Source organism: Rhineura floridana, chromosome 10 (genome assembly GCF_030035675.1).
Source record: "Rhineura floridana isolate rRhiFlo1 chromosome 10, rRhiFlo1.hap2, whole genome shotgun sequence".
In the NCBI taxonomy this organism is placed as follows: Eukaryota; Metazoa; Chordata; class Lepidosauria; order Squamata; family Rhineuridae; genus Rhineura; species Rhineura floridana.
The window spans coordinates 78,880,792-79,386,009 of record NC_084489.1 but is presented as its reverse complement, the minus strand read 5'-3'; the positions used below and the strand labels follow the sequence as shown (position 1 = coordinate 79,386,009).

General features: G+C 41.7%; 4 protein-coding genes and 2 long non-coding RNA genes across 29 annotated transcripts; 4 read left to right on the top strand and 2 right to left on the bottom strand.

Annotated features, from left to right (window-relative positions):
- The first annotated feature begins 20,478 nt into the window (after nucleotides 1–20,478).
- LOC133365531 (uncharacterized) lies at nucleotides 20,479–25,590 on the top strand. Its single transcript, XR_009758232.1, has 3 exons — nucleotides 20,479–20,624; nucleotides 21,321–21,401; nucleotides 25,385–25,590. It is a non-coding gene; the product is annotated as an uncharacterized LOC133365531 (long non-coding RNA).
- An 11,790-nt stretch (nucleotides 25,591–37,380) lies between these two features.
- GALNT11 (polypeptide N-acetylgalactosaminyltransferase 11) lies at nucleotides 37,381–90,057 on the top strand. Of its 9 annotated transcripts, none has more exons than XM_061587644.1 (13): nucleotides 37,381–37,672; nucleotides 45,057–45,169; nucleotides 49,609–49,941; nucleotides 52,226–52,349; nucleotides 55,463–55,629; nucleotides 59,805–59,930; nucleotides 65,451–65,700; nucleotides 67,426–67,543; nucleotides 71,280–71,432; nucleotides 72,243–72,461; nucleotides 77,188–77,292; nucleotides 86,294–86,431; nucleotides 88,166–90,057. In XM_061587644.1, the coding sequence occupies exons 3-13, from the start codon at nucleotides 49,647–49,649 to the stop codon at nucleotides 88,295–88,297; spliced, it is 1,827 nt and encodes a 608-aa protein (XP_061443628.1). In that variant the 5' UTR covers nucleotides 37,381–37,672; nucleotides 45,057–45,169; nucleotides 49,609–49,646; the 3' UTR covers nucleotides 88,298–90,057. The 9 variants fall into 9 exon arrangements, 8 of the variants coding, with proteins under 8 accessions (XP_061443628.1, XP_061443627.1, XP_061443634.1 ...); XM_061587645.1 differs by lacking the exon at nucleotides 37,381–37,672 and adding an exon at nucleotides 43,351–43,452; XR_009758240.1 differs by lacking the exons at nucleotides 45,057–45,169; nucleotides 86,294–86,431; nucleotides 88,166–90,057 and adding exons at nucleotides 78,314–78,802; nucleotides 85,032–85,086.
- Nucleotides 90,058–90,191: 134 nt separating this feature from the next.
- Nucleotides 90,192–373,422, bottom strand: KMT2C (lysine methyltransferase 2C). 11 transcript variants are annotated; one of them, XM_061587632.1, is made up of 60 exons: nucleotides 371,946–373,422; nucleotides 298,829–298,917; nucleotides 285,568–285,706; nucleotides 283,955–284,164; nucleotides 281,686–281,831; nucleotides 273,805–273,914; nucleotides 247,530–247,692; nucleotides 244,314–244,485; nucleotides 242,664–242,778; nucleotides 239,348–239,520; nucleotides 238,645–238,805; nucleotides 230,283–230,387; nucleotides 226,874–227,586; nucleotides 211,331–211,450; nucleotides 209,646–209,762; nucleotides 208,493–208,594; nucleotides 207,085–207,189; nucleotides 204,925–205,106; nucleotides 204,495–204,659; nucleotides 202,795–202,904; nucleotides 198,366–198,430; nucleotides 196,783–197,014; nucleotides 194,368–194,496; nucleotides 175,213–175,332; nucleotides 163,538–163,668; nucleotides 162,376–162,562; nucleotides 157,393–157,491; nucleotides 156,963–157,010; nucleotides 148,256–148,393; nucleotides 148,091–148,123; nucleotides 147,881–148,006; nucleotides 140,327–140,465; nucleotides 139,850–140,064; nucleotides 139,513–139,586; nucleotides 138,507–138,689; nucleotides 135,053–136,915; nucleotides 131,050–131,351; nucleotides 128,025–129,805; nucleotides 124,321–124,432; nucleotides 123,876–123,954; nucleotides 123,356–123,419; nucleotides 122,264–122,496; nucleotides 120,477–122,174; nucleotides 117,677–117,889; nucleotides 116,214–116,378; nucleotides 114,039–114,180; nucleotides 113,096–113,264; nucleotides 111,711–111,889; nucleotides 111,463–111,599; nucleotides 110,109–110,361; nucleotides 109,461–109,600; nucleotides 108,472–108,579; nucleotides 106,045–107,164; nucleotides 105,378–105,514; nucleotides 102,942–103,072; nucleotides 102,491–102,659; nucleotides 101,036–101,152; nucleotides 100,265–100,338; nucleotides 99,809–99,917; nucleotides 90,192–92,140 (listed from the first exon to the last, which is right to left on the bottom strand). In XM_061587632.1, the coding sequence occupies exons 1-60, from the start codon at nucleotides 372,122–372,124 to the stop codon at nucleotides 92,048–92,050; spliced, it is 14,883 nt and encodes a 4,960-aa protein (XP_061443616.1). In that variant the 5' UTR covers nucleotides 372,125–373,422; the 3' UTR covers nucleotides 90,192–92,047. The 11 variants fall into 11 exon arrangements, with proteins under 11 accessions (XP_061443616.1, XP_061443615.1, XP_061443617.1 ...); XM_061587631.1 differs by having other exon boundaries at nucleotides 102,930–103,072; nucleotides 114,039–114,177; XM_061587633.1 differs by having other exon boundaries at nucleotides 102,930–103,072; nucleotides 196,783–196,995; nucleotides 198,365–198,430; nucleotides 371,946–373,421.
- On the top strand, nucleotides 373,013–373,978 carry LOC133365566 (uncharacterized). The gene is made up of 2 exons (XR_009758245.1): nucleotides 373,013–373,704; nucleotides 373,835–373,978. It is a non-coding gene; the product is annotated as an uncharacterized LOC133365566 (long non-coding RNA).
- A 64,311-nt stretch (nucleotides 373,979–438,289) lies between these two features.
- On the bottom strand, nucleotides 438,290–448,756 carry XRCC2 (X-ray repair cross complementing 2). The gene is made up of 3 exons (XM_061586304.1): nucleotides 448,540–448,756; nucleotides 440,999–441,080; nucleotides 438,290–439,152 (listed from the first exon to the last, which is right to left on the bottom strand). Exons 1-3 carry the CDS (start codon nucleotides 448,576–448,578, stop codon nucleotides 438,443–438,445), a joined length of 831 nt encoding a protein of 276 aa, XP_061442288.1. The 5' UTR covers nucleotides 448,579–448,756; the 3' UTR covers nucleotides 438,290–438,442.
- A 12,377-nt stretch (nucleotides 448,757–461,133) lies between these two features.
- On the top strand, nucleotides 461,134–504,872 carry ACTR3B (actin related protein 3B). 6 transcript variants are annotated; one of them, XM_061586297.1, is made up of 13 exons: nucleotides 463,337–463,432; nucleotides 475,668–475,765; nucleotides 478,338–478,393; nucleotides 478,873–478,997; nucleotides 480,472–480,582; nucleotides 482,282–482,377; nucleotides 488,968–489,075; nucleotides 489,705–489,848; nucleotides 491,928–492,101; nucleotides 492,967–493,059; nucleotides 499,740–499,865; nucleotides 503,070–503,153; nucleotides 503,916–504,872. In XM_061586297.1, exons 1-13 carry the CDS (start codon nucleotides 463,385–463,387, stop codon nucleotides 504,162–504,164), a joined length of 1,512 nt encoding a protein of 503 aa, XP_061442281.1. In that variant the 5' UTR covers nucleotides 463,337–463,384; the 3' UTR covers nucleotides 504,165–504,872. The 6 variants fall into 6 exon arrangements, with proteins under 6 accessions (XP_061442286.1, XP_061442287.1, XP_061442281.1 ...); XM_061586299.1 differs by lacking the exon at nucleotides 463,337–463,432 and adding an exon at nucleotides 466,599–466,916; XM_061586302.1 differs by lacking the exons at nucleotides 463,337–463,432; nucleotides 475,668–475,765 and adding an exon at nucleotides 461,134–461,153.
- The last annotated feature ends 346 nt before the right edge of the window (nucleotides 504,873–505,218 follow it).

Here is a 505,218-nt window from a genome sequence, read left to right as displayed (position 1 = left end):
CATTCAGAGGCATACTGCTTCCAACAGTGGAGGTACTCAGGTAACAGATGCTTGGGGTGGTGGTGGCAGGAGTCCCTGGCTGTTCTTGCTAGGGCCCCCTGGCCATTCTCTCGTGTTCAAGGGCAGGCCTCCCCCCCAACTAGTCTGTGGCCTCAGGTGTTGCAGAGGACATTATCCCATCACCAGTGTTAAAGGACCGTAGTTCAATAGGAGTGCACCTGCTGTGCACTCCAAAGGTCCCAGGTTCAAGGTTTTCAGAACTACAACAAATCTTTAGGAAGGGGGAAGAAAAACCTCACAAGGGGAAAGCCTCAAAACAATGCTGAGTGACAGCTGGGCAGGGGGAACAGAAACCCCCAAAGGAGGGGAAATGGAATAGAGTGACTGAAATCTTGAACAGTGTGCCTCATACTGCAACATTTTGCTGCAGGTCTCACTGGTCACTGTAGAGTTCCCAGATTCAGTGTTTGTATTTAGGAGAGAACCAGAAGTCCTTATGCCTCATTCTTGCTTGAGATCAGTGTGGCTTTGCCCATAGCTACCATGATCAGATGTTCCCAAACACATAATCAGATCCCTGGGGGAAAATAACTTTACTTTTCTCAGTTTTGGTGTGTATTGTTTTTATTGATGTATTTTTATACTTGTGTTCATTTTTCTTTGTAAGCAGCCTTGAGGGCCTTTGGCCAAAAGGCAGGGTGTAAATAAATTTAATAATAATAAATAATATAACTATTGTAACAGTGCAAAGCATCTGACACTAAATTTGACATTGTTAACATGTTCCTTTCTTCCGTGAGTGGTGAGAAGTTCCACAAGCCACACTGGGGTGTATAGCACAATCTTAAAACATTTTTACTGAGAAATAAATTTCAGTAAGAGCCGTAGAGCATCTGCTTTGCACGGAGAAGGTCCCAGGTTCAATCCCCTGCATATTCAGATAGAGCTGAGAAAGACTCCTAGTCTGAAATCATGGAGAGCCATTGCCAATCAGTGTAGACAATACTGGGATAGATGGACCAGTGGCCTGTCTGACTCGGTATAAGGCAGCTTCCTATGTCCTCCTATTGAAATGCTAAAAAGATGAAACTGAGGTTATCATACTTTGGACGCATAATGAGAAGACACGATTCACTAGAAAAGACAATAATGCTGGGAAAAACAGCAGGGAGTAGAAAAAGAGGAAGGCCAAACAAGAGATGGATTGATTCCATAAAGGAAGCCACAGACCTGAACTTACAAGATCTGAACAGGGTGGCTCCTGACAGATGCTCTTGGAGGTCGCTGATTCATAGGGTCACCATAAGTCGTAATTGACTTGAAGGCACATAACAACAACAAAACTGTGCTTAGGACTAACCTTAGTTTCCCTTGGATGAGAGAGAACAATAGTGAAGGAAAACAGGCATGCCTGTTGAAGGTTGGACGTCCTGCGATTTCATCATCACCCAAGGTTTGCATCCCTCAATGGCAGCAATTTCCATCTGTGAACTCTCCCTCCCTCCCTCAATTGCAAATTGCTCATACAACTGTCTGCAGGGCTCTAGGCTCTACCCAGCCCTGCAGGTACACTGGCCATTCAGAAAACACTGGCAGCAATTATTAGCATTCTGGTGGAGCAAGGCCTAAATACTCATCCATAGTGATAAAGCTAGCCAAGCTAGCAACAATATTCAATTTAGTGTTCAGGTGAAATGCAATATCCTAAGAGTATGATGGTCTCAGAGGATGTCCTGGGCCTGTCCATCTCACACAGCCACTCCACTGTTATCCAAGCCCAGGTAACTCCAGATTAGACTACTGCAACGTGTTGTATATGAGACTGCCCTTGAAGACTGTTTGGAAACTAGTTTGTTTAAAACATAGCCACCATGCTGATAAAGGGAACTGAGCATTGGGAATGCATTTGCCTAGTGCTTAAATAACTGGTTTATTTCCAGGCATACTTTAAAGTGCTAGTGTCTGGCTTTAAAGCACAGGTGGGGAATATCTGGCCCATTAGGCTGTTTTCCCCAAAACCACCCACGCCTGACATCCATAACATCACATGTGGGGCAATTGTGCATCATCAGGAGAAAGCAGGCTTTGTTTCTACTGCCCATCAGGTGAAGGGCAGTAGAGTAGAAGCCTGCTGTATCAACCTACAGGGAACTTGCTTATGCATCCAATCCTGCAAAAGCCCACCCTTCAGCTAATGAGTGGTATTGCTGAAGCCTCAGGCACTTTAAAGCACTGCACAGGGCTCTTTGTAAGCCTTGCATGGTCCTTTGAGGTCCCAACTTCAAGTGGCCAATTACCTGATGTTATTGTGACATCAGGTAATTGACAGTTGGGTTGCCCTTCTCACCTGTCAAATTTGGCTAGAAAGGCTAAGATCTGATAAGGGAAGCATGCCTGGCACCAACTCTGGTGTCTTTTCAACACCAAAGACATTTTTACTTTCCCGGGATTTGAAAATACACTGTTGTTTTATGCTGTTGTTACAAGCTGCTCAGTTTTTATTGCCACCCTGTTTTATTTTTCTTTTCTATTTTTATTTTTTGGATTTTTTTGTGAGCCACCCTGGAAACATTTGTGTGTTGAAAGATGGCATACAGCATTTTTAAACAAATTTAAAAAAGTAAATCTCTGGAGCTCTGCAGGTCTGAACCTGGGACGGGAAACTATCAAGGAAGGGCGGGGTGCAAACTCTAACAAATGCCATTTTCAAATGAAGTTTGCCTTGTTCCTGTTGATACTCTTTGTTCGTATTGGTTAATCTTCTTCAATGCAACATAGAAAGCTGCAGCAGCTTAGATGAAACAATCCTCTACGGCTGCTCTCGCAATTAAAGTTAGGGCACGATTTTCGGGTGGGATTCAATCACATACCAGCAAATCCAGGCTGCGAAATTAAAGCTGGTTTGGAGCTCTTGAGCAGCAAACCCACTTCCTCCAAATCCCTTCTGTGATAAGGAAAGCGATGGGAAAACATTTGCCATGATGCAACATCATCTAGCCTCTCTGCAAACAAATCAAAGGGAATGCTCATTAAATAGTCAATGTTGTCTTGTCTCGCTGCAAACAAATCAGGATGAATGTTCAATAAACAGGTCGATGGGGAGCACCCTTAGTAAATTAATCACAGTTTATTTCAATGCCGCCTTTCAGCCAAAAAGCCCCCCAAAAGCAATTCACAGAGTTAACAGATATGTAAAATACAAGCAATAAAATACAGTTTGCAAAAACTGAAGACAACAAAATCTCAACAACCTCTTAAAAAAAACACAAATACCCAAATACATTCTTCCTCCTGCTTAAAGCCAAAGGCTGGTTCCCCCCTTCCCCCCCCCCCCATGTCAGAGCGAGCAGGAATAAACTCTCAGACAACAGGTCCTTTTTATAAGCGTTCCAGCCAGGGGCAGGGGGCTTAGAGTAGAGCTGGTGGAAAAGCTTGTATCTTGGCCCAAACCCAATCTTTCCCCTGACCCCACAGAAGCACTTCCTAAGCAGCAGCTTCTCCTTATAAAGTCCAACCCAGGTTCATCTGACCTGAGTCCAACCTGATGTACCATCTACCTTGTCTGTAATCTCAGTATTCCTTAAAAAGGTCAGGTAACAGCTTTCAACCACCTCTTTGTACATTGCAACGTGCACCATCTTTGCATTAAATTAGACCAATGGAGCAGCACTGAACTCACATGTATCCTGAGTCTGTTGTACACCTGCCCCAATCTGAAGGTCCAAAGTTTGCTCTTCTAGATCTACTTACATATGCATCCTCTTCTGAACAACACTTCTAGACAACTAGGACATTGCGTGTTGACAGCGTGCCATTTAGTACAAAGATCTGCTTATGGTTTTACATGTGCTATAAACAATTCTGCAGTCTGTTTGCTCTGCTATTCCACTATGTATATGGAATATGAAGGGCTCTTGGAAACCAGTGGAAGATTATATGGATGTAACTGTCAGATTGTAGTTTATATCCCTAATCCCCAAAATTACTGTTCTCATAAGCAGTTGTTTGGGATGAGGCATTGACCATTGTCCCAGTGAAGGATCATAAACACTGGCATGACCATGTCCTTAGTACGATGATTGCTCAGCTCGGCCCTGCCATGAAGCAGGATGAAGCATCCTGATGCTCCAGGCAGCACTTTGAGGGGAAGGAACTGGTGTCTGAATGGCACAGCAAGACTTTTTACAGTGTGGGGAGGCACCACCAGTTGGACTTCCTGTCTTGGGCAGATGCTTGCATTGCACATGACATTACAGGGAGCAACAGTTTAGGACTTCAGGGTGAATGCTCTGTTTTCTTTATAATCCATACCCACATTTACTATATTCACAGGAACATTGCAAGGTAGGCTGTTGTAACTTTGCTTGCATATTAGGAAACCACTTCTGAGTAGCAACATGTCTGTGTTTAACCCACTGAGATCCATAGCTAAGGAAGTTTTTAATTCTGAAGCTCAGGTCCAAATCCAGGACTTTATGCACTACTAGGCCACACTAGCTAAATGGGGGAGGGGGGGCACAGAGTGCAATAAGAAGTGAAGACAGTTAATATTCCCCCTGTACCACCTACTACGATGAGAAACAAACAAAAGCCCTTGGAATCTGTGAAGTCTGGACCTAAGCCAAGAGTGCCTACCTTTATGAGGCTCTGGGGGTTCTGTAAAGGGTCCAGTGTTCTCTATGCTTGTCTTCTTGCCAACCATGTTTATTGAAATGATGGTAGACATTAAGCATGTTTGCCTTTAGAAACAGCCAGTTGAGAAAGCTGTTCTTAAGTGTGCCTGAGTCATCAAAAAGGCTTCTAGAAAAAAGGGAACACCAGACTTCAGTTCCTGCTATGATTTCAGTGTATATTTAAAACACATACAGTATGCATTTCTAATGCACACGCACACTTACATATACATTTGTTTTGTATACATAAAATACGTTTACATTTCTAATGTGCACACACGCACACACACCCATATCTGTTTGTTTCTATACACTGAGTTTTGTATACAGGAAGAGAAAGTTTGCTTCCATATGATGTGTATATTGAGCATTCCTTCTGATTTGTTTGCAAGGAGGTTTGATCCCACACTTTGGGGAACATTTTCCTGTCACTTTCCTTTTGGCAAAAAGTCTGATTTTGGAGTTTGTTGCACAGGAGTGCCAAATCAGCTTTAATTACCAACCTCAGTTTGCTGGTATGTTATTTATTTATTTATTATTTAATTTGTATCCCGCCCTTCCTCCCAGGAGGAGCCCAGGGCAGCAAACAAAGCACTATAAACATTTTAAAACATCATAAAAACAGATCTTAAAATACATTAAAACAAAACAGCATTAAAAACATTAAAAAAACTTTTTTAAAGGGTTTAAAACATTATTAAAATACATATTAAGCAATTCTAACACAGATGCAGTTATTGAATATGAGCCCCAAATAGTGACAGCCCAAGATATCTTGATTACTAGAGGGTGGAATCTGCAACAAGACATGTTTACTTCTTTCTGGCATAATGGGATATTTACAGCACGATCCTATGCATGAGCACTTAAAAGTAATTTACACTGTGCTCAAATAGGTTTACTCCTTAGGGCCCTCCAGACACCCTTTTGATTGTGCATTCATTATGATTTATGCTCATGATGGTATTGGAATGGTTGTACACGATCCTACTTTCAGTACTGTTTGTACCTGCACAAGTTTTGGGGTGTACATTGTCACATCCACACCATACATTTAAAGCACATGGCTTCCTCCCCAAAATCCTAGGACTGTAGTCTACCCTTCACAGAACTACAATTCCCTTAACAAAGGGTACAGTTCCCAGGATACTTTGGGGGAAGGCATGTGCTTTAAATGTAGCGTGTGGATGTGATGCTGCTTCATATCCAATCAGTGCATGTCACAACTTCTTGCTGAAATTCTGTAAACTTTCCATACCATAAATGTTCAGGGGATAGTGGTGTTTGTTGCTCTATAATGCAAGTGTGCCCCTCCAGATGGCAATAATAAGGTAACACTGGGGGAGCATCACAGAACAACTAATAAAGCAGAATTGTGTGTGGATAGTATAAATCCATCACTAATGCACTATTATTGTGTCAAGGATACCTTGCAGAACACACCTGCAAAAAAACCATGTCTAATGATGCTCTTAATAAGCATGCTTAGGAATGTAGCCTAAGACTGTTACATCAAAGTGCCAGAGCTCCAAGCCAAGGAATACATGGAATAAAAAGTTGGATTGTGGGAGATTTAAAACACCCTTTGGGCAGGGATTATAGTAGCAACAACAGAAAAGGGGGTGGGGAGTAGGGTTGCCAGGTTCAATCCCTGAGACTGATCCTGTGTCTTTAGGAGAAGAGAAAGTCAGCCAAGTGCAGGTGTTCTTGCAACACTGTAATGGGAAAAAACACAAGGTAGAACTCTCCCTTTGCTCTGCACAACTTTTAAAGATACAGAAGATTTCTTGGTTGCCAGGCCCGACAGCCAGGCCCAGCCTCCAAGAGGTCTTCTGTATCTTTAAAAGTTGTGCAGGGGGGAGGGTCAATTCCACACCTGTCCTACACCAGATATCATATTTGACTTGACTTAGCTAAAAGGGAATTTGAAGGCATTGTCAATTAGTTGAGTGGCAGCACCTGCAAAGGGCTGTGCAAAATGCTCTACAAGACCTGACTATCAGCTGATTGTTGGGCCTTGCAAAGAGCTTTGTGAAGGGCTCCACCAGATGTGACAATCAGTTGATAGCACTTTGCAAGGAACAATTGTACTCTGTGATGCGGCAAGACAGGGCCCAACAAGGCCTGGTGGGACACTGTGCTGTCAGGCACAGTGATGCAGGGCAGGGTACTGGCTGTCCTCTGGGGAACACAGAACCCTGAAGTTGCTCCAGCAAGGAAAAAGTTGAAACCAAGCCTTTATATAGCAGCAGTAGCAGCACGTGCAACCTAATCGTTAGCACCACCTGTGCTGCAAAATGCTGCTCTACTTAAAGGGCCCAGCCTTCTCTAGTAGTCTCCTACTGTGATGGGGTGGTGGAATCTCAGGTGTTCTGCTGTGGAGTCCTCCAAACCAGAGGATGGTAGTTCCATATCCTCCAGCTGGGGAGGCATTAGCCCAGCAGGTTCATCTGAGAGCTCTTCTATGGCTGGCCCAGCATGCCCTTCCCTTTCTGCTTCAGGGTCTTCAGCTTCATCCCCTGATGAGGAGGGATCCAGTTCCAGGGCCCACTAACTGTCAGGTCCCTTGCAAAGCACTATCTTATAGAGTGCTTTGCAAGGGACTGAGCAAGTTTTCCACCCTTCCTCTAGTTGCACACACACCTGGTACCACACAGCCTTCCTTAACCTGGTGCCCTCCATATATTTTGGACTGCAGATCCCATCAGCTCCAGGGGACACAACCTTTGTAGTCCAAAACATCTGGAGGACACCAGGTTGGGGAAGACTAGCCTTAGAACCTGTGTGTTGCTGGTAAATTACAACATGACAAGGACATACTGCATCCTGCTCTGAGAGAATTTGGAAAGAAACAGAAAGAAATAGAACCCCCTGGATTAAGCCACTCTCCACCCAGGTGCCATTTTGCCACATTTTCAGAGGTTCAAACATTTTGTTCATAGGTAAATCGCAGGTGAAGGAATCCAGGTTATGTACAGTTAAATGGAGGGTTCAGTCCTCTTGCCCTCCTGCTCAGGGAATGCAATGTTCATTAATTTTGATCCTGCCCACTCCACAAAAGCACTAGGAAACTTACATTAAAAGCATCAAAACAGAATAATGATATAGTGCAACACTATGAATGTTCACGTGGAAGGAAGTCTTACTGTGATCAATAGGGCTAATGTTAGGACTACAGTCTTAACTTATTAAACACAATATACAATACACAACCACAAAACAAGGTCACAACAGATAGAAACTCCCAGTTTCCAAAACAACTAACAATAATCAACCCACTAGGTCAGTGGTTCCCAAACTATTTTCCCCCAAGGACCACTTTAAAATTGCTGAGGGGCACTCTATGATTTTCCTGACTTGTAGATGCTGTATGATTTTTAATTATATTTTTACTGCTTCTTTTGTTTCTTATATTGTATTTTATTGCATTACAATTTGAATTCCATATTCGTCATGGACACGCTGCAGACGACTTGATTTAAGCTTGCAGAACACTGGTGATCCACAGACTGCAGTTTAGGAAACCCTGTGCTAGGTCTCGAATATCCCCTGAAAAGCCTTAACAGTGCTTACCATACACACTTGGATGTTCTTTCTACAGCTTGAAGGCAACTGCCCTGAAGGGCGTGTCCATTAATATACTTGCTCCTGCTTCCTTCTGTGATGGGACCTTGAATAAACAGGGAGAAGAGCAGGGATGTACAGAGATGTACCACTGAAATGTACAATTTCAATTGTACATGGATTGAAATTAACTCATATAAACCTGGAAACATACACTTTCTCCAGTGAGCAGATGGCAAATAAAGCAACATCTTCTCCAGTGACTCTGCATGGCACGAACACACACTTTCCATCAAAAGTTCTGTGCAGTTTGAAGCAAAACACCAAATATGAAACCATCACAGGGATAAAATAAGAAAATACAATTCTAAAATAAATTACATGGTCATTGCCTAATTCCTTCCATTTCATCCAAGATCAATTAGGAATGCATTTTTATTTTTGTTTAGCCCTTTCATGGAGGAAGACATCATTTTGATTTGGGGACAATTTCATATCCATACAGGGGCCAATTTTTGGCATGGAAACAATCTAATATTTCAGCACTACTTTAGATGAAAAATGCAACCATAAAGTCATTTGGAAAGAGTTATGCAATTTCTGGGTCTTTGAGATGCAGAAACCTGTCTTGATTTGTCAAAGGGAAAAAAAAGCAGAGAAAGTTGGCTCATGACTGTTTTGTGTTTACATTCCATCACACAATTTGCCCCCCAGCTATCCCTATAAAGACCTGCCAAACATTCCCTGACTTCTTGGAATTGTTGTGTTTGCTCTGAGCTTTAGTTGCGCTGATTGTTTTAGCATTCTTCATAAGCAAAAATAGCTCAACTTTTACATTTTGATGCATAATACATAGGAGGATGGTATTCTGGATAAACACCCTTTCTGCTAAGCAAAAGCCTCTCTTTTTCAGTTCCTTCTGTTAAAAAAGAGAACTGCCAATACCAGGCATAATTTGAAACCCGAGGGACTTGGTGCATTTTTTGCCAAGAAGTGTAGTGCTCTCAAACGCCTCCACACGTTTTCCTCTCGATAACATTTTTCATACTTATTTTTATTGATAGCATTTCTGAAAGCTATGTGAACATGAGACTTCATAATGGTGTTACTCACAAAGTTCACGCTTGTCTCTGACCAAGTAAAATATCCTGACAAATGCCTTTCTAGGCCGTTGCTGGAACACTGAAGAACACAAATCAAAATCATTAATTTTCAGGTTGCCTGTTTACATTCATACATATCAGGTGTGGAGAAATACAACTCCCATTGCATTGGCCATGCTTGCTGGGGCTAATGGGGGATTGTTGTTCAGCAACACCTGGAGGGCCAAAGGTTTCCCATGCCTGGGCACCATGGAAGGGCTTTTATAGGGATTTTAGGCTGCAATGCTGTATATCCTTAACAGAGAGTAAGGGTCATATCTGGTGGAGGCTGGTACATTATGGCAAATGGGGCAGTGCCCCACCAACCACAACCTGCCCTCAGCCATCCCCCAGCCTGCCTTCTTACTTACTGGCAGCCCAGGGGGTACTACTGAGTATCAGCTTCCTTCTCGTTAGTCTCAGTGTTGCCCATTTATAACTCAGCAGGAAGGAGGATGGGTACAAACCTAGAATTCATTGGCTCTGCCTGCCATTGGCTCCGCTCCACCTACCGTTGGCCTCTCTGCTTGCCGGCCCACCCCCCCAATGGGCATCAGTTACCACTGGTTGTATCCAATGTTAGCCATACTCAGAGTAGATCCATTGAAATTAATGGGCATGGCTAACTTAGATTAATTAATTGACTACTCTGAGTAAAACATAGCTGGCGACAACCCTAAGTCTCATTGAGCTCACTGGGGATTCTGTGTGAGTATTAGTATTTCCCTGTTAGCTACTATATATTGTACAGAATAATACAGAAGCAAACACCTGGACAGCTAATGTGAATCTATTCCATAGTCTTTACTATATATTCATTTCCAAGTCTGAGAAGGCACAGGGCTTTACCAACCTGGTGTCCTCTGGACATTTTGGACTACAACGTCCATCAGCACCACTGTGCTGGCTGGGATGGATGGGAGTTGTGATCCAAAATATCTGGAAAGCAATCGGTTGGGGAAGACTGGCATAGTGACCGAGTTGATTGCAAGGACAAAGGCTGAAAATTAGTTATTTTGATTTGCGTTCTTCAGTGTTCCAGCAACGGCCTAGAAAGGCATGTCTATGCAAGGATTTTTGAAGCTGTGTGATACATTGTTTCAATGTAATTATTGAGTGGGGAACTGGTAGCTCCCCCCCGATGTTTCTCAACTCCATCTTCCATCTGCCCCAGCCAGCATGGCCAATGGTTAGGGATGGTGAGAACTGTAGTCCAACATCATCTGGAGGGCTACAGCTTCTCCACTGCTGATGTAAAAGATCTATGCAAGCTACATGGCACCTTTTCTCAGCCCACACTAAACTCCCACACCCAGTCTATATAGCAGACCTGGTGATTTAAGATATCAATGTGAGTAATAAGCTTCATGTGCAGGGGTGTGTGTGAGAAAAACTCTTTTCAGTATTAATGCTTTTTCTTTTCTTTTTGCAAATACTGTTTCTAGTTTTGAACATGTAGTCCTATACACAAATAATGCTCACTGAAAACAGTGGGCCATACTTTTGTGTGCATAGAATGACACTGTGAAGAGCCTGCATTTATCCCTGACCCTTTCTAGCTACAATTCCCAGAGTTCTCTGGGAAGAGGGACTGGCTGTAAAACCACTCTGAGAACTGTAGTTCTCTGAAGGAAAGAGGGATCTCCTGACATGTCTCAGCACCCTTATTTTTTATTTATTTATTCATTGAATTTATATCCTGCTGTTCCTCCCAGAAGGACCTCAGGGCAGCAAACAAAAAACACTAAAAACACTCTTAAAACATCTTAAAAGCAAACGTCTTTGAAATATATTAAAACAAAACATCTTTAAAAACATATTTTTAAAAAAGTAACCAGGTAGAAACCCCACTGAGCTAATTCTCATGATGACTGAAGATATGATGACATTTTTAAAACTGAAGGCTGCCTTGTTAGGCAACATATTAGGATGCGCATGCTACTCTTTGGCACAAATATACATGGTATGGTGTTGGCTCACTCAGTGGCTATTAAAATGGCAGGCCCCATTCATTTGTAAGATGGATGCCCAGCTTGATAAGATTTTAATGGTGCTGCTAAGGGATCAAAGAAAAACTTCTATTCACTCATCTACCAGCCTCCTGCTACGGCTGAAATATTTCCCACTTCTGGATTTCCTGATTGTTGAAAGTTATCTGGCTGCAGGCCAGATAGGACGCCCATCCTTTTGAGGCACACAGTGGAAAAGATAAAGCCACAACCAGGATTTTGGAAGAGTTCAAAAATTAGATTTGATCATAAAGAAACACACGAAAAATGCCACAGAAATCTCTCTCCCCCCACATCACACATTGACTTAAATTTATTGTACCAGTTGTCAATGAACTGATATATACAGAAGATAAATAAGCAACCATAAGGGCCTCTTTTTCTTCTGTTTCTTTGCTTGTTTGTATTTATTAAAATATTTATAAGCCACACTTTTAATAGAAGTACATTAAGGTGGCTTACAACATACAAATACGCTATAAAATGTAAAAACCAATTAAAATATAATTAAAAAATAATAAAAGCATCAATAGATACTCCATTCGGTGGTGGTGGTGGGGAAACCATGTTATAATGGCCTGTCTAAAACATTTTTAAAGAGGTGCCTGAAAGAAAGATGTTTCCTGCTGAACCTCTATTGGTAGGGAGTTCCACATGGCAGGGCCTGCCATCCGGAAGGCTCAGTCCCTGGTGGAGGCCAACCAAACCTCAGGGACATGGGGAAAAACCAAGTGTTCCATCAGAAGATCTCAATGATCGAGACAGTGGTCCTTAAAGGTACTTTGGGCCCAAGTTGTTTAGGGCTTTGTGAATTAACACAAGTACTTTGAACCTGGCCTGGTAGCAAATTTGGAACCGGTGCAATTCTTTTTAGCAGCAGGGTAACACACTATCTAGTAATATACACCACTGTGGTGTAGTAGTTAGAAAGTTGGACAAAGACCTGAGAGACCAGGGTTCAAATGCCCACTGATCCATTAAGCTTGTTGGGTGACCTTAGGTCAGATACTGTCTTGCAGCCTAACTAACCTTACAGAGTGGTTTTGAGGAAAAGATAGGGAGGGGAACCATTTATTTATTTAAGGAGATTATATCCTGCTTTTTGCTACATATCTCAAGGCGGCTTACAGAAATGAAACAATATGCAAAATAAATTTATATGCATTTATAACAGATGGTATCATACCTACAATACATTTCTTACTGGTCATATAAATAAAGATCAATAAACAGCTCAAATAGTGTAAACAGTGCGAGTAATAAAATTACATCAGTGAGTATTATTTTTTATTTATTTGTTACATTTATACCCCACCTTTTTTTCACCATGGAACCCAAGGCAGCAGGTTCCTAGGCAGTCTCCCATCCAGGCACTGACCAGACCCAGACCTGCTTAGCTTCAGCAAGGTGGTGGCCTAATGTGTCTTCAGACCATAGCCTGGGACTGGCTATTATTATATGACATGAAAGACTGAGCATTTTTTAATGTAGCAGTTATTATTGTCAATGGCTGTTGATGGAAACAAACAACAACAAAACTATTATTATTTATTATAATAAAACTTAATATTTATTAATTAAGGGAACCTTTCATTTATAGTTATTTCCTTTCAAGGTATCAATATTAATTCTATTTTGGGGGAGGGAAGAAAACTGATTGTAAAAGGAACGGATAGTGGACAAAGAACAAATTTGAATCGATACTGGCCTATTAGGTCAGTGGAATGCTTTTGAACTGGCGCCAGCCAACGGATCCCCTCCCTAGTCCTGATGCCTGTAATTTGAGTAGTGGGCCCTCTGTGACACCGCATTTTCCCAATTTAAACCCAACATACAACCCTTCCCTTAAACACTAACATCAGCAGAAACCTTTTCTTGCTGTTTGCAAGGGGGTGTGTGTAAGTGCAATGCTAATTGGCTGGCTGGCACTGGTGACTACTCAGAGCAGGTTTTCAAGTTAAAAAATGTACTGGAATTTTGCAACAAATAATACAGCAAATGAATGTTTTTAATGGACTAAATTGTAGAGTACCTGGAATGGGGGTGGGAAGGTGGACAGTCATAGGGCCAGCCCTAACTTTTGGGAAGGTAAGCAGCTTCCTCAGGTAGCCAGATGCTCAGGGTGGTGTGGGAGACCTTGGTGGTGGCTTCCTCCCACTATTGCTTCTAAGCCAGCCCGCTGTCGTCAGGCATGATGGAAGACAAGGTCTCATCATTGCCAGTGTTGTAAGATTCAGTTGCCAGTCTGGTCAGCTTTTGTACATGGAAAGGTGGGTGGGAAATGCTATCTTGTTTGTCATCTCAGGCAGAAAAAGATCTTCAGTTAGCGCTGCAGAGAAACGGGTGGGGGGAACTGAAGAAGAAATCAGCATTAGATTCAGAGACAATCTTTTGCATACTTTGTTCTGTTTCTACTTGACATTCAATCAGTATACGCCAGTTTCTTTTTCAGCATTCAGAAAGAGACAACAAACACTGCTCATATTCCTACGGTGGGTTCTGCTTCATTTAACTCAGTTGCAAAACTCTAATTAAAATAAGATCAGACAGTGCTTGTGGGTTTTTTTTAAACTCATCTAAAAAAACCTTTCAGCACTCCAATAAGTTATAGTAAAAATTCAGTCTACCAGAATAAAGCTTAATCATAGAAAGTCTTTCCACCCACATAACTAATACACACACAAACTCTGAAAATGGGACCCTTGGCAAACAGAAATAAAATTTTATGGTAGAAAGAACTACAGTCTCTAAAACTACCTACAGCCCTGGGTATCCCTATACTACAAACTTATGTCAGTTTCATACCTGCTTAACTGCCACGGCTTTTGTGGAGAAATCCTGTATATATTCTGTTTATGTTTGAAGGGGGAAAGTGTATTCTGTGACTGTCACAAGGCTTTGTATTGTTATGTAGTTACATACCTGCTTAGCAGTGGCCAGTAGGTGACAAGTTCTAAGAGGAGATGGACTCTCAGATTTTATTAGATGGGGCCTGGATCAGGTCAGTTCATTCTGATTAGTCTGGGAGACAGCAAACTCTGACTGGCTGGAGGTTCCAGTCAGCTGGGAATCAACTGTCAGGTGACTGGCATCAGTTGGGGCCAGACCTGGTTCATGAGGGCCATGTGAAGAAAAAGACTAGAGAATAACTGTGGAGAAGACTGAGGGTTGGATATTCACATCCGGTGTGTTGTGAATACTTGTCTTGGGAATAGAAGGAGGCCAGTGACTGCATTGGTCTGAGAGGCTGCCCTGTGAAACGGTATTACCGGCATAAGGTGACACAAGTGTGCTTTTAAAGCTGGCTAAATGGTCCCCCTTTAGGATGCACACCTTAACGTGGTGAGGGGGTTTGAGAGTGTTGAAGAAGCTGAGAGCAATGCTGTCAGGAGTCTACACTAAGAGGCTAGACTCCTAGCAGGGGCACCCATGGTGGAATGGTCAAAGCTGACACCAGACTAAGAAGCATCCAAACTCAAAAGAAGGCAATGGTAAACCACCTCTGAATACCTCTTACCATGAAAACCCTATGAACAGAGTATCCAAAATGCAACACAAGATAGTGCTGGAAGATGAGACCCCCAGGTCAGAAGGCACTCACCGAGCTACTGGGGAAGAACAAAGGACAAGTACGAGTAGCACTGTGACTAATGACGCAGCTGGGTCAAAGCTGAAAGGAAGTCCAGAGGCTGATGCGCACAGATGCAAAAGGAGAGTCTGGAGTTGTACAATGCACACAGCAGGGACATGGAATGTGAGAAGCATGAACCAGGGAAAGTTAGAAATTGTCAAGCAAGAAATGGAGCGTATCAACATTATAATACTTGGCGTGAGTGAATTAAAATGGACTGGAATGGGACATTTTCAATCAGACAACTACAAAATATTTTATTCAGGAAATGAGAAATCAAGAAGAAACGGGGTTGCTTTAATAGTGAGAAGAGATGTAGCGAAAGCAATTAGGAGCTACAACGCAAGGTCTGAGCGAGTGATATCAATGAGATTAAACAGGAAACCTATTAACATAACCATCATCCAAGTCTACGCTCCAAAATCAAACGCAGAAGAAGAATTGGAGAGATTTTATGCAGAAGTACAGGAGGAAATTGATCACACACCAAAACAAGATATGATGATAATCATGGGGGACTGGAATGCAAAAGTAGAGAACAGAGAAGAACTAGGAATTGTGGGGAAATGGGGCTTAGGTGACAGAAAGGAAGCAGGAGAAAGACTTATTGAATTCTGTGAAGCCAATGATTTGTTTCTTGCCAACACATTTTTTGAGCAACCAAAAAGACGACTGTACATGTGGACATCACCAGAAGGTCAATATAGGAATCAACTTGATTATATAATTGGAAACAGAAGATGGAGAAGTTCCATACTTTCTGCAAAAACAAGACCAGGAACAGACTGCGGTACAGATCATGAACTGATCGTATCGAAAATCAGGGTAAAGCTAAAGAAGAACAACAAAGCACTCATAATGCGAAAATATAATTTAAATAACATCCCAGAAGAATATAAAGATCAAATAAGGAACAGGTTTGAGGCTTTAAACTTAGTTGACAGAGAACCAGAAGAACTATGGACTGAAGTCAGGGACATTGTCAGGGAAGAATGCAAAAAGACAATACCTCTTGCTAAAAAGAGAGAAAGACCTCAATGGATGACTGAAGAAACTCTTAAAATGGTTAAAGAGAGAAGGAAAGCAAAAACAAAAGGAGATAGAAACACGGTCAGAACCCTAAATGCAACTATACAACAACTAGTACATAGGGACAAAGAAAACTATTACAATAGTTATTGTATAGAAATAGAAAAGGACAACAAAATGGGAAGAACAAGAGCGCTATTCCAAAAGATTAGAGAAATGAAAGGGAAATTTAAACCATGAGTAGGGATGTTGAATAATCAACAGGGGAACACACTGACTGACCGAGATGAAATAAAAGGAAGATGGAAGCAATACACTGAAAAACTCTATAAAAGAGATGCCAGGATGACAGATTCATTCATGGAGGAACCATATGATGAAGAACCAGAAATTTTAGAATGTGAGGTGAAAGCTGCTCTTAAAATTCTTGGAAGAAACAAATCACCAGGAATAGATGGCATACCAATAGAGTTGCTACAAGCTACTGAGACTGAATCTGTCCAAATTTTGACAAAAATCTGTCAAGAAATATGGAAAACTAAACAATGGCCCACATACTGGAAGCATTCAATATATATCCCACTTCCAAAGAAAGGGGATCCCAGAGAATGCAGTAATTACTGAACTATTGCCTTAATATCTCATGCAAGTAAAGTAATGCTCAAGATTCTACAACAAAGGTTCTTACCATATATGGAGCGAGAAATGCCAGACATCCAAGCTGGATTTAGAAAGGGAAGAGGCACCAGAGATCATATCGCAAACATACGTTGGATAATGAAACGGACCAAGGAATTTCAGAAGAAAATCACCCTGTGCTTTATAGACTACAGCAAAGCCTTTGACTGTGTAGATCATGAAAAACTATGGAATGCTTTAAAGGAAATGGGGGTGCCACAGCATCTGATTGTCCTGATGCACAACCTATACTCTGGACAAGAGGCTACTGTAAGGACAGAATATGGAGAAACCAATTGGTTCCCCATCGGAAAGAGTGTGAGACAGGGTTGTATTTTATCACCCTATTTGTTTAATCTGTACGCAGAACATATCATATGGAAAGCGGGATTGGACCAAGATGAAGGAGGTGTGAAAATTGGAGGGAGAAACATCAATAATTTAAGATATGCAGACGATACCATACTCTTAGCAGAAACCAGTAATGATTTGAAACGAATGCTGATGAAAGTTAAAAAGGAAAGCACAAAAGCAGGACTACAGCTGAACGTCAAGAAGACTAAAGTAATGACAACAGAAGATTTATGTAACTTTAAAGTTGACAATGAGGACATTGAACTTGTCAAGGATTATCAATACCTTGGCATAGTCATTAACCAAAATGGAGACAATAGTCAAGAAATCAGAAGAAGGCTAGGACTGGGGAGGGCAGCTGTGAGAGAACTAGAAAAGGTCCTCAAATGCAAAGATGTATCACTGAACACCAAAGTCAGGATCATTCAGACCATGGTATTCCCGATCTCTATGTATGGATGTGAAAGTTGGACAGTGAAAAAGGGGGATAAGAGAAAAATCAACTCATTTGGTGCTGGAGGAGAGCTTTGAGCATACCATGGACTGCGAAAAAGACCAATAATTGGGTGTTAGAGCAAATTAAACCAGAACCGTCACGAGAAGCTTAAATGATGAAACTGAGGTTATCGTACTTTGGACACATCATGAGAAGACACGATTCACTAGAAAAGACAACAATGCTGGGAAAAACAGCAGGGAGTAGAAAAAGAGGAAGGCCAAACAAGAAATGGATTGATTCCATAAGGAAGCCACAGACCTGAACTTACAAGATCTGAGCAGGGTGGTTCATGACAGATGCTCTTGGAGGTCGCTGATTCATAGGGTCGCCAATTGACTTGAAGGCACATAACAACACAAATGGTCCAAACAGCCAGGGGGACAACCAGAGGAGCTTTGGGGTACTGAGACAGATTGTAGCTGGATTGGGTTGTGGGAGTATTCGGCTGGGGTGGACGTTTAGGGAAATTGACCTGAGGGAATAGCCACTTAAGAGGCTGGTGTCAGTAATGGTGTCTCTTGAGACTTCAGAAACTGTCAACAAACACCTTAACCACTCCAATACAGTAGGGCCCCACTTTACAGTGCTTTGCTAATGCAGCGGTCTCAATTAGACGCAATTAGACTAAAGCCCCACTCATACGGTGCTTGTTCTGCTTTTACAGCGGTTTTCGGGTGTTGCACGCCATTCTATTCAATGAGTTCCGCTTTTCAGCAGTTTTCACTTTTCAGTGGGGGTCCAGAACGTAACCTGCTGTATGAGTGGGGCCCTACTGTATAAGTACCAGCATTAAGTAGTATCCCTTTAATAAACCAACAATCTTAGTTTAAGGTTTATCCTGTCTCTAGTGTTGGTGCCTATCTCATGCCTCAAGCCTACTAGGAGGGATGCTGAAAGTATTCTGAGTGAATTGGTGGTAGCAGAAAATTAAGGAAGCCTGTGTTTATACAATGTGAAGCTGAGGGACCAGGGATCCCTGACAGCTTTCCTCAAAGAACCCTGGGAATCGTAATTTAGAAAAGATGTTGATAATTCTTCCCAGAGTTCTGTGGCATGATTGTTTAGATAAGTCTGCTTAGCCTTCACTATAATTAACTGATGAAGGAAAGGGGAATCCACCATCCACTTGAAAGGTTATATGCTCATTTTAAAAATTTATTTTCAGTTTATTTTCGGGTACAACAACAAACCACAGTAGCACCAGTAAAAAAGGATCAAGAGTAAAAAGCATTTATCGAATACAATATCCAGGATATATTACTATAGGATATTCCAGTTAATCTTTCAAACTCAGATTGCATTCAAAGTCGTAGCTGATCATGGATCAATGGCAGGCTACAACCATGTTCAATTTTACCAGCATATGTAAATATTATATGTTCATTTGTGAAATATCCTTAAAACTAATTTTGGTTTCTACTGAATGCAATAGCATTGAGCTTCAGTGGGAGTAGGAAGGTTGAGTTATAGGAAGCTGGGACCAAGCCCCAGCCATAATGGAGGAAAGGAGCCATTTTATGAAACAGAAATTAATTATACATCTTCTCAGAAAAATGACATAGCACAGCAGGTGTGTCTTCTGAGACCAGTGAGATAATGCATAAGGTGGTCTTCATAACATGAAGTATGGCTCCAGACAAAACCCTCCCAAAACCATAACAGATATGAAGCCATACTGCAATCCCGCTATGTTCCATAACACCTTAAATGGAAACTACGCAGTTTAGGAGACATGTTACAAAACATTTCAATATGATTGGTTAGTTGCTTTTGCTGGAGAAGAGCCAAGAGGAGGTAACACTAGAAAGTCTTCGTGCTTGTGTCCATTATATTTCAGGGGTCATTAACACCTCCAGGTTGGTCACCAGCCTTCTTAGCTGAGTCAGCAGGAGAATAGTCTTGTATTTTAAAGGATGCCATGTCTGATTTAAAGACAAAGAACCCCAAGAAGGAAGAACAGGGCCTTGAAGTTGGCCATCAACACTTAGTATCTGAACATCAGACTGAGCAGGCACAGGTCATAGGGTCAGTCTTCCTCACTATAGTGTGGTGGGGAATCTTTTTGGCTCCACAGGCCAGATCTTTACCAATTTTGGTCCTGTAGGTCAAACTTGACAGGGGGCAGAGTTGCCTACCTGTCCATCACCTGACATCACAATGATATCAGGTGCAAGGTGAAGCTCCAAAGTCAGGACTTCAAAACACATTCAAGGCACTGTTTTAGCAGGATTTTTTAAAAATGCAAACCTTCAGGAAGGGGGTTGCATTCAAAGTCCTGCTAAAATGGAGGAAAAGACCTTTGTTATAGGAGGCAGTTCCATGCAAACCATCTCCTGAATTAGTCAACGTGAGTGACATCATCTGATGGCAAATGTGGTTTTGGGGGAAATGGCCTTGAGGACTAAGATTGGCCCACAGGCTGGAGGTTCCCCATCCCTGGTGAAATGTATTGAATTATAATTGAATGTTTAAATTATAATAATTACTTGTAAATTTGAATTGTTACATATAAATTAGCGCATGCACATTTTCTGCAAAACTTGTCACTTTCTGCTCTCTTTTGGCAACGTGCAAGTGGCTACATTGCTAGGCTTCTTCCTCCCTTCCTCAGCTGCTCTTCTCCCATTCTTCCATTTCTGCCTTTCATCTCTTTTAATTCCTTCTTCTTCCTGTTGTTTAATAACATGTTTGATGTGCAGTCAGTCACTGCCTACTACCACTGCAAAATCCATTATCACATTACAATATGAGTCTGCCAATATGTGATGATTTTCCATTAAGGTAATTGATCTGAGGCAGCTGTTCACATCTTATTTACATCTGCAAATCACATGGGAAGCCATGTTGATAAAACTGAAACTGAGGTTATTTCTTTTCCTTGAATTTCCCTATATGAATCCAAAACACACCTTCCCTTCCCTTCCAATCAAAGCTGGATTCAAAGAATGGGCTGCTTCTTCTGACAGTTCTTCCAACTTCTCTACGATTGCTAGGAAGACCAGAAGGGAAGGGCCGTAGCTCAGCGATAGAACATCTGCTTTGCAAGTGAGTTGCCTACAGATATCCTGGGAGCCTTGATTACAGAACAGCAGAATAGCAGAGACCTCCCCCTTTGTAGAAATATATTAGGGGCCAAAAAGACCCTTTCTTTCCCCACCCCAAATAGCTGAGGCTGAGAGTTGCATGTGTACATGGTCTTCATGCACCAGGAAACATCCAAGGCAACAGAGAACAACACACAGATACAATATTAGGCCTGGGAACATCTGATGGGGTAAAGGAATTGGGCTCAGAAGACATATACTTAGTGGGTGAATTCTCTGTATCCAATCCCACCCCCACCCCCTTTTCTCCTTGCCACTGAAGGTATTGGAAAACATTGGGCTCAGATAAAAAGCTCCAGGCATGAATGTTCTCTCTGAGTAGTTGCCCACCTATCCCTTTGTTGTTGCAAGGCCCCACTTTCAAATTATTTGCAGATAATTACTTGTTTGCATAGACTTTGTGCTGCATATAACAATGTAAAAATTGCTATTGCTGGCATGAGCTATATCTGCATCTTTATAATTTTTAAAGCATCCTTAGAGTTTTGAAGCATATTTTTTTACAAGAGCCAGAATCTAGTACTCAGCCTCAAATTTCCATGATTTGCTGACTCTATTATAGAATTGTTGAGCAATCTCCTCTGCCTTTGAATGTACCAAAATTAATTACCAATTTTTTCCTTTCTGAAATTTACAGGCAGCTCCATTGGTCTTTCATGCTCCTTTACATATCAGATCTTCACACAGCTCTTTCTGCAGGATTATTGGGAGAGCCAAAGTAAGCCTAGCTGACCTGCATTACCTTCAGTCTCATTGACCTACATTTTTGATGTCTAACTTTGCTATAAAAACATTAAGTCTTTTTAATTACAACATTCCTTCTTGTCCTCTTTCTCTTTCTCACTCCTTACACACTTTTCCATGGAAGTTTCATATATAACCTCTGAACTCTTGGCAATGGCTCAATAGTTATTAAATACATGTCTCTATTTAAATGTTCAGTGGGTTTATTTTTTAGCATTTATAAAAGGGAGTGCCCTGGGAGCCTTTCTTTTGCAGAGAGGGAAAGAGAAAAACTGTGTGTGTGAGAAAGTATAGATCAAATATTATGATAGTATACACTAGTCAATAATTAGCTTTTATCTAATTCCAACTTGGGCTCTACCTTACAAGGCCACGTTAATATATAATTGTTAAAAACAGTGTGTTCAGTGTAGAGTTAAGGCATAGAACAATTTATATATAAAAATAAACGTATACTGATGTTTTGTTTCTATGTCATTGTAATTTTTAAGGTGCAAATTAATAGTGTTTTGTTTTGGAGAGTAAAAAGTAAACACAACATTAGATGTTTTTGTTCTGCCCTCGGTGGCCAGCCTGTTTTTTAATACAAGGTAATAAAAAACAGCAGAATCTCGTAAGGTTTTTGTATTGAACCCAGCACCTTAATGTTTAGCCTAAAGACTAGGGAGGCTTTGCACTTGAGTCTGATCTACATTCCAAATAATTAACAAGTTTGCTCCAACACAGATGTCTTACCACTTGGCACCTGAACTAATGTCAGCAAGAACCTCTGCCAACAAACAGGAGTTACCTGCAGGGCTTGAGAGAGAAAGGAGATCTGCTGATAGCATTGAAATCTTTTGGTCTAGGCAGGCTCTGAAACAGCAAAAAGCTGTCAACCCTTAGAAATCGCATGGCTGGTGCTCTTTTCTGCATCATTATTGTGGAGCCAACAGTAATCCTCCTCCTGGAGAGTACTCCAGAGAAGGCAAACTAGCAAAACCAACATGAGGAAACCAAAGACTATGAATAAAATGCTGCTGGCCGCCATACCAAACTGCAGCCCTCTGTGATCTTAGTTGGTGTTGTATGTATGTTTTGATGGGATATAGGGCATTGTGTAAGCAGGAGTAACTCCAAGCTGGCAGAACAGAGAGCAGATCTTTAGTTTCGCTAGCAATGGGTGAGCAGTTGGAAGGATGAGGCAAACGGGCTTGTGGATTCTGCATTCCAAAATCTGTTTCAGCCATAATGTTGAACATGTACAGGAAGCTGCATTGTACCACATCTGAATCGGGCTACTGATCCATCTAGCCAGCAGCACTCCAGCACTCCAGCACTGACTAGCAGCAGCACTCCAGGGTCTCAGAAAGAGAGAAAGTTTTTCCAGTGCCTGTATGAGCCTCTTACATCATCCTTCTTCAAGTTGGTGCCCTCCAGATGTTTTGGACTGCAAATCCCATCACCCCAATTGGCCATTGTGGCTGGGGCTGATGAGAGCTGCCTTCCAGATGTTTTGGACTACATCAGATTGGGGGAGGCTGTTGTAAATGCAGGTTTGAGGAATCAAACGTGGGACCTTCTCTGCATGCAAAGCATGTATTCTACAGTTCCTGCTTTATGTTGAAAGAATTAATAGGCTCAAGTGGGACCTGCAACAAAATGTGGCAGAGTGGATGGAGTTCTGCAGTTCAGCATTTTTACCACTCCATATCATTTCCCCTCCCCCTCTGGGTTTCTATTACCCCAATCACTCAGCATTCCATGCCCACTAAGCACACTATATCCTCATTGGGAAATTTCCCCCTTGCCTTAAGATTCCCACCCCAATTTTGGGGGGTGGGTGAAATTTTCCCCCACAGAGGTACAACTCCCAGAGTTCCCTGGAAAGAGGGATTATTAAACCACTCTGGAAACTGTAGCTTTGCAAGAATTGGGGTTTCCTAACTATTCTCAGTACCCTTAACAAACTACACATCCCAGAATTCTTTGGGGGAACCCATGACTGCCTAAAGTGGTATAATACTGCTTTAAATGTGCAGTGCAGATAGGGCTGTCAGATCTGGAATTTCTCCACAGCACTAGGCAGACTAAAAGTATTTGGTTTTGTTATCTGAAGCAAAATATTAGAATGATAAGTCAAATCAACAAAATGTATTGTTTTGGTCATTTTAGTGAAGGGGTCAAGCACCAGATGCCAATTTTGTGCATATGTAGTGGTGAATGTCCTTTGCTGTGAATTATGGAAGACAAGCTCTGTTGGTGGATCAGACTGTCTAGTCCAGTAGCCTGATTCCCACATTGGCATCCAGATGCATCTGGGAAGCTCAAAAACAGGACATAAGCACAACAGACATCTCTAGCTATTATTTCCCAGTCACTAGTATTCAGAGATATGTTGCCTTTGATCCTGGAAGTAGTATAAAGCCATGATTAGTAATCATTACAATCTTAATATTTGTGGGAGAAGATGAGCCTTTTGGTACCATTTAGGACTAGAGTAAAACCAAATTGTGCTCAGAAATAGACCAAGAATCAGTGCAAGTTAGTTTAAAGCTGGCACGATACATTTTGTCCCAATCAGTATTCTGGCAACTGTATTTTGGACCAGTTGAAGTTTCCAAATAGAGTTCAAAGGCCGCCTCGGTAAGTATTTGCATCAATGATAATATTTTTAAGAATTTGCTGCCTGATTAATCAAGGGCAATTTCTTAAATTGGCAAATCTAACCAATTAATCAATTAAATACTGCAGCCCTAGTACATAGCCAAAGTGACTGGGGTTGTTAGTGGTTCCTTCTGAGGTACACTGTGGACAGGTGGAAGGTAGATTTTAAAAAAAGAGTTTGATATGTGGTTTGGGTTGCTTTCATGAGTCATCTGGGCAGAGGATTCCAGAACATTCTGTCTCACCCAGTCAGTAGAGGCTGGTTCTTTAGGGTGAATGGGACACTGGCCAAGCCAAGACCCATCAGGCTGCTTTCTTACTTACCAGTCTAGGGTGCGGCAGCACTAGATACCAGCTTCCTCCTCCTTAGTCTCCATGTTGCCCTTGTAGAACTCAGCAGGGAGGAGGATATGGTCAAAATAGGATTAGTTAGCTCTGCCTGTCATTGGTTCTGCCTGCTGTTGGGCTATCTACCTTCTGCCCTACCAGTCCCAAAGGGCACCAGCCACCAGTGCTCTCTGCACATTTTGAGAACTGAATAGCAGGCAGGCCATTGCATAGATGGTTTGACCCATATGAAAAGTGACAGATCAGTTCATTGGCATTTGAAAGTATTATTTTGGGAATTTTGCAACACAGTAGAAAGGGAGGATGATGTATCCTGTTTTATTCAGGTTACACCAGAATTGATCTGTGCCACTTCATGGAATAGAAAACCAATTAGTGCTTCAGTTTGAGTGGATCTCGCTTAACATGCACCCAGTAAGATCAGGGTGAGGCAAACAGGATGAAAAAACATCAAAAGGCAACCTTAGTAGGAAACCACGAACTTTCCAACATAATTTAAAAAGCTGTGATTATGTAATTGCCCATATATGAAATCCCAAGGAGCTGTGGAGGAACTCCAGGAATTAATGGGACAATTAAAGCTATTTGTAGAGACCTTTCTCTTAGCTCATGGTTAGAGTGCTCCTGTGCTGTATTGTTTTGGAGGTCCATCTGGTGAATGCATTGGGAATTGCAACTTACCAAAGACGGAAGAGAAGAATATTTCTTGCACATGAGAAGATCAGTGAAGCAGTGGTAAGTTTTGAAGTGCAGAAGCCCATGTCAGACCCCATAGCCAAGCCCCCAAAAGAAAGTCCAAAAACATAGACAGGTTGTCTTGATGTATTATTTCACACACCCAGCAAAAAGCAGCAATATATAGCATAATATCCAAGTTATTAGGATCAGCATAGCTGCAGTTGCATGCATAGTTTCCTAGGAGTAAGATCTATTGAACTCAGTGGTATTTATCTTTGACTGCAGAGGTTAAGAACATAAGAAGACCCCAGCTGGATCAGACCAAAGGCCCAGCTTCTTGTTCTTACAGTGGGCAGCCAGACGCCTATAGGAAACCCACAAGCAGGACACGAGCACACTCTCCCCTTGTGTGTTCCCCAGTAACTGGTATTCCGGTCAACTTGTAAAACACATTGACCTTCAGCTGACTAAAGTGAAACCAATAGCTTTTAACGAGAAATGCAAACAATCCTGCAAAGAAGTGTTTTGATTTGAATTGCAGGAGTAATATAGGAGCCCCATGGAAGTGAAGAAATATCCATCCACTGCTTGATTATTTTCCTTGCTGACTTCCTCTGTGCTAATGTGTCACAAAACAGACTTGAAAGCCTCATTATCACCTCATTTATAGGGGACGGGGTATGTGTATGTGTGTCTGTCAGTTGTTCAATTATCTGCCCTGGCAATCATGTCATTGTTCCTGCTCTGGAAAAAGTCCCAGATCTGTGCTACACTGCATTCTTACTCCAGTCCATCACTGGAGGAGATTCATCACAGCCAATGGAAACAAGGTGATCAAAAAAGGTCCATGGTCCTCTCTCCCCTTCTAGAACAATTCAGAAAGATTGTGTTCCCTTCTCCCCTATTTTCAGCCTTGTGTAGCCTTCCCCAAGCTGGTGCCCTCCATATTTTTATTATTTATTTATTTGATTTATATCCCGCCCTTCCTCCCAGCAGCAGCCCAGGGCAGCAAACAGAAGCGCTAAAAACACTTTAAAACATCATAAAAACAGACCTTAAAATACATTAAAACAAAACAACTTTAAAAACATTAACGAAAGCTTTAAAACCATTTTTTAAAAAAGGGTTAAAAACATTATTAAAAAAAATAATAAGCAATTCTAACACAGACACAGACTGGGATAGGTCTCAACTTCAAAGGCTTGTTGAAAGAGGAAAGTCTTCAAAAGGCGCCAAAAAGATAGCAGAGATGGCGCCTGCCTAATATTCAAGGGGAGGGAATTCCACAGGGTAGGTGCCGCCACACTAAAGGTCCCTTTCCTATATTGTGCAGAACGAACCTCCTGATAAGATGGTATCTGCAGGAGGCCCTCACCTGCAGAGTGCAGTGTTTTTGATTACCACATTCATCAGCACCAGCCAGCACAATATGGTTATATGTGATCCCACCTCACTGCCCCAGCAACATTCTACACCACCAGCTGCAGCTGAAGCTGGGTGCAGGCACTCTTTGCCACCGTTGCCACTTAAACACCCAATGACAGATTACAGAAATTTAAAATACAGTATTAAAAACAGTTAAAACACATTACATTCACAAGAATAGGGCAGGTCCTGAAAATATATCTCAAGTGCCAAAAGGCCAGGATAAAAAGGTAACTCTTCAGCATTTGCCAAAAACTGTACAAAGAAGGTGCCAGATGCACCTCTGTAGGGAGGGAATTCCACAGCTAGGGGCTGCCAGAGAAAACCCTTTCCTGGGCCACCATCCTCCGAACTTCTGAGGTTGGCAGAACTACCAAGAGGGCCGCCAGACTACGCACCCTTTCCTTCAGTGGTTCGCAGATCTGGAAACCACCAATCGGCATTGCCTCCATCTTATCAGGCTTCATTTTCAGTTATTAGCCGCCATCCAGTCCATCAATGCTCCCTGGATCTGGTTCAGCACTTATACAGCCTCTCCTGATCCAGATGGTATGGAGAGATAGAGATGAGTGTCATCCACATATTAGTGACCATCCCCTGTGGTTTCATATTAATTAATTAATTAAATTTATATCCCATCCTTCCTCTCAGAAGGAGTCCAGGGCAGCAAACAAAAACACTAAAAGCATTTTAAAACATCTTAAAAAGCAATTCCAAAACAGGCACAGACTGGAATAAGGTCTCTACTTAAAGAGGAAGGTTTCAGTAGGTGCCAAAAAGATAAGAGATGATGCCTAGTATTTAAGTGGAGGGAATTCCAAAGGGTGGGGACCACAAATAAAGGTCTGTTTCTTATGTTGTGTGGAACGGACCTCCTGATAAGATGGTATCTGCAGGAGTGCCTTGTGATGTTCCTATATTAATGTATATATGGTAAGTGTTGTTGTTTAGAAGATACATGGTAAGTGGAGTGAAAGAGGAGGGGGAGTGAATGGGCAGTAGAATGCGAGATGATTGGCTGAGTGTTTAAAATGGCTGAACGTATAAAAGGAAGAGTGAGAGTGGGGGTGGATGAGGTGAACTGAGTGGGTTGCTTGGTGGGGGTTTAGAGAGCTGTTTGCCAGGAGAGAGTGGAGAAGGAGGGGGGTGGAGTTCGGATTAGTATTGAGTAAAACCATATGCTTATGTGCCTGACAGGGAGAGCCAGGGAAGGGCATCACATGCCTCACCTGCAGAGCGCAGTGATCAACTGGGTATATAAGGGATAAGACGGTCTTTCAGGTATCCTGGTCCCAAGCTGCACAGAGCATTGTATACCAAAACCAGAACCTAGAACATGTTCATGGGACAGAATATGTAGAATCCCACAGCACAACTACTATGGGCACACACACCCCCAGTGCTACTTCATGGTAGTTGTCCCACAGATAGTAGTGGAATCACTGCAACATTCTCCCAAAGAATGTAATCAGCTGAAGTGATCAAGGCTGTCTCAGTGCCATACCTAGACCTGGAGTCAGACTGAAATGGGTCTAGATCAGGAATGGAGAACCTGTAGCCCTCCAGATGTTGCTCCATCTCCCATAATTCCTGACCATTGGCCATGCTGGTTAGGGATGATGGAATCTGGAGTTCAGCAACAGCTGGAGGGCCATAAGGTTGCTGATCCCTGGTCTAGATAATCTGTTTCATTCAGAAAGGTCTACAGATGCGCACACATCACCCTCTCTCCCACCTTGCAACTTGGTGATAATGATCTAACACATGGATAGTGCCTACCAGATATTGCTGGACTATACAACTCACATCATCTTATGGGAGCTGCAGTCTTAACAGCATCTGGAAGGCTCCATGTTGGCTACCCCTGATTTTTTTTTTTGTTAAATTGTTTTGTTTGCCTCCTTGAGCTACTTCAGGAGGAAGGGCGGAATATAAATTTAATAAATAAATACCACAAGGTCCAAGGCAGGCCTCTTGAGAAGGAGTTGAACCACTCCTTTTAAAGTGGCAGGCATCACTCTTTTCAGCAAAGAGGCATTTACCACTCTCTAGACTCATTAAGCAAGTCAGTCCCTCCCTCCTAGATCTCATAAACCAAGAGGTGAAGGGTCAAGAGGACATTAGGCTAGCCTTGCTCTTGCAACCATCTTGTTCACATCCTCAGGTTGCAGCAACTGAAATTAATCAAAAGAATGTTAAGAGCCTACTCTATAAGGCCAATAGCCCATCTTGTCTAGCACCCTGTTCTCACAATGGCTGACCAGATGCCCATGGGAAGCCCGAAAGGATATCCCCACAATTAATGATGAGGCAGTGCTCTAAACACCTTCACCAGATCTATTACAACTGTGGCATCAAGATCAGCACGGATGCAAGTGACTTTGTCCTTCAAATGCTTCACAAATTAATTGCAGCACTCCTCTGAGTGCTGTGTTGTTCCAGTCTCTGGAATGAATCTCACCAGTCCATTCACCACCCAAAACAGCTCTGCAGGGCAGTTCATCGAGGATGCAATGGTGGCATAGAAATAATTACCCTTGTGTAGGTGCCTGCATTTTCATTACATGGCTTGGGATCCATTTTAAGGACCACTTTGTTTCCTGTACATCAATTTTATCTTCAGAGACCCTTCTCCAGAATCCCATCTCCTGAATCCAGGTAACTGGAGATGGGAGAGAAGTCCTTTCTGGTAATGGCACCCTGTATCTGGAATGCTCTCCCCGGGGAGGCCCACATGGCACCTGTCTTTTTTGGAAACAGATGCAGCTTTTTTTTTTTTACTTCCTCAGGTCTTCTAATACCATCTTGAGCGGGTTTTATTCTGTCTCTTGTACTTTTATAGCTTTTGCTGCTTTCGTCTGTTGTAAATTTTTATAGATCTGTTTTGGGTGTTTTTCTTAGTTCAGTGGTGGGGCATTCTGTCTTGCGTGCAGAAGGTTCAATCCTTGTCATCTCTGTATACGGGTTGAAATACTCCTATCTGAAACACTGGAGAACTGCAGCCAACTAGCGTAGACAATATTGAGTTAGTCAGGCCAGTAATCCAGCTTGGTATAAGGCAGCTTCCTATGGTTCTTAAGAATGCAATACCAGCTCCCACATTTTTGAACTAGGAAAAATGGATTAAGAATACTCATGAATAATTCCTGCTAATGCTGCTTTCTTCTTTTGTACAAGAAAAATAGTCTTGCAATACAAAAGGTGGCTTCCAACAGAGAGAATATTGCAGTTATAAAGGACAAATTGTACATGTTTTATATTATTGCTTTCTTTCTAAAAAGGTTCCAAGTATATCAGAGACTATTTGTACCTTAGCAATTCGGCTAACATATATTGCCCTGTGTGCCTTCGTCAAGCCGAGAAGTAACAGATGGAAATACTGGAATGGTTTTCTCTCTAGAAACTGTGCAGGAAGTTAAGTGTAAGAGATTATGGGGGGATGGTTCTTGATTCCCATTAATTAACACAGTTTCGTGAATTACATGTGTTCCTAAGCTGCCTTGGTATAAGAGTATTAAAAGCATGCATTCCTTTGAACAAACACTGTCTTTTGAACAAGATTATGATTCCTGTGACAATTAATGTGCGTGCAGAGTTGTCAAACCAAGCTTGATTAAGACATATGGAGAACAACTTCTCTACGACAATGGAACCAATTACCTAGAGAGGTATTGGACTCTCCAACACTGGAGGCATTCAAGAGGCAGCTGGAGAGCCATCTGTTGGGAATGTTTTGATTTGGATTCCTGCATTGAGCAGGGGGTTGGACTTGATGGCCTTATAGGTACCTTCCAACTCTACCATTCTATGATTCTTGTTATGGAATCTTATGTCATGTTTAATTTTGCAAACTTTATCAGCACTGCTACTTGACATAATTAGCCCCAAGACACTCTGTGCTTGATATTCAGTATTTTTTTCCACACCAAAGGATTCATTTCCTAGCTTTACTGTTGTGTCCAAATTAACCTATGTCAGAAAGGCATTTTCCCCCACCCCCAAAATTCACATCATTTAAGGCAGTGTCTTCTAAACTTCTGAGAGCAGAAGCATGAAGGAACTGGACATTGCTGTCCTGGCCTGTTACTATGGACTAAGTATTTATATGGACTAATGTGTATTGTATGGGGATGTATATCTTTCTTGTCTATCTGTTTGGGTATTATAGGATTAACTCTACTCAAATGACCTGCCCTGAGCCACAGAGGAGAAGGCATAACTCCAATGCATACCTGAGAGATGGCATTTCCCTTGTCTGAGGGCGGGAAAAGTAAATGCATGACTACTTCCTGCTGCCTGTACCCTGGGCACCAATACTTCCTGCTCGCTGAATCTGGGCAGAGCCTGTAATTGGCAGATAAACAGAGATTATGCCTACAGGTGAACAGTTTAGAGGTGGGTTAGATCAAGGTGGATCCCAGTGTGATAAGGAGAAGCCTGGTAAGCCTGGGAGAGAGGCAAAAACCAACAAGTAAGGGTTGCTACTCTACTAAGAGCCTGGTGAGCTGAGGGGCTATTTTAGTTCAGGGAAAGTGGATGGCGTTTTAATCCACTTTATTTTGTTATTTTGCTCTAATAAGATATACTGGATTACTGTAACTTTTGCATTGCATATCTTTTTCTTCACTCATGTTATTCTGTTTTAGTGAACTTGTTTTACAAACTGGGTGTGTTCTCTTATTTTAATCCATGTCCAGAAGCCACAAGACTGTACTACCTTGAGAGGCTTCAGGGAGACCTAAGGAAGGTTTTTTGCCCCTTTATTAGGATAATAAGGGGCAGCCTTATGGTCAAGTTCCTCTGTTATTGGGGGGCAGTGGCCTCTTCAAATGGGAAGGGTGGGCTTAGCGGAAGGATACTCTCTGTGTCAGCTGGGAACTCCCTTCTCTCAGAGGACATGGGAGGCATACTTTTTTTTGCTGTTTATAACTCTTGCCTCATAGTATATAGCTCAATAGCTGACCCCATTCACAAAATCTTAAATTCTGTTTTTCATGGTGCCAAACAAAAAACTTCTATTGGCCACGGTCTCCTTGGATGCAACCAAGGCCTTTGAGAAACTGGAATAAGGATTATTATTTAAAGTCCTGGAAGCCATGGAACTAGACTGGCAATTTTTACAGTTATTGAAAACTTGATATGCAGACAGCCAGGCATGTGTAAGGGTTAATGGGGCAGTCTTGGAGATGTGTACGCCTTACAGAAGGGAGCAGGAATGCCTGCTTCCCCTGATCCTATTTGCCTTGGCTATGGAGCCACTGGCAAATCTGCTCAATCCATCAAAGGTGTAATGTGAGTAGGAACTCAAGTGAATTAGAAGCAGTTGTATGGGGAATCAGTTGGGGGTGGGACCAGTAGGAAAACGAAAGTAGAGCTTTGGGTTATGCTGCAACAGACTGTTCAGTGAACTTTGTTTCTTCTAAACAGTGTTTGGAGTTCATTTCAACACTTGCAAATATTACAAAAGGTATAAAATTAGTAGGCCAGACCCATGTCCACAGGGGTGAGACAGGGATGTATACTTGCACCTCTTCTTTTTAATCTTTTTCTGAATGACTTGAATGAATGTTGCCTATCTCATGATTTCCATACTCCCAAGATTGCGGACGAGAGATGTCCTTTGTTATTATATGCTGATGACGCTGTGATTCTCTCATTATCGAAGGCTGGCCTCAAACGTACGCTAAGGGCGTTTATGTCCTATTGTACAGAGAACCACCTAACCATAAATTTTGATAAAACAAAAATTTTAGTGTTTTCAAAGCGAATAAACACCCCAGTTTGGATAGTTAATGAACATCCAATTGAACAAGTTGCCTACTATAAATATCTTGGTATCACCTTTCATTCTTCTATGAAATGGTCTTTTCATATAAGAAAGACGATAATGAGAATTAAGAATTCCCTAAACAGCCTGCTTCGATATTTTTACTATAAAGGGGGACCATTTATTCCTGCGGTCATCCAGATTTTTAAAAATAAAATCATTCCCCAAATTCTATATGGAGTTCCAATCTGGATCCACTATCTGGACTCTACAGTTGAAGCAGTTCTCTCTTCTTTCTTATGACGCTTGGTAGGCGTCCCCAGATGTGCCCCCTCGGCAGCGCTTAGACTAGAATGTGGGTTTATCTCAATGGAATACCAGGCCTGGCTGTTGACTGTAAATTATTGGGTCAAAATATCAACCAATGCTACGTGTGGTTTTCTATCTTTACTTTGGAATGATAATTGGCCTTCTAATTGGAACCACAAAGTGGAAATGAAATTAATGCAAATGGGTCTCTCTAAGGAATATTTACTATCTCAAGCTCCAAGCGATGCCTTAGCCATAATCCGCTCACGAATTAAAGATACCGATTATCAGAATACAATTTCCCTGGCTTCCAAAACATGCTCCCCACTGCATTTGAAATTAAACTGCCTTCCTGGAAAGTTTAGTTCCTATTTAGATTTCCTTACAATTCCCAAATTCCGTTTAGCATTTTCTAAAGCCAGGTTTAATTCTTTATATTTTGCGGTCCTGGAAGGGAGGTTTAGGGGAGTCCTGTGACGCCCTTTCCTGGCTCTCCCTGTCAGGTTCCTACCTGCTCGTGGTTACTGCCTGTCACTAGGCACCACCAGGGACTCCACCAGTCTGGACTGTCCTTTTTTATGATTTCTCTCCCCGCTCTAGCACAGATCTCAACAGATCCCCCTGCTAGGCAGCACCACCAGTCATGTCCTATAACCAGTATTTCCAGAGATTCTGCCTGAGTCTCTCTATCAGGTTACCTCTGTGACTGAGTGCTCAAGCTGTCCCACTCCCTTTGTATCAATGCTGATAATTCTGGTTTGCTCTGAATACTTGTGGTGTTATATTCTCCCCTTCACCGCTGCCACCATTTGTTACAGTTTCCCTTCAGCCTTGGTCATTACCTTACCCTCCCTTCTGGTCTGTGAAACCCCAGCCAAGGATCAGGCCTTTGGTAAACCAAATATATTTATTAAATAACAAAGATAACAAGATTTCTTCATAAAGGCACTTAAGCATATGGTTACATCTATTCCTGAGGTACTGGTCTTGGTATTAATCCGAACTCCACACTCTCCACCCAATCTCCTCTCAAAAACCCACCAAAACAACCCACTTCACACTCACCGTCCACCCAGATTTAACTGTCATCCTTCCATTTATACTCTCCAGCCATCCAAACACTCAACCAATCATCCAGCATTCTACTGCCCATTTACTCCCCCCTCCTCTTTCATTCCACTTACCATGTATCTTCTATTCAAACAGCACTTACCATATATACACTAATACAGGAACATCACAGGTCCCCTATGAGCAACGTGTCTGTCCATGCGGTGCTGATATTGAAACTCTGTATCACAGCCTTTTCTCATGCCCCTTGTATTCTCAGATTCGTTTTAAGTATCTTAATGATATACTGTTAAAAGTCGCACATAAATCGCCTGAAGCCACTATTGTCTATTTGGTTTCCGGCTCTGTTAAAGAAATCACTTTCCAAGTTGCCAAGTTTGTTTATGCGGCTCAACAGATACGCATTTCTCTTTTATGTACTTAATCTTTGTTCATGTTATTATTGTATGTACTTTTTTTTTTTAATATGGGTCTATGACTGTAACTAAATATTGATACTGATACACAGGTGCCGAGAGAGGAATCTGAAACTGAACAAAGTGAAATGCAAATTTGCCATGACTGAAATAAAATATCTAAGACACATCTTAACCAAAGAAGGACTAAAACCTATGGCAAAAAAGTGACTGTGGAAACAGACCACAAACCATTGAGGCAATTTTCAGAAAACCTTTGCATACTGCACCTCCAAGAATCCAAAGATGGCAGTTAACACTGCAGAAATATCAATTACAAGTGCACTATAGACCAGGCAAAGAATTAATCATTGCTGATACCCTGTCCAGGGCATATCTTGAACAGGGTGAAGGAATAAGTTCTGAAGAAGCCGAGGTTGCTGTTAACCTCATGTTCTCTTATTTACCAATCTCCGAATCAAAAGTGAAATAATTTCAGGTGGCTACTGAAAATGATAGCATTTTGCAAATCCTGAAAAATGCCATTTTGCAGGAGTGGCCAGATAGAAGAGTAGAAGTTCCAGAGTGTATACGTGTTTCTTGGAATTACAGAGAGGAATTAAGTGTTCATGATGGACTCATTTTTAAAAGTGACAGAATCGTAGTACCACAAGTTTTGAGGAAAGAGATATTGAATATTATACATGAGAGTCATCTGGATGTTGAATTATGTAAAAAGCGGGCACGAGAAGCTGTATATTGGCCAGGTATGTGTGCCCAAATTGAAGAATTGGTACTGTCATGTACCACATGTCACACCTTCAGAAATAAAAACCAAAAAGAACCAATGTTACCTCATGAAATTCCAAGAAGACCTTGGCAGAAGCTAGGAATGGACTTGTTTGAATTTCAAAGAAAGGACTATCTACTTTTGGTTGATTATTATTCAAAATATGTGGAAATATGTTTGTTTGAAGACACTACAAGTAGATCAGTAATTTTACACTGCAAATCTATATTTGCAAGACATGGTATACCTGAAGAGGTTGTCAGTGATAATGGCCCTCAGTTTTGCTCTAGAGACTTTAAAATATTTGCCAAAGATTGGGACTTTGTTCACACAACATCCAGTCCACTATTTCCTCAATCAAATGGAATGGCAGAAAGAGCGATCCAAACAGTAGAGAAGATTCTTAAGAAATCTAGTCTGAATAACACAGATCCTTATCTTAGTTTATTGGATTACAGAAATACGCCTACAGTAGATACAGCCTCGCCTGCACAACTTTTAATGGGGAGACATTTAAGAACCAGGTTGCCTCCCTCAGCACCATTGTTACTACCTCAGAAGGTAAAAGGTGACATACAGACACATCTGAAGAGAAGACAAGAAAAACAGAAGCTTTACTTTGACAAAGGTTCAAAGCCTTTACCGCCTTTGCAGGTTGGTGATTCTGTTAATGTTTGGCAAGATGGAGTGTGGAAACCAGCAAGAGTGACTGGACAGAACATGACTCCAAGATCGTATTTGGTTCAGACTGATGATTTAGCTGTCTACCGAAGGAACAGATCTTCAAAGCACTCCCAGTTGTGAACCAAAAATGGATGAGACTACTGAGTCTGCAACTGCACCTCCATCAGAGGTAGACCTATCAAAGTCTCAAGACAACAAAAGTGGAACAGCTGTAGCACAAAGTGCCAGTGATATACCAGAGAAGATTTTGGACTCTGAGTTACCTGTTACTACATCAAGAGGCAGAGTGATCAGAAAACCAATTCGATACAGACAGTAGTTTCTATCTTTTTCTTTAAAAAAAAGGGAAATGTAATGTGAGTAGGAACTCAAGTGAATTAGAAGCAGTTGTATGGGGAATCAGTTGGGGGTGGGACCAGTAGGAAAATGAAAGTAGAGCTTTTGATTATGCTGCAACAGACTGTTCAGTAAACTTTGTTTCTTCTAAACAGTGTTTGGAGTTCATTTCAACACTTGCAAATATTACAAAAGGTATAAAATTAGTAGGCCAGACCCATTTAATAGATTTCTTCACTGATGATATAGCCTTAATGATAACAGACCCAAAAGATGCAAAACCAGTCCTGAAGCTATTCAGGAGGATGGTGATATGGCAGATTAGCAAATCAAGTTTCAAAGTTTGAGATATTTTGTCTTAATATGCCTAGATTTGCTCTACTCCTTGGAACAGAGATTTCAAAAATTTATTGATGCTACTGCTCTGCTTTTGTACCTCTCCTATCACAGGACATATATGCTGTACTTTGTAAGGAAGCTGTATTATACCGAGAGCTGCATCATTATCAGTTCAACTACATATAGGAAGCCTCACCAAAGAAAAGAGGCCACAACTATTCCACTAGGGTACAGCATGAAACTGGAGATTAGGGATGGAGGGAATGGAAGATGGAGGCCACACCCAGCACGCACAACAGTCTCCTTAACAAAGGTAAGATTTTGTGATTTTTTAACTTATTTTCCAAATTTTATAGTTGATTTTATCCTTGGTCATTACCATTATTTTTTTTTCTTAACGTTGATAGTATAGAAATTTGTGCAAATAGATAATCACCTCACCCACTTTTTTTTTGTACTGGCCCACCCACCACTGGAATGAATATAGCCATGAAGCAGGGGGTTATGAGGATATCTATCCGTCCCTCAGACAAAAATAGTTTTGCTTGCCTGCGCTGAAACACATAAATATAGAAATAACCAAGAAAACAATGTAAAACAGCATGATAAAATAGAATTTGGCCTCCTTAAAAATGTACCACATAATCAGTTTCAGATTGCGACTGCATGTTCACCATACGTTTAAAGCACACAACTTCCTCCAAATAATCCTGGGAACTGTGGTTTGTTAAGCGTGGTGGGAATGGTAGCTCTGTGAGAGGAAAACTACAGTTCCCAGAGTTTTTTTTGAGGGAAGTTATGTGCTTTATGTGTATGGCTTGTATACAGTCTGGATTTTCTCTGCTATTTATATAGAAGTACCATGGAGAGTTTCCTTTACATTATTACTTCAGGTGTTCCAGCACCTGCCTTTGAACAATCCTGGCTGAAATCAAAGCCCTGAGGTGGGCCCCCCGCATTTCCCGCCTGTCTACCCCGCAGTCCAACTCCCGCAGCGAGCGTCGGCGAAGTCTTCATCGGGAAGCGCGCACAGACACACGAGAGGAGCAAACAGCCATGCCTCTGGTGTCATGGCGGCACACCAGACGCTCCACGCGCATGTACGAAGGGCAGTAGGGAGAAGGGGGGGAAACCAAGCGAGATGTCACGTGGCAGATTGTGCCCACTGAGGGACCGCGGCGAGGTGGCTCGCCACGGAGAAGCGTGTGTGGGGTTTTTTGTCCCCGCTCCTTTCACGCTCTTACTCCCCCCCTCCTTCCCCTTGATGGTTGGTGGCTCGCGCAGTGGCGGTTACCACAGCTTCTCCCCCCCCGTCTCTCCTCACCCCGAGCCATTGTTGCGAACGCCTCCTTCTCTCTCTCCTTTAAAACTTCTTCAGGCGACGAGGATGATTCTGCTGAGTCGAGCTCCTGACCTCCGCCGCCCTCCAGTCACATCGTCTGATCGCCACAACGCGGGTGAGTCTGAGGGACCCGCGGCAGACGTACCAACCAATCCCCCCCCCGCCCCGCTCGCTCAGAAAAAAAGGGGATTGGGAAGCTCGAGGCGCCCGGCCGCCCTCTCTCCTGGGTGGGATGCGGATGTCAGGCCTGGCGGAGGGGCTGCTGAGACAGCGGTTGAATGGAAAGACTGAGCCGCGTAGATGCCGCTCTCTTCCCAGCCCCAGCCCCCGTTTGTCTTCCAGCTCCCAGCTCCCCCTCTTCCGTGCCACGCTCCCTGCGAAGTCAGTCAGCGAATGAACGTCGCCTTCTCCTCCCTCCTTCGCGTTGGTCCCAGGCTCTCTCTTAACTGATGCTCTCAGTAAGCTTAGTTTGTTTATTGTTGTAATAATATTTTAATCCCCCCCCCGATATCAATTTGACACGGTGTATTTGTAGACTAGCCTGATTTAGAAAAGCATTGCGCTGGAACCTAGAAATGAGCATGACCAAGAAAGGGAAGGGGAGGGAATTGAGGACAGACGCCGAGGAGCTCATCATCTAAATGTTGCAAGTGGGGAGATCAAGGAAGGGAAGGAGACAGCAAGTCTGTCGTCCCTTTTTGGAGGGGAAGGGAACGTGTGTTAAGTGTCCCGTGCCTTAAGTACAACAGTGCGTCAGGTGAATAAATGGAAGCAGTGTGTACAGGCGAGTTGCCTTCCTTCGCCTTCTGCTGATGCCTGCCTTCATCCTGCTGCCGCAGTGCCAGGGGGTACCTATGCAAGATCACTACAAGCAGGTTAGCCCGCCCTGCTTTTGTACCGTGGAATCAAGAAGGCTGAAGATTAGTATGTGGATATGTGTATGTGTGTGGTGGTGGTGTTTCTTCCTCTTCCTGTTTTTGTAGGGATATTGTGCATTCCAAATTAGAGTTGAAAGATGTGATTTTTGTATGACAATCTGGCTGCGTACAGGTTCTTGTAGCCAAAGAGCAAGATGGCTTGGCCTTCTTTGAGATGCTCTTTTGTGCCATGTAATGAATGCTTTCAGTGCTGGTCAAAATGCGACAAAGAAATCAGTTGCACGTTATAGCCTATATAGTCTCATTACAGATTGATTTTCCAGAGGTGGTGAACACATAACATGGTGGCCCCATAATTAAAACTCTGGGGCTATATGTGATTGATTTGCTGAACACCTGATATGAAGCTACAGTTCTAAGCACACTTTTTTGGGAATTCAGTCAGACTTGCTTCTTGGTAACCATTAAGATCCAGCTGCTCTTCTGCTGCAGGTCTTTTGTTGTAGACAGAAATGGTTGGCTGTAGTGTACCTTTTGAATGTTTGCTGATCATAATGTAGTGTGGAAAGTGAAGTATTTATTCCTAACATGAGCTGTGGAAAAGGAGAAACTGGTGCAAACTGGAAATTGCTGTGTACAGGCCAGGTGATCTGTATAACATTATACTACAATGACCACATCTATTGAATTTAGATTCCCTACCATTATAAGGCAGAAGTGAGTGCCAGGTTAGGAGCTCTGTTCGGAGCACAGATGCAGATCACAGGCTCTGATGCTTTGTATTTCATCTCTGTTTACATAGGAATGGTCTGTGGTAGTGCTTTTTAAGAATAAGTATCTGAAGTAAGCTTTCACATGTTCTTTACTCAGAAGCTCTCTAATCTTTGATTAGAAGGGTTTTGTATAGCCATAGGGTTGGTGGAAACAACGTTCAGTTTATTGATGAAAATTTTCACATGCCCCACAGTTCTATGCATGACTATTTGGAAACTAGGCCCATTGAGCTCAGTGAGACTTTGTTCCAGGTAAACATCTACAGGGTTGCAATCTTAGTGCAGAGGTTCTTGTGCAAAGCTTAAGTAACAGAGAAAATAATGTTTTAAAAGTTCCTGTCTGTTACAAAACACCTGAACCTTGTTGGATGGAAAAGAGCAATAGCGTAATGTAGAAAACAAAATAACTCCCATTCTTTAAGTACCACATGACTTCAATTTGTTTGTTTCAATAGTCCTTGCATTTTCCTACTACAAGATGGTGTAGGACTGGAAGTTGCTTTACTTTGCACAGGAATTTAATTACTACTGCTGGTGATTAGGTTTGAGTAAGTTAACAACAATGTTAATTGTTATTTATGATAGTTGTGAGGAAAATTGGCAGGTGATTAGGATACCAGCTGTGAATGTAAAAAAACTTTCTTTAATATGTTGCAATTGCTTCCTGTTTTAGACTGAAGAAATTTGTTAAATGTGGATCATAGTACAGCTGTAATTTGAATGTAGTCGAGGATAATGTGTTAGGTTTTTCACATACAACTGCCAGTGATATGTTGTACAGGTACTGCCTCTCTATTGAGGTGGTTGTTACAATCTCACAATTGAAGTATTGTTAGGATTGAACAATTGTTGTGGAGATAATATAGGGCACATCAGTGAAGAGGGATAAAGTAGGATATGGAAAGGAGAACCATTCTTCAGCCTTTGATTGCTGCAGTAATCCAACTAAAGCCTACAAAGTCTAATCTACTGGCAGAGATGGGTTTAGTAGCATGTTGATTAAGTACTGATTATTGAAGCAGGGGATAAAATAGGGGAAATCTGAGAGCTGTTGAAAGGAAATACAGAAACAAGCTAACATTAAGAATGTAAAATTTCTGAAATCTATCAGACTAGAATTCCCTTGTATTCTATAACTGAGATTGTATAATGTTATTTTTGATTTTAGACAATAAAACTCTCCAGTCCTTGTGAACTGCTGTGTTGAATGTTTTGCATGCAAGTTCTGATCTGACAGGGGTAAACTTTTGAGGGCTGGTATATGCATAGATTTAAGACTAAAACTTTACAGTAGGGCCCCACTCATATGGCAGGTTACGTTCCAGGCCCCTGCTGAAAAGCGAAAACTGCTGGAAAGTGGAGTCCTACTGTATTCCAGCCACTGCGCTCCAACTGACTCTAGGACGAAGTGATGGCTAAAACGGAAAGTAATCTTTTTACCGCAGTCAGAATTGGCAGCATCTTGCAGTTTAAAAATAATAATAATACAAGAACTCAGTGCCAAACCCAATTTTTGCACTCAGTTAAGAAGGCAAAGAAAGCCCAGCCTGGTGGCAGGGAACAAAGACCACATGCGGGGGGGGTGTATCTAATTGCACCACACAAGTGTGGAAGACAGTACTGGACACAGAATTTGGCTTCCTAAGAATCTCCTTCATTCCTCAGTTCTAACTGTTTAAGAATGTGAAGGTAGACTTGCTTGACCATCTTGGAGGAATGGTGGTTCGCAGGGCTTCACAGGTCTGCATGGCTGAAGCCAAACTGCATTAAGATGAAGGGATTCTGTGTGGGGATGGGGAAATGAACTGGAATGCCCCCCCCTCAATATTGCAAGACTGCTGAGCTTTGGAACTAGGCGAGTAGCTTCCTAAACCTCAGTGATCTGATGTGATACCATTATTGCTGTGTAGCAATGATCGCTGAAGTTTGGAACTACATGAGATGTTCACTTAGCACTGGCTCTGAGCAGCATAGGCAGGGTAATAAAGGTATATTTGCCTCTCCCTTGCAGTGTATGGGAGAATTTGGGTGGTAATTTGGTTCAGGGAAAATGTACCTCATGGCACTCTTAGCAACATTTTTCTTGGACTGGAAGATGAGTGCTTTTGGTTTTTAGCCATTGTTGCTTTTTAGAAATGCTAGGATTTTGTTGGCTTGAATTTTTGTAAATTGTGTTGCTTTATTTGTGTTTTATATTGTGTTTTTCTAATTGTGTGTAAGCCTCCTTGGGGCTTTTTTTGGCCAAATGCAGCCTAGAAATAAAACATAACATAACTCCGCCTCGGAACCTAATTTCACTCATCTGTCCAGGATACTTCACGCATTTACGAACTCTGCTACCTTCACACCTTACTTAATGAGTCTCTGAGGTGGGATTTATTAGGATGGGCAAAGTGCTTTTTCTTCCTTGGAAATTAAACCCCACCACAGAGGTACCTTTAAAGTGGTTGGAGCTCTTGAAAGACTTATAGCATTCTGGACTAGCAAGTATGGATTATGTTTGGGAGATACACATTCCCAAACCCTAAGCTCCCTCAGAAGACCTTACCCCCTTGTCCTTGTTACCCCCTCTCCACATGACAATCTCATCACTTTCCTCATCTCCTGGAGTACAGGGTAAAATGTAAATATACTGCCCTCAAGTTGATTCGGACTTATGGCGACCCTATGAATAGGGTTTTCATGAGGCTGAGAGGCAGTGACTGGCCCAGAGTCACCCAGTGAGCTTCATGGCTATGTGGGGATTCGAACCCTGGTCTCCCAGGTCATAGTCCAGCACCTTAACCACTACACCACACTGGCTCTCCAGAGTACAGGGTAGTTAGAGTGTATTATTATTTTCCTCTTCTAAAATTTGCAAACAGTTTTTTATATGCCTGGTGAATACCTTAATATGCAGAAATCTCTCCTTTTTCTTTGGGTGGCTGATTTAACAATTCAGATTATGGGCACAAAGAAGGTATAAGTATGCAAATTTATTTAATCTTAATAATTTACACAGGTCACATAATTCAGCTTTTCTTAGCACAGAGCTTTGTACAGGATTTTTTCCTTCTGTACCAAGTACACACAGTGTTGGGTTGTGTCTTCAGTGGTTACTGCCAATGTTTTCAAACTTGTCTTGCAACTCTGAGTACTAGAAACTGTTTAAGAATGAATAGACATTAAGACTATCAGAAAACTAAATAATTGTACCAGAGTCTAGTTTTCCTGCAGAGCGAGTGTGAAAGCTCATTCGATTGAGCAGAACTGACTAGGATATTAAAGACTTTCTGTTTGATGGGTGAGCTTTTAAAATAACTGCTTTATTTTCACCTATTTGTGCTGAATGGCAGTAGTCATTTTGCACAGTACTGCCAGTGCTTTTGATAGTTACCTTGCTGCCTGTCTTAGATGATTGGTTTTGAAAGAACCTATGTCTTTGGATTTCAGATATCGTATGGCAGAATATGGCACCTGATAAACAAAGGCTTTCTTGTGCAGAGATGCCTGATGCTATTTTGTTTTTTAAATAGCACAGTGCAACTGAGATGACCTGAGGATTTGCTTTGAATGCTACAAATTTTTATACATATTTTTCTTAAGCAGCTTAAAGGTGGAAGGTGACTTTGGGGATCTCGAAGTCTACCACAATGTAGGATTAGAGCAATATGGCAAGCAGGAAGTATACTAGCTTTGCAAAGGAAACACTGAAACTGAAACAAAATAGGAAGAAGTGGAAGTGCATCAGTTTTGGAGTGATCAGCATTACCTCTTGGCCTTTTTGCTTTGACTAGCTTGCTTATAACTGTCTCCTATGAATTGTGATATGTTGTTACTGTATCATAATCATACCAGGGAAATTTGTAGAATTAAATATACAAATAAATTTTAAGTGTTGCTATTTTTTTGCAAAGTTGCACACATTGTTAACATGCTAAACTCTGTCAGGATTTTCAGACATTGTTTAGCATTAATATGATATATTTGTAACACAGCAGCAGGGGCAGTGCTAGGTACTTAAAAGACTTGGAGTAACCGGCCCATGACACAACGTTGCATAACATGTGCATGTACTAATTTATATTTATATATCCAAATATAGGTCTCTGAGCAAATTAAAATGATGGGGGTTCACCAGCAATGCGCTTCGTAGCATTTCTGTTGTTATTGTTATGTGCCTTCAAGTCGACTATGACTTATGGCGACCCTATGAATCAGCGACCTCCAAGAGCATCTGTCGTGAACCACCCTGTTCAGATCTTGTAAGTTCAGGTCTGTGGCTTCCTTTATGGAATCAATCCATCTCTTGTTTGGTCTTCCTCTTTTTCTACACCCTTCTGTTTTTCCCAGCATTATTGTCCTTTCTAGTGAATCATGTCTTCTCATGATGTGTCCAAAGTATGATAACCTCAGTTTCATCATTTTAGCTTAGCATTTCTAGCAGCCCTATAAGCAAAATAAAAATAAATTAAGTTTCAAAATAAGGGACAAAGGGACAGGAGATCTAGTTAAAAGATTCAGGGCTTGAGCCCCCTGGGCTGCCATAACAACGCCCCTGTATAGTAGTATTTTAAGGCAAAAGAGAAAAGAATTTTGTAATATAAGCACCCTGTTTTGCACATTCAGGAGTGTAGCTACCTTTCTGCAGATACAAAACTTGGATATTTTGTTTTGGGTAAGAGCTTTTTGGTTTGTTGAAAAAGTAAAGCATTTATGGACATTCAAAAATGAAACGTGTCTTGTGTGTGGTCTGGGTGCATAAAATGAATGTCGGTAGGCTGGCATCTTTTAACATGCTGCCATGAGAATTTGCAGTGCTTGCTGTATGACACAACCTCATGCCTGTCTACTTTGGAAGTAAGTCCTTCTGTGTTCAGTGGGTGTGTATGGGATTGCAGGCTTAACTAAGTTTATTCTGTATGGTGCTTTTCCTGTGCCTAGGGCATTTTACATAAAACCCATTAAAACATGCTTATAATTTAAAATAATGCTAACAAAATGCCTCCTTAAAACTGCAGTGACTCCTAAACAAAATCATACCAGCCTAGAAATAAATTGGCAGCCAAATGTCATGTGAAATAGTTGGGTTTACTTCCCTTTTGAAAGGCAGGGAAATGCTATAATGTACTACAAACCTGTATTCAGCATTCTGCAGCTAGGAAACTCAAATGCTGCATGCCCATTATATACAAAATTATACAAACAGAATTGCTCCTATTAAGTTAGATCTGAATTACTCTTTGAACATAAACTGTAGTCAGCTTATGCAGTAGTGATAACAGCTGCTTCAAGACTCTTCCATCCAAGGTATGGTGAGTGCTTGCAGTTTACTACAGTGATAGTATAAGAGAAATGAGGACTGCAGGATGTTGGCAGGCAAGGCAGTTGGAATAAAGTTTCCTTAAGAGGAGCAGGGAACTGTGGAAAGTCGCTGAAAACCCATCTAGTCTAACTCCCATTAGTCTTATAGCTGTTTAGCAGACCATGGCAAGGATTTAAAAAGCTATTTTAGAAGGGCTTTGCATGCACCTTGTGTGATTTTTATCTCTGAACAGAAGATTTCCATTCCGTTCTATTTTTACTACTCCTGCTGGGGAGGAGCTGCACAGTGTTTTTATTATTCCTCTTCATTGGTGTTTTGTTGGGATTGTGTTTAATTTTGTGATTTACATTTGGGGTTTCTAAGTTGCCTTGAGTTTGGCTTTAATCCTAGAAAGGTGAGTTATAAATCTCTGTATGAATAAATAAAAAACAAACATGGGCTTCTGTCAAACCTCAGAAGTTCCATGGTTTCTTCCTCTCTCTATTACATGTAGCAAATTTACGCCATGCCCTATTCCCTCCCCCTTTCCACTCCACATCATAGGTTGCTGCTGGCAAGAATGGGGAAAGATGGTGATGCTGCAACAGAGGGTAAATTTTGGCCTCAACAATTAATGGTGTTGGTTTTTATGGACCATGGGGGAAAAGGAAGTACAGGTGATTATCTCTTTCTATTTCTGTTTATTTATGATGCTTGAAACAAAACTTACACTTAAGCGGTTACTCTTTCCTCCTAAGCAATTACTGTCCTTGCTTGACCTTGGGAGTGGTGGTTGAATGCTTGGTAAACCCTAGTGTTTCAGGTGAGAGAAGGAAATGGAAATGTATACTTAATCAGAACTATTTTCTTTCTGTTACAAATCGGATTTTTGTGAACTGGAATGTTTGTCATGAATTCAGCTGTAATTTTAATCTGATATAAAATAGAACCATAGCTAAATATTTCTCCTTTGTTCCTAATGCGTACAGTTGGTTTTTACATCTGAATGTCAGTTATTGCACATGTGCTAAAGTGCTAATACTCCATGGTATTCAGTTGCTTTTCCATTAAAAGGAAATACATTTTTATTGCAAGATGTGGAACACTCTGAAATGCAAAACCTGCCGTTTTCATTTTAACAAGGAGCTTTGGAACTAGGAAATGGGAAAGATGGAAAAGAACAGTACTTCTGGTAACTCACAGTAATCCTGAAATAATGTTTGTACGTCATATTTTATATCTTACAGATTCTCAGTTTAGTTTTGTGGGTCCTTTTCATACTATGGATTCACTGAAGTCAGTAGGCTTATTAACTCTAAAGCAAATGGTGGTGATAAGGAACTGTGATAAATAAGAGGGGAAGCTTGAGTCACTGGGGAATTCAACCATATGACTGGTATTGGGATAGAGGTGCAATATGGAGTTGAGCTTTTGGACTTAGATTGTAATTGAGATGAGGTAAACAAATGTGGGCCAGTAGAGAAAAGGACCTTGTTCTGAAACAGTACATTTTTGTTTTCTCTTGTGTCATCCTCTACCCCTTTCCTGAAGAAAAGAGAACTGTAAGTTGAAGCTAAGGAAGCAACTAATTGTGCAGTCTATCTGTTGAAAGAGTGCTGGGCATGTTAATACCACTCTAATAGTTCCTGCCAAGGTATGTTTTGGGATGTTAAAGAAGAACCAACAAAATGTTAGTTAGTGCAGGAGCAGAAATTTTTGATAAAGCCAAATATATATATATATGAAATGCTTTCTCTCCACTCTTTTCTTGTTAAAACTGCAATGTGTGTTTTGTCTCTTAACATTCTAATGAATTGAGAATACACACAAAATATTAATTGGCTGCTGCATACCAACACTGCCACTACTGCTTTAAACTCTGAGAAACCCAGTGCTATATTTCGAACACTGACTTCAGAAGGATTTTACACTTGTTTCTCTGTATAGATTTTTAAAATTTCAGTCCTGGCAATCCTAGTGATTGGTGGTAGTGTTAGGTTGAACATGCAAAATTTAACATGAATTTGTTGTATCTCTATACTCAAACATCCTGTTGCAGTCAAATCATGTTGACAGAATATGATTATTTTGTTCTGTAATGCATATTTATGGATATGTATTGTAATCCTCAGTGTTTGAGTGTGAATTAGAGACTTACTCTGGCAGAGAGGAGGAGGCAAGGGAGGAGGGGAATGGGAGCAGATGTAAGGGGGAGGGGAGGAGGAGGGCAGGTTTGATCATTTGCATGATTATTGGGTTCACTGGGATTTACTCCCGTGCAATCATGTTCCCCCTCTCCTTCCCCTTCCCTCCCCCTCGAAACTGATCACAGGGAGGAGGAGAATGGGGAGTGAGTGAGGGCTGGAGTGGTGAGGTGAGAAGAGGGGAGAAGAAAAGAAGGGGGGAGGGGAGAGGGGGGAAAGGGAGGTTTGACCATTTGCATGCTTATTGAGTTCAGTGGGATTTAATTCTGTGAAATCATGCTTAGGATAGATGAAATTGACCTGGAGGAGGGGGGAGGAAGCTGACTGGAAGAGTAGGGAGGGGAGGAGATTGGGTGGGTGGGCACGGGGCAGAGGTAAAGCTCCATTCCTTTTGAAAAGGAAAGCATTATTAACAGTATCATTATTTTTTGGTTTCCCCCCACCTTTTTATTCTTATTCTACTGCAGACGCATGTAGTCTCCCACCCAAATTTAAACCAAAGCTGTCATTGGCCACATCCATACCAGACATTTATTCCACTTTAAACAGTTATGGCTTCCCCCAAAGAATCTTGGGAAGTGTAGTTTGTGAAGGATGCCATGAGTTGTTAGGAGACCCCTATTCCCCTCACAAAGCTACAATCCCCAGATTTCTCTGAGAAGAGGAGCTAACTGTTAAGCCATTCTGGTCCCTTGATTAGCCAAGCCAAACAGCTGTTAGTCTGGCTTTAAGAACACTGGCAGTTGGGTCTTACTGAGCATGCCTGTGCTATCATAGACTCCAATGTTAATTTTCTTAAATTAATTAAAAATCAGCCATGCATTTTTTAAACTTTTAAACTGCAGAAGATGAAGGTCAGAGTATGGGGCAAGGTCAGTAATAGGATTACAGGTACTCTGTGAACATGGTTGATTTTTAATTAATTTCAGCAAATTATGAGACCACTGACAGAAAAAAAATCCAACAGGTCTGGATTATTTTACTCTTGTTCTAGATTTTGAACTCTAGATTCTCTGAGAAGAGTGTTTTATGTATCGCCATGAAAATGTAGAGCAGAATGGTATGGGGGGTATTTTCAATTTAACGTGGCAGAATGTGAAAAATCCATGCTGGCTATAGCATACAATTCTTGTGGCTGTATAATTGTTTGCCTGATTTCTTGCTTTTGTTGAATCTCCAGAGCTCATTTAGCCATTTGAAAAGTATTGATAGCCTCTTGAGATTAATTTAGACAAAACATATGCCAGCCAGAACTGCCATTAATATGAACATGTTTTTTAAAAGCAGCAAAACAGATCCACATGTTTCTGATCTGGTTATGCAATTCTGATAGGAAAGATACTGTTTCTTATTTGAGTTGCCAACATAGAGGAGTTGCTGTATTTGTGCTTAAGTATTTTCAGTTGTTGGTTTGAAGCCTTGGCCTTGATAATTCATTTATCTAGGGTTAGTTGAAGAAGCTGTTAATCTGTAGGTATGAGCAGTATTGCCAGATCTTGAGTTTCAGGGTCAAGTGTTTTGGATTGCAGAGAAAGAAAAACAGGGTCGGGTATGTAATTGCTTGTGTAATTGATAAGGTTCCATTACAGTGTAAAAAGTAAGAAAGAGGAGGCTGAATACAAACTGTGTCCTGGGTCTAGAAAAACATTTCTGTGTTGTTGCTGCACAATAAATTAATAATGGAGACTAGTGTCCCAGGGCTTGGACTGCTTCTAGGGTCATAGAATCATAGAAGAGTAGAGTTGGAAGGGGCCTATAAGACCATCAAGTCCAACCCCCTGCGCAATGCAGGAATCCAAATCAAAGCATTCCCAACAGATGGCTGTCCAGCTGCCTCTTGAATGCCTCCAGTGTCGGGTCTTGCCACCTCACCTGCAGCTTCGCCCTTATTCCAAGGACTGACTTAGTATCACAGTGATTCTTTCTGACATGGGAAACAGAAGTGGTTGTACTACATAAGCGAGTCTGTGTGCCTTTTGAAGAGAACAAAGCTTGAGGACCCTTTCACTGTGTCTTTCTTCTTGAGGCATGAGTTGAGACAGAGCTGAAGTTGCTCGCTTTTAGCCTTTGCTCAATTCAAAATATGGTCCCTGTTAAAAATTAGTTGTTGACTTGTGCTGCAAATATTTTCAAGTGGTTAGGCTGTAAATGTTTAAACTTTCAGCTTATTTTTTTTTTGCCTTTAATGTCTCACAAACTGAGCTTTCCAGTAATCAATGAATTACCAAGATGTTTGTGCTATTCTTTCTCTGCATCTCACACTTTTCTCCAAATACTGAGAACTATGAGTCAAGGTGGAGAACATTTTCGTCCCTAACAGTTAGATTTGCAAGTAGCTTGTTAGTTTACAAGAAGGTAGGACAGTGACTTAAGGCTAACTACCTTAACCAGGTTCTGAAGCAGATCCAAAAACCCTGAGAGGGAATTTGGTTAGCATTAACCATGGTTAGTGCTGCAGATGTACTGCTAAATTATTGTTAAACTAAGGGGTGGAGGTATGCAGGATTTTTGTCCAGGAGGGAGAGGGAGCATTTCTTTCTGAGACTGGCTCATGATTTACAAACCACAATATACGAAGAGCTTGTGTTATACATGTACCAGCCCAGATAGAGACGTTTATTGAGAAGCTCACAAGGGAAATGAGAATGTACTCCTGTTATGTGGGGCAAATTCCACTGTGCTTGGTTTGTAGAATGCTGTTAATGTTTCACTTACAAGTTCTGTATCCATTGATGTTCCTTAGCCTTATAAAGTTGATGTATGTGTTAATGTTTTTGCATAGGATGAAGGATTTATATTGTTACAATATAAAATTAATTTTCAGTTTTTTGAAAGGTCAACTTTCAGGAGCTGATAGCTAGGAGAGGCTTGTAATTGGAGACCTCACCCTTTCCCCATTGATTTTCTTTTAGGGCATTAAGAATGTACCAACAACAATGCTAGGATTACAATGGGAAGTGTCACACTTCGCTATTTCTGCTATGGCTGCCTCTTCACATCTGTGACCTGGACGCTTCTACTCTTTATTTATTTCAACTTCAGCGAAGAGACCCAGTCTTTCAAGAATGTGCCCATCAAGGGGCTTGAACCTCAGAAGCCATTTCCCAAAAAAATCTATCCCCGTTTTGTCCATGGGCCAGTACACATGCCTGAACCTCACCACAGATACAGCAAGGTCAGGAATCCATTGGGAAATGCTGCACAGGATCCCATCAAGGGTGATACCGAGATTTCTCCTGAAATGGGTAAGTCTGACTAGTAACTGGTTACATTCTCTTTGAAATTCATATAATAAAAACCAGATATGAAGTGCCCTGTCTTCGTATGTCTTCAGACAGGAAACAAATGGGAATGCTACATTTGAAAATGACTTGCTCTTGAAACCCAGTAGTTTACCCATAAGAGTAATTGCCAGACATATATTTAAAAATCATCAGGATATATGTCTAATGAAAAATGCAGAGGCAACTGAATTAGACCTGCTGCTTTAATAAAATGTTAGAAATGGATCAGTTTGTTTTGCCTATCTTAAGGATGTGCTAAAGTACACTATGGCTGTTTTGCTGATTACAAACAATTCGTTATGAGTTTCATTCTACAGACTTGGGGGTGCTGCTTGGCCTTAAATGTCCTTGTCAGAATCTACCTGGATCTGGCTTATGAGGAGACCTCTGGAAGAACACAATTCTGTGGGACTTCTAGTATTATAGGAGAGTGTGGGGCCTTGAGGAACCAACAACCTTTGACACCTGCAGAATCCACCAGTCTCAAACATCCCAACTGAAGAACTAGGAGACACCACAACCTCTATCAGACACATCCATATGCGCATGCACACACCTGCTTCCGGACATATGCATACCCTCTGTTCCCTCAGATGTGAAGGTTATGGTAGAGCAAGCTGGAAGCCTACAACTGACAACAATGTACCCATCTATCTGCTCAGGATCTTGTTACTATAGTTCTGCTTATGCAGAAGGGGAAATCAAGGCCCAGCTGAGAATGAGGAAGGGGCTGAGCAGCATACTACTACAAGATTGGGCAATCCCTGTGTGAGAACTGCTGTTGCAACAGCTCCGTTCAGTCTCTCCTCATGGAGCCAGCTCCACACTGCACCCTGAAATCCTTTCTACTTCCTCACTGAGAGACATAGTCAGCATTAAGCAATGCATGTGCGATGCTGTTCCTGTATATATAAAAAAAGTCTTTCTGTCCGCTAGGTTGCTCTTCATGGATCTGGAAATGCTACAAATTCTTAGTTACTTTTGGGATCAAATTCCCCCCCAAACACTTGCTCTTTAGTGGAGGAATGGAAGAGGCCCATTGGTTATGCCTGTTAAGACTGAGCTCATATGACCTACAAGCCATAAGTAATTCCAGATGCAGTAAGGAGAGGAGAAGATGCCGAACAGAGCAGAGTGGAAAGCTCGGAATCATTCCCTAGATGCATTCCTTCTTTTAAAATGCCTTTTTCTGATATAGGTGGGGCCTATGCTCAATCTTCAGACGTTTTAGTCTAAAGGTGCTCTAATAGCAAGGCTGAGAAGCATCTGGAGAGCCACTGCTAGTATAGACAGTACTGGGCTAGATGGACCAAATAATCTGTCTCTTTATACGGCAACTTCACAAGCTCATCTCTCTGAAACTCACAGATTCTTGGTAGCATCATGTGAATCTCCACTTTCATGAAAGCTTCTAGCCATCAGGTATGCAACAATAGATTGCGGTAACAAAAATATTAAAGGATTTGAATTCATTTAACATGTTTCATCATAAATAAAATGAACTAGCTGTAGTCTTTTGGCTTATGATTATAACCCCAGTATGGCCCTTATTTATGAACAGGTGTGACTGAGGATGTACCTACAGAGGAATTTCCTGCACAACTGGAAGACTTAGAAGCAGCAAGTTTAAAAAATGAAAAGTGTGGTGTGGGGTATTCCACACCCTTTTTGACATTTCCTCTTCTCTGCACCGTGCAATCTGTTCTTTGCCTGTGATGCCCCTGTCTGTCATATGAGGCTGCTGGGTAGTTAGCAGGGGCTGTCTGTATTGAAGCAGCACATGAGCACAATCCTGAAGTTTCATGCAGTTATATCACTGAGGGCCACTTACAATTATTGAGACCAGCTTTGTACACTATTTCTTAAGAGTCTTGAGCCTCCTACATTCTTGCTATCTTTTTCTCTTTCTCTTCCCCCCCCCCAAATAGCAGTATTCTCCCCCCTCTGCCCAAAATAGGAGTATTCTCACTATCTCTTCTGGCACTCTTAAGACTGGAGAGCAGGGTTTCAGCACCACCACAGTGGTATGGTACCAACATGTATTTTTACGCATGCCTTAAGCATAGATTGGCAGTCCTGTGTAGCAGTGAGAGCTCTTCATTAGTCTTTCCCTAGGCATGGAAACCGGTACTGTGGTAGTAGTTCATATTGGGATATATTATTAGTTGAATACTGCGTTTTAGAAGCTGATCATTGGCAATAGATACATTACAGTGAACTGATTTTGCCATATTCTCCATTGCAGGTATGATTTTTAATGAACAAGACCAGGACGTGAGAGACTTGGGCTATCAAAAGCATGCTTTCAATATGCTCATCAGTAACCGATTGGGATATCACAGAGATGTGCCAGACACAAGGGATCCAAAGTATGTTTCTACATATTCTCCATAAAATAAATGCTTTGTTCCAAGAGCCCTATGGCTGTGATCTAGCAAAATGACCAGCATTATGACAGGCAGGGGGAGGATGGAGCCTATATGTTGCAGGGACGCTGGGGCAATGTTATTCTTGTCTGTACTAAGGAGACGATGCCATAGAGCTGTCTGGCTGCATAGAGGAGGAGAACATGGAAGGAAGTGGCACCTAAAGAGAGGGATCTAAGCCCTTTAAAACGGTTTCATCCTGCAGAACGGGGATATCAGAAACTCTGCATGGCAATATCAAGCATTTTATGGTAGTCTTTCTGTATTTGGGGGTATATATATAGTTCATTTAAGTTTAATCAGAACTACCACAAGGAAGGCACAACATATAACATCTGTACAGATGCCATTTGCATTCCTGTAAGGTTCCTCTGAATGGAGTCCTGGCCACTTCATATTGGGAGTGGAGGGCATGTTTTATATCCAGAGCAGCAGTACTTCTAGGTGTCCCCTCGCTGGATCGTCACCTTGTAGTGGTGAGCGGGCTTGCGTGTTCCAATGAACCCTGTGAGTGATGCTGTCAGAAGTCATGTACTCCCAGCAGGGTCACCCGTGGTGGTAAGGTCAAGGGAGAGGAACCAGACAAAACGATCCAAGAAAGTCCTCAACGGCAGAACAGGCAGAGGATAACAATGTGTACTTTACAATGGCTGTGAAGGTGGATGAAGGCTGCAGCAGATAAAAGACTTCCAATCATCATGGTATCCGTGCCATTGGATCAAAGCCTTTTTCTGTCAAGATTGTGTGTTGATCGTCGTGCGCCAATCTCCCCACATAAAACAAATTCACGCACAGGCGTCTTCCAAGCAAAGACCTTATCTTGGAAGACAATCTTACTCGGCCACGAGTGATCACCAATGACTTCTAGGTGTAGTGCTTTACTTTTTCCATAGGATTTTTTTTCATATTTTCTCCATGTTGGGTGTATGTGCACTCTTGTCCCTTCTCTCAAAGTCTGGCTTCTGATTTATTTCCCCCCCATTGAACTTGAATCTTTGAGGATTGTCTGTTTCATAGCCCTGTCCTGGGTTCTATTTCTTAGTCATGATAGGGAAATAAAAAGAAATGCACACATGCTATATTGTAGGGTTTTTTCTTAAAGTAATATTTTTTTCTTCCAGTCCTCTACAGATTAAGGTCTCCTCAGAGTTGTCGAATCAACATATTAACCCTCAAATAGAGAACTGATGAAAGTGTGAGAGAATGAGAAGTAAGAAATTCAGAGCATACCAGAAAGAATCTTAAGAAAGGGAACAATTCAGATATAACATGGTTTTAAAATGTTATTTGTGCTTACATGTGTGGCAACCTATGCATAATACTAGAACAAATGTAGAATTGCTTCACGATTCTATTTTTTCTTTCAGATAAACCAGTGTTTTCATTTTAAATTAAATATTCACATTTGTGAATCAGTCCTAAGAGTTGTAGATCACAGAATATTGTGTTTGGCTATCTACTAGGTCAAAAACTCAAGTCATCTTGCAAGTTCTTTTTTTTTATTTGTCCATGATCCTGTTGTAATGTATAGGTTCAAAGGTTTTACTTAAAAATGTCCCTATCTCCTTGTTAGGCTAGAGCTAACATTAAGTTCAATCTTGGCATCATTCTGTGTCTTAAGTATGGGTATAACTCTCTTATTATTTTTTGTTATTAGGAAAAAAAAATTGCATTTGTTTTTGAGATGTATTTTTGTTCAACTTGTTGTAAGCCACCTTGAGCACAATGTGGAAAGGCGGCATACAAATAAAATGATGATGATAAGAAGGGGTGCAAAATTCTTTTCTTGTGATTTCCTAGAAGCAAGTTTGGAGAGAGACCTGTGCACACCCTCCCCTTGTGCATTCCTTTCTTTCAGTGTTTAACTGGAAATGACTAGCCTAACTGGAAACTAGGCTTTCATCCATTTTTTGTATCGATACTATTGCACATCTTCTCTAGCTAAGCCATAGAAATGCAAGATTCTATAGGTGTAGTGTAGGAACCCCTACTTCTACAGAAGTCAGTAAAAGTAGAAATGAGAGGTAGAAAAGGCTCAATATGAGGGAGAATTCAAAGCAGGAAAAATGAGGGGGAAAGAGGTATTTCAAGATGTACAAGAGGACAGAAAAAAAGTTGTGGAGAAATTTAAAGACTAGAAAAGTAAGGACGTAGGGAATGTAAAAGGGGGGGAACTAGAGATGTGAAGGCCAGAGAAAATTGGAATCCTGTTCCCCCCCCCTTTTTCCAGAAGCCTTTTTTGTTTTCTGAAAAATTGGGGGAGAAAAAAGGGAACCCCCCCATTTTCCCAGTTTTTTTCTGGGCCTTCACATCTCTAGGGAGAATTGCCAGGCCATAGCTCAGCAATCAAACACATGCTTTGCATGCCTAAAGTCCTTGATTCAATTCGTGACATCTCTAGGTAGGGCTCGGGAGCACCCATGTCTGGGACATTTGAGAGCTGCTGTCAGCTGGTGCAGAGTATTCTGAACTAGATGGATCAGTAGTCTGATTCAGTATAAGGAAAGTTCATATATGCTTGTTAGAAGGATGTCAGGATTAGAAAGAGATTGGAATGCTGAAAGAAAAATGAAGTGGGCGGAAAGAGGAAGATGAACACAGTGTGAGATGAAGAAAGAGCTGTGAATGGAAAAAGCAGAGAGATGTGGGGGGAGGGAGAGAAGGCTACACTTTGAAGACTTGACTGTGGAGGCTTTAGGGATTGTCTAACTGTGTTCCTAAACTACTAATGAAATTTACTGTTCTCATCTAAAAAAAATGTTGGAGAGGTTAAATGGATTGTAAAGAAAATGTAAGATGAGCTGAGTTCAGATCCTATGAATAGCAACACGCAGCAGAAGGAGAAAACTGCATCCTGTACTCTACAGCAACTTAGTTTCCAGATTCCATTTTTTAGGTTCATAGAGCAAGTGGATTCTTATATCCTTAATTAGAAGATATTCTGTGAGGAAACAGATACATAGCTTCTCTTTGGGTTTTATCTGGGGTGTTTATGAAGAATTGGCAACTTATTGAGAAAACCATATGTTATCAACTGTGCTTTTTCTTTTTTGTAGATGTAAGGAAAAAAGTTACCCTCTTGATCTACCGTATGCTAGCATTATAATTTGTTTTTATAATGAAGCGTTCTCTGCCTTGCTTCGGACAGTACATAGTGTTTTGGATCGTACACCATCTAATCTTCTCCATGAAATTATCTTGGTGGATGACAGTAGTGAATTAGGTAAGAGTCTTACATTTTATGTTAATTTTATACAGTGTGCAAGGAGATCTGGATTCAAATATGTGTTGCCACTTTCTCTGTGATTTCACACTTCTGTATCAGCTCCAGTTCTTTATGAATAAGCAGAAATGGTAAAGCTCTTATGGGGCTGAATGATACTAGTGGTTGGAAGAAAATGTCTTAGAACATCTTAAAAACACTCAAATATGTTGTGGTCTGGAACCCATTCTGGTACTTTTCACAATAATTGGCTTCCTACTTCTTCCTATAGATGGTTTTGAAAAACTGTATTCTGGGCTTGAAGAACCATTCACAGATGCAGGCAGTCTGAGTTTTCAGAAAGCTGGGTTTGCTTGTCCTAAAACTGAGTTTAAAAAGTTGCCTGGGCTCCTGCTGGGAGGAAGGGCAGGATATAAATCAAATAATAAATAAATAAATAAAAGGAAAGGATGGCTATGCACTTTCCCTTCCGTGTGTGCACAAAATGAGAGAGACAGAACAATTTAACAGCTGCCATTAGTGTCCTATTTTTAAATGTTAATGACAAAAGACTTGCACTGGTTTCTCAAGTAGCTGACATGTTCCAAGGAAATGACAGTTCTGATTGTCTAGTTGGTATGGAGACAACAAAAGGGAAGATTTTATCTTGTTTACCTTTCTCCATCTTTGGAAAATGTAAGCTATATCCCTAACAGCTATGTGTAAAATGCTCTGGTGGTGTTCTACTCCTGGTCAAAACTTTCAACTAGCAGCATGTGTGTATCAATTTTGGTGTGTTACTGTAGGGAAATGTTGGGGAAATTATGTACTAATTTCATGCAGAATTTGTAGTTTTAACAATTCTTAAATGTTTGCCTGTGTTGAGTGCTTGGCTGCTTTTCTTGAACAAATCTTTGTGAATCTTTTGAGTAAGGTTCAGGAGAACTTCATGTCCATCACTTCACTTATGGAATGGAGATTGCTCATGCTCATCTGGAATATTTAATTGGGAGGTAGACCTTATAGAACTAACTTCTCTGTGGTTGAACATTTTCTACTGTAAATTGAAATAAGGAACTTAGAAGCAATTGGCATTTGGAAAGAAAAACAGCTAAAAAATCTTAAAATAACCTTTGCAAAACATTGGCCTGCTTCAGACTTATTGTTGTTGGCTTCAGAAGCCAGGAATCTATGTTGGGCCTGCACACTCCTTGCTTCCCTCATGTGCTGGCTGTACCACAGAGCTCTTTGCTGTTCCCTGTTTGAACATAACAGGGTACTCCGGTTTAAAACAAACTTGAAACTAGTATAACAGAGGGAAAAGGGAGATGAGAGGGAAGGGAGGAGTGCATGGTCTGATGCTCATTCCTCGCTTCAGGATCCGCGATGAATGAATCTGCTTGTTTGGGAGGCAACATTGCCCATCATCTCTCCTTCATGTAAATACCTAGAGGAGCCTCTCTTCAAAAAATACCTGATTTAGTTAACAAGTAGAACTCCTAGATCCATGTTTGTCATTAGAGATCCAGATGACCTAAGTAGTTAGGAGTGACTTTTACCAGCTCCGGCAGTGGTAACTTCCATGCTGGATTACTGTTATATGCTCTATGTGGGGCTGCCCTTGAGGATGGTCCAAAAGCTGCAGCTGGTGCAAAATGCGGTGGTGTGACTGCTCACTGGGGCAGGGTATTGCCTACATGTCATCCTGCTGCTGAAAGAATTGCACTGGCTGCCCATTAGCTACCGGGCTAAGTTTAAGGTGTTGGTTTTGGTGTACAAACTCCTATACAGCTTGGGGCCAGGATACCTGAAGGATCGTCTTACTGCTTACATACCCAGTCGATCACTACACTCTGCAGGGGAGGGCCTCCTGCAGATACCATCTCATGAGGAGGTCCATTCCACACAACATAGGAAGTGGACCTTTAGTGTGGCGACACCTACTCTGTGGAATTCCCTCCCCTTAAATATTAGACAGGTGCCATCTCTGTTATCTTTTCGACACCAACGGAAGACCTTCCTCTTTCAACAAGCCTTTTAAGTAGAGACCTTATCCCAGTCTGCATCTGTGTTGGAATTGCTTTTCAAGATGTTTTTAAAGCTTTTTTAAAAAAGATGCCTTTTAAAGATGTAATATATATTAGTTGCTTTTCTGATGTTTTAGAGTGTTTTTAGTGTTTTATTTGCCACCCTAGGCTCCTACTGGGAGGTAGAGCAGAATATAAATTTAATAAATCAGTCAATCTCAGCTTTAGTCTAATATTAGTGAACATTATCTAGAACCCTTAGTAAAGAACATTAAATGCTGGAGAGTGAAAGAAAAAACAAGTTTCTTTTACAATGAACAATGATCAGTATGTAACTTGGAACGTAATCTCTTTTGCATTAAAGGTTTCCATCTTCAGGAAAGGATATTTGAAATCCATTTCACACAATTGTGGTGGAGATTCTGAACTTTTAAGAGTATAAATGCAGTCTGACATAACATGTATATCTCAGCGTTTAAGTGTATTTTATTTTGTTCCTTCTGATAGGACCAATTCTATTGTTATTTGTTGGTTTGTAGCTTCAGCACCTTTCAATTGAGTTACTTGCTTTTATTATTGACGACCTATTTGTCCATCGCTACAGTCAGTTGTTTAATCCTACTTGGATTATTCTTAACATATACTGGCTGCATTTGAACATCACAATAAACCATGATGTTCTTGATGGGAACAGGCTTAGAGGAGTGCTGTGTTCGTGCACTCTGCCTCTTTCTTTTTCTTTGCTGCCTCCATTGTTTATGAAGCTGGCTTGGGTTATGAATTGGGTCTGAGTCATTGGTTATGAAGCTGGTTTGTTTCAACAAACCATAGTCAAAATTAAGTACAGTTTAGGGTCCATACATAATGCTAAACTATTGCTAATCTAAAATAGAAGTGAACATTTCTGATCACGTGACTGCGACAGAGGAGGGGAGGGAGAGTGTATGAGCATGAGGCTTGCCTTGACTGATTCCCATCATGATAAGCTGTGGTTCACTGTGGTGTCCAAATGCAAATAATGTCGTTGTCAGCGGGCAGGTATGCTGACTTGGTACATTTGTCACAGTCCCTTTTCCTGATGTGTGGTAGAACAGGTAACTACCCCTGCAAAGTGGGGTTTTTTTAGCCTAGGGAGTCATTTTGTTATGTTTCACAGCACTGAATCCTGTTTAAAATTAACTTTATTTATAAATGTGGTATGTACTGGCTTAAATGTGGGTTTATGGATACTGAAAAGTATCAATACTGCGTTGCTGTTAGTATGTATTCTCTTTTCAGTTTGTGCAGAAAAGTCTCTCTCTTGTAATTAATATTAAGATGCATGTCAGGAGAAAATGTTTGGTAACATTGAATTTGTTTAATATTTGGTTTTCCAGACTCCAGAGATTCATGAATATCTTCCAGTCTCATAAAGGCAGGCAAGCTCAGAACACCGCTTGACTGCCTGCCCAGGAATCTACGGGTCTTTTGCAGCCTCTTAAATATAGCATGGTTTTCAGTCTTTTATTGAGGCAGCAAGCAAGCATTTGCATAAATATCAACAATGTAAAGACTGTGTGTTTAAAGCTCATCCAGATGTCGTATAGGTAATAACATGGAAGGGGCTGTTACCTTCATGTCTTACTGGTGAGCTTCGTAGAGGCATCTAATTGGCTGCTGTTGGAAAATAATTCCTGGATAACTGGACCGTAGATCTAGCAGGGCAGTTTTTGCATTCTTAACTGTATTCTGAAGGTCATTCCTACCCCACTAACTTCTCAATAATAGTATATTATATTCAGTTACGTGATTTTACTATGAAGTTAGGGTGGTATTCAACCAAGTTTTACTCAGAGTAGACCCACTGAAATGATTGGACCTAATTTAGTCAGGTTCATTAATTTCAGTGGATGTACTTTAGGTAAAGGTTAATTGAATACCACCCAAAGAACTTCCTATACTTCTTTCATGGAAGAGTTTTGCAACTTGGAAGATCGTTCTGTAAAATGGAAGTGCTGATAGATCTGCCATCCATATCTTTCTACACAAAGACTGACAAGGATATTGCCATGCTGGTTGGTTTGGTTTCTACTATGTCTTACTGTTCCTTTTTACATAGAACTCATTTGAAGCTTCACTGGAACGGATTACTACATACTGACTTCTGTTTACTTCCTTTTCTTATTCAAGCTGACCTGAAAGAAAATTTGGATGCTTATTTAACAAAAAATCTTCCACACAACATAAAACTAGTCAGAAACGAGAAGCGAGAAGGGCTAATTCGTGGGAGAATGGTTGGAGCTTCCCATGCTACAGGTAATATCCTCCATCGCTATAAATTCAAGTAGTTCCTTAGTTTGGTTTGTACTTCCAAATTATGATGGTTTGTCACAATCACTTGTGATTTCAGTATTTTTATTTATTATTTATTAAATTTATATAGCTTCTCATCAATAAATATTCTCTTGGCATGTTACAAGCAAAACAGTACTACAAAAAACCATTAAAATCAACAAAAAATAGCAAGCCAGCAAAAATATGTTACGAGAGACACGGCATAAGATAGCCATGGATTTGAAAAAAACCTAAAAAGCCTGGGGGAATAAAAGCCCTTCACCTGTTGCTGCAAAGACCATAGAGCAGCTTCATTGGAGAGGCTGTCCTACAGCTGGGATGTCACTGCCAAAAGACAGTCCTCTTGGTAGCCACAGTTAGCTGATCACACAATGTATGTATTCTTCCACTGGCCTAAATGTAAATGCATATGCTGCTTCTTGTTATTTCCTAATGGTTAGGTGTTCCGTTCATGTGAAGCTTTTCGAGCTAAGTAGTTGTGGACTATGCTATAGAACCTGATCACCTCTGAAGGGGTCAGACTGTGAAATATACTTTATGTCCTCTGAACTGCCATCTGGAGAACAGGGTGGATAGAAGAACAACACTCGATAATATTGTAGTTGGCCCTCTCTTCCCCATCCTAACCCTTTTGAATTTGGGATCTCTCTTGCTTCTGCTTGTGAGAAAAGCAGGGGAGAGGCAGTGCACATACATGGGTACAGTTTCTGATGTTGAGTGTGTTAAGACTGGGAAATAATGTCAGAACAATCACCGTGCTGTAAATGTTTTTATCTTGTCATAATATGCACTACTTGTGAAAAGTGAGGTTTATGAAATACAGTAAAACTTATGGCTTGTCTTTCTTTCCCCAAAAGGGACTAACTAATCCCAACTAATTGCATATAGGTTGGTAAGTGCAGTTAAAATATTATCATGTTGACAACACCTCTTACTAATGTCATTTATGAATACCCCATGCATATTGATTGACAGTCATCTCCCCATAGAGAATTGTTGTGGCTATACTTTTTAATTGGGTTAGAGGTGGACTACGACCTGGGAGACCAGGGTTGAAATCCCCACATAGCCATGAAGCTCACTGGGTGACCCTGGGCCAGTCACTGCCTCTCAGCCTCATGAAAACCCTATTCATAGGGTAGCCGTAAGTCGGAATCGACTTGAAGGCAGTACATTTACATTTATCTATTTGTCTTCATAATCAGCCTGCATTGTGCATTAACAGTCAGTGTTGAATTGGGAAAGCTTGCCTGTAATAGGACGGGTCTTTGACCGCAAATAAAGTAAAGTAAAGTAAAGAATTGGGAAAGCTTATATTATAATTTGTAATGTTGAAATGTTCTTCCTAATTAATGCGTGTTAATCATCTACATTAAGGTAGTATAATTAAATTGAAGTTCTGAACATGCAGCAGTACTTTATCTGCTTTACAATACATAGAAATGACAACATGGTTATTTGAGCTCAATGCTTTAGCTCATGCATTGCGTCCCTAAGCTATACCCAGGGAAGATAAGAAGAGGTAGGAAAATGTTATAGCTATAATTGGAACACTGATTGCCTGACTGGCAATTTCTTGAGTCTCTGGTTTCTGGAACAACCTTGGTTGTCATTTTCAAATAATGCAAAAGCTGGAAAGCATCCAAAATTCACCCCAAAACACAGGAGATGTTATCTCAAGATGCTTAAAAAATAAGGATTTTATTTTCAAAACAGCCTAAAATGTTTAGGCCAATTGTTTAAATGCTATATGTCACATCAATACTCAACATTTAAAAAGAAACTGTATATAAGCCTATGTATTCTTAATCAAATTGAAAACAGACAGAGATCTCTGTTGGATATATCTCCCATTCACATTAATTGGCAACTGAAATTGTCTGAAGGCAACAAATTATTTATTTTCTGAAGAATCATACACAGGTGTGTTAATATGTGATAAGCAATGAAGGACTTCTGTTTACAAAAAAGCCCAAGGGAATGTCTCTAAATACAACCCCCTGCAAGACAGGAAGAAATGTTAAGCCCACATGGGGCCAGACTTTGTAACCTCAATATCTACAAGGCCATGGAGTCCAACCCCCTGCTTAATGCAGGAATCCAAATTAAAGCATACCTGACAGGTGCCTGTCCAGCTGCCTCTTGAAGGCCTCCAGTGTTGGAGAGCCCACCCCCTCCCTAGGTCATCGGTTCGATTGTTGTGCTGCTCTAACAGGAGGTTTTGCCTGATATTCAGTCAAAATCTGGCTTCCTGCAACCTGAGCCGATTATTCTGTGTCATGCACTCTGGGACTATCAAGAAGAGATTTTGACCCTCCTCTGTGTGGCAACTGTTCAAATTCTTGAAGACTGTTACCATATCTCCTCTCAGTCTTCTCTTCTCAAGGCTAAGCATACCCAGTTCTTTCAGTCTCTCCTCATAGGGCTTTGTTTCCAGTCCTCTGATTATCCTTGTTGCCCTCCTCTCTCTGAACCCATTCTAGTTTGTCTGCATCCTTTTTAAAGTGCAGCATCCAGAACTGTACTCAGCTTGAGGCCTAACCAAGTGCTGAATGGAGGGAAACCAATACTTCACGTGATTTGGAAAGTATACTTCTGTTAATACAGCCTAAAATAGCATTTGCCTTTTTTGCAGCCACATTGCACCTCTGCAAGCATATTCAGCTTGTGATCAACTATAATTCCAAGATCCTTCTCGCATGTCATATTGCTGGTCCAGATATCCCCCATCTTATTGTTGGCGTGTGTGCGTTGTTGTGTGAAACAGCATACATTACTTTGGAGTTAAGTTGAGCAAGAAACTTCTTCAGAGCATGTTAAGAGTCTTTATTGAAAGACATTAAGGCCAGAGGCTTAAGAGTAAATACATGTAGAGATTCTTCAGTCACCCCCCTTCTGGTACATCTCTGGTACATAGATAAACACAAAAACAGCCTCTCAGCTCAGAGGCATAATTCAGAAGACGACAACACACAGACTCTGTTAGAACTTTCCCAGTCGCTATCAGATGGCTACCATAGCAACGGCCCTGTCAGTCCGTTCCCAGACAGGGCATAGACATAACTCCCCCCTTAACCACAGTTACGTCTTCAAACTTGCAGGCTTCATGGAAAACAACTAGAGACAGTAATGCCTACTGGTCACCAGCCCAACACTTATAAGTGTGCACTTGGTTTTTTCCCCTAGGTGTCGAACTTTGCACTTATCCCTGTTAAATTTCATTCTGTTGTTTTCTGCCCAATGCGTGAGCCTTTTTTTCTGTCTTCCAAGGTATTAGCCATCCTTCCCAATTTTCTATCATCTGCAAATTTGGTAAGCATTCCCTGCACCACCTCCTCCAAGCCATTAATAAAAATGGACTGGACCCAGGACCAAGCCCTGCAATACCCCTGCAATACTTCAGTTTCAGATTCAACTGTTAATGCACCCAAAATAGAAATAGAGCATAACATCCAGTTTGAAACACAAAAGGATGTCTTCATCACCATATGACATTGACCAATAAAAAGGCTTTGAAATTAATAAAAATAAATTTGACACAGATTTCTAGGATGAATAATGAGAGAAATATAATTTCTTCGTCAATGGGGTCGTGAAGCATACAGGAATGGGTTAACTCCTCCTGTAGGCAGAGTCAAACTGAAACAAAGTGTCAGTTGGCGGCCATCTGTAAGGGGGAGGGAACCACCCTCTAACTGCCAGTCTTGACTCTGCCTCCAGCGAGTTGACAGAGTTATTCTGTATGCTCCTGTGTCCTTCAGGGATGCGGGGGTGAAAAAGTGTTTTTTCTACAATTTTTTTTCTTGCTTGCCCTGACCGTCAGTGATTAGTCGGGGGGGGGGGAGAAGAAAAGTTTTTCCTTCTCTTAACTTTGAGCGGGAATTTAGCCGAGGGTCCTCTAGGGGCTCTCCGCTGCTTCGTGAAGACCGTTTGTCGTCCAAGAGAAGGAGGTAGCCAGGATTTGTCAAAGGCCCCTCCGCTGCTGTCCGAACAAAGGCAGACAGTGGAAGTGGTGGGTGACAGCTTCTTCGAGGGAGGAGGTAGCCGGGAGCCATCCCAGGCCCCTCCTTTACCTCAGGGTGGCAGCGGATCGCATCGAGCCAGCCCTACTTCTTTCCTCAGAGGCAGGAGGTAGCCGGGAGCCGTCCCAGGCCCCTCCTTTGTCTCAGGGCAGCTGGGGATTACTTCAAGCCCTCTTTTTGCCCTCGGAGGTGGGAAGTAGCCGGGAGAAGTCCCAGGCCCTTCCATTGCCTCACAGCGGTGGTGAGTACCGTTTGGCCCTTCATACTTCCTTCGGTGGAGGCAGGAGGTAGCGGGGAGCGGTTCCAGGCACCTCTCCTGCCTCAGGGAGCTGGTGGATCACTAGTCCTTCTGTTCATTGGTCGGGAGGCGGGAGGTAGCTGGAAGATGTCCTAGGCCCCTCCTTTGCCTCAGGGCAGCAAGCAGCTTTGTTCCCTCCAGCCCATCTCTCCTTTCCGAGATAGGAGGGGGTAGCTGGATATTGTCCCAAGCCCCCCTTCACTCCGACGGCAACGTCAATAGACACGGTGAGCTTCTCGAGAAAGTGACCCCGCCACTGAGAGCTCTCGGAACGCTCTGACAGGCAGGCTGTTGTGGGGAAGCATCCCTGGTTTTCCCCGCACCTTTTCCTCGCCATAGCCAATCTCCCAGAAGCTGGCTGCAAGTTTTGCATGGGAAAGGAGAGAGCAGCGGTGCTCACCTTTACCTGGCTCCTTGCCAACCTCAGTGCCTCAGGGGTTTCCGTGGGGGCATTTGAGTAGTCCCTCCCCCCCCACAAAAAAGAAAAGATAAAATAAATTTGACACAGATTTCTAAGATGAATAATGAGAGAAATATAATTTTCTAGATTAGATTCTCTGTAGAAACAGTAGTAACACAGAACAGAAGCAAAGTAAGAAGAACACCAACAAACATACAAAAATGTAATTCTCCATCTTTGGAGATGGCAGGTGTTGCCACCACTCACCATATGCTCAGAGGCACATGTTACCAAATTCTTCCAAGCTACACAGGAAGTTGATTGGACTGTGAAAGACCAACCCAAATTGTTGCATTTTTACACATGTGTAGGGCAGTACAATATCTCAGAGAGGAGGTCAGGTTTCCTGCTCCCCTGGTGCGTTCACTATAGCTGCTCAATGTATCTGCTTTTTAAAGTTGGATAGAAATATCTGTTGGCTATAGGTAAGTTCTTAAACTACAAGGTTTTTTGCCTATTAGTGAATAGCCAAATTTGTGAAAGCTAAAAAATACTATGAAATTATGGTCCATTCACATCAGTGGGTCTGTTCTGAGTATGACTAATGTTGGATATCACCCTATGCCTTTATTTCAGTGTTTTTAATTATTTGTGGATTTGTTACCATCACATCTTTCTGTAGACTATATATATATTTGCTGAGGTAATGATTCCCTCAGTAGTGTTTGCTCTCTGTTTTTACTGTGCTTTGATCTTCTCAGGGAAAGTACTTGTGTTTCTGGACAGTCACTGTGAGGTGAATGAAATGTGGCTGCAACCTTTGCTGACACCCATCCAGGAATCGCGCAAAACAGTGGTTTGTCCTGTTATCGATATCATCAGCGCTGACACGCTTACCTACAGCTCTTCCCCAGTTGTTCGTGGAGGGTTCAACTGGGGCCTGCACTTTAAATGGGATCTTGTTCCTTTATCAGAACTAGAAGGCCCTGAGGGAGCCACTGCTCCAATCAAGTAAGACTTACGTACTGAAATTATAAACCCCTCTTCGTTGTTCACACAATCCCAGAGCAAAAAGCAACATTAAAATATACTACAACAATTTTTCATTTAAATACAAGTTAATGTAAAAGCAGACAATATAATAACAGCATAACTTCATCAGCCGTAATATGCGATGTAGTAACATTCTTTCTGTGAGTTATCAGTACCATATGCTAAAGAACATCCCTACTTTTATTTAAAATTTGGGTGGGGGAACTGTATATGCCTCCATTCACTTCTTTGAGGAAGGACAAGATAAAAATGTGGCATGAGCACTGCTTTGAACATTCATTGTTATGGATGAACCCTTAAATTGAATATAAGAATGGAGAAAAGGCGAAGCCAAGTTTTTTTTAGCAAACATCCATGTTTTTTCTTGGGAGAAATCTGTTCAACATCTAATTAGTAACGGGATTTAAGAGGAGAGTTGAAACCAAAACTTCAGCAAAGCTGCTAATTAGATATCAACATGTAATATATAATCCATAAAAGCTGTTTGCCAGATCTGGCAGATTTGGCTAGTCTTTAATTTATAACCTGTCATACGAACAATGGATATGTAATGATTCTACAGAGATGTGAGGTGACCCTTTGTTCTTTAAGATCTTGTGCTGCAGCCTAAGGGCACAATCTACTGGTGTTTATACCAGGCCAAGAGGATACAGGCTGTAGCGGATCTGTGGCTGGGTTTAGCTCAGCCAAGCTTTGCCACCATAAATCCCTCATCCCAGCTCAGCCAGGGCTCAGCCAACCCAACCTGGCTCAGCTGAGACCAGTATAAATTAAACTGGCACAAGTCCTCTAAAAGGGGCGCTCCAGAGGTGTGGCAAAAGTGGGGCTGACGGAAGGGGGACTTGCGTCATATCCCATTTCTGTTCAACTTCGTCATGGTACCTCCAGTTCTGGTGTAAATTAGGCTCTGCTGGCTCAGCCAATGTTCTTTCCTCCCAAGGGCTCCTGAATGGAATTATAATCTGACGTACTTTGAGCCAGTTTAAATTAACCTATGGGATTGTGGCCTTAAATTATGCCGGCTTCAAAAGAGGGAGGTGAGGGAAAGACAAAATGATCACACATGTAGAAAAGTGGCTAAGACTTACTGTAATTCCTTCACTTTCTTCATTCATTAAATTTAAGTCGTGCCCTGTAGCCACAAGGGCTTCTCATAATGACTCACAACAATAAAACAATCAGTAAAATGTAATAACTTAAAAATAATAAAATGATCACAGGCTAAAATAACAGAATTGAGGATCTGAAATCACTCTGCCAAAGACCTCCCCCCCAAGAGAGGTCTTGACTATCTTTCTGAAGGTCTTCAGAGTTTCCCTGAAGAGTTCCAGTAGGGAAGATGCTCCACACCACTATTGAACAATTCCTACTCCTTGTCACCATCATTTTTGAAATGAAGGGCAGATGTCTGGATCATATGTGAGCGTTTCTACTACCACCCGGTTAATCTTATTTTAAAATATCCTCTTGATTTAGGCAGCACTCTTACCTTCCTCCTGTTGTTGTTGTTATTATTATCTTTATTTATACCCCGCCCTTTTTCCAAACTGGAACTGGAGTTCCACATTCAGTGCATATCCATCTATCATCTGCAAACTTCCTGTGTTGTCTTCTGCCCTTTTCCCCTACCTCTCCTCCCATTGTTGGTTGGTATGGTTTTGGAAAACTCTTGTTTTCTTGTAGGTCACCTACAATGGCAGGAGGCTTGTTTGCCATGGACAGAGAATATTTTAATGAACTTGGATTGTATGATAATGGCATGGACATATGGGGAGGAGAAAACCTGGAAATATCATTTCGGGTATGTATGCTTTTTTGCAGATGACAATATCCCGCCCCCAAAACAACTAAAGAACACTGATTCAACTGCAACTCTTTGCACGTTATAGCTGAGTAGTAATTTTCTTTAATTTTGCAGAGCAGTATGAATGCAGTTCTTGCTACTTGAGATTTGTTTTATTTTTGAATCTGATTCTGAGTTTAAAAATCTTTTAGTTCAGTAACTAGAAAGAATATAAGGTAAAGTCCAACTTCCAAAAGAGCTGTCTGAAAGTCAGAAGCTATTGTAATCCAGGGATAGGAAACCTTTTCTGGCTGGCAGACCAGATCCTTATCTTCCTTCCATGCCAAATTTGACAGGTGGGTGGGACTGCCCATCTGCCAATCACCTGGTGTACAATGACATCAGGTGATACGCACTTTGAAGCCCTGATTGCCAGGACTTCAAAGTGCAGTGTGGGCTGTTTGAAAGCTTTTTTACAAGCAACCGTGCACTGCTCTTTTAAACCTCCAAAAACCAGAGGTTCAAAGAGCAGTTGGCAAAAAGATTTTCAAATAGGGCTGTACTGAGCTTTGCCTGCCCATGCTTGTTCCCAGCAGGGCAACTGGTATGTGCAGCCAACACACAATGTAGCCCCACCTGTAAGCTGACATCAGCATCTCATCGGAATAATTCAGCTGCTTGGAATGTGAGATGGATGAGGTTTTTGAAAAATGGCTTCTGGGCCAGATTTTACCACACACGTCCTGGCAGACCAACATTGGTCCATGGGCTGGAGGATCCCCACCCTTTTCAAATCAATAGATGTTATGAGAATAAATTGTAATGGATGCTGTCTGAAACAGGGATAAGGAGCCTCAGGTCCAGGAGGCAAATATAGCCCTCTCTGTCTCACCCTTGGGAGACTCCAAAGGCCACACCCCTCACCAGTCTTGCTTTTCATCCTCAAGTGTTTTTGCCTGGCTAGAATCTATCCTTGAATTCTGACTAGAATTCTGAATAGAGACGGATGTATGAGTATATTAACACTAGTTGTCCACCCACTTTTGCTTCTGGCCCTGCCCATCACTGGCATGTCCCCCCCCCAAAAAAAGATTGCCTAGATTGAAATGCTGCCCTCAGGCTGAAAAGTATTCCATATCCTTGCTCAAAAACAATTGCTAAATGGAATAGAAAATAATTTTCTTCACTTTTTGTATAAGTGAGACTAAATAAAATATTCTTTATGGGGGAAATGAATATAACATCAGAAATCCATACAAATTTAATAAAGAGCTCAGGGGCATGAAATCCTTGAGGCCTGGTTTCAATAGTGGTGTAATCCAGTTTAATTCTACGTCACCACTGGCTGGATATTTGGACCAGAGGTAACAACGTACTTGGTATGCTTGGATTTAGGGTTCTCAGTACAGATTCTGGCAGCACAAGAGAAATGTAGTAGAAAATAGACGGCACACTCAGTTTTCTTTTTTTTTCTTTTTTTTAATCATTAATTTTTATTCAAATTTTCAAAAACAAAACAAACAAAACAAATTAATAACTATTACAATAAAAACTATTGACTTCCAATTTGTCTTAGATTAGCTATAAGTCTATAATATATAACAAACCTGTCTCTTAATAAAATTATACAATCACCTTCCTCCAGTGGTTATCTTAATTGGTATCAAATCTCATTAACATCATTTTATTCTTTCCACAAAAAGTCAAAGAGCAGTTTCTAATCCTTGAGATATATATCCATCAATTTTTCTCCAAATAGACATGTCAATCAGGTCTACTAAGTCCAGTAATTTCAATAGCTCTTCTCCCATTCTCCCGTTATCAGTATTGCTTCCATCTTCCATCTTTGCACACCCAATAATCTTGGTCTTGCTGCCATAGTCATATAATAAGAGTCTGATAGGGATTTCTTTCATCACATATATTTTCTTGCCATCAATTCTGAATGTATTACTGAAATGTTGTTGTAAAGTTGTATCTCTGTTCCTCTTTTTTACAGAATGCACTAACAGATCTCTTGAGAGTTTTTCCATTGTCACATATCTGGAATTTATTCTATAAACTTTCTCTATTTCAAGTTCCATCAAATCCTTCCAATCCAGGAATTTTTTCGAGTCATTGATATCTTTATCTCTAATCTCTTCACCAATTCCTTCAGGGACAGCGTTGAATTCCAAACAGTAATATTTGTCTTTAGGATCCATCACAACCATAAAATCCAAATCTTTTTCCAGGTCCATATATGATAAATCTATTCCAATCTCCAGGGCTTGAACCTTCTCTTTGATCTTTCTTTCATCTTCTTTTTCTTGTCCAGTTATAGAATCCTTAATTTCTTTCAACTCCTGTCTCATTTTACCAAATCCAATTTTCGTCTCTTGTCTGTTCTGTCCCAGCTCTTGTTTCATTAGCTTAATCTCATTCATTATTTTCTGAAACATATTTAGAGAGAGAACCCCTTTCTGAACATCCAGGGTCTCAGCCACCTCCTTGATTGTCATTCTTAAAACCAAAAGAACAAAACCCCTTCAATTCCAATATAGTCACTATTCTCAAGCAAAGAACAGTTTATTTCTTTTTCCAGTCACAAATGAGTTAATCTTCCAAGCCAGATGACATCACTCTAGACAGCACGAACTGCCTTAACTGTTATATTTCCAAAACAAATTTAGTTCACAGCGTCCAAATGATTAGTGGCATAAGGAATAAGCAGATTCGCCAAAAAAAAAGTAGACCAGAAAAAATAGTCCCAGACGTATAATACTCAAATATCAGATAAATCAAATCTTCTCTTCAAATTAGATACCTCTCATCCGTTTATATCTTTAAAATGCTCAATTCCATGCCAGCTTTTTGCAATAAAAAACAAAGATAAGCTATTTCGATTTTCTTCCTCCTTAATTCCGTATGTAAAAGAGAAAGTTATAACTCACCCAGGGCTTCTTTGTTGCTGACTCTTTGACAAATCTCTTTTGCAGTAACGATAACAAAATAATGATAATAGACAGGAGGATGCTTGCCTGTTAATTTCCATTTTTCTTTGAAGAAAAAAAAAGTCTCGCTTAATCAGTTAGAGCCTGTTTGTAATCCCTGGCTCCGTCCGACGCTGTTGGTTTCCTTCCTTCATAGGCGAATCCAATGAATTCCAGTCCAACAAACAAAACGAAGCTTTCTGTGGATAATCTCTTCGTTTCTCCCTTGCCTGGGAGAAAATATTTTCCAGTCAAAAAGTCTTCTGACTGGTTTTATAACTGAAAAAGCTTCCTCTGAGACGGGAGCTCGTCTCAAAGGCTGCACAGGCGGAGCGATTCCTCCTGGGAAGTTCAGCACACTCAGTTTTCCATATGTATATTTGTTTTTATTGTAGAAAAACAAGTAAGCATTCCTTGGCGATTATTAAGGCTGGAACTATATGACAATGGAGCTGCTATTCTGAGTAGCTCCACCTCTCCTATGCTTAGCAACATATTTATGTGAAGTGATTATGCCCGGGATTTCATTGTGTTTGCTCTGTGCAGTGGCTGCCACTTGAAGAATAGGAAAACATTAAGCAGAGAACACAAAGTCTGAAGGCTGTCATCTTCATAAACAGGCTGATTCAACTAACTAGAAAAATAAAGATTCTACTAGAAGTAATCCTTTCTAGCTGCATGAGATGATAGGCCAGCCATCTTCAGAAACTATGTCTATACTTAATATTATCTTCCTTAAGTAATAATCCTGTATTTTCCTTATCACTTTTGTTTCTGAACAGATCTGGATGTGCGGGGGCAAACTTATCATCATCCCATGTTCCAGAGTAGGACATATCTTTCGTAAAAGACGCCCTTACGGCTCACCGGGTGGGCAGGACACCATGGCACACAACTCTCTACGGCTAGCACATGTGTGGATGGATGAATATAAGGCAAGATGGCCATTGCTGCAATAGTATTTAATACAAGCTGTAGCAGGGGGGTGGATGGATCTGGTGAGTGGATCCACTTGGGTGGGGATCCAGGAACTGCAGTCGCATTCCTGAAAATCTTTTGAGAGCTTCTTGGCAAAGGAAGTGGTAGCTGCTTTGTCCTCAATTTTTCTTCAGAGCATCAGAACCTCTCATTATGGGTTTCTGAATTGTGGTAAAAGTCTGACGGTTTGCAGTGATGTTGCAGTAGGGAAAATTAAATCTTGTCCAGAGGCATGAATGTTGGAAACTAAATATAAAACACTAAGCATTCTCAAATTGTAGTTAAGGGAAAGTGGTGGGATTCCCTGCTGATTTCACCCGAGTGAGCAGCAAATGTCCTGTTGGATTATCTCGGTGCATAAACCAGTAGCCCCACATTCTCTCTTGCTCTTTTCTTAGTAACATGTCAAAAAGAACAGGGCATGATAATGTTGGATTACATGAGTTTCCTAGCCCTGACCCAGTCCCACTTTGTTGGTTGATGGGAATGTGAAATTCAGTGTGATTATGTCACGATTCCAGGGATGAGAGGAGCAGGAGATGTGGAATGATGTTTTTAGCAGCGGCCACACATATATCTGCCCTCGCTATTTATAGACTGGGAATGCATAATAGATTGCAAATGCAGCTTATAATATATACAGACCACTGTAGTTTAAAATTCAGAGGAATTGGTTGGTTTTCAATGCCATGTATTCATTCTCGCTTCAAAATAGAATCATTGTTCTGAACTATAATTCTCACCACCACTCTCTCTCTATGATATAGGAACAGTATTTTGCCCTGCGACCAGAACTAAGGATGAGGAATTATGGAAATATTACTGATCGTGTGGAATTGAGAAAAAAGTTGAACTGTAAATCATTTAAGTGGTACTTAGACAATATATACCCAGAGATGCAAATTTCTGGACCCAATGCCAAAGTACACCCACCAGTCTTTTTCAACAAAGGGCAAAAACGACCAAAAACGCTACAACGTGGACGGGTAAGAGCTGTCCTTACTCTTTAGGTTCTTTAAAACCACACTCTTAAATGTAGTTATGAAAATCACAGAAGCCTGCATGTGAATTAAGAGAAACTGTTTTATTACTTTGTAGCTGTAAGTTAGTACAACTTCAAAATAAGAGTTGCTTTGAAAATCTGTAATTATGCAGAGTAGTTCTCAGATCAAAGATGCTAAAGATAGCAGATTAGTATTGGTTTACTTCCTGTACAGTTTAATAGAACCTTCAGTCTTGATGAATGCCTTTCAAATATGTAGGCCAGTATAGTTTCTTGTCTGACCAGAAGCACTCTTGTTACAGGAACTAGTATATTAAAACTGACTTTAAAATGAAAAGAGACAAACAACCTTACTTTACCTAAGACTCACCTTTTGGTTTCTTGTCATTGTATAATGTAATTACCCTTTCTAAGTTAGAATACTATCCTATTTTCCAAGATAAAAATGTGCACAGGAACATGCAACCTCCTTTCTTACCTCTGCTTAGCCCTGAGCCTGCATCAAGTAACCTTGTGCACTGTCACTGTCTCTTAAGTTACTTTATCACCACACAGAGTAGTACAATAAATTAGATAACAGAAAACTGCTATAAATAGCCTTAAGAGGCTATAGATTACTGTGTGTGATTAAAAGTACTAGTCTCTAGCACTTACACCTCTTACAAATCTGTTGGGATCAACAGAGTTGCGCCTGTGATTGCAACAATTCTGTGATTTGATGAAAATTAGTATAGAAATATAATTACTATGGTAAATTCTATAGAGGGAGAACAGGAGTCTTCTTCCTCTGTTGGATCAGCCACAGTATCCATGTAGTGTAGAGACAGCCAGATGGTTCCTGGAAGGCTACAAACTAGGTATTTCTCCTCTCCTGGTATTTGTCTACAAGCAGCAGGTATTCACTTGTCTCGCAGCATCAAATTCCAGAAGTTGTGTGGTGTTTTGAAGTATGTAGTTTTCTCTGTCCTCCAATCTACTGTGGATCAATTTTATTTGGTGGTTAGTATCATTAGGTCCTAGTGTGAGAAGAAGAAATGTCTGTCCTAGTAATTCCTACGTTAAATGCAGTACAAGCTCATTTTTAACATTTTTAACAAAACCGTAGAAATAAATTACACAGGGGCAGACAACTCCTTGCTCCTCTCACCTGTATTTTTCCATCTTTCTCCGCCCCCCCATTTATGTTTTATGTACTAAAATTTGTATATGGCTTAATTGGCAAAACCTCAAAGTTAAAACAATAATTAACATTGTCTATACAAGCCAGAAGTTAAAAACAAGTTGTCCTGAAAACAATTCCAAATATGAATAAAATCTGTGGTTAAAATACATTATCAAACAAGAAATCTACCTATTAAAATGCATGTTAGCTTTGCATTTCTGAGTAGCCTCGTGTAAACAAAAAAGATTTTAGCAGGCATCGTAAACAATACAAGGTGCCTGCCTAATTTCAATGGGCAGGGAGTTCCAAAGTGTAGGGCTTGCCACACTGAAGTGTCAGATCCTTACAACTGCTGAATGGACATTGTGTGGCAATTCTCAGTCTCAGTCTTCTAGCCTTCAAAAGCCAGGAGCTCAGCTTAGAAGATAATCAGAGCTACGTATGATGTCTATGTAGTGCTAATGTATGGTTAGATGCCATTTTAATCACCTGTCTGCATTGCCTAGTGCTTTGCAACGGGGAAGCAATTATAATAGCGAGTGTTTCTTTTTCTTACACCATCTCAGTGTGCTTAATCGGAGGCTGAGCAATTGTAATGGAAAAGTTGCAAAACAGAGCTGAAGGGAGACATGGCTGATGGACCTGAAGAGACAACAGAAACAAAGGAGGAACTAGACAGAGAGGTTTTCATTGTGGTGGTGAGAGATCATAGCAGGATGAGGCAGATAAAAAGTTCTGTGGGCACTGAGTGTATTAGGGCCTAACTAAGGGGAGCCCACTGAATTTTTCTATGCCTATCTTGGACAATGTAAGCCAGCTAAAATCAAGTAATGTCTATTAACTTCAGAGGGTCTGTTCTGAGTAAAACTGCGACAATGGCTGCGACAATGGACTGGATGAAGGCTCATGAGACTGAGGCTCAATCCAGACAAGAATGAAATGCTGCTAGTGGGTAGTTCATCTGACCAGATGGTGGATGTCCAACCTGTCCTGTCGCACTCCCCCTGAAGGAGCAGGTTCATAGCTTGGGGGTTCTCCTAGAACCATCTCTGTCACTTGAGGCTCAGGTAGCCTCTGTGGCACAGAGTGCCTTCTACCAACTCCGGTTGGTGGCCCAGCTACGCCCCTATCTGGACAGGGATAACCTGGCTTCAGTTGTCTATGCTCTGGAAACCTCCAAGTTAGATTACTGCAATGCACTCTACGTGGGGCTGCCTTTGAAGACGGTTCGGAAACTGCAGGTTGTGCAAAATGCAGTGGCCAGATTGGTAACAGGGACCAGACAGTTTAAACATATAAAACCAATTTTGGCCCACTTGCATTGGCTGCCTCTATGTTTGCAAGCCCAATTCAAGGTGCTGGTTTTAACTTTTAAAGCCTTACACGGCTTGGGACCACAATACCTGATGGAACGCTTCTGACATGAACCCACCCATACACTGCACTCAACATCCAAGGCCCTCCTCTGGGTGCCTACTCCGAGGGAAGGTGGGAGTCTGGCAACAAGGGAGAGGATCTTCTCAGTGGTGGCCCCCAAATTATGGAATGATCTTTGTGACGAGGTGCGCCTGGTGCCAACACTGTTACCCTTCAGCACCAGGTCAAGACTTTCCTCTTCTCCCAGGCATTTTTTTAACAGTGTTTGAACAGTACTTTTTAAACTTGCCTATCGGTTTTTATGGGTTTTAATTTGGTATAGTTTTAAATTTGTATACTTGTTTTTAATGTTTTTAATTGTTGTAAACCGCCCAGAGAGTTTCGGCTATGAGGCGGTATATAAATGCAATAAATAAATAAAAATAAATAAATAAATAGAACTAGCACTGAATACAACCAGCATTGAAAGCTGGAAGTAGAATCCAAATGGGCAAGCATTGTATTTGATAAAGATAAGATACTAGCAGATTTTTTCAGATGATTTGTTTTATCTTGAACATCTAAAAAGAACTCTTACCAAAGGTGGAACAGTAAGACCCTAACAGAATGTAATCTTCTGGAAGACTCAATCTGAGCACACAAGATTATCATCATCATGCCACCCTTCACCCTGAGGTCCCAGGGTGGATTACAATAGGTTAAAATACATCATTAATACAACTTACAGTCACAAACATCCAGGGTCCTAAAAATGTACGTCTCAGATTTCCAGGGCCAGGGGAAAGATATGTATCTTCACCATTTGCTGAAAACTGTACACAGAGTTGCCAGATGCACCTCTGTAGAGAGAGAGGTCCACAACTTAGGGTCTGCCACAGAGGGTGCCCTCTCCTGGGCTACCATCCCTCAGGGCTTCTGAGGGCAGTGAAACTACCAAGAGGGTCCCCTCTGCTGATCTTAACACCCAAGAGGGTCTGTAGGGAAAGAGGTGGTCTCTCAGATATTTGGGGCCCAAGTTGTTTAGGGCTTTAAACACTAGCATGAGCACCTTGAGTGAGGCTTACCTCCCCCCTCCTTAAGTTAACAGACCCTCATGAGTCATTTGTCTGGTTACATCGCCCTTCATTAAATCCTCCTTGTGTTCATGGAATAACTCACAGAATGGTCTTATTAAACCTGTTTGTTTCAGTGAGGTTTGTTGAAGAAGCCTAGGTGAGCCCAACTGAAGTTGACAGAGGTGCAACTGTTTATTTATATTTTTTTTATCCTGTCTTTTGGTTGCTCATGGAATCCCCAACAGCAATATTTTGGACTGCATCCTAATAAACATAATCTGAGGTGAAAAATGATCTGCATTAGTAATTAAAATGTTTAGAATGCAGAGCATGATGCTCATAAATTCACTGTATTTTTGTTTATTCAATCTGAATAACAGTTAGTGAAGTCAAAGATGGCCCAATTAAAACATGAGTCCTAGTTAACAAATATGCATGTGACAAGTGCACTGCTATTTGTAAAGAACAAAGGCATGATAAAATGTTGCATACATGATAGGCAAACTTTGAGCCAAACTTTTACATTATACACAGGTACTTGCAACAGTCCCTTTTAAAGTGGAAAAGCGATGAAGGGGGGGGAATAAAAAATGGGGACTCAATGGGTAGCGGCCATTCTTCGGTCACCATTTTCTTCTCCTCCTCAAAAGTCCCCCTCAGATGTCCTAGATGTGGCATTCCAACAGTTTAAGAATGATGTTCTGTGACATCCTGGAATCAAAACCAATAGTAACTAACAATGATTCTTTCTCCCTCCCCCAGAAATAGAGTGTTTTGCTAGGATAAAGGTAATGCAGTTATGATGACATGTTTCAGACATAAATTTCTATTAATGCCTGTGCGTTAATGCCACTTTGCTATGCATATCTTTTACCATTTTTTAAAATTATCAAATACTAATTACACTGTGGATGTTGGAGTAAAATATTTCTTGGTCATATATGCTGTTGCACCAGAACCCACTGTCAGTTGAGAAATTTCCCCCCCCCAAACCTCTCCCCTTCTATAATGCTCCATTCTCTCCCTTGTGACATAGGACAAGAACAAACAGAATTGTGATTACAAAAATGTTCCAGTGGTCGTAAGGTCTGTGTGTATGTTTTTTCCCTTTGCAGCTGATACATCTTCAGACAAATAAATGTCTTGTTGCCCAAGGCCACCCAAGTCAGAAAGGAGGACTCGTTGTGGTCCGAGAGTGTGATGACAATGATCAAAATCAGGCAAGTGCCCTTTGACAGCACACGCTTTATGCTTGCTTTGATTTTGCTAGATCTCCCCAGTGCTGCTTTACTTTGATTACCCACACTTAAGATTTAAAAAAGCCCATCTACAACCACAAGTGTCTCTACATGGATATCCTCTCTCTGTAGCTTTTGGTCATTCATATCTTTTGACACTTACATCACATAAGGCTTCCTGTTTGTACGATTCCTTTTTCATTATTTCAGGTTTGGTCACTCAAATAATGTATCTGAATCAATTAGCTACTTCTACAAATCTTTGCCATCCTTTTCTGTTTCAGTATCACTTGCTAGAATGAGGCTTTGGGGTTTAGTTCAGACTTACTTAGGACAGAACCGGTAAATCCAGAATTCTGCTCAGTGCTTGTGGTTCATACCAGGGCTTTTCTTGGGCACCAAAACGAGTTCTTCAAAATGTACCTTGAGGAAGGGCCCCATACCTTGGAAATAAGTTCACTAGAGTGATTGGCCTGTGTGAATGTTGATTTAAAAAGTATCCAGAGAAGTGCTTTCATCACTCATCCAAAACCACACAACCATTTGGGGGTTTCAGGATTAAAAAACAAACACACATTTGGCATTTCCCCTACATTTAGAGGCAAAAAAGAGGCCCCAAAAAGTGGAGCAGGAGGGAGAGAAGTAAACTGGGAAGGTTGCACTGCTAGCACTTTCCCATATATTCAGATTGTCAAACAAAAGTCCTTTTTAAAGCTCAACTCATGCCTGTTTACAGGAAATACGTATTTGCAATAGAGTTTCCCAGTTTAAGGTAAACACAGATTTTTCTCGCTCTCAGTATTCAATGCTTAATTTGAAAATGCTGCCAAGAAGGGACTTTCTTTCATAAATACAATAGGAAATTAAGCAGCTACACTCTGGCATATTTTAATAAAGTGATTTGGGGCTCTCTTAAAAAACAAAAACCTCCCCATGCTATGATTTGACTTCTCAAATGGTTGCCTAAAGCACATTGAATCTTTATTTTAAAATAATTTTACAGATTTGCTTTGGCTGAAAAAGGCTTGTGGAGCAGCATACAACCTAAAAGACATGACATAAAAGAAAAAGTGATTACAAAGGGGGAGGAAAAAAGCAAACTCCAGCACCAGTTCATAGCTGCAGGATTCTTAATAACCAGCTGGAATGAAAAGAATTCAAGGAGCAGAGGAAGCAAAAAAGTTCCTGGTCTCAGCAGAGCTGCTAGATGCAGACCCACCTGTCCTGCTGCCGCCTGTGCATTGGCTGCTGCTAGATAACATGTGAGGAACGAGCTTGACAAAGCTGGTCTTGTAGGCAGTCTTTGTAGCCTTGCTGTAAGGCTGCTGTGCCAGACCAGACACTTTCTTTTAGGATTAGGTGTTGAGGCCAAGTTGATAACCTGATCCTCCAGCCTCTAGCTGTATCATTGCCTGGTTTTTCTGTATGAAGAGCTAGTCAGGTGACTCAATTCATTGCTGTCACTCTTTTCTCTGACCAGGAAAATGGAAAGGTGGGTATGATAATGGGTAGCATCTAGCTGCTGTTACAGGCTGTGTTTGGATGTCATGATAAAAGTTTCATCTTGCCGATGGTGCCAGCCTGCACTGATGTCTCTGTCCATTTAGTGCTGAACCCTCCCCTCCGGTGCCTGGTGGAGACATTTATGGGTTTGCAGTGCCCACTAGGCCTCTTAAAGGACCCCCATCCCCGGGAAAGTGGGGAAAATGTTTGGGAATCCTAGCCCGCTCATATGGTCTTCTTCAGGAGTAGCGTGGCCTGCTTGGAGTGGGACAGCGATGCTGTAATGCGACAGAAGTGTATGAATGTTTACTCAGAAGCAGACTTACTCCAAATCACTTTTTTTGAATCTGAGGAAAATAAAGCTTAAGGGCCAGTCTATCTGTCCCATAAGTATCCTCCAGTCCTTTATTAGGACTAGCCAAAATGTCACAAATATGCAGCCTGCTGACAAGTTGTGAAGAACTTGAAAACATGCTCACTATTTTGTGACACTACTAGCCTAATAAAAGTATTTCCCAATGTGGTTTTGGAGGCATACTTCATTTAGTGTTGATGGAATGGCTGCTGCCAGGTGCCACTTGAGGGAGAGCCAAATGTCGATTGGATAGAAAAGCCATATTTTCTTTCTCTCCCTCTTCCCTGCAGCAGGAGGAAGTCGCTGGTGCTAGGTTTCAGTGTCAACACGTTATTCTAGAAAATATTTCATAAGAGGTTTTAGTTTCCCCCAGAATTTTCTTTTTTCCATCTTGAACTCTCCCTGTCTGCCCCCAACTTATGCAGCTGCAGCAGAAACAAATTAATAGTCCTATAATTCTGAAAGGAATCTAACTGAAAACTAGCAGCTATGCCATACTTCAAATGCAGAGGACATGTTTTGTGTGTAGAAAGTCCATAGTGCAACTAATGGGTCTTCCATTTTACAAGGCTATTAAGTAAGAGGGCTGGGAAAGATAGAGAGCTGCTGCCAGAGCGGGGGCAGCCAATGTGGTCCCCTCTCGATGTTGTTGGACAACAACACCCATTACCCCAGCCATCATGGCCAATGGTGAGGGATGATGAATTGTGGTCCAGCAACTTCTGGAGAGCACCATGTTGGCTTGCTTCTATTTTGGATCACCTCTCTGGATTGAAAGCAGTGCTTTGCAGTGGTTTTGGTTCTTCCTGGAGGGACACTTGCAGAAGGTGTTGCTGGGGGATTTTTGTTCAACCCCATGGCCTGTAACTTGAAGGGGTTCCTCAGCGTTATGTCCCTCGTGCTGTTTGACATCTACCTGGAACTTCTGGGAGAGGTTGCATTGAGCTTTGGGGGTGCAAGTCTGGTATGCTGCTCAGGTGTATCTTTTCAAACTATCCCAAGGAGGTTGCAGATTTCCTAGTCTGGGGCCTGATGTCATTAATAGGCTGGATAAGAGCTAACAAACAAACGAAACCCAGGCAAGGCAGATGTTCTTCCAAATAGTAGGAAAGGTTTCAGTTTAAATTTTCAACTGGTGTTGGAAGGGATTGCACCCCCTCTAAAATCTTAGACTTTTAGCGCAGGGTACTTAACCAGCCTTTTGTGCATTCCTGAGTTACATATGGCTTTATAGACCAAAACCAGCACTTTGAATTTGGCCCAAAAACTAATTGGTAGCCAGTACAGCCATGCCAGAATTAGTCTTATGGGTCCTGACCATCTTGCTCTGGTCAGTAATCTGGCTGCTGAATTCTGCACCAGCTGCAGTTTCTGAACAATTTTCAAAGGTAGCCCCATGTTGCATTGCAGTAATTAACCTAGAGGTTATGGCAGCATAGACAACCGAAGCTTAAGCTATCCCTGCCCAGATAGAGATGTAGCTGGGCCACCAGTTGAAGGTGCTTTACACCACCAAAGCCACCTGGGCCTCAAGTGACTTTAGTGGATCCAGAAGTACCCCCAAGCTATGCACCTTTTCCTTCACAGGGCATGTAACCCCATCCAGAGCAGGCCATGCCTCTCCTCATCTGGTCTAGGGAACCAGCCACTAACAGTGTCTCAGCGTTATCTGGATTAAGCTTCAGTTTTTTGGCTCTCATCCAGTCCATTACTGAGGCCAGACATTGATTTTAGCACATCTGCTGCCACACCTGCCAATGTAAAGAAGTGGACCTATGTATCATTTGTATTTTGCTGACAGTGCAGTCCAAAACTGTAGATGATTCCACTCTGTGGTTTCATATAGATGTTAAATAGCATGGGTGATAAAATTGAACCCTGTAGAACCCCACATTGTAGGCTCCATGGAGCCAAACAGTAGTCCCCAAGCACCACCATCTGGAAATGGCCATCCAAGTAGGACTGGAACCACTGCAAACAGTACTGCCCACCCCCAACTCAGACAGCCACTCGCACAGAATACCATGGTTGATAGTATCAAAAGCCACTGAGAGGTCAAGGAGCAATAATAGGGACACACTCTCCCCTCTAAACAAAGGACATCGTACAGGGCAACAAAGAGTTTCCATGCCAAAACCAGGCCTAAACCTTGATTGAAATGGATCTAGAAAATCAGTTTCATTCAAGAGAGCCTGGATCTGGCCTGCAACCACGTGCTTGAACCTCGCCCAAGAAGGAAACAGTAGCGACTGGCCGATAATGATTTAGATTTCTCCTTTAAGCAGGCAGGTACTACCCCCTCTCGCAATGAGGCATTAATGCTCTCCCTGGCCCAGCCGGCTGTCCCTTCCTTGCTAGTTTTTATCAGCCAAACTGTACCAAACACCTTGTCCAAATCCTTGAGCCTTACCAACTGAAACTCATCCAACACAACAGGACTAGACAGTGCTCTGGACACCTCTTGAGATTAATCTGCTTATAGCAGTGGTGTTGAGGTCCCATTGGATGCAGGTGATTTTATCCTCAGAATGTTTTCAAACAAGTCACAGCGAGCCAGCGTTGCTTCCACCACCTCCTTTAGGTCATTCTGTAAAAGGTCTGCACTACCTGGAAAAGCTCTACAGGACAACACAATTAGGATGCAATGAAAGTGGCAAAGTATGTCATCTTTGCCACCTTCGCTGCCACTGAGTGAGCTCAGTAATGGGCATCCACCAGTGTTCAAGTGTATATGTGTGTAGTTTTCATCTACTTGTGTTCAAGCAGTCTCCCAGCTTGTTTCATTGCCCTAAGCTCTGGTGTGCGCTGAGGAGCCAGCTGGGCTCTATCAAATGGAGGGGGTGATTATATTCATAGCCCAGGCCATCCAAGTACTTCAAAGACTAGCCTGGGCTTCAGTAGGAGAGCCAGTCATATTGGCCAGAAAATCTCCCAAAGCCATCTGGAAACCAATTGAATCCATAAGTCTCTGAGGGCGGACCATCTTAATAGGTCCCCCACCTATTAAGCAGCTGAGAGCATAAATCTCAACAGGAGGTGATCTGACCATGGCAAGGGACTGGTGTTAATACCCCCAGTGAACAGTTACTCCCCCCTCACCTGCAGAACGTAGACAGCAGAAGGTCAGGCAGAAGAGGGGCAGGCCTGTCCACTTAAGGCCAAAACGCTGATGGCTTACACCTGCTGACAAACATGCTCCTTAAAAGACAAACCTTGGCTTCAGCTTGTGGCTGACTACGTCAGGAGTGGCTTCATGTGTTTCCAGAGTCCCTGAACCTTATCTTGGACTGACCCCTTGGCAATTGAACCCGGACCTCTACTGACCTCGCTTCTGGACTTCTGGCTTGGCACATAAGCTTGGAAAGGGCCTTGCCCTTATCACGCTTCATCCTTGTTAGCCTGGCAGATTTACGACCAGGCTGCCAGCTAAGGACTTTCCCGCCCTGCTAAATACCCAGGAATTTCCAGCCCCGCCTGCACTGCTGTCTCAGTGCAGAGCTGACAATCTCAAACATTCCTCATGTAGAAAAGGGGAAGGGGGGGGAAGGTACAGCAGTGAGTGGAGCAGGGCAGGCTAGCTAAATTCATCTGCACTGATGGGCATGGCTGCTACACCCCAATATCCAGCGAGCCTCCATCAGGGATCTGTGTAGGCTGGCTTTATTGTATTACAATTTCATTCTGTAGAATTCAAATTGTAATACTATAAAATACAATATAAGAAATAAAAACAAAAATGCAATAAAATTTTTTGCAGCATCCAGTATAGCTCATTACAATTGGAGAAAAATCACTACGTGGTCTGACAATCTGCAGTTTTCAAGTAGTCTGTGGGAAGAAAAGTTTGGGAACCGCTAGTCTAGATGTAAGGGGCTGGGTGTAAGACATCTGTAAACATGAAATTGACCAAAGAGCTCTCCCCCCCCCACCCCGCCTTTGCTGGATCATTTCAAAAGTAAATCTAGTCTAGTAAATTTCCCCCAGTAGCCAACCAGAAGCCCCTTTCACTGTTGCTCCCCAGTAACTGGTAATCAGAGGCATCCAGCTGCTGAACCTAGAGAATAGTACATCACCACTATAACTAATAGCCATTGATAGACATTATCCATGAATTTGTCCAATCCACTTTATGTAAGCTAGTGGCCATCACCACACAAATTCCATGAATTAATGTTGGACTAATGGACTCACACAGATTGGTTAAAGTGACAGCTGAAAGTGGCCCTAGGCCAGGCATAGAAAACTAGAGTTTAATAGGATGCTGGTAGAAAATTATTTATTTATTTAAAATATTTCTATCCCACCCTTCTACCCTAAAATAGGACACTCGGGGCAGCTTACAATAAAATCAAACATGTACATAATAAAATTGTACACAATAAAAATCACAAAAACATTAAAATAAATTAAAATACATAAAATGCAATTAAAATACATAAAATAATATATATACATACACACACACACATATATATATGCATATATAGGGAGTGGAACTGAAGGGACTACTGAGGTAAAAATTAACATAGAAGGCATAAAACCAATGCCAGGCTCTACCTGCAGTCCCTCCCAAAGGCTCTCCAGAACAAGATCATTTTCAAAAGTCTCCGGAAAACCACCAGGGAGGGAGCAGAGCAGGCTTCTTGGGGTAGGGTATTTCAAAGCTTGGGGGCCACAGCTGAAAAGGCTCTTTCCAGTGTGCCTGTCAGTCTAACATCTTTCACTCTAGGCACGCAGAGGAGATCCAAGGCAGACGATCTTAAATCCCAGGCAGGTACACATTGGCGTAATTCCAGTGGAATCGATACAGCACAGGGGCGACATGCTCCCTGCGCCGTGCTCCAGTTAACATTCTGGCTGCTGCATTTTGAACCAACTGTAATTTCTGAACCTTTTTCAAAGGCACCCACACAGTCATCAAGCCTTGATGTCACCAGTGCATGTGATGAATGACCTTTGGGAGAGGGACAGGGGGAGTACAACCCTGTTGCTCTTGCTTGATCTGTCAGTACCTTTTGATAACACTGCCCATTGCTCATCACCGAGATCATCCAGAGGAGTGCTGTTAGTTGTCCTCTATGTTATAGAGACCCGACTCACCTCAGCCAGAAGTGGGCCATTTCCTGTCACTGGTCCCATGCTGTGAACACGCTTCCAGCAGAGATTTGGCAAGCATCCTTGTTTTTGACTTCCAGGTGTCTCTTGAAGACTGTGTGTGTATGTGCGTGTGTGCTGACAGGCTTCTGCAGCTGTTTAAAATGTCTCTTGAGTAACCAGTCATTTATCAATATCGTTTTGTATTGCTTTTAAATATTTTTATGTTGCTGTACACTGGCCTGATGTTTTGTGAGAGGGCAGTATATAATTACTTTTATAAATGAATGTTCTCCTGGGCAATCTCCATTTGCTGGGGGCAGTTTTTTTTACAGTATTTCCACTCATACTTATGGGGACAGATTCAGAGAATAGCATTGGGGGATTTATGTGTCCAGCCCCTGGAAGTTGTGGTATGAAGTGCCGCAGGGCACTATTTTGTTCCCAGCGCTATTTAATACCTGTATGAAACATCTAGCTGTCGTCATTAGGAGTTTTGGGGGCACAGTGTCATCAGTATATCAGCTCTATTTCTTTGTTACATCTGAATCAGGAGAGGTGTCATGGGCCCTGTGGAGGACTCCTGGTGGAGTGATCAGGAGGAGGAGGAATGGGATCCTGGGAAGTGGCCCAGTGGGCTGTTGTGGGAGGGGGCTGAAACAAGAGAAAGCTTCTGCAATTTACAGAGTGCTAGCTCCGCCTCATTAGTTCCAGTTACAGCTAAAGAAACACTGTCTGACAGTGAGGTGGTCTGTGTCCCACTTCTCAGCCCTGCCTTGTCACCCGAGTCACCACTTGCGCATCCTCCCAAGGAGGAGGAATCGGAAGCTCAACCAGAGGTGGTGTCAGAGGAGGATCTGGCTGAAGTGTTGCTGCCGTCACCACAGAAGCACCAGCTGATGTGCAGGTGTGAGCAGATAGCGTCAGCTTTTCAATCTGTTGGTAGGAGTGCTCATTTGTGGACATGCTTACCCGCACAAATAGAAAGCCTGCCCCACATCTATTTAAAGGGTATCAAGGAGCATGACTAATTGCTGTGACAACATCTTAGCTTGTGTAGTCATGCATAGTTACACTGTGTAGAGATGCAGAGTCCTGTATAACTAAGATACCTAGGAAACGCTCTGAGATTTTACATTAATTGTAACAGAAAAAAACACATCAGTGAGTCTGAATCTGAATCCAATGGGATTGACCAGGACAAGAGGTATTGACTGTTCTGAATTGGGGCTTGGATGCAGTGGTGTGCTGGTTGAGGGCCAGCAGACTGACTGAATCCTGGTAAGATGGAGACTGTGGGTGAGCTGTTGTGGAGTTTATCGGTTCTGAAGGAGTGGCACTTCCTCTAAAGCAACAGGTACTTAGTTTGGGGAATGCTGTTTGTCACTGAAGGCCCAGGTAGCCTCTATGACAAAGCGCGCTTATTTGCAAATTAGGTTGGCAGGCCAATAACACCCTTTCCTGGGCAAGAATAGCTTGGCCAACATGATTCATGTGTTAGTAATGTCACAATTGGACTACAGTAGCATGTTCTCTGTGGGGTTTGAGACTGGTGGAATGTTGTAGTCAGGTTTTTGAGGGGAGTACCTGAGTGCACATATATTACACCTGTGCCAAGGGAATTGCACTGGCTGCCACTTGGCTACTGGGAGATGTTTATGGTTTTGTCACTAACATAAAGCCCCAAACAACTTGGGACCAGACTTACTTGGACCATTTGCCTTTGGATAGATCTGCAAGATCACCTGGGGACATTTTACTCATGACATCAAACCCTACAGAGTATCACAGGGCAGTGACCCTAAAATGAGTATTTTCTGCTGTTGGCATGCCCTTCTCTCAGCCAGATGTCTTGTAAAGACATATCTTTCTGTCCAGGCATTCCCTAATTCATAAGATTGGACCCTGTTATTATCTGATTACTGTTTTGGTGAAACTGTTTTACTGTTTTTATGTCAGTATTTTTGTAACTACTTAAGATATTTTAAGAGGTTTAAAAATGTTTTAAAATGAATAAAAAATATTCCACAGGTATGGGTTTATAATGAAGATCATGAGTTGATTCTAAACCATCTCCTGTGCTTGGATATGTCTGAATCACGCACTTCTGATCCGCCACGCCTTATGAAATGCCATGGATCAGGAGGATCCCAGCAATGGGTGTTTGGGGTAAGTGAGTTGTGGACATGAGTAGGCAATTTTAGGCCTCTTGTATGTGTATGTGTTGTGTGTGTGTGAAGGGGTATACTTCTAACTCTAAAAATGAGGTATGGAGTAACAATCCCACAGTAATGGTTTTCAGTACAGCATATAAAATTATAATGGGCTGATCAAAATTATGTGGGAATCTCTGGTAGCAAGAGCACATACTGAGTTCTGAGGTGTACAGAGACCATTGTTACATTGTTGGGTGCATCTGCACTGGAAACATTTTTATCTGGAATGCGATTCACACAATCCTGGGTTTACACTCTAGTCGACTCTAGATCTGTATGGGCATTCAGAACCACACAAAGATAGCTGCATGAGAGATGATAGTGCAGCCATGCACTCTCAAATACCTCCCCCCTCATCGTACCACTTGTTGGCCCCTCCCCAACATTATCTACACATTGGGGACATGTCTGCAGCAGGGCAGCCTGCCAAACACAGTTAGGTCATCTCTGTGGGTTGTATCAAATGCTGCTGTTCCCTTGCACAATGGAACTTCCCCCCTTCTCTCCCCTGCAGCCCTATTCCACATCCTCAAAATGTGTTCCACAGGATTTCTCTGGAACACATTTTGGGGACATGTGGGAAGGAGAGAGGAAGGAGAAATCCCCTTGTGTGAGTGGAACTCTGCTTGTGTAGCCTTGGGTGCAACACTGAGAGCTGAAACTCTTGAGCTCTCAGGTGTGTAGAGTGTGGCTCTACACACACTCTCAGTGTGGGCATAATCAGCCTACATCTGGGAATGTAAGCAGCAGTAGTATATTCTGCATGGTATATTTATTTTGTTACTTGGATTATTTTACAGTGGTTATGTTTATGGAAGCAAAAGCATTTATTGTTAAATGGAAGGACTATTATGCACTTATCAAGATGGGGGGAAATTATGCTCGCAAAATATTAAGACTCAATGGGATGGGTGCGGGAAAGCATTGCTTTTTTAAAATGTGTTTTTTAAATACCATGCCTGGTTATTTGAAATGAAAGTCAGCTTTGAGGAATTAAATTACCTACGTCAGCCTTCCCCTTCAAATACTTTGAACTACACCTCCCATGAGCCACAGCCAGGATAGTCAATGGTCAGGGATGATGAGAGTTGAAGTCCAAAATATATGGAAGGTACCAGGTTCAGGAAGGCTAACCTATATCAGTATCCCATGGGGCAAACTTCAAGGGGTCACTCATCTCATTCTGCATTTGGCTCCAGTGGTAATGTACTATAATGTTTCAAACCTCCCTATCTTGGAGTGCCTAGTTTTGGCTAATAGAACTGATCCCAACAGATAATCTCAGAATCAGGCTTCAAACATTAGTGCCTAATAACTATTTGATCTGATGGAGAAATCAGTTGAATAGTTAGGAGTTCCTGTTTCTAGATGATTGTTTTTCAGCCTTGAGTTCCCAGATGTTGTTGGATTACAACTCCCATCATCCTTGGCCACTGGCTAAACTGGCTGGAGTTGATGGGAGTTGTAGTCCAACAACATCTGGGGACCCAAGGTTGAAGAACAATGCGAACAAGCAGAGGTTGAGTCAGGGTAACATTTTAAAGGCAGAATGGGAACTTAAATTTTTACTCAAGTGCCCTAGTAAGGTCAGCTCTTCTTGTCATCCCAACAGGAAGAATATTCTCATATAGAACAAGATTTTGAGCTGTTTTACCTCAACTGTTGCTTGATACTTTTCTCTCTCCAGAAAAACAATCGACTGTATCAGGTGTCTGTTGGGCAGTGCATGAAGGTAGTCGATCCGCTTAGCCTCAAAGGATACGTGACCATGGCAATTTGTGATGGCTCCCTCCCTCAGCAATGGCGTTTGGAGAGCTGAATGACATATCCCCAGTAGCCCATAGCTGAGCTTGTAGGCCCTGCAACCTCTGCTATTTCTGATACCGGAAAAGTAATGAAAATACTTTTAATGACAGTGTGAGAAGCTATTGGAAGCAAGTGGAGTAGAAATTGTGGCAGCCACATTTCAGTCTCTTTACACAAGTAGAAGTGCAATTAATGTAAGTTTTTTGGTGTTCGCTGGCATATGGAAGCATTCTAAACAATTAGAACATTGTAATTTAATTAGTGAAGAAATTGAACTGAATATTTTCTAGTGTTCAGAAGACTACCATGTCTTGCCAGTATTTCTTGCACAAGTATCATGGAACTACGTGTTTTCATTTGGGAGAATGGATAGATTATTTTAAGTGATCTGGAAAAAGAATATTAATTTTTAGTAATCTGTGTATTTAATTTTAATTTGTTAATATTAACATGCTATGTAGTTACCATTTTATCTCATTTGTCCTGCAGCATTTAAAATAAAATTATTACAAATTTAATTTTGATGACCAAGATTATGAAGCGGAAGCCCTCATGCAGTGGGGCTTTCTTGCCTCCTTCTCCCCACTTTAACACCCTGTACCCCAAAAAGCCTTTCCGGAGGGTTGGGGAATCCTTAGAAAGCCCTTGGAATGGGTGTGGGGCTGCAGCAGTAGGGAACAACTGGAGGAGGAGCTGACTTGTAGGAGCAGAAGTGCCTTTCTGCTTGCACATCTTTGGATGCCGCCAATATTAAACTGGCATTTTAAAAGCAAGTATGCTACTTTATTCATTATGATAGTCTGTTATAGTCAGTTACTGAGTGAAGAGATCAACAGATTTGATTATGAAGGTGCAAGATGTATTAATTTCTATAAAAACCTGTGAGTAGTTTTAATTTCTTCCTTTGGGCTGAAAGCATGAATTGCAAATTTTGTGTAATCAGTACATTCAGCACAAAATGTAGTTGATGGTATTAGAAACATTTTCTGTTTCCCTCTTGAAAATCAGACAGGAGGTTTGTGACCATGTCCAAAGAAAAGAATTACCCGTACTGAGAATGTCTTATGTTTTAATTGGGTATAAAGTTTATTTTCTACAGATTAATGGATTGTATGCTACCTAACACATACAAGCTAGCATATGCTACATGTCTTTCTTTAAAAGGTTGTTGCCTTTTATGGTTATCTACCTTAACAGCCAAAGTCCCCAGCCCATAGCACAGTACACTATAAGCACTTCTGAGCATGTGCTGCCCTTTTAATTTCAATGAAGTCAGCAGATCCACATGTATGTGGAAGAAAGCTCTTACCAGGGGAAGTGGAGGGCAGCCCACATGAATTGATTCATACCAGAAGACATTACAGGAAGTTGCACTGTGTTCATAAGAAAAGAAGACTTTGTGTGATGGTTCTAACATGTGAATTTGTCCTAATTTTTACTCTGTCTCAGTTATAAAAAATGGAGTAGGTTATATCAGACTGTGGACAGTTGGATATCCAGAGTAATAGAAAATTATGTGGAGTTGTTCACATGCATAGTAGCTAGAGTGTGTATATCAGTCATACACCATGTACCATCAATAGTCTGGGAAGTGCTTGGAAAGTACTCATATTATTTTATATGTACTATCTCTGTGGCATTCTTCCAACTTCATCTGCTGTTGATCTGGTCTAGTCTATTTACCTCTCAGCAATTAAACCATGGCTTTGGGAAATATTTTTTAGGCTGGAGTCAAGGTGAAGAGTCCTAGTCTAAAACTGTTATACAAAGCAAGTATGGTCTGTGATTGTTTATTTTTGTATTATTATGTCTGCTTCCATCTTGCTGTGGTAGTCCAGTGCTAGTTATAATGTACTGCATTCTGATATAAACAATAAGCATTTCCAAATGAAAATTTAAAGGCGGCATTTATAGATGTAAAATATTTTATTTGTAAATGCTGATCTTCTAAATCTGTTTCCACAAATTTGAAAGCCCATAACACTCTGTATACTTCAAAAATTCATTTTTGCCAACATTAGGTAACTATTATACAGAACAGAAAAAACCTGTAGGACAAATACTGGTAGGATGTTGGAATATTGTACAAGAGAAGAAAAATATTTGAGAAACAAATTTCATACAGCTATTTATCAAGAGAAAAATATATACAATTGATTTATTCTGTAAGATAAAAATACATCATGCCATATACATTACAAGTTCAGAGCTGTATCACTGAATATATCAACAGTTTTACAGTCCACTTTCGCTGTGCACACAAAAAACTTCATTTTTTTAATATTTAGACTGTGAAGTGTCAGTACCAGAATTTAAAGTACAAAATAAAAAAACTAACCTGGTTCAAAATGTTGATTAGGTTTCTACAAGCAAACACAAACAGTGTTTATTTTTTTTAAAGAAATGTAAACAAAACAATCCATACAAACACATTTTTAAATTACATTTTCCAAAACCCTATTGCCAGAGTCCTGCAGCTGAAAGCACAATTACAACTAATTTTTTCCTTGTTTTTATTTTTAAAGAAGGCAGCTATTGTATTAGACTTATGCTCTCACTACACATTTCTATTTTCATTACATGATTTTAGTGTAAGCTGAACAGTTCATGTAAATCTCCGCTACTTTTTGCTGGAAAAGAAAATCAATGTTCAGCCTCTATTTGGGGTGGTTTTAGCAGTTATTCACAGTTATCACAAATCCTAAGCACAAAAAACCTGATTTAAGAAATAGGGATGTAACAATATAATACAAATAAAATAAATCCATCAGTCTAAATTTCCTCAGACATCTACAAAAGTCATAGTTGTAATATACATGCTCTCTACCAGTCTTAACAGTTACTTAAAAAAGTTATTAATAGAGCACAGTTGAGCCTGCTTTAAAGATTAAAAAAATAAAGTAAAACCTCTCTTTAAATTGAGATTTTGGTTATTCCATAACAATCATAATGGCATGTTTAATACACAAGATCATATTGTAACATCCCTATCAACATTTTATAATAAGCACCCGAACTGCTGCAAAGTCTGGTAGCATTTGGTCAATTACTATTTTTTATACTGTACTTTTTTCCTCAAAATATTTACACTTTTGTACAAAGTAACAGGGTTTGTTAGTTCTGCAGGTAACAGCAGCAGCTTGGCTTCTAACCTTTCCTTTTAAAAATAGCTTCATTCACTTATTTCAATAATAAATACAAAAAGTTTCTCTTATTTTACAGAAATCAAAAACTACAATAAACTGACTCATGGAATCAAGTATTTTAAATGTATTTTAGTGCAAGTTATTTTTCCCTTAGCTCTATCCCTAAGGAAGTCATTTCAGTACATTCCTTGTTCAGTGGTGTCTACTTTTATTTATTTATTTTTCTGTATTTAGAGGGCCTGCCCCTTTAATAAGTAAGGCTGTGGCCAGCACTTTGGATGTCTCCCTTTCGCTGGTGATTTCAGTCTACATTCATTGATGCCCCACTGCCCTTTTGTGGGTCAGCCATAGCTTCTCTGCCCAAGTTCAACAATTTCTCCTTATGAGTTCATAAAATCAAAAGTGCTGGACTGGTTTGGAGATCAGTTTCACCTCTGTGCACCTGGGATGTCAGGCAAAAACTCCATATTCTGCCAGCTTGATTCACACTGGAGTAGAATACAATTTACAGAAGTGATTGTTTTCACACACCCCAACCCCCCATCCCACAAAATCAATAAAATCAAAATCACTTCTTCCTTGGGACAAGCAACCCCTGGAGACAGCAAGGAATGCATCTAGTTCATCCATTTTCGGCAGTTTACAGCTCCACAGTGACATGGAATCTTGTGCTGGTCATCTTCAAAATCAAACTTATAGTCATAACAGAGCTGAAAGTAAGGAATTGTCAGTTAGGGTTGACATCTGCAAAATGAAGAACTATTGATACAATTTCATCATATATTGTTGGGTTTTAAGTTACTGACATTGATATGGGAAAAGCAACTTTTTGCAAGGTGAATTGTACCTATGGCGGTATAGCTCAGCCCTCTGGAATTAATATAGTGGTGGATACCAAACTGATAATGGCTGAGCAACCTGAAAGAATGTTGTGGACTTCAGAGATTAAGGATCAGTTTAGGTGATACTTACTCAAATAAATGGGGAAAGTATTTCCTAAACCAGCCTAACTAGTTTGTTGGGATAAGAATTTGTATATGCAAGTGTTCTTGTTGCTGCAAATATTGCACATAATCAAGCTGATTGAGCTGCAAGAATGTTCACATGGGAAGTATATATCCCTCAGGTGTTAGGAAGCATCCATCTGAAAAGCCTTCTCTGTCTCCATCAAGGTAACTTTCCAAAAAGGGAGCAAACAGCCCCCACCTGATGAAATAGGCAGTACAATCCCTACATGAGAACTCTGACAGTGGTTCCCAACCTTGGGTCCGCAACCTCCAGGTGGGCTGCAAAGTAATCCAGAGGGGGCCACGAACAGTAAAGAAATTATTTATTATTTTTTTTAAAAAAGTCTTCACTCCCTCTACACTGTCTGCTCCCCACTGCCGCTGCAGACAACACCTCCCCCGTGCTTCAAATGAGAGGGGAGGACTTTTGCTGAAGCGCCAGAGCATCTTTCAGGCATGCTGAGGGCAGGCATCTGCCTATAAAACACATGGCAAATGCCAAAGGAGGCTGAGGGCGGAGCTACTGGGAAGAAGAGGGGATTGCTATCACCGCCTCCCATCTCATATTGCCACTGCTGATGACGCCCTTATTCAGTACGAGAGATGGCTTTTTGTGTAGCAAAAAGAAAGAAGGAGGCAAGGAAAGGCTGCTTTCCTCTTTCCTGCCTACCAGCCTGCCTATCTTGGCTCCTGAGTCACTGCCATTTCCTTTTAAAAAATATTATTTGCGAGGCCGCCCAGATCTCACCTTTAGCCCAGATGGAGCCAAGGAGCAGTGACGAAGCCCAGGACTTGCTTGCCCCCCATCTCTGAGGCTAAATGTGTATGCCAGCATACCCCCTTTCTTTCACCTATACTCCACCCACCCATCTCTCCAAGATGCTGTGTCAGTTGAGGGCTTCCCACCTCCTACATGCCCAAATGCTTGCAGGAGAGGCAGGTGTGTTTCTGTGTGTGTGCTGATGTCTTCTGTTCCACTCTCATTTCCCAAGTGCACGCTAACCAAGTAATAGGTTCTGATGATCATCCCACAGCCTAAAAGCAACTCCTCAATCTATCTACCCTTTTGGTCTTCACAATCTAGCATCCCCTCCATGACTACACTGCTGCTTCTTTATTATTATTGTTATTATTATTATGAAAAAGGTCAGTAGGTTGGGTGAGGCTGGGGTCCACATATTGCAGCTGAAATGTATTTATTTAATTTTTATTGCATTTATATCCCACCTTTCCTCCAAGTTGCTCAAGTCCTACTGCACATAGTCCCCCCCTTTTTATCCTTACACCAACCCTGCGAGATAGGTCAGGGTGACAGACTGTGTCTGGCCCAAGATCACACAGTGGGCTTCATAGCTGGGTTGGGATTTGAACCTGAATCTTAGTCCAACACTGTAACCCACTGGTGTTGGGAGACTGGACTGTACATCTTCAGACTATGTGTGTGTGGGGGGGAGGGGGTTGCCAATTTGATTGGACCTTTGCATTAAGAAAGCAACATCTCCCTGTCTGCAGGGAGTTTTTAATGGAAATGGATTTGGAGATGTGATTTTGTCACACACCATTTTTTCAATTAACAGAGGCTAACATTACAATTAGTGTGGGGGAGGGTGTCACAAAATATTTTGAGCTTAAAAAGACTGTCCTGTACTCATAAACATTGGGAACCACTGCTCTATAACGTTACTGTGCACATTTGAATGGATCCAAAATAATTATACCAGAATTATATAATTTCTTAAAAAGTAATTTTCCAATAACCTATTTAGCTTTCTTTCAGTGTACAAAATTAGAGATGGGTATTTATTGCACTGACAGTGCAATCCTATACATGTATCACTAATAGGCAAAAAACCCTTGCAGTTTAAGAATGTACCTATAGCCAACAGATATTTCTATCAAACATTAAAAAGCAGGGAAATTGGGCACCTATAGTAAATGCACTAGGGAGCAGGAGACCTGACCTCCTCTCTGAGATATTGTACTGCCCTACAAATTTGTCAAAATGCAAACACAAGTTGGGTTAGTCTTTCACAGTCCAATCCACTTCCTGTGTAGCTTGGAAGAATTTGCTAACATGTGCCTCTGAGCATGTGGTGAGTGGTGGCAATACCTGCAATCAGCCCGTATAACAGAAACAAGACGTGCTGTGCTGATCTTGTTTTAGCAGGGAGGAAGCAACAATATTAAAACAGGTGATATAGTTCAGATAGTGACTTTAAATATGTTTGATTTACTTTGCAATTTTAGTGAAGTTTCCTATAGTAAATTATTTTGTTTTGCTTTTGTTTCTGTGAAGTACAGCAACTCTTTGCATAATTTACACTAAAAAAAACTCCAAAAACAATTGTGTAATAATGGCACTGACTATTCTGCAGAATAGTTTCCAATGGACATGAGTGTGTCAGTTTGCACAAAATAAAACAGTGTGAGGTGAAATAATAACAAAATTCTAGGTGTGCTCTATGTTTTTAATTGATCATCCCACCCTTCCTTAAGTGGAGTGGTTTAAGCATAGCAGGCTGAACACATCCATCCTGGGCAGGCCAAGTTTCTTTTTGCAACAGTTAGATTCATTGCTTAAATAGCAACATATTGTAATCAGTCTAATTTTACATCAAACTGCAGTTTCAGATTCAATTGTTAATGCACCCAAAATACAAATAGAACATAATCTCCAGTTTGAAACACAAAAGGCTGTCTTCACCATCATATGACATTAACCAATAAAAAGGTTTTGAAATTAATGAAAATAAATTTGACACAGATTTCTGGGATGAATAATGAGAGAAATATAATTTTCTAGATTAGATTCTCTGTAGAAACAGTAGCAACACAGGAAAGAAGCAAAGTAAGAACACCAACAAACATACAAAAACATACATGAATTCTCCATCTTGGGAGATGCAGTCCTGATTGCAGGTGTTGCCACCACTCACCATATGCTCAGAAGCCCATGCTGCCAAATTCTTCCAAGCTACACAAGAAGTGGATTGGACTGTGAAAGACCAACCCCAATTGTGTTTGCATTTTAAAAAATCTTAGGGCAGTATAGCATCTCAGAGAGGAAGTCAGGCTCCCTGCTCCCCTGATGCATTCAATATAGCTGCCCAATTTCCCTGCTTTTAAAAGTTTGACAGAAATATCTGTTGGTTATAGTTTCATTCTTAAACTGCAAGGCTTTTTTTGCCTATTAGTGAATGTCTCTGCTTTTTAATCCAGCAGGTAAGAAATGGGATCCTGTGCAAATTTGCTGAGAATTGATTGATCATTTGCACACTTATTGAGTTCAATGGGATTTACTCCTGTGCAATCATGCCTAGGATAGGTGAAACTGCCCACGGGGGAAGGGGAGGGATGGAGTGGGCAGAGGAGGAGGAAGAAGGGGAGGAGAGGCAGAAGGGAGGAGGAGGGGAGGAGAGAGGAGAGGGAAAGGGAGGAGGAGGGGAGGAGAGAGGAGAGGGAAAGGAAGGGAGGGCAAGGAGGGAGGGGAGAGGGAAAGGAAAGGCAGGTTTGATCATTTGCATGCTTATTGAGTTCACTGAGATTTACTCCTGTGCAATCATGCTTAGGATAGGTGAAACTTACCTGGGGGATGGAGAGGAGGGAAGGGGAGTGGGGAAGGGGAGTGGGGAAGGGGAGGAGATTGGGTGGGTGGGCACTGGACAGAGGGAAAGCACTTTTTGCAAAGGAAAATATTGTTAACAGTATCAATATTTTTCAGAGTTTCCCCCACCTTTTTATTCTACAGGAGACATATGTAGTCTCCCACCCAAAGGCTGTCCCTAGCCATATCCACACTTGACATCTCCAATTTAAACAGTCATGGTTTCCCCCAAAGAATCCTGGGAAGTGTAGTTTGTGAAGGGGATTGAGAGGAGACCCCTAATCCCCTCACAGAGCTACAATCACCAGATTTCTCTGGGAAGAGGGGCTGATTGTTAAACTACTCTGGCCACTGGAGCTCTGTCGGGAATAGTCTCCTAACAACTCTCAGCACTCTTCACAAATTATACCTCCCAGGATTCTTTAGGGGAAGCCATGACTGTTTAATTTTATTTATTTATTTATTGCATTTGTATACCGCCCCATAGCTGAAGCTTTCTGAGCAGTTTACAACAATTAAAAACATTAAAAACAAACATACAAATTTAAAAACACATTCTTAAAAAGCAATTTAAAAACACATGCTAAAATGCCTGGGAGAAGAAGAAAGTCTTGATCTGGCGCCGAAAAGGTAACAGGTACACCTTGTCAGGGAGATCATTCCATAATTTGGGGGCCACCACTGAGAAGGCCCTCTCCCTTGTTGCCAGATTACCACCTTACTTCAGAGTAGGCACCCAGAGGAGGGCCTTGGATGTTGAGCGTAGTGTACGGGTGGGTTCGTGTCAGGAGAGGCATTCTATCAAGTATTGTGGTCCTAAGCCATGCAAGGCTTTATAGGTTAAAACCAGCACCCTGAATCGAGCTCAGAAACATACAGGCAACCAATGCAAGTGGGCCAGAATCGGTTTTATATTTTTGAACCATCTGGTCCCTGTTACCAATCTGGCCGCTGCATTTTGCACAAGCTGCAGTTTCTGAACCATCTTCAAAGGCAGCCCCACGTAGAGTGCATTGCAGTAATCTAACTTGGAGGTTTCCAGAGGATAGACATCTAAAGCCAGGTTATTCCTGTCTGGATAGGGGCGTAGCTGGGACACCAACCGAAGTTGATAGAAGGCACTCAGTGCCACTGAGGCTACCTGAGCCTCAAGTGACAGAGATGGTTCTAGGAGAACCCCCAAGCTACTAACCTGCTCCTTCAGGGGGAGTGCAACCCCATCCAGGACAGGTTGGACATCCACCATCCAGTCAGAAGAACCACTCACTAGCAGCATCACTGGAGGCATTCTAGAGGCAGCTGGACAGCCATCTATCAGGAATGCTTTGATTTGGATTCCTGCATTGAGCAGGGGGTTGGACTCGATGGCCTTGTAGGCCCCTTCTGACTCTTCTATGATTCTATGATCTCAGTCTTGTCTGGATTGAGCCTCAGTTTATTAGCCCTCATCCAGTCCATTGTCTCAGTCAGGCACTGGTTCAGCACATTGACAGCCTCACCTGAAGAAGATGAAAAGGAGAAATAGAGCTGCGTGTCATCAGTATACTGATGGCAACGCACTCCAAAGCTCCAGATGACCGCACCCAACGGTTTCATGTAGATGTTGAACAGCATGGGGGACAGAACTGACCCCTGCAGAACCCCATACTGGAGAGTCCAGGGTGCCAAACAATGTTCCCCAAGCACCACCTTCTGGAGCCGACCCACCAAGTAGGAGTGAAACCACTGCCATGCAGTCCCTCCCACTCTCAGCTCAGCCAGTCTTCCCAGAAGGATACCATGGTCGACAGTATCGAAAGCTGTTGAGAGATCAAGGAGAATCAACACACTCCCCCTGTCTCTCTCCCGACAGAGGTCATCATACAGGGCGACCAAGGCTGTTTCCATGCCAAAACCAGGCCTGAAACCAGACTGAAATGGATCCAGATAATTGGTCTCGTCCAAGAGGGTCTGGAGCTGGCCTGCCACCACAAGGACCTTGCCGAGGAATGGAACATTTGCTACCGGCTTATAGTTACTGAGATTTTCTGGGTGTAGGGAGGGTCTCTTCAGGAGTGGTCTCACTACCGCCTCTTTCAGGCAGTCAGGGACCACCCCCTCTCGCAGAGAGACATTAATCACTTCCCTGGCCCAGCTGACTGTTCCATCCCTGCTAGCTTTTATTAGCCAAGAAGGACAAGGATCCAGCACAGAAGTGGTTGCACGAACCTGTCCAAGCACCTTGTCAACAACCTCAAGCTGTACCAACTGAAACTCATCCAAGAAATTGGGACAAGGCTGTGCTCTGGATACCTCGCTTGATTCACCTGCTATAACACTGGAGTCTTAAGTCCTGGCGGATGCTAAAGATTTTATCCTGGCAGTGCCTAGCAAATTCATTACAGCGGGCCTTAGATGGTTCTACCATGTCCTTGGGGCCAGTGTGTAATAGCCCCTGGACAATTCTGAAGAGCTCCGCTGGGCGGCAGATTGATGATTTGATAGTGGCAGCAAAATATTGGTTTTTTTGCTGCCCTCACTGCCCCTAAATACAGGTTACCATAGGCACTTACGAGTATGTAATTGCATCCACCAGGAGTTTGTCTCCATCTGCACTCAAGCTGTCTCCTATATTGTTTCATCACTCTGAGCTCTGGGGTATACCATGGAGCCTTACGAGCTCTACACAGGAGAGGGCACTCAGGAGCAATCATGTCAACTGCCCCGGTCATTTCTGTATTTTCTATAGTTCAACGAGGGTTTTGACAGGAGCACCAGCCCTATCAGCTGGGAAACTCCCCAGAGCCCTTTGGAAACCAGCCGGATCTATTCGTCTCTGGGGGCAGACCAACTTAATAGGTCCCCCACCCTTGTGGAATAAATGTCTGATGTGGGTGTGGCCCCCTGAGTAACCAAGCCAAACACCTGTTAGTCTGATTTTTAGAACACTGACAGTTTGGTCTTACTGAGCATGCCTGCACTATCATAGACTCCAATGTTAAATTTCTTAAATTAAAAATCAGCCATATTTTTAACTTTTAAACTGCAGAAGATGAAGGTCAGAATATGGGGCAAAGTCAGTAACAGGATTACATATACTCTGTGAACATGGCTGATTTTTAATTAATTTCAACAGATTATGAGAACTCGAATGACAGAAAAATTCCAACAGGGGCCTAGATTTCCCCCCTCGTTTTACAATTTGAATTCTAGATTCTCTTTTGAGTGTTTTGTGTATTGCCATGAAAATGCAGAGGGTTGTTAAGCAAGTGTATCTGAGTTCAGAACTCTTAAGTTTTGTAATATTTTGCTTTGAGATGAGCTTTTGGGAAGCAGCAGAATGGTAAAGGGGGTATTTTCAATTTAACATGGCGGAATGTGAAAAATCCATGCTGGCTATAGTATACAAGCCCCTCTCATGCCTGTATAATACTCAGAAGTCCCCTTGAGTTCAATTGAACTTACACCCAGGTACATGGGTACAGGATTGCAGCCTAGGTGATGGGAAGTGGTAATTGTTTAACAGTGTTCCAGCATAAAACAATCTTTAATACAGACATTCTTTAGAGTGGCTCCTACGAGATTGCCTAAAACGCTGAGATGTGCATGGAAACAAATGCAAGTTACGAAGACTGTCCAGTCGACAGAAAACAGAAAAAGGAAATCAGAGAAGCCTTGTAAAAAGCGAATGTTAGTGCATCTTTGACCAACTAGGAATTTGCAGAGAAGAAACTGAACATACTCTACAAATAAAGATTAAAGCAGTATCAGAAGCCATAAAATCCTACCTCTTCTCCCTTCTGGATTCTCCTGCTAGAGCTGATGATGATCTTATGTCCCCTTTCAAAGGTTACTACCTCAGCCACACAGTTTGGTGCACAGGAATGGTTAATATACCTATAGGAAAAAGAATAGAAGAGATCTAAGCATTTGCTTTAAAATGTGGAGGATGCAAACTGATTTTACTGTAAAATATATACAACCTCTGACCTTTGCCTAGCGGAAAACAAATTTCTAAAAGTGTTATAGTTTCTATAGCTACACATCTTTAAGAGCACAAATCAAGGTTACAGTGAATAAATAAGGCAGCTTTATATTTTACTAAAAGTACGAAGGCTGAATGGGCCAACTTAGTTTGAAGGCAATTGTGCAAGAACACTTCTACAGTGGAAGCTCAGCAAAGAGCCAACAAAGGCTGACTTTCAAAAATGAAATCACCATTCCTCTCAGGCAGAGCCACCCACCTTGCAGGACCTCCTGTCAATGTGGCATCAATGACATGATCATTGTCAATGCGGAACATGTACACTCCGCGATTCTGAGGGGAGGGAAACAGAAAATGCTGTCAAACCTGCACAAAGAGTCTGTCATTCAAATAAAGGAGTGACACACAGTTCTAAGTGTTTTTTCAGATTAGTAATTAGGCACAATCCACTGGCATACTAAGGAAGTGGAGACTTGTGTATATTTTTACTCAACATAGGAAGTAGAGCATTCGTACTAGTATTTAGTGATTAGATGTATTGAAATGAAAAGGCAACCTATAGGGCCCTTCAGAAACAGGCCCAAACACACACCCCTAAATCCATTCACAGCCTGTACCTACAGTCACTGAATGATAGTGAGACAGGGATGTTGCTGTGGATTGTTGATGCATACGCAGCATCTGTGTTGCACAGAAAAATTCACATTTCAGTAGCAAACTGTGTGTGTAGGCCCAGATCTCAATTCATAAGAACACATTGTTACACTTCAACATGCTATCTGTGAAGCGCAATTTGTTAATATTTCAGAATTCTCCACCAATACCAGATGATCTTGACAGTCAAAAGGACATGACACAGTTCTGATTACTTCACATCCAGACTCTAATCACTCAACAAGATTAAGATGTATTCCATTCATACATGTCAGCATTCACATCTCTGTAGCTCTGTTTCTTCTGCACAAGAACCCACACTTTTTTGCTATCTTACATGAGTGCTTGAAACAGGTTAAATAGTCTTATATAATACCTGAGATTCATAAAGCTTCTCTTTCCTGTTGGCTACCTCATTGCGGATGATGGTTCCAATATATTCAATGACCATGGTGTGCTTTTCAATGTCTCTAGCAGCATATAAGCCCAGGCCCTACAAAGACAATGATAGGGATTGTTTAGGAATATTGAAGGACCAGAGGCAAATAAACTTGACCATTATGTTGGTGTGGAATACCATTAGGGTACAAAAACCTAAATGACAGAACTAATGCTTTTTAGAAAACTCAGAGTGCAGTCCTATGTATCTTTACTCAGAAGTAAGCCCCTCTGTGTGCAATGGGGCTTACTCCCATTTAAGTGTGTTTAGATTGCAGACTAAGCAAGGGAAAAATAGCTTTCCAATATTTATTCAACAGGTGCTACTAGGTAGTCTTTGAATTATTGGAAACCTGGTAATAGTTATGACATATCACAGGGGCCTCACCTTCTTAAAGACAGCAAGGATCATACACACCTCAGGGAGGCATTCACCTCCTCTGAGGTCCATGTTTGCAATTTCATCCTAGTTGATTTAATTATCCAAAATGCACAAAGAGTCAGAGAACAACGCAAGTCTCTGTTCCCCAACCAGCTTGCCTATATCCTCAGGCTGCATAAGCAAGTTACAATAATATGACTAGATAGTGTCCTGGTTACATCCATCTTTGGCTCTGTCAAAATGATGGCATCCAATTCAGTGCCGTTGTGCATGATTTTATCTGCAAATTGGACACAACAGGCCGCTGAGGGCTATACAAAAATAAGGCCCTTTGCTACCCAAAACAGCTTTACATGATGAGACTGTGGTAGACCTGATTGCAGCAGAGAAGTAAAACTTCTTTGCTGCCATGTCCACTATAGAGTAAGCCCCAAAGATGGGATCTCAACTGTGTTTGGTGGTGTTTCCAATGAGTCTTGTGCTATTTATGCTCTAGTAGGCAACCCGATTGCTTCATTGTCTTCAGTTCCTCAGAATACCAAGGAGCTAACATGGTTCAACAACTTAGCCAAGGAAATTTGGGAGTGATCATATTGATGGCCTGAGTCACCCCCATATTCCAAGCAGAGACCAGGGCCTCATCAGAACTGCCAGCTCAAACTGCATGAAATTTCCCCAAAGATATTAGAAAAACATCTGGGTTCATTAGCCTCTGGGAGTAGGCCATTAAAATTGGACCTCCACCACCACAAATATTACAGGAAGCCTGAAGGTCAAATGTGACCAGGTAATGATCAGTCCATGGCAACAAAGCCGTTACTAGCTCCTCTCACCCACAGACCATTCCCCTTATCTCAGTACAGAACAAGTCCAGAGCATGCCATGCCACATATGATGAGCCTGATTTAATTTGAGTCAGCCCCATGGTTCATATTGTTTTCAGAATTGACTGGAAGAGACAGCGGCAAAACTTTAAGAGTAAATGCCTTGCAAAACAAAGTTGTAACTGACCTGAATACGTGAGCGTGCCAAATAGACATTGGATTTCCATTCAGTCTTCATTTTTCGGTATTGAGAGGACTTTGAATGAACAAACTGTTTACTGTAAGGTGCATTCAGTTCTCCTGTAACTGTGCTCTGAAATGACTTTGAAGTGCTGGTGCTATTTAAAGTATGAGGCCTGTAGTAATGGGTTATATAACAGAAGAGACAAAGAAGAAAAACTGAAGATCTCTCTGAAATTTATGGCATTTAGAGTTAAAAAAAACACTCCTCAAAGACAGACAGACATTCAAAGCCAGCTAGTCGAGACAACAAAGCAGCTGCCCTGGCTCCGACATGCACATACACAGCCAACAACAACAGGGTTTGTAAGCAGCACACAGAAGCACAGGTATCCTACGCAGCCTATAAACCCTGGGCTGTACTATGTGAATTTAAAAGAAAATACCTTAACACAAACCTCTTGACATGGCTGCTCATTTTCGGCTCAGAGCGGGCACAGCCTGTGGGGTTGATGGCAAGAGGGAGTTCCATGAGGGGGTTTCGGCCATATCGGAAGTTGTAACGTTCACAAGCCTCAACCCCAGGAAGCTGTAAATACACCAAGGAGTCACATGTCAATGCAGCTGCAGAACAGCTAAATAAATGTTCTCTTATTAAAGAACAGCATTAAGAGTTGGAATAGCTGCTATTCTCTACAGGTAAATGAAATACAAAATACAAAGCATGTATCCAAGTGCTTGACAAAACTGCCTGTTTCTTCCTGCTTTTAAGTCCACAGATCCCCAAATAGATTGTACAAGCCAGCCTTGTCTTTCCCCTGCCTGCAAGACTCACTCAGTCATCCCATGCAGTATCTGCTTATACATCCTCATACCTGCCCAGCCATGCTGTCATCAGTATCAAACACACACTCACTCACGTAACTATTGTTGGAGACACAGGAAGGGGAGGAAGGCAGGCAGTTTACAATGACCCATACCAACCATAATTTCCTATTTCTAAACCTCTATCAGAAAGGGAACATAAAACCTTGGAAAAAAGCATTGCTTGATATGTCCCACTGACTAAACTCTAATGCTACAGTTACAACGCTACATTAAATCCCAGAACTGTAACTTCCTCCAGACATTGCCATAAGTTTTCATTAGGTAAGAGCGTGGTTATATGTTATGAGCATCATATAAAAAACTGCCATATGTAAGACAAACTCACTGATTTACTACTATAATAATAATAATAATAATAATAAATTTTATTTCTAGGCCGCCTATCTGGCCGCACAAGCGGCCACTCTAGGCGGCGTACAAGATAAAGTAAAATACAACATACAAACTACATAAAAACCCAAGAACTACAATATAAAACGAAACCGAACCCACCCATAGCTAAAACCAATAGCACCCAAAAGGAAAAAAAAAAAAAAGCAGCAAAACAAAAACAAAACAAAAGACAAAACCCCAGGCCACCTCAGCCAGCCGGCTTATGTATCCCTCCAAAGAGGGACAGGTGATGGAAATTAGTCACAGCTGGCTGGGTACCTGGGACCTGGTCCTGCAGGAGGCACGTCTGCCAGGCAGCAGTCCCACTGGGAAGGGTGGTGGAGGTGGTGTTCCAACAGCAGCAGCAACAGCAGGCTCTCCTTCCCTGGGTGGCGATGTTCTCCTTCTTCCTGCAGGCACTGGGTCTCCCAGGCCACCTCAGCCAGCCGGCTTATGTATCCCTCCAAAGAGGGACAGGTGATGGAAATTAGTCACAGCTGGCTGGGTACCTGGGACCTGGTCCTGCAGGAGGCACGTCTGCCAGGCAGCAGTCCCACTGGGAAGGGTGGTGGAGGTGGTGTTCCAACAGCAGCAGCAACAGCAGGCTCTCCTTCCCTGGGTGGCGATGTTCTCCTTCTTCCTGCAGGCACTGGGTCTCCCAGGCCACCTCAGCCAGCCGGCTTATGTATCCCTCCAAAGAGGGACAGGTGATGGAAATTAGTCACAGCTGGCTGGGTACCTGGGACCTGGTCCTGCAGGAGGCACGTCTGCCAGGCAGCAGTCCCACTGGGAAGGGTGGTGGAGGTGGTGTTCCAACAGCAGCAGCAACAGCAGGCTCTCCTTCCCTGGGTGGCGATGTTCTCCTTCTTCCTGCAGGCACTGGGTCTCCCAGGCCACCTCAGCCAGCCGGCTTATGTATCCCTCCAAAGAGGGACAGGTGATGGAAATTAGTCACAGCTGGCTGGGTACCTGGGACCTGGTCCTGCAGGAGGCACGTCTGCCAGGCAGCAGTCCCACTGGGAAGGGTGGTGGAGGTGGTGTTCCAACAGCAGCAGCAACAGCAGGCTCTCCTTCCCTGGGTGGCGATGTTCTCCTTCTTCCTGCAGGCACTGGGTCTCCCAGGCCACCTCAGCCAGCCGGCTTATGTATCCCTCCAAAGAGGGACAGGTGATGGAAATTAGTCACAGCTGGCTGGGTACCTGGGACCTGGTCCTGCAGGAGGCACGTCTGCCAGGCAGCAGTCCCACTGGGAAGGGTGGTGGAGGTGGTGTTCCAACAGCAGCAGCAACAGCAGGCTCTCCTTCCCTGGGTGGCGATGTTCTCCTTCTTCCTGCAGGCACTGGGTCTCCCAGGCCACCTCAGCCAGCCGGCTTATGTATCCCTCCAAAGAGGGACAGGTGATGGAAATTAGTCACAGCTGGCTGGGTACCTGGGACCTGGTCCTGCAGGAGGCACGTCTGCCAGGCAGCAGTCCCACTGGGAAGGGTGGTGGAGGTGGTGTTCCAACAGCAGCAGCAACAGCAGGCTCTCCTTCCCTGGGTGGCGATGTTCTCCTTCTTCCTGCAGGCACTGGGTCTCTATACTAAACAATAATAGACCAAGAACCAACCTGGTACAGTTACATGGCCACTTACCGATTCAGCAATCCTAGCCACTGCAGAGACAGACAAGCCAAAAAGGTCTTCACCCTTTAGATATGCAGGGAATAGTTGGAGCATTTCAGAACTCCTCCTTGCTGAAGCAACAGGCTCTAGGATTTTATCCCAAACACCTGCATGGGATAAAAATTGCAGTGAGCCATGAAATAAATACAAGAGAAAAAATAATCGTAATATGCTCACTTAAAAGTCTTATTTACTTTGTATGTGGTACTAGGATTGCTCCAAAATACCAAGGGGAAGATTGTGCATTTAGGATTGTACCACTCCCAAGATGAATCCTTTACACCAGTTTCACTTATGCATAGAAAGCCATGTGTACCTTGTATGTTGTCGTATACAATGAGCACAAATTAATTTTGTTGTATATGGTGGAGCATTCCTGCAGCATGCACCCATGGCAAAATAGGATGAGATCACCACAAGTGATAGTGACATGGGAACTCACAATTTGCTGCAGATAAATCATTTATGCATTGGAGATTTATCTTATGGGAAGTGCACTTACAAGTTACAGGCATAATATCTTCAATAATGAATATGGAAATGTCATATGAATGTAAACAATGAAATACACATCAGGCGCTTAGAAGGACCACAGTGAAGATAACACTCAACTGACATTCACAGGATTCTGTGTTACCTTTAGGGGTTGAATCAGAAAGAACCAGATCTTCATGGCCTTGTTCAATAATCCTGATCACAAAGAGGGGAAGACCATCCTTCTCTTCAATGGAGCACAGGTAGCGACATCTGTGGTTGGCATACCGTGTACTCCAATACAACCGGCTGGCCTCGTAACCCACAGGATAGAGCACCTTTGAAGAATGGAAGGCCTGCATCTGGTGTGGCAGCAGCTGGCCAATGGTGTGGAAGATGAGGCTCCCCACCCGAAAGGTGTGCTCACGATCCCCCCGTTGTACTATGCTGGCAATTTGTCGGACTTCATCACGCTGGACGTACACCCGCCTGAAGACTGCAAAATAGCTGAGTTCTTGCTCGTGAGCGCCCTTTGGTTTGTGCATAGGGCAAAGCATAGTTTTGTCTTTAAAAAACATGCATTGTGCTTTAATGGCACAGGTAAAGTGATAAATATTGGTGCACCTTAACCTGTGACAGCCGCTGGTAGCGCCCATTTTGTGACAGAACATGCATTTCATTTGCAAGCCCCTTCGTAGGGCTAGTTCCACATTTATTAAGGCACCAGCTTGTGTCTCATAGACCTCAGTAGACCAAAGAGCACAGTTCAAATGGACCCAAAGATCTAAATCAAGGTTAAGAAGTCTTGCTGGTCCATCTGTTACACCATCGCCCTCCTCATGACAGAAACAACATTTTCGGTAGTCCTTGGGTACCAGATCAGGTTTAATGGTTGTGCCCAGCTTTTTGAGGAACTCGTCTATCTCTTCATCACAAGGAGGTTTGAATGTTCCTTTAGGAACCACAATCTGTATGTTCCATTTCTTCCACTTCATTCCTTTCCATTTCTTACTTACTGGTCTACAGTCATCAAGACCATTCGGTATAGTTCTCAGGCGGGGTTTTAACTTCACTGTTACCTTAAGCTCATCTGGTTTTGGCTCCACTCTAGCTGCTTCAAAAGCAGGAGGGAAGGTGATAAGGGGCGAGGAAGGCGGAGAAACCTTTTCCTGTAGCTGAGGTAGGCAGTGAACATCTAACATAGAGACATTGTTGTTATATTGATGGAATGCTTTTGGGGGTGCCTCCTTCATTGGAAACTGTGGTAAGGAAGGAATTGATTCCTGAGAAATAAGCAGAAAGCAATTAACTATGGTCTCAAGTGTTTGGACAACATTTTTTTCAGGTAAGACACACATAAGAAGACTTTAGCACGTGTTTTTAAAATTGTATATTTGTTTTTAATGGTTTTAATTGTTGTAAACCGCCCAGAGAGCTTCGGCTATGGAGCAATATACAAATGTAATAAATAATAATAATAATAATTAATATGAACTTATTATGGTACTAAGAAACAATTCGACAGCAGTAACTTCACTCCAATAAACCAGTCCAGAATGTGAACTTCTTAATGCAGTTTTAAAGAAATGGAATTGGAAATGGTTTCTAAAGAGAGGAACCAACAGGATTTGTAGTTTTGAAAAGCGTGCATAAAATCTCTACGGTGGAACATTTCACAGAACATATGAGTCCAAAGGGATTCCAACAATGTATCTTTTAGAGCAGGTACAAAGTGGAAATGACATACATATGGTGGGGGAATGGACTAGTGTATGCACTTGCCACCTATGCTTCCACATACTATTGCCCAGCACACAATGCATGAAGCAGCCCTCAACGTCGGCAGCATCCTATTTTACTTGCAGAGAAAACCTGTTTATCCTGCTGATACTATGTCCTCCCAGGCAGCATGGTAAACCATTATCCCTACTATCAACCATAAATATCTAGAAGACATGTAGGAATTTATATGCTTGAGACTGATTTACTTGCAGGTAAGTCTGATGGCTTGATATATGCAATGATATACTAGCCCACTTAAAAGCAAATTTATTCATAGGCAGGCACTCCAGATTGTAATTTTAAGCAGAGTTTTAACAACAAAGTTAAGTTGCTTATGATGCCTGAACAGAATGTGACAAAGTTAATGAGCTATTGATACACCATAACCTGAAAATGGGACATAACCTGAAAATGAAGTCTTAAACACCACCCAATATAAGACTCAGATTGTACCAAATGTTCTGAGCATATCATGCAGACATAATGTCACTGAACACTGGCTAGAATGCACTGGAAATATCTGTTGCATGTGCCACCTTCTGCTTCAAATGATGTGAGCAAAAGAGAAACTCTTGGTAAATGGTGTTCTCTACTGCAACAAAGCTGAAAATTTGGGAACAGATACTAATGAAGTTCTCTAGAGTTAGCTAACATTAAAATAACTATTTACATTGGAGATGGATCTTGCAAACAATTTTTAATAAATACAGTATTTCATCCAGCTTCAGAATTTTTTTAAAAATATTTCAATTAATATTTATTGGGTGCTTTATTAAAGCTGCAACACTGATAATTGCTATGTATTTACCTTGCTTTCTGAATTTTTTGCTTGCATGGATGCTGAATAAAGAACAAAGCAGTTGTTGCTACAGAAGACAATGTCTTTCTCCATTCTTTCAGACTTCTCTCTGGAATCCTGGAAATAAAAAGCCGAAGAGTGTAAAAACATACTTCAGGCAATTTCATTGTACTACAGACCAGTGATACAAAAACCAAGCTCTCCATTACTTGTAGGAAACTTTTGTTGTGTAAGTATTAAAACCTTAGAGACCAATGCCTATTTAGAGTGGATTATAAAAAGCACTCACTATCAGCATGTTAACAATGTCAATATGTTTAGAAGTTTGCTAATTTCATAAATGTAAAATAATGAAACAGATTTGCTTTCTTGACAAAAAATGGTTCACATTGCACATAGGAATGTATAACACAACAACAAAATATTCATACAGCCCTTTCACTATGAATGAGGCAAAAGGGCAGAATCTAATCTTAGCAGGAAATGCTGGCATGTTGCCTTAGTGGTACATGCTCACAATAACATTTTGATTGTACAGAACTACCTGGTAGTGAAAATAATTTCAAGCAAAATTAAATTGACTGGTGATGATAGGATGGAGGCATGCCAACTACTGAAATTTCTACTTTGGAATACTGGTATTTGTTCACAGGCCAGAGAATCCCTAGGAATGTTCATTTTTCTACAGCCAAAAATACAGCAGAAATAAAATGACAGCAAGATTTTTTTAAAAAAAATGACAAACTTTCTTCTAGTTAAACAGATAAATCATCATTACTTTGCAATGGCTTCTCAAGTTATTTCTGAATTGTCAGAGACTACTTGTTAATGAAAGAGAAATCTCTACTGAATTCCTTCACCCTCCAAAAACAGTAATCCAGTGCAGTAATAATTAGTTATACAATGCAAGGTATACCTGATCCCCTATTTTGTGGCTTAAACTTTTAAAGCAAAAACAGTAAAGCAAAAACAAATGGATGTCACTTTTACTGTAATACCTGTTTCAAGAAAGGTAGATCTTTGAAAGGTTTCCGTACTCCACTGCCCAGAACTACAACTTTACAATGAGAACACCATTGTGGCCTCAGCACTGAACCATCTGCGACATTTGGACTGTGTGCCTTATAGCCTGCTAAAACTTAACAATAACACAAATTTGTTATAAAGTACCATTTTTAATAGAATGTGTATTATTTCAGTGGAAGAAGCAATATGGGATGTGCATGTGTGTCCCCTCCCCAAATATTTCTCTTACTTTCCCCTTCACTCGTTGCAGAGGATCATTTTCCCAGCAACTGATGCACAACAGCAACATACCTTCCACCACCAAAAACCTATTTTGACTTTCCACTTTCTACAACCCTTTTTTTCTAGTGCTTCTACTTACATTTTTACATTGCAACTGAATATGACAAAGTAATTGACAGTATTTCCCCCTGGACATGGAATAACCCTTCTGCACAATCTTTTACAAGTGCGGCCTTGTGTTACTCTCTCCAGAACATGATTCATGTTATTGACAATGATACAGAAAAATGAAGCACACACTTATTTTCTCACCTCAAGGTTCAAGTCTTCAGTGCCAAGTTTTTGAAAAAAAATCACTATCAGTAACAAAGCCAAAAAAATTATATATGCTGACTCACCATTACCATTTGGGGGAAATGGCATATTATGTTGTTTGAGTCCATAAGGCCCTGTTAGTCCAGGAGGGCCTACCGTGCCTGCCTGAGGACCATGAAGTAATAAGTGCTGTTTATACTCAAAGGCTACATTTACTCTATGAGTGTTCATCATTCCCATTGAGGATGGAATATCCGGCGCATTGCTAACTTCATAACTGTTTGGAATTCTGACATGCAGAAGATTGGAAAATGCAGCCATCACACTACCAATATTCTAGAATGGAAAAAGGAAAAAAAATCCATGAGCATATCATCTCTTTTGTTAATCAGATAATTAAACAGGACTAAGCTGAAGTGTATGCTTTGCAAAACAACCTCCCCATTCCCCAGAATGCACTCACCCAGTTTCAGTGATTGGGATGTGAGGGCTATAAAACAGGACGAATATTGAACTCAGAATGGCACCATCAGGAAGCCTATTCAAACTGAGAGCAATGCTTCCTGGATTCATTTCAGTTCAGCTTCATGACATTGCTACATGGCAAATCTGACTAACTGCCTGATGACGTGACATCAACCCACTAACTACATGAGCCCTGATTGGTTGAGACTACATTAGTAAGAAGCCTGTTTTGTTTTGTTTTGTTTTTAAAAGGGCATCAAAAAGCCAGGGCTGTGGAGTCGGTACGCCAAACCTTCGACTCCAACTCCAACTCCTCTATTTTTCTACTGTCTGACTCCAACTCCACCCAAAATTGCTTCCAACAGCCCTGGAAAGGGCTGTAAATGTCTTTTTAAATTGGAAGCTCTCGTAGGAGCATTTTTATCGCTGCCTGAATATGCGCTGATCTTGGCATCACAGCATTTGTCTTCATCTGGGTCCTGTGTCATACACTGACACACAAAATGTTTTCCATCTTATGGTGAAATGCTCAACTACAGCTGACTTCATGGGAAGCTTCTTTGACACTTTGAATTTATATTTTAAAAAATTTGTCAACCAAAATTTATTTTGAAGCCGGAGTCAGTACATTTCTACTGACTCCGACTCCACCCAAAATTGCTTCCGACTCCGACTCCATGACTCCAACTCCACAGCCCTGCAAAAAGCCTACAGATCAAGGAAAGTAGCAGCTGCAAAGAGCACATGAAAATAGCACACAAGATTGGGATTTGTGAAAAAAACCCTACACGATCTGAAAACGTCTCTTTTGCTAAAACATTTTGTGGATAGTATTTCAGCATAGTCCTACAATATAAAGAAACAGCACTGAAAATACAAGTGTTTTATTGCAACACAAAGAAAATAGCCATTACTTCTACAGGAAATAATATTGTCCACAGTTTACATGCTACTCAGTGGAATTTCCCTTACCTCTGCAGCTGTGGGATGTAAAGTAATTGCTATGGATACAAGGCCGGATTTTGGACCATTTTGGGAAGGCCCAAGCTGAGAACCAATGAAGCCAGAACCAGGCTCCATTTTGATACAATTCCGTTTTGCTTCTGAACCTTCATTTCAAGGGAGAGAGAAGAAATTAATTAAACATACATGCAATTGAGGTGCATGAAAATACAGGTGGAGAAAACAGGTAATACATTTAGAATATATTTTAGCATTACCCTTTCCAGTACTGGCAGGTAGGATTGGAATGATGGGGGATGGAACAGGTTCTGGCATCTCTTCCTTTACTGCTGACAGATCAGGATACCTACTTATTTCCATGCCCATTACACTCTCAGGAGAGGAAGAAGGAACAAAGCTGTCAGGAGTGTCCCTATCACCACAAGGATCCTGAGCCCTGGGAGGGAAAATTAAAGAGAAGTGTTGGAAACGCTGTTCACATGTAGATGTGTAATGTGGAAATGGGAGTGCTGGGTATCACGAAGGTGACAGCAATTTGAAGGAAATGTCATTCTGTTAAAAGATAAAATATGCCAAATCTTTTCACAACAAAATACCTTAAAAATGATGTCAACAAACATCACATTGAAGCCTTTCATATCAGAAATTCATTACTCTTGGGTTCAAGTACTTCAGCTGTTCTATTTGAATAATACTACTTATGCTTGTAAGGCACTACAATTCTACAGCTGCAGGGTTATATGCACAATGGGGAAAAATATAAAGATTCCTCCCAATATAAGATAGGGGAAAAGGCTCCTCTCAAACAGGCCGCCACCTAGCTGAACTTTTTAAAAACAATTTTAAAGTCTGAGGCTATGCTAGTCATGAAGGCTACATACTGTCTCCAGGTTCAGAGGCAGCAAGTTTTATCCACAGGAGAGGGCTATTACTTCCCACAGGCATGTGGTTGGCCATTGTGAGAAACAGGATGTTGGATTAGACATGCCTTCTGTCTGAAACAACAGCAGAGCTCTTCCTATCTTCTTAAGCTACCCAAAGAACACCAACTGCTTATCTTGGTTGCAAGGAATGTGCTATGCTCCTTTTCTAAGTGGGAAAAAGAGGATGTTTCTTCAGAATGTTTTCAGAGATTTCAGTATCAGAGTGGTAGGCCAGAGTCCTCTTTCTCAATCAACCAGACTTTCTCAAAATCCTTTAGGAAGACAGATAACCACTTTGAAAACTCAAACTGTATTATACTGATGAACAAATAAAATGTTCTCAATCTGAAATAGTGGCTGCTGCTTCCAAATCGTTTAGTGAGTCCAATTTTTATTAAACTTTCTAAAATTCCCAACGTGAGTAGTCTGTGGACTTTCTCTAGATATGCATTATAAATGATCCCCAAGAGAACCTCATTAGCATCGGTCTTTCTGCAACAGAGAACGAAATTGCCAAAATAGCAATTTGAAGCTTTAGGCTGCAACCCTAACCCAATTTACCTGAGAATGTCCCAATGAATTCAATAGGACTTACTTCTGAGTAACATGGTTAAGACTGTGGTGTTAGTAACCTCCTCAAAGTTTAGCACCATCAGGAAGTGTCTACGAGAACAGGCACCCAACACAAAGCTACGGATTTTTTTAGCGAATATTCTTACCTTAGCTCTTCATGATTGTTATGAGGTGGGGTTGGAAGAGAGGCAGGGACATCCACACTTTTAGGACCCTGAGCCATGGCTCTGGCTAACAGATCATCCTGCGGTCTGAAAGGCAGCTGAAACTGCTTCTGTCCTAGAGCTTTGGTAACTGAAATGCCGCAAGAACAGACTAAACAAATGACCCAAAATATTTAGTGACATACATTTAGTGACATACGAGACAAAAAAAATCCAAATCAAAAAATGGATCCCAAGTTCCACTCCTACTTCTTTGGCTTTACATTTAAATTAGACTTTCAAGTCCACAGCCAAAGCTCTGAAAACCTGCAGCATTCTTACACAAATGAAATGAAAGAAGGGGAAAACCTAGTGCCCAGTTAATGAGGAACTGGGTAGGATGGCAGCAGCCGAGTAAAGGACATAGAATAGAATAGTAGAGTTGGAAGGGGCCTATAAGGCCATCAAGTCCAACCCCCTCCCCTGCTCAATGCAGGAATCCAAATCAAAGCATTCCCAACAGATGGCTGTCCAGCTGCCTCCTGAATGCCTCCAGTGTCGAAGAGCCCACTACCTCTCTAGGTAATTGATACAGAAGGGCTGGGAATTGGTCAGGAAGCAACATACAGGTTAACCAGCTCTCAAACAACTTTGCAATAATTTCCCAAAACTGCAGGAGTGTCTAGCTGTACAGAATTCCAGGGCCAACACCATAGCTATCTATAATGGGTATGTCCCATTAAATTTGTGTAAACAAAGAATATGCAGAAAATACAGTAAATATTCTTCAACATTATTCCCATAAATTTTGTAGAGAATGTAAACAAAATTTGAAAGCATTCTGCCGCAAAGTGGATTACAAATTTACAAAAAGCAAGCCCCATATTTCACTGTACACAATCTGAAGACTGAAGCAGCGTACTCTGGGATACATGTGACAACTTACCATCATGCCCTCCAAGCATTCCAGCCTTTGTAGCAAGTTCTTCAGTAGTTGCAAATCCATTTACCATTTTCTGGCAAGTCACAGGCGGAGGTGTAGGAGGGAGGGAGGCTGGAGGAGTGGGAGGGTTACTCAAGTTATTCTGCTGCACGAGAGGAAAGGATTTCAAGTTAGCTTTTAGCAAGTTTATCTGCTAAAGATTCACATATAATGAAAGGTAATGTAACCTACTTATAAATGGGCCAACATAATTTTTATTTTATAACTATACACAAATAATGCAGCTATCAGTCACACTGTCTTGGTTCAGATGCAACACAAAGCCTGGTCTGATGCTATGAGAATGAGCCTGGAAGGAGCTTTGGGTTCACATGCTCTCTCCTTCCTCCACATTCTCAAAGTAAGTAGTTGCTAGGTTGTGAGCTAACCATAGTTAACTGTTATATCTGAACTTGCAAGCTGGTTCGCATTTGTCCTGCAAACCAGGATTGCAAGCCATGATCAAATTCTGTTTGTATAGCAAGCAAAAGCCATTGCAGGTTCAAGCTTGGAGTTATACCTGAACTGAGCCAAATGGCTTGGTTCACATGTCACACTAAGCCAAACCATGGTTTAGCATGAACACACAATTGTGCGGGTTCTGAGCAATAAGACTGACTGGGGAGGAGCAAAGCAGCCTCATTCTGCTGCTGTACTGCACTGCACTGCACAAAGCTACAGCTTGGCTTAACCTGTCATCTGAAGCAGGGTTTGTGGTTTAGCTCTCTCCAGACTAACTAGAAGCTGTAACCAAGATTTACTCTATGGTTTATGGCTCATGGTTTGTCTGGGAGAGCTTAACCATGAACCCAGGTTTGGATGACACACTAAGTTAAACCATGGTTTACTTTACTACAGTGAGCAGAGCAGCAGAACAACCAAGGAGGAGCAAAATGGCTACAATCTCCTCTCTGGGAGATCACACACTCATGTGTTTGTGCCAGAGTCCCTTTCATCAACTGCCACCTGTCTACCTCCAGAAGATGGGGCAGCTAGAGACAGGCCTCAAACAACCATTTCAACTATTGCAACCTATAGCTCAGTAGTAGTGCATCTGCTCAGCATGCAGAATGTCCCAGGTTTAATTCCTGGCATCTCCAGGTAGGCTGGGAAAGTCCAATGTCTGAAACCTGCTGCCAGTCAGTGCAGATAATATTGAGCTAGATGGACCAAAAGTCTTACTCAGTATAAGGCAGCTTCCTGTTTCTAATACACGTGAGAAAGAAAAGACAGCCACACTCCTTCAAATAAGCAGTCCTTTACAACTTCAAATTATTTTGTGTTTGCACTGCACTGGGAATTTAGCTGTGTGTTTTTTTAAAAAATCTAAAGGCTATGCATCAGTTTGAAAAGATAGTTAATAGAATAAAAATATTTACCACGAGTAATGGGTCGTATCCAATGCAGTCGTTCTGCTAGCACAGCTGACTTCTGCTTGTGGAATGCAACTTCCCTTCCTCTCCCCTGTAGCCTCCCATACACCCTCTAAAACTGCTCCAAAGGACTGAGGGACTGTCTGGAGCAGATTTTGAGGGCCTGAAGGAGGAGGACAGGATGGGAAGTCCTGTTGAATGAGAGGAATTCTGTGCATGCAGCACTGGATATAACCCAACATTTTAAATATACCTTACCACTTTCCAGTGAAGCAGAACAAGCATAAAGCTGAAGATGGCAGTCAGGCTGGCTCCAAAGGGCGGCCAGGTGGGGCCCTGGCCAAGGGACCCTGGGGCTACAGGGCTCTATGTGCGCACGCGCATCCCTGCCATGAGCCAAGATTGCGGCAGAGGCTTCAGCCCCTTAGGGAAACCTTGGCCGCCACCTTGGTTAATGGCAGCGCTGTGCGCACAACTGCACAACAGTCAAGAAAGGTAGGTTGAAGAAGCAAGGGAATGGTGGGGGCTCTGGAGCTCTCGCTGTGCGATACGCAGCAGCAGTCCTGCCGCAAATCGCGGAAAGGGAGTGCCGAGGCCCGGGGCAGGCTTGTGCAAGAAAAATGAAATCTTTTTATATACAACATGGTCTCATGAATCACCACAGCATAACTAGTGGTTAATACTGTTGGGTTCAAATTTTTCCTAACAATACCATTGTTTTGTTTCTTGTGGAACATTTGGAGAATCTATGTAGAAAAAAATATACCTTGTAGATTAGCTGAGAATAGTAATCTGATACCCCGTCAAGCGTTGCACTACCAAAGCTTCCCAAAAGGCGATTTCCACTATTCAGATGGCCACTGCCATAAGGAAGAAAGTGGGCAAAACTCACTCCAATTATTGGCTCCATTAGAGGCAGCAAAGAGAGTTGCTGTAGGAAAAGATGAGTAGTTATTATTATTCAACTAGCAATACGCATCAAACAAACTGGAAATTTCCACTCAATTACACTAAGACAACTATTGCCATTAGAGGCCCAGTTTTTTACTAATTCATCATACACTAGCCCTGAGATAGTCCTATTACATAAAGGATTTCAGGTATACACTTACATCATTTCATGCACTCTTCCTGTCAGGTAAGCAGCCTTTACCAATACATTTTTTACTTACAGACTTTGCTCTCACACAAAATAAACCAACGCCATCCCGGAAGTGGCCTCAAAATGTGGAGTACTGCAACTGTCTCACAACTTTTGTCACTAGAACCCAAGTGTGGTTAGGAGCTCCTTTTACCAGCTTTGTCTGGTTTGTCAGCTATGGCTGTTCCTGGACAGGGATAGCCTGACCTATGTAGTCCATGAGTTGGTAACCTCAAGGCTGGATTACTGCAATGTGCTCTATGTGGGGCTGCCCTTGGCCCTGGTTCAGAAGCTTCTTTCCAACAGATGTTTCTTTCCTCTTTAACCCCAGAGTCTTACGGTCTTATTGAGTGCCCTTCAATTTGCCATTCCTGCATCTCCTTGCCTTCTTTTCTACGCACATGGCTGCCTTCTTTCCTTGACACTCCCAACAACTGTGAAGGCTCAATTTAACTCTGTCCAGCTGGGTTATTGAAACTGATACCAACTAATCTGAACTGCCTGGTTTCTAATAATTTGCTTCAAGCCCCCCCCCCCCCCCCCGGGTAAAGAAGGGGTATTTTGGTTGTTGGTGCTCAATCACTAAGCTTTGTTCCTTTTGAGATATAATGGCAATACTGGACCATTAAAAAAGACATGGAAGAGGGCATGTTGCATCAAGTATGCGCTGACTCATTTAGGGCTCATTTAGAGACAATAAAAATGTGTGGCATCACATCCCCTCAGAACCTTTTATGCTTCTGGGGCTTCTGATTATCTTCTGCAGTATAGCAAATGTTACATTAAAATACACATGAAGACTCTATGTATAAGCAATCCTTAAAACACAAACATTACACTACAGAGGGAAACAAGTCGAATATGTTAGCTCCATCAAGTGTCACAGTAAATGCAGCAGATGTGAATTATAGGCAAGTATTAAGTATACTTGAAAATTCAAAATACATGTATTACTAGGTTTTCAGCTACTGTGAATAAGCAACACACTAAAAACACTAAAACATCATGGTGCCAATCTTGTTCAATACAGTCAGAGACATAGCATACCTGAAGTCTTTAAACTGGCTTTTTACCCCTTCAGTGCTCACCTGTTTTAACTGCATAAATGTTTCAGTGTTAGGATAAATAGCATGTTTTTCCTCTTCCTCTTTTCTTCTCTTCTTAGATCGAGGTGCTGCCTTCTCACCGGCCCTCTGAGTTCGTTTATTTCGCTGTTTTTTCATTTCATGTCCGAAATCTGCTCTCTGAAGCTGGCTGTTACCACATCCAAATGTACCTTGCAATGGATTCCCTAATGATTGCTTATTTGGGGGGGAGGGGGGAAATGATGGGGAAAAAAATCCGTGGAGATGACTTAGTTCAACTATTTGGCTTATATTTATATAATTTATTATTTTATTTTATTATTTTATTATAAAGCAACAAAGAATGCTACTATAAGTTAAGCATTACTTTATTCACTTTTCATTGTGCGATGGTCATTATATATCATAAGATGCCCACCTAATGGTAAGAACATAACTATAAAGATATGGAGTGTCACCTGCAGTATTCCCTTTTTCCTGGTTTTGCTCATCTTCTTTAATTCTTTGTCTAATCATAATCATAATTATTATAATAATGATAGTAGCTTTTCCTCACAGAAGTGATGGACTTACAAAGCCCAAGCTGCACAGTATCCTAGGCTTTGTATGCTCCCTCACCTGCCCCTTTCTCTTAGATCTTGCCCCCTCAACCACTTTCCTTTCACACCTCTCTCCTTCCTCATTTCCTGAACCCCAAGTTGATATTGCTACAGCGTTCCCTACTTTAACCACTGCTGCCTCTAAACTGGCTTCCCACTTCCTAGACCACCTGCTTCTTTTGCCTCCGTATCCATTTGCTGCCTTCTCAGTAGTCTTTTATCAGGCACCTGCTGGCTTCCCTTTAGTCCTACTCTAATCAAGAAGGGGTCTGTAAAAATGCAAATAGATATGGGGAAGGGGAGAGGGCTAGTTTAATGGATGCTGATGTCACACAATCACTTAAATCTACATACTCAGGTAGCCTTGTGTCAGCTCTTCCTTAAAGCAGTTCCTATCAGGGATACTGGTGGGAATTTCTGCCTCAGGTGCAAGGTCACAGGATCTTGAAATATAGCCTATAACCTCTACATCTCCCTTTGCTTTCTGGCAATAGCCAGGCCAGTAAAATAGCATTAAAGGAGAAGGGGGACAGAGACTCACAAATGTAGATATTGTTTCTTGCTTATTTTATGTATAAGTTTGAATAGTTTTATTTTTCTTACTGTCCATATTTATATGATAAATATATGAAACCTGCTGAAATAATCTCTTCTACATGTCTATTTGAGGAACAGAAGCCCTTCTCTCCTCTCTCCTGTTTAAAAAGGAAACTAAACAACAACAAAAAGAAAGCATAGGTGGCACAATTACCAACGACGTTAATGACTCACAGAGGGTAAAGAGAAACCAATGCTTAGTAGTATCTAATTGCATTCATGCTAGAAAACCACCACCATTTCTATGTGATTCTCCTCTGTCCTCCAGTATATTTGTTAACTTCTTGCTAAACAGTGTCCAGAGTTTCCAAGGAGCTAAATAATGACAAAGCACACATCTAATAGAATCAGAACTCCTTCATTCTAATGTAATTTTTGACAGACACAAATAAACTCTGTAATCAGGGATTCCAATGATGTCAAACTGGTTGGCTTCCCAAGAATCACTGTCATTAAAAATAACAGCTTTTAAGTTCTAATATAAAAACTAATTTTTAAAATATCATTATAATTTATTTACATGCAAACAGATAGCATTGTTGGCAGCAGAAGCTTTCTGGCAATAATGGCTCTGGGGTTTATCCAGCTTTCAAGTATTAAGCAATTACCAGTTCACAATAGCAGGTTTTCTCCCAGGATGCAGTTTTTAGTTTATGAATGCACAATCATGACTCATTGGCAGATTTTTTAGCTATGAACTACTGTAGCTACACAGGCTGACAGAATATATTCTTCGATGTTCAGCATTACTACAGCTAGTTTTTCTAACATGCAAAATGTATTCATTGTTGTAAGCATCAGTCAACTGCTAAAATGCTAAAAAAAGAGTTGAAAAACAAAAAGTCAAAAACTCTTGACACTCCTTATCTGATATACACGAAGGATTGTTTTAATTATAATATCTGAGCATAATCCAGCATTTCAAAGGAAAAAACAGATTTACAATTGTTCATACAATCTTAATTCAGCTTCTCCACACATCTAAACTGGATATTCATCAAGACAGTTGCTTGTGAATGAGATTACACAGTCATGGAAAATTGTGCAATACTGCATTCACACAAAGAGCTGGTTTAGTCTTGGTGTCCCATTGAGAGAAATGAGATTTTGTCTCAGGTAACTCTGTACAGGTTTATAGGCTGTTTTAACAGTTCTGAAAATAAAAGGGAGAATAAAAATTGTACCCAATTTGAGCAGTACTATATATTTGATATACGTGACAGTCAGAGCCTGAAACTGTGATAAAAATTTACTTATATCGGTAAGAAAGAAATAGCTGTTGCTCAGCAACAAAGGATGGGATGCTGCAACTATGTGTTCAAAGGCTGTGGGAATTTGCAAATTTAGGCTGTGGGAATTTATGCTCAGAATGATGCTTCTCCACTTCCTGCTTTATATAGTGGCCTCCGGAGAGGGTAAAAGCCCATATTAACCTATATACAACATAGTGAAGAGGGGAGCATATTCAACCAATACTGACTTTTAAAAATAAAATAATGGTCTTACCCTTAGGAGCTGGGTGTTTCTAATGTGTGAGTACAATAAATTCATAATGCTGTATAATGTCAATACTCTCTAAGTTTGGCTGTTAATTAAAAAATGCTTACCATGCCGCCTTCAACTGGATCCTGTTTTCCCATAAATTTGCTGTCCTCAGTACTATCTTCTGACTGTAAGTTGCTATCTGATTTCTGATTGAAAAGAGAGGCAGATTTTTTGTTCTTAAGCAAATGTTTGAGGAGTTCATTCCCCGATTCGCCTTTTGCTGCTGGGATGCTGTCAGGTTGTGCCTGACTCTGTGAAGAAGGGATAGGATGCACAGTAGCTTTATCCTCGTCCACTTTAATGGCATTTTGATTCTCCATCTTAGGCTCAGCTTCACTAGGGCATTGATCAGCTTCTGTCTTTTCCCGACTAATTTCCTGAATGCTCACAGAAGCCTCTGTCTTGACCTTGTCTGTCTCCGGGTTTATGCTTGATTGCTCAGGCAATTTGTTTTGTGGCAAATCACTACTAGAGAGCTGACCTTTCAATTCTGAGGAAGGCTGACTCTCTGCAGCATTTGGATGTGATGAACCTGGCAGCTCCTCTGCCTCCATTTCCCCCGTATGTCGTGTAAGTTCACCAGGTGTGCTAACTGTTGGGGTGGAGACAGCATCTGAAACAACTGGAGTTGGAGGTGCAGTTATATCTGAATGAGGGGTTGACGGGGCATTTACTGACTCTGCATCATCCTCTTTCTTCTTCTTTCTTGTTCTTTTCTTTCTGCCCTTCTCCTCTGGAATGATATCAGAATACAACTGGATGAGAGACTGACTCGTTCCAGGCAAGTTTGTTCCACAGGACATGGTATCCTGACCACAGGGGGCACCATTGCCAGATACTGGAGAAGTTGCGGGTAAGCCAGTGGCAAACTGAGGTCCGACATGGTATTGTATGAAGCGGGGCCCAGAGATATTTCCATGAGATTGCTTAACCAAATGGAAAGTGGGATTTCCATCTGGAATTGGGGCTGGATCAGGTCCAAAGGAGGAAGAACCCCCTGGCTGCCGCTCACTACATGGTGGAAAGTTGGCAGCAGGTGGGGAGTTTAAAGGTCCTTGCTGCATAATGGGTCCCATATGCTGTTGCTGATGTTGTGGAGACTGCTGAAGGGGCCGTGGAGGCCGCATGAAATCACAAGGTAGGTCAGGACTGAAGAATGGTATTTGAGACAAGGAAGTTCTGGCATTTAATTCTGAGCTCATCGTGCTGTGCTGCTCCATTTCCATCTTCTGCTGCAAAGCTCTCTGCCGATCGACCTCCTGCATAAGTTGAATTCGTTGTCTTTCCTGCTGCTCTCGCAAACGCTCCTTTCGCTCACGCTCTTGAAAGCTTTCACTAAATGGGTTGTTGTCATCAAACTCTACACGCGGTGGTGGCCCTGACTGTACATTTGAGCTAGGAGCTGACACAGAAGTGGGCGTCACAGGATTCACTGGCAACTGTGTCACTGGTAGCTGCATCCTTGGAGCATTGTGCGGGATATGTGTTGAAGCAGCATTGGGTGGTTGCCATCCAGGCAAACTTGGCATTCTAGGTGGATTAGGTTGTCCAGGAACAGCTACTGTATGTTCTTGATGCTGAAGCTGTTGCGATACCATTGGGAAAGTTTGCTGACCCATTGTTGGTGGAGATCCTCCTGGGACCATTGGGGGCTGAGAAGGCATACCTGGCATCATTGCAGGGAGCCCCATTCCACATTGTTGTTGTTTAATCCGATATTCTTCAATGAGTTCTGCATGCTCCTTTTGTTGCTTTCGTATCTACAATGTAAACATGTTGGTAACTGATGATCCATAAAAGTACATTTTGTTTTTCAAGCTGAAGACTTCAGAGAAAAACAAATTCTTACCTGTTCAAGCTGTTTTTGAACCATACTCTGCTGTTCAGTAACATGCTTAAGCTGCTCTGCGTCTTCCTCTGGGAATTCACGGCCAGCTTTCTTTGCAGTGCGCTGTTTTGCAGATAGTGCTTTTTTTGATTTTCTATGTGCTCCAATTTGTTCTTCAAGGAATTTCTGCTGCATTTGAAGAAGCTGCTGTGTTTCTTGCAGCCATTCCTCATATTGCTTTCTATGTGAATCATCTGGGGGTAAAGCACAACAAACCAATCTTTTTCTAAGGATTCAAGTTTTGAAGATAAGTTTTTATTTTTCAAGCATGTAGTTGCTCTAGACAAGGCTATGTAGACATTTTACCATGGGTTTTATAAGCTTTAACAAAACTCATATTCAAACTGATTACAAAAAGGATTTTCTTTCATATGAGCCCCTGCTCCAAGCATTAACATCTTTCATAATAGGGAAAAATAATTTTAAAGAAAAAAAGAAGAGAAAGTGGAAAATCAACAAAATGTGCAGTATCAACAAAGCAATATGCATAAACATCTTAATAGTTTAATCCTGTTTTAATGCTGATTTTATATATGTTTTATATTTTTATAGGTTCTTAATTATATGTACTTATTTTTATCTGGAAGCCGCCTTGAGTTCCAGTTTGGAAAAAGGGTGGGGTATAAATAAAGATAATATTAACAATATTAACAACAACAACAACAACAACAATAATAATAAACACATTTCAAGGCAGAATTTAAGATCAACTTTTTCTTATCCTTTCCCTTTCCAAAAAAACAAATTTATATAAAATAAATCTTAAAATGTCAAATTAATCATTACTATCCAAATCTAAGCAATGTTAATTATTCTGAAACATTTCCACAATTAAAAAAATTATTCCACATTTTAAAGTTTTGTATGCTGTCACATTTCAAAAGCTTATTATGAACTGGCTTAGAATGTTGTAGTTAATCATTTCATTATTAAAGTTTGGCCTTTGAATAGGCTTGTAAATAAGCTACATGTATTTTGAAATATAATGTGAGCACATGGAGTTGGCTTTAAGTATTAAAGCCCAATATCATGTTATGAGAGTTATATACTTACTTACAAAACCAGGACCAAAATTTGGAGGGTTCGGCCTAGAAATTTGAGGTGTTAGGTTTCCATCCTTGAAAGTGGGAAAAAAGCAGAATGTGTTAACAAATTTATATTTTATAATTGCTCTGATGTTATGAGGAGTGACAATCTGCATACAGGAATGAAATTCTACATTCAATGCATGCTTAAGATGCCGCTGCTGCTGAGTTTGGGCTATAGGGTGAGAGCAGAGTTATGGTCTCAGTCCAGAAACCCTGCTGCTTCACTCATGGGCTCCTCTCTGAAAAACAGATGATCGTTGCAATCAGGGGTAACAGTGCTGATCATCTGTTCATCTCAGAGAAGGGCCACATTTCAGATCTCTTCAGGCCAGTGACCTTCTCCAGTCCATCTAGAGGTTATGTGAATGGCTTGGGATTTGGATTTAGGCTTGTCTAAACACTCTATCCATTATTCCAAATTAGTTTATAGATCATGATTCCGCATAAGAAAAAATCTGCTTTACTCAAATTTCAGAACACATTACCTGCGTAATTGCTTGCTGTATTAGATTCTGGCTTTCACCACTTGGTACTCCTGGCGCTGCTTGGCCCATAAAGGCAAATCTAGTAATAGGTAAATTAAAAAATCACAATTTGGATTTATTTTACAATTTGAATTAACAAAGTGGTAGTAATCTGAGATTTTGATATAAAATAATCTCAGGAAGGATTATGCTCCTGGCCATGCTTCACATTCCTAGCCCATGCCCTTTTCTGCATATCTCAGGGTTATTGCAGGGGAAGTGTAGGGGAATACAGCTATCTATATATATATGACATGAACCACAAAGTAGGAAATAAACAATCTAGAATGATGTCATTTTCTTCACTAATCTCCCACGGAAAGTATCGGAATAACCTGAAAATTCAGAAGGCATACATTCATATTGATATATAAGAAAAACCAAACTTTTCATGATCTTTGCTTACCTGTTCATGACCACTGGTGGCATTCCCATATTATTCTGCGCCATTACTTTATTGATTCCTTTCAGAGCCACCATTTTTGCTTTCATTATAGGATCAGTGATTGCATCAAAATCTATGAAACCAGAGTTTTAGAAAATGTGTTAAATTTTCATAGTATTCATTATATAAAACTGCCAGCGCAGAGAAACTTATTGTGTCACTTGTTCACATTTGCTAACCCTTTTAGGGCTATTTTTTAAAAGATGCATTAACTATGAGAGAAAAGCTTCTTCCACGGATTTTTTAAAAGAACATTTATTGTGGTTACTAACGGTTCTTTTAGAAACGCATGCTTAAGAATTGGATTCAAGTTACAATAAGACAAGGTGACTAATGGATTGATGGTAGAATGCCCCTGGGCATCACAGAAAATGTGTTTTCTCACAGAAGCAGTTCTACTTAGGTGCGATTTTCTGTCTTAATACTAGCCCTCAGCCAATAGCATGACATCCTGTTACCCAAGAACAGAGCTTGGAAGTAATTCGTTACAAGTAACGAATTACCAAGGTCCTAGAGCGTGTGGTCGCTCGCCAACTCCAGGCTCTCTTGGATGAAACTGATTATCTGGACCCATTTCAATCGGGCTTTCGGCCGGGGTTTGGTACAGAAACGGCCTTGGTCGCCCTGTATGATGACCTCTGTCGAGAGAAAGACAGAGGGAGTGTAACTCTGTTGGTTCTCCTTGATCTCTCAGCGGCGTTTGATACCATCGACCATGGTATCCTTCTGGAGCGACTTACAGATTTAGGAGTGGGAGGCACTGCTTGGCGGTGGCTCTGCTCCTATCTCGGGAATCGTCTCCAGAAGGTGATGCTGGGGGAACATTACTCAAGTCCCTGGGTACTCCAATATGGAGTCCCGCAGGGTTCAGTTCTGTCCCCCATGCTTTTCAATATCTATATGAAGCCGCTGGGTGAGGTCATCAGGAGTTTTGGAGTGCGTTTCCAGCAATATGCTGATGATACGCAGCTCTACTACTCCTTTTCATCTTCGTCAGGTGAGGCTGTTGATGTACTAGACCGCTGCCTGGCCGCGATAATGGGCTGGATGAGAGCTAATAAACTGAAACTCAATCCTAACAAGACTGAGATGCTGTTGGTGGGAGGGCCCTCTGCCCAGATGGTTGATGTTCGACCTGCCCTAGATGGGGTTACACTCCCCCTAAAGGAGCAGGTACATAGTTTGATCCGCTCCTGTCACTTGAGGCTCAGGTAGCCTCGGTGGCACGGAATGCATTCTACCAGCTTCGGCTGGTAGCCCAACTACGACCCTATCTGGACAGGGAGAATCTCGCCTCAGTTATCCATGCTATGGTAACCTCTAGATTGGACTACTGTAATGCACTCTACGTGGGGCTACCTGTGAAGACGGTTCGGAAACTTCAGCTAGTGCAAAATGCTGCGGCCAGAGTTCTCACTGGGACAAAGAAATTTGACCATATAACACCTGTCCTGGCGCAGCTGCACTGGCTACCGATATGTTTCCGGGCCAGATTCAAAGTGTTGGTTCTTACCTATAAAGCCCTAAACGGCATCGGACCGCAATACCTGGTGGAACGCCTCTCTCGCTATGTACCTACCCGTTCACTACGCTCGACGTCGAAGGCCCTTCTCCGGGTCCCAACTCATAAAGAGGCCCGGAGATCAACAACTAGATCTAGGGCCTTCTCGGTGGTGGCCCCCGAACTATGGAATGCCCTCCCAGACGAGATACGCCTGGCGCCTTCTTTGTTATCTTTTCAGCGCCAGGTAAAAACCTACCTTTTCGCCCAGGCTTTTTAAACATTTTAAATTTAATTTTAAACCTAATATGGATTTTAATTTATAAACTCATGGCAATTCTATTTCGGATTTTTATCATGTTATATTTTTCACACTTGCTCATATTTTAATTGTGATTTTATTTGTTGTACACCGCCCTGAGAGCTTTCTGCTATAGGGCGGTCTAGAAATGTAATAAAATAAAATAAATAAATAAATAAATAATAAATAATTGTTTAAAAAAATGGATGGTGGTGGTGAAAAATGGAGTGGAGGGAAAAAGGAGCCGGAGGGCAAGAACATGGATAAAGGAGAAGGAGGCAGCAGCAGAATGGAGATAAAGAACTGTGAAGGTGAAAGTTGACACTGTATGTGTGTATGTGTGTGTGAATACTGTGTTTGCACCTGGCACACAAAGTGGCCTCCACCACCCTCTCTGGCTACTGTACTGCAATTGCAGTATTTTTAACTTTAACCAGGCAAGGTCTGGGAGGTGGTTAAGTGAGAGAGATTATGCTTGCTGGCTGAGGAGGGCAGGCGGTGGCACTTGGTTTGACGTGCAAAGATCTTAGTGGCCTCTGCCTCCCTCCCCACCTCCCTTACCAGTGGAGAGACCACCATCGCTATCTTATGGGAAATTCCCCCCCCCACTACCTCTGTATGTGTGTGCTTATTTTTAATGTTGTTTTAGGGTACTTAGATGTGCAGCAGCCAAGGCCAGCACCTTGTAGGCTTTTTTAAAAAAAAGTAACTGGAATGTAATTGTAGTTAATTTCAGAGCAATTGTAACGCTAATTACTACTTTTTTGGGCCATGTAATTGTAACTGTAATTTATTACTTTTAAAAGTAATCTTCCAAGCTCTACCCAAAAGTAGGGGTGATAACCATAGTGCTGGAAGAAAAGAAAGAGGGAAGGATGTCTGATAACTGACTGTTCAAACACACCCTTTTCCGTGTGTGTGTGTGAATAATATGCTTGGAGGTTTTTATTCTACCTGTTGCCAGCATGATAGGATCTTTCAACAAATGTTTCCTCTTACCATTTTTTTAACTGAGTAAGCTCAGAATTTATACCAATTAATGTTCTCTCCCTAACTCATTTGCTAACATGACAATGGTGTCCTTATGAGAATGGTAACAAGTTGTTGTCTAAAGTTTATTTCTCACATTTGCAGTGCATGTAATTCCATTTGAATCTAAAACAAGGAATGTACAGTGACCAACATTAAAATACCTTCACATCACCTGGGAAGTTTGGAAATAGAACAGAGAAATGGGGGATGTGCAATCATTTGTGGCAGCAGAAAGTGGCAGAAAAATTGACCTGCATCTGCTTGCTCAATCCACTCATATTTGGAAGGTGAATGGAGTGAAGTACTTTTGCTCTCCCCATCACTCCTTATGTAACTGTGATGATATGCCTGCACCCTCCCCCAAATTATCATCTTCTCCTTTTCTTCCCACTTAAAATCCCCCCTCCTAACCTTTCCAGTAGCTGGAACAGTAGGAATAGCCAACCCTATTCAAATGCAGTTGCCACCAATTGCCTCAGGGCAGGCATCAGTTGAAGATTTTATCATCCAGATTATCAGCGGCTTGGTAAGTGATGCCTACACATCCACTGGGGAGGGACTGAGAAAGTCAGTTTGACTCTCAGAACACTTTTTCCCCCCTGCAAGGATAGAAAACCTATCCGTCCATACCAATTTCTGTTTTCTTTTTTCACATACAGATCAAACAAATTAGAAAACAGGATAGAGATATCCAATTTTATCCACTGGTGGTCATTACCAGTATTAACATATGGTTGCTGGTTTCCATTCAGAAGAGACACTGAGTGACTCCTCCCTCCCTGATTCCACTCAAAATGATCATAACTCAAATATAAGAAAATGAAAACATACCAATGTTGGGGAAAAAAGGCTCTGAACGCTGGCGAATCATGGCTTGCATCTGTCGCTGCTGCTGCTGCTCTTGTCTTTCTTGATCCAAAAGATCTTGCAGCAGAAGAGGCTGTTCCTCCAGCAGAAGAGGCCTCTCTCGATTTTGCTGCTGGGCTAATGTTTGTGGAATCATCATCTGCTGGGGCCCGGGGATACTGCTTGGGCCCGGTCGATTTATAACAGGCACAATTTGATTAGCAGGCTGCGCTGCCCCAAAGCTATTAGCTGAATGGCCAGGGATAAAAGCTGAATTTACTGCTGTCCCTTGTGAGAAGTTATGGCTTATTTGTGGAACCATTTCTGTATTTGAGACTGTATTTTCTATGGTTTGACCAGCAGATGTCATTAAAGATTGTGGAATACTTGAAACAGGGTTGATTTGTGCTGCTGGTTGTGGATGAGGTGGAGAGCCCAGAGGCCTGATATCAGGGTTTTCTGAACTCTCATTAGCTAACAAACTTGTAAGTACTGGAGTGGATCCAGAAATATTGCAAGAATTTGCCATACTTTGAGCAGATGGTGGAGTAGTGCCCTGAACAGCATCTGGGCTGAACACAGTGATTTCCTCATTTGTATTTGTTTTGCCAGGTAATTCCAAATTACAGGGCAGTACAGATTTTGTCTCTCCATCATGTAATTCTGTTTCAGACGATGCCACATTTACATCCTTTATATCACTTTCAGATTTAGTTTCTTCTAATGTATTTGGAGACAGAACTTCTATTTTAATCTCACTGATTTCAGCAGTTTTTTTCTGAGATGATGACTCTGCAGGAATGACAGCTTTCTCATCTTGATGCTTTTGCTGAGTATCTTCTGCCTTGCCCTGTATTTCTTCTATAGGGACATTAAGATCCAACTCCTCATTGAACATACCTTTTCTGTCACCCAAATCATGGTCTGGATCAGTGTAGGCAATTATGTCAAATTCACCTGATCTTAGAAGATAATCAAGGTGACGATCATTAGTTTCAAGATTATCTAATGTGTCCAATTCATCTCCTTTGCCATCTTCTGGGTCTAGATTTAGATTTTCAAGATCCTCATCAACTAAATCTTTAACCTCAACACCCTCAAGGTCTTTGACATCTAAATCTTTTACAGAGGAATCATCAGGATCAAGCTTTTCTTCTAATCCATCAGGGGGCTGGTTGGGAATCTGTAAGTCGCTTGTTGCCTCACTAGATGTTGTTGGCAAAGGACCTCCTGTAAATGCATCATTAACTGGTGGATGACTTAAAGAGCATGTGACTAGCACAGGTGGATGGTTGGGATTCACTGTGGCTTGTTGAGCTGGCGGTAAATTCTCCAAACCTGGTGACACATGCAGTGGATTGTTTAGACTTTGAGAATTACGTCTCGTGGGCTCTAGATGTCTTGGCCCTTGACAGTCCTGCCTAGGTACAAATCCTGTATGTTGTTGATGCTGGAGCATTGTGTTTGTAACAGCAGTTGGGGAATTAAAAGGAAGTCTTGGCCTGCCTTCAGGGGCTCTGTGACAGAGCTCAATAAATGCCTGCCCCATTATGTTGTGCTGTTGAACTGGAATACCTTGTGGTGGGAAATGTTGTGAAAGTCCAATAGGGTTGCACATTTGTGGCTTATTAGGTAGTCTAGGCATGTCTATAGACATTGATCTTCTGAGTTGTGGCAGAACACCAGCACGTTGCATTTGCTGTGGAGGCCCAAGGAAGCGCTCTTGACATGGGGGAGGACCATGACCACCTCCTGAAAAACCAAATCTGGAAAAAAGGAACATTTGATTGACTTAGGATTGTGTATTGTAGGATATTGAAATAATGAACCAATTTTGTAGCATAATAGATCATTTTAATAAATGGAAGTTACACCTTTGCTAGCTAATTTACATTCTGGCTGGACACTATTGAAACAGATTATTGGACTGGATGGTCATTGTGTCTAACTTAGCAAGGCATGCTTATCTTCATATTTTGCTGAACTTCATAATTAGGGTCAAAACTGAGTGGATTGGTTTAAGTTAAGGCAATTTAAATACTTGGTTTGAATTACTATTTAAATCATCAAGAAAAACAATTGATTAATAATGTTTCAAGCTAATTCATATACTTCCATAAATAAGCATACTAAATGTTTACTATAAAAAAATGTAGGTTCACAAATAAATAAATATTTATTTAATTAATTAATTTATAGTCCACCCTTCAACTTATGGTCCTGATAGAGCATTTACACTACTCAGAACACACTTCTGTTCATTCATGCCTTTTGCACTTCAGAATTTAAATTTACTTGTGGAACAACTTTGAAATTAAGGATTACTTTTTCAGCTCTTTCTATTAACATGTAAGGACACTAACTTGAAGACTTAAGTGATCAGAACTTTTCAGGACCAAAGGTGGTACCTAATGGGCACAACTGTGTTTCTCCATGACGTGGAAAATAAATGTCTGAACAATGTGGTTAACAGAGACTAAATATTCATAATTTGAACAATATTGAATACAATACATGACCTGCTGTGTTTATTATTTTATTTATTATTTGATTTATATCCCGCCCTTCCTCCCAGCAGGAGTGTTATAATGTTTAACCTTGAAAGTAACATAGTTTTGCTACTGCTTCATTTTTTTACATAGAAAAGCACATTTTCATTCAATATGCTTTATAAAAGGATCATGAATTCAACTTTAAGTGATTGAGCATAACCTTTAATACGTTTGTGTGCATTACATTCAGATATAATTTTAAACCAGAACAGTTTTAAAGGGACACTTAATTCAACTTTAAAAAAAACTTTGAAAATGATTTTATCCACGTTCAATCAAGTATTATAACACATGCATTAAACAGCTACATTAACAACAAACAGCCAACTGTACACCAATTCATCTCAATCATTCTGAACGACAAAAGCATGCTTAGAGCACTGAAAGCATCCTGATAAAGAACCCACAAATTTATTAAACAGTGACATATTTTATGATTAAATAATCAAGAAGTATACCTAATTCCATGAGGCCTGATTCCCATGCCACCCTTATCTCCTGGAAATTGGGGTCTATTAAACTGCCCATCGACTGGAAAACCCGTGAACCTTAGTCCGCTGGGAGGGACAATGGATGACCTAACATTCCCAGGGTAGGGAGGAGGCGGCCGGTTAAAAATCTGGTTCAGATTTTCTTGCTGCCATGGTTGAGTAGATCTTGCGTGAGGTGCTGTGGCAGGCTCTTGCAATGTTTTCTCTTGACGGATGGCATTCTTCTTTTGTTGCTGCTGCTGCAGAATAATGTCACGTAATTTCTGGCGCTGACAGGGAACAAAAATAATTTATCTTGTTTAACTGTAAATATACAGGTAATTTAAATAATGCACTTCTAAGTCAAATCTTTGTTTTAGAAGACATTCCAAGCTATCAAATTTCTTGGGATCAGAGCACTGTGAGCATACTCCCCCACCAACTTCTCCCCAAAGAAATTCTCCCCTGATCTGGGTACAATGCTGCTGATTGTCAGCTGTGGTTAAGGCAAGGGATGGAGAACCCATGCCCCTCCAGATATTGCTGGACTACAACTCCCATTATCCCTGATCTTTGGCTGGGGCAGATGGGAGCTGGAGCCCAACATCTGAAGGACCACATGTTCGCCATTCATGAATAAGGCTAAGGAAATTTGACCAGGGTGACCAAGAAAGGTTCTTTGCCAAAACCAGGCTTGAAACCAGATTGAAATGGACCCAGTTCATTGTTCTTATGAAAAAGAGCACGGAGTTGCACAGCGACAACCCACTCAGGCACCCTTGCCCAGGAAGGGAATAATAGCCAATTACTAATAGTTATTCTAATCCTTGGCATCGAGATAGTTTTTCTTTAAAAGTAGTTCCCAAGGGACCACAGCAATATGCTGTATATGTGTAGGTATTCCTTGACTGTGGTAATGGACTAAGGGTGCAATCCAACTCGCATCAGGCTGAGGCAAGTTGCATATGGTGGACCTCCGGCTAAACCAGCTGGGTCCCGGCTCAGCTGGGCAACGCCAGGCAATGCCAGTGTAATGGGCTCATCCCATATAGGCTTGAAATATGTATATTATTGCTGTAATAGCTTATATAGTCTGCTTAAATCAATAGTACTTCAAAAGAACAAAAAATGGCTTGAAATATGTATATTATTGCTGTAATAGCTTATATAGTCTGCTTAAATCAATAGTACTTCAAAAGAACAAAAATGTTCTCAGGAACATTTGCTCCCCTGCTAAGCAAAGCAGTAAATTCTCAATGAACGCCTATAGTAAAGTGCAGAGAGATAAGGCATCTGGGCAGTTGGGCAATGTACTCTGGCTGAAATAAACAAAGAAGAGGAAACTCCTTATATGGTATGGTTAACACCACAGCACTCAGTTAGTTGTTGACAAAAGGGCTGGCAAGTCAAACTTGCCATCTCAAGCAGATGGCACAGACAGCGAGCACAGAGAGACAGCATGGCCAGGCAGCACAGCTGATAAAACCATAGGAAAATGGCCCCTCTCTGAAAATATATAAAAAGCCAAATCATTTACTACTCAGTACCCATCTCTGGCTGGAGCGGATAGAAGACTGCAGGAGTGATATAACACCCATGTCATCTGATGGGCGAGATGTATTTCCATGTACTCTGTACCTTTGGCTCTGTAACAAGACTTTGAGTTTAACTCAGTCCTTTCATCTATTATTTATTTATTTTATTTTATTTGTTTCATTTTTAAACCGCCCATAGCGAGTGGCTCTCTGGGCGGTGTATTGTAACCTAACTAAGTCAGTTGTACCTTCAAGGTATTATACTTTGATTTTAAATGAATGAATGATTTGTATTCTCATTTTCTATTTCTGCTATGATGGCTAAAGCCACTTAGAATGCATTTCTAAGTTGTAGTGTGCAAGATATGAATAAATAGCATATATTAGAAGAATATTCTGCTGTCTGAAGTCTGAGTCCCGATTAAAAAATTTCTGGTACCTCCCAAGATCCAAGAAATCTTGGGTGGGGTCTCTAACCATATCCACCTACTGTTTGATGACTGCTGTTGGAAACCTGCGAGCTAGGTGAACTAACATTCAACATATAAGGACTGAGTAGGCATGGATAAAGGGAGAAAGCAAGAACCCTTGACCTTGTGCATTCTGAAGAAATAGGGCCGGTCTTGCCTGTATCACCAACATAAGTCCCTCATCCCAGCTCAGCTGGAGGTCCACCAGGAAAGCTCAGCCTGAGGGAAGGGGAGCCAGCAAAATGGGCATGCTGGGAGCATGTCAGAGAAGGGGCTGAAGGGGGGACCTTATGCGATATCCAGGTCCCATTCGGCTCCATCATGGCAGCTGGTGTGCCAAGAAAAGGGTTGTCAGAAGGATTGATATTTTTTTTCCTTCTGACTCCAAGGGGCCTCTGAGCAGCAGCTGAATGTGGTGACCCTTTCTGCCAGCTTCATCTCCACTGGCTTCACTCCAGCCAGCATCCAGCAAGTTGGATTGCTCTGCCCAGCTGCAATCCAATACACACTTACTTGGGAGTAAGTCCCATTGAACCCAATGGAGTTTACTTCTGAGGAGACATATACTGGATTGCAGCCTAAGGAAGGAATTCAAGGAGAGACGGGAATGGAACATATGATTCCCTAGATCACTCACAGTTTTAACTATAATTCAGGGGTTCCCAAACTGTGGTCAGTGGACCACCAGTCTGCGAAGTGTTTATATTGATTTTAATTCTATTTTCACTGCTTCTTTTATTTCATATGTTGTATTTTATTGAATTCCTTGAAATGCAAATTCTAATACTATAAAACACAATATAAGAAGCAATAAAAATACAATTAAAAATCACACAGTTGTTCCAAGCTTAGATGTGCTTCTACAAGCACATTACAATTGCTACGACACAAAGAAAAATCATTAAGTGGTCTTCCAAAATCACCAGAAATTTTAAAGAGGTCCACAGGGAAAACATTTTTGGGAACCATTGCTATAATTAAAGGGAAGCCCTTGGTTATGCCAGCTCTGGCTCTCAGAGAAAGCCCACATAATAAATATAGTTCATTTATTAACTTCATTTTTATCCTGCCCGTCATCAATAAGCAATCCCAGGGCGGGTTACATAACCATTAAAATAGCATAGAAATAACACATAAGGACTCAATTTCTCCTTCCAACATTAATGCCACAAAATTAATCCCCCTTGCCATCAAAAGCCTGAGGGAAGAAGTGAGCCTTTACCTGATACTGAAAACTAAACAATGTCAGCACCAGTCTTTATCTCAAGAGGGAGGGTATTCCACAACTGGGGTACCACCACTGAGAAGTGCCTCTCTCAAGTAACTAAACCTTGAGCACCACTCAGAGATGGAGCAAGGAGAAAAGCCTCCCTGGCAGATCTTTTGGCCAAAGCAGGAAAATAAAGGGAGATGTGTTCCTTCATGTATCTGGATCCTAGGTTATTAAGAGCTTTACACTCATCACTAAAATCTTGAACAGGTCTCAGTAGGATACTGGCAGTGTTAAAGACATGTTACTGGTGGTAGGACAGTAATACTATTGCTACAGTGTACAAAATATCTGCATAATGAATTTTATATTGTTGTAACCTGCACTGGGACCTTATGGTGAAAGGCGGGTAAGAAATCAAATTATTTATTATTTATTAAATTTATATCCTGCCCTTCCTCCCAGAAGGAGCCCAGGGTGGGAAACAAAAAAGCTGAAAACATCTTGAAAACAAAGCATCTTTAAAAACAAATCTTTAAAACATCTTTTAAAAAATCTTAAAACAATTCCAGCATAGACACAGACGGGTATAAGGTCTCTACTTAAAAGGCTTGTTGGAAGAGGAAGGTCTTCAAACAAACTTATAGTACAGAATAAAACACATGATTTATTGAGACAACACCACTGTGATGTTTCTAAAAGCAGGCTGACAGATTTCATCAATTGTGATATCTCTCAGTTTTCACCAGCGTATTATTCAGCAATAGTAAACTCACCTGTCTTAGTTTCTCTGCATCTGCCTGAGACATTGTAGTCTGTGTATTAGTTGCTCCAGCAGTTGGTGCTGGACCAGGAACTTGAGAAGCTTGGGGAAATTGTTTTCCCTGCAAGCTCATGGAAGAGTTTACAGATGTACTGAAGTTCCCCTCTGATCCAGATCTTGGTTGATCTGCAACATCATGGGGAAGCTGAGTAGTTCCAAATGTTTCTGGCTGAGGTCTTGGAGTCATTGGAGGCTGATCATAAGGATCACAAAGTGGGGCTTTTGAAATACTGCTAAAAGAATCTGTTACCACAGGGACTGGTAGCTTTGGGGGCTGAGAACATGGATCTGATGGCCTTACAAAAGTCCCAGGTAAAGATCTGTTCTGTGATGCCTGCAGATAAGAATCTCGATTTGACATTAGAGCTGGTCTACTGTAAGGTTCTGAAATTCCAGGCCTTGGAGTTGCTGGTGGTTGAGAATATGGATCATTACTGACTGGCCTTGGTGTACCTGGAGGCTGGGCATATGAATCAGAATGCCTTTGATTAGCTGAAACCTGAGCAAATAAGTCTCCAGTCTGTGCAGGTCTTGGTGTGAGAGGCTGATGCATATATGGGTCAACAGTGGCAGGTCGAGGAGTACCCGGAGGCTGGGCATAAGGGTCTGTGACTGGCCGAGGAGTACCTGGAGGCTGGGCATAAGGGTCTGTGACCGGCCGAGGAGTACCCGGAGGTTGGGTGTATGGATCCTGAGCAACTGCCCTTGAAATAGTTCCAGATTGAGAAAAAGAATCACTCTGGTTTCGCACTACTCTTTGTGGATGGGCAAATGTCTCTTTTATTGCTGGGTGGGGAGTCAGAGGCGGCTGACTGTATGGGTCATTAGATGAATTGTGTGAAAAGCTATCCATAGGCCTTGGTGTCAAAACAGGCCGTTCGTAGGGATCCACAGCCATGCGTCTTGGGGTTGGTGGCATTGATGCATAAGGATCTTGTGGAGACTGAGTTGGGCGCATTGGAGTTTTAAATGGACCAGAACTTCCCTCAACAACAGGAGTGGGAGTCAATGGTGGCCTTGCATATGAGTCAGCAAGTGATGTCTGGGGCCTTTGAAATGCATCTGTTCTAGGAGGTGGTTTGGCAAATGCATCACTGTTTGCCACTGCTAAAGATGTTTTCCCTGGTTGTTCTGCAATTAGAGGTGATCTTGATACCACCAAAGATTTGGAGAAAGGTTCTGTTCCCATTACAGGCCTGGGTGTATCTGGAGCTTTTGGGTAAGGGTCACTGCTGACTGGAGACAAGGAACAAGAATCTCTAACAGGTGACGGCCGGCTCCCTGTTGATTCAGATACATGAGCTGGCCTGGTTATGAGTGAAGGAGGTGGACAAATATCTACTGATGTAACAGAATTTCTTCTGAGAAAGTTTTGATTTTGGTTAATAGGTGGTGGCCTGGGAGTTCCCACCATTTTTGCATAAGGGTCAACAGGAGAAGGTGGTCTAGTAGAGCAAGGAAAAAAGACCTGTTGTGATGGAGCCTGACAATGGGAATCTTGAACAGGCATTCTATTTGGTGTTGCAGGTGGCGGAGGGGCATGTGGTTTTAAGAACACATCAGAAGGAGTAGAAGTAGGGGTACTAGGCAGTTGCTTTGTATACAATGTCTGTTGTGCAGGAGACATACTTCCATTGCCAGTCTGAGGGGTTAAGGGACTTTGCATCCCACTACTAGGTGTGTCTGAACCTGACTGGTTCAAAAGCTGCTGTGATCCAAGTTGTTGTTGTTGCAGTTGCTGCTGCTCATTTTTAACTTGCTCAAGTTTCTGAGTTGCTTCAATTTTAGCTTGCTGTTTACTTTTCTGACGCATTTGCTGTTTTAAGAAAGGAAAAAACAGGTTGCATTACAACTATCACCAGATTAATCAAAGGCAAATAATAAAACTCATGAGCACATTTAAAGGTCATCTTAAAAGTTCCAACACATTAAGGATATGGGGCCAATTATTTATAAAATATACTGTATTTATGCATGCTCCCAGATGGTTAATAGCAAAAGCACAGTTCTTTGAAGGCCAGAATACATACTTAAATTTCAAGAAGCAAGACAACCTTCATAAAAAGACAGAGGTGCTAATAACCATCTTAGGAGTTTGATATGAGGTTGAAGTACCAGAAGCGCTCAAACAGAACTTTTTTTTAAAGCTCCTGTTCTGAGCTTCCTGTGTCATGCTTGCAAGATTGTCCTTATGGTAGCTTGGCACATGAGCTTGCACAGCATGCAACCCACAAAAATACACTGATTTGCATTTGAATACCACAATGACATTTGATTTCACTATCACTATTGGGGGGAAAAAGACAGTTCACATACTATTTTAATGAGACGTGGAAACAATCCTCTATGCATTTGAAACAGCTACCAGTAGCCTTTACAGATGCTCATGATTTGAATCTCCCCTTCTTCACTTGTGGTGCCCCGAGAGGCTGAACTACGAACTGGTTCTGGATCTCTCAAGCAGTTGCAATTTTCCTTCTCTTCCCACATGCGTTCCTCCCCACAAACTTACAGTTTCTTTCATCCTTTCTCCCTGTTCCTTTCACATTCACTCCTTCTTTCTGTAGCAGCTTACCTCTTATTCCCCACCCACTCTCTTCCCGGTTTATTTATTGAACATATTAGTCTTTTATGTCTCTTTCTAATTTTCTTCAATGCTCTTTCTGCTCTTTCCCCTCAGAAGATGGAGGCTTCCTGACTCAACAGGAGATCTAGCAGAAATAAAATAGTAGCAGTGTGTGTATGTGTGCACGTGTGCACATGAGAGAGGGAGAGAGGGAAAAGGGGCCAGAAAATGCAGCAGCTCCAGGCTCTTCTCCTTTTCTTTTTTTCCAGTCCTCCAAACCCTTTTATCTTAGACCTTCTCATTCTCTCACTTTCTTCCCTTACACTTGGACAGCCGCCACATCCATTTCCTCTTTCATTTTTGCTTTTCTCCCCTCCAGCTTTGCATGCTACAGCCTCCCTTATGCTTCACTCTCTAAGCATCTCCTTCCCCCATGTATGTGAATGCAGTGCACATGCAAGGAGCTGCTACTGCTACCATCAGTCGAACCAAAGGCTACTGCATGACTGGGGCAGGCTGCAGCACTGAGGCCCACCTGAAAGGGGGCTGAGGACCATTGCTTGAGAAACACTATGAGATCTGTGGTTGTGAATTTCAGGGCTATTTTTTCAGATTAATCTAAGCTCCACTATTTTATTACTTGAAATTGAGAATTCTCAATTAAAGTGCAGGGTTATGTTTACATCACTTCTTAGGTTACCTATACTTGCTATACACAGCACATAAACAAGGTGTGTGATAAACTACAATTTCTTTTCCTAGCATTTAATTTTAATTAAGGACAGCTCTTTCTACAGCTGTACTAGACAAAAAGAGGAATCAAAGACCAACTGAAACACACCTGTCTAAATTTCCATTCTTGCTCATGCTCTGATTCCCTCTGCTTTAATGGGTCCTTGAAGAGTTCAGTGTCGATACGAGAGCTTGGATCAATGCTATCCTGTTGCTGCTGCCTTTTCATGGAATCATTAGACATCTGCACTTTGTTGATGCGTAAAGCAGCTCTATTATCTCTGGCTTTTTGCTGCAAAAAAGATCAGACACAGAAGTAATTTGTCTTGTTTTAGACTGATAAATGCAAGTAATGCCTCTGTTTATTACCCACACAAAATCCACAAACAAATAATTTATGGGGTTCGAATAAATTTCATATATAAAGAAACTAGGTCACCAATTGGTACGTATCCAGAAGGATAGCCATGTTAGTACGTTGTGATAAAAACAAAGAGTCTCGTGGTACCTGTGAACCACTAATCTTCCTAGACACACAACATAAAGGTGGATGTATCTCTGTCAAATGAAATGGGGGACAAAGGTGTAATTAGAAAAAAACAATTAAAACAGCACAGGAACAATAGTCCTAGCCATGCAGATCCACCAGTCCATACAACATATGAAGGACAATATCCCAAATCAAGCTGAGCATTATAAGCATTGAACAGAGGAAATGGAAATCAAGAAATACATACATCTGTTCAGTTAATCGTTTAATTGTTTAAAAATAGCTACAGGCATTTATTTCTGGCTGATGTTCCTGATATTTACTTCTCCAGAGGATCAAATCACCCTGGCTATTTTTTAAGTGTGCAAATTCTACACTAGGTTTTTAGAGTTGCTAAAGAGCAATCGCAAGAAAACTGGCATGTCCCCAAAGGCCTAAAAAGTAAATTGAGGAACCCAGATAAGAAACAAACTCCAGGGACTAACTAAAATCCATGTATTAAAAATGCACTTTGTAGAAGCAGTGTGTTTTTAAGCAGTTTTAAAACTTAAATTACTTTTAGACTAATAGAATTAAGAGATGAAACACCATTTCTCTTCCAACAAAAATTGCAAATGTTAATTACCACGTATGGAGCCCTTTCCTGTGAGCTTGCTTTTCTCCACAGTTTAGCAATCTGCTTCACTCTTGTTGTCCAGTCTGAGAACGTGGAGGAGAAAAAGGAGACAGGTTTGTTATTTTGCACTGAAAATAGGGATAGTAACCTATCAGTAAACATGAAGTTATTACCTCTTTCAGAGTTAATAAAATCTGAATTCTATGAAATAAAACTAGCGGCTAACAGCTTTGAAATGCTAGGTTTAACTCTGCTGTAATAGTGGATTTCCTGCGTTGGCAGGAGGTTGGACTAGATGGCCTTTAAGGTACTTTCCAACTTCATGATTCTATAATTTATAGCATACCTGGGAACTCTTCCTTTAGATTTGGAAAATTGATATTTGTGTACAAAACAGGTGCCACAGTTGCCATTTCGCCAAGTGCTTCCTCCTTCTCCCACTTAAGAGTGCTTCTCTGTGCATTAGACATGGTATCACCTTCACCTTCCAGTGGGGCAGCAGAAGGAACCCAAGAACTGGTGGAATCATTCATCACTGCATTAAATGTTGTGTTTTTATCCCTGACAAAGCAAAGCAAAACAGAGAATTATTCGTTTCCAAATATGGGATTACATTATTTATCTAAGCATGCTTGCGCGTGTACACACACACACACACACACACACAGAGCATGACCTCAAAACTGCTAATAATGTTGGTTACTCTGCAATCTGAGGAGAGGAGAAATCACAGCCCAACTTCTTAACAACATGCTTGGTTGAATTAATATCATTCTAGCTTTGTTGAAGTAGGGAAAATATCAGATTTCTCAATTTGACTCACCTTGTGTCTGTGTATGGTGGCTGTGATATAGTAGAAAAAGTGCCTAATCCACCTCCAGGAACCAAAGATGTGTGAGGAAGATGGGGGTTTGGTCCAATCAGGCCATTTATAAGTGGAACTCTTGAAAATGCATTCTCCCCTTTTAAAGAAAAGGTGAAAATAAAATAAAAAATGCAACAATTATTTATACATTGTACAATAAATGCAACAAATACGATATAAAATAATCAGAATTAACAAATTGATTACTATCCCAAGGCTATGGTAGGAAAAATACTTTAAAACATAATATTAGTGTTTAGCATGTATAAGGTCAGTAATACTGTAGTACAATATTTCACAATGCTAGACTTTAAAGAGATATTATCTACATATACCACAATATCAAACACACATAATTTCTATTCTATTTTGAAGAGTTTGTAAGAGTAAAATATTCAGGGTCTAAATATAAATAATTTTACATCTTACATGCTATTTTTCAGACTAAATAATTTGTTAGCTAAGTCATTTTTTGACTTATTTTCTGGATTCTGGTATGCTGTACAGAAGGAGCAGACCCACTTCTCGTTGGAACCAAAGTCTGGTTTCAGAAAGTATAATAATCCTTATGTCTAGGCTGGAGGAGCAGCAGAGCTTGGAAGATTACTTTTAAAAAGTAGTAAATTACATGGCCCAAAAAAGTAGTAATTACTATTACAATTACAATTGCTCTGAAAGTAACTGATTGCTTTACTTTTTCTCAAGAGTAATCACTACAATTACATTTCAGTTACTTTTTAAAAAAAATGCCTACAAGCTGCACATCTAAGTAGCCTAAAACAACATTAAAAATAAACACACACATATAGAGGTAGTAGAATAATTCTTTTTATTCATAAGATAGCAATGGTGGACTCTCTGCTGGTAAGGAAGGTGGGGAGGGAGGCAGAGGCCACTACTCAGATCTTTGCATGTCAATCCAAGAGCAACCCTCCCCCACTCAGCCAGCAAGCATAACCTCTCTCACTCAACCACCTCCTGGACCCTGCCCTGCCACCAACTAAGGGACACTCACCCAAGCAAACATTTTCCCCGAGATGCAAAAAAGTTAAAATACTGCAAATGCAGCACAATAGCCAGAGAGGGTGGTGGAGGTCACTTTGTGTGCAAATACAGTAGTCAGTCAGTCTCACACTCACACTCACACACACACGTTATTTTTCACCTCCACAGTTCTTTATCTTCATTCTGCTGCTGCCTTCTCCTCCTTTATCCATGTTCTTGCCCTCCGGCTCCTTTCTCCCACCACTCCATTCTTCTCACCACCACCATCCATTTTTTTAAACAATTGTTTTCTCCACTCCAACCCGTCTTAACTCTCCACCTCCTTCCTCGTTGCCTCCTACCCACCCACAGAGCATGAGGCAAGAGCAATGCTGCACAGAAGCCCAGTTTGAGACACATGATTTTCATCCACAAATCAGAGGAGCAGAAGACTTCCCCTGCTCCCTCCCAAGTAATGCCCAAATGTAATGCTGGAAACATTACAATTACTCCTCCAAAGTAATAAAATTACTTCTAGTTCTATTACAATCAACATGTAAAGGAATTACCCACTCGTTCCTCAAAAAAGTAATGAATTACAACTAATTTGTTACTTGTAACAAATTGCTTCTAAGCTATGAGGAGCAGAAAATATGCTGGCCAAGCACCCTTGCATACAGGGGTGGTATCCAACGAAGTAGTTGTGTTAGTAGAAGGATTTTCATTTGTAAATGGAACTTCCCTTCCCTGTGTATCTCCTGTACCCTCCTGAATTTTGCTCCGAAGGGTTCGGGGAACCCCCAGAAAAGATTGGGGAGTGCATAGGAAGAGGAGAGGTGGGGAAGTTGGATACTTTTCCAGGTATCATTCTTCCTACCATAAAAACTTTGACACACACACAATGATGGGTCCTAGATATTCCTTTAAAGACGGGCATCTTGATGACACACAGATATTTGGTAGGAGCACTTGAGGGACTGCTAGATGACAGAAACCTGGTTACTCCCTATTCAGATGAAAAACATTCAACTCTGTGCTAGAACACAGACTTTTTGTTTAATTGGGAAATATCTTTTTGTTTTGAGTCACTGAAATATTTGAGTATCTTTTGATTTTACATGCTACTATGCAGTTACCTGTGTCTATATTTTACTAAGATGTGAAGCAGCAATTCATGGAAAAGCACCCTAACTATAAATTACAGAAGATGGGGTCAAGAGAGTATAAAATATTGATGTGAGATTGGCACAGTACAATGCTGTAGAAACTTGGAAAATCCACAGTATGTTTCTTACATTAGATGATCATTTTTAATTTTAAAAAACAGCTTTTTTCCCCTGTTTAGAGGCAAATGCTTTTTCTTAGTTTTGAAAAAAGTTTGAAAAGCAGAGGGGGTAGATTTATGTTATGAATTTATGGGAGTATAGTCTCTGTCTCAGCCACAAACCAAATGGTTTCAAGGTTGTTCTTCCAGGCTTGAGCAATACCTATGACTTATTGTTGATAAGATTCAAGGACGCAATTAAATAAAGAAGAACAAAGACGACTCAGAAATTTGGCTCAAGTCATAAATCAAAGGAGGACTAATTTTTAATAAATAATTTAGGGGTGCAACCAGAGAGAACCAGAGTGTGGCTGGAAATCTGAAATGAGAGGAGTTTTACATTAGGGAAACTCACAAAGGTTCTCTCTCTCCTGATCTCCTCTTCCAACTTTTAGCTTAATCTTGGTTATCCTCCCTGGCTATCATTCTCCCCTCCCCCAATAGCATCTTCCCTGAAGACATGCTAACTTGGTGTTTTTTTGGGAGGGGGATGGAAAATAAGTGTTCTGAGTTGGATTTCTTTTTAGTTTGGTTCTGGTTCTTCGGCCACTATCAATATGCTCATTGGTGCAGATTGATACACAATGAATTGAAAATCCATTTTCATAGCTCTGAAGTCTCTGAAAGGACAGGTGTGAGTCCCATTCTGACATTAACATTTATAGATTATTATTTTGGGGTGATGTAATTAAATAATGGAATGAAAATCAAAGAAAAAATAACTAAAATACACACACACACACACACACAAAGAGAAATTGAGTGTCTTTGTGGATTATAGTGTAATAACCTACAATTCTCCACATTGTTAAGAGTCCCTTTCAAAGTCTGTCTGTATCTCAGATCTCTTCTCCCTACAAACACATATAACTGATGGATGCCAAGATATACAAGTCCTGATGAGTACAGACATCATTTTTACTCTTTTAATACATCACAGACTTGTAAAGTTGGAAGTGAACTTAGTTCAATTTCCTACACTAAAAAAGAAAAATAGATCTTCCATTCATTACACATCTGACATAAGTTTATATCACTGAGGAATGTTTAATAGGCAATATCCAGGTGGCATGAGCAATCAATAGGAATCCATGAAACCCACAAGTCTCAAACATTTCAAGTAAGGCAAAAAAATCATTCAGTAGGTAGTTATATCAGCTTAAAAGTATGAAAGTAAACTTATACAGGCATACCCCACTTAACGTTGCTTCACTTAACGTCGCCTCGCTATAATGTACATGCTCCATACGTCTCCATACCCCGCTTAACGTCACTTCACTTAACGTCGCCTCGCTATAATGTACATGCTCCATACGTCCCCATACCCCGCTTAACGTCGCTTCACTTAACGTCGCCTCGCTATAATGTACATGCTCCATACGTCCCCATACCCCACTTAACGTCGCCTTGCTATAATGTACATGCTCCATACGTCCCCATACCCCGCTTAACGTTCATGTGTTTCGCAATAACATACACTTTTTTGGCATGACGCCGCTGCCATCTAGTGGTGATTGCGTGCATTACAAGTGACGACAATTGCTTCACTTAACGTTTATTTTTGCTTTAAGTATACTCTCCGGTCCCATTGCGAACGTTAAAGCAGGGTATGCCTGTATGTTGAGCTTCCCTCAAAAGAAACTTCACCTCTTGTTTTCCCCATCCAATGTCCTGTCTTTAGTTGTGGCCTCCTCTGAAACCTCAATGCAATGGGGAAACCCCATTCAAAACCTAAATGTAAGGAAATTTCTTCCTGACCTCAAAAGCTCACTTGAGGCATATTATGTACCACAAAGCACTCTTCTAGCTTGCAAATAAAAACTACGCTAGGGCAATTAACTGACCTGGAATAATATCTGTAGTATAAAAGGAAGTCGTATCTCAAACTGTTAAAGCCTTATTTATTACGTTTCCTATTAACATTTATTACAATTTATTTATTTATTTATTATTTAATTTGTATCCCACCCTTCCTCCCAGCAGGAGCCCAGCGCGGCAAACAAAGTGCTAAAAACATTTTAAAACATCATAAAAACAGATCTTAAAATACATTAAAACAAAACAGCGTTGAAAACATTTAAAAAAAAACAACTTTAAAAAAGAGTTAAAAAACATATTAAGCAATTCTAACACAGACGCAGACTGGGATAGGTCTCATCCTAAAAGGCTTGTTGAAAGAGGAAAGTCTTCAAAAGGCGCTGAAAAGATAGCAGAGATGGCACCTGCCTAATATTCAAAGGGAGTGAATTCCACAGGGTAGGTGCTGCCACACTAAAGGTCCGTTTCCTATATTGTGCAGAATGAACCTCCTGATAAGATGGTATCTGCAGGAGGCCCTCACCTGCAGAGCGCAGTGATCGACGGGGTATATAAGGGGTAAGACGGTCTTTCAGGTATCCTGGTCCCAAGCTGTATAGGGCTTTGTACAACAAAACTAGAACCTTGAACTTGGCCCAGTAGCAAATCGGCAGCCAGTGCAGTTCTTTCAGCAGCGGGGTGACATGTTGGCAATACCCTGCCCCAGTGAGCAGTCTCACCGCCACATTTTGCACCAGCTGCAGCTTCCGGACCAACCTCAAGGGCAGCCCCACATAGAGAGCATTACAGTAATCCAGCCTGGAGATTACCAGTTGGTGGACAACAGTGGTCAGGCTATCCCGGTCCAGAAGCGGCCGCAGCTGTCTCATCAGCCGAAGCTGGTAAAAGGCACTCCTAGCCACTGAGGTCACCCGGGCCTCTAGCAACAAAGATGGATCCAGGAGTACCCCCAGGCTACAGACCTGCGCTTTCAGAGGGAGTACGACCCCATCCAAAGCAGGCAGCTGACCAATTATCCGAACTCGGGAACCACCAACCCACAGCGACTCCGTCTTGCTAGAATTCAGACTCAGTTTATTGGCCCTCATCCAGCCCAGCACCGAGTCCAGGCAGCGGTCCAGGGCTTGCACGGCCTCTCCCAATTCAGATGTTGCAGAGAAATAGAGCTGGGTATCATCAGCATACTGCTGATGCCTCACCCCAAAGCTCCTGATGACTGCTCCCAAGGGCTTCATATAGACGTTAAACAGCATGGGGGACAAGATGGTACCCTGCGGCACCCCACAGCACAGTTGCCAGGGGGGCGAAAGACAGTCACCCAATGCTATTCCCTGAGAGCGACCCTGGAGATAGGATCGGAACCACTGTAAAACAGTGCCTCCAATACCCAGCTCACCAAGTCGGCCCAGAAGGATACCATGGTCAATGGTATCAAAAGCCACTGAGAGATCAAGTAAGAATAACAGGGTCTCACTCCCCCTGTCCTTCTCGCAATAAAGGTTACCCATCAGGGCGACCAAGGCCGATTCAGTCCCATAACCAGGTCTGAACCCAGACTGGGATGGGTCAAGATAATCTGTTTCATCCAAGAGTACTTGCAGTTGCTGCACCACAACCCTCTCAATCACCTTCCCTAAGAAGGGGGTATTTGCAGCCAGTCGGTCATTGTCACAAACCAATGGATCCAGGATGGGCTTTTAGGAATGGTTGAATCACCGTCTCTTTCAAGGCGGCTGGAACCACTCCCTCCTGCAATGATGTGTTGACCACACCCTGGATCCACTCGGTCAGACCCCCTCGGCAAGCTTTAATAAGCCAAGAAGGGCAAGGGTCGAGAGGACAAGTTGAAGTGCTCCTTGTATCATCTACCCCTACAACAAAGATGGAGATTTTTTTTCCTGTTAACACAGGGGTAATCTGGGGTGGGAGTATACACAGGCAAAAGTGGGTAGGTCGCCCCCTTTTTCTCTCCCTACCACCCCTTATTTTCTGTCCATCCTACCCAATGGGCTGCTGAGGGAAGAACAGATAGCTCTTGCCAGAGGTCTGAACTGATAGCTTTCAGAGGGCTTTTGAAATTAGGCCAAGGGCTGCATGAAATTAAGCTGAGGCCCACATGTTGTCCACCCCTGCCCTACAATATCTAAAATGAACACAGGAGAAGACCTATGGCACAATGGCAGCAATTTTATAGATTAAATTTAATCACAGGGGCTCACTGATATCAGAATTCAAATCCTAAAGTCTCCCTAAGTCCTCTTAACATAGAAGCACTAGCCCTAGAGAACCTTTCTGACTCCATTGGCCAGATTCTTATCAGAATCAGCTTTGTGGGACAAATGTGACAGGTAGGCAGGGCTGTGCACCTGTCAATCACATATCATTTATGACATCACATGACTGACAGGTGAGTTGTCCCGCCCATCTCTCAAAATCCCTTGTGGGCTTCTCAAGTGCCCACTTGAGACTTCTTTCTCTTACTTGCCACAGAAACACGGGGGGGGGGGCGTCCCTCTTCACCCTCCCACCTGCAGGAAGTGAGAAGAGGAAGTCTGCATTTTAATATGCAGGATTCTTTCTTTTGCTTCATTCACTGGCAGCAGTGGCAGGACGGAGGAACAAGGGGGAGAATGGCCTTCTCCCCTTTGTCCCCCCCCCACACTGCTGCAGCAAGCGAGAATCAAACCTTGCCCTCACTTCAATCATATAATGTTACAAGTTATGTCAGCTGACTGACAGGTGGGTGTGGTTTGGGGGAAATGGACCAGACTAGACCCCCTGGCAAACCAGGATTGGTCTGCTGGCCAGGTTCCCTAAGACATCAGATCTGCTAAGCCTGTGGCAGCCAGAGGGTCCATGACTCTGTTATTATAGCAGATCAGCTACTTGTTGCCAGATAACAGTCACTATAAGCACACCAGCCTCTGACTCCTAAACCAAAGGTGGATAATCTTTTTTATCTCAAAGTCTACATACCCTCTGGGGTAAACTGCCAGGAGCTGCACGATTGTTGGGGTGGGGGAGAGAAGAGTCAAAAGTAGATGGAATTGGCAGCATTGCAGAATACTCACTCACTTACTCACACCCAGCATGGCAGGGGAAGCAAGAATGGCCCTTGTACCATCTGCAGCACCACATGCAGCCCCGAGGACAAAGATTGCCCACCACTATGCTAGGCAGAGACAATCTAATATATTTCTCGCAAAATGAGACATGAGATATCTAGGCAGTGTATGAAAATTGACACATCTATCTCCTTTATTGGGATAGAAATAATTATAAAAAGCAGTAATTACTCTTAACTTCTAGTCTTCACAATATTGGGCAACAATGATGCATGAATGGCTTGTTTTTTTAAAATGAAAAACCCTAACATGAAAACAAACCTTGATTGTGCATATGCATTAGCTGAGGAGGTGGAGGTGGTGGGGGCTGTGGCAAAGGAGTTGTTTGAGTAGCTGAAGGGCTCAATACAGCAGTAAACAGATCTTCAACATCCTTTCCTCCCAGTTCTGTAAAACACTGCATGTGAGTATACAGGTATGGCTGCATATAGTAAGCTTCATAAATGGATGTTAAAAAGCAAGAGAACGTACCTGGAATCTTGTACAGTTTACCAAGAATTGCACCTGAAGAAAGTAGAACATTAGCAATTATAATTTATACCAGATAATTGCAACAAATTAACCAAGAATTTCAAGTACAAAGTAAATCTAAAAATAGGTTCCTTTATAAGGCAATGGTATAAAATAAACAATTACCATCTGTGACCATCTTGTCCAGTTCAGGGCTCAGGATTCCATCTAATTGTTCTTCACTCAGTGGCCGTGAGCTCTGATTGACACTTTGTGGAGGTATAGAGGAAGGAACATCAGAGATGGATCCAATATCTAGCCCAGCTGATAGAAGGAAGAGAATGGTTTTAACTAAAAGACAATCAATATGTTTAAGCACCTAGTTTAACAAAATGCTTAGAAAAATTATTTGAAGCACACTTTTCTATAATGAATTCAACAAAACTTAACCCACCTAAACTCATTTGGCCTGTTTAAGAAACAGATGTTTTCTGCATAAGGTAATCCAAATTTGACTGAAGATTAAGATTAATCATAGGCCAGTGTGAGATTAAGAATTTAACAACTTCAACAAAATAACTATAAAATTCAACATATGTCTATACCAAAAAAGTGATCAAAATATTTACACATTAAGGCTTTTTTATCAGCAAGTAGGAGTTATTCTATGGACACTACAAAGCTCTCTTTTGAGTAGTTACAGAAGTAAAGAAACATTTTAACTTTAGAACTGATATACAGTAGGGCCCTGCTTCTTGGCGCCCCACTTTTCGGTGTTCCGTTAATATGGCGCCAGCGGGGCAATCAGCTGGAGGGGGGACTGGAGCTCCCCCCGCTCCAGCTGATCTCACAGGAGGAGGGGAAAATCATCTCCTCTTCTGGCACGATCAGACTCCCGCTCAAGCTGATTGCGTTGGAAGAGGCGACAATCAGCTATAGCGCTCTACAGCTGATCTTCTCCTCTTCCAGCCTGATCAGCGGGTTAGGTTCCAGACCCCCATGCTACAGCTGATCAGCTTTCTGGCGGGGGTCTGGAACCTAACCTGCCGTATGAGTGGGGCCCTACTGTACTTTTATACACAGAATTTGTGTTTTCATCTGGTGACTGAAAAATAGCCTACTAGGGTCAGGAAAAATGGAAATTCTTACTGTGAATTTCTATTCCTGGGGGTTCCTGGAGGACAGTCATTGGCCTTGGGAATGGCACCTCCCTCTGGATCAGCAGGCAGGGTCCACTTCAGATGACTTCACCCTGGGGGAGGGGCCATCCCGCTCTCTCCAGACTGCCTGGACAAGCAAAATCACCCCTTCACCACCACCCCAGATCACCTGACTTGAATATTGGAGTCCATCCTTCCGACGTTCCCTGACTTGAACATAAACTGAAGAAAGGAGTAGAAAATTGCCAGGAAATCCCCGGGTAGCCCTAACTACCACCCCACACATAAGGCGCTGGCAGAAGCCGCTAGTCCCCGACTTGCATCGCCCAAGAAACCCTGGAATGAAGCAGTGGGGACTGTCCTCCAGGAACCCCTGGGAACAGAAAATCACAATAAGAATTTCCATTTTTCCCTAGAGGTTCCTGGAGGCCAGTCATTGGCCTTGGGATATATCAGAGCCCTTAACCAGGGCGGGATTCCAGGAATGCAGGTCACATCCTAACCACCCACTGCAATACTCTCTGCCCAAAGACTGCATTGGCAGAGGCCTATGAATCAACTTTATAGTGTCTAGCAAACGTGTGAACTGAAACCCATGTTGCTGCCCTACAAATGTCTCACATGGGAAAGCTACCCTTGTACGCTGCTGAGGTAGAAGCCCCCCTCAAAGAATGTGCTGTTAAACATCCCCGGGGGAGATTTTCCCCAATGACTGGTAGGCCTGAACTATTGCCTCCTTAAGCCAGGGGGAAATCGAAGAAGGGGAAGCCTTAAATCCTTGGGAGGTCCCTCCAAAGGATACAAACAGTGCCTCAGATTTTCTGAACTGTGATGTCCTGTCCAGGTAGAAATGGAGAGCCCTACGCACATTCAGGGTGTGTCATGCCTTCTCCCTAGGGAAATAAGGATTCCGGCAAAATGATGGCAAAACCACCTCCTGAGCCCTGTGAAAAAGCGAATTGATCTTGGGAATGAAGGAGCGGTCTGTCCTCAAACCACCCTATCTCCATGAAAAATACACAGCTGAGAATCGGAAGAGAGATCCCTGAGCTCTGAGACCCTCCAAGCAGAGACAATTGCCACCAGGAAAACCATCTTCAGGGTTAGTAATTTTAAGCTGCACTTGACTAGTGGTTCAAAAGGGGGGATATGAGAGCTGTAAGGACCTAGCAGAGGTTCCATGAGGGGAAACAATGGACCACCAGAGGGTTCCTCAGGCCCACCCCTCTGATAAACCATTTAAAGAGTGGATGTGAAGAAACTGAGAAATCTCCCCTGCATCCTAGTACACTGTCAAGGGCTGATGCCTATCATTTAATTGTGCTGGTGCTAAGACCCTTGTCCAAACCAGACTGCAGAAATCCCAGGATATCTGCCATGTTCCTGAAAGATGGGTCCCTCCCCCTCACCTGACACCAGATAAGGAAGGCCCTCCATGTGGAACTGTATGCCCTGTTAGTCTAAGCCTTTCTGGAGGCTAGTAAGGTATCCAACACAACCCCTGAAAAACCCAGCTCCTTCAACCAGAACTGCTCAACCACCATGTTGTCAGTCGAAAGAGTTCTGGCCTGGGATGAACCACTGGGCCCTGCCTCAACAGGTCCTCCCTGTGAGGCAGAGTCCATGGCTTCCTTGAGGCCAGATGCATTAGTTCCAGGAACCATAGCATCTGTGGCCAAAAGGGTGCTATCAGAATCATCTCTGCCCTCAACATCCTGATCCTCTTGATAGTTTGTAGTAAGAGATTGAAGGGCGGAAAGGCATACAGTAGGCCCTCCGGCCAATCCACTAGTAAGGCATCCATTCCCTGTGTCTCTTGGGACTGATATCAAGAGAAAAACAGGTTGACCTGTGCATTGTGTGTGTCTGTGAAGAGGTCAATGATCGGACAACCAAATTGTTCAGTCACCTGATGAAAAACCTCTGGATGCAACTGCCATGCCCAGTCGGAGATCCTGGTCCAACTGAGCCAGTCTGCCTTCACATTCTGAAGCTCCGCCACGTGTTCTGCCTATAGGGACAGCAAGTATACCTCTGCCCAGTTGAAAATGCGCTGTGCCTCTTCCATCAGGATCCTTGACCTGTTCCCTCCCTGATGGTTGAGATATGCTTTTGATGAAACGTTGTCGGTCCAAACAAGGATGTGGCAACCCCTGATGTGTGGTGCAAAGGTCAGCAATGCTAGCCTCACTGCTCAAAGCTCTAGCCAGTTGATGCTCTGCTTGGTTTCACTGGTAAACCACATCCCTTGAGCCACATTCGTCTCCATGCGTGCTCCAAGCTGAACATGCTTGCATCCATCGTCACCACTTTGTGAACTGGGGATTGTAGACTCACCCCCTATCAATCAATGGGAGTCCAGCCACTACCTCAATTGTTGGCATAGGTTCTGAGGAACTGGTATCAACATGTGTTTCGACTGGAAGTCTGGAGTTGAAATGGAATTAGCCTTTGAAGTAACAGGCGGGAGTGGAACTGGGACCAGCATACTTGGCCAAGGTCATCATATATGTCGACTCTGAGGTGGACCACCTTCTGTGTTAAATCTTGGAGATCCTCTCTTCGGTGAGCCGGATCCAGAAGTTCTTTGAGTCTATCACCATCCCTAGATATGAAATCACCCGCAACAGTACCAATATGCTCTTGTCTATGTTGGCCATGAACCCACGCATCTGAAGACGCTCCAGAGTGGTTTCCACATCCTTGTGGCACTGAACTCTTGATGGTGCCCTGACCAGTAGGTCATCTAGATAAGGGTGTAGACACCCCCCCAGAGTTCTCAGATGCGCAACCAGAGCCACCAGGACCTTTGTGAAAACCCTGAGGGAAGAGGTGAGCCCAAAGGGGAGTGCTCTGTATTGAAAATGGTTCTGACCATAGCAGAAGCGCAGGTATTTTCTGTGCTCCCTGTGGATAGGAATATGAAGATAGGCCTCTGACACATCTATGGATGCCATCCAGTCGTTCTGAGTGATGGCCTCTGAGATAGACTTGAGTGTTTCCATCTGGAAGCGTTTGTAGGCCACTTTCTTGTTGAGCCACTTGAGGTCGAGTATCGCCCTGGTACTCCAATTTTTCTTCAAAACGAGAAAGAAAATGGAATACACTCCATTCCCCTGTTCCTGACTCAGGACAGATTCTATTGCTTGGATTGCCAATAGGTGACTGATAGCCTCTGTGAAGTTCTGGTGCTTGTGTGGATTCCTGGACCTTGGTGTAGCTATAAATTTCTCCCTTGGTTGTTTGGAAAACTCTAGGGAGTATCCGTAAGAAACAGTTTTGAGGACCCATCTGTCTGTTGTCTCTGCCCACACATGCACAAACTGCAGGAGCCTGCCCCCAATGGCGCCCTGTGGGACTGCAGACATGACATCATGCCGACTGGTCTTTCTTTGCTCCTTTCTGGAACTTGCTTCCAGCAGAGTAGGTGGATGTGTGTTGGGTGAGTGAGAATGATGCTCCTGAAGGTTTATCCGACTTCCCCCAGCATGATTTGTAGCCTCCAGATATACTCTGGTATAACATTTGAAGCTCCAAAAGGACTGCTGCTGCCTGTGTCATCCTTCTTGGCGCTTGGGAGGGCTTTCTGTTTGTCTAATTTTGACCAGCACCCTATCCAGAGAGTCCCTGAATAGGCTGGACCCATTAAAGGGGTAACTTGCCAAACGACTCTGGGAACCCGGACCCACCTCCTAGCGTCATAGCCAGATGTTGCGTCATGCTACTGTGCTGGCTACCATTGCTCTAGCATTAAACTGTAGGGCATCCCTGGAGGCGTCTGCTTGAAAAGCTTATGCTATTGAGAGCTTCTTCAGCCCTTAATGTCCTTGGGAACATCCTCTCTGGACATGAGCTCCTCTGCCCAAAGCATGCAGACCCGAGCCATCACTGATGTAGCTGCAGAAGCTTGGAATGCAGCTGCCTCAGCTTCAAAGTTCCTTCTCAGTGCCAGTGCCACTTCCACAAGCTTGTCACAGGAGTCTCTGGGACCCTCTTCTCCCTCCAATGGGATGATCAATTATGAAGATAAGGCAGCCACGGGTGGGTCCACAGCTGGAGTTCTCAACTGTTCCATCACTTTGACTGGAAAGGAGTAGTGCTTGCTGATGAGCCTGTGTTTATGTTAGTGGGGTTCACCCATTCCTGTTTCCACAAATCATGAAAGGAATTTGGAAAGGGGAGTGTGGCCAGTCATGGTCGACCCTCCAGAAAAGCAGATCTTGAGCCCTTTTTAGTAGAGGGTGTTGAAGTTTCCAGGTTCTTCTCATTTTCATCTGGGAATTCCAGTATCTGCCTAGCATTAGCCACTAAAGGTGGGTAAAATTCAGCTTGGAACAGCCTGCCCTTGGAAGGTGGGGCTTCCAGTTCTTCCTCTGAAAGCTCCCTTTCCTCCCTGTCCTCAAAAGAATACTGCCCCCCTGAATCTGATAGTCCCAAAGCAGTCGCCACTGCCTTATTATGTCCCCTTTTCCTAACCATTTTCCCCTTGGTTGTATGTTTTGTCTTAGAAGAGCACTTCCGTCCCTTGCCATGGCTCTTCTTTGGCTCTGGGGATGACTGAGAGGAAGAGGCGGAAGAATGGGGGGAAGGGTAAGCTGATGAGGAAGAGGAGGAGGAAACTGGAGACGGGGACCTAGTTCGCCTCCTCTTCACCTAAGCCCTCTTCTTTGAAGGCTTCCTCTTTTTCTTTTCACGAGGGGGGGCATTGGGCCATAAGCAACCTATTCCCTGTACTTCCTTGGCCACTATGCCCTTAATCCAATGCAGGAATTTAGGGAACTCCTGTGCCCTGGAAAAGGCAAAAAATCAATACTCACCCCCTCCATTTGCGTTTTGCACGTTTGGCGCCGAAACCTGGCCACGCCCCTCCTGTGGTTAGAGGTCTCAGGCTCCTCTGAGAGGCAGCCTAGATCCTCTATGGTGCCTCCATGCATTGCGACCCCACCTGATCCTATGGTGAGGGGGGTTGGGGGGGTCAATAAAGCCGCTCTTCCCTCTCCAGCCGAGAAATAGAGCTTATCTGTGCTAAGCACGGTGGCAAAAGAATCTCAGCGGCATGGCAGCAGCAGCTTGTCTGGGGAGTAGTCACGCCTCTGTGAGGGAAGAGACGTGACCCACTACAGAAAAAAAAAACCCTCGCACCGGCGTGCCTAAGTGGTTTCCAGCCCCCGCACTCAGCTAAGGATGGGGGGGGGGAAGGGAGAGCAGAGAGAAAAAACTGAAAGGAAAAGAAAAACAAACAAAACAAACGAGGGGAAAAGGGTGAAGTTTTAAATGCTGAAACTGCTGGGCTCTTATGGAGCACAGCAGGACCCAAATAACGCTGCAGCAGGCAGGGCTGGTCTGGGGAGAGCAGGATGGCCCTTCCCCTGGGGTGAAGTCATCAGAAGTGGATCCTGCCTACTGATCCAGAGGGAGGTGCCACTCCCAAGGCCAATGGCTGGCCTCCAGGAACCTCCGGGGAATGGATGATTCTAGCCTTTTCATAAGTTACTGCAATTTACTACTTTTTCTAGCGATGAGCATTTGCCAAAGAGATATAAGAATACACTAGGTGCCAAGGAGTTGTCCTTAGGTGTTAAGTGTAGATTGACACAAACATTCTTGTGTCACTTTCCACCTTTGGCTCTGGGAATGGCAAACATGTTCACTGGTCAGCAAAAACCTACACTCTGCTTGGCCTTTTCTCCTATAATTCTACAGTAGTTGTTTTGTTCAACAAGTCACTTCCTGGTAGATGCTGGCCTGAATTTCCTGGAGTTTGGGTGCATCATCCATTACAACTACAGCTTATTTGCACATTCACAGATGAAGACTCCCTCCCAGCTCTTCCTCCTTTGTCTACTTGCTATCATCTCCCCTTGGAATTGCTTTTCCTGGATCAGAACCTTCATCTATTCTATAATAAATCTAACCCTAGACTCTGTTTGCCTTCTTCCTTTTGACTTATTTCCTTTCTTGACAGTATGTATACATGCTACCCTGTAAAAAAGTTCTCAAAGTAGCTTGCAACAAGAAATAAAACAATTTAAAATTCAGTAACAATTTTAAAAAGTATAGATACAGCATAAAAACAGTTAACAGAGTAAAAACAGTTGAAAGCTAAAACAGATTAAAGGGCCTGGGAAAATAAAAATGACACCATGGCAGTTGAGCATCTCTGAGGAGGCCATACCACACACAGCTGGGTGTCACCACTGAAAAGACCTTTCTCTCCTGTAGCCACTTGCCACATCTCACTCAGCAAGGGCATTTGAAGAACAGTCTACAAATATGTCAAAGTCAAGGTAGATACATGCGGGAAAAGGTGGTCCTTCAGGAACCCTGGTCCCAAGCTGTGAAGGGCCTTAAATGTCACTCATCTTGAATTGAGCCTGCAAATGGACTGAGAGTTGATGATGAAGCACTATGTGATGAGCTCATATTACCCAGTCCCAGTTGGCAGTCTCACAGTCATATTCTGAACTAATTGAAATGTCAGGTCTGTTTTCAAAGGCAGCCCAATGTACAATGCATTGCTATAGTCCAAGAGTGAGGTTACAGGACATGGATAACTGAAGCAAGGCTATCTCTGTAGCAGATAGTGTTCTGGACACTTCCACTGACTTATCTGCATTAACTCATCTGAATCATGGTGGATGTGAATGATTTGTCTTTGAAGTATCTGAAAAACACGTCAAAGCACGCTACCAAGGATTTGTTCACATCTCCTATTGGGCCAGACTGCAGAAGGTCTGAACCACTTGGAAAATCTCTGCTGATAACTATACTAAACTGATTCCTGCTATCACTTCACACCAATGATGCTTGGAATGAAATATTTCCCTGTGTTGGATTAGCTAGTGAACATTGGAAGACTGCATTTTGCTAAGTAGCACATAGCACTACTTGTCTGAGCTCAACTGAATTTTATTCAACTTGTCTGATATCCAGCTTATTTCTGATCTGTCTTTCTGGTGGGTCACTCTTGAGAAGTGATATAGTGCTGGTTGTTGAGGAGATTTTAACGAGATTTTCTTTTTCTTTTAAATTAGAATTTCCAGCCTAAGGATGATAGAATTCTGGAGATTCTACATGCAAGTATTACTTAATATAGGTCTAAATCTAAAGCAGCACACTCACTCATCACAATCACCACTCAATAACTATGGTACTAAGCACTATATAAACTATTAAAACAAATATATAATGCTGGAAACACAATGTTGGAGCCATTTTAAAAATTGCAAGCAACTTAAAAAGATAATAGTTTACATTATTTATTTTAAAATAATGGCTCCAAACTTGTATTTATGTTTGGCATAGTTGCAATGACTATCCAGGGCCAAACAAATTGATGTTAACTTTTCATAATACAACAAACTAAATTAAAAACAAATCTACCACTGTGATAAGATACATGTAATGCTTTATAAAGCACACTTAAATAGTGCAGAAGGAAGGAAAGAAGCATGTTATGTTGCACTGTGAAAGATACACACACAAATCCAGTTATTCACAACATTTTTAAAACAAAATTCTGAAACACTACTAGGCGCACTGCACAGGCTGGTAATTAAGTTTGCACAAGACTCTGTACACAGTTTGCACAAGTACACAGAGAAGGTGAAAGCATTTTTAGTGACGGGATGAAAGATATTTACACATGCAAAAATAAAAAATAAAAAAGTCAGCTGAAACCACTAGGAAAAATAACTACTTCTAACCATGAATCACCCACTTTATTTCCTTACCAAAAGGTGAGGATGAGCTCTCAACCTGGAAAGTGCATAAATCAAGACCTACAGGATCCAAACCAGATAAAATGGATGATTATAACAAGAAAGAAAAAAAGAGAGTGACTGAAAAAAGCAAGAACATAAATCAAAAGTACATATAGCTGCATGCTGAAACGGTACATGGGAATGCCAGACACCAACAAGATTTTAAAAAGTTGTCTTAATACCCATAAAGCAAAGTTGCAAAGTAAAGTAAAGGGCAGATTTACTCATCAAAGCAAGAGAGAGGAATCCTTTTCTAGCAGAAGTGTACTTACTTAAGTACTCTAGCGTGTACTTACATAAATACATATATAAATAGTTGCATATAATCATAAACCCAACACAGGATGACTTCACAAATCAAGACAAATTTCATAAAACCAACAAGAACTTATGCATGTACCTGAATGATCCCCAGATTTCACTAAATCATCAGAAAGAATTCCAAGAATGTCATCATCCGTATTCAGCACAAGGGCAGCTAATGAGTCATCAGAGGCACCTACAAAAAATATATTCTTTACACTAAATCATAATAACCATGATTCTGTATGTATTTTTTCAGTCATTTAACCATTTGCCCTGGATTTGAGTATTTTTATTGAGAATCTGATTCTCCAATCAGATGCTTCTCATTTATTGTCTCTCTTACATTTCTGCTAAAATTAGTCTCGAAAGTTTCTTTGTAACCTGAAAGGTGTTTTCAGGTTATGCTTATTTAAAGCATATAAGTGCTTTAAATAAGTAAATAGTTGGAAATACAGAACCGTCAAACCCTTTGGGAATTAGCCTACAGTGAGTTAAATCAACTGTGGGAAACTGGCAGCCTGTGGGGTGGGTGCAGCCTGCCTGCAGCATCTCCCCTCCCCCTCCCCAGATTTTAGGCTTGAAAAAAGGCTCCTCTTTGAGTCAGTAGAAGCCTTTTTTCAAGCTTAACTACAGCATGGGGGTCCAAGGTGTGTGTGTGTGTGTGTCAGCTGTGATGTTCTGTTGGAAACAACCCCCACTATAATTAGACAGTAGTGTGGTGTAGTGGTTAAGGTGTTGGACTTTGACCTGGGAGCCCAGGGTTCAAATCCCCATACGGCCATGAAGCTCACTAGGTGACCTTGGGCCAGTCACAGCCTCAGAGGAAGGCAATGGTAAACCCCCTCTGAATACTGCTTACCATGAAAACCCTATTCATAGGGTTGCCATAAGTCGGAATCGACTTGAAGGCAGTCCATTTCCATCTTTATGCCAGTGGAAGGCTTTTTTCAAGCTTAATTGATGTGGTGGAGAGGATGGACACAGCTTGGAAGGATTAACCATGCAATCTCCATGAAGATCACCCTTTTTGGCAATTAAGAGTGAAAAATGTGTGTACATGTGAGAAAGACTGGGAGTTTGCATATGTATATGTGTGTGCTGTGTGCAGTATATTTATATGTGATGTGTGTTTGTGTGTGAATGCCAGCTTGACCAAGCACCCCCACAAATGCCCATGGTAAGAAACAAGAAGCACAAACCTGTTATAAAAGTGGACAGAATGAAACATACATCTGCTCTGTACCGAGACAGGAGATGGACTAGGTAGGGGCATGCCCAATGCACAAAGACCAGTTTGTATTTCCTATCGCCGGCCACGAGAGGGCAGTGTAACCTACCATGTCATGTGTTTACCACCTCTGGAGAAAGAGTGGGAGTCTGCACACGTGTGCCATATATTTTTGTGTCATGTGTGCTATATGTGTGTGCATGTCAGCTTCTCCAGTACTTAGCCCCACCCACATTTGTTTTGGCCTTGCCCACCGCTGGCATGTAGCGAGTTTGATCACAAGACAATGAAGCTTTAGGGCTGAAAACTGTTCCTCACCCTTGCCTTCAACAGCTTGGGTTAATCATATTTCAGAATTTGCACCTTCCCCTAATTAACAACAACAATAGTAGCAGCAGCCATTTTTGTTCTGGTACAGGAACCACAATTTGCTCCCATGTTTGATTTTATACCATCTGCACTCCAGCCGCCTTCTGAACTGCTTCAGCAACATGAGCTCCCTTAAATCAGGGGAACTCCTGTCACTACTATGAGAGAATGTACTCAAAAGCCACTGTACAATTGCTGCCATCTGCTGAACTGACAAAGAGATAATCAGAATGAATACAATTCCCACTCCCACAACAGTTTTGGAACTCTGTACTACCTGTAAACTGCCAGGAAGGGCTACAGCTCAGCAGCAGAGAACATGCTTTGAATGCAGAAGAACCCAAATGAGGCCCCAGACACCTGCTGCCAGGCAGCATAGACAGTTGTATCCGTGCAAGGTATAATTATTAAAATAATTTATTAAATGTATATCCCGCCCCTCCTACCAGAAGTAGCCCATGACGGCAAACAAAAACATGAAAAACATCTTAAAAACATAGCAAGCTAACTAAATGTGGGCTGGATGGAACAACACTTAGGTGGATCCACAGTTGGCTACAGAATCATACTCAAAAATTGCTTATTAATGGTTCCTTCTCAAACTGGGGGCTGATAATGAGCAAGGTACCACGGGGCTCAGTCCTGGGCCCAATGCTCTTCAACATTTTTATTAATGACTTGGATGAGGAGATGTAGGGAATGATTCTTATATTTGCAGATGATACAAAAATTGGGAGGGACAGCTAACACCTTGGAAATTCAAAGTGATCTTGATAAGCTGGAGCATTGGGTTGAAAACAACAGAATGAAATTTAACAGGGATAAGTGCAAAGTTCTACACCTAGGAAAAAGAAACCAAGTGCACACTTATATGGTTAAAACTTGGCTCAGCAGTACTACATGCGAGAAGGATCTTGGAACTTTTGAACACAAACTGAATATGAGCCAACAGTTGCAAAAAAGGTAAATACTATTTTAGGCTGCATTAACAGAAGCAATTTCCAAATCGCATGAAGTACTAGTTCCCCTCTATTCGGCACTGGTTAGGCCTCATCTTGAGTACTGTGTCCAGTTTTGGACACCACACTTTAAGAAGGATGCAGACAAACTGGAACAGGTTCAGAGGAGAGCAACAAGGATGATCAGGGGACTGGAAACAAAGCCCTGTGAAGAGAGACTGAAAAAACTGGGCATGTTTAGCCTTGAGAAGACTGATGGGAGTTATGATAGCACTCTTCAAGTACTTGAAAGGTTGTCACACAGAGGAGGGCCAGGATCTCTTCCCAAGCATTCTAGAGTGCATGACACACAATAAAGGGCTCAAGTTACAGGATGCCAGAACAGCTGAACATCAAGAAAAGCTTCCTAACTGTTACAGCAGTACAACAATGGACCAATTACCTAGGGAGATGGTGGGCTCCTCAACACTGGAGGCATTCAAGAGGCAGCTAGACTTGGATTTCTGCATTGAACAAGGGATTGGACTTGGTGGCCTTATAGGCCCCTTCCAACTCTACTATTCTATGATTCTATGTTTTTTAAAAATACACAAAACAAAAAACACAAAAAACAATTCCAACAGAGATATAAACCTGGAGTGTCCGTTGATTCGGACAGATAGGCGACTAACAAATAAAATTTATTATTTATTATTATTATTAAACTGGGACAAAGTCTCTACTTAAAAAGCTTGCATAGAGGAAGACCTTCAATAGGTGCCAACAAGACAACAGTGATGTCTAATACTTAAGGGGAGGGAATTCCAAAGGGTAGGTCCCACTACACTAAAGGTCCACTTCCTATGTTGTGCAGAATGGACCTCTTGATAAGATGGTATCTGCCGGAGGCCCTCACCTGCAAAGTGCAGTAATCAACCGAGTACATAAGAGGTAAGACAATATTTCAGGTATCTTGCTACCAAGCTGTATAGGGCTTTATATACTAAAACCAGCACCTTCAACTTAGTCCGGTTGCTAATGGGTAGCCAGTGCAATTCTTTCAGCAGTGAGGTAACATGTTGGTGATATCCTGCCCCAGTAAGCAGTCACTCCACTGCATTTTGCACCAGCTGCAGCTTCTGGACCAACCTTAAGGGTAGGTCCACATAAAAGTGCATTACAGTAATCCAGTCTGGAGGTTACCAGCCCATGGACAACAGTGGTCAGGCTGTTGACAGTGGTCAGGCCCAGTCCAGAAATGGCCACAGCTGTATAACCAGCCAAAGCTACTAAAAAGCACTCGGCCACTAAAGTCACCTGGGCCTCTAGTGACAAAGATGGATCTAGGAGCACCCCCAGACTATGAACCAGCTCTTTCAGAGGGAGTACAACTCCATCCAAGGCAGGCAATTGACCAGTTATCTGGACTCTGGAACCACCTACCCACAGCACTTCCATCTTGCTAGGATTCAGTCATTTTATTGGCTGTCATCCAGCCCACCACTGAGTCCAGGCAGCGGTTCAGGGCTTGCACAACCTCTTCTGATTCAGATGTTACAGCGAAATAGAGTTGTGGGTATCATCAGTGTATTGCTAACACCTCACTCCAAATCTCCTAATGACTGCTCCCAATAGCTTTATATAGATGTTAAACAGCATTTGGGGCAAAATGGTACCCTGTGGCACCCCACAGCACAACTGCCAGGGGACTGAAAGACATTCACCCAATGCTATTCTCTGAAAATGACCCTGGAGACAGTGCCTCCGACACCCATCTCACCAAGTACAACTCAGAAGGATACAATGGTCAATGCTATCAAAAGCTGCTGAGAGGTCAAGTAAGAGTAGCAAGATCGCACTTGCTCTGGCCTTTTCCCAATAAAGGTCATCTGTCAGGGCGACCAAGGCTGATTCAGTCCCATAACCAGGCCTGAAACCAGATTGGAATGGGTCAAGATAAGGTAATGATCTGATCATGATTAGCAGACCCATCCACCATTTTTTAGATCACCTGCCTTGTTGCTAGTGCAAAGCAACCAATTCAGCATTTAGTCAGCCATATGTTGGAACTGTAACATGCCCCATCAGTGTGTTACCCAGGAATTGAAACCGAGGTGCTTTGGTTCTGTGGGATGAAATCTCCTTGGTTTTCAGAGGCACTACAGTCACGAACGCAGTAGTGAAAACAGATGGAGTGGCAGTGGCACAAAAACTAACCCAGACATGTTGTAAATGTATAAGCTCTTTACCTTTCTAAGCTCTTTACCTTTCACATGAGGATATGCCAACAAGTGCACTGTTCTCACATAAGGGGATTTTAAACCTGAAGCCTCTAAGCAGGTCTAACCATGAAATAGCAAATAACTCCCATACACAATACATTTAGGAGACACTTCTACATTAAACAATATAGCTACACCAATTACTCTAAATACTTTTCTTACTTACTGACCTTGTAGCAATCTCTACAAAATTCTTGCTTTCAAGAACTCCACTCTCCAAGTCCCTCTTACCAAAGGGTACAAAATTATATATCAGTTACCTTGCATTCCAGATTTTGATGGAGCTGGAGTGGAAGTTGAGCTAAGAAGTGGATCTGAAGATGGATCTAAGAAATTTGTGTTCAGATTTGCTTTGCACAAATTGTTAAGGCTTTCTCCACATATATTATCTAAACTTGGTTTCCTTTGCTTACTGGTATCTAGGAGGTCTTTTCCAAAGAAAGCTTCCTGCAATTAAAAACAAACACAATTATTTTATTTTATATTTTTTTAAAATCGTTCATAGTCTGCAGAGTTCCTCATACTTGAGTATTGGAGTACAAAACCAAAACTGTTTTGTTAGAGGAGAAAAAGTATTCATCAGATTGAATTCGTTCTGCTGTCCAATTGTTGCTAGAAAACAGAAAAATGAAACTCAACATCAAATGACTAAACTTTAAATGTAAAGTTTTAAAGTTAATTTATTGCCCTCTACTTTGAATTCAAAAGTTTGGACCCTAAGTAAACAGAGTGAACATTTTCAATTTTGGGCAATTCCCCCTTCACTCAGTAGTCCCCCATGCCCATCCAACACTGTTCAAAAATCTCCCTGACACTCTGGAGAAGATTCTTGTGGTACGCAGACAGCTGACAGAGAGAGAAGGGGATTGGAAGTTTTCCTTCCGTGAACTTCCTTCAATTTACTTATCTTAGGATCCAAGCTCCAGTGATTATTTTTCTTAATATAGGGTGAAAATAATTAAGTTAATGTCTAAACCACTGATAAAATAACCTTTGTTTACAAGAATCAGTCTACAAAATTAAATCCTCCTGCTGGGAGGAAGGTTGGGATATAAATCAAATAATAAATAAATAAATAAATAAAATAAAATAAATCCTCCTAGCAAGGACAAATTGTTTTTAACTGAAATATTTATATTAACATTAATACAGACATTTTGTTTATGATCGAATGTAATTTTATTGTATTTTCCTAGAAAACAAAAGAAATAGGAAATTAGAAGGAAATCTGTCATTTATGTTTTAAGCCTTAATAGCAAGAGGAGACGGTTGAAATGATAGTTCTTTATGCAAAACCAACTTAGAGTGATAATGAATTACGTATTAGAAAGCAAATGTTTGGGTTTTACACCGATTAACAGTTTGTTCAATATATGCAAATGTTAATCTTAAGCAGCACACTATGCATAGCAATGACTGTACCTGCAAGTATGCTGGGAAGATTTCTTCAAGCTTGTTTTTCTTTTTCCTGTAACGCTTTTTAATTTTTTCTGTATTTTCTGAAATGGGAGTAGTTTCTTCAACAGGAGTATCTGGTAGCTGTTCACTCCAACCTAGAAATCCCAAACATGCACAATTATCAATCTATTTATAACTCTGGCCCACACTTGAGGTACTGCCCCAAGGGAGTTTTTGTTAAATTTCCTGCTTGGCATCTGTTCTTTTTCCTAGTTTAAAACAGCAAGATTGTAAAAATTAAAATGCAAATATGTAGAGAAGGAGAAATTTGGTGACTGATGTTTGATGTTTCCTTAAGGTTTCTGAAGATTTTAAGTGAAATGAAACCAAGACTACAAAAACACCATTGGCTTGGATTGAAAGAACTGTGCATTCCAGGAATATATGATTTTTTAAAATACAAAATGAATGCCCTATATTGTATATCTATATTTGTAACATTTCAGCAACAAAACCTCCTTTCTGGGGACAGATGCTACTATTAAATAAAATCTGTTAGTGAATTACATTCCTTAGACAGACACTTTATTTAGGTGCTTTAGGATTTCATTAATTCTCACTGTATGATCACTTTATATTAGCTGGGTTGTCATTTGTTTCTTTTCAAGCAACTGAGTGTGAAAAGTACTATTCAGCTACTGAAGTGACAATGGAATGTATTTAGCACCTTCTCAGTTGCTAGGGAAGTGTCTGTAGGGCATAAGATATGGGACCTACACTAAGAAAATCATCAGAAACGAAGACTTCTAGCAGACTGAGGGGAATTCCTATTTTTAATGAACGAACAGGTCAACGAACAAGTTACATGTAAATCAACACAATCAATCCAACTGTAGTATCATCCGCCCTGTAGTTATTGTCCATTTCTAAACAAACATATATTAGAAGGACATTCCATTAACATAGCCCTCCTAAAACTACAACATACTTGAGACAACAAGACCCAATTTTATTAGTTATTTATCACAGCAGGAGCGTAGCCAGCTCCAGTTCTTGACTGAGATAAATCCCTGGTCCTAAACAGAGCATAAAAAACAGCAAGTCAAGGAGTCTGTGTATAAGTTATGTAGGGAGACATTTAACCAGGTTAGACTAATTTACCAAGGGGAGATGCTAGCTATCTGTACAATATTCAAAAAGTTGGACTGCAAGAAACCTCTTTGTGGGTTCTGTCTTAACACTAATGAATTGCTTATAGTCACATTCTAACAGGTAGGTTTGAATGGCAACATGAGACAATGTGAACCATGGCAGGAATAAGGTGAGATGGGCAAGAGAGCAAGCAGGAGCTCTATGCTGCAGGAAGGGAGAATTTTGTTTGGCCCACCATTTAAATTAACTGACCTAATTCATACCTCTAAGACTAATACACAGATTAGAACACAATTATCTTTTCGATTTTGCAGTTCTGTGAACTTTGCAATATGGTTCTTGGCTCAAAAAACATACCAAGTACACAAATGTATAATTTAAGCTAAAATATTTGTATTTCAATATGTGTTTGTGATATGTATTTAAACACAAATTTCTGTACAGATTTTTTTTTAAATCCACATATTAATGCATAAAAGGGATGGAACAGACTTATAAGCAAACACATGCAAAATTAAGATTCATGATAGGAACTGGGGACCTAATCAGAATATGGGATCTACTAGCAATAAGAACATAAGAACATAAGAAGAGCCTGCTGGATCAGGCCAGTGGCCCATCTAGTCCAGCATCCTGTTCTCACAGTGGCCAACCAGGTGCCTGGGGAAAGCCCACAAGCAGGACCCGAGTGCAAGAACACTCTCCCCTCCTGAGGCTTCCGGCAACTGGTTTTCAGAGCATGCTGCCGCTGACTACGGTGGCAGAGCACAGCCATCACGGCTAGTAGCCATTGATAGCCCTGTCCTCCATGAATTTGTCTAATCTTCTTTTAAAGCCGTCCAAGCTGGTGGCCATTACTGCATCTTGTGGGAACAAATTCCATAGTTTAACTATGCGCTGAGTAAAGAAGTACTTCCTTTTGTCTGTCCTGAATCTTCCAATATTCAACTTCTTTGAATGTCCACGAGTTCTAGTATTATGAGAGAGGGAGAAGAACTTTTCTCTATCCACTTTCTCAATGCCATGCATAATTTTATACACTTCTATCATGTCTCCTCTGACCCGCCTTTTCTCTAAACTAAAAAGCCCCAAATGCTGCAACCTTTCCTCGTAAGGGAGTCGCTCCATCCCCTTGATCATTCTGGCTGCCCTCTTCTGAACCTTTTCCAACTCTAGAATATCCTTTTTGAGATAAGGTGACCAGAACTGTACACAGTATTCCAAATGCGGCCGCACCATAGATTTATACAACGGCATTATGATATCGGCTGTTTTATTTTCAATACCTTTCCTAATTATCCCTAGCATGGAATTTGCCTTTTTCACAGCTGCCGCACACTGGGTCGACATTTTCATCGTGCTGTCCACTACAACCCCGAGGTCTCTCTCCTGGTCGGTCACCGCCAGTTCAGACCCCATGAGCGTATATGTGAAATTCAGATTTTTTGCTCCAATATGCATAATTTTACACTTGTTTATATTGAATTGCATTTGCCATTTTTCCGCCCATTCACTCAGTTTGGAGAGATCTTTTTGGAGCTCTTCACAATCCCTTTTTGTTTTAACAACCCTGAACAATTTAGTGTCGTCAGCAAACTTGGCCACTTCACTGCTCACTCCTAATTCTAGGTCATTAATGAACAAGTTGAAAAGTACAGGTCCCAATACCGATCCTTGAGGGACTCCACTTTCTACAGCCCTCCATTGGGAGAACTGTCCGTTTATTCCTACTCTCTGCTTTCTGCTTCTTAACCAATTCCTTATCCGCAAGAGGACCTCTCCTCTTACTCCATGACTGCTAAGCTTCCTCAGAAGCCTTTGGTGAGGTACCTTGTCAAACGCTTTTTGAAAGTCTAAGTACACTATGTCCACTGGATCACCTCTATCTATATGCTTGTTGACACTCTCAAAGAATTCTAATAGGTTACTGAGACAGGACTTTCCCTTGCAGAAGCCATGCTGGCTCTGCTTCAGCAAGGCTTGTTCTTCTATGTGCTTAGTTAATCTAGCTTTAATAATACTTTCTACCAGTTTTCCAGGGACAGAAGTTAAGCTGACTGGCCTGTAATTTCCGGGATCCCCTCTGGATCCCTTTTTGAATATTGGCGTTACATTTGCCACTTTCCATAAGGAGGATCATGCTGATTAACAACCTGGTGCTCTGTGGTAACCTCGAATAGGCAAATTAGCCCTTGCTTGTCCATTGATATGATCTAATTCTGTTGCACTCCAGTTCAGTTAAGAGGTTATGGGGTAACTCTGGGCAAACTGCTATCCATCAGCTTCATTGTCCTTCTTGTAAAATAGAATTAATGTTCATTCGTTAATTCACAATAGTGAAACATTTGAAATGTTGGTAGCTTTAAATTTTAAACCTCCTCCCCTGGCAGCCTTTTGAGCTTAGAGTAGAATGAAAGCAGAGAACAGAAAAGAATGTCAACTGGTATTTGGGAGACTGCTGGGCGGGGTAAACAGCACACAAACACCAGCAGGAGCTGGGACAACAAGAAGAGGCTCCTACAGTGTCAGCTGTGAGAGAGTTAAGATCAACATCAATGAAGGGTAAATGAGCATCACCTGGAAAGGACAGAAAAGATGATATGAAGACTTACAATCTCTCAGGGACCTGTAGTGTATTTGGTTAAATAGACTGTTTTCTTAGGAAAAAATATTGTTAAAGGATAGACATTGAGGCATAAATGGTTGTTTTTATAAATGGAAGGGTCAGGGAGCATTTGATAGCAAGGTGGTTTTAAGATTTTCCACTATAGCATGGTCGGTGTACATTTGATAAGTTCTTTTCTCCTGTTGAGGGAGTTCCGTTTGCTGAGGGGTTCCAGGAGGGAATGGCTGGAGCAGAAGCCTGGATTATGGAAGGACGTTCTGAACCAGCAAAAACATACAGGGATGGAAGGGGAGGTGGAAACAATGACAGTGGGAGGGAGATTTTTAAAAGTAACCTTTTCTGTGTTTATTTAAGAATTAATAATAGGAATACTCAGGTAGAGAAAAGGAATACCTCGGGTATGAGGGTACTGGAGAAAAGGGCTAGAAGTTTCAAGGGAATGTTTATTGGAACTTTAAAACAGTAACATTAAATGTGTGTGGAATGTGAGATGTGGTTAAACAGGCTTGGATAACTCATCATTTAAAGGAGAAATCACCATCAGTTTCTTTTTTGCAGGAGACCCATAAAATGTCTCCAAATATGCCCCCGTTAAAGGATAAGTGGTTTGGCCAGCAATTTGTGGCTCCAGGTAGAGCTAGGTGTCAAGGGGTTGCAATTGTGATTGGTTCCCAATTGGTCGCTAGAGCTTCTTCTTCTTGGCGATCACTCATGACCGAGTAAGATTGTCTTCCAAAATAAAGTCTTTAACAATGGATCCATCTGAATCTGTATCCACCGCCGATGTACCAGACCATGACTAGGGGCTTCTGGATTTCACAGTCCTGCCCTCGTTGCCATTTGCCAATCGCCATGGGACTTTGTTTTATGGGGGGAGGTTGGTGCACCACAATCAATACACAATCTTGACAGAAAAAGGCTTTGATCCAATGGCATGGGTACCATGATGATTGGAAGTCCTTTGTCTGCTGCAGCCTTCATCCGCTTTCACAGCCGTTGTAACAAACACATTGTTATCCTCCACCTGTTCTGCCATTGAGGACTTTCTTGGATCGTTCTTTGTCTGGTTCCTCTCCCTTGACCTTACCACCATGGGTGACCCTGCTGGGAGTACATGACTCCCAATGGCATTGCTCACAGGGTTCATTGGAACACGCAAGCCCACTCACCACTACAAGGTGACGATCCAGCGAGGTGTTAAAATATAAGAGGGGAAGATTTGTTTTTGTAGAAGGGTGATTAGAAGGAGAGATGTTGATCATGCTTGGCTCTATATACGCTCCAAACACGGATCAACTGCAATTTAAGTTTTAGGTTTTAAGGAAGGCGAGAGCCTTCTCACAAGGGGAATTGTTGCTGGAAGGTGATTTGAACTGGAATGTAAGGGGAGCTTCCTCTAGAGATTTAAACCAAATAAACAGTGTAGAGGAGAGTAAAAGGTTAGTAGAAAATACAAAAAGCAATTAAAACTCTTAAAAGATTTTAAGGGAATAGTCTCTCTGGGATGGGTGGGGTGAATTACATCTGGGGGATAGGAGTTTTACATTCTCCTCAAGGCACCTCACACAGTCCCGGGTTGATTTTTTGATAACCACTTTTACTCTATTGAATCAGGTGGTAGACGCTAATATTGATTTAATAAAAATTTCAGATCATGCACTAGTAGAAGTAACTTTTGGTGCATCTCACCACCCTCAATCGACTGCAAGAAAGTCATTTAGTCTGGCCTTGGTGAACAACAAAATGATCAAAGATTGGCTTAGGGATACTATTATACATTATTTTAGGGAGAATGAGGGAGAAGGGATCTCAAGTGGTTTGCTCTGGGAGACAATGAAAGTTGCAGTAAGGGGTCAATGTATAAAAGAAGGTGTATGGAGAAGGAATTGAGTAAATCAAGAGGGAAGACAATTAGAACAAAAGATTCATAGAATCATAGAGTTGGAAGGGGCCTTGTAGGCCATCGAGTCCAACCCCCTGCTCACAGCAGGAAATCCACAGCTAGAGCATCTCCCGCAGATAGCTGTCCAGCCTCTGCTTGAAGACATCCAGCGAAGGGGATACCACCTCCCTAGGCAGTCGGTTCCATTGCCGAACCGCCCTTACTGTCAAGAAGTTCCTTCTAATGTCCAATCTGAATCTACGCTCCTGCAACTTAAAACCATTAGACCTAGTCCTACCCTCTGGGGCAGCAGTGAACAAATCTGTACCCTCCTCTATGTGACAGCCCTTCAGGTACTTAAAGAGTGCAATCATGTCACCCCTCAGCCTTCTCTTCACCGGACTGAGCATGCCAAGTTCCTTCAACCTTTCCTCATAAGACTTGTTCTTCATACCAGCTATCATCCTCATCGCCCTCTTCTGGACCCGCTCTAACTTGTCTATATCTTTCTTAAAATGAGGTGCCCAGAACTGAACGCAGTATTCCAGATGAGGCCTGACTAACGCAGAATATAGTGGGACTATTACTTCTCTCGACCTGGAAACTATAGCTCTGTTTATGCAGCCCAAAACCGTGTTTGCCTTTTTTGCTGCAGCATCACACTGCTGGGTCATGTTCAACTTGCGATCCACTACAATTCCAAGGTCCTTCTCACACGCACTACTGCTAAGCCGGGTATTTCCCATCCTGTACCCGTGCATTTTATTTTTGTGGCCTAAATGCAGAATCCTGCATTTCTCTTTATTGAATGTCATTTTATTAATTTCAGCCCAATTTTCTAGTCTATCCAGGTCCCTTTGGATTTTATTCCTGTCTTCCATTGTGTTAGCTATCCCTCCCAGTTTTGTATCATTCGCAAACTTCATAAGGCTTCCATCCATCCCATCGTCTAAGTCATTGATAAAAATGTTGAACAGTATCGGCCCCAGGACAGAACCCTGTGGCACTCCACTCGAAACCTCCTTCCAGTCCGAAGCAGAGCCACCGATGACCACTCTTTGAGTATGGTTTTCCAACCAGTTGTGAATCCACCTGACAGTATTTCCATGTAGTCCGCATTTGACTAGTTTGCTAATCAAAAGGTCGTGGGGGACTTTGTCAAACGCTTTGCTGAAATCTAGATAGATGACATCTACAGCATTTCCACCATCTACTAAGCTAGTGTCCCAATCAAAAAAAGAGATGAGATTAGTTTGACAGGATTTTTTCTTGACAAACCCATGCTGGCTCCTTCTAATCACAGCATTGTCATCTAGATAGTTGCCAATGGACTCTTTTATTATCCGTTCTAATATCTTTCCCGGTACTGAAGTCAGACTGACTGGCCTGTAATTCCCTGGTTCTTCTTTTTTACCCTTTTTAAAGAGCGGGACGACGTTTGCCCGTCTCCAATCCTCCGGCACCTCTCCCGTTCTCCAGGATTTCTCAAAGATGATGGCAAGAGGTTCCGAGAATACATCCGCAAGTTCCTTCAATACTCTGGGATGCAGTTCATCAGGCCCTGGAGATTTGAACTCATTTAGGTTAACTAGGTATTTCCTATCTCCTTATCAATCTCAAACTGCAATCCCGACCCCTTACTGAGATTGCTACCGATGCAAGGTTGCACACTGTTCCCTTTTTGGGAGAAAACGGAGGCAAAATAGGTGTTGAGCAGTTCTGCCTTTTCCTCGTTATCTGTCAACATTTTGCCCTCCTCATTGAGCAGCAGTCCCACCGTTTCCTTGGTCTTTCTCTTGCTTCGAACATATCTGAAAAACCCCTTTTTGTTGTTCTTCGCTTCCCTCGCCAGCCTCAGCTCATTCTGGGTTTTAGCTTTCCTTACGCTATTCCTGCAAGCCCAAGCCGCTCGTCGGTACTCTTCCTTGGTGATGCGTCCTTCCTTCCATTCTTTATACATGCTCTTTTTTACTTTTACCTCCTCCACCAGTCTTCCTTGTAGCCACATTGGCTTTTTCCGATGTCTTCCATTTTTCTTCCTCTTTGGAATTGTTTGCAATTGCGCTTTTTGTAATACATTCTTCATGAACTCACACGCGTCTTGGGCTACTTTTTTCTTTAGTCTATCTAGCCACGGGATCCAACCCATCATTTCCCTGAGCTTGCTAAAATCGGCTTTCCTGAAATCCAAGGTCCATGTTTGACTATATTCTTCTTTGGCTTTCCCCAGAATCACAAATTCCAGCATTACGTGGTCACTTTCCCCCAAGGTACCAACCGCTTTAATTCCCGTGACCAATTCGTCCCTGTTAGTTAAGATCAGGTCCAGGATTGCCGATCCCCTTGTTCCTTCTTCTACTTTTTGAAAGAGGAAATTATCAGCAAGGCCCATCAGGAATTTGTTGGAGGCTTTGTGCTTCGCAGAGTTTGTCTCCCAGCAGATATCCGGGTAGTTGAAGTCCCTCATCACTACTACTTCTTGCCTCCTTGAGATTTCGGAGATTTGTTTGAGAAAGGCCTCGTCTACCACCTCTTCCTGGCCAGGGGGTCTGTAGTAGACACCTACTACCATGTCGGTTTTATTTGTTTCTCCATTTATTTTTACCCAAATGGTCTCTACCGGACCCCTTTGTTTGCTCTCTTGGATTTCCATAGAGGTGTATTTGTCTTTGACGTATAATGCTACTCCCCCTCCTTTTCTGTTGCTTCTATTCTTTCTGTAGAGTTTATATCCTTGAATGGCTATATTCCAATCATGGGAGTCATCCCACCAAGTTTCTGTTATACCTATGAAATATTTGCCTTGATGCGCTAAGACTTCAAGCTCCCCTTGCTTGTTTCCCAAGCTCCGTGCGTTGGTATATAGACAGCAGAAGTCTCTTTTGTCCCGATTGGATTCCTCTGTTAATATACCGTGAGCCACTTTTGGAGGAATATAAACATACAGGATCAAAGAGCATTTATAGGCTGTTGGAGACCAAAAGGCATAACTTAGAACTTCTGGAGGTGAATACAATTATGGTGAATCTCTTATATCTGAAACAAAAGTTCTATGAATATGGGGAAAGGATTCAAGACTATTGGCCACTAGGATAAGGAAAAGAAGGGAGAAAACAGGAGTTCACTGTGTACAGAAGGAAGGTGGAAAAAAGGATTTTGAAACAAAAACAATATGTAAGCAATTTGCCAAATTTTATAGTGCCCTTTATATTTCAAATATGCCCTTGCTAGACGATATTCACGAGTATTTGAACTCTTCCTCAATTCCCTCTTTAGAAGAAGAGGATGCACATTATTTAAGTAAACAGGTAACACCATAGGAAGTAAAGGACCACTCTATTTAATGATATATTGGAAGGGATGCAACTGCCAGGGACATGGAAATAATCCAGGATTGTGGTTTTGTCAAAACCAGGAAAAAATCCCACTAAAGTGGAGTCTTATAGACTAATTTCATTACTGAAATAGAGAAATAGTTCGCAAATATGTTCATATTGACCAGACTGGATTTGTTCCACAATGTCAAATTTCATCTCTGATCTGGAAACTCCTTAATATAATTTATCACTCCAAAACAAATCCTTAGCAGTGCTTTCTTTGGATATTTTCAAGGCCTTTGATTGTCTTGAGAGGTCTTATTTGCTGGAGATATTGAAGTTAATGAAATTTGATTCTAAATTTTTAGCATTTTTTAGTAAAATAGATAATGTTTTAGAAGCCTGGAAATCCAAATAGTCTGGATTTAGACCCAATTTGTTTGCGGCGGGGAACAAAGCAGGGTTGTCCACTCTGCCCATTATTATTTGTATTGGCATTGGAACCCCTAGCATGTATACTGAGGGCTAAGCAGGAGATCAAAAGGATCAATATAAATTGAATTGATTATTTATTAGGAATGTATGCTGGCAACATAGTCATTATGTTATCTAAGCCCATGCAGACAGCAGTCCATTTTAAAGCTGAATTAGAATTATTTGAGATAGCGGTGGGCCTCAGAGTAAATTTTGGCAAATGAGAGCTATTATGTTTCCATTTACCACCTTTAATGCAAAAGAGACTTTGAAGTCTGTTAAAGGTCCCTCTTTCTCATGTAGGTTTTTGGTACTTGGGGATCCAAGTGACAAAAAATCTAGACAGATTGTTCCAGGTAAATTATGGACGGGTTTGGCAAATATATGGAGTGATGTAAGAAGATGGAAAAAGCTGAATATAGTTATAATGGATAGATTGGCAGCTGTTAAGATGATGGAAATATTGTTCCTTTTTCAGACGTTATCAGTTTGGATCCCTAGGCAAGAGTTAAGACAGTGGCAGAAACAATTTAACACTTGTATTTTTAGCACCAAATCTCCCAGAATACGTCAAAAGCTTTTATGCACTCCACCTCAGGAAGAAGGCTGGGGAGTTCCAAATTTGGAACATTATTATGTAGCCGATCAATTTGCTTATATAATGCCATTTATGGAAGGGGATATGGGGAAGCAATGGGTTACAATAGAGTCAGTGAGAGTTGGAGGGGTCCCAATAAATGTGTACTTATATTGGAAAAATAAATTTCGTAATCTAGAATGGATAGAGAATCCTTTCTTGCTAACAATGTTTAAAGCATGAAAGGAGTGGTTTAGTATTCTGAGCACTGCTATGTCACCATTGATCCTGGTAAGGTTTCATCCTTTAATGGAGGAGATGTAGAACATTAGAGGAGGAAAAGTAGAAAGCTAAGGGTCTGTATAGACTCAGAGACTTTTATGTAAAGAATAGACCACTAACTCATGAAGAGATTGAGAATAAACTGAACCCACATAGACTGGAGTGGTTCGTGTGGGCACAATTGCGACATTTTTTAGCTCAGCCAACTACCTCTGAAATTGCCTCCAGGCCCGACAATGTTTGAAAGGGAGATTCTGCAGTATGATGGAGCTATCAGAATATATATTTGGCTAAAGACACCAGGGGCAACTGCTAGTGAGGATCTTAAAGTGTTATGGGAACAAGAGCTGGGCTTTACAGTGGACTTGGAGGATTGGGATGCAATGTGGTTAAAGTATCCCTATGAATCTATTTCAGCAGGGGTTAGAAAACAATCCTTTAAGGTGATTCGTAAATGGTTCCTCACCCCAGGAGGCTTTCATTAATGTGCCCTAGAGCAGCACCAAGGTGGTGGAAGAATTGCAGTTCAATTGGCACATAGGTGCACATGTGATTAGTTTTTCAGTGTACTGTCAATCCAATAAGGGGAGGGGAGGAATGGACTGAACATATTGATGTTATATGTATGTATTGTATAGTTTTGAAATAAATAAATAAATAAAATGGAATTAACTATGACCTATCTCATGACAGGGGTTTGTGAGAATGTATATAATGAATCTACTCTGGAAGCATTAGTCATTGTGATCTTCCAGGATCAGGGTCCTCACTTTGCAGGATGCTATATACATGCGTAGTCGTATTTGGTGATATTTGTTAACCTGTTAAATAAAAAAGTGTTCAGTGTTAGTCATATGCAGGGCACACCTATTGAAATCAAAGAACTTCAGTAATTTAAACGGATTGATTTCCATTGGTTTGTTCTGATATGACTAACAGTGGGTATCACCCAATGTTCCTCTACTGAAAAAGCTATCTTATACAAGGAATACAAGACAAAAGACAGGAAACAGAGATATCAGCTTACTCAGACAACCATGTCAGTGAAAGAAGGCAAAAACAGAACACAATACACATTCTCCTCTAGTCCTCAAGTTTATAAAACTGTGGCAGTCAGAGAGCAATATGAACATTCAAAACCAGGTTGTGTGACCTTGCAAGTGCAAAACCTTTAAAATAATATTTCAGGAATGACTCTTTATGAGCTTTGGGAAATACTGAAAATACAGATATGGAGAAAAACGGTAGTTAATTCAATTAAGTTACATTATAATGAATCTTTAAAATATAATGCTCCCATATTAGGGAACATGTTGCTATAGTGACAGGTAATTTAATGCAACAATGAGTGTCACATTTAAGTAGTTGATTCACTTAAATAGTACCCACTTTCATCTCTGCTAGGAATCTGCTCAGATACAGAGCCTGAAGAATCCTTCCTGGAGAGAGATCGTTTTGTTTTTCCTTGGCCTGTACGACTCCGCTGACGTACCATAAATCCACCAATGCCTGTAAAAATACACACACACACACTTCAGATAACATCAAGCTGTATTAAGAGAAACTTACTGGGATTTTGCCTTTTTGTAGATATACTGTCATTCACACACCAGAACACACTAAAGTCCACTTCAAGTATTACATTGGACATGGGTATACAGTACATACTGAGTATTTGGGTTTTACATCATATGATGACATGTAGACATGTAGGGGTTTTTTTACACTGTGAAAACATGTCCAGGAGCTGTGAGTGACCCAGATGTACATTCCTGACATGAACACATGATAAAAAAAATGATGCATCAGTGTCTTACATATTAAAGCAGGGACAGGAAACCTTCAGCTTGCAGGCCTAATTAGGTCCAGTACAGGTCCTAATTTAGCCCGCAGGGCAGTTTTCCCCAAACCAAAGCCACCTGCCCTGCACCTGATATCACATGTCAGGTTAGAGGCAGATGGAAAAGGAGCTGCCAAGGAACAATTGGGAGTCTTAAAGTGCTCCCAATTATTCCTTAACAAGACAGGCTTGCTGTCAGCACCTGTCAGCGGTGACAACAAACTTGCAGCAATGTGGAACTCCCCATTGGGAATGACTTAAAACAAAACACATCAGTAAGAAAACCAAGTGACTACAGACCAACACAGAACAAACATGATTCCTGTCTAGGAACCTTAACCAAGTGGAATACGAAAGGGTGAAATAGAATGTCCTTTTGTTCTTGCCCAGAAAGGAAATTTACCAGATAAGACACCAGGAAAAAGAGGTTCTAAATGTACAAAAGCTGGAGAGTCATGGCCAAACTGATTTCAAAACAATATGCAGATCTACTGATCCTCGTGAAACAAACAAAATTCCCTCGTCCTACATACGTGGAAAAAGAACCTTTGGATGGCGTTATTGTGATCAGGAAAATCATTTTACAGGAAAGCTCCCTCAGGGCACTGCCTGCCAAAAGTTCGAAGAGGACATCCATTAAGGCCTGTATGATTCCCATCCCCTTACACTTTGGAGGCAAAGGTAAGCTGCCAAGGGAACTTCAGCCCTTTGGGGATGAGGTTAGACTAGAAGGAAATGAGACTGATGTACCCGGCCTTCACTGAACTGTAGTTGAGGTCATCCAGCTCTGAAAGAATGGATATGGCTTTCTTCTCTCAGCATACTGAGCAGATCCCACTTAGCATCAGTTGGGGCACATCTTCTGTTGCTTGAACTGTTTTCAGGGCATTATTTGGGCTCATTATTATTATTATTATTTATTAGATTTATATCCCACCACTCCTCCCAGCACTCCTGGAAGACTTTTTGCGCACACAATATTGGCCTGTAGAGATGAAGATGAAATGGTTTAGACATCCTCTCTTTTCTCAAGTTGTAAAAGGATAACCAATTGCAACAGTAGCCAGGGTGCGCTTCAGTGTTCTGTCTGCCAATCAAGTTCTAAGTCAGAAGCTGCAATGTACCACCTAGTTGGATGCAACAATTCTTTTCTCTAATGAAGCATCCACCATAAATGCTAAAGCTAAAGACAGCTCCTTGAGTCACTGATAAGTCTGTTGTGGATAGGTAGGCTAAAAAGCCAATTATCCCAGGGGGAAGACAGTTAGTAAAGACGGAGGCTGCTGTTAAAGATTTGATGGGTGCTGCCAAGGCATCAAAGTTATTTCATCACAATATATTTGAACTCTTGCTCCAGAAGAGAAGGAAGCCACAGAAGCATGAATAGTAAAGGTCAAAGATATTCTTGTGAAGATAATATAGCCTACTTGGGGAACTTCTCTTCCAAACCCACCCTGTTCAAAGGAGTCTGGAAAGGGAATTTGTTGAAGAGATGAATTAGGGAAGACATTTGCTACCCTCATTGGGAATGACTAAGGCTGCTCAGCTTTTAGAATTTGGAGTTGCTGAGTATCAACAGCAAAATATCTTTCAAAATATGGAACATGGGTGATGCCACCCCAATTTCAGTGATCATGGGTAGAGGGAGGTATAGCCATGGGGAGGTGGTGAACTACCACAGAAGACAAGGGCAAGGCTAACTATGCCTTGTTCCTCTCTCCCACTCCTCTCATGGACAGGTTCCTCATTGCTCATCAGCTGTACCCATTGGCCTGTGTATGCTGTTGTTTAACACCAGATCGGTACACAGTAAGACCATACTCATCCATCATTTGATCATGGATAGGTGCCGATTTGGTGTGCATTACTGAGGCCTGTGTGGGTGAGCTGGAAAGAAGTGATCTGACCCAGCTTTGTCTACCTGGATACTCAGTGCAACAGCAGCACAAGCTGTAGAGACAGGGGGGAGGAGTTGCTGTGGTCTACAGAACCTCCATCTCTGTCACTAGGAAACTATGCTGTCTTGAAGCTGGCTGTGAGGGCCTGCAACTGGTGTCGGGTCAAGGAGAGAGGAAACTAGGGTTGCTGCTGGTGTACCGTCCACCTTGCTGCCAGAAAGCTTCCCTGACTGAGCTGGTGGAGGCCATATCGGCTGTAGTATTGGAGGAGTCTGGAACAACAGTCCTGGGTGATTTCAGTGTCCATGCTGAGGCTGCCTCTAGTGTTCTAGCTCTGGACTTCATGGCCTCCATGACAACCATGGGGCTGTCTCAAGTTGTCACTGGCCCAGCCATAGGGCAGGGCATACCTTTGACTTGGTTTTTGAACCAGATGGAAGAAGAGGTGGTTTGGAGAAGGGGGGTGGATGTCACCCCATTGTCATGGTCAGATCACTTCCTGGTAAAGTTTAGACTTCTGGCTCTGATCCTTCCCTGCACAAGTGATGGACAGATTAAGATGGTCCACCCTCGGAGACTAATAGAATCCACAGGATTCCTGAATGCCCTATGAGAGTTCCCAGTAGACAGAGGAGGTGACCCTGTTGAAGCCCTTGTCATGCTGTGGAACAGCGAGGCACATTGGGCTCTTGACATGGTTGCCCCCAAATGCCCTCTCTGGCATTGTGGAGCCTGGTCTGCACCTTGGTACACCAGTGAGCTAAGGGCAATGAAACAGGCTGGATGATGGCTAGAACACAAGTGGCGAAAGACATGCAGTGAAGCTGATTGGGCACGAGTAAAACATCATAACTGTGCCTACTGTACTGCGGTGAAGGCAGCAAAGAACGCCACTTCTCTGCCACCATCGCACCCTCAAGTAACTGTCCAGTGGAGCTTTTCCATATTTTCAGGAGTCTGTTGACATCAGCTCCAGGAAATGGAGTTTTATACCCTTCGGAGGCCCACTGCGAATTGATTGCAAGGCACTTTGCAGATAAAGTTGCTTGCCTCTGTAGCAATCTTGATACCTCATCTACATCTACTGTAGTCCCCAGTGAGGTGTCCAGTGCAATGTCTGTGGCAATCTCTTGGGAACAGTTTCAGTTGATGTAGCCTAATGATGTGGACAAGGTGCTTGCAACGATGCAGCCAGCAACGTGTCCTCTCGACCCTTGCCCTTCTTGGCTTATTAAAGCTTGCTGAGGGGACTTGACTGAGTGGATCCAGAGTGTGGTCAACCCACTGTTGTGGGAGGGAGTGGTTCCAGCCACCCTGAAAGAGGCTGTGATCCGATTGCTCCTGAAAAAGTCCACCATGGACCCATTGGTTTGTGACAACTACCAACAGGTTGCAAATACCCCCTTCTTAGGGAAAGTGATTGAGAAGGTTGTGGCGCAGCAATTGCAAGTACTCTTAGATGAAAAAGATTATCTTGACCCATTCCAGTCTGGTTTCAGGACAGTTATGGGACTGAATTGGCCTTGATCACCCTGATGGATAACCTTTATCAGGAGGACAGGGGGAGTGCAACCTTGTTATTCTTACTTGATCTCTCAGTGGCTTTTGATACCATAGACCATGGAATCCTTCTGGGTCAGCTTGGTGAGACGGGTATTGGAGACACTGTTTTACAATGGTTCCGAAACTATCTCCAGGGTCATTTTCAGAGAAGGAACCGTTTTACTCACCAGAAAGGTGTTTCTCAGTGGGCGCTAGGACACCCCCAAGTGGGTATTGTCTTCCTTGCTAGTGCTTGAGGCAGGAAAGAGTTAACACTCCAAACAGACCGTTAATGCGGCCCCTCCCACGGAGTGCTAGTTCGCCGTCTGGCCAAGCTTAAAAATATAAACTTATACACATCTAAAAAACCATGACAACATTAACCCTAATTATCATGAAACAAACAATTTGCACACTTTACACTTAAGTTGTAAAAATAACTATTCAGTCTCTACTCAGAGCGACAGCCACGTCCACTGAGTGATACATGCGGTAGGAGTGATCATTGACCCTTCAGTGTCCACTCGTTTAATTATCATGTTTCCTGTCGTTTGTATCCCAGGGTGGGCCTTGGCGGTGTCCTGGCGCCCATTGAGAAACACCTTTCTGGTGAGTAAAATGGTTCCTTCTCCAGTGGGCACCAGGACACCCCCAAGTGGGATGTTTCAGAGCTGACGTATTGATTGGGTGAGTACATAAATGTTCAATGATCATTCAGCACCTGCTGAATAACTCGCCTCCCAAAGGCTGCTTCAGCTGAAGCATAAATATCTATTTTATAATGTTTAGTAAAAGTATTTGGGTTTGCCCAAGTGGCCGCCCTACATATTTCTTGAAGAGGTGCATTTGTTGAATAAGCTGCAGTGGCAGCTGCTGCTCTTGTGGAATGAGCAATGATGCCTGAAGGTAATGGTATGTTTAGAGAACTGTATGCTAAGGCAATGCAGCCCTTAATCCATCTCACCAAAGTAGAGGAGGACACCTTTTTACCGAGAGTAGTTGGGTGGTAAGAAACAAACAAAGAATCAGTTTGCCTTATTGGCCTAGTCCTATTTATATATACTTCAAGTGCTCTCCTCACATCTAATGAATCCCAGGTGTGCTCTAGAGGATGCTTTGGCGAAGGACAAAATGTTGGCAATACTAATTCCTACTGACAGTGAAAAGCTGAATTAACTTTTGGAACGAAAGTAGAATCTGTTCTCAAAATGACTCTGTTAGTATGGAAGATACATAGATGTTTTGCCACCAAGAGAGCTCCAAGTTCAGATACTCGTCTAGCTGATGTTATTGCTACGAGGAATATCACTTTGAATGAAAGTATTCATAACATAGAAATTTTCAATGGTTCAAATGGTGGTTTTTGGAGAGTGGCCAAGACCTTGTGAAGATTCCATGTTGGAAATCGATGATGAACAGGTGCTGACAATAGTGAAGCCCCTCTTAGAAATTGTTTCATATAGGGATGAGATCCCAGTGATGCATAAGAAGACTTAGACAGCACTGTTGACAACGCAGATGGTTGTCTTCTCAAAGTATTGGGTCTCAATCCATTCTTCAAACCATCATTTAAAAAGGATAACACCTCTGTAATTCCCAACTTCCTAGCTGTAACATGATTCCTACTACACCATTTCAAAAATGCCGCCCAGGTATACTGGTAGTTTCTCATAGTGGACTGTCTTCTAGATGCCAATATTGTGGTTACCACTTCTGTTGGCAATCCAGCCCTCAGCAGTTTGCCCCGCTCAACTTCCATGCGGTTAAGCTCAACCACTGCAGATCGGGGTGGCGAAGCGGCCCTTGTAGCAGCAAATCTGGTCGAAGAGGCAGATGCCATGGGGGCTCGACAGATAGGTTGACTAGCTCTGAGAACCATGGCCTCCTTGGCCAATCTGGTGCTAGTAGAACAACATTGGCTCTCTCCATCCTTACCTTCTTCATTACCCGAGATAGCAACAGAAAAGGAGGGAAGAGATACAGTATTGCCTTCGGCCAAGGAGAGTTTAAGGCATCTACACCCTCTGCTCGGAGAGATGGATAGCGAGTGTAATACCTCTTCAGTTGATGATTGACATCTGAAGCAAAAAGGTCCACATCCATCCTTCCGAACCTCTTGCAGACCTGTTTGAACACATCTATGTGCAACTGCCACTCGCCCGGCAACACTTCCTGTCTGCTTAACCAGTCTGCTTGCACATTGTCTACTCCCTTTATATAGTCCGCTGTCAATGATAGTAGCGTGTGCTCTGCCCAGGAAATCAGTAGTGATGCCTCTGAAGCACCAGTGACTTCGTCCCTCGACGATTTATGAACGCTTTCACACTGTTGTTGTCTGTTCTCAGCAGCATGTTTGAGATGGAATAAAGGTACAAAATGCTGCAGCGCCAACCGTGCTGCCCGAAGTTCTAGTAAGTTGATGCTTTGATTTGATTCCTGAGGAGACCAAGATCCCTGCAGTATTTGACCTCTGCAGTGAGCTCCCCACCCCTGGAGACTCGCATCTGATGTGACAGTCTCCCGTGGTGGGTCCTTTAAGGAAAGTCCTCTGCGTAGATTGCAGTCCTTTGTCCACCAATGAAGAGCAGTTCTCAGTCGCAATGTCAGAGCAACCTGGAGATGTCTGGAATGTGCTATCTGCCATTGGTATGGTAACAGTGTCCATTGTAGAGGGCGAACATGAAATCTGGCCCATGGTGTAACTTGGATAGTGGAAACCAGCATCCCTAAAACCTTTGCTAAGACCATTAAGTCCTCTGCAGTCTTCTCTAGCAAAGGTTGAACAGCCCACTTTATCTTTTGCACTCTGTCTTCCGAAAAAGAAATTTTCTCCCGTTCAGTATCTATCAGTGCTCCCAAATGCTGTAAATGTTGTTGAGGGAACAAATTTAATAAATTAAATTTATTATTATTATTATTATGCCTTGGGTTTTCTTCCTTGGAGTCTACGTTGAGGAACAATATTAATGGCCATAGTGGAACGAATTAATCGGTGATCTGTCCAGCAGTCATTGGCACTCGTCATGGCCCTGGTGAGGAGTACATAATCCAGGAAATGCCAGTGCTTTGACCGAGGGTGCTTCCATGACGTTTTAAATTTATCTTTCTCACAAAAGAGTGTGTTTGTGATAACAAGATTATGCTCTGCACATTTAGTCAGAAGTAGAATTCCATTCAGGTTGCTATTACCAAGGCCATAAATCAAAATCACACCCAACTCTTGCATTGAAATCTCCCAGGAGGATAATTTTATCCTCCTTAGGTATCTCTGATAAGATGGTGTCCAGCTGAGTATAAATTTTTTCCTTGATGTCTTCATCAGCATCTAATGTTGGTGCACAAGCACTTAGAATAGTTGCCTGCTGGTTTTTGCTGCTGGTGAGGATTGCAACGAGGCACTGTCTGCATGGCTTTTTTATACAGTAGGGCCCCACTTACCAGCGCTTCGCTTACTGGCATTCCGCTTATACGGCGGCTTTCATTCCCCTTTTTTAAAGCCGGTTTTGTGGCATTTTGTGGCATTTTTGCGCAACACGCCCCGTTATACTCAATGGGGTTCCGCTTTACAGCGATTTCCGCTTTATGGTGGGGGTCCAGAACGGAACCTGCCATATAAGCGGGGCCCGCCTGTACAGTACTAAGTGCAGCATGTGACATCCTTATATTGTATTTATTGATGAAATTGTACGTCGCCTAGAGTGGCCGTTGATTCGGCCAGATAGGCGACTCAGAAATAAAATTTATTATTATTATTTATTATTAAATGACTCTTGGGTATGTTCACTAAGAATCTGTGATCGTGGACAACTGCTAGTATGGTGTGAATGTCCTGATAAGCTGACTGTGCTGTGTGCGAACGAATCAGAATGTCATCTAAATATGGGTAAAGATTCAACCCCAGTTGACGGAGATGCGCGACAAGGGTCACCATGATTTTTGTGAAGACCCTTGGCGCTGACGCCAAGCCAAAGGGCATTGCCCTGTACTGATAGTGTTGATTGTCGTAAACGAAGCGGAGGAACTTGCGGTGCTGCGGATGGATTGGCACATGTAAATATGCTTCGGTTAGATCTATGGGAGTTAGGAAGTCTCGAGGCTGAATTGCTTCCTTTATGGATACCAATGTTTCCATGTGAAATTTCCTGTATCTCACAAATCTGTTTAGAAATTTTAGATCGAGCACCGCCCTCCAATTGTCTCCTTTTTTAGGCACAAGAAAGAGAACAGAATAAACGCCACGAAATTTCTGATTCTGCTGAACCGGTTCTATGGCTGTTATCTGCACCAGGTGTTGTATTGCCTGTTGTAGCAGCCTGCACTTCTCTGGATGTGCCGAAACAGGTGACGGGATAAATCTGTTTGGAGGCGTAGCCTGAAACTCTATCTGATACCCATACTGTAGAGCATTTTTTACCCAGCGGTCTGATGTTGTCATCTGCCAAAGGTGTGCAAATCTGAGTAGGCGGCCTCCCACTGGTATCTGCAATAAGTCAGAACTATCTTTGTTGCCTTCCACCTCTGTGGGTAGCTGAGAATGTATTTCGCGGTGCTGATTGTTGTTGGTTGCGCAACTGGAATCTTGGACGACTCCAAGCTTGTCTGTTAACACGGAAATCTCGCCCCCTTCCTCCAAACCTAGATGGACGAAAGGACTGGCATGGTTGAAAGCGGCTAAAAGGTCGCCAGTCCTCTCGTCTTTTACTTGTTACTGGCATTGCCTTCTTCTTGTCTCTTGTTTCAACTAATACTTCACTGAGCACATTCTCACCAAATAATTTCTTGCCTGCATATGGTTCTGTAGCCAACACCATGTGAGAAGAAACATCTGTCTCCCAATGACGCAGCCACAAAATACGCCTAGCTACCACTTCAGCAGCCATGGCCCTAGCTGCAAATTGAGTAGCATCCATTGTTGCATCTGCAATGAAAGCCTCTCCTCGATACCTTCAAAATTGTTTTCCTAAGTCTTTCTTGGTCTTGATCTGGATTTTCCAAAACTTCATATAACCACAATAATGCAGCCCTTGAAAACACAGATGCTGCTATAGATGCACATACCGACAATGCTGTCGCTTCATGGACCTTTTTAAGTGCCATATCTAACTTTCGTTCTGTAAGATCCTTCAATTGAGCATCTCCTTCTCTTAAAAGGAAATTTCTAGAAACTAAGGCAGAAATTGGGGGATCAATGTCTGGAGTTTTCAGCTGCTCCATAAACTCTGGCTCCAATAAGTATAGTTTCTTAGCATACGTCATTGACTTGGTAGACTGAACTGGTGAGTCCCATTCAGATTTCACTATTTGTCTGAGCAGTGATGGTACCTTAATGACCTTATCCGTAGACTTTGTTTCTGAAAGAACAGATGCTCCCCTTGAGGTAGAAGGTGCCTGTTCTGTAACTGCATCATTCAAATCTAAAGCCGCCATAGCCTTGCATAGCAAAGGCATATAGTAAGTGCTATGAAACAACCTATTGGAGTGGTGCTCCTCTGGTTGTGAACTATCACTCCATTAATCTGATTCCTCTTCCAAATCAACAACTGAATCATCGTGCATAAACTGTTGCCTAGCAGAATTTGATCTGTGTGGTCTGCCAGCTAATAACCCCTGTGCTCTACCCCTGGCCACATCATGTGGATCTGGTGATCCATTTGCAAGTTCAGTTTGGAGCTCATGTTGCTCAACCTCAGGGCAACCTGCCTGATTCATCTGAGCACTGCACTGCCGCATATTGTGTTGCCAGTGACTTTGTTCTGTTGCTTGACTGCGCTGTTGTGACTGTACAGGAACCACCTGAAAAGATTAGCGAAAAGCAGCTAGTTCTGCTGATATATCACCCATGAGAGCCTTTCTAATATAATTCAATTCTGCAGCTCCTAAATGAAAAGACTCCACCTGCTGAAGTTCCTGATCTGAACAAGAGGTGGCAAGAGAGGCCATCTGTGTGGAGTTAAACTGATGCTGGTTATGATTATTCCTGTTACACAAAACTCTGTGCTGCTGTTGAAGACTGTGCCCATTAGCTGCAATATCACTTACAGGCTCTATTACCCCAGTGCTCTGTGGAACCTCAGGGTGATGAATATTAAAACCTGTAAATTCCTCATCATTTTCCTCAGAATCTGAGCAAAAAAGGACTGAAGGATCTGGAATTGCCTCCTCCTGTAAGGGCATTTCAGCATTTAGTGTACTCGACTGCTGTGATTGCTCTCCTAGATACAGTGCTCTTCTGCCCTGTAATGACGTTGGAAAGGGAACATTATTCTTATATTCTCTGGTTCCCTCAGCAGCAACCATTCCTGATTGCTCTGCTGTATGGTTGCGTCCTGATTGCTTGCGTCCTGATTGCTCTGCTACCGCAGTGCTTACAGGCTTTTCTGCACTTTTAACTGCTTCCACACGTTTACATCCTGATTGCAGTGCTACCGCACTACCTACAGGGCATGCAGTACCTCTAAGTGCTTTTAAATTTTTCTGCCCTGATACCTCATCACTTACAGGGGAAACAGCGGCGTGTTGATTAACGGCCGTTCTCTGTGCTACCGCAAGAGTGATTAGGCCGTGCGTTGCCTGTGAGGCTGATTGAAATGACGGCCATCTCTGTGAGCGCTGCAATGCCTCGTATTTTTAACTGTTGGTTTGTGCGAGTGAGCTGTAGGTGCTACCGCACCAAGCACTGCTACCGTTTGTTTAGAAAGCCCTGAAGAGACACTTTTTCACTCCTTAGGCATTTCGCTTTCAGCAGGAAAGGTCAATTTAGTGCCTTTTGTGGCCCTTCGTATTTGATTTATGTAATTAGCAAAGCGATCTACTGACTGGCACACAGAACCAACATACAAATTTATGACGGAAAGAAAGCTACCGTTAAAATCATTAAACGAGGGAAATCACCCCAGAAATTCATTAACTGAGGGAAATATCATTAACAGAATACATTAATTGTAAAAACAGAGAGAAATTCATTACTGAGGAGAATCATTGCATTAATTAATCTGAGGACTAACACCTAACCGTTAATGAGATATGATTAGCAAACTATATACCAACACTGAGAAAAGAGTTAAGTGAACATTAACTGCTAGTAAATAATATAAATAGACAAAAAGATAAGGATATAACTCGGCCAGACTGAAGAGCAAGGCGAAAATCAGTACTGCTCAAGCGAGGCAGTAAAACGAACTAGCACTCTGTGGGAGAGGCCACATTAACGGTCTGTTTGGAGTGTTAACTCTTTCCTGCCTCAAGCACTAGCAAGGAAGACAATACCCACTTGGGGGTGTCCTGGTGCCCCCTGGAGAATGGACCATTGGTCTCACCTGAAGGGTGCTTTTCATAGAGGGACTGCCATCAAGCGGGTTATAGCTCCACCTATCGTCCGAAGGCAAGAATGTTTTTGAAGTCAAGACTAGGGGCGTCAGGCCCCTCCCACTCTCCAGTTCGTTCGCAGCGAGTCCAAAGAGATATCTAAAGATGCAGGAGAAAAGGCCAACGGGCCTACCAGCAAGAACATAACATAATAGCAACATTCATAATAATATGACTCTAACATAGCGAAATAACATTAATAGCAGTCTTGACTTCACTAGGAAATCAACATATAATAGCGTAACAGGAATATATAAAACCCCCAGAAAAATATCTAAATATCCTCCAACTGGGAGGGTCGTGATGGCAGTCCTTCTATGAAAATCACCCTTCAGGTGAGACCAATGGTCCATTTTCCATAGGAGGACTGCCATCAAGCGGGATGTACCAAAGCAGCCCATAACAGGGAAGGACCACCCACATCCTAATCATCATTAAGAACCTGTTTCAATACGCGTCGGCCAAAAGAGGCATCAGCAGAGGCATAACGATCTATTTTGTAATGCCTTATAAACGAATGTGGGGTAGACCAAACAGCAGCTCTACAAATATCAGCAACAGGAGCGTTAGCAGCAAAAGCAGCCGTAGTGGCCGCTGACCTAGTGGAATGAGCTGTTATACTAGCTGGAACTGGAAGCTTAAGGGACTCATAAGCTAAGATAATACATGCCCGCAACCAGCGGGATAAGGTGGAATTAGCTACTTTATGCCCCATAGAATGTGGATGAAAGGATACAAACAAAGACTCAGTCCGTCGTATATCCTGGGTCCTGTTCAGGTAAGTCTTGAGAGCCCTCCGAACATCCAATGAATGCCAAGCCTTCTCTAGAGGATGGGTAGGATTCGGGCAAAATGAAGGAAGCACAATGTCCTGATTGCAATGGAAAACTGAATTGACCTTGGGACAGAAAGCAGGATCAGTTTTCAGCACAACAGAGTCCTTGTGAAAAACACAGAGATGGCGGGCAGAAGACAGTGCGCCCAGTTCCGAAACTCGTCTCGCGGAGGTGATCGCGATCAGGAACAGGACCTTAAGTGACAACAAACGTAAAGGCACAGTCCGAAGGGGCTCGAATGGAGGGCGTTGTAAAGCCTGTAGGACCTTCGACAGACTCCATGAGGGAAAACGGTGGACTACAGCCAGTGAGCGTAACGCGGTTCCCCTCAGAAAACGTTTGATGAACGGGTGCGAGGCAATAGGAGCACCAGGGGAGGACACTAAAAGGATGGACGACAGAGTGGACGCATGTCTACATAAGGTGTTGGGTCTAAGTCCCATCAGGAGGCCCCTATGAAGGAATTGTAGTATCTGTTGTATTGTGGCCTGAGAAGGATCAAGGTGTTGGGACTGACACCACCTGGAGAATGCCACCCAAGTATGTTGATATATACGAGTAGTGGATGGACGTCTCGAGGCCAAGATAATGTCAATAACAGCATCAGAGAGGCCAGCAGCCCTTAAATGTCCCCGTTCAAAAGCCACGCTGTTAGCTTGAGCCAATTGGGATCCTGATGCAAGAAGTTTCCATTCTCCCGGAAAGACCTGTTGTCTGCTGAGCCAGTCTGCTGTCACATTCCAAATTCCTCTGAGATGTTCTGCTTTCAAGGATTGCAGATGTTGCTCTGCCCAGTTGAATATGAGGGAAGACAGGTTCTGCAGAGGACGGGACCTGGTCCCCCCTTGTCTGTTTAAATGAGATTTGGCACACGTGTTGTCCGTTCGAATGAGAACATGGTCCAAGTGGAACAGAGATTGAAAATGGAGCAGAGCTAAGTGGACAGCCTTCAATTCCAGCCAATTGATGCTCCGAGTCTGCTCTGCTGTGGTCCAAACCCCTTGAATGAACTGGGAGTTGCAGTGGGCTCCCCAGCCGAGGAGACTGGCATCTGTGGTGATGACAGTCCTGCGAGGTTCTCTGAATGGAGTGACCTGGGTGAGGTGTTGAACCCTCGTCCACCAGCGGAATGACAGACGCAGTGATGAGCTCAGGGGGATCGCTCGATGGTTTGAGTTGGCGATGTCCTGCTGAAATGGTAACAAAGCCCACTGGAGTGGGCGCGTGTGAGCTCGAGCCCATGGCACAATATGGATGGTGGACACCAACATTCCGAGGGCCCTGGCTAAAAGCATGACATCTGCGGTTGTGTGGCGCATCAGAGACCGAGCGATGTCTGTGATGGCAGTTATGCGGTCTGGAGACAGGGACACCGTCACCTGCAGTGTGTCCAACATCGCCCCTAGATGTTGTAGACGTTGGGTTGGTTGGAGATGGCTTTTGTCGAAATTGACTAGCCAGCCGTAGGCCTGCAAAACATAGAGCGTGAGCGTTAGATGGTGATGAGCCTGCTCCCTGGAACTCGCCCATATTAAAAGATCGTCCAAATAGGGGTAGATATGGACCCCTTGAAGTCAGAGGTAAGCCACTAGTATGAGTAGCACCTTGGTAAATAATCTCGGGGCAGAAGAGAGGCCGAACGGCATAGCTCGATATTGAAAATGCTGGGAGGCGAAGGCAAATCGAAGGAATTTTCTGTGGGCTATGCAGATAGGTACATGGAGATACGCTTCCTTTAGGTCGATAGAAGCCCGGAAGTCTCCTTCTTGAAGGCTTTCTATAATGGAGTGGAGGGATTCCATTTTGAACCTTCGATACTTTACGAAACGGTTAATGAACTTGATGTCCAATACCGCCCTCCATGACAGATCTCGTTTGGGCACAGCAAAAAGGAGGGAGTATACCCCTTCCGACCTCTCTGTTGTAGGGACTGGCTCTATCGCTGCTATGTCCAAGAGGTGATGTATGGCTGTCTGCATGATGCAGTGCCTGGCTGATGCCCTAGGACAAGGAGAAGGATGAAATCTGTCTGGAGGAGTCATCCAAAACTCCAGTGCATAGCCATAACAAAAAAGATCTCTGATCCAATGGATCTGAGTCAGACGCAGCCAAAGGTCTCCAAACAGAAGCAGTCTACCCCCAACCGGTATCGCGTCAGTACTGTTTGTGCTGGCGAGACCCTCTATATGAGGAAGTTGAGGTACCTCTGCGCCCCTGGTACTGACCTCTGCCTGGGAAACGCCGGTTCCAGCCCCCCCTGGAGGAACGGAAATCATAGGTTCGGAATTCGCGGCCTCTTCCCCCGGGCCGCGTTCCTCGAAAGGGCTGGGTCGTGCGGTATGAGGGGAACGCCTGAAAGGCCTGTGATCAACGTTCTTAACAGTAGCCAGAACAGGCTTTCGAGCATCCTTGGGGTCAACAAGCACTGCCTTTAGGGCTTCCTCGCCAAAGAGTAAAGATCCGGAATAAGGTGCCCTTGATAAATTAACTGGCTGTAGCGTCAGCTTGCCAATGACGGAGACATAGGGTCCGTCGAATGACTACCTGAGCTGCCATAGCTCGTGCTCCCAGTTGATTTGCGTCCAAGGTGGCATCAGCTACAAACGTCGCTGTCTTGCGCAATTTTATCAGTGACCTCCTCAGAGATACAGGATCGGGATTAGCATCCTCTAAAAGGTCATCCAACCACATCATCGCTGCCCTGGAAAAGATGGAAGCTGATGCAGAGGCTTGCATGGAGAAGGCGGTGGCCTCATGATTCTTGCGTAAGGCAAAGTCCAGCCTCCGCTCAGTGGCGTCCTTTAGATGGGAATCTCCTTCCCTCGGCAAAAGGGATCTAGAGACTAGACTGGAGATCGGCTCGTCTATGCCAGGAACGGCCAGTCTGCTGGCAAAATCCAGAGCCAGAGAATAAAGTCTGTCCGCAAGGGTGTTGAAGCGGCGAGTTTGTAATGGATGAGACCATTCGTCGTTGGCCAGTTTAGCAATGGGATCTGGCACCGGAAGGTAGTGCTCTGCTGGTGCGGGGGATTTTAAGACCCTGGCCCCTTTAATAGCGGGAGCGTGAGCTGCCGGTTGTGTAGCTTGGAGACCAAGGGTGTGCAATACTCTGCGAGCAAGAGGCTGATAATCTGAGGCATCAAACAGGCAATAAGATGTATCCTCCTCATGTTCCGAATGATCACTCCATTCGTCTCCTTCGGCTTGTACAGCAAAGGGTGACTCTTCCCCACAAGAAACGTCATCAATAAATCTGCCTCTGGCAATGTCAAAAGGATTTGGGGATCATGATGGATTTGCCTCATTACACACATAGTGGTCCATACTGTGCTGAGGTATGGCGGGGACTTGTGGCGGTGACTGTGTTTGAGTAAAAAATGACAGCATGCCTTGTAGTTGTGATAGGAACTCATAAGACAGCTGCAGCCCCGGTGAAGCGGATGGTTGCGCTTGTAGAGGCGGCCCAGTAGGCTGTGACAATGGATAAGCCCTGGGCGGTAATATGGGAGGGGGCTGGCTGGTAGTTGGCTGTTCAGGAAACCCAGAGAAGTCCTCCTCCTCGGAGGAAGCAGTGGGAGAGTGAAATAGATTCGTTAACTGTTCCTGGGTTGCTCCATCGGAAGCCGGAACAGAGACATAGCGTGGGCGCTTGGTTTTGCTGTGGCTGGAAAGATGTTTTTTTTGGCAACCGCTTTGGTGTGCTTATGCCTGGCCGCCTTAGATGGTTTCGGCTTGGCTATCTGAGTCGTCGCTGGCTGTTCCGCCATCTTACATATTCTATGGGTTTCAGTACACGGCCACAGATGGGGCAGAATGCACAGACCCTAACAGGCACAGTACACGACCACGGATGGGGTAGAATGCACTGGCAGATGGCTAAGTACACGGCCACGGATGGGGCAGAATGTACAATGTTAATAGCGTTGGTACACGGCCTCGGATGGGGCAGAATGTACAGTATCAACAGCCTTGGTACACGGCCACGGATGGGGCAGAATGTACAGTTCAGACAGTCCTGGTACACGGCCATGGATGGGGCAGAATGTACAGTTCAGACAGCTTGTGCACAGTATCAACAGTCTTAGTACACGGCCACGAATGGGGCAGAATGTACAGTTCAAACAGCCTGGTGCACAGCCACAGCCTTGATGATACAGTCACAAAAGTACAGGTTCAAATAGTTGCAGTGATCAGATAGTTGCAAGCAGCAGCAGCAGTAGTCGTGTGGTAGAGGAGTCCGTGTAGAACTATAGGATCCTATCTGCAGCACACATACAAGGAACCATTGCCAGCTAAACCCCCCTTTGTTTAGTACTGAATAAACTGAACAGAAAGGGCGGGAAAAAAGGGACAAACAAAATGGCGCCCGTAAAATGAGCGGGAAAAATTTCAATTAAAAATGGCGGAATATGAAGAAGGAGCAATGGCAGATACTGAGGAGCACCAGCGAACTGAAAAGGGGTTGCCGAGCACAGCCTCAAATACGTGCTGTGGCTGTGGGGCTGATAAACGAAATCGTGGCTCTAAAAGCCAGGCAGGAGAGACTCTGTCAGAGAAGCAGGACGGCCGGTGAAATGCCGAAACAGCTGAGGCAGTAGCGGAGGCACGAGCCGCAGCCACCGGCTGCAGAGACCGTCGCGGCAAGATTGTTAAAGCCGCGGAACGAGTCCGGGAAGTCAGGGCAGCCCAAGGATAAGAGCCGCTAAGAGGTAAGGTAGGAGAGCTGCAGCCGCAGGCTCCTGGAGGGGGAGTTTTAAAAGGAACCGCCGTGAGGAAAAAAGCTGCGGTTGTACCGGGAAGGCAGCAACCCAAACGGCCAGGGACTAAAAACAAAGGGAGCCGCCAGAGCAGGCTCCTGTGGGAGACGTGAATCCGTAAGGGCACAAAACAAGCGGCGGGTAAAGCAGGGAGCTGCAGCCGCAAGCTCCCGCCTGAGAAAAGAGAGAACCGCAGCCGCGGTCTCTCTAAGAGCCGTTAGGCTAAAACCTGGGGAAAAAAAACGGTCCGGGCAAGGGAGAACCCCCCCAAGGAATTCCCCAGGAATAACGAAACAAAACGATGTTAAATACAAGACAGAGGGAAGGAAAGAATGTGGAATACACAGACAACAAAACCTCCACACCCTGTCAGACAAATACACAAAAAACACAAAAGACTTAGCTAGAAGCTACGCTATCAGCAATATCAAACTTGTTCGATACGATGGCAAGAATGAACTGGAGAGTGGGAGGGGCCTGACGCCCCTAGTCTTGACTTCAAAAACATTCTTGCCTTCGGACGATAGGTGGAGCTATAACCCGCTTGATGGCAGTCCTCCTATGGAAAATAGCATTGGGTGATTGTCTTTCAGCCCCATGGCAGTTGTGCTGTGAGGTGCTGCACAGTACCATCTTGTCCCCTATGCTGTTTAATATCTATATGGAGTCCTTGGGAGCGGTCATCAGGATATTTGGGGTGAGGTGTCAGCAGTACGCTGATGATACCCAGTTCTATGTCTCTGTAGCATCTGAATCAGGAGAAGCTGTGCAAGCCCTGGACCACTGCCTGGACTCGGTGCTGGGCTGGATGAGGGCCAATAAACTTGAGTCTGAATCCTAGCAAGACAGAGACACTGTGGGTTGGTGGTTCCTAAGTTTGGATAACTGGTCAGTTGCCTGCCTTGGATGGGGTCATACGCCCTCTGGAAGAGCAGGTCTGTAGGCTGAGGGTGCTCCTGGATCCATCTTTGTCACTAGGAGCCCAGGTGACCTCAGTGGCTAGGAGTGCCTTTTACCAGCTTTGGCTGGTAAGACAGCTGTGGCCATTTCTGGACCAGGATAGCCTGACCACTGTTGTCCACCCACTGGTAACCTCCAGGCTGGATTACTGTAATGTGCTGTATGTGGGGCTACCCTTAAGGTTGGTCTGGAAGCTGCAGCTGGTGCAAAATGCGGTGGCAAGACACTAGGGCAGGGTATTGCCAATATGTCATCCGACTGCTGAAAGAATTGCACTGGCTACCTATTAGCTGCTGGGCTAAGTTCAAGCTTGTAGTTTTAGTGTACAAAGCCCTATACAGCTTGGGACCAGAATACCTGAAAGGCCATCTTATACCCAGTCAATCACTGCACTCTGCTGGTGAGGGCCTCCTGCAGATACCATCTTATCAGGAGGTCCGTTCTGCACAACTTAGGAAACGAACCTTTAGTGTAGTGGCACCTACCCTTTTGAATTCCCTCCCCTTAAATATTAGAGAGGTGCCAACTCTGTTTTCTGCACCTACTGAAGACCTTCCTCTTTCAGCAATCCTTTTAAGTAGAGACCTTATCCCAGTCTGTTTTGGAATTGGTTTTTAATATGTTTTTAAATCTTTTTTAAATATAGATGTTTTTAAATCTTTTTTAAAAAATGTTTTAAAGATGTTTTGTTTTAATATGTTTTAATGTTTTCTTTTAATATATTTTAAAGTCTGTTTTATGATGTTAAAGTGTTTTTAGTGCTTTTGTTTGCCGCCCTGGGCTCCTAATGGAGAAAGGGTGGGATATAAATCTAATAAATAAATAAAGGATAAATAAAGTATATTCTCTGAGAAAGCATATGTTCTCTCTCTCTTCCTTTTGAATAACAGATTCAGTCTCAGCAGCAACATAAAATGGGGCTGAACGATATTTAAAGGAAGTGCACTCTGGTTCACCCCAGCTCTTAACAACGAAGCTCCACAACAACAAGTCAGAGTATTTTTTGTGCACCAGTGGAGAGAGTAAGGCATTCTCAGATCAGTTCAGAAACATTACACATGAGGTGACTTGAAGAGAGCATGTCATGGTGCCCAATGAAAACTATTACTTAAGAGTATGTTAAGGGCAGTTCCGAAGCGGCTTGGCAACTTTGGAATATACATATTGATTATCAGAAAGGAATTGTTTAACCTAATTAGAGGAAGCTGCAGTATACAACAAACAGGAAGGAAGTAATTCTCAACAATACATTACTTAGCCAACCTAGCTTGTAATTTAAAAGATTAGTTACATATAAATAAATATAAACCTAATGAATATGCAAACATCTGGAGCAGGTACTCTACCAGGTCTGTATGGTTTTCTCTTTCTCTTTTTGACCCCCTCAGTTCCTTCTACCCCTTTAGGTTCATCATCTGCAGGTTCACGTTCAGGGCTTGTATCTGATTTTCCTTCACAGTCCATGAGATCTGCTTCTGAATTCAAAAACACACACAAAAACAATTACAAAGTAAACTTCATAGGAAAAAGTTGTCATTCTCTCTTACAAATTCTGCTTCTGCTCTCAGGCTAACAACATATAACATACCAACATATCTAAAATAATAAGCGTAATAAAATCACACAAAATTTTAACAGATAAAAACATACTAATGTAGTAAAAATAGACTTGGCCAAAAAACCTAAAATCAAATGCCATTTTAATAGATGGAATGAATGCTGTCAGGGAGGGAGCCTGACAGACAGGGTACAGAATCTCAAACACAGAAGGCTGTAACTAAAAAGGCCATTTCACATTGCTGCCCAATGCACCTCTGAAGGCAGGGGTGCACTATTTTTGTGAGGCAAACTCATTCAAGGTCAAGTAATTCTAATACGTATGCTGGATCTGGGTTATCTAAGGTTAAAGCCCAAAACAGCTTTTTAAATCGTGTGTAGGTAGCCTGTTGCAGCTGTTCAAGCACAGACAGGTTATGTTCTCTATTATCCATAGCAGTTAACAGCCTTATCGCTGGTTTTTTTTTAGAACAAGTGACATTTTTATACAACCTTTAAGCCTTATAATAATCTAGTTTTAAAATTATTAGAACATGTATAGTGATGTCCAGATGGCATTTCTCCAAAGCGTAGTATCTGGCATATCAGCAAAAGTTGGTAAAATGTGTTAAAGCCACACATAAGACACCTCGGCATCCTAATATAGAGCACTTAATATATCTTCACTCCCAGTTCCAATATCACCAATATTCCATTGCATATATTTCATTATGTAAGCCTTCTTTTTAACTATTTGTCAATATTGTATTATTCAGTCATGTATTAACCCCCTTTATCCTGTAAGATTCAGCAGGATAACATTCTAAAATATCCCCTTCTTCCTAGAACTTTAACATGAGGAAAGTGTTAGAAAAACACTAACAAGTGTGCACTAGAAAAAGGTACTGCTTAACTATTGGAGATACAGCTAGTGAACTCTGGAATATAAGATTTCAAACAAAAGGGAGGGAAATGGGGGGGATCCAGTAAGAGTAGATCATGGTTGAAGAATGGTGAAGAAACAACTGCTATATTTGTTTGCTTATTTCAGGATTTCTAAATGCCACCCTGGGCTCCTGTTGGGAGGAAGGGCGGGATATAAATCAAATAATAAATAAATAAATTGCTCTACATTGCAAGAATACCTGAGCAGTATACAAAAATAGAATATAAAACAGAAAGATATCATTACAAATAATAATGAAACATAAAAACCAACAGGAATCCAATAAAAACTGCAGACATAAAATATAATTTGGGAAGGCTGGGCAGAAAAGAAAAGTTTTCAGCAAATGTAGAAAACAACCGTGTTGGAGCTTGCTACACTTCTAACGGAAGAGAATTCATGCTAAAAGCATATGCTCAGGTAACAGCATGCTTATATCATAGTGCTTATATCAACATGAAGGGAACCCTAGATGCAGTGGTAGAGTACATGTTTTGTAAGCAAAAGGTAGCTGGTATAGCACAGTGGGGAAGAGAGCCTGGCTGGGAGTTCAGAGTCTGGGAGTTCAAATCCCCACTCGTGTCTCCTGGGTGTTAAGGGCCAGCTAAAGATCACCCCCACAGGGAGTGGCTCAGGGTTGACGTGCCCTGCCACCTGTGCAGCCGTGGGCAAGCTGCATAGTCCCAAGGAGCCCAGTTGCCCCCCAGATGGCAGTTGCGGACAAGGAAGGAGCTGGCTTGTGCAGCTGTGGCAAGCTGAGCAGGCCATAGCCAGCTGGGGAGCACTAGCCTCTGAGGGAGGCAATGGTAAACTCCCTCTGTATACCGCTTACCATGAAAAACCTATTCATAGGGTAGCCGTAAGTCAGGATCGACTTGAAGGCAGTCCATTTCCATTTTCATATCAACATGAAGGGGACCCTAGATGCAGTGACAGAGTACATGTTTTATATGCAAAAGGTAGTTACAATTTCCAGTTAAAGAATCTCAGGTAGCAGGGTTGGGAAAGACTTCTGCCTGAGATCTTAGACAGCCACTGCCAGGCAGAACAGAAATAATAGAGCTATATAGTGTTAGAAGGTTTCTTGGAGGTAATCTAGTCCAATCCTTTGTTCAATGCAGACCTATAAAATTTTGTCTATTAAAGCACAAGATCTTTTTGAAGTTCCATACCAGAAGATCTGCACTACTGAAAATCCCAACTGTCCCTCTACAACCCATGTCCTTTTATAAACTGTTTCTATTGTTAATAGGAAAAAACAGCTCAAAGCAACAATTACCTCTACTGTCATCCATCTCGCCATCCCTTGAGTGTTCCGACTGGATGTCAGGTGGGGTCTGGAGTACAGCCACACTATTCTGGTTTATTATCTTCAACTTGAGCTTTGGCTTTGTCCGCTTTCTTCTTGGTACAACAGCACTGAGGCTCTGTAACTGAGACATCCCCGTTTCTGTCAAACAGACTCCATCCTGAGTGTATGTCTTCGGTGGGTCTATGAAATTTGTATGAACCATAACAGGAATACACAACTTTAATAACTTTTCCTCACAAGCATTGGGTAGTTGTATTTTTTGTTTTCCACCTTTAAGGAACTTGCAGTGCAAAAACTTATCTATTCTAACATCAGAGCAAGAGAGAAACCAGCATAACTATTTCAGATGTAAATCAAGATTAGTTCAGAAAAAGGCAAAGCCTTTTCCTTTAAATGTGATTTCTTCCTGTCTAATAGAAAGAATTCATTGGACTGGTTCACAGATCATGCTGATAAATCATGGCTTAGTGCAAATATGGGGCTCCGTGAAAAAAGGTTGTGGTTGCTTCGCTCCTCCCTGATCAATTTGCTGCTGCACTGAAAGACTTGTAGGTTAGCTCTCTGAAGGCTAACCATGAGCTGTAACCAAGGCTTGTCCTGTGGTTTATGGATTAGGAAAAAAACTGACATGAAGAAAGTAATCCTTGGCAAAAGACCAAATAAAGAAAAGCAAATAAAGTCAAGGTCTAATCAGACATGATATGATTCTAAAATATAGACATGAATAGTGGAAAAAATAGTCTTGGTTAATAGCCGACAGAAGACACAATAATGCCCAATTTCAAATGCACATGCAGTTTACTACACAGGTGTAATATGAATTGTTAACTCTATAGACAAAATATACATACACTTCCAATGGCAACACGGCAATAAAATGCAGAGGTGTACAAATACAGAAATATAAATATTTATATTTTAGAATCATATCATGTCTGATTAGACTTTGACTTTATTTGCTTTTCTTTATGGATTCGGACAACATATTAAGCCAACCCATGGCTTTGCTCAGCATGGCACAGCAGCAAAATGGCCAGAGAGGTAGTCTTCCTGAAGTTAAAAGACATAACTTAGTTTCATTAATTTTAGTGGGTCTACTCTGAATAGGCCTTAGTTGAATATTATTTTATAAACAGTTTGTGGCAGTGGTTGATTTATGGGAGAAAAGCTAAGAAATTAATGAAAGACAGAAATCACACCCTAATTTTAGCTAAATCATCCCCCCCCCCATCCTTCTAAAAACCATTAACTAAGGGGAGCATCACAAAATAGTCTTAGATTCATCTTCTTGTAATTTCAGCACTGGGTTTTGGCTCATTTTTGGGATTTACTTAAACATAAAAGTTACATAAATTTTGAAGAGCACTTGCATGTTTGAAATTCAACGAACTCAGAAGGATTTGGGTCTGATAAAATAAGTAATAAGAGGGGATAGTCTGGCAAAAGATACTACCGATAAAAAGAGCTCAGAGATATATTGATACAATTTACAACTATATTTCTAGGTCCAACCACTTAGAGGGAAGAAATCAAGAATTTTAAAAGTTACCAAGTTCTTTTGCTTTTGCTATAATTTGAGCTGCAATTGATGGTTCACAGCATTCAGAGGAAGGCACTGAAAAATAAAAAAGTAAATTCTTATGAATTATACGTTTAATACTATCTGTATTAAGATATATCATCCTTTTTAACTTTAGTTTTTTATGTTGATACCACTGCTAATCATTCACAATTCTTCTCTCATGGTCATTAGTTCAGGTATGGCAGAAGTGAGTTTTTTAGTTTTGAACATTTTAATCACAATTTCAGATAACGTACATTCCCTGTACCAGGAAAACAGAAGGTCCAATATACATATTAAAAACATCAACTAAGTGCTAATAAAGTGACGAAGAAACAGTGATATTTCTGGAAGCATTGGTAAAATCCAGAGAACATTAGGTCCACAAGAGTCACCAGTGAAAACTATGGAACTTACAGCTCAGTCCTGTGCATGTGTACCTGGATGTTATTTATTCAGAGTATTTATACCCCACCTATTAACTGAAGTGCTTGGAGGAGCTTACTGTAGTATATTTAAGATACAACGAAATAGACAACAGTTACCCAGATGGGGGCAAAAGTGCATTGAAAGGTTCCTTTCTAGTTCTCTGAGTTTCCAACTGCCACTCTGCAGCTAGATCTCGGGTCTGGAATCAGCCAGATTTTAGTCCCTCACAGGCCAGAGCTTCCTCACTGGGCCACAACTATAGTCTCTGGTTCTGATGTAGGAGCCAGTGGAGGAGCAAAGGTGTTAGAAGCACCACCATCACCAGTCCTCACATGTTCTGTTACTCATCTGCTGACCCTAAGTGGTCTCCAAGGAAATAATCCTATTCTAGAAATGGATGTCAAGGCAGCCCTTGTAGACCAGGGCTACTTCCTTTCACAAACTGTTCCCACTGTTGTCAAAGGAGCTTACACCAATGTAAAGAGTATATAAAAGTTTGAAGCTTGCATCACACCGTTGTTAAAATTCTTAATACCCAATAATTTAAAGGAGACATACAGAACAATCCTACATTTGGAAGTGGGGGAAAGAGATCCTGTGGCAGAGCCACTGCCATTTTCTAAGCCTGGTTGTCTCACTGCAGCTATGGTTGAAGGTGGGATGGAAGCTTTTTCCTGTCACTCTTTAGCTTTCCCACCTTCTTCTTCTTTCCCTTTCATGCAGTAAATGGGAGGGAATTAACAATGCCAGGCTGGCATGTTTTAGGGTTCTTTGGGGGGGAATGTAATGGGAAACGAGACAACTTAGGATTCAGTGGATCTTTGATCACCACTGATGTTTTGACCCACATTTCCAGAACATCCCTTGCAAGATATCGATGGCCACAGGGTTCTTTGTGGGCATACTAGGAGATCTCTGGCAGATTTAAGTGCTGTCCCTCTGGTGGGCCTTCTTCTTTGCTGGTGGAGTGGCACTTCCACCACCTCCAAGGGAACCTCAGCTGGCCTTTGGCCAGCTTTACAATTGCTCTGTTATGTCATGCCTTTCTTTGGGCTGTGAGGGAAAATGCAATGCAGACGTTGTTCCTTCCAACAATAGCATTAATTTATTTTTATTTCTTTGAATGCATAGCTGGCTCCATCTTGAAAATCAAGGCAGGTATTACTGAGTTAAAAATAATGGAAAATAATGCAATTTAAATTAAATTAAAATCCAATTTGATGTAATTCTTGTTGGATTTATTTTGAAGAGCATAGGGAGTATAGATTCTAGAGTCTGGATAATTTGAGGGATGGGAGGAGGAAAGGGTCAAGCACTTTTGGAAAGCCAAAGAGGCAGCAGTCTAAATAGCTAATGAAAGCCAAACAGAAGTAGAGCAAGTAATAGCATGGAATGACTGTGGTTTGGATGTGGCAGCTGGAATATTTACATGTGAAGAAAACAAGATATATAACTCAGTTTAAAGATCAAGGACACAGATTACCAAGTGCTTTATATTTAAAAGCACATTTAAAGCATTTTCCCCCTCCCGGGAATCCTGTTTATCCCCACAGAGCTACAATTCCCAGCCCCCTTAACAAACGACAGTTCCAAGGATTCTTTGGGAGTGGAATCTGCATTTAATGTATGGTGTATACGCAGCTGAAGAGAGAGGATAAAAAAGTGATTTCTTGTATGGTTTCTCGTATGATAACAGCCACTAGAATTTTACAGCTGCTAGAATTGTGAAAGTGAAGATGATCAATGGTAAAGTGAGAGTGGAGATGATCAATGGCACCATCTACTAACAAATGGATTGATAAAATATGGGAGCTTGTCTCAATGACTAAATTAATGCCTTATATTAGAAAGAAAAAAAACAACAAGATAATTTTATGGTGAGTGGCATTGCTTTATTGAATATAGGAAGAAAAATTGGTTGTCATCCAATATATATTATGGCTTTGTAATGTTCTGAAATACTGAATTTCATTATCTTCATTCCTATATGATGAGTGTTAGAGTTTCTAACACTAAATTAGAAATGCGGTGGCCGTGCAGGCCCTGGTGGCAGCAGCTGTGTAGGTCCCGTCTGTGACAGGGGTGGCAGTGGCGGTGGCAGTGGTGGCTGTGAAAACCTCGGTACCCACAGCAGCAGACACCCCAGCAGAGGCTGTGCAGGCCACAACAGTGACAGAGGCAGAGGAGGCCACAGCGGGTTGGAGGGCTGGAGCGTGGGTGGCCCAACGGCCAAAACAAATGGGGTAGGGTGGGGAGAATGGGAGCCGAGTGACAGGGAAGGTGAGGGAAGCAAGGGTATATATGTGTGTGTGTGTGTGTGAGAGAGAGAGACAGACAGACACTGTATGTTTGGGGGTGCTTGAGGTGCCTGGGGTGTCTGCCCATGTACTTGGGGGTGCCTGGGGTGTGTGCCTGGGATGTATGCTTGAGGGTGGGGCAAGTGAAGTGAACAGAGGGGCTTTGCCCCCTTAGTGATAGTATAATAGCAATCAATTGCTGCCAAGCTCTTAAAGCTCCTGCTCATCTTATGTACAAATGGGCAATTTATTAAAAGCAAACAAAATGAAGAACTCCTCCAAAGGACTAAAAGATTTAATCATAATAATGAATTGTAGCACCAGCAACTAGTTCCAAAATAATCAGACTTTTCACACCATGTAGTCTTGAGTGTCAAGATAAATAATTAAATTAAAATAACATCTGTAAGGCTGCATTCAGACATGGGGTTTATTGTGCTAGTTTTATTAATTACAGTGGGAGCATTTCTGTCCCAATTTCTAACATTCCTTTCACACTGCAATAGCTGTTGCATTATGGAACTGTAGCTTATTGACCAATATGCCACCATGTCATGCTAAATTTCATTCTCACCAGCGAGTATGGTATGTCATTGGACATGTCATTACTCCTCCATACTTTCCACACATGCAAACCTCTGTTCCCCCATGATTCCCCCATGAAAGTGGAAGGAAAGAACTGTATGCTGGTATATTGTCCCAAATTTCATCACTTTACTCCTGTGATTTTCTGGGTTAATGGGGTTGTAAATGGATTTTTTTTTTATGGTGGAAGAGCAATATCATGCCTACCCACTAGATACTTTATTTACTTGTCTGATCTGAGGTCTCTCTTGGAGTACTGCTGCTTGTCCATTCTATTTGGCAATTCCCAAGCTGGGCAGACTAGCATCAGTGGCAGCAAAACACCTGTTCCCTAGGCCTAAGACAACAGTGCTTGTCAAGCTTGCCCCTATACTACAGACCACACAGTACAATAATTTTTGTGTGTGTGCTTCTTCCCTTCCACCCAGCCTAAACTATCCAACCATTTTCCTCCCCTGCTACTCGTATCAGTATGCACACTAGTCTCATCACTTGGGTCTGGCACTTTGAGGTTGGTGCTTGTGCATTAGCCACAGGAATCTTTCAAAATGTGGTGTGTCAAGTTTCTACTTTTCTACTTTTCAGCAAGAATAGTTCTGCCTGTGATAGGTGTACGAAAGAGGGTATAGACAGTCACAGTAACATTGGCTACCATCACCACTACTTAGGATGATGATGATGATGATGATGATGATGACAATAATAATAATAAATAGTAGGGTAAAAACAGATGGAAAAAATGGAAAGCCTTGTTAAGGGAAGTCTTACAGTGAGAGCAAAATATTCAAGATAATGTTATCTTTAAAGAATTAATCTTCTCTTCCCAAAATCATGGTGCCTTGAATTGTAGTCTCTCTCTCACTGGAATTATAATGTTAAGCAGATTTACAAATCCTCAGGGAAGAGATTTACCAAGCTTTCTACTCTAAATTATTTTACTCCTCATTAGTAATCTTGCAGTGCTAAAAAGCCAGACAAAATAAATTATTTTCCTCAAGTACTGCTTCTGAAATTAATTCAGCATCTGCCAGTCAGGACACAGACCAAAGAAGTTGTTTCTAAACCCAAATGCAATGCTGCTAGACACCCAATTAAGAAATTTCTTACCATTTGCTGGTGGTATATAAGGCCAACACATGGTACAGTCAAAACCACTGTCAGCTGTGCTTTCCACTTCCTCTTCTGTGTTTAAGTTTTGACAGATTGTGTGCATCCATCTGGAAGTTAAGTTAAAGAGGGGAAAAAGTTAGCTGAAACATACCATTTTATACCAAGGTATCATTCAGACTTTTTTTTAGACTGCAAGGAACACAAAATATGTCTACTGCTTTAAAAGCTTCTTTAAAAAGAGGCATTGATATGCCTTGAAGAAGTCTGCCTTAGTTTTAAAAGATAATTGTTAAAATTATCCAGTCACCAACATCCCTTTCTGGGCAATATTCCTTTTACTTGGTTGCAATCCAAGTCCAGACGCTCTTGAACAAGACTGTGTTTCAAAATCTATTTCAACTAGGCTTCGGGTTAGGATTTTAGCACTGCTTTGGTTGCCTTAATGGATGAGGAGAAAGACAGGAGGATAACAATCCTGGTGGTTCTCTTGGACTTTTTGGTGGCTTTTGATACTATCAGTATCCTTCTGGACAGGCTGTTAAGGTTGGAAATTGGAGGCACTGTGGTCCAATGATTCCACCCATAGTGTTGATTTTATAAGGTGGTGTTGGAGGACTATTACTGCTCAACTTCTTGGCACTTAGGGGCTCTGTTCTCTCCCATATGCAGTTTAGCATCTACATGAACCACTGAGTGAAATTATCTGGAGGGTTGGGGTAAAGTAACATATAAGTCTCCTTCACATCATATTTAAGTAAAGCAATGTAAGTGCTAAATCAGTGTGGCGATGATAATGGACTGGATGAGTACCAATAAATTGAAGCTCAGTCCACAAAACACAGGAGTACTATTGGTATGTGGTTTGTCCACCCAGGAGAGTAGTGTTCACCCTGTGTTAGATGGGATTGCACTCCCCCAAAGGAGAAGGCTGCAGTTTAGGAGTACCCTTTGCATTGTAGAAGCAGCTTGCATTTCTGAAAAGGTGCATCAGAGGTCTGGTTCACATGTCACATTTAAATCTTAGTGAAAAACAAACTATGAATTAACATTGTTCTGGTGCATGCTGCTCAAAATTTTTTGCTCTGCTGTTCTCCTGCTACTACTGCTGTGCTGCCAGGAAACAAGCCAGAGTCTGGCTGCTTGTAACATCTGAGCCCAGGCTTGTGGTATGTTGTTCCCAAACAAACCATGAGCAGTAAGCCAAGAACAAACCTTGGTTACCACTCATGGTTTGTTTGGACAGAACCAAAGCACGGGCCCAGGTTTGGACATTATGACAAACCAGGCTTCGGCTTGTTTCCTTGCAGGAGCAGGTAAGGAGCAGAGCAAGAACATTTAAGCAGTGTGCACAAGTACTACACTGCATGTTCACATTAAAACAGAGTTTGTTTTTAACTGTGATGTGTGAACCATGTAAGAGTGCCTTTTATCAATTTAGGCTTAAAGAGAAATAACCATTTCAAAAAATCATGGTAGTGGTTTTCTTCTCTGATATTAGCTACAGCTTTCTGTTTGAAAGAAGCTCTTTAGGATAGAAAAAAACTCACTCTCATTGAAAAGCAATTCTGATAAAGGGGAGGAAGTAAATTCTAAGAACCAATCTGATAAATTAAAGCAATCCTCAGTCTGCACTACACTATGAACAAATTATTGAAGTATGAAAAAAATACAGTTCACAGTGTAGCAGAAGCCCTAACCTCTCACACTGCCTGCATTGCAGAATAATATCTTCTTCTCTATAATTGCAACAGCAGACTGGGCAGGTAGATAAACTTCCACAGGGAGCACATTGTGTGTAATTATTTTGCCATTCACATCTCAGACCAGGAGAAGTAGCTCCACAATGTCTGCACCAAACACACCTGTAAAACACAAAACAAGTTATTTCTTAACTTGGCCTTATAGCAAGATTAACTGCTTTACTCCATTAACTGCTTTACTGCCAATCTGAGATCAAACAAATTATTTTCACCTTAAAATTGTTTTATCTTTATATTACAGTAATATGTGAAAATTTTCCAAATCAGCCTCCCCAAGTTACATTAATTGACTGAAATGCATGCTTATATACAGTCAGATGAAAATAACATTAATAGTGAACACGATAAAGAACAAAGTTACACACACCATTTGCACTTCCAACCTCCCTTAGGAACTGTCTGCAGTGGTGGATCTAGGCAGTAAGTGTGATAGCTAATATCACAGTCATCGCAAAGAAGCAGCCTTCCTGGATCCGTAGCCTTCCCACAGGCTTCACACACAGTGCACTCCAGGCATCTCCAGCCTTTGTGGAGCACCACTTTTGTAATCTGCATAGTGGAAGACAGGCAGTTACTTATAGAAGCCCTGCAATCTCAACAGGCTTTTACAGGCTTTTATTTTTTTAATGTCTGTGGTTCCTCCTCACTTCTTTTTTTTTTTGAGGAAGAAGTTCTCAGTTTGGGGGAAGTCAAAAATCATATTGCAGATGATAATCAGTAGCAAAGATTATGGATGAAAATCTGTTTTAGAAAAAAAAATGCCCAAATTTAAGGATGGGACATACTCCCAATTACTGTAAATGCCAAAATCCAGATTCACATTTACTGAAATTAAATGACAACACAGTTGAAATCTGGAGAAACAGTTTGCTCTTTCCTTTCCTTCCCCATTATGACATTTAAACAAAACTATAATAGTGCCAAATATTACTTTCCTAATCTTGCTGGAATATGGCTAGAAATATACATCCTATAGATGAAAAAAGTTATTTAAATAAAATACTGCAACAAACAAACTCCATAATAGGACCTGGTAGAAACAAAGCATCATGTTCCAAACCTCTGTATCAGTTTTTGTTATCACCATATGTCACAGTGTAAGAGCCAGTTCACATAATACTGTATTGCGAAGTAATCATGTGAGATCCAACCTCAACTTAGCTTGTTTAGAATCCTAGAGACTCCCTCATACAAGCAGGGATGGCTGGGGAAGCACTCACATTCTGAGAAAAAAATGTGTGCACCCCAATTATGTAATATACCCTAGAAAGGAGCAGTTCCTTGCAAGAGGCAAGAAGATGGTACTGGCTGGATAATTCTTTCTTTGGCACCTAAATCTTCCATAGTTCTTTCTTAGACTTGGGTAGGGGGAGGAAGAAACAGAAGGGGTGCTGCTTCTGCCAAGTGCAAGTATGACAGAGATGGAACTCTCTCCTTCACAGGAGTACAGGAACAGTCAAGGGGCAGGCAAGACTTGCAGGGGAAGTCCTTCAGGATTTTAAGCAAGCAGAGCAGTTTTGGATTCCCTGTGATCAGTAAGAGTGTAAATATGTGAACTGGCTCTAAACACAACTGAATATTTTTTTCATCCATGTACAATCCAATTAACAATGCAATGGTGCCATATTTGTGGAAATAAATTGAGATATGCTTGGAAATTGTTCTCTGGTTTGTTTTCATAATCAGGATATGAAATGCATTTTAAATGCTGGAAGAGTTTCCCACACTTAACATGCTTAAGATAAGCCACATTCTCAAGTGGAGTAATCAATCTAGAGCTCCTTGAAAACAATTAGAATGAAAATGGCAATTTTTCCAGGAGTGTTGAAAAAGTTACCCCATCTACTATACTTTAACCACTCTGTCAGAACATAAGCTGACTGAAGTGTGATATGGGATCAGTAAAAGGGCATGTAGATTTTAGGTTAACTGCTATAACACATGGAAAACAATATTCACTTTTTATATAACTGCACTCAAATAGTTTATCATTTGTATATTGCAGCAAATAACTTATTATCAGTGCATAAGTCAACTCATAACTATCCAAATCTAATTTTTGCACATTTTCTCCTAGCCTAATGAATGTAAAACATTAATTAACTACTCCAGTTGCTGTCAATTCTGACAGCCAACAGACAAAATAAATTAATTAAACCTTATTGCCTTCATAAATGAAAATGCACTATAATTTTTCAAAGGAAAAAAGCCCTAAACACACACACACACACACAGTATGACTGCTATATGTCTTAATACTTAGGTTATATCTAGCTTTATACCTAACTTATATCTTAATACCTGCTTTTAACCATCTGCAAGATAATAGGTGGTATTTATGGCTGCAAGATTACACTAAGGTTAACTTCTCTTGCATCTACAAAATGTCATTTAGTTAAAGTGTTTTGCAAGTTGCATACAAATAATGGCCACATTTACAGAGGACATTCCCATATAATGTAAAAAACAACTCATAAATATGGTTCATGCAAGTACAGTATGCCCACAATCATTTCAAAGCACTCACCTTAATACTGACACAGTATGGATGGTAACACTGACCACACTGAGAGCAGGCAAGCAATCGGCCTTCTGCACCTTGGCCAAAACTCCCACAAACTACACACATATCCTAGAATATCAGACAAATATTTTCAGGTAAACAGCCAGTACTAGGCATTCAGGGGGAAAAACACAACCCTATAAGACACACACACCTCTAATCCCTTTTTAGCAAATGCTGAGTTCTTTCAGAATTTCTGATGTATGTAGTCCCATTACTATTACTATATCGTTTTCATGGCAAAAAAAGATGGTGTGTTGCCTGCATACATCAATAATACTAGTAAAACTACCATGAACATTTTTGTAAGGAAAGGTGGTATAAGACTTAAAACAATTTAAAAATCTACAAGAGAACCACAATAATATGCATTTCATAAACCAATTAAAAACTTTCCACTAAAATTAATTTAAAAACAAAATATTAAAAATGCCTGACTCAATAAGAAATGTCTTCCTGAAAGAGGAAGTTAGATGTATGGAGCAAGTGCCACAATAATTGTGTCAATGGGAGCTTTTCTATAAGTCTAACTGCCACGCTGGTGGAGGGTGGAGGGAGATTTTCACTGTGCTTGTTGCTGGAGAGGAGAAAGTTAAACCTCCCATCCTAAAGCACTGCTGTCCCAAGGGAAATTGGAGGTATGTCCCCCCTCAACGCTTAATAATAAAACTTCACAGGAAGAAGAAGATGACTCAGGAGGTTGTATCACTAGCTAGCTGTAGCTGGTGGGGCTTTTTTTTAAGTGTAAAAAAAGAGATGCAACACCTCCTCAATCACCTTGTTCTATAAAGTAAGCTCAAACCACCTCTCCCAAATCCTGAGAAATTTTTCCTTCCTCTTTCTAATTTTCAGGAATGATTTCCTTTTGCCCCCTCATCACAAACATCCAAAGAGAACTGGGCCAAAAATATCACCTCAGTTCTACTTTCAGCTCACCTCTAGCTTCATAAGTCTGTTGACCACTAAAATTGGGGCTAGAAGCTAAGTGGCAGCCAGTGTAACAGCAACTGACAAAGCATGGGTCTTACATGCATTCAGCCATGTAATGCAGTGCCTGCAGCCTCCCAACAGCTATTATTTTGCATTTTTTACTAGGGCAACCCATGTACAGTACATTAGAATAGTCAATCCTTAAGTTCACTAACACACTAACAGATTTATTACTTGAATAACCACCACATAATGTTATAAAATAACTATATTCAACATGTATAAATAATATTAACTAGCTTCAACACCTTACTTGGATGAGTTTGGATGTCACAAGAAGAATTTTTAAAATGGCATTGAATATTCCCTACATTTTTTATCTGGGAGTTAGAAATGGAAAAATAACCAATATTTTCCACTAGAAAACAACAAATATTGTAACCTGATGCAAGGTAAATTTGTCACTGCTAGAAAATAGGACAACAGTGTTGTGCATTGAGTTTTCTTCCTCATCTTTGTTAGATGAAATATCCATATCTGTGACCTACAAACAAAACAGAAGAGAAACTTACCAGGTGCACAATTGTTCACAATTTATTATCAACCTTCAACAATTAAATATAGATTTGGGGGTGAGAGAGCATAAGTGGCTAAAATGGCCCCCCATTTGTGGACTCCCATATTTTGTCACTTTTTTTTTTTTAAAAAAGGAAAACAAAAATTGATTGCACCTCTAGGGTCCCTGCCATGATACTGTGCTGCAAAAACATTTCTGTGTCCTCCCCAAATTTTATATTTTATAAAATAAAGTAACAATTAAAAAAAAATTACTGACCACTCCTGCAAGTCCCCCGAGAGTTTAAAAGAATTATAGGCATTTAGAGAGCATGCTCTTTGCTTTACGTAAATATTGAGTCTTCAAATACAGTGCTGCCTAGTAAGCAATGCAAAAAGCTTAATTAACAATTTCCTGAAATCCTACACTTTAATTTGCAGATGAGTTTTTGGGTAAGTGAAATTTACTGGGGCTTTAAATACTTCTGGATACCAAGGCTTAGGCAGGGATGGGGAACTATTTGGGCAGGGATGGCTGAACTACAGCTCCCATCACCCACGACCACTGACCATGCTGGCTGGGGCTGACGGGAGTTGTAGTCCAAAAAAAATCTGCAGCACCACAGGTTCCAGTCCCTGCCTTACAGAGCCAGTGCTGAAGAGATCTCTCTCTTATCTATAGTCCTCATTGTGTTCTGCACTGTTGCCGATTTTGGGAGCAATTTCCCTGTTACAGGATCCAAAGACTTTGAAATGTAAGTGACTTGTGTAGCTTCTCCTGTCAGTCTCTAATGTTTGGCCATCCCTCCAAGAAGACACAATGATACAGGGAGGATAGTGAACATTTATATGTGGGCTAGTATTTTTCTTGTACTTTTCTGCAAGGCTGTGCAATTCTATATATGAAATATTCACCAAAAACACATTTTGCATAGTATTCCACATACAGGACTGTCAGTTAAAGGATCTTAACAGTGACATTAACCAACACTTCTGCCTGGTCATATTAACTTAACACCTACTATGCCATGAATTCTTACCCCTGGAGGAAGAAAAGATCCAATTCCACTCTTCAGTTTTGATCTCCCTCGTCCACCTCTTCCAGAAAGGCCTGCACCACGTGGTCTCCGCTTCCCAGGAAACCCTGATCCACGACCCTATTTAGAGCAAATTGAGGCATTTAGATGCAACTAAGAATCATTTCACAGAGCTTTTTATGAAGATGAGGTGTTTCCTATATGAGTAAAAGGATAATTTGTATTTTACAATACAACAATATTTTTTGCATGACCTTGGCCAGAGCAGGGCTTGCAGAAATGAGCAGATCTTGATTATCAGAGTGCTGTGAGGGCTGTAAGGCCTATGAAACTTTATCATGTACTTTTAATATGGATTTTGAACCAAGCTGGGGTGTGTGTGTTGATCCAGTGGGAATAATCTGCTAGTGGAAAAAGAGGGGAGGGGATTTTTTTCCATCCAAAAATCTGTTCTGAAAGGTCAATGGGCAAAAACTTCTTTCCGCCCTCCTCCATTAGCAGATGGGTCTGCTAAAGCTACAGTGCAAGAAGCAGCAACTGGATTCCACCCTATGTTTATATTCTGCTCTACTCCATAGGCTTAGGGTAGCTTCTCAGCAATTTCATCAGTCATACCTATCACTGTAACCATTACTCATGATGTAAATAATGGGCATGGATGACTTGAGAAAACAAAGACTGGAAAACAAAAAGTAAAAACATTCTTTGCTAACAGAACACACACACAGAGAGCATTCATGACATCACTCATTCTAGCTCCACAAATAAACCCAGAAGGATCTTATAGACATAGAGTATCAACATAGCATTAACTTTCATCATCATCTAAAATTTATAAAGCATATAAGAAGGGCACATTTTCATAAAGCATAAAAATATTCAGTTAGTAGTGCAATTACTGATGTTAATACTGATATTAGTGGAATATGTGTATTAGGAAAGAAACCATAGTGGGAGTGCTGAAAACAGAATACGAATTATCAAATCTAAGCCCTGAGAGGAGAAAATTTGTTTCCAGCTTTTCAGTTTTTGGAATGGATACTCTAGAAATAAGGAATTCATATCTTCTAATAAAGTAAACAGTTAAAACACTCTTTTGAAACTGTGAACACAAGAAAAAGCAGCAATACCTAGTCAATAGGCTCAACAAGAACTAATATGGTTTTTATAATAATAAAATACAAAAATGTTGAGCTAAAAATCTTTCAGACTGCATATAACCTTTCAGGTTTTGAGTTTTCCAAATTTCTTCATCAGGTTAGATTCTGATGAAGAATCCTGGAGAACTCAAAACCTTGCAGACTATTTTGTGACATTTTGATTGGCCTAATAAAGGAATTGTCCTCCAAAGTATGCAATGGCCATTGGAGGATTTGGGCACCCATCTCCTTTATGCTTTCAAACCCCGTCCAGATGACAACAGTGACTGAAGACAAACCACATGGCTCAGTTACACCATGAGTGTCAAACACCACAGAGCTGTACTAGAAACCAACTCAATGTGGTATTTTGCATATATGCTGGGAGAGTATTAGGGTTTTTAAAAACAACAACAACAAAGTGCTAAAGCTGTTGAAAGATCAAGCTCAGATCATGCTTCAGAAGAGTATTCATTATTATCTTTTTCAAAAGGGAGAACAGCAGAGAGATAGCAAAGGATAACAAGAATATAAATACAGATTAATTACCACTTTGATGCTCCATATGGCACTGCCAGGTAGCGGTCTGAATTTAAAAGTTTCCCGACCTTCTGAAATGTCTGGGGACCAGGAAGGTGGGCTCACTGTATTATGGCTACTCCAAGCCCCCTAGGATATGTCAGGTGAGAAAATAGATGTATAAAACTCAGCCAAATAAAATAAAAATAAAGGACGCAAATAAAAAGTTCTGAAAATGAAGCACATGCAGGCACATAAATACTTGGTTTAACACACACATGGACTTACTGGGAAAAATTTCAACCTAGCACTCACATTTATACAGGATGAACATCAGACTTTAAGTGTGAATAAAAAGTTGATTAAATAATAAATTTAAAAGATAAGCACTGCTGAAAAACAAATATTGCTTGGCATGAGGAACAGATGAAATGTAATTGTGATTCAGTTATAACTTTTATTCCTACAATAGTAAACCAAGATGCATCACTTTAGGAATCATGACTTAGACTTTCAAAAAGCGTTTGACAAGGTACCTCACCAAAGGCTTCTGAGGAAGCTTAGCAGTCATGGAATAAGAGGAGAGGTCCTCTTGTGGATAAGAAATTGGTTAAGAAGCAGAAAGCAGAGAGTAGGAATAAACGGACAGTTCTCCCAATGGAGGGCTGTAGAAAGTGGAGTCCCTCAAGGATCGGTATTGGGACCTGTACTTTTCAACTTGTTCATTAATGACCTAGAATTAGGAGTGAGCAGTGAAGTGGCCAAGTTTGCTGATGACACTAAATTGTTCAGGGTTGTTAAAACAAAAAGGGATTGCGAAGAGCTCCAAAAAGACCTCTCCAAACTGAGTGAATGGGCGGAAAAATGGCAAATGCAATTCAATATAAACAAGTGTAAAATTATGCATATTGGAGCAAAAAATCTGAATTTCACATATACGCTCATGGGGTCTGAACTGGCGGTGACCGACCAGGAGAGAGACCTCGGGGTTGTAGTGGACAGCACGATGAAAATGTCGACCCAGTGTGCGGCAGCTGTGAAAAAGGCAAATTCCATGCTAGCGATAATTAGGAAAGGTATTGAAAATAAAACAGCCAATATCATAATGCTGTTGTATAAATCTATGGTGCGGCCGCATTTGGAATACTGTGTACAGTTCTGGTCGCCTCATCTCAAAAAGGATATTATAGAGTTGGAAAAGGTTCAGAAGAGGGCAACCGGAATGATCAAGGGGATGGAGCGACTCCCTTACGAGGAAAGGTTGCAGCATTTGGGGCTTTTTAGTTTAGAGAAAAGGCGGGTCAGAGGAGACATGATAGAAGTGTATAAAATTATGCATGGCACTGAGAAAGTGGATAGAGAAAAGTTCTTCTCCCTCTCTCATAATACTAGAACTCGTGGACATTCAAAGAAGCTGAATGTTGGAAGATTCAGGACAGACAAAAGGAAGTACTTCTTTACTCAGCGCATAGTTAAACTATGGAATTTGCTCCCACAAGATGCAGTAATGGCCACCAGCTTGGATGGCTTTAAAAGAAGATTAGACAAATTCATGGAGGACAGGGCTATCAATGGCTACTAGCTGTGATGGCTGTGCTCTGCCACCCTAGTCAGAGACAGCATGCTTCTGAAAACCAGTTGCCGGAAGCCTCAGGAGGGGAGAGTGTTCTTGCACTCGGGTCCTGCTTGTGGGCTTCCCCCAGGCACCTGGTTGGCCACTGTGAGAACAGGATGCTGGACTAGATGGGACACTGGCCTGATCCAGCAGGCTCTTCTTATGTTCTTATGTTCTTATGAATCTATTTTTATAGAAAGATCATTTCCTACATTTCAATCAGCATCTTGGAAAATGCAACCAGCTTGGATTATGTGTGCAACTTTTAAAACAAATTTTTAAAAATTATGAATCAGGAAAGCTAAGAAGCATAGCAGACAAAAATGATAAAATAAAAGGGTATAATATGAAAATGAAAAATAAATGAACAGTTAAAATATCCATGAGCTGAAACTACACCACCCAAGCACTATTTTTAAAAAATATATAACTACTGAAATTCTTATATCAAATAAAACTAGCAAGCAATCATGTCAATATAAGTGCCTAGCATATTGTATTTTGTAGAGTCCAAAAATGGATTAATGCTGCACTCACAAAGATAATTTTTATGGGCTGAACTGGTTATATGAGTTTTTTATACTCGTACACAATTTTTTGCCACATTCTCCACCCCCAATCTCTTGCACCCCCAATCTCTTATAACATGCATACATTCAAAGCAACTGCAATAGGCTGGGAGGAAGGGCGAGATACAAATTAAATAATAAAATAAATAAATAAAAAGTACCAATTATGACTTGGAAATTATAGAGAAAACTTATGCTGTCAGTTTCCACAACAACATTTAGGAACAGGGGCATGTACTCCTCATATATGAGGCAAAGAGGACCTGTGGCCCTCCAGATGCGGCTGGACTATATATAGCTTTCATCATCCCTGAACATGCTGGCTGGGGTTGATGGGAGATGAACTCCAACAACAGGTTCCCCATCCCTGTCATAACTGGAAGAGGAGATAAAATGAGTTAGGGATTTACTAAGCTGAGAACAAGGTCCCCAATACTGAGGTACCTTTAGAGCAACAATATTTTATCAGACAGACACACATAGGACAAAAATGTTTTAGTCCACTCTAGCACTAAGATGTTCTGTAGCACTAAAAAGCCACTTTCATAGTTAATAAAGATATTAAAATACAATTCTAAGCAATTTCATCCTAAATGTACTGAACATAATAATATTTCTACATTTGTCTTGCAGCTAGCCTCTTGAAGATTAACAGTGTGCAAATTATGGTTTGCCAAGAACTGGGAAATAAGGGAAGCCATTGGTATGAGTGAGTGTATCACTAGAAGACTCATTCAAAAGCAGGAAGAGAAACAGTTGTAATAGATATACGCTTGCTTTTGATTTATGTTCATGAAAGCACAACTCAAGAGAAACAAGGTACGTTTTTGTTTTAAGTAAATGATCTTAACAAAAAGTACCTATTGGTATGAACTCTGAAACACACTACCATTTCCTTAGAATGGTTACAACAACATAGCTTAAAGTAAGCCATATTTACATATGAATTGTAAGATTTCTCCGCTACTCTGAACATAAAAGGCAATAAAAGTAAGTGATAACATCAGCATTCATTGTGGGGAAATTTTCATTACGTTGGTTGTGTATTTTGCTCTCATATGTGTGTGTATTATATATAAAAAATAGAATTCTATGCCCATTTCAAATACTAAGCCTCTTTTAGGTTCCTACAACAAGTCACCCTGAGTACCTCTCATTGTTATTGCTGCCTGCCTTCCAAGCAGAGCAGCCATGGCTGAGTCCTGCTCCTTGAGATCACTACGGCATCACTACCTATTAGAGTAACACATTTATCACATTGTTGACTTTCGAGTGTTGGATCTCCAATGCAGCAATTATGGGCAATATGTCCACAGAGACTGTCCCTGGCATCTATGCAACATTGCCCATCCCACTCAATTATCCTGCTCTCTGCCTCTTTGTCTTTCCTGTGTTGAGTCACTTGAGAGCAGCAGCTCCAAAAACAGTGCAGGTATCATCATTATGTATTTTCTCATGCTACTGTTGCCATAATAACTGCACTGTCCAATGGGAAGCCCATTCCTGAATGCCTCTAATAAACCATGACAAAGAGGTGGAGCACAGACAGCACACAGGAGGACGTGGCAGTTCAGCAGCAAGAAAGCTCCTGAGTTTCCAGTGGCTGATATTCTAGATGTGTCCTACCTCTTTTATTTGTTCTGGCTGATCAAGCAAGAATGGGTTTTCCATTCAGCTGTGCTACCAGAGAGGATGCCCCAGTAGGAAGCCTACACTTGCATACCTCTCACCAACCAGAAGGAAGAGGACCTATGATATCCACCAATGGAAACTCTGGGCCTTCTCCACCTGCTGGTTGGAGCAAAGCCAACAGGAGAACACGAAAAGTTTCATGCAGAACATGAAAGAGTTCACATCCTGAAAGAGGTGAGGGAACAGCAGATCTGGCTGGGGGGGAGGGAGAGAATATCAGAGAGTTTGTTCTGTAAACATAGGGTGAGTGGTAAAAAAGTGTGACTCAAGATATTGCTTAGCAGTAACCATGTGGGCCTACCAAAATCTGTGCCTCTGTAATGGACATTAAGAACATGTTGACAGGAGGAATATGTAAAACATTTGATCAGATTAAGCCAACTCTAGAATATGCTTAACTACCCTTTCTTCAATACCTTCAAGTTAGAAAAATACTTAACCAATTATTACAGACACATGTATCATTACTTCAACAAGACTTGCGTTATTATGTACACCTGAAAATTAATCTAAAGGAATCTTGAGTAAAATATGCAGAATTCTAACTGATTTAGAACCACCAGGACACAAATATCAAATTAGGTGAGAAAAAGATACGTCTACAACAATCCCAAAACATAAACAGATATGAATTAGGAAAAGTACCTCTAGTTTTACTTTCTTTATGAATCTTAAAGAATTTTTTTATAAACTATTAACTCATTGCTATACGACACCAATCAGACTAAATAAAATTTATCTGGAGAATACAAATCATTGTTCGAAATACAGAATGCCAGAGGCAAACAAGTTCCATTTTATGTGATCGTGCACAAAAATTCAAACATTCTGGAATTTATTGTTGTCAGAAATGGAAAATATTCTGGGTTACAACCTTCCAAGAGATCCCATGGTAATACTATTTGGGTATCTTAAGGATATCATACCAAAGGAAGATATAGAAATGGCAATTTAAAGCCAGAATGATATGCCAGAATTGGAAAAATGCAATTAATTCCTTCTATAGACTCCTGGCTAACTAAAATATGGGATATGGCATGCATGGTTAAACGAACAAATTTACTCAAGGTAAGAGAGAGTAGAGGGCAAGAAAACCTTTATAGAGAAGTGGAGTTTGTTTATTTCATATTGGAATAATAAGAGGCAAGGCTCCATAAACCCATATTTGTTAGTGATAGGAATTTAAAAGCTAAGGCTGGAGCAGAACAGAACAGAAGTTTACTGGTAAGTTTTTTTCTTATTTTTTTCTCTCCCAGTGATGTAGCATTATTTAATTCTAGTTAATGATTAACTGATGATGAAATGGGTGATGTAAGTGATGAAATAATTATATATTATATATTGTTCTATTTATGTATTGACATAATTATTATGTAAGTATTCCTCAGCTATCACAATGTATTTATGATTACAATATTACTGTTAAAAGTATTGTATTGAAATTTCTTTAATAAACATAAAGTGTTAAAAAAACTGCACCCTCACTTTTCAAAGGACTCGTGAACACTAGCAAAACAAAAAAAAACTAAGTTGCATTCATCCACTGCACCTCTGCATGCATGCTGGTCAGATGTTTCTGTGCTAGTAGTAGTTATGCTTTTCACCAGGACTTATTGTATACTGGGTGGCTTTTCAGAAGGAATTTTGGAGAAGTACAAAGATTGTGTTAGATTGTAGGAGGAAAGTATGCCTGTAAAAGCTGAGGGAGAGCACAGTTGTACATGTTCAAAATAGCATGGATGGAGTGTGTGTGCATGCATGAGAGAAAGAGAGAGAAGCAGGGGTGCAAATTAGACCTTGATAATGAGGAAGAAATGTGTTCAGCTTGCATTCTGTGTGAACCAACCTAATTCACATGTGTTGAATGAACACATGAACTGAACTGCAACTAGTCTTCAAAATTTGATCTTTTAATTTTACAGTGCAGTACTCTAACGAAAAATGCATTCAAAATGTATTTTAGGGAAAAGAGTGCATAAAAATGCATATATTCATGAAAACAACACACAAAAATGCATATTATATTGCTTGAAAATGTGTATATTAGGCAAAATTGTATACAAAAATGCTTATATTAGGAGAAAACTACACAAACATCTACACAATTTCTTGTGGAGGTTTTTTTTTTAATTACAAACTGATACAGAAGTGGGACACAGAATTTAAGACTGGAACACTCATAGTTGACAGATTAATCCATTATGTGTGCCAGTCTGATTTTGTTTGGGTCACTCTCTTTTTGGCTTAGTGTTTCACTCCTCTCTCTCTCTCTCTGCATTTTGACGTAGAGGGAGATGGTAAAAGCCAGCAGGCAGAAGAGGGGTTAACTGCTACTTTTGCCTGGAAAGTTGTGCATGCACAAAAACAAGGAGTGCTCCAATTTTATGTAACACCCCTCATATTTAATGTAAAATATTATTCAATGTTTGTCCCATTTTGGGCACAAGCCCTTCCTCAGGAAATTTTAAGCTGCAATCCTAGACACACTTTCCTGGGAGTAAGCCCCATTCGTCACAATGGAATTTCCTTCTGAGTAAATATGCATAGGATTGCTGTGCAATACAGCTTCAAAGAGAAGGAGCATTCTTCCTTCCTTTTTCTCTATCTTTTCCCAATAAAATCCCAACACATTTTGTTCAGCAGAACAGACCAGTGTGAATGGAACTGGAAAATGTTTCTACATCAAGTTCTGTTGCAAATCATCAGAATTGTCTATGATCTGTGTTAAGATATTAATGTAAATTGGATTAAGATGCACTTCTCAAATGTCTTAGGCTGCAAGCCCACCTTGCCTGGAATAAACACCATTGCACTCATTGGACTTCTTGCTAAAGATGCATGAGGCAAATCTGAATGCGTTAGAAGTACAGACAGTTTACATGCGGAGCCTGAGACATCTTAAAATTCCTTCTGTGGCTCCTAACATTTCACAATGGGTCACATCCTTCCATTCTGTGATAGACCATGACTCCATGGCAGCCATTTTGTGATGATGTCCATGGAACTTTCTTAAATCTCAAATATGCCTACAGGCCCAAAAAGGTTGGGGATCCCGGGAACAGAGTTGGTAAGAAGATATGTTCTCATAGTACTAATCATTTAGGCAGAGCAGGAAGTGCTGCCTGGCACTGACACGCATTGAATTGACTTTTTAATAGCTAGGTTGCATAGATGATACAGGCTTTGAAAATTAGACCAGTGGTCCTGAATCTCGCTATTATTTCCTAACATTGTATTTTTATGGAAAGCTACAGAATAGCCACTTTGTTTCTAAAAGAGAGTTTGTAAATTCTGCTGGCTACCTAAACAAAAAATATGAAGGCCTCTGCAAGTATCTTTAAAAAACCATCTAAATGCCTTAAAGATTAATGAAAGAACTCTCATTACTTACCTTTTGCAGTCAGTTAAAGTTACTCACAGGCAAAATTTAAAAATATAAATCCATAAGACCATTCTTATCCCAAACGAATTCATAATGAATATTGTGAAAAATAATTGTCATGTGTCAGATGAAACACAAAAAATAGCTATGCCTTGCACATAATTTATGAAGTCCACTATGGAAAGGATATCAAAAGATCAGAAATACATTGAAAAAAAGTTACACTCTGGTATCTGTCTGATTTTAACCAGAGAAATAAAATCAAATGCTGAAATGATACCATCCCTGCCAATAGCATTGAAAAGCATTAGACAGTTGTATTTTTTTTAATTTACAGCATTATCTGTTCTAAGGGCAGTGGAGGCTGGTCTATTAGGGCACATAGGGCACTACCCCACCAAGTCAGCCTGTCCTCAGACAGCCCCCACATGCCTACCTCTTTACTTAAAACCAGTCTAGGGGGTGGCACTATTATTAGCCATCTCATCTTCCTCCTCAACCTCCCCCATCTCAGTGCTGTCTTTGTAGAGCTCAGCAATGGGGACAAGAGCAGAATTATGACTGGCTCTGCTGGCCATTTGCTCTGGTTCCCCCTATACCATTGGCCTTCCTCCCTTCTACCCAATCAGTCCTAACAAGCAGTGGCCTCCACTGCCTAAAGGCTTGCCTAGGATTAGTGTTATACCTTCCAATGACAGGCTAACCTGACAACTCCTCCCATCACCGCACTAAGCACTCTTCTACTAAGGAAGAAAACAGATTTTATGTTTTAAGTATGTTCAGTTTTATTTGAATTGTACCTATTATTTATTCTTGACAGCTGGATAACAATGAGGTAATTTTGAGGTATGAACGCTTCAACTAAAGTGTTACATGATGCTCACTCAAGTGGTTCTTTTTTTGCTTCCTCACTTCTCAAAAGCAAAACTGTTTACATATATAATTGTGCTTTTTATAGATTACAGTTTCTATTGATTCTCATGTGGGAGGTTCTCAGACTTTTCAATGAAAAGACCAGGGAATTAATACACTGTACAAGAACAGATTCCTGCCTCGAAGGTATCTGCCTATATTTAACAAGAATATATCTAAAACAAAGATGCATAGCATATTATGACACACTGAGCCAGTGCTACATAAATAAATAAATGCAGATTTTGAACTTTGGGTCCAATGACAACAATTTCATGCTATAGTATTTAAGTATCAATTTAAAGTTAAGCAACTTGTGGTTTTTGTAAAGCAAAAGCCATGGGTGCTCTTTCTAAATGGAACCACACAGACATCATGAGATTCAAAACTTACCATTCATGGGATAATACTGTCATATAAACAAAAGTTAATCTATTTTACTAATACTGAAAATTAGAACTTAAATTCAGAATATGATAATTGGAATAGACATGGGAAGAGATTTCACTGGTTTTGAGAAATTATTACTCTCAGAACAGCAAAAAGGTCAGCTATATATATATATATATATATATATATATTATTTATATATATATAAATAATTCTATTCAAATTAAATATTTATTTATTTATTATTTAATTTATATCCCGCCCTTTCTCCCAGTAGGAGCCCAGGGCGGCAAACAAAAGCACTAAAAACATTTTAAAACACCATAAAAACAGACTTTAAAATACATTAAAATAAAACATCTTTAAAAAGATTTTTAAAAAAAACTTTGAAAAACATATTTTTTTAAAAAAAGAAAAGGGTTAAAAACATATTAAAAAGCAATTCCAACACAGATACAGACTGGGATAAGGTGTCTACTTAAAAGGCTTGTTGAAAGAGGAAAGTCTTCAGTAGGCACCAAAAAGATAACAGAGATGGTGCCTGTCTAATATTTAAGAGGGAAAGGGTAGGTGCCACTCCACTAAAGGTCCGCTCCCTATGTTGTGTGGAACGGAACTCCTGATAAGATGGTATCTGCAGGAGGCCCTCACCTGCAGAGTGCAGTGATCGACTGGGTATATAAGGCATAAAAATACCAGCAGAAGTTTAATAAACTTATTGTACCAGAGGAAAAACGGAACCAGGTGAGTAAATATGGGACAAAAAATGATGAGCATACATTGAAAGAAGCTTAAAAAAAACCCCAGTATGTACAGTTTATTGATTGTATTATACTCTGGTTAGATTATCATGAATGCTTTCATCAGAGTGCTAAACATGTAATAAAACAAAGGGTATTTTCCTCATATGTGGTGGGAATGCTATGCAATTAAGAAATATTGGAAACTGGGGTGCTGATGTCCTCCAGATACGATGGAAGCATAATCTGTACACAACAGAGCTCCAGTGGCCAGAGTGTTTTAACAGTCAGCCGCTCTGACTGAAGCTCTGTGAGGGGAACAGGGCATCTCCTAGGAACTCTCAGCATCCTTCACTAAGTAGAAACAAATAAAACCGACATGGTAATAGGTGTCTACTACAGACCCCCTGGCCAAGAAGAGGTGGTAGACGAGGCCTTTCTCAAACAAATCTCTGAAATCTCAAGGAGGCAAGAAGTAGTAGTGATGGGGGACTTCAACTACCCGGATATCTGCTGGGAGACAAACTCTGCGAAGCACAAAGCCTCCAACAAATTCCTGATGGGCCTTGCTGATAATTTCCTCTTTCAAAAAGTAGAAGAAGGAACAAGGGGATTGGCAATCCTGGACCTGATCTTAACTAACAGGGACGAATTGGTCACGGGAATTAAAGCGGTCGGTACCTTGGGGGAAAGTGACCACATAATGCTGGAATTTGTGATTCTGGGGAAAGCCAAAGAAGAATATAGTCAAACATGGACCTTGGATTTCAGAAAAGCTGATTTTAGCAAGCTCAGGGAAATGATGGGTTGGATCCCGTGGCTAGATAGACTAAAGGAAAAAGTAGCCCAAGAAGCGTGGGAGTTCATGAAGAACGTATTACAAAAAGCGCAATCACAAACAATTCCAAAGAGAAAGAAAAACGGAAGACATTGGAAAAAGCCAATGTGGCTACAAGGAAGACTGGTGGAGGAGGTAAAAATAAAAAAGAACATGTATAAAGAATGGAAGGAAGGACGCATCACCAAGGAAGAGTACCGACGAGCGGCTCGGGCTTGCAGGAATAGCGTAAGGAAAGCTAAAACCCAGAATGAGCTGAGGCTGGCGAGGGAAGCGAGGAACAACAAAAAGGGGTTTTTCAGATATGTTCGAAGCAAGAGAAAGACCAAGGAAATGGTGGGACTGCTGCTCAATGAGGAGGGCAAAATGTTGACAGATAACGAGGAAAAGGCAGAACTGCTCAACACCTATTTTGCCTCCGTTTTCTCCCAAAAAGGGAACAGTGTGCAACCTTGCATCGGTAGCAATCTCAGTAAGGGGTCGGGATTGCAGTTTGAGATTGATAAGGAGATAGGAAATACCTAGTTAACCTAAATGAGTTCAAATCTCCAGGGCCTGATGAACTGCATCCCAGAGTATTGAAGGAACTTGCGGATGTACTCTCGGAACCTCTTGCCATCATCTTTGAGAAATCCTGGAGAACGGGAGAGGTGCTGGAGGATTGGAGACGGGCAAACGTTGTCCCGCTCTTTAAAAAGGGTAAAAAAGAAGATCCGGGGAATTACAGGCCGGTCAGTCTGACTTCAATACCAGGAAAGATATTAGAACGGATAATAAAAGAGTCCATTGGCAACTATCTAGATGACAATGCTGTGATTAGTAGGAGCCAGCATGGGTTTGTCAAGAAAAAATCCTGTCAAACTAATCTCATCTCTTTTTTTGATCGGGTCACTAGCCTAGTAGATGGTGGAAATGCTGTAGATGTCATCTATCTAGATTTCAGCAAAGCATTTGACAAAGTCCCCCACGACCTTTTGATTAGCAAACTGGTCAAATGCGGACTACATGGAAATACTGTCAGGTGGATTCACAACTGGTTGGAAAACCGTACTCAAAGAGTGGTCGTCAGTGGCTCTGCTTCGGACTGGAAGGAGGTTTCGAGTGGAGTGCCACAGGGTTCTGTCCTGGGGCCGATACTCTTCAACATTTTTATCAATGACATATATGATGGGGTGGATGGAAGCCTTATGAAGTTTGCGGATGATACGAAACTGGGAGGGATAGCTAACACAATGGAAGACAGGAATAAAATCCAAAGGGACCTGGATAGACTAGAAAATTGGGCTGAAATTAATAAAATGACATTCACTAAAGACAAATGCAGGATTCTGCATTTAGGCCACAAAAATAAAATGCACGGGTACAGGATGGGAAATACCCGGCTTAGCAGTAGTGCGTGTGAGAAGGACCTTGGAATTGTAGTGGATCGCAAGTTGAACATGACCCAGCAGTGTGATGCTGCGGCAAAAAAGGCAAACGCGGTTTTGGGCTGAATAAACAGAGCTATAGTTTCCAGGTCGAGAGAAGTAATAGTCCCACTATATTCTGCATTAGTCAGGCCTCATCTGGAATACTGCGTTCAGTTCTGGGCACCTCATTTTAAGAAAGATATAGACAAGTTAGAGCGGGTTCAGAAGAGGGCGACGAGGATGATAGCTGGTATGGAGAACAAGTCTTATGAGGAAAGGTTGAAGGAACTTGGCATGTTCAGTCTGGTGAAGAGAAGGCTGAGGGGCGACATGATTGCACTCTTTAAGTACCTGAAGGGCTGTCACATAGAGGAGGGTACAGATTTGTTCACTGCTGCCCCAGAGCGTAGGACTAGGTCTAATGGTTTTAAGTTGCAGGAGCGTAGATTCAGATTGGACATTAGAAGGAACTTCTTGACAGTAAGGGCGGTTCGGCAATGGAACCGACTGCCTAGGGAGGTGGTGGGATCCCCTTCGCTGGATGTCTTCAAGCAGAGGCTGGACAGCTATCTGCGGGAGATGCTCTAGCTGTGGATTTCCTGCTGTGAGCAGGGGGTTGGACTTGATGGCCTACAAGGCCCCTTCCAACTCTATGATTCTATGATTCTACACTTCCCAGGATTCTTTGGGCGAAGCCATGACTGTTTAAAGTGAAATAAAGGTCTGGTGTGGATGTGGCCAGGGACAGCTTTGGTTTAAATTTGGGTGGGAGGCTACATGTGCCTGCTGTAGAATAAAAAGGGGGAAACCCTGAAAAAGCATGATACTGTTCACAATGTTTTCCTTTTGGAAAGGAAACGGGCTTCCCCTCTGCCCAGTGCCAACCCCTCAATCTCCTTTTTGGCGCTTTTGTTCAGTGTTGCAAAGTGTTGCTGCACTTCACATATTCACAGAAGCAGACACAAAAGAGAATGATTTACTATAGGAAACTTCACTAAAATTGCGAAGTAAATCAAGCATATTTACAGTGACTATCTGAACTATATCAACTGTTTCAATATTGTTGCTTCCTTCCTGCTAAAACAAGATCAGCACAGCACATGTCTTGTTTCTGTTATTTGGGCTGATTGCAGGTGTTGCCATCACTCACCATGTGCTCAGAGGCACATGTTATCAAATTCTTCCAAGCTACATAGGAAGTGGATTGGACTGTGAAAGACCAACCCAAATGGTGCTTTCATTTTGGCAAATGTGTAGGGCAGTACAATATCTCAGAGAGGAGGTCAGGTCTCCTACACCCCTGGTGCATTCACTATAGCTGCCCGATTTCCCTGCTTTTTAAAGTTTGATAGAAATATATTTTGGCTATAGGTACGTTCTTAAACCGCAAGGTTTTTTGCCTATCAGTAAATCACAGTAAAACTTCAGGCTTCCCTTTAGCTCTCATGTCATTAGACGCATGTAAGGCCTTCAACAGACTGGACTGGAATTATCTCCGTGCACTAATGTCTAAACTCCACATGGGACAACCTTTTATAGAAGCCATAATGCAGCTCTATAAATCAACAGCAACTGTTCGAGTTAATGGCATTGATTCAGTGAGGTTTGTAATACACCGTGGGGTGAAGCAGGGATGCCCGCCGTCCCCATTCCTGTTCATGATCTCCGTAGTACCACTTTTCATTGCTATTAATTCTAACCCACATATTGTTGGTGCGTTCATCAATGCATCTCAACACGTCATCGGTTTATTTGCAGATGACATAGTGTTGATGTTGTAAAACCCACAAGCAGCAATTGGAGAAATATTGCAGGTCGTAGCTACTTAAGGTAATGTAACAGGACTCATAATTAACATGCTCAAATCTGAGATTATGTATCCAGGAATATCACCAAAAGAAAAGGGGCAGATTGTCTGGTTTCAAGGAATGCTCTAAAAACTTAAATACCTAGCATTTTAGAGCATCTTAGAATGCTCTAAAAAACTTAAATACCTATCTAACAAAAAATCTAACATGCTTAGGAACAGAGAATTATACCCCCTTACTACACCAAATCCGTCTGGAACTCAAGAGGTAGGCTAAACTGAATATGTCATGGTTGGGTCGAATAGTGGCAGTGAAAATGTCTATTTTACGCAAATTCTCATTTCTCTTTCACACTCTCCCTATAGCTATTCCCAACAAAAGATTACACATGTGGCAATCATTGCTAAATAAATTTATTCACATAGGCAAAAAAGCTAGGATTAGTAACAAAATCCAATATAACATGGGACACAGGGGAGTTTTAGGAATACCACATCTACAGTGTTATTTTGATGCTTCTCAGTTACGACAGACGTGCTCTCTGATACACAATGATGCAAACAAACTATGGATCGGTATAGTTAACCCGCTTTACAGGGCCTTGCCATTCCTTGTGGTTTATCTCCCCCAGACAAACCACAGACAGTAGTACAGCCTTAGAACAAACCACAACCACAATTGGGAAGTAGCATGAAGACAAACCATGGCTTTGCTCACAGGAGTATGACAGCAACAGAATGAAAAGAGAAGCAAAGTGGCCAAAATCTTCTTTCCAGGAAGTTTAGCTTAGTGTTACCTCCAAACTGGGTCAGAAAGTAAGAAATGATATGTTTTGGTATTGTAAATAGAATTAGCAATAAAAAGAAAATTGATCAAGAGGAAAAAAAAGTAAGCAATTAATTTTCTCCACACTCCAGTATCTATTTTTATTTCCTCTTTGAAACATCCAATCTGAAGTAGATTCTGAATAGGAAAGAAAGGTATGCTCCACTAACGAATTGAAATAATAAGACAGACAGAAAAATGAACAATCTTTAATTCAATAATAAAATGTATATTTTAGTATTAGGTAGATTATCTTCCTCAGTTTTATAGCATGATCCTATATATGTCTACTGAGAAGTAAATGCCAATGAATTCAACAGGGCTTACTCCTAGATGTGGGAACAAAAATGCTGCCTTAAATCAGCCTTTAAGCAAATTTCCATTAATTTCCAAACAGATTTCCAGAACAGATTTCACTAGGGCTTTGGTTCAAGGTTAATACATTTTCCAACAAACCTAGGTTTTTTCCAAGTTATGGAAAGTGAAACTGAACAAAAAATTCTCACAAATGAAACAGAAAATAAACATTTAACACAAAGGCTAACAATACAAATATGAACCTAAGCAAGTTCACAATCCACATCCTGAAAAGCTGCACATTTATACCTTCAGCAGTTTGATATTAAAATAGAAAAAACACTGATTCATCCAAAACTGTGAGCCAGTGTTAAGACCTCAGGGCATCACAGAAATCTGATGATGCTTTGAAATTCTACCCACAAATGAACAAGTATTTATCTATTTTATGGCATTTTGAAATATATGCAATTAATTCAAAAACTCTAATAGCATTATGACTAAACTACTTCACATCAGAAAGCCCTCAAAACAACAACTTTGGCCATTATCATGCGCTTAGTTCCCAAGCTTCTTCTATAGTACTAAAGTGCTACACTATTGTTCTTCAGGAGCAATGTATGGTATTTTGGTATTTTAAAATTCAAAAAGGGTTTATAGAGTAATTCAAAATGGAGCAGCGAGGGAGAACCCAAGGCAAAGGAATGCCAGATCCAAAGCCCTGCAAAACAAGTGGAAAGTGGTGTGTGTGCATTTTTCTCCCTCCCACTGGTATACTTTCTCCTCTAGTTTGGCGGTGTGTCAGGGTAATGGAAGGCCTCCCCGGATCAGCACTTGACATGTCCCTCGACTGCCTCCTTTTTGTCTTCTCCGCAATTACAGCATTATCAGTGGTGGAGCTGCAGTATCAGTAGAGCTTTCCTTAGCCAAGAGGCTTCCAAGGGCAGATCTCCCAATGACTATAGGATTGCACCCATAATCATATATGACTTAATTTACTGCATATATGAAGACTAAGAATATAGGGGGAAATGATCAAGAAGTTCTAAAATGAACCAAAACTCTTTTATAACAGGTTTCAGTAAAACATGCTCACCTGTCTTGACCTTGGTCTTCCAGGAGAAAACTTCCTTTTGGCAATAGCTGGTTTTCCCATTCCAATTTTTGGAGTGAGCGATACGTATGTTGTTGGAAGAGTTACAGAGGATTCTAGTGATGACATCTGACTACGTATCATGTCATGTGAACAGCCAAATTCTATTGAGGCTGCTGGTGAGGAAGACACACTAGACTTGTTTATTTCAACAGATAATGGAAATAAAGAATGTGTTTCAGCTGGTGACTTTATTGATTTGTCTCCGAATGGTGAAGTGTCAGTTGCACAACTTTCACTTGCTGGAAGAGATGATGTTTCATAATTTTCAGGGGTGTCACCTCTGACTGCAGCTTCTGACACCACTATTGTTTCTAATTGTTCTTCCTTCCTACAAGAGCTGCAGTCTTTACTGACCAAATTGAAGGTTTCAGACAACTTTGCTCCATCCTCAGGTGTCACTGGTGGAAGCTGAGATTCCTCTGTGGATATTTCTGACGACTCAGTGCTTTCCCGTGATGGTTTTATTTCCTCAGTTTGGTCATCTGATACTTGCTGCGTTATATTTGAAACAACTTCTGTCATTTCCATCTTTTTATCAGTGTGATTAACATCAGATGCAGGAGTCTTTCTAGGAGATGTTTGCATTTCACCTTTACCAAAATCATCAGAAACCTGTGTTTCCAGTTCACCATTCTTTTCATTTAATGACAGGCCTGAAACAAATGAAAATATTTCATTTATGCCTGAAATTTTAGTATCACTAGTGAAAAACATTTTTAATGTGAAAATTTGTGAAAACTGAAGAATTCAATTCAATATGTAATGCACATATACATACACAAACCCACAGAAAATAAAAGAGTGTGTGTTGTTTGTACTGCTAGTCCCAAGGCTTCAAATTTTGAAGATATTCTAATATTCTGTATCACACTATCAAATCATGAGGGTTCTATTTAGCAACCATGGATAACAGCCACCAGTAGAACCATCTTCCATAGATTTTTCTAATCTCCTTTTAGAGCCATTTCCACATCTTGTGAAGCTAAAGTATGGCGAAGTAGCTCCTGCTTGTTTGTGCTGATTCAACTGTCAATCAATTCAGGTGGCCCAGAGTTCTAAATTAAAAGGTTTAAAAGACTTTAGGCTTCCCAGCATAGGGAAGATGCACAAAACCCTCAATCATTTTGATTTCCCTTTTTTGTTCATTTCCCAGCTGTACAATTTCTTTTTTTATGTAGGGTGACCAAAACTGTATACACTGTTCCAAATTTATCTGACCATACATTTATATAAACAGTACTGAGGATTTTTATTTTAATCTGTTTCCTAATAACACCTAACATTTTGCCCTTTTTAATGTTGTTTCACACTGAGGTGATATTTATATTGAGCTATCCACCACCAAGATGTGATAAGGTCCAGAATACCTATTACCCAGTACCAATTTCAGCATAACTAAATAATCCTCAACCATTTTCTTCATCTGAAAGATCAGAAAATCTCCTGCATAATGAGGTGCATGCGCAAGTATCTTTGGTCTGCTTAACTTATCACCCCAAGTCTCATGTTATTTAGCATCTAAGCATAATCATAAGATTTGGAGGGGGTCCCCTCGGAGGTAGGTCCTCCTGGCCACTGGACCAGTCACTGGAGCTATGCAGACAAGGCAGAATGGGCCTCTGATTTTCCCTATTGTGGGGGTCACATGCAATCCCCCACCAACATCAACACAACAGCCACCCTCTTTAGCCCCCAGCTAAAGTCCGTCCTGCTCTCTGATCACAACCTGCCTCCCGGAGAGATGCTCCGCCTTCAGAACAACGAACACTCAGGCCTGCCGAGATTGAGTCCTGGAGCCTTGCAGCCGGCAGGTGCTCTCCCCCCCCCGAGGAAGGAGAGGCAAGAGGAATGGCAGCAAGCCACACCAGGGGAACGATAACCTTTTACCTGCTTGTCACCCTCCTCCATGGTCAATATAATTTCGGTTTTCTGACACTTTTATAGAGTGGGGAGGGCAGCTTACGGGTTTCCCTTGGTGAATTCTGACTTTTATACTGTGTTTATGGATATGTTTATGGATATGGATATTGTTTATGTATTTTGCTTTGTAAATTAATTTGATATTTTTTTATTGTACCTTGTGTATTCTATTGTAAACCACTTTGAGATCTTTTGGATAGTAAGCGGTCTATAAATGGAAATCATCATCATTATCATCTAGTGCATAATAATTTAGATTCATAATGCCTACTTGAACCTTAATATGCTTTTTGGCGGTCCTGCTCTGGATGCCTCCACCAAGAGAAGCGAAGTCGCTGACTATCAAGAAGAGAGCCTTTTTGGTAGTTGCATCTTGGCTACAGAACAGCCTTCTCACACAGGTTTGCCAGGCCCCTTCTTTATGGTCTTTTTGGAAGGAAGTGAAGACCTGTTTATGCACCCAGGCTTTTTAAATGTGTTTTAAAACATCCTGAACATTATGTTATGCTGCTCCTATGCAAGGAAGCTTCTAATGTTTAATTTATTATTATTATTATTATTATATATTGTGTTTTTCATATTTTGTTGTAAGCCACCCAGGAAATGTTTGACTGAGGGCTATATAAATCTAAAAAACCATCACCAATCATTATTATACAAATGACATATAGGACTATTAAACCATATATATAGACGAATCTCTAAATCACTGAAGCTTTTAGTTAAATATACTGATATTGAAAGATGCAATAAGATAATTTATCTATCTCTCTTGCTTTGGGCAATAGGTTCACGTGAGAGCATCGTGTTTTTTATTTATTTATACCTCTGGGATCCTTTAACTTAGTTTTTCCCAAAAGACATTTCTGACTGGCATTTTCTTCACGTGTTTACTGTTGTTCCATTCGAATTTCCATAATTTAATCAATTCTCTAGGTCCTACTGCATTGCCACTGACTTCTAAATTGGCACACACCAAAATTATTCAATCTTTCCTGACCTCTGGGAATGAAAAATAAACCCCTCTCATTCTACTGCTTAACCGAGCAGGATGCATAGAAGCATCCTAGTCTTGGGAAGAAGGGTCCAGTATCAACCATTAATTCCACTGCCTATTAAAGAAATGATGTTGTACTTTTACAGTGTGGACATTGTGCATTTCTTCTGAAGATCTTAAAAATACTTTATATTGATTCCATGGAATACCCACCCTCAGTATACATTCGGAAGTAGTTTACATATTCAAACCTTGCCTGCAAACTTCTCTTACATAAACTATCCTTTTCTTGATGATTATACAAAAGAACAACATTGATCAATGACTGGCAACTTCTTAATTCTACTTTTGGATTTTGATTTTAGAAAATATATTCTTCATACATGGCATGTGCGCATGTATTGTGTGGCAGATTTAAAAAAGCTCTCTTACCATCTGTGGCACACCTAACCGTTGATTCATGAGCAAGGCTGCTATCAGTTATGACTTGGTCCTTGTTTACCACATCTTCTGCTCCACCTTCTATTTCCATTTCATCTGCACAAATTTAAGCAGCAAACAATTTTATCAATATTGATGCAGCGTTTATTGTATTACTCAACATCAGTAACCGCTCTTGGAGATTGATCTTTTGCTTCCACAAAATTATTTATTTCTTTATTTATTAAATTCATATCTCACCCCTCCTCCCAGAAGGATTTTTCAGTGGGTACATTCAGACATTAAATTGTTTTTTTTAAATGTGTTTTTAAATTTGTATATTTGTATATTTGTTTTTAATGTTTTTAATTGTTGTAAACCACCCAGAAAGCTTCGGCTATGGGGCAGTATAGAAATGTAATTAATAATAATAATAATAATAATAATATAAACCATAATTAATGGTTTACCATGTACAAGCTGCTTGCACCCATTTTATTTCTTCATGCTAGCACTGGGGAGAAACAAACCACAATCCTGCCTTAGCATTATGCCTGAATCAATGTTATGGCTTGTTTTGCTTCAACAAACCATGATCCGTAGCCAAGGTGTGTTCTTTTCTTACTAATCAGAGTTTGTTTGGAGCAAAACAAACCATAATCCTTGGTTCAGGTACAACGCTAAACCAAGGATCATGGTTTGTTTTACCCCAGCAACAGAAGGGAAGAATGAAACTGTTGTGATCAGTTCATACACATGTCTGAATGATGTCAGTGTGTTCTGAGTGACTTAGATTGTAACAATGCAAAACTTGGGTATAGCTTATGAATAAGGTATGGGGATGACTTTTCCACAGGAGTCCTGCCATCAAGCGGGTATCATAGCTCCACCTATTGTCTGAAGGCAAGAATGTTCTGAAGTCAAGACTAGGGGCATCAGGCCCCTCCCACTCTCCAGTTCATTCTTGCCTTCGTCCGTGCAAGTTGGAGTATAAGATAGCGTAGCTTCTAGATAAGTTTTGTGTATCTGTGTGACAGTGTGGAGGTTTTGTGTGTGTATTCCTGTTTGTTTCCTTCCCTCTGTCTTTTACTTTAGAGTGTGTGGAACTGATTGTTCTTTTTCTGTCTTTGTTCTTTATTTTCCTGGGGAATTTCTTTGGGTGGTTGCTCTTTGCCCTTGTTCCCTCAGTCCCTGGCTGAACGGCGACTTACTGGGAGACCGCGGCTGCGGTTCTCCCTTCCTCAGGTGGCGGACACAGCTTTAATCCAGGAGCTTGCGGCTGCAGCTTCCTGCTCTGCGCCACCGTTTTTTTGTGCCTTTATAACTTGCCGCCTTAGTTTTTCCTCACCAGGAGCCTGCGGCTGCGGCTTTTTGCCTTTCCAGCGGCCCTTAATTTAGTTGGGCTGCTCTGCCTCCCCCCCCCAGCTCGTTCTGCGGCATTTTAAATCTCGCCGCGACTGCCTTCAGGAGCCTGCGGCTGCAGCTCCTTCCCCTTTCGCAGCCTTACTTTGTTGTTGGCTCCCCCCCCGCTAGCTGCGACTGTGTCCCAGCAGCTGTTGGGATCTTGCAGGCTGTTCTGCCTCCTCGGCAGTGATTTCCCTGGCTGGCCCTTAAAGCCACAATTGCGTTCCTCAGCCCTGAGGCTGTAGAGAGTATTGAGGTTGCTCTGCTGCGGCAGCATTTACAGTCGGCCCTGTTTGAGCTCATTGGTGTTCTTCAGTGACTGCCATTGCTTCTTCCCCATCCCAACGCTTTTCTGATTGGCTAATTTTTCCCACTCTTTTAGCGGGTGCCATTTTGTTCGTTCCCCTTTTCCCGCCCTTTCTGTTTAGCCGTTACAATAGTAAAGGATTCTGTTCAAGGCCTTTTTGTCAGTTACTGTGTGTGTGCTGCAGGGTAGAACAACCTATAATCCTGCACAGGTTCCTCAACTCAAACTGGTGACTGAGGCTGATTACTGAGGCTGTTTGGAGCTGTACATTCTGCCCCATCCGTGGCCGTGTACCAAGCCTGTTTGGAACTGTACATTCTGCCCCATCCATGGCCATGTACCAAGGCTGTTTGGAATTATACATTCTCCCCCACCCGTGGGCGTGTGCTAAAGCCTTTGGGTCTATACATTCTGCCTCATCCGTAGCCGTGCACTGAACCCCCCTTTGAAAATATATGATGGCAGAACAGCCAGTGGCAGCTCAGGCGACCAAGCCTAAACAATCTTGTAAAACCTCTCTGATTCATAAGTCAGCCAAACACAAGCACGCCAAAGCGGTTGCTAAAACTAAGCATTTATCCAGCCACAGCACGACCAAGCGGGCACGCTACGTCTCTGTTCCGGTTTCCGAGCATGCGGGCCAGGAACAGTTAACGACTCTTTTTCATTCTCTGACCACATCTTCTGAGGAGGACTTTGCAGGGTTTCCTGACCAGCCAACAGCCAGCAGCCCTCCCCCCATTTTACCACCTAGGCCTCGTTCATCCTCTCAACCTACTGAGCCGTCCATAACTTTGCCTCTACAGGCACAACCATCTCCCACACCGGGGCTGCAGCTGTCTCAGGAGTTCATATCACAACTACAAGACATGCTATCATTCCTTTCTCAAGCGCAGTCACAGCCACAGGTCACTGCCCTTCCTCAGCAGAGTGTTTGCGTACAATCCAACACTATGGGTCATTATGTAGACAATGAGGCTAATCCATCATGCTCTCCAAATCCTTTTGATATTGCCAGGGGCAGGTTTGATGAGGTTCCTGGTGTGGAGGATACCTCGTATTCTCTGCAGGCCGAAGGTGACGAGTGGAGTGATCAGTCGGAACAAGAGGAGGATGCATCCTATCGCCTGTTTGATGCAGCCGATTATCACCCCCTGGCTCGCAGAGTCTTGAACACCCTGAGTCTCCAAGCTCCACAACCTGCTGCTGCCACTCCCACTATTAAGGGGCCAGGGTCCTGAAATCCCCCAAATCAGTGGAACACTACCTCCCTGTGCCAGATCCTATCGCTAAACTGGCCAAGGATGAATGGTCTCATCCGTTACAAACACGCCGCTTTACTGCCCTTGCTGACAAGCTTTACACCTTGGCTCCAGAATTTAAGAATCGGCTGACTGTCCCTGGCATAGACGAGCCAATTTCCAGTCTAGTTTCTCGATCCCTCCTACGTAAAAATCGCGAGGCTACCGCCTTTACTATGTGGGCTTCTGCATCAGCTTCCATTTTTTCCAGAGCAGCATTGATGTGGTTGGATGACCTTTTAGATGATTCTAATCCCGATCCTGTCTTTTTGAGAACGTCACTGGTGAAATTGCGCAAGACAGCGGCATTTGTAGCTGACGCCACCTTGGACGCTACTCAGCTGGGAGCAAGAGCCATGACAGCTCAGGTAGTTGCTCGGCGAACCGTCTGGCTCCGTCACTGGGAGGCGGACTCTACAGCTAGGGTCAATTTATCAAGGGCTCCCTTTGCGGGTTCATTACTCTTCGGCAAGGAAGCCCTAAAGGCAGTGCTAGTGGATCCCAAGGATGCTCGGAAGCCTGTCTTGGCCACTGTTAGAAACGTTGATCGCAGGCTTTTCAGACGTTTCGCCCCTTATCGCACATCCCAGCTCTTTCGAGGAGCGCGGCCTGGGGGATGAGGCCACGATTTCCAAACGAATGATTTCCCTTCCTCCAGGGGATTCTGGAACCGGCAATATTACCCAGGCATTGGACAGTACCAGGGACGCAGAGGTACCTCAACGTCCTCATATCGTGGAGGGTCTCGCCAGCGCAGACAGTACTGACACGATACCGGTCGGAGGCAGACTACTGCTGTTTGCAAACCATTGACTGCGTCTGACACAGGTCGCTTGGATCAGATATCTTTTTTGTCATGGCTATGCACTAGAGTTTTGGGCAACCCCTCCGGACAGATTTCATCCCCCTCCTTGTCCCAAGGCTCCGTCCAGGCATGCAGAAAGCCATACATCTCCTCCTGGACACAGCGGCAATAGAGCCAGTCCCTACTATAGAGAGGTCGGAAGGGGTGTACTCCCTCCTATTTGCCGTGCCCAAATGAGATCTGTTATGGAGGGCGACCTCAAGTTCATCAACCATTTCATGAAGTATCGCAGGTTCAAAATGGAATCTCTCCACTCCATCACAGAAAGGCCTTCAGGAAAAAGACTTCCTGGCTTCTATCAACCTAAAGGAAGCGTACCTCCATGTGCCTATTTGCATAGCCCACAGAAAGTTCCTTCGGTTTGCCTTTGGCCCCCAGCATTTCCAATATCAAGCAATGCCATTCGGTCTTTCGTCCGCCCCGAGGGTCTTCACCAAGGTGCTACTCATCCTGGTGGCTTACCTCCGCCCACAAGGGGTGCATATCTACCTCTACTTGGATGATCTTTTAATAAGGGCAAATTCCAGGGAGCTGGCTCATCTCCATCTGGACCTCACGCTCCATGTCTTGTGGACCCATGGATGGCTAGTAAATTTTGACAAAAGTCATCTCCAACCAACTCAACGTCTTCAACATCTAGGGGCAATGTTAGACACCCTACAGGCGATGGTGTTTTTGTCCCCAGACTGCATAACAGCCATCAAAAACACAGCAAGGCTTTTGATGTATCACCCAACCGCAGATGTGATGCTTCTCACAAAGGCTATAGGAACGTTGGTGTCCACCATCCATATTGTGCCATGGGCTCGAGCTCATACTCGCCAACTTCAGTGGGCCTTACTACCGTTTCAACAGGACATTGCCAGGTCCCACCATCGAACAATCCCCTTGACTCAGGCACTGCGTCTTTCCTTCCGCTGGTGGACGATGGTCCAAAATCTCAGCCAGGGCACTCCGTTCAGAGAACCCCACAGGACTGTTGTCACCACAGATGCCAGTCTCATCGGCTGGGCAGCCCACTGCAACTCCCAGTTCGTTCAAGGGGTTTGGTCCGATGCTGAACAGACTCAGAGCATCAATTGGCTGGAGCTAAAAGCTGTCCAATTAGCTCTGCTTCATTTTCAGTCTCTGTTCCCCTTGGACCATGTTCTCATTCGAACGGACAACACGTGTGCGAAATCTCATTTAAACAGGCAAGGGGGAACCAGGTCCCGCTCTCTACAGAACCTTGCCTACCTAATATTCGACTGGGCAGAAAAACGTCTAAAATCCCTGAAAGCAGAACATCTCAGAGGAATTTGGAATGTGAAAGCCGACTGGCTCAGCAGACAACAGGTCGTTCCGGGAGAATGGAAACTTCATCCGACCATATTCCATCTTCTACAACGTCGGTTCGGAGTTTTCTCAGTGGATCTGTTTGCCTCCAGTCTCAATTACCAGTTACCCAGGTACTTCGCACGATACCTGGACACAACAGCGGAAGCGGTAGATGCCCTGTCGCTACCGTGGCCGGCTGGCCTATTGTACACCTTCCCTCCAATACCACTTCTAGCCAGAACCTTGAAGAAAGTGCGCCACGAGAGGGCCAATCTGGTTCTGATAGCCCCATATTGGCCCCGTCAACCGTGGTTCTTGGACCTCCTTGCCATGTCAGTGATGGACCCATGGACGCTCCCAATCACGCCAGACCTACTAATTCAGGGTCCAATATGGCATCAGGACCCCAATTGGCTCAGCCTACCAGCGTGGCTTTTCAACGGGGAGATCTGAGGTCTGTAGGTCTATCTGACGCTGTTATTGACATTATCTTGGCCTCTCGACGACCACCTACCACTCGCATATATCAGAATACTTGGGTGACATTCTCCACGTGGTGTCAGTCCCAGAATTTTGATCCTACTCAGGCCACAATACAACAAGTGCTGCAATTCCTTCATAGGGGCCTGATGATGGGACTTAGACCCAACACCTTTCGTCGACATGCGTCCACTCTGTCGTCCATTCTCTCGGTTTCCTCCACTGGTGCTCCTATTGCCTCGCACCCTTTCATCAAACGTTTTCTGAGGGGAGCCGCTCTACATTTGCCGGTTGTATCCCACCGCTTCCCTTCCTGGAGTTTTTCTAAGGTCCTGCAGGCTTTACAACACCCTCCATTCGAACTCCTTAGGACTGTGCCTTTACGTCTATTGTCATTCAAGGTCCTGTTCCTGATCGCAACCATCTCTGCGAGACAAGTTTCGGAATTGGGCACATTGTCTTCTGCTCGCCATCTCTGTGTTTTTCACAAGGACTCTGTTGTACTGAAGACAGATACTTCCTTATGTCCCAAGGTCAATTCAGTTTTTCATTGCAACCAGGACATTGTTCTTCCTTCCTTTTGTCTGAATCCCACCCAACCTCTGAAGAAGGCTTGGCATTCATTGGATGTTCAGAGGGCTCTCAAGACCTACTTGTCTCGGACCCAGGATATGAGACGGACTGAGTCCTTGTTTGTATCCTTTCATCCACGTTCTATGGGGCAAAAGGTGGCTAATTCCACCTTATCCCGCTGGTTGCGCGCATGTATTGCCTTAGCTTATGAGTCCCTTAAGCTTCCTATTCCCTCTAAGATAACTGCTCATTCCACTAGATCAGCAGCCACTATGGCTGCTTTTGCTACCAACGCTCCTCTTGCTGATATTTGCAGAGCGGCTGTTTGGTCTACCCCACATTCGTTTATAAGACATTACAAAATAGATCATTATGCCTCTGCTGATGCCTCTTTTGGCAGGCGGGTGTTGCAACAGGTTCTCAATGATGATTAGGATGTGAGTGGTCCCTCCCTGATATGGGCTGCTTTGGTACATCCCGCTTGATGGCAGGACTCCTGTGGAAAATGGACCATTGGTCTCACCTGAAGGGTGATTTTCACAGGAGGCCTGCCATCACGACCCTCCCAGTTGGAGGATACCTAGATATTTTTCTCCGGTTTTTTATACATTTCTGTTACGCTATTATGTTTAGGTTTGCTAGTGAAGTCAAGACTTCTAATCCTGTTATATTGCAATGTTAGAGTTGTATTATTATGAAATTGCTATTATGTTATGTCCTTGCTGGTAGACCTGTTGGCCTTTTTTCATGCACTTTTAGATACTTCTCTCTGGACTCGCTGTGAATGAACTGGAGAGTGGGAGGGGCTTGATGCCCCTAGTCTTGACTTCAGAACATTCTTGCCTTCGGATGATAGGTGGAGCTATGATACCCGCTTGATGGCAGGCCTCCTGTGAAAATCACCCTTCAGGTGAGACCAATGGTCCATTTCATGGTCAGGGACACCAGACTTCTGACAGGGTAAAGAGCCCTACAGTGTGTACTGAATTAGGTTCTTTTTATGTTCCCTTTAAGTCTGCTTTAATTTTGCCAGAATTAAAGCAGAAACATTATTTTTGTATAAATTAACATTACCACTTAAGACTGATCCTGGAAATAATGTGACCCATCACTGACCTCCACAGGTCTTATCAAAGTATAAAACAGGAAGTTTTCATTCTATTTCTATGATCCAATGAAAAGAAAGAAAAAATGTTCAATTTGAGCTGTAAAACTTATTTTTAACCATATGAAGGATAAAACCCAGCATCTCAAGTTAATAATCTAGCCTTTGGTCACAAACTCACTTTGGTATATCCTAACCAGAAATCTACTTAAAAAAACTCAGAACTCTAATTTACTTTCATACTAGTAAAAACTCATTAAAATACACAAAAGCAAGCAGGAGCACAGAGACAACCTCTACAAGAATATTAAACTCTTTGTTCCTAACCAGGAGATCCACAGAGAATATTACTGTAAAAAGTCACAACGAATATCCCTTTTTATATGAAAAAGCCCTGCAAAGTTCAAAATGGCAGAATAACTTGGAGTGCTGCTGAATTCAGTAACTAATCTGTTCCTCTTGGAGACTGGCATCATTAAAGTGAAAACTTGAGTTTCAGGAAATGATCATTTATGTTGGTTTCAAATCTAGGATGATTGAACAAAAGTAAACTCTTGAGAGTATGGAATGAAATAACTCCCTTCATATAATAGCTTCATATTTTTCTTTGTTGTTAAAATGGCATTGCCAGTCTTGCTGCGAGACAAGAATATATTCTACATTTTTTCTTCCAGTACAAACCATGGCAAAACTTGTTTAATAAAATATTCTTCTGCTTGGCAGCATGTTCCCCTTTTTAAAAGATGAGAATGGTGCCATAATTAGCTTTGAGTTAGATATTGTCAAAAACAATGGAGTGGAAGATGTTTTAGTGCTAAGGATTTTCTGACTGTGTCCTGGAAGTCTTTAGTGTACAGTCTCAATGATGTAGAGTGAGGATTTTAAAAGATAATTATTTTTTCCCCACTGTGCTTTTTTGCTGCACTGTTGACAGCAATAATCTTGTATAGGAAGTCCTCTCCAAATGTTGAATGAAGGACAAACAGCAGGCACGGAACAGATGAAAGAAGAAAGCCTTTTACCTGTGCTAGCTTCAGGAAGAAGTTGGGCAGTATCTATCACATCACATGGTTGTGCATGCTCTTCTTCTGCTTCTAAGTGTTTGCAAAGACTGCAGATGTATTCCTTTAACTGAGTATCCAGTTCACTATCGGGAGGTTTGTCACATTCTATGTGAATCCATCTGAAGGGAATCATTAGTAAAAAAATATTTACATTAATTTATTAAAATGTCCCACTAAAATCCAGCTTTCATTATAATACGTATTTCTAGATTTTGAAGCACCTCAAGTCAAGTCAATACCTATAAAGGATTCATAAAGGCTTTTGCCTCCAATTGTCTTGCAGAACTGATCCAATGTGCCACAACCCCAATGGATAAGATATTAGTTTTGTGTACATGCACATAATTCTTAAAGCAAACTTAGCCAACTATATTTAGTTCCATTTGAAACTAGAGCAAGACAACCATACACTTAACAGGCATCCCAATTTTGCCATAGACTTTATCAGAAGATACTGAGAACCTTAGTGACAAGTCTCATGATGAGTAGGCAATAGCTGATGTGCATATTATACTGCAGTAAATGAAAAGTGCCTTCTGTAGATCAAAGTTAGAAGCAACAGGGGGGCACCAAGACAAATTATATAAACCTTAACAAAAAAATTGAGAGTCATTAAAAACAAGCAAGAGGGTTAATTTAGAAGGGCAGTTAGGTTTCTTACCTTTTGCATATATGACAACGCAACTTGTCTTTTTGTAAATCTATGCAGGAGGATTTTTCACAGAAAGGACAATGCAAGTTGTCTTCCTGACGATAACAACTGTCACACATAAGACAGTTGTGATGCCACCGACTACTGGTTCGTGTGCCACATTCTGCACATACCCTGCAGTTCTGAAAAAACAGAGGGAAAAAACAGTATGTTTATCATACTATTCTATCACATCTAAAACAATCACTGGCAAATGTGTTCTACACTGACAGAAAGAGGAATTAAATTTTCATTTTTATGAAGTTTAACATGCAAAAACAGCTCACAAGCTATTCAAAATGCAGCCCAAATGAACATTTTCACACTTGCACTTCCACTTGACAAGGATGCCTTTTGTGGGGCATAGTTGCCAACAGAAACTTCAGTCTGCATGCAAAGACCATCAAAGGGATTATTAACCTTCAAGGAACACTTTGTTGATACTTCTATGCAGAAAACGAAACTAAAAGCAAACTTTTTTCCTTCATGAAAATTGAACTATATGCTAAATCTTGACCATGTAAATATAATCTGTATAAATACATGCTCCTCTGCAGAGAAAATTGAGATTTCCCCCTTGTAAAAGCCAAATGCTATGGGGTGTGAAACAGCATTTGATTCCTTCACAAATCTGAGGAAACTCATATTTCAAAACGTTCTCTTCTCAAAGCAAAGATTAATTTTTTGTTGCTTGTTTGTATCTTGGAAATAATACTTAAAAGACAATGTTGAGTGCAAAGAAAGCAGGTGAATGTCACTCTGGGGGACACAGAGAAACCTTTAAGACAAGTTAGCAGTGTCAACATACAAGAAACATTCCCCAATCCATTCCCAGTTAGAATGCTGATAAGATTATGTTCACAGATCTCATAATTTCTAACTAAACAATTATCTAAGTAAATTAAGTGTGTGAGATTATAAAGATTATTATATCACATACTCAGTTTATGTGGGAAGGACCACAGCTCAGTGGCAGAGCATCTGTTTTTCATGCAGATGGTCCCAAGCTGAATCTCCAGCATTTCCAGGTAGGGCTGGGAGAGAACCCTGTCTGAAATCCTGAAGAGCTGCTGCCAGTCAGTGTAGACAATACTGAGCTACATGGACCAATGATCTGACTTAGCATAAGGCAGCTTCCTGTATTCCAAATGCTGTTGCTATCCATAGCAATTGAGCAGGAAAGGCATTAGCCTCAACCCTCTGGCAAAGTCACTGGGTGCAGATTCTCTAAGAAGATGAAATGCCAAAGCAATCCTAATGTGCCAGAAATTTTTGGAATAATCCAGTGTTTTCACTAGTGTACTTGTTTGGCACAGTATATATGACAGACATATTGACTTCTTCCCCCCAAAATAAAGAAAATTCAAATTTTTAAAAACAAATTGGATCTTATTTTTACAAAGAAATGAAAATGCTAAGTTCCTCATAAAAATAACTACATTAATATTAAATTATCTGGAGATAAACATGCTAAACCACCATTAAGCACCAGCCTGGATCAGCATCAGCCTGGATAGGTGACCAGGAATTGCATGCAGCTGAGCAAGCAAGCTTGTGGAGGAGGATGGAATGATTTGTCCCTCTTTTGTGCCCAGCATAGAATCAAGTGGGATCCTAGAAGAGGGAAGTCTCTGTGCCCAACAAAGAAATGCAGCTCTGTCTCTCCTCTGCCAGCTCCTAACAGGCTAGTAAATTTTTCAGCAAGCTGGTAACTTTTAGTGGCATATTGACAAGGCTATGTTAGCCCTACAATTAATCTCTAAATTGAATCAATGCCTCCAGATATAGAGTTAAAGGAGGATTTTCTATGTAAATGAAGAACCAATTTGATCATTTCTCAAATATAAGTATTTGGATTTTACCTACCAAACATAAGAACTTCATTTTCAACTGGTGAAAATAAACTGCTTACATCTGCCCAGTAACTATCAGATTTAGCTTTTGCCTATCAGTCACGGGTATTTCATTTTGTTTGCTTTTTTTTTGTGAGGATAAGGCTGGACCAACTATCGTATGTGCTGCTCATAAAAGAGAGTCAATAAGGGATATTTTAAGGATGTTTTCTCTATAGGTTAACAAGAGAGGGGAAGCATGCAAAAGGTCTGATTGTCAGAATGAAATAGCTATGTAAATGATAGTCTGTAAATTAACATGGTTTAGTGGTAGATTTGCACCACTGTTTAGGAAATATATGAAGTATTATGAATGGAAAATTCAATGATTTAAATCAGCCGTTTTTTCTTGCTGATTTAAAGAATTATGATTATTTTGTTTAAAATCAGGGGTGACTAACCTGTTGGCCCTCCAGATGTTGCTGGACACCATTTCCCATCAGCCCGAGCCAAAATAGCCAATGGTAAGGGATTATGAAAGCTGTAGTTCAACAATGTAATGTGCTTTGTTGCATCCTGATGCAATAACCAGGCTTCATTCACCATGGAATGAAGCCTGGTTATTACTGTCTCTTAACATTACAATATGCAAGGGAAGCAAAAGAAGAGCAAGTTCAACTTCTTCTGCTTCTTGTCCTCCTTCCCTCCTCACTGTACTAGTGTGCATATGAATTATATCTTGGGGTTTTTCCAACCGCAAGGGTCTCCTTTACACAAGTAAAATGATTATATGCTGGAAATATACATTTATGTTAAAAGCATTTTATTCTTTTAAATGTATCCCCTCCAGCCAAACCAGTTTGGAAACATATTAAATACCATATATTGTTAATCAATAGTTAAGTATAGCTGCCTTCCATTAAAAAATGTAATTCAGTTATTAGAAGCTGTGAAGCTCCAGGAATCTGATTGGCTGGCACAGATTCTATGTAATATGAAAAGCATCTGACCAGAGTGTAATAAATTCCCCATCTGGAAGGCCAATAAAATTATAGAATATTAGAAAGGAAAATAAGTAATGTGTCTCAGAGAAATGTCATTTATAGCAAAACAAGCAAACTTTTTTAAAATAAAGCTTACATCTGTTAACATAATCAACAATCTTAACTATCGGGCTATTCTCTTTAGGCACGGGTGTTAAATTCTCAGAGTCTGAGAAAATATACATGTTACAAAAATGTTGCAACTATATGTTCATATCTTGACAAAAATCAAGTTTTGATCAATTATGATCTGTTTAACAAAGAGGTAAAAGTCAACTGAAAATCATGAGATTAACCTGAAATTCTATGTATAGCTACTCATTAGTTGAACTGAGTTCAATGGGCCAAAATAATATAAAAACAGACTTCTTATGCTGCCAACTTCCAATTTTAAAATTTGTTTAAACTCACTTTGCATTTCCAGCCATTTGTTGGTACAGAGTCCATAATCGGTTGTAAACAGAAAGTATGGTACCCTTTGTCACATGTATCACACACAAGCATCTTGTTGTCTTCTCCAGAATGCCTAAGAAACAGGTTAGCAGTTTAAGTCTTGCTGTATGGGAAGGACAATACTTTAAAAAACCTTGCAGCAAGGTAGCGAAACACAAAACAGCAACACATCAGCTGTAAAATGAGTTAGATAAAAAAAATGCTGAAGCCTCAAGCCACATCTAATAATATAGAGCCATACTTGAATCTTAATACTTGGCTCTACTGAATGTAATGCTATTGCACCAGTGCAACATCTTAGACTATGATGATGCACACAGACCCTCACAAATATAAAGTAACTAATGATAGAAAGGTAAGATAAAATATATAGAACTGCTGCAATTTTAAGGAAGTTATGAAATACTAAGCAAATCTTTGCCCTATATGCTGAAGTTGCCCCAGATAATAGGATAAGTGAAAGGTAAACGGGAAGTAAGTAGGTTGGAAAGACCCTTGGTTTGCACTAGTTTCAACACCTTCTCTCAAACCAACTCTACCAGAGGCTCTATAGTACAATGGTTCTGGTCAGTAAACAAAGAGAATATGCAATTAATAGTGGACCTCCAGTACCAAGAACCAACATTCCCAGTGGCATATTTTCTCCACCCTTCACTGAAGAGCGAAGAAGCCATATCCAACATTTTTTGAACCAATCAGGTCTCGTTATGCCTAGTGGAAAGCAAGGGTCACTCCCATATACCTGTTTAAGTGCTGACCTACTCCCCATCCAACAACAAAAAGGTCACAGCTTTTAATTAAACTCTCTCACACCTTTTGTAACCATGGACAATACTTTAAAATAAACTGCAAGGTTGCCTCACATCTGCATTTCTATCTTGAATAGTACCCACTCTCCATCTTAAATATCACCACTTTATGGGGATTTCCTCTCTAAACTCCCAAAGCATCTTGCCTCCATTTATAAGGCTCTGGTGACTGCAGGCCTGTTTGTTTGTTTGTTTATTGCATTTGTATACCACCCCATAGCCGAAGCTCTCTGGGCGGTTTACAACAATTAAAAACATTAAAAACAAATATACAAATTTAAAAACACATTTTTAAAAAGCAGTTTAAAAACAATGACAAATAGAATGACAAATAAAGAAGGCTCAGCCAGACATCTTTAGGAGTCCTGTCCAAGGATCCTGAAATTCAGTAACCCTTTCACTGTCAATCTACAATAGCATTTGCACTGTTCCAACCTTGTCTCCAACCAACAAGCATAAACTTGGCTTGAAGGGCTCAGGAAAGAGCTCTCTATTCCTCCAGCAATAGCACATCGTTTGGTAAGGAGGCCCACCTCCCACTTTGAAGACTGTGGTCGTAGTTCATACCCTGCAGGGTAAGGCATCTCACTCCACTGTAATTATCTACCCTTGGAGCAATGTGCTTTGTTGCATCCTGTTGCCCAACAGCAGCAAATATCACAGGCCCCACTCTTGTGGGGGAAGCACACACCATCAGTTGCAGAACTGAAGTGGGTTTTCAGAAAGGCCTCTAGTTCTGATAGTTAAGCCTTTGTGTTACAAATCAGCACAAATAAAACCAAAGTCTAGTTTTGCTTACTTGCAGTTCTGGCACACTTTACAATCAGGACACTGCCAACCTGCCCGTTTTATAGGTGTCACTTGTATATCCAGGCACATTCCATGGTAATGCTGGCCACAGGTAGTACAAAAAAGTTGATCTAAGAGGTCACCAGGGCTATCACATACCGCACAGTTTGCTTCTTCCTTTGCTGTAAATTAACAGAAGGATTTTGCATCATGTTATGAGGAACCATACCTCCTTTGACGTTGGAAAAAATAAACTCAGATAGAGCTTTCAATTATATAAATGTTTATCCCATTGTTCCAGTGTTACATAAGGATTATATAAACTGGCAAAATACTATGGAAGAATGCATACTGTTACTTTTAAAAGACAAACAGCATAGGAGGAACAATAATTTATTAATATATCAAGAATTATGGGGACAAGGTGGGGGGGAGTGGCCACAAATGAGCCAAAAGTAGGGCAGCCTGGCTTTCTTCCCTAGTTTCTCAACAGTTAGTTTGAAGAGCTGCAGGATGGGAAAGGAGAAAAATGAATTCCCTGCCACTTCCCTGGCTGTAACTCTTCATCCTAGTCACAGAAGCTAGAATGAAAGTCTGCAAATAGAGAAAGACTGGAGCATGGCTCTTTTCCCTAATTCAGTTTTTTATTCATGTATGAAAGATAAGTAATAAATGATACAATATGGTACATCTAACAAATAGGAATTTTGTCCTGGTCATCAATAGGACATGAACTGCTCACAGTAACTCCTCCTTTAACAGAGTAAATACAGGTTTAAAATGTTTTCTTAAATATTGATAAATCTGGGCATGTTGTCAGATTGCCAGTGTATCATTTACTGAACCACCAAATAAAATATTTATTTTAACATAAGGGTGTAAGAACAGATAATAGCAACATAGAATCACAGAATCATAGAATAATAGAGTTGGAAGGGGCCTATAAGGCCATCAAGTCCAACCCCCTGTGCAATGCAGGAATCCAAATCAAAGCATTCCCGACAGATGGCTGTCCAGCTGCCCCTTGAATGCCTCCAGTGTTGGAGGGCCCACTATCTCGCTAGGTAATTGATTCCATTGTTGTATGGCTCTAACAGTTAGGAAGGTTTTTCATGATGTCCAGTCGAAATCTGGCTTCCTGCAACTTGAGCCCATTATTCCATGTCCTGCACTCTAGGACGACCGAGAAGAGATCCCGGGCCTCCTCTATGTGACAACCTTTCATGTACTTGAAGAGTGCTATCATATCTCCCCTCAGCCTTCTCTTCTCCAGGCTAAACATCCCCAGTTCTTTCAGTCTCTCCTCACAGGGCTTTGTTTCCAGTCCCCTGATCATCCTTGTTGCCCTCCTCTGAACCTGTTCCAGTTTGTCTGAAACATGATTTCATAAGCCACATTGTATCAATGTTGCAGGAAACACAATAAAACCAGTGTTTTCATTGAGATATAAAGCAACAATGCAACAGATAATTGATCTCAATGAGGCTTCGGGCCAAAAGAGATTAAATGTGGGAGATCTGTGATAGGCTCTCCTGACTTTTTTCAAACTTAAAAGGCACTAATGGTGTGGGGCAGGGGTGGGCTGTGGAATTGTACCAGGGAAGTGGCACTGAGGAGTTTAACCCTTTCCCTTGAGGTGTTTATCTTCTGCTATTAATCCAAATGAGTAAGAAATAAAAGGTAATAAAAAGCAAGAAAAATAAGAGAAGGTATAAAGGGGGGAGGATTCAAAATTCCTCTATCAGTGCTGATGTCCCAATCCAATTTGGGCTTATCCACTGCTGATTTTAAGTTTTGCTTTTTAAAAAATGTCAGGAAAGCTGATCAGCGATCTCCTATTTTACATTTATTTTGACTTACTCAAATGCTACTATGCCCAGCACTGCAGGTATTCTATTTCATCACAAGAACCAATAACATACCCTTGTGGGGGGAAACCTCAGAGATGGGGGCCAAATGTAGCCCTCCAGGGCTATTTATATGGCCCTTCAGATTTTCCCCAGGCCACACCCATCACTAGCCCTGCTCTGCATCTTCATCAAGTGCTTTTGCCTGGCTGTAATGTGTCCCTGAACTGTGATAATTGCTGTTACTTGTCTGGATGGAGGAGTGCAAGTATGTATATGTATAGAACTTGACTTTTGTGGACAAGATGATATTTGCAGATGGCCCTGCCTACCACTGATATGTGGCCCTTGAAAGGTCGCCTGTGAGGACATGCAGACGTTAGGCTGAAAAAGGTTCCCCACTCCTGTTTAAAAGTATGATAAATTGCAGACCACATCTACATTTTTATGCATATTTTTTTTGCTTGATGTTACTCTTCTTTCTTCATTCATCCCCCTCCTAAATCACTTTTACTACATTCTGGTGAATGCTACTACTGTTCTTGTACGAAAGCAGCATTCATTAGAAAACTGTCAACAGCCAATTTTTACGTATTATATATGTAGTTATTACATCACAGATGTATATTGTGATATAATTTTTATAAACTTATTTTATAAGTTTGAATACTTCCTATATGCTCATACATCCACACTCCTGAATCCTGCTTCTGCCTCCTTTGTTGTAGAGCCTTTCCCATTTTCTATCCCACTTTGTGCCCTTCAATCCTGAAGGCCTGCAGGTATGAGTAGGCAAGAGCTTCAATATAATGATTATAGGGTTCACACTGACTCTGTACTGTAGGGCCCTAAGGGAAAACATTCTATCAATGATCAACTTAGCCGTCCAAATATTACAGAGAGCTAGAGCAGACAAAAGAGTACAACTGCACTGACTGGGTTGCTCAGATCCTAGAGAAAGGCATGACAGACAGAAGGGCCCACAAAAGAAAGGATAGAAGCAGGACAGTAGAGAAGCAGAAGAGCCTCAGAGCATAACAAGCCAAGAAGAGTCGGCAGCTTAATGAAGGTTGGAACTTGGGAGTGGAAGTGGTGAGATGGAGGGGAAAGTCAGAATAGGAGAAGGAGGGGTGGAGAAGAATCAGAATTGGCATGGGACACTGCAGTATAGGGCAAGTAATTGAAGTAAAAGAATTCTCAAGGGCACATATGGAAATAACTAGCCAAATATGTGGTCTCAAACCTTTATTACACCATTACATGTTACAGCACAATCATAATCACAATTATGTGGGGGGAAGTTGTATTGAATTTAGTGGGGATTACTCCCAGGCAAGGGGTGGTTAGGATTGCAGCCTTAGTTCACTACTGCTACTTACATCTTTGTGGAGCCTGGTCAATGTGATCTGGGCAGAGAAGGGAAAAATTGTTAAAGTCCTGAAAAGTGCCTGCTCCAGCAGCACAGGGATAATGGTACATCTGGGTGCATTTCTCTTCACAGCATTTGATAGTGGCTCCAAGGTGCTTGCAATATGCACATTGCTGAAAAACAAAACACACATCTATTTTGTATTTAAAATCAATCCCACCAATAGAGTTCTCCATTTTTCCTTAATTTATCCTCACAATCTTCATGTGAGAGTTAGATTAGGAGGATAGTGTCTTAGTCCAACTCAACCAGTAAACTTTTCAGCTGACTAGAGATTGAAATTTGTATTTCCTATTCCTAAACCCAAAAATCTATTTACTATAGGCACAATGAAACACACACGTTTGGTGGTTTGGGTTATGCACAATGAACAATCCACTCAGAGTGCCAGACTATGCATAAACAGTGGAGTTTTCAGATTGAAGATATTCCAGTACGATTTAGTCACAGTAAAAGATTTTTCAGTCCCTTTCATTAGCCCTGCCATAAATTTTGAGGAAAATTCCACAGCTTGGATTTCCTTCACCACAACACAGCATATGGTAATCCATCAAAATTATTACAGCAAAGTATTAAATAAATTTAACTTGCAGCTCAATTCATCTCATTCCATCTATTTTGTTTTAGATATAACAGTGGAATGGGTGTTCTCTTTGCATCTTCAACATTTTCACTAGGCTAAATGTCCACTAGTTTTTCGTGTTATTTGCTTTGTGGCATGTCCTGTAAAATAAATGCAGAATGCTATACAAAAGTTATTTAAAAACCTATTGGAAAGGGATAATAAAGGTGGTATATTTTTCCTGGTGAAAAATAATGTATAGCGTAAATTGAAATTATGAAAATATTAGCAGAATATATAATTACATTGGATATATCTGTGTAACAGTATGGAAGCAACTAACTACCTAAAATTATCAGTGTTTATTAGCATGCTTTTACCTGTGGAAAGATATGAACTAATGAAGATTGGCTAAACGTTTAATTCCATGATATAACAGAGAAGCTATTGCATCATTCACCTTATAAAATGTTACAGATACAAATTGTTTCAACCATTGCATTTTTCATTATAATAGGATTGAAGGATATGTCAATAAAAGGAGCTTCTGTTTCAGGATTTGCATTTTGTTCTGGATGATGTATTTATTAACTCTGTGTTGTATGCACCAAATTATTGTATCTGCAGTTTTCAACACTGATCAAAAAAGAGAAATATCAAGATTTTCAATTATTTGAAGTGAACAGGTGGTTATTTTATTTATTAAAATTATTTATGAACTTATTTCCTATCCTACTACCCATAGAACTATACAAGGTAAACACATACGTCAATCATAAAACTACTAAAATTATAAACACTGGAAATATTTTTATAGATACTCAGAGCAAGTAATTCAGATTACAGATTTCATGTGTCCTGGGCTATGGTGGAAGTTACATGTGAAAACATACAAGTTTTCACTTGCCCTGAATAGAATAAAGGGAGATGCCAAAAGGTTTTCTCTTATAAGGGCGTTTCACAACATCAGTGCAATGATAAAGAAGGTCGTGCTCTAAGCCTTCACTCATGTAACTTCCTGAAAAGACAGAATTCAAAGCAGTGCCTCCCTAGCCAGTTTCAGTGGATGGTGCAGAATATGCAGGAGAAAGTACTCCTTCAGGCATGCAGGGATCAGGCCTTTTAGGACTTTAAATTAAAACTAGCCCTGAAGGATAACCTCTTTTTGAACCTCTGCTGCTCTAAGATTATTCCCCATGAACTAGGGATAGAAGTCAATTGGCAGTCAGCAAAAAAAAAAAAGCAGGAATATAGGAGCCTTTTAAAATAGGCCTGTCAGTCAGCTTATGTCATAGCACCAGACAAGGAATCCTCTTATGCAGAGTCCACATACACTAGTAGCCAGAGGCATATACACTCCCTGGTCCTTCCCTTGTGGCTCCAGCAGCACCAAAGCCTGCACCTCATCCCCTAAACTCCAAGGAGATACCTCTGTCACTAGACTCCAAAGATTCAACCAGCAGCTCCTGAGAAGATTTCCCCAAAGATGTCCCCACAGCTTGAAACCTTGCTGCCCAAAAGAAGCCAACAGATGTATAAAAAGGCACTGATCCTTTAACTGCCAAATGCTACACTCAAGGTGAAGGCATTAAACTTTACTATCTAGCCAAGGCTATAAAGCTTTGGCAGTTTCTCTAAGCCAGTGTCAAGACAACATGCTCTTTTTGCCTCAGCTGCAGGATTGCTAACCGTGGTCCTGAACCCACTGTATTAGCACCTCTATCCTTGTCCAGGGTCCTGACCTTGCATTAGTTCCTGGCCTATTCTGGAGTCCTGGGCCATCACCTCGTCTCACAATGGATCAGGATAGTTGGGAGAGAAGGAAGATTGGGAGAGAAGGAAGATTGGGAGAGAAGGAAGAATCCTTACTATACTGGCTGCATTCACACATCAGGCCAAAGCATGATTTGGCACTACAAGAACTAACTCCAAGAGAGGTGCTGCTACTTCCTGTACTTCTCTGCTCCCCTCATACATTGTGATCCAAGACTTCCTGGTTTAATGGCAGACCATAGTCTGACTCAATGTCCAAACAGCTTCTGAGAAGCTTATATCCTAACTTCCCAGAAACAGAATTCTCACCACAACTGAAATCTGAAACTGTGCCCTATTTCAAGCTACTGATATAGAGAGTATGTCTTCCATAGCAACTTCCCATGGCCCCTTAGGAATGTCATCTTCAGTCTGGGAATCACTATCCGGCTCTACTCCATAACTCAATTAAAATACTATGCCAATGAGCTAAATTCTTCATATAATCACTAGAATGTTTCTACTATGTCCAGCCACTGACATCCAACCTGAATATATCAACAATTCATCTATACTTATTTATTTAAAACATGATGTTTCAAAAAGTTCAAGTTAACTAATAAAGAAAAGGATACACCATAGATAAATACACAACAAAACATTACTAAGATAGAAATAAAATGCTAAAACATCATTACTTCAAAGAAGAAACAGAGTGCCATAGGCCAGGGAAACAAAGTAAATATTGCAGCAAAACTCCTTCTGCTAAAGTTCAGCAAAATCTGCAATGGAAATGCACTGCAATGGAAAACCAACAGGGAAAGGACAAGACAGATCTCTCTGGGCAGGACATTCCAATGTCTGGGTACAGTCACTGAAAATATTCCAGTCAAATTAGAACTGATATTATTGATATGTTACATTTATACCCCATGTTTCCATTTTAAAAGCCAGAGATGGCTATATACAACACACATCTTGTTCAAATACAAATGCACTGTGGTGATTTGAGTTTTTAACCAAAAACTTCCCATTTGAATTGTTTTCATTCTCTCTCTCTCTCCCTCACTCACTCACAGACACACACAAACACACACACACAAAGAGTTACTGTTTTTAAAATTATAATAATTATGAATGTAAATAACTTTTCTAATCCACTATGAAGAAAAGGAGGATTTATTTATAGACCATCTTTCAACCATACTGGGCAATCAATTTAGCAGCACTAACCTTTCAACTTCACACTGCTTGCTCAGGTTATCAGCTAAGTATTCTTGTCATCAATTTTACACACGGTGCTTACATAAATTAGATTTTCAAAAATGAGAACAGTCTGGAGAAACTTGAGAAACAGTGAAAAATGTCCAGCACATGTTGAGTTACAACACCATGCAGAGAAGCAGGAATTTAATTGCTTTTAATCGAACCCTTACAACACATATGGTAAAACTATGCTGGCAATTAAAAGCATTTGGCAACTTAGCAAGAAAACCACTTTATAAACAATGTGCTATAAGTAATCTGAAAAAAAAAATGAAAAAACCCTAAGGATATCAACATTTGTTGAATTCATAGAGTAAAGTGATAAAGCAGTCAGAAGTAGTAAATCCCCACAGGAAGGTTTTGCAACAGCTGCTAACTAGAAGGCATGTTTTCCACAGCAGAAGCACTGTTTTGCTACAACAAGACTAGAAGTTATGATCCAAGGAGATCAAGTATATTGTTATTGTAACTCTGCCTGACCTTTGGCAAAGAATTCAAACAGCACACGATTAAAATATTTTTAAAGCTGTGTTACATAAAAGCTACCACTTTTATGGTAGCTTTTAATTGTGAAGCACAGAAATATTTCATAAGGGCATTTTTTAAAAAAAACACAAAATGTCAAAGCACGTTACACAATGCATTGAATGGAACTTAAAGCAGAAGCAGGTATGGGAATATCAAAGCAAATGGTAACAGGTAGGAGACTTGATATTGGCTAAAGATGGCTCATATCAGATTACATCTTTGTTTTGTGGAACAAGACTTTGTTTCGGCAAGATCAAGAAAGTGAGCTATCAGAACAAGCATGTTTCCATTGCTAGTTCAAAACTTTCCTAATTTTGACATGTTCCTTGACTTGAAGAAATTCTCTGATGAGTGCTGTTGAACTAACTAGAAATTTAAGACCAGAAACCCAGCACCATATATTCCATACAATTACTAGCCATGATGGCTGTGCTCTGCCACCCTAGTCAGAGGCAGCATGCTTCTGAAAACCAGTTGCCGGAAGCCTCAGGAGGGGAGAGTGTTCTTGCACTCGGGTCCTGCTTGCGGGCTTCCCCCAGGCACCTGGTTGGCCACTGTGAGAACAGGATGCTGGACTAGATGGGCCACTGGCCTGATCCAGCAGGCTCTTCTTATGTTCTTATGTTCTTAATTAACTACTTTCTCTCATATTTTTCCTTTCAATTTCTTCCCCTGCTGTTCTGGCTGTTTCACACAGTTTGCTCCACCAAATATTCCATATTCCTGCTGTCCTCCTACTTCTCTTCCCTCATCCATTTAATACCATACTTCCAACGGAACAGAAAAAACAGGGACAGGCTTTTGAAAAGTTGAACCTGATCAGCTTTCTTGTTTGGATTTTATCTTAACTGCTTTCAATCAGAAATAAGTATTTTAGTAAATATCTAAAAATTCAAAATTCAAAATTCAGCCCATTTTCTGCTATACTGTGATAACAACATTGGATTGATCCAGCAAGATTCTGCTTGTGCTGGAGAAATGCGGCAGGGTGGTGATTTGTGCAGATTCCTCCTTCCCAATCCAGCTACCTGAAAAGCTGCTTCAGAGGGTGGGGAGACCTTCCAGAACAACATGGAAGGTGGCACTGGGGGCTGCAGAGTCAGGTGAGAATTGTCAGAACCAACACCTTGAATTGGGCTCGGAAAACAACCGGTAACCAGTGCAACTCCTTTAGCTGCCACACTGCCCCCTTCATCCAGCAGGGAGCCTCCACTGGATCTTAGTTCCTCCCATTTGTGGAGGGGTAAATCTGGATCCAAGCCCTTTTTACCTTTTCTTAGAGTACTTACAAAAAACATACATCTGAAGAGCTTAAAGACGATGCCTGGATGTTTCCCACATGAAGGGACACTTATATTTCATACATGGGCATAAGTGAAAAAAAGAATCTTGCTTCTCAAAAATCAGAGCCATTAGATATATATCTTTAGTGTAATTTTAAATGGGTTAGACAAATTCATGGAGGATAGACCTAGCAGCTACGATAGCCATGATAATTAAGACTGCCATCCTTACCAACTTGCATCAGAGTAAGTCCTATTGAACTCAGTGGGATTTACGTCCAAGTAACAATGCATAGGATTGCAATGAAATTGAAAACTCCATGTCAGAAGCAGGATAACCCTGAGAGATCAGATACTTTTAAGTCTTCAGTAAAGGAGGGCTGTTGCCTTCATGACCTTTTCTGTAGGCTTCTGGAGGCATCTACTGAAATCAGTTTGCTGGACTAGCTTGAGCAGGGATCATCTTAAGCATTTCAGATGAGAATGCTGCAGGCTTATTTCTTATTTCTATCTCTTTAATTTTATTTATTTACAGGTTCTGTTCCGGACCCCCGCTGTAAAGCGGAAATCGCCGTAAAGCGGAACCCCATTGATTATAATGGGGTGCGTTGCACGGAAATGATGCAAAAATGATGCAAAATCGCAAAAATCGGCTTTAAAAAGGGGAATTAAAGCCGCCGCATTAGCAGAACACCGATAAGCGAAGCGCCGGTAAGCGGGGCCCTACTGTGTTCCTATTGATGCTATTAAAATAACTGGCAACCTAATAACAGCCTTAGTAATAAGCAGATACAATTTTGCCATAACATAATTAAAGAAAAAATAAAGTTTCCATAGATGAGACAAGGGAACCATCAAGAGAGTAACTATAGTTTGACTATTATTTTCCTTGCATGCTTGCTTTGCCATTTTCCCCCCAAGATGAAGACGGAACTCACACTTCAAATTCTGTCATGAAGGAAAGAAACAAAATTGCATCTGGAAGAAGCAAAGGAAGAGAGCACTCTTCTTTCCTTTCATCCCGTCTAGCTATGAAAAACTAAGGAATATAGCAAAGTGGAACATGATAGGAACTGAACGTGATTTTTTTTAATGATTTTTGTTAATGCAAAACTCATTCATCTGATATCATGAAGTCCATACTGAAAAGAAAGGTGCTAAAGAAGTTCTTAATTATTAGGACAGCTTCTGGCAGTTATATTTATTTATTTTATTTATTTTATTCAATTTTTATACCGCCCACAGCCAGAAGGCTCTCTGGGCGGTGCACAACAGTAAGTAAAATACAATAAAGTCACATAAAAAACACTAAAAGGCAAACATATTAAACAATTAAACAATCTAGTACATATTAAAAGCTAATAAAATATATTAAAATGCCTGGGAAAATAAAAAGGTTTTGACCTGGCTCCGGAAAGATAAAAGTGTAGGCGCCAGGCGTACCTCGTCGGGGAGACTGTTCCATAATTCGGGGGCCACCACTGAAAAGGCCCTAGATCTTGTTACAACCCTCCAAGCCTCTCTATGGGTCGGAACTCAGAGGAGGGCCTTTGATGTTGAACGTAGTGAACGGGTAGGTTCGTATCGGGAGAGGCGTTCCGCCAGGTACTGTGGTCCCACGCCGTGTAAGGCTTTATAAGTCAAAACTAGCACTTTGAATCTGGCCCGGAAACGAACAGGTAGCCAGTGCAAACAAGCCAGAACAGGTGTTATGTGTGCGGACCGTCTCGTCCTCGTCAACAGTCTGGCTGCCGCGTTTTGCACTAGCTGTAGTTTCCGAACTGTCTTCAAAGGCAGCCCCATGTAGAGTGCATTGCAGTAGTCCAGTCTAGAGGTTACCAGAGCATGCACAACTGAGGCGAGGTCATCGCTGTCCGGGTAGGGGCGTAGCTGGGCTACCATCCGAAGATGGTAGAATGCATTCCGTGCCACCGAGGCTACCTGAGCCTCGAGGGACAGGAATGGATCAAAAAGAACCCCCAGACTATGTTGGATATAACTAATATATAGCAGGTGTCTTCTAGAGAGAAAAATTCCTTATCTACCCCTTTGTGGTGACTTCCCTTACTCTCTTTTGTCGCCACCCTTTCCATGCTTTTACCAGTGCTGCCAGTCAGGACCTTAGAGCTAAATTCCTTTCTATTTGCTTCTTAAATTGGGTTCTCCGAATGGTACAGATTTGCCATAAGCTAACTCTTACAACTAATTTGTTTATACTAAGCCATATAAAACAATTAAGACAGTAAATGTTAAAATGATTTAGCTTGAAATATTAATGTAATTTCTAACATAATAAAAGCTATGAAAAATTTACTCTGTCTGCTGCTCCTGGTTTGCTCAACTAGACCATATTGGTCAAATAAACTATTACCTTTTCTCCCACAGTATATTATTTTTTCTCAAGCGTTTCTTTGTATTTTAGATCTAAAGAAGTGGATGGTATGGCAAGACTGCCATCCTTACCCCCATTTTATATTATTTTTCAATTGTATTAGGTTCCTTTATGTGACAACCTAGACATTTAAACAATTTAATTGCTGTATGAGCTTTCAACATGTACTAAAAGTAGCCTTATTCAGTGATCCTTAGTATTTCCAGGGGGAAATAAATAATTTGCCAACTTTTTGTATTGAATTCCATAGTACATTAAGCTTGATTCTTAACTAAAGCAATTGACTGTTAAGTAAATTATATAGTTTTGATAAATATTTGAAAACTGATTCTTCTAACCTTTTAACTATGTCCCAAAACAGATGTGCACAACTGCAAATTCTACTTGCTTCTTGTTTTATGAAGTCCAATGACATTTTTACAACCACACATGTTCCCCTCACCCAGGAGTAAAACAAACCATAACAATTCTTCACCATCTGTTTCTTAATTTTGCATTCAGTTAACTTTGCATTCCAAACTAATAATCATTTTTCTTGTAATGCAGATTGTTCAACTGGTAGAAATTACAGATGATAAAATTTTAAAGGGCTTGTATATCTGTAACATTTCTGTTGCTCTTAATTTTATTGCTATTAAAGCTACCAAATGGAAGACCCACATTTATTCTCCTCCAGCACCCTTACCCATTAGCAAGCATACATTTGCACTCTTCTAATTCTTACCACTTTCTGTTCCCCTGTACCATTCAGTTGCATCTAAAAGGTAAGATGAACTTGGACATTCTTTTGAAGCATCTTCACAAAAATGCATTTGAGTCTATAAACACTGATTTAGTACATCAAGACTTGCAAATTCGCATATTTCCCCAATAGAGCTTGATCCACAATCCACTTTTTGCCTAACAAAAAGCTTTCAATGTATCTTAGGATTTTTTTAAAAAAATCACCACAATATGAGTGAAGCCACAGGGGGAGAGATCATTTCAAGCGCTATCAAAGGCCTTGGTAAATAAAAGTTTTTTAAAAAAAACAACTGGCATGTAAATACCACTGTGAATGGCTGCCAAATGAAGCTGGGGGGGGGATTCCACAGACTGGTTGCAACCTCAGAAAAGGTTCTGTCTGCTTGACAACCCACCTTACCTCTTAAAGTAACATGGAACAGAGCCTAAGAGAAAAAAAATAATATATGGGCAGGATTGTATAGGAATAGGCAGTCCTTAAGATATCCTAGTCGACTGTTCTTCAACCTTGGGTCCCTAGATGTTCTTGGACTACAACTCCCATCATTTCCAGCCAGCTTAGCCACTAGTCAAGGGATCATGGGAGTTGTAGTCCTACAACTTCTGGAGACCCAAAGTTCAAGAACACTGCCCTAGTCCATGGCTGTTTCAGTCTTTCAAGGAAACCAGCTCTTTGAATTGTGCCTAGATACAAAATGGCAAGCAGAGCAACTTTAAGCATTTGGATACAATCAGACCTATAGTACCTCAGTAAAAGCTTGATGGCCATGTTCTGGACCAGCTGAAGGTTTCTGGACAGTATTCAAAGGCAGTCTCCTGTATAAGACTGCAGTTCCCTAACCACGGAGGTTATCAAAACAGAGGTAACTTCCAATTCCCTCCTCCTCCTCCCCCTTGGTCAGTTTTATTATCATAGCATGATTGCAGGGGAGTAAATCCCATTGAACTCAATAAGCTTGCACATGATCAGACTCAATAAGCATGCAAATGATCAAAACTGCCCTCCCCTCCTTTTCCCTCCCATTACCTCCCTTTTGCCCCTTCCCTCCCCCTCCCCCTCCCAATCTCCTTCTTCCCCCTCTTCCTCCTTCCGCTCCCCTCTCCCCCTCCTTTCCTCTCGTCTCCCCCATGGTCAGTTTTACCTATCCTAACCATGATTGGCGGGGGGATAAATCCCATTGAACTCAATAAGCATGCAAATGCTCAGACCTGCCTTTCCCCTCCTTCCCCCCTTCCTTCTTCCTCCTCCCCTCCCCACTCCAGCCCTCCCTCCGTCCCTCTTCTCCTCCTCTTCCCCCATGATCAGTTTTACATATGTTAAGCATGACTGTACGGGAGTAAATCCCACTAAACTCAATAAGCATGCAAATGATCAAACCTGCCCTCTTCCTTCCCTCCCCCTCCTGCCTGCTCCCATCTGCCTCCTTCCCTCTGCTCTTTCTCACCTCCATACTCCTCCCCTACCCCTGCTCCTCCTCCTCCTCCCCTCCCCATCCCCCTGTGGTCAGTTTCACCTATCCTAAGCATGACTGCAGGGGAGCAGATCCCACTGAACTAAATACGCATGCAAATGATCAATTCATTCTCAGGAAACGTGCACAGGATCCCATTTCTTACCTCCCAGATTAAAAAGCAGAGAAATTCACTAGTAGGCAAAAAACCCCTCACAGTTTAAGAATGTACCTATAGCCAACAGATATTTCTATCAAACTTTAAAAAGCAGGGAAATTGGGCAGCTATAGTGGGCACTAGGGGAGCAGAAGACCTGACCTCCTCTCTGAGATATTGTACTGCCCTACACATTTGTAAAAACGCAAACACCATTTGGGTTGGTCTTTCACAGTCCAATCCACTTCCTGTGTAGCTTGGAAGAATTTGGTAACATGTGCCTCTGAGCATATGGTGAGTGGTGGCAACACCTGCAATCAGCCCAAGTAACCGAAACAAGATATGTGCTGTGCTGATCTTGTTTCAGCAGGGAGGATAAAACAATATTAAGACAGTTGATAGAGTTCAGATATTCATTTTAAATATGTCTGATTTATTTGCAACATTTTAGTGAAGTTTCCTATAGTAAACATTTTCTTTTGCTTCTGTTTCTGTGAATATGTGAAGTACAGCAACATTTTGCAACACTAAAAAAACTCAAAAACTCCAATGACGACACTGACTATTCTGCAGAATTGTTTCCAATGGACATGAGGAGTGGCTGTTTGCACAAGATAAAACAGTGGGAGGTAAAATATATTCTAGCAAAATTCTAGATGTGCTCGATGTTTTTAAATCGACCATGCCCATCTTTCCTTAAGTAGAGAAGCTTAAGCATATCAGGCTGAAAACATGCATCTTGGGCAGGCCAGATTTGTTTTTTATTTTATTTATTTATTTAATTTATTTATTAATTGCATTTTTAAACCGCCCTATAGCAACAAGATCTCAGGGCGGTGTACATAAGATAAAACCACAATTAAAATACGAACAAGTGTGGATTATAAAACATATTTAAGAACAGAATTAAAATACAACTTAAAATAAAAATTACAATTACAATTAAGTTTAAAATTAAAATTAAATTAAGCTTAAAATGCCTGGGCAAAGAGGTAGGTTTTTACCTGGCGCCGAAAAGATAACAAAGAAGGCGCCAGGCGTATCTCATCTGGGAGGGCATTCCATAATTCGGGGACCACCACTGAAAAGGCCCTAGATCTAGTTGCTGTTCTCCGGGCCTCCCTATGAGTTGGGACCGGGCCTTAGACGTCGAGTGCAGTGAACGGGTAGGTACATAGCGAGAGAGGCGTTCCATCAGATATTGCGGTCCAATGCAATCAGACTCATTGCTTAAGTAGCAACTTATTGTAATCAGACTGATTTTACATCAAAGTGCAGTTTCAGATTCACCCAAAACAGAAATAGAACATAACCTCCAGTTTGAAACACAAAAGGCTGTCTTCACCATCATATGACACTGACCAATAAAAAGGCTTTGAAATTAATAAAAATAAATTTAACACAGAGTTCTAGAATGAATAATGAAAGAAATTTTCTAGTTTGGATTCTCTGTAGAAAGAGTAGTAACACTGGCAAGAAGCAAAGTAAGAAGAACACCAACAAACATACAAAAATGTAATTCTCCATTTTTGGAGATGACAGGTGTTGACACCACTCATCATATGCTCAGTGGCACATGTTACCAAATTCTTCCAAGCTACACAGGAAGTGAATTGGACTGTGAAAGACCAACCCAAATTGTGTTTGCATTTTGACAAATGTGTAGGGCAGTACAATATCTCAGACAGGAGGTCAGGTCTCCTCCTCCCCTGCTGCATTCACTATAGCTGCCCAATCTCCCTGCTTTTTAAAGTTTGATAGAAATAACTGTTGGCTATAGGTACATTCTTAAACCGCAAGGTGTTTTTTTTACCTATTAGTGAATAGTATCTGTATTTGTCTGGGTTTCTGCCACTTCTGTACCACACTCTTACCAGGTTATTGGTAAGTTAAGGATTCAGATGGAATAAATGAGACTGAATGGCGACAGTGGCATGGGTTTAGGAGAACCATTGGAATGGAAGTTGGATTTTGTTATTATAGAGTAAGTACATACCCCCTTTCCTCCACAGAAGCCCTAATATAAATGGAGAGAATCTTCACAATTATGTAGTTGAGTCTAAATTAAAAGCACATGAAGAGAGGTTTTTCTTAGCAACTCTTTTTCCTAGAGATCCATTCAGGCTGGAGCATTTTTCTGGGTTTGTAAGGCCAACTGGGCACATAGCAAAAGATTTGGACACTGGAATCATGATAATTCAGTTTAACATAAAGTAACCAACATAAAGTAGCCTCAATTACTTTGCAGGGCTAGCAATGATGTGAGCGAATTTGTCTTCCAATTTCTAAAGTCTATGCTGCTTAATTATTTTAGACATATAATGTCAGATTTCAGATACTTCAGAAGTGGTCAGCAATTTAATGCTAGAACCCATGATGAAAGAAGGTAGCAATACTACAACCTTGATTTGTCCAATTAAAAAAGTGAAATGAAGTGTATAGAATACCAAATTACCACATAGTGCTTAATAAGTTTGACATTTTTGCAGTAGACAAAATAAATGAACTGCCAATGTTAATGCATGGAATAGATCTAAATAAAATTAAGAGAATGTGATTATGAGCCCCTTATACTAGTATGCAGCGCCTGGCTTCTAGCTCTACTTTACCTGCTTCCCAAGTATTTTGACCTTTTTGTTTTTCATATGAGTGAACACTGCTGCCAGGGCCGACCTTTTCTAGAAAATGTATCCATCACAAGAGTTCAGATCTGACAGAGAACATTTTCATGATGCCCAAGGCAGTCTGATGTAATGGATCCATAATCAAAAAAATTTTGTTTAAACTATTAAAATACAGCTCTTACCAATCAATCCAATAAATGTGTTTTAATATACTAATAATTCTGCAATTGATTTGCCCACATGATATGAGTTCTGAGCATACAGAAGAACTGTTCGTTGTTTAGAAATCTGTAGTGAATGCTGCTGTCACCTTTCCAGAACAAGGGTAGTCAACATGGTACCCATCAGATGTTTTGGAGTGGAATTCCCATCAGCCCCAGCATCGTGGCAAATGGTAAGCAATTATGGGAGCTGTGGTCCCAAACATCTGGTGGACACCATGTTGGTTACGCCCATATTAGAACAATGCTATTTGTATCCCATTTGTGTCTCAATGCCGGTGATGCTGGTGCAATCAGCTTATGCACAATTAGTAATATGCACTGCAGGTTTATGCATACTAGTTTTTATCTTCTGCAGTCCCCTTACCATACTATGTATTCTTCCACCTGATTCTCTATAGTTAAGGGCCAGCATTTATACAAGGCTACTCCTATGTACTGAAAAGCACTCCTGTGCTTGAAACAACCCTGTAATATAGGCAACTTTGATTACACCTGTATTATACAGATTAGGCAGGACCAGAGTGGGCTGATGAAACATATCAAAGGCTGCTCAGTTCAGCTAAAGTGGGAATATTCAGCTCATATCTCATGATATTAATCAAATCACCTTACTACATCACATCTATAAATCCTTTGTTCCTCTAAAATATATATAAGATTGAGGAATTATTCTTTGCATCCCTTTTCTTTTAACATTTACTACTGATTGAGAAGCAACACACTGCCTACTTAAAAATACTTTATCTGCTATTGTTATAGCTATATTAAAAACTTTTTGCAACTGTAGGTAGTTAAGAGAAAATTAGTTTCTCATAATTTATTTGTATATGCAACACAGCTTCATGCACAGCTAGTTTTATTGCCTATCATTAATAGCCAGTTTCCCCAGCTGCTGATTCACATTTGGAATGTCAAAAAAACATTTTCTAATGATAGTCAAATTTTATTTATTTATTTATTTATTTGTTTCATTTTTAAACCGCCCATAGCGAATAGCTCTCTGGGCGGTGTACAAAAAGATTAAAATACAAAATATCATAATAAAATCAACAAACAATAATAAACACAAACAAGGAACAACAGAATATAAAAGTTAAACACATTAAAATGCCTGGGAGCATAGCCAGGTCTTAACCTGGCGCCGAAAAGATAGAAGCGTAGGCGCCAGGCGTATTTCTTTGGGGAGGCCATTCCACAATTCGGGGGCCACTACAGAAAAGGCCCTAGATCAAGTAACTGTCCTCAGGGCTTCCTGATGAGTTGGTACCCGGAGGAGGGCCTTAGCTGCTGAGCGAAGTGACCGGGTAGGTTCATAGTGGGAGAGGCGTTCCACAAGATATTGCGGTCCCACGCCGTGTAAGGCTTTATAGGTCATAACCAGCACCTTGAATCTGGCTTGGAAACAGATAGGTAGCCAGTGCAAATGGGCCAGAACAGGTGTTATATGTGCTGACCGGCTGGTCCTCGTCAGCAGTCTGGCTGCTGCATTTTGCACTAGCTGAAGTTTCCGAACTGTCTTCAAGGGCAGCCCTACGTAGAGCGCATTACAGTAATCCAGCCTAGAAGTTACCAGAGCATGAAGAACTGAGGCGAGGTCATCCCTGTCAAGATAGGGGCGTAGCTGGGCTACCAACCGAAGATGGTAGAACGCATTCCGCGCCTCAAGAGACAAGGAAGGATCGAAAAGCATCCCCAGACTACGAACCTGTTCCTTCAAGGGGAGTGTAACCCCATCTAGAACAGGGTAAACATCCACCATCTGAACAGGGAAGGCATTCACCAACAGTGTCTCAGTCTTGTCTGGATTGAGTCTCAGTTTATTAGCTCTCATCCAGTCCATTATCGCGGTCAGGCAGTGGTTCAGCACATCCACAGACCCACCTGTAGAGGATGAAAAGGAGAAATAGAGCTGCGTGTCATCAGCGTACTGGTGGCAACGCACTCCAAAACTCCTGATGACGGCACCCAGAGGCTGCATGTAGATGTTAAAAAGCATGGGGGACAAAACCGACCCCTGAGGGACTCCACAATGGAGAGTCCAAGGTGTCAAGCAATGTTCCCCAAGTACTACCTTCTGGCGACGATCCGCCAAGTAGGAGCGGAACCACTGCCAAGCAGTGCCTCCAACTCCCAACTCCGCGAGTCTCCCCAGAAGGATACCATGGTCAATGGTATCAAACGCCGCTGAGAGATCAAGGAGAATCAACAGAGTCATACTCCCTCTGTCCCTCTCCCGACAAAGGTCATCGTACAGGGCGACCAAGGCTGTTTCAGTGCCAAAACCAGGCCTAAAACCGGATTGAAACGGATCCAGATAATCGGTCTCATCCAAGAGCGCCTGGAGCTGGCCGGCAACCACCCGCTCCAGAACCTTGCCCAAAAAGGGGACATTCGCCACCGGTCTATAGTTGTTCAGGTTATCTGGGTCTAAGGAAGGTTTCTTTAAAAGAGGTCTTACTACTGCCTCCTTGAGGCTACTAGGGACTACTCCCTCACTCAAAGAGGCATTTATCACTTCCTTAGCCCAGCCGGTGGTACCAGTCCTACTAGCCTTCACTAGCCAAGATGGACAAGGATCTAGCACAGACGTGGTCGCCCGCACCATTCCAAGCACCTTGTCCACTTCCTCAAGCTGCACCAACTGAAACTCATCCAATAACGAAGGACAAGACCGTGTTCTGGACACTTCAGTGGATTCATCTGTCATAACATCAGAGTCTAGGGCGCGCGGGAGCGATCGTGTCAATAGCCCGGGTCATCTCCATATTCCACAGTTCGACCAAGGCCTCGACAGGAGCGCCAGTACTATCAGCCGGAAAAACTCCCAGAGCCCTCTGAAAACCAATAGGATCCATGAGTCTCCGGGAGCGGACCAACTTAATAGGTCCTCCACCCTTGCAGAGGGAAAGAGTCGTCGTAAGTCTAAAACTCAACAGGCGATGATCTGTCCATGACAATGGGGTAGATGAAAAACACCCCACCTCCAGATCACCATCTCCATGACCAGTGGCGAAGATCAAATCAAGAGTGTGACCCGACACATGCGTTGGGCCAGTAACAAATTGAGACAGCCCCATGGTTGTCATGGAGGCCATGAAGTCCTGAGCCGCCCCAGATAAGATAGCCTCGGCATGAACGTTGAAGTCCCCCAACACTACAAGTTTGGGGGACCTCAACAACACCTCCGAGACCATCTCTGTCAGCTCAGCTAGGGAAGCTGTTGGGCAGCAAGGTGGACGGTACACCAACAGGATTCCCAGTCTGTCTCCTTGGCCCAGCACAAGGTGGAGGCACTCTAGACCAGTCGCCGTCTGGACAGGATGCCTGGTGAGCGAGAAAGTACTCCTATAGACCACAGCGACCCCGCCTCCCCGGCCCTCAGATCTACCATAGTGCTGCACCGAATACCCAGGTGGGCAAAGCTGAGAGAGGGCAACTCCTCCCTGCTCACCCACCCAGGTCTCGGTTATACATGCCAGGTCAGCACCCTCATCCACAATTAAATCGTGGACAAGAGAAGTTTTATTATGTACCGACCTGGCATTCAAAAGCAGCACCTGGAGATCTAAGGGCAGGCTATTGTGTCACTAAACAAAATGTGTCACTAAACATCATCAGTGAGTATAGGAGATGCATCCCAAGACATAATTTATGCAATTTTTTTTAAAAAAAATCTAGAATCCAGGTTACATGTTTTTTACATTCATTTAACATATGGTCACCAAATTTTAATTACAATTTATAGTCATCGGATGACAACCCAGCTGTGCCCATTACATTCGGAACGGACTTCCACTTGCACAATGGGACTTTCCCTCCTTTTCCTTCCCTCTGCAGCTCCCCATGTTCCCCCAAATATGATCTGGAGGGTTGGTGAACCCTCCAATGCAGATTTAGGGGGGCATGGGGGCTACTGGAGGCAGAAGAGGAAAGGGAAGTCCCATTATGTACACTCATATAATGTTGGATATATCCCAGTAAATACAAGATACATGTTTGAGCAAGTTTACAACTCAACAGTACCTTTAATTAGTTTGTTCTTGACCAAGGAGAAGACAAAGAAGAAGAATTCAGTAACAAAATTCATTCAAGGGGCAAGCCCATATTATATTATCTGATATTACCATTCAGGCTCTACATGTATCAGTCTTGCATCACATAGTGTGCTTTGTATACAACAATGCTATATACACTTAATTTAACCTATAACAGCTGTCTGGAATCTCTTCTCCACTCACCATATATTACTGCTCCAGCTTTTCTGGTAGCCTAACAATTTAATATATAATAGTGGAATGTCACGGGAATAACATCCAATTCTGGAATGGATTTCTCCTACCTAATCAACCAGAAACGTTTGTCATGGCATATCCCATTGAATTTAATGGAAACTAAGGGCAGTATTTATGTTTACTTAGGAATAAGAGCTATCAGGGTTCAATGGGGTTCACTCCTAGGTAAGTGGGTAAAGAACTTCAGCCAGTCTTGATACAACCCATAGAGTTTACTGTCTCCCCTAAGAAGCTTATTTCTACTCTAATTCACTTTTTAGATTTGTTATTTATTAGATTTATATTCCACTCTTCAACCAGAAGGTTCCCAGGATAGTACAACATAAAATATAAATGTATAAATCAATACAAAATCCATAAAACAATAATATAAACCAGATATCAAGAAACAGAAATATTAAAATATCAAGAATCAGGAAACAGAAAATACAAATCCAACGGCCAGTCCAAAAATTCTCAACTAATACCATAAGCCTGAAAAAACAAGTTCATTTTGAGCTGATGCCTAAAATGTAGGGGAGATAAATTCTATATCTGGGATGCTATAACAGAGAAGGCACTGCTCTGTGTCACTGTAACATGAACTATAGTTATGATCAGGGCTTGTACTGCAGATCTTAAAGCCTGGGCTGCCTGGTAATAAGGGAGGAGGCCTTCCGATACTTGGTTCCTAGGCTATATAGACCAATATCAACACCTTAAACTGACCCTGGTAGCAAACAGGCACCCATACAGATCCATAAGGATAGGCGTAACATGATCCTACTTTGCTGTGCCAGTCAGTAACTTGGCCGACATGTTCTGCACAAAGAAATATCCTTCTTTTTAAAAGTCTCTCAAAGCAGCTTATGAAATATTCTCAAAATAAAATCACACTCTAATCTAGGACAGGAACAGAAATTATATGGCTACCCTATAGAGTCAGGATCATTAAGGCAGCATATATTGCCAGTGTTTGGGGGCATCACTGGTTGCAACAGCTTCCACCAAGGATCTCAGAGAATGGGGCTGAGCAGCTAAAACTTACTCAGACTGTGATAAAGACAGTCTATCCTTGCTGGCATATTTATGGATATATGGACTCTCAAGTAAGACCTGCATGGCCATTTGTTACTTTAAACAAAATTAAGAATCCTGTATTACTATGCCTTAAATTTACAAGCACTTACTCAGAAGTAGCTCCACTTCTGTCAACTTTAAGAGGTTATTGTTAAGTCAGATGCTTCAGATCTTCAGTCAGGATAAAAGCATCTATCTCTTGAACAAACTGGAATTTGCAAACAACTATGACTATGGTCAGTAAATCTAACACAGTTTAATACAAACCTGCAAACACTTTGGGAAACAGTATTTGCCATTACCATCAGGGCCGGTGCTAAAGGGCAGCCAGGTCAGGCCCTGGCCGAGGGCCCCTAGGGCCACAGAGGCCCCTCAATAGGGTGGGGGAGGAGTAGCGCTCCACTTCTGCGATTCGTGGCAGAGTACTGATCACAGAGAGAAAGCTTCCCAGCCGCCCACGTATTCGCTGGCTCCACCTACCTGTCTCTCCTGTCTTTTGCGGCTGCGCGGGCAGGGCTGACATTAACCAAGATGGCAGCCAAGGTTTCCCTAAAATGCTGATGCTCCTGCTGTCATCTTGGTTGATGGCAGGGATGCGTGTGCATGCCATCAATCAAGATGGTGGTGGAGGCTTCAGTCCCTTACGGAAACCTCTGCCACCATCATGGTTAATGGCAGCCCAGCACACACAGCTGCAAAAGACAGGAGGGACAGGTAGGTGGTGTGCGTGCACACATACCGAGGCTCAGGGCAAGCTGGTGCCCAAGGACCCCGGCATGCCTGGCACCAGCCCTGATTACCATAATACCATTTCACCACATATCTCTTTATTAGGGTAGGTTTATGAAGACCGGCCTAATATAGACAACATGTTGAACAGAAAACTGAAGCAGACCACGTCAAAAAGATGCCTGAAACTGCTCTTGAAATGACATGTAGGGCCTCACTCAAAGTAGCATACTAATCCTTTAATGAAATACAATCCATCACAGATGCCCAAATCAATGAAATGTTGAGTGACCCAGCACTCTAGCCCAAGTCCTGCCCAAAGTCACCACCAAAATTTACTGCAAAGCCACATCCAAATAGCATCCAAACACTGAAGGATAGCTTGGGCTTACAAATTGGCAGGTACATTCAACACCTGTGCTGAAGAGCAAAGAAGCTATAAAGCAGGTGCTTGGTGAGGGAGCCATCTCAATCCCCTACTTCAGGCCTTTAACAACTTTAAAGGAAGTATCTGAAAAGAAAGGTAGTGCTTGATTTTGGCCACTATTTTTTTAAAGAGCTTTGTAGTAAATTTATGCAAAAATAAAATAAAAAAGTTTTAAACTAATGATAATATGTTAATTCAGGGTGGCTCACAAAACAGCTTTGCTAAGTGCTAGTGGATAAAGGAGGCCTACAGGGGAAATCCCTGCAGGAACATAGGTCCTTTTATGTGTCTCTGATGGGCCTTTCAAGCTTTTTTATTTGTATTTTTGTGATTTCTCTGTCGGTTTCTCTCTGGATGCCCTCATCTATTCTGCCTCTTTCCAAAGCATTTAGGCTTCTAAGCACCCACTGTACTTCTGATTTTATTCAGCGTCAAACTTTCTTTGAAATGTCTTTGTAGCAACAACCTCTCTTCCTTCATTCTAGTACCCTGACATACAAAATGTACAGTTCAAGAAAGGGAGCTTTTCCATAGCACTAAAGTTAAGAAAAACAAGTGAAAACTCTTACAAGACTGCCTCTGCTTTCCTACTTCATTGCCAAGAGTGCATTCACACAGAATATTTCCTACAGGGCATTCTCTTGGCACAGTACTAAGAAATCAGAAGCAGCACTTCAGTGAAAAGGAAGAAAAAAGAAGGGTTGGTCAGAAATGAAGCTATTTTTCTTATTGGTTAACAGTGCCAAAACATCTTAGGATGAAATAACCCCATACTGCCTGCACCTGTGAAACAGGCAGGCAAGTATATGGCTAGAATTCAACCTGGAATAACCAAAAAGTATTTTGTAGACCACAGCAGCAGTCTGTCAAGGCAAGGAATCTACAATGGTACTTTAAGCATATCTGAATGAGCAGGGTGGATTGCAATCCAATACACACTTACCTGGGAGTAAGTCCCATTGAACACAATGGAGCTTACTTCTGAGTAGACATGTACTGGATTGCAGCCCAAGTCACTAAAAAGAAGAAGTTAAAAACAGAATGAACCTACTGATACTAAAATTAATTTGGTGTGGGTTTTTTGTTTGTTATTGTTCAGTTGAACTCGTATACCTTTCAGTGTCCTGTGATATTTAAATGTTTCTTCTGCATCAATTGTGAAATCTTAATAATGTGCAAGATTTGCTTCTTTGATATTCAACTGAATTTGTAGAATGGCAAGTAGGTATATTACAAAAGAGAGAGAATGGTGGTGATGGACACCTTTCAGCAAGAGTGATATGAGCATACCTTTTGGACTGGGACCTCAAAGTGCAAAATAATACACCAAGCTGGATTGTGACTGAACATGCAGCATTGAACAGATGGGTAGCACTGCCAATGCATTCTCAATGGAACTACTCCCAAGTAAGTAATAGAAGGCTAGCAATACTTATTTACTGTCAGAGACATCCTCTACAAACTAAATGGATGAAACAAAACAAAATGCTATTTTTCTTATTAAGCCTCGTTTATAATATGTACATGTTTCACCAAGCATTTTAGAAGAACAGGCCATCTGCTAAATTCTTGGCATCCACTGGTGAAAAAGCATAGAAATAAAGGACCTTACCAGGCTCAGAAGTAATTTAACAGACTTGCTCAGGGGAAAAACAGTATCTTTAGTCATCACAAACTTCCCTGAAGCAGAGTACTGTGGGTTGGCCAATCGTTTTGATTAGCAAGAGAAGTACAGTATGTCCCTTGGGAAAGTGTAACACTCTGAAGGAAGCCATGAAAAAACTATAGTGGAACTATTCTGGTGATTTACCTCGATTAAAAAATGCATAGTATTATAACTGCAAAACAGCATGCCCTTTTGAAGGAAGTCTATATTTCTCAGTTCACATGAGCATGGAACCCAATTCCCTGTAGACCAATTCCATACCACACCAGTAACATTTGTTGAGAGGAATCCCATGTGTCAGCCATGAGCATGGGTGTCCCTACTCCTACCAGTATCAGTGCCCTGAAAACAGAACACAAAAAAATCTTCTAATAGACCCACACTAAGTACTGATATCTCTGTAGCAAGGTATAACACCACCATAGACAACTTATGAAGTAATATTTCAAAGAACTTATTCCAGGATATCAAGTGGTAGTTAAAAGAGCACACCAGGAAAATTATTTTTAGACTTTAACTTTTGCAAACTAATGAAGGGCTCCAAAGGATCTATTTAAATAAATTCAGTGTTTCTGAATGATGCTTCACCTAATCCACAGCAGTGCAGTTATTCAGAATTAAGCTCCACCACTAGTAAGCTATAAAACCATTTTTATTTCCATTACACAGTAATAGCTTACTGCAATTATGTGTGTGGTTTCTTTAAAAAAACATAGCTTATAATTTTTTATTCATTTACTCATGTGCTCTCATGTTAATCTTCTTGCCCCATTAGGCAAGACATAAGCTCAAATATTACAGCTTGCCAATCTTGTCTAAGAGACAACCTTGATATGATTAGTGTCTCAGTAATCCTTGAAAACCTATACTGATTTATCTAGCCTATAAAGGATTATGGGTTGAAAGATTTGTCTAAAATCCAGAGGGTGATCTACTGAAATCAATTATCACTATCTTAAATTTATCAGCAAAACTAAAAATAATGGTTTTGCTTCAATTTCAAGAACATTATCCCAAACTGAGACTTGAAAAACCCCAATTTCCTCTTTATCTATCCATGCTTCAGTACACCATAACAACATGGCAACTTAAAGGCAAAAAACTGGTAGAAAGTATTATTAAAGCTAGATTAACTAAGCACATAGAAGAACAAGCCTTGCTGAAGCAGAGCCAGCATGGCTTCTGCAAGGGAAAGTCCTGTCTCAGTAACCTATTAGAATTCTTTGAGAGTGTCAACAAGCATATAGATAGAGGTGATCCAGTGGACATAGTGTACTTAAGACTTTCAAAAAGCGTTTGACAAGGTACCTCACCAAAGGCTTCTGAGGAAGCTTAGCAGTCATGAAATAAGAGGAGAGGTCCTCTTGTGGATAAGAAATTGGTTAAGAAGCAGAAAGCAGAGAGTAGGAATAAACGGACAGTTCTCCCAATGGAGGGCTGTTGAAAGTGGAGTCCCTCAAGGATCGGTATTGGGACCTGTACTTTTCAACTTGTTCATTAATGACCTAGAATTAGGAGTGAGCAGTGAAGTGGCCAAGTTTGCTGATGACACTAAATTGTTCAGGGTTGTTAAAACAAAAAGGGATTGCGAAGAGCTCCAAAAAGACCTCTCCAAACTGAGTGAATGGGCAGAAAAATGGCAAATGCAATTCAATATAAACAAGTGTAAAATTATGCATATTGGAGCAAAAAATCTGAATTTCACATATACGCTCATGGGGTCTGAACTGGCGGTGACCGACCAGGAGAGAGACCTCGGGGTTGTAGTGGACAGTACGATGAAAATGTCGACCCAGTGTGCGGCAGCTGTGAAAAAGGCAAATTCCATGCTAGCAATAATTAGGAAAGGTATTGAAAATAAAACAGCCGATATCATAATGCCGTTGCATAAATCTATGGTGCGGCCGCATTTGGAATACTGTGTACAGTTCTGGTCGCCTCATCTCAAAAAGGATATTATAGAGTTGGAAAAGGTTCAGAAGAGGGCAACCAGAATGATCAAGGGGATGGAGCGACTCCCTTACGAGGAAAGGTTGCAGCATTTGGGGCTTTTTAGTTTAGAGAAAAGGCGGGTCAGAGGAGACATGATAGAAGTGTATAAAATTATGCATGGCATTGAGAAAGTGGATAGAGAAAAGTTCTTCTCCCTCTCTCATAATACTAGAACTCGTGGACATTCAAAGAAGCTGAATGTTGGAAGATTCAGGACAGACAAAAGGAAGTACTTCTTTACTCAGTGCATAGTTAAACTATGGAATTTGCTCCCACAAGATGCAGTAATGGCCACCAGCTTGGACGGCTTTAAAAGAAGATTAGACAAATTCATGGAGGACAGGGCTATCAATGGCTACTAGCCATGATGGCTGTGCTCTGCCACCCTAGTCAGAGGCAGCATGCTTCTGAAAACCAGTTGCCGGAAGCCTCAGGAGGGGAGAGTGTTCTTGCACTCGGGTCCTGCTTGCGGGCTTCCCCCAGGCACCTGGTTGGCCACTGTGAGAACAGGATGCTGGACTAGATGGGCCACTGGCCTGATCCAGCAGGCTCTTCTTATGTTCTTATGTTCTTATGACCCAAACTCCATTGAGGATTGAAACATTCTATTAAAATTCCCTTGAGGCAGGAGGAAAACCACAAAACATATTCAATTTTTAATAAAAAAAAGAAATGATCTTGTACACAGGAACTTGATACCATTATTTTGTTTCAGTAAGATATAAGCCACTATAGATAGCACACCCAATCATTCAGGGATTTACCTGCAAGGGTAAATTAAGTAGCCTCAGTAGGACAGGTGTTATATCCCTAGCTTAAAAAAAAAAGATGTGCTCACTTGTCCAGCACTTGGCAACGGTCCTGCCACTGAAGAACATCCACCCCTATCTGTGGAGAATTTTGTCAATTCTATGCAACCTCCAGTTATTGGCCAGAAAACAAGGAAGGACATGATGGCTTCTGTCACGAGACAGAGGAATTAGGGCTGCTGTGTTGTATTGTTGTAATCTATTTTAAGCTGTTTTAAACATCATTTGAGTGAAAAACTCTTTAGAAGATGTTTTAGAAAACATCTTCTAAAAATGATTTGGAGGTGCTCATCCCTTCAGTCAAGCATCTTAAAAAATTAGTGTACACAACAGCAGGAACTTGAGTGAAAACTATACTAGAATAACTGATGTATTGAAACAATGCTGTCTGATTAATCATGAAGCTGTTTTAAAAAATATATTCATTTTAACACATGTACCTAAAAATGCAGGGGTGGCAGATGCTTAGAAGAGGCATTCCTTCTTTTTCTATGCAAGAGGGAACATCTCTTCTGATATGGTGCCTGCTGTCATTCATGCATACATAAAAAGGAAAAAAATGCTAATTTCTTCAGAACTATTTTATTCATATATAAATTTATGTAAATATAATCAAAGTCCATATGATTAACCAACTTAAGATTTTTTGATCGAGTAACAGCCATAGCAGTGTGTCATGGAGGCCTGTGATTCAAAGAACAGTCCTGAGCCCTTAGACATACAATGAAGAAGGTCTTTTGAATCCTGCCGAGGATCATAAGGACGAGAAAAACAACTTCCAAATGGAACAGAAATGTTTTTGCCATATGATACTCATGGCAAGCCTTCATGGCTTCTCACATAGGATGTAAAAGTTAAATAGTAAACAAAATTAGCAACATTCAAACTGCATATGTATGACTTTCCTACACATCCAAACGTTCTAAGGACAGCTACTTGTGCACATATAAAATCCTCAATGCTGTTACCAGAACAGTAAAATTCCAGTACAATTCTAAACTAAGACAGTAAAATGTTATACTACCACACTTTTACAATTGTTTTTTAAAGCCCCCCCAAAATGGTATAGAGCCAGAGAAAATATCAGCTTATGAAAAAGTTTAAAATATCTCAAAAAAAGATTAACAAAAAAAGTTTTAGTCTTCCCCTTAGTATGACTGTGAAGTCACTGTATGGATAAATAATTTTAAATTTATTCATAAAGGTATTTCTCATTTCCCCCGCAAAATCATCATATCTCACTACAACCTCACTTGTTCCCCAACAATTATTTTAAAAGAATGTGTGAACCTGTTTATTGCATTAGTGTTCACACTTACTAAAACCCAATACAATATCCAAGCAGGCAAATCTGCTGGATCAAAATCTTTGAGTGCTTCATAACACAGAAACCACCTGGAGTGCTCATTTTTAAGATTTTCCTCTTTGAGCTTTGATAGTTGGGAGGAAAAATGGGAAATGACTATGTAGTTGTCTGGCCTTGGGATACATTGACTACTCTTGAAGGACACAACATACCATGATTTATAGTGACCCTAAAAAGTCTGTATGAGCTTTGTGCTTACATACTCCCTGCTCTCTTCTGCCATGGGTGCAATGAGTTCAAAAACTTTGCTTCCATTTTAACTTTTATCTAAACCTGACAAATTGTGGTTTATTTTAAGTATGATTTGTTTAAAATAAGCCATCTTTGAACCATGAGTTATGACGCTGGCTTGTTTCCACAAGCTATAGTTGAGATCAGCCACAGTTTAGGATTCCAAAAGTAAATTGTGACTAATAAAAAAGGAAAGTGAAGATTTCAATCTCTTCCTCACAGCCATGCCAGAGGAGTAAACGGGATGTGAAAGCATTTGATCTCAAGGTTTGCACAGGCTCATTCCTGTCACAACACAGCACGGATGATCGTGATGTATGAGCAGAGTGATACAGTTGCATTTCTTGGGAACATAAATAGTACCATTTAGATCAACAGAAGTAAATCAAGTACCAGCTAACTCCAGCTTTTTTCTGAAGGCTTGTCCACAGAACAACTTTCCAGCAGGCTTTGCTAGTGAAACATTATCCTCTTTTTCTCTTTATGGGTTCTACCACCCAAATTATTATTTGCAAAAAACACTTCATATAAAGGAAACATATTTTGAAATAATAAAATTCAAATATTGCTACTGCATTAGTGGTGCATTTTCAGCATTTATGGGTCTTGAGACTAGAATGACTATTTTAAAAGACTTAAGAGGCATGGAATCTTAATTACTTTGAACTCACTTTTGTGCTCCCTGAGACAACAGCTTTGTCCACGCTCACTGGTAGATACTCTTCAGTCTGGCAAACTCCCAGTGACCATTCCGCACAGCGGTGATGAGCCCAGCAGTAACCTAACATGATGATCAGCAAATGAATGAATTAGTTTTACAGCTTTTTCCTAAAAATACTTAACAAAGGGGGGGGAATGTAAGATAGCTTCTGCTAAACTGACAGAAACCAACAGAAATTTTATTATTTTAAATTAGAGAACTTCAAATCTCAAATTCCAAGTAGCTTATGTTTGCAACACTTGGTCTGCAAGCATTTATAGCAAGGTAGGGAAATAAGTTCTCTCTCAGGACACAATTTTATGCTTTGATTGAAAGATTGAATAGAGATGCAAATCTGTACCTGGGTAGCCTTCCCATAGCCCCATTTTATTTCAATCTTATTCTGCTCTATAGTATATAGTGTAAAACTAAGTATTTTATGTTAAATGACAATTGACCATATGGGAACCATATGTAAGCCGCCTTAGGTTTCTATCATGAAAAGAGAGGTATAAATGTAATAAATAAATAAATAAAACTGCAGATTCAGTTTTTAACTTTTTATTTGCAAAACAGGACAGTACAAAAATACAGGTAATATAGGAGACTGTAATATAGCAAAATTATTAGACAGTTCAAGTTTACATGCAAGTGATCTACACATCTCATTATGTCAACGCTTATCCCAGAGTATCATTTTATAGTGTTCTGTGTGTAGCTGGTGGTTTTGAACAAATGGTACTTCTACTGAGTAATTAAACAGAACAATACTATATATCCCAGAATTTATTTTTCTCTGTTTTTCCTTTAAATCAGGGTGAAGAATCTTTTCCAGTCCATGGACCTCATTCCCTTATAGGCAACATTCTAGGGACTGGGTATCAGTGGTGCGGTCACAGACAAAAGTAGGCAAAACAACAGATGTGACTTTTACCTTTTCCACAGTAGACTACATTCCAGCCACATAAATATCAGACATTTCTACACATGCTCACACTCCATCCAGGTAGTAAGCCAGAGGCATTATCACAATTAAAGCACCTGTTCCAAAAGGGGGGGTCTGCTGATGAGGAATGTAGCCTGGAGAGAATACTGAGGACTAGAGGACTGCATTCTGCTGCCGCACCGTTTAGATGAATGGAATTGCTTTGTCAGTTTCTCTGGGAGTACAATATTCAACACTTGATGACATCATGAGTCCACTATGAGATCTGTAGAGTGCTTCCATTGCCTAGCTATTTCTATTCTTGTTGCAATCAGCAGAAAACTAAACATCTCTTTAAGAAATTAGTTCTTTTTATCACCATCAAAGATGGAGAGAAGGCTAGTTTTGAATCTAATAAAACTTTGTCCCGGTAATTGATCAGTTAAAAAAAATACTCTCTTCCAAAGGTTTACTGGCATCCGAAATCTCCACCACATGTGGTAAAAGGTGGCCTACATCCCATCCACAATCTGCATCCCCTACATTATCAATACAGTTTTAAGGCAAGTGGTGTGAGGTGCCACCAGTATACACTTTTAATAGAATTTTTGTACACATGGAACAACGACTTAAGTGGTTTCTTTTGCCATATCAAAGTCCATATTTTATAACTATTTCCACATCACTCTCAAACTAAGCATAGTTTCCATGGACTCAGCCGGAATTATGCATATGTATCAGAATCTGATTTTTTATACCTGGTGCTAGACTGCAAAACCAATTTTTCAGCCAAGTAAAATACTAATAGCTGGATTGCTAACCAACGGGATGAAACTATACTATTCCAAGTATCAGCAATCAACAAACTTTTGTGCCTTGCAGTTACTTCTGTATGTGGATCCCCAAGATAGGGACCACCTTCTTATAACAAGTCTCATTCTGTGGAGCTCATGGCATTCAAACTCTTGTCTATAATTATCTGCATTAAGAAAAACAAGGGATGACCCAATATTGGCAGAAGTGAGGATATATGTGGTACCAACTTTTTATATCAAGCTTCCAAATCTGCAAAGAGGTTTCCTACCTTCTCTAAATGTATGAGGGTCTCTGACAGAAAGGGAAACCTCTAACTATGAGAGTGGCTAATGGACATAGTTCCATTTTTCTTTTACAGTGAACATCAACATTACCTGCAATAAAATCATGTTTGTAAATCTGCCCCAATTGCCATTTTTAAAAAACAGTGTTACTAGGAAGGCCAACTCTAATCTGTCAAAGGCTTTGCAATCATGCATCAAGAGATAAGGTAAGCAGCCAACCAGGAGTATTACTGTAAAACACAGCTTTCAGCTGCTGTCTAAACATGTCAGAGAGCTGCCTAAGAACATAAGAACATAAGAAGAGCCTGCTGGATCAGGCCAGTGGCCCATCTAGTCCAGCATCCTGTTCTCACAGTGGCCAACCAGGTGCCTGGGGGAAGCCCGCAAGCAGGACCCGAGTGCAAGAACACTCTCCCCTCCTGAGGCTTCCAGCAACTGGTTTTCAGAAGCATGCTGCCTCTGACTAGGGTGGCAGAGCACAGCCATCACAGCTAGTAGCCATTGATAGCCCTGTCCTCCATGAATTTGTCTAATCTTCTTTTAAAGCCATCCAAGCTGGTGGCCATTACTGCATCTTGTGGGAGCAAATTCCATAGTTTAACTATGCGCTGAGTAAAGAAGTACTTCCTTTTGTCTGTCCTGAATCTTCCAACATTCAGCTTCTTTGAATGTCCATAAGTTCTAGTATTATGAGAGAGGGAGAAGAACTTTTCTCTATCCACTTTCTCAATGCCATGCATAATTTTATACACTTCTATCATGTCTCCTCTGACCCGCCTTTTCTCTAAACTAAAAAGCCCCAAATGCTGCAACCTTTCCTCGTAAGGGAGTCGCTCCATCCCCTTGATCATTCTGGTTGCCCTCTTCTGAACCTTTTCCAACTCTATAATATCCTTTTTGAGATGAGGCGACCAGAACTGTACACAGTATTCCAAATGCGGCTGCACCATAGATTTATATAACGGCATTATATCGGCTGTTTTATTTTCAATACCTTTCCTAATTATCGCTAGCATGGAATTTGCCTTTTTCACAGCTGCCGCACACTGGGTCGACATTTTCATCGTGCTGTCCACTACAACTCCGAGGTCTCTCTCCTGGTCGGTCACCGCCAGTTCAGACCCCATGAGCGTATATGTGAAATTCAGATTTTTTGCTCCAATATGCATAATTTTACACTTGTTTATATTGAATTGCATTTGCCATTTTTCTGCCCATTCACTCAGTTTGGAGAGGTCTTTTTGGAGCTCTTCGCAATCCCTTTTTGTTTTAACAACCCTGAACAATTTAGTGTCATCAGCAAACTTGGCCACTTCACTGCTCACTCCTAATTCTAGGTCATTAATGAACAAGTTGAAAAGTACAGGTCCCAATACCAATCCTTGAGGGACTTTCTACAGCCCTCCATTGGGAGAACTGTCCGTTTATTCCTACTCTCTGCTTTCTGCTTCTTAACCAATTCCTTATCCACAAGAGGACCTCTCCTCTTATTCCATGACTGCTAAGCTTCCTCAGAAGCCTTTGGTGAGGTACCTTGTCAAACGCTTTTTGAAAGTCTAAGTACACTATGTCCACTGGATCACCTCTATCTATATGCTTGCTGACACTCTCAAAGAATTCTAATAGGTTACCGAGACAGGACTTTCCCTTGCAGAAGCCATGCTGGCTCTGCTTCAGCAAGGCTTGTTCTTCTATGTGCTTAGTTAATCTAGCTTTAATAATACTTTCTACCAGTTTTCCAGCCTATTTTGGATGAACCTAGCTTGGTCAGGTTTAATACAGGCTGGAGACACAATATTTAACCTAGCAGTCCATATGGCTATAAAGATCTTTGCATCCCAATTTATTAGGGTTATAGAACGGTTATATGGTTCTCTAAATATTTTTGCCCAGTTGAAATGTTAATTATCCTTGAATTCCACATATCCAGGAGGGAACCATCACCAAAGTATCATTAAAGAATCCACAAGCTGAGAAACCAGTAATTTTATGAACTTCTTTGAGCAGTCTCCTGCAAGTCCATCTAGAATCAGGAAATTATAAATGTATTTGTCTTCCCAAGACTTTGTATCTTCCTCCAAAACTCTCATTTTCTATGAAACTCACTCCAACTTTAACCAATCTGCTTCATCTCTAGGTTATGTGTCTCTATGATGTGTAGAGTGGAGAACAGAAGAAGTGAATTGGGAGCCAATGTCTCCCGTCTTATGGAACTTTCCCCTTTTGATGTTTTAAAGTGATACCTTTCTGTTTTAAAGCATATCTTTTATAAACAGTTTGCAAATAACTTTTGAACTTTGGTTGCCAAACATTATTTTTGACTGAGATGCCACATAGCAGTAAAAAAGTCCCCTAATTTCCAATGTTTTTAATTCACTTCATTGTTTCAGCAATTCCTTAATGATCTTTTTGTAACCCAGTTTGTGTTGCTCCTCTAGTTTGGTGATGGCTACTTGCAGCCCTTGTTGCTCGTTTTACTAGTACCCTTTTCATTTATACAGGACCCTCTAATCCTGCACTATTGTCCTGCACTATTGTCCAGAAAGCAATCTGTCTCTGCCATTAAGTAGTGCTTAATGTATTATTTTAATTTATTCATCAAGGTTTACCTTTGTAACAACACTGGATCCAGCCTCCAGCAAAATGTAATAGGCGGTTTCTCATAGATTCTGAAGGTCATAACTACTTAGGTGTAGCCTGAGACCATGATAGAACCGATGTGAGAATCCATCACCACCTAAGGCCACCCAACAGAGGGCTGTATATAGTCTATACAGGCATATGTATTATATCTAGATAAATGAAGAGTAAAGTTGCAACTATAAATTTAGTAATTGCCTCAATAAAGCCACAAGGTCACACAATTTAAAGTACTTTTCCTCTTTCCAGGAGCCCCACTTCTATCTAGTATAGAGTCACTTACAAGGTTAAGGGGAAGGGGCATAACTCTGTGGTAGAGCATCTGCATGCAGAAGACCCCAGGTTCAAATGCCAGCATCTCCAGGTAGAGCTGGGAGTGACTCCTTGTCTGAAACCTTGGAGAGCCACTGCCAGCCAGTATAGACAACGTTGAGCTAGATGGACTGTTGAATCTGACTCAGTTCAAAGCATCTTCCTATTCCTTTCTAAGGGTACCATCTAGAAGCCCCTCCCCATGTATAAAGCTGCCCCATACTCTAGGGCACCTCAAAGGCATGGGGAGTGGATGTTGTCTTCGCAATGATATTCAATTTTGAATTAAAAGAAGTTGTGAGGGGCCCTAAAGGGTGATAATTTCCCTTAAGGAACTGGTTAGAGGGCAAATGGTCACAATAGATTCAGGATGCTGTGGAAATGCAGAGCAACTACAGTTGTCAAGCAATATCTCACTCTAGACTGAGTAATGATCTATAAAACCAGCAATGTTTTAACAATTTGTCTTTCCTTTTCTTACAGTGAATTTCTTGGAAGTAAAATTTAGCTGGTTGAACTTTTAATACGCTTCATATTTTCTACTGAAGTACACAGCCCTTCCATGTTTACTGAATATACTTTCATAGCTTCCATTTATTCATATAAAAGTCAAGCATACAGCATGCCATATGAAACTTCCCAACTGAGATACCTATGTCCCACCCAATACCGTCTTTTAATAATTAACCTCCTGTGTTGTTCAAGAGCAGTATAACACGTAACCAAACAGCTGGAAACAACTTTAACACAAGGGTTGCCAGCCAAGAGAGAAATCTTTCGAGTCCGAGCTCGATTAGCTACTTGTTTTGGTGGGATACATCTGAGGGGTGTAACCTACATCTGGGATCTCCCCTCCCTGACAACCTGGTCACAGTGGCAACATATTAATTTGTGTCTTGGCAACCCCTAAAACATGACTTTGTCCTTTTTAAAAATTTCCTGCTCCAATCAGAGATGCTATCAAATAGGGCAAGCTCTATCTCATCTCCTTCATCCTCTGGCTAAGAGATTCTGTTGCTGGCCACAAATCAAACAAGGCAAGCATGTGCTTAGCATCCTTGTGGAGGCACAACAGGATATGTTGTTTCACTCTCAGTCACTATGAGTTTTAATAGTAATCCCATCTATACATAATCCCTACATCTTGGAGCATGTATGTGTAGGGTCTTAAGGTTCTGTGCATCTCAGGGCTCAAGTCTTGAGAGATCAGGACCTGTATAACATCACATTTGATAGATTCAGAGGCCCTCAAGATGTGGCAAAATACCTGAAAACCATCTTACGAAGAATCCAATCACATCCAGGCTGTCTGCAGACTCTCATATACTATGAGCACAAATTTAATAATCTACTGTGGTTTTCAGTGTCTTTCCACTTTACTGCAGGTCCAGCATGGTTTTATATATCAGTTGAATTTTCCTTTGATGTTTGACGCCCAGCTCCATAACCAGATCCACTGTTTCTGCTATTTCCAGAGATTTTATGCTCTGGTGGTTTATTAGCAGAGGCACAGTAAGCAGTGAGATCATGACAAAGTTGTTTCAGCTGATTAGCAATCTGCACCATGGGCTCCCAACTCCAGTCACCGCCTGCCTTACGGACTGCTTTATGTACCATTGTGGGAACCCAAGGATCTCATTTTCTTGCAATGGGAGGAATTCCTGCTACATACTACAATCAAAGCTTATACTTCTACAATTCCCATTCCAGTGTCAAGCATTAAATGTATATACAGTAGACAGGGAGATATCAAACTAGACTTCTATACTTATTCAGCAATGTCATCTCCCCCCCCCCCGACTGTGACTGATTTTCACATTAGGAAGTGGATTCCTTTCCCTTGCTGTAACTGAGCAGCCTTCCTACTGGGATGTAAAAGGTAAAGGCAGTTCATTGTTGAGTCAACCACATCATTTCTTCATCATCATAACATACAGGCCCAAGGAACTGTTTAATTTCAACTATTAGTGGTCTGGTTCCTCAGGACAGATGCCATTTTGATGGTACACTATAAATTTTATTATAATTTAAATTCAGGAAAAGTTAAATGTGCTTACAAATCATTTGCTTCAAATATGCCTTTGATAAGTACTCAAATGCAAACCCGAGTCCTAAAACTCTCAGAGGCAAATTTTGGTATGCAAGTTCTGAATCCATATTGTTTATCTTGCAAAAATCAATATTGTCCTCCATATTATTATTGAAGGGCATCCATCAGTGGTAGAGAATAAACCTTGCATGCATTGTGTATTAGTATGCATGCAGAAGATCCCAGGTCTATTCCCTGTGTCTCCAGTTTATTTATTTATTATTTGATTTATATCCTGTCCTTCCTCCCAGCAGGAGCCCAGTTAAAGGTACGTTGAGCAGCAAGGCTGGAAAAGACCTTTTATGTGACACCTGGGAGAGCCACTGCTAGTTGGTAGTAGACAGTACTAGAGTAGGTGAAGCATTGGTCAGTGTAAGACAGCTTTATATATTCACATACATGTACACTACAAAGTATTCTACTACCAAATACTTAGAGAAACTACAGTAATAAAATCAAACATTTACAGATGAACCAAGTAATGAATAGCTTGACATTTTATACAGAACAAAATTTTTGTTAAAGTACACTGCACACTTAAAGAAGGACCTTGAAATATACAGCCAATAATTCAATATTTGGCTAATTCACTATCAGTGTTATGAAAGAATAGGGACAACATTTAACCGTAAACCAAAAAGAGTCATAATGGTGGCAAAAGAGGTAACATCATATCTTTACCACAATTTCTCCTTTTAAAAAGGGGGGAGAGAGATTCCCAAAGATTGGAACAAAATGTAAAATATGCAGTGTTTTGAATTGATTTACATTCTGGCAATACACTACCTGTTGGCTCAAATAAGGCTTGGACATCAACGTCATCTGGTAAGCCAACCATTTTGAGTTCATCCCAGAATTTGTCTACCTGATCATCAGGAGTAGTTTGAGTGCTTATACTTCTACAAGATGTTATACTCTGATGAGGCTTCTCTCTGTATGGAAAAGAAGATTTGGGTAAATAATTGCAGTTAGTGTAATATGGATTTACATAGTTACAAATTTTTTTTTAAATACATAGAAAAAGGAGAAATATCTGCAGATTTTCGAGCATGTGACACAAGTGTATCAACCAAGGACTTGAGTACACTCTAGATTAACATGTCTCTTTATTGTGCATTATTGGTTCACATTGCTAACTCATTGTCCAAAATAAATGTAGCTTGGCTTATTCTGGGGCTACTGCAATTTAGGAAAGATATTTGACATTTTATCAGATCAGCTTCAACTTCTAATGGATTCTGAGCAAATATTCTCCACTGTCTAATGAAAACAATATGTGATTTGGAAAGGGAGATGACTGCAATCTAAAGAGATGTTAGATACACCATAACTGGGGAAGGGGGGAAGGGAAGAGACGGAGATAGAGAGACGTTATACTGCATCTTAAAAGGCTGCTACCGGAGTAGACAATGCTGGGTCTGACTCAGCATGTCAGCTTCAAGTAAGTTAAATGTGTATTTTTGTTTCATTGATGTCAAACTGAAAATGATTAATGTGCTGACAACTTGGTAATTTATTTATATAGAAGATGTGAGCATTCAGGCTTAAGGATGACAGAACTAAAACTGACATATCAAAGGAAAGTAAAAGAAAGTATATTCATACATATAAAAAAACTACAGAATTTCCAATGTGATATGTAAGTTTTGATCACCCAAATTCTCGTTAAAATGGTCCACCTTAAGTCCCTTTGAAAGGCTGCTTCATTTTGTTTTTGTTTCATTCCTCACTTTACTGCTTCATTCTACTGGCAGTGGTCCAGGGCTAGCCACCAATCAGAGAGCTCCAACACAACAATCCCTTTAGTACCTAAATTTGGATACCAGCCAGCATGGCACTTGAGTATGATTACATCACCATCCTCGTGGGACAGAACTTGTTAGCTGTTCCAAGCTAAATTAATTTTGCACTTCCTATAGGCTACAAAAATGTCTACTAATCAGCCAGCACCACAGAATCCAAAGAGCAGTAAAGCAGCCCTTTAAGGAGCAGTCTACTGTGTGTAAAAATGAAATAAATTGGAAATTCCAACTATATTTTAAACATCTGCAGTACTTCACAATGATAAAAAACCCTTTTTAATCAGTATGTGGTACTGAAGGGCCATAACTCTGTGGCAGAGCATCTGCTTTGCATGTAGAAGGTCCCCAGTTGACCCCTGACATCTCCAGTAAAGCTGGGAATGTCAGTGTAAGCATACTGAGCTGGATGAACCAATGGGCTGGACTCACTTATCATTATTATAACATTTGTTAGTCGCATTATATAAAAAAGTGTCAAACAAACTTAACAAGATAAAATATAACATATAAAAGCAATTTAAAACAATGTGCAATACAAGATACCTAAAATGCTCATCCAACAATGTAATAGTAAGGGCAAGTCAAACCCATTGCACTAAACGGCAAGTACCACCATAGAGGCCAGCTTAGCTACCAAGGGCCTGAGTGAAAAGGTTGGGAAGGAGATGCTGTGTCCCTTTCCTGCCCTCCAACCCAGAGCAGGAGTGTTCAATCCTGCTGGGGTCTGCTTTTCAAAGGAGCACCCCTTTGCAAAGGAGCATCCCGTAGGACTGAATTCTCCATTCGCCAGTGGGGAAGCACACTGGCAGAGCAGATCTCTGCCGCCTCCCCATCCAGCACTCTATCACTTGAGAGCCCAGGACTGCACTGGGCAAACTGATCTGACCTGGGCAATCTATGGCTGTATTGATCCCATTCATCCCAAGCCTGGATCCCTCCAAATCAGCCCAGTTTGGTTCGGGCTTTGGCCAAATCCAGTGCGCAGACATATATTTTGCCTTTACTGCTTTCTGTAGCACTTCCTATTGACAAAACCCTTCTTATATTTTATGTCATATTGTTCTTTGATTTTTAGCACCTACTTAGGCAATGAGGAAAAACTTGAACCTTATACTACCATGTTAGAATAGCTTTTCTTAAAAATGCATGTATACCACTGTATTTTGTCTCAATGTACATTTACTTACAACTAGACAGATGACTAGAAAATGAATAAAAACACTTTTTATTCTGCCAAGGAAAGAAAGGCTTACTTCTTCTGTCCTCTAGATTTGCGAAGGACTGAGCTTTGCCTTGGAGTACTCTCACAAATGCTGTCATTGCTGTCACCAGTTTCAATCTTATTTAAAGACTGGTTGTTCCACGGAGCAACAAACCCTGGTGTTGGACTGAATTGTTTAAGTTCTCCTTGTCCTAATGAGCTCCGTTCCCCACAGTAACAAAAGGCGCAGAGCTGTTCACTGCTAGAGAATAAGAAAAAAGGGAAATTTCAAATGCTGTTTTTGAAAAACAAGATAGAAACAAAGAAATAAAGTAATCTCTCTAACCAATTTAATATTAAATACAACCAGTAAACTATTTGAAAATTTAAATTCAAGTTCATTTTTTTCCCTATTCCCATAAAGCATGTCATAAAAATTAGTAATATTATGCCAAGGTTTCTCAAACTTTCTGAACTGACTCATATCTCCTACACTACCATCTTGAAGACCGACCCACTCAAACCACTGTCTAAGATGCTCTGATATCCGAGACAAAATCCGAACAGCACAGTTGTGCATAGTAAAAAGGTTCTATATGTTAAGTAGCTATTTGCTACTATTTAACACCATCCAAAAGCTGCCATTTTACTTGTCTTATGGTGAGCATGGCTCTGCAACCAAGTTAGGCAAAGCAGTGTATAGAGATCCAGATACATAAGGAGATAAAGGGGCAAATGCCCAACCCTGAAAAATGCCCAGTTAATGTCCAAGTGTATACCCTCAGGTATTTCCTATTCTTATACTGTGAATCACTGCCAATGGGTTAACTGTTATGGCAATTCTCCAAATAACTGATGGAGTGCTGGAATTCCATTGAGAGGTATGATATGCATGCACTTTTCAGGGCAACACACTCCATTAGTGGTATAGTTGCAACCAAAGTGTAATGGATAAATAGCAAATGGAGTGTACATTTTTAATACTTAGCATTTATTTATACTTCTGCAATGAAGCAGGCTTAGGCCTGTAACAAAGAGGAAATGAAGACTAGGTTACTCAAAATAGAAAAATATGAAACTAAATTAAATGTGAAATTTATTATACAATAAATTACAGCGCTAGAAGCAACTAAAATATCAAAGAACTGTATTAAAATCAGATGTATTTTGATGGCAAGACCATGCAGAAGGTTGAAGGTTCAATCCATAGTATCGAGTAGTAGATGAAAGGAAATACCTCTGCCTGATACCCTTGAATGATGCTGCCAGTCAGAGGAGACAATACTGGGCTAGATGGAAAAATAGTCTCCTCTGATATAAGGCAGTTTCCAACATTTGTAACATAAAGGATTTACATTTTGGTTGTATTAAATCCACACATAAATCTACAAAAGTATTTTAATCTGCTGAGGTAATATCTTACAATACTGATACCACCTTGTGTAGTTTGTTAACAGAGGTCAACAGGAAACAGGCTTTGGCACTCCTGCTGCCCCTGCACACTAAGCCATAAGTCTCAAAATATAGCAGCTGCCCACACAGGTTACTGCTGCAAAGCAGAATGATGAGACAAAGGCTATACTCCCAGCATTCTCTGCACCATTTCTTCATATTCCAGCCCTTCCCCCAACACTGACTCAGCATCTGTCTGTCTCTCTTTCTAACCTGGTTTTTGCTTCAACACCAACAGAGGCAATGGAGCTTGAAGATTCCACAGACACTGAGCAATGAAGAATTGGTGTTAGCTTCTTGTCACCATCCACTTCAGTTTGGCCATCCTCCTTTGCAGATTGTTCTTTGATTTCTATTTAACAGAGAGTAAGTTGATTAAAGATAACACTTTTAAGTTTTAAGTGTTAAGAAAATCTGTCACACCATTGTCCTGCTCTACATAATGTTTTTCTGTTTATGTTCCAAAACTTCACTCTTACAATATTCAGGTATAAATATACCCTGTTCCATGAATTTATTGATAATTTAATTAAATAATTATGCCTATATCAATATGTTTAAGCAGATCAATATGGTTTAATCTCTTTCAGTGTAATAGCAGTTTTAAAAATATAAATGTCACCATATCACTAGCACCGGCAAGGACCATAAAACTGAGTATTCACAAGTTTAATAAACTAGGCACACAGAGATACTGTTATCAAAGCAAACAAAAACACTGCTTCAAAATAATTTTGCCTGAATCTGAAATTTAAATTGTAAAAAAGAAAGCTGAGTTCAGATTTAACATTTCTACATCCTTAAGATATTGTAAAATTAATTTTGGCACTGAAACAGAAATACTGATACAGCAATTTTTTTCATCTTTATCAATAACCCAAATTTGCTGCCAAACTTTTACATGTTGAAGTTAGGGAATTCATGCTAAAGTTTCACAGTTCAGAGTTGGCAACATTTTAAATTGTACACATCAGATTTGTTTCAGCTATAGTTATAATTCAAGCAATGTTTTGTAAAAGTACTATTATATTTTCAATCATTTCTTTCACTTTTAAGCATATGAAAATTAAGTTAGGAAATGGGAGGAATAATAACAGACTGAGTAATAGCAAGTATAGATGCAGACAGCAATCCAATACACACTTACCTGGGTTCTCACTGAACCCAATGAAACTTACTTCTGAGTAGGCATGTGCTGGATTGCAGCCTAAGATGTTCCGGTGTTTCGTACAATTTCTACTGTGTGCAACAACAGTTGCAAACATAGGCTAATTGCAGATTCAACACACTACAGATTGCTAAAAAATACTATACCTAATATGGTATAATTTAAAATTCAACACACACATATTATAAAGCATAGAATATAACATGGCAATTCAGAGGAGAGAGGAAAGCCAACTGCCATATTACTGACAACATCTGCATTAAAGCAAAGAGGACAACGGCATAGAGGAGTTGCTCCATCCCCTTGATCACTTTGGTTGCCCTTTTTTGGAACCTTTTCCAGCTCTACAATATCCTTATTGAGGTGTGGCGACTAGTACTGTACAGAGTATTCCAAATGTGGCTGCACCATAGATTCATATAATGGCATTATGATATTGGCATTTTATTTTCAATACCTTTCCTAATGATCCCTAGCATGGAATTTGCTGTGGCACGCTGGGTCAGCATCTTCATTGAACTATACACTACAACCCCAAGGTCTCATTCCTGGTCGGTCACCACCAGTTCAGACACCTTGAGTGTGTATGTGAATTACAGATTTTTTCACTCCAATATATGCAACTTTACACTTGTTTACACTGAATTCTATTTGCCATTTTTTGCCCATTCACTCAGTTTGAACAGGTCCTTTTGGAGCCCTTCTCAATCCCTTTTTTGTTTTAACATCCCTGAATAATTTAGTATCATCAGCAAACTTGGCCACCTCCCTGCTCACCCTTAATTATAGGTCATTTATGAATAGGTTAAGAAGCACGGGTACCAATACCAATCCTTGGAGGACTCCACTTTTTACAGCCCTCCATTGGGAGAACTATCTATTTATTCCTACTCTCTGCTTCCTGTTTCCTAGCCAGTTCCTGATCCACAAGGGGACCTTCTCCTCTTATTCCATGACTGCTAAGCTTACTTAGGAGATTGACCTGGATAAACAAACAGATTTCTTCTGCATCCTGAAACCACAGGAAACGTAATAAAACTTTCATTGAGGGATTCAAACTGACAATTCCTTGAATGGCCCAGTGTTCACACAGGATGTCCATCTGTTAAAGCCTGAAGTCCACATCTTTTAGTTCAGTTAATAAAAGGTGGGTTTTTAGTGTGATCACCCTATACTAAAGCAATGGGTGATATCCTATAGTGACTGTCTGCTGATACAGAGGAATCCATCAACAGAATGGAGAAGACAATTTTTGGCTATGCTTCTCTCCCCCTACACCCACCTAAATCCAGAGGATCCCCCCACTTTCTGGTGAAGATTTAGAGGATCTGTGGGGCAATGAAGGAAGAAGGAGGGAATCGCCAAAAATTACTTCCCTCTCCATTCTGCTGATGGATTCCCTTCCTTCTGGTGACAATCACCAATGGATACTCAATATTAGGGAAGACATATATATTACAGAGTCAAACGTGAGACTAATGAGAATACAACTGGTTAGACAACACTGTAGTTACCACTAACATATGGTACCACTAACATATGGAATGGACTGCCTTCAAGTCGATTCCGACTTATGGGAGACTCTAAGAATAGGGTTTTCATGGTAAACAGTATTCAGAGGGGGTTTACCATTGCCTTCCTCTGAGGCTGAGAGGCAGCGACTGGCCCAAAGTCACCCAGTGAGCTTCATGGATGTGTGGGGATTCAAACCCTGGTCTTTAACTAACTAATTTCATATGATCTATATTCAGACACTGAAACTAGAAATTTGTACACTGATGGGGGACAACATTAAATAATTTTTGGCGGGACAAATTAGACCATTAATTGTAGTGAAGAATACAGATGGATGTTGCAAATGGATTTAAGCCTCAAAGGTCCAGAGGATACCAATCCAAAGGATTAATAACTATAAAGAAGTAGTTACTAGTTTATGAGGATTTTAAGAAAGGCAACGATTAAAGGATTAGAATATAAAATTCAATTTCTACTGATTTGGTAACAGCCAATTCTTCAAATAGAAATTTGTTGAAAATACCGTATATTCCGGCGTATAAGACGACTTTTTAACCCAGGAAAATCTTCTCAAAAGTTGGGGGTCGTCTTATACGCCGGGTGTCGTCTTATAGGGCGGGTGCTGAAAAAGAGCGGGAAAATTAAGTCAAAAAATGACGGAGAAGAAGGGGCAATGGCGGCCGTATGCTGTTGAACTGGGGAGAAACTGCCCAGCACAGGCCCGCAGGAGCAGCCGCGGGGCCGATAGCCGCACTAGCGGCTCTGAAAAAACAAAAATCCCAGAAGGGATTGGCAGGTGAAAACTGAGAAGGATAAATCAGCAGGGACAGGCAGCCGTCGTAGCCGACTGCAGAGCTCTCCGCGGCGGAATTAAAGCCGCGGTGTGCAGCTGAGGAAAAAATCACTCTAACGAGAGCGCCGCAGCCGCAGGCTCTCGTGGGCGGCAATACTAAAATCGGGTGGCGAGGAAAAGCAGGGAGCCGCAGCCGCAAGCTCCCGCCTGAGAGAGAACCGCAGCCGCAGTCTCTCCAATGACGCCACAGGACGCGGCTCGAGGCAGCCTAGCCGAGAAAAGCCGCTCCGGGAGAGTCGCGAGCTCCCAAGACTGTGACGGAGCTCGGGAAGAAAAACTCGGAAACGGCCAAAGCCGTACAGACCCGCAGCCGCGGTCGCTCTAGGAGCCGTCAGACAATCAACGGGGAAAATAAACTGCCCGAGAAATAAAATGAACTGAAAAAAGCAGTGAAAATAAAGACAGGAGAAGGGAGGGACTTGGGAAACACACAAGTACACTACCTCCGCACCGTCAGACAAATACACAACAAAGACGAAAAAACTTAGCTACGCTATAGGATCTCAATCTTGTTCGTATGAAGGCAAGAATGAACTGGAGAGTGGGAGGGGCCTGACGCCCCTAGTCTTGACTTCAAAGACATTCTTGCCTTCGCACGATAGGCTTTGTATACAACAACCAGCCAATCGCCGGTAAGGTACATCGCTTGCATGTCATAAGCAGGGGTAGTCTTATACGGCGAGTATATCCCAAACTCTGTATTTTAACTGGAAAAGTTGGGGGTCGTCTTATACGCCGGAATATACGGTACCTACACCAAAACTTTAGAAGTCAAAGCTAATTTACTATTTATGTCTTTGTTGTTTGTTTTGTAAGCCACTTCCAAGTATCTAGCATAATCTTTTTTTAAAGAAATTAAAATGTCACAGGAGGTAACAAAATCTTTAAATTATCTCAGAAGCTTTAAATTGGAAGGGATCTTTAGGAGCCATCAGTGCCAAATATTGGATTACAGCAAACTAATCTTTCCTAGAAAAAGCTTAGGCCAAGTCTTAGGCTTCAGGCCTGAGGGCCCCCCCCCATTCAGCTTTAAGTTACATAAGCACAAGGGGTGGTTTTTCCCCATGAGATATAACGGAGGAAATTGTGATATCCTGTTGGCATTAAGGCCTTTCCCACCCCCCATAAATACATACTGCTTGATTTGATTGGTTGGTTGATTTGGATGCTAATAGACAATTGATTAATTGACCAATTTAATCAATTGTGATACTGATTAATCAAGGGAGTTGATTATGCCTCCTAAAAAAGGTAGAGGGGGGTAAGGGCAAGGCCCCCAAGGTGCCGCCCAAGCAGACACCCATAATGGTAGTGCCATCGGATGAGGTTGAGGTGCCCCCACGGGCTGCTATCCTGTCCTGGTTGGAGGCACTGGAGTGGCGGAAAGGACAGGAGGGGAGTCAGGAGCGCAGGATCCTGAGTTTCCTGGACTGTCTTGGGCTAGGCCTAAGCGGGCTAAGAGGCAAATGGGGACAAATGGTACAGGTGCTAACGTGAGTACTGTTAATTTGATTTTAGCTTGGCTGGATGCACTGGAGGCTGGGCCTAGCACAGCCCCTGTTGTAACATCTGAGAGGGAAGTGACGGAGAGGCCGGTCCCAGAGCAACAGTTGCCTGCGGCGCCCTTGGAAGCGAATGCAGGAGGTAAGTCGGCCGCACAGGTTCCATGGTGGGGCTGACCTGGTTGGGGTATGCCGCCATGGGGGTTCTGGCCTCAGGGCCTGGGAGTGGAGGCAGGTCAGGCAGCTGGGGTTGGTGGTGGAGTCAATGTTTCTGGTCAAACTCAGCAGACACCGCTTATGGCGGCTTGTACCCAGCTGTGGCAGCCGTCAGGGTCAGGTATGGAAACTGAGGCTGCTACTGTAGAAAGGGCAAGCCAGCCCACAGAGACTTCGGTTCCCCCGTAGGTAACTGAACAGCCAGCCAAGGAGGTGGATGAGGACCCATTGGGGGCTATAGGGGCAGACACTATTCCATTTGGAGAAACATCAACGCCTCTTGGCTTTCATTTGCACCTTGCCACAAGGGAAAAAATTCTGAGGGAAAAATGTTGACTTGTTCTCCCTGCTATTCAGGGAGCCTCCTAAAAAGGACAAGGAGAAAGGGGAGGATAGGGATCTTGATAGACCCAGGCATAGAAGGGTGCACAGGTGATGGGCCAACTGGCTGCTGGCCTACCTGATTTACACAGGGGTTATATTACAGAAGCAGCTGCGGAGTGGTCCACTGCTCCTTAAGTACCTGGATATTATTTGTAGGAGTTATTCAGTTCTCTGGCCTTGCATGGCTCTCATATGATGAGGTGTTTAGGATGCGGGCGGCCTTTGACGCGGCTTTGCCATGGGATAGGAAGGAGCCCGAGTTATGGCTGCAATTCATGGTGGCCACCCGGGCTATTGGGGGAGATAGGAGTGATAGCGGACATCTACTGAGCAGGCAGCCAGTGGCTACCCTTCCCCACTTTAATGTGGGGCAAGGGGTTCAACACAGGCTGCTCTGCTGGGAATTCAGCTCCAGGGGGGGTTGCGCTCACAATCCCTGTCATTTCCAGCACAAGTGCTCCATCTGCGGGGGTTCACACTCATGCACCAGTTGCCCCCGGGGCAAATCATTTATAGGGGGGGCAGGGACATGCAGGGAGGCAGGAAGCAGCCCCCTCCTAGCACTGCTCAAGGTAAAGGGCCCCTCCCCAGTTAAACTGGAGGTGCTGAGGGCATTGTTTGTAGGCTACCCAGTAGCAGGAGGAGGTCAGTTCTTGTTGCAAGGTTTTTCATTGGGTTTTAGGATACCATATACCGGTCAGCGGATTGCTTTCATGTCTAGGAACCTTAAGTCTGTCCGGGACATGGAAGCAATTGCAAGGGGTAAGACTGACAAAGAGGTACAGGTGGGTATGGTGCTGGGACCTTTCCCAGCACCCCTTATCATGACTCTGAGAGTGTCCCCCCTGGGAATAGTGCCCAAAAAAGCTCCTGGGGAATTTAGATTGATTCATCACTTGTCTTACCCTTGGGGGCACTCTGTCAATGATTTCATCCCAGATAGCCTGTGCACAGTGCGCTATACCTCTTTTGATTCCACAGTGTGAATGGTGCATGCATGCAGTAGAGGTGCCCTTATGGGCAAATGCGACATCAAGTCTGCTTTTCGTCTCTTGCCCGTCCACCCAGGGGATTTGAGCTCCTGGGATTTGCCTTCTCTGGCCAATTCTATGTGGATAGGGCGTTGCCTACGGGCTGCTCTATTTCCTGCACAGTCTTTGAGCGCTTTTGCTCCTTCCTGGAATGGGCGGTCAAGAGACAGGTAGGCTCTGATGCAGTTGTGCACTTTCTGGATGATTTTTTGTTTGCAGGTGCTGCAGGTTCAGCCGCATGCCAGCAGCTGATGTCTCATTTTTCTGACTTAGCAGGGGAGCTTGAGGTTCCCTTAGCCACAGAAAAGACGGAAGGCCCGTCCGCAGCGTTGACCTTTCTAGGTATCGAGATTGACACTGAGGAGCAGTGCTGCCGGCTGCCCAGGGATGTTTGGCCTGTTACAGGCCAAGATCCGGGAGGTCTCGGGGGTCAGGAAGGTTTCCCTGGCAGCTTTGCACAAGCTGGCTGGGCAATTGAATTTTGTGTGTCGGGTCACTGCACCAGGCCAGGCATTCCTGTGGTGGGTGTATGACGCAATGGTAGGTCTTTCTCGACCTCACCACAGATACCGAGTCACAGCAGCTTTGCAAGCTGACCTTGACGTGTGGTTGTCCTTTTTACGCGTCTTCAATGGGGTTTCATTTTGGAGAGAGAACCTGCTTTTAGAAGTGGAGCTACAAGTCCAGTCAAATGCCTCAGGGGCATTTGGCTTTGGGGTGGTATTGGGAAATTCATGGTGTAGGGGTGACTGGCCAGAGGATTGGATTAGGGATGGGCTGACCAAAGATTTGACTTTCCTCGAATTCTTTCCCATCGTAGTTCCGGCCTACTTGTGGGCAGAGAGGCTGCAGAACTCTACTGTTCATTTTTGGTGTGGTAACATCGCTACAGTCCAGGTTATCAACTCCCTTACATCCAGAAATCCAAGGGTTATGGGTCTGGCCCGATCCTTTGTTCTCCAGTGCTTGTATTTCAATGTCTTATTTCGGGCGAGACATGTCCTGGTATTAATAATGGTGTTGCTGATTCTCTGTCGTGGAACCAGATGGAGAGGTTTCGACATTTGGTGCCACTGGCCAGGGCTCAGCAGAGGCTGTCCCGCCCGAGATTTGGGAGATTGGTGAGTGGAGTCAGAGAGGCCCATAAGCCTATCCATTGCACCCAGCACGCTAGCCAGCTATTAGAGAGCAGGTAGGGAGTTCCAGGAGTTTAGGGGCAGCAGGGGCTATGCACAAAGGTGACCTATCCCCATGGAGCACCTGCTGGAATTCCTGGTGGAAGGCCGGAGGAAGGGCCTTTCTATCAGGACTCTGAGAGTTAAGCTGGCAGGGCTTTCATTTATAGCCAAGGCGGGAGGGGGGTTATGGATCATGCAGATGATTTTCGGGTCCATCGGATGTTGGCAGGCTGGGCTCGAGAGAGCCCTGCTGTCCCTGATGCTTGTCACCCATTGCCACCCAATTTGCTAGTGGGGCTTTTAGGGTGTTGGGATGGCATATGCTCTTCCCGCTATGTGGTTCAGCTGCTTCATGCAGAGGCCCTCACGTTATTTCGGGGGGGGGCTTTTAGGGTCAGCGAGATGGTAGCTGGGTCCAAGTTGGACTCATCTTTACACGTACTTCTCTAGTTGGATGTTAGTTTAGAGGGGGGTTGTGCCACGGTTAACTTGCAATGGTCCAAGATGGACCAGGGGCATAAGGGGACGTTGTGTAGTTCTACCGGCATCCCCTGTACTGGACATCTGTCCAGTGAGGGCATTGCACTGTTTTCTGGAGGTGAGGGGCACAGAGCCGGGTTACTTGTTTATTCATGAGGGGGTCCCCCCCCTTGACTAAGTTTAAGTTTGCGGCGCTTACCAAACTAGCGCTACGGGGTTTGGGTCTCAACCCTGTGAGGTTTGGGACCCATTTGTTCAGGACTGGGGCTACTTCTACTGCAGCGAGTATCGGATTTTCACCTACGCATGTACAGGCCATCGGGAGATGGAAATCGAGGGCATACAGAGATTATATTCGACCCTTGGAGGGAACAGGCAGGCCTCTGGCCTAACCTCTAGTAATTATTTTGTTTTGGCAGGTTGCTGGAGGGGGATGGAGCTGATGCGCATCCTAATCTGTGGCCATAGCATGGTCTTATGGGCAGGCCGTAGGGCCACGAAGTCACATTTTGGTGCACAGCTGGGCCTTGGGGCAATGGCTGGGCTGATGGGGGATGTGCTGGGACGGGCTCCTACCCATGTTGTTCCAGCATGGTTTGGTCCAGATGGTTCCACACGTGTTGGTCATTCACCTGTGTGGGAATTACCTTGGTTTACTCAAGGGCAAGGCCCTTAGTTTGCAAGCATGTGAGGACATGCAATTGGTGAGGCACCGTTGGCCTCTGGTCCAGATAATATGGTCGGACATACTCCTTCGCAGGGAGTGGCGCTGTTTTGGGGACCCGAAGGGGATCGATAGGGCTTGCAAGAAGGTCAACCAGCAGATTCCGCTTGCTCTTCTTGCTCATGGGGGTGGGTTTTGCATCACCCTTAAATATGGCACACGCAGGTTGAACTGTATAGGGTGGATGAGGTTCACCTGATGGATGCAGGGAACGACATCCTTTTAGATGACCTGCAGAGGTGTCTGCGAGGCATTGTGCTCAGCAGTAGGGTTAAGGGGGACTAAATAGAGATTTATCCCCCTTTGGTGGCGGATAGGTGTGGGAAAGGAAGTAGGTAAGGACAGCTAGGTGGCCCCCTTAGGCACCTTTGGAGGTGATAGGTGGTTCTGGAGGCCTGCCAGGAAGGGTTTTACGGCCCGAGGGCAGGATATGGACTGCTTCTGGGGCCTGCTTACCTCATTCAATCGGAGTTGTAGGGCCCTAGGGGCTGGTGACATGGGAAGGCCCCCCTGCTCACCTAAAGGTGGGGCTGGGGTAAGGGGTAAGAAAAAGGGGCTTACACTTGCCCCAGCAGGGGCTGGTCTCCCGAGAGCTGTACTCCAAATACTTGCTTATAGTTAGTTCCGCGCCTAGGTTTTCCTCTGCAGGTTAAAGTTTGGTTTATAGTTTAATAAACTATAAACCCAGTTTACTGTAGTCCGTGTGTTATTTCAACCCTCTGCCGCAAAAAATATACAGCTTTATTTTGAAAACCTCCAAAATGAAGGGAATTAATTCACTTCTTGAAATTGTTACTGAGCTACTTTTACATATTTCTCCTCATGACAGAGAGGAAGACAGGACAGGATCTCTCTGCAGCAGTGCCTCAGTTAAGGAATATATTGCCTTGGGAGGTTCCACAAGCCTCCTCATCGTGTTTAGCAATCAAGTTGAAACAGATTTGCTTAGGCACACTTTTTTTTAGTATGGTTTCTGGTTCTGATTATCCTTTGTTCTTGATCTTGTTCTTATATTTTTGTCACACAGGTTGATGCTGAATTAGTATTATTTTTATTGCTTTAATATAATTTGTTGCTTCTTAAGGCCAAAGATACAAATATAAATGATCATAGGATAAATAAAAGATTACTTTCCCGTAATTTAAACCAATTGTGTAAGGACATATAACCTAGATATATAACTAATTAAAAAACACAGAACCCAGACAGAAATTACATGCTTTAAAGATTACAGCTGTTTTCACATAACAAACCTTATAACATTAAATATTCCAGCCCCCAAGAGCTTAATATTTCTCAGCTTCATTTTTTTCCTCTAAGCTGCTAATCATCAATATTTGTGTTATTTCATTTATTTTATTATGGAGGAAAGCATGAAAATAAAACATTCAAAAAGGTTTAAAACCTCCAAAGTATCTACAAAAATACAAATTGTATGCCCTTTCCATTTCCACTGACTGTCAGCATAGTTGTTTTATGCTGACATCACTGTAAACAATGGTTAAATATGTAAGCAGTATTTGTAGTTAGACAATATTTCAAACGGGGACTGAATCTAGTTTCAAAACCTTGAAACAGAGATTTTGGCTAGTATTAACCAGTGCTTGGAATGAACTTTGGTTTGGTTGAATGAAGTTCACTGAACTAATTCAAATATTTCTGAACTACACCTGAAGTAGTTCCTATAATTACCAGGCAAACTATAAAGATGAATTAGGTCCACTATAGCATAGAACTTTGAACACTTTCTAGTTCATTTCCTCCCCATCTAAAAAAAAGCAGTAAGTGGTGGCAATATTCTAAGGCTTATTAGGCAGATATGGAGGTGCTCCTGTTGCTAAGGATGCTTACTGACTTAGGCTGTAATCCAATACCTGTCTACTCAGAAGTAAGCTCCACTGGGTTCAATGAAATTTACGCCCAGGTAAGTGTGTATTGGATTGCAGCCTTGATCACTTTTGCTAAGCAATCAGAAGGAAAGAATGTGAGGCATTGCCTGTATTTTCCCTGCTGAAGAGATATGCTCTCTCTTCCAACAGGAGCACCTTGCAGCAAGAATTCGGGTATAGGAACAAAGTGAATGATGCCTTGTGCTTTGAACAGCTGTGTGGCTGGCACACTTTAAACAGGACAAGCCTTTTCTAGTTGGAAGAATAATTCTGGGCAAAGCTTGACCTGCTGACATTCTGTCACACACCTTATCATTTATGTGTAGCCCGATTGCGAAAATTTTCTTGCCGATAAAACTTTTAATGACTAAAAAGTTCATTTAGATTAACCTGAACTAGTTTGTTTTAGAGATCGAAAAACATGATGAAGTCACAATTAGGAATATCTTGATCTTATTGGGATCCAAAGAGAACAGATGAACTCAGATTTAAGTGGGTCCTACTCTAATTGTAGTCAGAGACACAGAGTTCAACCAACTTACACCAGTCAGTAATTAATCTATATAGCTGGAAAGATGACACTAAGTGTCCATTTAGTCTGTTGCAGAGAAATTATGCTGCTTAGTCCGCATAAAAAGTAGAATGGCACTGCTAGGAGTGGTAGTTTCAGCAGATAAACAAACCCTTGACAGCAGAATAGCACTGAGGTAGTCTGGATAGGGATGGAAGCTGTGTACTACTGGAAGCAGACTTAATATTTCAGTAAGACTATGTCCAAATAGCATAAACACAAGAACTGTTGCTGAATGCTTGCTGGAACTGTCCAGTTTGTTCTATTTTATCCCAAAAGGAATGTGTATAAACAGGCAGATTGCCTGCTTAAATAACTTGACAGATTTCAAACATTTCAACGACACACTACTCTTCTAGGCAGAAGTGACTGCATGGGATATGAACCATCCCTTCATAGTGAATACATCTCTTGAATCTCACTCCCAGCAGTGCAGAACTCAGAAGAAAAATGCGGCAGTGAAAAAGAATTAATATAAAAGACACTCCAGGAACTCCCTTTAATGAGGAACAGTAATCAACCAAAAGAGAAGGAAAAGGAAAAGCTTATGATCAGTGGGTGAAAACCAGGAATTCTTGCTAATTTGCAACAGTGAGGAAAGATCTGATCATGAAGATTGCTTGATGGTTTATGGCCTCCATAATCTATGGCAGGGTTGGGGAACCTCTGGACCTCCAAGTGTTAGGCCCTACAACTCTCAACATTCCTGACCATTGGCTGGCTGGGGCTGTTGGAGTCCAACAACATCATCTGAAGGGCTTCAGGTTCCCCACTCCTGATGGCTATCTAGAAACAGAGAGATAAGTGCCTTGGCCTCTTCAAGAATCTTCCCACACTCGGCTCTGCATATGCACACTGTCAAATGCAGGACTGCACTGAATGACAAAAAAAAACAAAAAACACTTTCAGTACCTAGGATCCTGAGGGTTAGGAAGATGACTGAAAATTGATTTACATTTGTAGTGAAGTGCAAATAGTCTTAGTAACCTGTCCTTACTTTGATTTTCTATCATTTTGTCTTTGATGTAAGTCAGTTATCTAAGGGCAACCATGTCTATTTTCTTCAGCTCCTCATGTTCTTTTCCCATAGAGATAGGTGTCTTAAATATGTTTTCAGTAATACCTCTTTCAAAAGTGCTAGCCTATTTAATTTAATATTTCAGTAAACCATGCTTGTCAAAACCCACTTTTCTACAATTAAAAAAAATCCAAAATTATTTTCTCTAGATGATAATCCATCACATCAGATACTTTCTACTTGTATTCTGTACATCCGTTTTTCCTTACATATGGATATATGCTGGGGAAACAGCTAGAGATGTAAAATTTCCAGAAAAGGTTTTCAGAAAAAATGCAATATTAGCACTTTCTACAGATTGAAAGTCACTCTGTTACTTCAGAAACATCAAATAATTATATACTAGTTGGTTTGGCATAAAAGTATCACATTTGGTATATTAAAAGTACATTTTATTCAAACAATTATTATAAATTGAAGTTACTTTTTTAAATTTTTACTTTTTTTGTAACAAATGAATCTACAAGATCCTGAATTGTAAGGAACAACTGAACTGTAAGGAACCTCTTTCGTTTTGCCAGTTTATGAGGAGCAGGCAAAAAAACAATTTTTAAAAAAACAGAAGAAATCATCAGCATTAATAACAAAGAAAAATATTTATGTCTCCGGTAGTCCTCCACAGTATCTAGCAGACATAAAGCATCCATTCCCATTAAAAAGATTCAATGAAACATTTTATTCATCATGCTAAAATAAAACATTCCATAATCCATGTCTTCTTCATTTTTTTCAATTTTCCAATTTTTGGGGGAAAAACAAAAAAGGCTTCGGGAAAAAAACATTTTTTCCCAATTTTTTCTGGGTTTTTTTCCGGGCCTTCACATATCTAGAAACAGCCCGTATCTCCAAAATTTATAGAACTCTTGTTACTACATGCGCCTTTACCAGTTTCCACAGTGTTTTCTGTTTCTGCTGCCTCCAACCCATCCATACTGTCTTCATCCTCCACTGCAGGTTTTCCTCTACTTCGAGGCCTGTGAAATATAAGAGAGATTGTTTATAATACAGAAGAACACACGCACACTAATTGATGGAGTATGTTACAAGAAGAGAGGCTAAGATGTACCACTTATTCCATTTGTTCATATCTGGCCACTTCATTTTTTATTACAATTGAATGTTTCAGATCAAAAATACATAAACTGGGGTCCAAAGACCTACTTTAGGAATTCACGGTATACTTTGATTTATACAGTGAAACTCCCCCCCTCCTCTTTAAACTGCAATCATATCATTGTATCAAGAACTGCTTTTGAAAGACTCCTTTGTTTCAAAAGCAGTTTGCCACATGGGGGAGAAAGAAGCAATTTTCAAGAAAGCGAAGTCCAAAGCACTCTCGCAAGCCACTGACTAGCTGTGCAATTTTTCAGATACAGGCCATAATTTTAAATCAATGAACAGATTACAAAACCTTTCGGTTGACTAAAAACATGATTGATTGAACAACTGGTTTTTGAAAATCATTTTTAATACAAATTCTGATAAAAGTATCATTTTTACAAGGTGTCCCATCCTCCCCTTCTCTCACATACAGGATGCCTGTTGTAACATTATGCCTACTATGGCACATGTACACATCAAGTTTTTTAAAAAGTATGTGTTGTAGTTTAGAACAATTGTTTCCTTCATATGCAGATTAAAATTCAAAACTTTAGAAAATGTAAATTTACATGAAAAATACAGTCAATTAAAAAAAAGCTACCCAGCATAATCAAGTGGACAAAGGCAGTAAAGACTGTAATCTTAAAGGCACTCACTGCCCAGCTAACTGACCACAATAAAATCCTGCTCAGAAGCATTCAATAACCCTATTTTTTCAGAAAACAATACTACAATCTTAAATTATTTTCAAAGAAATTGTGTGTAAGTCACCACAGCACAAATTATTATTAATGTATTGATTAAATTTATATCCCACCCTTCCTCCCATTAGGAACCCAGGGTGGTAAACAAAAACCTCAAGGGCAGCCCCACAGAGAGCGCATTACAGTAATCCACCTTGATAATAAATAATAATAATAATAATAAATTTAATTTCTTCGTTGCCTATCTGGCCAATGGCCACTCTAGGCAACTTACAAAATTGTTAAAATACAATTGATAAAATACAGTAATACAATATAAAAACAACACATCTGCAGCAACAATATTAAAACTGGGCAGGAGGCATTTCAGTTATAACAATTAACCTTCCCCGGATACCCCGAAGGCCTGCTGAAAGAGCCAGGTCTTTAAGGCTTTCCGAAACACATTTAGAGTAGAGGTTATGAATGCAAGGGCAACAATGCAAGGACAACAATGGTCGGATTATCCTGGTCCAGAAATGACTGCAGCTGTCTTACTAGCCAAAGCTGGTAAAAGGCACTCCTAGCCACTGAGGTCACCTGGGCTCTAGCGACAAAGATGGATCCAGGAGCACCCCCAGACTATGAACCTGCTCTTTCAGATGGAGTATGACCCCATCCAAAGCAAGCAACTGACCAATTATTCAAACTCAGGAACAACCAACCCACAGTGCCTCCATCTTGCTATTGGGCCTCATCCAGCCCATCACCGAGTCCAGGCTGTGGTCCAGGTCTTGCTCGGCCTCTCCCGATTCAGATGTTACAGAGGAATACATCTGGGTATAATCAGCGTACTGCTGACACCTTGCCGCAAATCTCCTGATGACCATTCCCAAGAGCCTCATATAGATGTTAAACAGCATGGGGGACAAGATGGTACCCTGTGGCGCTCCACAACACAACTACCAGGGGGCTGAAAGACAATCACCCAAAGCTATTCTCTGAAAACAACCCTGGCAATAGGATCGGAACCACTGTAAGAGTGCCTCCAATACCCATTACACCAAGTCAGCCCAGAAGGATACCATGGTCAATGGTATCAAAAGCCACCAAGAGATCAAGTAAGAATAACAGGGTTGCACTGCGCCTGTCCTTCTTCTGATAAAGGTCATCCATCAAGGTGACCAAGACTGATTCAGTCCCTTAACCAGGCCCGAACCCAGATAGGAATGGGTCAAGGTAATCTGTTTCATCCAAGAGTAATTGCAATTGCTGCGCCACATCCCTCTCGATCACCTTCACTGGGTGGTAGTTGTTACACACCAATGGATCCAGAGTTGACTTTTTCAGGAGCAGTCAGATCACCACCTCTTTCAGGGCGATTGGGAACACTCACTCCCTCAACAATGTGTTGACCACTCTCTGGGCCCACTCAGTCATGCCCCCTCAACAAGCTTTAGTAAACCAAGAAGGGCAAGGGTCAAGAGGACATGGTGCTGGCCGCATTGTCACAAGCACCTTGTCCACATCATCAGGCCGCATCAACTGAAACCGTTCCCAAGAAGTTGCAGCAGATGTTGCACTGGACACCTCACTGGGGATTACAGTAGATGTGAATGGAGCATCAAGATTGCTATGGAGGTGAGCAGCTTTACCCTCAAACTGCCTTGCGAACAATTCACAGTGGGCCTCCAAAGGGTGTAAAACTCTGTTTCCTGGAGTTGATGTCAACAGACCCCTGACAATATGGAAAGGCTCCACTGGATGGCTACTTGAGGATGCGAGAAGTGGGCCTTCTTCACTACCCTCACTGCCACACAGTAGGCACAGTTATGATGTTTTACACGTACCCGATCAGCCTCATGCCACTTCTTTTGCCACTTATGCTCCAGCCATCGCCCAGCCCATCCAAATAATGAGATTTGATCAATGATACCATCATCTTTGAAAATGTACCCATACATATCACCATAGCATAGAAATCTGGTTTTGCAGCACACAGTAAGAAATTAACATTACATGAAAACTTAAAACATTTTGCAGTTTAAATATCCACACTAATTACCCAAATTTTTCAAAAGTAATCCAGGACAGAATTTTTGAAAACTATGATCATCAGGCTATCAAACAAAACAAACTAAACAAAGGACAGTAGAAAAGTGGTGCTAGCCACAGTGAAAAAGGACTTTTAAAAGGAGAACAACTGTCTGAAATACAAAAGGAGGGTGATGTGAGAGATAAGCAAAAGCAGTTATAAAGAAGTCAGTTTCACTAACGGGAGCTTAAGTTTAAAATGCTTGGGACAGGTCCACAAGTTTTCATATCTACAGTACACTACACAACAATGTAATAATAAAATGAATAAAACTACACTCAACCAAATCTTTATAATTGCCATAATTACACTCAAGAGAATGTACACAATCAGCCTGTGGAAGTAGCACACTTAAGAAACAGAATCTAATTATACCATATTAGATATACATGGGGAGTTTCTTTTCTTTGCACATGTAAGCTTCTGTTCCTGCATTTACATATATGATTGCTTTCTCTTGTCTTAGTATCAATATCATATTGTGTTTTGCCCAAAATAAACTTTTGGCTCATATTTTAATTCTCAAGTTATTTACGTGGACAAAAACAAAAGAAAATTAATACCTGCAGGTGAAGAATTAAATCATGCTCAACCCACTTGAACAAACTGTATGAAAACCTATTTTGCTTGTCTTGTACAAGAAGGGCAGTCAGTGTGGTCCAATAGTGAAAATGTTTCAACAAAGGAGTGGAGAGGAGAGGTTACATATTACCTCTAATCACAGCATCTCCAGCATCCATACATGTTAGTTTTACTAAAGTGAGGAGGTACAAGGATTAAAATAGCACTTTTAAGGCACATATATCAGATTACATTAGAATTCTCACCTCCTATAGAAAACCATTAGGCAATTAAGTTAAAATATTTTCCTTCTGTTTATTTCACAGGTTATATAACATTTGTATTTACATCCTACAGTGAATATATTAATATGCAAAGGACTGAACACAGACACAGAGACCTTTTATATGTGCCACACTTCTGATTTCTCAACTGTGTCCCCCTCCCCCAAACATATTTCAAGCAATGCATTTCACATTAGCAAAATCACAGGTTTGAACTAATTGAATATAATTACTTCTTTTCAATAGAGAACATACCCACATCTGGTGTTTTCACGCATTTTCCTCTTTTGCATTTACTACAAAAGACCTTCCCACTACTACACAGGTTTAAAATAGACCCATTAGGAAAAAAATTACAAAATAGAAGTTGGAAGAATATATTTATACTTTGCTTTAATTGAGTTTTAATATATAAAGCAATCTCAAGAAACAGAATAGTGTTCTATAATCTAAAGCAATACAACTTTTCTTAAAAGGGGCAGGTATTAAAAATTTGCTCTGAAAAGTGGAGTCTGAATTATGTCCAATATTATTTATTTATTATAAGCATGTACGCTGCTCTTGAACTGTGCTCTCACAGGTTACAAATAAATGCGCCAAAGCCAATAAAATCAGGAAAACAAACCACAGCAGGCAGTTAAGACTAGCAAAGAAGAAGAAGCAAAGAACCCCAAAAGCCTAAAAAGCTTTCAAGGCCTGGGCAAATAAAAAAGTTTTCACTGGCACTGAAGTGAGAGAAAGGGTGGTGCCAAACAAGCCTCTCTGGTGAATTCTAAAGATGGGGTGCCACAACAGAAAAGGGTCTCCAGTCACCATCCACCTTACTTTAGATGTGGGAGGAACATGTAATAGGACCACTGAGGCTAAACTAAATAGTCGGGTAGGTACATAAGGGAGTAAGTGGTTCTTTAGAAACATCATCCCAAGCAATATACAGTTTCAAAGGTTAAGATCCATAACTGCAATTGTGCCAAGAGACAATGGAAGACAGCATAACTGTTTCAAAACTGGCATATGTCTGACCCCAATTAGAAATGTTGTTGCCATATTTTGCACCAACCATAGTTTCTGAACAATCCTCAAAGGCAGATGCACATGCAGCATATTTCAGTAGTCTAAGCAAGAGGATACCACTATATGGATAACTGTGACCAGGTACTCTTTTTTGAAGGGATTTAAACTGGTGAAAGGTACTTTGAACCACAGAGGCCTCCAAAGATAAGGCTGTGAACCTGCTCTTTCTGGCCAATTACAATCTCACTCAGGACAAAACGTACATCAACTCAGACCAGATGAACCACCCATTCACATCTTGTGTGACCTGAGCTTCAGTTTACTGTCCCCTATCCAATCCATTACCAATCACACACACAATGGATTCAACACTTCCGCAACTTCACTTAAATTTGATGAAAAAGAGTTGTATGTCATCAGCATATTCCAAATCTCCATATGACCTCACTCAGCTGCTTTCAAGTAGAATAGCACAGGGGTCAAAGTAGAGCCCAGCAAAACCAGAACACTGGTCAGAACAAATGAACCCCAGAACAACTTGTTGAAAACAGGAACAGGACCACCCCACTTGCACCCCAGACAGCTGGTCCAGAAATATACTATGGCTGACTGTATAAAAATCAATTAAGAGGTCCAGGAGAATCAAAAAGACTCTCTTCCCTAACACAAGTCATTCATCAGGGTAACAAAACAGATTTGAAATGGAACTAGATGAATCCATGGTCCCAAGCCATCTAGCATAGTCTAGCATGGCTTTCTTCAAAAGTATCCTCTTTAAGATTAACTGAAATCTCCCATCCCCTCATGCAAGGGGCCATTTATAACCAACCCTGCTGTCAGAAGCCAAAGGCACCTTATCAATACAGAAGGGCCCTACTCATACGGCAGGTTAGGTTCCAGACCCCCGCTGAAAAGTGAAAAGTGCCGAAAAGCGGATCAGCTGTAGCGCAGGGGTCTGGAACCTAACCCGCTGATTGCACCAGAGAAGATCAGCTGTAGCGTGCTCAAGAGTGGGAGTCTGATCGCGCCAGAAGAGGAGACAGCTGATCTTCCCCTTCTCGGGCGCAATCGGGACTCTGATCGCGCCAGAAGAGGAGGAGATCAGCTGTAGCAATCTTCCCCTCCTCCGACGAGATCAGCTGGAGCACGGGGAGCTACAGCCCCCCCTCCAGCTGATCACCCTGCTGGCGCCATATTAGCGGAACACCAAAAAGCAGGGCCCTACTGTATCCTCAGGCCTGAATAACTGAAACTCACCACTAGGAATTTGGGATGAGTAGAGGGTGCTGAGGAGTGATTGCATCCACTAGCCACCCAATTTTATATGCCACAGGGCTGCTAGGGCTTCAACAGGAGCATTAGCTATGCCAACATGAAACTCTCCAAGGGCTCTCAGGAATTCATCACGTTATACTAGCCTCCAGGACAACTCTTATTACCAAAACAGCAGAGAAAAGAGATTGCAACAAGCCTACACTACCAGACAGTGATCCAACCACGACAAGGAAGTCAAATAATAATCTCCCACTCCAGCCACCGTCCTCATGCCCAGAAGAAAACACCAAATTAAGTGTGTATGTGACCTAACATATGGCTTAGGCCAGGGGTGCGGAAGCTTTTTCAGCCTAAGGGTTGCATTATCTCAAAGGCAACCCTCCAGGAGCGCATGTTGGTGGTGGGAAGGGCCAGAGGCAAAACTGGGTGGAGGAATAGATTTGACTTTTACCAGTATACAGTAGATCACAATCCAACCATGCAAAAGTCAGATGCTTCCACACCCCCACATTACCCAGTCCAGGCAAGCAAGATGCACTTTACAGCCAAACAAAAGCACTTGAGAAGAGTGAGCGGCATAGCTAAAAAAAGGGGTGTGGCTTTGAGAGAGTCCAAAGGGCAAGACAAAGTCACAAACCAGGAGTTGAATTCCCCTACTTCAAGTGATGAGGATGAGGCCTCCAGATCAGAAGGAGAATCACAGACAGGGCCACCAGATGAGTCTGTGGAGCACTGCCATCCTCAGATCCAGGGGACTTCATTGCAGAAAACCCACTGAGACCATAGGTTCCCCTGCTTCGTCGTAGGAGACTGCTAGAGCAGGCTGGGCCCCTTTAATTAAAGAACCACTACAAGGGAATTGTGCATATATCGCCTGAATTGTGTACATTTTCTGGTCATTATATATCATCTCCAAATATGTGCATATTTCCCAGAGTATGTACAAAATTCAGCTGAGATATGCACATTCCCTAGCTCTTGTTGGAAATAATGCACAATTGCCAGAGAATATACCAAATTCAGGCAATATATGCACATTTCCCAAGGTCTGTTGGAGATTACGTATATTGACAGGGAAATGTGCACCATTCTCTCTTCATGGAAGGTTAATGTGCACATTTTCCATGAGGTCTGATGTATGTGCACATTGGCAGGTTATTATGTACATTAACCACTCAATTTATATTCCCCTTAACATATATACCAAAATTATTAATAGATCAATATAGTTGCCTCATCTAGAATGCTATTTGTATCTCTTTTGGGGGCCATTTGACGATAATGTTGCATACTTAGTAGATGGTAGAGGATTAAAGGTTAAGAACCACTATTCTCACTATATTTAATACAGTTGAAGTTGGTGCAATGCACATCTATTCCAAAAGGCAAGATGGGTCTTTATGCAAACTTCCTAACCAAAATGACTTAGGCTGCAATCCAATGCATGTCTATTCAGAAGTAAACTCCATTGGGTTCAATGAGATTTACTCTCAGGTAAGTGTGTACTGGATTGCAGCCTTACACAGTAATCTAGTTGGGGAGAAAGTAAAGTATATTATACAGCCACAAGAGTGGCTGTATACTATAGCCAGTAGGGATTTTTCGCGTTCTACCATGTTAAATGAAAATACCCCCCCACCCCTTTCTGGTGCTTTGTATAGTCCCAATTCAAAACAAAAACTTACAAGTCTTATACTGTTGGATTCAGAATCGTTTGCTCTACAACTCTGAAAGTTTTCTTGGTGATACACAACCCCCACACGGAGAATCCACAGGTTAAAGTGAAAAATGGGAGAGAGAAAAACAAGAAACCGTTTGGACTTTTTTCTTGAGAAATTCTCATAATCTGTTGAAATTCATTAAAAATCAGAGATGACTGTAAGGTATCTCTAATCAAATCCCTGAGCTTGCCCCAAACACAGGCCTTCATCTTCAGTAGGTTTAAAGTAAAAAAAACAGCATGGTTTGTTTTTAATTAATAGATTAAAAAATGTATTGCCGTGGGTTATAACGTCACACAGGTGCAGTAGAAACCAGGAGTTCTTTCGTTTCACTCCCCTCCCCCCCTCCCCTTCCAGTTACTTGGAGGAAGCAGGGGAAGTCTGCTCCTGTGATTGGTGGGCAACAGACATGTGACTTACACTGGCCTTCTGCTGAGCTTGCTCTTCCCTCGTGCTCTGTGTGAGGAAGCACGAGGCGGGGGGGAAACGCCTGTGGAGGGAGAAAGCCAGAGGGCAAGGATGACGGAGAAGGCAGCAGCAGAATGGAGGTGAGTGACGGTGATGTGTGTGTACACCCACTGTCTCCCGCAGCCTGCTCTTTCCACTGGCTCAATCGCCCTGCCACCCCCACCCCCTATCCTTAAATGGGTTTATAAATTACAAAAGCTCAAATACTTTTTGTTTGCAGTGTGTATGGCTGTTTGACCTGTGCTCTTAACATTGTTATAGTTATTTTGAGATTGTATGAGACTCTTTGTTTGTAACACTTTAATCCTGAATTTAGCTCTTGGTTCTTAAATCTCTCTCTCTCTCTCTCTCTCTCTCTCTCTCTCTCTCTCTCACTCACTCACTCACTCACTCTAATTAGTGTATGCATAGTGCAGCTGTGGGGAGGGGTGGATATATGCATAGGTTACAGCAGCCCTGCAAAGTAGCCTAGTGTGGCTGTACAGACATTGGGGCGGGGGGCTGAGAGGGAGCTGTGTATGACAACCCTGAAGTGTAGTCCAGTGTTGTTCAGTCTCTTGGTTTTGTGTTTTTTATTTTTATTTTTTGAAAAGAACTTTTAAATTGACTGTAGCAGCAGCATTTATTTCTTTAATTTATTAAATTTATATCCCACCATTCCTCCCAGAAGGAGCCCAGGGCGGCAATGGTGGAGGGATCATTGCTTTCCCACTCATGGGAGAAAAATAGAAGCTTCTTGTGTTTGGGTTGATAGTGGTGATATAAATCCTTAAATGGGTTTATAAATGACAAATGCTCAAATACTTCTTGTTTAAAGTGTGTGTGGCTGTTTGACCTGTGCTCATAACATTGCTGTAGTTATTTTGAGATCTGATGTGACTCTTTGTTTTTAACACTTTAATCTTGAATTTAGCTCTTGGTTGTTTAATCTTAAATCTCACTCACTCACTCACTATCTGAAATTAGTCCTGTGTTGAAGCCCCCATCTGAAATTAGTGCTGTGTTGACTACTACCTCCCACTTTTGTGAAAGCCTTTGCTGTATAGGAAGAGGCATTTTCCTCTTCATCTTTTGCAGAGAACAGAAGGTCTTCATCAAACATTTGCAGGGGCATCAAATATCTACAGTTAGTGTAATACCATATTACACTAATGAGGTGGCCAAGTGGTTTTTCTGTTTGTGACCAGTAGTACAGTAGCAAATTAAAAAGTGCAGGGTCTCTTCATGATAGTCACAGCCATGCTCCTCCTTTTTTTGCTGCTGGGTTGAGAATAAGATCCTTTTTAATGCCTTCTCCTATAACAATAGACGTCCCTAGCTCAGTACTGACTGACAAGGTTTCAGATAAGGATCTCTCCCAGCCCTAATCGGAGATGCTGGGTATTAGATGTGGGGACTTTTGCATGCAAAGCATGTTCTCTGCCACTAAGCCATGACCCTCTTGTAAAAGTAAAGGCATTCTTGATGGTAATATAACATTTAAAATACACTGCTGAACTATTTCTGTTACTTCTGGTGCTAACTTGCACAGGATCCCATCTCTTACCTCCCGGATTAAAAAGCAGGGAAATTCACTAATAGGCAAAAAAACCCTTGCGGTTTAAGAATGTACCTATAGCCCACAGGTATTTCTATCAAACTTTAAAAAGCAGGGCAGCTATAGTGAATGCACCAGGGGAGCAGGAGACCTGAAGTCCTCTCTGAGATATTGTACTGCCCTACAAATTGGTCAAAATGCAAACACAATTTGGGTTGGTCTTTCACCGCTCACCATATGCTCAGAGGCACATGTTACCAAATTCTTCCAAGCTACACAGGAAGTGGATTGGACTGTGAAAGACCAACCCAAATTGTGTTTGCATTTTGACCAATTTCTAGGGCAGTACAATATCTCAGAGAGGACTTCAGGTCTCCTGCTCCCCTGGTGCATTCACTATAGCTGCCCAATTTCCCTGCTTTTTAAAGTTTGATAGAAATACCTGTGGGCTATAGGTACATTCTTAAACTGCAAGGTTTTTTGCCTATTAGTGAATATTACATTATTCACTGTAAGCACCCCCTCAGCCAAACAGAAATGCTTACTGTATAAAATCAAGGTCCTTCTATTTCATCTCCCTGCTTTATGTCATGGTTATAAGCATAAATTATTGCCCAGGAAATCCCTGGTTCAAAGCAGTCACATCATAATGGGGATAACACTAGCCAGCCTTACAGGGTCATTACAAGGATTACGAAGAATGCATGTGCTTTGATCAACAGAAAAAAATGGGATAGAAATAAAGTAGCGCAGTTGATAAGAGTGTGGGACTGGAGAGGGGTTGAGATCTCTGCACTCAGCCATGAAGTTTGCTGGATGGCACTGGGCAAGTCAGCTTAACCTCTCCCTCAAGGTTGTTGGGAGGATTAGATGGAAGAAGCCCATGAACCCCACACTGAGCTCTTTAGAACTAGATTTGAAAAGGGGTCAATAAATTTGAGTTTCCTCATGAATGACTGATAAAGGCAAGTAATGTAATAATATTGTGCCCTCTTGCAAAACTTCCTCTGTCAGGGATGTGATGAGCCAAAGGTCCATCTACTGGGGGTGCTCCTAAATCACATGACTATTAAGAATATCTTCATTAATTTCCTTAAATTGTTTCTGAAGTATTCTATTTATTAAACTACACAGAGGCTGCATGCAGCTCATAACAGTGAAGTACAGTCTCTTGAAGCTACCTTCCTTCAGTATTTAAAGCTCATTGGAGCTTTCAAGCTTGCGTTCTTTTTCATTAACAAAGTTAGCAATAGAAAGAGAGAGAAATTAGCTTGGTAAACAATCCTGTTGAAATTGTAAAATGAGTGCCCCTTCCATTGAAGTACATAAGGAACCCCTTGCAGGCAAAGGAGTTTGGTACTTTTATTTAAGATTCTGTAACAGTAAATCACAGCATGTCTACAAATTTGATATGAGCATATGAAATGAAGCAGCAAGCGACATTTTTCAAAAGAGACAATAAAAAGTAATTAATAAATGGTTAGTCAACTGTCACACAAAATATTTGAACTGTAAGAGCTGGAAGGTCAACTGTTCAAACCATTTATGAATATTGATTCAAATGATCAAACAATTATCTATCACAGAAAATCAAATATACTTTCTGACATGCGGAACATTTATAAAAGAGGGGTACAACAAAATGTTGCCATCAAAACAGAACACAAAAAACAAATTCCATCACAAAAGCCCTCAGGGCAGCTCACAGGAACAACCAATATAAACTTTACAACATACTACACACACACACCAAAATGCCTAGAAAAACAAGACAGCCTTGGCTCAACACTAATTAATCTATATGTAATTAATTAGCCCTGCAAATTTATTAGGGGACAACATTCCAAAAAAAAAGGTTACCATAGGTAAAAAAGTCCTGTTCCTAGTGGAAATTATCTATAATTCTAACAAAGACGGCACTCACAGCAGAGCTCCATCTGAAGATCTTAATGCACATAGAAGCGAATATGATGTGCTCACTCTAAAAAGTGACAAATGCAGAGTTCTACTATTTATGGATGATCAAGACTTTTTAAATCATCAGTTAACCAATTATGCCTGCATCAATGCATAGTGTGTGGGGGGCTGCACACACAAGCTTGAGACTTAGGGTGGTAGTCAATGCTACTCCTACTCAGAGTAGACCCATTGAAGTAAAAACATGCCCAACTTAGGTTCATTAATTCCAGTGGTTTACTCTGAGTAGGACTTAGTTGAATACAAGACTTACTCCCACAGTGCATTGCATGTAAAACCTACACAGTGGGGGGCATTATCTAAACTGGACCTAAAACAGGGTAAACTATCATGGCTGGGTGGCTAAGAAGATTGCTTAGCCACAGTCAGGCCCTGCAACCAAATGTTGCAATGTATGCATTCAGTGTGCATGTGTTATGTGAGTCTGCCGCTGAAGGGGCAATCCCCTTTCCCAAACCTAGCATCAAAGACAGCAGTTCCTACTCTTATTTGGTTCTTGCTTCATGTGCATTTTTTATTTAGTAGTTGCTGGAACATTTAAAAGTGCAACCAGTCTGTGTGCAAGTCAAAGTAACTTGAGGCTGCATGTAACTATTCTGGATTTGGGCATGGAGATGGTATGATGGGGCACCTAAGACGTTTAGGCGATTTTTGATTGAGAATCCAAACCAGATTCAACCCCACCTGTAATGAGCAGTATTAATAGTGGACTATGCTGTAGGATGGTTGTGATTCTCAGTAATTTTAATGTAACAGTGAACAACCCGTTCACTGGGGACAATGAACTACTCTGTAAGGTTGTTGCATACCTTCTCAGCCCAAACCCAAACAGTGAGGACAAAAGCCATAGATAGCATTGCAGGGTTGTAAGCTGCTTCCTCAGATTCAGCCCAATGTTCATCTTGCAACAGGGGTCTAACTCATCTAGGCCACACTGTAGGATTGCCCTAAGACAGTATTCAGTGTTAACTACACTGCATGATTATTATAAGCCATCCTCTTCCAACCACAGCCCATTCCAATCTACAAAGTGGGAATATTTGCTTTGGAATTTCCATTGGCAATTTCATACTAAATTAGCAGTTTCACACAAAATAGAGAGTTAGAAAGACCAGGAACTCTTCTCCTTGCTTCTGTCTATTATGCTTTCTTCCGGAGAAGTAACTACTGGTGAAAAATCCCACACGCATGAAGAACTTGGATTTAACCATTGATTTCTATGGACCTCTGTCCCTGGGAATATTTTAAAAACTTCTCAGTGTGAACCACGAAGTTACCTCTCTAGACAATAAGCAGTCTATGTATCTCTTGCTCCTTTCTCACACAGGGAGAAAGAGGCGATGAATGGAGCAAAGGACAACAGAGGAAGATGCACAAGTATATATATAATGCCCACATACCACTCTCCAACATACTCTCTTTGCACTCCTTGCCTTCTTTATCAGCTAACCTCTCTAGTCTGCTGATCATCATGGTTTTGAAACCTCACAGACCGGCAAGGCCACACCCTCCTCCTTCCCCTCCACTTTCAGCCAGCCAGTTCCATTTCTACCTCCCTGTACCTGGTTTCTTTTCCAATTCCACTGTTTTGTTCAGGGTGGGGTGGGAATAAGTCCCCCCAAAGACATCTTGTATGTTTGCAAACCTTAGGATGAATTGAAAACTCATGTAACAGAATCCATTCACTTTAACACCAGTGTTCTGGCCTAGCTACTCAAACCTGACTCAGAAATTGCCCAATCTTATCCATTCCTTCCAGGATGATCTGCACAATAGTTTGTACGTTTAAGGTGAAATGCAAGAAGAGTTGTACAGCTGGAAGCAAGGGTCTAGAGGAAGGTGGCACTGTCAAATGCTGTAAATAATTTGAAAGGAGTCGGTGAAGCCAAATAACGAATGGTGCGGGGACATTTTACTCCCTTAAGTGTTTGGGCCTGGTATTACCTCTCTTCATACCTCTGTGCTCCTCACATCCAGCCAGGCTGATACTGGCTGCTGTGCTCCTAGCACGTTCTCACTACTTGTGCTCTGTTCACATCCTGATGTTTCCAGTAACGTTTCATTGGTGCTATTGTTAGGGATGGGGGAGAAATTAATTTGGTTTGTGTAATGTGAGTAGGAACTCAAGTGAATTAGATATAGTTAGATGGGGGAATCAGTTGGGAGAGGGACCAGTAGGAAAACGAAAGCAGAGCTCTTGGTTATGCTGCAACAGACTGTTAAGTAAAGTTTGTTCCTTCTAACGAGTATTTGTGATTCATTTCAACTCTTGCAAATATTACATGGTGTCAGAAGACTACCTAAAAAATAAGGCAGTGAAAAATGGACCAGTTGAAGCCTCCAGGAAAGTTGGTGTTTGAAGGAAATGCGGCAGAGAACTGGAGAAGATGGAAGCAAGGATTTGAATTGCACTGCATTACAAGTGGAGCAGTTAAGAAAGATGAGAGACTCAGTCAGCATTATTTCTGCATGTGGCAGGTGAAGAAGCAAAAGAGGTATTTAATACTTTCCAGTTTGATGATGATGCAGATAAATATAAAATTCAAGTTTTGATGAATAAATTTGAAGCATATTGTGTGCCCAGAAGAAATGTTACTTATGAAAGGCACAGGTTCTTCACTAGAATACAGAATGAAGGAGAAAAGATAGACCAATATGTGACTGAGTTGAAGCTTTTGGCTCAGACCTGTGAATTTGGGGAGCTGTGTGATTCTCTTATTAAGGATCGCATAGTGTGTAGCATTCAGACAGACAGATTGAGAGCCAAGTTACTGAGAGAGAGTGATTTAACCCTAGAGTGTGAAGTGAATATATGCAGGGCAGAAGAAGTGGCTGCAAAACAGATGAAAGATTTTGGGGCAACAGAAAAACAAATGGATGCCTTACAGGGCAAAAGTACCTTTGAAAAGCCAAAAGTAAGCCAGCCTCAGAGCAAATGGAGCTTTGGCACTACCACCAGCCCCCAAGAAAAGGAAATGCCACAGAGGCCTGTAAAAGCAGCAAAGGACTGCTACAAGTTTGGTATCAGTCATCATGACATAAATGCTTGTCCTGCAAATGGGAAGGAATGCACAAGATGTGGCAAACTTAATCATTTTGCTAAAATGTGTAAAACTAGAGATAGAAAACTTCAACGCAGAAAAATGTTCTCAGTAGCAGATACAGCTAAAAATGCTCATGATTTCTTCATTGGCACATTGAATTCTACAGCTCTGGAAGATGAATGGTGTGTGGATCTTCTCATAAATGATCACAAGTATGTGACCTTTAAGATTGACACAGGAGCACAGGCTAATGCAATGTCTTTAAAAACATACAAAGCCTTGCAAGCTGAACCCCTTCAGCATTCAAATACCAGATTAATAACCTACTCTGGAGAAAGACTACATGTGTCTGGTAAATGTAACCTGGATTGCAAATATAAAGATCAAAGAGCTGAGTTGGAATTTCACATAGTAGACTTTGATGCACAAGCTGTACTTGGTCTCCGGGCTGTGCCTAATTTAAATTTGGTGCAAAGAGTTAATTTAATGAAAAGAGCTCCAGTAGATCAATGGGACGTTGAAGTTGAATACAAAGATGTATTTGAAGGCTTAGGATGCTTACCAGAGAAATACACCATCAAAATCAACCCACAGGTTCCACCTGTAATCCATGCACCTCGGAAGGTTCCAGTGGCACTAAGGGATAAAATCCAAACAGAACTGACTCGTATGGAGCAATTAAAAGTCATAGTTAAGGTAGAAGAACTACAGAGTGGGTGAATTCAATTGTGGTTGTAGACAAGCCTGGCCGGGACCAGATAAGAATATGTTTAGATCCAAGAGATATGAACAGAGCAATTTTAAGAAAACATTTTCAATTGCCTACTGTAGAAGAAATTGCCAGTAAGCTAGCAGAAGCAGAACTGTTTACTGTTCTTGATGCCGGTAGTGGATTCTGGCAAATTCAGCTAGATGACAACAGTTCCAGGCTATGTACATTTAATACACCTTTTGGCAGGTACCGATTTAAGAATGCCATTTGGTATCTCTTCAGCTCCTGAGGTCTATCAGAGGATGATCCAACAGACATTTGAGGGTATTGATGGGGTCACATGCTACATAGATGATATCCTGGTTTGGGGGAAGACCAAACAGGAACATGATGAGAGACTGAAGAGAGTTCTGGACAGGTGCCGAGAGAGGAATCTGAAACTGAACAAAGCGAAATGCAAATTTGCCATGACTGAAATAAAATATCTAGGACACATCTTAACCAAAGAAGGACTAAAACCTGATTCATCTAAAATAGAGGCCATCGCTGATATGCCCAGTCCAAGTAACAAAGCTGATCTTCAAAGATTTCTAGGAATGGTGACTTACCTAGCAAAGTTTATCCCAAATTTGTCAACAGTAACAACCCCTTTAAGACAGCTGTTGGCCCAAGATGTTGAATTTTGCTGGATGTCAGTTCATGAAACAGCATTCACACAGTTGAAAGAATTATTAACAAAAACTCCTGTTTTGAAATATTATAATGTGAAAGAACCTGTAACTCTGTCAGTGGACGCTAGTTCTACAAGCTGTACTGTTGCAAAGAGGTGCACCTATTGCATATGCTTCTAAAGCAATGACTGCGGCCCAACAGATCTATGCTCAAATAGAAAAGGAAATGTTGGCAATAGTGTTTGGATGCACAAGATTCCATCAATTTCTCTATGGCAAAAAAGTGACTGTGGAAACAGGCCACAAACCATTGAGGCAATTTTCAGAAAACCTTTGCATACTGCACCTCCAAGAATCCAAAGGTGGCAGTTAACACTGCAGAAATATCAATTACAAGTGCACTATAGACCAGGCAAAGAATTAATCATTGCTGATACCCTGTCCAGGGCATATCTTGAACAGGGTGAAGGAATAAGTTCTGAAGAAGCCGAGGTTGCTGTTAACCTCATGTTCTCTTATTTACCAATCTCCGAATCAAAAGTGAAAGAATTTCAGGTGGCTACTGAAAATGATAGCATTTTGCAAATCCTGAAAAATGCCATTTTGCAGGAGTGGCCAGATAGAAGAGTAGAAGTTCCAGAGTGTATACGTGTTTCTTGGAATTACAGAGAGGAATTAAGTGTTCATGATGGACTCATTTTTAAAAGTGACAGAATCGTAGTACCACAAGTTTTGAGGAAAGAGATATTGAATATTATACATGAGAGTCATCTGGGTGTTGAATTATGTAAAAAGTGGGCACGAGAAGCTGTATATTGGCCAGGTATGTGTGCCCAAATTGAAGAATTGGTACTGTCATGTACCACATGTCACACCTTCAGAAATAAAAACCAAAAAGAACCAATGTTACCTCATGAAATTCCAAGAAGACCTTGGCAGAAGCTAGGAATGGACTTGTTTGAATTTCAAAGAAAGGACTATCTACTTTTGGTTGATTATTATTCAAAATATGTGGAAATATGTTTGCTTGAAGACACTACAAGTAGATCAGTAATTTTACACTGCAAATCTATATTTGCAAGACATGGTATACCTGAAGATGTTGTCAGTGATAATGGCCCTCAGTTTTGCTCTAGAGACTTTAAAATATTTGCCAAAGATTGGGACTTTGTTCACACAACATCCAGTCCACTATTTCCTCAATCAAATGGAATGGCAGAAAGAGCAATCCAACCAGTAAAGAGGATTCTTAAGAAATCTAGTCTGAATAACACAGATCCTTATCTTAGTTTATTGGATTACAGAAATACGCCTACAGTAGATACAGCCTCACCTGCACAACTTTTAATGGGGAGATGTTTAAGAACCAGGTTGCCTACCTCAGCACCGTTGTTACTACCTCAGCAGGTAAAAGGTGACATACAGACACATCTGAAGAGAAGACAAGAAAAACAGAAGCTTTACTTTGACAAAGGTTCAAAGCCTTTACCACCTTTGCAGGTTGGTGATTCTGTTAATGTTTGGCAAGATGAAGTGTGGAAACCAGCGAGAGTGACTGAACATGACTCCAAGATCATATTTGGTTCAGACTGATGATTTAGCTGTCTACAGACGGAACAGAAGAGATCTTCAAAGCACTCCCAGTTGTGAACCAAAAATGGATGAGACTACTGAGACTGCAACTGCACTTCCATCAGAGGTAGACCTATCAGAGTCTCAAGACAACAAAAGTGGAACAGCTGTAGCACAAAGTGCCAGTGATATACCAGAAAAGATTTTGGACTCTGAGTTACCTGTTACTACATCAAGAGGCAGAGTGATCAGAAAACCAATTCGATATAGACAGTAGTTTCTATCTTTTTCTTTTTTTAAAAAAAGGGAGATGTAATGTGAGTAGGAACTCAAGTGAATTAGATATAGTTAGATGGGGGAATCAGTTGGGAGAGGGACCAGTAGGAAAACGAAAGCAGAGCTCTTGGTTATGCTGCAACAGACTGTTAAGTAAAGTTTGTTCCTTCTAACGAGTATTTGTGATTCATTTCAACTCTTGCAAATATTACAGTTTGCATGTAACATACTTTAAATAACACTTCTCAAACCAACATGTGAACCAAAATGCAGATACTGTTCAAAATTCTCAGTTCACTGACTTTTATGATCCGGTTCTCCAATAGAAAAATACATACAAAAAGGTGTATATAGGGAAAAATCTACACAAAAAAATGCATCTATTTGTAATAATTATGAACAAAAATATTAGGGAAAATTGCTTCCAGAAATGTGTATATTAGAAGGAATATATACAAAAATGAGTGCAAATTATCATGTGTTTTTAAAAATTCACTTACTAATATAGAAATAGGGCAAACTGAAATTAAAATAAGAACTTGCAAGAAACCAAAATTGGCAGATACATCCATCCCTAGCTGAAACTTCAGAACCAGACCTTTTTGCCACTGGGAGACAAAAAACACCCCCAAAAGATTGGATTAATCTTTGGAAAGGATAAGCAAATAAATGAACTTTCAGGTAGGCTTCCTTTTAAAGATGATATAGACAAGGTAAGGGTTCTCTGTTTTTTAGTAACAGAAAAAAAAAACCTTGGTCACTGGCTCAAGCATCCCCATGTCACAACTGAAGCATCATTCCCATGAACCATTCTGTCCTTAATTTTAAAAAGTATGCTGCCAAGCTGCTGAAGTCAGTCAAGCTACTGCTTGAAGTGGCAGCCAATTATTTTATCTTAAACACGTCAGCCACCTCATCTTTAAAACTAAGCTCACCATCATCTTTGACATCAATCATCAAGGCATTTTTAAGCAATAGTTGTGTCAAAATGGACACCCAAGCCTAGCTTTTAGACACCCAGCGGACACAAACAGACACATAAAATGTAATCAATGAACCAAGAACACAAATTCAGATAAACCACTGAAACACTAACTAGAGGTATGAAATTTTAGTGAAATTGAATAGAAGCAGTAGAACATAGAGACACATTACACAATAATTTCAAAGGGTTATTTCAAACCACCAGTCTTTCTGAAAAACGTCTCAACAAAATCTTTTTCCCTGTACACTCTGATGTCTTGTTCTCTGTATCTTCATTATCTTTTCATAAGAATTCTGCTACAGCAGGGTGTAGATCATAAGCAGCAGTTTTTAATTTTAATTTGCTTTTTAATTTGCTTTTTAATTCATGTATTTAAAGATGGGTGGGCAGGCTAGTAAGAATTTTTTAAATGCATTTGCCAGGCTGTATTCACTTCGGTTTTTTGCTTGTTTGTTTTTTAGTCTGAAATGTCAGGTATTGTACATGGTAGAGGCTTTGACTTGAATGAAAAAATGGACACCCAATAACAATAAAAATGGACACCCAATAAACAAGAAGTGTCCTGTGAATCATCACCACCCAGGTTACAGCCCTCCCTTCCACAGGGTCAAATGGCTCTGTGGGACTGGGGTCAGGTAAGCTTGAACCTATGTTGCAGGCACATGAATGTGTTTTTGCTACTGAACGTTGCTTTATATATAGCCTCAGGGGCTTCTTTTTCACTGGATCCTTGCTAAATATTATTTCTTGTTTCTTCCCATAACACACACTTCAAACTGTTCATCACTTTACTCACATCTACTTTCCCAGTTTATAACTAAAGGTTTGCTTCATGTGGGCATGTCTAGAACTATCTCGTGCTCCTTTAAAAAAATAAACCAAATCTGACATCTAAGCTTCTGTGACATCACAGCACTCAGTTTATGAACACAGAGAGCTCAAGTCTGTCAGGAGACAGGCAGCCTATTTTTGTCATTTTAGTTCCCATGACATTTTCTTTGCTTGTGTTTCTGTGCTCTGACACCCCACAAACATATCTACAGTAAGCAGGACTTAGTTCTTCCTTACACATTTAAAGTAACCTCATGGGAAGTTTAAGCAGTACCCATCTGGTAAGCAGCTATCTGTTTTAGTGTCACCTGCTATAATTTTTAGGTTTTTTTTTAAAAAAAGAATTAGCACCCTCCCTTAAAATATTATTTAAAAAAACATTATCACAGTAGTCTTCCTGATTACTTTGGTATTTAATTATTCATGCCTAGTCTAGTGTGAGGGAACACAATCAGCACAGACAGTCTAGATGGAACAGAGATACTCCAGGATCCACTAAGTTTGGTAAGGCTTACTAGCCAGCCTTTATTTGTGGTCAGCATCAGCTCTTCCCTCCCAGGACTCAGGGGACAGGCTGTGTCTGGTTGCATTTCCAGCAAGCTTTTCTAGAGTGCAGAAGCAGAACAAGAGCCCTACGGCTACTGCTGACTTCTGCAAATTAAGGGGAGAAAACCCCTTCCCTTCTCCCACATTCTCTGAAATTCATGGTGAATTTGAGGGCATGACACTTAACTTGGTTAACTGGCACAGGATTTGTGGAACTCTGAAGACACTGTACAGTGTGGCTGTTAGTGGACCATTTGTGCTAGTGCTGACTCACACTCCCAATGCAGGAATGCTCAGCAGAGCCAGGTGAAAAGCAAGCAAGTTCTTTCAAGCTTGCTTACTTGCTCAGAGATAAGCAAACAACCCACAGTGTCAAACCATCTGCCCCATCACACTGTTGCAAGAATGACTTAAAAGAAAAACTGCTCCTTATGTATTCAAGCAAAGGTTGTCTTCTCTAAACAGCCATAGCCTTTAGCACAGCCAGCTGCTCTAAAAGTGTTCCCTAGTGTATGCCTAAGGTATATGAATTTTCTTCAGCAATGATTGAGGAAAAGAAAAAATGCTGTAGCACCTTCAGGCATCTCTACTATTCTGTACAGAAAACAAAATCATTATGACAGTGAAATCATCTGGGGAGCTAAAACTTTAATTCTTTGAAAATGTATTGAGAAAGTCTTGAGACAGTGTTCAAGAGGGTGTTGAAATGTCCATCATTTACAACAGCAGAAACTAAACAACTAAGGCTCTCAGTCACTTCGAATGATCAGATAGCAGGTTCCCAGCAATTTGAACAAAACAGCAAAATATATTGCATTTTAATGTTTCAATATTTGAATACAGTGACTTAATTCCATGCATTCCACCTGTTCCTATCCCAGTTACACTATTTTACATTGTACATTCTAATCTGTACAAGAAATGAGTAAAGAATTTTAGCTCAGCTATGATACTCTACTGAGTTAGCTACACAACGCTCTTCCTTAAGCAATGATAGTTTGGGATTTTTATGAATACCAAGTGATCATTGCCTGAACGACACTATTAGTTTCATTGTAGCATTCACAAATCTAAGTGATTCAGCGACAGGTTATAGGGTAGATGTAGTAAAGATGGTGACAAATACAGCTTTAAGAACATAAGAACATAAGAAGAGCCTGCTGGATCAGGCCAGTGGCCCATCTAGTCCAGCATCCTGTTCTCACAGTGGCCAACCAGGTGCCTGGGGGAAGCCCGCAAGCAGGACCCGAGTGCAAGAACACTCTCCCCTCCTGAGGCTTCTGGCAACTGGTTTTCAGAAGCATGCTGCCTCTGACTAGGGTGGCACAGCACAGCCATCACGGCTAGTAGCCATTGATAGCCCTGTCCTCCATGAATTTGTCTAATCTTCTTTTAAAGCCGTCCAAGCTGGTGGCCATTACTGCATCTTGTGGGAGCAAATTCCATAGTTTAACTATGCGCTGAGTAAAGAAGTACTTCCTTTTGTCTGTCCTGAATCTTCCAACATTCAGCTTCTTTGAATGTCCACGAGTTCTAGTATTATGAGAGAGGGAGAAGAACTTTTCTCTATCCACTTTCTCAATGCCATGCATAATTTTATACACTTCTATCATGTCTCCTCTGACCCGCCTTTTCTCTAAACTAAAAAGCCCCAAATGCTGCAACCTTTCCTCGTAAGGGAGTCGCTCCATCCCCTTGATCATTCTGGTTGCCCTCTTCTGAACCTTTTCCAACTCTATAATATCCTTTTTGAGATGAGGCGACCAGAACTGTACACAGTATTCCAAATGCGGCCGCACCATAGATTTATACAACGGCATTATGATATTGGCTGTTTTATTTTCAATACCTTTCCTAATTATCGCTAGCATGGAATTTGCCTTTTTCACAGCTGCCGCACACTGGGTTGACATTTTCATTGTGCTGTCCACTACAACCCCGAGGTCTCTCTCCTGGTCGGTCACTGCCAGTTCAGACCCCATGAGCATATATGTGAAATTAAGATTTTTTGCTCCAAGATTTGTTGCTCCAATATGCATAATTTTACACTTGTTTATATTGAATTGCATTTGCCATTTTTCCGCCCATTCACTCAGTTTGGAGAGATCTTTTTGGAGCTCTTCACAATCCCTTTTTGTTTTAACAACCCTGAACAATTTAGTGTCATCAGCAAACTTGGCCACTTCACTGCTCACTCCTAGGTCATTAATGAACAAGTTGAAAAGTACAGGTCCCAATACCGATCCTTGAGGGACTCCACTTTCTACAGCCCTCCATTGGGAGAACTGTCCGTTTATTCCTACTCTCTGCTTTCTGCTTCTTAACCAATTCCTTATCCACAAGAGGACCTCTCCTCTTATTCCATGACTGCTAAGCTTCCTCAGAAGCCTTTGGTGAGGTACCTTTGTCAAACGCTTTTTGAAAGTCTAAGTACACTATGTCCACTGGATCACCTCTATCTATATGCTTGTTGACACTCTCAAAGAATTCTAATAGGTTACTGAGCAAGGATTTTAAAGCAAGGATTTTCAAACTTACCAAAGGTAAGCTCCCCAAATTAGAATACCATATAAAGTCTAAATGTAACAAGGAAAAAGCCATGATAGTTCATCTAGTAGTACTCTAAACCTAGACCCAGGCACGCTAAAGTAAAAGAGTCCATTTTCAATATTGTTTTCTGAAATAACTTCCAATTTTGAATATAAGCCTTCATTTTTATCTTCAAGGAAATATGTACTAGAGGTTGTCTTATATTAAAACCTACTACTATAGCTTGTTGTATACTAAATTCCTCATAACTACATACTCCAAAAGAGAAAATATTTCATAGGAGTTCCCCCTTTCATTTCCTCCAAGTTTCTAAATCTTCCATTTAAAACAAATGGGGGGAAAGTCCAGGGGTGGAGCAGAAAAGGTAGTTTTTCTCCTGGGCTTTCACCAGTGTGGCATAGTGGTTTGAGTGTTGGACTACGACCTGGGAGACCAGGGTTCGAATCCCCACACAGCCATGAAGCTCACTGGGTGACCTTGGGCCAGTCACTGCCTCTCAGCCTCAGAGGAAGGCAACGGTAAACCACCTCTGAATACCACTTACCATGAAAACCCTATTCATAGGGTCACCATAAATTGGGATCAACTTGAAGGCAGTCCATTTCCATTTTCACATCACACAACAGAAGTTTTTGTGTTTGGTACAAGTTCTGCACTTTGTGGCTACATGTTTATTATTCCTTCTGAAGCCCTTTTATAGTGCAATCCAACATATGTTTACTTAGAAGTTGCACCATGTTCAGTGAGACTTACTCCCACATAAGTATGCGTAGCAGTTCAGCTTTAGTGTGCAACGTGCTTTGTAATCCTTCATGCATTCAGCCTCACACCAAACTGAATAGGGCACTGTTATTCCCTTTTTAAAAAAAGAAAAGAAATTGAGTTTTGAGTAGAGGCTTGGTAATTCCAAAGTTGACCAGGAGCATAAAGGTCAGTTTGACAAGCCCTAATACGCTTATGATTCCAACAAGTGTTCTTGTGATCCAGGAGAAGTATTCTGTTAGTACTGTAGCAGCAACCAACAGACAGGGTTAATGCATGGTTCCTTTAAGCTTAGTTAACCCTAATTCACTGACAAAGAAAAAAAAAAGAAAATATACCATCTGTGTGCACCCAAATAAAGCATGGTGGTGCTCCTATAGGCTTTAAATTAGGCTTTGGACTTCAAAGATTACAAATCAAGATGTATAATTGAAAATATTCTGTCAAAATTATGAAGGCTACAAGAGGTTTTTTTTTTTTGGCAACTTCTTCATTGTAAAGTTTTACACCAAGGCAGTAATTGGCAGCGACAAAATTATATAGCAATTAGGGCATGACAGCAAAAGCAAACAAGTACTGAAAATGGGTTCGACACTTCTGGTAACAAGCAGGTAATTATCACAGCAGCTTGAAAGGGGCATAATCAACCAAACTGACATCATCCCACCCACATAATAAATGTGAAATCCCTTTATGTCCAATGTAGCTTTTACACACAGCTGGTAAATATGGCTAGTCTAGTCTCCATGTCTGACTCCTTTGTAGCTGACATTTCTTTCAGCCCAGTTCAGAGAACTACTTTTCTGAAGTGGTGATTTCACCTAATGTTAAATAAGCTTCCACAAAAGCATACATTGCCACTGTACTTTATTTTAAAATACATTAAATTTGAGTAAGAATTTGTACCTCCTTTACTGCTGACAAAAAAAATCAGTTTAATACTTTAATATTTCTGATGGCATTTTAATGACTGTTCAATCTGTTCAAAAGTTCCCTTATGTACATACACACAATATGGGCAAAATTTATTTCTCTTTTCACACTCTTGTAGTATCCAACAGCAGTTTTATGTATACTCTAGGCTGGGTTTCTGATTACTTTCTGCATTTAAATAGCACCCCCATATCAGGAGCTCTCTGAGCAGCATACAAAGCAAAACAAAAACCAATACGCAGTATAAAACAATAAAAACTACAACAAATTTTAAAAACGGAAATTAAACACTAATTAATTTTCTGCATTTGTATAGAGAAGTGTAAAATCTTTTCTGCAAGTTTTCCAAAAATATGTTAACATCACAGTGTGCAACTGTTTAAATAACCACTGATGGATGTTCAAAACTCCTGTAAAATACAAATGGATTGCCTTTTACACAATTTTTAAGCCAGCAAAACAGTCCTCCACTAAGTTCATTTTAGTATCCCCAGCTCTAAATAGAATTTAGGTTTCCATTCACCAGAATTGTCTACTGCCCAATATTTGTCACATCTAAATTGCAGTCCATAGCTGCAAAGATTCAGAGGAATGGGTATGCACCTATTTTTCTTCCCTTTGAAACCTTCCCCAACTCCCTTGTCAGCTGCTCTTTAAGCCTCTCTTCACAGTCAGAAGTTTGTTCAGGGTTTCTATAGATTGCCATTCCTCGACAGGAGCTCAGGGTGATGTACAAACATAAAGCAAATACAACAAACGTCAATAAAAAACATACAGACTAAGAATTTGGTAATAAATGATAACAACATGTGTTGCTACTGAGGCTTTAACATCTCATTGTCAGACTGCAAAAGCCCGGATAATAAAAATGTCTTCCAATTGATCACTGAAAAACAAATATATCCAGATGTAACTCTAGGAGGAAATCAATCCAGAGTCAGGGCCCCACCAGAGAGAAGACTGTGCTACATGTCTCTTCACGCTGAATCCTGGTGGGTACCATGAGCAGCACCCACCCTGCTAATCTTAAGGATTGAGCTGGCTGGTATTGGAGGAAGTGTTTCTGCAAATATCTGGGCCCTGAGCCATATAGGGTTTCATAAACCATTACTAACACCTTGAAAACAGGCGGGTAACACAGAAGTAGCCAGTACAGTTTTTAGGACTGGTGATACCACCTTGCTGCCCAGTTAATAAACTGGCAGCCACATTCAGCATGTTGAGCATTATTTTCCTAATTTCTGTCTGTTTCCCAAGTGCACAGAGCAGGTAGCTTTATTTCTTTCTTTATTATTTTGCTACCCTTCACCAAAAGATCCCAGGGCAGGTTACAAATATAAAATATAATATTAAAAAGAATTAAAACACATTTCAGTCATATGAATAGGGTGGGTTTTGAAAACATATCTCAGGAGCCAAAGGCCAGGGTAAAAAGGTATGTCTTTAGCATTTGCCAAAAACTGTATAGTATAAGGGGACAAGGAAAGAACTACAGTAAATAAAAATATAGAGAGTGTATTATTTGCCTCTTCCCTGCTAGGCTTAGATACCACCAATGCAGCAGGCCAGAAAGCAGTATCACAGATTCTAGTTCAGCAGTTGTCAGACAATAAAAAGAGGACCAGTAAGTTATATCTAGACATGGCTCCTAGGTCTGAGCAACAAGCTGGTTTCCAGGGCTGTGCATGGACGCCCCAACTAGATCTGTGGCTTTGGTTTGTAAATACATATATGGCCTGATCCAGTCCAGACATATTTGTACCTGTCCCGGCTGGGGTCCGAATCCAGATATTACAAATATCTAGAAATCCCATTAACTTGCACTGCAAAACAAAAACTGCCATAACTTTGTTTTTTTGACACAGGGATCTGAACTTTGGGGAGATGGTGGGGATGAACCCAGCCAAATTTCAGCTGGGTTCAAGCGAGTTCATGCCAGCCACCTTTACAGTCTATTTCTTCACTCTGTCTGTGTGCTTCAGTAAAACCATATAGGGCTGGCAGAATTTATATGGTTATTTTCAATGCCAGAGATTTATTCTTGATTGAAGTGGAAGGGGGTCCTGTGAGCTTGGGGGCATGGTGACTGTACCACATCAGAGCATCCTTTCAAAGGAGAACACACACACACATGCAACTTAAGTTCTCTTGGATTTGTCTGGCTTAAAAGCCTGGGGAGGGAGAGACCAAGCGACCTCATACAAATTAAAGTATATTTGCTATATATTTCCTTCATCTTATATGTACGAACACCTCTATCCACTTATATATGCATGCTATTCTTATTGATAATATTGGAATATTTCTATATGCTTCTGCATTGCTATACATTTACTATAAATATTATTCTATCGTATTAAGATTTATAATTGTATCTCTAAAATATATATTAAGAAATGCTCTTATTACTGAAAATGTCAGAAATACAGTGTTTGAGATAAAGCCAGGAATGTCTGTACCTTTCTTGTTTTGTTTTGAAAACAAAGCACAGTGCCTGTTACATTGTTTGTATGTACTACGGAACCATCTAGTTACCCAAGGCCACCGATGACAGGGTGGTCTATGTTATAACAACATACAGATGATGTGTGGTCTATAACAACATATAGAGCAGTGGTTCCCAACCTGGGGGCCAGGACCCCCAGGGGGGCCACGAAGTAATCCAGAGGGGGCTGTGAACAGTAAAGAAATGAATTATTTATTAATTTTTTAAAAAAAGGTCTTCACTCCCTCTATACTGTCTGCTTTCCACTGCCGCTGCAGATGACACCTCCCCCTTGCTCCAAACAAGAGGGGAGGCCATTTCTGAAGCTCCAGAGTGTCTTTCAGGTGCACAAAGGGCAGGCATATGCCTATAAAATACATGGCAGATGCCAAAGGAGGCTGAGGGTGGAGCTACCAGGAAGAAGAGGGGATTACTATCACTGATTCCCATCTCCTTGCACTGCCGCTACTGGCAACACCCTTACTTAGAATGAGAGGAGAGGGCTTTTTGTGAAGCAAAAAGAAGCAAGCCTGCAAAGAAAGGCTGCTTTCCCCCTTCCTTCCTGGCAGCCAGTCTGCCTCCCTGGGGGGAGGGGGTCACAATTTTTTTCCAGCTTATAAAGGGGGTCCCGTGCTCATAAAGGTTGGGAACCACTGATATAGAGGATGTGTGGGTGTGAATGAATTTCTCTTTCTAGGGCTTATGGCTGAAACTTGAGGCTTGGAGTCACTCAAGGTTATTAAGACAGCAACAACTGGTGGGTGTCTAGAATACATCAAACATAAACAAAGGTTATAATTCTAATGTAAGTCTGGGTACCCTAAAAGCGATCCCATGTTCGGCACCCCTGATAGGCACCAAGCTGGTATGAGAAAGAGGAAATGCAGTCCTGGGAACACGGATGTGCCAAGAGACTGACTCATGACAACAAGTGCCAGCTGACCGATTGATGGATGAGGTATCGGGGCTCAGTGAAGATATCAAAAGAGCATCAAAACATTATCTGACTATAAAGACACCTCAGCTTCACCAGAAGATTTGAGAAGTTTTCACCACAGCCTGTCATCGAGACTTGGAGGGTGTGCCTCCTCTTTTTCAAGTCTCTGTTTCCTCACTACAGTACTGGTTGGCCACCAGCTACTTGTGTGTGCGCGTAAGTATGAAAGCTAGGGCATAGGTAGCTTTGTATACTTGCTTATCTGCACTGGAGTGACTCGCAAGTGTACTCCTGGCTGTGTAAGTTAGGAATCGCTCAATAAATCTTTACAACCTTTTATGTTGGTATGGTCTCAACACTCCTTCTCCTCATCCCCGCTACCTCCTGGCTTGATCACTCAGGAGTGGCTTTGGGTTCATTTTTAAGAACTAATTCCCTGACACTATGTGTCAGGCTGTCGCCCCCCCCCCCCCCCAGTGATCGTATGCCTCCAGAGTCCAGCGCTCAGTACTTTCCAACTGTCAATACTATTTGGTGTTTGTTTTGCCTCTAGCTCTGACAGTCAAGTTCTTTTTACCTGATGCTTCCTATTCTCAGTCTTCCTTTCTGGCCATCAGTTCTAGACGGAAGACATGAGGGGCATGCTGATTTCTGATCCTTCATCAAAAGGAAATATTTTCTTGTAATCAGATAGTTATCTCCCCCTCCTTTCATCCTGCTTCAAGATTCATGGAGGAGAGAGTTTGATGTATAAGGGTCCAGGTGCAGCATTCCTTATGGAGGCCAGGTTTAGTCAATGGGCCACCAGTTGCCAACCCATATTACTAGACCTTTCTGCTTGTATACAAATTGCTGTTCATGCTATAATTTTTCCCTATAAAATAAAAACAAAACAAAATTGTGGCAGATGGTCCTTCTATCAAGAATATCAGATCTGCTGAAATGCATTTTGCAATCCAGTGGACTTTTCAACTGATTAAAGGATGGTCTAAGCCAGCCTTTCCTAACTAGTGGACCACCAGATGTTAAGAACATAAGAAGAGCCTGCTGGATCAGGCCAGTGGCCCATCTAGTCCAGCATCCTGTTCTCACAGTGGCAAACCAGGTGCCTGGGGGAAGCCCACAAGCAGGACCCGAGTGCAAGAACACTCTCCCCTCCTGAGGCTTCCGGCAACTGGTTTTCAGAAGCATGCTGCCTCTGACTAGGGTGGCAGAGCACAGCCATCATGGCTAGTAGCCATTGATAGCCCTGTCCTCCATGAATTTGTCTAATCTTCTTTTAAAGCCATCCAAGCTGGTGGCCATTACTGCATCTTGTGGGAGCAAATTCCATAGTTTAACTATGCGCTGAGTAAAGAAGTACTTCCTTTTGTCTGTCCTGAATCTTCCAACATTCAGCTTCTTTGAATGTCCACGAGTTCTAGTATTATGAGAGAGGGAGAAGAACTTTTCTCTATCCACTTTCTCAATGCCATGCATAATTTTATACACTTCTATCAAAATGCGGCGGCTCGACTACTTACGAATAGTCGCCGCCGGGATCACATCACACCTGTGTTGTTCGAACTACACTGGCTTCCTGTTGTTTTCCGGGCCCAATTCAAGGTGTTGGTATTAACCTTTAAATCCCTATATGGTTTCAGCCCAGTTTATCTAAAGGAGCGCCTTCAACGCCACCAATTATGCCGCCCGACACGATCAGCCACACAGGGCCTTCTCTCAATCCCGCCAACAAAAACAGCTAGATTGGCGGGAACTAGAGAGAGGGCATTCTCAGTGGCAGCCCCCACCTTCTGGAACTCCCTCCCACAAGATCTACGACACGCCTCTTCCCTAAATGTCTTCTGCAAAGCCTTAAAGACCTGGCTCTTTCAACAGGCCTTCGGGATTTCCGGGGAGGGCTAACTGCTATGATTAAATGCCTCATGCCCTGCATTATTATTGCTTTTGCTATTGCACTGTTCTATTTTGTATTTTGTATTTATTGTATTGTGTTTTAATTTTCCACATGTAAGTCGCCTAGAGTGGCCATTGGTCAGATAGGCGACGCATAAATTAAATTTATTATTATTATTATTATTATTATTATTATTATTATTATTATTATCATCATGTCTCCTCTGACCCGCCTTTTCTCTAAACTAAAAAGCCCCAAATGCTGCAACCTTTCCTCGTAAGGGAGTCGCTCCATCCCCTTGATCATTCTGGTTGCCCTCTTCTGAACCTTTTCCAACTCTATAATATCCTTTTTGAGATGAGGCGACCAGAACTGTACACAGTATTCCAAATGCGGCCGCACCTTAGATTTATGCAACGGCATTATTCCCATCAACCCCAGTCAGCCAGGCCAATGGTCAGGGATTATAAAAGCTGTAGTCAGCAACATCTGGCAGGTACTGCACTGGCTACTCCTATCTTAGAGTATATTCCTATTCTTATATCATATGCATTACTCAGAGCTTGGAAGTAATTAGTTACAAAAAACGAATTACTTGTAATTTATTACTTTTTTGAGGAATGAATAGGTAATTACTTTTGAGGAGTAAATGTAATGTTTCCAGCATTACATTTGGGCATTACTTGGGCAGGGAAAGTCTTCTGCTCCTCTGATTCATGGATGAAAATAATGTGCCACAAACTGGGCTTCTGTGCAGCATCGCTCTTCTCTTGTGCTCTGTGGGTGGGTAGGAGGCAACAAAGGAAGAGGTGGAGAGCAGATGGGGGTGGAATGGAGAAAACAACTGTTTTAAAAAATGGATGGTAGTGGAGAAGAATGGAGTGGTGGGAGAAATGAACCAAAGGGCAAGAACATGGATAAAGGAGGAGGAGGCAGCAGCAGAATGGAGATAAAGAACTGTGGAGGTGAAAGATGACAACGTATGTGTGTGAGAGACAGAGAGAGAGAGAATACTGTGTTTGCACTTGGCACGCAAAGCGGCCTCCACCAACCTCCCTGGCTACTTTGCTGCATTTGCAGTGTTTTAACTTCTTTTGCATCTCAGGGGAAAATGTTTGCTTGGGTGGGCATTCCTTAGTTGGTGGCAGGGCAGGAACCAGGAGGTAGTTAAGTGAGAGAGATTATGCTTGCTGGCTGAGAGCAGGTATGCAAGGGGGGGTTGCACTTGGTTTGACGTACAAAGATCTAAGTAGTGGCCTCTGCCTCCCTCCCCAGCTCCCTAACCAGCAGAGAGACCACCACTGCTATCTTATGGATAAAAAGAATTATTCTACTACCTCTGAGTGTGTGTGTTTATTTTTAATGTTGTTTTAGGCAACTTAGATGTACAGCAGTCAAAGCCAGCACCTTGTAGGCACTCGAGTTTTTTTAAGTAATTCAATTGTAGTGATTACTTTTGAGTAATGGTAAAGTAATCAACTCCTTTCAGAACAATTGTAATTTGTAATGGTAATTTATTCCTTTCTGGGGCCATGTAACAGTAATTGTAACCTATTCCTTTTAAAAAGTAATATTCCAAGCTCTGGCATTACTACAACATTGGACACCATAAGGAGCAGCTTTACAACTCAAAACTAGACAGCTGTATAAATAACTGCACAAATTAGTAGCTTTCTGCACCCTACCACAGTCTTCCCCCAACCTGGTGCCCTCCAGATATTTTAACAATTCCTATCAGCCCCAGCCAGGGGCTGGAGGGCACCAGGTTAGAGAAGGCTGTCCTAGCACAATAGCATTCTATCCCTCGGAAGCAGGACTGTCATCTGATCTCTTTGCCAACCACATATTTCTGAGAAAACAAAACAGATGTTGAGACTATAAAACATTTGTGGAAAAGTTAGAATTCTCATCAGACATGGCATATTTCAAAAGCATTTTAAAACTTAGATGTTTTTAAGTCGTAACATTAAAATGTAGGTATCTATAAGGAACTCAAGCAGACTACAGAAAAAGAGGCCTTAGAATTTTAATATTTTCTAACAACAACATCCTGTTTTGGTTGATGAAGTGTTAATGAAAGTACACAGCAAGCATATTTATAGAATTTTAAAATTATCAGCGTACTTCTATTTCTTGTACAGTAGGTTTTAAAAATCAGATGGGAGAGTATTCTGACTTCTCAGAGAAACCTGTTACTCTCAGAGTCAATTCATATAGCCCAAACTTATTTTTATTGTTACTATCTATGTGAATGAGATCTTGAAAAAGACTGAGGGAGGTGTTCACTATTTCCTCTCTCCACAGATCAGGTGCAGTACAGATAGCTACAGCACAAGACCCTGCTGGTTAGATATTACACTTCCAATGTGAAATGCAAACACAGTTCTCTGACACAGAATAGGTTCTGCACAGTACTTGCAGCCTCTCTGTTAATCCTAGACCATCACTGCTGAAACAAAAATTAAAACCAGTTACAGGAACACTTGTCATCAGGGAGTTAGACACGGACCAATTTGTAAAATAAGGACCAGAAAAAATGGTATTACACACTCCAGTGGATAGCACTTTTAATCCATAATTGACGGAGTCAAAATTCAACTGACATTCTTCAGAAACTTTAACACTTTGGATTTCTTCAAATAATGAATTTAACCAGATATTTAACTTTTAGAACTGAGACATGCTTAATTATTGCAACACGGAGACTGTACTTACTGCAACAGAGACTGTGCTTAGTTTGTACATGTACAACGTTCTTTATCTCACTGAGGCAATCTCCTTACAGTATCTTAGGTATCATTGTGTTATCTTCTAGGCATAAGGATTAAACTTTTAAGTTTATATTTTTAAAAATAATTCTTTCAGATATATTTTTACTTCCTTTGCCCCCCCCCAAAATGCTAATAGAACTTATTACTTTATTAGGGCATATGACTACATGCTTCAGGAAGGATGGAGGAGCCACCCAGAACCCGGCCTGTACATTCTTCCTTACCCAATTAGGATTCAGACCATTATGATCCTTTAAGCCTATGATTCGAAACATTCATAGTGCTTGCATAAAACTGTATATGGCTGCAGTTTCATATCATACATATCAAAAATGCATGGACATTGCAGAGTGACATTTTAGGATGTCATTGCAAAGAATCCAGGTGTTTTATGCATAAATAAAATTTACCATTTTGAAATTCAAGTATTTCCATCAACTTGTATTCATATTAAGCTGATTGCTACAGAACAGGTTGCATAACTGAGACCATCTTGACTTATAAAAGCTGGCTGGAGGGAATGGACTGGGTGGGTCCATGGAATAGTAAATGCCTCTTTTCAGGAGGGGTGGTGCCTATGGCCTTGAAGGAGAAGACCCAGCAGAATTTGATAGCCATTAGGAAAGATACTCATGAGGGTGGTGGCCAGGCAGCTTCAAAGCCTTTTAACATGAAGCCTGCATGTCTCTTATATTATTTAAAAAAATATATCCCAACCCTCCACTGGGATCTCAATACTTGGGTGACCACTAACACAATTAAAGTAACCACAAAATCAATTTACCAATACTATAAAACCATAAAAACAAGAGACAGGCAAAGCTGTCTTTTGCAATTCAGAATTATATTTGCTTAGGACCAGAGCTTGGAAGATTACTTTTAAAAAGTAATAAATTACAGTTACAGTTGCATGACCCCAAAAAGTAGTAATTACCGTTACAATTACAATTGCTCTGAAAGTAGCTGATTACTTTACTTTTCCTTCAAAGTAATCACTACAATTACATTTCAGTTACTTTTAAAAAAACCACCTACAAGGTGCTGGCCTTGGCTGCTGCACATCTAAGTAGCCTAAAACAACATTAAAAATAAACACACACATACAGAGGTAGTAGAATAATTATTTTTATTCATAAGATAGCAATGGTGGTCTCTCCTCTGGTAAGGGTGGTAGGGAGGGAGGCTGAGGCCACTATTCAGATCTTTGCACGTCAAACCAAGTGCAAACTCCCCCCCACTCAGACAGAGCATAATCTCTCTCACTTAACCACCTCCCGGACCCTACCCTGCCACCAACTAAGGGACACTCACTCAAGCAAACATTTTCCCGTGAGATGCAAAAAAGTTAAAATACTGCAAATGCAGCACAGTAGCCAGAGAGGGTGGTGGAGGCCACTTTGTGTGCCAAGTGCAAACACAGTATACACACACACACACACACGTTGTCATCTTTCATCTCCACAGTTCTTTATCTCCATTCTGCTGCTGCCTCCTTAATCCATGTTCTTGACCTCCAGATCCTTTCCCCCTCCACTCCATTCTTCACCACCACTATCCGTTTTTTTAAATAATTGTTTTCTCCACTCCACCCCGTCTCACTCTCCGCCTCCTCCCTCGTCGCCCCCTGCCCATCCACAGAGCACAAGGAAAGAGCGACACTGCACAGAAGCCCAGTTTGAGGCACATGATTTTCATCCACAAATCAGAGGAGCAGAAGACTTCCCCTGCTCCCCCCCAAGTAATGCCCAAAAGTAATTCTGGAATCGTTACAATTGCTCCACAAAAGTAATAAAATTACTCCTAGTTCTATTGCAATCAAAATGTAAAGGAATTACGCACTCGTTATTCAAAAAAGTAATGAATTACAAGTAATTCGTTACTTGTAACTAGTTACTTCCAAGCTCTGCTTAGGACAAACTAGATGAGAAGTTGGTGTTCTGTAACTGAATGGCTATGAAGCACATTTCTATTTGGCTTTCTGTACAAATGCAAAGATACTAAGAAACATTGCTTACTTCAGAGCTAAGACTATAGTCCTATGCACACTTACTTAGAAATAAATCCCACCAAACAAAGTGGAACTTGCTTACAAGGAAATATGCATTAAATTGGACTGCGAGTGTTCAGAACTTTTCAGAAGCAAGGGCTGATAGTTACTGAATAAAGCACTGTTTCTCTATGAACTGGAATTAATGTGTCCATGCTTGATTGTCTTAAACATTCCTCATTTGCCTAATGTGATAAATATCCACACTGAAGGGCTCAAAGCTCATCATACTTTGTGCAGGATGTGAAGAATATAGTCTTGTTAGATGTCCCTGTCCTTTAAGAATTTTCTGGTCAGATGACCTGCCTCATTCACCCTTCTTGCCTTAAAACATACTAGGTACTGTAAGCATACTTCACACAGAGAGGCAGGATATCTCCCTTCTAATGTATCTGTCTACCATGAGAAGACTAAAGGAATCATTCAACTCTCATCTTCTTTGATACTGCTAGTCTTCCATGCATCAGATGTGCACAAGCAGAAAATGTCTCACTTCAGGTATTGAAACAGTCCTAAAAGGCATTTCAACCTAGCCAGTCCCTGACTATGGGAAGACTTCCTTCACTGGGAACCTCCCACCTCTTCACTATCAAATGGAGGGTCAAATTCACTTTCATTCCCCTTTCCTGAGTCCACAAAATGGCCATTGCTTTCCTATGAACTGTCATCTTTTGAACACCGAAGCTGAACAATTAATTCCTTGCATGTAAACAAGGATACTTCTTAGCTGTTATGTAGGCTAGATTAATTTATTTTAGCCTGCCTGTCAAATTTCCCTCTTCTCCAATGTTTACTTCCTCTCCATTCCCAGATCCTAATAAAACTTTTTTCAATTTGGACCCAATGTGGTTGACTGAACGTTTTGGCAGTCCCAAGTATTTGGTTCTGCTACACAGCCCGACTGAATGTTCATGTGAACACAACAGCCCATGTATAGAACAGGAGACATGCCAGGAGCTTGCTCCAGAGAGATGGAGGAATGAGTTGTTTAGCCACTCACCCTAATAACCCCCCTGTCTTAGAATATAGGCTAAAAGGGGGTGGCAAATCTATCAAGGAAAGCTGAAGCTTTAATGAAGCTTTGCCACCGTGGGCTCCTGCTGGGAGGAAGGGCAGGATATAAATCAAATAATAAATAAATAAATTGAATGAGAGCAGCTGTGAGCCAACAGTAATTTTGATCCATTATACAAGGGTTCAACTAGGAACACAGGAAGCTGCACTATACCAAGTCAGACCATTGGCCTAAGTAGTTCAGCAGAATCTACACTGACTGACAGTGACTCTCCATGTTTGCAGGCAAGTGACTTTCTCAGCTCTACCTGGAGATGCTAAGGATTAAACCCCGGACCTTTCGCATGCAGAGCATGTGCTCTGCCACTGAACTATGGCTCTTCCTCACCACTAATTTTAGCTGACCTTGGCAGCCAGTCAAAAATTGCATCCATCACCATATAGGAATTGTGACATTGCACTATACTTTGAGGGCACTCAGTGTATCTTCAAATTTCATCATGACTAAAGGAAACAGCCCCTCTCCTCTTCCCCAACCCAGCTGAATAGGAGGGGCAAGGTCCATCCATGTTGCACTGAGTCTTAGTAAGCAGCAAGATGTCTTACAACCTTCCAACGCTCCAGCACAAAGCCTGCAGAAGGGCAAGGGATCTCACCAAAATACAAATAGAAGGCCCACTCGTGTGGACTTCTGATTGTCGATTCTAGTGAGATAATGTCATCTCCTAAATCCTAGTGTTTCTGATGACTACTTAGTCCTGTGTGCAGCAGAACATTCCCAAAATCATAATGCAAAACTTAACTGTGATGTTTAAAGTGCTTAAATTCAGCTGTTTCACCCTCCTATGCCCCTCCTCCAGAAAAGTAACCCTTGACTCAGCAAGTGTTTAACAGAATGTTGTTTTTCAGTTCTAGGCGTTTCTAAGTGTAGATTATAAATTATAATGAAAATGTTGATGTTTATATTAAATTCAGTTTCTTTTTAAACTAATGTATCAATAAAAATACATCCTTAAAGTTAAAACCTGAATTGTAAAGCTCATTTTTAAAAGTCACTGCCAATTCCAAATGGAATATTATGCTTCTAAAACAGATTGGTAGAGAATGTTATTATATTACCTTGGATCCATCAGAGTCACTCATTTCTAAATGTTTTGATGAAGAATGTTAAATTGAAACAGCCTCACAAAATTATTTAGCCTCTCCCCCTTACAGAAGAGTTTTAAAACAATGAAGTACTGTAAACTAATACTAAGATGTTTCTGCAGAATGCAGATGTGAACAGAAAAGAATGGCACAATTTGATACTAGACAAAGCAGCTTGTGGACAAGAGCATATGCTAATCATGTTGGCCAGAATGTTTCATGTTCTTATGCTATGCATCTGTCCCACCTACCTGCTGTACTTTTTCTTAAAATGTACTAGTTATCTAGGATGAGGATCATGCTTATCCTAAACATTTATACAAAATACTGCAGTATGGTTGTAGTATATAATTTGGGACTCTCAAGAACTCAGAACTACAACTGCTTATCTCAGGACGTTAAGATACCTTGAAAACTCTACCTTGCTATCTTTTTATTTCAAAAATACAGTGTATATAAAGAAATGTATATTTCTTGACCTAACAGTATCTACATTCACTAGAAATTCTAGGCTTCTTTTATAATTCTTTTTAAAGTGCTTCAAGTGCTATGTTGCTGTACATAAAATAAATGAAAAGATATAGCCCTACTCTCAGGATTGCAATGTAAAAGACTGATCATATGAGGAAAAAGTAGAGGTAGGAAAAAGGTAGAGGAAGGAGATTAATTCAGCATTTAATCATATTTATAAAGATGGTTTTTCTGCAGAGTTCTTTAGGACAAAGTATCTTGCCCTGAAGTAGGTACCTTATTCACTTTAGTTTCCATAAGCAATACTATTTTTAAGAATCACCTTAATGGTTCAGTTATCATCAAACTGAGTTGTTTAAGAAATTTACAGTGAAATCCTATACATTCCTACTCAGAAGACAGACCTATTGAGTTCAGTGGGGTTTACCCCCAGCTCAATGTGCATAGGACTGCAGCCTTAACTACTGTGTCAAGCTAACTTAAATCTGCTCTACAAATCTTGCTAAACCAAAGGGAGTCAGAACCTTCCTATCGGAAATTATCACTTGTGGTTACTTCAAAGGAAAGAAAAAAACTTTTCCCAGCTACCAGTCCACATGTCTACTCTTATTTGATGAAGGACTCTCTGAGTCCTTGCAATATAGGATTTTATCCAGTATTAGTTCTACTCAGAATAGTGAAATTAATGGACATGACTAACAGGTCCATTGATTTCAATGGGTCTACTCTGAGCAGAACTTAACTGGCTACAACCCATAAAAAGCTGCTTCACACCAAGTTGGACCATTGATCCACCTAGCTTAATATTGACAACACTGATTGGCATCTTGAAACTTTCCAGGATTTCAGGTAAGAGTTTTCTAACCCCTACCTGGAAACACCAGGTAGAAAGAACCTGGGACTTTCTGCATGCAAACCATCTGCACTACAACTCAGCTATTGATCTCCTCCAACATAATGTCTAAATACAAATATGGTAGACTGTAGGGATTATTACAAAGTGGTGCAGTATGTTACAAATGAAAGACATTAAAATTTGTTAATGATTGATTCAATTTAAAGTAAAATAAGCCACTCATATACAGAGGGAGAATATGAAAGGATACAATGGTGCAAACAATTCCCCAAATACACTGATTGTATTGGGGAAGAGAGTCTTTATTGGCTCTCACGCAGTTTCATACTGGAACTTCAGTCATGCAAAAACATCAACTGAATTCTATCTACCAAAAAAGCCTATCCAAGACATTCATAAGATAACCCCTGGAAACTTCTCAAAAGGAATAGATAGTGCAAGGCAATTCCACATTTACATTTACACAATTCCAATTAAGAAAGGTATTATCAGTGTAGGAACTAGCTCTTCCATTCATGTTTCTAGGCAATCTGGCAGCATAGTATAAGTTTTAACAAGCAAATAGTAAGCACACCAGTCCAAACCTACTCAGAGAACACTGAGCACATTTCTGTGCCATTTCATTACTAAACAGCATCAATAAAGTCAGACTGACATTACTGTACAGGTTGTTTAACGCAAATGTATTCCAGACAGCCTTCATCTTCACAAGACCGCTACAGACCACAGAAGGGGTAAAAGCTTATATGTCTAAGCTGCAGAGGACTGTAGACTTGTATTTTTAGAATTTATCTCTAGGACAGGGGTATGGAACCTCTGATTCTCCAGATGTTGCTGGATTACAATTCCCATTATCCCTAACCATTCATCATGCTGACTAAGGCTGATTGGAGTTGTAGTTCAACAACTGGGAGGGCCTCAGATTCCCCACCCCTACACTCGGAACTACATAAAGGAAAGCTCCAGTGTGGTGTGGTGTAGTGATTAAGGTGCTGGACTATGACCTGGGAGACCAGGGTTCAAATCCCCACACAGTCATGAAGCTCACTGGGTGACCTTGGGCCAGTCACTGCCTCTCAGCCTCAGAGGGAGGCAATCGTAAACCCGCTCTGAATACCGCTTACCATGAAAACCCTATGAAAAAATGCATAGGGTCACCATAAGTCGGAAACAACTTGAAGGCAGTTCATTTCCATTTCCTGGCACAACTTCTTCTAGCTCTTAAGCAGAGGTCTTCCCCATCACCTGCTACCTGATCCTTCAATCTGGAAATACCAAGGATTGAGGCTGGGACCTTCTGCATACAAAGTGGGTACTCTACCAGTCGGCTATGGTACCACCCCAAGTGTGCATGGACAAGAGGAGTCCTGGCCACATCTTTACTGTGTAACTACCACTCAGACCATTTATTGATTCCCCATCCCCATATCTTATTTGCCTCATCAAGCTTCCATTTATAAGGTTCAAGGACCTGTCAAGGATTAAGAATAATTATACCTAAAGTTTCATATTCTTATGGTTTTGTTCCATGACACTGATATACAAAAATAATCAGAACCTCGCATGCCTAACTGACTTAGGGTTCTATCAGTTACAAAACACAGAATATTAGTTTAGACGTTGTTGTTGTTATTGTTAATTAGATTTATATCCTGTCCTTCCTCCTGGTAGGAGCCTGGGGCAGCAAACAGAAGCACTAAAAACTCTAAAACATCATAAAAAGAAACTTTAAAATATATTAAAACAAAACATACTTAAAAACATATTAAAACATCTTTTAAAACATCTATTTTTTAAAAAAAGATTTAAAAAATATTGAAAAGCAATTCCAACACAGATGCAGACTGGGACAAAGTCTCTACTTAAAAGGCTTGTTGAAAGAAGGTCTTCAGTAGGCACCAAAAAGATAACAGAGATGGCGCCTGTCTAATATTTATGGGGAGGGAATTCCAAAGGGTAGGTGCCACTACACTAAAGGTTTGCTTCCTATGTTGTGCGGAATGGACCTCCTGATCAGATGATATCTGCAGGAGACCCTCACCTGCACAGCGCAGTGATTGACTGGGTATATAAGGGATAAGACAGGCTTTCAGGTATCCTGGTCCCAAGCTGTGTAGGGCTTTGTACACCAAAACCAACACCTTGAACTTAGCCCGGTAGCTAATAGGCAGCCAGTGTAATTCATTCAGCAGTGGGTGATACCCTGCCCCAGTGAGCAATCTCACCACCGCATGTTGCACCAGCTGCAGCTTCCAGACCAACCTCAAGGGCAGCCCCACATAGAGCGCATTACAGTAATCCAGCCTGGAGGTTACCAGTGCATGGACAACAACAGTCAGGCTATCCCAGTCCAGAAACAGCTGCAGTTGTCTTACCAGCAGAAGCTGGTAAAAGGCACTCCTAGCCACTGAGGTCACCTGGGCCTCTAGTGACAAAGGGGGTTCCAGGAGCACCTCCAGACTACGGACCTGCTCTTTCAGAGGGAGTACAACCCCATTCAAAAGAGGCAACTGACTAATTATCCAAACCCGGGAACCACCAACCCACAGCACCTCCATTTTGCTAGGATTCAGACTCAGTTTATTGGCCCCCAAGTCCAGGGCTTGCATGGCCTCTCCCAATTCAGATGTTATAGAGAAATAGACATTACCCAATTAAAAGAACAGAGATGGAATGAGGAATATGTATGAGAAGGCTAATACATTTTGAATATGTGTATCCCTTCATAGCATTTAAAAAACATGGTGACACTTGTCCACAGCAATTCTTCGCTGGCGTGTCTTGAGGGATGATAATAACCCAGTAACTTCCACATCACTCTTTATATGAAAAGCTCCCCCTCTTAAAAAACACACACCCTATAATGGTTCATGTAACCCATCTTGCCCTCAGAACTCCTAAGCATGCAAACAGGGCTCATTGGGTATCAACTAACAGTGTTTTTTTTTATTCTATGGGCAATAATGAAACCTGACTGCACAGACAGTTTGTTGAAAATTTTGTCTCCCTGCAGTCTACCACAAATGCTGTGGTTGGAGTCATCCCTTTTGCCTTACAATTCAGTTATGAAACACCTACAGTTTTCAATCTCACTAATAGGATCTCATATAATATTACCACAAATTTTGATTTTTATTTCTCCTGTCCTCTTGCCAAAGTTCACATTGGGGAAGGGCAATCTTCTCCACCTATTTCCCAAGCTGTCTTAACTGTCAGATATAGTAAACTACCTTTTCTCAGGCTGCCCCAGGATAAAGTTTGATACATGGGCACCACTGGCAAGGTGGAACAAAGTGCTATTCCCTGAATATTTTTCTAAGTGCCCCAGGTCTCCAGGGCTAAGCTGCTCACGCTGAACATTACAGTGAATGGCTTATGAGATTGTCTGACAGGGCTGTCTTTTCCCCATTGCATCCACGAAGCTCACATCTGCATGCGCTAGAGTATGTTCTCTTTTTTGCTCTTTTTGCTGTGTCCCTCCCACCCCCCAGAACAGAAGGGCAGGAAACAGAGTGCTGTGCCCTGGCCAAGAGGAGGTGGAACCAGAACCAGTAGGCATCTCTCTGGAAACTTGCAAAGGGGCTGTGGCCATTTACTTCCCCCTTGGCTGCAAGAGCCATTAAAAAAAAACTTTAGTCCACTCCACACTCAATAACAGCTCTCAGATCGACTGCCTTCTGCCAATGAAGCAATTTTGAAATTCATAATTTATGCAGCTGTGGAAGTGCACACAGAACAAGATATCAAGTCTGTGGCAAATTGGGAACCCTCAGCCAGCAAGATCCTACTGCCACCTCCTTCTGGGGCAGTCACATAATTCCTCTGCCCTCCTGCATATCTTGGGGCTAGAAAATACCTAAAAGAACTAAGATAGGCTGGGGCTTCCTGATCAATGCCCTCCGAGACCCACTACAAAAGGGATCATGATGGGCTTCCCTCTTCCTGAGGGCTTAATGCACTCCCCAACCCCAGGGAAAAAGAGATTGCATTACTTACACCATCATGGTGCCACAATCCCAATATCTAGGGGTAGTGGCAGCCCAAGCCAGTCCTGGGCTGAGCTACTAGCCAAAGCTGCTACCAGAAAAACTCTTCAATTGCCTAGCCCTTGGATGCTGGTCTTTCCATTCTCTTCTTCCTTCCTGGTTTGCAGAGGAATCCAAATGATAGGAAGCTGGTGGGGGAGCAGGGAAAGATGAGCCAGCAGAAAGCTCTGAGGCATCCATTCCCTCTTTGGGAGCCACTGGGCTGGCTGAATGCAGGCTCCATCAACAGCTGTATGCGCAAGCCATAAGGGAAGAGTTTGCTCCCATGAATCGCACTACCAGGGAGTAAGCAGTCCCTGTTGATCTCATATAACATTACCATTGTATTCCTCCACTGACCTTTTTGCCGGCGGAATTCCCATGTGGATCAGGATCTGCGGGAGCACTCCGAGGGGGACTTGGATGCCACATAAGTCCCCCCCTGTGGCTCCTACCCTGCCACACCCCCAAAACACCCAGTTTTGGGGGCTACTGCCTGCTTCCACTGGTTCTCCATCCACGGGGCTGGCTGTCCCTGGTGGACCACTGATGGTGCTGGCAGGCTCCTGGCATCACTGTGGCTCAGCAAGGACAGGAGACTTGTGCTGACAGAGCCCAGTGGAGCCAGGAACCTGCCAGTTCAGCCAGAGGTCTGCCACATACAACTCCTCCCATCCCAGCGTAAACTCAAATTAGATTGCTCCCAAGGTCTCAAAACAACAACAACTGCCATCCATCTACTGTCAAGTTCACATTACAAGCCCCTTCTCTGTTGTACTGTATACAGCCTGTTCCCAATGTACTATATCTATATAGTATATATACTATATCTTTTGGAAAGTTGTTTGTCTTACTATGCATATAAACACACCTTAACATATTATAACCAAATTTTGTAAGATGATTCCTGCGATCAAGGAGCAGATTTTTGCCTATGTCTGGATAAAATTGGTTACCAATTTAAACACTGATTTTGAAACTGCACTGACTTTTTTTGTTTTTTAGAATTCCCAAACACCAGGTGTAAGGCTGACAGTCACTTTATTTTCAGTCACTTAGCTCATTTGGGGAAATTTTACTTGTGGTACTACATCCTTGAATATCACAGGACCTGAAAATGGAGGATTTTTCTGCCCTTGCGATGTGGAATGCCTTCCCCCTGACTACATGAAGCATCATCTATTTCCTGCAGATATCTTGTGAAGATATATTTTTGCCAAGACCTTCTCTGATCTATAAGATCAGGTGTCGTTATTTATGAATTCCTGTTTTATCAATTTTTATCATATGCTATTATACAAAAATAACATAAAAATACAACAGTGCATCATTTAGGAATTTTTAAAATATTAATCAGTTTAGAAATGATTTTAAATAATAGTATATATCTTTCTACTTCTACTGCTTTTTCTCGTGATTTTAAGTTCTTATGAGTAGAGACCATCTACAACTGTCTGGAAAACATTCAAAACATAAGACGTCAAATGAGCACTCTTTTCCTTGTAAAGCACAAACTATAATTAGTTCAAATCAATATCTCAACAGTTATTTTACTCCAGAGGAAGGCAACTCAAGGGAATTATGTATACTCCAACTATGTACAGCATACAGCCATTTTCTAGATCTTCACTAAGGGTAGATTTCTGACTTTTTATTTATTTAAAATATTTCTATCCCGCCCAGGCCCTCCCTTAGCATGTGCGGGGCCCGGGGCAAAAGCAAAGTTGGGGGACCCCCACATTTGCTCCGGATCATGGTCTTGGCCGAGTCGCCGCCGTAGGTGTGCAGGCACCAGTCCCGGAACTGCCGGCCCAGCTTGCTGTCCCCGGGGCAGCTACCGCTCGCTGATTGCAGCAGGAGTGGCGGCAGCGGCTTCATCATGGTGGGCGGGCAGGCGGGCAGGCAAGCGAGCCCCCATCCTGGGCGGAGAGAAAGAGAGCGAGCGAGTGCTGCGCCCTGCCTGCCGAAGGCAAGCAGGCAGGGAGGGAGGAGCCGGCTGGTGAGCAGATCACCAAGTGCAGGGCCCCCCCAGAGCGCGGGGCCCGGGGCAACTGCCCCGCTTCCCGACGCCTAAGGGCGGCTCTGATCCCGCCCTTCTACCCTATAATAGGGCACTCAGGGCGGCTTACAAAATAAAATCAAACACATACATAATAAAACTGTAAACAGTAAAATCACAAAAACATTAAAATAAATTGAAATACATAAAATACTATATATATATATATATATATATATATATATATATATATATATATATATATATATATATATATATATATATATATATATATATATATATGCACACACACACATATACATATATATATAGGGGGTGTTACTAAAGGGACTACAAAGGTAAAATTTAATGTAGAAGGCATAAAATCAGTGTCAGGCTCTACCTTCAGTCCCTCCCAAAGGCTCTCTGGAACAAGAACATTTTCAAAAGTCTCCAGAAAACCAACAGGGAAGGAGCAGAGCAGACTTCTTGGGGTAGGGTATTCCAAAGCTTGGGGGCCACAGCTGAAAAGGCTCTCTTCTGCGTGCCTCTTAGTCTAACATCTTTTATTCCAAGCACGCAGAGGAGACCAGAGGCAGATGATCTTAAATCCCGGGCAGGTACATATGGGCATATGCAGTCCCTCATATATATTGATCCAAGGCCATTTAGGGCTTTAAAGGGCAGAACCAGCACTTTGAGTTGGGCCCAGAAACAAATTGGGAGCCAGTGGAGTCAATAAAGAACAGGGGTGATATGCTCCCTGCGCTGTGCTCCAGTTAACATTCTGGCTGCAGCATTTTGAACCAACTGCAATTTCCAAACATCACCTTAACATATACTTGTTTTTAAAGGGTGCATTTGAAAGACTTTAAAAAGACAATACTCAGAATAAGAACAGGGTACAATTTTGTTTCCTGAACCAAGTCAACATATTTTACTGCACAGAACCTCCAAATTACCGCTAGTCTGATTTGCTTATAAACAATCATTTACTCACTGGACTGACATCTGCAAAGAACCATTTTTCTAAATTTCCAAAAGATAGTATTGTATCCAACATTAGTCATTCTCAGGGTAGACCCATCGGGATGTATCCAGTGAAGCCATTCCATTTCCCAATGACTTCAGTTTGTGCAAAGGAAATTCCTCTCCTTTCCCTGTGTTCCCCCCCCCATCTGCTCTGGACGATTGGGGGTAAAAAAACAGAACAGGATGTGGGAGGAACAGAAAGGAAGGGTAAGTTTTGTTGTGCAGACAGACATTCTTCTGCAAACGGGATGACTTTGTTGCATAAACCCCTTGAAATTAAAGGACATGACTAACTTAGGTCCATTAACTTTAATGGGTCTACTGTGAGTAGCATTTAGCTGGATACAACCCATTATTCACTATTATGTATTAATTTATTAGATTTATATCCTGCTCTTCCTCCCAGTAGGAGCCCAGGTACTGAAAACAGTACCCTATAAACTAACTAGTGTTAATGCATCATCACTATATTAACCTTAATGCCTTATCTATCATATCTTTTCCAAATTTCTAATGGCGTTTGTTTCATCCAAAATCACAAATGAGTGGCAAAGCATATGTTATATATTACGTAATTCAGGTGTGCCTAACTGGCAGCTCTTCAGATGTTGCTGGACTACTTCAATCATCCCTGGGACTGATAGCAGTTGTAGTCCAACAACAACTGGAGGACTACAGGTTAGCCACTCGTGTTATAAATACTCCATTAGTAATAACATACACCAAGGTATTTTGATGCACTGAATGCCAGGATGGTTTTACCTCAGGGGAGGAAAGCTGCAAGAACTAGGTAATGCTGTAATAAGACATTTGGAAAAAGGTGAATTTCTGACTTAGCAATTATGATTGTTAGTAGTCCCTACTACTACTAGAACTACTACTAGACCGACTACTATATGGCTTTAAAAGAGAATTAGACACATTCACAGATGATAAGTCTATCAACAGCTACTAGCAACAATGACTAAGTTCTGCCTCCATTGTTGGAGGCAGTATTGCACTGAATGCCAGTTGCTGGGACTCACAAGTGGGGAGAGTACTGTTGCATTCAGATCCTGCTTTTGGGTTTCCCACAGGCATGTGGTTGGCCACTGTGAGAACAGAATGCTGGACTAGATCCAGCAAACTGTTTTAATTTTCTTATGTTCTTAAGAACTCACGTGGTTGTGTGATTTTTACAACCTGGGCTAGAAACATACTATAGCCAGTTTTCACTGCTTAAATATGGGAAACATATAGAAACAAGACAAAGCATACTTTTAACAGAACAGAAACTGACAAGGAAAAGGGGCAAGGAAAAAAAGAGTATAAAAGCACTTCAAACTCATTTTTAAAAGACCAGTTAGATTTCGTGACCACAGCATCTCTTACAGCACAATCCAAGGTGTATCTATTCAGACGTGAGTAGCAATGAACTCAATGAAAACCTTACCACCTTACCTGGAAGTAAGCCTCATTGAGCACAGTGGCACTTACTTGTGAATAAAAATGAATGGGATAGTACTGCTGAAGAGCTGTTTCACTTAATGCCTACAGGGTCTGGTACTCAACTGGGGAGTGGGGGCAGAGAGAGAAAATAAATCTTATCTTCTGTACAGTGTAGTTTACTTTAAAACACATTGTTGGTTGAAATAAAATATGGTGAACAACAAGACTATGCACGTTTCCCTGTTGAAATGACAAAAATATAAGTGATACAACTAGTGTAATATAAAAAGGAAGGAAGGAAGGCTAACTAACTACAGGACAAGCTACGTTTTTTAATATTCTAGGATTTGACATAACATCATGCAGATGTGAAATGAAAAAAGGTTGGTGTCAGTCACTACAATTCAAAATTATGAAACTGGCACATATAACCATAGTAAGTTTAAAAAAAAGAAGACTGATGCTAAATATTATTCATATATTAAAAAAAACAGTAAACAGTCACTGATCTATGATATGCCAGCTTATAAACCTAAGTAGCGTCTGAGGCAGCTGTCTTCAAGGGGTAAGCAGCAACCGCTTCCATAACATTAAGAAACTATTGTATGCTGCTCTTTAAAGAGACATTAATGAATTGCTTAGGATGATGAATGCAGCTGCATTGCACTGCTGGCAGAACAGTATCTTGTCCTCACCCTATATTTGTCTTGAAAGTATCAAAACTAAAAATATTTTCAACCACCAAGCATTGTACTGCAAGGGTTCATCTCTCTGTGCATGAAAATAGTACCAGCAGCACTTAGGATTTTTATTTAGGCATAAAAGGTTTTTTCACTTGTACTTTTCATAAAGTTGTATGATGGTAGCAATAGGTTTGTAAAACCATCAGACTTGCCTGCCACAATGTATTTTCAAGTGTGCATAAGTGTAATAATGTGCATTAAGTCAAGTTCCCACATTTTGAAGTATAATGCAATTCTGTTAACGTCAAAAATTCAGAAATCAAATAAAATTAAACATCCTAAAATTATGTTGAAAGGATAGGTGACTACTGTATCAAAGTCTATCTAGCACTAGATACTTTTTTAAAACTTTTATGCATATCTAGCAATATTAAGACATTAACCCTATAGGTCTTACATATAGAGAACAGCATTAGTACAACATGCTGGAGGAGTTCTTTCTTATACTGTGTATCAAGTTCTCTGAAACAAACTAGTTACATAACCCATTCTTTCACTTATGACCTATTTTATATAGAAAATCAATCATAAATTTAAAATGGTTAAATATCTTATGTTTAAGTTAGAATGTTCCAGCAAACACTTTTAAAATATATTTTAATCAGAGCCATGGATATTATAAATATATAAAACTGTTCTTGGAATTCTATAAATACATTTATATTTGAAATTATTTGCAAACATAAACAGCTTCTCTGGTGAATTTAATAAACCTGTAAATGATATTCTCCACCACAGCCAATTCAACAACACAGCATTGGTGCAGAGAAAAAGTCACTTGTGTCATTTGAAAATACGTATATTTCAGATATATATATATAAAATGTATTTTACCAATCAATTAGTTGCCATCCTAGAGCTGGGCTTTCCACTTGATTGAAGAGTATGATTTTTTTGTTATGAATGTTTAACAGACGTCGATATAAGCATTTTCATGACACGCAAATATAACAAACAGTTCTGAAATATCACAAGCGTCAACTTAAGTCATCCCGGTAACTTTCCAGGACGATGCCTCGGGTCCTACCACTCCTCTTTATAATTCACTATTCGCCTCCACAGAACTGTGAAACAGTCTGCCTGCCACATATAGGTGTTGGACTCCTGTCATATTTTGCCCTTTAATACAAAGAAGTTAACGGCAGGTTACTTACCACCGTTCAATTTTGTCTGCACAACGCTTTCCCCAACCGTGGAACCTTTCACAAAAACCGTAGGAAGGCCGAAGGGGCTGGCATCGGTGCCCGAAGCCGATTACGCGAAGGAAGAAGTTATTTACATGTTAGAATCCAAGCCCAGCGCCGTGTGGAGAAAGACAAATTGCTCAGCCCTCCCTTAGATCAGCCATATTACTCTCCCAAATCAAACAACACTTCACTTCCCAGGCTTACTTCCCTAGCAGCCTCTTCGAAGACAACTGGTAGGCGCTCCCCTAGGCGAGTCTTGCCCTGACCCCCAATTGCAGGCGCCGACCACGAAGGTGATTTCCGAGCCCCCCAAAACGCCTCGGAACTTCAGCTCTTAACGATTTCGCCTCCAACACTAGAGCCGCCGGAGGAGGAGGAGAGGAGGAGGGGAAGGGAAGGGGAGGAATGAAGGGAAAAAGCTGGGGTAGAGAAAGTAGATCCGACTGTTCGGAGCGCCACAAATGTGCGGACTGGATTCAGCCCACCAAGGATCCGGAACGACCGGCCCCAGCCACACTTCCTAGGGAAGCCGCCTCTTGCCTTAACTCTTTCCCGACCAGCTGACAATGTATATGGCAAACGGATCTTTAGTCTGGCATAACCATTCATCTCCAACAAGCTCCCAGCTGCCACAACAGGGGAGAAATGTTGAACAGAATTAAGGCGAGGATTTCATGGCCTGACACAACTCGTATTCATTTGCGTGAAGAGCTAGCAGCATGTCCGAAAGCCTATGGAGAGTACCAAAGCTAGGAAGGAAACCTGTCGTCTCAGTCCCCATAAGGGCTTCAATCTGCCTCCCCTATAAATAGCTCCATAAATGGGGGGAGGTGTGTGTGTGTGTGTGTGTGTGTGTGTGTGTGTGTGTGTGTGTGTGTGAGAGAGAGAGAGAGAGAGAGAGAGAGAGAGAGAGAGAGAGAGAGAGAGAGAGAGAGAGACTTCGTTTCCTGGCCTCCAATGTACTGTATGTGTTTTCAACCTTAAAGTACAGTATTATTTTAAATTAAGAGTTTTCATTCAACCATACTCTCTTCACATTGGTACCATTTCCTTCTTTGTCCCCTTTCCAGTCCCTCAACTGACTTTTGCCAAAAACGTTTCACTGAACAGAAACAAAGGAAGTGTTATGTAACTTTTATTTCAGTTGTCCTGAGCTCCTCCTCTAAAAATATCACAAACTCATCCATTTATTCTTCAGAACTAACCAATCTACAGTCTTAAACCACAAGGCTGACACTGGGCTCCAGTCTTTTGCCTGTCTTAAACAATGTTTCTTTCATGTTTTCCAAGTATTTTATTTCAGTGGCCTGTTTACTGGTCCAAAATTAAGCAATTTTGATTCCACTATTCAGATTATTAGAAAAAACAATTACCTTCATGCCAAAGTTAAAATAAAATGTTAGGCTACAATTCCTATGGTTTTAAATGGAGAATAGTTTTACTAAAGGTAAACTATTTCAGATTTTCCCCAGTAATGCACAATTTACTATTTGGCTGAAAAGACAAGGCTGTAATCTTATGCATACTGACTTGGGAATCTCATTATAAAATTGGAAAAACTCCAAAATCAGTGGAATTTACTTTGGAAAAAGCATGGATACAATCAGAATGCACACATATTTGACATACCAACCCTATAGATACAGTGCAACTGAGTGGCATCCATTATAAAGCAAATGCAATAACTCCTGTGCAAGTCAGGTCATTATTTACACCCCATGTCTAATCCTGTACAATGCAACAACATTTAATCTGGAAACAGTGGCTATGGCTTAAGTAGTAGGACAAATTCATTGTCCTCCATCAGCACATTTTTCTGTATTAGCTCTGAATATCAGTGTCACAGTCTGGTATTGTTCTGCTGCACTTGTTGCAACAGTCATCATGCTTAATCCTAAAATTTATTGTCCAATCAGTAATCCAGAGAAGCAAGTGGCATATTTGAATAAAGCAAACTGTACTTAAAGTTACAGTATATCCCACCTTTCTCTCTCTCAACATAGTTAAGAATAATAATATAAAATTAAAATCTAATTGAATCCCTAGGGCTATCATCAGCCACTCTGCTACCAATACTATGCCACTGGATGCTTGTGAAAAATGACAGAGAACTGATTCTCACTAATAACCATATTGTAAACTAAGTACTGTATATGGGGCTAAATAGGTTTCGTCTAGACTACTAATACAGTCTGGTTGGCTAATTTAAATTTTTGTGTTGAAACCAGCCTAGACTTTATCACCTAGCATTGTAAAAAATTTTAGATGTTAGGTCAAGAAAACAGATACATGCTTCACTCCCCCCACTCCCAAACACACTGGCAAACTGAAAAGGTTCCAGCTTATATAATTCAGCTGAATGCAGGAAACACATCCCACAAAGATAATAGTGTACCTTTATAACTTAGTTTAAGAATTTCACATATAGAAAGGGGTAAGATAATGTTGGGGTAAAGGATAAAAATAATTATTTGAAATAGTTTTCTTGTAAAAAAAAAACCAAGGCCCTTAATTAATAGGACAATCTTTTTTTCCCCAAGATACATCTAACATGTGTTGTGATGTCATAATTCAAAGAAAGAGCTTGCAAGTCAGCTGGAGTTTGAATGTATACAACTCACCTCATCTATGAGACACAGAGGCTCAGGGGACTTCCGGGAAGGGTGACTTAGCCTGTGCCTGCTTTTGAGACGGGCTCCTGCCTCAAAAGAAGCTTATTCAGATATATCAGTCAGATTTTTTCTTTTTTTGACTGATTAAACTTCTCCCGGGTAGGGAGAAACGAAGAGATTAACCTCAAAGCCTATTTTTGTTGGGACGACCAGATCTCATTAATTTATGGGACGAGGTCCAGCCGACGAAGGTGGGACGGATTTTTAACAACAAGCTCTATCTGGAAAAGCGAACGTTCATCTTATCTTCTAAGAGAGAACGCACTAACAGGCAAGCACCCTTCTTTCTATATTTTTCTTTTACTTGACTTAAATTGTTGCTGTTTAAAAGAGATTTGCCAGATTGATCGGTTTTTGACATCTCACTGGGGAGCCATAACTTCTCTCTGCTACTCACTAATTAATAGCTTATCTCTGTTTTTGTTGCAAAAAGCTGTCCTGGATTTGCATTCTAAAGATATACACAGAAGAGGGATTTCTATTCCAGATTTTTATTTTGAAGAATATTATATTGTCTGAGACTACTCTTTTTTTGGTCTATTTTATTTTGACGAATCTGTTTTCTGACGACCGCCATTAATTGTTTCGATCCTGGGAACTGCATTTTGTTTATTTAAGCATGGAGAGATAAGGCTGTCTGCTCTGTTTATACTGTGATGTCACCAAGTTTGGAGTATTAACCCAATTGTTGCTGAAATAAGAAGTGGTTTTCCTATATTTTTCTTTTAAAATGGCAATTAAGAATGTGGCTGAGAAGCTGGAAATAACTATGTTTCAGAAAATAATGGATGAGATTGAGATAACGAAACAAAACCTGCGACAGGGTTGTAAGGAGCTGAAAATTGAATTGAGTAAAATGAAGCAGGAGATTAAAGATATAGGGGTCCCTGTGAGAGAGGTGACCCTGGAAGGGGTCCCTGTGAGAGAGGAGACCCCGGAGATTGGAACAAACGTGGAACAGGAAAAAGATTTGGAGTCTATGGACTTTAGAAACAAAATCTATTGTTTGGAGACACAGGAGATTAAAGACATAGGGGTCCTTGTGAGAGAGGAGACCCTGGAGACTGGAACAGGGGTCCCTGTGAGAGAGGAGACCCTGGAGACTGGAACAGGGGTCCCTGTGAGAGAGGAGATCCCGGAGATTGGAACAAACGTGGAACAGGAACAAGATTTGGAGTCTATGGACTTTAGAAATAAAATCTATTGTTTGGAACTCAATGTTATCTCTGAAGAAATTAATGAAGATTCTAGAGATAAAGTTATCAATGGCATGGATAATCTTCTGGACTGGAATGATGTGATGGAGCCCAATATAGAGAAAATCTATGGAATTAACTGCAGCCATGTGACAATGGAAAAACTTTCAAGAGATGACCCAGTGTATTTTGAAAAAAAGAACAGAGATATGATTTTACAGCAGTATTTCAGCAACCTATTCAGAATGGATGGCAAGAAAATATTTGGGATAGAGGTAATTCCCATCAGACTCTTACTATATGACTATGGCTTTGACAGCAAGATTATTATGGAATACTGATAATGGAAGATTGGATATTGAAATTACTGGACTTAACAAGACTACTGAAGATGGAAGATGGAAAATGGAACTAATAGGGATAATAGAACAATGGCTACTGAAATTACTGAACCTAACAGATTCTGATGTGATGGATTAATTGAAATGTTTATTTTGACTATGGTTATGACAATAAGATTATCATAATTAGTAATGAGATGGATTAATCGATATGCTTATCTGGAAAAAAAAATTGATAGATATATTTCTTAAAGAATTGAAACCTCTCTTTGACTTTTTGTGGAAAGAATAAAGTAATGTTTATGAGATTTGATGATTAAGTAAGATAACTACTGGAGGAAAGTGATTTTATAATATGACTTAAGAGACAGGATTGTTATATATTATAGACTTATAACTGATTTGATCTTTGACAAATGGGAAGTCAATATTTTACTCTTTATTTTTTATTTTTTTTTTTTTCTTTTTTTCTTTTTGTTTAACTATTTTTGATTTTGTTTTTTGTCTTTGAATGTTTTATGATTTTGTCTTGTATGTTTTATGAAAATCTGAATAAAAATTATTGAAAAAAAAAAAGAGACACAGAGGCTCAGATAGGTTATCCCCAACTGTGTTTTTAAAACCTATGAATAACGAAAGTATTGTGTATCTAAAATCTTTCTCAGGTACTATTATGCAAACTGTAGGATTTTAATAGGGTATTTCATGGCAGGTAACCTTAAAAATGTAGTTTAAAAGTGCTTCTTCCATATTACTGAAGATTTATACACTGAAATATACAATGTTTACACTTTATAGTTTTGAACAAAATATCATTTATGAGGAAACATTTGCCATGTATGCTACTTTTCTCATAAAGAAAAATAGCATACTAATATCACGTTGCTACACTGAAGCTGTTCCCGCAAGTGTCCCCCATGGTATACCGTAGAGAACTATTCAATTTACAATCAATTACATGTTACAAGAGGCATGGGACCACCACTGAAAATGGCATTCCTATGTTCTCCAGTAAGATGCACTATTATTTGTCTTATTTAAAAGATTTCTGGACTGCCATTAGTAAAACTATGAGGTTGGCATATGAAGATAACAAAACAATAAATATATAATTCAAAATTAAAACAAAAATGGAGAATATATCAACAAAAAAAAAGTCAGCACAGCAGTTGTTACTTTTAAACCACACATAATGGCTGTGCTCTGCCTCCATAGGTGGAGGCTCCTAACAACTCTCAGCAGCTTTAACAAGCTACAGTTCCCAGGATTCTTTGGGGGAAGCCATGACTGTTTAGAGTAGTATGACACTACTTTAAATTTATAGTGCAGATGGGGCCTAACTGAAATTTCTAAGTAGTCCTCAAAGGTAAGCAGACCCACATACAACACTGAATCTTGCCACTTAGTGGCCAGGGCATGTCAATCCAGGAAAGAGAAGGGGTTGTAGCTGCCAAACCAGTTTAAACTGATTAAAGGTACTGCAACACAGAAGCCACTTACGCTACCAGTGACAATGCCGAATCCAGCAGCATCCCCAAACTACAAAACCAAACATTCAATGCGAGTGTTACATTACCCATAACCATACTTCACTAGTCAGATCAGCCATCTACCAACAGAACCTGAATCTTATCTGGTCTCTTCAGTTTATTGGCCCTCATCCAGTTCAATGGTGGTTCAGCACCTCCACTGCTTCCCCTAAATCTGATTAAAAGGGGAAGATCTCGATGTCATCAGCATCAAATCAGCTAAAGAGTCAAGCAATATCTCCCAGCACTACCTTCTTGACTCCACTCTCTAACAAGGTATTAAGTCATTGGAATACAGTGTCCCACAATCCCCTGACAGCTTATCCAGAATAATGCCATGATTGATGGTACTGAAAACCACTGAGAGGACTGGGGGAATGAGCAGGATCACACCCTGTCTGTCTTCCAGCACAAGTAATCCATCAGGACAACCAAAGCTGCTCCCATGTCAAAATCCGGCCTGAAACCAGAATCAAATTGTTCAAGATAATCAGTTTCATCCAAGAGTAATTGCACACGGTTCATGCACTCAAGCATCTTTTCCAAGAAGCAGAATATTTGCCATCAGCTGTTAGTTAATAAGCACTACAAGATTTTAATAAGGAGCAGCAGCTTCTTCAAGGTGGCCTGGTTTGCTCACTCTCTTAAAGAAGCAATAATCCCCTCCTGCTAGATGTTAGTTAGATGCCAAGATGGCAAAGATAAAAAGAACAGGTGGTCAGCCTCACACCCAAAGCGACTTGTCATAACCTCAGGTTGCAGTAGCTGAAACTCATCCAACAAAATTGATGTAAAAATTCATCATGTAATAACACACACAGCAAGTGATGTTGCATCTTATGTGGGGAAACTCAATACAGGAGTGCCTTTTTGGAGATATCCTCAAGTTGTTTATAATTCATACATCCAGTTTTTGAAACTGTATGTTTTATTTCTACCCCACACTTATTTCTTATTCATTTATTCTGCTTTTCAGTCAATTATTGTTTCCCTTTTTTTTTTTACAATAATTTTTATTCAAATTTTCATAAAACATAGAAAACAAAATCATAAAACATTCAAAGACAAAAAACAAAACAAAACAAAAATGATTAAACAAAAAAAAATAAAATGTTGACTTCCCATTTGTCACATATCAAATCAGTTATAGGTCTACAATATATAACAATCCTGTCTCTTAAATCATATTATAAAATCACTTTCCTCCAGTAGTTATCTTAATTAATCATCAAATCTCATAAACATTACTTTATTCTTTCCACAAAAAGTCAAAGAGAGGTTTCAATTCTTTAAGAAATATATCTATCAATTTTTCTCCAAATAAACATGTCAATTAATCCATCTCGTTAATAATTATAATAATCTTATTGTCATAACCATAGTCCAAATAAACATTTCGATTAATCCATCTCATCAGAATCTGTTAGGTCCAATAATTTCAATAGCCATTATTCCATTATCCCTATTAGTTCCATCTTCCATCTTTAATAGTCCTGTTAAGTCCAGTAATTTCAGTGTCCAATCTTCCATTATCAGTAGTCCATAATAATCTTGCTGTTGTAGCCATAGTCATATAATAAGAGTCTGATGGGAATTTCCTCTATCCCAAATATTTTCTTGCCATCCATTCTGAATAAGTTGCTGAAATACTGTTGTAAAGTCATATCTGTGTTCTTCTTTTTTACAAAATGCACTGGCTCATCTCTTAAGAGTTTTTCCATTGTCACATGGCTGCAGTTAATTCCATAGATTTTCTCTATATCAAGCTCCATCACATCATTCCAGTCCAGAAGATTATCCAAGCCATTGATAACTTTATCTCTAATATCTTCATTAATTTCTTCAGAGATAACGTTAAATTCCAAACAGTAGATTTTATTTCTAAAATCCATAAACTCCAGATCTTTTTCCAATTCCACATTTGTTCCAATCTCCAGGGCTTGTATCTTCCCTTTATTTTTTCTTTTCTCATCTCTGATCTCATTCTCCTCTCTCACAGGATCCCCTATTTCTTTAAACTCCTGCGTCATTTTGCTCAGTTCAATTTTCAGCTCCTTACTACCCTGTCGCAGGGTTTGTTTCGTTATCTCAATCTCATCCATTATTTTCTGAAACATAGTTACTTCCAGATTCTCAGCCACTTTCTTGATTGCCATTTTTAAAACCACGAAAACAAAGCAAAACAAAAATAAAGAAAAACCACTTCTTATTTCAGCAACAATTGGGTTAATATTCCAGGCTTGATGACATCACAGTATAAACAGAGCAACCTGCCTTATCTCTCTATGTTCAAGAATGCAAAACAAATTTAGTTCCCAGCATCAAAACAGTTAGTGGCGTCGTGAAGAAGCAGATTCGTCAAAATAAAATAGACCAAACAGAGAATAGTCCCAGACAATATAATATTCCTTGGAATAGAAATCAGGAATAGAAATCCCTCTTCTGTGTATATCTTTAGAATGCACTTCCAGGACAGCTTTTTGCGACAGAAACAGAGATAAGCTGTTAATTTCGTGGATAACAGAGAAGAGTTATAGCTCACCCAGAAGCTGTCCAAAGCCAATCAATCTGACAAATCTCCTTTTGCTGCAACAATTTAAACCAAGTAAAAAAAATAATAGAAAGAAGGGTGCTTGCCTGTTAGTCCGTTGTCTCTTTAAAGAAAAGATAAACGTATCGCTTAAGCAGATAGAGCTTGTTCGAAAGTCCGTCCGGCATTGTTGGCTGGACCTTATCTCATAAATTAATGAAATCCAGTCCTCCCAACAAAAACAGGCTTTTGAGGTTGATCTCTACGTTTCTCCCTGCCCGGGAGAAATTTCATCAGTCAAAAAAAAAAACGTTCTGACTGATTTATATCTGAATAAGCTTCTTTTGAGGCGGGAGCCTGTCCCAAAAGCAGGCACAAGCGAAGTCACCCTTCCCGGAAGTCAGTCAATTATTGTTTCCCAACGCATCTCAGATCAATTTTTAAAAGTGAGAGTAGTTCGTAAGCACGATGGCAGGGAATGGCAGTTCAAGGCCAGTATAAGCAGGCATTTATATTTTTAGTTTGGGCCAAACTGATCTTCCCTTGCTTTGTTCTAGAATGAATTGGTGGTTCTTGTTCCTTTCGCCTATGGATGGGGCCAGAATGTCCTTTCTCCTTGCTTCTGCAATCCCAGGTAACTGTAGGAGCAGAGTGTTCTTTCTGGCTTAGAGAGGAAAGAAAGTTCCCTGCAGCTGCTCCTTCTCTGGCTAATGAATGAGACTAGGCTTGTCTTTACCATGCCGTGATGTTCTTCCTAGGAGGCATGAGATACAAAATCCCAGTGGTCCTTGGTCCTCTAGCCAGTGGCAGAGACCAGTGTGCGCTTCTCTTTAGCTCTGTAGTTCCAGGACAACATGTTAACAACATTCAGAAGTACCATATTCTACACTAAAAATATGTTCTTATGTTTCATGATCACATTTTGGAAGTTAGCTAGTTCTCTTTTATAAGAACGCCAAAAGTAATTCATAGCAGATACTCATAAATCTACCAACCACCAAATGTATAAGCAAAAACAAGAGCTTCTAAACTAAAGGCAAACAAACCAGATTCTAGGTTAGGGATATGCCTAACCAACCTTGTTTCCATTTATAGTGAAACACAAAGATGCCCTGGTCTAGCTAAGAGAAGTGCGTATACAGAAGCAGGTTTCCATGTTTGCATCCCTGGCTGGACAGAGAACCTTATGTACAACAAGGTACTACATGAGTCCCTTCAGGAATATATAAGGTTTTGTAGGCATACACTCCACCTTACAAGCTAACTTTTTCCACAGTGTGCAAAGATGCTTCCAAAGTTGCCCAAGGTTTTGGAGGTAGCTTGTCAGGCAGTGTGAGGTGCTGTGATCAGTGTGACTCAGAAGCATTACCAAGTTTATGGAGCCCTTTGGATTAGGGCCCAAACTTCCATAACTTGTGTTTTGATCCCATGCAATTACATGTTGTCTATTTATTGTCTTTTCTTCCTATTTATCTTCAAGATCTAGTCTTCTGGGTCCCACATAATTAAACCTTTTAGTGACATTCTCAACCATCAAGGTTGGCCTCTCTTATTTTCTTTATGAAAAAACATTCAAACAACTGCTACATATACCTGGCTGAATATCCTGACATCACCTAATATTTGGAATATATCTCATCACTGCATGCTTTTGAGGAGGAAACCGCCTATATTTTATGGAGAGTTTTCAGTCCAATTACTGTACATATATATATATAAAAAAGAGGGGATGAGTGAATTGGAGGAAGCCAAACAAATGACACTACAGAAACAGGAATACACAGAGATGGTTCAAGAGGAGAGGGAACACTTCCACTTTTATGGAGGAATGTTCTTTCATTACAAATCTAGCCATCTATCAAAATTAGACATTATCTTGACATTTAACAAGATTGATTGTGGAAAGCAATATTTTAACAGAAGTTACTATACATCAAGGAGTCTATGTTTCATGATAGCAATTTTAAAAAATCACTGTAGTTTACAGAAACTGGTTATTTCAACTCATTTCAAACCCGTTCCAGACCCAGTTTTTGGATGGAAACAGCCTTGGTCACTCTGATGACATACATCAGAGAACGGATGGGAGCAGTGCAATCCTATTAGTTCTTAACTGGTTTCAGTACGTTCAACCATGGTATCCTTCTTCATCACCTGGATAGGTTGGGTTTAGAAGTAGTGATGGCTGGATGAGTATTTCTGTTCCCTTTCACGTTCATTCACCCCCTCAGTCTGTTTCATTCCGTATCCACATAATTGTACAATTTCTTTTTAAATCCAAACAACGCCCACCATGTCTCTTTCTACTAGCTCAACAAGGTCCAAGGGCTATCTTTAACTTTTCTGTCTCTCGATACATGATTTTCTAGCTGCAAAAATCATCTATTAAGGAAAAAAGGTTAAAAGTAGCCTTCAGACCATCTTGTTGAACTGTAAGTAGCAGTTTGATGAAGAGCTGACTAATCCACATAAATACATTCCAATCTCCACAATGGTCTAAGAGGTACATATTACAGAGCAAGTTATTTCTTCCCCATCCCTTCTTAGAAGGCACAGCACTGCAGGAGCTCCAGTTCTTCCCAGAGGCATGGTCTCAGAAGGTGCGCTAGGGAATATTTGCCCAAGGCTTGTGGCATACAGGGTGTTGTAGAGTTCCATCTTGTCCATGCTGTTTAATATCTACATTAAATGGTTAGGGAAGAGATTTGGGCTGTAGCACCATCAACATCTTGATAAAATGCAGCTCTGCCTTTGTTTTCCACCTACAAATCCCAAGGATGCTGTGAAACTCCGGAGCAGGTGTCTGGAGGCAGTTTGGGGATGGATGCAGGTGAGCAAACTAAAACATAATCCAGGAAATACAGAGATGCTATGGGTAGGGTAACCAGATAATCTGGGCATAGGGATGCAACCATTTTTGTATGGGGCTGTATTCCCCCCAAAGGAACAGGTTTGCAGTTAGGAGGTTCTTCTGGACTCAGCACTCTGCAGAGGTGTCAGCTTAGGATTGTACACCAACTGTGATCCTACCTTACTTAAAGAAAGCAGACCTAGATAGAGTTATACATGCACTATTTATATCCAGACTAGACTGATGTAATGTGCTGTACATAGGGCTGTCTTTGAAGATGACCCAGAAAATTTAGCATGACCCAGAAAACATGACCACTGGGGTGCTTGTTGGGTTAGGCAGTCTGAACTCATTGCACAGATTCAGTACCAGTTCCACTGGTTACCAGTGCGTTTCTGGGCCTTATTTCAAAGTATCAGTTTTGACACATAAAGCCCTAAATGGTTTAGGGTCTGGTTAGTCGAAGGATTTCCTGTGCCTTGAAACTGGTGTTGGCGGCCCTGCTTGCTAGCCTGCCTTTAAGGTCAGTAAGAATGGTGGGCCTTAGAAAACAACCCTTTTCATGGTTGTCCCTACTCTGTGAACCTCCCCTTCCAAGGGACACATCATTACTCCCTTCAGTCTTGGCATTCAAAATGGCTTTTAAAACCTCTTTTTCAAGTGCTTTTATAGAATATACAGCTGAAAAACTGTCTCTGCTGACAGAATCTTTTTAAAGTACTGCTGCCCATTTTTGTACTTTTACTTTTGTAAAAAGTTTTTAATATAGTATCATTTTATTGCCATTTTGTTTACTATATTGTTATTTGCTGCCTTGAGAGAACTCTGCCCACAAAGAGACCCTATAAATATTTTTAAAATAAATAAAATAACTAATTTTGTATTTCTCCAGTGGTTTTGCTCTGATGGCACTCCCTTTAGGGCAGACCAGAAATGGGTGCCAAGACCATTCCATGTTTTTTGTTTACAAAGCTTTTTTCTGTATATACCACCCTTCAACAGTGCTTTGTAGATGGCTTACAAAAACAGAATAGAACATATTAAGAGAAAAAATAAGTTAAAATACACTTAAAAGCTTGGATACTCTGTTCATAGGGTTTTCGTGGTAAGAGATATTCAGAGGTGGTTTACCATTGCCTTCCTCTGAGTTTGGATGAATCTTAGAAGAAGGCTAGGACTGGGGAGGGCAGCTGTGAGAGAATTAGAAAAGGTCCTCAAATGTAAAGATGTATCACTGAACACTAAAGTCAGGATAATTCAGACCATGGTATTTCTGATGTCTATGTATGGATGTGAAAGTTGGACAGTGAAAAAAGCGGATAAGAGAAAAATCAATGCATTTGAAATGTGGTGTTGGAGAAGAGCTTTGCGGATACCATGGACTGCAAAAAAGACAAATAATTGGGTGTTAGAACAAATTAAACCAGAACTATCACTAGAAGCTAAAATGATGAAACTGAGGCTATCATACTTTGGACACATCATGAGAAGACATGATTCCTTAGCAAAGATGATAATGCTTGGAAAAACAGAAGGAAGTAGAAAAAGAGGAAGGCCAAACAAGAGATGGATTGATTTCATAAAGGAAGCCACAGACCTGAACTTACAAGATGCTCTTGGAGGTCACTGATTCATAGGGTCGCCATAAGTCGTAGCCAACTTGGAGGCACATAACAACAACAACAAAAGCTTGGAAGGATAGAAATATATGTCTGATACTAAAAGGATAACATATTCACCTCATCATCTACTGATTCCTTCCTTTTCACTGCTTGTGAGTGCTAAACATGGTCCATATTATTATTTCCAGACTCAAGCCCTTCCTACAGATTGAACAAGTTTCTGGATGGAAAGAGGAAATATACAGAGGTAATCAGCTACATCACCATTCTATAAATGCCTCATTAAAAATCTAAGATGCAAAAGAACTTGTGGTTATGCACCTGACATTCTATGCCCAGTAACTCATTGTGCTGTTCACAGCTGTCTCACTATTATGTTTGCTACACCCATCGCAGCACCATCTGCCACCTTCATTTTAAACTTGGAAGCTTCTTTGGGTAGAATATACCTTACCATTATGAACATGCAGTAGTTAACATAATGGGGTTCAAACCTAGTATGAAGTATCTATATACAAACAGACAGGTTTGTTTATGACTTTGGGGTGGAAGGGAGGTGAAAATCATCTGCAAATAAGTTGCATTATGAAAGATTAACTTGATCTATAATACCAAGTTAAACTTTTTAAGCAGAAGATTAGTTTTATACATAAATCAATACTATACATTCATAAAATAAAGCCTATGAGTTTTTGCCTCTATAAACTTAAGGGGAAAATGCAAGAAGAATTTAAATTTCTTCAAATAAACAATACATTTTCATGCCTAGATATGAAAAATTCTAACTGTTATTCTGTAATAGCAAATATTTCTACTAATCATAATAAGGGCCAATGCATCAGAGTTTTTCTTTCAGGTGGCTAGAAACTGCACTCCCATTTGAGTTAAGTTTCAGGAAGAAGGAAAAAAGTATAAATAATTATTTACTATCTCAACATGGTTATCACCAATAATCATGTGGAGATTCTTAGGCTACATACCTGAACACACTTACTGTGGAGTAAAACCCACTGAACCAGTAACACGTGCACATGATTCTGCTGTTATCAGAAAAAATCAAAAATACATATGGTCTTGTTTTTGTTATGTGCCTTCAAGTCGATTATGACTTATGGCAACCCTATGAATCAGCGACCTCCAATAGCATCTGTCATGGACCACCCTGTTCAGAACCTGTAAGTTCAGGTCTGTTGCTTCTTTTATGGAATCAATCCATCTCTTCTTTGGCCTTCCTCTTTTTCTACTCTCTTCTGTTTTCCCCAGCATTGTGGTCTTTTCTAGTGAATCCTGTCATCTCAATATGTGTCCAAAGTATGATAACCTCCGTTTCATCATTTTAGCTTCTAGTGATAGTTCTGGTTTAATTTGTAAAATCGGAGGAACAGATCACAAGCCAGAAGAAAGTTAGACATTCTTAAGCATATTGGTTTTAATGGGCTTAAAGATGCCTAACTCCAGATCGGATTGTAGCCATTGACATTTTCTCTTTTGTCTTCTTATAAAAGGCAATAAAAATGTAATTTAAAAGTACCAAAATTTATTCACATGTCATCTACTTCTAAACTCACTGGATAGATTAATACAACTGCTCTTATATCCTATAAGGGGTCAATTTTTATATTCACTTCATAATACAATTAATATGAAAAGCAATCTTGTGAACAGGCCAAAGAGATGTTACACATTAATTTTCAACTACATACTAGACAAAATTCAAAAAGCAGGCTTAGCGGCACACATGTCCAATCATTTTGTTGCAATAATATTTTTGTTTATATTATCACTATGACTGGCTACTCCCTGTAATGAAATACTCAAAACAATCTTATTCACATGCTAGACATTTACATTAAGCACGATCCCACTAGAAACCGTGTGTGTGTGTGTGATATTTTAAGCAGAAATCTGTTTTAAAAGGGAAATTTCCTTATAATAGATTTTTCCTTTGCCTTCTTGAAGTTTACTATGACACAAACATGCTGCACCATTCTTAGGACTTCTGTCTACTATCACTTTGTAAGCACCAAACTAAATGCCAACCTATCTATCTATCTATCTATCTATCTATCTATCTATCTATCTATCTATCTATCTATCTATCTATCTATCTATCTATCTATCTATCTATCTATCTATCTACTTGTATAGCACCCCATAGCCGAAGCTCTCTGGGTGGTTTACAGTAACTAAAAACATATACAATTTAAAAAATACATCTTTTAAAAAACAATTTACAACACAATTTAAAAATTTAAAACAATATAAAACACATGCTAAAATGCCTGGGAGAAGAGGAATGTCTTGACCTGGCGACGAAAAGATAACAGTGTTGGCGCCAGGCACACCTCGTCAAGAAAATCATTCCATAATTTGGGGGCCACCACTGAGAAGGCCCTCTCCCTTGTTGTCACCCTCCGAACTTCCCTTGGAGTAGGCACCCGGAGGAGGGCCTCTGATCTTGAACGTAGTGTATGGCTGGGTTCGTATCAGGAGAGGCGTTCCATCAGGTATTGTGGTCCCAAGCCGTGTAAGGCTTTATAGGTCAAAACCAGCACCTTGAATCGAGCTCGGAAACGTACAGGCAGCCAGTGCAAGCGGGCCAGAATTGGTTTTATATGTTTGGACCGTCTGGTCCCTGTTACCAATCTGGCCACTGCATTTTGCACAAGCTGCAGTTTCTGAACCGTCTTCAAAGGCAGCCCCACGTAGAGTGCATTGCAGTAATCTAATTTAGAGGTTACCAGAGCATGGACAACTGAAGCCAGGTTATCCCTGTCCAGATAGGGATGTAGTTGGGCCACCAACCGAAGTTGGTAGAAGGCACTCCGTGCCACCGAGGCTACCTGAGCCTCAAGTGACAAGAGATGATTCTAGGAGAACCCCCAAGCTACGAACCTGCTCCTTCAGGGGGAGTGCAACCCCATCCAGGACAGGTTGGACATCCACCATCTGGTCAGAAGAACCACCCACTAGCAGCATCTCAGTCTTGTCTGGATTGAGCCTCAGTTTAATAGCCCTCATCCAGTCCATTGTCGCAGCCAGGCACCGGTTCAGCACATTGACAGCCTCACCTGAAGAAGATGAAAAGGAGGAATAGAGCTGCATGTCATCAGCATACTGATGGCAACGCACTCCTAAGCTCCAGATGACCGCACCCAACGGTTTCATGTAGATGTTGAACAGCATGGGGGACAGAACTGACCCCTGCGGAACCTCATACTGGAGAGTCCAGGGTGCCGAGCAATGCTCCCCAAGCACCACCTTCTGGAGGCGACCTGCCAAGTAGGAGCGGAACCACTGCAATGCAGTACCTCCCACTCCCAACTCAGCCAGTCTCCCCAGAAGGATACCATGGTTGATGGTATCGAAAGTCGCTGAGAGATCAAGGAGAATCAACGGAGTCACACTCCCCCTGTCTCTCTCCCAACAAAGATCATCATACAGGGCGACCAATGCTGTTTCTGTGCCAAAACCAAATTTAATTATCTTAAAGAATCCGGCCTCCATGTGATCCATGACACTCTGAATTAGTAACAGTCATACTTGCTTACATGGGTTAACATAAAATATTAGTATCAAGTCTTGCAGGTATTTTAAAAGCATGCAGTACATGCTTGCAAGGATCACCTTTCTGGAAGCATCTAAATACAGTGACATTTAATATATGGTAAAAGAAATATAATTTAAACAGTTATATTAGGTTTTTTTGCATTCTTTTTTTGCATTTTGGCACATAGCCAAGAAAACCAGGTATAACACTAACATTTCAGCTTTGTTGGTTAGCTTTATTTTGAGAGGCTTAATTCACAGCACATTACAATGTTAGGGCTATGACTTTTCAAAGTATACATATGTGTTTTTTACAGTTTACACTAAGGGTTTTCATCCTATTCTAATTCAAATTCAGAGCACATTACATAAGTGTAGACAGTTTCTAAATGAACAACGAACTACACTAACATCCCAAATATTGGAGTGGTACTCAACTAAGTACTACTCAGAGTTGACACACTAAAACTAATGGACTTGTTAGTCATGTATATAATTTTATTTATTTTTATTTATTATTTAATTTGTATCCCGCCCTTCCTCCCAGCAGGAGCCCAGGGCTGCAAACAAAGCCCTAAAAACACTTTAAAACATAATAAAAACAGATGTTAAAATACATTAAAACAAAACAGCATTAAAAACATTTTTAAAAAACAACTTTAAAAAGGGTTAAAAACATTATTAAAAAACATATTAAGCAATTCTAACACAGACGCAGACTGGGATAGGTCTCAACTTAAAAGACCTGTTGAAAGAGGAAAGTCTTCAAAAGGCACCGAAAAGATAGCAGAGATGGCGCCTGCCTAATATTCAAAGCAAGGGAATTCCACAGGGTAAGTGCTGCCACACTAAAGGTCCATTTCCTATATTGTGCAGAATGAACCTCCTGATCAGATGGTATCTGCAGGAGGCCCTCACCTGCAGAGCGCAGTGATCGACTGGGTACATAAGGGGTAAGACGGTCTTTCAGGTATCCTGGTCCCAAGCTGTATAGGGCTTTGTACACTAAAACTAGAACCTCGAATCTGGCCCAGTAGCAAATGGGCTGTCAGTGCAATTCTTTCAGCAGCGGGGTGACATGTTGGTGGTACCCTACCCCAGTGAGCAGTCTCACTGCTGCATTTTGCACCAGCTGCAGCTTCTGGACCAACCTCAAGGGCAGCCCCACATAGAGAGCATTACAGTAATCCAGCCTGGAGATTACCAGTTGGTGGACAACAGTGGTCAGGCTATCCCGGTCCAGAAACGGCCGCAGCTGTCTCATCAGCCGAAGCTGGTAAAAGACACTCCTAGCCACTGAGGTCACCTGGGCCTCTAGTGACAAAGATGGATCCAGGAGTACCCCCAGGCTACAGACCTGCTCTTTCAGAGGGAGTACGACCCCATCCAAAGCAAGCAACTGACCAATTATCTGAACTCAAGAACCACCAACCCGTAGCGACTCCATCTTGCTAGGATTCAGACTCAGTTTATTGGCCCTCATCCAGCCTACCACCAAGTCCAGGCAGCAGTCCAGTGCTTGCACGGCCTCTCCCGATTCAGATGTTACGGAGAAATAGAGCTGGGTATCATCAGCATACTGCTGACACCGCACAGCACAGCTACCAGGGGTCTGAAAGACAGTCACTCAATGCTATTCTCTGAGAGCGACCCTGGAGATAGGACCGGAACCACTGTAAAACAGTGCTTCCAATACCCAGCTCACCAAGTCAGCCCAGAAGGATACCATGGTCAATGATATCAAAAGCCGCTGAGAGATCAAGTAAGAATAACAGGGTCACACTCCCGCTGTCCTTCTCCCAATAAAGGTCATTCATCAGGGCGACCAAGGCCGATTCAGTTCCATAACCAGGCCTGAACCCAGACTGGGATGGGTCAAGATAATCTGTTTCATCCAAGCGTACTTGCAGTTGCTGCGCCACAACGTCTCAATCACCTTCCCTAAGAAGGGGGTATTTGCAACTGGTCGGTAGTTGTCACAAACCAATGGGTCCACGGTGGGCTTTTTCAGGAGTGGTTGGATCGCCGCCTCTTTCAAGGCGGCTGGAACCACTCCATCCCGTAATGATGCGTTGACCACACCCTAGATCCACTCGGTCAGACCCCCTCGGCAAGCTTTAATAAGCCAAGAAGAGCAAGGGTCAAGAGGACACATTGCTGGCCACATCATCGCAAGCACCTTGTCCACATCATCAGGCCGCATCAACTGAAACCGTTCCCAAGAAGTTGCAGCAGACATTTCATTGGACACCTCATTGGGAACTACAGTAGATGTGTATGGCGCATCAAGACTGCTATGGAGGTGAGCAACTTTACCCTCAAAGTGCCTTACAAACAATTCATAGTGGGCCTCCGAAGGGTCTAAGACTCCATTTCCTGGAGTTGATGTCAGTAGACCCCTGACAATATGGAAAAGCTCCACAGGATGGCTACTTGAGGATGTGATGGAGACAGAGAAGTGGGCCTTCTTCACCGCCCTCACCACCACACAGTAGGCACGGTTATGATGTGCCACTTGTGCTCTAGCCGTTGTCCAGCCTGTTTCATTGCCCTTAGCTCACTGGTGTACCAAGGTGCAACCTGGGCTCCACAGTGCCGGAGAGGGCGCTCGGGGGCAACCGTGTCGAGAGCCCAATGCGCCTCGCTGGTCCAGAGCTTGACAAGGGCTTCAACAGGGTCACCTGCTCTATATTACCTTCAGTGGGTCTATTCCGAGTATGACTAGCATTGAATACCACCCTTGGTATTGCATATTTGCATCACCAAAGCCTCACGACTAACAGCAAGTATGTAAACAGACTCACAGAATATAATTTCCTCCCCTTAAATATTAGACAGGGACCATCTGTATTACCTTTTTGGCGCCTATGGAAGACTTTCCTCTTTCAACAAGCCTTTTGTAGAAACCTTATCCCTGTCTGTGTCTGGGCAGGAATTGCTTTTTTTAAGATGCTTTAAAAGCTTTTTTTTAAAAATGTTTTTAAAGTTGTTTTGTTTTAATATGCTTTCATGGATGTTTTATGACAACAGAAGATTTATGTAACTTTAAAGTTGACAATGAGGACACTGAACTTGTCAAGGATTATGAATACCTCGGGACAGTCATTAACCAAAATGGAGACAATAGTCAAGAAATCAGAAGAAGGCTAGGACTGGGGAGGGTAGCTATAAGAGAACTAGAAAAGGTCCTCAAATGCAAAGGTATCACTGAACACTAAAGTCAGGATCATTCAGACCATGGTATTCCCGATCTCTATATAGGGATGTGAAAGTTGGACAGTGAAAAAAGTGGATAAGAGAAAAATCAACTCATTTTAAATGTGGTGCTGGAGGAGCGCTTTGCGGATACCATGGACTGCAAAAAAGACAAATAATTGGGTATTAGAAATAATTAAACCAAACTGTCACTAGAAGCTAAAATGATGAAACTGAGGTTATCATACTTTGGACACATCATGAGAAGACGGGATTCACTAGAAAAGACAATAATGCTGGGGAAAACAGCAGGGAGTAGAAAAAGAGGGCCAAACAAGAGATGGATTGATTCCATAAAGGAAGCCACAGACCTGAACTTACAAGATCTGAACAGGGTGGTCCATGACAGATGCTCTTGGAGGTCACTGATTCATAGGGTCGCCATAAGTCATAATCAACTTGAAGGCACATAACATCAAAAGTCTGTTTTTAAGATGTTTTTAGTGTTTTTGTTTGCCGCCCTGAGCTCCTACAGGGAGGGAGGGAGGGAGGGATATATCTAATAAACAAATAATATAAAATTTGGGCAAGAATCACAAGCACAGTCTCAAAGCAGGTTGGGAAGCATATTAGAAAGGGTTCAGGAACAAAACAGCCTTTTTAAATTGCCCCTCTTAATCATCCCTAAAAAGAAACTGGAAACTAGCCAATAACTTTCTACAAGTCAATAATAAGGCTTGTAGAAAGATAGTGGATTTCCATCTGTTGTGTGGTCTCTAGTAGAAACTGATGATCACAGACTGCAAAGTAGCTTACTTGTCCCATCTGATTTTCACAAGCCTTGGGTGGGGATTCAGCAAGCTGCATTGACAAGCATACACCAATACTTCCCCATTTCTAAACATTAAGTACACTGCCAACCGATAGCTCCTTGAGAAGATCCTAATTTAGTTAGTGGCTTATCAGATAGCACAAGGGACTGGTTTTGGAATGGGAGTTTCAAAAATCCTGCTACAGCATGTATGCTCCCTTTGAATCCTGGTCATGATGGTTATAGGGCCAAATCACATCTGAGTAAAGACATACTGAGAAATAAGCTAATAGCATGAAGTGCACACTCTCTCTCCCTTTTTCATATCTCATGGTAGTTTGATAATATCCATTTTATGCATAGTTTGACTACAATCAGCAACAGAATGTAGGCAAAGCCTTTAAGGTTTAATTGAGTCAGGACCTGTCTAACATCATTGCCTCAGTCTTATGACCTGGAAGGATGTGTTTCCCAGTTATGGATGGGGTTCAGCCTCCCCTCATCACTCAAGCTCATAGCCTAAGGATATTTCTCAATTGCTGCATCCGGAGCTGGTAGCAGTTACCAGGAGCTTTTTCTACCAGCTCCATCTGGGAAGAAGGCTGCAAGCCTTGTTGTCAGATTCAAACTGGTCAGCTGTCATTCATGTCTTCACAATATCAAGACTGGAATGCCATGATTTTACACTTTAACTCTACTGGGTAGGCACCATGTAGCTACAGCTGGTGTACACAGCAAAGCAGTCTGCCTCCAAAATGGGCTGAAAACATCCCACCAGTGCTCCACCAAATGTGTTGCATTTACTTTCCATTACAGACACAATCCAAGATACTACCTTTGACCAATAAGGCACAAAACAGTTAGAGCTTACATATTTTAAAACCACCTCCTTCACTCTCTGCCACAGAGGCTGCCATAAGCAGCCTCTCTATAGTACCTTCTGCATGCAACATACAGTCAACAAGGGTAAACAAAGAGATGTGCCATTGCTCCCTAGCCTTGGAATGCCCTCTCTTTGAAAACTGCCAAATCTCCAAGCTCACAATTTTCCCTGAGGCAATGCAGTGCGATTTAGACAAATGTATAGTGGCTAGGAATAAGCAGGGATTTGTCTTGTTACCCATACATTTATAGATAAAACACTACATACCTCTTGATATCTATAGGATAAGAAAGGAACTACATTTTTTTTAAAAAAAGGATAAATAAATTGATCACATACACCCATTCTATATGTATACCTTGAGGGTATCTATATTGATTGAAATTCATCACAAGGCCAAGTTTGCAATATTAAAAGCACACTTTCTAAGGAGTAAGCTCCACTGAACATAGCGGGACTGACTTCTTGTGCTGTGTGCCTCTGATATCTCAAACACTGAAAACATAATGGGTGATATCCAGCGTTGCCTGAGAGGATTCCCCTTCTCCTTCTCCCACAGCCCTCTGTGGCCCTCAAATCCTCTCCAAAGGGTACCCTAACCCTCCAAAGCAGATTCAGAAGGCATGTGGAAGCATTCAGTGAAAGGAAGGTAAAGTCCCCTTGCGTTAGCAGAAGACAGTTCCACAAGCAGGTGGGCACAATTAGTTATCACCCAATAAAATTAACAGCCCCATGTTGAACTAAATATAAACATATTGTAAAAGTAATTAGTAAACTCCTCATGGAGGGTAAATGACAAACCAAACAGCAAGTAGAAGCAGACTAGGTTCACTACCAAGAACACCTTTACTGGACAACACTAATGACAACAGAAAGAAAGAGAAACTCTGTCACTGTAAACTTCTATAAAAAATATTTAATTACTATGTGTAGAATCTTAATTTAAAATATTACTGAGAAATGCTGTTACCCAAAGTCAGGGGGTAGTGTTGTAAGATGTCAGCTTATAAAAATAATCCACTTTATAAAAATTGTCAAATTTGTATGGCAAATTGCATTGCATGCAACTGATACAAGCAGCACAAGAGGGGTTAAAACTGGCTTCATATGCTGGCTACCCCACTAAGCGTGGGAGAAAGGACATCATTACACACAAACAAAGTAAATAGTTAAGCATAAAAAGATGATGATTTTTTAAAAAAGGAATTCAGCATGTTAAGTAATTATTTGATCCACATTTTAGTTTAAAGCAGTATTCCAACAACATAAACCTGCCAAATGAATTCCCCCACAAAACAGCTTCCCAAGTTCTCTTCTATGCACAGTGCACATGTAGACTATTTTGCAGCCATAGAAAAATATGGAAATCTCTCTTCCATAACAACATTTCCTAGCTGACAAACAAAATAACTTGAATACGCTTTAAAAAAAACTGTTAGAACAGGTCAAGGTCTTTAGTTTCACACTACTGCTTCTGAGGGCTATCTAATAGCAAGACTTTCATAGCAGTTTTTACACAATACTAAGTATAGCTAATAGGTAATAGTGGTGTATTTGGTAGCGGAGGGTACTACAAAGTCTGGATGCATTGCCACTGTGTAGAAACCTTGTAAGTTTTTTCACTTTTCCTTAATCTGATTCCCCCCCCATTGCACATGAAAATGTCACATTTCTGAATTTTGCCTGAATATTTAAGGGTTTGTTTTACTGAGCAAACATATAAAAAGAGGAATGATTTGGCATCAGCATAAAGCAAGCACAATCAAAACAGCAGCCCCAACTTTACCTATGCATTATCAAGCTAGAGCCCACATGTGTGGGGTTTCCTGTACCCCTTTGATTTTTTAAATTAAATATCTGAATTTTTAGAAGGCAAGCACAGTACCTGTTTTGGTTTGAGATGAAAGTCTAATGAGTTATGTTCTAAAAGTTAGCCAGCACCCTTTAAAAAACCCTCCTCTTTGCCAATTTATTGGAGGAACAGGCAGTGTACAGGTACTTGAAATGCAAATACAAGATTACAGCATATACATTATCTGAGACTATATTTTTACAGACCATAGATGGTTCATATCAAAGGACTCCCAACCTCTGCACAAAATTATGTTAGTTTGTGACTGATGCTTTCTACCTTAAGGCAAGCCCAAACCACCTGCATCCTTGTCAGATTTAGCAATGGAGAACATGGTGTTCCTTATTTTCATTAAAACTCAAGTAATCACAACTATAAGAATTAGACACTAATTTAATTCCTTCACATTAATTGAAAGGATGGTAACAGAGAAAAATGGCAGTATCAAGAGACAAAGGCAAAACACCACACAATCTTCCCCTAGCCACTCTCTTGTTGTTGTGCATACCCCTGGCTGTGGCTTTTGACAGCTCCTAGGGAGGAGCTTCCCATTACACAATCACTTTCCTAAGGTTGGTGGACGTGGACGCGCTGTTTGTACAGCGTAGAAAGGGTGAGAAGAAATTTGTTTTCAAAAGTAATCCTGTTATGGCAAAGCCAGACTTTTTGAACAGATTTTTTTGAAAAAATCACTACGTTATTGAGAACCCTTGGCAGGGAAAAAGGAGGCCAAGAGAAGAAGTCTAGTAAGGGAAAAGAGAACAACTTGGTAAGAAACTAACTGCAAGAGAAGAAAGGAAAAAGTAAATTAAAAATAGAGATAACAGGATAACAAAGGAGGGGGGAAGAAGTTGGGAAGGAAAGAAAATAAAAAGGATGCGAGCCATTGTAAACATGAAAACTGGGACAGAGGAGAACAAGAAAAAAGTTAAAAGTACAGATAATAATGGAAATGGCAGGAGGATGACAAAAGGGACAGAGGAGGGGGGAGAAAGAAAAAGAGAAGGAAACCAGAAAGAGAAAGAGAAAGAGAAAGGTAAGATGGGACCATCCTCAATATGATATTGGGGCGGGGAGGGGAGAAAAAGTATAAACAAAACAAGGGGGAAAGCAAGAGAGGAAGAGGAGGAGAGCAAAGTGCAAAGGGGAGGAGAAGAAAAAGAGGCAAGAGGTGGCCATTCTTGACATGGCAACTAGGTCATAAAAGAGGAGGGATGAAGCCTCTGCTGGAGCTGACAGCGCTCCTACCATCCCGCTCCCTACCCAGGTAGCCAGCCGGCCAGCCCCTCTCTCTCCTGATCTCCTCGCCAACATCCACACACGCACTGAACTTACTTCTTTCTGACTCTCTGGAAAGGGGAAGCGCCATCTTTGCGAGGCCGGCCCCTAGGTCTTTTGTCTGTGACGGCTGCTGCCGTGGGGGGAGCTCCTGGCTCGGGGAGTTGTGGCGGCGGTTCTCGCTGCTGGTGCTGCTGCTCCACCACGAGCGTCAGCCTCTGCTCCTCCGTTGACATCCTAGTCAGCAGGGCGAGAGAGACACATGGAGGAGGAGGAGGAGGAGGGTGAGGGAGGTTGTGGATGAGGGTGATCCCGACGCTCCTCCTGCTCCGGCAGCTGCGGCGGCAGCAGCAGCTGCTGCTGCTCCCCTTCTGCTTCTCCACCTCCTCTTCCTCTTCTACCTCCGCCTCGCATTGCTGGCCTCAGCCGCCGCGGACCAGCGCGCAGGTAGTAGCATGGGGAGGAGAAGAGAGGAGAGCCCGCCTCAGTCACACGCAATTAGACCCTTTCGGCGGCTGACGGAGAGCGGAGGAGGTTGTAGCAGAAAGATGGGGCCATACAACTGTCGCGCACAGCCGGCTTCTCAGTATGTGCGCGCCTCTCTGAGAATACGGCTCCCTTCGACACCCCCACTTCTCTCACAGGCCCCGGTTAAGGCGGCGGCGACGGTAGTAGCGGCGGCCACAGGCAAACGACTCCTCTCCTCTGCTGCAGCTGAGGAGGAGGAGACCGCCGCTTCATCGTACGTTGGCCTTGTGCCCTTCCCCCGCCCCCGGGGGAAGAGGAGGCGGAGGCCAAGGCTGGCTGAGGGCAGCTGAGAGGAAGTTTTGACAGCTCCTCCAGCTGCTGGTTAGACAGAGATAAGGCCGGGACAGACAGAGAGAGAGAGAGGCAGGCAGGGTGTCCGCGGGTTGTGTTGCGTGTGATGTTGGGGAAGGGAGGTGGGCTGCCGCGCTGTTGCTGGGGTGTGCTCGCTTATACACAGGGGCTCGCTTCCCCTCCGCCGCCGCTTGTTTGTCTTTCCCCTCAGGCGGGCCCGCGGCGCCGCGAGCCAGGAAGTTTTACTTGAGGAAAGACAGAGCGCGAGGGGGGAGGGGCAAAGGAAACTGTCCCTGAAAGAGCGAAGGGGGGGAGGGAAGGGTGTCGCGCGGCGGGAGGGCGGACCCAACCCCCTGATGTGGCGGCGGTTGCTCCGTACAGTCGCTGTGAAGTGCGGTGACGTCGTCGTGTTAACAGCTCAGTAACAACAGCATCAACCCGCTCAAAAACACCACCGTGTTGTTGTTGTTCACCCCCTCCTTTCCCTTCACAAACACAATCACCACCACCTTTCGAGGAGGAGGAGGAGGAGGAGGAAAGAGGGAGGGGACGACGACGACACTCGCTCAGCCTCCCGAACTCCTCGCCCTCCCCCTTCTCTAGGCAGGCCCCCACACTGCGCCTGCCCAAGTCGCCCTCCCACCGGCAGCCCTTTTCTCCTCAGCAGAGACATCTCATTCGACGCGGCGCCGCCGCCGCCGACCTCACGGGCTGTGCTGTTGCCGCTGTTGGCAGCGGCGGCTGTGGTGGTGGTGGCGGCGGCGGTGGTTGGGGCGAAAATGTGGAGCCCGGAATCCAGGGATTGGATGGGGATTTCGCTCCCTCAAAACTGCGTGGAAGCAGCGAGGAAGAGCGCATGTTGTTCCGTTGGGGTTGCCTCTTGAACGTGTTGCCTAACCTCGTGAATTCTGCGCCTTTCCAGAATTTGCATGTGTGAATAACTGGACGCGTGGTGCAGTGCAGTGAAGTATTTGGCAGGCGCTAGACACGAATAAAGGTAAGTTGTTTTTTCGTAGATGTGAAAATGACAGCTGGTCCACCTACTCTCTCATCTCTTTGGGAAAGGAAATGGATGATCGACACTTCGCAACTGTTGTGAACCAACTCTTTTCTCTTTTCACCTGCAGGTACAAGCAGGCAGGATGGTCTTATCTCGTACATTTAAAACAACAGACTTGGAAAAGTTACTCTTCTGTTTATGCCAGGCATCATTTACCATCTGTGCACAAAATTTACAAGACAGTTTATTATAAATTTACTGTGTTGTATTATTTATTGGTTTATTGAGTTATTTTGTCAGACTACAGTCCACAAGATCTCGGGGTGGTAGTTTTATTTGATTTCTTTCCATGCTATTCACGAAGGCTCTGAAACGAACTCGCAACGTAATTATGGCAACCGATGATGGCTGTTACAATAAAAGCAATGCAATTCTTTAAGAACAGAAAGCCCGAGATCTTAACCTAGCAGTGCTCATGCGAAGTATGCATGTGGGTTTACTTCTGAGTAAACATCATGTTTAGGATTAGACATGAAGGGCCCCATCGTCCCAAAGAGATTTTGGCGGAATCGAACAACCCCTGAGACTTCCCTACTCGCGAGTGGCTGGTGGGTTACAGCTTCCTCTGCAAAAATGCACACGTGGACCGCCTGACAACAGCTGCACTCTTCTGCACCCCCTCCCCCCTCACACACGCATTCGGGTTGATAGGCGCACAGGGTGTTCAATAGGAGGCAGCTCGTGATGTGGGCGGTGCTTCAATTGTGTGATTGTTCCAGCTCCTGTGAGGTCAACGGAGGTTGAACAGGCAATCGGGGAATAGCGCTGTAGACTCGGGGAGGGACGACGTGTGCCTGTGATCGGGAGTGGCTGGGCGGGCGGAGGTGGTGGTAAATGTGGGCGTGCTTTTACCTGAGCGCAGAGGAGGCATTGTGGCTACGAGTGTTCCCCCACCCGAGCTCCCTTATCGCTGGTTGTAAATGCTTGGCCCAATAGTAGTACAGACCCGCCCAGGTCAGTTTGTCTGAAGCCTGGGGAGCTGAAATTGGCAAGGCCTGCGTGTATGGGAGAGATCGCCTGGGGCATGAGACGGTTTCCAGCGATTCTGGCTGTAACAACTGCTGCGTGAGGGCGGAGGTGGAGGGGGGCTGGTGATTGCGCTAATCCTGTTCCCCACTCCCCCGGGGATAGGGGCCTGGCTGGCTGGCTACCTGCCCAGATTCTCTGAGGCTCGGCACGGGGGTTAAGCCTCATTACATGGGATTTAACTTGTCCCAGAGTATACAGCCAAGGCTGGCTCTGAGGACACTCCGTGGTATCAGAATACGGGATTGTGTATAGTTCAGGAGTGGGGTGGGATTACATACCTGAAATGAGTTAATTTGCCTCGTTGATGGGATGCATATCTGGAGTAATGCTCAGAAAGAAAGTGCTGAGTTTCCCAAACCACCTCTCCCTCCAACGGGGAGATTTAATTTTCCGATATTTAGTCTTCCTCTCTTACCAGGAAGAACTTTGCTGATGTTTCTGGAATCACTGAGCAATCATACTCACCTAACTTACCACCAAGTAAGATTATTTTGCTTTTGATTATATTGTTTTAGTGGTCTTTTGGAATCCTGCAGAGTCAATAGCTTTATGTTTAACTCCTGTGTGAGCTACCACATTGCAGCTGCTGAGTCATGTGACCAGAGTTATGGGCAATAAAAGAATTAACCCTGGAACCTTTTCAGTGACCCATAGGTGTGCAAGATAACTTGGTGAATGTGCATTTAAAATAGGCACAGATATATCTCTTTTGTAATAAAGGATATCTCCAAGGTTGCGTGCCACCCCAATCTCTGAGCAGTGGGAGATTTCCAAGGGTCCCTGCGCTTGCCCAGGGTTTGGTTTCCTTGGAAAGGAGGTCAGCGGAGTCTAGGGTGTCTTTATGAAATATGGCTTATTTACACACATGCCAACCTGAGCTAAAGATAGAGGGGTTCAAAGCATTAGCAGTCCAATAGATCTTGCCTTTCCATTAGGTGTATAGGAGGCACACAAAAAGCATGACACAGGGAGCCAGCCTCTCTGTGTCTCTCCAGCCTTTCCTCAGACTCGCTAAAAACACAAGCCTCTGTTTGGCCTCAGGCGGGGGGGGGGGGGGCTCTCCTGAAGAGTTTCAATAATAGGATATTCCTGGTGTAGCCCACCTGGTCACAAAGGAGACTCATCTGACCAGCAGAGCAGTTTCTCAGCTGCAGAGCCCACCTCCAGGTGCAGGGTTCCAAATGAGAGGCTGGAAGGGGATTTATAGAAATCATCTATCTCAGCCCCCAAACCCGTAACATTACCCCATTCCCTGACAAAGTTCTGTCACAGACCTGCAAACAAACAGAAATAACAGCTTTTCTTATAAAGAAATAACAGATAAAGATTAATAAGACATTGAAATACATCAATGAGCTGTAGTGGTTAGAGTATTGGACTAGGATCTGGGAGACCAGTGTTTGAATCCTCACTCAGCCATGAAGCTCACTGGGTGACTTTGAGCCAGTCACTGCCTCTCAGCCTAACCTATCTCACAGGGTTGTTGTGGGGATTAAATGAGGAGGGGGAGAACCATGTATGCCACCTTGAGCTCTTTGGAGAAAAATGGGGATATAAATGAAATAAAGAAACATTCACAAAATGAACCATCTCTCAATTTATACTCCAGCCTAATTTTCTTTCCCTAGTGTTTTTCATTTCCTTCTTTTAGCTTTATTTGGGTCACAAGTAATTGAAAGTTTTTTTGAACACTGAAATATTAGGTGGACTGCACAAGGCATTACAGGGCCATCCACTCTGCATGCATGCAAGTGTGGGGTATCTGGCTCAGAATTTGATGGATTCCAAGCTTTCTTTTCCACTCCCACTCCCTAATAAATGCAATCAATGAAAAGAAAAATGAAGACAAACATCACCCATGTCCATTTTTCTAAATAACTGTATAATTGGGGGGGGAGAACCTGTGGCTCTCTAAATGTTGGACTCTAACCCTCATCAGCTCCAGCCAGTATGGCCAATGGGCAGGGATGATGGAAGCTGTAGTTTAGCAACATCAGGAGAATCACCTCTGTCACTGCTGCTCTAAACTGGTGCATCTTCTTATATATAAGATATGTCTATGGCAAAGCTACCAATTCCTTCACACAGAGTATGTCATCTTTATTCTTATGAGGCTTTCACATTATTGCACAATAACATAGACTGTGATTGTGTGATAACAGAAGGGAGTTTTTCCAGAAAAGCCGTGGGGTAATAATTGCACAATAATTTATTGCAGGATAGTGTGAGTGCTTATGTTATGGACACCCTCTGGAGGCCTGCATTGGCAGAAGAGAGACTGCTGTGGTTGCTGTCCTATTTATTATTTATTCAGCTTCTATTCCGCCTGACTAGCTACAGCTCTCTGGGCGGCGAACACGAATATCATAAAATCACAAATGCAATATAATCACGCAGTACAATGCAACAAGTAGTATAAACAACACAAACTAAAATCAATACAACATTACCTAAAGTAAAAATTAACTTAAACTAAAATTAAAATTAACAATGAAATTAGAGTTAAATTAAAATTAAATTAGCTTAAAATGCCTCGGAGGAAGATTTTAACTTGGCGCCGAAAGGATAATAGTGTCGGCGCCAAGCACACCTCCTCGGGGAGACTATTCCACAATTCGGGGGCCACCACTGAGAAGGCCCTGGATCTTGTCAACACCTCCGGGCCTCCTTATGGGACGGGACCCGGAGAAGGGCCTTCATAGAAGACCGCAGTGTACGGGCCGGTTCGTACCGGGAGAGGTGTTCCAACAGGTATCGTGGTCCCGTGCCGTATAGGGCTTTATAGGTCAGTACCAGCACTTTGAATTTGGCCCGGAAGCATATTGGAAGCCAGTGCAGGTGAGCCAGAACAGGAGTTATATGCTCGAACCGCTTGGTACTAGTGAGCAATCTGGCCTATGCACATTTACTTGAGACCACGTTTCAACAAACTCTTTGAGTAAATGCGTATAGGGTTGGGCTGCATGTTCCACTTAACTTGCAACTATCCCACTGAAATCAGTATGACTTGCTTCCAAGTAAACCCGGTTAGGATCAGCAAGGGGTATGCAGTTTCCATGTGAGGCCATCAGATTCCGTCCCTCGCTAGGCAATTCTACATAGCACCATAATTTGAACATTTATTAGTTGTAAAATAGCTAAAGCATAATAAAGCTTTTAAAGGTGGTCTATAGAATATAAATAACTTTTAGTGAGTATGCATCCTTAGGAGGAATAGCATGTGGGAAGGAATGAAGGACAGACCACCATAGCCAATGAGTAGAAGCAAGAGCAATACAGGTCTCCAGTGCTGTTGCTTCACTGTTCCGCCCTTTCTGGTATATGATACAGGCCTGGACTTGCAGTGCTGCAATAGGTTTTAGGTTCTGTCAGGTCAAGTGTGCTGCAAAGGCCTCACCTGAGATTGCAGGCCTTATGCTCCACCACCCACTTTGTTCCACATTTCAGACATATTATATAGTCTACTGATTAAGGGTGTCCACCCTCAGTGGAACACTGCTTAAATAAAGATGCTAACTTTGTATCTTTACAGTGGCACTTATTTGCAAGTCTCAGTCACTATTTGGCTGTTTATGCCCAATTAGTTACTTTGCATCCAAGCAATTACCATATATAAAAATGTCAGGACATATCCAGACAGTCTCTATTTTTGGGTGGGATTCAGTCATACACTGGCAAATTCAAGTTGTACAATGTAAGATGACATGATGCTCTTGTGCAACAAATTCATGTCCTCCCCCTCCCCAAATCCCAGAGTTTTTGTGATAAGGGGATTAGAAAATGTGCTGGAAAGTATGGGATAATGCTTGATGAAATTCTGTATAACGTCCCTGCAAACAAACCAGAATGAATGCTCAATAAATAGGCTGTCTGGAAGCAACCTCTGTTGTTGTTATTTAGATGTATATTTGTATTTGTTTATATTTATTAGTTACTTTTTTTTGCAAAAGTGACCCTAATAAACTCACAATGACAAAAATAACTAAAACTGAGTATAACAACCAACCAATAAACCTTAAAAACTCAGTGGTACAAATAAAAGACAGGTCTTGCAAAACCTGCCACACTAAAAGAGGCCACCAGTACCTGAAGCCCTTCAAACTAAGGGCCAAAAGCCCAATTAAAAGAAAGGTTTTTGCCTGGCACCTAACAATAGATAACAATAGTGCCAGGCATGTCTCCCTGGGGAGAGAATTCCATAAGCAGCAAGCCATCCCTGAGAAGGTCCATTCTCATGTTGCCACCCTCCACACCTCCCTCAGAGGGGACAAATGGAGAAGGGTCTCAGAAGAAGAATATAGGGTCCAGGTTAGTTGATGTGGGGAGAGCCAATCCTTGAGATATTGGGGTCCTGAGCTGCATAAGCCACATAAAATCAGCACTTTGAATTGAGTATGGAAACTAACTGGTAGCCAGTGCAGTTGTACCAGAACTGGTTCTGAGCATCCTGTCCCAGTCAACAATCTGGCTGCCAAATTCTGCACCAGCTGCAGTTTCTAAACTATCTTCAAAGGCAGCCCTGCATATAACACATTGCCATTATCCAACCTAGAGATTACCAGAGGATAAGAAAACAAGTTAGGTTACCTGTCCAGGCACAGCTAGGCCATCAATCGAAGCTGATGGAAAGCACTCCACTGAGGCCACTTGAGCCTCAAGTAACCATAACGGATCCAGAAGCACCCCCAAGCTATTTACACAGATGGAGTTTGACCCCATCCACAGCAGGCCTCATCCCATCCATCCTGTCTAGGGAACCACCCACTATCAGCACCTGTCTCGTCTGGATTAAGCTTAAGTTTATTGGCTTTCATGCAGTCCATAATCAAGGCAAGACACAGAACTAGCACATCCACTGCCACACCTGCAGATGTAAAGAAGTAGAGCTGTGTGTCATCAGCATATTGCTGACAACAAACTCCAAAACTCCAGATGACTTAGCTCATCATTTTCATGTAGATGTTGAAAAGCATGGGGCATAAAATCAAACCCTGCGGAACCCCACATTGAAGGCTCCATGGGGCTGAACAATAGCCCTCAAGCACCACCTTCTGAAAGTGACCATCCAAGCAGGACGAACCACCACATAGTGCTACCCACCCCCAAGTCAGACTGCCACTCCAGAAGAATACTGTGGTTGATAGTATCAAAAGCCACTGAAAAATCAAGGAGAATTAACAGGGACAAACATACCATCTCTCTCCTGACAAAGATAATAATACAGGGCCACCAAGGCAGTTTCCATACAAAACTGGGCCTAACCCCCAATTGAAATGACTAGTAAATCAGTTTCATCCAAGAGAGCCTGGATCTGGCCCAGGACCACACACTTAAAGACCTTGGCCACAGCAGCCGGTTGGTAATTACTTAGATTTCTGAATCCAGAGAGGAGTACAGCAGGGCTCCACTCATGCGGCAGGTTACGTTCCAGCCCCCCCCCTGCCTAAAATCGAAACCCACTGAAAACCAGAACTCATTCAATAGAATGGTGCCCAACACCCAAAAAGCGCCATAAAAGCGGAATAAGCGCCGTATGAGTGGGGCCTTACTCTAATTGAAAGCTGCCGTATTAGCGGAACGCCGCAAAGCAGGCCGCCACAAAGCGAGGCCCTACTGTAGTCTTAAAGAGTAGTCTTACCACTGTCTCCTTTAAGCAGGCAGGAACCACCCCCTCTCTCAAGGAGGCATTAATAACTTCCTTGGCCCAGCCGGCCATCCCCTCCTTGCTAGTTTTATTCAGCCATGAGGGTCAAGAGCACAGGTGGTCACCTGAACCATACCAAGCACCTTGTCCTTGTCCTCAAGCCTTACTAACTCAAACTCATCCAATACAACAAGACTAGAAAGTGTTCTAGAGTCTGGACACCTTTTGAGATTCATCTGCCATTAACAGTGGAGTCAAAGTCTCAGTGGATGCAAGCAATTTTATTCTCAAAATGTTTTGCAAACAAGTCACAGCAAGCCACCATCAGTTCCACCACCTCCTTTGGGCTAAACTGTAAAAGGCCCTCCACTCACCAGAAGAGCTCTGCTGGACAACACAGTGAGGATGCAATGGAAACAGCAAAATATGTTCCTTGATTTGCCTCCTTGTCACCATTTTGTGTGACCAACAAACATAATTCAAGCTGGACATATTCAGATATGTGTTCTGCCGCACAAAGTAAATGAAATGACATCTGAGATGAGACATGGGGTTTTGGGGGGGGGAGAACTGGGTAGTTTGGGAAATATCCCTGAAAAAGACTTGCACCATTTCCAGGACAAGAGCACACTTAAGAACAAGAAGCCAGCTTTGTGGACTGCAGACAGATATAGATCTCTCTCAGCCATTTAGGCCACTGGAAGACAAATGCAGATTGAAGCACCCTACTCTTGGGGACCCAGGTGCATTGACTCGACGCATCCAGTCTTCAGAGCGATTGCCATCTGGCTGTGCCCCAAAGGAGATGAAAATTTGTTTAGCTTTAGCTTAGGGAGGCTCTGCCTCTCTCAACCGCCAACACTGGATATCCTTGCTCTAGTCATTATCCTTGTTACACACTTCTGACTTAAGACCAGGTGTGTGATTACATACTTGGTTACAGCTTTAATGACAGTGGAGTGAATGTAACTATTATAACGTGATATAAAGGTGTTTTCCCAGGGGAACGTCTTTATGGATTGTTTTGGGGGGTTTTCCCCTGTGGTCAGTCATATACAACTGTGGTGGTAAGGACAGGGGATGCCCCAGGGAGGAGGGAGGTCCCTCCAAACAAGCTCACCTCCTACCCCCCCCATGCAGCTCCAACCCTCATATACAGGCTACTTTCTGTGTTCCATTATTATACCCTAGCCAGGAAAAACACGCATATACACACTCCTGCCAGCACCTGGAAATTGCTACTGGATGCTCAGCTGGAAAGTATAATAATAATTTAAAAAAAGCATGCTGTCCTGAGTGTTAACTCCATCAGAACCAATAGGGCTTCCTTCAAGAGAAAATAGGTTCAGGGTGGGAGCATTAATGTGTGGTCTATTCTTTCCAGGAGAGCCAGTGTGGTGTAGCGGTTAAGGTGCTGGACTACGACCTGTGAGACCAGGGTTCGAATCCCCACATAGCCATGAAACTCACTGGGTGATCTTGGGCCAGTCACTGCCTCTCAGCCTCAGAGGGAGGCAATGGTAAACACCCTCTGAATCATGCTTACCATGAAAACCCTACTCATAGGGTCGCCATAAGTCAGAAGCGACTTGACGGCAGTCCATTTTCCATTCTTGCAAAGGAAGCTATGGTATACACATGTGGGGAATGCTCGCCCCTCTTCTTTATTAATCCGATGCCACCCCGGGGGTGGGGTGGGAGAGAGAGCTTTTGCGTCCTCAACTGCAATGGGCAAGCTTCCAGGGTGGTAAAGGCAACGTTCTTCTGGAGCCTGGGCATCACTGGGAACCGGGGAGCGCGCAAGGCGTGGGCCGGCCGGGGAGAATCGGGGGGGGGGGGGACTTGAGAAGAAAAACTCCAGAGGAGGCGAGCGAAAGATAGTTGCGGAGCATTGGCTGTCTGGCAAGCGAGAGGTACCAGAAAGGGGCGGCTGGGCTGGCTACCAACTTGTCAAATCCACTTTAGGACAAAGTAGGTCAAGCTGGGGCTTCCCCTCCCCCAGGAGGGGCACCGGCCAGGCACAGGAGGCTGGGCCCTGACACGCAGCCAGGGAGGGAGGGGTGCGTGCGAGAGAGGAGGGGGGAAGAAAAAAAATAAGAAATGGTCTCGCTCTGCCTCTTCGCTCTCCTCCTCTGGGCCTGAAAAGCCAGAGCTTCCCACGCAAAGGGCTTCTCTTTCTTTCCCCTCCTTTTCCTTGGCAAGCCTCCCCTCCTCCTCCGTGCTTCGGGGAAGGCAAGAGGGCGCGTACGGGACGAGGAGGAAGGACCCGGGTCCCTCCTCGAGGAGGAGGAGCCCGAGGCCGTCGCTTTCCCAATTCGCCCAGCTCGCCTCCGACGCTCAAGGCGTGGCGTTTTGTGTTGATGCCAGGCCGTTTGCAAAGAGCTGCTGTGTCACGACTTGTCAACTCTTTCTCTCCCCAGGGGGAGGGTTTGCTTTTATTTATCTTTTTCCTTTTGGCCTCGCAAGTTGGCATTTGCAGATAAGAACCTATGAAGCTCTTTATTTCCTCCTTTCACAGGGAAATGTTCCTCTCCGCGCGTGCACCGCTCCCAGTTGCAATGTTCTGATCCCATTCTGAGGCGGAAAGCTAAATTCGATCTTCACTTCCGCTTCTCTCCCTCTCCACCCCCCCGCTCTCCCCAAGCTCAGAGAAGTTCCCTCCCACTTCCCCCCCTCCCGCCGCGTGGTGTGTTATTCGCAGTGGAAATTGAAGAATGGCAGAGGCACTATTTTGTGCGGAAGGATCGCAACTCTAAGGAAGGTGACGAAGTATGCTATTTACGATGGAAACAGCGAGGCGGCTCTCTGTCTCCCCCTTTCCCCCCCTTTTTTGGTAGTGTTAGTGGGGAAACCTCAAGTACAATGCCTGTAGGGTCCTCTGTATACACGTGTATATATTTATAAGCCCAGTTCTGTGTAACAGGAGGCAGGGCAGGGGGTCTGTGACAGCGTTATTTCTACTCTCATAAATACACACTTTCAGCCCATGTCATGTATAGTCATGTGTGTATTACACCAAGAACGCTCCCAAAAGAGAATGAAACTGACCCTGTTGACAGTGTTTGACTGTTGTTATCATCAAGTTGGGTTGCTTTGTGCATTGCTGAGGCAGACACCAATCTGACAGTTACAGTCTATATATCATAAAATCATCTATAGGAGAGTTTAATTGCATATTCGCATAAGTTATCACTAAGCCATAAAGTGTGTGTATGTGAGAGAGCGAGAGCACGCATTTTGGCATTGAATACAAACGTGGCAAATATGCCTAGTGAAGAAAACAAACACAATTTTCCTGACCATCGTTTTTGAGATTCCTTTCTCCTTTAAATTATCTGCATATTAAAATAACTTCCCATGTTTGTGCACAACAGTGAGGAACCATTCAGAGGGAAAATTTGAGGCAAATAATACACAAATAGTCCAAATGTTATACTTGTGGCATCTGCCACAAAATGTTGCAGCGTATCTTCACCCTCTAACAGAAGTGTTCATGTTTAGGGTTCTCACTAGTCAGCCAACTAGCCTTGCTCTCCTTCAGATTACTATATGCTGTAAGCAGTTAAAGCAGGCCCTATTTTCTCTTCTTTTCAAAGCAATATTCAATATTCCATGGGGCCAGGATTTGTTTATCTATCTATCTATCTATCTATCTATCTATCTATCTATCTATCTATCTATCTATCTATCTATCTATCTATCTATCTATCTATCTATCTATCTATCTATCTATCTTTGTACTTCATATCTCAGGGTTTACCCCTGCACATGGATAACTCCCTCTCCCCCCCCCATCTGGTTTTGGCTGCAATCTTGTGAGCACTCAACAACCTGAGTTTGCTATCAGAGGACACAAGTGGACTTGTATCTTCACATTCTAACAGAACTGCTGCTATTCATGCCTAACAGTTGGCCAGCCATGCTCTCTCCCAGAATACTCCATTTCGTTTCCAGCTGTTTTCTGATTTTCTTTTCCAGCTGACACTCAGCATTACATGGTTTACTGAACATGCTCAGTTCTGATTGGGTTGGTTTTGAGGAGGGGATTGCCCCCTTAGAGGGGTGTGTGTGCGTGTGCGCGTATCTTTGTTTCTTAATCCTGTTTTGTCTCCACTCACCACTGGAGTTGACTATTAGAGAGCATAGTGATGTACTCTGTATGTATCAGCAAATGATATATTATTTTGAGTAAACACGTTTGATAGCTTCGGTTATATATGTATATATTTGTAATGGGCAATTAAGGTGCAGCTGCTTTTTTCATAATCAACTTCCAGCAAAAGGATGTGAGTATATGTCTGCTTTGGTAAACTTTGCTAAGTTGTTGTTAGCCATAATAATTTATCACAAGTTAAAATTTGTGAATACAGAGTTGGTTGTAACTACTGCATCTCTCCTAGTAAGTATGTAATGGCAATGCATTTATGTTATAAAAAGAGCTAAAGCTATTCAGCTTCATCATCCATGCTTTTCATACAGCTTCATTAAATATAAAATTCTAAAATAAAAACACACACTGCATGCTGGACATAGGTCAAATTTGATTTAAAATAATAGTTTAAAATAAAATACATGGAATACAGCTAAGAACACTGGCAAATAATATTTCATAGATGACCTCTCTTTTCCTGTCCAATCCTGTATCTCTTTCTGACATCCTTGAACCCCATTGTCACTCAAATAGAACTTGTGACAAATGTTTTGCCCTCCATTTCTTGTATCACTATTGAAGGTCTCCTCTCCCCTACTTTCTGTTCCAAATCTCTGTCTCTGGCCATGTTGTGCGTTAAGATATGATTGGATGTTACTAGTTATCCTACCAGATACTGGGAAAGTCTGTGATGATGGATGACAAAATATCTTTTCTACTCCTCAAGTTTTCTTTACAGATTATCTTACAGCTCCAGTCTTTAACCCATAACCATATATTCTGGCTTTCAACTCACCTTGTACAGAGTCCGGGGGGACGACCTCCTGTTCAAACACAGTTCAGAGATTTCATCCATTCAAGACTACCTAGTAAAAAAATGTGACTGCAAGAACATGCATATATGCTTTTTTAAAAATGTGTTTTTAAATTTGTATATTTGTTTTTAATGTTTTTAATTGTTGTAAACCGCCCAGAGAGCTTCAGCTATGGGGCGGTATACAAATGCAATAAATAAATAAATAAATAAATAAAATAAAAATATGTGTATGCACGTTTAAACAAATGGATTAAATTAACAGCAGAAAACAAAATAACAAGCTGCCATGTATTGGAAAGGAAATATTACCCGATTACACATTCAGTACAAAGGAATATGAGCACAAATGAATGTGTGTGTGGTAGGAATTGGGCAGAGCTTGGAAGTAATTTGTTAGGAAAAGCAAATTACTTGTAATTTATTAGTTTTTTGAGGAACGAGTGGATAATTTCTTTACATTTTGATTGTCATAGAATGAGGAGTAATTTTATTACTTTTCAGGAGTAATTGTAATGTTTCCAGCATTACTTTTGGGCATTGCTGGGCAGGGGGGGAAGCAAGGGAAGTCTTCTGCTCCTCTGATTTGTGGATGAAAATCTTGTGCCTCAACTGGGCTTCTGTGCAGCCTCGCTCTTCCCTTGTGCTCTGTAGGTGGGTAGGAGGCGACAAGGGAGGAGGTGAAGAGTGAGAAGGCATTGGAGTGGAGTGAAAAAAATTGTTTAAAAATGGATGGTGGTGGAGAAGAAGGGAGTGAAGGGAGAAAAGAGCTGGAGGGCAAAGACATGGATGAAGGAGGCGAAGGAGGCTGCAGAGAAATGGAGATGAAGAACTGTGGAGGTGAGAGATGATGATGTGTGTGTGAATTAATACTGTGTTTGCACTTGGCTTGCCGCCCTCCTTGGCTACTTTTCTGCATTTGCAATGTTTTAACTTTTTTACATCCCAGGGGAAAATGTATGCTTGGGTGGGTATGGCTTACTTGGTGGCTGGGCAGTGTCTGGGAGGTGGCTGAGTGAGAGAGACAACGCTTGCTGGCTGAGTGTGTGTGGGGTTGCACTTGGTAGGATGTGTGAAGTCTGAGTGGTGGCCTGTGCCTCCCTCCCCGCCTCCCTTACCAGAGGAGAGACTACCACTTGCTATCTTATGGATTAAAAAAACTATTCAACTACCTTCTGTGTGTGTGTGTTTATTTTTAATGTTGTTTGGGGCTACTTACTATAGATGTGCAGCAGCCAAGGCTAGCACCTTATAGGCATGCTAGTTTTGTTTTCAGTAACTTAACCGTAATTGTAGTGATTACTTTTGAGTAACGGTAAAGTAATAAATTCCTTTCAGAACAATTGTAATTGTACTTTATTCCTTTTTGGGGTCATATAACAGTAATTGGACTTTATTCCTTTTTAAAAGTAATCTTCCAAGCTCTGGAACTGGGGTCATATCTGCTTGTGCTCCTGACCTACAAGTGTTCAAGCTCCTGATCACAGAGGAGCTTTCTATGTGCACACAGACTCCCTATGAGCAATCCATGACTTACAAAAGTAGAGCTCACAGATCATGCACCTGTACATGCTTGGGTGTATACACATGACCATAGGGTATAGCACAGTGGGGAGGAGAGCCTGGCTTGGGAGCTCAGAGTCTGAGTTCAAATCTCCGCTCGTATCTCCTGGGTGTAAAGGGCCAGCTAAAGATCACCCCCACAGTGAGTGGCTCACGGCTTACGTGCCCTGCCACCTGTGCAGCCGTGGGCAAGCTGCATCGTCCCAAGGAGCCCAGTTGCCCTCCAGCTGGCAGTTGCGGACAAGGAAGGGGCTGGCTTGTGCAGCTGTGGCAAGCTGAGCAGGCCCTAGCCATCTGGGGAGGACTAGCTTCAGAGGGAGGCAATAGTAAACCCACTCTGAATACCACTTACCATGAAAACACTATTCATAGGGTAGTCATAAGATGGGATCAACTTGAAGGCAGTCCATTTCCATTTCAAAAGCATGGAGGTCAAAGGTTGGGACCCATGGATGAGATGCCAATCTTGCTGCCACACATTGGTATTCACAACTGAAAATCTGCACAAGCCTTTTGGTCTTTTTTTTACCATTCTGAGTTCTTAACCGCTGCTCTGTATTCCCTCATTCATTTTATTTCCCAGCTAGTTCAGGTAACAATATATGCTGTAGAAAGCAATATGCATAAACACAGTGGAGGATAATCATTTGGTCTAGTGGGCACTGCCCTATGAACCTCAGTCTCCTTTCAGCCAGCCTCCACTTATCGATGTCCTTGCAACCAGTCTAGGGGGCAACCCTGGCTGTCCTGCTCCTCCTTAGTGTAAGTGTTGCATTTGTAGAACTCAACAGGGAGGAGGAGGAGGACAAAAGCAGAATCTGTTGGTTCCTCCTGTCATTTGCTCTGGCTCCACCTACTGTGGGCATCCCTGCCTTCCACCCTTCCGGTCCTAATGACCACCAGCCTCCATTGCATAAACAGTTTTCCTTTATGACTAACTCTTTTCTGATGAAAGAATTTAAAAAATAGGGTATATGTATTGTTGTGAGTTTGAAGGTTGGGATGGATAATTCCTTTGAGTCCCCTTCCAGCCTCTGATTTGGAATCCTGTGCCTTGGGGAGAGAAACTTGCTCTGCTGGCCAGATGAGTTAATTTTGTTAAGCTAATAGAGTGGCCAGGTTTGTTAAAGGGTCTATCAGGTGCCCGGCAACTGGTGAATGGGCCAGAAAGACCCTTTTGTCATTGAAACTCTTCATGAGAGCCTCCCCCCCTCCTGGCACCTGGGAGAGGCTTGTGTTTTTAGTAGGGGGAGAGAATGGCTGGGAACTGGAGGCAGGCAGAGAGACTGGCTCTCTGCACCATGGCTTTAGGATGCCTCCTGTAACCCTGATGGAAAAGCTGGATATTGGCCTGCTGCTGCCTTGAACCCCTTCATCCTAAACTCAGGTTGGAATGTGTGTAAATAAACAAACCATATTTCATAAACACACCACAGTTTCCACTCACCTTCTTCCCAAAGGAAACCAAACCCTGGACAAGCACAGGGACCCCTGGAATCTCACCACTCGGAGATTGGGGAGGCACGCAACAGTATAAAAGGAGTAGTTGTTTGACCTGAGCAACACATGCATAATTCCCTTCCATAAGACGGATTTGTATAATTCCTCCAAAAATGTCCTGGCAAGGGTCAATATTACCAGTTGCCTCTGTGAGTGCAGGGCTCAAGAGGGAATTCTGGACTTTTCCTTGTTGAACCCATGAAGCTTTGGAGGGATTTTCCTTGTTTCAGGTCAGTGGAGACATTTGCAGCCCTCACTTAGTATGTCACTTGTGCCACTGCAGCTAAGTGATGTCTTATGCTAGACATGGGAACCTCTGTTCACCCCCTTCCAGATTGCATGCCTATTGCAGATGTTTGTGCGGTTTGGACTGTGATGGCATGAAGTTTTAGCAGAACTGTGACAGTAGAGGGAAGTAGGTCCATATGAAGAGGTCAGCGTGCTTTACTATCCCCACAGATCAAAATTATTTCAAAGTTTCTAAGTTGAATTTAAACAGGGTGTCATTATTATTTTTTGATTATTTAATGTGGATATGCTGCAGACCACCTCAATGAAGCTTGTGGACTGCTGGTGGTCCACGGGCCACAGTTTGGGAACCCTGCTGTAGATGACATTCCAACAGCCAGAGATTTGTGTGCAGACATCTCACACACATATCTCCAACCTCCAACCAGGCAAACGAGGCAGTTCAAGAACACATTCCAACCAGGCAAAAGCACATGGGGAGAGTGCAGAGCAGGACTGGTGAAGGGTGTGGCCTAGGGAGAAAGGGTGTGGCCTAGGGAGAAAGGATGTGGTCTGAGGAGTGTCCCAGGGGTTGGCTAGAGAGGCCTGAGTTTCCCCACCCCTGCGCTACAGGTATAAAATTGCTTCAGCAAAGCATACCAATGTTGTGCAATGTCCGTCCTCCTAGATCTGAGGATTAAGTTTTCAATATTCCATATCCATCCTTGGTTTCTACATGTACACTGTGTAAATTGCATATCCACAAAACCAATTGGTTAAAATGACAAGAAAGGGGTTTTTGACTCAACATTTGGAGGAACTTCATGGTGGCACATGCTGTTTGGCAGAGGGATCATGAAAGGTAGAGCACTCTCCTTCATTAGAGGTTTTTACGTTGAGGCTAGAAGCCACTTATCAGGGATTCTGTAGCAGTGGTTCCTTGATGGAGTTGGACTAGATGACCTTTTAAGTACTTTCCAATTTGATGATTGGATTTTTCCATTAGACAGTCATTCCCTTCAGGCTTTCCAGTTTGTAAACTGGCCTCAATTAGGCAGCTGCCTTCTTTCTTCTTCACAAACACATCTCTCTTTTGCCCAATTAGAAAAGAAACCAAACAGTATTTTGATTGGCTCAAAATCACCCTGACAGATGATACCACTATCTATATCTGAACAATTTAGGATTTTTTTCCCCTTAAAAGAAAAAATGTGGCTTTCCACTTGCTATAAGCAGCAACTTCTAAGACCAGAAACTTCTGGTTTCTCTTCTCTTTGAAGTCCTTCCATTCCCACTTGCCATTACAAGAACTGTTATTAAGAAATAATGCCTGAGTTTACTTTTCTCCTCCCTCCTAAACGCTTTCTCTTTTATGTTGTCTCTTTTTGATTGTAACCTTGAGGGCAGGGGCTGTCTCATCGACAGTTGTAAGCCACTCTGAGAGCCCTTTTTTTGCTAAAGAGTGAGATAAAAATACTTTAAATGAGTAAATAAAACTAGGAAATGAAAAAATGAAAATGGAATGGACTGCCTTCAAGTCGATCCCGACTTATGGCGACCCTACAAATAGGGTTTTCATAGTAAATGGTATTCAGAGGTGGTTTTACCACTCCCTTCCTCTGAGGCTGAGAGGCAGTGACTGCCCAGGGTCACCCAGTGAGCTTCATGGCTGTGTGAGGATTCGAACCCTGGTCTCCCAGGTCATAGTCCAGCAACTGAGGATTGTGTGCAGTTCTATTTCTATTCAGAGTTGACCCATTGAAATTAATGGACATGATTAACTTAGATCCATTAGTTTCAGTGTGTCTACCTTGAGTAGGACTTAATTGGATACAACCCATTTCAGAGGGTGGGTGCCACCACTGAAAAGGCCCACTTCCTCATTGTCACCAAGTGACAATCCATTGGTGGGTCTCCCCAGAAGATCTTAAAGATCCATTTGGTCTATACCAGGGGAAGCAGTCTGCTAGATATCATGGTCCAAAGTTGTTTCGGGTTTTAAATGTCAACAGCATAATCTTGGACTTGGTTTGGTAGCTAACAGACAACTGGTGCAGATTTTTCAGTGCTGGTGTAATACATGTAAAGCTGTGTGGCGCCCTCACTAAGCACTCTAGCAGCTGCACTTTGTCCTAGCTGAAGCTTATGAATAAGATGAAAAGTGGCCCCATGTACATTGCATTACAGTAGTCTAACTGTGAGGTTAACTGTATCGATCACAATGGCAAGCCCGTCCCTTTCCAGGAATCGTCATAGTTGGCACACCAACCAAAATTGGTAAAGGATGCTTTGAGCCACTGGTGTTACCTGGGCCTCTAGTGGCAGCAACGGATCTAGGAGCACCCTGAAACTGCACACTTACTCCTTCAGAGAGAGTTCAACCCTATCCAGAGTAGGCACACTACTCAGTTTAAGAACATAAGAACATAAGAAGAGCCTGCTGGATCAGGCCAGTGGCCCATCTAGTCCAGCATCCTGTTCTCACAGTGGCCAACCAGGTGCCTGGGGGAAGCCCGCAAGCAGGACCCGAGTGCAAGAACACTCTCCCCTCCTGAGGCTTCCGGCAACTGGTTTTCAGAAGCATGCTGCCTCTGACTAGGGTGGCAGAGCACAGCCATCATGGCTAGTAGCCATTGATAGCCCTGTCCTCCATGAATTTGTCTAATCTTCTTTTAAAGCCATCCAAGCTGGTGGCCATTACTGCATCTTGTGGGAGCAAATTCCATAGTTTAACTATGCGCTGAGTAAAGAAGTACTTCCTTTTGTCTGTCCTGAATCTTCCAACATTCAGCTTCTTTGAATGTCCACGAGTTCTAGTATTATGAGAGAGGGAGAAGAACTTTTCTCTATCCACTTTCTCAATGCCATGCATAATTTTATACACTTCTATCATGTCTCCTCTGACCCGCCTTTTCTCTAAACTAAAATGCCCCAAATGCTGCAACCTTTCCTCGTAAGGGAGTCGCTCCATCCCCTTGATCATTCTGGTTGCCCTCTTCTGAACCTTTTCCAACTCTATAATATCCTTTTTGAGATGAGGCGACCAGAACTGTACACAGTATTCCAAATGCGGCCGCACCATAGATTTATACAACGGCATTATGATATCGGCTGTTTTATTTTCAATACCTTTCCTAATTATTGCTAGCATGGAATTTGCCTTTTTCACAGCTGCTGCACACTGGGTCGACATTTTCATCGTGCTGTCCACTACAACCCCGAGGTCTCTCTCCTGGTCGGTCACCGCCAGTTCAGACCCCATGAGCGTATATGTGAAATTAAGATTTTTTGCTCCAATATGCATAATTTTACACTTGTTTATATTGAATTGCATTTGCCATTTTTCCGCCCATTCACCCAGTTTGGAGAGGTCTTTTTGGAGCTCTTCGCAATCCCTTTTTGTTTTAACAACCCTGAACAATTTAGTGTCGTCAGCAAACTTGGCCACTTCACTGCTCACTCCTAATTCTAGGTCATTAATGAACAAGTTGAAAAGTACAGGTCCCAATACCGATCCTTGAGGGACTCCACTTTCTACAACCCTCCATTGGGAGAACTGTCCGTTTATTCCTACTCTCTGCTTTCTGCTTCTTAACCAATTCCTTATCCACAAGAGGACCTCTCCTCTTATTCCATGACTGCTAAGCTTCCTCAGAAGCCTTTGGTGAGGTACCTTCTCAAACGCTTTTTGAAAGTCTAAGTACACTATGTCCACTGGATCACCTCTATCTATATGCTTGTTGACACTCTCAAAGAATGCTAATAGGTTACTGAGACAGGACTTTCCCTTGCAGAAGCCATGCTGGCTCTGCTTCAGCAAGGCTTGTTCTTCTATGTGCTTAGTTAATCTAGCTTTAATAATACTTTCTACCAGTTTTCCAGGGACAGAAGTTAAGCTAACTGGCCTGTAATTTCTAGGATCCCCTCTGGATCCCTTTTTGAAGATTGGTGTTACATTTGCCACTTTCCAGTCCTCAGGCACGGAGGACCCGAGGGACAAGTTACATATTTTAGTTAGCAGATCAGCAATTTCACCTCTGAGTTCTTTGAGAACTCTCAGGTGGACCTGGGAACCACCCATTCATAGGGTCTCTATCTTGCCAGGATTTGCCAAGAGAATTCCAACCCTCTGGAATAGCACCACATATGCCTTGACCTGCTTGATTCTGTGTTATTTGCGTAAGAGTCTATAAGTGGGTGGACAGCTGGAAAGCCTTTGAACTGAATAAGAAAAGGTGAATAAATATACACTACACTGAATAAGATGCCAGTGTGAAAGGGTGTTTCCCAACACTTTTTTTCCTGTGCGTTAAAATGTCACCCCAATATTGGGTTTGAGCACGAGAAATATATTGACTTGACAAGATCAGTCCTTGGATCATGACAGAGTCTATAAAGAAAACCCAGTCTACAATTGTGCAACTTGTAAATAAATATCCCTGAAATACAGTTCTCTGTCTCTTTTGTTAGGCTGGGCTTATGAGCACATAGAGTTGTTAGCTGTGACTGCAATAAATTATAGTGACTGCTTTCTTGCTCTCTCGTGCAGCAGCAGAGAGAATTTTCCACCTTTTTGCTTATGATGATGTAGCACAGCTTCCATATCCCAACCCTTCATGGACCACACTCGATCTTGTTTTCACTATGAAAAATATTTGAGCTTCAGTGCTTTCAATTGCATTGCATCTTCAGGAAAGAGGGAGAATCAGAATTCAATTGCATGAGGCTCCTTATAAAGATTAACCGAAAGGTTAGAAGGATATTCACTGGTGGTCTCAGTGCAGTGTTCACAGTTTCTGAAAGAAATTCATTAAGCTAGGAAAATGTTGGCATCAAACCAGACTTCCTGTAATGCCCTCCATAATATGCTACAAGGGACACATTTACAGTCACTCCTGGTCGTCTATAGGACGATGTGCAAAATGAAGGGCCAGTTCACAGCCGTAAGACTTGTAATGAAAAGAAGTTGGTAGCTTGCCATAGTCCAAATCATTTTTCAGGCATCTCAAGCACAGCACAGCCTTTTGAGCACTGGGTTTTCCCAAGGATGTGCAGATAGGCTCATAGCTGTAATCTCTTGAATTGCTGAGATATAATGACGGTTTTTGTTCCAGAATCTTCATATTTCATGCTAATCCCCTTATGCTCAGCAAGGAAACATTTAGATACTACACTTTTCATCACTCACAATCACGCCAAAAGGATCAAATATTTCATCTATCTTTCTTTTATTCATCTTAACTTCCTTTTATAAGCTTTTGTAAACAGAGTTCAGTAAAAGGAAGATTATTATGACTGCCTTGAACATAAGATGCTGTGGCCAGGTTTAATCAAGGACAGCAGGAATAAGGGCTTTATACATACAAGACCTACCACACAATCTATTGAGGAGGTACTTGCAGAGTACAATTTGCGAGCGAGATGACAAACAAGGTTCCCATTGGATAGCTTGACCAATATGCATCCTGATCAATATGCATTCCAGGTTTCTTTTTTTTTAACTTGCAGGGGTTAAGTTTTCCAAATGTTCAAAGGTAAGAACCTGACTGATAGTGGCTGTGATCTGAGCTGGACTGATAAAAGTTCATACCTTGAACCAGGTTAGGGCCAAAAGCTTAATGCTTAATGCTTTAAGCAGAGCTTGGAAAAGTTACTTTTTTAAACTACAACTCCCATCAGCCCCAGCCAGCATGGCCACTGGATTGGGCTGATGGGAGTTATAGTTCAAAAAAGTAACTTTTCCAAACTCTGGCTTTAAGGGAGTAGTTCTCTGGAAGGGGATTAAGGCACGGGAGGGCAGGAGTTGAGGATGATGGGTAAAGCCCCTTGAGGCAGGCAAGTCCAGGCTTGCTGCTTGCAGACCATTGATCAAATACATATGTATTCACACAATCCTTATTCAAGTTGTGCCCATACCTTTTAGCAAGGATGGGGAATTTGTGGTCCTCCAGATGATGCCAGACTACACCCTGCATCGTCCCTAGTCACTGGGTATACTGGCTGGGGTTGATGGGAGTTTTGGTCCAACAACATTTGGAAGACCACAGGTTTCCTGTCCCTACCCTATACACCAGTGGTTCCCAACCTGGGGTCCGCGACCTCCAGGTGGGCTGCAAAGTAATCCAGAGGGGGCCACGAACAGTAAAGAAATTATTTATTAATTTTTTTAAAAAAGTCTTCACTCCCTGGACACTCTGCTCCCCACTGCCGCTGCAGACAACACCTCCCCCTTGTTCCAAATGAGAGGGGAGGACTTTTGCTGAAGCACCAGAGCATCTTTCAGGCATGCTGAGGGCAGGCATCTGCCTATAAATCACGTGGCAAACGCCAAAGGCAGCTGAGGGCAGAGCTACCAGGAAGAAGAGGGGATTACTATCACTGCCTCCCATCTCTTCATATTGCCACTGCCAGTGGCAGTAATGCCTAATGGGTCAACAGATGATGCCCTTACTCAGAACGGGAGGAGATGGCTTTTTGTGTAGCAAAAAGAAAGAAGGAGGCAAGGAAAGGCTGCTTTCCTCTTTCCTGCCTGCCAGCCTGCCTATCTTGGCTCCTGAGTCACTGCCATTTCCTTTTAAAAAATATTATTTGCAAGGCTGCCCAGATCTCGCCTTCAGCCCAGATGGAGCCAAGGAGCAGTGAGGAAGCCCAGGACTTGCTTGCCCCCCATCTCTGAGGCTAAATGTGTATGCCAGCATCCCCCCTTTCTTTCACCTATACTCCACCCACCCATTTCTCTCTCCCAAGATGCTGTGGCAGTTGAGGGCTTCCCCCCCTCCTACATGTCCAAATGCATGCACACCTGCAAATGCTTGCAGGAGGGGCAGATGTGTTTTGTGTGTGTGTGTGTGTGTGTGTGTGTGTGTGTGTGTGCTGATCTGTCTTCTGTTCCACTCTCATTTCCCAAATGCATGCTAACCAAGTCATCAGTTCTGATTATCATTCCAAGGCCTAAAAGCACTAACCTCCCTCCTCAATCTATCTACCTTTTTGTCTTCACAATCTGGCAGACCTACCATGACTACATTGCTGCTTCTTTTGTTATTATTATGAAAAAGGTCACCAGGTTGGGTGAGGCTGGGGTCCACATACTGCAGCTGAAATGTATTTATTTAATTATTATTGTATTTATATCCCACCTTTCCTCCAAGCTGCTCAAGGTGGTGCACATAGTCCCCCTCCTTTCCATTTTATCCTTACATAGACCCTGTGAGATAGGCAGGGCCGGTTCTAAAGGGTGGCCAGGTGGGGCACTGGCCTGAGGGCCCCTGGAGCTACAGGGGCCCCTGAGGGGCCCCTCTGCTCCACTTCCGCGATCCGAGGCAGTAGCTGCAGATCACAGGACAGGAGGAGCTTCTGAGCTGCCTGCCATCCCCTCGCTTCACCTACCTTTCTCTCTGCTGTTTTTTGCAATGAGCGCAGGGTTACCATCAAACAAGATGGTGGCTGAGGTTTCCGTACGGAGCTGAAGCCGCTGCAGCCATCTTGGTTGATGGTAGCAATGCACGCGCATGCATGCCATCAACCGAGATGGCGGCAAAGGCTTCAGCCCCTTAAGGAAACCTCGGCCACCATCTTGATTGATGGCAACCCTATGCATGCAGTGTGCGCAGCCACAAAAAACAGCCGAGAAAGGTAGGTGAAGAGGGGGGATGGCAGGTGGCTCAGAAGCTCCTGTCCTGCAATCCACGCTCCTGCCACGGATCACGGAGGGCCCCGGGGCAGGCTGGTGCCCAAGGGCCCCGGCATGCCTGTAGCAGAACCTGGAAATAGGCCAGGGTGACAGACTGTGTCTGGCCCAAGATCACTCAGTGGGCTTCATGGCTGGGTGGGGATTTGAACCTGGATCTTAGTCCAACACTGTAACCCACTGATGTTGGGAGACAGGACTGTACATCTTCAGACTATGTGTGTGTGTGGGGGGAAAGGGTTGCCAATTTGATTGGACTTTTGCATTAAGAAAATAAAGTAACACCTCCCTGTCTGCAGGGAGCTTTTAATGGCAAGGGATATTTGAAGATGTGATTTTGCCACACATCAGTTTTTCAATTAACAGAGGCTAATATTACAATCAGAGGGGGGGGCGTGTCACAAAATTTGTTGAGCTTAAAAAGAGGGTCCCATACTCATAAAGGTTGGGAACTACAGCTACACACTTCAAAGTTCCTAATAAACTGGCACTAGCATAATTTTTAATGGGTTTACCATAAAGCCACGGCATTAGAGTGGCCCAGAAACTCCCTCTATTATTTATTTATTTATTTAATTTATTTATTTATTCGTTGCTTTTCTTCATAAAAAATGAACCCAAAGCGACGTACGATAAAAAGATTGAAACCAATATAAAACGTGGAAGTCATATGTTCCAGTCAACCCTCTAAGGTAAGAGTCCCTGGAAAAAGGCATTAGTGGGTAGACGGTTTTTCTATTGAAGGAAATGCCAATTTACATTGAAGTCATCATGAGATCCAACTGAACAACAAGTAATCTGCCCATTACATGTTTTCTGAAACCTTTACTGTGGGTTCTTTTTGTATCACATGCTAATGTCTCCTTCCTGTTTTGACCTTTTGGAAAAATACCCTTCACATGGTTTCAGTGGCATCCTGTGGTGGATAGCTCCATGTGAATATCACTCTGGTCCAGAGCAAGGTTGAAGACCAAGAAGTGGCACTTTTCCCAAGACAAAACAAAAGGGGAGGGAGTCAAGTAGAGAATATGTGCTGGAAAAACAACACCACACAATTAATATAAAGCAGGCGTGGTTAACTTATAGCCCTCCAGATGTTGCTGGACTACAACTCCCATCGTCCCTGACCATTGGCCATGCTGACTATGGCTGATGGGAGGTGGACTCTAACAATAACTGGATGGCCAGAAGTTAGCTATCCCTGACATAGAGGATACCATACCATTTAGGTTTCCCTTTAAAACATCCTTTAACCCTGCTTCAAAATTCCCTGCTTCCTCTTAACTGTATTTATTTTATTTATTTATTTATTATACTTGTATACCGCCCCATAGCCGAAGCTCTCTGGGCGGTTTACAGTAACTAAAAACAAATACAATTTAAAATACATATTTTTAAAAAACAATTCAAAACACAATTAAAAAATTTAAAACAATATAAAACACATGCTAAAATGCCTGGGAGAATAGGAAAGTTTTGACCTGGCGCCGAAAAGATAACAGTGTTGGCACCAGGCACACCTCGTCAGGGAGATCATTCCATAATTTGGGGGCCACCACTGAGAAGGCCCTCTCCCTTGTTGTCACCCTCTGAGCTTCCCTTGGAGTAGGCACCCAGAGGAGGGCCTTTGATCTTGAACGTAGTGTATGGGTGGGTTTGTATCAGGAGAGGCGTTCCATCAGGTATTGTGGTCCCAAGCCGTGTAAGGCTTTATAGGTCAAAGCCAGCACCTTGAATTGAGCTCGAAAACATACAGGCAGCCAGTGCAAGCAGGCCAGAATTGGTTTTATATGTTCAGACCGTCTGGTCCCTGTTACCAATCTGGCCGCTGCATTTTGCACAAGCTGCAGTTTCCGAACCATCTTCAAAGGCAGCCCCACGTAGAGTGCATTGCAGTAATCTAATTTATAGGTTACCAGAGCATGGACAACTGAAGCCAGGTTATCCCTGTCCAGATAGGGACGTAGTTGGGCCACCAACCAAAGTTGGTAGAAGGCACTCTGTGCCACTGAGGCTACCTGAGCCTCAAGTGACAAGAGATGATTCTAGGAGAACCCCCAAGCTACGAACCTGCTCCTTCAGGGGGAGTGCAACCACATCCAGGACAGGTTGGACATCCACCATCCGGTCAGAAGAACCACCCACTAGCAGCATCTCAGTCTTGTCTGGATTGAGCCTCAGTTTATTAGCCCTCATCCAGTCCATTGTCGCAGCCAGGCACCGGTTCAGCACATTGACAGCCTCACCTGAAGAAGATGAAAAGGAGAAATAGAGCTGCGTGTCATCAGCATACTGATGGCAATGCACTCCAAAGCTCCGGATGACAGCACCCAACGGTTTCATGTAGATGTTGAACAGCATGGGGGACAGAACTGACCCCTGCGGAACCCCATACTGAAGAGTCCAGGGTGCCGAGCAATGCTCCACAAGCACCACCTTCTGGAGGCAACCTGCCAAGTAGGAGCGGAACCAGTGCAATGCAGTACCCCCCACTCCCAACTCAGCCAGTCTCCCCAGAAGGATACCATGGTCGATGGTATCGAAAGCTGCTGAGAGATCAAAGAGAATCAACAGAGTCACACTCCCCCTGTCTCTCTCCCGACAAAGGTCATCATACAGGGCGACCAAGGCTGTTTCTGTGCCAAAACCAGGCCTGAAACCCGACTTAAATGGATCCAGATAATCGGTCTCATCCAAGAGTGTCTGGAGCTGGCCCGCAACCACTCGTCCAAGGACCTTGGCCAGGAATGGAACATTTGCTACCAGCCTATAGTTATTATGATTTTCTGGGTCCAGGGAGGGTTTCTTCAGGAGTGGTCTCACTACTGCCTCTTTCAGGCAGCCAGGGACCACCCTCTCTCACAGAGAGGCAATCACTTCCCTGGCCCAGCCGGCTGTTCCATCCCTGCTAGCTTTTATTAGCCAAGAAGGGCAAGGATCCAACAAAGAAGTGGTTGCATGAACCTGTCCAAGCACCCTGTCAGCGTCCTCAAGGTGCACCAACTGAAACTCATCCAAGAAATCGGGACAAGGCTGTGCTGTAATTTGTAATTGTAATTTGTCATTGCTTTTTCATCCTATTCAATGTCACCATTTATTCATTTATTTTTTAAAATTATTATTATTATTTATTAGATTTATATCCTACCCTTCCTTCAAGTAGGAGCCCAGGACAGCAAGGAAAAGCACTAAAACACTGTAAAATATCATAAAAACAGACTTTAAAATATAACAAAACATCCTCAAAAACATATTAAAACAAAACACCTCTAAAAACATCTTTTTTTAAAAAAGCTTTAAAAACATATTAAAAAGCAATTCCAACACAGATGCAGACTGGGATAAGGTATCTACTTAAATGGCTTGTTGAAAGAGAAAGATCTTTAGTAGGCACTGAAAAGATAACAGAGATGGCGCCTGTCTAATATTTAATGGGAGGGAATCCCAAAGGGCAGGTGCCACTACACTAAAGGTCCACTTCCTGTGTTGTGTGGAATGGACCTCCTGATAAGATGGTATCTGCAGGAGGCCCTCACCTGCAGAGTGTAGTGATCAATTGAGTATATAATGGGTAAGACGGTCTTTCGGGTATCCTGGTCCCAAGCTGTTTAGGGCTTTGTACACCAAAACTGTAGACCACCTTTCTCTGAGGCTAAATGCAGCACACAAAAAGACAATACATGGACACACCCAACCAATAAAAACATACAATAAAAAAACATCCACCCCTCCACGCCTCTCACCTCCTCCTCCCAATTTCAGTGGAAATCAGCAATGGTTTTAAAAATCTAAAACAGCAAAATCAAGAGTTAAAAGGCAGCAAAATAAAAATGTCTTTGCTTAATGCTGAAAGCTCAAAAAATAAAAAGTCACCAGGTAGACCTCCTTGGAAGGAAGAATTTTATAAATGTGGTGCCACAACAATAAAAAGCCCTGTTCTTGCATCTTTCTTTTACACTTTTGGGACCTAAACTAGGGTTGAGGGAACCTGTGGCCGTCCAGATGTGACTGGACTGAACTCCCATCATCCCTGGCTGCACACCAGAGCATTCTTTCACAGTTCATGGTTAAGCTGCTAGACTCTAACATACTTTGTACTAGACCTCATATTGGCTCCAGCACTGACTGTGTTCATTATTATGCTATTTTGTCATCTGATGTAGCCTGACTTCTCATCTCATCTGGTTGACTGCTATGAGAACAGGATACTGGACTAGATGTGACATTGGCCTGATCCAGCAAGCTCTTCTTACAGTCTTCTGAGCTAAACTTAAATATCCCTGAAATTCCCTATGCTTTTTTATTTGCTTCAGTGTTCCAGGAACTTTTCTTACATTACTCTTGCATTCTTGTGCTGCTTTCCTTATGCATCCAGTGTAGAGGTCCGTGTGGCTGTTAGACCATAGCAAAAGCTCTCCTTTTGCCAATAAAGATAAATAAATAACTGCCCTAGGATATCCTAAGGCCAAAGCAGCTATTAAGCAACGTATCTGGGACATTGAACTTCAAGAACATGTAGGCCTGGCCACAGCTTATCCAGATTTCAGGGACAAGTTGGTGACATTTGCACCGGCAAATTACTTAATTAATTTATCAGTCCCAAAATATAGGAACACTTTTATGTTAGCCAAGCTTAATGTCCTGCCTTCTGCTCTCCTTGAAGGTAGATTTAAGAGTGTCCCCTTCTAGGAGCTCTTGTGGGTCGGGGGAGGTGGAAACAATTCATCACATGTTTTATTGTTCCTTTTACTGTGATTTTAGAGTTATTTTATTTTAATAAAAATCCCAGGTAGATTGGATTTATTTTACTTAGAGTATTTGTTATCTGACCGGAACCCCCAGGTTACAATAAAAGTAGCCAGCTTTTTTCCAGCAGCTATTGATTGTCGAAAAGTAATGATTAAACTATTATTTTTAATTTTAATATTTTAATTTTATTGTTTTAATATGCAGTAAGAGGGTATCTCACAAGAGTGACTAAGTTTAATGCTTCTTTTAAGTATTGTTCTGCATTTGTGTATTTGTATATGTTCAGTTTGGCCTATGGCCGTAAATAAAATCAATCAATCATAAAAATAACTACTCTCAAGAATAAGCCAGACACACTCTGGTTGTATGCAGTATGTGTGTATGCATGCATTATATATGCATACCACCTTTCCTCTAAGGAGCTCAAAGTGGTGTACATGGTTTCCCCCTCTCCATTTAATATTCAGAACAATCCTGTGATGTAGGTTAGGCCGAGAGGTAGTGAAAGGCCTAAGATCACCCAGTGAACTTCATGGTTCAGTGGGGATTCAAACCCTAGTCTCCAGGTCATAGTCCAACACTCTAACCATTGCACCACTTTGGCTCTGTTGCAGGTGATAGTGATGACTTTTGCTAAGAGTTCTAAGACTAATCTAATTTTCCTTGGAAACATTGTCACACACCCCCACCAAATAAAAATAAATGCCTCAGCACTGATCCCACCAGTAAGGAATTGGATGAGCCCGTGAAACAGTTATCTGTGCCTCTCTCACACTTAGGCAGTTGCCTAGTTACTTTTGTAACCCTCCACAAAAATATTGCCTAACTCTCCACAAATTATTTTGTTACTTTCAGGACTTATGTGTTTTACCTCTACATTAACTATGACTAGGATATAGGTAATTAGGTTGATAGCCTGGGAGACTGTCATCTTTCTAGCAAGCAGGTTAATTCAATTTAGGCTTGGCTGATTTTGCAGCCTCTGGCAATTTGATTTTAGCCATTTCTGTTTTTTCCACAACTTGACAGCTGTGCTTCTGTGTAAAGAGACAATCATAACTGGCATGACATTTGTTCAGAGGGGACTACTTAAAAGGTGATATATTTGTGCAGGAAAATACAGTTTAGATACCCTCCTCAAAACCACAATATGAGAACAAGGCAGGGAGAAGAGCAGAAATAAAAATAGTTCCCATTGGGAACATAGGAACATGTAACACACTTACATAGGAACACAGGAATCTGCCTTTTACTAAATCAGGCCATTGGTCAATCTAGCTCAGTACTATCTACAATGACTGGCACAAAATGCAGAAAGTCTGGGGCTCTGAGTATCTGCTTGCTGGCTTTTAGATGCATTTGAACCCAGCAGAAATCATATTTCCCTGGTGTCATATTACCCACAAAAAGATTGCAAAAATAATGCAGAAAAAACGAGGGGAGGGACACTACCACTAGAAATATGCTAACTTAACAAACTGAAATATGTACGTATATATTAATAATCATATTTGTCACTGGAAATCGCTCAGTAAGCTTAACTTGAATAAACTCAACAAAAAGCATTGTGGCATCTTAAAGACCAACAAATTTATAATGGTATAAGACTTCATTGGAGTCCAGTGACTTTCAGCCTCATATAGTATATTTTTATTCTGTTTTGTGGTTCTCTGTCATCAGAATAAAGAATTGGGGGTAGAAGAGGAGCAGGCAAATATCTGAACTATAGCAGCCCCTAATGGCCTCTAAAACTATTTCATCTTTGCAGACAAGTATGTGGCTGCATCTCAAGAGAGACCACCAGCCACCTGTTCAACTGGGCCTTGTCCAAAGGTTGAGATACTCTGGATTTAGATGAATTGCATTTATCACAGGCAGACAAATTGTTGGAATAGCCAGCCAGGTAGAACCCATTCTAGGAATTTGCAGCAAAACCAACAGAAATAAATAGGAGAAGCCAATAAGGCGCAACGGGAATGTGTTGCTCCTCTAGTGAATTCTGATTATTCCAGCGCTGTTCACTGGTTTATACTGGTGAGGTTCACTTAGAAGAACTGGGCACTAAACTGAATAATTTACATTCATGAGTCTCTAAGGTCCCTTTTCTAGATGATAACTTTGCAGAACAAGAAATATGCAGCTATTATTCATTTGCTGCTGCAAGGAATCTTTTCTTAAAGCAGCGCTTCTGTGGTGAGGATGTTATGTTTTGCCAGCAGCCAAACTGCAAAATAGCATTGTAGGCAACTGTGCCCTCAAAGCTACCACATAAGTTTTGAAAAGTGTGGTGTGGATGACGCTTGTCCCTGTGTGTCAGAGGCATCTATTGGCTGGTGCAGATTACAAGTCACACCCTTCCTTCTTTGAGTTCATAAAACAAGTCTGCACAATGTGGGATTCACCAAGCCAGAACCAGCCCAGCAAACATGGCTTGCAGGCGGTCAGTTTCTTAATAACCCTCCTGTTTTTGCAGTCTGAGGCAGATTGGTGGGCTGTGATTGGCTTGCTGGGTCCCAAATTGATCAGACCTGCCATAAAGTGACATTTCTTAACAGCAGAGTAGTACCAAATGCAGAAGAGCAGGGTCTCTTCATGATAGCCACAACCATGCCCTCTCCCCCACTTTTTGCTGCTGGGTTAAGAATGAGGTCCTTGTTAATGCTTTCTTCCACAACAGATGTCCTTAGGAGCCAATCAGTATGAAAAAGGAGTGTTAGCTACTCACCTTTCACTCTAATTGGCTCCAATCAGCAGGAAAGGTGACGGAAGCATGTTAGAAGATTCTTCTGAGTGGCTAACACACTTCCCTTTCATGCTGATTGTCTCATAGGGTGCTGGAGACATAGGGACCCTGCTCCCCAAAAAAGTAAAGGTCCTGAGACCCCTGATGACTACACTCCTGTTTCTTGATGTTAAGGTTTATTAATTCTTTAACTGTAGAATGCTTTTCTGTTGTACCATTCAAACACTGGCATCATTCATGCTGCCCTTGTTAAAAAAGTAATAGCATGGACGAACATGAGTAAGGCTATCCTCTTCTTCCACAGTAATGCTTTGCTCACTTGTAGAACTAATTTAGTTTGTTGCAGGATTATCCTTCGAATAATAATGCACTCAGGGCAACATTTGACAGCAAGCCTGAATAGGCCCACAGCCTGAGGACTGAGTCACACATGCATATATTGCACCTAATGTCTCTAGACTGAATGTGTAAATTTACTCTCTTGAAAAGTATTGCATTTTTGTGTGTGTTATGAAAGATCTGTTGCACTAAAATGGCAGAACCAGCACACTCTAGTATCTGCCGCATGGAGGCTGGCTACAGTTCCCAGGAACATTGAAAGCTGCCTCACACAGGTCACAGTATTTGTCCTAAGCATTGTCTACTTCGACTTGATCATGCCTCTCCACCAGGGCTTCAGCAAAGGAAAGTTTTCTGCCTTGTCACCTGCACAGTCCTTATAATCGCTAAAGGAATGGATCCAGAGTCTTCTGCATGTAAAGCATGTGTTCTGGCCCTGAGCTATGGTCCCATTGAACATGTACAGCTAGCAACCTCAACCAACTCTCACACATCTGGAACTAGGCCATGGACTTCTGTCAGGCAGAATTTCTGACCCTGATCAGTTTAGGCACTTCCTTTCCCATTTGTGAAAGAACCCACTGCTGCCAACAGTCCATTCCGCAGGCTGCTTTGCTGACAACGGGTCCCATTGCTGAGTACGGTAGGGGGTGTGAACTGGCAAAACGACTTGAGCATGACTGCCTGCTTTGCTTACTATATCACTGCTTATCAGTGAATCCAAGAGGCCTTTTCTTCTGAATGGTGCTTGTGATTTTGGCAAAATGCATTTTTTTACACAGGGAGTCATCATTTCCTTCCAAGCTGTTTTCATCACCACTTCTTCTCTTTCCTAGTTCAATGGCCATTTTCTGCACAGAGGCTATTTTGTTTTTCTGGATCAAGGCCATTCAGTTGAGTGGGAAGTGCAGAAAGAGAAAGAGAGAGACTGCTAGCACTGTTCCCACATCTCTCCAAGGCTGATCTTTATGCAGCTGTGACTGTAAGGGACACCTTTAGAAATAAAGGGCAGCTTATTACCCATCTTCTCCAGCTCCTGTAAGGAACTAAATATCCTGAAGTCAGGAGTAGCTGCTGCACAATGCCCCTTTATAGCTCTCTCTGGGCCTTCTTTGCTGGCTCCAGCTGCCTCTGCATGCTGTTTCTCCTCCGTTCTTTTCTTCAATATTTTTTCCAGTTGACTTAATTATTACAGTGCATGGACCAGACTGAAGGCAAAATACACTGATGGTTGGAGTTGGCATCACAGTAAGTGCTAGGAGAGGGAAGTGCCTTTGCCATGTAATGACATCATCTGGAAGCTGATTGGTTGCATTCCTGTGGAAGGGAGGCACTGGCCTGAGGCCTACAGGCCTGCTTCTACTTTCCAATACAGAACAGAGATGGGGTCTGTCTCTTGCCAGCCTGCTTTGCTGCCAGTGACCTGGCAAAGCGTGAGAGACATTTATAAAAACAGGACAGTACTTTGGCCTGTGCTAGAAGGGAAGGGAAGGTGTGTGTATGTGTGAGAAATACAAAGCCACTTCACAACTCCAGCTTGGACCCTAAGTGAGAACAAGCAAAGTGGAAAGAAAGGGGGGGGGTGCGGGAAGGACCAAACAAACTGCACATTTTTAACTTGACAAGTTAATAAACAAGTTGGATTCTCATCCCTAGAAGTACCAAGAGAAACAAAGAGGGCCTCCTTGCTGGTGTCTGGAGGAATGGGTTTGAACAGAGACCAGGCCGCAAAGGAAATTCCCTTTAGTGGTGTGCAAATATTGGCTGTGGTGCTAGTTGCCTGTGGAACCGCTACATGATACGGCACTACGATTGTCTTTGCAAAGCTAATTCTGCAGGGACTGGGGGAGCTGGTGTGGCAGAGCAATTACAAAATGTCGCAGGTTTTTAAAAATGTTTTATTAAAACGTTTGCAGGGTGCATTTCACTGTAAAATAGCAAGTCCATTAACAAGATAAAATCAACACAAAACACCAGGTTTTTTAAAACCAGAAATACCACTGATATCCAGGAATTCAAATGAAGCTGGTATTAAAAATAAGTGAGGGGGAATGCCCTTGTGAATAGCTGTGTTTTCAGCAATCAACAGAACACCATTACTACCGGTGCCCACTATACCTTCTCAAGGGAGAGATCACGCCACAGCATGGGGGCCACTGTGGAGAAGACCCTCCCTTGAGTTGCCACCAGGTGAAGGACCTCAAAACTCACTCACAAATTCATTAGGACCTCATCTGTATTAAACATTCAAAGCAGTATCATATCACTTTAAAAAGTCATGGCTTCTTCCATAGAATCGTGGGAACTGTAGGAGACCTCTGTTCGCTTCACAGAGCTACAATTGCAGAGTTGTTTAACAAAATCAGTTTTCCCTGGGAAAATTCTGGAGCAGATTATAAAACGGTAAGTCTGTAAGCACCATGAAAACAATGCAGTGAGTACTAGAAGCCAACATGGATTTGTCAAGAACAAATCCTGCCAGACTAATCTTATCTCATTTTTTGATTGGCTCGCCTCCATGGTAGACTCTTGTGACCTACCAAATTTAATGATGCCCACAAGCCATGAATGGTACTGGCCCACTGCCAGGGGCTTAGGGATGGAGTAATGTCTGTTCTCTGTTTCTAATTTTTCTAGTCTTAAATTGGTTCTCCATGTTTCCGCAGCAATTTGCAATTTAAAAAAAAATATCCTCATGAAAATTCTTTAGCATTTTAGTACAAATTTCTCCTAATAAATGTTTATTATTTATTTATTAAATTTATATCCTGACCTTCCTCCCAGAAGGAGCCCAAGGTGGCAAACAAAAACTAAAGCCTTAAAAACAAGACTTTAAAATATCTTAAAACAAAACATTGTTAAAAACACATTAAAACAAAACATCTTTAAAAGCATATTAAAACAAAACATATTTTTAAAAAATCTTTAAAAACAGTTCCAACACAGACCCAGACTGGGATAAATCTATGGTGCGGCCGCATTTGGAATACTGTGTACAGTTCTGGTCACCTCATCTCAAAAAGGATATTATAGAGTTGGAAAAGGTTCAGAAGAGGGCACCCAGAATGATCAAGGGGATGGAGCGACTCCCTTACGAGGAAAGGTTGCAGCATTTGGGGCTTTTTAGTTTAGAGAAAAGGCGGGTCAGAGGAGACATGATAGAAGTGTATAAAATTATGCATGGCATTGAGAAAGTGGATAGAGAAAAGTTCTTCTCCCTCTCTCATAATACTAGAACTCGTGGACATTCAAAGAAGCTGAATGTTGGAAGATTCAGGACAGACAAAAGGAAGTACTTCTTTACTCAGCGCATAATTAAACTATGGAATTTGCTCCCACAAGATGCAGTAATGGCCACCAGCTTGGATGGCTTTAAAAGAAGATTAGACAAATTCATGGAGGACAGGGCTATCAATGGCTACTAGCCGTGATGGCTGTGCTCTGCCACCCTAGTCAGAGGCAGCATGCTTCTGAAAACCAGTTGCTGGAAGCCTCAGGAGGGGAGAGTGTTCTTGCACTCGGGTCCTGCTTGTGGGCTTCCCCCAGGCACCTGGTTGGCCACTGTGAGAACAGAATGCTGGACTAGATGGGCCACTGGCCTGATCCAGCAGGCTCTTCTTATGTTCTTAAGGACTCTACATAAAAGGCTTGTTGAATGAGGAAGGTCTTCAATAGGCACCAAAAAGATAACAGAGACGGCACCTATCTAGTATTTGAGGGAAGGGAATTCCAAAGTATGGGTGCCACAACTCTAAAGGTCTCCTTCCTATATTGTTCAGAACAGACCTCCTGATAAGATGGTATCTGCAGGAGGCCCTCACCTGCAGAGTGCAGTGATTTACTGGGTATATAAATGTATATAAATATAGTTTTGTATGCAGTTTTGACTACTGGACACATTTTTGCAAGCAATTTATGCTAACACAATACATTTTTGTACATTATTTTCACCAATATATTCATTTTCTACACACTTTCCCTAATATAGGCATTTTTATAAACATTGCTTGGAGGACTGCATCACAAAATTCAGATTAGTGAGAATTTCTAAGGATGATTGCGTTTCCATTCTCTTACTGATTTGGAAAGTGCAAATTTTATAAATTTGGCTTTAAATACAAACTGAATTTAATTTCTCCCCCATCCCTACCAGGGGCTCAATAAACCTCCTCTGGTTGTTGCTTGCCTTGAACTGCAAAAACAGTCAAGCACATGGTGAGCTACCATTCTAGGCTGATGGGATGCATTCCCTTTGGTGGCTCACGAGGTGTAAAGGCTTTCTGGTGAGAATTGCAGTGTTACCCTTATGATAGCAAGAAATGCATTTGTCAGATAATTTCTGCCAGCACCCTGGTCGGTGCATTCTCAAGCGTTCAGTTGTGTTGGTGGTCTGGGCAACTAACTCCCCTGAGTTGTTGGCAAGATGTTGGCATCTGCATTTATTGCAAGGAACTCCCATCTTTTTTCCAGTGCAGAAATAGGTGAAGGGAAATGTATTGAATGTGGCATCATGGAAGTGTGTTGAGACTGTCAAGCTCTTTTGAGGGGCTTGGCTCTTGAACGAAGGCAACAGAGGCAGAATGCTACTTTGCTGTTTCTAGAGAGCAAAGACTCTCACTAGCTGTTTCTGTTGAATGCATTCCAAATATGGAAGCAGAAGCAGGTGGATTTTTTTTTAAATTAAATTATTCAAAATATAAACAGGTTGCACTTTTAAGTGCTCTCTAAGGAGACAACAGAGTGAAACATATGTTCCTACCGTGCAAGTTTTTTATTTATCTTTTAGGGGAAAGCGAGGGGGGGAGGAGAGGGGAAAGAAAAAGCTTTAATGGACTCATTATTGGCTTCCCTTGACAGAGCTGTTAATTAATTAAATAACGACATGTGAATGGCATCCGTTGGAGAGGTGCATTAGAGCTTCCAGATGCACAATGCTAGCTCATTTGGGACCTAAAATAGTTACAGTTGAGTCACCACTTACTCCAAGATGAATTGGCATGGTTTTTCCATTTGGGAAAGGGTAAGGCTCTTCTAGTTTGTCCCAAATATGTGCCAGTTTCCCTCCCCCCACCACGCAGTTGAGATTAATTAGTTCTTTTTGAAGCAGAAGTCACAGCTATAAAATATTTAAGCAAACTGCCTCAATGGAAGATGTAGATATCACGACACAGTGAGACACGGTGAGACCAGAGTTCAATTTCGGAGCCCCCCTCGTAATTCTGGTCTCCGCTTTTATTATTACCTCCGCCTGGAGGCGTGGATTATTTTTTCTCCATAAACAGCCTATGACCTTTAACTATTGTATAACATCACGTACATACATAGGACAACAGCATATCTACGTGGCAATATGCAGGCAGTTATTTAACCACTACAGATGTCAGTATCGTTTACAGCCATAAAGTTAACCACATCCTGTTTTTCCACTGGTCAGATCGCAATGTCTTGAGAGATAGTGTACTGAGAACAGCAGCGTGGTTTGCCAACGTATGCTGTTCATTCAGTCCACCCCACATCTCCCCCTTTTTTATTTTTTAGCAAAAAGTAATTACTACGTAATGGTCGCGGAGCAACAGGTGTACACGTCTGGAAAAGGTATTGTAAAAAACAGCATAAGCCTATACTTAAAATGAGTAAAAGAATAGCATATCTAAGAATCTGACTTAGCCATCCAGTGGGCAGCCAACTCCAAAGCCACTGCCACCAAGTTGTAGGGGCGTCCTGCAAAATGTTATTAGCTAGATCCTTCAAGTTTTTTACCTGTGTTCTGATTTCAAAACTGTTGTCAGTTAAATTAAAACAGCACATATTCTTTATAGTTTCGCACCCCAACTGATGTTGTAATAGCAGGTAATCTATAGCTGCACGATTATCCAAGATAGCTTGTCTTAATATACCCTGCTCTTCATTTAACAAAGCAATGGCTCGAGAGGTGGCATTTATCATCTTAACATAATTACAGGCTAATTTATGTAATTGATTGCTGTTACTTACTGCCAATGCAGGAAGTCCAACAAGGGAGATGGCTAGTGATACACTTTCTGCTTTATTAAGCAATTCCTACGTTGGGCTAGCAACTCCCTTTTATGAAGGAAAATGGGAACCAGTCGACTCAGGCAACAGATGGTATCAGAAATATCCCTTCTGCACCTTATGTCGACTACAATTAACCATCCGAGCACACGTATTATTAATGGAATTTGCAACATGTGATGTAAATAATTGAAAAGCATTAACAGGCAGCTGGAAGGTTGGAGTTCCCCAATTCGAAACAGTATGATATTTAATCTCTGAAGTATTCATGAATCGCCCAAGTCCTGTAATGTTCCCAATATCCCCAGGTGCTTTGCATACGGGTATTAAACATGTTCCCAACATACCCATTTCCTGTACATGTTCAGTCATGCAAAAGTCACTCACATTTGTCATTCTTGCTAACTGAACCCAGATATTGTGTTGAAACCGCATCCCCAACTCCTGCCCCAACCTGTCAGCCCCGGCGCTTCCTAAAATCCAACAAATGCAAAGTACAAAAATAGAATTTGTATTTAAAGACGCAATTAAAGCAAGAATGGTATTCTCAGTTGTCTTGTCCACCCCGGCTTGTTCCATTGCTTTTTCTGCTTGTGTTGCTAAGTTCTTTATTTGGCCCCAAGTCACGGGAGGTTGCGGAACATTCCGACCACGCTTCCTGGAAGACATCCCAGTATCCTGAAGTTGCAGAGAAAAATTAGGGATGGGATTCTTAAGATTATCGTGCCAGGACATCGTCTTTCCAGGGCCGGATACACCTAGCAGGTACCCACACAGGACCGTCAGGCGTAGACACAGCCGCGTAACCTCGACCCCACGTTATAAGCGGAACTGGGCCTTTCCACTCTGGATTTGGTAGTTGCCGAAACTGCACCCGCGGGGCAGGTAGAGACTCCGACTGCTGAAAATGCCGCTGCGCTCGAGTAGAAAAGGAAAAATGAGTATTGGGAGATTGAGACAAATTTAAATGATTAATGGTAAACAACACTTGTGCCAGCCACTCCTCTTTGGTGGCCAATCCCAGTGGTACTCCTCCTTTTTGTTTTTGTTTAAGCAAATGCTCTTTAAGGGTACGATTGGTACGTTCGACGACAGCTTGACCTGTAGAATTATAAGGAATACCAAACAAATGTGTAATGGACCACTTAGTGCAAAACTGTGCAAATTGCTGTGAAACATATGCAGGGCCATTATCAGTTTTTATCGTCTGAGGTTGGCCCATGATGGCAATAGAACGAATGACATGATTAATAACATTCTTAGTTTTTTCCCCTTTCTGAGGAGTTACCCATATGTATCCGGAATATGTATCTACTGTAACATGCAAATACTTCCATGGGGAGAAAGTAGGAAAATGTGTAACATCCATTTGCCACAACTGGTTAACTATGAGACCTCGTGGGTTCACTCCTGGTTCTGGGGATAGAGTTAACTGTGTGCATTGGGGACATTGTTGAATAATGGCAGAGGCTTCCTGGGCAGTAAGATGGAATTGCTTCTGGAGTGCTTTAGCATTTTGATGATGAAGGGCATGACTTTCTATGGGTGTGCAAAGGAGGGCACGAAGAGCCTGATCAGCATATTGATTACCTTCTGTTAACAATCCTGGGAAAGGTTGATGACTGCGAATATGAAATATAGCAAATCGACAAGACCGAGTATGTATGAGTTTTTGAAGTGTAAGCATAAGAGCAAGTAGATTAGTGTCCAGCATGGGAGAGACATAACTACCGGGTAATGCAAGTACAACATTCTTAACATAAAGACTATCGGTAATAATGTTAACCTCCTGATCTGCAAAAGTCAACAGCGCCATACTAACAGCGGCCAACTCAGATCTCTGAGCGGAAGTTTGGGGTAAGGTGAAAATTGTCTTCCAAACCCCCTGCTCGTGCCATGCAACAACCCCTCTAGTTGGACTGCCATCAGTATAGACCGTGACCGCAGGTAAGGGTTGTAAACTGATTACAGATTGAAACTGGATAGGAATTTTTTGTGTAATTTGAAGCCGTGGATCTGATGAGGAACGACATGAAATTGTGCCCAAATAAGAGACTAAAGCCCATTGAAGGTCATCAGAAAGTGCAACAGCATTTTCCCATGTGTAAAGTTTAAGAGGCAACGAAATTTCAACCGGATCGATACCTAATAATTGCCTTGATCGTAATCGTGCTTTTTGGATTATTTCTGCTGCTTGCATTGGCAAAGTTGTGATAGATGACTTTGGTGTATGGGCTAAGTAAAGCCACTCTATTATATGTGTAGCATTGGAGCCTGACTCCTGAGTGAGTGCAGCAAAAAGTTGGCTTCCATCAAATAAAACAAATAAAATCAGTGGTTTATTCAATATTTGTCGATCCACCCAAATAGCTTTTAACGTTGTAGAAACTAATTCTAGGGATTGCCTTGCCTGTTCCGTTAAAGTAATAATATCTGCAGGTTGACGTCCTTGTTTTAAACATTCAAATAAAGGCCCCATGTCTTGAGTGGTAAGTTTACAATATGGTCGAATCCAATTAATAGAACCCAAGAATTGTTGTAGTTCTACATAAGTTGGCTTCATTGACAAAGTAAGACAGGGCCAGAGTTATTATATACAGGAACAGTAAACGCAAATTTCGGTGCGTCTTGCGCTTGTAACGGTATTGTGAAAAAGCAATCTTTCAGGTCTATAATAGCTAAGGAATAGTCATATGGAATTAAATTTGGATTAGGCGTCCCACATTGTAGCGGACCCATGGGCACAATTAATTTATTTATTTCTCGTAAATCATGTAAGAGCCTCCACTTTCCAGATTTCTTTTTAATCACAAACACTGGGGTGTTATAAGGGCTATTACTTTCTGCTATATGATCAGCTTCCAGTTGCTCCTTTACCAGTTGGTGCAGAGCTTCTAATTTTTCTTTGGGTAAGGGCCATTGTTCTACCCAAATGGGTATGTCTGTCTTCCATTGTAAAGGAAGAGCTGCCTTTTGTTGGCTAATCATTAATAACAATGGTGGTCTGGAATTGCTCCAGTAAATCCCTTCCCCACAGATTTACTAAAATGTCCAAAATACAAGGGCGAATGTGGGCTATACGATCACCATCAAGAGCAACAACTTGTATCCAATCCTTACTCCGTTTTGAATCCTGAGCTCCGCCCACTCCCCACACAGAAGGGGCCACTTCTACTGGCCAAGAGGATGGCCAGTTATGTTCAGCAATTACTGTGACATCTGCCCCAGAATCTATAATACCTTCAAAAATAACATTGTTTAAACAATACTTACGAACCGGTTTCTCCCTGGTCACTTCTGCCAGTACTGCAGCTACCTGTGGATGGAAAGGATTACCTGAAATACTCACACTCGGCGATTTCGTCCTTGTAGATCCGAATCCACCAGTACGTTTTTGGGAGGAAGTGTTCGATGTGAAAAGACGATATGGCAATAACAATAGTTGCGCAAAAGAATCTCCCTTCTTCAACTGAAGGGGAAGGTGACTCCAATACTGAATATAAATAATTCCCTGATAATCAGAATCAATAACACCAGGTACCACCATTATATTATTCTTGGAAGCAGAGGATCGCGGTAGTACAAGGCCTACGGTGCCTTCTGGTAAAGGGCCAGTGAGTGTGGTAGGCATTAAAAGAACTGCTCCAGGCAAAGGAACATCTTTTGACTCTGCATGTATTAAATCAATTCCAGCGCTTCCTTGAGTAGCAGGGGTGGGTACACTTCCTTGAGATTCGGGGCTGGAAGCCTGCCCCAAGTTCAGTTTCCCTCAATAGGACGGGAAGACACATTGGTATTGGTAGTGGGAGCTGAACGACACTGATTAGCCCAATGATAACCCTTTTTACATTTCGGACAGATCTTCTTTGGCCGGTTTGTAACAGTGCCCCCACCTTTAAATGCTCCTCCGCCAGGAGCCCGACATTCCCTTCTGAAATGACCAGGCTTTTGACAATTAAAACAATTGCCTGTAGGTTTGTTACCCTGTCTTAATGCCCCAGCTAACAATGTCATGGCATGAACATGTGTACCTACCTCTGCACAAGCTTGAATCATGTCTCCCAATTCATATTGCGGTCTATGAATAATGTTTTTCAAAATCTTTTTACAGTCTGTGTTAGAATTCTCGTAAGCTAATTTTAACAATAATTCCCCTTGTGCCTGAGGGTTATCAACCTGCCGTGTCAGAGCCTCTTTCAAACGGTCAACAAACTGAAAATAGGGCTCTGTTGCTTGCTGCCGTACATTCGTAAAAGAACGTAAGGGTTCTTTCCCAGCAGGCACCTTTTTAAATGCTTTCTGTATACACTCAGCAGTTCGATGAAATGCGGCTTCAGGCAATACCCCTTGTTGTGCTATGGTAGCAAAATTACCTGACCCATAAATTTGCTCGGGAATGATATTAGCATCCCCAGCTGCTATAGCAGCATGTCTAAATTCTTGGTCCCAAACTACATATTGCGAAGGAGTCAAAATCATCCTAAAGAGATCCTTCCAATCTTGAGGGATCATGTTATATCCAGTAGCTACTCCTTCCAACATCCCTTGTACATAATTAGCCGTAATCCCATATTCTCTTACTGCCTTATTTATTTCTCTAATAACAGAAAACGGAAGAGCTGTCCAAGTTGCTATGCGATTATTAGCATTATTAGGATCTGGCTGATATGTAACGGGAAAAGCTGAAATTGTACCCTCCCAGTCTCCCATTTCTTCCATAGATAATAATCCTGAGGCTGCAGCCTGAGCTATGGCTGCTTTAACCTTCCCAGTAACCTGTTCTTGTTGAACTGGAGGGCTATATGGAGGAGCATTTACAAATTTCTCAATATCCTTTTCAGGTGTAGGTAAAGAAAGTTGGGGATAAAGAGGAGTTTTCTGGTCAGAATTGGCAAACAGCGATGTCTCTTTTATCCCTAAATGACTAATGGCCTCAGCACACTTTTGCCATAATAAGAGATGGTGAATAGGTGCTCTTGGTTCTTCATGTAATTTTCTCCCTATCTTTATCCAATCTGACTGACGTAGTGATCCTTGCTCTGGATACCATGGACATTGACATTGAATTGTTTTTAACAATGATTCAATGTGAGAACGACTTATAAAAGCTGAGGTATCCTGTTTTAAAATTTTTTGTAGCTCTTGTGCATGAACCTTCTGCTGAGCTGACAATTCCCCCCCCATACTCACGAATGGGAGCTGTACGCTGAGGTGCACCGTTGGCTGATCCTGCCAGTGGGTACGAGGGTGTTTGTTCTGAATCACGTCGAGGTCACCAGATGTAGATATCACGACACAGTGAGACACGGTGAGACCAGAGTTCAATTTCGGAGCCCCCCTCGTAATTCTGGTCTCCGCTTTTATTATTACCTCCGCCTGGAGGCGTGGATTATTTTTTCTCCATAAACAGCCTATGACCTTTAACTATTGTATAACATCACGTACATACATAGGACAACAGCATATCTACGTGGCAATATGCAGGCAGTTATTTAACCACTACAGATGTCAGTATCGTTTACAGCCATAAAGTTAACCACATCCTGTTTTTCCACTGGTCAGATCGCAATGTCTTGAGAGATAGTGTACTGAGAACAGCAGCGTGGTTTGCCAACGTATGCTGTTCATTCAGTCCACCCCACAGGAAGAGAGTGAGAGCTAGAGAGAAAGAGAGGGACAGAGACATTAAGACACCCTTAAAGGTAGCCTTCAAAAACATTTTGGGGACTGATAAAGACAGAGCAGCCTGCTCTACAAACCAGTTCAGTTGGCATATTGTGAAGTCTCATTGACAATAGTGTGGTGATGCTTGTTTCAGTCCAAGAATTCCAGCATAACTGGCAGGTTATTTGGCATTTTAATGAGTACAACCAAATTTCTGATTTTTTAAAAGTCATGTTTATGACTCCCTAGCACAGTGAATATAATTTATGGGGTAGGCAATACAAAAAATAACAAGGTTTGCTAGATCTCAGGAGCCACGTAGGCAAATACTTTCTCTGGCCAAAACCAATGACTGAAGGCACTTTTTCCAAAAACTCCTCCCCAAACTACTGTAGTAAAACAAGATCATACAGCCTTTCAGTGTGGCTCTCTGGACTATTAGGGAAAGGGACATTTTTAAGAGACCAGACAGCTACGTACTTTTTGTGGCTACCATGCAGTTAGGCCAATTAGCCTCTACTTTGAGGGTTGGACTAAATAAAGCAACACACACAGAGGTAGGGTGGCCCTTTACACATTGCCAAAAAAGCAGAACTGCATCACCCCCCAAATTAAAAAAGAGAGGTTTGCATAAATTTGTATACACCAATTTTATACGTAAGTGCAAATTGAGAATGAATTAGATCCAATATTAGTCAGAGTAAACCCATTGAAACCAATTAATTTAAGTAATACTTTCAATGGTCTACTCTGAGTATGATGGGTAGTTGAACACCATTCAATTACAGTGATTTAAACAGAAGTATAATTAATTGATCTCACCATAGTAGGAAAGAAAAGTGACTAGGTAACTTGTGTGCCTGTTTAGTCATGTGTCTAGGTGCTAAGTATTGATGGGTGACTTCAAAGCTCCTTCTCCTGATTCTTTATTTTTAAGCTGGACTTGAATTCTATTATTCAAATAGAGCGTAGGACTACGGTAAGGCTCATGACCATCCTACACAGAGGCATTTTTGTGCTGATTATGACTGGCTCTGCCTATTTCTGTGAATAAATGTGTAAAATATTTTAGCACCAACATATTTTATTAGAGGCACTCCTCCCATTTTTAGATGGCTGCTGAAGATTCATCTTTTTATACAAGCATTTGGCTAAATCTGTACCCCCTTGTATTGATATTTTTATGGCTTTGTTTATGTACAGCCCTTTGTTATGTTTTTGTATTTTTAAATTTCTGTATGGTTTTACATATGCTCTGTATTTTTAAATCTATGTAATTCACCTCATGACCTGCGTTCCAGGTGAGAGGCAGACAACACCAATTTATTATTAGTATTAGTAACAACAATAATAATTGAACTTACAAGATCTGAACAGGGTGGTTCATGACAGGTGCTATTGGAGATCACTGATTCATAGGGTTGCCATAAGTCGTGATCGACTTGAAGGCACATAACAACAACAACAATAATAATGGAACAACCTCTCCAGAATTGTCTCTCTGTTCTTAAATTAAGCTCTAACCATGAAACTACCCCTTATCTTGTATTCAAAAGCTACTATATTTTCCTACCCAAGTTTATGGGTACCTCTTTGTAAATTTTACAACCCATAAACTGGTCAAAAGAAGAGCCATGGAAAAACAGCAAAACAAGACTTACGTGCCTATGAAATATTAATGTTTTATCTGCTTGCTCACTCTCTTCTTAATAATTCCTTTTATAGTTCAGGATCTGGGGTATGGTGGAGGTTGGTGTTGTTTTCCTTAAAATGGTTGAAGCTGGGATCTACAGCATCACACAGGCAAAATGTTCATTAAGCCAAAACATGGGAGACATCGAGGAAATTCTGTTATTAATAGCGATCTTGGTTTATCCTACTTCTGGTTAGAACTGATTGCCTAAAAAAAGTAATCAACCTCCTGATTCTTACCTCTGTCTTGTGGTCATTCTTATCTGCTTTGATATTTGGAGCCTGGAAATGTGAAGTATTTGCTATACTGCATGTTTCCACCCATAATTAGACAGTTGTGGAAAAAATGAAGAGGCATTGGCCGCAAGGTCAGGATTGGGATTGGCAATTGAATGCTATGAATCCCATTGTGAGACAATTAGGTGATTCAGATGAGATCCTCAATGGCAAACAGAAATCCACAGGACAGTTCCTCAGCACTGGAAGTTCTTCAGTTTTTTATAGTTTAGTTTATAGTTTATTTATATACCACTTTTTGGCCAAAAGGTCCCCAAAGTGGTAAACAACATATTAAAACAGATTACCAAAAAAAAAAATTACATAAGAAATAGACAATAAAAATACAATGCAACAAAAAGAACAATACATCAACAACATGTTAGAACGCAACACCAAAGGAAAAATGGCTTCGGACAAAGCTGTCTGCAATTAATTCCTAACTTGCATGAACTGGGCCTTTTGCCCCATTTCATGTTTCATTCCTTTTCTGTCTCCCTTCTCTCACATTTGCTGCAGCTTTGGCACTGGCTAGGACAGGATGAGCATAAAGCCTGTCCTGAAGCAGTTGTGCTGGTTGCCTACCCACTTTCAAATAAAAGGAGTGTCTTGATGTTAAAATGTATACAGTGATGAGGCTAAACACACCTTGGAGAGGAGGGCATTCCACAATCTGGGGGCCACCAAAGAAAAGGCCCTTGCACACACTGCCACTCCATGAACATCACATTGTACAGTATTAGAACTGTAAGCAAGGCCTCCTTTTCATATCTTAACACATAGCAGGTCTATATGAGAGGAGGCAGTCCTTCAGATATTTGGGGCCCAAGCCATTTAGGGCTTTGTATGTCAACATAAGCACCTTGAATAGGGTTTCGAAGAACATGACAACCAGTGCAGGTACAGTATTTAACAACTGGTGTAATATGTGCCCGCCAGCACCCTGGTGGCTGCATTCTGCACCAGTTGCAGTTTCCAAACAGTGTTCAAGGTTATCTCCACATACTAATCGGTTATGCAGAATTCATTCTGAAGTAATTGGTTTCCAATAATTAATTTGTTTCATTAATTTATTTACAAGTTCAGGTCTGCAATTAAATTAGTGGCTTTAATGAGTAGATATTGCTCTCAGATAATACAGCATCTGCAGCAAGCAAAACCAAGACCATTGACAGTCCAGTAGATAATATGGTGATAAAAGAATTCTTATTATATGATGGTTACATGTGCAAGCAGCAGCAAACCTTGGGTCATGCGCTGTTCCTCCTCTGATGTGGGTAGCAGGAGGAGACTGGAAGCATCCACTTCTGGTTTTAAATTACTCAGAGTTCCTTGTTATGACTGAAGTCAGGGCAATTTTGGTTAAACTAGGGTTTGTTCCAACAAGCAAGGATCTTAAAATCATTATCTGGTGGGCGCTGTGGGAAACAGGGTGCTAGATGAGATAGGCCATTGGTCTGATCCAGCAACGCTCTTCTTACTTTCTTATGATGATTCTCAACCATTGACTAAAGTAAGATCTGTTCTTTAAGAAAATGAAAGAGTATCTTTCATTCAAGCTTTTGAGTGTCTCTTCATTAGTCTCTGTGCCATCTGTTACAACCATGCTGACGTATGTAGGCAAGCCAAATAAGTAGCCCAGATCACGCCAGATCTTATAAGACTAAGTTATATTAATGATTGTCAAATATTAACTAAGTTGCTAATGGAGAAAAACAAAGGCTTAATATTTCCTTAAATCTCTCCCAGCCTGAGTATGGAATCAAGAATCAAATGGTTTTCAATATCTAGCAGATGGCCCTTCTTTTAAGACCATAATAGATTTTTAATAGGAAAGCCTATGATTTCCTGTACAAGGTTTACCCAGTAAGTGACCTTAGTTTATTCATCCATTTTGTTCCAGCGAACAGAGATGCCGTCAACAAAAACTGAAGCCCAGAAGCCTAAAGATTCATCTTCCTGTCAGATATTATAGCCTTTTTTGCATACTTTGTAGAGTAGGTAATTTAAATTCAAGGTAACACCTATCTTTCTTCCTATTCATTTATTGGATTTATATTAACTTTTTCTGCCAAGGCACCCAAGGAGGTTTACAATTTTACAATTTTCTCACCCACTCACCAGCAGATAAAAATAAAACACAAACCAACACAAATAACCCCTTCTTTCAGCCCTCCTGCTTCCTTCTCACAGGGCAGATGGTGTTTTATATTTAAAAGCAATGTAATATACAACCAAATTCCGCCATGTATAAGACTGTGGGGAAACCTTGAACTGCAAAAGGTCCTTTGGGGGAATATTTGAGCTAAGGAAGCAGTAATGGAGATCTGCCTTTGTGCAGTTGCTTTGATATCTATGGTTGGGTCTAATATATTGAAAGTAAAAAGCAATTAATATGCAAAATGACAAAAGGATATGTATGTTCGTTGCGGACTATGAAAGGGCTATGTAGCTTTCATATTCTTGTCATATACTCACACATACCAGTAAAGGCAAGAGAATAGCACTTGTAGTATCTTGGCTCACCTACACATTTTGAAAGTGTTGCCAACCAGAACTGGGTTATAGCAGTCCAGTCAGTACTATTAGTATGTGACCAGTGATAATCAGAATGACAAATTATCTATGGACCACGTCCTGGTGTTACAACACCTAATTGAAAAATATACAGATCGACCCGGAGGCTCTGTCTTTGCTGCCTTTATTGATTTTAAGGCAGCCTTTGATTCTATTTCTAGAGAGATCCTCTGGGCTAAACTTGAATCCACCTCTATAGACAAACGTTTACTGGCCCTGATTCGTGGACTCCATCAAAACACTCATGTCCGGATTAGATGCAATCGTGCCGGCCTACTCTCTAGTTCCATTCCTACATACAAAGGAGTAAAGCAAGGCTGCATTCTGGCTCCCACCCTTTTTAATTTGTATATTAATTCACTAATCATAAATTTGATGCAAAGCCCCTCTCACTATCCTTCCTTAGCTAATAGACCTGTGTCAATACTATTATATGCGGATGACGTAGTTCTTCTGTCTCTTTCTTGTGTGGGTCTTCATCGCTTATTAAGAGCCCTCTCCTCCCATTGTTTGAATGACCAGCTGACGATCAATCATAGCAAATCTAAGGTAGTAGTGTTTTCCAGAAGGAGGGCTAAATATAGATGGCAGATAAACGATTCCTCCATTTAACAAGTTGCATCCTATAGATATTTAGGAATCTCCCTTCACTCCTCTGGCCCCTGGCATTTACATGCGGCGAGTGCCAGAGCATCTGCTGTTAGAACATCTAAGGCTCTGCTAACCTTTTTTCACACAAATGGTGGCCAGTATGTTCCATCGGCACTTAAGGTCTTTTCCGCTAAGGTTATTTCTAAAATGCTCTATGGGGCTCAAATAAGTACATATAGATCTTTTTCATTTCTCGAGTCAATTCAGTCCAAATTTCTTAGAAGTATATTGGGTACTCCTCCTTGTGTCTCGAATGCTAAGTTGCGCCTTGTAACTGGTATGTCCACCATAGAGTCCCGCATTTGGATTCTTAAATACCGGTACTTGCTTAAATTAATTTTTGAACCAGTCGGTCTCTCTCCGCTTGTGTTAGCAGATAACTATCAATCCAAATGGAAGAAATCCCTTGGTACCCATCTTGTGTCTTTGGGATTCTCTTCCTCAAGTGTCTTGGCATTTGGTCCCTCGAAAGCTATGGAGGTCATCAGACAGAGAATTTTAGATGTGGATTATCAAATTCTTATGTCTCTCTCTGGACATGAGTATGTATCTAACCCGCACCTAAAACCATTTACCTTGGCTCAATATCTATTTCATCTATATACACCAAGGCTTAGAAGGGCATTTACACTGGCCAAATTTAACGTTTTGCCGTCTGCTCTTTTAGAGGGCAGGTTTAAAAAAATTCCCTTCTCTGAACGATTCTGTCCTTGTGATAATGGAGCCATTGAGACTGTTGATCATGTTCTCTTAGATTGCAGATTCTATGATGACCTTCGACAGCATTTTATTTTGCCTCTTTTACAGAAACTTCAGTTCAGTGATTCATCCCTGTATGTCCAGTATTTATTTGCTGATAAAGACCCTTTTATTACGTGTAAGGTGGCAAACTTTTTTGCAGCAGTGATTGTAATCCGTAGGAAACTGTTGATCCCGAAATTTTGAATTTTATATACTCTAAATTATTCGACCCAATTTCCCTTTTGTATTGTTTTTACTTTTAAAAGTGTATATTTGTACTTTGTGAAATTTCTTGGCTGGTCTATGACCGTAATAATAAAATTCATTCATTCAAATTATCTAATGGAACCTCTCCCATAAATCAGGTGCTTATTCTAAGAATCTGCTCCAAGTGGCATGACCTTCAAATGATAGCCTTGCACCCACAGTGGTGGCACCATCCTTTGGAACGCCCTCTAGAGGCAGAGACAGGGACCATCAGGCCTGGGACCAAATACTACCCTCAAGGCCACTTCTCAGACCATGCTCCCTCCCTATGCTACACCCCCTCCTTGAGTGTTTTTGCCTGGCAGAAATGTTTCCTTGAACAGTGATGATGTCTATGGTTTGCCTGGATGGAAGATCTAAAGATGGGGTGTGCGTGCAGAAACCTGACTTATGAATGGATGGAACATACAGTAGCTACAAAAGTGATATTCATAGCCTTTGTGTTACCCACTTTTGAGTCTAAGGGAAGTCTTCCAGCCTTCAGAAGGCTGAATAAATAATTTTACAATCTAAATTTATTTAAAAGGCCTTTGGCTGATCTGAAGTTTTAGAGTGGTTGTATTACTGTTTGTTATAGGGTTGTCAGGTGTCCATTTTTCACCCGGAGACTCCAGTTTTTGGGGTCCTCTCCGGGTGAGTCACCTTAATCTTCGGACTCTTAGCTTTCATTTTTTTAAAAATTAAGTTTCTAGGTGGTCTGGTTCAAAAGATATAAACCAAAATGTCAGCTGCCCCCCCGCAACATCTGTTAGTACCAGCTGCTCTAATCCCTGCCCTTTCAGGTTTTCAGCGAATAAGTGAAGTCAGGGTTGTGATTGACAATAGCAATAGCTAAACCCCATTTCAACTTCTGAGAACCGATTCCTTTTCCTGCTTGTCTCACATCAGGAATTCAGTAAATATATAGCTTTCAGCAGCATGAAGAGTACTTTATCTGTACAGGATTGGGACTTGCTCTGAGTAAAATGCATAGGATTGCACAACAACAGAAGATCACAGCAGGATCTTGATAGGCATAAAAGTGTACATGCAGTGTTTTTTTAAGTACTTGCACAAATGGCACATTATACATTTTATCTTTCAATTAATTTTTGAACAGAAGTTTTAAAAAGTGTACATGCTGCAGTGTTATACTTTTCTAATTAAGGAGTCAAACAAGTTTAAATTTTACTGGACTGTTGAAAAGTTTATTTGTCTTATTCATAATCGGTTTTGAAAACCTTCCCAATATGAAGGGTTTCTGAGAGTAAAGCTGCAATGCTAATCCCACATACCTGGGAGCTAACCCCTTTGAATTCAGTAGGACTTACTTTTGAGTAGATATGGTTAGGATTGTGCTAAAAAATCAGTGGGACTTTTGAGTGAACATAGAAAAGGATTGTGTTGTAAATCTTTCTCTCCCCTCTAATCCTTTTTTTAAAAAAGCAGTTAGGCAAGACTAAGTGTGACTGCTTTTATTTCGTAGGAAACTAATATTTTTTTAAAAAAGTGTTCTGCAATGGCCAACTGGTTTTGGCAATAAACTATTGTATGGGGTGTATGTATTTTTACATCTCCAGTGTGTGTGTATATATGGAATATTTCCAAAACCCCTGTGAGGTAGTGTTTCAAACCAAGGCAGTTCACAACAAGAAATAAAGCCATTTAACATCTAATAATCATAAAACAAATATAAACAGTTGCAAAACAGCTTAAAGTGGCATGATTCTGAATTTTGAATTGGGTGAGTGAAGTTCCTTATCATTGAGAATTGCAGTCCTGTGCATGCTTTGCTGAGTAAGCCCCAGTGAACACACTGGGACTTGCTTCTGAGTAAACATGCATAAGATTGCACTATAAATACCTTTACAGGTCGTGTAAATAATAAATATCTCTGACAATCACGCTTATATAAATATTTCTTCATACTATGTCCCGATAAGTATCTGATTTGACACTATAGTTGTAAATTATTATTTACAAATTATTGTTTACATTTTAAGTGTGTCCTTCTTCCTTGGGGTGGTCATGGTCCCCCTCTGTTGTTTTCACCCTGAGGGCAGATTAGGCTGAGAGATGGTGTGTAGTCCATGGTCACCCACTAAACTTTGTAACTTATTACCGTTTTTAAAATTTAATTAAAATGATTTATATGAAGGCAAAGTTTATGAAATAATGAAGATGCACATAATACATGTAAAGCATACCCAATTCACATTTAAAGTGCATGACTTCCTCCAAAGAATCCTGGGAAGTGTAGTTTCTTCTAATTCCCACCAGCCTTAAGAAACTTTGTAGCTTATTTCCATTTTAAAATTTAATTAAAATAATTTATATGCCGGCAAAGTTTATGAAGTAATGCAGATCCACACAATACATTTAAAGCACATCCAACTTGCATTTAAAGCACATGACCTCCCCCAGTGAATCCTGGGAAGTGTAGTTTTGCCCTCACAGTTATAGCTCCCGCCACCCTTAACAATCTACAGTTCCCAGGATTGTGTGGTGGGATCAGAGCTTGTGGCCATGCTGGCTGGGGCTGATGGGAGTTGTAGTTCAAAAAGTAATGTTTCCAAGCTCTGAGTGGGATTCATGTGCTTCAAATGTATGCTGAATGTGCTTTAAATGCAGGGCCGGCTCCAGGCATGCGGGGGCCCTTGGGCATCAGCTTGCCCTGGCCCCCTGGTGGGTGGGTGGGTGAGCGCACGCATATGCGTGCGCACGGGCCCCCTGCGACCCCACCTGTCTAGTCTTTACCATTGCCCTTAATGAAGATGGTGGCCATGGTTTCCCTAAGGGGAATGAAGCCTCTGCCGCCATCTTTGTTGATGGCACACGTGCATGCTACACGCACACATCTCTGCTATCAACTAAGATGGCGGCAGCCGGTTCAGTACCTTAGGGAAGCTGCGGCCGCCATCTTCATTAAGGGCAATGCTAAAAAGCCGGCTGACAGGTAAGTGGGGGGTGTGTGGGGGCACAGATTGCAGAAGGGGAGCGGAGGGCCCCTCAGGGGCTCCTGTAGCTCCGGGGCCCTCGGGCCAGTGCCCAACATGGCCGCCCTTTAGAACCGGCCCTGTTTAAATGCATGGTGTTAATCTGCCCTAGTATGCTTTGCATTCATTAGTGAATTGAAAATAACAATTTTTAAAGATACGTTTTTAAAAAGAGCTGTAGCTCAGTGGCAGCACATATGCTTTGCATGCAAAGGTCCAGAATTCAATCTCTGGAAGAGACCATTGCCTGGAGTCCTGCAGAGCCAATGCTAGTCCATGTCATCAGTACTGAGCTAGATGGTATCAAATGGCCTGACCTGGTACAAAAGAGGGAAGAGACCCAAGGGCCACAGTTACTCCGAAATTTATTTTTGTATTTTATGTACAACTTTATATACCGCTTTATTGTAAAAAACCTCAAAGTGGTTTATAGAAGGAATTAAAACAATAAAATTATTGGCAAAAACATTTAAAGACAGGTATTTTAAAACGTTCAAAATAATAAAACCAACGACGAGTTAAAAACAGATAAAAAACACAATAGCTTCTACATGCCTGGGAAGGATTGCCTAAACAAAAATGTTTTTAGCAGGTGCCAAAATGAGTACAATGAAGGTGCCCTCCTAATGTTGTTACGACAGGACCTTGAACTTCCTCATGAGCGCAGCTCACTAGAAATCCAAGTCCCCAAAAGAGAGCAGCAGGATCTTTTCGCTGGAGTTAGCCGCACGTCACCCCCAGAGCATGTATAATTTTACCCTTAACCCAATAACACATACACTGAAAGTAAAATAAAGAGTGGTTTTATTAAGAGAAGAAACAAGGGAAAATATTGCAGCATACAATTGCAGTTAACAATGAGTAGCTTTCTAACTATTATTCATTCATTCATTCAACAACACTGGATAGACTAAAGCAAAGAGACTGACCCTATGAACACTTTCACATTAAGTTCACCCACACAGAAAGAAAGAAAAGGAAAGGAAAAAGGCCCAGATCTTTGCATATACCTTTCCTGGAGAGTTGCTGCAAGCCTAAAGCTGAAAGAGAGAGACTTTCGTATCTAGCCCAATGAGCAAAAGCTCTGCCCTTTGTAACCAGCGCCAGATTTGAAAGTTCTCACCCAAATCCATAGCTCTGAAATTGTCCCAAAGATACTAGCGTGCGTTGTTGGAGCCCTCCAGAAGAGGAACTCCCCTTCTCACTCCTCATGTTTTATACCTTTTCCTAACTAAACTGACCCCAAAGTAAATGTCTCCAGGAGGATGTGGACCCACTCATTTCCTGATAAGTTCCCAGATAATAGGTGTGACCTCCCTGCTGTAGATTCCTGATGATTTCCCAAGGTTAAGATTATCATAATCCTTGTGTAAAACAGTTTCTTTGTTTGACAGCAGTTTATCCTGTCTTCTCCAAAGGCTTAGAAATGCACAACACCTCCTAGTTTGAAAGGAGCTATTCTTACTGGGTGACAAATCCAAATTTCCATGAGAGTCAGGAAGTCTATGCCTTCAGGCATTGCAAGATATGTACTCAGAGGTCACAGAGGGGCTGTTTCCCAGGAATCTTTGCTGTTGCAGGCCTTTCCAACCTTTGGTTCACTGAGATGAATCAAAGATTAAAAATTCCAAATATGTGATACCTCATAACAGTCCCCCCCTCGTTAATTAGCGTGTTCAATCACATGTAATTAACACTTCCTTAAGTTGTTCTGGAACTTGATGCGTTCCTCCAACTTCCTCAGATTTCAAGCCTGGGATATCATCTATTGCTCAAAACCCTCATTCCAATTATTGCCACACACTGTCCAATTAATATGACCCCAATTGGATGCATCATAATAGTCAAAAGTCCCAGAAGAATCTTGGCTCCATCCAAACAATGCATCCTACCATGTGTCTTTAATTTTGGCTGCAATTCCAGTAATAGCTTGGTTTTCATGCTTTACCTGTAAAATAGCTTGCTCCCCCCCATCTTTTTAACTGTTCCCAATTGTGTCTGAAATGTAGTGTGTGAAAACAACCCCTGTAAATCTTTAAGGCCATATCCTAGAGATACTGGAATGATTCTATTATGAAACTCTGGGCAGAGTTGGATCTTTTGAAGTATCCAAAGAGGGACTTGAAAAGAAAAGTCACTTCCTAATTAAATTATTGCAAATACATCCATTAAAGAAGAATTGATGAAGATGCACAAATACTATTGCTCATTATTACACACATTCTCATATATCCATTGGCTTGACACACATTAACTGGACAACCGGTTGTCTCACACACACACATTCTTTCCCCACACAGACCAGAGCAAACCATTCCTTGGTATTTTAGAGAAAGCAGTGGAGATAAACAGTAAATTACCCTTCATCATAGCATTCACAATTAATAGGAAAGGTTGAATAGTCAGAACATTAAACATTATAAGACCCAACACAAACTTATACAAATCTGCTTTCTTCAATGTTTACATTATACATTGATTATGACAAGAGCAGTCCTTTCAAGCTTGGAATGAAGTTGCCTTTTAACACAAAGTTCATCCTCAGAAAGTTGAATGCTTCTGTTAGGTGAACGCTGACTTAAGTCTGTAGGTTGTTTAGTAGTTGAGAATGTTGGAAATGCAACAACAACAACAACAAATCAACCGCCGTGTGACATTGAAGCACTGCAAGCTTCATCTTGCCTCATATTTACAGCTGTTAAACACATCAAGCAGGAAGTGGAATCAGGAGCACAGGAGATCATGGTACCAAGTAGACAGGAACATAACAAAAATGCAGGTTGTTCTGTTGATCCAAGAACACAGTAGTTTGGTTTTGCTGTCATCTGTTCTTTGGTTTGGATGGCAATTTAGGAATTGGAAAACTTTCTACTCCACGAGTACCTGCTCCACGAGCTAGAGGGAGCCCCAGCTGACGAAGCGTCAAGGCCCCAGCTGACAAAGCATCAAGGCGAGTTAAACAGCAGAGCGAAAAGAGGGTAAGTAGCTCCCATTTATTCCATTATTTAATTGAAGTAAAACAGCTCAGAGCATTAAGTAATAAGGGCAGCCCAAGGTCACCCTGAGCTAGGAGCCAAATCCTGAAAGAACCTATATCTTAGGAGACAGATCCTAGGAGAAGGAAGCCCATAGAAAGCTAGTTTTCAACACCACCCTAGCAGGAAAGCTTCAGGGGACACTGTAAACAAGGCTAAATTCCAGTTGGAGAGAAGGGGGAAAAGGAAACTCCACCGACACATACAGGGAGAGAGTCAGCTCAGTCCTTGCTAAAAAGGACAGCTTCAGCCTTCCTGAAACACAACCACAAGCTCTGTTTCCCTAGGTTAAAGAAAGGTCAGGCTGTTCTAGGTGGGAAAACAACAAACACAAAAGACTTGCCTGGAAGGCGCAGCCCCTTGATTAGATTAAAAGCAGCCAAAAGCTTAAACAGCCCCGCCCCTTGCTCAGGAAGGAAGGAAGCCTGAGAGAATACTAAAGAGTTAAGCCCCAGCTGATAGCCATCAGCCTCAAGTAACACATCATTGGCTGGCAGCAGTAGCTGGGAGGAACCAGCCACACATATAAAGTCAGAGCACCCTAGCGAGGGAGCCTGCTCCACGAGCTAGAGGGAGCCCCAGCTGATGAAGCGTCAAGGCGAGTTAAGCAGCAGAGCGAGTTCGGCAGCAGGGCAAGGAGGCCAGGGCCCCCCACTCTGCCCGTCTGTTCCCTGACCTCAACTAAACTGCAGTCTCCAACCCATTGATGTAATAAACCTTAAACAAAACTATGCAGGTAAGAAGCCAGCAGGGGTGTGGGGGCTTTCCAGTGTTTTGCACCGCCTGCAGCATGTACGACTATCTGCCTGTTGGACAGAAGTCGTGGGTGTGCTCTCGGTGCAATGAGCTCCTGGCTCTCCGGGAACAACTTAATTTCCTTGAGGCCAAGGTGGCGGACATGGAAAAGCTGAGAGAGGCAGAGAGGTGTGTGGAGGAGGCCTTCAGGGACGTTATAGCTGTGTCCCACTCCAACGATGATAGCTCTCCTGCTATCATGGAGAACGATGGTCTCGGGGAAGGAGAGCATCCAGCTGAGGAAGAGGGAAACGATCCCTTAGAAGGGACCCATTCCTTGGGGGATGAGCAGCTATCCTCTCGTGCCGCGGATATATCTCCAGGGGGTGGAGGGATCCTTGTAGTGGGTGATTCGATCATTAGGAACATAGACAGTGGGGTGTGTGATGGGCGTGTAGACCGCAAGGTGTTTTGCCTGCCTGGGGCGAAGGTTGCGGATATCGCCCGTCATTTAGATAGTTTGGTAGACAGTGCTGGGAAGGAGTCAGTGGTCGTGGTGCACGTTGGCACCAATGACACGGGAAATGCAGCCGTGAGGTCCTGGAAGCAAAATTTAGGTTGCTAGGTAGGATGCTGAAAGCCAGGACCTCCAAGGTGGCTTTCTCTGAAATGCTACCGGTTCCACACGCAGGACCAGCCAGACAGGCCCAGCTTCGCAGTCTCAATGCGTGGATGAGACGATGGTGTCGCGTGGAAGGGTTCGGATTTGTTAGGCACTGGGGAACATTTTGGGACAAGCCGGGCCTGTACAAAAGGGACGGGCTCCACTTGAACCAGAATGGAACCAGACTGCTGGCACTTAAAATTAAAAAGGTGGCAGAGCAGCTTTTAAACTGACTGAGGGGGGAAACCCGACAGGAGCTGAGAAAGGTCCGGTTCGGAATAAACCTCCCCCCTGGGATAAAAACCAAAGAAATGATGAAATTTTAAAAGGGGTAGGCCTAGAAGTAGGCATTGTGAGAGCAGGGGCACAGGATATAAATTCAGAAGAGCAAAATTACCACAGGCCTAACCACAAGTGCCAAAGACACTTGAAGAGAGACACTGCTTATAAGTGCCTGTACGCTAATGCTAGGAGCCTGCGAACCAAGATGGGAGAACTGGAGTGCTTGGTGTTAGAGAAGAGCATTGATATAGTGAGCATAACGGAGACCTGGTGGAATGGAGAAAACCAGTGGGATACGGTAATCCCTGGATATAAACTATATCGGAAGGACAGGGAAGGATGTATTGGTGGCGGAGTCGCTCTATACGTGAAAGAAGGCATTGAATCCAGCAAGCTCGAAACCCCAAAAGAGGCAGACTCCTCCACAGAATCGTTGTGGGTGGTGATACCGTGCCCCAGGAGGGACTTAATACTGGGAACGATCTATCGTCCCCCTGATCAAAATGCTCAGGGAGACCTTGAGATGAGATATGAAATTGAGGAAGCATCCAAACTAGGAAATGTGGTAGTAATGGGTGACTTCAACTACCCGGACATAGACTGGCTGCATATGTATTCCAGTCATGACAAAGAAGCAAAGTTTCTAGATATTCTAAATGACTATTCCCTAGACCAGTTGGTCATGGAACCGACCAGAGGGACGGCAACCCTGGACTTAATCCTCAGTGGGGACCGGGACCTGGTGCGAGATGTAAGTGTTGTTGAACCAATTGGGAGCAGTGACCACAGTGCTATTAAATTAAACATACATGTAACTGGCCAATTGCCAAGAAAATCCAACACGGTCACATTTGACTTCAAAAGAGGAAACTTCACAAAAATGAGGGGATTGGTAAAAAGAAAGCTGAAAAACAAAGTCCAGAGGGTCACATCACTCGAAAATGCTTGGAAGTTGTTTAAAAACACTGTATTAGAAGCTCAACTAGAGTGCATACCGCAGATCAGAAAAGGTACCGCCAGGGCCAAGAAGATGCCAGCATGGTTAACGAGCGAAGTCAAGGAAGCTCTTAGAGGCAAAAAGTCTTCCTTCAGAAAATGGAAGTCTTGTCCGAATGAAGAAAATAAAAAAGAACAGAAACTCTGGCAAAAGAAATGCAAGAAGACAACAAGGGATGCTAAAAAAGAATTTGAGGAACACATTGCTAAGAACATAAAAACCAACAACAAAAAATTCTATAAATACATTCAAAGCAGGAGACCATCTAGGGAGACGATTGGACCCTTGGATGATAAGGGAGTCAAAGGTGTCCTAAAGAACGATAAGGAGATTGCAGAGAAGCTAAATGAATTCTTTGCATCTGTCTTCACAGTGGAAGATACAGGGCAGATCCCTGAACCTGAACTAACATTTGCAGGAAGGGATTCTGAGGAACTGAGACAAATAGTGGTAACGAGAGAGGAAGTTCTAGGCTTAATGGACAATATAAAAACTGACAAATCACCGGGCCCGGATGGCATCCACCCGAGAGTTCTCAAAGAACTCAAATGTGAAATTGCTGATCTGCTAACTAAAATATGTAACTTGTCCCTCGGGTCCTCCTCCGTGCCTGAGGACTGGAAAGTGGCAAATGTAACGCCAATCTTCAAAAAGGGATCCAGAGGGGATCCCGGAAATTACAGGCCAGTTAGCTTAACTTCTGTCCCTGGAAAACTGGTAGAAAGTATTATTAAAGCTAGATTAACTAAGCACATAGAAGAACAAGCCTTGCTGAAGCAGAGCCAGCATGGCTTCTGCAAGGGAAAGTAACCTATTAGAATTCTTTGAGAGTGTCAACAAGCATATAGATAGAGGTGATCCAGTGGACATAGTGTACTTAGACTTTCAAAAAGCGTTTGACAAGGTACCTCACCAAAGGCTTCTGAGGAAGCTTAGCAGTCATGGAATAAGAGGAGAGGTCCTCTTGTGGATAAGGAATTGGTTAAGAAGCAGAAAGCAGAGAGTAGAAATAAACGGACAGTTCTCCCAATGGAGGGCTGTAGAAAGTGGAGTCCCTCAAGGATCGGTATTGGGACCTGTACTTTTCAACTTGTTCATTAATGACCTAGAATTAGGAGTGAGCAGTGAAGTGGCCAAGTTTGCTGATGACACTAAATTGTTCAGGGTTGTTAAAACAAAAAGGGATTGCGAAGAGCTCCAAAAAGACCTCTCCAAACTGAGTGAATGGGCAGAAAAATGGCAAATGCAATTCAATATAAACAAGTGTAAAATTATGCATATTGGAGCAAAAAATCTGAATTTCACATATACGCTCATGGGGTCTGAACTGGCGGTGACCGACCAGGAGAGAGACCTCGGGGTTGTAGTGGACAGCACGATGAAAATGTCGACCCAGTGTGCGGCAGCTGTGAAAAAGGCAAATTCCATGCTAGCAATAATTAGGAAAGGTATTGAAAATAAAACAGCCGATATCATAATGCCGTTGTATAAATCTATGGTGCGGCCGCATTTGGAATACTGTGTACAGTTCTGGTCACCTCATCTCAAAAAGGATATTATAGAGTTGGAAAAGGTTCAGAAGAGGGCAACCAGAATGATCAAGGGGATGGAGCGACTCCCTTACGAGGAAAGGTTGCAGCATTTGGGGCTTTTTAGTTTAGAGAAAAGGCGGGTCAGAGGAGACATGATAGAAGTGTATAAAATTATGCATGGCATTGAGAAAGTAGATAGAGAAAAGTTCTTCTCCCTCTCTCATAATACTAGAACTCGTGGACATTCAAAGAAGCTGAATGTTGGAAGATTCAGGACAGACAAAAGGAAGTACTTCTTTACTCAGCGCATAGTTAAACTATGGAATTTGCTCCCACAAGATGCAGTAATGGCCACCAGCTTGGATGGCTTTAAAAGAAGATTAGACAAATTCATGGAGGACAGGGCTATCAATGGCTACTAGCCATGATGGCTGTGCTGTGCCACCCTAGTCAGAGGCAGCATGCTTCTGAAAACCAGTTGCCGGAAGCCTCAGGAGGGGAGAGTGTTCTTGCACCCGGGTCCTGCTTGCGGGCTTCCCCCAGGCACCTGGTTGGCCACTGTGAGAACAGGATGCTGGACTAGATGGGCCACTGGCCTGATCCAGCAGGCTCTTCTTATGTTCTTATGTACTTCATTGCTGGCCATATGTAGAGTTTTACATCTTACGAATGCCTCCAAAAAGCCCCCAATTTAGAACTGCCACCAGGCATCTGAATCCACTCTGACTTCCCAACAGTTGGACAGTTTAATGCTGAGACACCAGAATTCCAGCATCCTCATTTGCCTCATTTTCATTTAAAAAGAAAAGTAACCCTACACTGCTTTTGCACTTTTACACCACCATTGAACTTAAACCTTGGATCAATCTGTTTGGGCATTGTTTCCCTCAGAACCTGATCAGACTTCCAACCCATCTTGAGGAAGCAAAGCAGGGTGTCTTACATTATGGGCACCCCCCCTTCATAATAAGATGACCCATCAACCTATCACAGAAAGAAACCTGCCCAATTGCAACATACTTGCAATTTGATTGGATTGCTTTCAGGTGGGGGGCATATGTGCTCTTAAATCAAACCACAGAGACCTTTGAAGCTTTCCCCTTTGTTTTCCAGGGCTAAAGTTCACTATGCTATCCTAAGAGTGCTGATTTGTTGTTCCTGAATCTTCCTGAGACAACAAACTTCAAAAGGGGCGGGTTGTCTTAGCCTTTTCCTTTTCTCTGTGCACTCTATGAATGCATGTTTTCTGAGTCTTTACCACTGGTCCCATGCCTATAACCATTGGGCTGTCTTAACAAAGACTTTTGTTAGTGCTGTGCTTGGAGAAAAAGGATTTATACCTCTTGCTATGAATGCAAAACAAAGAAATGTTAACAGCACAAATAGATTAAGTTCTGTTCCAAATTAGCAGGGAGTTCATCCTGTATGTAGAGCAGTTGCTCTAAGTGCCTGTCAAGGAATAAATGCACTAGCATGTGTTAGAATTATGAACATCATTTTAAAAGGAAAAAGTTCATTAGTAATAGTGTGATTTATATGCACAAGGTATGACAATGAGGAAAGCATTTCCCTGTTGAAAGTCCCGGTCCATTTTCATTCAAAGAGTATCTGAGGATGAGTTTCTGTTTTGGAAGCAAAGTAATATTAATTCCCAATGTGAATTCTAATATGAGGTAGACAATTACTGTGGCTGGAAGCTCTGCATTTTGGTCCCCTTTTTGATAATGACTTTACCTAGTCACAAGAGGGCATCACATTAGGTTTAAACAGCAAGGTGGCCTCAGTTTTGCCTATCTAGAAAATGGGCAAATCATACTTCACAGACAAATTTAAAACAATTACCTGGGATGGAGCACCTTAAGAAGAGGTTTTATTTTTTTCTTATGAGAGAACCTTCAAGAAGTTTTATTGTTGACTTCCAAATATTTTTCCCTCTCTTACCCAAGTTCAAAAGTTTAAACAGGTATAGGTTCTAATCCACAATCTGGCAACAATGATGAAAAAAAAGGGAACCACATACACCATTTTGTTCTTTCCTGTCATTTTCTTCCCTTTCTTATTACCATCAATCAATATTTCTCAAACTATCCTTTCTCTACCATCAAAATAACTTATTTCCTAGAATCCTTCATATTGCATTCCTACCTTTGCTTTCCTACAACTTTTCAGTCCTTCATTTTACTTACAACCTTTCTAATTCATGGGTATCTTTTCCCTATCAAAGTGTATGGGGGAGGGAGGAAAACATTTCTACCCACAAGGCACTATATACAAATTTAGTTGGCACTTACAATTGCCTCCCTTTATATACAGGTAAATGGGTAGAGTAGTTCCAAAAGTAATTTTATTGTTTCATTATTTTGTCCCTTTGGCCACTGACAGAAAAACTAACTGTGCCAAGGCTTTTATCTACAAGCAACAGCCAAAGGTTTAGGTCTAATCTAAACAAAAGGAACTCTAGTATATTCTCCTGATTTCAAGATGTATGCTTAATATGTTTGTGCTAGATCTAGAGAACAAAGGGGGGGGAACCAATCTCTTTCCCTTTTCTGCAATTCTGGCTCAATATGCAGTAACAAAAACCAGAACCAAGTCAAAAAGAAATTTAACATTTACAAGATAAGAAATAACTGACAAATAATGAAAAGCAAAACTTATTCTAGTCAAATATCCCCCTCTGTGAACATCTGCTATTGCACCTTCACCTTTCCTATTAATATAGCCAAAAGGGCTAATGTAGGTTGAAGGTGGAGTACATTCATATCTTCTCCCATATCTCTAAGTGTTTGCCAAATCTGGATCCTTACTGGGTCCCTAAAATCTATTCTGTCCTCCCTAGGATTAGCTGTACTTTGATTAAAAGCAGCCCGTGGGGCACCAGTTCTTCCAGTTCTATGCCCAAAGTTGCCAGGTGCTCCTCTGGCATTTCCCATTGGTGTGAAATTACCCCAGTTGGAACCACTATTCCCAAATGGCTGGTAATTTCCTCTGTTAGGTACTCCTGGATTAGCAGTAGGTACAACAGAAGAATGTGCTCCCTGATTGGTGTATGTTATAGCCTGAATAGGTTCCAGCTGAGCTTTCTTAGAAGTGGGGGCACCTTTACGCTAGACTCCCGTCTCCCTAAATAAGCTGCTAACTTGTGTTATTCCTTCCCTTAATTCCTGCCATGTAACTGCCTCTGGATTTACTCTGCCTAATGCAAGCCTAGTTTGTGCATTTAATCCTGAATATGCAGATTCTATAAACTCTCTAGTCCCATAATTCCATTGACCCTGACTCCTTAAACCCACTGATGGTGCACATTGTTCGTTTCATGACAGTTTGTTTCTTGCCCAAGAGTGGTAAAAAAGAATTCACATACTGAGAAGTATCGCTTCAATTGCTGTTGTTCCCAATGTACTGCCTGTGAAGATAGACCAAACCATGTGTGTGTTCCCTCTGTCAATTATTACTCGCTGGAATTGGGATGGCTGTCAAAGTGCATTTATAGCAGCCCACACAGTAGGCAGGAAAGAGTAGAGAATCTTCTTTACTGTTACTCATTTCTCAAACCTCTCTCTGCAGTGAAGGGTCAAGTCTGTAAAGAAGTTAGCAGCCATCTTAAAAGGCAGGCAGGACATTCCAGGCAGGGGGTTGCCAATCCTGATTTGATATGGGTATCCTTGCAGAAGATCCCTAGTCAAGCCTTACCAACAGCACAATCCTAACCATATCTACTCAGAAGTCCTGTTGAGTTCAGGGCTGTGGAGTTGGAAGCAATTTTGGGTGGAGTCGGAGTCGGTAGAAATGTACCGACTCCGACTTCAAAATAAATTTTGATTGACAATTTTAAAAAAATATAAATTCAAAATGTCAAAGAAGCTTCCCATGAAGTCAGCTGTAGTTGAGCATTTCACCATAACTCAAGATGGAAAACATTTTGTGTGTCAGTGCATGACACAGGACCCAGATGAAGACAAATGCTGTGATGCCAAGATCAGCGCATATTCAGGCAATAAAAATGCTCCTACGAGAACTTCCAATTTAAAAAGACATTTACAGCGCTTTCCAGGGCAGTGGAGTTGGAAGCAATTTTGGGTGGAGTTGGAGTCAGACAGTAGAAAAATAGAGTTGGAGTCGAAGGTTTGGCATACCGACTCCACAGCCCTGGTTGAGTTCTATGGGGCTTAGTCCCTTAGTAAGTGTGTTTAGATTTCAGCCTTCAGGGGCATCCATCTTTACGCCTGAGTGCTCCCATCTAACATCTCCACAACATTAGGCTCCCTTCTTCCTGCAATGGCTTTCTGGTGAGTAGCCTGGCCTGAGGACACTTAAACCCTTCTTGCCAGAAGAAAGTAGGCTAGATTAAATGTTCCTTAGCCAAGCTCTCGAAGCAGGTGAAAAGGAATGATCCCATCACTTCAGCTGGACATAAAAACACCGTCATTTAGCTAAGATTTCTATCTTAATTTCCAATCAGAGAATTTTTTTTGTTTGAGTGGTATACTCCAAACACCTGTGGTTGATGCTTAATGTATCATGCTTAATGACATCACCAAGGCCCGCTCCATGACATCCCAAGGGCCCACTCCCATGACATCACTAGGTCCTGCCCCTGAAATCTCAGGGTTTGGGATGCTTCTGACCTGGTAACCCTAGTTTGTTAGGATTATTATTGTTGTCAATAATATTGATTGTTGAAATATTTTAATACTATTTTACAATTTTATCATGTTATAGCTACCTGTTCCATCTGTGAGCAGCTTTCTCAGCATGGTCAAGGAGGCTGAAAGGCAAGACATAAGTATATACAAAAATCACACCATATAAAAGGCATAGTTGTGGACTCTCATCCTTATAGGAATATTCCCATGGTTTAATCATCCAGTACTATGCTGTTATCACTACTGGTATGTTCATTGAGAAGGGCCTGCTGCTGAGTCCCCCTCCCAAGGGTTAGCTGCCTCCTAGTATTGCACATCCTTAAGAGGCCCTCTTGGTAGAGCATTGCACTCAGGGGAATAGTGGAAATTTTTATTGCTCCTCTTCCAGCTGATGATGAAATAAATTCAGATACAACAAAATCACTCCAAAGCAGCTTCCTATTCAGCCAGAAGGTTACTAATAGGGGATCTCAGTTCCTCTACTTGCAGTATGTGGATTATAGAACTGACCTATCTTAAAGGGTTGTGCTACCATATAACATACATGAACACACTGAACATTCAAAAAGTGCAACGTAAGTGATAAGTATTACCACCATCAATTTATGGAATGTCACCTGAACAATAGCCCATGTTCGTTGAGAACTTTCCTTTTTTCCAGAGCCTTTGTGTGCGCTGGATTTGTAAATAATGCAGAGGACAATTTCTTTTCCAAAGGATTTGAAGCTTTCAAAAGCCAATACAATTAGTGCTTGCTTTACTGATTCAATATGGTTTTCTTCTTGTCAGAGCTGCGGAGCATTTCTCATTAGGTGAAACTGGTCTGCCAGTTTTGATACGTTGCATGCTGCACTCCAAACACGAATGCTCAACTTGGATTTCATGCAGGCCAGGGTTCTTCCAGTAACTTTGCTTATTTTTCTGTTATTGCATGCATGGCTTTTCAGTATTTTATTAGAACTGCAACTCACAGGTTAAAGTGAGCAGTTCAATGTAAGCCTGAGACTATCCCAACTTAAAAAGTAAATGTAAATAAAAGCAAGCTGCTTAGGGGGATGAGGAGATCTTGGCATGCATTCTTTCAATTAAGTTTAAGTGTGTGTAGTGCTGAGTGTCAACTAATATATTCATATAAGAGAATCAAGCCCAACTGTACAGTACTCAACTTGAAAATGGCTTCCACTTCTATAGGATAAGCACCAAAAGCAGCTAGTTTATAATACACCCCATGGATGACTGATCTTTTTCTAGGATGACTAATCTTTTTCTAAGACCTTTAGACTTCAATATGGCACAGTACAAAGTCTGTCAATCTTGCATCTTTATTACTACATTTTAGGAAACAGTGGCACAAAAAAATTAAAACTTTTTGCATTTTTTTTAAAAAAAGGCACATGAAGTTTAAAAGCCAACATGACTAATGTCAAAATGTAATCTACTTTAAAAAAACCATCCAATGTTAAAACTGGATTCCACATTCTGTAATGCTAAATGAGCGTTTCACAATTCTGTTATTTTGTATATGACAAGCAGTTATTGAAAATCCTTTGGTGCTGCCTGGGTGGCACTGTTTGGAGAAAAAGATTCGATGGGTTATCAGCTGTTGCCACAACTTACAGAGGTAAGGCCGGTAGTCCATATCTGCATCACTGTGGTGTTTTCCTGAGCTTTCAGCAGTGTTCAATGATTTCTGCATGATGGTTTGAGTTGTTGCAAACAAAACTAAGTGATGCTCTTTTACAAGCTTCTCAAGGAACTTAGCACATCTCTTGAGGTTTGCTTCTTGCTGGCTAAGGTTCTCCCCTCCATTGACTCTGTCAATCCAATAAAAGGCTGATATACTGTCAATAATCAAGAGGCAGAGGGAAGGATGAGAGCAAAACATGTTTTCCAGAGAGTGAAGGGTAAGAAGCAGCTGAGGGCTGCTGTTGCAGTTGACAAGGAAGAACCTCCCCAGACACTGCTTTATTGTCTCTTCTGTGCCTTGGGACGATCTGTGTTCCAGAACAGTCACTAATCGCAACATGTCAAAATGGAAGTCTGTATCAATAAAAAGCACGCCAACCTCCAAGCCACCACCTGATTTTGGAAGAATGCAGCGGGCAATAAGATGATAGAGCATTTCTGTTTTTCCTGTTCCTTCTGGACCATGGAATTCAACAATATCTCCTGTTTAATAACGAGGAAACAAGTGTTTGAGCTAGAAAGGCATTTGCTATTCAAGAGAAAGGCCAAATGGCTCAAGCTTTCAGCTTTAACATACACACCTGAAAGTACATGCACCTTTCATTTGCAAAATTCCTTTTTGTCCTTTGTATCTTAAGACCTTTCTGTAGCATCATGTTCAAACCTAAGTAAAACTACATGGAATTTTGTGCATGTTTAACTATTCAGATCAAGCAGAAAATGTCTTTAATTGAAGCATTATCTAGATTTACATGAACTATCTGGGAATAAAGGGCATTCAAGACCAGAGCCCTGGGGAAAATGTAGGTATGTACGTGTTTGTATCTTAGGGGAAGGGCTGTAGCTCAATGGTAGAGCAACTGCTTTGGATGCAGAAGGTCTGAGGTTCAATCTCCGGCATCTTAGGCAGGGCAGGGAAAGATTTCTTGCCTGAAACCTGTCAGTCAGTGTAGACAATACTGAGCTAGATGGACCTATGGTCTGACTCATTATAAGGCAACTCCCTATATTCTTATTTTTTCCTAAGCCATTACCCAGCTGCTAGAGATGTTACTGTTCAAGGAAAAGCTGGGGCACAGGAAAAAAGGACTATTGTAAAACATCTCAGATAACAAAATAATCAAAAATAAAGAAGGAAATAATCATTTCAGTTAGAATTTTCCTTTTTAAATCTCAGGGTCCTTTAAAGTTGCACTCCATTACAATACAACTAGGAAACTATTATCATGACTTACATACCAGATGAGAGGAAGACCGATTAATAGCACAATCCTAACCATGTCTACTCAGGAGTAAGTCCTATTGAATTCAATGGGGCTCCCTCCCAAGTGAGTGGGGTTAGGGTTGCAGCTTAAATGATCAGTCCGCAACACAGCTAGGCAACTTGAGTCACCCAGCATCTCCTGATGCTGCCCCATTCTTCCATTCCATCAGAGTTCCTTCCTTCCTGTCTTAAAACCAAGAAAATATAGGAAAAGTGTTTTTTGTTCTTTCTATGCAGTTTCAGAACAACTATAAAAGGTAATATTTTATTTGATAAAAATAAATTGATTTCCCCCCCCCCCTTTTAATTTAGTTAAATGGCTTAAGGGGAAAGGTTTTCTTCCAACTGTCTGAAAACAAATTAGCAGGCTTGTGTTTGTGTACACAGACACAGACACTCACTCTCACACACACACGTGTTGAGAAAATAAATACTTTCACTTGCTTTCCAGAACTGTAGCTGCACTGGTCTTTTATACTAAAAAAAAATCCTCTGCAGAATAACACATTGGAATCCAGTGAGGCCTACTTTCTGAATAGACCTGCATAGGATTGGGGATTGTAAATCCAGGTTGCCATGGTGAAAACTGAACCACAGTGGTCTTCATTCTGGATTAGTTAACCCAAAATACTTTTGTCTCTGGGTTCACCACTGCCACCATGCAATGTGCTCCTCGGCAGAAAAAAGGTTCCCTGCACCTGGTCTACAACTTGAAATAAAGTTAAAATAGAACTTCCTCAAGGTTCCAAACTGGATTTGATATCACTCAATCTTTACAGGCAAGTGTTTTTTTTGGGGGGGGGGGAAGGGAGAGACTTAGAATAATATGCATACTGGGACTGTCGTTAATGCATAAGGGGGCTCCATGTTTGCAAATGCTCAATGTTAAAACCTCTGATACAGAAAGCTAACACATCTCAGAAATGTTTTTAATGGATCCTCACATGCATTTTGATATGATACAGCTTGTAGTACATTCGGCTGCAAAATGGCATATTTACCATATATCTTCTAATCTGCCAGACAATCAATACTATCAATATTTTAAAGCGTTTTATTTTTTACCATGAATGGGATATCCTTCATCAGCAAAGAGACAAGGTTCGAGAATTTTCAGAGAACTTCTGCCCTCAAGTCGTGCAAGTAGCTTTGAAAGAGAGAAATGCAATTTGTTAACTAAAATTAGTGAGTCAACAAAATTAAAAATCAACTAAAATTAACGAGTCAACAAGCTAAATGTATAGATTCTACACAAAGCGTGAGTTCACTGTCTTCCCAGCAGCTGGTTTTAAATGCATTCTTCCATATACAATTGAAAGTGTATCTCAATTACTTTTAAAATTCTAGATATGATACTACCCATAGTATCTAATCAAATAAATAACTGCAGACATGAAAACATACACAGTATAAGCAGAATACCTTCTATCCCCAGTGAAGCTATTTCTATAAAACTTACCTGTTTTGTTCATTTCTACAGTTTTGCCAAAATCATTTAAAGCAGCTTACAAACTCCATTAAAATCTAAAATCCAACAATAAAATATGAATTGCTCCAAAAGCAATGTTCTCTTATATTCTCTTATACTGTATTAGAATATAAGATATCAATTATAAATATCAGAATAAAAGAGATATTAAACCAGACATAACATACACACTGAATCTCAACTTCCTCCTAAAAAAGAAAGGCTTCACATTGCTTTCTAAAGTTTGCAGACCCATGCTGAGGTGGGATTCAGTCTAAATTGCGAGTGCTATAGTTTTAGGTCATTACTCAGAAAACTCTGCTGCATTTCTCCACTGAGCTAGTTTCTTGGTTAAAGGGGACTATAGCAATGATTCTCACGATCATATAAGATGAAAAGTCTATGGGGCTCTCAAATGTAGGCTGGGCTCTGGCTATGTCATTCAAAACCAGCACCTTGGATTGGATCTGAAAAACAACAGATAGTCAGTGCAGCCTAGCCCGGCATGTTTTTTTCCCTTTTCCTGTAAGAATTGGCTACCACATTCTGCACTAGTTGTTAACTTCCAGATCATTTTCAAGGGAAACCTGGATAAAGGGCATTATATAGTTGGCCCTCGGTGTTACAAAATGATATGCATGATGGTTGCTAGATTCCTCCTAGTCATTAACATGTTAGCCTACAGATTAAACAAAGCTGGTAAAACAATGTTCCATCCACAGCCTCCAACTGATTTTCTAAACAGTGTGCCTGGTTAAGGAATGTTCCAAAATGTGACCCTAATTCATCAAGAGTGAAGATGCAGGTAAATACTGAGTAACTTTGTCTTTCCTGAATACCCATGATCCCAAAACAATCTCATTCCATCTTGTCTGGATTTAGTTGCTGCTTATTTGCCTGCATCCATCTGGACTGACCGAAAAGAAAAACTTATTTTGAGGGTCTTCAGCATACCAAAGCCAAACATCCAGATGATCTCTCTCTAACTTATGTTTATCTATCTGAACATCAAAGGTGGAAAAACTGTTAACCCCAGGGGTTCCATAGGACAGCTTCCTCCATTACTACTGTCTGATAGAAAAAGACATGGTTCCACCTATCCAGTTGCTGATTGTGTCAAGATCTGAGAGGTATACAAAGACTAAGAGAATTGTACTGTCCCAATCCTTTTTTTTGGGGGGGGGGGAATGATAATCCAACCAGGGCAACTAAAGCAGTCTTGGTTCCAGATGCAGGCTAGATGAAAACAAACTCAGGCAGGCAAGAAAAGGTCAAACTATCCTTCTTCTTTATTTGCCCATTTGTCTTACACAGCGGCTTTCTAGATACAATGGGCCATTTATTTTGGTCTGCAAGCTTCATGACATTTACCAAGAAATTCCTGGACAGCACAGCTAGGGAGCCTAATGCAATATAGATTTTTGTGCTATATGGACAAGTCTCTCAATTTAATGGTGTATTTTGTTTCAATACCACAAATGTCCTTTGAATGTCTTTACCAAGAGAAAGACATACACAAAACACTGTCACCACAGCTAGGCATTATAAACAGGGTAATATTTTTCCCTAATAACCTTGTATCCAAGATGGTTTCTCTCTTTAATTTGTATTTATTTTGGTAGCAATTCTTTGAAAATAAAATTACAGTTCATTATATAAGCTCTACTCCTCGTGCCACCTATACAGGAAGATCGGTAGTGAAGATCTTTTGCATTTTAAAGCAGCAATGTTGCAATGGATAATTACTGCATCTTCCAACATATTTTGCAACAGAGATAATCCAGATTAATAGAAACAATTCAGAATCTTTAACCAAAGATGAAACGCACAAGCAAATAAATATTTGGTATGAGATACACAGACAAAAATGTGGAAAATGAAATATCACATATGGGAATGTCACACAAGAACTGCAATGGCTACACTAAGATTTTGGAGGAGGAACTGCTGACAGAAATATTTGAGACCAGGATGTCAGTGTCTGAATATCACAAACCCCCTGATAAATACAGAGAGGCAGGGACTTTAGGTGACAAACTCAATGTGATGTCATTTTATTCTGGGTAATGGGTTTTTTTATGCAAGACTTCTTTTTTTTTATTTCAAAATGCCTTTGAGGTGGCACTGGATTAATTTCCCCTAGGTTATGATGTATGCTTTGCTGGTTTTATGATGTGCTTTTACTTTTAATTACTATTGTGATTTTAAAATTATTCTGAGTTTGCTTGAGCATCAGTAGGATATGAATTAAAAACGTAAAATAAAAACAGCAGTGTGCTGAAACGGTCTATGCGGGAGCATATTGGAAGAGTAACACGTTCTTCTCTTGATGATGCCAAAATCTGTACATTTGACAGTGCCTGAAAATGTATGTGTGGTCAGAGTCTTCGCACTTGCTGTCTAATGGCTTCAAAGACATCATCAAGGGAGAAAGACTATAAGCACTATAAATGGATGCCATTACACTCAAGTTCACAGCCAATGCATTCTGCATAGAATATCTCAGGGAGATGTAATAGTTCAGTGGGATGTTTTGCATGCAGAAGATCCCTGGCATCTCCAGTTAAAAGGACCTGGGTAGCAGGTAATGTGAACGACCCTCCACCTCAGACCCTGGGCAGCCAGTGCCAGTCAGAGTAGACAATACTCAGCTACACAGACAGTCTGGCCTGGTATAAGGCAGCTTCCTATGTCACTTTGTGGATGCTGTTCCACCTCCTTTTCCTTTGCTAGTCACTCTCAAGAAGGTTCCCACTCACTGTGTGTTATCGGCTGAATGTGATTATAATATTATAAAGGCGCACATATTTTTCTCAAATAACAGCAGGTGCTTATTTGGAGAAATGCACATGCAAATTATTATGATAATTTAAGTACTAATGCACCTGCGTTTCCAATGTATGTTTACTTTCTAGTTTTTAAAGCAAAACTGCAGCCATTTAGTATCATGCTGTGCACTGCGAGCAACTTCCCAGGGGAGTTGCCTAACAGTTTTACAGACAGAAAGAAAAGGAAAAGCCCAACAAAAAATTAGCCTGTGCGTTAACAGTCAAAAGCTAAATTGTTTGGATATGAAATATTAATCTCTATAAAAGACTATTAAAATTGTATTTTTGATCATATTCCAAAGAGTTTAAATTTTTTTTTAACAACCTAATAAATTCCACTATAAGGATATCCCACTCTTTAATTCTACCATTGCTGTAAGGAGCTCAAGGCATTATTTCTTTCCTGCCCCCATTTTATTTTCATGACAATCCTTTGAAGTAGGTTATACAGCCACAAGAGTGGCTGTATATTATAGTCAGCATGGATTTTTTGCATCCCAAAATGTTAAATTGAAAATACCCTCCATGCCATTCTGATGCTTCCCATAAACTCATTTCAAAACAAAACCTTGCAAAACTTAATAGTCCTGAACTCAGAAACAACTGCTTAACAATCCTCTAAATATTCATGGCAATACACAAAACAGAGAGAATTGAGAGTTCAAAGTGTAAAAAGAGAGGGGGGAAAACAGACCCCTTTCGGACTTTTTTTCTGTTAGAGTTCTCATAATCTGTTGAAATTAATTAAAAATCAGCCATGTTCACAGAGTACTTGTAATCCTATTACTGACCTTGCCCCATACTCTGACCTTATCTTCTGTTTAAAAGTTTAAAAAATGCCAGTCTGATATTTAATTAATTTAAGAATTTAGCATTGAACTCAATGATAATGTTGGGCATGCTCAGTAAGAACCAACTGTCAGTGTTCTAAAAGCCAGACTCACAGCTGCTTAATCAGGTGGCCACACCCACACCAGATCTTGATTTCACTTGAGACCAGGGCTGTGGAGTCAGTACGTCAAACCTTCGACTCTGACTCCTCTATTTTTCTACTGTCCGACTCCGACTCCTTCATAAATGGCAAATGTATATTAATTTATTAATATTACTAAATTAATATTAACGTTAATATTAAAAATAATTTTATTTTGAAGCCAGAGTCGGTACATTTCTTCCGACTCCAACTCCACCCAAAATTGCTTCCGACTCCAACTCCACAGCCCTGCTTGAGACAGTCATGGCTTCCCCCAAAGAATCCTGGGAAGTGTAGTTTGTGAAGGGTGCTGAGAGGAGACTCCTATTCCCCTGACAGAGCTCCAGTGGCCAGAGTGGGTTAATAGTCAGCTGCTCTGATTGAGGCACGTTACCAAATTCTTCCAACCTACAAAGGAAGTGGATTGGACTGTGAAAGAACCCAGTTTGTATTTTTACCAATTTGTAGGGTAGTACAATATCTCAGAGAGGAGATCAGGTCTCCTGCTCCCCTGGTGCATTCACTATAGCTGCCCAATTTCCCTGCTTTTTAAAAGTTTTTATCTGTTGGCTATAGGTACACTCTTAAACCGCAAGGTTTTTTGCCTATTCATGAATTAGGCTACAAGATCGCAACTGGTCCATGGTAGGGTTGCCAGGTTCAATCCCTGAAACTGATCATGTATCTTTAGGAGAAGAGAAAGTCAGCCAAGTGCAGGTATTCTTGCAACCCTGTAACAGGAAAAACCACAAGGTGGAATTCTCCCTTCCCCCTGCACAACTTTTAAAGATACAAAAGACCTCTTGGTTGCCAGGCCCAGCCTCCAAGAGGACGTTTGTATCTTTAAAAGTTGTGCCGGGGGGGGGGGGGGAGAGGGAGAATTCCACCTTGTGGTTTTTCCCATTACAGGGTTGCAAGAACACCTGCACTTGGCTGACTTTCTTTTCTCCTAAAGATACAGGATCAGTCTCAGGGATTGAACGTGGCAACCCTAGTCCACGGTGAGGTTTGTAGTCCAACACTCTAACCACTACAGCACATTGGAGGCACAGACAAATGGCCAAAATGGAACTTTGAAATAATGGAAATGAAAGTACTCTTCTCAATTATTAGAAGGTTATTCAAAGCTTGCCAAAAAGGGATTGCCTATTTCTATAACCTTAAGAACCACTCTGTGCCAAAGGCAGTGGTTCAGTGTGGCGCTGGCCTTATTTTGAAGCCGAGACTTGGCTCCATCAAGGACTGAATGAGACCCAGCTGCTCAGCTCCACCCCCTTGCCTTGGTGGGAACTGTTGCCTTGGGAATGGCCAATTACCAATGGAGGGTTTGGCTCCATCATGGAGTAGTGAGGCACAGCTGTTCAACCCACTCACCTCAGAGATTCTTAGCAGGCCTGCTGCCTGGCAACCCCAGGGAAGACTAATAATGAGGGCAAAAAAGATTCCCTGGGACTTTCTGCAAGCAATGCAGTTGCTCAGTCGATGAGTTGTGGCCACTCCCCAAGTTTTGGCAGGGCCACCAGGGACCAGATAAAATTACACTGGGAGTTGCATTCAGCCCATGGGCTCATAGTTGCCATCCTGAAAGTAGGAGGGTGTCAGCAGTTCAGTTTGCATAGTGCTTGCCACTCCCTCACCAGCACTTTAGAAACCTATTTCAGGCATCTCCCCCACCCTCTTGAGAGAGCTCCAAACAGCTGAATGACAGGCAGAAACTCAAAATGTAGAACTTTGGCCATTACTGCACTGGCAGGGGAAATATTTCACATTTTCAGTATTTACCTGTCATTATGATGTCTTTGCCTGCCACTTATCTTAAGGCCATTAAGCTGGTGAAGCTTTTCCTGATCCTCAAACTACTGTTAAGACACACGAGCCAAGGACAGGAAAAAATGCGGCAATACTATATTCAGGGCCTTCTCTGGAATGGCCTGTTTCTTTTGGAACCCCTTCCCAGGGATATCCACCTGGTCACCTCACTTCTGACCATGAGATGGCTTGAGGCAATTTTTAGCAGATACTGGTTACATACACCTCTCATCTTAATAACTCAAGATATGAATGAACTTTGTGGCCCTGCATGCAACAGCCTTGCAAGCCCGAAACAGGGGAAGTCTTCAGTTAATAAGGTTGCCAGGCTCAGGGCCTGAAACTGATCCTGTATCTTTAGAAGACAAAGTCAGCCAAGTGCAAGTGTTCTTGCAACACTGTAATGGGAAAAACCACAAGGTGGAATTCTCCCTTCCCCCTGCACAACTTTTAAAGATACAGAAGACCTCTTGGCTGCCAGGCCCAGCGGTCTTCTGTATCTTTAAAAGTTGTGCAGGGGGAAGGGAGAATTCCACCTTGTGGTTTTTCCCATTACAATGTTGCAAGAACAACTGCACTTGGCTGACTTTCTCTTCTTCTAAAGATACAGGATCAGTCTCAGGCCCTGAACCTGGCAACCCTATCAGTTAACTATGCTTTCCCATTACCCCTGGTTAATGGCTTCCAAACAAGAAACATTAAATTGTGGCTTAATATCCAGGCTTGTTTGGAAGCTGTTAACCATAAGTTTCTTATTCAAACATAAGAGAAAACTACAGTTAACTAGATAATTCCTGGTTTGTTTCCTAGCTCACACAGGGGCAGCTACATGTGGAAGGTTTTAAGCCAAAACATGATTGTCCAAATGGGGTCACCGACTGGATATTTATGAGTCTCTGTTGTTTTTATAACACTCTTCAGAAGACAGACATAATAAAAATGCAAATATAGAATTAAGTCACAAAACAGTCAGAGTTGTTGTAGGGATTAAATGAGGAGAACCATGTTTATACGCTACCTTGAACTCCTTGGAGTAAAGGTGTGATATAGAAAGAAAGGAAGGAAGGTCTCAGGGCCTGTTCCAGCTGCACTTTCCCCTCGCCCGCAGGGTCATCTGCCATCAGCCATCCTGTGGAAAGGAGCCTGATGGCTTTTTATTGTTTGCTGTTATTTTAAAAGATGTATTTATATGTTTCCTATAAGCCTCCTTAGAAGGCAGAACATAAATAACTGTAATATACAAGTAAGGAGGTAAGCACATAAATAATAAATGATAGTGGAACTTCCATGTTCAGAGACAGCATACCACTGAAAATCGACAGCCAGGAGGAAGCAATAGCGGGGGGGGGGTGGCGCAGGAAGGACTGTTTGCCTTCACGCTCTACTTAGGGGCTCCCCAGATGCACCCAGCTGACCATTGCTGGAAATAGGATGCTGGGCTCTCGGTCTCATCCAGGCGCTTGAGGAGAAAGCGGAGACAGCTGCTTTCCCCCTCCCCCCGACGGGAGGGTGTCATTCAATGCCTCACCTGGGCACCCGACTCCGCCTTTCTGAACCCGTCAGTCATAACTCCGACCAGGAGCTCGCTCAGGTGAGGACCCGCTGCCGCTCATAACTCTAAGGGGCGAAAGGCGAACGCATCAACACCCTCCGACTTCAGCGCGCAGGCGCCGCCGGAACGGGTACGCAGGCGCATTTCGCGATCGAGAAGAACCTTCGCCATGGGTCGCCGTATGGTCGTTCCGCCACGCCCCTCGGCTTTTCTGTTGTGCACATGCGCAATGCAGACTCTGACTCAGTTCTGCTACTATCGACAAGTTTCGGTTCCGAGCATCCCTTGCGGCAACCATAGAAACGCTCCTAAAAGAAGGCATTCCTTTTTGCGTGCGTCCCTCCTAGCGTCTTTGGGTTTGAGCTCCAAGCGACTCAGGGAAGAGTTTAGATGTAGTTTCCGACTCCCCGTTATTACTGGTATAAGGCAGTTTCCTGTGTTCCTTATACATATACTAGTATTGGACAGAATGCAAAACCTAATGTTTAGAATTAAAACTTCTTTGACAGTCACAGCGTTAGTGTGAACAAGTGAAGCCAAAAGTGTTGAATATCAAGGCAGGAGTCTGACCAACACTTGGGAAAAAATGCTGCAAAATAGCAGTCATCTATTCCGTTCAATTGCATTCATGGTGCTTTCCATGGCAGGATTCTTAAGCGCTTTGCAAATAAGAGTGAATTAATCCTCTTAATATCCCTGGAGAGAGCATACATTAAATTACAAAGGTAATTGAACAAAGATTCAATTACCTTTGTCTAGCAGAGGAATTGCAAGATCCAGAGCAATCATCTGATGGAACTTTTGCATAGGGAAGGAAATATTTTCCATTTCTCTGTGTGTGAGACATTGTGTGCAATTTTCCCCAAAACAAACAGCTATACATTCCTTAGCATGGGACATATAAGACAGTTTTGTTTTGAGGGAGTACTGAGTGTGGTTAACAGGACTTCCAGAAGGCAAATTGATCATGAGATATTTTTCCAGGGATGGTAACTGGAAGAGCTTCGCCTCCTCAGTTTCTGCATGCCAAACTCTTAAAAGGCATAGGGGTAGGGCAATAAAAAAAAAGTCAAAATGTAGTAGTAAATGTTACAATACAGTCAATGAAAAGGTTGAAAGGAGACATACTAAAATGGTATCCTGATCCTTATCGTTGTTACTGAAGTGTGCCCACAGCTGCCTTCACCCCATTCCCCAATAATTCCCTGTGCCCATTTTCTGTAGCAGAAGGGAAGAACCTATTTTACTCAAGGGCATCATTCCCTACTTGGAAACCTTTGGGGGGGGGTCACTTCCCAGTGCTGGGCAGAGCAAGGAATACAAATGTTAACTTTGTACCATTGATTGTTTCTACGCACACACCTCTGTCCTCCATCCAGGCAAGTATGGGGCATTATTAGAGTTCAGGAACACATTCTAGCCAGGCAGAAACAGTTAAGGAGGGTGCAAATAAATCAAGGCTGGGGGGGGGGCTGGGGAGATTCCCAAAGACCAGACCGAGAGGCCTGAGCCCCCCACCCCATCCAATCAGATGTGAGGCACTAAATGCATGCAGAGTTTTCTAAAGATAATATCTGTAGCATCCATATCCTCTGTTAAGTGGCTAGTTCAGAAGCAAAGTGCATGGGGATGGTGGGGTAGAAATGTGCAGAGATCTAGGAACCACAGGAAGCTGCCTTGTACTGGGTCAGGCCGTGGGTCCATCTGGCTCAGCATTTTTTGTATTGACTGACAATGACTCTCCACAGTTTTCAACAAGAGTCTTTCCTAGCTCTACCAGGAGAAGCCAGAGACTGAATATAGGGGTCTCTGCATGTAAAGCATGTGTGCTGCCATTGAGCTATGGCTCTTTCCCAACTGTGAATAATATAGCCTCTAATTCTAAATCTGGCATGCAACTGAATCTACAGGATCTCAGGTACTAGTTTTGGGAAGAACAAGTTTCTAGCCATCATCGCCAAGTGGAAAATTGGGAAAGGAAATACTTTTGAGATGTATACTTAATCTTAATTTAGGCAAATATATCTAAATATTTTAAACTGCTTGTACAATATGAGGATGTGTTGTCGCCCCCCCCCCCCCGGTGCAGTAGTCCATCTCTTCTGGAAGTAACTTTATTAAGATGTGGTGGAAAAGAGGGTCTCTAGCCCATGCTTTGCATGCAGAAAGTCCTAATCTCCAATAAAAGGATTTCAGTTATCAGGAATAGGAAAGACTAGATGGACAATAGTCTGAATAAATGTAAGGCATCTTTATGCTTTTCACTGTTTGATGGAAATGGACTGCCTTCAAGTTGATCCTGACTTATGGCGACCCTATGAATAGGGTTTTTATGGTAAGCGGTATTCAGAAGGGGTGTACCATTGCCTCCCTCTGAGGCTGAGAGGCAATGACTGGTCCAAGGTCACCCAGTAAGTTTCATGGCTGTGTAGGGATTCGAACCCTGGTCTCCCAGGTCATAGTCCAACACACTAACCACTATGCCCACAAATATCTTCCCTATGATGTGACTGAGATGAGATTGAACAGCTAGAAAGAAAAAACTACAATTTGCAAACAGTCAGAACATAATATGTGAAGAATGGCACATTGGTAACCAACCAAAAAGGCTCAGACTAACCAAGCATAAAGCATAAAAGAAAGATAGCAAATTGAAGCAGCTTATTTGCATGAGACCTCTTTCTGCAGATGTAGAAAAAGGTGATAGGAGCCTATTTCTATGGCTGCTCACCCAGATGCCAGTTATAATTAACTGGCATTTTAAACATCTCATTGCTCATTAAACCATGTGAGAAAAGAGAATGAAAAACACTTTAAATTATTGATAACAGCATTTCTCATAGGACGTGCTGGAGCATGCAAACCACTCAAGAGGGCTATGTTAGGCAGTCATGAGTTCTAGGTCACTTGTTACTTAAACCTTAAACGAGTTGGTCGTATGTGGAAAACTTCCATATACCGTACATATTTATATATTCATACGTTATCCCAATAAAAATATGGAGAGCCTATTTGCAGCTCTTTCTATTGATGTGGAGCTTTTGACTTTGGAGTTATCGGCAATGGAGAGGTACCTTGCCATAATAATCAGTTTGCCCTGGCCTTTTCCTCCCTGGAAAATTAACATTTTTTGGAAGGTATTAAAGGGTCTGTGAGTAGCACCAGACCCGCATGAAATCTCTGTGTGAACCTTAGTCTGATAGGAGCAGCTTATAAAAGTTCCGTTCCCAGGGATCTCAGTCCTAGTTTACAGCACAGATTTATCACATTTGTATCCTGGCCTTTCCCTGAGGCGCTTAAGGTGGTAAATGGATTTTCCCCTTGTTACCTCCACAGCAACCCTATGTCTCAGTTCAGTTATATTTAGAGCAGTTGGATTTTTTAAAAAGGGAACAGGGCTCCTGCAGTTTTAAATGTGTAGAAAAGAGAATTTGGCTACACCCATTGAAATCCCCAAGACTCCTGCCCTCTTTCACCTGACCACTCTAGATGCAATAGGTATGTAACTCATTTGCCATTATGAAAATGAGCCGTGGCAAGCCTTGATCTCTCATACTTCCCCTCTTCTGCACTATTAGGCATGGACTTCAGGGCATAGTTTTGGGGGCCGTCTGCTGTCAAAGTGCTCCCAAACAACCACCAGCCTGCTGGTGGAGGGAAGCCGTGGTGCACTAGGAAGCTCTGCACCTGGAAGCTGAGGCAGCAGTCACCTGCTGCTTTTTAAAAATTTAGTTTACTTCTCTGAAGCAACTGCAATGTGGCAACAAGCTCTGCTACCTCTGAGGTTGCAGGATCAGCGAGGGCACAGCAGTGAGTGGGTGGACTGCTCTGGTGCCCTCATTGGCCCACAACTCCACAGTTGGCTTCTGAGGGGCTGAGCTTACTGCTCCTCTCACTGCACTCATTTTGGAGAAGTTAGTACATTAAATAAAAACAGCAGCGGGCAGCTGCAGCCTTGGCACCAGCAGGCACCCTTGCTTGCTCCAGATAACCAGCCAGCTGCTTAGGCAGCTAGTGCCCAAAGTGTGATGGCAGATGAGGAGAGAGCAGCCCCTCAAAGCAAGGGTGGCAAAGGTGGTGGTGGCCAGGGCCTCTTCAAACCTGTTTATATCTATGAAGAGGAAAAGCTTTTGATATTAAACGTGCCACAATTCCCATGACAGCCAACTCTGGAAACCGTGGTTTATTTAAACACTGGTTTGAGAGCAAGCCAGGATCTGAGAAAGTGATTTGATCCTGGCTTGTTCTCACTGACAGTTTTGGAAACACGTGTCATCGGAGAACTAGAAATGGTTGCATGTGTAGCATGTATGTTACACTGTGTTTGCAGCCATGCAGAGTGAGGAAGGCTTTAAGAGCCTAATCTATCCTGATATAATAGACTAGAAATTAGGACATTTAGATCTCTCCAGACTAAGGGTGGGAATGTAGAAGAACAGAGGAAGATGGAATATCTGCTTTCCTAAAGGAATGAAAAGAATGATCCGTGCTATAGTCCAGGCTGGGACCTGAATCAAACGTTGCTCAATCCATTTGTGTATGTTCAAGCAGAGAGCATGAGGCTGTCAGTTAAGAGCATTATAGTGCATGTATGTGCAACAGCAGCTCCATTTCTAGAGGGAAAGAAATTAGATTCTCTTTTCTTGGCATCTGAGGAGCCTGGGGGCATCCCTGGAGCTCTCAACGCTGCCTCAACACTGCCTAACAGCACCTGCAGGTTGCACTCACTGCAGGTAAAAACATAAAAGTAGCGCCCCCTCCATCTTTGGTAGGTGTTCACATCTCTCTTTCCCCCAACATATATGGTACAAAAGCTGTCCCTCATACTAGGCAATGATTAGTATATTTTGTTAGCTCAAGTCAGCACCCTGCAGGCCAGTTTATGCTGCATAAGGAAGGGGTATATGGGCCATACTTGAGAATGAAATGTTTAAATTTAATAGCAGCCCAAGGGCAGAAGAAGCTGCTTGTCAACTTTTTTCTGCTCATTTTCTAACTAAGAGTTCATGTCATTCCCTGCAAGCTAGAGCCAGGAGGGACACTTGTTTCCATGAGCCACACACACAGCAAATGTGGGTCATTTGTGATGGGAAGCAGTCTGCAAGGGAGCTCTAACATTTCTGTGTACGAATACCTTCTATAGCATAAGATACTGTAAATGCATGATTCTCAACTGTTTAACAATAGAAACACCAAAACAACTTTTTAGGTTGCTGAAATGAGGCTGTTTAAAGCACATTTATTATTATTAATAATAAAATACCTATCCTGCCCTTCCTCCCAAAAGGAGCCCAGGGCGGCAAACAAGAGATAAAACATTTAAAACACAAAACATCTTAAAAACATCTTTACAAAATGTTAAAAACATGCTTAAAAGCAATTCCAAAACAGACACAGAGTGGGATAAGGTATCTACTTAAAAGGCTTGTTGAAAGAGGAAGGTCCAGTAGGCACCAAAAGATAACAGAGATGGTGCCTGTCTAATATTTAAGGGGAGGGAATTCCAGTGTTGGTACCACTGCACTAAAGGTCTGCTTCCGATATTGTGCAGAACAGACCTCCTGATAAGATGGTATCTGCAGGAGGCCCTCACCTGCAGAAAGCAGTGATTGGCTGGGTATTGAAGGGGTGAGGCGATCTTTCAGTTATCCATGATTTCTCCCAAAGAATCCTGGGAACTGCAGTTTATTGCTCATTTAGCTATAATTTCCAGTTCCCTTAACAAATAACAGTTTCCAGGATTCTTTGGCAGAAGCCTGTGTTTTAACTGTATGGTCTGTACCAGCACAGGAATGGACTTTTGTATGAAAGGACTGTGTGCTCAGGTCAGTTCTGGTATTGAAAACAAATTCCAATGTGTGCTCAAGAGGCACGCTGATCTTTAATTCTAACACTGTAAATTTTGCTCTTACCATATATGGAGATGTTCCCCAATTCTGATTTTTAATGGTCTCGATGTCTTCCCAACATAAATCTGATTGCAGTGGCAAGAAATCAGATACATGATTTCTACAGAATTACAGGTAAAAAAATCTTGGATTTGAATATGCTTTCCAGTGTTGGGATTCACAATTTTTTTTTCTTTTGAGTAAACTTGCAGTATGAACAGTGGCCACATGGATGATGTCCTGTTGGCTTAGATGTATGAAAGATCGTAGATTGACACTTGTTATTGTCACTCCTTGCATATTCTGTATGGATCAACCAGTCCTTGAGATTTCTTGTTGTTTTAAATGCTACCATGGGTCGTGTTGTTAGGCCTGGCAGATCCTGGACCAAATGCCAATTGGAGCGAATATATGTTTGAAGTATCTTAGTAATCTGATTGAATGGAAGGATGCATGCTGTGCGGTTCTGCACTGTTCTTTTTTGAGGACATAACAGAATGTCACATTTACAGGCATTAGCTCTATTCATAGCTGTTCTCACCACCTTAACAGGATATCCTCTATCATAGAAATGTTGTGCTAAAGATTGGGATTCCTGGATGTAATCTAGGTGAACAATTGCGCTTTATTCTTAAGAATTGGCTATATGGTAGATTATTCTTGAGATGAGCAGGATGATAACTGTCATACTTAAGAAAAGTGTTTCTATCAGTAGGTTTGTTATAAATGGTAGTAATTAAACTCTTTATGGAGTTTTTTGACTATGATGTCCAAGAAATTGACCTATTCAATACTGCAAGTTGTCTCTTGAACATCAGTCAATTGAAAAAAATCCCTCAACTCATCATTTGTGCCTCGCCAAATCATAAATATATCATCTATATATCGTAGCCATGAGAATATAATGGAGACAATAGTCAAGAAATTAGAAGAAGGCTAGGACTGGGGAGTGCAGCTAGGAGAGAACTAGAAAAGGTCCTCAAATGCAAAGATATATAATTGAAATCTAAAGTCAGGATCATTCAGACCAGGGTATTCCCAATCTCTATGTATGGATGTGAAAGTTGGGCAGTGAAAAAAGTGGACAAGAGAAAAATCAACTAATTTGAAATGTGGTGGTAGAGGAGAGCTTTGCGGATACCATGGACTGTTCATATTTTGGATGCATAATGAAAAGACATGATTCTCTAGAAAATACAATAATGCAGGGGAAAACAGAATGGAGTAAAAAAAGAGGAAGGCCAAAGAAGAGATGGATTGATTCTATAAAGGAAGCCATAGACCTGAATTTACAAGATCTGAGCAGGGTTGTTTATAACAGATGCTATTGGAGGTTGCTGATTCATAATGTTGCCATAAGTTGTGATCGACTTGAAGGCACATAACAATAACAACAACTTTTGCACCTGGCTCTGGTGGGTAGATCTTGGTGTTCCAGTAAAAAACCAAAATAGATTTGACAATCCTGAAGTCTGCCCACCCCTGCTGTATAGCACTGGATTATGCCAGCTCTCTGATTGTATTAAGGTAGAAACACACTCACTGTTCTGTTGATTCCAGTTTGTCTCCACCTCTCTTTTCTAAAAGTGGGGGCACACAATGCTAGTCACACTCCGCCTGCTTTTACTCTAAAATCTGGTGGGATCAGCTTGAGTGTTTTTTTAAAAAATTCAGCTTCAAAGAGATTTTGCATCTGATCAGCAGATCAACCTGTTCACCCTCCAGGTATGACTCATGGAAACACTTTGTTCTGGCGACTAGTGTGTTTACAGCCCTAGTTATCCTAGGACAGCAGCCCTTGAATTCATACTGCCTTCTGATTTGTTTACCTGCCCTGGCAAATGAGATACTGGAGCCAGCTGGCCATACCTGCAGGAGCTGGGGAGAGGGGGAACAAATGTCCCCACGAGCCCACAAGCTAGTTATTTTTACATGCTTACTGCCATAATATGAACTCCCTGTTGTGTGGTCCTGTGTGCATTCACTTAGAATTTTATTTATTTCTTTATTTAAGTGAGTGTCACTGCATTTGTTATGGCTTACTTCGAGTAATTGTGCATAGGATTGTATTATAATGCAAAATAAGCATGCCTGTTTTCCTCTGTCAAACACTGAAATATGAGTATATGTCGACTCTTTTCACATTTTTAATCTCTGCATCATGAGTGAAATGGCATGTGGGTAAGGATGCTATAATAATAATAATAATAATAAAATTTAATTTATGTGTCACCTATCTGGCCGATGGCCACTCTAGGCAACGTACATATAGTAAAATGCAGCAAAATACAATACAATAAAATACAATATAACAATATAAATTAAGATAACAATACAGGGTAGGAGGCATTTCAATCATAAGAACATTAAGCTTCCCCAGAAGTCCCAAAAGCCTGTTGAAAAAGCCAGGTCTTTAAGGCCTTGCGGAACATATTCAGGGAAGAGGCGTGCCGAAGATCTTGTGGGAGGGAGTTCCAGAGGGTGGGGGCCGCCACTGAAAAGGCCTTCTCTCTAGTTCCCGCCAACCTAGCTAATTTGGTTGGCGGGATTGAGAGAAGGCCTTGTATGGCCGATCTTGTCAGGCGGCATAATTGGTGGGCCGAGACCGTATACGGATTCAAAGGTTAATACCAACACCTTGAATTGGGCCCGGAAAACAACTGGAAGCCAGTGTAGATCGAACAACACTGGCGTGATGTGGTCCCAGGGGCGACTGTTTGTAAGTAGTCGAGCCACCGCATTTTGTATAAGTTGTACTTTCCGGACCGTTTTCAAGGGTAACCCCACGTAGAGCGCATTACAGTAATCTAATCGAGAGGTGACCAGGGCATGTACTACCAGTGGAAGCTGATGAACAGGAAGGTAGGGTTGCAGCCTACATATAAGGTGTAGTTGATACCAAGCTGCCCGGCTCACTGCCGAAATCTGAGCTTCCATGGACAGCTTGGAATCAAGTACAACCCCGAGGCTGCGGACCTGGTCCTTCAGGGGTAAACTAACCCCATTGAACTTCAGGTCAACAGTTCCCAACCTTCTCTTGTCCCCCACGAGTAGTACCTCGGTCTTGTCAGGGTTCAGCCTCAGCCTATTCCTTCCCATCCATCCACTCACGGACTCCAGGCACTTGGACAAGGTCTCCACAGCCAACTCTGGTGAAGATTTAAACGAGAGATAGAGCTGAGTGTCATCCGCATATTGGTGACACTGCAACCCAAATCTATACTAGTATATATTAAGATTGTGTCTAATGTTGGAATGTGCATGCCAGTTAATATGTGAGGAGAGCCTGTTAACATGTGGAAGAGGACCATCTTGCCCTGAGGGGAAGAGAGAAAGGGAAGAGTGTAACATGCTGGAGAACTGCCCATTATCTGGCTCCCAAAGTTCCAGGTGAGGTGGCTTCTCCCATCCCCTTAACTGCCACCACAGGGCTACCTAATGAACCTGTTGCCCTGAAGGGAGGGGAGATCTAGTTTCAAACAGTTCCCACCCTCCTTGCAGTTTGTTTTTGCTGTTTTATTATCTTGTTTTAATTGATGCATATTGTTTTTATATTTCCATGCACAGTTTTAATGTATTTTATTTATTTGTAAATATATTTGTATACCAGTATTTTGTTAAAAACATCAAAGCAGTTTACAGCCAATAAAAAAACCATACAGTGAAAGCATTAAAAATACAATAAATCTTCTTAACTGCCTGTATAAGCCTGGTGGAACAGAAAGCTTTTCAGCAGGCGTTTAAAAGTTAAAACAGAAGGTGCCTGCTGAATCTCTGTTGGCAGAACATTCCAGAGGACTGGGCTGATGACCCTGAAGGCTCAATTTCGTGTTGATGTTAAATAAGCCTCGCCAACTCAGGGGATGACCAAAGACTCTCCTGCAGATGATCTAATGATTGAACTGGGATATAAGGAATCAGGTGGTCCCTAAGATACCCTGGACCTAAGTTGTTCAGGGTTTTGTAAATTAATTCAAGGGCCCTGAACCTGGCTTGGTAGTGGATGGGCAGCCAGTACAGATGTTTTATGAGTGGTGGCACATGTCGGCCATGTGCTCCCATCAGCAGTCTGGCTGCTGCATTGTGCACCAGCTGGAACTTTTGAAACAGGGCCAAGGGCAGCCCCACATATAGCGCATTGCAGTAATCCAGCCTTGAGGTTACCAACGCATGCACTACAGAGGTCAGGCTATCCCTGTCCAGGAATGGCCATAGCTAACGAACTAAACAAAGCTGGTGAAAGGCATTCCTAGCCACAGAGGACACTTGGGCCTCTAGTGATAAACACCGACCTGGTCCTGCAGAGGGAGTGCAAACAGAACAGGTAACTTACCTATCTCCCAGACATGGTAACCACCTACCCAAAGAGCCTCCATCTTCACAGGGTTCAAACACAGTTTATTGGCCCTCATCCAGTCCACTACAGCATTCAGACACCAATTCAGAGCGTTCACAGCCTCTCCCAATTCAGACATTATGGAGAAATAGAGCTACGTGCCATCAGCATACTGCTGACACCTTGCTCCAAAACTAATGAGCGCGCCTAACAGCTTCAGATAGATGTTAAATAGCATTGGGGAGAGAATAGTCCCCTGCGGAACACCATAGCAGAAGTGCCTGGGGGTCAAGGAGCACTTACCCAGTGTTACTCTCTGAATGTTACCCTAAAGGTAAGAGCTGAACCACCATAATACAGTGCCACGAATACCCATCCCAGTGAGTCGGTCCAGGAGGATACTATTGTCAATGACATCAAATGCGCCTGAGAGATCTAGCAGAGGTAATAGGGCCACACTCCCCCTGTCTCTTTCACGATAAAGATCATCCATCAGGGCAACCAAGGCTGATTCTTTTCCAAAACCAGGCCTGAATCTAGATTGTGATGGATCTAGATAATCATTCTCATCCAGGAATACCTGCACTTCCTCTGCAACCACCCTCTTGCTAAGAAAGGGGTGATGGTGATTGCTGTATAGTTGTTACACTCCATTGGGCCCAGTGTGGGCTTTTTCAGACGTGGACACACCGCTGCCTTTTTAAAGGCAGTGGGTATCACACCATCATACAAAGATGCATACACCTGTGACCCATTCAGTCACCCCATTCCAGCTAGCTTTGACAAGCTAGGATGGACAAGGATCTAATGAGCACCTGGTCAGGCGCATCACTGAAAGCATCTTGTCCACATCATCAGGCCACATTAACTGGAATTGATCCCACAACGCTGGGTTTGACATTCTATTTGTCACCTCAGGTGGAACTGCCACAATAGCAGCATCTAAATAACTGGAAATTGGTGCATATTTCTACGTAAACTGCTTTGTGAGCATTGCCTGAAAAGCAGGATATAAATATTTTGAATAAGGCTGCATCCTAATTCCTCCTAACCTAGAGTAAGCCCCATTGAATTCAGTAAGAATGACTTTTGAGTAGGCATGAATAGGATTGTGCTGTAAATAAATGTTTCTTATTCTGAACCCTGTAGATTGAAGCTGGGATGAGGAAATCTGCATCCCCCATTCCCCCATTGTGGTGTATCCTGAAAAATCTTTCTTCTACTCTCTCTGCTGCCAAGGTTCAGCTTAATTTTCTTTACTGTGAGAAGGATGACAGACCCTGTTATGAGAGTAAGCAAGATAACAAACACAAAGGACTCTAAAACAGAATCAAACTGCAATATTGTTTTTAACAATAACAACAACAACAACAATAATAATAGCAGCTACCCTTACAAGTTGGTGTTGCAGGTTTTCCTTTTTGATTTCATAATTTCAAAAGTTCACCTGTGACTGTGAGCTTCTGGATCACAGAAAGTTTAGCTTTGCAATCGCGAATGTGCCAAAATGCATTCAGTGTTCAAAGCCCATTAATATACTGATGGATGAAAACGAACAGCCAAACCAGAAAAGACTACATTGAACTCAGCAGTTTTCTGTTCAAAAAAGCAAATCTTTGTTTTAAAGTGGACAACAGTAGTTCAAAAATGACAGTTATATTCAACACTTTCCCCTCAAATCTAAATGAGACAGAAAATCAATTGTTCCGTACCTTATGGTTATTTCTGTTTCTTCCTCTCCAAATGAGCTCCTGCTGAACAGCTTTTCTTGTAACAGGTGCCACCAATTTATGGGAAACCAGTTGCTACTGGAGACTGTTTTGAATATGGCAATAAAACACCCCTGTGAAGAAAGGTGCAAAAACTGGAAAAAAAATCCTATTAACCTTGTTTACAAAAGTGCTAAGAGAGTATGGCTTTTGTTAAAGGCTGGATGCAATCTTGTGCATATCTACTCGAGTAAATATCATTGAGTTCAGTGGAACTTATTCTGCATAGCATTGCAGCCTTCAATCAGTGATTTCCCAACAATTTACAGTCATGATGTTACACTTACCGTTGCAGCTGGATTTCCAGGTCAAAGTCTGATGTATCTGATTTAAAAGTAATCGACCTGACCAATTAACTAACATCACAATCCTATGCAGTCTACTCAGAACTAAGACCCATTGAGTAAATAGCACTTACTTCTAGGTAATTGGGTATATGATTGCAGCTTAAATACTGCAGCCCTAATTTAAGTGGGATCACCACTGAATATGACACTTGACAGAATAAAATATTGTTGTGCGCCTCCCCAATCTCCAAGCGGTGAGATTCCAGAGGTCCCTGTGCTTGTCCAGGGTTTGGTCTCCTTTCGGAAGAAGGTCAGTGGAGACTGTGGTGTCTTTATGAAATATAGTTTATTTATTTACACACATTCCAACCTGAGTTTAGGATAGAGGGGTTCAAGGCATCAGCAGTCCAATATCCAGCTTTTCCATCGGGGTTACAGGAGGCATCCTAAAGCCATGGTGCAGACAGCTAGTCTCTCTGCCTACCTCCAGTTCCCAGCCATTCTCACAGGGATCATCCATTCCAACCCCCAAACTCACAACAATATGCAAAAGACAGGCCCCTGCTCCAAGGAATGGCTTACATGGTTATGGCAGATCTATAATAACTCAATAAACAGCCACAATACAGAATGCTTTTTGATTTTGCACAGAAACACTTACATATGGGGAAAAGCATACAACTAGAGGATAGCCTGGCTGGGAGTCCAGAGTCTGTGAGTTCAAATCCCTGCTCCTGTCACCTGGGTGTAAAAGGGCAGCTAAAGATCACCCCCACAGTGAGTGGCTCAGGGGTTATGTGCCCTCCCACCTGTGCAGCCATGGGCAAGCTGCATAGTCCCAAGGAGCCCAGTTGCCCCCCAGTTGGCAGCTGCAGACAAGGAAGTTGGCAGCTGTGGCAAGCTGAGCAGGCCCTAGCCAGCTGGGGAGGACTAACCTTAGAGGAAGGCAATGGTAATCTCCCTCTGAATACCTCTTACCATGAAATCCCTATTCATAGGGTTGCCATAAGTTGGCATCGACTTGAAGGTAGTCCATTTCCATTTACTTGTAGTTATGTGTGAGGAACCATACATAACTACAAGTTATTTCATATTTCATATTGCATTTACATCTTGTTATACAATGCTGGGGAAACTGACAAATAAGCTAGCCACATGTAGCTTCTCGGCACAAAGCAAATGCATATACAACAGCAGAACCTCTGTCTTGCTGCGGCTGTTCAATGATGGGAGGAAGGAAATCTTACTATGCCCATGCATGAAGAGGAAACATATTCAGATGAAATTGGCAAGGCTGGAACGTATGAAGCTGCCTTATACCGACTCTGATTCAGGCTGTTGGTCCATTTAGCCTGCCTACACACTGTCATACAATGGTCTTAAAATCATAGAGTTGGAAGGGGCCTATAAGGTCATCTTTTCCAGCTGTACCTAGAGATGCTGAGTATCCTAGAAACTTTAATGTTAAATTTGTGTAAGGGGATAATTCCTCCCTCATTTCCAAGATTCCAGAACTTGTTGAATTTCTTTAAAAAGGTAGAAATGGAGTTGCTCAATCAGTTCTTGTTTTTATCCACTGGAGAGGAAAAGTATATCTGACTACCCTATATTTCTTTTATACACTCACAGGACAATTAGGGCAAATACTGTCATCTACAGCCATCCTTCATGGCGCAGAGTGGCGGTAACGCAGCCGACTCAGCCTTCCATCTATCCGTGGTCAGTAAAATGAGTACCCGGCATATGCTGGGGGGTAAAGAAAGGCTGGGGACGGAACTGGCAATCTCACCCCATATATATGGTCTGTCTAGTAAACGTCGCAAGACGTCACCCTAAGAGTCGGAAACGACTCACACTACAAGTGCGGGGACCTTTACAGAGGTATAGTTGTCCAGCATTGCTGGTGTGTGTGTGTGTTCAGAGGGGTCTCTACTGGGGTGCGGAGGGTGCGGCCCGCACCCGGGTGTCACCATGAGGGGGGTGACACCCAGAGCCACCCCGCCCCACGCCGTTGCCCGGCAAGGCTGCTCCAACTCCTCCTCGGAGACGGGCGGGCGAGACTGGGAGCAGTGTCGGCGGGGCGAGGGAGGCGCGCCGGCGTTCCCAGGCCTTCTCCGGCTGGGTGCCCCTCTGGTGCGTGCCCTCCCAGGGGCATGGACGGGGTGGCTGGCCTTGAGTGCGCGTGCGCATGCGGGCACACGCAAGCTCAGCCACCTCGTCCATGCCCCTGGGAGGGCACGCACCGGAGGTCCGCCCCCCCCCCCCGCATTCCCGCTAGTGATGCCGCTGTGTGTGTTGATCCCTTACTTTTTGGGGAACATGACCCAGCCAGGTTCTTATGTATGAGCCAATCAGCATGAAAGTGGAGCGTATTAGCCACTCTGAAGAGTTCTTGTCCTTTCATGTTGATTGGAGCCAATCAGAGTGAAAGGAGGTGAGTCAGCCACTAAACAGACCTTTCTCAGTAGCTAACCCACAGTCTCCCCTTTCATGCAGATTGACTCCTAGGGACATCTGTTGTAGTGGAGTGTGAACTCTGAGATGGCATGGAGAGCAAGGGAGACTAGCGAAATTGGCATGGCTGTGAAGGTGTGTGGTGCAACTGTAATATAGGGACCCTACACTTCTGAATTTGCCACTACACTACTGGACTCACCTATGTGTGTTCTTGGGTGCCAAATGTAGCCATTATCTAGATCTGCCATTAACCTTATTGTGAAACGTTCAGAGAAAACTATGTAAAATAACTTTGCATGATATTTAATGAAAATTATGAATGCAGAGCTTGTGACATTACTTGGATTGGCTTACGTGCATTAGGGACCGGTGAGTCAAGATGGCGGTATGTAGCTGAAGCAGAAGCTTTCCACGTTCTGCTCAAAAATATCGCTCCATTCTTACCTTTTCGCAGTTTTTACAACCTCCTCTTAGTTCCTGGTGTATACTTTTAAAAAGTTCGCCCTGAAGGTTAGTCTAACAGTTGCAGTGATTACAACTGTAGATGGAGACTCTGCAGCGGCTGAGGATTCCGGAGGCATGATAAAGGCAAGCCTGTAGTATAAAGCTTCTCCCTCTCTCTCCTTGTCGGCATAGATAACATTACCAAGACAACGTGTTTATCAGTCTTAGCCCACCGTCTCTTTGAGACAGCAACTTTGTAACATTACCTCTGCAAGTCAAGGCTAACCTCTAAAGCCCTAAACTGCTGCTGCTTACGTGTATTAACTGCCATCTAGCAAGGTAGCTCCAGATGTGCAGATGTGGATGCACATCTGGATGTGTATGTATTATGTATATTTAATGGTGATGCTCATCTGTTCCCCACTGAATTACCTGATGCAGATGTGGATAAGCACCACCACTGAGGAGAACCACCTGACACAAACTGACTAGCAGAGATGGGTGAGCTATCTAAAGCTCTCCTCAGAACACTGACTTGAGAATTTTCAGAGGGGGGGGGGAGTGGTAAAATTAGAAAAATGTTGTGTCAGCCTCCCCATCTCCAAACATGCTTCCCTCCATCTCTTTCCTTCTCTTAACTGGTGATGTCACAGGAGGCGAGCAATAAGAGAAAAAGAGGACTTCATCCTCTGTTGCCCTGTTATGCTGTCTGACAGCATGATGGAGTGTGGGAAACAATGGGAGGTGTAGTTTTCCCAAGGGATCTTGCCATCACTGTGTATATGGGTGTGTGTGGAGTCCCGTCCCATAGGGAAGCTCGGAGGGCTGTTACTAGATCTAGGGCCTTTTCAGTAGTGGTCCCCGAATTGTGGAACAGTCTCCCCGATGAGGTGTGCCTGGCGCCTACTCTTCTATCTTTTCGGCACCAGGTTAAAACCTTTTTATTCTCCCAGGCATTTTAATTGCTTAATGTTAAGTTAATTTTATATCAAGTTGTTAAATGCTTTAGCTGTCTGTTTTAGGGATTTTATCTGATTTCTTTTTACTGTATTGTATTTTATTCCTTGCTGTGAACCGCCCAGAGAGCCATAGGCTAGGGGTGGTATAGAAATGGAATGAAATAAATAAATAATAATAAATAAATAATAAATAAAAGATGGGGGGGAGGTGAGGTTATTTCTACCCTGCCTTCTTGTCCACACATGGGACTACCAAGGAGTCTTAACAGTCAGCAATTAATACAAGAGCAATAACTTAAATGAGTCAGAAATGCAGTTTTGTGGATGGGATTTGGAGGGAGTCAGTTGAGGGGAATTTAATCAGTGCATACAAGACAGAAGTTGACTTACACTAAGAATTACTTGGGACTGAAGGGAGGGGACAACAGTTAGCAAGTAAACAAATCCCAGACTATTAACGCTGCCTGGATGGCAGCCTTATAGCAGAAAATTATCCATGCCTGTTATTTTACAGCAAAACCCTAAGCATAGATTGTATCCTGTGTTAGATGTACTCAGAGAAGACCCATTAAAATTAGTGAACATGCCTAGCTTACATCCATTAATTTCAATGGCTCTACTCTGAGTAAAAAACTTTGTTGCAAAACGCTTTCACTCAAGCCATACAACCGTTCAAAGTCTGTTAGTACAATAATGAATTAGCTGGGGGAGATCCCCAAGAAATGTAATTCAATTTTATCTGTTTTTTCCATCTTCCAGTGTTTTGTGATAAGGAAGCAGTGCTCATATAAATGAAATTATGGCAAAACCATAATGAGGATTCAGAGAAATGAAGTCCTCCTCAGGCAAGCAATGAAGGTACATAATGTGGTCAGATTAAAAGTCTTGGAACTTTTGTTAAGGTTTATCAGGAACTTATTTAACGTCACTTTCCTTGATGTTCTTATTAAGATATGAAAGGTATTGCTGAGGTATAGAAATTTGCACAAATATGTCCAAAAATCCTGTAACCAGCAAAGCAGAGAAATCATTAGGTGGTCTGCCAAAACCCTCAGCAGTTTTCAAGTGGTATGTGGGGGAAAAAGTTTGGAAAGCAAAGGTACCACTGGCTTAAAGAATTTTACTTCACCTACCACTGTGGCAGAACAAACCCCAAAGAAAAGCCCTGAAGCCCCAAGAACTTAAATCTCTCTCTTCCCTGCTCGTTTTATTTTTTATTGATTTTATTTATTATATTTATATTCTGCCCTTCCTCCCAGTAGGAGCCCAGGGTGGCATTTTACTTATTTAAATTATTTGTACCTCACTCTTCAGCCAAAAAAGGCTCCCAGAACAGTTTACAGAGGGGAAAATCAATAATGAGATGGGCCTTGCCTTCAGGCTTTCAGTCTAAAAGCCAAGATACAAAACGAAAATGTATGGGAAAGAGGAAGAAAAAACCAGGAAGGTGGTGGCTGGCTCTGTTGCCCAGATGGACTGGAATACCCCAATTTTGGATCTCATTATACTTTAAAAAACTTTTTATTTAATAAAAAACCATGTAGTTCTATAACATGTAAGAAGGAAATAGAGAGAAAAAACAGTTGAACGCAGATTAAATTTAAACATAAAAAGGTGCTTGCATTCACAATCCCTGGAAGAATAATTATTGGCATTGGAAGGTAATAACATTTTTTTGGGTAAACATCAGAACGTTGCCCTTTAAAAAAGTGTGTGTGTGTGTACGAATTTGCACTTTATTTATAAAGTAGTGGATACAAGCAAATTGATCTCTTTCAGACGAGATGTTCTGTCCTTTTAAAGATCACGTTCGCCCGGCCTCTATCCTCCTCCATTGAGGAAGGTCGGCCCGCCCCTCTCTTCTCTCCCTTTCCTAACTACGGCTCCAACTCTAACCCCACCTGTTGCTAAGCGACAGGCAGAGGCCTGGTTGTGCCGTATCCCAAAATGGCCGCCAGGGGGGCACCGCAGCTTGCTGCTTTAAAAAAAAGAAAAAGAAAAAAACCCAGGGAGGGGGGAAGCGTGGGTTTGACGCAAGCGTGCTGGGACTGGTGCTGTCAGGGATAGTCGGGTACATAGTGTTGCTGTGGCGGCAGCGGTTGGGGTTTCCCAGGCGGGGAAGAGGGCCCGAGACGGGGTCTCCCACCTCCCCTTCCCCCCCGCCCGAAAATGGCGAGCCACTTGCCCCCATGCGTCGTGGACGGCGGCACCGGGTGAGTGAAAGCGGACGCCGGCTCCAGGTTTTGCGAGGCACTCCCCCTCTTCTTCCTTTCCAGTCCCGACAAGGACCTTGCCCGAAATTGGCATCTTTTTCTCTTGGAGAACTGGGGTACCCTCTCCGGAAGAGCCAGCCTCTTTTATCCACCCTTGCCTCCCCCATCACTAGGGCCCTTTCCTCCCTTTCTTTTCCTTTCCAAGTGGGGAACACATGCCTTGCCACATTCTGCTTCACCCCTCAAAAGACTGAAGGCCTCCCCCATCTCCTCCATCCTCTCCCTGTGGTCATCTTCCCCGGCCCCCGTGTGGGTACCATTGCCGGAACCCATAAAATCTGCTAAAATCCCTGCCCCCCCCAAAAAGAATACTGAAATGACATAGGCTTCAATCCAATACATACTCAGATGTAAGCTCCATTGGGTTCAACGAGACTTATTCCCAGGTAAGTGTAAGTGTGTCTTGGATTGCAGCCTTAGTATTTGATGCTCCTTTTCCATCCCTCCTGGCACTTTCCCCATCTGCCCCATCTGTGGCATATTACCTTCCTCAAAGTGGCAGATCTCTCTTGACACTTCACCCCTGCCCCAACTATAGTGTCAGCTTGGAAACAGTTTAGAGCCAAAGAGATTTGTGAAGGATTGTGTGTTTGGGTCAGTTCTGTCTGTCTTCCATTCTGATGCCCTTAATGGCACCGGATAAAACCTGCCTCACTTTGCATTCTTGTTGAGCTGCTCCCTAATCTCCACTGCCTTAAGAAGCTAGCCTTGGTTTTCCCTCTTCTGAACAGAAGAGTCAGATTCTGAAACACTGTTATCTTGCAGCAGCAGCAGCAGCAGCAGCAGCAGGGCATTTCTTCTAGAACCAGCCTTTCCTCAGACCAGACAGTTCTTTTTTCGTGTATGTGTGTACATCTTTATTTCTTCCTCTCGTCTGCCCTCCATTGCCAATCTTTTCAAAGACTCCAAATGAACTCGTAATACTTCCCCTTACTCCCCCAATTTGTGGCATGCTTGTTGCACTTGTGCGAACATACACGCACACCCTCCCCTACACTGTAAGTAGCAACAGAGCAGCCAGCACTCATTTTATACTCTCTTTTTCTAATAATGGTATGTTACCTGCATCAACTTTCCTCATGCTTTTGAGGCACCCTTAGCCTAGCATGCCTTCTGATTCACTGTGCATGCCGTTCCTGCTATTTCACATCTTTTAAATGACCCCTCTGTAGGGTTTCCACAGCATTGTCATCTTTCTTATTCTTCTGCTCCCTTGTGGATTATATTACTGTATTTTGCCAGTTTTTCTACCTCTTAAACTTTCCCTCCGACCTCGTATTTCACATTTTTTGTTAGAGTGAGTTATAAATTCAGAAGATAAGTTTTGAGAATATGCTAACATGATGACCTCCCACCTCCCAATCTTTGTAGGCTTCTGGAATTTGTTCTACTTGCCACCATCTGTGCATCAGGTTTGTAATAATCAGATGAAAATAGATAAGGAGTTTCTTGTAGGAAGAAGAAACTGTTTATAAGTACCCTGTGATGCTGCTATGCTTCGCTCTCTCCTCTCCTCCTCTCTTGAGCAAATGACAGGGTTAAATCACAAGTTCATTTCAAAATCCATTTCTTTGTCAGAATGGAAACCTGGATCTTAGATCTTCTGCACTCCCTCCCCTCCCCCATGATGTTCCTCATCCTCTATGCTTTCTTGCTTAAGGAAGGAGTTACCTCCTGAAGACTTGGGGGACTTTTGGTCATGCATGCTAAAGTCATTTTCTCACGTTGTTTGGTCTGTGTGACGTTGATATTCACCAATGTTGCAAGACTGTAGTGATCTATTCGTACAGGAGTTTTTGAAATGTACATGCATAACTGCAGCTGTGTGCTAAATGTATATGCATACCTGCAGTTGTGTATCCTGTGATATATAATTAGTCTCGCAACTTTCATGTAAAAGGAAAAAAATCAGGTTTTTAAACCCGTATGGTTTAAAGTAATGGGGTTTGTGTGTGTGTGTGTGTGTGTAAAACCATAGGGTTGAATCTTGTTAGTCAGACTTATGTCTCATTGATTTCAATGGTACTTTAATTTACCATGGTTAAATTTTTACACTGATTTCAATATGAACTAAATGCAAATACCTTAGTTTAGATCCAAGTAATCCAACCAACCCCTAGGTGGAGGGATGGGGATTCTAAGAAGTCACTGGGTAGGTTTGTTATTATTTTGACTTAGTATGATTCATGTGTGTAGAAGAGCATGGACATGTGAAGGTTGTGTTGCAGTTGGGGACAGTTATGCCTTTTGAAATTCTCCCTTCTGTAAAACTATTAAAAGTTCTATTCCGTATCTGTGGTCCATCTAGTGGCAAGTCTAATTCTTCCTGTCCTTGAAGTCATATTTACCCAAGTTACAATTCTTATTTTCAAAGTCCTTTCTCATGCTTGCTCACAAACCACCTGCAAATTCCACAACTACACATTTTGCTAAGATTTTCCTGAAAACTCTGACCGATTTACTCCACACAGACTTCACATTTTGCAGGTTTATGATTGTCTAAGCTTTGCCAAGAGGGCATCAGTTCTTAAGTCTGGCCGAGATGCTAGAGATCTGCAACTTCCAGGCTTTCTGGCAAATGCTGTATGAAAACATGTGGCTCCTGGACTGGAGGATTCTTGGTTGTATCCAACTGAGTTCTACTTGGAGTAGATCCATTAAAATTTAGGTGCACTTGGAGTAGATCCATTAAAATTAATGGACCAAAGTTAGTCTTGTCAATTAATTTAAATGGGTCTGCTATCAGTATGATTAACATTGAATACAACCCTCTGTTGGAAAATGCATCTGCTATATGATAAGAATTGTTTACCAAAATTGACCAGTGCTTTTTGCCCAAGATGTTTGAGTAATCTCCCGGTCTCAAATAATCTTGCTCTTTCAACAAGCCTTTTAAGTAGAGACCTTATCCCAGTCTGCATCTGTGTTGGAAGCGTTTTTTTCAGACTTTTACAAGATTTTCTTTTTAAATGGTTTTTAAAACTATTTAAACCATTAAAAACCAAAGGTCTTTTAAACACTTTTAAAGATGTTTTTAGTGTTATATTGCCTGTTTGCAGCCCTAGGCTTCTTTTGAGAAGAAGAGCAGCATATACATTTAATAAATAAACAAATAATAAATCAAGTCTTAGGTGAGCAAGTAAGGCTAGAGCCTGTGCCAATCTTCATCTGCAGCCAGAAACAGAGTATGAAACCCCCAAACATTATGAAGATGAGTGAGTTTGACTGTGTCTTCAGTATGAGTATGGAATCGAGGCAATTTTTTTTATTGCACTTTAAGTGAAATACCAATTCAGGATGTCTGTGTTGTCAACAATAACTGATTTTATGGATAGCCACTACTAATGTAATTTGTTTTTCTGCATTTTATTTCCTTCTGACCTTATTGTTTGCAATCTCCTACTACTATACCTGCAACTTGGGGTAACCGTTCATGCATCTGATGAAGTGAACTGTAGTGTATGGAAACTTATGCCATAATAAATTTGTTAGAGTCATCTGGCACCTCAAAGTCTTTTTTGTTTTTGTTGCAGCAGGTGCACACAGCTATCCACCTGGAAATTCAGTACCATGACTTCTTCACAGTAATGCCTATTTCAGAGCCTCTCCCTCATTGCCTGCTGCATTTATTTTTAGCCTTTCCTTTTTAACATATCATGACCAATAAATGACTCTAACCAGCCTGTTAAAAAAAAGTCTAGGAGAAAAAGGCTGGGTTCTGAAGGCCTATTTTTAGTCCCACCCCGGGCTTGGACATGCCCAATGGAATGCTTGGCTTTTAGAGGTCACATCACAAGCTGCTTTTAAAACTTTCCTCCTTTTGAAAGAGATTTGCCATGCAAGGTGGGGGAGCAGTGTCTGAGAAACATAAGTCCAAAGCCCTGCAGGACTCATACAGCTAGCTGTGACGTTCTTGAGAACCAGGCCATTTGATTTAGAATATGCAAATTAAATGTAACTACAAAATTTTGCATAGCATTCTGATGTCAGATGTTTGATTTTGGGCTTATGGGTAGAATCAACCATTTTTTTTCTTAGTGCAGAATTCCAGAGACCTTGATGATATAGATTTGTTCTTTAGATACTATCTGTAGTATGTACATGTGCTTTTGTTAATTTAGGAGAATGATTTGAGTTCTTCGATGGAGAGCATTTTTTCTGTGAAAGCTTTCTTTTTTCTTCAAATGATTTGGAAGATCTATTTGTTTTGGCTTATGTTCTGCTCTACACTGAAAGTTCAGAGTAGGTAGCAAAATGTAAAGATTTCATTATGCAGAATAAATCTTCTCAACATTTTAAGTCCTCACCGATCTGCTAACTTAAACCTGATCCCTGAAAATCAGCCCCAAAAGAGAGGTCTGAGAATATGGATGCAAACAAGTTTGGATGCGACAAGTTTGGCTGGAGGGAGAACTGTAAGTGGGGGAGTCACTGAAAATGCCTTTCTGTGTGCCCTTCTGTCTTTGCTTGTTACAAAGTTGGCATCTTTGATGGTCTGAAGGCACATAGCAGGGTTAGGTCTGGTCAGTGCCTGGATGGGAGACTGCCTGGGAACCATATGTAAGCTGCCTTGGGTTTCAATCATGAAAAGAAAGGCAGGGAAGAAATGTAATAAATAAATAAATACTTGCCCAGTGTTGAAATTACAGGGAACCCAGAGGGGAGTACAGGCTACAGCAGGACCATGGTTTAACTAATATTTTGCTGGGGGGTGGTGGTTAGGGGATGGTTTGGTGGATTACATTAAGGGCCCCCTACCTTTCTCCCCAGAATTTGAGAGTTTGTTTAAACCTTTTATATGGCAATATGAGCTTAGTTTGAAAAATGTTAAATTCCACACAAAGCTGTGTGCCTGGGATTTTTCTGGTTCTGGAAACAAGCATATCATGTACTTTTTGTTATTTAAACTGATTGTATGAACTTGTATGTTAACAACTGTTGTTTTCATGCAGAACCGAAGAGTCATATGCTGAAAAGGGATATTTCTGTCTTACTGCACTATACATAATGGCTAATTATCCAAATTATAGCGGTTGCAATAGTCTCTGTCAAGTGCTAAGCACTCCCCAGATGCGAGTCATGTGGATTGTAGGCAGGGTATATGCTAATTGCATATGTGTTTCATCAGTGGAATCCAAAATTGTTTTGGTAACTGCTTGATCCTTTGATTAATAATCACTTATCCTGCTTCTGATTCCCAGGCCATTATTGGAATATTTTTACTGCATTTTTAATCTCTCCCAACAATTATTACATATCTTTTAATAACTGTGTAAATATACTGCCTGTCAGGTTCAGCTCCTCGTTTGACGGTATAAATCATCTCTCTCTCTTTGTGTCTCTGTGACAGATTTCCCTAGCAATCAGTTTACATGACCCTGATTCCACAGGGTACAGAGTGATCTATTTTAAGACTGGGATTACATGTGCCTCAATTTTAAAGTTAAACTGTCTAAGTAGCATTTCATATTAAGTGTTTGTTTCAGCAAGGTAATGTATCCTTGGGAGCCTTCTAACTTAGCAGTGCTGAATGCTGATGCCTTGGTGCATTTGTGATTAAGGGCACGCTACTAAACATACCTGGGGAGCAAGTCCCATTGAACTTGGCAGGACTTAATTCTGGGAAAGCATGCTGTGAAGTTTCTCAAAGTGAGGTATAAGATCAAAGCTCTGCATACCATAAAAAGCTTTAACTCCAATGGCCAAATCTTTAAAAGAGAGAGATTATAATAGAAATTTTTTTTATCATTAATTTTTATTCAAATTTTCAAAGACAAAAAACAAAACAAAACAAAAATAATTAAACAATAAAATAAAATGTGACTTCTGATTTGTCATAGATCAGTCATAAGTCTACAATATATAACAATCCTGTCTCTAAAATTATATTATAAAATCACTTTCCTCCAGTAGTTATCTTAATTAATCATCAAATCTCATAAACATTACTTTACTCTTTCCACAAAGAGTCAAAGAGAGGTTTCAATTCCTTGAGAGATATATCTTTCAATTTTTCTCCAAATAAACATGTCGATTAATCCATCTCATTCAAATATGTTAGGTCCAATAATTTCAATAGCCATTCTTCCATTATCAATATTAATTCCATCTTCCATCTTCAATAATCCTGTTAAGTCCAATAATTTCAGTAGCCATTCTTCCATTATCAGTATCCCATAATAATCTTGTTGTCATAGCCATAGTCCAAATAAACATATTGATTAATCCAACTCATCAAATCTGTTAGGTCCAATAATTTCAATAACCATTCTTCCATTATCAATATTAATTCCATCTTCCATCTTCAATAGTCCTATTAAGTCCAGTAGTTTCAGTATCCATTCTTCCATTATCAGTATCCCATGATAATCTTGCTGTCATAGCCATAGTCATATAATAAGAGTCTAATGGGGATTTCCTTTATCAGAAATATTTCCTTGCCATCAATTCTGAATATGTTGCTGAAATATTGTTGTAAAGTCATATCTCTGTTCTTCTTTTTTACAAAATGCACTGGCTCATCTCTTGAGAATTTTTCCATTGTCACACATCTGTAGTTAATTCCATAGATTTTTTCTATGTCAAGCTCCATCACATCATTCCAGTCCAGAAAATTATCCAAGACATTGATAACTTTACCACCAATATCTTCATTAATTTCTTCAGAGACAACGTTGAATTCCAAACAGTAAACTTTATTTCTAACATCCATAAACTCCAAATCTTTTTCCAGTTTCACATTTGTTCCAATCTCCAGGGCTTGTAGCTTCCCTTTAATTTTTCTTTTCTCATCTCTAATCCCATCAAACTCCTCTCTCACAGAATCCCCTATTTCTTTAAGCTCCTGCGTCATTTTGTTAAATTCAGTTTTCATCTCCTGTCTACCCTGTCTCAGGGTTTGTTTCGTTATCTCAATCTCACCCATTATTTTCTGAAACATAATTTCTTCCATGGTCTCAGTCACTTTCCTGGTTGCCATTCTTAAGACCACAAAAACAAAAATTATTTCAGCCACAATTGGGTTAATATTCCAGGCTTGTTGACAACAGTGTAGACGGTACAACCTGCCTTATCTCTTATGTGTCCAGGAATACAAAACAAACTTAGTTCCCAACATCAAAATAGTTAGTGGCGTCGTGAACAAGCAGATTCGTCAAAATGAAATAGACCAAAAAAAAAAAATAGTCCCGGACATATAATACTCCAAAGTTCATAAATCAAATTTATTTATTTTTTCCCCTCCTCGAAATAGAAATCCCTCTTCTGTTGGTATCTTTAGAATGCTCCTCCAGACCAGCTTTTTGCAATAAAAACAAAGATAAACTTTTTCGATTTCTTTCCTCTTTAATTTCATGAGTAAAAGAGAAGATTTATAACTCACCCAGAAGTTCTTTATAGCTGATTCATTGACAAATCTCTTTTTTGCTGCAACAATTTAAACCAAGTGAAAAAAGAAAATAGAAAGAAGGATGCTTGCCTGTTAGAGTCTGTTTTTCTTTGAAGAAAAGATAAACGTGTCGCTGTAATCAGCTAGAGCTTGATGGAGGTCCGTCCAGCATTGCAGGTTGAACCTTCTCTCATAAATAAATGAAATCCAGTCCTCCCCACAAAAACAGGCTTTGTGGTTAATCTCTACGTTTCTCCCTGCCCGGGAGAAAATCTTTACCAGTCAAAAAGAACGTTCTGACTGATTTTAATGCTGAAAAAGCTTCTTCTGAGACGGAGCTCGACTCAGAGGCAGCACAGGCAAAGCAACCCTTCCCGGAAGTGACCCGATTATAATAGAATTTTACATAATATGCCAAAAAGCCTTTGAGCCTTTCGTGCAAACTTTCTACTATGTGCAAATGCTCTTAATGTGAGCTAGAACTTCGAATAGAGATTCAGTGTATGTTTCCTCTAGTGTACATTTTATGTTTGCGTTACAGAATTATTTAAGAACGCCTTACATGTGAAAATATCTATAACTTGTTCAGAGTAGCTGTAAGATCCTGAGCCTCTGAGAGGTTGATGGGGTTATATGAGAGGCATCATGATCTTTGATGTGGCCCTCAGGCTGCTTTTTGAAGAACAGAGGTATAAACTGTAGCCTTGTGGAATGGTTACTGTTTTTTACCTGGTTGAAGGCTGCTGCTGTTATCTGAAGTAATATTAAGCCAAGTGGGAGTGTGCTATAATTTCAGGATAATAAATCCTATGCTTTAAAGTTTTGTTGGAGCATGAAATGACTTTTATGACATTTTCAGACTTGTCAGTTCATCCACAGGTGGCAGAGAATGTGCCATCCATGTCCTCTCTAGAAAGAAGAGTCTCTGATAAGCCTAGAAAAATATCCTGACCTTGGGGAGCTGCTGACAGTCAGCATACAGCAGTCTTATCTAACCTATCTAACCTAATTATGTTATCTAACCTAATGTCCTCCAGGTATTTTGGACTTCAGTTCCCTCTAGCCAGCATGGCCAGGGACAGTGAGAATTATAGCCCAGAACCATCTGCAGGGCACTCAGTGGGGGAAGGCTGGCTTGGAGGGCATGGACCAGTGATCCTTTACATATCCTATGCTGTGCGTGAGGCCGATGTGGTACCTGAGTGTCCAAACCAGCCTTGTAAAGGAGTCCACAAGTCTAGCATGCACAACTGTTTTCTAGTCTGCTAAGAAGCTTACATCCTGCATTTCCATTCTGGCTGCAGAGCATGGAAGTCCCTACTTTCTTGGCCAGCATGGAGGCACGTAGACTTTCCAGTTTCTTGTGGCAGAAGTGCTGGGGCTGGGCCAAACCTAGAAAAAGGTGGGTTTGGACCAGTTATAATGGTATCTCAGTGGCCTTCTACTGTGTCCTGTCTTTGAAATTCACTTTTAGAATGGCCACTTTAAGAACATAACATAAGAAGAGCCTACTAGATCAGGCCAATGGCCCATCTAGTCCAGCATCCTGTTCTCACAGAGGCCAACCAGTTGCCCATCGACCTGAAGCAGGACCTGAGTACAGAGCTAGTAGCCACTGATAGCCTTTCCCTCCATGAATTTGTCTAATCCTCTTTTAAATCCATCCAAGTTGGTGGTCATCGCTGCCTCTTATGGGAGTAAATTCCATAGTTTAACTATGTGCCATGTGAAGAAGTACTTAATTTTGTCCTGAATCTTCCAATATTCAGCTTCATTGGATGTCCACAAGTTCTAGTGTTATGAGAGAGGGAGAAAAGCTTTTCTCAGTCCATTTTCTCCATGCCATTCATAAGTTTAGACACTTCTCTCATGTCACCTCTTACTCACATTTTCTCCAAATTAAAAAGGCCCAAATTCTGCAGCCTTTCCTCATAGGGGAGTTGCTCCATCTCCTTGATCATTTTGGTTGCCCTTTTCTGAACCTTTTCCAGCTCTGCAATATCCTTTTTGAGGTGATCAGAACTGTACACAGTATTTCAAATGTGGTTGCACCATAGATTTATATAACAACATTATGATATCTGCAGTTTTATTGTCAATACCTTTCCTAACGATGCCTAGCATGGAATTTGCCTTTTTCACAGCTGCCGCACACTGGGTTGACACCTTCATCGAGCTATCCACTATGACCCCAAGGTCTCATTCCTGGTCAGTCACCACCAGTTGAGACCACATGAGTGTATATATGATATTAAGATATTTTTGCTCTAATATGCATAACTTTACACTTGTTTACATTAAATTGCATTTGCCATTTTACTGCCCATTCACTCAGTGTAGAGAGGTCCTTTTGGAGCTCTTTGCAATCCATTATTGTTCTAACAACCCTCAACAATTTAGTATCATCAGCAAACTTGGCCACCTCACAGCTCACCCCACACTCTAGCTCATTATGTACAAGTTAAAAAGCACAGGTCCCAATTCCTGATCCTTGGGGCACTCCACTTTCTACAGCCCTCTATTGGGAAGACTGTCCATTTATTCCTGCTGTCTGCTTCCTGCCACCTAACCAATTCCTAATCCACAGGAGGACCTCTCATCTTTAAGATGTGCAGATAACCCCCCCATCCCCCTATCCTGATGTTTACACCTACACCAGCATGGATACGCAGGCTTCTTGTCCGGAATGAATGAATGAATAAATAAGGCTTCTGCAAAACAGACAAAGGGCTCATCTACATGGTGGTTTACTGTGTGTTTAGTATTACTCACAGCTCCTTTAAATTTGCATGGTTCACATGACATTACCAGCAAACAGAAGCTATCGCACAGTTTCCCCCCTGTAAATCTGTACTAACTCAATCTGCTGATAATACGAAAAGTGGAGAAAAAAGGTCTCCACTCCATTTTTCTATTGGTTGCATATGCTTTGCTCTGATGCTTTTAAGAACATAAGAAGAGCCTGCTGGATCAGGCCAGTGGCCCATCTAGTCCAGCATCCTGTTCTCACAGTGGCCAACCAGGTGCCTGGGGGAAGCCCACAAGCAGGACCTGAGTGCAAGAACACTCTCCCCTCCCAAGGCTTCTGGCAACTGGTTTTCAGAAGCATGCTGCCTCTGAGGTGGGTGTGTCAATAGTTCCCTGCTCCAGGCCCACTATCTCCTCCTCCTTTCTTTTATATTGTTTCCTGTGGGCTGATAAGCAACTTCTGGCTGTTCTCCTTCATTCTGCTGACCTTTTTTATGTTGCTGCATATGGTACCTTTATTTTCTTTTCCCCCTAACTTGTGTGCAAAAGCATAATACTGCTGAAACAAAGATTTGTATTTCAGCTGTATCCTGTCAACCATAGGTGTGGAAAACACAGATATTTGCACTTCCAGGTTTTTTTCAAAAGAACCTACTGCAGCTGGTAGAACAGACTGAGCATGCTTGGTCACCTAGCAATCAGAGGGAGTGGAAATGTATAATTAGAGGGTGGGGCTACATGATAACAGCAAGACTAATCCTTGCCAGAGGAACACCTACTTGTGTGAATGGGAAAAAAGCGATTGGCAGCTAACATTGAGCAGGAACTGCGGACAGTGCAAATCTATAACAAAGATAAATGCAGTGTATTTGCTACAAAGAAATGTTCCCATGTAGATGAGCCCGAAGTGCCCTCCTCTATCAGCATACTGGTTTTTCATGCTGGTTGCAGAAAAAGGGACTTTCCTTTCTCCATGCTAGCATGGAAATCTACTAGTCTGGTGTGGGAGGGCAAAATGATCCATCCCTGCTTTGCTAGCCTGCTTAATGACCTGCAGGAAATTCCCAATCGCCTTTGGCTACCAAGTGATTTGTTAAATGTGAGGCTAGTCCAAACACCAGACGTTGAGTGAGTTGCTCATTGTATTTTGTGTAGCAGGTTTGTATCAATGCAGCTTTGTTTTCCCCACAATATTCACGTGAAGACAGTTAACTTTCTTGTTTTAGGTATACAAAACTGGGTTATGCAGGGAATACAGAACCACAGTTCATTATCCCGTCATGTAAGTAATTTTTACTCTTCATTATAAAATATGTGCTGATGGATGAAAAGAGTCTATTGCTTTCCAGCTCTCTAGCTCAGCTTTCTTTGGGTGGGGTATGTTTGTCTCTCTTTCTGGGAAATGGTATTTACTACACCAGCATCCTTGGCTAGTGGATAACTGAAGAGAAAAGCTTGCTTTCCTTCTTGCCAGGACTGGCCCTCATTGAAACAGTTTCTGGTTGCTATGACAAGTTCTGTTTCCTTCCTATCTCCATTGTGTTGCTGCCAGGGATCTGCCTTAGCAAACAAGGGACTTCCTTTACCTGACACCATAGAGCAACTTAAATAATCTTGCGGGAGTCTTCCGGTCCATTTAAATACGGAATTGTAGATGCCACCTGGCTGGGAAATTGTACATATTTCAATTCAGTAGGATTTTAAGAGTTTAAAAAAGGGTGCTGTTACACAGGATGGTTTATTTTAATTCTTTTAACATAGGTATTGCAATAAGAGAATCGGCAAAAATTGGTGACCAAGCACAGAGGAGGCTAACACAAGGAATTGATGATCTAGATTTTTTCATTGGAGATGAAGCTGTAGATAAACCTACCTATGCTACAAAGGTAAGGCTGGGGTAAAAATGGAAGCACCCTTCAAAAAGAAAGAGAGAGACAGGCAGATATTTGCTGTTGCAAGATATAGCAGGGCACATTACATTCTTAAACAGTCTGAGTCCACAATACATCTTTTATAGATATAAGTTTAGGATGTAGTAACCTCAGAGTAGGTACGACTAATGCAGAGAAATTAGTTGTGTAATTGAGAGTACTGACTTGATCATCCTATACCAAACAAAACTATCTTGCACCTTTAAACACCTCCACTCTTCCTCCTTTGGTGCCCCTTATGCTTGAAGTCCTTTCCACCACATGGTGCCACCTCTCTTCATTCAACTCTCTCGCTGAAATCCTTGAAGTCTTTAGTCCAATCCTTACTCCTTAACCCTGACTGAAATGACAGTGATGCGTGTGTATGCATGTATTTGCCCCCTGTTAGCTTTGCCTTTTTCTTTCCCTCTTCTCTCTCTCTCACTGTTGCAACCTAGACTGCAAGCTCCTTGGAGAAGGGAACAATCTTTTGTTGTTGTTGTTGTTGTTGTTGTTTGTGTGACTCTGTTAAGCCTTATTGAATGGTACTGGCTGCATTTTGTGTTCAGATTTATGTTGGCTTCCTCCTGACCAGACAGATGACAATCAGTATCAGGCTTCTTCCCTTCCTTAGCCTCATCTATTGTTTTATGTCCTGGTACTGCTGCCATCTCCAGGGTTTGTAATGCACATGCATCACATGTTACAGGGAAGGGAAGCAAAAAGCACTCACAGAACAGATAACTGAAGGCACTGACGTGCACTTACAGAATGGCGCCAGCTTTTAGGAGGTCCTTAGGTAACAGCGTGCAGTGGGAGGGTTAATGGTTGGGAGGAAGATGGCATTGGTGTGAGGCAGAGGGCAGTGGGATGTAGTTGAAAAAATGCATCACAGCCCCCTAAGTGATGATGTTGCAAAGGACTTTGAGAGCTCTCTCGTTTGGTGTAGGGTCTGGCAAAGTCAGAGGTCTTGTGCTCTGCCCTGACCATGCCAGATTATTTGCTAACTGATAGCCAAGGCAATGGTCCTGACTTTCAGTTGGTGGGCTCAGATGATGGGCTGAGATGGTGGGCTCCATAATAGGCATAAGTTCTAGATTTGCCTTTTCCCCAGTCTTTGGTAGTCTATTTAAACCTAGTAAGAACTTAGTCCTAACATCTTGTTTGGGCTTGCACATCAGACTTGTGGCCTGTGTTCTAAAGCTGCATTGGATTTTGATGTGTGGACAGAACTAGACACGCAAAGGGTCTATTCCCTTCATATCAGTGTCATGTGTGACTTGTTTTCTTATTTTGAAGCCAGCTGGGAAGGCCCTGCTCATTATGAGTTTCTTGTGTGCAGTATGTGTGTGCTGGATTGAGACACAGAATAGACACCTACTCAAATTATGTAAATGTGACATGCCTGTTCAGTAGTATGACAATATTCTTCCATTTGCCTTTGCTTCAGTGGCCTATCCGACATGGTATTGTGGAAGACTGGGATCTTATGGAAAGGTTCATCGAACAGGTTATTTTTAAATATCTTCGAGCTGAACCAGAGGATCACTACTTCTTAATGGTAAGACGAACAGGTGAAAAGTACGCTATTCTTAAATTTATGCCATATAGCTTCAGGGCATTTTCAACCATTACACAGGGTAAATACTACTTTGCTATCGAATCAGCAAATCCTAGCTTCCTAACATATGTACCTGCATGATGTACATTTTGCCATATCCACACATTTTTATGTATGCACTTACAATACCTTAGTTTTACATCTAATTTATTTATTCATTAAATTTATATCCCACCCTTCCTCCTGGAAGGAGCCCAGAGCAGCAAACAAAAACACTCTAATATATCTTAAAAACAAAAGACTATTTGTAGTGTGTGAAAATGTAGCGTGTGAAAGTCTTCCTCAGAAAGCTTTTAAAATTTTTATTGCTAGAGGAACAATTTATGAAATCACATAAGAACTAATATTTGGCAGGCTACCAAGATTGAGATATTTAATAATAATAAAAAGCTTTGGATAGCTTGATTAGATTGCAGATGCTGCTTGAAATAACTGGCTGATTTTTATTGAAACAAGTGATGGCATTTTAGCAAAATGGGGGGAAATGTCATTTAGCAATATCCTGTGTTTTGGCAGCTACATGTGCAGTTATGCATCTCCTTATGTAGAAGCTTTTCACTGCAGATAACATTTAGTTACTTAAGTTGATATTTTCTAAAACTGCAGTTGGTGATTCTTATGTCTATATAACAAAGCAATATGCAGGATTCATAGCTAATTCTGCATTTTGCATTTTTAAAGAAAAGCAACAACAGGATTGTATATGAGAAACTTAAGTGTCATATAAGCTCTGCTTTCTGATGTGTAAAACAACAGCATTTCCTGTGCACCCCTCTCTTTTTCTAGATGAATTGGCTTCAGAGCTCTTGTACCTTGTACTTGGCCTGTTAGTGCAGGGTTGATCCTTATAGGACTGGGTCATAGGTCCATCTAGTCCTGCATTTTGTTTTTAATAGTGGTTGGCCAGATTTCCAAACTAGAAACAAGGGTGTTACTGCCTCATATGAGGCATAAGATACTCTGACAAATACACAATCCTTAACATGTTTGCTGAATAATGTAAATGGAGGCTTGTGGGAGCATTTGCAGAGGAGATTTGGTTGGAGGGGGTTGCTAACATTTCTCCTACCTGTCAGTTCTTCCCTGCAAATATCCTTCCCAGCCCTGCTGGAGGCAGGAGCTTAAAAACTGCTTGGAGGGCATTTGGAGGGGAGAATTGCTGGTGAGGGAAAAGTTCATTGCCCCATCCTGTGACCTTGGAAATACCCCCGGCCAGCTAGCTCCTTCCTGGAGAGCAACAGCAAGAACTTTGCCACAGCTGTATTTGCTTTCTGGGTGAAGTCTTTTAAACAATCTATAATAACCAGGAACAATATACAAACTTTTTTCCTATTGGGGAATAGTTGGTATCCGTATTCTCTTAAGTCACCCGTCCCCAACTTGCTTCTCTCTGGATGTTTTGGATGACATCATCCCTGATGGTGCTGAATGGAGTTGTACTCCAAAACATCTGGAAGGCGCCAGGATGAGGAAGGCTGACTTAGGTTCAACATTATTTTTTAAGCTGGACTGTTTTTTCTTTCCTTCAAAAAAGTTTTCAGCGAACCTTTACAAGCTTAATTGTTTTTCTGGTCTCAAGACCAAACTTCATAAAATATGCTTTCTGCTTTTATAATTTAATAATGTCTTTTAAAAACAGACTGAGCCACCACTGAACACTCCTGAGAACAGAGAATACCTTGCAGAAATCATGTTTGAATCTTTTAATGTACCAGGACTTTACATTGCAGTTCAGGTAAACTGTGAATCTATCTTTCTGGAACAATATCTTAGCAGAGGAAAGTTTGGGCTTCTCTGTGTGTATTGCCTAACTTCACGGTTATCAGAGTGAGATGATTGTTTTGTTTTGGAGGTGAAAACATTTGCTAGACGTGTACCTTATTTATTTAGTGCATTGCTATCCTGTTATTCAGCCAAAAAGGCTTCCAGAGTGGCTTACAATCCATCAGTAAGAAACAAGATAGCTGCTCAAGTGCCAGTTCTTAAAAGTTATGAAATTCTTATAATGACCAACTTAAACAGGAACAGTTGAGGAGGAGCCAACAGGGCGCTGGTCTCTCAGCAGAATGTGCCTTACAGACCCACCTCTCCATCTACTGCAGCTAGGTAGGCAGCTTAAAGATGAGAGATGAAGAAGATGAGGAGCCAAATGGAGCAACTGACAAGGACCCACAAAGCATTTCTATAATTGTTTGTGTACGTTCAATACCTTTTAATGTAGATTTTAGCCCATGCCATGTTCCCTCTCTCTACTGCTGATTGTGCTACAACTGGATGTAGATACTGTTCTTTTACTTATATTTGGGACGCTCGTTGATGAGAACATTTCAAGCAGTAAACTTTGCATCTAGGAAGCCCTTGATCCTGGTAACAACTTTCCAAGAAGATAAACCTAATGGCACGGATACAGGGCTTTCTTAGAAGTGGTATCACATGAAGTCATACCGACCCCCAGCAAGCCACCTTTCTGCTTGCTTTATATAGCAGATGGATTTTTTAAAATAATACATAACTCCTTCCCAACGTTTAAAGCGCTTAACATATTGTAATTCTTGGATAGCTCTTTCCAATATGGTAGCATTATTATCACCATATTGCAGATAAGCGGTGACCAAAGCGAGAGGTAGTGACTTTCCTAAGAGGCAAACTAGGTGTGATGTTAATTGTTTGAATGCAATTAACATGCATAAGAACATAAGAACATAAGAAGAGCCTGCTGGATCAGGCCAGTGGCCCATCTAGTCCAGCATCCTGTTCTCACAGTGGCCAACCAGGTGCCTGGGGGAAGCCCGCAAGCAGGACCCAAGTGCAAGAACACTCTCCCCTCCTGAGGCTTCCGGCAACTGGTTTTCAGAAGCATGCTGCCTCTGACTAGGGTGGCAGAGCACAGCCATCACGGCTAGTAGCCATTGATAGCCCTGTCCTCCATGAATTTGTCTAATCTTCTTTTAAAGCCGTCCAAGCTGGTGGCCATTACTGCATCTTGTGGGAGCAAATTCCATAGTTTAACTATGCGCTGAGTAAAGAAGTACTTCCTTTTGTCTGTCCTGAATCTTCCAACATTCAGCTTCTTTGAATGTCCACGAGTTCTAGTATTATGAGAGAGGGAGAAGAACTTTTCTCTATCTACTTTCTCAATGCCATGCATAATTTTATACACTTCTATCATGTCTCCTCTGACCCGCCTTTTCTCTAAACTAAAAAGCCCCAAATGCTGCAACCTTTCCTCGTAAGGGAGTCGCTCCATCCCCTTGATCATTCTGGTTGCCCTCTTCTGAACCTTTTCCAACTCTATAATATCCTTTTTGAGATGAGGCGACCAGAACTGTACACAGTATTCCAAATGCGGCCGCACCATAGATTTATACAACGGCATTATGATATCGGCTGTTTTATTTTCAATACCTTTCCTAATTATCGCTAGCATGGAATTTGCCTTTTTCACAGCTGCCGCACACTGGGTCGACATTTTCATCGTGCTGTCCACTACAACCCCGAGGTCTCTCTCCTGGTCGGTCACCGCCAGTTCAGACCCCATGAGCGTATATGTGAAATTCAGATTTTTTGCTCCAATATGCATAATTTTACACTTGTTTATATTGAATTGCATTTGCCATTTTTCTGCCCATTCACTCAGTTTGGAGAGGTCTTTTTGGAGCTCTTCGCAATCCCTTTTTGTTTTAACAACCCTGAACAATTTAGTGTCATCAGCAAACTTGGCCACTTCACTGCTCACTCCTAATTCTAGGTCATTAATGAACAAGTTGAAAAGTACAGGTCCCAATACCGATCCTTGAGGGACTCCACTTTCTACAACCCTCCATTGGGAGAACTGTCCATTTATTCCTACTCTCTGCTTTCTGCTTCTTAACCAATTTCTTATCCACAAGAGGACCTCTCCTCTTATTCCATGACTGCTAAGCTTCCTCAGAAGCCTTTGGTGAGGTACCTTGTCAAACGCTTTTTGAAAGTCTAAGTACACTATGTCCACTGGATCACCTCTATCTATATCCTTGTTGACACTCTCAAAGAATTCTAACAGGTTACTGAGACAGGACTTTCCCTTGCAGAAGCCATGCTGGCTCTGCTTCAGCAAGGCTTGTTCTTCTATGTGCTTAGTTAATCTAGCTTTAATAATACTTTCTACCAGTTTTCCAGGGACAGAAGTTAAGCTAACTGGCCTGTAATTTCCGGGATCCCCTCTGGATCCCTTTTTGAAGATTGGCGTTACATTTGCCACTTTCCAGTCCTCAGGCACGGAGGAGGACCCAAGGGACAAGTTACATATTTTAGTTAGCAGATCAGCAATTTCACCTTTGAGTTCTTTGAGAACTCTCGGGTGGATGCCATCTGGGCCCGGTGATTTGTCAGTTTTTATATTGTCCATTAAGCTTAGAACTTCCTCTCTCGTTACCACTATTTGTCTCAGTTCCTCAGAATCCCTTCCTGCAAATGTTAGTTCAGGTTCAGGAATCTGCCCTATATCTTCCACTGTGAAGACAGATGCAAAGAATTCATTTAGCTTCTCTGCAATCTCCTTATCGTTCTTTAGTACACCTTTGACTCCCTTATCATCCAAGGGTCCAATTGTCTCCCTAGATGGTCTCCTGCTTTGAATGTATTTATAGAATTTTTTGTTGTTGGTTTTTATATTCTTAGCAATGTGCTCCTCAAATTCTTTTTTAGCATCCCTTATTGTCTTCTTGCATTTCTTTTGCCAGAGTTTGTGTTCTTTTTTATTTTCTTCATTCGGACAAGACTTCCATTTTCTGAAGGAAGACTTTTTGCCTCTAAGAGCTTCCTTGACTTTGCTCGTTAACCATGCTGGCATCTTCTTGGCCCTGGCGGTACCTTTTCTGATCTGCGGTATGCACTCCAGTTGAGCTTCTAATATAGTGTTTTTAAACAACTTCCAAGCATTTTCGAGTGATGTGACCCTCTGGACTTTGTTTTTCAGCTTTCTTTTTACCAATCCCCTCATTTTTGTGAAGTTTCCTCTTTTGAAGTCAAATGTGACCGTGTTGGATTTTGTTGGCAATTGGCCAGTTACATGTATGTTTAATTTAATAGCACTGTGGTCACTGCTCCCAATCGGTTCAGCAACACTTACATCTTGCACCAGGTCCCGGTCCCCACTGAGGATTAAGTCCAGGGTTGCCGTCCCTCTGGTCGGTTCCATGACCAACTGGTCTAGGGAATAGTCATTTAGAATATCTAGAAACTTTGCTTCTTTGTCATGACTGGAACACATATGCAGCCAGTCTATGTCCGGGTAGTTGAAGTCGCCCATTACTACCACATTTCCTAGTTTGGATGCTTCCTCAATTTCATATCTCATCTCAAGGTCTCCCTGAGCATTTTGATCAGGGGGACGATAGATCGTTCCCAGTATTAAGTCCCTCCTGGGGCACGGTATCACCACCCACAACGATTCTGTGGAGGAGTCTGCCTCTTTTGGGGTTTCGAGCTTGCTGGATTCAATGCCTTCTTTCACGTATAGAGCGACTCCGCCACCAATACGTCCTTCCCTGTCCTTCCGATATAGTTTATATCCAGGGATAACCGTATCCCACTGGTTTTCTCCATTCCACCAGGTCTCCATTATGCTCACTATATCAATGCTCTTCTCTAACACCAAGCACTCCAGTTCTCCCATCTTGGTTCGCAGGCTCCTAGCATTAGCGTACAGGCACTTGTAAGCAGTGTCTCTCTTCAAGTGTCTTTGGCACTTGTGGTTAGGCCTGTGGTAATTTTGCTCTTCTGAATTTATATCCTGTGCCCCTGCTCTCACAATGCCTACTTCTAGGCCTACCCCTTTTAAAATTTCATAATTTCTTTGGTTTTTATCCCAGGGGGGAGGTTTATTCCGAACCGGACCTTTCTCAGCTCCTGTCGGGTCACCCCCCTCAGTCAGTTTAAAAGCTGCTCTGCCACCTTTTTAATTTTAAGTGCCAGCAGTCTGGTTCCATTCTGGTTCAAGTGGAGCCCGTCCCTTTTGTACAGGCCCAGCTTGTCCCAAAATGTTCCCCAGTGCCTAACAAATCCAAACCCTTCCACCCGACACCATCGTCTCATCCACGCATTGAGACTGCGAAGCTGGGCCTGTCTGGCTGGTCCTGCGCGTGGAACCGGTAGCATTTCAGAGAAAGCCACCTTGGAGGTCCTGGCTTTCAGCATCCTACCTAGCAACCTAAATTTTGCTTCCAGGACCTCACGGCTGCATTTCCCCATGTCGTTGGTGCCAACGTGCACCACGACCACTGACTCCTTCCCAGCACTGTCTACCAAACTATCTAAACGACGGGCGATATCCGCAACCTTCGCTCCAGGCAGGCAAAACACCTTGCGGTCTACACGCCCATCACACACCCCACTGTCTATGTTCCTAATGATCGAATCACCCACTACAAGGATCCCTCCACCCCCTGGAGATATATCCGCGGCACGAGAGGATAGCTGCTCATCCCCCAAGGAATGGGTCCCTTCTAAGGGATCGTTTCCCTCTTCCTCAGCTGGATGCTCTCCTTCCCTGAGACCATCGTTGTCCATGATAGCAGGAGAGCTATCATCGTTGGAGTGGGACACAGCTATAACGTCCCTGAAGGCCTCCTCCACACACCTCTCTGCCTCTCTCAGCTTTTCCATGTCCGCCACCTTGGCCTCAAGGAAATGAAGTCGTTCCCGGAGAGCCAGGAGCTCATTGCACCGAGAGCATACCCACGACTTCTGTCCAACAGGCAGATAGTCGTACATGCTGCAGGCGGTGCAAAACACTGGAAAGCCCCCACACCCCTGCTGGCTTCTTACCTGCATAGTTTTGTTTAAGGTTTATTACATCAATGGGTTGGAGACTGCGATTTAGTTGAGGTCCGGGAACAGACGGGCAGAGTGGGGGGCCCTGGCCTCCTCGCCCTGCTGCCGAACTCGCCTTGACGCTTTGTCAGCTGGGGCCTTGACGCTTTGTCAGCTGGGGCCTTGACGCTTTGTCAGCTGGGGCCTTGACGCTTTGTCAGCTGGGGCCTTGACGCTTTGTCAGCTGGGGCCTTGACGCTTTGTCAGCTGGGGCCTTGACGCTTTGTCAGCTGGGGCCTTGACGCTTTGTCAGCTGGGGCCTTGACGCTTTGTCAGCTGGGGCTCCCTCTAGCTCGTGGAGCAGGCTCCCTCGCTAGGGTGCTCTGACTTTATATGTGTGGCTGGTTCCTCCCAGCTACTGCTGCCAGCCAATGATGTGTTACTTGAGGCTGATGGCTATCAGCTGGGGCTTAACTCTTTAGTATTCTCTCAGGCTTCCTTCCTGAGCGAGGGGCGGGGCTGTTTAAGCTTTTGGCTGCTTTTAATCTCAGCAAGGGGCTGCGCCTTCCAGGCAAGTCTTTTGTGTTTGTTGTTTTCCCACCTAGAACAGCCTGACCTTTCTTTAACCTAGGGAAACAGAGCTTGTGGTTGTGTTTCAGGAAGGCTGAAGCTGCCCTTTTTAGCAAGGACTGAGCTGACTCTCTCCCTGTATGTGTCGGTGGAGTTTTCTTTTCCCCCTTCTCTCCAACTGGAATTTAGCCTTGTTTACAGTGTCCCCTGAAGCTTTCCTGCTAGGGTGGTGTTGAAAACTAGCTTTCTATACGCTTCCTTCTCCTAGGATCTGTCTCCTAAGATATAGGTTCTTTCAGGATTTGGCTCCTAGCTCAGGGTGACCTTGGGCTGCCCTTATTAGTTATTGCTCTGAGCTGTTTTACTTCAATTAAATAATGGAATAAATGGGAGCTACTTACCCTCTTTTCGCTCTGCTGCTTAACTCGCCTTGACGCTTTGTCAGCTGGGGCCTTGACGCTTCGTCAGCTGGGGCTCCCTCTAGCTCATGCATTTTTTGTTATGTTAATAGCAGCCATGGGGAATCCTGGCAAGACACAGGACTATGACAGTGGGGATAAGGAGGGAAAGTTTAACCCTTTAACTTTAACCCACTACTTTGCCTCCTTGCTTTGCCTCTCCAAAGCTGCATCTTGAGTGAAGCCTCCATTGCTGCCAGTAGAGGCTTCCCTTGAAATGCAAATAGCAGTTTTAGCTGTTCAGGCTTCTGCTCTGTGTTAACAAAAAATGTACGTGTTAATTGCATTCCTGCAATTAGTTTCTAGTTTGGCCCTAAGGTTAAGTGATGGCTGAGGCTGGATTTGAACTGGGGGATTCCTGCTTCACAGCTCAAACCCCTACTCACTGTGTATAAACTCGTAGGTTTTTAGTTTTTATCTGTTAGTTCTTACTTTGGCTGGAGATTATTTGGGTGGAGGTCATGACTGTTGAATGGTTGTGGTTGTATTCTGTGTTCTTGTCCAGGCAGTGTTGGCTTTAGCTGCATCTTGGACTTCACGACAAGTTGGGGACCGTACTTTAACAGGAACAGTTGTTGACAGTGGGGATGGTGTGACCCATGTAATTCCAGTGGTAAGTAGTATATATGCTCAACATCACATATATTCAACGTTCTGGGTTTTGCTTACCACAACTGAAAAGCATGGGTTTATTATTTTGTGATTTTATGGAAGAATAACGGGGAGAAAGAAATATATTAAACTAATGCGTTTAACATTCAGTGTCAAATTGTGGAAACAAAAACTGTGCGACTGAGACATATTTCAAACAAGATCATAATGTTTTTAAGTTCATTACACAAATACTAGGTAAAGATTTTGTTTGCCTTTTGAAAATAAGAACATGGAAAAGTTGTCCTGTATAGAGAAACTTGGTTATCTATACTATACATTAGTTTGAAGAACCCAAAGGAAATTTGGATTCCTCTTTCTTGGATAAAAATCTTCCATGTTTATTGTAAGCAACCTTTGAAAGTCTGTACAGTTTATTACATTTAAAATATTTATATCCTGTGTTTCATCTGTTAGAAGGGCTTCAGCGTGGCTTCTGCCTAAAATTAAACAGTGAATACAATAAAATTCAAGACCTTAACAATGACCAATGAATCGGGAGCCAGCACACTAAATCAAAACCAACACAGCAAGGATGAAATTGGTTGCTGTTGATCTATTACTCATAAACTTTTTTCTCTCCTTCTGTAGGCAGAAGGCTATGTAATTGGCAGTTGCATCAAACATATCCCCATTGCAGGAAGAGATATTACATATTTCATTCAACAGCTCCTAAGGGAGAGGGAGGTGGGTATTCCACCTGAACAATCATTGGAGACAGCTAAGGCCGTAAAGGTAAAAACTTCTGTGAAACTTATCAGACTGTCCAGAAATAGATTGCTAGTGAATCATTGAAATATAAGAATGTTGAATTAATAAACTCTCCGCTCCCTCAGTAGTTTATTACTAGTGGTTGTGTTCTGCAATTGTTGTAGCACAACTGTGCCATGTGTAGGCAGCTAGAGATGTTGGGACTTGGGGATGGGTTGGAAAGGAGTGGATAGGATCATCTCCTGTTATCTTGCATACAATCGTGTTCCTTGTTCCCATAAGGGATGTGGTTGGTGGGAGAAAGAAGCAGCAAAAGGGAAACTAAGCCAGCGACGGCTGAGAAAGCGAGAAGAGATGGGACTCCAAACTGGTGCTAGGTAGAGACAACAAAAGATGCATGCACACCATACATTTAAAGCACAGAACACCTCCCAAGGCATCCTAGGGACTATAGTTTGTTAAGGGTGCTGGAAATTGTAGTTTGGTAAGGGGAAACTACAGATTCCAGGATTATTTGGGGGAAGCAATGTGCTTTAAATGTATGGTGTGTATGCAGCCGTTGATTTCAAAAGGCCCACACTTTTTTGGCAAGTATGTCTTTCGGTAGAGATTCTGTATGTTCTTCAGCATGGTGTCCTCAGAGTTCTGCTCCTCTTTCCCCTTAAAGACATAATTTTCTTATAAAAGGGGGTGCTTATTGGCAAGTGCAGCCAAATAGATCTGTCTTGCTTGTCAGGCATAGCTAAGGACATTAACTTCGGGTCATAAATTTATTTATTTATTTGACAAAATTTATATACTGCCTGCATATAAAGACCTCTAAGCAGTTTACAACAAACATTAAAATTATCAATATAGCAGTTAAAAACAAGTAATTAAAAACATATTTACAACGGTTAAAGCAGCTACTAACTAACAAATTTAAACAAATCAACATCTGTGTGTCTGGAAAGTCTTGCCTAAACAGAAAAGTTTTAAGCAGGTGCTGAAAGGAATACAGCGAAGGTGCCTGCCTGATGTCAGTAGGCAGTTCCAGAGAATAGGTGTTCCCACACTAAAAAAACAATTTCTTGGAAGTGCAGAATAAGTATTATGTGGCACCTGTAGTAGTGCCTGTTCTGCAGAACGAAGTGCACTAGTGGGCACATAATGGGGTAGGACGGTCTCACTATGCATCCACATAGGGAAACATATGAATGAGGCAATTGCAGACGTGCCTATAAGCTATTCACGTAGGGTCTGTATTTTTCCTGGTTGCCACACATGGGAATTGCTGTTGGTCATGGTTACCTGCAGGAGCATGTGCACAAGGCTAATGTGACTGGTGTCACAGAGAGAGCATAAATTGTGTGAACAGGCACTAAGACATGCTGCAGTTGCACTTGCTTTGATTGCAAACCTCTATTCTGTGCTTAGCTTGAGCCAAGGGTTTGAGACCCTGAATTGGTGCAGGTGGCAGACCTTGCCAGTGGAGTTTCTCCTATTGTTGTGTTGAAGGGGAAAATGGACATGGACTGCCTTCAAGTCATTCACGACTTATGGGAGACCCTATGAATAGGGTTTTCATGGTAAGTGGTATTCAGAGATGGTTTACCATTGCCTTCCTCTGAGGCTGAGAGGCAGTGATTGGCCCAAGGTCACCCAGTGAGCTTCATGGCTGTGTGGGGATTCGAACCCTGGTCTCCCAGGTCATAGTCCAACACTCTAACCACTACATCACACTGGGACGCTCTCTTTTTCTCTTTGACTGCAAGTCAATCAAAGAAGACAGTGCTTCATCATAAGTGCAGGGTGCCATTTGCTCACAAGCAGTGGACTGTAGAGTAATTAAGATAAAGTGAGAGGCTCTTGTTTCTTGCTGATTTGGATAGTCGTCTCCTCTCTTCTCAGTTGCATGACTAGGGCCATGATCTTATGCACACTTTCTTGGGAGTGAGACCTATTGCATTCAGACAGATTTACTTCTAAGTAAACATGCACGTGATTTGCAATAAATGTCTTTGAAAGGTGCCTTTGAGCTATGTTACAGAATCTGCTCTGGGTTTCATCATATCCTTTTAATCCAATAAAATAATTGTATTTATTCTTTGTGTTTGTTCCTAGGAAAAGTATTGTTACATTTGTCCAGACATAGTAAAGGAATTTGCCAAGTATGATATAGATCCATGCAAGTGGATAAAGCAATACACAGGCATCAATGCAATCAACAGAAAAAAATTTATTATAGATGTTGGTTATGAAAGATTTCTTGGACCAGAAATATTTTTCCATCCAGAGGTAAGAGTTAAGGATGCTGCTATAGCAGTAATAATAGTAAAAGAGGTATTTATAGTAGTAATATTAGGAGGAAGAGATGTAATAGCACTTCTGGTGAAAGTGCACCACCTTGTGGCCAAATCATAGCAAGGTGTATTACAATTCATGTGCACACTCCCAACTGTTAACAGTGCTAAATATATCTCTGCTTTCTAGTTTAAGTGAGCGTTACCAGCATGGCGTCTTCCAAGCAAAGACCTTATCTTGGAAGACAATCTTACTCGGCCACGAGTGATCGCCAATGATGATGACCAGCATGGCACTGTAGAAGTTAAGTGGGATTAGCCCTTAGCTGGCCTCCTGTTGTATCTATCTATACTGAAGACAACTAGGAACTGGTATTAAGTGATGCTTGGTGTTGATGATGCAATGCAAATTGTGGTATATAAACCATGGAAAAAGCACTTCCTCATATTGCTTTAATTACAACTATTATAGATAAATTCTGTGGTAGTTGAACTGATAACTTATGACAGGAGACACCTGATTTTCCACTGATTGTATACAGGGCATACTGGGGGTAGACAAACAGTGTTAATGACTACTGTGACTGCACATGTGAGGTTTTAAGTTGTAAAGAGCTGCTATTGCCATTGTCATTGAGTTCTGTCCTCTGGGTCTGAAGAAGTCGGCTGTTGTCTGCAAAAGTTCATACTGGAGCACCTTGTGAGTCTTCAGTATAACACAGCACTCTTGGAAGTGCCTTGTTAAAATAGACTGACATAGTCCTCTAGATTTTGTCTCTTTAGCCTTTTCACCACAGCCTGATTTATGTGTGCATATAATGGACCAATCATGTGTCTCTGCCAACATTTATTTTTTTTAGTTTGCCAATCCAGACTTTATGGAGTCTATTTCGGATGTTGTTGATGAAGTTATACAGAACTGCCCCATTGATGTCCGGCGTCCTTTATATAAGGTAAAGTTTTTAGAGTGGGTTTTATTTTTGTGGGGGGTTGATGGTGGTGGGAATGACTAATGTATGTTCAGCTGAAACTTTATTCCCTCCTGAGCCTAGTGGCCAAGGGGGTAAGTAAAGGCTGAAGTTCTTGGAGTTTCTTCAAGTTGCTGCAAACTTCAGTAAAGTAAATCTAGCATTGGTGTGACAAAAATTGCCCGGCTTATTTTGCATATTGCTTTACTATAAAAATACATAGAATTAAACACAGTTGCTTACTAAAAATTAAAAATCCAAATTTATAATCTAAAACCATAAAGTCAGATAAATTAAAACTTTCTACTCCAGTCATGCCACAGTAGCTTAAGTGCTCCCTAAAATAAAGCTGAAACAGAAAATTATGGTTAATTGGAGACTTCCTCATTCTGTTGAGACTAAAGATGTAAAGACCGGGGGAAAAGCAGAAAAAAATCAGGCCAAAATGCCCCCCTGTTCCTCTCCAATTTTGGGGGGGAACCCATAAAGATAAAACACCCCCCTGTAGCTCCATTCCCCCCCCAGGCCTTCACATCTCTAGCTGAGGTGCACTGCAAAGCGAGGAGGGTAGGGAATACCTGTTCAGGTAAAACACTTGTGCATTTCATGGCATATTCAGCTATGATATGATAGCCCAAATGCAGCCAGCAGTAGGAAGTAGGAGAAACTTGAACTTTACTTCATATCCCACATTACTTTTTCCTTGAAATGTGTGAGAAGGTAGGTGGAAAAATGCCTGAAGCCATTAAGTGAGAATGAGCTGCAAATTGAACATGCTTATGACGGGTTTGTGAGATGCTTCCACAAATGGGTTCTCAAGCTATTCACTAGCATGGTAATGGTGAGATGAGATTAATTTTTTTAATGTTCATTTTCCCTGTTCATCAGAATGTGCCATTGTGCGGCAAGGTTGGACATTTGCCATGGATTGTAAGTTTGAGCACTATATTTCCAGAGCTTGGAAAAGTTACTTTTTTGAACTACAACTCCCATCAGCCCCAGCCAGTAACTTTTCCAAGCTCTGTTATTTCTAGGAACTTTGTAAATAGCAGTATCTTCAAAGGTATACTGCCTCTGTCTGTGGAGGGTCTACTTTTTTACGAAGACTAATGACTGTTGATTGATCCTCCTCCCCTCTGTGAATTAGTCGGTAATCATTTTTGAAAGCCACCTAGGCTTGTGACTAGCCTGTGTTTGTGAACTGTATAAGTTAATTATTTGTGGGTTGAAGACTTGGCCCTTAAGTTTTTCTGGCTATTCGTGCATTAAAGATGCCAGTTCTGGGTATTATTTGGCCACTTCCCTAGATGTGTCTTAAGAATTGAAGTAAGGAAAACTAAGATGGGTGCAACTCTGAGGAAAAAGAACTGAAGGAAAGTAAGAGCCTCATTGTCATGTGGACTCTGGGAATAAATTGATTGTTATTACTTTGGTAATAACAAAGTGTGCTGCTCCTTCCCTGCTGGCTTCTTCCTCTTTTTGTATTTTTCTATGGTAGGTTAGTAATTTAAATGCTAAACACTGTATTTGGGAGTCCCACTGTACTCTCCATAGCAGGAAGCCTAGTAGAAGTCTGCTTTTATTAATTTCTGTCTTTTCTCTGGTGTCTCTTTCTTAAATCTTTTCCAACTGGGATTACTTAGATCTTCCCTGGAGTGCTCCGTATAATTTTTTTCTTGTTATGCTGCTTTCTGAGCAGCAGTCAATGTTCTCTTACACTTAGCTGCCAAATTGTGTACTTTTCAACATGGCTAGCCATGTGAGGTAGTAATCAAAGATATTAAATTGTTTTTATATTGTTTTAAATTTTAAAATTGTGTTTTAAATTGTTTTTAAAATATGTGTTTTAAATTGTATATTTGTTTTAATGTTTTTGATTGCTGTAAACTGCCCAGAGAGCTTCGGCTATGGGGCGGTATACAAGTGCAATCAATCAATAAACAAACCTGCGTTCTGTAGCTCCCCTCAGTCTTAAGAGGTTCTGATCACCCTTACTTTGGTCACTGTCTTATCTTTTATTTTTTAATTAAAATTGCACTGTTTAAATAGTAATTTATTTGGGAATAGCAGTTGATGGTGATAAAATGAGGGAGTTTATTTATTTATTTACTTATTATTTGATTTATATCCCGCCCTTCCTCCCAGCAGGAGCCCAGGGCAGCAAACAAAAGCACTAAAAACCCTTTAAATCATCATAAAAACAGACTTTAAAATACATTAAAACAAAGCAACTTTAAAAACATTTTTAAAAGCTTTGAAGACATCTTAAAAAAGGTTAAAAACATATTGTTTAAAAAAGGTTTAAAAACATATTAAAAAGCAATTTCAACACAGAAGAATATCAAAGGTGTGAACAAAATCAATAGTATGTAAATTCTTTATTTACCACCTGACTAAAAAAGAAATGTAAGTGATGAAGTACTAGGATGGCTGGTGAGTAGTGTGGTTTTTAAAAAATACTATAGCTCTGTCCTTCGTTACAACAACTGTATATATCAGTTATATACTAGTCTGTATCCTTGGATTGGTTGAGTTACAGTAGGTGGTATATATGAAACAAGCCCTTCTCGGTGGTGGTGACTGGTTTGTGGAATTCTTTGTCCCAGTTCCTCCCCTACCATCAGACACCTGCTGAAGGTGCCTGGGCAGTAACTATTTGATGGTCTTATCAGGGATTTTGTGGTTTTGCTTCTTCTCTGTTTAGCGTCCTTGTGGTTGGAAAGGTGAGAAAACATGCTGCTCCATTAGCAGTACATGGGCTGCAGTCTTGAGCATGTTCACATGAATAAGTCTCTTTGGAAACTACAGCACTTTCTTTCCAACTAACACTGTTTTAAAAGATTTCATCATTTTAATGACATAAGAACATAAGCAGACCACTGCTGGATCAGGCCAAAGTCCCATCTAATCCAGCATGCTATTTTCACAGTGGGAAACCAGATGCCTACATCCTTGTAGAAGCCATGCTGGTTCTTTTTAGCACGACTTGTTCTTCTATATGCTTGGTAATTCTATGTTTTCCACCAGTTTTCCCAGAACAGACATTAAACTAACAGGCCTGTAATTTCCCGGAATCCCTTTGGATCTCTTTTTAAAGATTGGTTTTACGTTGGCCGCTTTCCAGTTTTCAGGAATGGAGGCTGATCCTAGGGAAGAGTTACATATTTTTGTCATAAAATCAGCAATTTCATTTCAGTCCTTTTAGAACTCTCAGGAGAATGCCACCTGGAGCCTGTGATTTGTCACTTCTTAATTTGTCAGTAAGGCTTAGAATTTCGCCTCTTATTGCCTCAGCTCTTCAGGCTCCCTTCCTGAGAAAGTTAGTTTAGGCACAGAGATCTGCCCTACATCTTCCACTGTGGAGACAGATGCAGAGAATCCATTCAGCTTCTCTGCAATCTCTTTTCCTCCTTGATCACACCTTTGACTCCCTTGTTGCCCAAAGGTCCAACTGCCTCCCTAGCTGGTTTTCTACTTCTAACGTATTTAAAGATTTTGTTCTTCTTTCTCTCTGTCTCTCTCTGTCTCTGTCTCTCTCTTTTATTGTGTGCTTGTATTTTGTGGCCAAAGTTTTGTGTTGTTTTGTTCTCCTCATTTGGACAAGACTTCTGAAGGAAGACTTCTTGTCCCTACTTGCATCCTTCATTTTGCTTGCTAACCACACCAACATCCTCTTGGTCTTGGTGGTACCTGTCCTGATATGCGCTATACATTCTAACTGAGCTTCTATTACTGTGGTTTTGAACAAGTATTCTGGAGAGATCTGACTCTCTTCATTTTTCCTTCCAATTTCCTTTTTACCAATCCCCTTATTTTTGGGGGGGGGACGTCCCTCTTTTGAAATCGACTGTGTTGGACGTCCTTGGCAATTGTCCACTTACATGTATTTGTTACTAAATTTACATCCTGCACTTCTTCCCAAAGGAGCCCATGGGCAGGACAAACAAGCAATAAAAAAATTAAAAACACCTTAGAAATAATTCCAATACAGACACAGACTGGGAAAGATCTCTACTTAAAAGGCTTGTTGGAAGAGGAAGGTTGCCAGTAGATACCGAAAAGACAACATAGGTGGCACCTGTGTAACATTTAAGGGAATGGAATTCCAAAGGGTAGGTGCCACAACACTTATAGGCCCGATTCCTATATTGTACGGAGCGGACCTCCCAATAAGATGGTATCTACAGGAGGCTGTTGCCTGCAGAGTGCAGTGATCAAGGTGGTATATAAGGGATGAGATGATCTTTCAGGTATCCTGGTTCCACTCTGTATAGGGCTTTGTACACCAAAACCAGCACCTTGAACTTAGCCCAGTAGCTAATCAGCAACCACTGTTGAATTTGATAGCACTGTTGAATTTGATAGCATTATAGACTTGCTGGACAGTAGGCAATGCTTTCTCTTGGATAAAAATACATGTCTTAAATTGTGAAGACTGGGGGTAAAAATATCTGTAAACTACTAAGTCTGTATAAAAAGGTACTTAAAAACTGACCATGATAGATAGGTGGCACTGTCTGATCACCATGACATACCTGGCTGGTGTGCCTCATAATTAAATATGGTATTTCTTCTGACTACAGCTGATAACTTTTTCAAAAGCTTTCCCCCTGGCCCAGCTATTTCCTGCCCTGGATCAACCCCTTAGTGCCTGCTAGTTAGTTTTTTTAAAACTACCCACTCAATTTATAATTGCATTAATGGTATTGCATCTAGTACTACACGCCCACTATGTAAGGTGTTTGAGAACACATTGAATATTCTAATGCAGCACAGTTAAAACTTCAGCAGAATGTAGATTACACTGTATGCAAGATGCTGGAATTACAAGAAGCTGGTTTGACTTCTTTTGCTGATTTGAAAACGGACCAGCCCGTGAGGCAGAGTGAGGAATTATACAGGTCTGAATGTAGACAGATTCTCATCATTGGATCACAATACAGCTACGTTGAAGAAACCTTGGGCTTCACCAGCATTCTCCGCTTTTTAGATCACCCAATTAAAAAAAATACTGTTAGACTCAAAGGACTCAAAATCAAGATCTCTTTAAGAAGATAAAGGCTGTTGCTGTGGAAGACAATTAAAAAAAGGAGAGAAACAGGTGTATTCCTGACACCTGTATCTCTCCTATTTTTCATATTTTATTTTAAGAATTATGAATACAAATAGAAAATACAATACCTGACATACAGACAGTAAACATCTCCACCCAGTATAGGTTGCTGGACTACAGCTCCCATCATCCCTGAGTGTCGCTCAGGCTGGCTGGAGCTGGGGAGAGGAGGGCTGCAGGCAGTTCATCCGTAGCTTAAGCTATAATCGTTTGGTTGGCTTCTCTAAGGAGCCAGAGGGATCTAATACGTGATAGAGCAACCAGTAGCTCTTACTTAATGCACTGTGACAGATGTGATTTGGCTTCTCCCAGGTGATTATGAACTGCGCCTTCTTTCCAGCAGCATGTATTAGCGGCTCTGAGTTCTTCCTGCATGTTGTGGTAGTGAAGAGCACTGAGATCAGTTGCAGACATTTTGTTTTATTTGACGTATCAAAGTTGGATATTCCTTATTGACTTCCTCTTGAGCAGAGTGTGGTCTGTTGCCATTTAAAAAATACATACATTTGAATTTGCTACAGTTCCTGTACAGGAGGGTGAAGGGGACATTTAGACTGGGGAAATGGCAAGCTCCCTTTTACGAAAAGGTTAACTCCCATTTGAATCAAGAAAGCAAGGGTGCAGTTGAGATTTTCCTTGGCAACAGCTGCTGCAAGAACTGCAGAGACAAAGGCCCCAATGTGTTAGTTTTAAGACATGATTAGACTGTTCAGGTGTGAGAACTTCTGGGTTAAAACCTAATGCATGTATGATTTCTCTCTTTCTGTGCCAAACTAGATGCAATGCCATTCACACATAATTAGCAGTTGTATGTATGATTTTTTTCAAAATATAGAAAAGCAGCATGGGGGTGCCTGATTGGGATCCTAGTAGGTGGATTTAACCCTTGAAACCCTTGGCTTCTGCCACAGTCCAAATCCAGGTTGGGGTTGCCCATAATACTTTATTTGCATTGGGAGCAAAGCACCTGCTATTGTGCTGTGTGTGGGCAGAGGCAAAAGGTTAAAGCCCCCTCCCCCTGGTCCCAATTTGGATTGCCCCCTGAGGGCCTGCTATTTACTTTTTTAAAAACCACCCACTCAATTTGTAATTGCACCTTTCCAGTTGACCCTGTGTATGTATCTCTGTGTTTGTGCTCCTGTCTTAGCTCTTTTTTGAAGCCCTTAGCTTCTTTTTCCTTGAACAACTCTACAGTTGATTTTCAGAGTCCCTCTGTGTTAAGCCTAAGGGTACAGTTATATAACCCCAAATCAGCCTTGAGCACGTAGTAAACTTGCAGTAACTTATTATGATGATTGAATTAATATCCTTCCCTTCCTCCCAAAGGAGCTATGAGTTTGGTAAGCTGGTTGTCTGATTGTGATCTCAGGAAGGGCCGTTGGCATGACCATTGTACCACATGACCAAATGTAACAAGCACTTCTGGGCCCTGTTCTTCCTCCAGTGGCAGAGCACATGGAGCTTTCTCATAGATGCGGTTTGCCATGTGCTCAGTGCCACTCCTGGGTCCTATAGCCTAAAGGGCAAAATCTGTTCTTTTCTTTCCCTGTAGAATGTGGTTCTTTCAGGAGGATCCACAATGTTTAGGGATTTGGGGCGGAGGCTGCAACGAGACCTGAAGAGGGTAGTAGACGCTCGACTGAAAATCAGCGAAGAGCTCAGTGGTGGTCGGATAAAGGTAAACGGGTTTCACTACCTATTAAATGCCTGAACGAGCAAAGCAAGTGCACATGTAGCTATTAATGAGGCCTGTAAATCAGATGACATTTTTACTAGTGTACTAAAAGCATCTATTGAAGCCAAGGTCTGGGCCTGAGATGCTGCAGCAAAGGGGAGATCGTTTTAAATGGCTCCAGTACTTGAGATGATGTGATGCTTCTATCTTTGGATTTCTCCCAAAAGGAATTCCAGCATTCAGAAGGCCTCTAGAGTTTTCTTTTGAAGTTTTTGCCACAATGGCACCCGAGGTGTGCTGCTGGTTCATAACTAAAGTGGCTCTCTTCAGCAGTTGGAGGTGCTGCTCTGAACATTTTAGACAGGCAAAATGGAGCCACCGTCGTCAATGTGGAAATGATCTCTCTCATGCCCATTTCCCCCTTTGGGCAGTAGATCAGAATGCTATGATTCTGGCATGTGAGTGAAGGAAGGTGGGGCATGGAGGATAAGAGAGTTGAGAATGTATTTTGAGATGCTTGGATCTGGCATGTGCCAGCTATACTCCTCTGTCAGGATATGAGGCAGAAGCAGTTTGAAGGTGAGGAGCCTTGCAGCAGGGTGTGGGACCCAGAAGGGAGTCCAGCTATCAGATACAGCAATCTGTTTGAAGAGCCGTTGGATAAGGAATCTGCAAGGTGTATTAAGGTGGCTGCGGGCCCTGGCTCAGTTCACAAAATATCCCCCCTTCCCTCTAAAACGAATGCATGAAATAAGAAACCAGAAAATACGTCTTGATGTACCTTAAAGACTACTAGATTTATGATTTGCAAAAAATATTCTGAGCATGTGCACTTTTACAACTCTCAGCAAACACAAACAAAAAACATCTTGGCTACCTTAGTAAACACAAAGAAAATACTCTGAACATGCGTGGTTTCATGTTTTAAATTCACTTCTCATTGTTTTTGCTCACTTTCTAACTTGGGTCAGTCACCAACTTCCAGCCTAACCTACCTAATGTGGCTTTTGTAAAGGAGGCATAAATAGTTGCAAAAGGGGACTTAGTGTTTGTATCACAGGCATCAACTTTCAGTTCCTCTAACTAGTGTACTATAAAGGTTCATATTTTTCTGGGTACTTCATCTCTGCAAATTAGTACAGCTCCAAGGCTTCAACCAATCTTAATCTAGGCTGATTATTGCATGTTTTACTGATGCATAAGTCCTACTTGTGTTCAGTTACACAGGGGATTTATTTCTTTATAAATATATTTGTATACTGCTGTTTCATTAAAAACATCAAAGTGGTTTACAATAAGATAAAAACACACACACTACAATAAAAATACAATAAAAACAAAGGTCAACTATTGCAAAAAGACATCTTAATTGCCTTCATAAACCTGGTGGACCAGAAAGGTTTTCAGCAGTTGTTTAAAAGTTAAAACAGAAGGCGCCTATTGAATCTCTGTTGGCAGAGCATTCCAAGAGGACTGGGCCGATGACACTGAAGGCTCGATTTTGTGTCAAAATTAAATGAGCCTCACCAATTCAGGGGATGACCAACAGCTCTCCTGCAGGTGATCTCGGTGATCAAGCTTGGATATAAGGATTCAGGCAGTCCCTAAAATACCCTGGACCTACAGTACATTGTTCAGGGCTTTGTAAATTAATACAAGGACCTTGAACCCGAGTCAGTAGTGGATGGGCAGCCAGTACAGATGTTTTAAGAGTGGTGTCACATGTTGTCGGCCATCAGCAGTCTGACCGCTGCATTTTGCACCAGCTGGAGCTTCCGCATCAGGGCCAAGAGCATTGCAGTAATCTAATTAGGATTTATTCCTAAAAGGAGTTACCTTAGGCCGTTGGCCACTAGAGCAGTGGCTTTAAAGCAGAGTGATGTACTTTCATTCAATTTAATTTTCACTACTGTTTTAATTCTATAGCTAAAATACTAAGGAGTCAATATTTTTACTAAGTGTCCAGTAAGAAAATAAAACCTCCTCCTGCCCCAACAGCAAAACCACTGAGATAACTAACAGGGTTTTTAAATGCTATAGAAAAAAAAATTATGCTAGTAATAAAAATTGGGTTAAAATCTTTGTGATTTTATAGCCCTCTTTTATATAATAATGTAAAACATAATAGGCTGCCTATATTTAAGCCAGTGTGGTGTAGTGGTTAAGGTGTTGGACCATGACCTGGGAGACCAGGGTTCAAATCCCCACATAGCCATGAAGCTCATTGGGTGACCTTGGGCCAGTCACTGCCTCTCAGCCTCAGAGGAAGGCAATGGTAAACCGCTTCTGAATACTGCTTACCATGAAAACCCTATTCATAGGGCCTCCCATAAGTCTGAATCGACTTGAAGGCAGTCCATTTCCATTTTTCCATATTTAAGATCTGTTTGTTTTGCACTGATACTGACACCCCTCACCATGAACTTCGGAAGAAAGCCAAGGCTGCAATCCTGTCCCTATTTACCTGAGAATTAATCCCATTAAACACAAAGAATTACTTCTGAGTAGACCTGTAGACCATTGAATTGTAATTTTACAGTGAATTCTTAATGTCTGCCTAGACTTCAGTTACTTATTGTGCAGTAGCACTTGCAGAAAATAACTTGCTGGGAGTACCTTATCTCACAAAACCACCAGAGGATAGACACATCTTGGTTGTTAGGAAGAAAGGAAGGGTGAAGGGGGGAATCTACTAGATCTTTAAAACTACAGAAATGTCAAGGATTGGAAAATGAAATAAGCAGAGAGAAAAAAAGTGCAGTAAGGAGAGGGGAAAACACCTGCTCTTCAGGACCCCAAGGATCCCTATAGCCTGTTGTCCAAATAATTCACTCATCACAGATCTGACTTCTCTGAAAGGCTGGAGTGTCCAGGCTGGCTTACCTCATAGAAATCGCTTAGAAAGGTGCATGAAGCCTCTAATTAGGGCTTGAGGGTTACTTTTTTCTTTTCAAAAATGAAAGCCCAGAATCTGGCCCCCCTTGCAGGCCATTGCACCATTATAAATCTGGCCATGAGAATCTGTATTATCCTCTGCATCTCTTTGTCTCTGCACAGCTGGATATTCAGAGTCCGTCTTCCCTTCTCTCAAAGCAGCCACCTGAAATCTGGGATGAAGGTACAATTGCTGCTCCCCAGGTTCAGAAAATCAAGGCTGTGCTTTGTTTTGATGATATACTGAACTGGTGGTTGTGTTTGCTTTTACAGCCCAAACCTGTTGAAGTTCAAGTGATAAGTCACCATATGCAGCGTTATGCAGTCTGGTTTGGAGGATCAATGCTTGCATCAACAGTATGTCTCTTATGAAATCCCTTTATTGTAGAACAGCAGTACTGGAAAATGTCTGGAGGTGATATCTTCCATTCTCATGCACAGTGCCTGGATTCTCCCTTCTCTGTCTCTCCAGAAGACTAGCTTAGTTTAGTGTTCTTTGTATTTATGGGAATGCTTTTGTTTGCATTGATAGGCCATTATCACATGGAGTCCTTCTGTCTTCTACTTCAGGGGTAGCCAACATGGTTTCCTCCTGATCTTGTTGGAGTCCAGCTCCAATCATCCCAGCCAGCATGTGCAATGGTCAGAGATTATGGGAGTTGTAGTCTAATAACATTTGGAGGGCACCATGTTCTATTTTCTTTTTTGTTCTATTTGGGGGGACAAATATGGCAAAACTCACAGTAAATTCTAGGAAAGCATGGTTTGATCTGCCTTGGATTAGATCATATTTGTATGGCATGAGTTAAGATAGTCATGCATTTTTTGAGGTGTGCATATGTGAGTGCGAAGTCAAGGCCGTTGGCCACTGATGCTTCCAAGGTGCAATCTCTCTGCTCCTATTACCACCTCCAACCCCAGATCCTGGATAGCCAATTGCAGTACAGGAATGGTTCTTATTTTGCACTTACTACACTTCTTTCATACTACTTTTGTAGTATGTGTTGTGGAGGTGAGAGCGTTGTACAAGTTCCAGCTCTTAAATGCCTTTGTCATTTTATCTTGATTTGTATAATTCTTTATATACAACTCCTTGTCTTTGTTTTTTTCCTCAGCCAGAGTTTTTTGAAGTATGTCACACCAAGAAAGATTATGAAGAACATGGTCCGAGTATTTGCCGCCATAACCCTGTTTTTGGAGTTATGTCTTAATGCTCATTGTGTGGTGGTGTCTGCTGTTGTGTCTGTTGAAGATCCTTTTACTGGTGAGGAGAACAAAGCACTTTGTGTAAATACCAAAACACAACTGTGGGTGCTTGCTTGCCTTGAAGAGGAGTCCTTCAGTCCTTCACAGTGTGCAGTAGAATAATGCATTGCAATGCAATGGACAACCCGGAACCATTTGAACAAAATAGTGTGCTGACTATTTGATCTCTCCCCAGCCATTAGCTTCTAGGCTTATGGGCAAACTCCTGTTTGGAAGACTGTGGAAACGGGAATGGCAGGGATAAGCCGAAATGATGCAAACTCCTTCTGCAACAGAGAACAGTGCTTAACAGTTTCCTACATTGGCCTCAACCCTGCAGTCCAATCTGTAAGGATGAGATTTTATGCTTGTAAATTGCCCCATTGGTTCCAGTGGGGGCTTGTTGACCCTTAACTGTCTTCGCTGAGCAGATTAGATTGCAAAATGGGGGCCTTGGTTTGTAGAAAAATTAAAGTACTGTAAACTTGCAATACAAATGTTTTATTTTGGAGAATTTTGTACTTATATGACCATTATTGAGGTGGGTTTTCTGGGTGAGCACAAACTGCTAGTGATGCATGAAGATGGTGGGAATGATACAGATTTCCAGTTGAAGCATGTAATGTTGGTAGAACAAGAAGACAATCCAAACAGGCTCTCTTTGAGTATGTGTGTTTTTAAAAAATGGTACTATTATGTGAGTGAAATGAATTTTTAAGCCTCTGAATATGCTGTATGAAGTTTCTTATTGCTATTTATTTAAGTTTTATTTTTATTTTTTTAATATGGGGATTTGTGAGGAATAGTTGGCTGCTGGTGAAATAAAAGCTGTAAACATGTTCACACAGAACTATACTTGTAGTTAAATTCCTTCTTGTTCAAGAACCCTCCTTCCCCCCCCCCCAAAAAAAGTTCCACGTTTACTTAGGAATGGGGCTAATTTCTTCATACATGTTTGGGAAAAGGCATGGCCAGGGATGGCAAATGCAGCATTTTATGTCAGCTACCGATAAGCAGTCATGCACCAACAGGAGCAATGTAAGAAGAATGTGGAAGATTTAGTTGGTTGACGCTGCTGTCTTGAAGTACCTCTATAACGTCATGATGGCACTTAACATGGTAGGTTGTAACCAGTGGTGGCTTTGCCTTAGTGGAAAGCACATTCCACTCATGCCAG

What these genes read in the sequence shown, in the direction of transcription:
- ACTR3B (XM_061586297.1), top strand. Translation starts at nt 463,385, where the DNA reads ATGGCATGGAGAGCAAGGGAGACTAGCGAAATTGGCATGGCTGTGAAG. An exon ending in AAATTGGCATGGCTGTGAAG is followed by an intron (nt 463,433 to 475,667) that starts GTGTGTGGTGCA and finishes TTCTGGCTGCAG; the next exon opens with AGCATGGAAGTCCCTACTTT. An exon ending in TCCGGCGTCCTTTATATAAG is followed by an intron (nt 493,060 to 499,739) that starts GTAAAGTTTTTA and finishes CTTTCCCTGTAG; the next exon opens with AATGTGGTTCTTTCAGGAGG.
- KMT2C (XM_061587630.1), bottom strand. Translation starts at nt 372,124, where the DNA reads ATGTCAACGGAGGAGCAGAGGCTGACGCTCGTGGTGGAGCAGCAGCAC. An exon ending in GATCTTTTCTTCCTCCAGGG is followed by an intron (nt 208,595 to 209,645) that starts GTAAGAATTCAT and finishes TTTTGTTTGTAG; the next exon opens with GTCACAGATATGGATATTTC. An exon ending in AATGCTTGGAGGGCATGATG is followed by an intron (nt 113,265 to 114,038) that starts GTAAGTTGTCAC and finishes TCATTTGTTTAG; the next exon opens with TCTGTTCTTGCGGCATTTCA.
- GALNT11 (XM_061587643.1), top strand. Translation starts at nt 49,647, where the DNA reads ATGGGAAGTGTCACACTTCGCTATTTCTGCTATGGCTGCCTCTTCACA. An exon ending in TGTGGATGGATGAATATAAG is followed by an intron (nt 71,433 to 72,242) that starts GCAAGATGGCCA and finishes TCTATGATATAG; the next exon opens with GAACAGTATTTTGCCCTGCG. An exon ending in ATGACAATGATCAAAATCAG is followed by an intron (nt 77,293 to 86,293) that starts GCAAGTGCCCTT and finishes AATATTCCACAG; the next exon opens with GTATGGGTTTATAATGAAGA.
- XRCC2 (XM_061586304.1), bottom strand. Translation starts at nt 448,578, where the DNA reads ATGACTGACGGGTTCAGAAAGGCGGAGTCGGGTGCCCAG. An exon ending in AGGCGGAGTCGGGTGCCCAG is followed by an intron (nt 441,081 to 448,539) that starts GTGAGGCATTGA and finishes TCTCTTTCAAAG; the next exon opens with CTACTTGCACGACTTGAGGG. An exon ending in TGAAGGATATCCCATTCATG is followed by an intron (nt 439,153 to 440,998) that starts GTAAAAAATAAA and finishes GTTATTAAACAG; the next exon opens with GAGATATTGTTGAATTCCAT.